At 46.3% G+C, this 529,900-nt stretch overlaps 4 protein-coding genes, 1 long non-coding RNA gene, 3 other non-coding genes and 1 pseudogene across 23 annotated transcripts; 5 read left to right on the plus strand and 4 right to left on the minus strand.

Annotated features, from left to right (window-relative positions):
- Positions 1 to 7,975: 7,975 nt before the first annotated feature.
- Gcat (Glycine C-acetyltransferase) lies at positions 7,976 to 375,211 on the minus strand. 8 transcript variants are annotated; one of them, XR_012893933.1, is made up of 14 exons: positions 375,008 to 375,210; positions 368,842 to 369,047; positions 366,756 to 366,845; positions 344,914 to 345,133; positions 344,752 to 344,851; positions 313,303 to 313,389; positions 263,808 to 263,890; positions 214,860 to 215,071; positions 195,802 to 195,877; positions 185,445 to 185,492; positions 119,131 to 119,255; positions 52,292 to 52,368; positions 9,918 to 10,058; positions 7,976 to 9,177 (listed from the first exon to the last, which is right to left on the minus strand). XR_012893933.1 is itself a non-coding variant. In XM_075887558.1 (12 exons), the coding sequence occupies exons 1-12, from the start codon at positions 375,051 to 375,053 to the stop codon at positions 17,401 to 17,403; spliced, it is 1,311 nt and encodes a 436-aa protein (XP_075743673.1). In that variant the 5' UTR covers positions 375,054 to 375,209; the 3' UTR covers positions 17,024 to 17,400. The 8 variants fall into 8 exon arrangements, 6 of the variants coding, with proteins under 6 accessions (XP_075743673.1, XP_075745385.1, XP_075745927.1 ...); XR_012893994.1 differs by lacking the exon at positions 313,303 to 313,389 and having other exon boundaries at positions 375,008 to 375,211; XM_075887558.1 differs by lacking the exons at positions 7,976 to 9,177; positions 9,918 to 10,058; positions 52,292 to 52,368 and adding an exon at positions 17,024 to 17,418 and having other exon boundaries at positions 375,008 to 375,209.
- LOC119178214 (uncharacterized) lies at positions 75,839 to 84,412 on the plus strand. The gene is made up of 4 exons (XM_075887455.1): positions 75,839 to 76,191; positions 80,292 to 80,438; positions 80,596 to 80,724; positions 81,197 to 84,412. Exon 4 carries the CDS (start codon positions 81,368 to 81,370, stop codon positions 82,973 to 82,975), a length of 1,608 nt encoding a protein of 535 aa, XP_075743570.1. The 5' UTR covers positions 75,839 to 76,191; positions 80,292 to 80,438; positions 80,596 to 80,724; positions 81,197 to 81,367; the 3' UTR covers positions 82,976 to 84,412.
- On the plus strand, positions 197,562 to 438,636 carry LOC119178211 (uncharacterized). 9 transcript variants are annotated; one of them, XM_075890556.1, is made up of 6 exons: positions 197,563 to 197,829; positions 198,262 to 198,536; positions 308,453 to 308,770; positions 324,824 to 324,912; positions 326,145 to 326,205; positions 329,949 to 331,545. In XM_075890556.1, exons 1-6 carry the CDS (start codon positions 197,673 to 197,675, stop codon positions 330,210 to 330,212), a joined length of 1,164 nt encoding a protein of 387 aa, XP_075746671.1. In that variant the 5' UTR covers positions 197,563 to 197,672; the 3' UTR covers positions 330,213 to 331,545. The 9 variants fall into 9 exon arrangements, with proteins under 9 accessions (XP_075747513.1, XP_075746671.1, XP_075747444.1 ...); XM_075891329.1 differs by having other exon boundaries at positions 198,267 to 198,536; XM_075891398.1 differs by lacking the exon at positions 308,453 to 308,770 and having other exon boundaries at positions 197,562 to 197,829.
- On the plus strand, positions 219,572 to 224,186 carry LOC142812133 (uncharacterized; annotated as a pseudogene).
- TRNAT-CGU (transfer RNA threonine (anticodon CGU)) lies at positions 380,965 to 381,037 on the plus strand. The gene has a single exon. It is a non-coding gene; the product is annotated as a tRNA-Thr (tRNA).
- TRNAT-CGU (transfer RNA threonine (anticodon CGU)) lies at positions 403,812 to 403,884 on the minus strand. Its single transcript has one exon. It is a non-coding gene; the product is annotated as a tRNA-Thr (tRNA).
- Positions 404,264 to 404,336, minus strand: TRNAT-CGU (transfer RNA threonine (anticodon CGU)). Its single transcript has one exon. It is a non-coding gene; the product is annotated as a tRNA-Thr (tRNA).
- LOC142796188 (uncharacterized) lies at positions 420,847 to 430,523 on the minus strand. The gene is made up of 10 exons (XM_075886537.1): positions 430,314 to 430,523; positions 429,104 to 429,218; positions 428,843 to 428,911; positions 428,707 to 428,769; positions 428,578 to 428,628; positions 428,234 to 428,275; positions 428,112 to 428,171; positions 427,969 to 428,031; positions 422,512 to 422,577; positions 420,847 to 421,629 (listed from the first exon to the last, which is right to left on the minus strand). Exons 1-10 carry the CDS (start codon positions 430,389 to 430,391, stop codon positions 421,196 to 421,198), a joined length of 1,041 nt encoding a protein of 346 aa, XP_075742652.1. The 5' UTR covers positions 430,392 to 430,523; the 3' UTR covers positions 420,847 to 421,195.
- Positions 438,637 to 472,161: 33,525 nt separating the features above from the next.
- Positions 472,162 to 478,240, plus strand: LOC142813631 (uncharacterized). The gene is made up of 2 exons (XR_012894735.1): positions 472,162 to 472,454; positions 473,819 to 478,240. It is a non-coding gene; the product is annotated as an uncharacterized LOC142813631 (long non-coding RNA).
- Positions 478,241 to 529,900: the final 51,660 nt, after the last annotated feature.

Genomic DNA, 529,900 nt, shown 5'->3' on the forward strand with positions numbered 1-529,900 from the left:
GGGGACGTTTAGGTGGTGGGAACGAAAGGTCTAAAGTTCCTCACTAACTTGTGAGGATCTTTACCGTGCGGTGGTTATTTATCCGTGGTCTTTGCTTGGCCGTTCTCGCGAATGCCTTATGCATTCGCGAGAACTGCCTCTGCGCATGGATACGTGGTCTCGTTCTGTAATACTGTCTATAAGCAATGTGGTAACGACTTGCCCGATCATGAACACCGTGTGTTATGCTATTTGTAGATGTATGCCGTACGTGTATGTCTGGTAAGTGCGTGTGTAGTGTAGAGATCGATGTGTCGCTTCAGTGAAGTGTATGCTTGCGCCAAAACTTTCATTGAAGCTTCTTCTTGCGTAACTGCGTGAGACAGATACGAAATGCACAAGTTGGAAGCGATGGAATATTACCAGGCGTTCACACGACGTTATTTTCCAAGTGGCTTAAATATGTTGCTGCCAATTACGATAATCGGTTTTCTAAGCTATGTCTTTTCTTGTGGGTGTATACAAAGAAAAAAAAGAAATAAAGTTGAAGATATGCTGGGAGCACTATAAATATTCGCTCAAATTTGCCACCTTGAGCGTCTTCTTAAAATTAAACAGTGCCGCAAGGCAGTCGTGCCTTGCGGTGAAGTGCACGCTGTGTATTGCGGTAAAGCATACATATTGCGCGGTCGTGTGTAAATTGGAAATGTAGCACTGACATTGGGCCTCGTGTGTGCACCTAAATTGTACACGCGCTATCCTCTGTCTCATCAGTGATGATGCGGCAGTCAGTATCGTCATCATCTTCAGCTTGTGTAACAAGCACAGAACAATTTACCTAATAAAATACATTTTGTGGCAGGCAATTCGCAAGGCATTCAGATGTTAGTTCATTGCAGGATTAATTCAAGATTGTTAAATGGCACCTTCAAATAAACGAAACATGCATATGAGAGGCTTCAGTCGTACTTCAAAATTTTTGCCATGCCTCAAATTGAAAATGATTATAAAGGAAACATATGCTAAGGCTGGGTGTAGATTACCATTCACAATTCAATTATCATTCATATTTTAGAAACTTAGAAAATTTGTAGCTCATGTTTTCCTATCGAGTAAGCACAAAAATAACTGTTGAAGAATGGTCTACAATTACTCACACAGTTAGCAAGAAATAGATCTTTGAAACGTATATCGTGCCAGAACTAAGTGCAAGGTGGTTAGAGGAAACTGGTTATGACCCAACATAATAGCGCATGTTCGAACGTTTTACATGGGCTGCTTGTTGGCAAAATGGGGTGGGAATTAGGTAAGTGCCTGCAGGGATCTGCACCAAAAGACGAAACCTGCTACATCTTTTTCACAAATTTCATTATTTGTGTCAAGCATGCTTGCAGTCCTCGTTGTTGTGTTTCCTCAGGGAGCAAGTATATGGCATACGCTTGAAATTTTCTTCGTTCAGCGAACTAGGAGCGCAGAGAAAACACAAAGGACGAAGCGAGGAACCACACAACACGAGCGCTCGACTAACAACTACTGAAATCCATACGTTACCCCTGCGATTTGAAGATGTTATCACAGTGGACATGAATGTGCAATGTAGTTGAAAACGTTGCTGGGCACCAACTTTCTTAACAATTTGAACCCGCTTATACTACAAAAGTTACCACGTGACTTCAGCCAAATAGTTTCTAACTGTTGTGGTTACTGTCAGATAAAAGTAATAATGAGCTAGTTGTGCTTGGACAACAGTCTTGCTTTACTGTATTAAAATACAGTAATTTTGTACCTGCATATAGAACTGACCACTTAGTTATTTTTTTTTTATTTGTGGTCCTATTTGTTACAGTTTACTTTCAAAATATTTCATACAAGGTGGTTAAGTTTTAAGTCCATACAGTGGGCAAATTTTATCAGCAGTACCGCATGCTGTACAATCACTTTTATTTCTCCTAGAAAGCATGGTGTTCCACTATTCCGGTATGTCTCGGCTGGGCTTCTCGACCTCAACGACTGTACATGTCAAACAGTTTGCCAAGTGTAACTACTTAGTCCCCCATAGCTCTAAATTTTGTCGAGCCATAATAAATAATTGGCAGTAAGGACCAGTTACAAAACCCTTTTTTTTATGAAGCACTCATTAATCAGGGACCTAACAATTCTGTACATAAACAATGACAGCAACCACTTATCCACAGATTGAACGATGAGGTTGTACTAATAAAAGCATTAATATAATTAGACTCTTTTTTTTTGGAAAGTAAATACAATGCATAAATAGTCTTACCAATCCGTCATTCATTATTGTAGCTAAACTATCACTGAAAGCCAGAGTCATTTACGAATGCCATGTGAATTCCCGGAAAGTGCTAGGTAGCTTTATATAAATTGGGGATGTCTGCAAAAAAGCAAAAAGCCTACGTTTATGTTGAGCAGAAGTCCAAGTGAACATGCATGCATATGTTCATGAACTAGTTCCCTGTAACATGTGGTGCAACAGCTCTAGCTTAAAAGCTTCAGGCAGCTTTTATGCTGCTCCAAAAAGATTTTAGTTGCACCACAAGCTCCGGATATGCCTTTCATGAGTCACGTCACTGTGCCTGTTGAGTCTTTAGAAAAACAGTTTGAAGGGGATGCTAAAAATTTTTTTTGAAGGGATGAGTAGCTTAGAGCATTAATTTATTAAAGTCTTCAATTTTATTATGTTAGCTCTGAGGCTTGAAGGTATGTTAAATGAGCATGGTCATATGAGTAACACCTCATAGGTCAATAATTTTTGGGTTGACAGCAAGGTATGAAGAGACAGGATTATGAAAATTACAGAAGTAGAAGTAATGAAGTTGTCGAGAAGACTTTGTTAACAGTACATTTACAGGCTTCACACACAATTTGCTTTCCAGCAGGGTGAATTTACTTTTGCTGATGCTTCCGATGGCATCATTGACCTTCATAAGCACTGGTTTTATGCACTGCACGTGACGATCTTGTTTTTTCAAGGTTCATGTACTGATTTAAAAGTATAGGATCAAGAAACTTACATGCTGTCTTAAGGCATAATCAGGCTCACCATAGAGGTAATTGGTGACATTTTAGTGAGTTGTATGTGGGAGGTCTGTGTACATAACATCATAGTAATCTTGCAATGCTGTAGCTTTATTTGTGTAACGAGTGAAGCTTCTTTTCCTGTTAAAAATTTCTGCCAAGCAAACAAGTTCCAACAGTAGGATTTGCCCTTGGGTAAAGCAGGTGGTAAGAGTGAGCTTATTCAGAAGCCCTTCAAGAGTACCCACTGAAGGAATTAGTACCTATAGGGCAAAAATTCCAGTGCACCAAGAAGGGCAAGGGAAGACAGTGCAGGTTAACATTTCAGGAGGGCATCTTCTGGACATCATCCTTCTCTAGCCACAAGCTTGTATGGCCAATGTTTAGCAGACTCCTACTAACATAAACTAGGTATAAATGTTGCTTCTCTATAGCAAGATGACACACCATATACCTTTTGAGAGTCTCCTCACCACAAGCCCTTACATTAGCCTAAAAATATTTTTTTCTACGGTGCCCTTTTTTTGTCCTAAACAGTTGTCTGAAGCAACAATATGCACATTGTGACAGTCTAGCTGGTGACCACAGAAACTGCTCCAGCCATCACGATGTATACTCCACTCAAAATGTAAGACACTGCAAAATCATAGTCCGGTGTGCGTGCATACGCCCTTGAACATGCAAGCAGTGACCACTTCTCTTGTGTTCTCTGCACTGTTGCATGCTTGTTGCACACCTGTTCAAGATTGTGACAGTGAAATTAGTTCTGGCAATGCTGTCTCAGAGGTAAGACTGTGTACACCCTTAGGAACACCATGGTGGAGCGAGCAGAGATTCATATCAAATGTAGTAATAAACTGGCAACACCATGGTGATATAAGCACACTTGCATTAATTTATTACATTTTTATTGAGGCAGACATCACACAGCTAAGCCTAATTGTGATCTCTTTTCATTATTGTCTACATAGTTGTCCCGTTGGTCACAGCACAGGAAGAAAAATTTCTTTGTGGGAGCACCATATTTTAAGCTTGCATGACTCCAATGAAGCACTGTGCGAACAGATATATTGAAAATGTCAATACTTCGGGTCCTATAAATGGTGAACTGGTTGTCACATTCAGCCGCTGATCCTGCAGGAGCTTTAGCATATACTCTAAGGTCATTTTGCATCAACAATGCCACATACAATAGTTTAACAATGGTTGTTAATGGGCAAGATGATGCATAGCTTCAGGGAGGTAATTAAGCTAAGGGGCAAAATTATAGATGCCTAAGCACCACTGGAAAAATGAAAAAGCACAGAAAAAGAGCATCGGTCGCAGCTGAACCACAGAAAATATTTACACTGCACCACACATTCGCATCGTCTAGAATTTTCCCTAATAATGTTATACCAACCTGCCTAGCAGCAAGTACTTCTAAGGTAATAAAGTGCAGAATGACACTTGTATAAGACAGGAAACAGGACGCGAGTTAACTGCCATCTATCTTTGTTTGTGCAGGGTGTCTACCAACCTGGGAAAGTCGGGGAATTGGGGCCTTGCTGGAAAACTGTAGGAACTTTGGTAAAACCTGGCTAATTCATGGAAACTGGCGGCAGTCTGTGCCACTATCACAAAAATAAGCATTACCTTTGATCAATACTCAAAAAGTCACTCCTTCGACTGCAACTACAGTGAACAGCTAGAAGAGGCCTAAAAAAAAGGCAATGCATAACTGTTTCTTCTTAGTGTACAAACAAAAGGATACACCGACCAAAATAACACAAAGTTTACTGATGTTTGGGCACCTGATATTGTTCTGAATGACAGCCATAAGAAAGGTACATCGTATTTAAGTATGACTAGGTGCATGATGTAAGCACCAAAAGTATATGGTCAGCGTTCCATAAATCTTATTGAGTATATGTGCAGCTGTGTGAATGTGCAGGGATTCCAGGTGCTGGCATGATGCAAGCTTGTTTTCTTCGACCAGAACACGGTTGCTTGACCAGTCAATTTGAAAGCCTGTATATTCCGCATGTTCAGTGAGGGCATCCAAGGCCACCCATGATTTGGTGACTTCATTTTGAACTGTTGTGTTGTTTAACTCTTTCATTGAAATCACAGGTCTCATAGACTGACATGTTGTCACACTCGTGGCAGACTACAGTGTAAAGAAGACTACAGAAAGTTCCGCTCGGCAGCTTATTCTTCCCATTGACTAAAGTATTCCTTAGCTTCCATGTTGGTACATGCACAGTTTTGATGTATGTTCCTTCTGCATATCACATATCATATCTGACTTTCCAAGCACAGCATTTCTCACATCGGTAAATTTGTGCATATTTGTCGTGGCCACAAATTCGGCTTGGCTTGAAGGCCTTTTAGTTTGGTGCTTATGTTAGAACTGCCATCACAAGAGGTTTGCTGGGCTATGTCTTGCCTTGTATAATGTTATTGCTATTATTATTATTATTGGCGATGCAGCTGCAAACGTCCTCCGCTATGCACTTATTGCAGATATTTCAAGAGTAGCACACTCTCTTCTCCTTTCATTTTCTTGAGATGGTGTTGTTAAATCCATGAGTATTTTTTATCATTATGTTCATAGAAGAGTACGTAAATGAAGGTAGCATGAAGGTAACCAAAACACGCAACTTAGCTTCACAAAAAAAGCCTACTGGCTTTTTCAGCTTGCCTTTGTTATACATAGCCTGGTCACTCCTCACAACCGTGTTCATGCTGTCTGAGACGCATCTGGAAGCTAAGTTGCATGTTTTGGTTGCTGACAAGGAAGGCTTCTTTTCAACTCTAGATGGCTCTATGTATAATGATAAGGTAGCCACTGGTTTGGAAAAAAGCTGAATAAATTATTTTCTGAGCAACTGCAGCCAATCAATTTATGTGGATGGACATGCATCTTCACTTTCACATGCAAATTCTGGTGTTCCCCAGGGATCAATCATGATTGAAAAATTAAATTGCTGCACAAACCTGAAGAAAAAAACACAAGGGAGACAGGAAAGACAGGGTTTTTTTCTTCAAGTTTGTGCAGCAATTCAATTTTTCAAGTATGAACCAACTAGTCCACAAAAAGTATTGGATCAATCATGGGACCAGTTTTGTTTCTCATTTACATCAACGACATTGGACATGTTTTGTCATCTACTATCAAATTATTTACATACAACTACATCATTTATAGAAAAATTGACAGCACCCAAGCTAACGAGTCATTATAGTTGGACCCTAATAAACTCGCATTTTGGTGTCACCATGGCAAATTAACACTTCCAGAACGAAGGCCATGACGTTTACAAGAGCACATAAAACAGAAATGAGTCAATATGAAATTCAAGCTCTCCCCATTGAAAAAGTATCCCTATTTAAGTATCTTGGAATTCATTTATCTTCTGACCTGCCTTAGAATAAGTGTATCGATATCATAACTAGTAAGGTGTCACAAGCACTTGGATTTATTAAAAGAAACCTTTACTTGGTGAGCTATACCTCTAAAATACTAGCATACACTACACTTGTCCGTTCAAAGATAGAATATGCATCCATCATCTAGAACCCACATCAATCATATCTCATCGATTAACTAGAATTAAAATAAAATGAAGCAGCAGGATTTATCACCAAGTGGTATTCTCGCAACTGCAGCACTACAGATATTACACACTAACTTTCATTACCCCTTCTTGAAAAACGCAGACTGTCGTCACTGTTGTTGCATTTTCGTACATTTTATCATAGTAAATGTGCCTTCATGAAGCTTGTGCAAACACACCTCATAATATTTTGAAACATATTGATCACCAATTCAAAATACACCCTTTTTTGGCACGCACAATTATGCATCAACACTCACCATTACTTCGAAGCACACATCACTGGAACACACTGCCGGGCGACATCGCTTGATTCATTGATCGTGTCACCTTTGTAAACCAATTCGATATTTTCTTGGACATATGACTTACCTATCTGTGCGAGTTTGTAAGTGCATGTATGTGCTTATTTTTACACTTCTTTCATTGTAAATATATTTTCTCCTTAAAGATGATAGTCTTGCTTCGGATACTCCAATGCAAAAATTTTGGTCTGTCAGCAAAAAAGCTCAAGTACGACCACATCCACAGCATCCACCAGTATTGCTCAAGTTTCTGCGTTCATACTTGTACGATTGTCAATAAAAAGCAAATATTGAGCATATTTGAGGCACAATATCAACACGTCGATATTGTGCACTGTGTTTATTTATACTAGAAAAGGTATAAATAAGTAATTCTAAGCACTGCAGCTGACAATGCGACGCTTCGCATGGAAAGGCGAGTCTCCTACGCTTTGCTAAGGCGATACTGTGCTGCTACCTGTCTTGAAATCTACAAAATATGGCCTCCAAGATTGCACGCATGCTGCGTGCTCGCTATAACAAAGGCCATCCTTTCGTTTTCTGAAATTACCGCCAGATGGCACTCATGTCTCACGCAACACCTCCAGGATCCCATTCACCAGTTTTCTCGTGCAAAACATCAAATAAATATTTCTGTCTATTCACTCTTTTCAGGCGAAATACAATAGTCTTTCGACGACATTTTTGGTCAAATATGCAGATAAGGGGCAAATCTTTTATGGCAATTTTCTGTACATATATTTTTTTGCACTATAGCTGTGTCTCTCTTATTGAGTTTTCATTCCTGCCACAATTTTTTTTTTCTTTTGCATCTTTGTCTATGGAACTATATTTTACAATGTTTACCACTTTAATTTTATAATGGCCATGTTCTGATTTGCAAATTTATTGTATAACTAAAACCCCCTGTGTAATGCCTGAATGGGCCTTTACGGTATATATTAATAAAAAAAAGTGTTGATGCACAAAGCGGGTGACTGAACGAATAAGTTTATGCCCTGTTACTAACGCCTAATCAGGAATGTGTAGCGGCAAGTGTGAAAAAAGCAAAAATGCAAAAACTATCAGTTTTTATTTCAGTGAAGATTCATGTTGCCACTAAGAGCTGTTGTTTCAGAAAAAAGACACTTGGTAAATAAATGTTTCAGAGTATATTCGAAGAAATTCGGAGCGTTTGAAGATCCGCAAAGAATTTCTAACTCAGAATCTATCATCTTATCACTAAGTGAACAACCTTCTTTGTGCCGTAATGCATTCGGTATAGACATAAAAGATTTATATTATTGTTTGCCCCAATGTGAAGATTTGAAGTGTATAAAGCAGTGCATGAGAGAAGATAATGATGAGTTGTTATTTCAGTGCCAGTGTGGCATCTCTATTGCGTCGTTTTTAGAGCTCATGCAGGCCACCTAAATTCTACCGTTGTGTCTTGGAAGAGAAATAATTTTGTCCAAAAATCTGGTATCTGCATTGAATCATGAATATACCCGTAATTAGTTATATTTTTCTTGGGTATGTAGACGGGCAGCTGCAAAAGCATTTGAATTGGTTATCATCACACGCTGTTTGATATGTCCATGACTTCTTAGTTCTACTGGACATTAACAATTGCTCTTTACTGGTTGCTAATATAAAGAAAGTTGTTAAGGAAAACGAAATGTCAGCGTTTCACTTTGGAGTTTCAAAAAATTGATGAACTACAGTTTCTCGATTTAGGACAGGCTCTCGTCAAAGATCACATATATAACAATACCAACCTAGATTCATAAAGCCAATTCTGAATTTTAATTCTGGCCACTCAAAACCATACAGGGAGCCATTGCGTCAACTGTGCTGGGTGCCGCTCTTCAGAAGTTACACGAGCACCTTATGGCGCATGCATTTGATGCACAAGTTGCTCGCCTTGCAAATTCTGGCTTTCCGAGTGACATGATTTGCTCCTTGTCGGAAAAACTTATTTCAAAGATCGAGAAGTTTTATCATTGTGATTCTTGTGCACTAGAAATTAGCAAGAAAAAGAGGCAGGCAGTTATCCCATACATACACAGGATAGCACATGGTTTGAAAAATGTTGGTGCTCGTTATTGCATAAACATGTTATTCTCAGCACGTAATAAAGTGCATAATGTGTGTACTTTGGTGGATAGAGCATTGTGTCAGCAGCCAGGGAAAGGGAACAAATGTGTCTCCAGTCATGTCCACAGATATGCTCCTTGCACTACTGGCGTGGTTTATGGGATTCCACTGTCTTGCAGCTGCGAATATTTAGGTAAAATGGAGCATTACATGAACGTGTGCTTAAGAGAGCATGGGCTAATGCTATCAGATGCTAAAATCACGTCTAATTTAGCAGCTCGTTGTAGGCCATGTGGATGTGTGCTCAGGGCTGGGCAGAGATGCCCGAAAAAGTATTCTGGAATGCAGATATCGAAATGCGTGGTTTGGAAGCATAAAATACAGATACTGAGATAAATTTGTAATTCATGTGACAGGATATTTCAGAGATACGTTTGCAAAAAGACAAAAAAGTATTCCAGAATACATATACTAAAATACTTTTGTCTATGTCGGGGATAGTTATATTCCATACAAACATTTATTATGTGCAGCATAATATTTAAAATGTGCAGCACATGGAAACTTGCAAATGAAATTGATTTATTATATTTTTGCCATTTTCCGAGTGTCATTAAGGCATTACAAAGGATGCTTACACTGCACATAATTGTTAATAACCACATATTTACAGATATCAGTTGCAATAAAAAACTATGCCGTATGAGAGCATCAGTCACACGCATTGTACACTGAAATCCGGAACTCAACAGCAACACTATTAGTTATGCTAGAAGGAGCATAGTTCAAGCGAAGTGCTGGAACCATAAACAAACGAACTTCCAGTTGAAGGTTTAGTGTTTTCTAGAAACATCTTAGAAAAGGCAGAAAGAATTAAGAACGGACAAAACAAGGAATGCGAAAGGAAACTCAAAAAGACCTCTTTCGAATCGCTGTTTGGCCATGCTGGCGTTTTTCAGAAATGCTCTGCAGAAAGCAGTATCGTAGATGGCACATGGCACCAAATTCTCTTTGGGTGGTTTGTGGCTTCCGCAATAAGCTCCAGTTTTTCAAATGGGCGCTGCAAAAGAAAAGTGGAAAAAAAACGAGAAAAACAAACACTACTCGTTCAATTGGCATGAGGAAATACATTTAAAAAATGGCGCCCATTGTGCAGTATACAATACTCCTCACAATGAAAATGTCTGTGCTGGAATTCAATATAGCAGTATAACATTGTTGTCACGCTGAAGCAGGCCATCATTCAAACACATCATGGGATGCGGGTAGCAAAGCAACTAGCTCGCTTTCAAGAAGGTAGGAGTCAGTTTCGCCCTCAGCAGAAATGTAGAAATGGTGGGTGCATATTTTGCCGTGTACTGCCAAGGTCACAGCAGAAATTTTTTTCCCCATTGTCAACACGCTTCAGCTCATTTACGAAAAAAAAAAAGTAACAAGATACCCGTGTCCTGGATAGTATCGCGATACATGTGATACACCGTGAAAGTATTTCACTACTGAGATACAAATACATTTTTTAAAAGTGCCTCGATACAGCAATACAGACACTCAAAAGTATCTCTTAAATACTATTGCGATACTACCCAGCCCTGTGTGTGCAGCACTTGTAGAAAACAAATATCAAATATTGACATGTTGATTAGCGCATGTGTGAAGTAGCCAAAGCATTTTCATTAGATCTAACAACAAGTGCATAAGTATTTCATGTAACACTCGTCTAGATGAAGAACATAAGGTCTTAGAGAAGACATGAATCATTCTGTGTTGTAACAAATGTGTACATGGGCATAGTTTTGATGAGTCAATATTTTCTATATATGTTCTTTCCTTTTCCAAATAAATTTCAGTTGTGAAATCAGCGCTGTGACCCTCTCTGACTGCTTCTAACCCATTCCTTTGTAAAATATTCTACGGTGAACACTCACCAATTTGCCTAACTCACGATTCTGCATCTTTTATTTACTTATGGAATCAGGGAAGCAGTTGCGGTCTGACAGATTCCTTTTTTCCACCCCATACTCAAACATCGGCGCTTCAAACCCTACCGCAGCTTTTATTGCAGGTGTCTGAGTACTTTCATTGTGCTCCACGTGTAAGAACCCAGAGAAATAAAACACCAATAAGCATGTGTGCATTGTGTAAAAAAAAAAGAGAGTGAAAGAAAGGATAAAGTAAATTTTGCTGTACAGTTTCGTTGTTGCGACATTGTTGTTAGTCGTTGTCAAGACAAGGTCGCATAAAATACGTAAGTACTCCTTTTTGCTGAAAAGTATATTTTAGACATGTACAAATGAGACGGGGATGCAAATCATTAGTAAATACAGCAGTCTAGGTCAAGGTAATCTAATCCAATCCTGAATGGCCTGCAGGCTATAGCCATTATAATGAACTAGAATGTGCTCCAGTAGGCCAACTGGCCGGGCTGTTGCATCCTTGTTTTATACGAATGCCGCGAGATAGCGCCACCTTTACGTTTCCTAGCAGCATTGGCTGCACTGTTGGACTATCGCAGGCTCCTCCAAATTTGCAGCTGCAGTTGATTTTATTTGTGTGGTTGTGTTCTGGTTGTTCCAAAAACCAAACAGCCAACTTCCTCAGTGCCTGGGTCACAAGTTTTGTTTTGACCAGATACACACATTTTTTCATATTTACCACATACACTCACAACATTATGAGTGTGTGTGCAAAAAGTGTTCATTTGTTTTATATGAGTGCCTCTTATTTTATTTTTTTACTGCTAAAGTGTTCTTTCCACCGCACATTTTCCAAGCAGACATTATGGTGATGGAGTTTGCTTTTAATCTATGTGAAAAACCTGGAAAAATCACTAAATTTGAAAAAAATAATTGATAAACACCCTGTTGTGGCTTTGCTAGCCAGTATGTTAGGAAACAGACACATGTGCAGTATGGAAGTGTGCAATGTCACAGTCATGTATTGTCAAGAAACGTCACATACCTACTCTTGAAATACTTTTCTGACCTTCCAAGTTTCAACAGATGTGTCAATGACACATCACTTCTTTCCTAGGATGAAATGCTTTCAAGAGTCCTATCAGGACCCTGGCCTGTGATCTTTTTCAGGTATTTAATATGAACTGACATGCCCTAATGCTTGCATACTTACACAACAATCTGTCAAATTTTCCATACACTCTTAACAGCCTGTAAATTCACTCCTAACAGCACCCCCTCCACTCTTCCAGTATAGGCCAAAAGGGTGATTACTTACAATACCATGCTTGTGGAACATTACTATCTATGAATCTTACAATTGTTTGGTGAAAAAAATTAGGGGACCCTCAAGGTTTGAGTAAAACACAAGTGATATGCTATCCCTAGTGCATACTCCAACCACCTAGTGCATACTTTTTGCAGGGTAACATTACTTAAAAAGTTTATACTGCAGATTATTACTACGTAATCAATGTATAAAGTGGCTTGTGCTAGTAAGGGTTTCGCATATAGTTGCAGTCTGCGTAATGGATTTCTAAATAGTGGCTAAGCGAGCTTGTTGATACATACACATAGTTACTTCAAAGAGCGCAGAGATGGGACACAGGATAGACCACGCAATACAGGTACTGTGTAGTATGCTTTAAACCACGAGCAACTATGTGCATGAAATGTTTTTAAACTTGATATGCACCCAGTACATGGTCCTAAGAAAATACTCCAGTAGCATTTGTGCCTTTTGTTTTTCGTGGCTGCTTTAAACAACGAAGTCATTATGATAATCACACGTTCTGATGGCCAGTGGCAATGCACATTTGTACCATGAAATACTGCGATATTACATATTGTATTGTGAAGCGTGTATACTAGACGCGTGTATTTGTAAAGCATGAAAATTATTTTTGAGCAGGCACATGGCTTTGTGGTAGAATGCCTGCTTGCCACACAAGCAGCTTGGCTTCTATTCTCACTCAGACCTAGAATGTTTTATTTGTTATTCTTTTTATTTCCATGTTTTTATATAATAGACCACATGTAAAGTGAACATGGAGAATTTCATGCACCAAAAAAATGCCAACACTGCAGCTGTACAGGTGGAATCACACTTGTCCAGAGCAGCGGAGCGCATGGCTCTTGTTAGTGACGGCTTCTACGTCACCTTAGCTACATGCTTCTGTTCACGCTTAAATTATCGCACAAAGGCCTAGCACGCCGTACGCCATGTTAGATATTCATACGGCGTCGGCATTAACATATTTCTGCAGAAAACAGCAACTAGAGCGGTCGGCTGGGTGTTTTAGACAAGTGTGATTCGATCTCTAGAAATATTAGGTGATTTAACACTCCAAATTTAATTTTGTTGTGTTTGATTCAACAGTCATGATTTGCAAAACTGTATGTTTTAAAAGTTTACTAATGTTTTAAAATGTTAAGTACACCAAAATAAAAAAAAACTTGTGCAACAGTGTGATACACAGCATCCGCCCTGGCACATTAAAAGAAAAAAGACTTGAGAAGTTGTGTAGCGCAGCTGGCTACTCAGCTCCAGGAATGTGCTTGTACCAATGAATACTTACCCTTTCTTAACGGTTCTGTGGATTTCGAGGGCCTGATTATTTCTTACGGCCAATCAATTTTTTTAATGTACATTTCTTTTATGTCACTGGAAAGCTCGTAATTCAGAATGTCTAATCATGCATTGGCAACACAAAAAAGGCAATGAAACAGTTTTCACCAAACGTTGTTGCTGATGGAGCCTTATATGCAACACATGTTGAAAACAGTGGCCTACAGCTGTTCACTGCATTGGTACCAAATTCTGCCATGACAGAGTGCATGAGCAACGTGCTGGAGAGATGGTGTGTGCATGCACTGTGATTCAATGCAGGTTTTTTGTTGCTGTGGAGGAAGCTCCACTGCTGAGCATCAATTTCTTAACCTTTTGATGGTTAATAGGATGAATGCATCCCACTTTTTTCTCAGTAAAACTTTCTCTGCCACTTTACGTTGCCATCAGCACAATGCCTTCCAGTTGTGGTGTACCAGAAACATTAAGGAAACTGAGAAACTATATATTGCACATTTACAATGCATGGTATCAGTGATACGTTGAGTTTAAAATCTTTTATTCTGTTAATATTTTTTTTTTCAGCCAGTGTCATATTGCATACCAGGTAGCTAAAGTTTCAAATTTATGGTATTCTTCTGTTCAGACTTTTTAAAGAATTTTAGCATGCAACTATAGATTTTCTTTCTAAATTGCCAAAATTATATCTGCCTAAAATCATTGTGGAAGTTCACTCGAATGAAAAATGAAGCAGTTCCTTGCATAGCCTAACAACATAGCATACATGCACAACTGTTTTTTCATGTTTGATGGATGCCACAAAACAGCACATTCTTTGATATTTTTTATCATTATGAGGAGAGGCAATGAGACCAAAAGCTGTGGCTAAGACACTGTTGCTAAAATTTCGGGCCAAAGGAAAAATATGGCAAAATTGCTGCTTCATACAGCCAGGAAGCCAAAAAGAACATGAATTTTCAAGATCATCAAATCATGCAAGATATATGAGAAAAGCAAATATGTCACACCTGAATAGAGTTCACGAATATGATGCAGCATTTGTTAACACACTTACAGCATTCAGTGCATTGACACCACGTCAAAGTGGCTTGCCATGATTCATTACCACAATTTTAATTATTTGCGAAAATGCAGGCTTAACTGAGATGTTCACCCTTATTCATTGCAGATGCAAGACAAGACATGCATAGACACAGCTTCGTTAAATGTGAATGAAAAGCAATATTCTCCTTTTTCTTTATTTTCATATGAATGTGTGCACTCATCTATGCCTGCTGTTTTCTCCTTGTTTTCGACGAGTTTCAATATTATCGCCATCTACCGACAAGACAGACACAAGCTGAAAGGGTACGTGTATGTGAGGACTTTGGGACAGAGCCACTAGACTCAATGCCACAGGCAGAGGCGCAGAATCACGTAGAAAATCTGAAATTAAGGTTCACTGCAATTTTTCTCCCACAGTTTTAGAAGTGTTCCTCTGTACTGCTTCCATTGGGCCTTTTTGGGCAAGAAATTTGGCAGCAGAATTACAGCTTAGTGCCCTTATGAGACAATGTGACATGTGTTGCCCCACTTATTCAAAGATGCTTCATAGGTCGATGAGCCACATGCGTCCCACTTTTTTCTCATAAATTGATGGCCATATTTTAGTGAAGATTGTGTCACACTATTTTTAGGCATGAAGTTCTGCAAATTTCTGTTATTATGTGAAAAATATCGATGAATTCACGAAGGTTAAGTTAAATTGCATAATAAGCAAAATTGAAAGTGAGAATGCAATATATATACTATATAATTTTAAGCCAGATTAACGATTGTCTGAGCTGCAGCAGGCAACGTGCAGGAATTCTCCAAAACTCGATACTAAGCTTTTGCCACGAAGCGGTGTAATGGCACAGCTGCTGTGATTTTCAAACACCATTTCAAAATACATATACAACTCAAATTACTCAAGGGAAAGGGAGCTTGACTTTATCATACTTCTGCATGTTTCCAAATAAGGAAAGATCTATTTACACTTCCTGGCCAGTTAATTGCTGTACCCCTAAACAGACATAAAAGTGAAAACCATGACATTTGGTAGTCTAACAATGGACCTAGAGATTTCAACATCACACCAATGTGATTTGGCATAAGCTGTAAAAGCTTATTCAATCAGTCATACATTGTTACCCTTTTATGCCAGTTTTAACGCGATAGTTTTAAAAATCTCGTGGGCATCGTTGATTGTGAGTGATGAACCTTGTGAGCAACCGTAAAAATCAAGAAAGATGCAAATAAAATAAGTAATAAAAAATTTCCCAGTTTGCGGGAGGATCAAGCCCAGGCCGTTTGCATCGCAAGCAGGCGTTCTACCGCACAGCCACACATCTGCTTGGAAATCAAGGAAAATAATGTTAGGCTTTGCAAACACATGTGTCCTGTATACTTCCTTCACAATTCAATATGTAATATCACAGTAATATTTCTTGATACAAGTGTGCATTGTAATGAGGCATCAGAACATGTGATTATCTTAAGGACTTCATAGTTAAAAGGTGGCCAGCCATAACAAAATTCACACATTTTGCTGCACACATTTTCTTCAGACCACATAGTGAGTGCATACCAAGTTCGAAAAGATTTCATGCACCAAGTGCTTGAAGTACGCACTAGGGCCAGGGTATCATTTTGTGTTCAATTCTTGAAAGCGAACCCTAAGGGTCGCCCAATTTTTCTTTTTTAAGTGATGGAAATGAAGCATTTATTCTAAGCATGGATATTTTTATGCCAGCAATTAGACTAGTAGGTTAGCTCAGTGTTTTTTTGCGTTTATATCAGGTTTATTTGACTCAAGGAAAGCAATATTATTTTCAAATGGCACTGTTTGCCAAAGACCTGACATTGTGTCTATTGTTGGACATTAATCTCCAGGTATCCTTGGCTCTCCCTCTTTCCCTCGTTGAAGGGCCTGTTTTTTGTTAAGGAAAAGGTGGCAACCCTGGTGGCCGCAAAGTGTGAAAACAGTATAAAAATATTGAAGCAGGTTGTGTAGACAACAATCTACAGACAGTGAGTGGCATACAGAATTGATTTGGCTGTCTTTAATGTGTGTGTGTGTGGGGGGGGGGGGGGGGGCATAAAAAAGCTGCTACAGGGCCAAAACAGATGCCTTAATTGCAGTGGCAACTATGCAAAGGGGCAGCTGGAAAGTCTACTTAAATCTTCCAAACATGAGCGTCTTGAATTCGCTGTAGTTTTATCTCGAACAAATTAGGACTTGAAAAAAAAGAAAACCTAGTCCTCATATATTTGAAACAGGCACATATTGCAAGAAGGTTGTTGATAAACCAGGAACAAGTTTAGCCATGCCTTTATTGTTGTCAATTGTGAGCACACAATACATACCACAGCGATACTTTTGGGAAGCGCACCTTGATGTGACCGAGGTTAGGGGCACAGGCTTTCCCCCAGGTGCCGGGGAAGAAGACACCTTTGAGAGGCTTCTTGACGACAGAAACACATGATTTATTTACATATTTACCGGTGTAAAAAACACAAGGCGTCGAGATGCGCTTTTACAGGAGACAGGACTGGCCGTAACGAAGGCCACAGAGAGAGCCCTGAGTGCACATGCGACGCGCTTTTCATATCCTCGGTCCGTGCATGCGCCTCTCCTCAAACACTAACTGTCTGTCCCAGCAACACTGATGCGTGTTCCCTGCAGCACGTCCAGACACCTCTTGCGTTTCTGCTGGATGCGTACCACATTTGGCTGGTATGCCAATGAGCGTCTATTGCAGACTTGGTCCTTGCACTGCCAGTCATAACATTTTAATGGATACTGGCAAGCTAACTGGCACCTCCGAACCTGTGCCGCTTTAGAATACGGGTCCCATCTGCAACGAACCACTTCTTAGCAGCAGAAGAAAAGAAAACAAAAATACTTCTTGGTTTTTTTTTTTGCTTACCCGAGGCAACATTTGAACCAGCGAATTGAAAGCTGAGCATAATAACTCTTCAGCTATTTATGCATGGTGACAGAAGAAATCATAGCCTTAAATAGTAAATAGTAGAGGGGTGGGAAAGGCAAGGGAGGATGCAAAGGAGAGAGTGAAAAAGAAGATGGGAGAACCATTAGAAAGAGGAGAAAGAGAAAAAAACAAGGGGAGAAACGAATTGCGTAGAGAGAGCAAGAAATACAAATATATTAACTAAAAAAAGCAGGGTTGTGCAAATATTCAAATGCTTCGAATATTTGAAGGAACAGTACTGTATTCAAACTCGCTTCGACTCGATTTTAATTTATTAAAAATTTTGAAGTATTTGCAATGAACAAATAGTTAACATTGATGTGCACATAACCTCCTGTGAAGGTAATTTCACTGAAGCATAGAGTGCTATGCTGTGAAAGCACCTATCCAAGAGAATTCGCACTGCCGCAAAACCTCTTCAAAGTTTAAGGGGCACTGCAACTCTTATTGAATATGGTCGTAAAATGCGGCCAATCGGTAGTCAAGACTCCCGAGAACAGGTGAGCCAAATATTGTTGTGCAGCACAAGGCCACAATTTCTCAATAAATGTTCAAATTCACCTGAAAATTGCTTTCCTTTCACTCAACAAATTGCGCTACAAGCTCAAAAATTACCCATTACAGCCATTGTATCAGCGATTGGCTGATTCGAGCATGGCACGTTGGACATTAATGGGGCCAGGCTCACTTGGACTATGATCGAGTCGCGAGTTTGAGTGAGTACAGCTGAGTAATATTACATGAGTTTGAGTTAGAGTGAGTGTGGCTAAGGAAAATTTTAATGAGCTTGAATCCGAGTGAGGAAAATATTTGCAAGTCTGAGGTGGTGAGTCCTAAGCTCAACGTATATTTCTTGGGTGAGCCTTAGTGAGCACCACATTTTATTTCTGACCTATGTTCCTATATACCCGCCTATCAGCTTAACTATTGACGTCATATTTGCTTACATTGCTAATCAAGTCTGTTCAAGCATACATCAACACAGAACCGTTCATGCGGTTATTGCACAGAGGCGCAAGTTAGGAGATAAGATGGTCGCCAGAACCTCCCTTCACAAACTCGCTCATGGGACATTCATGGCAAAAATTTCTGATGTGAGCTGCATATTTCATAAAAATATTCTTATTGGATTGCGACTAGTGACAGCTGTTCGCTCACTCAGACACAGGTCAAATCGCGAGTCTGAGCGTGCCGAACTGAGTAATATGTTGGTAAGTTTGAGCCTGAGTGAGAGTGGTTGACAAACAGTTTAGCGAGTCCCAATTAGTTCTGTTGAGCTAAATTTAAGTGAATTTGAGTCCAAGTGAGTTTCCATGGTGAAATGTATTTCTTGAGTGAGTTTAAATAGGTTCCACTTTTTCTACCGGCCTATGGCTGCTGCTCTCAAACATCAACACTTAATCCTTGGGCAGCATTGAAGCAGCTGCAGCCATTCAGCCCTCATGCCTGCAATGCAGGATCGTTTTACTGAGGCAGGGTCTCGTTTCAGAAAAGGATGAGCTAGTTTTTCACACACAAATGTCAAACATTTAAAATTAAAGTAATTTTAAATAAAAGCAAAACAATCACACTGAAACTGCACCCATTACCGAACTATTAAGACAAGCATAGCTTTGTAATTAAATGAAGTTCTGCTGAACATTTGAAACAAAAAAAGTCACTAGTAGTTCCAATGCTGGTGTCATCCACAGTGGCATACTCATTCTTTGCAGGAGTATTTGTTGGCTGAAGCAGATGAGAAGCCCAATTCACCCATAAGTCATGGGTAGAAGTGCTTCAGTCACAGTGTGAAAACAATCTCCAAATGTGAGCAGAGAGATCAGAACATCTGATAGATAGAGCTGCAAGAGACAGGATGTCCCTTGCAGCTTCTGTTTCTTTTTTCTTTGTCTAGTTGTAGTGCTGTTTATAGCAAGTTCACGACGTATTAACAAGCCTGCATTAACACTTTATATCAGACAGATCTACCCATGCATGCACCATGGTGACTGGTCACTGCACCATCTTGGCTGGTGACCAGAAGCAGGAACCCGCTCGCCAACCTAGACGGCTGAGTCAGCCTCCCAAAGGCAGGTCAGGACCAGGACATGATGGCTGGCAGCAGGTCCTTGTTATGGTCTCGTGAATGGTAACCAACATGAGCACTGCACTGATGTTACACGCACATCACAATGTCTAAGTATATGCACTGACTTAAATTTGGGTGATGTGTAAAAACCACTGGCCGCTAACAACGGCAAAAATATGGTTTTCACTAATATAAACCATGACTATATGCCTGTTGGTCCGCGGACATAACTGCCTGTACCATAATATGAAGCAGCTTTGTGCAACTTCACATCATGAAACGTTTCTCTATCCGCCACCCGAGAACGTGCTCTGTAGCGGTCAGGCTCCGCCCAGAGACTTAGACAATATTGTAGCGATGCTGAGGCAGACAGGTTAAAAAACAAGCGTATTTATTAGAGCGAACTTGTGCCCACGATTCTAAAGACTGGGGTGTTCAAGTCCGAGTAGCTGAGTGGCACAGATACAACTATCTTCGTCTTCCTCGTTGCCGGAGCGCACGAACGCGTGGCGCATGCCAGCCGGGTCTTGCTTGTGCTCTTGCCACGATGATTGCGGCGGGCTACTTGAACGTGGCAAACCTGTCGCAGCATTATCCCCCTCCTCAGACGCATCGTCCCGATGCTTAAGACAGTGAAAAGATACATGCGCACTCTCACTCGTTTTTCGACGATCTGTCATCATAGGGTTTCATGCGGACTACGTGTACCACTTCCGTGGGATTGCGGCGTCTTGAAGTCATGTGTCCAGCGGTTCTGACTTCATAAGTGACGTTGCTGATACGGTTGAGTACTTCATAAGGGCCGAAGTATCGACAAAGAAGCTTTTCAGAGAGTCCGCGGCGGCGCACTGGTATCCATATCCACACTTTGTCACCGGGATGATAAATTGCGTCACTGCGTCGCTTGTTGTATTGACTAGAATCGACGTGCTGTTGGTGGCGTATTCGGTATCTTGCCATTTGCCGTGCTTCTTTGGCTCTTTGCAAGAAGTCATCTAAGTCAGGTGGATAGCTGCTTTCGTCCTGTAGTGGTAACATGGCATCCAGCGGAGTGGTCACTCTTCGACCGAATACTAGTTCGAAAGGAGCAACGTGGGTTGTTTCTTGAACGGCTGTATTATATGCGAATGTTACGTAGGGTAATATTTCATCCCACTGTTTATGTTCAACATCGACATACATTGATAGCATGTCGGTCAGAGTTCGGTTGAGGCGTTCGGTTAAGCCATTTGATTGAGGGTGATACGCCGTTGTTCTTCTGTGATCGGTATTTGTCATGCGCATCAGGCATTGCATCATCCGAAAGCATCTCCTCCAGTTGCTTCTTGATAATTTCCCCTTCTTTCTGTGACACCCGATATGGATGCTGGCATATAGGCCTCGTGTCGTCTTGCGTTATAATTCTGTGTTTCGTGATTGACGTGCGCTGGACCTTCGAGGCACTTGAAAAGCAATCAGAGAATTCTTTTACCAAGGCATAAATCTGTTTCTTTTGACTGTCCGGAAGGCTCTGATTGACGGTCACGGATGTGTCGATGTTGCAGGCCACTGGTCGAGTGGTTGATGTCGTTAAGCTGCATAGTTCAGTCGCCATACAGAAGTCGTGTAAATAGGCAATAGCCGTGCCTTGAGCGATGTGTTGAAGTTCATTGGAGAAATTTGTGAGTAGGACATCTGCACGGCCTTTGGTCAAGTGAACAAGACCCCTAGCTACGCAGACACCTTTGTTCAAAAACAGCCCTACATTTGTATCCGCTATGCCTTCACGGTTGTACAATGCGTCATTTTCTACGAGCACCATTATACTGCAGCGTGGCGGCACAGTTACGTCATCTTGAACAACGCGTAGAGCAGTTAGGCGTCGTTCTTCAGATTCCTCCACAGGTATAGCTCGTTCAATCAAAAACGACACGCTGGATCTACGCAGGTTAATTACGGCGCCATTAGCTCGCAAAAAATCCATTCCTATAATGAGTTCCCTTGAACATTCTGGCAGCACAATGAAATCGGCCACGTAAATGAAGCCCCGTATTTCAAGTCTTGCAGTGCATCTGCCAAGGGGCGTAATAATGTGACCGCCTGCCGTGCGTATCTGCGATCCACTCCACTGCGTCACAACTTTGTTTAGCTTTTTCACCATCTTGTGACTTGTCACTGAATAATCAGCACCGGTGTCGACTAAGGCATTCAACTCCCACCCTTCCATTCTCAACCACAAATCTGAAGTAACGTTTTCGTCGCTGCACCCATCTACCGGAAATACACCGTCATCACCCTCAAACCATATTGGAGGATCTTCGTAACTGACGTTATCAGCAGCCTCACCTCCACAGGTCGCTTGCTTCAGTTTTCCGGGAGTGGACTTGGAGAGCGATGACCAGGCTGCCTTGAAGGTCTACGTGGGCTGGAGGACCGGTAGCGCATAGGCGATGGTGACCGTGACCGGTGTTGGCGTAGAGTTGGCAAGTTCTGGCGCGTAGACAAGTACTCCTCAATCTCCGCTGGTCGTTCGCCGTTTCGGGGGCACGGTGCATACGACGGGAAGCCTCTTAATCCAGCCTGTCGGTAAGGACAGAATCTGTACAGATGACCCGCTTCCCCACAATGAAAACACAGAGGCCGGCGCTCGTGATCACGCCAGACGTCACTTTTCCTGGGCCTACGCTCCACATAGTGATGTGTGCTACGTGCTCCTGGGGGCAGATAGGTAACTGTTGGTTCCCGCAGACGAGGTGCGCTGCGTGCCGCAGGTGGGAGAGGAGTCGTCGCCATCGCAACTGCTGCATTGCTGCGTACAGTGGGTTGTCTGACAACCTCAGAGTATGTTCGGATAGGTCGAACCGGCTGCAGCTCACGCTCTGGCTTTCGTATCACCTGCCTCAGTTCGTCACGAACAACGTCCGTAATGGATAGTGCAGTTGGAGTCAGGGGCATTTGCAGTCTGCTCAGTTCTTCTCTAACAACTGATCTAATGAGCTCTCGCAGGGCTTCAACGTCGTTTCGCACTCCTCCGCAGAATACCTGTGCAGATGCGCAGTTAAGATTCCGGTTGTACTGCCGAGCCCGCTGTTCCAGTGTTTTTTCGATGGCTGTCGCTTCCGAGTAAAACTCAGCAACTGTGCTTGGAGGGTTGCGGACGAAAACGGCGAACAGCTCTTGCTTCACTCCGCGCATTAGATGGCGCACCTTTTTATCCTCAGCCATGTTGTAATCCGCCCGCTTGAACAGACGGACCATGTCCTCAATGTACATAGCAGCACTCTCGTTCGTGAGCTGGTTCCTCGATTGAAGAGCAGCCTCCGCCTTTTCTTTCCGGTCTATATTCGGGAACATAGACACCGCTTGTCGACGAAATACCTACCTGGTAGACAACGAGGTTTCATGGTTCTCAAACCACGTCTTTCCGAAGTCTTCCAGGGCGAAGTATACGCGACAGAGCTTCTCTCTTTCGTCCCATCCATTCAAGCTCGCCACTCTCTCGAACAGGTCCAAGCAATCTTCAACATCCTCGTACGAGTCGCCGTGGAATACTGGCGGCTGGTGCAGTTGGCTAATGAGCATTTGTGCCGGTGTTACCTGGGTAGTCATAGTGGTAGCATCCATCGCTTGAATTCCCCTTGGTGTAAAGTGAAGAGCACCGAACTCAAGTGAGTCACCTCGAAGACGGCGACTTGCCCTCTGGTGTACAGGAGTCACTTCCACGGGGTTGATACGCTGGTCGTCTGGGCTATGCTGTCTTGAGATCGCGGGGCTTCGATTCATAACCCAGCAACTCCACCAGAAATGTAGCGATGCTGAGGCAGACAGGTTAAAAAACAAGCGTATTTATTAGGGCGAACTTGTGCCCACGATTCTAAAGACTGGGGTGTTCAAGTCCGAGTAGCCGAGTGGCACAGATACAACTATCTTCGTCTTCCTCGTTGCCCGAGTGCACGAACGTGTGGCGTATGCCAGCCGGGTCTTGCTTGTGCTCTTGCCACGATGATTGCAGCGGGCTACTTGAACGTGGCCAACCTGTCGCGGCAATATGAAACTAATACAGGCCATGCTGAACTGCTACCTCAAACTGCAGCCAGTCTAATGGAATCAAACTTTGCCATAGCAAACATTTAGGCTTTTACGAGAAATGATGCTGTTTTCTAGGGAATGTTCAGAATATGAAGTATTTGTTAATGCATTAGGAACATCTTACATTGTAATACAATCACATAAAATTTATTTACAGTTGGAAAAGTAAATTTTCACCAGCTGCCCGCATTAGCTTTCATTTTGCCGAAGTATGTCTTTCCACATAGCACAGCTTAGAAAATGAAGTCAGGCATTCAATCACAAAGGAACAAATTTTCTTCATCTGAAAGGGACGCTAAAGGCAAAAAATTTCTCTTGTTCGAATGATGAGTGAAAGTTTAAGAATGCCTAAATGTCAGTATTATCTACAGGGCTTAGTTCATCAAGAAAGAAGCAAATGTATGATAAGGCTCCAGTCACCCATGCCATATTCTGCGAACTCTGTAACTCTATAAAATGACGTAGTCGAGTCCCAGATAAAGTAATTACTGAAACCGTCCACAGTAGAAAAGACGATTTCAGAGCATTAAACTCTGGTATGAAATGCTTATTTTTTTATAAGTAAGGTTTAACGTCTCAAAACCAGCATATGATTATGAGAGACGGCGTAGTGGAGAGCTCCGGAAATTTCTACCCCCTAGGGTTCTTTAACGTGCGCCCAAATCTGGTATGAAATGCTGCTTGGTTCTTTCTATTTCTTTCTTTGAACTAAGAGCCGCCGACAAGACTCATGGCTAACTTCAATCATCCCCCAAAAACGTGGGACCAATTTTCTAGCATATTCGGTGCATTTTGCTGACACCTCAATGCAAAACTTATCAGTCTTGCTAGTGTCAATGCAAGTTCTCATTTCTTTATATTGCGTATGGCTGAGTGCTAGAGCATCGTGGGTCACATACCTTTGATTAGACGATGGCGTTCCAGACACTGCGATCAGACTCAACTCCGTCTTTAAGGTATAAGGCAAAAAATACTTGTTTATTTAACTGCGTTCGGAAGCGCTCTGCTGTCACTTGAGCGTCCCCGCGTCCCTCGCTCGCGCTCTTCTTCTTCTTCGTTTCCTTGTCCCAGCCCAGAACGTGAAAAATAATCAACATTCCCGGCCGCGCAAAGTTAAACACATAGTTCAAGTGGGTACAGTCTTTGTATCGGCCTGATCGCAAGACCGCCTTGCAACTTGATCTTGCAAGAACGAATGACACCGTCTGCACTGCGGTACACTTCCGTGACCCTTGCAAGCTTCCATAGATGGCGTGGAGTGTTGTCCGCATGCACGAGAACGATGTCCCCTTGCTTCAATGCTGTATTTGATTTCGTGTCGGCAAAGTGTGGAGATCGTGATTGCAACAGGTATTCTTTTTGCCAACGCTTCCAAAAACTTTCAACCAGCAGCTTCCTGTAGTTGTGTCTGCATATGGCGTCTGATCGTTTGGAATTACTGTTGACTTCGTCAGCGGTTGCATACGGTATGGAAGTCAATCTTCGTCCAAGGAGAAGTTCGGCTGGCGTCAAAGTGCAAGGTTCTCCTGCATCTGTCTCGATGAAAGTCAGAGGCCTGGAGTTTACGACTGCTTCTACCTCCGCCAGCACTGTCGATATTTCTTCGTAGTTCAGACGAGCTTTGCCGATAATTTTTCGCAGCGGAAGCTTCACTGATCGTACAAGGCGCTCCCACCATCCACCCCACCAAGGAGCATTTGGTGCTATAAACTTCCACGAAATGCCGTTGGTGCTGAGGTGACCAGCGACGTCCTCTTGAGAGAACATTCGGTTTAGCCGCTTTATGTCTGCCGATGTCTTGTGAAAGCTTCGTGCGTTGTCAGAATAGATCACCCTAGGTAATCCTCTCCGAGCTGGAAATCGTCGTAGGCACAGCAGGAAAGCCTCGGATGTCATTTCCGAGACAAGCTCGAGATGCACGGTTCTAGATACGGCGCACGTAAAAAGTGCACCGTAGCACTTCATGTCCCCATTCTCCGTGCGTGCATACAGAGGGCCCGCGAAGTCGACTCCTATAACTTCGAACGGGTTCGTTGGTGTCACTCGATGACTTGTTAACGGAGCAGTCTCAGCAGTTCCTGGGCCCGCACTGAAACGCTTGCATATATTGCAGCCATGCAGCACTCTTTTCACCAAAGAGCGAGCTCGACAAATCCAGTAGCGTTCCTGAAGCTGCGTAAGTGTATCTCTAACTCCTCTATGTAAGACTTGAAGATGGGCTCTGTTTGCCAAAAGTGTCGAAAAGTGGTGACTTGACGACATTATGATTGGGTGCTTGACATCTTGTGTGGAATGCATGAGGGATAAACGGCCTCCAACCCGAAGAATTCCGTCTTTGTCTATGTAAGGGCGTAGTTCAGCGATTCGAGATGTAGACTCGACTGGTTGGCCGTTGGTCAAAGTGGTGAGTTCTTCAAGAAAGCCTTGCTCTTGTGTACATTTTATCCAATACTGTTCAGCGTTCATGATTTCTGTTGCCACGAGATGTCCTGTATGATTACTTCTTTTTCTGCATCGGTCAGTAAATCTGAAAATCCACGCAGTGACTCAGAGTAGCTGTTGAAGCCTGCTGTACCGTTGAATATCAATTATCGGAACTGAGAAGCGTGTCATTAGTGCGACGTGGACTGTTGTAACTTCACCTTGGGTGGCTTCCGCTATGTCTAGTTCACAGAACTGTAGGGGCCATTCAGACATCGGTTTAGTTAGCCACTCGGGACCATGCCACCATTTCGAGCTGCACAGCAGTCTTTCAAACGTCGCGCCACGTGTGATTAGGTCAGCCGGGTTGTCCGTTCGAGGACAGTATCTCCACTTTGATGGATCTGTAGTGCACCTAATTTCATTGACTCTGTTGGCTATGAACTGTTTCCACTTTTTGACGTCACCTTTTATCCATGACAACACAATGGCGGAATCTGTCCACATCGTGTAGTCAACTTGAACATTCCTCAAAGCCCTTTTCACGTATGCCAACATTCTTGAGCCAATTAAGGCAGCCAGCAGCTCCAATCGCGGCAGCGTTGTCTCCTTAATGGGTGCTACACGGAACTTCGCAATCAACAGTATCGGCTGCTCAGGACTTGATACGACGTATATCGGTGTTCCGTATGCCGCTGGACTGGCATCGCAGAAAATATGTACTTGAAGCACATTGGTCTTCCTTGCTCCGCCGCCCAGATAGCGAGGAACGACGACATCTTGCAGTTGCGGCAGCTGGATGACCCAATCATTCCATTTTTTTTGCAGGTCATTGGGTAGGACTTCATCCCATGGCCAATTCCTCGTATCCACAGTCTCTGAAACAATATTCGTATGGCAATAGTATATGGTCCTACAAATCCCAACGGGTCAAATATTCTTGATGCTGACTGCAAGACAAATCGTTTTCTACCCGTCTGTGCTGTCAAAAACCGGAGTAGGTTTTCAACCGAAAAGTTGAATTCATCCTTTGCAGGTTTCCAAACCGAACCCAGGACCTTGACCGACGTCTCGTGAAGAACGACCATCTCATTACTAGTAGATTCCACTTGATTTTTAAGCGTGCGCATCAAATTTGCTGAATTTGTTGTCTATTTTCGCAATGTCATGCCGGCCGATTTCATTATTGTGCGCGCTTCTTGGCATAGTTGAGCGGCTTCCTCTTCTGTGTCGGCACCAGTAACTAAGTCATCCACGTAAAACGACTCGGCAAGAGTTTGCGCTGTTTGGGCCATGACAGCCGGTGCTCTTTTCACGTGGTAGAGAATAGTAGCTGTGAGCAAAAATGGGCTACATGTAGCTCCAAAAGGCACTCATGTCATCCTCCACTCTTGCAGCTTTCCCTTGGATAAATCTCCTTCTGCAAACCAGAGAAAGCGGAAAGCGTCTCTGTCATCCTCCCGAATCGCAATTTGAAGGAATGCCTTTTCTATGTCCGCGATAACTGCCACCGGGTGCGTTCTGAAGCGTAGCAGAATTTGCACGAGGTCTTGGTATAAGTTGTCTCCCTTTTGAAGGCAGTCATTAAGGGACTTACATCCCTTGGCATGTGACGAAGCGTCAAACACCACTCTCATTTTCGTCGTCAGTGCTTGTTCACGCATGACTTCCTTGTGCGGCATGTAATATAATTTCGTCACCTCTGCAGGTACGTCACTGACTACTTCGGCGTGTCCTGCCCTCAAGTACTCCCTTATGGTACGGTCATACGTATCGAGCAGTCCTTTTCTGGAGTTGAGACGGTTGACAAGCTTGTCCAGTCGAGTAACGGCTACTTGCCTGTTGCTTGCAAGCTCGAAATTATCCTTCCAAGGAAGGGTCACCTCATATCTTCCGTTTTTAAAGCTAATCGTTTGCTCAAAATGCCTCATGGTGTCGCTCATTTCAGGTGGCTTGTTTATCGCGTCCGTAATTCCTATGTTTTCAAGTTCCCAAAAGGAGCACAATATCTCGTCGGAATCGGTAGCTTGGGCTTTTAGCACGCACACCATCATTTGTGAAGTAGTTGGGTGGGACACCAAGTGCGATGTGCTTCCCTGGAAGGTCCATTCAAGCTTGGAGTTCAGTGCGATCAATGATTCGTTGCCTTCGCACTGTGAAACTTCGCCGGTCAACACTTTCCACATCTGATCGGACCCAATAAGTACGCTGATGCCACTCTTAGTTATGATAGATAGATGTTGGAGCTCATCGGCAACATCGTTTCCCAGCTTCTTGAAAGACGCAACGAAGGCTACGTTCATTGCAGTCTCTGCGATGTCTTGGCAGATGCTTGGGATCTCTATTGCAGTTAAGACTATTTCCGCGTCGGAAAACTGGCTTCGTAGTCGTAGTTCTACTATGCGACGCCTCTTAGCCTCTTGGTCCGATGTATTTGCGAAAGTATTGAAGGCTATTCGAGTTGCTCCCACGCTTTTCAGCTTGAGGTGCTTGGGCAGATCTTCAGTTACGAAAGTCCTCTGACTGCCACCATCGAAAATGCCTCGTATGTAGCGGCAGGTGTCATCATTCATGGCCCATGCTCTGAAAGTCTGAAGAAAAACGGAAGTGGTAGAGTCTTCCTTGACGGGTCTTCTTCCAAGTGATGCACAGACTGTCGTAGTTTATTCGTGGTTCTTGTTAGCACAGTCTGACTTCCTCGAACACCTATCGGGATCGCACATGCTTGTAGCGTGTCGAGCTTGGCGTCTGGAGCAGGAAATCCTCTTTTTGCAGTCCCGTGCCCGATGTCCTTTGGTGGTGCAGCGGAAACACCTTTTGTCGTTGGAAAGTAGTTCCTTCTTCTGCGTCAGTGACAAGTCAGCTGTGCAGGCTTCCGATCCGTGATGGCTGGACGAGCAGAATATGCAGTTGTCCTTTTTTTTCTCGTACTGAGTTGCTGTGAAGCACAGATGACGTCGGTTTCCCACGCCGAGAGTACGTCGGCTGACTGGCCACGGAGAGTGTTCCATGTTCTCGTCCTTTGGCATCCTTAAAATCACTCTTCTCCAGGCTTTCCAGCTCGATACACAGGAAGTTGAGCACACGGTCCAGTCCCACGGGTGTAGCTTCAGCTCTCGAGTCAGATGCCAACTGGACGGCACATGATCGGTGATACTGCACGACTATATCCCGTGGAAGAGCACGCAGTAGGATGTCACAGAGCATTGACGAAAATGACGACTTGTGCACACCCAAAGTCTCTAAGCCTCGGATATTCACGAGAACTTGGTCGTACAAGCTGCGTAGCGCTTTGGTGTCAGTCGATGAACGGACAGGGCTTAACATCCGTAGCTTGGCAAAATATTCTTGCTCCAGGCGCGTCTTGTCCCCAAATCGCTTCTGTAGCATTTTGATGGCGTCACTGTAGCAACTTTCTGTGGTCGGAAGGCCCGCAATTACTGATGCAGCGTCTCCTTTAAGATACAGTCGCAGGTAATGAAAGCTCTCTGTGGGAGTGATGCGATTGTTACTATGAACAATTTGGTAAAATTGTTCCCAAAATTCGGTCCACTTGCATATATCTCCAAAAAAAAAGGAGCTATTGTCAGTTTAGGCAATTTCACTGCAGTTCCGTCTGATGGTGCTACGACTGTCTGGGCAACTGTTTCTTGAGTTCCGGTCGATGTCCTTAGCATGCGATCTTTCTTGCTGAGAATCTCAGCGAGAATGCGCGTAGCAACGTCCTCGTATTGTAAGACAGCGTTATACTCAACCTCGAACTCCTCGTCAGGTATATGCGGCTCAATCTCGTTGTTCAGGTTTTTAAGCTCTTCGTTATTAGCCTTCAGCCTCTCATATATGGAGTTGAGCTGGTCATAGGAGGCAGAGTCGTTAGCGAGGAGCTCACTTGCCTCGTTTATAATCCCCGTGTTCTGTGCTCGCCGCGACGTCCGCTTCGACTTCAGTCGCTCCTTGCCGCTGCAGTTGACTGGTAGCCGTCCGTAGGGTCCCGGTTTTCAATCCCGGTTCTTCGGCACCAATGATTAGACGATGGCGTTCCAGACACTGCGATCAGACTCAACTCCGTCTTTAAGGTATAAGGCAAAAAATACTTGTTTATTTAACTGCGTTCGGAAGCGCTCTGCTGTCACTTGAGCGTCCCCGCGTCCCTCGCTCGCGCTCTTCTTCTTCTTCGTTTCAGCCCAGAACGTGAAAAATAATCAACACCTTATCAGAGCTTTCACTGCTTTCACTAAGTGCATGTCACGTGTTAGATAATTTTTTAACTTTTGGTTATGGCTTTCCATTCGATTGTTAGTATTATTTCCTAAACTAAATGCATTTGCACGATAAGCATGAACCCACATGATCTTGCAGCTGTGCCAATTTTTGTAAAAGTACTGCAGAAGGGCTTTGTCATTTTCAAGTGCTTTTTCCAAGTCCTGCAAGTGCCTTTGATATATATCTACGGTATGTGCAAAAACCAGTTTCGTAATTATATCTTTAACATACTTCTTATCTAGACTGTTTGACTTATGTTGCATCGCTTTCGTGTGTAAGTACTTTAACACGTGCCACGAACACAACAAGATTCTACATTTGCCCAGAAGCTGCTGAATTACATTCATTTCATTTAAATCTTTGTCCATTACCACAATTTTGCACTTCTCCTCTACGACAGGATTCAAACAAAGGAATGTCTCTAAGAAAGACTTTAATATTTCTGATGTCTTCCGCTGAACAAATGCATAACATACAGGCCTCCCATGGCTTGTTCCATCTTCACACAGAATCGAATGCAAGATATACCCTTCTTTATTAACTTTATACGTACCATCAAAGAACAACACTTCAGGGTATTTTTCTAGTAACTGGGCCATATGCTCTGATTGAAGCAATATGTACAAGAGACCATTTTCTGTATTCTTTTCAATATGAACCTTCCACCCAGAGTTTTCTGAAAACAATTCGTTGATTTTTTCTAACAGAAGGGCTCCATGATGAGCATTGTCCTGAATTTTTTGAACTGTTCTATGCTTCATGTTTATAATATCACGAGAAGTAACGTGTTTTCCCGTTTTTCTCAGAATGGCATCCTTTAGGTCTTTAGGTTTCACATTACAAGAAATCAACTCCTGAAGTTGCTCTTTTTCAGAAGCACTTAATGCTCGATTATTATTGTACCATACAAAAATCTCGGGACCTATTTTATGGTTGTGCACATCCGCTAAATTTACAACTTCATAATAGGGCTGTAGAGAAACCCGCAGCGCAAGCTTGAGTTTAACGTTGCAACCTGTACCGTTGAAGCGTTGATTGGGTCGAATATTTTGTCCCCTCGGATTTGGATGCCCTGCGTGGCAACAGACAAATTTAACTCGAACATAAGGAAAGTCTGCTTTGTTCAAATCTTTCTCAGTACACAATGGGTTTTTATCTGATTTTTCAATATGCATTGGATGGAACCCTTCACTTTTCCGTCCTTCAAAGCTAGCTTTAAACTCCTTATAAGTGCTGAATGTGCTCCCTACAGAAAGATTTCCTCCACCTGTGCAAATATGGCTGTTTGACAATTTTGCTGAAGTTGCTTTCTGCTCACCACGAGGCGTGGAAGCACTGGTGTCAGCTGCACTGCTGCCTTTGCACAGAACCACACCTTCTGACTGGGGGCTCACCGTGGATGTTACGCCGCAGGCGTCGGGTGACCCACAGTCAGAAAGTGGGCTCTGCTCAAAAGCAGCAGAGCACACTGGCACGGCAGTACGCCCAGTCTTCGTCACTTTGTGGTGCACACTCGCACCACTGACAAGAGCAGGAGAAACTGGTTTCTTGTTACTGTGCCCTGTCCTATTTTCGACTCTAACCCCTTTTCTACACGGGGATCACCACGAGGTGTGGAAGCACTGGTGTCAGCTGCACTGCTGCCCTTGTGCAGAACCACACCTTCTAACTGGGGGCTCACCGTGGATGTTACGCCGCAGGCGTCGGGTGGCCCACAGTCAGAAGGTGGGCTCTGCTCAAAAGCAGCAGAGCACAGTGGCACGGCAGTACGCCCAGTCTTCTTCACTTTGTGCTGCATCCACACACCACCGACAAGTGCAGGAGCGCGCACAGGGTGCCGTTTTACTTGAGCGAAAACAGTCACAGCTGAAGCCCTGGTGCATTGACTTTTTGCTAATGCTTCTGTTGGCAACTGTGTCAGCACATGACATATAAAGTGCCATAATTTCGATAGATGTTCTGTAGACTGCCTAACTTCTTGCTGATGTGCTTCTGTCCAAACGCATGCCAAGACCTCACAGAAATTGCTTACGTACAGTGTTGTTTGGCATTTCAGCTTCAATGGAGCGGCACCAGGTGCTGTTGGTCTAGATGACTTTGTGTGAGCTGATGCCGATCTGATTGCATGCGAGGAGTTCTGCAATTTTCAGGTAACTCAGAAGGCAGCCACGTGACCCAAAATTTTTTCTCTGAGAAAAATTTTACCAGTTCACTATTTTAAACACAGTGCTCCAGCAAGATTTTTTTTCCAATACATTTAAGATGGTTGCCAAAACGGCTGGGACGTTCGATGTATAATGATCCAATTACATAGATGACTTGCAGAATTTTTACTTTATATATCAGACATTGCTGCCCTGTTTTGGAAACAAGCAAGGCATATCAGACATCTCATTTTCAGTATTTCAATTAAGAGAATAAAATGGGCTAACATGGGTTTGATGAAATATGATCTGTGTTCATAACAATAACAGTAACAGTAGTATTGATCTTTCCTTTGATGCACAATAGAGAATTCACATTTACACCAAATGCTTGTCAACTCATGGCAGAGATAATGCACATAAAAGAGGTAACCTCACTGGCCTCCTTAGTAGTTCTTGTCAGATTGCTTATTCTGAACTTCTGAGTAAAGAAGCTGCTGTTGCATAAAGGCTGTGCACCAGTGAGCTTACCCGTTGGCGCCTCTCAAATATACTGTGGTAATGAACACACAGTAAAACCTGCTTATATCATTTGTAGCAGAAGTCGCAAATAGTCCCACTGCACGCGTCATTTCACTCTAATCAAATCATTTCGAAAGGCTCTACATGTGCAAAACATGACCAACAGGCAGCCGCTCGATTCCGACGATCTAAGCATGCAACTTATGCTCAAAGGTCGTCCGTGGACCTGCAGTGCCAACATAACGAATTAACTCGGGAAAAAACGAAAAAAGCCGTAGCGGAATGCCGCTAACTAAATTCTCCAACGTCCACGTTTACGTGGCCTTCACCGCGCGGTACCACACTGCGCGGAAATTATACGTAGGACGACTATCACAGCTACACACGCCTAATTTCACCTAATTTTATCTTCCGCGGGCACTTGCGATGAAGCACGTGCACTGTAGCGATGCAAGCACGCTTGCGTTTTCTTGGAGGATTGAATTCGTCCCTTCTAAATGCAACAATTGCAATATGTGTCGTTGACTCGTCGCTAGCCCGTAACTTTGATCGTCCGCAGCTGCTACCGACTAGGCAGCTAGTCCCTTATAACATCCACATTAATTGTGGATTACCTGGCTACCATGTTTCGTCGGGTGCATGCCATCAGCCTTCAGCATCCCCATCAGCTCGCATGTGCCCTCCACGAAACCGTAGCCGTTCTTGTGGCACAGCGCCTGCAAAATGGCATTCGTCTCCCCGGCATCCGTGTCGAACGCCTCCAATTCTCCGACAGACAGCGCCCACTGGCACTTGCGCAAACTCGCTTGTCTCGGCAGAATTGCAGACACTACAACACGGATTGACGAATTGACATCAAGAATTCTGGAGATCAGTGATCGGAACCTGGCAATCAGCACGAGGGGTTCTTCACCGACATTGTTGGTGCCAACGTGAAGAACGACCACGTGCACATCTGCCAGAGAATGAGCAATTAAAGAGAACAATTTCTCGATCTGCACACCGCTGAATGAGCGAACCTCGGCATGTGTCCTGGAGCTCAATGTGAAAGACCCTGCGAGGTACTTGAACATTGAGTCTCCGGCAACGAGTGCACGGGTCATGTTAGGGTTGGCTTTTCAGCAGCCGCACACGAACACTTCAAGCACACTTAGACAGAGAAATAAATGGGAACAAACTACAACGCGAAAAGTGCAACAGAATTGACAGGCACAACTGGAAGATCACATGCAATCTCCAACATGATACGGTAGCAGAATTCGTTGGCTGTCAACGGTTAGAATGGTCCGCACAGTCAACCGCACAACCAACGCCGACTGCGTTGACACAACTGACCACGACTGAACAACGAGGGCAGTAGGTCCGTTCGATTCACCTGCACCAATTGAAACCAGTTCACGACTGTGCACGTGAAGTTCAGAAATTGTGCAGCGTGAGTTCAGCGGCACAGGCACAGCGTGACCCCCGAAACGAATGACGATAAGCCAACAGTTTACGCCGTACAGCTAACACTGAACGATGGCGAACCCCACATGTGGACAGTTTATGAGGCGCAAACATATTGGCGAAACACACCGCGTTTGTAGAGGCGGGTATGAAGCCTAAGCCACCTACGCTAAAGGGCTGCATCGTCTGCTCAGCTACACATGCGGCTGCACCAAGCCAGCACCGTCAGTGTAGGTGGTGCAGGAAGATCTTGAACCAGTGCTGCCCCTCTTCTGCACCTTTTGAAACGAATGACAGAGTTAATAGGTCGTCAATGCTGCACCGCTGAAACGAATGGCAAAGTGCAGCACCTGTGAACTGGTTCACGTGGTGCAGGTGAATCGAACGGACCTAGTGCTACGGAACAAAGTTCGGAAATGAGAGCTTTTGCCGGTATGCTTTCTGCGCGCGCGCGAAAGGTGGGCGCGAGGCAGTATGGGAAGGCAAAGCGTAAGCCGCTGCAGGGCTTCGGCCGCCGAAGTTTCGTCTGCTCGACTTGCACCCCTGCTTGCACCCTTGCTTGCAGCGTGTGGGAGCGTGTTGCGCTGTTGCAGCGCGTGCATGCGAACACGTTGTTGCAAGACTAACGCGGGTTTGTGAGTACGCAACGTACACATACCGATAAATCCACCGACAATAGACAGGATGCAGTATATTTGGTTCCTAAATGGGTGATCAAAAACTCCTTAAACAGGAATGGCTGTGCAGCTGGGCTGGGTCGTCCGGTGCTTCCTTGGCAATTTTTCATGGCAACTTCTGGTATCTATGCGGCGTCTGCATTAAAGAAAAAGCAGCGTTAGGTGTCAGTGAAAATTCGAGGTATGAGCTAGCCGGAGGACGTTTGCACCTTTATGTTTTCCTTGCGTCACACAGCCCTTGCAGGAGCGAAACAGGCTATCAATACAGAGTTTCAGTGCGGTGGCTCCAAGTGGCTTGCGTACATGAGCCCTTGCGTTCTTTTGTATTCTCCACAGGTGCGGCAGTGAGTTCAAATAAACGCGATAGCGTGCGCGTGCTACAGGCATCTAGGGGTACCCGACATTAAAACGCGCGTGTGCACGCACGCGCGCGCCCGTGTGGATGCGGATGCTGCTATCGGGTACACACACACACACACACACACACACATATATATATATTGCCACGTTCCATTTCTCAAGTTTTTTGTAATCGTCCCAAAACACCAGACAATTCTCAGCGCAAACCGCGCCTGCAGTTTTCGAGAAGGTTCCGGACTGTAGTAGATCATTTCGATAAGATCACGCCGACTGTGCGAATGGTACAGATTGTTCTGGAACCTACGCCACCGCCAGCGATAACGCTAGAACATTCGACGGCAAGAGTATAAATGCCGACGGGCTTCGCCGCTTGTCAGTTGTTGATCGAAGGCCGACGCTCCGTTCGCCGCTATCAGTCCGAGACTGCTATCTGTGCGAGACTGCTGCTGTAATTGGACTTTCCGTTTACCGGGCACAGGTTCGCCCAAATAAACAGTTAAATCCCAACACGAAGTCTCCTGTCTTCGGCCACGTCACGACCCCGTGACATCTGGTGGAGGAGCTGCTTCGTTCATGTACCGGACGCCCCCGTCAAGCCGTGAACCCAGCCCATGTCGCGGAGAAAACACCGACGCCAACCAGGAGCAGCAAACAAGCCGCCGACAGCAAGGGCTACCACCGGAGTACGGGCTTCTACAAGACAAGGCGCGGAAGACCAAGGCCATGACCGCGACTGCAGCGACAATGACAGCCGCAGCGTCCCAGCCCACGATGGTCATGCATCAACCCAGGGAACCACCAATTTTCCATGGGTCATCGTTCGAAGACCCGGAGTCCTGGCTAGAAACATACGACCGTGTGGCCGCCCTCAACCACTGGGACCATGACGAAAAGCTGCGTCGTGTGTTCTTGTATTTGGAAGACACCGCAAGGACCTGGCTCGAAAATCGGGAGTCCACGATCCGAACGTGGGATGTTTTCTGCGGCGCATTCCTCCAAACGTTCGCGAGCGCCGCTCACAAAGAGAGGGCCGCTGCTTTATTAGAGACCCGGGTTCAGCTACCAAATGAAAATGTCACCATTTTCACAGAAGAAATGACCCGACTGAAGAAATGACGTCACGCTGACCCAGACATGCCTGAGGAGAAAAAAGTTCGTTTCCTCATGCGAGGGGTCAAACAGGAGCTCTTCACGGGACTGATGAGAAACCCACCAAAAACCGTCCAAGAATTTGTAGCCGAAGCGACCACTATCGAAAAAAACCTGGACATGCGCACCAGACAGTATAATCGTTGCCTGACTGCAGACTGCGCTGCTGCTCAAGCCAGTAACTCCGGAGACCTGCGTGAAACGATCCGAGCGATCGTGCGGGAAGAGCTGCGCAAGCTGTTGCCTTCGGCGCAGCCTCAAGTGGATTCAATCGCCGACATTGTGCGAGAAGAAGTTCGGCAATCGCTTCAAATTCCCCACGCACCGCTGCCCGAGCCGGAAGCTATGAGCTACGCCGCTGCACTGCGCCACAACGCTCCTCCCCGTCCACGCCAAAACGCCGCCCCATCGCACTTCCGTCGACAGACGCCACCGCCGCCACCACCCCCACCAACGTCATACCGTTCGCCAGCGGCCCAGCGCAGTGCACCGAGGAAGACTGACGTCTGGTGCACCCCTGACCATCGCCCGCTCTGTTACCACTGCGGCGAGGCCGGACACACATACCGACGTTGCCAATACCGACAGAAGGGACTGCGTGGCTTCGCCGTCAATGCACCGCGTCCACAGCCAGGAGAACAACCACGTGACATCGCCGACTACCTGACAGGAACTCGGTGGACACCACGAAGCCCTTCGCGTTCGCCGTCGCCCAGCCGCCGCACGTCACCGCACCACCGGCAGTACACTGGCCCAACGCGAGGCCGGTCTCCTAGCCCGTATTCGGGAAACTAAGGGCAGCAACCAATGGAGGTGCGGTTGCTGTGCGACGAACTACCGAAGATCCTCCGACGACGAAGCCGCCGCGACGGAGCTTTCCCAACACAACACCAACCAGGCAAATCCCTGACGGCGAAAGCTCACTTACCGAAGGTGGCCTGACGACGAAACATGGAAGCAGCGGAACAAGCCGACGCAGCCGTGACCCGACGCCACGCCCTAACTGTAATGCGAGACATTGAACTAGCGACCTCGACGTTCTTATCGACGGCCACAGTGTGACTGCTCTCGTCGATACTGGAGCCGACTATTCTGTCATCAGTGGGTCGTTCGCCGCGAAGTTAAAGAAAGTTAGGACAGCTTGGGAAGGCCCTGAGATCCGCACAGCCGGAGGTCATCTCGTAACGCCTTCGGGAATCTGCACAGCGAGAGTCACCATTAACGGCCGTATTTATCCTACAGACTTCGTAGTCCTACAGCGTTGCTCGAGAGATGTCATTCTTGGCATGGACTTCTTATGCCTCCATGGTGCTGTCATCAACCTAAAAACGAAGTCGATAACGTTATCCACAGAAGAAGCACTACCGCCGCGCACGCCGTCAGGACACCATGCCTTGAATGGGCTGGAAGAACAAGTCACCATTCCGCCTCGCTCAAGCGTCATTATTTCAGTCGGTGCTCCTAAATCACCTGAATTCAAAGGCGTCATTGAAGGCAGTCAGCATCTGTTGCTCACCCGAAATATTTGTGTCGCAAGAGGAATTGCAGAGCTGCGGGGAGGCAAAGCAATGGTTATGCTCACGAATTTCAGCAATGAGTACAAACATGTGAACAAAGGAACAACGGTCGCATACATCGAAGAAATTATCGAAGCCACCAGTGCTTTCGCCCTCGCCGATTCTGCGGAACCTGCTCAGAGGAACCAAGCCCCTCCCGTAGCTTTCGACGTCAATCCCAGACTTCCGAACGATAAGCAAGAACAGCTCAAGGCCCTGCTCCTACAGTACGAAGATTGCTTTTCATCGTCATCGAAAATTCGGCAGACCCCAATCACGAAAGATCGCATCATAACCGAAAAAAATGCCAGACCACTCCGTCAGAGTCTGTACAAGGTTTCGACGCGAGAACGTGAGGCCATGAAGAGACAAGTTGATGAAATGCTGCGGGATGACATTATCCAGCCGTCCAAGAGTCCATGGGCATCCCCCGTGGTGTTAGTGAAGAAAAAGAATGGGACCCTACGTTTCTGCGTCGATTATCGCCGCCTGAACAAAATCACAAGAAAGCACGTGTATCCTCTCCCACGAATAGACGACGCACTTGATCGGCTCCATAACGCCAAGCACTTTTCGTCAATGGACCTCAAGACTGGCTATTGGCAAATCGAAGTCGACGAAAGAGACCGAGAGAAGACGGCGTTTATAACACCGAATGGCCTCTTCGAGTTTAAGGTGATGCCCTTCGGCCTTTGCTTAGCGCCTGCAACTTTTCAACGCGTTATGGATACAGTACTTGCAGGATTGAAGTGGCAGACTTGCCTTGTGTACTTGGACGACGTCGTCGTGTTTTCCTCGAGTTTCGACGAGCATCTTCGGCGCCTTGAAGCTGTACTTCAAGCCATCAAGGCTTCCAGACTCACACTGAAGCCAGAAAAGTGCAGATTTGCGTATGAGGAGCTCTTGTTTCTGGGGCACGTTATCAGCAAGTCAGGAGTTCGTCCCGATCCACGGAAAACAGCCGCCATCACCGACTTCCCGCCGCCCACTAACAAGAAAGCCGTGCGCCGATTTCTGGGCCAGTGCGCCTATTATAGGCGGTTCGTGAAAAACTTCGCCCGCATCGCCGATCCTCTCACAAACCTTACCAAGGCCGACGTGGAGTTCAAGTGGGAAACGCCACAGGAACACGCTTTCCAGGAGCTTAAACATCGCCTCCAGACGCCTCCGTTACTTGCCCATTTCGACGAATTCGCCGAGACAGAAATACATACTGACGCAAGCAGCGTAGGTCTTGGCGCCGTTCTTGTGCAGAGGGCTGACGGACTTGAAAGGGTTATTAGTTACGCCAGCCGATCGCTATCCAAAGCAGAAGCAAATTATTCCACAACAGAAAAGGAGTGCCTCGCCATCATCTGGGCTACGTCGAAATTTCGCCCCTACCTCTACGACAGGCCCTTCAAAGTTGTGAGCGACCACCACGCCTTGTGTTGGCTAGCCACCTTGAAGGACCCTTCAGGTCGCCTCGCACGATGGAGCCTGAGACTTCAAGAATATGACATTACTGTCATTTACAAGTCCGGCAAAAAACACTCCGATGCCGACTGTCTCTCTCGTGCGCCTGTCGACCAACCGCTATTCGACGACCCGGAGGACGACTACTTCTTGGGAACGATAACTACCGACGACTTCGCTGAACGACAGCGGGCCGACCCGGAACTTAAGGCCCTAATAGAATACCTCGAAGGCAGGACCGCCGAAGTCCCGAAGGTATTCAAGCGCGCACTTGCGTCGTTCTTTCTACGAAACGGTCTTCTACAAAAAAAAAACTTTTCACCGCTTCGAGCCAAGTACCTCCTTGTGGTGCCTTCAGCTCTGCGACCAGAACTCCTGCAGGCCCTGCACGACGATCCGACGGCAGGGCACCTCGGTGTTTCTCGCACGCTCGCGAGGATACAAGAACGGTACTATTGGCCACGTCTTACCACCAACGTCACTCGTTATGTGAGGACATGCCGGGACTGTCAGCGGCGCAAGACACCGCCGACAAGGCCAGCGGGACTTCTGCAGCCCATTGATCCACCTTGCCGACCTTTCCAGAAGATTGGTATGGACCTACTGGGGCCGTTCCCGACGTCGGCTTTCGGAAACAAGTGGATCGTGGTAGCTACCGACTACCTCACCCGCTACGCCGAGACAAAAGCCCTGCCAAAAGGCAGTGCATCCGAGGTAGCTAAGTTCTTCGTCAAAAATATCGTCCTACGTCACGGCGCCCCGGAGGTCCTTATCACCGACAGAGGAACGGCATTCACTGCCGACTTGACTCAAGCGATCTTGGCATACAGCCAAACAAACCACCGCCGGACGACAGCGTACCACCCACAGACCAACGGCCTCACCGAGCGGCTTAACAAGACGATCGCCGACATGCTGTCAATGTACATCGATGTCGAACACAAGACGTGGGACGCTATTCTTCCGTATGTGACCTTTGCATACAACACGGCGGTGCAGGAGACGACGCAGATATCTCCATACAAATTGGTCTACGGAAGGAGCCCGGCAACGACGCTCGATGCCATGTTACCCAACGTCACCGACGAAGAAAACCTCGATGTGAGCGAGTACCTTCAACGCGCCGAAGAAGCCCGACAACTTGCACGTCTCCGTATCAAGAATCAACAGACGACCGACAGCCACCGTTACAACCTTCGACGACGCTTCGTGGAATACCAGCCCGGTGAACGTGTTTGTGTGTGGACGCCGATACGCCGACGTGGACTAAGTGAAAAGCTTCTGCGACGGTACTTCGGACCGTACAGGGTGGTACGACGTCTCGGCCCACTTGATTACGAAGTTGTCCCCGACGGCATCACGAACTCTCAACGACGCCGATCGCGACCTGAAGTCGTCCATGTCGCGCGCCTCAAGCCGTTTCATGCGCGTTAACAAACTGAAACAGTGTTTTTTTGTATTATTGTTGTATCATAATTTATTCATTGTACTTTCTTGCATTATTATTGTACATTCATCTTTAGTTAAAGCATCGGGACGATGCCTTTTTTTCAGAGGGGGGCAATGCCACGTTCCATTTCCCAAGTTTTTTGTTATCGTCCCAAAACACCACACGATTATCAGCGCAAACCGCGCCTGCAGTTTTCAAGAAGGTTCCGGACTGTAGTAGATCATTTCGATAAGATCACGCCCACTGTGCGAACGGTACAGATTGTTCTGGAACCTACGCCACCGCCAGCGATAACGCTAGAACATTCGACGGCAAGAGTATAAATGCCGACGCGCTTCGCCGCTTGTCAGTTGTTGATCGAAGGCCGACGCTCTGTTCGCCGCTATCAGACCGAGACTTCTATCTGTGTGAGACTGCTGCTGTAATTGGACTTTCCGTTTACCGGGCACAGGTTCACCCAAATAAACAGTTAAATCCCAACACGAAGTCTCCTGTCTTCGGCCACGTCACGACCCCGCCGTGACAATATATATATATATATATATATATATATATATATATATATATATATATATATATATATATATATATATATATATATATATATATATATATATATATATATATATATATATATATAATTCATGACCTTTCACTGTGTTTAAACTTTGCGCACCAGCAAATGGATGTGAAGAATCATTGTGGCTGACAGCGCCAAGACCCATTCATAGAGTATAAGTGGACATGGCGCAATGCGCAGTGCTTTATAAGCGCTGTGCCATGTCCTATCGTGTAGCTCGACAAAAGAAATACTGAATGCTGCATGTAACAGCAACGCGCGTCCTCGCGTCATGAAAGCATGCATGCAGTTCCAAGTGCATAAATGGAACGAATTAACGCACATGTGAAGAGCAATACGAAAAGCTCTTTCACAGCATGCAGATTATCAATAAAAAGGCGTCATAGACAAACAGCCTTCTTGTGATTGGTTAAACCTAAGAAAGGTAATTCATATTTATTTTACCGTTGCTGTTTTACAAATGTGAGTAAAGGTATTACACGCGAAGCATTTCTTCTATCTATCTATCTATCTATCTATCTATCTATCTATCTATCTATCTATCTATCTATCTATCTATCTATCTATCTATCTATCTATCTATCTATTCATCTATCTATCTATCTATCTAGCCGCTCACGTCTGGGTGCTCTCATGATCACCTGCTTAACTTGGCGTGAACCAAAATTAGTATGGAAGAGTTCCATAGTTTGACGAATACGACGCGCCGGTGAAGACATGAATAAGGTCACAATCCTGTTACGCGCGTCGTCAAACGCTTCCTGCTGAACAGTGACACATACCCGCGGGCGGCTATGTGCCCCAAGTAATTGACACTTAATTTTTTGCATCTACCCAGGAATGACGAGAACACACGTGGAAAATTTTGACGCGTGAGCATTGAGAAATTATGAACCATTTCAGGCCGTCACCACTATTGAGGAGTATCTTGATGGTACTGGCCTCAAGTGCTCGCCAGATAGATCCGAACTCCTCCTCTATCGCCCCACGCTTAAAGGCAGACCACCCAAGGGATACAACCGGGACCGTGCTTACGAGGAGATCCAAATTCACACCAAAAACGGCAGGACTATTCCTATAGTGCAACAAATCAGAGTCCTTGGACTCATCATCGAGTCTAAGGGCACAAACGGTGAAACCGTCAAGAGGTTAGTAACCAATGTCACCAACGCAATACGGCTAATCAAGAGAGTCACCAACAAACACCAAGGCATGAAAGAGGCTAACGTCATCAGGCTTATTTATTCACTGGCCATAAGTCACATTATATACGTAGCGGCATATCTAAACTGGTATACAGCCGAAAAACTCAAAATCAACGCACTCATACGAAAGGCTTACAAACAAGCTTTGGGCCTTCCAGATAGCACCAGCAACGAAAAACTGTTTCAACTGGGCTTACATAACACTTTAGAGGAGCTGATAGAAGCGCAACAGATTGCCCAGTTGGAGAGGCTAGCCAGAACGCGCACAGGACGGAGTATCCTTGACAAGTTGGGGATAAATTACCATAGGCAACAAGGAAGTAAAGTGTCGGTTTTAAAGGTGATCAGGGAAGAGATCCAGGTCCCCAATTTGCCCAAAAACATGCGCCCCGAATTTAATCAGGGCAGAAGAGAAAGCCACGCTAGAACTCTGCTTAAGGTTTACGGCAGAGACAAGGAAGTGTTGTTCGTAGACGCAGCGGAGTACCCTAGTCACAAATCCTACCTTGCGGCAGTAATAAACACCGACCGCAAATGCGTAAACGCGTGCTCTATACGCTCGGATAGTTCAGAAATCGTGGAAGAGGTGGCTATTGCACAGGCCATAATTTCCCAAAAGTGTAGGTATGTCATCAGCGACTCGCAGTCAGCAATCCGTAACTATGCACGAAGAAGAATATCTCCCGAGGCAGCCAATATACTCCTCCGCAAGGCAAATCTCATATCATCCGAGAAATTCGAAGAAAGGTATATTATATGGTTCCCAGCCCACACCCCGTGTGCGTCGCCCATTCCCAACCTCAATGAGGAGGCTCACCGCGTAGCGCGAGGTCTCATTTACCGCACTCGCAATGGAGCTTCACATGAGGTAGTGGGAGGAGATGGGTGGTGGGAGAGGGACAGAATGTTTAGGTTCTGCGACATTATCCAATTCTACCAAAAGTCGAGGCGCAGATTTCCACCACCTAGCTCCACATTAGACAGATCTCAGGAGGTTGACTGGAGGCGACTTCAAACTAGAACATTTCCCAATCCGAAGCACCTAAATCGCATCTACCCCAAACTATACCCAGATGACTCGTGTAAACTATGTAGCATGAGACGCGCCTCCCTAGAGCATATGTTATGGGAATGCACACAGATACAGGACGCCAATGCAGTCTCCCCAGAACAGCTTGGGGCGCGGTGGAGAGCCGCGCTGATCAGCTCAGTTCGGACAGATCAAATATGGGCCATCCAGCGAGCACGGGAAGCGGCTGAGAGACAGGGTCTCTCCACCGCCCCTGGTGCGGCTTAGGCCCACGCCTCAATCCGCTGGTTAAATAAAGTTTGCTCACTCACTCCTCGAAGAGAACCCTGCCGGGATGCGAAGCAGCAGTGGTGCTCACGTCGTTGACCCAGTTGAAACGGGCGTCGACGCGGGTGCTGGAAGAACGGCTGGAAGCGAACTTGGTGTAATGTTTACTCGAGTAAACGTTTGTTTGAAACGCAAAGACATGGGAGGCGGGTTGGGTTTCGTGTAAGTTTCATCGCAGATAACGAGCTAAAAAAGTGTTTCCACTCGACGTGCGGTCGAGCGTTGCGGGTGGTGGAGAGGGTGAAGTGGGAGAGATGTGTGTTATGAGCGGGTGGAGGAGCCAGCAGCTGCTGCGGGTGAGACGTCAACGCGCAGCTGCGACTTGACCTACTTGGCAGTGCTCCAATACCTGCGGCGAGAGAAACGCGCTGCGGTGCGTTCGCACGGACGTACGTACGGCGTTAAACACGTGAGTCAGAGATGCTTCGCATCTAAAAAGCCTTACATCGGCAGCGCTGACCCGACGAATGCAAAGAATAAATGTCGCGGTCCCATCAGGAATCAAACCCAAGCAATCTGCGCGGCACTCAAGCATATTCTACAACAAAGCCACGCCAGATCTCGGACCTACTTTTCAAATAGCTTAATACCTTAATATGGTCATGAAACGTTAATAGTGGTTGCAGTGGTGGCAATCCAGCTTTATAAACATTACATATGTACTCCTATGATGTAGCTGTGATATCGGGTTAACGTCAATTGTTGCTGGGTGCCATGCACTGAAGTTGATTTATGCAGCAGCGTCCAGGGCTACCATCCTCACTAGCACCAGCACTTCATACCAGCTTATTGATTCTGGTGTTCCTAATGCTCAAGTTCATGTTTGCATCATTGCACAAGTGCAAATGACTGGTTATATAAACACTTGGAATTCTTCAATGTATGTCTGTTTGTGGAACATTTGGCATAATGTCATGACGTGCCGCTATAAAAAAATCTCAATATGGTCACGCTAAGCATGCCTCCGCATGCTTCGCACATTGTCGATTCCGGAGCTACGTGAAATATGCTGAATTTTTCAGAAATATCCTTGGGCAAGACGTACTTTCGGCACGAATCTTGACATAAGTATGTGTCAGTTTTTTACAAGAAAATGCAACTCTTAGAAATGCCGATTACCATATTTTTAATTGTATAGTCAGTGTACTTAACATTTCAAGCAGTACTCTCTTTTATATTCATACAAAACACAGCTGTAGTATATGGCTCATAGTTGAGGAAAATGCTGGCAAAGCACAACTTGCACTTTTGCAGTTAAGACGACATAACTTAAGGGCCCACTGAACGTTTGTGTTGTGCATGGTGTACTACTAAGTTATTACCATTACTTCGTGCGATCAGGCTGACATTATGATCTGTGCATGATACAGCTCTTCAGCTGCACGATAGTGATTTGCATTGCAAAGCTGTTTTCTGGCACGACAGGCATGAGAATTTTGGGACAGGATGTGACAACGAGTATGTACGCTAAATCTGAGTGCGCCATCAATTCAGTCGATCTGTGTATAGGAGCGAACATTTAGCCAGGTAATGGTAAAAAAGTGACGCATAGGGAAGAAACGAGGAGCCCTCCAAAATGAGGGCGAGAGAAGTTCAGTGTGCGTGTGCCTCCTTCTTTCTCTCTTTTCTTCTCTCTTTCTCTATGAGAGCTCGCCTTTTTTTTCTTGCTCTGTTCCCCGTTTTCTCTTTCCTCTTTGTTTTCTTTTCTGCCTTTGGATGCATCACTTTCTACATTCTTTCCTTTCCAGGTAAAAATACTCCACGGTTTCAGTTCACCTTAACTGAAACTATGGCTGTATACAGCTGGGACTAAGTACAAGCCAACACATTAGCAACATGTTCCAGTAGGCCCCAGCATGAACCACTCGAGACTGAAAAATGAAACCAGCTGGAATCATATGTTATAATGAAACCAGTTGGTGTGAATTATTATTATTATTATTATTATTATTATTATTATTATTATTATTATTATTATTATTATTATTATTATTATTATTATTATTATTATTATTATTATTATTATTATCTTCCTTATGGCCATTCTCTTCATCCCAGAATAGCTGTAGTGCAAGGCAAATAAGTGATAAGGGCTCATTGCCTTCATGATGTTTTTTTTTTGTACATCTAATGCTGACAACATTTACAGTTCATTGTATGCCAGTACAAGTTTCATTTCAGAAAGGCACAGGGTATTTCAAGCAGTGCAAACAACTAAAAAACAGTTTGTGTAAAGCACAGGACATATGCACAACCAAATATTGCTGTGTGCTGCATCGAAGTTTAAACGGGCGGGCACTCCCTTACCTCCTATTGCCTAGCACCTCTCTGCCAGAGGAGGACATGGCACTGCAATTTATAGAAAGGCATAAAGCTACTCTGAAAAGGTCTAACTGCTTTGCCTCATACTGCCACCACCTGATCTTTTGGAGATAAGGTAAGGTTGCATGAAAAACAGGTAGCCGTGCATCAGTCATTCCGTAATACGTACCTCCTTCAAAAATCCAAAACATCCCCGGGATGTCCTGAAATGACGAAAATATTCTTGTCTTGTAGGGTGTGCCACAAGACTGGCTGATATATCCGAGTCCATTAAATGCAGTTAAAATATGTAGGTCTTTGTAAGGACATTATAAATACTGCCTTGAACAGTGAAATACAGATTTAATGAGTAAACTGCAAATCAAGTGCAATGTTATCAATGCAATAATAATAATAATAATAATAATAATAATAATAATAATAATGAATATATTACTAACATGACTATGATAGTATTGTGGGGTTTCCACATACAAAGTAACTAATTGCAAGGATTAAAAGGGGGTGCACAAGAAGGCAATGAGGTATATTTATAACAAATTCAATGTAACGAATTCTCCTACTGAGTTGCAGACGAAAGCTGGTCTAATAACACTACAAGGTAGGGCAAAAATAGCAAAACTAAAGATTTTGTTCCAACTGATTCATTGTGACATAAACATCGACACGTCAAAGGTAATTTTTTTCTGTCATTTTAAGTTAACACCTTACAGGCACTCACAACACATAATAAATACACTTTTAAATCAAGTTGCTATAAATATTCATACTTCCCCCAAACCATAAAAGAATGCAAACCAAATAAGTCCTTTTGGTACTGATGCCTCATCTTTCACTGTGTTCTTAGATATGGTACAAGCATCGCGCATAACCGAGAGGAGAGAAAACAAAGAAAGGAAGGCCGTATTTGCCGAACAGTATAATAGGCAGCGCTTTCTTAAGAATTACATAGAAACTGCAGTTGGGTAAAGATAACTAGATGGCGCTGTACTTCTACTCTCAGATTGGCTGTATGGGGGGCTGTGTCTGGATATGCATAGAACGAGCGGATCTCTCAGTCTCCTTTATAGTCACCATACGTAGTGGATCGTTGGTGGGGCATGAACGAAGCAGAGTGGCGGGCACGTTGAGACGCTTGCGCTCGGCTCCTTTGGCACGCGTCTCATCGGTGTTACCCATGCGTCATCTGCATTCTCGATTGCGATCGAACGCATAGACGCATGCACAGACGGACGCTTCATCCCACTCATCATCAATCACTCCATGAATATGCTGTAATTTTTTTAATTTTCTTTTTTTCTGCTGGAATTTAAAAATTGATTATTATTTTTCCTCGTTTTAACTTGCACATATGTTGTAATACTACTACTAATATTGTATTCTAACAAAGCTTATTCAGCAGCTAAGTACCTCTATACCACCCTACATTTCATACAACACTACGCAGTATAGATTTAAAACTACGCTTCAAAGTTAGACTCCACTTATTTACTCATAAATTGTGCCATTCTCTTGATGGAGTGATTTATAGACTGAATTATTTTAGAATTTTCTAACACATTTGACAAGGTCAGTCATAAACATTTACTTTAAAATTAAGTCATCTGGACCTTGGCACTACCGAGCAAAGTTTAGTACTTTGAATGCTTCGCATGAAATTGAACTCACTTTGTGCTCAGCTAAGCCCAGCTTATTTCTCATTTTAACTGCCAATGCCCCTTCCTTGCTATCATCTAAATTTCGTCATTATTTGCTAATAATAGTGTTGTCATTTGTGAAATTACTAACAGAAACTATTTGTACCACATGTTATAGATATATTGCTAAAAAAATAGGCTGGAATTAATCTGAAACTCCCGTACTAACTATAAAGTTAGTGCGGGATAAATACCATATTCTTTCGTCACGATCGTAAAAATTCACGTGGGGGAGGCATACTCATCGCCACTAAAAAAGAACTATCATGCTCTCTAATCAACACATCTTCACAACTAGAATTATTATGGGTAATTTGCCGTGCCCCTCCCGAAGCAATAATACTTGGCGTGTGCTATAGGCCCCCTCGAACTGACCCAGACTTCCCCCGCAAACTTAACGAAATCTTATCCCAGCTAACTAATAAACACCCTAACGCACGTGTTCTGGTTTATGGGGATTTTAACTTTCCCTCCATTAATTGGCTCAATCAGGTTTCACCAACCTCGGGAAATACTGAAGCAAGAGAATTCGTCGATGTTTGCCTCAACCTTAACCTCATCCAACAGGTAACCGAACTAACACACGTCACTAGTGAATCCTCAAACATTTTAGACCTGGTATTAACAAATAGCCTCGAAAGCTTAAAATCTATTGCATACTTACGTGAAATCAGCGATCACAAAGTCATCCATACCATATTTAACTTCACACCAAAAATACGCTCCATTTTCCGCAACACGATTCACTTGTATGATAAAGGTAATTATGAATTAATTAATCGTGAATTACAAGATTTCCTACCATACTTCAAACTCAATCTCGGTTCCTGTTCTCTCAATGACAGCTGGCTAATGCTTAAGGACAAGATCACTGACTTGACTAATCAATTGATCCCCACACTGAGCTCTACTGCCAATAAAAATAAACCATGGTTTTCCAAAACTTTGAAAACACTTGAAAATAAAAAAAGCGCTTCTTCCGAGCTGCGAAGTTTAATGGTAATGCGTGCGCATGGGGCAAGTACTATGCTGCGGAAGATGCTTATTATGCTGAAATTAGAAAAGCGAAACAGACATTCTATCACAATGATTTATCTAAAATTCTGAAATCTAACCCTAGAAAATTCTGGGAAATCATAAACCTGCAACTAACACGAGACATCACGCTTACAAACGATAAAAATGAAGACGCAAGCGACACTGTTTGTGCCAATATCTTTAACACCGCGTTCTCATCAGTGTTCACTAAAGAAGCCAACGTACCGTTTCTTACGCCACCTACTACGACATTACCAGCGATGGCCTCTGTTGTGTTATCCGTTAGTGGTATTTCATCACTCATTAACAAATTAAAACTTTCATCATCAGCTGGCATAGACAATATTAACTCTAAATGGTTAAAAAATACTAAGGAAATTATTGCACTGTACTTTTCGATGATATTCTCATTGTCACTCGAAACAGGAACTTTACCAAACGACTGGAAGGAGGGAAGGGTCATTCCAGTCCACAAATCAGGTAACAGACAGTCCCCCCTAAATTATTGACCCATCTCTCTAACAAGCGTCCCCTGCAAAATCATGGAACATATCATATATTCACACATCATGAACTTTCTTGACACCAACAATTTTTTTCATTCTTCCCAGCACGGATTTCGTAAATCATTATCCTGTGAATCCCAACTTGCTATATTTATTCATGATATACACTCTTCTCTCGACCATCACTTTCAGACCGATGCAATTTTTCTCGACTTCGCAAAAGCCTTTGATAAGGTACCGCACAAACGCTACTGTTAAAACTTTCCCAGCTGAACCTGCACCCCAACATTCTTGCATGTACCACACAATTTCTTACTAACCGCTCTCAGTTCGTCTCCATTAAAAATACCCGTTCTAGCTCCCTCCCAGCAACATCCGGCGTCCCCCAAGGATTTGTACTCGCACCCCTCTTGTTCCTAATATATATATTAATGATCTTCCTGTTCATGTATCTTCCCATATCCGTTTATGTTTAGTTCTACAAATAATGGCGACTGAATCAAATAGAACAGTATTCAACTTGGTATGTGAAATCGTAGAATATTTTGCACACCCTTCGAATTTGGCAGTTGCAGAATTTCCCTGGGACACATACTTCTCCATATGGGCTTTACATGTTTTCTAGAGAAAGCTTCTGGGCCATCATCGTGAAATAATTTTTTTAATTAAGTCATCATAGCAAGTGTTATATTTGTACTTCATTTGTTTTTTGCAAAGCAGTTGTAGGGTTCACATATCTCTATTTTTAAGAAATATGAAGTGAATGAATGAAAGTATAGTTAGGCAGCTAACTGAATGATATAATGACCCGTATGGACTATGACCACTGGAAGGGTGGAGCGTGTGTTGTTACATGTGGACTTACAGGCTGTTAAGGGTAGATAGACAAATATGGCTGATTGTGTGTAAGTATTAGGGCATGTCAGTTCAGATTAAATACCAGACAAAGATTACAGGCAGCAGTCCTGATAGATGTGAACTGTTGGAAGCAGTTCAAGCTGGAAAAGAAGTGGAGTATTTAATTGTGACACATTTGTTGAAACATTTAAAACCAGGAAAATTCCTCGAGCAGGCAATGTTAAGTGATGTTTTTGATGACTGTGGCATTGCACACTGTCACTCTGCACATGTGTCTGTTTCCTTATATATTTTCTACCAAAGCCACAAACAAAGATAGATGGCAGTTAACTCGCGTCCTTTGTTTCCTGTCTTATCGCGTCCTTTCTTTCCTGTCCCTTAGCTTAATTACCTCCCTGAAGCTATGCATCATCTTGCCCATTAACAACCATTGTTAAACTATTGTATGTGGCATTGTTGATGCAAAATGACCTTAGAGTATATGCTAAAGCTCCTGCAGGATCACCGGCTGAATGTGACAACCAGTTCACCATTTATAGGGTCCAAAGTATTGACATTTTCAATATATCTGTTTGTACAGTGCTTCATTGGAGTCATGCAAGCTTAAAATATGGTGCTCCCACAGAGAAATTTTTCTTCCTGTGCTGTGACCAACGGGAAAACTATGTAGACAATAATGAAAAGAGATCACAATTAGGCTTAGCTGTGTGATGTCTGCCTCAATAAAAATGTAATAAATTAATGCAAGTGTGCTTATATCACCATGGTGTTGCCAGTTTATTGCTACATTTGATATGAACCTCTGCTCGCTCCACCATGGTGTTCCTAAGGGTGTACACAGTCTTAACGCTGAGACAGCATTGCCAGAACTAATTTCACTGTCACAATCTTGAACAGTCGTGCGACAAGCATGCGCCAGTGCAGAGAACACAAGAGAAGTGGTCACTGCTTACATGTTCAAGGTCGTATGCACGGACACCGGACTATGATTTTGCAGTGTCTTACATTTTGAGTGGAGTATACATCGTGATGGCGGGAGCCATCTCTGTGGTCACCAGCTAGACTGTCACAATGTGCATATTGTTGCTTCAAACAACTGTTTAGGACAAAAAAAGGGCACTGTAGAAAAAATATTTTTAAGCTAATGTAAGGGCTTGTGGTGAGGAGACTTAAAAGGTATATGGTCTCATCTTGCAATAGAGAAGCAACATTTATACCTAGTTTATGTTAGTAGGAATCTGCTAAACATTGGCCATACAAGCTTGTGGCTAGAGAAGGATGATGTCCAGGAGATACCCTCCTGAAATGTTAACCTGCACCGTCCTCCCTTGCCCTTCTTGGTGCACTGAAATTTTTGCCCTATAGGTACTAATTCCTTTCGTGGGTACTCTTGAAGGGCTTCTGAATAAGCTCACTCTTACCACCTGCTTTACCCAAGGGCAAATCCTACTGTTGTAACTTGTTTGCTTGGCAGAAATTTTTAACAGGAAAAGAAGCTTCACTCGTTACACAAATAAATCTACAGCATTGCAAGATTACTATGATGTTATGTACACAAACCTCCCACATACAACTAACTAAAATCTCACCACTTACCTCTATGGTGAGCCTGATTATGCCTTAAGACAGCATGTAAGTTTCTTGATCCTAAACTTTTTAATCAGTACATCAACCTTGAAAAAACAAGATCATCACGTGCAGTCCGTAAAACCAGTGCTTATGAACTGCAATGATGCCATCGAAAGCATCAGCGAAAGTAAATTCACCCTGCTGGAAAACAAATTCTGCATGAAGCCTGTAAATGTACTGTTAACAAAGTCTTCTCGACAACTTCATTATGTCTATTTCTGCAATTTGCATAATCCTGTTTCATACATACCTTGCTGGTCACCCTATAATTATTGACCTCTGAGTGTTACTCAAGTGACCATGCTCATTTAACATACCTGCAAGCCTCAGTCCTAACATAATGAAATTGGAGACTTTAATAAAGTAATGCTCTCTAATGCTCACCCCTGCAAAAAAAGTTTTTTGCGTCCCCTGAAAACCCATTCTTTAAAAATTTGATCATCAGATCAGAAGTGCGATGTATCTCCACAACTGATGACAGACATTTGTCTAATTACCGCCACATTTTAACAACAAGCAGCCTTTGTAAGATGCGTGAACACATGCCATCATCTCAGGTCAACATGTTTCCTGAAACCAGCTTGCTCTTAGTTATGCGACAGAATGTTTTTCGTAAATCATTTTCTTGCTAAGCTCAACTTGCCCCATGACAAACTGTGTGTTTAATTTTAGACCATTCTTGGGGAGCTATTTTTCTTAATAACTAAAGAAAGCCCGATAAAGTGAAGCATGAGCTTTTAAAAGGAAATTTGCAAAACATGCACAACCATCTCCAATACCTAGCTTGAGTATATATTTCACTAATAATGATCATTTTCATTTTAGAGCACATATCTGATGGCACAAAATCTGGAGTACCAAGGAGTATGTCACAGGTATTTTTCACTTCTTTATTGGGAGCCATGCAACAATTTTAAATTATTCATGCGATATACTAGAAGTTTACTGCAGTGTGAATCACTTGCCACAATTAAGAAAAAAATTATGGGGGGAACATATGGACTCTTTACAAAGGTTGAAGTTGGTGCTGATGCCGTCTGTCGCATGACTAGTAATGAGACAAAGCACGGCGCATCGCATTAGGCCTAATAGCAGTGCTACGCTTCCATTTCACACACACGCGCGCGCGCATAATGTATGCTTTACTGCAATACACTGCAAGCACTTCACCCCATGACACTGCTGTATTGCGGCAATGTTAACGTTTAAAAAGACCTTTACGGTTTAGCAATTGAAGCTCCACAATGCTCCCAGCAATGAAATTTCTATTTTATTACATTTTTTTCATTTTTATACACTTGCCTAAACTAGTGTTACCAGCCGTCCCGAATTTCGCTGGACTGTCCAAGACTTTGCCCGCGCCGTCCCAGTCGGGACAAATGTCCCCGATTTTTTCCGGACTGTTCAGTAAACGAAAAAAAAAAGAAACATTTTGCGTTATAAAAGGCATGCGAAATAACGAGCGTCCATCTGATCACATAGACAAAGAATTGTTGCTGTGGTTAGCTGCAAGAAACTTTAAACACTTCAGCTGAACTTTAGCGTCAACTTTTACTAGAGCATTCTAGAGCGAGAGGAAGTGTCACGAAGAGCACATAGCAAAATTTAGTGCCACATCAAGAGACCGACACAATGAAGAGAAGAAATAACGGATTTGTTTGGAACGCACCGCAACAAAGAAAACTAATTTCCTCACCCACACACAACTACCTTCACTGTTTGTTACCCCAATCTACACACACACTGCTAAGCAAACAAATTGCCATCATCTGCGACTGCTTAATAAAGCTACTCGGACAAGAACGTTCTATAATTCCAACTTGTGCATTCCGTATCTATCTCGCGCACTTACGCAAGAACAAGCTTCAATGAAAGCGTTGGCACAGTCAGAGTCCTTCAACGGTATTAAAGGACTCTGGCACAGTATATACTTCCTCCCAAGTGATACCAGCTGTTTGATCGGTCCTCAAGCAACACGCATGCACCTACCATACATCCGCGTAGTACATGCATCAGACCAACATTCACAAATCGCGTTCCAAAGGCCTTTATTTTATGCTCGTTGTCATTGCTTGTAGATTTGGTGGCAAACACTTCGGGCTGGTAGGTGTTAATTCTGTGCTTCGGGCGAATGACGTTAACTACTCGATAAGCACGGATAAGAAGCTCCTGAACAGGGCGACATCACAGGAATTAAGAAAAGCGGCAGCGACTTGCGTATGAATCACTTTCTAACAACAGAAAGCGACCACGACCCCACGGGCAGAGGTGGTTCTCGCCATTTCAAACAGATTACAGTCCAATCCAACACCAACATCGGAGAAAAAACATCACGACCAGAATACGATGAACCATAGTTATAGAGGAGGCTATGGATGAACCCGCCACAGACTGTGAGTCACAAGCTAGTGAGGAACTCTACCTGAACCACAGAATAAAGAACGCCCAAATCGCCTGAAAAATGTTTTCCAACACACCGATTCTAACGCCATCTATTCATACACTTTAGGCCAAGTCAAGCCGGTTTTAGACGGCTATTGGGTAGAGGTGTGCGCCGACTGGTCGGCGCGCCGCCGCCAATAGTTCTCGCCGCGCCGTCGCCGCCGACGCGAACTGATCGGCGCGCCGCCGCCGCCGCCGCCGATGTTTTTCATCGGCGCAATCGGCGCGCCATTTATGCACCAGTACTGACTTTTCACAGATTTGTCTTCTTTTTCATCGTGATTTATAGCTTCGTTTCACATTTTATGTAGCCAGTAAAAACCAGGCTTCTTAGTTATCTTCATCCAGCTTCAGAGACCGAGAGTAACACTATGAACAGCGGAACGAGTTCGGCGGCCGCTGCATGAAATGACATATTGGACAAATTGACAAAAAATAAATGTAACAGTTACAGTAAAGCATAGACACTGCCATCTTAGGTTTAGAAGCAATTTATCTGTTTTTTTGTGTGTCGTAATTAGCTATGATTATGGTGATACGACGTTGAATGTAATGGCCCAGTGTTTTGATGCGTGCGAGTTCGCCATAGCACAATTCGAATATTCATACGGATGGAAAACGGCATCATTATCAGTCCAAGATGGCAGCCTATAATTGTGCCCGAAACAGGGCGTACATAAAGAAGAAATGAAGTGGTAGCAGTGCAGCACGAATGCAGCGCGTTAGATGAAGGGAGGAGGAGGAATAAATGAGGAAGGACATGGAGGTTAGGTGTTAGATGAAGAACTACACAAAACCCCGAAGGATGAAATCAAAAGGGAGAAGTTTAATGAAGATTAAAAGCGTCGAGGCATAATACATGCTCGAACCTACTCAGGGTATATCAGCACCTGTCCGCGGTGTTAAAGTAGATAATTTTCGAGGATGACCACTTATATTCAGCGTCTGAACATGTTGCATAAAATATTCACCATCTGTTTTATTTTTTAACTTGTCTGTTTGTACCGGCCTTTTAAGACATTGGATACCCGGGATGAAGATGCCAAGGCAGTAAGATGGCAAGAGAGAGAAAGGAAGGCTGGGGGATTAACTATATCTTGGCATCCGGTTTGCTGCCTAGCACTGAGGGTTGAGAAATAGGGGCAAGAAAGGGCGTGTAGAGAGACAGAAAAGAAAACGCATGAGCACTCAGGAGTAAGATGGCAAACTTAACAGAGTATTTATTACATTCTGTACAGACAGGGCGAGAGGTCTCTTGCGATTGAGCTGGGTGGCTCACTATAAAGTGTACGTTTTCACTTAACCAGGAAATGGGTCCAGAATGCGCTGTTGAATCACGAGACACACACACCATTTCTGACGGTGCCGCTCACACTCGCTCAAGTCAAGGTCTTTGATTGGGGCGTGCCCACCACACTGCACCTGTGACACCAAGAAACCATTGTGGTCGTCTCGTCGAACGTCTTATGGTGTCGGAATGCCACCTCACTTCCCGGCTAAGATGGACAGTACACGGCGGACAGCAGGCTGGCAGCCCTTCGGTGACTTGTTTGATGAACAAAGAACGCGGCCCTACCCCGTCGGCCCAGGCACCGCGCGTAACAACGGCTATCCAGTGGTGAGAAGAGGCGTAATGAGCTTGTGTGAGACCACCAGTTTTAAAAAGAACAAAACAAAATTTTAAAAAAACTTGCCAGTAGAGAATTTACAAAAGACGGCTGGATTCATCAAAAATGCAGAGACCGACATTTGAGCGACATGTCATATATGACATAGTTCAGCAAACTGGTTTTCATCCCGTAACTTGAACGGACCTACCGGTACTGGGAGAGGTTAAGAATGATGGTCGCTGACAGATGTACTTCTGTTGCGAAGGTAATGCTCAGAGTCAACCAAATAAAACTTAACATTATATTCAAGTCTTGATAAAAAAATAAGTCAAGTTAGAAAGCTCCTCAGGTGGCCAAATAATAAATTACTTCACCATCCTTTATGAAGAAGTAATTTGCAAATAAATAATGCCATTCAATGACATTCAATGACGTGACCGCAATCAACGGTGTGTCGTCGCTATAAAACGGGAAAGTTATATGTGGACACGATCGGACGAATGCGGCGGAGAACGAATATGTCACGTAATAAAAGCGATGTGATGTTGCACATTTTCATCTTCACAACTCCGTGCCCTTCTGCTTGCTCGTGATGTGTTCGAAGGAACTAGCCAAGTCTCAGGTAGAAGTCAAGCAGAGTAGCCGGGGCTGATAAGAGCAACGTTTATGTTCACTATTTACACACTAAAGGTAGCATCATGGAAGCTTGATGAGAGCTTCTGAGAGCTGGTTCAGAGCGTCTCGGTGCTCGCGTTTTAAGCCGTGGTCTTCCTAAAATTCTCTGCAGGAGAAAACAATAGACCGTTTGCAATAATCTGCAAGGCAGCTTTTCTGTAAGGTTAGTTTTCCAATCATAAACTCTCGTTCACAGACTGCTTTTCTCGCTCATTTTGTTTTTGCCATTCACCTTTTTGAGATCTTGTGCTCGCGTGCCTTTGCTGGAATTTGGAGAGGTGACATTTTGTTGTACTCGCGTGCTCGCGTGCATTCGCTGGAATTCGAAAAAGTAAAGGCACAATGAGGGAGAAAAGCAGTCTGTGAACGAGAGTTTTTGGTTAAAAAATAAACCTTATAGGAAAGCCGCCTTGCATATCACTGTAAACGAACAGACTGCATGTTCATTCAGTCCAGGGCAGTCCAAAGAAATTGCCGTCTTCATCTCCGTCCCCCAAATGGTGGGGGTAGTGGTTAGAAGAAGGCGCCTAATTTCTGCAGCCCAGCAGGGAGCACAGCGCAGCGAATAAAGATAAAAAAAACGAGAAGGAGAAAGAGAGAGAAAGTCAAACACTGCCTTCTTTTCTACCCAGGAAATAGAAAGGATGCATGTTCAGTTCGTCACACGGCGAGAGAGAAACAACACGTAGGTCATAGTGCAATAATACGCACAACGCAGCACAGTGCAATAACGTTGCATCACACGTGCAGAATAGGGTCTGCAGCGCTAGGGCCTGGGGGAGGGGAAGACTTGAAAGCACCACAGAGTGTGGGAAACATACCTAACGATGAATCCCAACCTCTCGGCTAATTATTCAGCGCGTCTCGTGGCACGTCGAACAAATCAAGCTGCCTCGATTTCCGACAGCTCTTCCTAGGCCGTCAGTCAGTCAGGCGTGTCCAAAGAGTTTTTGATGAGGGAAGCCAACAGCCCTAAAGAATTCGAAGTATGACTTTCGTGTAGTCGCCTCTTTTGGCGCACCTCGAGAGCGTTGACCCGGAACAAATCAGGGTAGGTGAGGTGACTTTCCGCGAACCTTACTTGCTTTCCAAACCAGTTACTGCATGCAAGTTTTTCCTGAATGGATGAATCTGTGGTTGAAGAAAAAGAAAAAGACACTATCTTTCCTTGCGAGACCACGGCTCAGTCCCTTGAAGGGAAAGGGGAGAGTGGGGAAAATAGTTTAGAAGTAGGTAGGAGGAGAAGGTTTGGAAGAACGTGACGGTCATGGCTGCTAGAGCAGAAAGAGAATAGGGGCCGTCGGCAGGGCACTCCGAGTCGTACAACTTGGAAATGTGGAGTTACAACCATGTACGCAGATACCTATGGTCCTTCCCACGAGAGAAAAAAATCTGGATCACCTTTCTTGGGCTAGAATACAGAAAACTAGCTAAACGAGAAAACTAAAATAAGTAAAGAAATAACCGATAATCTAACCACCAATTGTCACCACAGCTGCGGAAGGAAAGAAGCAAACACGTAATCCGCGACCTCGGCACCAGCGGCTACACAGAGGCATTTCTTCGTAGAACACTGTGTATAAGAAAAGACACGGGAAACACGACACCAATGGCGCCGCAACGACGCCACGTGTCGACCAAACTTGAGCTCACGGAACAGGGAACGAAGCACAATGGCAGAACACTGCGAGACCACTCGCAACATATTTGCGTCATGCATACCAGTCCCGACGGCATGGTGTACAGCTCGTTGGGTTGTATTGTAGTCTTTCTGAATTCCTTGAAGTGCACAAAGAGCGCCAAAGGTTGGGTACAAGGAACTTGAACATAGAAAACGACTTTGCCATCGAGCCTTTTGCAGTGTGTACTGGACGAAGGCAGCGACGGGTGACGAACGACAGGAATTCAGTTCTTATGTGCTTCAGAAATGACTATGAATGGAAAAGTTTTTGAATGGGAATGAAAAAAAAATCATCAAAAACATGGGTGTTGCTATGTCGGTGCAACAGAACTGCAAGCCTGTTGGAAAAAGATGGCAGCAATATCTCATAAAGAGACTGGAGAATTAAAAGCCTCTCTGATTGCCGAGAAGTAACAGAATTCTTCAATCACGTTACAGCTTGAATAAATTGATTTACACGAGTGATGAAGGATCACGTATGGCATGGACGGTGCGTTTCTGCCTCCTTCCTTCTTGAAATATGGCCGCGACAATTTTCATGGTAACCTAAATTACGCAGCCACCGTTTAATTGGTAGCAAATGACATGACAAAACCCATGATCTGTGTCATCGCTACATTTTAACAAAACTTGAAATCCTGCCAGATGGCGCATTGCTATCGGGAAATTTCGAGCGCTAACTAATGCCTTCACGCGACGTTCACAAGCACCCGTCCTGTCTCTCTCATTCTTGTTAGCGCCTTGTTTGGCGCTCACAACTTTCCAGATCGCCACATTTATTCAAAAAGAAATTGAAGTGGCATCTCAGGGCACAAGCAGTTCAACGAAACAGAGAGAGAGAACGGGCGCTCGATTGCTCGCGAATCGTGCTGTTTTCTCGTCTTTGAAGCCACATTAATAATGAATCCGGAGCTTAGCTCTTATTCTCCATTGATTAGGTACATAATCATAGATCAAGCTCAGTGTGGATTTCGATGTCATGTAATAAAGGTGACCTGGAGTGGCACATGTGTCACAACATGCTGCAAAACCCAATTCCATGCCTTCGCACCGTCATGCTCGTTTAATACGTTTAATACGTTTAATGCTCGTTTGTAGATTGGACTACAGAAACAACATGAAAAGACCGAGAAATACTTAATTCTTCCGTTCGTTAGTAATGTACTTCGTTATGCGTTTTTCTGTTCTCTGGGAGCATATCACGAGAGTTGTGTAGCATGAATGAACGTAAATTGCTGTTTCTATTTCACCACAGTCGTTGAACGGTGTACTCTATAAACGCATCATCTACCATAAACTTCGTGCCAGCACAATGCATAAAATGCTCAATTACCTCGCCAAAAAAAAAAAAACGCGGATTTCACTGATAGAAACTCGTAAACCTCGTTAGATATTCAAACGTCAAATTTAGAAATAGCACTGCCATGAACGAGATTAACTCCATGGCCAAATTTCACTGCAAAAAGCGCTTGAATAACTGCACCTTGCAGGTATGCAATATACATTGCATGAGGTTTTAGAAGTGTGGTGACATTATTAGTTAAGGTTACACTGTTTTAGCGTTGAATTAACTTTTTAGTCACGTTTACTGTGCTTTTAAAGTTAATATTTCACCTCATCGGTAATTTAGTGACGTCATTTCATTTCCACAAATTTAAATGAGAGTTATGAATAGTTGATATCCAAGCATTTTTTAAACATATGTGACTGGTGTTTATCAAAGGACCAACCCTAGAACGAGTGCCGGGGAGGGGAGGGGGGAGATATGAACAGTTTATAATTTGAAAAATAAAATTTTCGGCTTTACAAGCCAGAACGTCAATACGACACCAAGGCACGTCATAGTGGGAGGTTTTAAATATTCGAAACCATAGGTCGGCAAAATAAATAGAGCCTATACATAGACTCTCTCAGTAAATAGGCTTTTATCTTAGGACTCAATATAGGGCCCAGCCTATAGCTTAAATTTCAGTGACATATAGGTCACCAAAAATATTTTTCTCTCGAAAGAATTTTCGCGATAGACTGATTTCAATGGAGTAAATCAGCCCGACTTTTTTTTTTTCGAATACACCTGAGATAGTCGACAACACGTTTAGGACGTTTGGCGGGGAACGACCGATCAAACTTTACGTCGATACCTATCACTTTTCGTCTCCACTGTCTCTTTCTAAGTTCATGTTCTTCCTTTCTTGGCATTCAACTTCACAGTATTTTAACAAATCCGCATCATATTGGTTCTATAGAAGAAAATAGCTTGTGGTATACGCATCTTAAACAAAACTTGGCCGTGCACTTACGCCCCATCTCACTGTTTTGTATCAATCATTTCACCGTTCTCATTTCACTTACGGTATTGCCGCGTGGTTGCGACGTCAAAGAAGATGGTACGTGGGTTGCTCAAGACGACACTTTTTATTGAGTGAACATGTGCATAGGAAAGTGCAAAGTGCTCGAAATTCGTGCTTTACACAGATAGCGGTAATCAGAGCATTGGTCGTTGGTAATATGATCTGCGCGAAGGTGCGTCGCCATTTATACACGTAGCATCCATATCGTAGGTGTCTCAAGCTTATCAGAAAATTCTAAAATAATCTAGAGTGTTCGCAGACAGCCAAGCGTCCTTTGCGCAAGGCAACTGATTAATATGTGGTGTTTAACGTTTCAAAACCACCACATGATTATGAGAGATGCCGTAGTGGAGGACTCCAGAAATTTTGACAACCTGGGTTTCTTTAACATGCACCCAAATCGCAGCACATAGGCCTACAGCATTTTCGCCTCTATCGAAAATAAAGCAGCCGCAGGTGGGACTTGATCCCGCGACCTGCGGGTCAGCAGCCGAGTACCTTAGCTACTGAACCACTACGGCTGTTCCTTTGCGCAAGACTGTGACATAAAAATACAAGCGAGCATGGCAGTACAATAATGTTGCGATAAAATTTCAGCAGATGCAACATGTTTCACTGTGGACGCCATTTTCATACAGAACCGTCATCGGGTGGCCACGCGTTGCACGGTGGATCGACGTCTCTGGGTATTTTGAGAAGGCTAAGTTTCTACCTAAAACATACTGCGTGACGACCGCACTGACGTTGACTGTAAACTTTAGCGAAACGAAGTGCACGCTTTGGTGGGATGATATGCATATCATTAAGAAACTGTTGTGTATTCCTCAAAGGTCTAGATCCTCAATGGTCGAGCAACCCTTCTGGATGAAAGGAATATATCCATGTAATGTTTACAGCCAGCCTGTAGACCGCAACAACTAACGGTGTGGGCCGACATCACTCCTGTAAGTCTATTTAGTGATGTATCCGTTACAGTAAAAAGTAACTAAATACCTCACTAGTTACTCAAATGAGAAAAAGGGGAACGTTTCACGGCTCCACGTTATATAGATACATAAAAAAGGTAACGCATTACCGTTACCGTAACCGAAAAAAACAGAACGAATGGTACCTCTGCCGTAGCTCCGGAGTCATCAGTTTTAATCAATGTGTCTTTGCTGCAGAAACCCACAATGATAATTTTAAATCTCAAATTTATGTTTCACACATACTAACCCAAGCAAGGATTATACTCAAAATGTTCATTTAACAAGAATTATTTGTACACATGTACTGAACCTTAGCAATGTCATATAGAAGCTTAATGATGCCTGCATATGTGATGGCTTCTGACTCTGCAGTGACACAGGATGAAACCATTTTTTTATTGGAGCATTATACACAAAGTGAGGTCCAATAATCCACGGTATTCATGAAGAAACTATCACTGAACTCTCAAGAAATTTACAAATATCGGCCTTTTCTTGATCCTTCAGCACCTCCACTAAAGCAAGTCGAAATCGCCACTGTTGGATCTAGCCACCGGAATGGCCCGCCGCGCGCCAGTAGGCAATCACGGAGGCCTACGGAGGCCTACATTGGTGCCTTTTAATGTCGTGGGGAAAAGGGGGGGACACTTACAAGTTTGTGACTCCAGATGTGCCTTGCAGAGACCTAAGTCTAGAAAAATCACGTCTTGCAACACACATCTTGCAATAGCAGCCTTTTTTTAATATGTTGCAGGTTTTATTTTTGTTTATATAATAATTCAAATCATGCCTAGAAATCAAATATACAAAAAAAACAAATGTTCCCAGCACTCGTAAATGCATTGTTCTATTGTGTCTTTTCCGGAACAAGTCGAGAGTGGCAGTTGCTATTTTGATTTCTCACACATCTGATGGGTATTTAGCACGGGAACACGCTACAAAAAAAGCATTGAAAAGTTGAATGTTTTATACATACTTATCAAGCATTCTTATTTGTGACGTTTTTAAGAGAAATTTTAATGGGGCCCACTTGCAAGGGGTGTTCTCCTCCCCTGACCAAACACCAAGGGGTCGGGGAGTCAACGTTCTCTGCAGGCGTGGTCAACGGACGCCCAGCTCGTGACCAGTATGGGCTGTCTATCTGAGCAAATATTGCATTTGCTCTCATCTGCACATATGACCATCAACAGGTTTTTGTCTTGGGGGGATGCAAACCCTTCTTTCAACTTGCATCCCGACTGAGGGAGTAGGTCGTGTTGGTGTCGCTAAAGTGGGTAGCAAGTGCTGGTGGAGCTTGAAGGGTTCAAGTGTCCTTTTTGCACCACCCGCCTCGCCCACGCCCATGTTTACACTTCATTCATTGAACACCGCGCTGAGAACTAGTTGAATAAATGCGCAGATTTGTTTCCTTCCGCATCCTATACCGCTGCATAAAAGATTCTCACATTGCGAAAAGTAGGTATTTTGATTCGTTTGAAGGAAAGTTACATTCAAAGCATGACAAATACTCAAAAAAGCGGTTTCATGCAATCGTAATAAGAAAACTTGAAGCAGAGGTGCTTCTTCTTTTGTGCAGCGTAGAATGTAAAAGTAATATCAGATCCGGAAAAAGCGAAATGAGTGACGTGCGTCACTGCTTGCTCATTGTTCAATAAAAAAAGGTTTCATGAAGTATGACGTTGCCAATAACAACAACAACTAAAACAACATCTTAAATTAAAAAAAAAAGCAAAGTGCTGCACATTTACCGTAGAACATGGATATAGATTGAAATACGCGTTATTTTTTCATGTAAGCGAATTAAAAACTATTTTACAAAACGCTTTGCATTCATCGGGATGTCGACACATCTGTGTAGTGTCATTTATGCTATTTGGATTAATATTCCTGAATTTCAACTAATTCAGTAACCTGTGGCGGAAGAGCCTTTTGAATTTTCAGTTTCGGTTTCTGCGCCGCCGACGCCGCCGCCGCTGACGAAAATTGGCCGCACGCCGCCGCCGATGAAAAAACCGGCGTGCGCCGACAACGCCGCCGCCGCCGACTCTGGACGACCCCCACGCCGCCGCCGGTCGAAATCGCCTCGGCGCACACCTCTACTATTGGGTGAACCAAACGCTTTTGCCTCGAAAAGGTTCGTGCCACCGGGTGAACTGAAACACTTCCTAATTTTTAAGCTTAACAGGCATAAAATTTCTCACATTGCACGATTGCACGTTACAATTACTCGGCCAAAGCACCAGGGTATCTATCATCTCGATGTGTTCGCCTTAAGACCGTTTCACATGACACAAAAAGCAGCAATATTTTCAGGATGTGAATTAGCTCGCAGCAAAAAAAAAGGGGGGGGGGGGGCGTTTGCTCCCGCCGCAGCGGTCCGCGGTGAGCTTCCAACATGTTGGAAATTTTCACAACTCTGACAGTGGTGCAATTATATACAAATTCCAAATCCGGACGATGGCGTTCTGTCGGTGACGTCAAAAAGTGGGCGGTCCGCAGTGGTCGCGAAGACGAGAGGAAGCAAACAGTTAATGAGGGATAAAAATGTTGCGTCATCATTTTGACGTCGACTTGGCAACCGTATAACAAAGCAAAAAGTGTTTGTAACATGTTCCATAGAGTTTCTCAAAATTAACTAGAGGGCACTCTGGCGTTGCGATTGTTCAGCGACCATGGGAATGATGGGTAGCACGGTGTGATGGGTAGTCACGGAGGAAGAAGATACTCCCTGGGTAGTACACACAATTAGAGGTGTGCGCCGAGGCGATTTCGACCGGCGGCGGCGTGGGGGTCGCTGAGAGTCGGCGGCGGCGGCGGCGGCGTCGGCGGCGCACGCCGGTTATTTCATCGGCGGCGGAGCGCGGCTAATGTTCATCGGCGGCGCCGTCGGCGCGGAAACCGAAACTAAATATTCAAAAGGTTCTTCTACCACAGGTTACTGAATTAGTTGAAATTCAGGGATTTTCATCCAAACATCACTAATGACACTACCAAGATGTGTCGACATCACGATGAATTATAAGCGTTTTGCAAAATAGTTTTTATTTCGCTTGTGTAATAAAATACGCGTATTTCAATATATTTCCATGTTCTACCACGAATGTGCAGCACTTTGCTTGTTTTTTTTTAATTTAAGATGCAGCAGTTTGTTTCTGTTGTTGGCTACGTCATACTTCATGAAACCTTCTTTCATTGAACATTGAGCAAGCACCAACGGACGTCACTCAGTTCGCCTTTTCCGAATCGGATCTCACTTTTACATTGTACGCGTCACGAAAAAAGAAGCACCTCTGCTACGAGTTTTCTTATTGCGATTGCAGGAACCCGCTCTTTTGAGTATCTGTCATGCCTTAAATTTTACTTTCCTTCAAACAAATCGATATACCTACTTTTCACAATATGAGAATGTTTTATGTAGCGGTATAAGATGCGGAAGAAAACAAATCTGTGCATTTAGTCAACTAGTCCTCACCGCAGTGTTCAATGAATGAAGTGTAGACAAGGGCGTGGGCGAGGCGGGTGGTGCGAAAGGGGCACTTGACTCCTTCAAGCCACACCAGCACTTGCTACCCACTCTAACAACACCAACACGAACCCCTCCCTCAGCCATGATGCAAGTTGAAAGAAGGATTTGCTTACCCCCGAGACAAAAACCTGTCGATGGTCACATGTGCAGATGAAAGCAAATGCAATATTTGCACAGATACATAGTCCACACTGGTCACGACCTGGAGGCCAGTTGATCACGCCTGCCGAGAACGTTGACTCACCGAACCCTTTGTGCTCGGTGAGGGGAAAGGAACGCCCCTTGCGAGTGGGCCCCATTAAAAATTATCCCTAAAACGTCACAAATAAGAATGCTTGATAAGTATGTATAAAACATTCAACTTTTTAATGCTTTTTGTAGCGTGTACACGTGCTCAATACCCATCAGGTGTGTGAGACAATTGAAACCGCAACTGTCACTCTCGACTGGTTCCGAAAAAGACTCAATAGAAGAATGCAATTACGAGTGCTGGGAACCTACGTTCGTTTGTCAATTTGATTTCTAGGCATAATTTTAATTCTTATATAAACAAAAATAAAACCTGTAAAATATTAAAACAATATGGCTGCTATTGCAAGATGTGTGTCCCCCCTCGTGATTTTTCTAGACTTACGCGTCTGCAAGCCACATCTGGTGTCACAAACTTGCAAGTGCCCCCCCTCCTCCCCACGAAATCTCCCAATACCCCCCTCCCCAATAAAAAAGCACCGATGTAATCCTCCGTAGGCCTCCCTGATTGCCTACTGGCGCACGGCGGGCCATTTCGGTTGCTAGGACCAACAGTACCGATCTGAACATGCTTTATTGAAGGTGCTGAAGGACCAAGAAAAGGCAGATTGTTGTATATTTCTTGAAAGTTCAATGATAGCTTCTTTGTGAATACCGTATATTATTCAACCTCACTTTGTGTATAATGCTCCAATGAAAAAAAAAATATGGTTTCACCCTGGGTCACTGCAGAGTCAGAAGCCATCACATGGGCAGGCATCATTAAGCCTCTATATAACATTGCTAAGGTTCAGCACATTTGTACAAAAAATTCTTGTTAATTGAACATTGGGTATATTCCTCGCTAGGTTAGTATGTGTGATACACAAATTTGAAATTTAAAAATTCTCATTGTGGGTTTCTGCAGCAAAGACACATTGGATAAAACTGATGATTCCGGAGCTACGGCAGAGGTAACATTCGTTATCTTTTTTTCGGTTACGGCAATGGTAATGCGTTACCTTTTTTATGTATATATATAGCATGGAGCCATGAAACGTTCCCTTTTTTATTAGAGTAACAAGTAACGTATTTAGTTACCTTTTACTGTAACGGATACAGCCCTAAATATATAGACTTACAGGGGTGATGTCGGCCCACACCGTCAGTTGTGGTTGCGGTCTATAGGCTGGCTGTAAACATTACATAGATATATTCCTTTCATCCAGCACGTGATAGTGAAGGTTTGCTCGACCATTGACGATCTCGACCTTTGAGGAATACACAACAGCTTCTTAATAATATGCATATCATCCAACCGAAGTGTGCACTTTGCTTCGCTAAAATTTACAGTAAACGTGAGTGCTGTCATCACGCCGTATGTTTTAGATATATAAACTTAGCCTACTCGAAATACCCAAAAACGTCGATCCACCTAGCAACGCGTGGCTACCCGCTGACGGTTCTGTATGAAAATAGCATCCACAGTGGAACCTGTCGCATCTGCTGAGATTTTATCGCAACATTATTATACTGCCACTTCGCTTGAACTTTTATGTCACTGCCTATCGCAAAGGCACCGCCATTGTGGTTCAGTAGCTAAGGTACTCGGCTGCTGACCCGCAGGTCGCGCGATCGAATCCCGCCAGTGGCGGCTGCATTTTCCATAGAGGCGAAAATGCTGTAGGCCCATGTGTTCAGATTTGGGTGCATGTTGAAGAATCCCAAGTTTCTGGAGTCCTCCAGAAACCTGGGATTCTGGAGGAGTCCTCCACTTCGGATAATTTCTGGAGTCCTCCACTTCGGCATCTCTCATAATCACATGGTGGTTTTGAAACGTTAAACACCTCATATTAATCAATTGCCTTGCGCAAAGCACGCTTGGCAGTCTGCGAATATTCTAGATTATTTTAGAATCTTCTGATAAGCTTGAGACACCTACAATATAGATGATGTTTGATGCCACGGGCATATATGGCGACGTACCTTTACGCAGATCATATTGCCGACGACCAAGGCTCTAATTACCGCTATCTGCGTAAAGCGTGAATTTCTAGTACTTTGTACTTTTCTAGGCACACGTTCACGAAATAAAAAGTGTCGTTTTGAGCAACCCAAGTACCATATTCTTTGCCGCCGCAACCACGTGGCAATAAGGTAAGTAAGATGAGACCGGTGAAACGATTGATACAAAACAGTGAGATGGGGCGTAAGTACACAGCCAAGTTTTATTTAAGATGCGTATACCACAAGCTATTTTCTTCTATAGAACCAATATAATGCGGATTTGTTAAATTACTGTGAAGTTGAAAGTCAAGAAAGGAAGAACACGAACTTGGAAAGAGGCAGTGGAGACGAAAAGTGATAGGTATCGACGTAAAATTTGATCAGTCATTCCACGCCAAACGTCCAAGGCTTTTGGTGACTACCTCAGGTGTATTCGAAAAATGTCGGGCTGATTTACTCCATGAAAGCAGTCTATTGCGAAAATGTTTTGCAGAGAAAAATGTTTTTGGTCACCTATATGTGACCAAAATACCGGCTATAGGCTGGGCCCTATATCGAGTTCTAAGATGATGCAGTTATTCGAGGGCTTTTTGCAGTGAAATTTGGCCATGGAGTTAATCCCGTTCATGGTGGTGCTATTTAAGTTTGACATTTGAATATATAACGAAGCATTAGGAAATTCTTTCCGTGAAACCCGTATTCTTTTTTTTTTTTTGGCGATGTAATTGAGGATTGTATGCATTGTGTGGCACGAAGTTTAATGTAGGTGATGTGTTTGTAGAGTACACCGTTCGCTGACTGTGGTGAAATATAAACAGCACTTTATGTTAATTCATGCTACAAAACTCACGTGATCTGCTCCCAGAGAACAGAAGAATACATAACGAAGTGCGTTACTAACGAGCGGAGGAACTAAATATTCCTCGGTCTTTTAATGTTGTTTCTGTAATCCAATCTACAAACGTTTGTATTAAACGAGCATGACGGTACGAAGGAATGGAATTGGGTTCTGCAGCTTGTTGGGACACATGTGCCACTCCAGGTCACCATTATTATGTGACATCAGAATTTACACTGAGCTTGATCTATGACTATGACTATATTAGTTCGCGCTAAAAATTTCCCGATAGCAATGCGCCATCTGGCTGGATTTCAAGTTTTGTTCAAATGTGCGATGACACAGACCATGGGCTTTTGTCATGTCATTTGCTACCAATTAAACAGCGGCTGCGTAATTTAGGGTACCATGAAAATTCTCACAGCCAAGAAGAAAGGAGGCAGAAACGCCCCGTTCATGCCGTATACGTGATCCTTCATCACTCGCGGAAATAAACTTATTCAAGCTGAAACATGGTCGAAGAATTCTTTTACCTCTCGGCCATCAGAGAGGCTTTTAATTCTCGAGTCTTTTTATGAGATATTGCAGCCATTTTTTTCCAAACGGCCTGCAGTTCTGTTGTACCGACACAACATAGCAACGCCCGTGTTTTTGTAGATTTTTTTTATTCCTATTTAAACACTTTTCCATTCATAGTCATCTTTGAAGCGCGTAAGAACTTCCTGTCATCCCTCACCCATCATTGCGTTCTTCCAGTCCACACTCCAAAAGGCTTGATGGCAAAGTCGCTTTCCACGCTCAAGTTTCTCGTACCCAATCTTTCGCGCTCTTTGTGCTCTTCAAGGAATGCAGAAAGACTACAAAACGCAACGAGCTCTACACTGTGCCTTCGGGACTGGTATGGGGCAAACATGTTTCGAGTGGTGTCGCAGTGACGCTGTTCCCTGCGCTCAAGTTGGGTCGACATGCGGCGTCGTTGCGGCGCCATTGGTGTCGTGTTTCCCGTGTCTTTTCTTTTACACAGTGTTCTGCGAATAAATGCCTCTGTGTAGCCGCTCGAGCCGAGGTCACAGATTACGTTTCTCCTTCCTTCCACAGCTGTGGTGACAATCGATGGTTGGATTATCAGTTGTTTATTTATTTTAGTTTTCTCGTTAAGCTAGTTTTCTGTATTCTTGCCCAAGAAAGGTGGTCTAGGACATTTTTTTCTTGTGGGAATGGCCATGGGTATGTGCGTACGTGGTTGCAGCTCCACATTTCCAAGTCATAGGACTGGGAATGCCCTGCCAACGGCCCCTATTCTCTTTCTACTCTGGCAGCCATGGCCGTCATGTTCTTCCAAACCTTCTCCTCCTTCCTACTTCTAAACTCTTTTTTCCACTCCTCCCCCCCCCTCCCCTTCAAGGCACTGAGCCCTGATCTCGCAAGAAAGGATAGCGTCTTTTTTTCCTTTTCTTCAACCACAGACTCATCTATTCAGGGGAAGCTTGCATGCAGTAACTGGTTTGGAAGGCAGGTAAGGTTCGCGGAAACTCACCTCACCCTGAGCTACCGAGCACAATACAAAGCTTAGCCGAGAGTCATGAGAAGGCTAGATTACACAGCAAGTTGAAAAGAGAAGATATTTTGCCTAATGAAGTATTGCGAAAGCCACAGGGGCAACCCTTTCCTTTACCACCATCCACACTTCTATTCGCACATTGAAGTAATGAGAAAAGTCCAACCAATACATAATAAAAAAACGACGTTTTGAAGCCAATCCCTCACCCCTGAAGAAGAAGCCGGACCAGCTTCGAAACATCGGGGTTTTTTTTTTCCTTAAATAAATTTTGGTTGGAGTTCTCATTCCTTCAGTTTCTATCCAAAACAGACAGGCTTATGTCGAATGTTCACCTTTGATTCCTGCCGTACATTATATCCTCGCTGCTCCGACAACTTCCCTCACACCGAAACATTTAGAGACCGAAACATTTAGAAGTGAAGAGACTGCAATGCCAGAGTGACTAACGACCTTCCTGTAGAAGGTACTCGCATGACAATCTCGAAGAAAGTGATCTACAACAGCCATGAAATTTTGGTTTATTACTACCATGAAGAAGAAGCAAGCCAGACTTGAAGGCATCGTCAAGGGAGTGACAACCCCACTGCTTACAGAGCAAGCTGTTTGCGATAAGCAAGAAATCACTCTGATGTGCGATTGGAGGTGGAAAAATTTATAGTTTGCTATTTTTATGAAGGCTTGAGATAAATGTAACGGGACAACTGGAAATGAGGGTGAACGAGTGTGCTGGTGTAACCTCTAATTTAGCTAGATACTTCATCTTCCAGTATAGCTAGGTGACGCAGACATTTCGATATTTCGGCGTTTGGATAGTTCAGTGTTTTGATTTTTTTACTTTTTACAGTTTCGGTATCTTGTATAATCGGCTTTTTGATTTTTCGGTATTCTAAATTTCGGCATTCCAAAAGTTCGTCATTTTGATTTTTGTCATTTCGAGTGCCACATTATTATAGCTTTGGTCAACAATAAATGCGAACCCTACCCAGGTGCATTTAAACCACGTGCAGCTTTCCGCTTACCGGGAAGTGATACCAACCTGTGCGACAAAAGCAAAGAATCCATAAAATTAAAAAAAAATGTTGCATGACAGAGAAGTCACAGTTATGAACTAACTGAAAAGTATTTGAAGGACCATGTTTAATTAACCAGTAATAATGTGTTGGTTTTTAATTACAACTTATCCGCCGCGAAGCATACCTTTTTTTTTTTTCATTTTCGCGGATTCTTTGCATGATCGTTGTGCTGCATCAATTCATAAATCTTCGGGTGTAATTAACGAGGAGCTTGACACGTCGGTATCCTTTCACAATGTCAACATTTCTGCTCAACATCTTTCTGCTGAACACCACAGTCTAGATGGTGATGGTCTACAAGTCCTTCAATTAGCAGAAGTGGTCTCTTATGATGTGCTTTACTTTTCCAAGTGTGTCAGGCGCATAGTCTTCTATGCAGCCCCCTAGAAAATGGTTAATTAAAGGACTCATTGAAGAAGAGATACAAGCTAGTTTTCTCTTTGTACCAGCCCCAAATAGCACATCGGCACTACTGCTGCGTGCTCCACATAGCACCACTCAAAAATTTTATTCAGAAACGCCATGATGAAAAATAGCAATGGGCAAAGTGCATGGTTTAACCCAACATTCTCAAGACTAGAGGTTTTCGTTACACTGGATACACAGACAATAGCATAAAGGCTTTTACTTGCCGTCTTCGCACTCGCCATTATCAAGAGTTACAACATGCAACATCTGTGCACCGGGTCCCAGTGCATAAATCGGGTTTTCAGCAAAAATATGTCGCTTCTTTTAATCAAAATATGCCAGAGGGAAAATGCCTAGTGATAGTATGCTTGGTAGTCTGTAGAAATTCCTGTAACTGCGTTGATACGGCTTATTGTACATCATTCTATAGAAGCGGCAGCGGGGTTTAACACTCGTGAACCATGGAAAAGCGCAGACAGACAACAAGCACTCCCACAAGCAAACTTAGTTTTAAAAATGTTGGAGCAATTTCCTTTTTCTCGGAGTATCATTTCTAGAAGTCATGCGCGGCGAATAAATATTTGCAGTATTTTAACCCAAATATATGCGAGTAACAACCGCCTCATACCTCGGCTATATTATGAAAATATACTAGAATTACAAGACTTAAAAAAAGCTATCGCATACACTGCACGCCTTTTTATAGTAGATGCACGTTACGTACGTCACTGCGACCACTACCGAGTCCCTCTTGGAGTGAAACTGTGCGTGCTTATGAGCGTGTGTCTGTAAAAGATGTTAAGATCGGCCTCCCTGGCTAGGCGCCGCTTGGACGCGGGGGACGATTGCAGCTAAGCCTACCCTGATTTGTTCCGGATCAACGCTCTCGAGGTGCGCTAAAAGCGGTGACAACACGAAAGTCATTCTTCGAATTATTTAGGGCTGTTGGCTCCCCTCGTCACAAACTCTTTGGACACGCCTGACTGACTGACGGCCTAGGACGAGCTGTTGGAAATCGAGGCTGCTTGATTTGTTCGACGTGCCACGAGACGCGCTGAACAATTGGCCGAGAGCTTGGGATCCCTGGTCAGGTATGTTTCCCACACTCTGTGGTGCTTGCAAGTCTTCCATTCTCACAAGCCCTAGCCTGCCTAGCGCTGCAGACCCTATTCTGCGCATGCGATGCAATGTTATTGCATTGTGATGTGTTGTGGGTATTATTGCACTGTGACCTACGTTATGTCTCTATCTCGCCGTGTGACGAACTGAACGTGCACCTTCTCTCTTTCCTTGGTTGAAAAGAAGGCAGTGTTTGACTTTCTCTCTCTTTATCCATCTCTTGATTTTTTAATCCCTATTCGCTGCGCCCTGCGCTCCCTGCTGGGCTGCAGAAATTAGGCGCCTTCTTCAAACTACCCCCCCCCCCCCCATTTGGCGGACAGAGATGAAGACGACAATTTCTTCGGACTGCCCTGAACTGAATGGACATGCAGTCTGCCGGTTTACAGTGATCTGCAAGGCGGCTTTCCTGTAAGGTTTGTTTTTTAACCAAAAACTCTCGTTCACAGACTGCTTTTATTTCTCATTTTAACACGCGAGTACAACAAAATTTCAGCTCTCCAAATTTTAGCGAATGCACGTGAGCACAACAAGATCTCAAAAAAAAAAAGGAATGACAAAAACGAAATGAGTGAGAAAAGCAGCCTGTGAACGAGAATTCTTGTTTGAAAAACTAACCTTACAGAAAAGCTGCCTAGCAGATTATTGCGAACTGTCCATTGTTTTCTCCTGCAGAGAATTTTTAGAAGACCAGGACGTAAAGAGCGAGCACCGAGACGCTCTGAACCAGCTCTCAGAAGCTTCTATCAAGCTTCCATGAGGCTACAATCAACGTATATATAATATTCATATGCATGTAAAACGGACATTATCAGTCCAAGATGGCAGCCTATGATCGTGCCCGAAACAGGGCGTATACACAGAAGAAATGAAGTGTTAGCAGTGCAGCACAAATGCAGCGCGTTAGGTGAAGAACTACACAATATTATATTTATTTTTTGTCAATTTGTCCATTATGTCATTTTATGCAGCGGCTGCCGAACTTGTGCCGCTGTTCATAGTGGTACTCTCGGTCTCTGAAGCTGGATGAAGATAACTAAGAAGCCTGTTTTTTACTAGCTACATAATTGTGAAACGAAGCTATAAATCAAGATGAAAAAGAAAAAGACAAATCTGTGAAAATTCGGTACTGGTGCATAAATGGCGCGCCGATGAAAAACGTCGGCGGCGGCGCGCCGATCAGTTCGCGTCGGCGAAAACTATCGACGGCGGCGCGCCGACCAGTCGGCGCACACCTCTACACACAATTGCCTAGTCTTCGTACTTGCGGGCGGCGAATCGTACTTGCGGCTTCGTTTATTGTTGTGTTTCGATTTTGCTTTGAAAGAAAGATTCAACCCTCTTAAACTTCGTTACTTAATTTGGAAAGGTAACTTGAAAAAAAAAATAGGGTGGTGAAGCGCAACCGCTGAACATTTGCCCATTTTTTTGTTTCTTGCGAAAACAGCTTCAATCCACACGAACACATACGGAGCCAAAAGCAGGCCAGAAGTACGAAGTTTATTACACTGTGACCCCCCGTGTAGAGTGCCTAGAATATTCTCCTAGTGTCATGAACAGGCGCCTTCCCCATCGGCGGCTGGGAAATTGATTTGGATTCGGCGTTAGGGGGCGCTACTTGCAACTGGCGCGTCAGTTTGCGTGCCGGCCAGGCCTTTCAACGTTGTGTCGGGTGGCGACTTGTCTGTGTGGTGAAGCGTGTTCTCGCTACGTTTCGAATATGTGCCGTGAATTCTCGTGCAGCGATTGTGTGTGACTATGCCTGAAAAAAAAAAAAAAAAAGGAAGAACGTGCTTTGTGCAAAGGCGGGTACAAGTCTTTCAAAGAGAAGGTGTCTCTGTTCAGGGCTCCGGCAGACCCTGTTCGTCTTCAAGAATGGGCGCGAAACATCAAAAGAGGTGACAAAGTTCTAGACGAAACTTGTGTAGTGTGTTCTCGTCATTTTGATGATCGCTACATCCAAAGAACTTTCAAGCATGTCATCAACGGTGAGGACATCGAATTCGACCGTGAACGACCATCGCTAACGCCGGACGCCGTTCCTACCATTTTCCCGGATGGCCCCGCTTACCTGACTAAACCAGTGCCTCGAAAAAGAAAAGAGAGGAATATTGCTGACTGCACAGCTCCGCCTGCTAAGCGTAAAGCGCCGAATGAACCCACGACTTCCCAGGCCTGTGACGATGCTGCCGCTGGCGAGGAAACAGCACAGGCGCCGCACCCGTTTCACAGCATAACGCCGCCGTCGGCATTTTGCAGCAAAATTTGCTTGCCCAGTAACCCAGAAGCATTGTGCTTCGCATGGCACTACAATACAGTGCTGGGTGACGTCTGCGTGTTGAAACACGTAGTGTTTTCGTCAAGCAAGGAAGTAGGTGCTGCAGATGGGTACCTTTGCAGTACTTACTGCCGCGGCATAAATGTGGAAGAGCACTATGTCAGCACCGAAACTGACGCACTCGCTTCGCTGAAAAGGGCCGACGATCTGCTTCTTTGTTGCGGCTGCGAAATTGAGCCTGCCGCTGGCACTAAGTGCGCCTACGGGAGGGAATGGTGGTCGCGGATGAGGAGAGAAATATGTGATTTTTTGTGTTGAACAGTCGTACCGCTGGGAGCCCCCGGTTGGCCACCCCTTAATTACCGCAATTTAAAAAGTAGCATTGGTAACGCGCGAGCGGCCAATCTATGAAGAGGCGGCACGTCAGGAGGACACAAAATCTCAACAAGGCAGAGAGCTCGCATACATTTCGTTCAAATTCACACGCTTTATTTACAGTCTGCATGGAAAACACAGGATAACAAGGCAATCACGTGCTAAGCCATGAAACCACCACTGCAATTTCAACGCAAAGCGTCTGCTCCGGCTTGCTGCCTTCCCAGCTTGCCGAAAAAGCAGCGCGCCAGAGAGCGGTACTGTCACCTGGCGGCTGTATCGCATACCATTTCCCCTCGGCCGGCCCGTTCACGACACTAGGAGAAATATTCTAGGCACTCTACCCCGTGGGTGCGACTGTTCTCACAACAAATCCGTGCAGGGCGGGGCCTCGCCTCGATGATGTAGCCACACACAAATCCGTGCAGGGCGGGGCCTCACCGCGATGACATAGCCACCATTTCCTTTTTTTTTTTTCTCTGTCTCTCTCTCTCCGTTTGACGGCGCGGTACACGGTCGCTGTGGTGGCGTGCACTCCACGTGAGCGAGAAGCGTGTAAGTGGCCGTAAAATCGGAACGCAACGATGAGCGAGCCTCCTGACCGACAGAAGGTGATCGAAAAGTACCTCCAAGGATTACGTCATGACGACGGCTACTCTCATGGCTACCTAAAGTCAGACGAAGAGCTAAAGCTTTTTGAGAGGTCCCAGGCTGCCGTCAACGAGAGGTATGCTGTGCGGACATCGAGACCTGAGCAAGTCGTGTAAATGCGAGGATGTCTCGATTGCTTCTTAATGTATTGATCTGCGCGTAGATCTAGCATTGAAACACGCAGTAGTAATTTAAACCAGCTAGGGACACGGCAGGACAGGCTTCTTCTCAGTTGCGGTTATTTAATCATATGGTGGTTTTGGGACGTTAAACCTCACAAATCAATCAATCAATCAGTTGCGGTTATTGGTTTTCGCCTTTTGAAGTTAGGGTTAGGTATCATTGTTTTCGTTACCGGCTCACAGTTCCCCTGGAACCGATTCATTTCGGTGTGAGTGAAGTATTGTTCGGATTACCGGGTGTGATGAGCGAAGAAAACGACAACGACGGAAGTGTGGGGCAAGGCGCGTGTAATGTGCGCGTGGGTGTCAGCGAATCAGCTGATGACCTGTGGTGGCCCATAGAGGTGGCGTGCCACGATTGGGCCACGTGCGACCATTACGTGGCAGTAGGCTTTGTGGCTGGGGACGAGCCGGAGCAGCGGCAGACGGGAGACAGTGGGCCGAAGCGTCGGACGCAGGTGATCGAGGTCCCGGCCAGGGAACGCGGCCGTCCACGCTGCTGCCGTCCAACCACCAGCTTGGGCGGCATTGCCGGCACGAGTGCTGCATCTCGGGGCGCGGCCTGGCCTGCTGTTCTCTTCCTTGCCGAGGGCATCGCGGATCTCGGCGAGGCGTCTCCGCGGTCAGCCGTTGAACACAGCGATGAACGTGGCCTGGGTAATGGTCACGGTTGCGTCGAGCATCGCGTCTCGGCGCACGCTCTTCGCTGGACGGGCTGGCTATTCCCCGCATGGAGCATCGCGTCTCCTATGCGGGTTGACTGCTCCGTAGTCGCACCTACGCCATCAAGCGCCAGTGTCACCAGAGCGTCGAACTTCGGCAAGGGACGAGCGAGATGTTCTGCCGGGCGAGACGCGGGCGTGTGTACGGAGGACCATGGAGCCGGGCGAGGTTCAGGGTGGCCGAGGATTCAGATGCCAGGGGAGTTGCTGGCTGAATCAAGGATCGCCGAGTGGTGCCGAGCCGTACCGAGCGACGCACCAGCCTCGGAAGTGGGCCGCGAGCTCACGAGGGGCGCACCCGAGGGTACCTGGCTGTGCCCTGGCCAAGGCGACGAACGCCGGTGAGTGAGCTGCCGCACCGCAGCTGTAGCGAGCAGCATTTCAGCACGGCACAGACGGTGCTGGGCTGGCCAGAACCCGCACGTGGAACCGCTACGCCCGGAAGGTGATCAAAAGCTTGGAAACGAGGTCCGAGGTCGCGCTGGTCAAGGCATCTCCGCCACTGCAGCTCGAGAGTTGAGGCCACGAAGGCAGACGAAACGGTGTGCCGCTCGAGAGGACGAGTTCCTGGCAGCGTTCCTGAGCCAGACGTGAGACCCGTATGTGTCGGCCAGGTCGAGCTCCGGTGTGTGTGTTCAAGGTCCAAGGCCGAGACCTGCCGAACGGCTCCTGCCTGGGTGCAGTGGCCGGGAGCAGGTTCGTGGACGAGGCCTACCGGGTGTGGTCGTCGTGAGCCGTGGCCTGATCCAAGACCTCCGGAGTTGCGACCCTGACTGCTGGGGTGACCACGACGTCCGACTCAACGGCGCTGCACACGGTAGCGTATCCGTGCGTCGTCAGCCGTTCCACCCATGCCATGAAATAAAAAGTTCATGTTAATGCTTTCTCGTCCGCTATCAACAAACATAGTGACGAACGTCCGTTTAACCATCACAATAAATGGCGAGCCTGCCAGGATTAAGCTCTCGCGTTACATCTGAGAGCCTCACGTTGTTTGTGTGTGGCGGACGAGAATGGACAAGAGAAAGCTAGTTGAGCTAAGGAAGGAGATGGGGCTGAGTGGAGAGGCTTTGCTGGCATGGGTGAGCGCGGAGGAAAAAGAAATGAGGGACCAGAGAGCTCGGAAACGAGGCCCGAGGCCGCGCTGGTCCAGGCTTCTCCGCCACCACTGCTCGAGAGTCGTGAGTCCACGGGACTGTTCTTCCTCATCACTGTGTATTGTGAGAAAAGTTGTTTGACTGGAACAACTTTCTTGTGTGGGGGGTTATTGTGATGAGCGAAGAAAACGACAACGACGGAAGTGTGGGGCAAGGCGCGTGTAATGTGCGCGTGGGTGTCAGCGAATCAGCTGATGACCTGTGGTGGCCCATAGAGGTGGCGTGCCACGATTGGGCCACGTGCGACCATTACGTGGCAGTAGGCTTTGTGGCTGGGGACGAGCCGGAGCAGCGGCAGACGGGAGACAGTGGGCCGAAGCGTCGGACGCAGGTGATCGAGGTCCCGGCCAGGGAACGCGGCCGTCCACGCTGCTGCCGTCCAACCACCAGCTTGGGCGGCATTGCCGGCACGAGTGCTGCATCTCGGGGCGCGGCCTGGCCTGCTGTTCTCTTCCTTGCCGAGGGCATCGCGGATCTCGGCGAGGCGTCTCCGCGGTCAGCCGTTGAACACAGCGATGAACGTGGCCTGGGTAATGGTCACGGTTGCGTCGAGCATCGCGTCTCGGCGCACGCTCTTCGCTGGACGGGCTGGCTATTCCCCGCATGGAGCATCGCGTCTCCTATGCGGGTTGACTGCTCCGTAGTCGCACCTACGCCATCAAGCGCCAGTGTCACCAGAGCGTCGAACTTCGGCAAGGGACGAGCGAGATGTTCTGCCGGGCGAGACGCGGGCGTGTGTACGGAGGACCATGGAGCCGGGCGAGGTTCAGGGTGGCCGAGGATTCAGATGCCAGGGGAGTTGCTGGCTGAATCAAGGATCGCCGAGTGGTGCCGAGCCGTACCGAGCGACGCACCAGCCTCGGAAGTGGGCCGCGAGCTCACGAGGGGCGCACCCGAGGGTACCTGGCTGTGCCCTGGCCAAGGCGACGAACGCCGGTGAGTGAGCTGCCGCACCGCAGCTGTAGCGAGCAGCATTTCAGCACGGCACAGACGGTGCTGGGCTGGCCAGAACCCGCACGTGGAACCGCTACGCCCGGAAGGTGATCAAAAGCTTGGAAACGAGGTCCGAGGTCGCGCTGGTCAAGGCATCTCCGCCACTGCAGCTCGAGAGTTGAGGCCACGAAGGCAGACGAAACGGTGTGCCGCTCGAGAGGACGAGTTCCTGGCAGCGTTCCTGAGCCAGACGTGAGACCCGTATGTGTCGGCCAGGTCGAGCTCCGGTGTGTGTGTTCAAGGTCCAAGGCCGAGACCTGCCGAACGGCTCCTGCCTGGGTGCAGTGGCCGGGAGCAGGTTCGTGGACGAGGCCTACCGGGTGTGGTCGTCGTGAGCCGTGGCCTGATCCAAGACCTCCGGAGTTGCGACCCTGACTGCTGGGGTGACCACGACGTCCGACTCAACGGCGCTGCACACGGTAGCGTATCCGTGCGTCGTCAGCCGTTCCACCCATGCCATGAAATAAAAAGTTCATGTTAATGCTTTCTCGTCCGCTATCAACAAACATAGTGACGAACGTCCGTTTAACCATCACACCGGGACATGAACCGATCTTCAGAGATTCTATAAACGTTATTGGAGCTGTAATTGGCGCCTTGTCTCTGTCAGCGTGTTTCTTTGGTCTCCGTTGCTTAGCGCCCTAAATTATTCAGTTGTAACTGAACTGTATTTTTTCGGTTTTAGTCATGATTAGCACCGCGCTAGCAAGCTAATTGTGACACGGCCGTGCGTGCCATCCGTGGTCCTCCAGGAAGTGTGAATTAGACGTCTAGAGCAAGGCGGGCCCGATGTTGAACGCTGTATATGAGAAGCTGAAGGGTCAGGGTCGAGATTTTTTGCCCAATTATATTAAAATCCCAAGGCCCAACCAAACTGTAACGTGTTGGTGCTGCTTGTGAGTTGTAACCTAAAAACCGCATAAAAAGTCTGGGTAATTAATAATAATAATCATAATTATATTTATTATTCTGGTTGACGAAAGCCAGAATTTCTTGCCAGAGGCAGCGCATCTTAGTTTTTTTGCTGCCATTACACAAAAGCTAAAACAAGATTTGATATTGCCCTCTGCCATGCATAAAACTAGGTGCCTTCATTAAATCATCTTTATTGTTTATTTTCAGCCAATGTCGTCTTCTCCATGATCCACTGCGAATCTCGAATCTCTCTGGACAATGTGCCGTTCCGAGTTGTCAAGGAAACCGTCAAAGTGTGCATATTTGGAACAGAGTACTACAAAAAAAACTTAGGAAAAAAAAAAAAAAGAACAGGTATGTTACATGGTGATGCACTTCGAAAAGTTTCAATCTCATGCACATATCCAGCAGTCTTCCAGTTCAAATATTGTGTGTAGGCAGTGTAAGGAAGATTTACTTAAAGTTACTACAAGTTTACACGAGAAATAAATAATGTTAACTTCATTTACAGAGTTCAAGTACCACTGACTGGCAGAAGGAGGTGTACGAGAAGAAGTGAGTGAACCTCCAAGGCACAAAGAAGAAGGGGTGCGCAGCAACACTGAATTTGAAGTGGATTGAGTTGTACCCAGATTTCCAGGTATGTAATGTGCAATGAAAAGTAAAAAATAATTCCAGATTAATTTCTGGTGGCCTTTATCATGTCATTTATGATTGCGCAATCTGACACAACACAGTTGGTTGAAGATCATTATGGTTTCAAGCAGCGCAACAAGATGAGGGCAAAGTCAAGATGAGACAGAAGACAGCGCTCTATATTTCCACAATTGCCAGTATGTATACACGTGGGAAATAGCAAGATAAACAGAGTGTGAAAGATAAAATGAGCACAACGCATACAGTCTCGGCATCTAAGCCAAGACTGTATGTTTTGTGCTTTGCGCTCTTATTTTGCTATTTCCCAAATGTATACATACTGGCAATAGTGGAAATATACTTCCAGCTATTAGTTCAGCGCTGTCTTATGTCTCATCTTGACTTCGCCCTCATCTTGTCGCACTGTTTGAAACAATAAAATATGATCTGTGTACTTAACAGTGCCTGCTTTCTAGGTGGATGTGCCCCAGCCATGCGGCCAGACAAGAGAGGGTCGTCTGAAAGCCGACAAGGCCAAGAAGCTGCAGGAGGCACTTGACGCAGAGCAGCAGACTGTGGCCAAAGAGACGCGGGTATATGTTAGGATTGCCGACTGCAGTTCCCATCAAAACCATGGTTTCGAGGACATGGAAACTTTCAGTCAAAACATGGACAAGAGCGTTGCTGAGCGAATTCAGATCTTGCCAAGAGAAGGCATTACTTCTGTATCAGATGTGAAAAAGTGCCTTCACTATTATGTGCACGACATACTTTTTGCGAACAAGGAGAAGCCTGATAGCAGCTGCACGGCCTTTTTCCCAACACATCGTGGCATCAGCAACCAGATCCAAGCTGTGCTTAAGAAAGACCGCTTCAGCACAGTTGATCAAGGGAATGCTAGAATCCTAATTGAAAAGATCAGGCGTGAGCAACCCGGATCCTCCGTTGTCTATCGGCCGTATGCAGCACGCAGTTTCGTGGGTAGCAGCGACTCTGACAACGTGGAAGAGGGCGTTGCCAGCGAGTGTGAAGACACGTTGCTGTTTTGCTTACAAACAAAATTCATGAGGAGCATGCTTAAAAAGTACGGAGGCTCAGTAGTTTGCCTGGACGCAACGCACAAGACGAGCGACTATGCCCTACCACTTTTCTTGCTTGTCGTGAAAACACCGTCAGGATACACACCAGCTGGTGTGTTTATCATACAGTTCGAGACGGCCCATTGTATCGCTGAGGCTTTAGACGTTTTCAAGCAGTGGTGTGACAACTGGTCCCCACAATACTGGATGGTGGATTACAGCAAGGCAGAAATAAGTGCCATCAAGCAAGTGTTTCCAGAGAGTCAAATCTCCATCTGTGACTTCCATAGACTACAGGCATGGCAGAGGTGGCTGCGCAGAAAGGAAAACAACATATCCGATCCAGATGAGGCCCTGAGACTCATGAAACACGTAGCCAGTGCTTCAAATCAGCATGACTTTGACAAGGCGGTTGAAGTCCTTGTTGACTCTGAGTATTGGAAAAAGGAAAGATTCCGCAGTTACTTTGAAGAAGTGTGGCTGTCAGTAAAGGAGCTGTGGGTCATGTCTTACAGGCTGGAGTTTGACGTTGTGTTGACCACAAATAACGGCATTGAAGCTCAAAATCGCGTGTTGAAGGCACAGTACGTGAAAAGTTCCAGCGGGAAACGGTCGTTAACATCCCTGATCATGACTGTCGTTCATGGCTACCTTCCCGACAAAAAAGCGAAATTCCATGAGGCAGCAAGGAGGCAGTCATCAGCGTACAGACAGTACAGTGAAAATGTTCCTGCATACCTGCACAACCGGCCTCATGGGTTTGTTAAGCATATGCTGAGACGGCTCGTTAACGCAAAGGAATACACCCCCACAGACATGGAAGAGCTCCCCGTTGAAGGTGTGTTTACGGTTCATTCTGAAAGAAGTGATGATGATCTGTACACTGTCGACTTCACCAAGCCATCGTGTACCTGCCCTGATTTCAGGAAGCACAAGTACCCGTGCAAGCACTTTTGTGTTGTTTTTAAGTACAGCGACAGGTGGGGCTTTTCCTCTCTTCCGCAGAGTTACCTCAATCGACCACAAATTACTTTGGAAGCTGTCCAGAATCCGAAACAAGTTCCGAGATTCCCCTTGTCAATCAGCCCAGCCCTTCTGAAGTGTCTTCACAGGATCTTGGTACAGCAGCATCAGAGTCAGACATTCCCTTTGTCAATGAGACCAGCTTTTGTGTAGTGCCTTTACAGCCTGGGGTTTCTATGCTTCCTGGGACAGCAGCCCCCTCAGTGTCGGAGCTATACAAAAGTATAACCGAGGAATTGGAAAAGTGCAGTTCCCTCCTTTACAGCTGCCATGACGTTCAAACACTGGTGGAGGCTAGGGGCTTATTGCAAGCCACCTTTCGTAAGCTGGCTGAATCTGTGCCATAGAGTTCTGGCCTTCACATTCAGGGCTCACCGACAAAAGGATGCTCGTCTATGAAACCTCTTCCGAAAAGAAGGCGCCTATAGTGTGCTGTCATTCTGCCATTGACTGGAGTTTTGACTGCTAGGAAAGGATCGGGAGAAACGGTAGAGATGGACCACTCGGTGATTTTTTTTTTTCATTGTTTTTAAAAAAAATTGCAATTGTTGCAAAACTCAATTTATTTTACCATTCACAACTTTGGCCTAAACACAGTGTTCGGACATCTTTGTGAATAATTTTTAGAATGTATAGAGCTTTTAAGATTAATATGGTATGTTTTATACTAGACTTCGTAATAGTCATGCAATTGTGACATTGGCAACGACTGTGTATGTGTATAAATGCAGCCGTAATTTTTTGTGTTAGTGATACTCTCAATTCAGAGAGTGTGTGAAAGTATGTTTTTAGGCTTCTGCTTTCAATCTATGTGTATAAAACTGTTTTTAAAGTTGCATTCTTTCTGTACTTGCTACGGACGTGCTTGCTTTTATACCTTCCTTTTGACATTTTAATATAGTACTACTTTGAAGATGTGTTACCTACACAGCAGAGCAATTTCATCAAGACTGCTGCAACAGCTGTGACCGGTTGATGTAGAGGCTGGGCAAACAAACTGGCCTTTTTTTTTTTAGGGCAACTATGGGAACTACCCCCTCAGTGAAACGCTTTAGGTATACATATTGATACTGCAAAGGAAAGTTTGACATCCACCTAAATGTGGATGTCAGACTTTCCTTTGCAGAATCTTACTCCACCTTGGGGGTTTCCCCTAAATCTGGTCCATATTGATACTACTGACTTGGGCGAGCTGCTTAATTATTCAATCTGAAAACTTTTCAAATGGCACCATGTGGGAATGGGGATATAAAAAGGGGTTGCATAAGGAACACGAATGCACAAGAAAATATTACCGGAAGGTGATCGTCTCAACTTAGCATTTATCAGCTAGTATTTTTGAACTAAAGTCTTTAACATGTACATTTAGTATCAAGAAACTAGAAATAGTCAACGTAGAGCTGCCTAGTTTTTGCCCGTCATGTATCCAAAACATGCAACCCAATGTATGGTGCATACTACATAGCCTTTCCATGCAAAGGAGAGAAGCCTCATGAACTCTATTCTTAGTGCCTTGGAGGTTTGTTCACTTTTTCCGTACACTCCTTCGGCCAATCAGCGGTACTTGCATGCTGTAAATGAAATAAAGAATATTTATTTCTGGTGTTTTTGCATGTTAACAGACACACAGGTCAGCTTTGATAAGTGCAAAAAAAAAAAAAGCCCATGTTTTTATAGTTCACACCAGGGATGTAGCCATGATTTTCTTTCGCTCGCAACTACTGATGGGGGAAAGGCATGGCAAAACGTCAAAGGTGGGAGGGGAGGTAGAAGACGTCCCAGCAAAACTGAACATTTCGGTGTGCAGCAACCCCCCGCTATGTGTCTCGTTCACAGTCATAATGCTCTTGGGCTTTTCCTAAATGTATTCATTGGCTAGAAATACCCTAAGGGCCCCAAGAGGGGCATATGTATAAGGGAAAATACGTTAAATACAGCTGCCGCAAAGTATGCACCTTACACTGCCTGCACACAATCTTTGAACTGGAAGGCTACTGCATATCTGAATGAGATTGAAACGTTTTCAAGTGCATCACGATGTAACATATTTGGTCTTCTTTTTCTCCTGTGTCTTCTGCTAGTATTCCATTCCAGATATGCATACTTTGACGGTTCCCTTGACAACTGGAAACGGCACATTGTCCAGAGGGATTCGAGATCCGCAGTGGATCACGAAGACGACATTGGCTGAAAATAAACAATAAAGAGGATTTAATGAAGGCACCTAGTTTTATGCATGGCAGAGGGCAATATCAAATCTCGTTTTAGTTTTTGTGTAATGGCAGCAAAAAAACTTTAAAATGCGCTGCCTCTGGCAAAAAATTCTGGCTGGCTTTCGTCAAACAGAATTATAAATATAATTATCATTATTATTAATAATTACCCGGACTTTTTTTCGTAGGGCGTTTAAGTTACAGCTTACAAGCAGCACCAACACGTTACAGTTTGGTTGGGCCTTGGGTTTTAATTACAACACTACAAAAAAGCTCGATGCTGACGCTTCAGCTTCTCATATGAGTTCAACATCGGGCTTGCCTCGCTCTAACGTGTAATTCACACTTTTAGCAGGACCAGGGATGGCACATACGGATGTGTCACGAGTAACCTAACCACAATTCGTGTCTCGTGTTGCGCACGATTGCTTTTTCGGTGTTGAAAATAACATAAATGTTAATTCTGAAACGCACAAATGGAAACAAAATAAACGCCCAAGCGCAGCTCTGCCTTGAATTCAAGGCAATTATCTAAAGAGCACAGGAGCAGAATAGATAAGGTATGTGACCCTATGGCAGACCTTTAATTTTTTTTTAAGTCATGATTACCTTGCGTGCGCTGTTCTAATCATGACTGGAGCCCGAAACTAAAACAGTTCACTTCCAATAACGTTTCTTAAAATTTCTGAAGATTGGGTCATGTCCCGGACCCGGTACTCCACTCAAACCGAAATGAATCGGTGCCAGGGAAACTGAACCGGCAACCAGAACAATGATAACCCGACCTTCAAAAAGGCGAAAACCGATCAATTGTCTAGTGTTGCACTAACCGCAACTGCAAACAAGCCTGTCCTGCCGTGTTGAGTCCCTTCATCTACGTGTTTCAATGCTAAATCTACACGCAGAGCAAAACATTAAGAAGCAATCGAGACATTCTTACATTTAGGTCTCTTGATGTCGGCACAGCATACCTCCCGTTGACAACAGCCGAGGACCTCTCAACAGCTTAATATTCAACAGCTTAATATGAATAGACAGCGCACGCCGCCACAGAACAGGGAGACACCGCGCACAGCATACAGCCACAGAACAGCACACAGCGAACCAAGTCTAGGTGGTGTTGAGCGAACGCGCTGCGAAACAGAGAGGGAGGTAGAGAGAGAGAGAAAAAAAAAAGGAAATGGTGGCTACGTCATCGCGGTGAGGCCCCGCCCTGCACGGATTTGTTGTGAGAACAGTCGCACTAGGGTGGCTAGAATGGGGAGGTGTGATGACTGCGGCGGCGGCCTCTTGCCTAGCGAGGCCCCTCTGCGCGTTCTCGCCGCTGGGGGGAAATTTGGCGCGTCAGTCTGGGGCGCTGTTGGCATGTGCCGACTGTGAGCATGTGTTGCTCGTGTCTCGTTGGTGACGGAGCAGCGCAAGTAAGCTGTCGCTGTTCGCGAAGTACGGCCTGCTTTTTCTATCGCTTCCCGATTTCTTGAAGGAGATGATGTCAGCGGTTGTCGTCGATTTTTGAACCGCTCTGAAGAATGCCGTCGACGGGGGAAAAAAACGCAGAGGTGGTGCTTTGTGCCAGGTTGCGACGCCGGCTACAAGTCCTGCGGTGAAAGACTGTCTCTCTTTCGTGCACCTGCCCGTGAGGATGAATTTAAAAAGTGGGTACGTGCCATACCAAGGGCCGACAAGCCACTGCAAGAGAATCCTGCAGTTTGCGAAAGGCATTTTGACCCAAGGTACGTATGGAATTCGTACATGTTTAAGCATATAGAAAAGTTGAGGTTTCTACAAGTTAACACACTGACCCGGTGTGACACACGGGTCATGAGCAGCAGAAGTGCAGTGGAAAGAGCCAGACTAATTCAGATGATCGGTTGTTCTTGTACTTACATTGGCATGTTGCTCCACGTGGGCGCGTTTTGCGTTCTGCCTCCATCGACCCGCGGCTAGATGTGTGTCACCCAACGCTGCAGCACATGCATTAATAATTGTTTCGTTGCTTGTAAATCCGAAGTGTCTTCATTACAGAGGCTACGCTCACTTTTTATTATGTTTTCAGGTTTATCATGAGACACTACGTGCACATTGTGAATGGAAAGGAGGTCCATATACCACGCGATGTGCCTGCCCCTAAGGAGAGTGCTATTCCAACAATTTTCCCGAACCTTCCAAAGTATATGACAAAAACTCTGCCAAAAGAGAGGAAGAGGAGAATGGGACAGAGCTCTTCCGTGCCTGCAAAGAAGAGCCGCGAGGACATTGACGATTCAGAACGCGAATTGGTTCAGCTCATTCCTCATGACGAACTGGACATAGTCAACGATGAAGTACCTCGGAAACACTTCATTTTTGGTCTTCGACTACCATCGGAGTATTGGTCACGTCAGACATTCCAAAACAAAAACATAGCGAGTTACCAAACAGCTGAACATCATAAAAACAAAGTACCTCCTGTTGCCTTCAACAAGATAGCTGTGTTCGAAATTGGAGAGCGACATTCACCCTCCTGCACCATTTTCCTGGCTGGCCACCTTCACTGTCAGCGCACCGTTGAGTCTGAGGAAGAGGCCCAAGAGCTTCTGGTGTATGCAGAAAAACTCTCTGTGTGTTGTGGAGTGGGAAATACCAGCGAGTTTAAGCGATTAGATGTGTCTGACTGCACAACATTGTCAGCAAATGGCCTGTTCTCCGCTGTGTGTGATGGATCTGTGTCACAAGGTATGTTGTGTTTTGGTACATACGTCTTGGGCATATCACAACTGTGAAAAATTATTTCATATACTTCACATGTCGCCCATTTTGTTGTTTCTTCCAGGTATGCCGGCCCATATGCCTCAGCGGTGCTGTATTTTACATATTTCAGTCAAGGTGCTGTATTTTTACATATTTAGCGTCATAAATAAAGCTTCCTGTTTCGTGCATTTGTTTCAGATCAAGCAGCTTCCGAAAAAGCAGCAGTATGCAGTCCGAGCATGTTTTGAGGCATCGAAGCGGAAATCCATGCGAGGATATCGATACGACAAAGCGTGGCTCTTAGAGTGCATTGTTTTAAAGATCAACAGCCCGAGCTTATACGAGCATCTCAGGGCCCATAAGATCCTTATACTTCCAAGCTGTTTCTGCCTCGAAAAGTACGTCAAGGTATACGATTACAATTTTTTTCTTATTCAGCATAATTTAATCATCCTCATCTTGCATTCGCAGGCCTTCAAGGCATCTTATGGCTTTAGTCGCAAGCTTCTTGAGTGTGTGAAGGAGAAGGCTAGTGAAATGAATGAAATGAACAGACATGGCGGCCTCGTTATAGACGAGATGAAACTTTCTACACACCTGGACCTCAAGTCATCCATGGATATTGAAGGCTTCGTAAACCTTGGACAATTTACTGGAGCTCAGGACAAGCACACAAAGGCTGATCATGGCTTAGTCGTCATGTTTCAGCCTTTTGTGGGCAAATGGACGCAGATAATTGGTAAATAGCATTTATCAAAGTACTGTTATTTTCTGTAATTGCACTCATACCTGCAATATTTTTTTTCTACAGGGGTCTTTGCTTCGAATGGAAATGTGAAGGCGCCAACGCTGACAAAGATAATTTTAGAAGCAGTTCTTCTGTGCGAGAAAGCTAATCTTTATGTGGACTACATCTGCACGGACGGCGCGTCATGGAACCGTGCCATGTGGCACAACATGGGTCTTCATGGAAATGCTAAACATGTACGATGCAAGGTTACACATCCATGCGACGACAAGCGCTTCCTCCATTTTATTTTGGACTTCCCTCATCTTGTGAAATGTGTGCGAAACATCATGATTAAGCATGCCTTCAACACACACAAGGGCCGAGTAAGCGTGTTATTTTATTCTCATAATATTTTGAAATGTTGGGTACCTGGTAAAGCTGGTTTACTAACCATTATGAACTCTTGCAGGTTCTTTGGGAACATGTGGCAATGACTTGGAAGGTCGACAGCAGTCCCTTCACATTGAAAGTTGCACCCAAGTTAACACGTTCTCACATATATCCTAGTGGGTTCGAAAAGATGAGGGTCAATCTGGCTTTTTATATTTTCAGTAGCGCAGTTGAGCACGCGATGGATTTTCACAAAGAAAAAATTGAGCAACAGTACCCAAATCTGGAGCCAACAAAAGTATTTATCAACATGATGGCTCAAACAATTGACGCCATGACGTCGCGGTTTCCAGCAGAAGCTCTGAGGTATGTACACCAACTGGGCTCATTTTCATGTGAAGACGTAAATACTTTTCATGTTTCAGACGTGGCAGCATTAAAGAAACTGCACTTGACAACATGCTGGAATTTCTCGACCAGTGGGAGGCCCATGCAGGAGGGCTCGGCTGAAGCACGGCAGAAGGTCTACGTGTGACGATCCACTCTGCGAAGGACCTACTGAAGTACCTCACTGAAATGGTTGGGTTTAGGTTTTTGATGACCTCCCGTCTCAGTCAAGACTGTTTGGAGCGTTCCTTTGGTATCGTCAGACAGGCCAGTGGAGCTAACGATCACCCTACTCCTGCGCAGTTCATTATCATAATCAAGTATGCTTGTGCATTTTCAGTCCTGTACATTGAAATACAAAGCATATAATCCAAAGTATCAATTTTTATAATTTACATGTATATATGCTGGTGCATAAGCTTTTATAGCTTGGCGAAAAGCCCCAAGGGAGCAAACGTATCTCCTGGACTTTTGGAGGCCCTGCTGTCCGAGGACCATCTGCTGTCTGAAAATGAAGCACCAGCTTGTGACGACGTTACACTACCTGTCGAAGCAGCAGAGGTTGCGATTGACCACGCTGACTACGTTGAAAAACGCAGTGATGACTGCCTCACCTATTATATTGCAGGATATGTAGCCAGGAAGCGGATCTTCACAACCCAATGCGAAGCTTGCAAGGATGCCTGCCTCGTCACACGTGATAGTGCGACGGATCAATCGCCAGCCGAAGCGTGTAAAAAGTGGGACATGGGGGGCCTTCTTTACCCCTCTGTCCGTCTATATAGTCTAATCAAAACCCTTGAGGATAGACTAACTCGTGCATTTAGCACCACGCGCTTGCACACCAAAGTAGTGAAGGATTTTTTGCTCCTAGCAGCCAATGTGCCACAAATTGGCTGCAGTGAGCATTCAGCTTCTTTAACAACATCGGTTGTCAGGTTCTACAGCATTACGCGTGTCCATTTTCTGCTGAAAGGGCTAAACCAGCATGCTGTGAAGAATAAAGCCAAAAAGGTGAAGCCCTGTGTTATGTAATGTTTTAATGTACTGTTTCCAATAAACTTGTATCAAGCCACCAGTCTTGTAGTCTTGTACTGTATTGCATTCTTTGTAGTCTTGTACTGTATTGCCGCACTGCATAAAAACTGCATTGACTTCCGCTCTTTAAAGTACTATTGCAATCGAAAATGTATAACAAATATGCGAGCGACACACGCAGGGTTGTTGCCACCTGCTGGTCTGCGGGAGAGATTCCTCTAAACTATTTTTCGCGTGACAAGCGCGCCCACCTCGCAAGAAGTGGCCGCGAAACCCACGCTCTGTATCGGCTGCGTGGTTTGCGCTTGTAGATTACACGTGCAAGTTTCTCGACGTCAACAACATAATTGAAAAGACTACAGCGGTAAAACTGAGCGCGGTCGAATCATTTACCCGCCCAGAGGCAAGTAGACGACGCGAGAAAAGCACAGCGCCCGCACCGGCAGCGCCACCGCGCGGCAGGAACGCGCTTTTGGGCCAGCCTCCGGAGGCCGGTCATCACACCTCCCCATTCTAGCCACCCTAGTCGCACCCACTACTACCCGTACGCCTCCTCTAGAAAGATGCCTGCCGCATGAGAAGAAAAACAGCTGCCACACCCTTTCTCTCCTTCATTTTAAAATGTTCTCGGTCGCTAGCGTCACTTTTGGTGGACGGTGCAACAACTTGCATAGCCTCTGAAACAGCGGTGCGCAGTTGCAGGTCTCGAACAACTCTCTCGACTGACACGCCCCTATAGGCCGCAGATGAAAAACGTTTAGCTGGATGGATGGATGGATATGGCTGTAACCTTTAGATCGGGCGGTGGCTAGCGCCACCAAGCCGTAATACCTAATGAACCAAAAACTATATTTTTTTTTTCCTTAAAAAAAAGAGTTTGAGGATTCGTACTTTGCAGTGAAGAGTTTAATTTTCACTCGTGCCTTGACTTTAGCCACCAATCAGATAACCTCCTTCTAGTTAAGTCTACCCGCTTAAAGTTTATTTTGCCCTTCCGGTCCCTAAACCCCAGTGCTTTGAAAAACTGTGCGCCATCATCCTGGACTATACGGTGAAGCCCTTTACAGAACACTATCAAGTGTTCGGCAGTTTCTTCTTCCTCTCCACACGCACTGCATACTGTGTCTACCCCTTCGTATTTGGCCCGATATGTCTTGGTTCGGCAGCGGTGCTTCGAAGGACGCACACGTTAGGGAAATTCACTTTGTCTTACAGATATCGCAAGACGACTGGTGTGGTTTCCGCAGCATCTTGCAGCGGGAGGTGGGCTTCGTGTGGCCATTGCCGGACATCAAGGACGGTACCAGCCCAAGCGACTAGCGAACCTGCGTGACGGATCTGCGCAGACCCAACGGACACAAACGCCACCAGGGAACCGTCTGTGATATATACCTGCAGCAACTCGTCTATCGCTCAGTTCGGCAGCGGTGCTTCGAAGGACGCACACGTTAGGGAAATTCACTTTGTCTTACAGATATCGCAAGACGACTGGTGTGGTTTCCGCAGCATCTTGCAGCGGGAGGTGGGCTTCGTGTGGCCATTGCCGGACATCAAGGACGGTACCAGCCCAAGCGACTAGCGAACCTGCGTGACGGATCTGCGCAGACCCAACGGACACAAACGCCACCAGGGAACCGTCTGTGATATATACCTGCAGCAACTCGTCTATCGCTCAGTTCGGCAGCGGTGCTTCGAAGGACGCACACGTTAGGGAAATTCACTTTGTCTTACAGGTGAGACCTTTTGTATCACGGAGTTTTTTTTTTTAGTGTTAGTTTTTTAGCACTGCTGCCGAACTCAGCGCAAAGTGTTTGTGATGCCAAAGGGGGCTGCAAAAGACACTGGTGGTGATGCTGATAAGGATATGTTGGATGGTAAAGACCTTCGGGAATTAATTAGAGCGTTCGACACTTTCAAGCGAGACTACCGATCGGACATGAGGGAACTAAAAGACAGCGTGTCGTTCTGTACGGACATTTGTAATGACGTAAAGGGAATAGCAGAAAACATAAAACAGCTCAGACAGGAAATGCATGGCATTGTAAACGAGAACAAAGCACTCAAAGCAGAAAATGAAAGGCTTGCGCAGAAGTGTGAAGAATTAGAGCAATACCAGCGCCTCAATAATGTAGAAATAAAGGGAGTGCCAGCTGAAGATGATCCAGTACTTACAATACAAAAAATTGGGAAAAGCGTGGGTGAGGCTGTAGAAGCAGCTGATCTCGACACGTGTCACTGGGTACGTAGCTCAGAGCAGAATGCGCAAAGCATTATCGCTCGTTTTGTGCGACGAAGCAAACGAAATGCGTTTCTGTCAAAATGCAGAAAACAAAAGATAGACAGTTCAGTGCTTGGAAGTGAGGCGAAGACGCCTATCTACGTAAACGAGAATCTCACACAGGCTAATAAAGCACTGCTTTCAGCCGCAATTCAAAAAAAGAAAGCTGCCAACTGGAAATTCGTCTGGACGAACAGCGGAAAAATTTTGGCTAGAAAGGATGAAGGCTCATCTGTAGTTCGTATCGCCACACAGGCCGATCTTATTCAGATATGCGCTGATACTGCTTTGAATGCCTAGTGACATACTTCCTAGCGCAACATCTTTTTTAACATCTTTGCCCTCATTTCACCATGCCTGAGCTAGAACATGGTACAAACTATTACACGACTGATGCCTTCAATTCTGAATTCTCACTTCCTGCAAAACGTTTTTCGCTTCTACATATCAATAGCAGAAGCCTTAAGAACAAAGTTGACGCGATTACCAATTTTCTTCACTCTTGTACCGTATCATTTGACGTGATAATGTTCTCAGAAACTTGGATTCACGGAAATGAAGTGCCCTATATATCTGGGTACCATTCTGAGCACCTGTGCCGCAGCGCTAAGAAGGGAGGGGCGTTGCTATATACTTCAAAGACACGCTTACTTGTGAAAAGTTGCCTCACCTTTCCGTCATAAATGATGACGTCGAGTGCTTAGCTCTACGCATTGGCAAGGTGCTCGCAGTGGTTGTGTATAGGCCACCTCTTGGAAAGGAAGTAAACTTTCTTCATTTCTTCGAGACGCTACTGTGTGATAATTCTTTCACTTTGGGTTCATTTGTTATTATGGGTGACATAAACATTGATCTGAAATCATCACACACGTACTCTAGGGAATTCACTACCATGTTGGACACGTATGCCTGTAAAAATTACGTAGATATACCCACTAGAATCACAACACACAGTGCCACGTTACTGGACGTCTGCATTACAAACCTTTGCACAGACTACATAAAAACGGGCGTTTTCTCTTCCGATATTAGTGACCACCTGCCGGTATTTTTACTGGCCACCTTATATGAAAATAAGCCTCAAGAGCAAATGTGTTCTCGACGTAACCTAAATGACATCTCGCGCGAAGTATTTAGAAACTTAGTCCAAGAACTTGACTGGAGCATTATATTAGACCAGGCAGACGCCAACACTGCCTATGACATGTTTTTCGAGATGATCCATAAATGTTTTGACAATGCATTTCCGCTCAAGAAAATCACGGTGCAGCGAAACAAAAAATATAGGAAACCATGGATAAACAAAGGTCTATATCAACGCATAAAGGCTAAGAATAAATTATACCACGAATTCATTAGTTGTCGGGACCCTGAAGTGTTTTGTAGATACAAAAAAATTCGAAATACTCTGAATGCTGATTTAAGAAAAGCCAAGAAAAATTACTACATAGCAAAGTTTGAGAGCATTTACGATAACCCAAAGAAGGTATGGCAAATGGTAAATGCTCTAACTAATAGAATGGAACAGTGCAGTGATATAAAAGAAATGACTATAAACGGTACAACTATATATGCTGAAGATTTGGCTAACTCAATAAATGCACATTTCATAAATGCCGGTTGTTATGAAGAGCCAAATGACATTGACCGTGATACTAATATCCCGGATACACCTATGATAGAACACACAATATTCTTACAACCAACATCTCCTGCTGAAGTGGAGGCATCAATAAGGCTACTGAAAAGTAATGTCGCACCAGGCATTGATGAGATTGGTGCGAAAGAATTAAAACAAGTATCCCACCTTATTTCGGAGGCAGTTGCTCATATTGTTAATCTCATGTTGTCAACTGGTGTTTTTCCACAAAAACTCAAAGTAGCACGGGTGACAGCTATATTTAAAGGTGGCCTTAGAAATAATTTATCAAATTACCGACCGATATCGGTCCTCCCCATTATGTCGAAAATATTTGAAAGTGTGATTAACCAAAGACTGGTTTCTTTCTTTGACAAACACAAAATTCTTTCTAATAGCCAATATGGTTTTCGGAAAAACAGATCAACTGAAAAAGCATTGTGCTACATCAAAGATAGTATACTTACGAACATAGATAGCAAAAATTTCACACTTGGTTTATTTCTAGATTTGAAGAAAGCTTTCGATTCCATAAAATATAATATTTTATACGACAAACTATCTAGGTATGGGGTGCGGGGAGTAGCATTAGAGCTCATTAAAAACTATCTGAGTCACCGTTCTCAAATTGTGCAAATACAAAACGCAAAATCATCGAAACTAAAGCTAACACAAGGAGTTCCTCAGGGGTCCATACCGGGGCCATTTTTATTTCTTGTTTATATTAACGATATTGTAACTATAGCAAACTCTCCTGAAATTATTATGTATGCCGATGACACTAATGTTTTTTTTAAATCCACAGACTTAACTGATTTGGAAACTAAGGCAAACGAGTACCTTGCGTTGCTCTCGACTTGGCTAGGCCAAAATAGACTGCAGCTTAATATAGCAAAGACAAACTATGTCATATTTCGTGCTCTGAACAAACAACTTAGCCGGGAAATAGTTCTAACTTTCCAAGGGCATGAGTTAACCAGGGTTAAAGAGCAAAAGTTTCTTGGTGTCTGGTTCCAAGAGCATCTTTCGTGGAACGTTCATGTTAATAATTTAGTCGTTGAACTCTCCCGAGCTGTTGGCTGCTTGTATAAAATTGCACCCTTGATACCTATCTGGTTGAAGCAAAACCTATATAATTCATTGTTCTACTCTAGACTATGCTACGGAATACTGGTCTGGGGTACCACTACAAAAACCAACTACAATAGGATTATTCGTCTACAAAAAATGATACTGCGCATTAATGAAAGTTATCAGGGGCCATGGTACCAATTAAGCACGTCACCGTTATTTTTAAAATATCAAATGCTTCAAGCAAACAAAGTTTATGACTTCAAACTACTGCAGTATATACATTCCAATGCACTATATCTAGACGACAGCAGCAGTAATGAAGTCCCATACGACATGAGACTGAAGAGAAGACGAACATTAAAAACCAGGACTAACTATGGTACACAAACAACCAGCCACCAAGTACTAATGATCCTGAATAAGCTAGAAGGTCATATTGAATTCTTCACGACTAGAAATGCATTTAAAAATAAGGTGAAGGAACTGTTACTTGCACAGGCTTTGAGAGAATGACTATTGCAACACATGTGTGTGTGGGTATATGTGTGTGTATGTGTGTATATATGTGTATGTGTATATATGTGTATGTATATGTGTGTATATATATGTGTGTATATATGTGTATGTAGGTGTATATATGTGTGTATATATGTGTGTGTATGTGTGTGTGTATGTATATATATGTGTGTATGTATATATGTGTGTATGTGTATATATATGTGTATGTATATATGTATGTATATATATATATGTATATATATATGGATGTATGTGTATGTATCTATGTATACTATTGCATTCCATGCGTTTGATTGAGCTTGATTGTGTGCTGATATCAATACTCCTTTTGTTATCTTATGCCTCTGTCTATTAAAAAAAAAAAAAAAAAAAAAATAGCACAGTAACTATGTGGACGTACGAATGCGAAAGACTTTGTATTCCTAACGCATTGTATATCAAATGTGTAACGATTTTTTTATATTTTTGTTTACTGCCAATGAACTACTATTATGCCATGTAATATGATGTTGTAACATGTTACGGGTACCGGGGCCCCTGTCAGGCGTTGTTCGCCTTTAGCTCCTGTACCTTTCTTGAAGTTGTCAAGATCAAATAAATCTTATTCTTTCTTTTCTTTTCTTTTTGGTTGGCAGTACTCCCGTTCTGGCCTCAAACAGTAGAGAACTACCCTGAGTATTATCATAGATCCTTTCCTTGGCAATTTCCTGCTTAAACGTTCGATAGATCTCTAGTGCGGACTTCTTTATCATGCCCATTCTCCACATGTCAGTCTCCGTTTCCTTCACTTTCTTCTTAACCGATAGTTCTTTTTGGTTTGGCCACCTGCTGTTTTCTAAGTATTTACCAGTCAACTTCCTGGTTCGCTTTCTCCATTTTGTATCGACATTCTTCATGTACAAGTAGCTGAAAACCTTCCTAGCCCAACGCTCTTCCCCCATTTCTCTCAATCGCTTCTCAAATTTTATCTTGCTGCTAGCTTCCCTGCCCTCAAATGATGTCCATCCCATATCACCTTGTACTCCCTGATTTGGTGTATTCCCGTGAGCTCCTAAAGCAAGCCTACCTATTCCACGTTGCTTAATTTCTAATCTTGCTTGGACTTCTGATCTCATGCACAAGACCGCATTGCCGAACGTCAGCCCAGGAACCATGACCCCTTTCCCTATTCCTCTCACAACATCATACCTATTGTAATTCCACAGTGCCCTATTTTTCATGACTGCTGCATTCCTGTTACCTTTAGTCGTCACGTATATTTCGTGTTCCCTCAGATACTCGGTCCCATTGCTTATCCATACGCCCAGATATTTGTATTTATCTGTTATCTCTAGCGTGACCTCCTGTATTCTAAGTTCACTACCTTCGTTGTCATTGAAAATCATGACTGCTGATTTTTCCTTACTGAATCTAAAATCTAACCTATCTCCCTCATTACCGCAGATGTCCATCAATCTCTGCAAATCTTCCTTGTTGTTGGTTATTAGCACTATATCATCTGCGTACATTAATGCTGGTAGTGCCTGATCAATAAGTTTTCCTTGTTTGACTATAGAGAGGTTGAAGCCCAGTCCACTTCCCTCTAATTTTGCCTCTAATCCTTGTAGGTACATCATGAACAATAAGGGTGACAGGGGGCACCCCTGCCTAAGCCCCCGTTTTACCTCTGCAGGCTTGGATACCTGTTTTTCCCACTTTATAACTACCTTGTTACCTTTATAGATACCCTTTAAAAGATTAGTGACTACATGTTCCACCTAATTCCACCTAATGTCTTTATCACCTAATGTCTTTATCAGCCTAATTGGAATGCCATCTGGGCCTGTTGATGTACTACTAGGAACCCTTTTCTCAGCCCTTTCCCACTCTTGTTGTGAAAATGGAGCCATTGCACCACTTGATTCGTCCTCGTCTATTGTGGTGCATAAAGTACTTCTTTGTTGAAATTTTTCTGTCACTTTTGTTCTTATATATTCAATAGCTTCGCCCCCTTCTAGCCTAGCACCTTGGGCTGTAGTTATAAATCTCTGCTCTAGGCTCGTCTCATTTCTTAGGGAGTTTAGATGGTTCCAAAATTTCGCAGCTGCCTTTCTATCTTTTTTATGTACTTCTGCCAGCCACTGAGCTCCCTTCCTTCTAATCTTTTCATTGATCAGAAGGGATGCATCCCTTCTACAGCTTAGAAAGGTTGCCCATTTTCTTTCAACATCATCTGTCGGTTCACCCCGCTGCTTAGCATGTCTGTGTTCCCTAGAGGCTTCCTGACGTTTTGCTATGGCTCTCTTAACTTCCTCATCCCACCAACTTTTGGGTTTGTGTCTTCTTTTCCAGGGTGACTTGTCAAGCGTCTTAGCAAGCTCTAGCTCAAAGAGTCTAATTAGATTCGTGTATGTCCACACTGTCTTATTATACTCCGTGATTACTTTCTCAATTTGTTTAGTGGCTATTTCTATTTGCCTCTCTGAATGAAAATTTTCCTGTAGTTGCTCATCTTCTCTCCTTTCCACTTTCACTGCTCTTCCAAAACTTAGCTTGATACGTTTGTGATCGCTACCCAGACTTCTGGAGCCACCTTCATCTATGTGCATTTCCCTGAGCTTATCGTACATCCTATGTGACATCAGTGCATAATCTATCGTCGACTGAAGCCTTCCTACCTCCCATGTTATTTGCCCTTCACACTTCTCGGTACTGTTGCAAATGATCAAATCAAGCCTTTCACACATATCCATGATCATTTTGCCTGTCGGGTCGGTATACCCATCTATATCTTCTATGTGTGCATTCATGTCTCCTAGTATAATTATCTCGCACTCTCTTCCTAACTCCTGAATGTCCTTTGATATACACTCTACCATTGCCTGGTTTTCTTCTCTGGCCTTTGCTCCCGTCCACAAGTACACGAAACCAAGGAGTGTCATTTGACCTGCCACTTTCCCTTTTAGCCATAAATGTTCCTTGCACTCCTGCTTGACCCTTTGCCAGTCTGTACTTTTATGAATAAATGCCCCAATACCACCCCCCTTTCTGCTGCCTTCTGTTCTATTACAATATTCCCACGCGTAGTCCGGATTGTTCGGAGGTTGTTCCATGTCCCTGAGATGTGTTTCTACAAAACCGTATACCATCGGCCTCTCTTCCCTTAGCTGTTCTTCTATCTCTTTTCACTTCAGCCTGTTCCTACCACCCTGCATATTAATATACCCTATGTCTGAATTGGCTCGGCGCTCGTGGCTACGTCTATTTATGCCCCGGACTCTACCTATCTTAGATATTGGTGCCACTTTGGAATCGTATCTGTCCATACCACCTGTCGAAGAGTCTCCCTGGTTGTTTTCCTCGTTACTAGCTATCCTGCACCCCGAAGGGCTCGCTTGCCCCCCAAAAAAGCTACTGCGCGTCCTGCAAGTCGCCAACCCACCTCATGACCTAGCCGCCCATCGAAGTGAATTCTGTCTCGTTGAAAACCCCCCCACCTATGCACCTTTCTGTTTATTTCCACCACCTCAAAGCCTTTCTCTCGACTCATCCGCCATATCTCTTGGTTTGCGTTGACCACCGCTCTTTGCAGGTTGCTATCACGCACCGGTACCTCCGGTATTGTGCATATCACTACCTGTACCTTAGGAGAAATGGCGCGCATGTCATCGACGCCTTTCGCCAGTGTGGCTGCTAGTCCTGCTGCATCTCCATTTAGGACATCGTTTAAACCGCCTGAAATTATCACTAGGTTTTGTCTATCAGCTGTCGTTTTGAGCTTTGCGCTCGCTTGCCTCATGACTGCTTCCAGCTTGCGTCCTGGGAACGCCCCTACTGCCACCCTCTTGTCACCTCTTACCCTCTCTTTGATGGCTTCTGTGCATCGATTTAAATTCGAGTGCCCGGCGATTATCCCATGCTGTGACTTTTCAGCTGGAGCGTTCTGCACCTGGGGGCTACTTGCACCTGTGACGCCGGCTGCTTTGTTCCCTCCCTGCCCCACCACTACCTCACTGAAGCTGGGCCTTGCGACAGTTGAACCGGCTAAACCTGTTTTTTCTAAACTTGCTTGCTTTTCCTTCTCCACCGTTCTGGTTGCCGGTTCCCTACTGTTCTCTCCGTAGGTCGCTTCTTTGTTCAGCTTCGCTAGCGCTTCCTCGGCGGACTTCAGTCTTTCTCCCATTGCCCTCGTTTTCTCTTGCTCTGTCGCCAACTCAGTCTCGAGCTTGGCGATTTTCATCAGCAGTTCAGTCTGGGCAACCATCATTTTCTCCATTTTTTCCTCGACCTCACATTGCCTACACTTCGCGTCAGCCTCTTCTCCATCCGCTTCTACGCTTGGGTCCACTTTCAAACCCACTCCACATCCTGAACACTTTACCGTCTTTTTAACCATGCCTTTCTGACACCAATTGTCCCTATACTCGATAATTACTAAACTCGATCCCTGTGCTACGAGAAAAAAAATCTAAGCTCTACTGCAAAAATTTGCGTGTTCAATGTACGCGCACCTCCCCCACGGGGTGGCAAAAGAAAAAAAACAACAAAAAAATTCAAACACACACACCCGCACTAACTAATAAATACCTGGTGACTGGCCCCCGAAAAGCCGTACCATAAAATAAGTGTTACGAAGATTTCAACCGCTGCCTTATAAATATAAAGACAAGCTCAAAACATGCAAAAACACTTATCTGCGCAGTCGATCCGGAGCGCTCAAAAAACACGTCCATCCACCTTGACAGCCCGAACAGAACCTAGCTGGTACTAGAGGTGTGCGCCGACTGGTCGGCGCGCGGCTGCCGATAGTTTTCGCCGCGCCGTCGCCGCCGACGACGTTTTTCATCGGCGCAATCGGCGCGCCATTTATGCGCCAGTACGGACTTTTCACAGATTTGTATTCTGTTTCATCGTGATTTATAGCTTCGTTTCACATTTTATGTAGCCAGTAAACACCAGGCTTCTTAGTTATCTTCATCCAGCTTCAGAGACCGAGAGTACCACTATGAACAGCGGAACGAGTTCGGCGGCCGCTGCATCAAATGACATATTGAACAAATTGACAAAAAATAAATGTAACAGTTACAGTAAAGCATAGACACTGCCATCTTAGGCTTAGAAGCAATTTATCTGTTTTTTGTGTCGTAATTAGCTATGAATATGGTGATACGACGTTGAATGTAATGGCCCAGCGTTTTAATGCGTGCGAGTTCGCCATAGCACAATTCGAATATTCATACGGATGGAAAACGGCATCATTATCAGTCCAAGATGGCAGCCTATAATTGTGCCCGAAACAGGGCCTACATAAAGAAGAAATGAATTGGTAGCAGTGCAGCACGAATACAGCGCGTTAGATGAAGGGAGGAGGAGGAATAAATGAGGAAGGACATGGAGGTTAGGCGTTAGATGAAGAACTACACAAAACCCCGAAGGATGAAATCAAAAGGGAGAAGTTTAATGAAGATTAAAAGCGTCGAGGCATAATACATGCTCGAACCTACTCAGGGTATATCAGCACCTGTCCGCGGTGTTAAAGTTGATAATTTTCGAGGATGACCACTTATACGCAGCGTCTGAACATGCTGCAGAAAATATTCACCATCTGTTTTATTTTTTAACTTGTCTGTTTGTACCGGCCTTTTAAGACATTGGATACCCGGGATGAAGATGCCAAGGCAGTAAGATGGCAAGAGAGAGAAAGGAAGGCTGGGGGATTAACTATATCTTGGCATCCGGTTTGCTGCCTAGCACCGAGGGTTGAGAAATAGGGGCAAGAAAGGGCGTGTAGAGAGACAGAAAATAAAACGCATGTGCACTCAGGAGTAAGATGGCAAACTTAACAGAGTATTTATTACATTCTGTACAGACAGGGCGAGAGTTCTCTTGCGAATGAGCTGGGTGGCTCACTATAAAGTGTACGTTTTCACTTAACCAGGGAATGGGTCCAGAATGCGCTGTTGAATCACGAGACACACACACCATTTCTGACGGTGCCGCTCACACTCGCTCAAGTCAAGGTCTTTGATTGGGGCGTGGCCACCACACTGCACCTGTGACACCAAGAAACCATTGTGGTCGTCTCGTCGAACGTCTTATGCTGTCGGAATGCCACCTCACTTCCCGGCTAAGATGGACAGTACACGGCGGACAGCAGGCTGGCAGCCCTTCGGTGACTTGCTTGATGAACAAAAAACGCGGCCCTCCCCCGTCGGCCCAGGCGCCGCGCGTAACAACGGCTATCCAGTGGTGAGAAGAGGCGTAATAAGCTTGTCTGAGACCACCAGTTTTAAGAAGAACAAAACAAAATTTTAAAAAACTTGCCAGTAGACAGTTTACAAAAGACGGCTGGATTCATCAAAAATGCAGAGACCGACATTTGAGCGACATGTCATATGTGACATAGTTCAGCAAACTGGTTTTCATCACGTAACTTGAACGGACCTACTGGAACTGGGAAAGGTTAAGAATGATTGTCGCTGACAGATGTACTTCTGTTGCGAAGGTAATGCTCAGAGTCAACCAAATAAAACTTAACATTATATTCAAGTCTTGATAAAAAAATAAGTCAAGTTAGAAAGCTCCTCAGGTGGCCAAATAATAAATTACTTCACCATACTTTATGAAGAAGTAATTTGCAAACAAATAATGCAACCGCTGTTTAAATGACATTCAATGACGTGACCGCAATCAACGGTGCGTCGTCGCTATAAAACGGGAAAGTTATATGTGGACACGATCGGGCGAATGCGGCGGAGAACGAATATGTCACGTAATAAAAGCGATGTGATGTTGCACATTTTCATCTTTACAACTCCGTGCCCTTTTGCTTGCTCGTGATGTGTTCGAAGGACCTAGCCAAGTCTTAGGTAGAAGTCAAGCAGAGTAGCCGGGGCTGATAAGAGCAACGTTTATGTTCACTATTTACACACTAAAGGTAGCATCATGGAAGCTTGATGAGAGCTTCTGAGAGCTGGTTCAGAGCGTCTCGGTGTTCGCATTTTAAGCCGTGGTCTTCCTAAAATTCTCTGCAGGAGAAAACAATAGACAGTTTGCAATAATCTGCAAGGAAGCTTTTCTGTAAGGTTAGTTTTCCAACCATAAACTCTCGTTCACAGACGGCTTTTCTCGCTCATTTTGTTTTTGCCATTCACCTTTTTGAGATCTTGTGCTCGCGTGCCTTTGCTGGAATTTGGAGAGGTGACATTTTGTTGTACTCGCGTGCTCGCGTGCATTCGCTGGAATTCGAAGAGGTAAAGACACAATGAGGGAGAAAAGCAGTCTGTGAACGATAGTTTTTGGCTAGAAAATAAACTTTACAGGAAAGCGGCCTTGCAGATCACTGTAAACGGACAGACTGCATGTCCATTCAGTCCAGGGCAGTCCAAAGAAATTGTCGTCTTCATCTCCGTCCCCCAAATGGTGGGGGTAGTGGTTAGAAGAAGGCGCCTAATTTCTGCAGCCCAGCAGGGAGCACAGCGCAGCGAATAAAGATAAAAAAAAACGAGAAGGAGAAAGAGAGAGAAAGTCAAACACTGCCTTCTTTTCTACCCAGGAAATAGAAAGGATGCATGTTCAGTTCGTCACACGGCGAGAGAGAAACAACACGTAGGTCATAGTGCAATAATACGCACAACGCAGCACAGTGCAATAACGTTGCATCACACGTGCAGAATAGGGTCTGCAGCGCTAGGGCCTGGGGAAGTGGAAGACTTGAAAGCACCACAGAGTGTGCGAAACATACCTGACGATGAATCCCAACCTCTCGGCTAATTATTCAGCGCGTCTCGTGGCACGTTGAACAAATCAAGCTGCCTCGATTTCCGACAGCTCTTCCTAGGCCGTCAGTCAGCCAGGCGTGTCCAAAGAGTTTTTGACGAGGGGAGCCAACAGCCCTAAAGAATTCGAAGTATGACTTTCGTGTTGTCGCCTCTTTTGGCGCACCTCGAGAGCGTAGACCCGGAACAAATCAGGGTAGGTGAGGTGACTTTCCGCGAACCTTACCTGCTTTCCAAACCAGTTACTGCATGCAAGCTTCCCCTGAATGGATGAATGTGTGGTTGAAGAAAAAGAAAAAGACACTGTCTTTCCTTGCTAGACCACGGCTCAGTCCCTTGAAGGGAAAAGGGAGAGTGGAGAAAATAGTTTAGAAGTAGGTAGGAGGAGAAGGTTTGGAAGAACGTGACGGTCATGGCTGCTAGAGCAGAAAGAGAATAGGGGCCGTCGGCAGGGCACTCCGAGTCTTACAACTTGGAAATGTGGAGTTGCAACCATGTACGCAGATACCTATGGTCATTCCCACGTGGGAAAAAAAATCTGGATCACCTTTCTTGGGCTAGAATACAGAAAACTAGCTAAACGAGAAAACTAAAATAAGTAAAGAAATAACCGATAATCTAACCACCAATTGTCACCACAGCTGCGGAAGGAAAGAAGCAAAAACCTAATCCGCGACCTCGGCACCAGCGGCTACACAGAGGCATTTCTTCGTAGAACACTGTGTATAAGAAAAGACACGGGAAACACGACACCAATGGCGCGGCAACGACGCCACGTGTCGACCAAACTTGAGCTCACGGAACAGGGAACGAAGCACAATGGCAGAACACTGCGAGACCACTCGCAACATATTTGCGTCATGCATACCAGTCCCGACGGCACGGTGTACAGCTCGTTGGGTTGTATTGAAGTCTTTCTGAATTCCTTGAAGTGCACAAAGAGTGCGAAAGGTTGGGTACAAGGAACATGAACATAGAAAACGACTTTGCGACTTTGCCATCAAGCCTTTTGCAGTGTGTACTGGACGAACGTAGCGACGTGTGACGAACGACAGGAATTCAGTTCTTATGCGCTTCAGAAATGACTATGAGTGGAAAAGTTTTTGAATGGGAATGAAAAAAAAATCATCAAAAACATGGGTGTTGCTATGTCCGTGCAACAGAACTGCAAGCCTGTTGGAAAAAGATGGCAGCAATATCTCATAAAGAGACTGGAGAATTAAAAGCCTCTCTGATTGCCGAGAAGTAACAGAATTCTTCAATCACGTTACAGCTTGAATAAATTGATTTCCACGAGTGATGAAGGATCACGTATGGCATGAACGGTGCGTTTCTGCCTCCTTCCTTTTTGAAATATGGCTGCGACAATTTTCATGGTAACCTAAATTACGCAGCCACTGTTTAATTGGTAGCAAATGACATGACAAAACCCATGATCTGTGTCATCGCTACTTTTTAACAAAACTTGAAATCCTGCCAGATGGCGCATTGCTATCGGGAAATTTCGAGCGCTAACTAATGCCTCCACGCGACACTCACAAGCACCCGTCCTGTCTCTCTCATTCTTGTTAGCGCCTTGTTTGGCGCTCACAACTTTCCGGATCGCCACATTTATTCAAAAAGAAATTGAAGTGGCATCTCAGGGCACAAGCAGTTCAACGAAATAGAGAGAGAGAACGGGCGCTCGATTGCTCGCGAATCGTGCTGCTTTCACGTCTTTGAAGCCACATTAATAATGAATCCGGAGCTTAGCTCCTATTCTCCGTTGATTAGGTACATAATCATAGATCAAGCTCAGTGTGGATTCTGATGTCATGTATTAAAGGTGACCTGGAGTGGCACATGTGTCACAACATGCTGCAAAACCCAATTCCATGCCTTCGTACCGTCATGCTCGTTTAATACGAACGTTTGTAGATTGGACTACAGAAACAACATGAAAAGGCCGAGAAATATTTAATTCTTCCGTTCGTTAGTAATGTACTTCGTTATGCGTTTTTCTGTTCTCTGGGAGCATATCACGAGAGTTGTGTAGCATGAATGAACATAAATTGCTGTTTCTATTTCACCACAGTCGTTGAACGGTGTACTCTATAAACGCATCATCTACAATAAACTTCGTGCCAGCACAATGCATAAAATGCTCAATTACATCGCAAAAAAAAAAAACGCGGATTTCACCGAAAGAAACTCGTAAACCTCATTAGATATTCAAACGTTAAATTTAGAAATAGCACTGCCATGAACGAGATTAACTCCATGGCCAAATTTCACTGCAAAAAGCGCTTGAATAACTGCACCTTGCAGGTATGCAATATAAATTGCATGAGGTTTTAGAAGTGTGGTGACATTATTAGTTAAGGTTACATTGTTTTAGCGTTGAATTAGCTTTTTAGGCACGTTTACTGTGCTTTTAGAGTTAATATTTCACCTCATCGGTAATTTAGTGACGTCATTTCATTTCCACATATTTAAAGGACAGTTATGAATAGTTGATATGCAAGCATTTTTTTAAAGATATGTGACTGGTGTTTATCAAAGGACCAACCCTAGAACGAGTGCCGGGGAGGAGAGGGGGGGGGGGGAGATATGAACAGTTTATAATTTGAAAAATAAAATTTTCGGCTTTACAAGCCAGAACGTCAATACACCAAGGCACGCCATAGTGGGAGGTTTTAAATATTCCAAACCATAGGTCGGCAAAATAAATAGAGCCTATACATAGACTCTCTCAGTAAATAGGCTTTTATCTTAGGACTCAATATAGGGCCCAGCCTATAGCTGAAATTTCAGTGACATATAGGCCACCCAAAATATTTTTCTCTCGAAAGAATTTTCGCGATAGACTGATTTCAATGGAGTAAATCAGCCCGACTTTTTTTTTTCGAATACACCTGAGGTAGTCGACAAAACGTTTAGGACGTTTGGTGGGGAACGACCGATCAAACTTTACGTCGATACCTATCACTTTTCGTCTCCACTGTCTCTTTCTAAGTTCATGTTCTTCCTTTCTTGACATTCAACTTCACAGTATTTTAACAAATCCGCATCATATTGGTTCTATAGAAGAAAATAGCTTGTGGTATACGCATCTTAAACAAAACTTGGCCGTGCACTTACGCCCCATCTCACTGTTTTGTATCAATCATTTCACCGTTCTCATTTCACTTACGGTATTGCCGCGTGGTTGCGACGTCAAAGAAGATGGTACGTGGGTTGCTCAAGACGACACTTTTTATTGAGTGAACATGTGCATAGGAAAGTGCAAAGTGCTCGAAATTCGCGCTTTACACAGATAGCGGTAATCAGAGCATTGGTCGTTGGTAATATGATCTGCGCGAAGGTACATCGCCATTTATACACGTAGCATCCATATCGTAGGTGTCTCAAGCTTATCAGAAAATTCTAAAATAATCTAGAGTGTTCGCAGACAGCCAAGCGTCCTTTGCGCAAGGCAACTGATTAATATGTGGTGTTTAACGTTTCAAAACCACCACATGATTATGAGAGATGCCGTAGTGGAGGACTCCAGAAATTTTGACAACCTGGGTTTCTTTAACATGCACCCAAATCGCAGCACATAGGCCTACAGCATTTTCGCCTCTATCGAAAATAAAGCAGCCGCAGGTGGGACTTGATCCCGCGACCTGCGGGTCAGCAGCCGAGTACCTTAGCTACTGAACCACTACGGCAGTGCCTTTGCGCAAGACTGTGACATAAAAATACAAGCGAGCGTGGCAGTATAATAATGTTGCGATAAAATTCCAGCAGATGCAACATGTTTCACTGTGGATGCCATTTTCATACAGAACCGTCATCGGGTGGCCACGCGTTGCACGGTGGATCGACGTCTTTGGGTATTTTGAGTAGGCTAAATTTCTACCCAAAACATACGGCGTGACGACAGCACTCACGTTGACTGTAAATATTAACGAAACGAAGTGCACGCTTCGGTGGGATGATATGCATATCATTAAGAAGCTGTTGTGTATTTCTCAAAGGTCGAGATCATCAATGGTCGAGCAACCCTTCTGGATGAAAGGAATATATTCATTTAATGTTTACAGCCAGCCTGTAGACCGCAACAACTAACGGTGTGGGCCGACATCACTCCTGTAAGTCTATTTAGTGATGTATCCGTTACAGTAAAAAGTAACTAAATACCTCACTAGTTACTCAAATAAGAAAAAGGGGAACGTTTCACGGCTCCACGTTATATAGATACATAAAAAGGTAACGCATCACCGTTACCGTAACCGAAAAAAAAACAGAACGAATGTTACCTCTGCCGTAGCTCCGGAGTCATCAGTTTTAATCAATGTGTCTTTGCTGCAGAAACACACAATGATAATTTTAAATCTCAAATTTATGTTTCACACATACTAACCTAAGCAGGGATTATACTCAAAATGTTCAATTAACGAGAATTATTTGTACAAATGTACTGAACCTTAGCAATGTCACATAGAAGCTTAATGATGCCTGCACATGTGATGGCTTCTGACTCTGCAGTGACACAGGATGAAACCATTTTTTTTCATTGGAGCATTATACACAAAGTGAGGTCCAATAATCTACGGTATTCATGAAGAAACTATCACTGAACTCTCAAGAAATTTACAAATATCGGCCTTTTCTTGACCCTTCAGCACCTCCAATAAAGCAAGTCGAAATCGCCACTGTTGGATCTAGCCACCGGATTGGCCCGCTGCGCGCCAGTAGGCAGTCACGGAGGCCTACATTGGTGCCTTTTTATTAGATGGGGGGGGGGGGATCGGGAGATGTCGTGGGGAAAAGGGGGGGACACTTACAAGTTTGTGACACCAGATGTGCCTTGCAGAGACTTAAGTCTAGAAAAATCACGTCTTGCAACACACATCTTGCAATAGCAGCCTTTTTTTAATATGTTGTAGGTTTTATTTTTGTTTATATAAGAATTCAAATCATGCCTAGAAATCAAATATACAAAAGAACAAAGGTTCCCAGCACTCGTAATTGCATTGTTCAATTGTGTCTTTTCCGGAACAAGTCGAGAGTGGCAGTTGCTATTTCGATTTCTCACACATCTGATGGTATTGAGCACGTGAACACGCTACAAAAAAGCATTGAAAAGTTGAATGTTTTATACATACTTATCAAGCATTCTTATTTGTGACGTTTTTAAGAGAAATTTTAATGGGGCCCACTTGCAAGGGGTGTTCCCCTCCCCTGACCAAACACCAAGGGGTCGGGGAGTCAACGTTCTCTGCAGTCGTGGTCAACGGACGCCCAGCTCGTGACCAGTATGGGCTGTCTATCTGAGCAAATATTGCATTTGCTCTCATCTGCACATATGACCATCGACAGGTTTTTGTCTTGGGGCAAACCCTTCTTTCAACTTGCATCACGACTGAGGGAGTAGGTCGTGTTGGTGTCGCTAGAGTGGGTAGCAAGTGCTGGTGGAGCTTGAAGGGTTCAAGTGTCCTTTTTGCACCACCCGCCTCGTCCACGCCCATGTCTACACTTCATTCATTGAACACCGCGCTGAGAACTAGTTGAATAAATGCGCAGATTTGTTTCTTTCCGCATCCTATACCGCTGCATAAAAGATTCTCACATTGCGAAAAGTAGGTATTTTGATTCGTTTGAAGGAAAGTTACATTCAAAGCATGACAGATACTCAAAAAATCGGTTTCATGCAATCGTAATAAGAAAACTCGAAGCAGAGGTGCTTCTTGTTTTGTGCAGCGTACAATGTAAAAGTAAGATCAGATCCGGAAAAAGCGAAATGAGTGACGTGCGTCACTGCTTGCTCATTGTTCAATGAAAAAAGGTTTCATGAAGTATGACGTTGCCAACAACAACAACAACTTAAAACAACATCTTAAATTAAAAAAAAGCAAAGTGCTGCACATTTACCGTAGAACATGGACATAGATTGAAATACGCGTTATTTTTTCACGAAATCGAAATAAAAACTATTTCACAAAATGCTTTGCATTCATCGGGATGTCGACACATCTGTGTAGTGTCATTTATGCTATTTGGATTAAAATTCCCGAATTTCAACTAATTCAGTAACCTGTGGCGGAAGAGCCTTTTGAATTTTCAGTTTCGGTTTCTGCGCCGCCGACGCCGCCGCCGCCGATGAAAATACCGGCGTGCGCCGACAACGCCGCCGCCGCCGACTCTGTACGACCCCCACGCCGCCGCCGGTCAAAATCGCCTCGGCGCGCCGTCGCCGAGAGTTTTCGCCGCGCCGCCAACGCGAACTGATCGGCGCGCCGCCGCCGCCGCCATTTTTCATCGGCGCAATCGGCGCGCCATTTATGCACCAGTACAAAATTTTCAGATTTTTTTTCTTTTTCATCTTGATTTATAGCTTCGTTTCACAATTATTTAGCCAGTAAAAAACAGGCTTCTTAGTTATCTTCATCCAGCTTCACAGACCAAGAGTACCACTATGAACAGCGGCACAAGTTCGGCGGCCGCTGCATGAAATTACATATTGGACAAATTGACAAAAAATAAATGTAACAGTTACAGTAATGCATAGATGCTGCCATCTTAGGCTTAAAATCAATTTTTGCTGGTTTTCTATGTCGTAATTAGCAATGATTTTGGTCACACATCGTTGAATGTACTGGCCCAGCATGTTGATGCATGCAAGTTCACCGTAGCACTATTCGAACATTCATATGAATGCAAAACGGCATCATAATCAGTCCAAGATGGCAGCCTATGATCGTGCCCGAAACAGGGCGTATACACAGAAGAAATGAAATGGTAGCAGTGCAGCACGAATGCAGCGCGTTAGTTGAAGAACTACACAAAGCCTCGAAGGATGAAATCGAAAGGGAGAAGTTTAATGGAGATTAGAAGCGTCGAGGCATAATACATGCTCGAACCTACTCAGGGTATATCATCACCTCTCCGTGGTGTTAAAGTTGATAATTTTCGAGGATGACCACTTATATGCAGGGTCTCAACATGCTGCAGAAAATATTTGATGCCTTTTAATTCAGGCATCAGATATGTGGGATGAAGATGCCAAGGCAGTAAGATGGCAAGAGAGAGAAAGGAAGGCTGGGGGATTAACCAGATCTTGGCATCCGGTTTGCTGCCCAGCACTGGGGGTGGAGAAATAGGGGAAACAAAAAATAGGGGAAACAGAAAAGAAAATGCATGTACACTCAGGAGTAGGATGGCAAACTTATTTAGCAGAGGATTCATTACATTCTATACAGACAGGGCGAGAGATCTCTTGCGAATGGGCTGCGTGGCTCATTATAAAGTGTGCGTTTTGACTAAATCAGGGAATGGGTCCAGAATGCGCTGTTGAATCACGGGGGACACACACCATTTCTGACAGTGCCGCTCACACTCGCTCACATCAACGTCTTTGATTGGGGCGTGGCCACCACGCTGCATCTGTGACACCAAGAAACCACTGTGGTCGTCACGTCGAACGTCTTATGGGGTGAATGCTACCTCACTTCCCGGCTAACATGGACAAAACACGGCTGGCAGCCCTTCGGTGACTTGTTTGACGAACAAAGAACGCCACTCTCCCCTGTCGGCCCAGGCGCCGCGTGTGACAACACTATATAAGGGGTGAGCAGAGGCGTAATAAGCTTGCCTGAGGCCACCAGTTAAAAACAAAAAACAAAATAAAATTGAGAAAACTTGCCAGCAAAAAGTTTACAAAAGACGGCCGGATTCGTCAATAATGCGGAGACAGACACTTGAGCGACATGTCATATATGACGTACTCCAGCAAACATGTTTTCATCACGTACCTTGAACGGACGTACTGGCACTGTGAAAGATGAATAATAATTGTTGCGGACAGAGGTGATGTACTTCTGTTGCGAAGGTAATGCTAAAAATTAACCAAATAAATCTTATATAACTTTATATTCAGGTCTTGATAAAAAAGTTAGTCAAGTTAGAAAGCTCCTCAAGTGGCTAAGTAATAAATTACTTCACCATACTTTATGGTGAAGTAATTGGCAAATGAATAATACAACCTCTGTTTAATTGATATATTCAATGACGTGACTGCAATCAACGGTGTGTCGTCGCTATAAAACTGGAACGTTATCTGCGGACACGAGCGGGCGAACGAATATGTCACGTAATAAAAGCGATGTGATGTTGCACATATTTGCCTGTACAACTCCGTGCCCTTTTGCTTGCTCGTGATGTATTCGAAGGAGCTAGCCAAGTCTCGGGTAGAAGTCACGACAGAGAGTGGGCACGACAGAGGCGCCGAGAGCATGATTCTCAGGAACCCCTCCTTGCTTGTTATTCAGGTGCTGCTTCATGTTCGTGCCATCTGCGCATCGGCGTTCCCTTGTACCGAGACGCAACCAGCAAGATATGCTGCCTGGAGCACGTATCCGCCCGTGTACGGGATCGACACCAATTCTTCAAGCCTGCGCACTATTACTCCGTCCCTGGTGGCGCATCGAGTACCACCATCAGCCACGTCATCGACACCAACGGATATAAGAAGAAGCGCTCGGCCGGTACCGACCAGTGGGCACGACAGAGGCGCCGAGAGCATGATTCTCAGGAACCCCTTCTTACTTGTTATTCAGGTGCTGCTTCATGTTCGTGCCATCTGCGCATCGGCGTTCCCTTGTACCGAGACGCAACCAGCAAGATATGCTGCCTGGAGCACGTATCCGCCCGTGTACGAGATCGACACCAATTCTTCAAGCCTGCGCACTACTACTCCGTTTCTGGCGGCGCATCGAGTACCACCATCAGCCACGTCATCGACACCAACGGATATAAGAAGAAGCGCTCGGCCGGTACCGACCAGTGGGCACAACAGAGGCGCCGAGAGCATGATTCTCAGGAACCCCTTCTTGCTTGTTATTCAGGTGAGAGACCACCGTCCGGAGCTTCAATATCGTAGTGATGATGTATGCCTTGTGCTTCTGCCGTGCCCACGGTCGCTACTACTTGTTCTTTCTGCAGTGTATGACTGTTTTGTAGACCTGCTACCTCATTGTGGGGACGTTGAGTCGAACCCGGGCCCCACAGAAGCTATGTTTCAGAAGATTTTAGATGAAATTCGTCTACTCAAAGAAAGTTCAGGTACCGCCACACAACGCTTGAGTGAAACTTGTGATAAGCTCTCAGCAATTGAGAGAAAGCTAGATGAACTATCTGGCACCGTAACAAGTTACACCACTAAAGTAGACAAACTACAACAAGTGGACAGCCTCGTTTATAAAATCGACGACTTGGAAAACCACAGTCGGAGGGGTAATTTGATAGTGTACGGTATCAAAGAGATGAAGGATGAAAAGGTGGAGTTGCTAGAGCAGATAGTATCGAACGACATTCTTGGTGAAATACTAAAAGTGAAGAACGTCGGAATAGAATATATTCACAGGATAGGTAGAAAAAAGGAAAACAAATGTAAACCAGTAATTTTCAAGCTGGTGGACGGTAGAGACAAGGCGAGGATACTAAAAAACTGTAAAAACTTGAAAGACACGGAATATGGCATATTAGAAGGCTTTTCGTCTCGCCTCCGGGCTGTCCGGAAAAAACTTTGGGATAGCACTGCTGAACTAAAAAAGAAGGGGATAAAAGTGACGCAGTCGTTCGACAAGATCAAAGTCGATGATAAGCTTTTTGTGTGGGACGACACTCTTGGAGCGAGAGTCCCTTTCGCTCCGCAGTGACGATTGCCCCCAAACCACGACCGAGCTGATAGCAAAGAAAAGAGCGACTCTGATGTGCCTTCGCTCACGAATTCCAAACCCTTTTCTGTTTTGAATATAAATGCACGAAGTATTTTAAACAAGTCTGATGATCTGGAAAGCGTTCTCACCGTATACGATCTCGACGTCACGGCTGTAACAGAAACGTGGCTAAGTGACGAAATTCCAGACTCGGTAGCGATACCGAGCTCCCACGAAATCTATCGCTGTGACCGGGCTTCAAAAAGTGGGGGTGTGGCACTAATAATAAAAAAAAGGCCTGGACTATACCCCCCTTCCCCAACACAAAAACATTGAAATGGCTTGCATTGTTCTTCACCATCCGCTACTCAACATCTTTATCGGTGTATTTTACAGACCACCAAATTCCAACATTACAGTACTTGAAGCATTTGCAGATTATGTAGGCGTGTATGCCAAGCGCTACACGCATATGGTACTCTGCGGTGATTTTAATCTGCCCCGAATTGACTGGGATTCGATGCGTGCCGTTCCTACCTGCGATCATTTCGAACTACTGCTTGATGTTTTTTTTTCTTGTAAATTAGGCCAAATTATGCATGAACCTACTCGTGTTTCGACAAACTCAAGGTCACTACTTGACCTTGTCTTTCTTTCTGAATCCGTTCAACGGCTCGGTTTTGATGTCAATGTTCTGCCCGGGATTTCAGATCACGAAATAGTACAGTTTAAAAGTCATATGATGCCCTCAACTTCGCGGGCAATCATTAAGCCATTTAGAGATTTTAACAGTGCTGATAATGAAAGTATTTTGGACTTCCTCGAACTAGATTTCGACACCTTTAAGAGCAAATACAACAACGGGTATCTCGACGTAAACGGATTATGGTTGCACTTCAAGACGGCCGTGCATACTTGTATTAACAAATATGTCCCACAAAAACAAAGAAAGATTAACCGCCAAAGCCCGTGGATTACGCGTGACATAATTCACTTAAAACGTCGTGTTAAGCGTCTCTCCCGAGCGCCCAAAACGCCTAACGTGTTACCTTCCCTAAGGACTGACCTACGGAAAAAAATCAAAGAATCAAAGTATCACTTTTTAATGTTGAGATGCACGGCTTTCTTGTCACCAACCCTAAGAAGTTCTGGACTAACATCACCCAAAAGAAAGACCCAGTCGGCAAAATTAAAATAAACGACAGGGAAGTGTCCGATGCCTGCTCGATAGCAAGGGCTTTTAATGCTTTTTTCTCGTCTGTATTTGTACGTGCAACCCAGTGCTGCACTAATTTCAATATTCCTGGCTTTGACATTCCCGATATAACTATTACCGAGCCGGGAATATTTTCGGCTTTGCTCAACCTTGACCCTAAAAAGTCCGCAGGTCCCGACAGAATACCAAATGCATTCCTTTACCGGTATGCGGAGTGGTGCTCGAAATACCTTTACATTATATTTAACGAAAGTCTACTAAGCGGTGTGGTTCCAGACGATTGGAAAACTGCAAAAGTTACTCCTGTGCATAAATCCGGCGATAAACTTTCTGTAAAAAACTACCGCCCCATATCCCTTTTGTGTACAGCCGGTAAAGTTTTGGAGCACTTTATATTTAAACACCTAGTAATGTATCTTGAGAGCAACATGTTTTTTACGAGCAATCAACATGGTTTTCGGCGTGGATTTTCCACGGTTACACAACTAATACACACGACTAACGACATCTCAAAAGTTTTAGACAAGGGGGGGCAAATTGACGCTATATTCTTGGATTTCGAAAAAGCTTTCGATCGAGTACCCCATAGCAACCTGATGTTAAAAATTCTAAACTTGGTCAAAAATGAGAAAATAACTCTGTGGTTGGACTCCTACTTATCAAGCCGGTATCAGTACGTTCAGATAGGTGACTCTGCCTCTCACTTGTCATGAGTTGTTTCTGGAGTCCCACAGGGCTCCGTCTTAGGTCCGTTGCTTTTCATTATCTATTTAAACGATTTACAGTTCGACTGTCCGGTGCGTTTCCGTTTCTTTGCTGATGACTGCGTTGTTTATCTCCCTATTGAATCGGTAAATGACCAGAAAGTTCTCAACAAATACTTAACAGCTGTTAGTAATTGGTGTGCCGATTGGAACATGAGCCTCAACACAACAAAGTGCCGCCAAATGACAATAACGCGCAAGAAGTTTCCATTTCAATATGCTTATCAAATTAACAATGTTGAATTAGAGGTTGTTAACGAGTTCAAATATTTGGGTGTAACCATGACATCAAACCTCACCTGGAACAAACATATACAAAATATTACATCATCAGCACTGCGCAGACTTCGGCTTCTAAGACACCGACATCAGCACTGTACAAACAGAACGAAGACCGTTGCGTACACTACGCTGGTCCGCCCCTTGCTCGAATATGCAGACGTTGTTTGGGACCCACACATAAAGACGGATTCAGCGATGCTCGAACGGGTACAAAAGAAAGCGCTGCGATTTATTCACAACGCATACAGCAGGCGAGTATCCGTGACAGAACTGCGCAAGCGTTCTGACCTACCAACACTAGAGTCCCGCCGTAAATTACATCGACTTAAAATATTACACAGCATAGTCAATGGTTATTCAAAGCTTGACTTCAATACTTATCTCGAATTCAACATGTCACGCCCCACCCGGAACAAGCACAACAAAACAATCCTAACGCCTTTCACGAGAACAAACGCTCACCGTCTATCCTTTTTCCCGAGAACGATAGCAGAATGGAACACTTTGCCATGCGACGTTACTAACTTAACTAATCAAAATGCTCTTTCAACGGCTATTCAAAATTGTGTATGATTGGAAGTGCTGGTCTTGTTCCCCTGTCCTATTGAACTAACGTATTTCACGTGTTATCTTGCTACCATGCCACAACGCGCACTGCTTGTCTTTTTTTTTTTTTTCACGCTTCCTGATCAATGCGCGTAGTGTACTTTGTGTGTTTTGCATTAGACTAGCATTGCCGGTTTTATTGTATAATTATGTAGCTATTTGTAACGAGAATTACTGCTGCCTTGCGAATCGTGGGCCGTGTTACTGATTGCATGCGCTTGTGTGTCGTGACAATCTGTAATCTTACTGCATTATTGCTTCCCTGTGTACCGCGGACCGTGTTACTGGTCGCGTGTAAACTTTGTGTTCAAACTCTGCACTGTACCACTCCTGCCCTGGCTGTCAAAGGGTGGCTGGTAGTATTGAATAAATAAATAAAATAAATAATAAAGTCGAGCAGAGTAGCTGGGGCTGATAAGAGGAACGTTTATATACACTATTTACACACTAAAGGTAGCTATATGTTGATGGTAGCATCATGGAAGCGTGATGGGAGCTTCTCAGGGATGGTTCAGAGCGTCTCGGTGCTCACACTTTACGCCCTGGTATTCCTAAAATTATCTGCAGGAGAAAACAGTGGACAGTTTGCAATAATCTGCTAGGCAGCTTTTCTGTAAGGTTAGTTTTTCAACCAAGAACTGACGGTCACAGGCTGCTTTTCTCGCTCATTTCGTTTTTGCCATTTCTTTTTTTTTTTTTTTTGAGATCTTGTTGTGCTCGCGTGCCTTCGCTGGAATTTAGAGAGGTGACATTTTGTTCTACTCGCGTGCTCAAAATGAGAAATAAAAGCAGTCTGTGAATGAAAGTTTTTGGTTGAAAAACAAACCTTACAGGAAAGCCGCCTTGCAGATCACTGTAAACTGACAGACTGCATGTCAATTCAGTTCAGGGCAGTCCGAACAAATTGTCGTCTTCATCTCCATCCGCCAAATGGAGGGGGGGGGGGGGGGAGGGTAGTGGTTATAAGAAGGTGCCTTATTTCTGCAGCCCAACAGGGGGCGCAGGGAGCAGCGAATAAGGATTAAAAAAAACGAGAGAGGGAGAAAGAGAGAGAAAGTCAAACACTGCCTTCTTTTCAACCCAGGCTCTAAAGAGATAAGGTGCACGTTCAGTTTGTCACACGGCGAGAGAGAACCATAACGTAGGTCACAGTGCAATAATACGCACAACACATCACAGTGCATTAACATTGCATCGGCCTCAATTTCAAACAGCTCTTCCTAGGCCGTCAGTCAGTCAGGCGTGTCCAAAGAGTTTTTGACGAGGGGAGCCAACAGCCCTAAAGAATTCGAAGTATGACTTTCGTGCTGTCACCGCTTTTGGCGCACCTCGAGAGCGTTGATCCGGAACAAATCAGGGTAGGCTTAGCTGCAATCATCCCCCGCGTCCAAGTGGCGCCCAGCCAGGGAGGCCGATCTTAACATCTTCTACGGACACACGCACATAAGCATGCACAGTTTCACTCCGAGAGGGAATTGGTCGCAATGACGTACGTAACGTGCATCTTCTATAAAAAGGCGTGCAGTGTATGCCATATAGCTTCTTTTCTTTGAAAGTCTTGGAATTCTAGTATATTTTCATTATATAGCTGAAGTATGAGGCGGTTGTTAGTCGCATATATTTGGGTTAAAGTACTACAAATATTTATTCGCCGTGCATGACTTCTGGAAATGATACTCCAAAAAAAGGAAATCGCTCCAATATTTTTTAAACTAAGTTCGCGCGTGGGAGTACTTGTTCTCTGTCTGCGCTTTTCCATGGTTCATGAGTGTTAAGCCCCGCAGCTGCTTCTATAGAATGGTGTACGATCAGCAATATCAACGCAGTGACAGGATTTTCTACAGACTACCAAGCATTCGATCACCAGGAATTTTCCCTCCGGCATATTTTGATTGAAAGAAGCGACATATTTTTGCTGAAAACCCGGTTTATGCACTGGGGCCCGGTGCACAGATGTTCCAAATTGCAACTGTTGATCATCGCGAGTGCGAAGACGGCAAGTGCAAGCCACTATGCTGTTGTCTGTACGGCCGGTGTAACGAAACCTTCCAGTCTTGAGGGCGTTGGGTTAAACTATGCACTTTGCCCATTGCTATTTTTCATCATGGCGTTTGTCTATCAAATGAGTCGTGCTATGTGGAGCACGTGGCAGTAGTGCCAATGTGCTATTTGGTGCTGGTACAAAAAGAAAACTAGTTTGGATCGCTTCTTCAATGATTCCTTCAACTAAACCTATGCTAGGGGGCTGCATAGAAGACTATACGCCTGACACACTTGGAAAAGTAAAGCACATTGTAAGAGACCACTACTGCTAACTGAAGAACTTGTAGACCATCACCATATAGACTTTGGTGTTCTGCAGAAAACCCGGTTTATGCACTGGGGCCCGGTGCACAGATGTTCCAAATTGCAACTCTTGATCATCCGAGCGCGAAGACGGCAAGTGAAAGCCTCTATGCTGTTGTCTGTACGGCTGGTGTAACGAAACCATATATAAAAATATTTTGCTTTGGACTCACTTGGACTGAGACTAACGAAATTTCTCTCTATTTAAACTCACTCAGACTCACCGATGTTTTTGTCAGCCGGATCCACTAATACTTTCCTCAAATATACCCACTCATACTCAGACTGATCAAAACGTTCCTCCAGCGGACTCACTCGGACTAATAGACTGGCCAAATGTTTCTAAAACAGACGCACTTAGACTGAGAATGAGCGATATTCGACTTGGTCCGGCTCATACAATAAACGTCGAAGGAGCACCATTGAAAAACACATGTGAAAGAATTGCAATTGCCAAGCAACCTATATATATATATATATATATATATATATATATATATATTAGCTTTCAACATACAAAAACAAGTTATTTCTACTGTCTCTAAATAATAATATCAAAGAGAAACTTAACATTACATGCAATTTCCACGATAGGCACATGCGCGCTGATAGCACTAAATACAATAAGAACCATATGAACTGGCTGCTGTAAATACCTGTGCTATTTTGAAATTTGGTGATACTATGCTGGTATGTACATTCGCCCACGCTTGTAACTTGGTCATTGTGCGGAATGCTGTAATATAAAATGTGCTGATCGCCTGGAATCGGTGCCGATCGCCTGGAACGAAATAAAAACTGCGATACATTACTGCACTGATAAGTTCGTGCCAAACAAACGGGTTAGGAAAATTCGAAATAACCCATGGATTACTAGAGATATCATACATTTGCACCGCAAGCTAAAACGAGCTTGAAAAAAGAAAAAAATACCCTGCAGATTTATCTCGTTGAAGGCCCAGCTTGCAACTCGGCTAAGCGAAGCTAAGGCAAGATACTTCAAGCACTCGCTTCTTAACTTTTTGAAGACTAAGCCGGATAGATTCTGGCGGTACTTGAGCGATGCGCACAAAACACCGACCAAGATATCAGTAAATGGCTGTATTGTTAACGATCCAGTCAAAATTGCAAACCAATTCAATCAGTATTTTCACTCAGTATTCACTCATGGAGATCATGCTGACACAAACATTATTTCTCTGTCTACTATATCTGCCGATTTCATAACTGTCGAAGGTGTCCTTTCACTGTTACTGAATGTTAAGACTAAATCTTCCGATGGTCCCGACGACATACCTAATGCATTTTTGCAACGTTACGCCGAACCTGTCGCGCATGTCTATTTCAATAATTCAATTCTTCCCTATGATTGGCGAACGGCACGTGTTATTCCCGTATTTAAAAAAGGTGATCGCCTAAATGTTGAAAACTACCGGCCAATATCATTAACTTCCAGTCCTTGTAAACTTAAGCATATCATCACGCATTACATAATGTCATTTCTTGAAGAAAACAGTATTTTGACTCCTTTCCAGCATGGTTTTAGGAAGGGCCTCTCGACTACCACTCAACTTGTCACCACAATTCACGACTTCGCAATGGCACTTGATAAGGGCGACCAAATAGACGCCATCTTCTTAGATTTTAGAAAAGCTTTCGACTGTGTTTGCCATAGTAAATTACTCACCGAACTTTCATACATTGGCCTACCCATTACTGTAATTAATTGGATCCGCTCCTACCTTACCAGCCGCAAACAGTTTGTCCAGGTCGAGGGCTGCTGCTCTGGGGTTCTACCTGTAACCTCGGGAGTTCCACAAGGCAGTGTCCTTGGCCCTGTCTTGTTTCTCATCTTTATCAATGACGTTGTTTCATCAGTTGACACCTCTGCCATAAGCCTAAAGCTTTTTGCAGATGACTGCATTCTTTACAAGCCAATTAAAAGTGAAAGGGACCAAGAGTGCTTGCAGAACAACCTAAATTCTCTCTCCAATTGGTGCCATACCTGGTCGATGGAGTTAAACATTAGTAAATCGGTTTATATGCGTATCTTAAATAAAATTACCCCTTTTGCATCACGCTACACCTTAAATAATAATCCGTTGATCAAAGTGAGCAATTTTAAATACTTGGGAGTCAATATTACCAATCGACTGTCGTGGAGTAACCACATTGACGACGCTTGTTCCTCCGCCTCTAGAAAACTAGGGTTTCTTAGACACAAACTAAAAAACGCGCCAACTCAGATCGAACTTTTTGCATGTATTACATTTATTCGACCCCGTCTAGAGTACGCATGCGTAGCTTGGGACCCGTATTTTAAAAAGGATGTTTATAAACTTGAAATGGTCCAGAGGAGAGCGGTAAGATTCATCTATAATGCCTATCACAATCTTGATTCACCTTCATCATTTATGGCTACTAACAACATTCCGCTCTTGAAACAGCGTAGAACTATCGCCAGACTCAAGTTTCTTTTCCTGCTTCGTAATTATCAGTTTAATATCGATCCCAGTAAATACATCTCCCCTCTTCATTCAGGAAAACCAGGCATGCTCACAATCATGATCTGACACCTTACTTTGCACGTACTAACCTTTTCGAACATTCCTTCTTTCCGAGAACCATTAGCGAATGGAATGCACTGCCTTCAAATGTTTTTCCTGAACGTGGCATTCCCTACTTTGAAAACTACATACATCTTTTGTGTAATCAACACTGTTGATATTTCAATGCTAGATTACCTCACTTTATTATTTCAACTGTGTAGCTTTACTTTTTTGTGCTTGAAACTGTTTCTAGAAGTTTGTTTGCTTTTTTTTCTAGATATGTATAACTAAGCATCCTATTTAGTATGACTTGTTTTTCAGTAGCTTTGTGTGCTCTAACTTGCTGTATAACTTGTTCGCTTGTTTCGCTAAGCTCCCTTTTTGTGCCCCTTCTGCTTGGTCTACAGACTTCAGTATGTAATAAATGAATAAATAAATAAAAAATAAAAAATGTTTGTCAGCAGAAAATCTGAGAACCATGACTTGACAGAGTCGCGTTCTTTAAAAAGTCTGTTACCTGTCCCGAGTTTTATATCAGGTAAGGTGCATTCATGGTTCATTATTCTGTGGTAGGAACGCCATTGGTTCTCAAGTCTTCCTGCATCAAGTCTTCCTGCAAAACACTGCAAGAAAAACTTGCCTTTATTGAAAGGACCTGTGGTTAGTGCACATGTACGTGTTATCCTACATAAGCTGAGTCTTTCGACATTAACTCATCAGTTGCAATACAGCGCCTGTGTTTGCGTCATTTTAGGTGGGCATGATTGTGTTGTATTGTATCCTGCTTCCTCAAAAGGAAAATAATGACTAGGTCGTTAGCTACCTGCTGCAACAAATAAAAAAAAAAAACAAGATGCAACATTTTTTTCCTTTCAGTACTTCTCTTTCTGCCCGCCACCCCCCGCACACACATGCACACCAGAGCTACAAGCGTCCAAGAAGGAAGAGGGGCTGTTTACGGTTGCGCACCTGTCATTGCTTCTCTAAATGTTTTGGTGTGAGGCGGTTTATCGGAGCAGCGAGGATATAATGTATGACAGGAATCAAAGGTGAACATTCGACATAAGCCTGTCTGTTTTGGATAGAAACTGAAGGAATGAGAACTCCAACCAAAACATTATGAAGTGGTGGAGCGTGCTGTTAGATCCCTCGTCATCCTCTCGACCACTCTACCCCCTAGAGCTACGTTCAGGTCGCCGCTTGGGCCAAATGTCCGGAAATATGTCGCACCAAGAAGAGGTCGGTGCTGCAACCGTTCCCACTCTGCCACCGCATGCCGCGCCTTTTCACGTCATTAACAGCCTCCAGCGTGAGCCCCATCCCTTCGCTGGTGTGCGCGGGGAAGATGTGGAGGAATGGCTGGACGATTTCGAACGTGTCGATGCTGCTAACCGGTGGGAGAACACCTACAAACTCGCTTACGTGTCATTCTACCTCACGTGTGTCGCGACGATGTGGTTCCTCAACCACTTCATCGACATCCCCGACTGGTCAGCCTTCAAAGATCAGCTTCGTCATGTCTTTGGCACACCGACTGTTCGTTCGGCTCTCGCAAAGAAAGCTCTCGCGGCTCGGAAACAGCACATCGGGGAGTCGTATACATCCTACATCGAGGATGTCATTTCACTTTGCCGCCGGGTTGAAACCCCAATGACGGAGTCGGACAAGGTACGCCAGCTTCTTAAGGGGATTGCACACGTCGCATTCAATGCCCTTGCAATCCAGAATCCGGCTACTGTTGCTGACGTTGCGACAACCTGTCAGCGCCTCGAAGAACTCGAGTCTATGTGCCTACAACTGGACAGTGACGCGGCCCGTATTACGGCAGATCCAAACCTACGAGACACAATAAGGGTGATTATACGCGAAAAATTAGAATCAATGGGATTCACACTACTTTCAGTGTGTCCCATTCAGTCTTCTTCAACGTCGTTGCAGGATGTCATCAGGGAGGAGCTCACGTGCATGACCCACATGGCCCACCTGCAGCCCACTGTCACTCGTACTCTCCCATCGTTCTTGCACGTCGTCGCCGCACCATCAGGCACCGTCAGCGCGACGTCGCCGCCACCAACGTACGCGTCGATTGCTGCCGCACCTCCCAGAAGCTTTCCCACGAGCTTTCCATCACCACCGCCTGAGCCATCATCTGTCCCTCTCACTGCTCTCTCTCTCGATGCATCTCTAACACAAGCTACTACCCTCCTTATCGATTGACTCGCCCTACATGCTATTATTGCGGCTATCGTGGTCACATTTCACGCCTTTGCTGCAAGCGCCAGCAAGATGAGCGCCGAGGGTACGACATACGTGAACGAGACTATACCGGAGGAGCCTTGTACCAGGGTCGTCGTTATTCGTCACCGCCGTGTCGGTCTCCATCTCCGCCAGCATCCGGTGAACTGCGCAGTAGTCATTGATCAACCAGACGCCGTTCACCATCGCCCTACTGTCGCTCCTCTTCTCCTCTTCAGCCTGCTTCCCTCGCTCCTGATCGGCGTCCGGAAAACTAAGCGATGCAGTTTTTGGAGGACAAACTGCATTCCAACACAGTACTCCAATTCCTCCAGCGCGCCCTTACAATATGATTGCAGTCTCAGTTGAGGGAATGGACGTTGATGCTTTGGTGGACACTGGGGCTGGGTTTTCTATTATTCGTGCTGATTTGTGTACCCGTCTTCGAAAAGTCACGACGCCTTATGATGGACCAACACTGGTTACAGTCCAGGGAACAATGATTCGCCCTTCCACTCTCTGTACTGCCCACGTGCTAATCGACGACATTCTTCATCATATACAATTCGCTGTGCTATCCCCGTGCTCCCACGAACTCATTTTAGGCTGGGACTTTCTTTCATCTGCTTCCGCGGCTATTTGTTGTGCACAACGTGTCGTCCATCTTACTGACACAGACCACTTGCTTAGTGACGAAACCTATTTCATTTCATTTCATTTCATTTTATTACCTTAAAGGTCCCCAGGGGGACATTACATAAGGGGTGGGTTTACAAAAAACGTACAAAAAAAGCCATGAATTAGTTTGAAAAATGGCTTGTGACGCTATGCATAAATGTTGATGGACAGGTGATTGCTGCAATATGGTGGGGAGGTCATTCCAGTCTTTTGCTGCACGAAGAAAAAATGAGGCAGCAAAAGTAACGGTGCGGGAACGTTGACGGGCAACTTGAAAGACATGGCCAATGCGATATGACCTGCGAAATGGGGGGGAAATGTAAGGTTCGATTGCAAGTGGACTGTGAAAAAGTTTATGAAACAAGCAAAGGGTGGCAATGCGGCGGCGGGAAGATAGAGGGGACAGGCCAATTTCTTCTTTTAAAGATGACACGCTAATGTGATAGGCATATGAGGAATGAATGAATCTAGTAGCACGGTTTTGAAGTGATTCGAGTGCAGCAATGAGATACGCGTGTTGTGGGCTCCAAATTGACGATGCATATTCAAGCTTGCTTCTTACGAGGGACTGATATGCTAATAATTTTACATGGCGGGGTGTGTTGCGCAGATGACGTTTTAGGAAGCCGAGAGTACGATTAGCAGCTGCGATGATAGTCCGGATGTGCTCAGCCCAAGTTAGGTCACTGCACAAAGTTAGGCCAAGGTATTTGTAGGATTGCACAAGTTGAACAGGAGTGTTAGAGATTACGTAGGAAGTGGTGAGCGGGTTATGGCGACGCTGAAACGACACAAGTTTACATTTGTTAGGATTAAGTTCCATTTGCCACCGTTCACACCAACGCTGCACTTGGTTAATGTCACTTTGGAGGCTAATTTGATCAGATACATTCGTTACTGTGTGGTACAAAACGCAGTCATCAGCAAACATGCATATGTTACAAGTTAAGTTCGTTGGTAGGTCATTAATATATATTAGAAATAACAAGGGGCCAAGGACGGAACCCTGAGGGACACCTGATGTAACTGGAATAAAGTTGGAGAGCTGATCATTTACAAGGACAGATTGGGAACGGTTATGTAAGAATTCTTGTATCCAGATTAGGACAGCGGGATGTAAGTTTAAGTGGGAGAGTTTCAGTAACAGGCGTCTGTGAGGTACCTTATCAAATGCTTTGGTGAAATCTAGAAATATAGCGTCGGTTTGAAGGTTATTATCGAGATTGGAATGAAGGTCATGAACAAAAAGTGCTAGTTGAGTTTCGCATGAAAACCCTTTTCGGAAGCCATGTTGTGCAGGATGAAAAAAATTAACCTTGCCAAGGAAACTGATAATGTGAGTGAATATGACGTGTTCCATGATTTTGCAAGGCACTGAAGTTAATGAGATGGGACGATAATTTAGAGGCGAATTTTTGTTACCAGCTTTGAAGACTGGAATGACCTTCCCTTTTTTCCAATCGTCGGGCAGTTGGCCTGTGACAAGTGACTGCGAAAACAATAAACATAAATATTCGGCACAGACATCGCATATAAACATAAATATTCGGCACAGATATAGGCCACTTCGACTCGTCGCTGCTGTAGACATCGAGTTACCCCCAAATGAACATCAATTAGTCACTGTTTTGTCCAACGACGTTGACTTTGGTGACATTTTGGTCACTCCATCGCCCCGTTGCCTTAATAAAGGCATAGCTCTCGCATCAGGTGTGGCTCGCTTCAACAATGGATCAGCTGTCCTCGCTGCTACGAACACCACACCAGATAAAATTTTACTGCCACGGGGCACTACTGTCGCCTGCGTTCCCGGACTGGAGCTTGTGTGCGTCGTGCCTCTTATTCCTGCCTCCTCTAAACGCCATCCCGGAGATCATGCTGCTTCCTCGGCCTTTACAGCAGCCATCAACAAAGACTTGACAGACTCACAGAAGCAGCAGCTGCTTGATTTGTTGCAAAAGCATGCAAACTCTTTTGACGTTCATTCATCCAGCCTGGGTCAGACAACTGCTACAGCACATCGTATTCAGACCGCCGAAACATCCATTGTGCATCGTCGTCCGTACCGCGTCTCCCTAGCTGAACGGAAAATCATTGAGGAAAACGTAGACGATATGCTGCAATGTGAGATAATCCGACCCTCAACCAGTCCTGGTCGTCTCTAGTGGTTCTGGTGCGTAAAAAAGACGGTTCCGTACGATTTTGCGTCGATTACCGAGTACTCAATAAGATCACTAGGAAGGACGTATACCCCATGCCACGTATCGACGACGCCCTCGATTCCTTACAAGGTGCTGAATTCTTTTCAAGCCTCAACTTGCGTTCCAGCTATTGGCAAATCCCAATGCACGAAGATGACAAAGAAAAAACGGCGTTTGCAACCCCGGACGGAATATACGAATTCAATGTTATGCAGTTTGGTCTATGCAATGCGCCCGCAACTTTTGAGCGCTTGATTGACACCGTGCTGCGTGGCCTGAAATGGAAGACTTGCCTATGTTACCTCGATGACATTGTTGTCTTTTCATAGACGCTTCCTCAACATCTGCAACGCTTGGACGAGGTCCTGACTTGCCTTGCGGGCGCTGGTCTTCAAATTAACACCAAGAAGTGCCATTTCGCCAGCAGATCTATCAAGGTCCTCGGTCATGTTGTGAGCAAGGACGGAATTCGTCCAGACCCTGAGAAAACTGCTGCGGTGCATCGCTTCCCTCACCCTGACAAGCCGAAAGATTTGCGAAGTTTCCTTGGTCTCGCCTCTTACTTTCGGCGATTCATACAAAACTTTGCCTCCATAGCCGCACCACTCCATAAGCTACTTGCTTCTGGTACGCCCTATCAGTGGTCTCAGGAATGTGAATCGGCTCTTGACAGGTTGAAGAGTGCCCTCACGACCGACCCTGTACTTGCTCATATTCACGATGATGCACCGACCTTCCTGCACACAGACGCAGGCGGCCGCGGTTTAGGAGCCGTGCTCCTGCAACGCGACAACTCTTCGTGAGAGCGAGTCGTTGCATACACCAGCCGCGTCCTCTCCGCAGCCGAGAGGAACTACACGATGTCCGAGAAGGAGTGCCTCGCCATCGTTTGGTCAGTGCAGAAATTTCGTCCCTATCTTCACGGCCGCCATTTCACCATTGTGACCCACCCCCACGCTTTATGTTGGCTTTCGACACTCAAGAACTTGTCGGGACGCCTCGGCTGCTGGATTCAACGCCTACAAGAGTATGATTTTGCCATCGTATACAAGTGTGGCAGAAAGCATAGCGATGCCGATGCTCTTTCTCGCTGCCCACTACCCAGCACCTCCACCACGTATGAAGTCTTGGTTTGGAAGACCTTTATTTGGCCCGAGGAACCGGCAGCCGACAGCTGAGATTAACGAACCAAGATGATGATGATACGTGACAATAATGAGGATGCATGAGCAACACATGATAATGATGATAATGTACAGATGAAGAGGATTGGTATACTAAATCCCCACAATATATTTAAGGAAAAAAAAACAAGATGTTTTGAAGCTGGTCCGGCTTCTTCCTCAGGGATGAGAGATTGGCTGCAAAACGTCGTTTTTTTTAAATATGTTTTGGTTGGACTTTTCTCATTACTTCAATGTACGAATAGAAGTGGGGATGATGGTAAAGGAAAAGATGGCCCCAGTGGCTTTCCAAATACTTCATTAGGCAAAATATCTTCTCTTTTCATCTTGCTGTGTAATCTCCTATAGCCTTCTCATGACTCTCGGCTAAGCTTTGTTTTGTGCTCGGTAGCTCATGGTGAGGTGAGTTTCCGCGAACCTTACCTGCTTTCGAAACCAGTTACTGCATGCAAGCTTCCCCTGAATGGATGAATCTGTGGTTGAAGAACAGGAAAAAGACGCTATCTTTCCTTGCGAGAGCAGGGCTCAGTGGCTTGAAGGGAGGGGGGGGGGGGGAGCGGAGAAACGAGTTTAGAAGTAGGAAGGAGGATAAGGTTTGGAAGAACGTGACGGCCATGGCTGCCAGAGCAGAAAGAGAATAGGGGCTGTTGGCAGGGCAGTCCGAGTGTACGACTTGGAAATGTGGAGCTGCAACCACGTACGCACATACCTATGGCCATTCCCACGAGAGAAAAAAATCTGGATCACCTTTCTTGGGCTAGAATACAGAAAACTAGCTAAACGAGAAAACTAAAATAAATAAACAAACGATAATCCAACCGCCGATTCTCACCACAACTGCGGAAGGAAGGAAAAACGTAATTCGTGACCTCAGCACCAGTGGCTACACAGAGGCATTTATTCGCAGAACACGTGCATAAGAAAAGACACGGGAAACACGACACCAATGGCACTGCCACGACGCCTTGTGTCGACCCAACTTAGCGCAGGGAACAGCCAACGGAGCACAATGGCAGAACCCTGCGACACCACTCGCAACATGTTTGCCCCATACCAGTCCCGAAGGCACGGTGTAGAGCTCGTTGCCCTTTGTAGTCTTTCTGCATTCCTTGAAGAGCACAAAGAGCGCGAAAGATTGGGTACGAGAAACTTGAGCGTGGAAAGCGACTTTGCCATCAAGCCTTTTGGAGTGTGGACTGGAAAAACGCAATGATGGGTGAGGGACGACAGGAAGTTCTTACGCGCTTCAAAGATGACTATGAATGGAAAAGTGTTTAAATGGTAATGAAAAAAAAATCTACAAGAACACGGACGTTGCTATGTTGTGTCGGTACAACGGAACTGCAGGCCTGTTGGAAAAAGATGGCAGCAATATCTCATAAAGAGACTCGAGAATTAAAAGCCTCTCTGATTGCCGAGAGGTAAAAGAATTCTTCGACCACGTTTCAGCTTGAATAAATTTATTTCCGCGAGTGATGAAGGATCACGTATACGGCATGAACGGGGCGTTTCTGCCTCCTTTCTTCTTGGCTGTGAGAATTTTCATGGTACCCTAAATTACGCAGCCGCTGTTTAATTGGTAGCAAATGACATGACAAAAGCCCATGGTCTGTGTCATCGCACATTTGAACAAAACTTGAAATCCAGCCAGATGGCGCATTGCTATCGGGAAATTTTTAGCGCGAACTAATGCTTCTTCACGACGTTCACAAACACCCATCCTGTCTCTTTCGTTCTTTTTAACGTCTTGTTTAGCGCTTACAACTTTCCCAATTTCCACATTTATTCAAGAAAAAGCTGAAGTGGCATCTGAGGACACAAGCAGTCCAACGCAATAGAGAGAGAGAATGGGTGTTCGATTGCTCAGGAATCGTGCTGCTTTCTCGTCTTTGAAGCCACATTAATAATGAATCTGGAGCTTAGCACTTCTCCATTGATTACCGTAATTACTCGAACATAACGCGCACCTTTTTACCGGTTAAGTGAGTTCATAAATCGCATGCACGTTAAAATCTAGTGCGAAAAAAAAAAATGAATACGGTCATTCTATTGCCATCAGCATTTCCAAAATGGCCGCCCACTACGTGCTTCGGCATGGCGCGTCGGTCATTTCTGCGTATGTGTTTCCCATGTGCGGCACTTCGTACGTGTGCTGAAGAGTTCGTCATCTTGCAGTTAATTAGCATCGACGGCATGGAAGGGCCGACTCCAGAAACTCGACGTGTGCACCACGATGCCGCTTTTAAAAGAAAAGTCATCGCATGTGCCGAAACAGACGGAAATCGGGCCGCATCGCGGTCGTTCGGAGTTCCCAAAACGTGCGTGTGGGACTTGGGGAAACAAAAGCAGAAGATTGTCAAAGATTCCTGCAAAAGCTTCAGTGGACCACAGCAGCGTCGGTTTCCACAAATTGAAGAGCTGCTCGCCGAGTACGTGCTTGAGCAGCGAGCGGCACAGCGGCCCGTGACGACAGAACTGCTCTAAGTGCGGGCTATGCAGTTAGCTTTAGAAAAAGGGCTAACGCCGAGCCAGTTCAAAGCGAGCAGGTGCTGGCTAACTAACTTTATGAAGAGGAAAGGCTGTTCCCTCCGAAAGCGAACGGGCATGCGCCAAAACTTGCCGGAGGAGTATGAAGAAAAGCTTCACAGTTTTCAGAGGTTTGTCCTAAACTTGCGGCACAACAATGGCTACCTGCTTGGGCAAATCGGGAATGCCGATCAGACGCCTCTTTACTTCGGCATGCCTGGCATTACAACCTTCGAGAAGAAGGGGGCGAAGCAAGTTTGCCTGCTGACATCGGGCCACAATAAAACAAGAGTGACGGCAATGCTCCGTTGCACGTCAGATAGGCACAAGCTTCCCCCGTACCTCATATTTAAACGGAAGACGCTCCCGAAAAGAGTCGTTTTCCAGAGTAGTGCGATCGTGTGGGCCAACGAGAAAAATGGGTGCGCGTTGCAATCGATGTCTTACTTTGTTTTTTTTTTCGTCGTGAAAACCGAGTGCGCGTTACAATCGAGTAAATACGGTAGGTACATAATCATAGATCAAGCTCAGTGTAGATTCCGATGTGACATAATAAAGGTGACCTGGAGTGGCACATGCGTCACAACAAGCTGCAGAACCCAATTCCAACCCTTTGTACCGTCATGCTCGTTTAATACAAACGTTTGCAGATTGGATTAAACAACATTAACATTAAAAACAACTATAAAAAACCGAGAAATATTTAATTCCTTTGTTCGTTATGTATTCTGTTCTTTGGGAGCAGATCACGTGATGAATTAACATAAAGTGCTGTTTCTATTTCACCACAGTCAGCGGACGGTGTACACTACAAACACATCACCTACATTAAACTTCGTGCCAGCACAATGCATACAATCCTCAATTACATCGCAAAAAAAAAAGGGGTTTCACGGAAAGAATTTCCTAATGCTTTGTTATATATTCAAACGTAAAATTTAAAAATAGCACCACTATGAACGAGATTGACTCTATGGCCGAATTTCACTGCAAAAAGCACTTGAATAACTGCACCTTCCAGGTATGCAATATACATTGCATGAGGTTTTAGATGTGTGGTGACATCATTAGTTGAGGTTACATTGTTTTAGCATAGAATTAGCTTTTTAGTCATGTTTACTATGCTTTTTAATGTTAATATTTCACCTCATCAGTCATTTAGTGACGGTCATTTCATTTCCACATCCTTGAATTAGAGTTATGAATAGTTGATATCCAAGCATTTTTTAAATATATATCACTGGTGTTTATCAAAGAACCTAGAATGAGTTCCGGAGAGGGAGAGATATGAACAGTTTTATCATTTGAAAAATAAAGTTTTCGGCTTTACAAGCAGGAACATCAATACGACAAGGCACGCCATAGTAGGAGGTTTTAAATATTCGGAACCATGGCTCGGCAAAATAAATGGAGCCTACATAGACTCGCTGAGTAAATGTGCTTTTATCTTAGGACTCGATATAAAGCCCAGCCTATAGCCGGTATTTTGGTCACATATAGGTGACCAAAAATATTTTTCTCTGCAAAACATTTCCGCAATAGACTGCTTTCAATGGAGTAAATCATCCCCACATTTTTCGAATACACCAAAGATAGCCGCCAAAACGCCTTGGACGTTTGGCGTGGAATGACCGATCAAACTTTACGTCGATACCTATGACTTTTTGTCTCCACTGTCTCTTTCCGAGTTCGTGTTCTTCCTTTCTTGACATTCAACTTCACAGTAATTTAACAAATCCACATTATATTGGTTCTATAGAAGAAAATAGCTTGTGGTATACACATCTTAAATAAAACTTGGCTGTGCACTTACGCCCCATCTCACTGTTTTGTATCAATCATTTCACCGGTCTCATCTTACTTACCTTATTGCCACGTGGTTGCGGCGGCAAAGAATATGGTACTTGGGTTGCTCAAGACGACACTTTTTATTTCATGAACGTGTGCCTAGAAAAGTACAAAGTACTAGAAATTCACGCTTTACGCAGATAGCGGTAATTAGAGCCTTGGTCGTCGGCAATATGATCTGCGTAAAGGTACGTCGCCATATATGCCCGTGGCATCGAACATCATCTATATTGTAGGTGTCTCAAGCTTATCAGAAGATTCTAAAATAATCTAGAATATTCGCAGACTGCCAAGCATGCTTTGCGCAAGGCAATTGATTAATATGAGGTGTTTAACGTTTCAAAACCACCATATGATTATGAGAGATGCCGAAGTGGAGGACTCCAGAAATTATGACAACCTGGGATTCTTCAACATGCACCCAAATCTGAACACATGGGCCTACAGCATTTTCGCCTCTATCGAAAATGCAGCCACCACAGGGGGGATTCGATCGCGCGACCTGTGGGTCAGCAGCCGAGTACCTTAGCTACTGAAGCACAATGGCGGCGTCTTTGCGCAAGACAGTGACATAAAAATACAAGCGAAGTGGCAGTATAATAATGTTGCCATAAAATTTCAGCAGATGCGACAGGCTCCACTGTGGATGCTATTTTCATACAGAACCGTCAGCGGGTATCCACGCATTGCTAGGTGGATCGACGTCTTTGGGTATTTCGAGTAGGCTAAGTTTATACCTAAAACATACGGCGTGACGACAGCACTCACGTTGACTGTAAATTTTAGCGAAACAAAGTGCATGCTTCGGTTGAATGATATGCATATTATTAAGAAGCTGTTGTGTATTCCTCAAAGGTCGAGATCATCAATGGTCGAGCAAACCTTCACTATCACGTGCTGGATGAAAGGAATATATCTATGTAATGTTTGCAACCAGCCTATAGACTGCAACCACAACTGATGGTGTGGGCCGACATCACTACTGTAAGTCTATATATTTAGGGTTGTATCCGTTACAGCAAAAGGTAACTAAATACGTTACTCGTTGCACTGCACAGTAATGATCGGCCCTGTTTACTGCACCCATGTTTTCAGTGTAGTCGCATATCACCACAGGCTTCTTCAGTGTCAGTGTTTTTCCTCCAGCTATCTTCCTTGGCACTTCTTTCCTAGACGCATTGTGGGCTGAGCTTAGCATTGTCACTTGACGCTTATCCCGCCAGGCAAGTGCCATGTACGAGTTTCCTTTGCGGTAAGTTGTCACTTCACCTTTTTTCATCTTTTTTTTTTGAGCTGCTGTGGCATTTGTCATCACAGTCCCAGTTAGCAAAATACTGTGCGAAAGTAACTCTTCCGCAAGCATTGGGGACGTATAAAATCTGTCCGTATACAGATGATAGCCACTGCCCGGTGTAGCTTGCTCCACTTTTTCCAGCAGGTGGAGCACAATCCTGCATGTGAAGAGAAGCTCGGGACAGCAGAGGCTATCAGTTGTTGTGCTGCCGTAGTATGGTTCAAAGGCCGAAATGTAGCCTGTTTGGCAGTCAGTCAGCGCATAAACGCGCATGCCCCATTTTGTTGGCTTCTGGTGATTGTAGCACTTGAATGAGACTCGGCCTTTGAAGCCGACAGTACTTTCATCTACGCAAATTTTGGGGCCGGCGTTGAAATGCTCTCTGCATTTAGCATCTATGTAGGTCACAACATATCTGATCTTGCTTCCACGAGTTGGTGGACCTGAAGAGGTATGTGGGCTTGGTGCAACATGCAGCATCCAAAATATTTGAAGAAACCTTTTTCGTTTGAAAACGTGTGGGAAAAAAAGCATCTTCTTGAGGAGGTCGTTGCTAAAGTATTCCTTCAGCTCCGGTTTGTGGTTCAAGGCCATGTTCACTATAACCCCTAGGAAGGCTTTGAATTCTTCCACGTGCACATCTTCCCAGTCATTTCAAATCGAGTACTGCTGAAGAACACTGGCACTCGAGATTTTATCACGGGCGTAGCAGTTTGTTTCGCGCACTATTTGCTCAATCAGCTGATCGGTGAAGAACAACTGAAAGTAGTCCAACTCGCACTTTACATTGGAAGAGCTTACTTGAGATCCCGGGTTCGGGACAGTAAAGGGAAGAGGGTCAAAATCTGGTAAATTATCCAAGTAGGCTGTCCAGTCGGTTCCACGTGGTCCTGTGTTGTTCTGGGTGTTTCCACCGTCTCTACCGTCCTCGTTTTCTTTCTCGCTGGCTTCTGTAGAATCACTTTCTTCGGTATCCGATGGAGCCACATAGTTGTCTTCGTCACTAAAATCGTCTTCGCTTTTGTTAAAATCTTCAGAATTACCGCCGTAGAAGGCACTCAATAAAAAGGCGGCCATTTCGCTGCAAGCGGCGCCGAATCTGAGCTGCGGGCCACTCGAACAATCAAAGAGTTCAACCCCGTAAACTGCGCCATCTGGTGAAAAAAACAAAGCTGAAATCAAGGCAGTTCTTGCCTTTTATAAGAGGTGGCGCAACATGCACAGTAAAAAAAAAAATGCGCGCGCAATTCAATCAGGAGAAAGCGTGTCGGGCAGTGCACGACAGCGGACCGCTGCAGCCGTGTTGTGTTGTCGGGCGGGGCCCGACAATGGACCGCAAAGGGTTAATTAGGGTTGGGGAGATGTAGGGGTGCTGACACCCCCTCTAGAGTTGTTAGCCCCGTGTGGCGCACATGTCTCGCACAGAAGCCGTATTTTGGTGGTGATAACCGCCAGGCGATAGATGGCGTTGTGTTCGCTTTGAGATAAATCTAGTTGGTGGTTCACTAAGTGTTACGGCAAGGTGGCAGCCGCCGCCTGACATAAAGGGTACAGCCACATCAATCCATCCAGTACCACTGTTGGTAGAGTGGTAGCGCCGGCGGTGATCCCTGGCGGAAGGCAGGCCTTGGTGGCATGCGAGAGTTAAGCGAGCCTCTTCTGCGTGTGGCGGTTGCCACAAACAGTTGTCTCTAGCGTGGGTCCTCGGTGCGTGGCACCACGGGCTGTGACCCTGTGAGCCCGCGTAGTAAGTCAATTGTTGGCGACGCCGCCTTGGGTGTGTTAGTGTGTTTGCGTGTTATTGTGTAAAGATGTCCTAGCGTATTACATAACGAGTTATGTATCAATTCGGTGGACGATATCATCATTATAAATTTGTTAAATAAATGTAAGTATGTTATTTGGTTTGTACCAACCGCGTCTTCTGAGTCCGTTCACTCCAAGAGCGTGGCGTGGTGCTCGCTCGCCATATCGAGACTCCAAAAATCTGACAAGTCGTGCAACAAAGCCCACATCATAGAAATGAGGGTAGGAGGCTAATGGCATACTTTCTGAATAACCTAATTTACAGGGAAGCCATGTCAAGAGCCACTTCTTACTCAGCGTTTTGATCTTTCTCTTCTTTTGGTTTGAAAGGAGCTACCGAAATTCTAGTCATTCATTCAAAGTTTTTTTTTTTGTTCAGAATAATGTTAGCGCTGCACCATAAGGCTTACTTCAGCGCCAGTTTTCAACAGTGTCCGTCGCGACAGGCATCGAAATCTGACGACTAGTCGCTGCATAGTAGCTCCATAGTGAAGTCTGTTAACACTTGACGCTGGTTTGAGAGCTTTAAAAACTCTTCTTTTTTGACAGTTCTTTCACTTCTACGCTTTCAATGCAATGCCAAAAGGTTGACTTTCTGCTTCTGTTGTGGAAAGTTAAGTTGCAATGCTGCAAGATATTTCTGCTGATTCCCCGAGTGCTGCTAGATAGCTGCCACTTCCAGCCGTTTTCATTTGGAGTCGGGGCTTTCTCTTTTTGCGCATTTTTTTAAAAAAGTAAGCTGGGCAACTGGGAAACTTTGATGAATTACCACCTGGAAGGGTGCGTGGATTGAGCAATGCTGGAGTCACCGTGCGCCGTGTTTGTTCGTCAATGCACAAAAACTTCGCGCGTGAAGTGCAGCTCACACACCTACAAAAAATAAATAAATAAATGAAATATACTCGTTTACTCATAACCTTTTTGTTATCTACTAATTTATGCTGTAACACTGCCTGCTACGTGTAATTTTGCTGCGAAATATAAAAAATTCTGCAAGGCAACTCATCTTCGAGTACAGCGATGGAGTGAGATTGTTTTGTGAGATTGCACGGAGCCATTTCCTGCACAGCTCGTCATCTTGCGGAAATTAGAAAACGCGCACTTTGCACGTCGAGTCCTAGTTTCCACAGCACTGAAGGACACCACACTTGTTCGGGATGATGAAGTCAATGAGCCACACACAGAGCACTCATGACGCCTTCACAATATTGCAAAGGTGGGACATTGCATTAGGGGGACCGACATACCTCGTGTGACCTGAGAAGCAAATTGAGGTGAACGCTCTGCCACTACACTACCCGTCAATGAAGCCATTCTGACTGCAGCGTTTCTCCTTAGGAAGTGGATATTTCACTAAAATATAACTTTCGTATGATTAATATGCAGATTTGTCTTTCATCATTCAGACAAATGTAGCAAGTTTCTAAATGACTACTAGCACACGTGTCAAAATTTGTATTCATCCACACTCAGCCAGTCCGCCTCCTTCTCTAAAAGTGACTCACCGAGAAAGCCCCTTTTCCACACCGCCGCCACCGGTTGGTGACCTCAGCACTCTGAATGCAAAGAGCTCTACAATTTTGAAAGTCTAGGTGGTGTCGGGTCAACCTCAAGCTGTTGACGCACCGCTGTCACCGACTTTGGGACAGACGCTCAGATCTACGTGTAACAGCCATTGGGGAGGCTCACAAGAACTGGACGGATGTGTTAAAAGTACACTATTGCATCAACTTTCAACGTAGGTAAAACCAGCTTCGTATAGAACACCGCTTCGTCGGGACGGAAAGCACCAATGAAGTCAGTTTTGCATACCACAAGTTAACTTCAATATAAGAGGTGCCGAAGGTGCATATTGCCACCCCCACGTAGTGGGTCGACTGCAAGAGTGGCTCTACCATCTGGAGGAAAGGAAGAAGAATTGCGTGTCTCTTCTCGGCTCGAGAGCCAGCCACGACTGACGCATCGTCCTAGAGCTAGCTACCTATCTCCCAGTACTTGTGACTCATCGTGACAAACTGGTGGAAGGTGCTGGGTAGTCTCACGGATGCTGCAGACCCCCCCAGGAAGCCGTAATACGAGTCCAGTGCCAGTCAATACTCCCGTGCATCGGACGAGCCGCCGAATCAGGGGATTGCCTCCGGAAGTCAACGATACTGCTACCACCACGTCAACAAACATGACCAGCACTTCGGTACAAACCTTGCCAACCGGCACGGGAAGCACGTCGTCGAACCGATATACGTTGGAAAGCCCACGGGCACCAACGACGTTCCATGGTACGGAGAGCGAAGACGTTGAGGACTGGTTGGCGGACTTCGAGCGCGTAGCCAACTTGAATCAGTGGGACAACGCGGCGAAACTGGGTCGTGTCTACTTCTATCTCGAAGACGGGGCTCGCACGTGGTATCAAAATCGAGAGGAGCAGCTGACGACGTGGCCAGAATTCTCTCGTAGACTTCTGCAGACATATGCCAGTGCTGACCGCCAAGAAAGAGCTGAACGAGCTATTCTTGCCCGCGTCCAGTCGCCAAACGAAACTGTGACCGCGTACGTCGAAGACATGACGCGTCTCTTCCTACGGGCAGATTCAAGAATGACGGAGGACAAGAAGTTGCGTCACTTGATGCGTGGTGTCAAGGACCAGCTTTTCGCCGGCCTCGTGCGAAGCCCTCCGAAGAGGGTCGCGGAGTTCTTGTCTGAAGCCGTGACAATGGAAAAAATGCTACAGCAGCGATCAAACCAATACGACAGGCAAGTCAGAGGCATGTCCTCTGCTGAAATTTTCGTCGCCGCTGGGACCAGCAATGACTCCTTACGTGAACTCATCCGTAATATCGTACGTGAGGAGTTGCAAAAGGCTGGTGTAACACCTAATTCTACGGTTAGCTCTATTGCAACCGTCATCAAAGATGAGCTGCACCAGGCCCTCCGGGACACCTTGCCTCCTGACACAGCTGCGCCAGCTCCTGCTGAATACCACCGTAAGACAACCTACGCGGAAGCCCTGAAACGCCCTGCTGCATCGCCGCCCTTGTTCGTTCATCCTGTCCCTGCAGTTTCACTCGAGTCAGCGCAGCACATGCCATACTACGAAGGCCTGTACACGCCACCGCCCCTGCCCTTTGGCCGTGGTGCTTCTGTTGCCCATCGTTCGGTACAACCGGTCCAGTACATCGACGATCGGCACTCGTATCCTCGGAAGTCTGATGTCTGGCGCACACCCGATCACCGGCCTCTATGCTTTCATTGCGGAGAAGCTGATCACTTGTACCGCCAGTGTCCTTATCGCCGTCTTGGGCTTCGCGGCTTCTCTGCGTACTCGCCGCCCCCCCGTTACGGCCAGAGACCACGCGACATCCAAAACTACCTCTCCCAGCAGCATGAACCACCGTCTGCCGGGCGCCAGTCGCGCTCGCCATCACCGAGGCGATTTTCATCAATGCCCCAGCGGTATTCTACCGCACGATCTCCCAGCCCCCGCCGGGAAAACTAGCCGAAGCGACCTCTGGGGGCGGGGTCGCTGAACGTCGAAGCGCTGAAGACCTCCTATTGACGCAGAACCGTACAGAAACTGGTCCGACATCACCTGCTGCTGCAAAGGATAGCCGGCTTTCACTCGACATAGCAGTAACAATTGATGGTTGTGTAGTTAATGCGTTAGTGGACACCGGCGCAGACTATTCCATACTGAGCGGGAAACTGACAACGCAGCTGAAGAAAGTAATCACGCCGTGGCATAACTCGCAGATTCGGACAGCTGGTGGCCATGTCGTAACTCCACTGGGTGCCTGCACAATTAGAGTACAGATTCAAGGGTACACATTCGTAGCAAGCTGCCTTGTTCTACGTGAATGCTCCCGTGACGTCATTCTGGGAGTTGATTTTCTACAGGAAAATGGAGCTATCATTGATCTGCAAGAGCGCCGCGTCACGTTCTCAGCCCAGCGAGCAATCAACGTGCAGGATGACGGAATGCGTGTCGACGTACTCCGTATTTCTGAACAGAGCGTGACGCTTCCTCCCCGAGCCAGTGTTCTAGTCGACGTAAGATGCTGTGGTTTGAGCGATGGCGATGTGGTGGCCGAGACAAATTTAGAACACCTCCTGCAGCAAGGCATATGTGTAGCGAGAAGTGTAATTCACGTTCGCGACGGCCGATCTGAATTGCTCGTTACCAACTTTAGCAACGAGCATCGACACCTTTTCCGTGGCACTTCGATAGCGTTTGCCCACGAAGTAGCAAACGTAACCAACTGTCCCACGTCAGAAATAGTGGATAACGCAGACACATCAATGAGCAACATTGACATCAATCCTGATCTGTCCACCGATAACCAGACTGCGCTGCGAGCGCTCTTGTTCGAGTACAGGTCTTGCTTCGCAAGTTGCTCAAAGATCCGCCAGACGTCCATCACTCAGCACAGGATCATCACGTACGAGGACGCACGCCCAATACACTAGCACCCCTACCGCGTGTTGGCTAAAGAACGTGAAGCGATACGTACGCAAGTTCGCGAGATGCTTGACGATGGCGTTATCGAACCATCCAAGAGCCCGTGGTCATCTCCAGTCGTGCTTGTTAAAAAGAAAGACGGATCGCTACGCTTCTGCGTCGATTACCGAAAGCTCAACAACGTGACCAAAAAGGATGTGTACCCGCTACCGCGTATCGACGATTCGCTGGATAGACTTCGTCGTGCCCATTATTTCACTTCTCTCGACCTCAAAAGCGGGTACTGGCAAATCGAGGTAGATCAGCGAGACCGCGAAAAGACAGCCTTCGTGACTCCAGACGGCCTATACCAATTTCGAGTACTCCCTTTCGGCTTGTGTTCAGCGCCGGCAACTTTCCAGCGAATGATGGACACTGTCCTCACAGGGCTCAAGTGGCAGACTTGTCTTGTCTACCTTGATGATGTGGTGGTCTTCTCTGCCACGTTCGAGCAGCACCTACAGCGCCTGCGCAGCGTGCTGGAGGCTATCCGATCGGCGGACCTCACTCTAAAGCCACAGAAGTGCCACTTCGGCTATGAAGAACTGAAATTTCTTGGACATGTAGTTAGCGCTGAAGGAGTCCGGCCCGATCCAGACAAGCTTGCCGCTGTTGCCGAATTACCAGCTCCTGTCGATAAGAAAGCCGTCCAGCACTTCCTTGGTTTGTGCGCCTACTATCGCCGGTTCATTCATGGCTTTTCACAGATAGCAGAACCTCTGACTCGTCTCACAAGGGACAACACGCCGTTTGTCTGGGAAAACGAGCAACAAGCAGCTTTTGATGAACTGCGACAGCGCATGCAATCAGCACCCGTTCTCGCTCATTTCGACGATGATGCTGACACGGAGGTCCATACTGACGCTAGTAACGTTGGGCTTGGTGCAGTGCTCGTTCAGCGTCAAGACGACATCGAAAGGGTGATAGCCTACGCCAGCCGCTCTCTATCCCGTGCCGAGGCGAATTATTCCACTACGGAGAAAGAGTGCCTCGCAGTCGTGTGGGCAATCACCAAGTTTCGCCCGTACCTTTATGGTCGTCCCTTCAAGGTAGTGACGGACCACCATGCCCTCTGCTGGTTGGCAAGCCTGCGCGACCCTTCAGGACGGCTAGCACGGTGGAGCTTGCGGCTGCAGGAATTTGACGTCACCATCGTCCATAAGTCCGGCCGTAAGCATGAAGACGCTGACACACTGTCACGCGCACCCCTTCATGTCATCAGTCAGGAAGCAGAGGAAGACGAAGGCTTCCTGGGCGCCATTAGCTCATCAGACTTGAGTAAACTGCAGCGGGATGACGCAGAGATTCGTCCGATCATCGATCATTTAGAGGGCCAGGACACAATCATACCACGTCATTTATCCCGCTCGTTGCCGTCATTCTGCCTTCGAGAGGGTGTGCTGTACAAGAAGAACGCTCGTTCGAACAACCGTACCTACCTCCTGGTGGTTCCTCGAGACATGCGAGACGACGTCCTTTTCGCTTGCCATGACGAACCCACATCCGGTCATCTGGGCTACTCACGGACACTTGCCAGAGTGAGTGAGAGGTACTATTGGCCAGGACTTTCGGCAAGCGTCAAGAAGTACGTCAAGAGCTGTCGGGAATGTCAGCGTCGAAAACAACCATCTGTTAAGCCAGCTGGTTTGTTTCAGCCGATTGAAGCACCCTGCACGCCGTTCGACCAAGTCGGCATGGACATTCTCGGGCCATTCCCCCTATCTGCGGACAGCAACAAATGGGTGATCGTCGCGACCGACTATCTGACACGCTACGCTGAGACGCAGGCGATCCCACGAGCCACGGCTTCTGAGGTAGCACAATTTTTCATGCGCCACATCGTGTTACGACACGGTGCTCCTTCCACTATAATAACGGACAGAGGGACGGCATTCACGGCGCAGCTTATGGACGAGGTTTTCAAACTGAGCAACACCAGACACCGAAAGACAACTGCGTACCACCCGCAAACCAACGGACTTACCGAGCGACTGAATAAGACCATTGCAGACATGATCTCAATGTACATCGACGTACAGCACAAAACATGGGACCGGATCTTACCTTACGTGACCTTCCCGTATAATACCGCCGTGCAAGAGACCACGTGATTCACGCCATTTCGGCTTCTCTACGGCCGCGAAGTGCAGACCATGCTGGACTCTATGCTACCGTGTCAAGACGAAGACGAGTTGACAACTGACGCCGATGAATTCGCAGAGCGTGCTGAGGAAGCCCGGCAGCTCGCGCGACTACACATCGGCCAGCAACAGCAGGCAGACGCACGGCGCTATAACATCCGCCACAGTGAAGTATTTTACAACCCCGGAGACCAAGTTTGGGTGTGGACGCCCGTCCGCCGCTGTGGCCTTAGTGAAAAGTTACTGAGCCGGTACTTTGGCCCTTATAAAGTGTTACGTCGCGTCAGTGACGTGAACTATGAAGTGGTTCCGGACTCAACATCGCAGGCACGGAGTAGGACACGACCGAGCTCGGATGTCGTTCATGTGTTGCGCATGAAACCATTTATTGCGCGTTGTTCATAACTTTTTTCTTGCCGTACAGCGTTCTTTGTGTTATTTATTTATTTTTGTGAACTTGCTTCTTCGTTCACTGATTTTTCCTATATTGGCACGCTCGTTCATTTCTATTTTTACTTTATCCGAATTTCCAATTTCTTTTTTTCCACGTGCCTATGTCGTAACATCGTGGTGGTGCTATGTACTTTTCTTTCCCCCTTTTGGGACTTTTTTTTTTCTTTTCGAAAGGGGGGATAATGCCACCCACACGTAGTGGGTCGACTGCAAGAGTGGCTCTACCATCTGGAGGAAAGGAAGAAGAATTGCGTGTCTCTTCTCGGCTCGAGAGACAGCCACGACTGACGCATCGTCCTAGAGCTAGCTACCCGGTTGTTCAATATATCTCCCAGTACTTGTGACTCATCGTGACAATATCAACTTGTGTTCAGGCAAAAAACAAAACATCAAGGGATGGTTGCTTTCACCAGTACTGAAATGTCCAGTTTCATTGAGAGGGACGTGTCGTATATTGATTGAAAATACAGGTCACTCACTAATGTTAAAACTACGTATATTTGAACCCAGCACAGTTGGTAATAAAAAATGTGAAAAGCAATAGTGTATCCAAGCAGTTCTGGGTCTGCCGACAGATTAGAAGGCCGTTTTCAGTAGTCCTAAACCCAAAACCATACAAAAGCGACCTTTGGTGGACGGTGATGCAGATAAAGCTCAAGCCAATCGATATTCCTTGTAATGGGCTGAGATCTGGGTACTACGGAACCACTCCGAACTTCTTGCCTACTGTGATGAAGGCATCCACAGTGCGGTCTATGTCCTCCATGGAATGTGCTGCCGAGATCTGCACTCGAATGCGAGCCTTGCCTGCGAACAGATAAAAAGCAGACTGTGTGCTCGAACTTGCTAATGCAAAATATTACACACACTGCACACTATCTGCCCTTCAAATATATTTCCCCTCAGTTCCCCAGTTTCAGGAATCCACAGGAGCTGGTGCAAATATTACTTCAATAAAAAAGAACATATACCTCGCCGGAATCCAATACAGTGGTATAGAACTCTCAAGTGGCATTTGAGATGCAAGGTCTGATATGCATATCAGCATCAAAAATCTTGGCGAAATTCGCCCTTATTTAAAAAGCTGTCCTTTCCTGATTAATAACTTGTGTATGAAAAAATTTAATGTTTCGAAGGTCTCCGGTACTGATTTGTAATTCCTTTTTTAACCTTCATCAGTGGTGGTCGAGCAAGTTAAGGATTTGTAGCAATTTTTGGAGAATGAAAAAAATCTGTTTTGGAGCAGGTTCGAAGCAAGCAAAACGAAATTTGGATGACTTGTAGCAGAACATGTCTAAATTTTCACCGAATATTCTTGTTGGTTTGCATACAGAAAATGCTGTTTCGCTGTTAACAAAAAGATAATGCCAAGATCACGAAAGAAGCCATTATTCAAGTTGTTAGCACGAAAGAGTGTCACATTCTGGCTTCCCTGCAGAGCACAAGATGTGTGTTGAAGTGAAATTTTATGGAGAATTCCATTGAGAAAACAGGAGTAGAGGGGCAGAGCCCTGAGGATTGGCGGGCAGAGCACTGAGAGCAGGGCCACTCAACCTGCCACAGGAATGCACCGTGCTCCCGCAGGGTAAGTGAGAAGGTGACGAGTAGGGAGTCCATGTGACTGAAGTTACAGTGTACTAGAATGGGGCAGTGTGCTCACTGAGGGGCTGAGAGTGACGCACTGCATGTTGTTGCCAACAGGCAGCGTGGCTCGCAGCGTCACCTGAAGCTTTCTGGTGGGTTGAAAGGCGCGGCTATAGGGTGTTGCTGTTTTGTGCGTAAGAAAAGTCAAAGTTACGGCTTGTGCGCAAATTTTATGTGTGTTGTGTAATGAATTTGTCTCACTGTGGCTGATTTACGGAAGGTGGGTAATATTTTAAGTAACCAATGCTTGGATGAGTGCTCCTCCATACAGCCGCTGCAGTAACAGTGTGTGAAGTTGGAAGCATTCAAGCTTTTCTATATTTTTTAATTTACTTGCTGATTAATACGATGTTCAATGCTATTTCGCCACTGTAGCGGTAATAGCGGCTTCACTCTCGCTTTTCGAGCCCCACTGTGCAAATAGAAATGCCTCATTTTCCTTTTTCTTTTTGCATATGAGCGGGTCTTATTGTAACTAACATACATAATGCTTTTTTTTTCGTGAGTCATTCACGGATGAAATTACTTGGCTTTGTGATAAAATGTATCCGCATCATAACCCTCACAAATACAATGAAAAATATCTATGCATGGTTATAATGAGTACATAACAAGTAATATATTACTTGTTATTACTTATTACTTATTATTATCATGTGCATACACATATTTTTACTACACCGTGAAATTGAATTTCACCAGTTCTTCAGCAGCGTCAATAAAGTAGGACACGAAGAAACACTCGGCAGCATCACGTACGTGTTGACAAGTTCATTTTATTTGCACAACACCGTGTCTATGTATGCTCACATGATTGCTATATCGTAATACGTATAGATTAAAAATACCGAAAATATCACTTGTGGTGAAAGAATAAAGAGATGCAACAACAGTGAATAAGCATCTGCTAATCGACCACAAAAATGAAAAAATAGATATGCAAGAAATACTGAATACAATTCAAAAGCCTATAAGTAGACGTCCAAAGGCTGAAGATAGAAACGTCGTTGCCATGCAACTCCAATGAAAAAAAAAAACACGACCAAATAGAGCGCGCGCTATACAAGAATCTCCACAAATATGGTCAAACGTCATAGTCATATCTAAATAAAATAATGAAAACAAAAATAGTGCAAAACAATGAAACAACCCACGCAATAACACCCAGAAAAGCAAATTTTGCGTCATTCAATATAGATGCATGTTTGGTTGGCGCAGTTGTCCTCAGCTAAAAACTGAAAATAAAAAGGCCGATCTCGTAATGTTGTACTGATTGATTTCTCTATGATCACCAAAGCACGATTATGGCTTTGTGGTCACTGCCCTCATGTTTTCTTGCTTTCTTATAGCACTTGATTTCGCGGTCACACCTAGATGGATTCACCTCTTTTTGTTGTTAAGCACTGCCCCGAAAATATTTCTGCCCGTACATGACATTTTTTGTATGCGTGAATACAGGAGGCTGGAAAAAGTGTGTCCTTCCTGTCCAGATGCAGCGGCGGGCCCTTTTCAAGACAGCTGCGATTAACAGATAGACAGAGCAAGATGCCTATCCTTCAGAAAAACCAGCATTCACAAGTGCAGCGAAGGGGCTGGCGTGGTACTGACAAAGGTCCTTCAAACGAATTAATGACATGAACATGTGCCGCAGCTGCGCACACACGAATAGAAACAGCAGCTTCAACTACTTGGGCCCATCTAAAAATAAAAAAATAAAATTCAAGACAAGTAAGACCTTCTGTATTTGTATACATATTGACACGAGCATGTAGTGATTTTCTGGCTGTTACATGGCTAGTGTCATCATTACTTGTGCGTGTCGAAGGATTTGGTGGGCAGAAAGGACGACTACGAACTCGCGCTGCTCGATCGAAGCTGTTCTGCTGTTTGCTACACTGTTACCTGTGTTGATTATCGCAAACTGAACACCGTGACAAAGAAAGACGTTTACCCGCTTCCTCACATCGACGACTCACTGGACCGCCTTAGAAACACCCGATATTTTTCATCCATGGATCTACACAGTGGTTACTGCCAAATTGAGGTTGATGAGCGTGACCGGGAAAAGATCCCCTTCATTACTCCTGACGGGCTCTTCAAATTCAAGATGCTTCCTTTTGGACTGTGCTCTGCTCCCGCGACTTTTCAATGAATGATGGACACAGTTTTGTCCGGTCTCAAGTGGCAATCGTGTCTTCTCTATTTAGATGACGTCGTTTTTTCATCGACTTTCGAGCAGCACCTTCAGTGACTTCGTGCAGTACTTGAGGCGCTACGAACAGCTGGCCTGTCGCTCAAACCCGAAAAATGCCACTTCCGCTACAAGGAGCTCAAGTTTCTCGGCCATGTCGTCAACAGTGACAGAATTCGCCCAGACCTCGAGAAAACACTGGCTGTTGTTGCCTTCCCAAATACGATGAACAAACACGACGTACGCCGTTTTCTGGGCCTTTGTGCGTACTATTGTCGCTTCGTTCCGAGTTTTTCCAAAATAGCAGAACCCTTAAACCAACTCACGAAAGACAACGTTGCTTTTGTGTGGGCCCTGGAACAGCACGAAGCTTTTTGCGAGCTACGACAACGCCTCGAGACTCCTCTTGGGTCATTTCGATGAAAATGCCGACACTGAAGTGCATACAGATGCAAGTAATGCATCGAGCGAGCGATCGCCTACACTAGTCGTACGTTATCATCAGCTGAAATAAACTATTACACCACAGCAAAGGAATGCCTAGCTGTCGTGTCGGTGCCATATCCAAGTTCTGACCGTATTTGTATGGGCGACCATTCAAAGTAGTTACCGACCACCATTCCTTATGCTGACTTGCAGGTCTCGACCCCTCAGGCCGCCTAGCTCGATGAAGTCTCCGCTTACAAGAATTTGACGTTACGGTGGTTTACAAGTCAGGACGCAAGCACACCAATGCTTACTGCCTATCACGTGTGCCAGTCGAGTCGATTCATCCTGACCAAACTGGTGGTGAAAGTTTCCTCATGGCCGTCACAGCCTTCGACTTGGCTCAAAAACAGCGTGATGACATAGAACTTCGCCCGATCATCGACTATCTCGAGGACAAGCTTGAACAGCCACCACGAACATTCAGGCGCACGATTTCATCATTTTTTCTTCGTGACGTCCAGTACAAGTGGAGCTTTGATCCCAACGCTCGAACCGCCCTGGTCGTACCATCTGTGATGCGAGACGACATCATTAAAGGGCCACTCACCAGGCCCCATATCGAATTGTATTTAGACAGTGGAAGTTGTTGGGTGTCCGATGAGAAACGTTTTGCCACAAAATATTTCGAATCGGTTCATTACGAGTGGAGAAAACAGGTTTCTTGAAGCAGCGCGAAACGAGGGTGAGAGGAAGCGAGCTCTAAACCCTTGCCGCTCTTCCGCGTAGCCTTCGCAAGCCAAATCTCTTCCCCACCCTCTCCAGCACCTGACCAAAAGGTGACGTGCCCATGACGTGCCCGAACAAGCCCAGCCCCCGTGCACGCGAGCGGTGTTGCTTTGTTGACCAGCGTTATTTTGCGGCCTTCTGCCTGTTTCTGCAGGACTGTTTGGAAACGCTGGCTTAGGCGTGGTAGAGTAGATGAGCACAACGAGTGTGCAAACGCGTAGAAGCGTTCCACGGTGGTCGTCTGTTCAATGCCCTGACCGCGGGGACCCAAACGCATGCGAAACGCTGGCACATTAGCCCCGCATGTCGTATAGCATTTCACGGGAAAAAATGTAAGAAAAACACCCACAATATTTTATTGCGTCTGATTATTTGTTTCAAGTCTTATTCATCTCATAAAGCAACAAATACGAAAACTACGCATGTTGTGTTAAATAATTTTTGCCATGTCACGTGGTATACTGTTGACAACGTCAGAACAGAGTCGTCTACGTAAAAGACCAACGTCACAGCATTGCCGTGTAAGCAGGGCCATTCCTACGCCCACGTCATGCCCTCCTTCTCTACGTGTGCGCCGGCAAAGGGGAGGGGGAGCAGCTTTCATCTTGAAATTTGACCCATTTCCGTGGCGCGTAGTGTTGCAAATTTTGGCAGACGTGATCATGAACGCCTCGTCTACGCATTGCACTTGTCAGCTCAAAATCCTCAAACCTGGTGAGTGGCCCTTTAAGGCGTGCCATGGCAAACCATCTTCAGGGCATTTAGGGTTCACGCGTACCCTGGCACGTATCGGCCACTTGTGCTACTGGCCCAAACTGTCCCGTACGGTGAAGCACTACGTGAAAACCTGCCGAGACTGTCAGCGTCGCAAAACTCCGCCCATGAAACCTAGTGGTCTTTTACACCCTGTGGAGCCACCCCGAGAACCATTTCAACAAGTTGGCATGGACTTGGTAGGTCCATTTCCAAAATCTTCAGTGGGGAATCGATGGATAATAATTGCGACTGACTATTTAACCTGTTATTGTGAAACACGAGCACTCCAGCGCGGTACAGCAAGCGATGTCGCGGATTTCTTCATTCATGCTGTCGTCCTCCGTCATGGTGCATCGGCCGTGGTTCTAACAGACAGAGGCACGGCCTTCATTGTCCGACTACTGGAAGAAGTGATGACACTCAGCGGCACTGTACATCGCCGAACGACAGCTTACCATCCATAAGCTAACAGATTAACAGAACGGCTCAATAAGACCATCACAGACATAATTTCCATGTATGTCGACGTAGACCACAGGAACTGGGACAGTGTCCTCCCTTTCGTAACTTTCGCATATAGCACCGCCGTGCAAGAAACTACAGGATTTACACTTTTCCGCCTGCTTCACGGCCGTGAAGTTACTACGGTCTTAGACGCCATGCTATTACCTGACACATTTACGACCACCACCGAAAATGCTGACCAGTGGCCGCAGCGTGCCGAAGAAGCTCGACAACTAGCTCGCTTGCGCATTCGCTCTCAGCAACAACGCGATGCTCATAGGTACAACCTTCGGCACAGAGGAGTCACCTACCACACCGGAGAAAATGTATGGCTTTGGAGTCTCGTACGCCAACGCGGTTGCTCTGAAAAGCTCTTGCGTCGTTATTTCGGCCCTTACTGGGTTCTTCAGCACGTCGGCGATGCAAACTACGACGTTATCGCAGAGCCCAGCGTGCAGTCCTCCCGTCGTGGTGCCCAGCCGGACATCGTCTACGCGGCTAGAATGAAGCCGTATTACTCAATCTGAAAACTTGCTCTTGCCTTCATACATTTGAAAGCATCAAGTCGATGCTTTTCGAGAGGGGGAGTAAAGACACGAGCATGTAGTGGGTTTCTGGCTGTTGCGTGGTTAGTGTCATCATTACTTGTGCTTGTCGAAGGATTTGGTGGGCAGAAAGAACGACGACGAACTCGCGCTGCTCGATCGAAGCTGTTCTGCTGTTTGCTACACTGTTACCTGCACTTATTTTATTACCATGACAATATATCTATCTCTTGCTTCATTGTGAAGGCCCTCTCCCTGCCTTCAATCCAGTGTTTAATACACCCCAAGCTGCAACATTACTAGCGCAACCTCTGCGTTTCACACACAGCAAAAGTTTTCAGGTGAAACGGGTGGCAGCGCCCCTGGCGGGCGCTCGATCTGTCGATGCGGAGAGGGCCATGGTGGCGCAACTTAGGGATAGGGCAGTGAGCACACTGCTGCCTTCAAGTACACTGTACTGAAACATTCTAAGCCCCGGCATATTCTTTGTGGGGTAGCAGCAAAATACGCGTGAAATCAGTCAGCCACATATTCTTCATTATTCTAATACATAGTATGCCTGTGCATGAACTCATTTGGGAAACGTCCAGCTTTCATCATAGCCATCTGTACAGAACAGCGGTGTCAAACTACACATGGCTGCTAAATTGCCGCCGCGCTCGCTGGCTGAAGAAAAATTTGGTGGCTGTGACGTTCAAGGACCACGTGACTCGTTGTACTGCGCCTACTCCGCTCTTCAGGCCAGAGCACTGCAAAGTGCTCCTGGCTCCTCTCGGCGCAGCAAAAGCACTCTTGCTCTACCAATGGATGATAGTGCTCCTGCACCTGTTCGACCACTGAAACATGCCGGCTCCGACGAAAGCTCTTTAAGCGTGCTTTTGAGTGCTCCTGCTCTTCCAATGAAATTCGCCATTAGTGACAAGGCAAGCATGACAAATACAGTTTCTGTGAATGATGGGTGTCGCAAGGTCATTCTAAAAAGAAAATTATAAGCAGGAAACTAGCTGTCCGACAAATAAAGAAAGAGGACGGTGAAAGCATTTTGCAGATGACAACATACTGTTTGAAATCGACTGCTTGAAAGTGCATTCAACAATCTCCATAACTTATTATGGATGATGCTCAATCGTTATTCAGTAATTATTAGAGGTGTGAGCACCGAGGGACAGTTTCCTTTCACTTACAAGCACTTTGGGTTGAGCATTTAAAATATTAGAAATGCCCAAAAAAGTCTTCTAAAAAGTTAGATTCGTTCAAAATGAACTGGTGCAAAGGAGACGGGGTCATGTGATGAATGCAACCAAAGGGGACGGATATACTCTTGTTGACGGCTGCCTTGAAGTCTGCTTGTCGAAATATTGACTCTAACGATGCCCTGCGTCAACGAATTATTCACTTAGTCAAAGTAATAAATATAGCGTCCTGCAAACAGGCCAGGTGACAACCAACTGGTTAAGTGAGAGGAGTGCCATATGTTTAAAGGTAGGCACTCCCCCCCCCCTTTAATCACCGCGTCTTGTATAGCAGCCGTTGCCAGCGGTCATAGGCTGGATTGCGGGAAGCTCGTTTTAGGCTTCAGCAAGTGCTACATCCGGTTCGTTTACCATTAATTTATAGTTTTGCATCGCACGCTGTACTCGCCGAAGACAGCGCACGGCGCAAATAGGTAGTCCTCCGTGAACAACGAGAAATCCACATGGCAGCGGGGCACAATGTTATTCAATGTGCGATATGTGAAACGATGACCTCGCTGAGCCTTGCCACCATGTTACGACTTCTTTAGAATCTGGCAAACACTCACACTAACACTCACACATTCACTCGAGTAACACACATGACACGGATGGATGTGTGAGTGTTTGCGAGAGTCAAGGCTGCGTTAAATTCTTACACTATGACGAGTGATCAACTAGCCCAACAAGAAGTTTTGCTGGGTTTCATAATGAACACCTGCATGCAACGAGCAGCTCTACACAGTGCCAGACGTGCTCCACGTAGGCCTTCGGGCTTAGCTTTAGGACAGAAACTTTGAGAGCCGTTTAAGAGCAGCGAACCCGGCAACATGCTGAAACATCCTTTTTGCCTCATGCTACAGGTTGCGATGGTCGTTCTCCGAAACCAAGCTTCGGCAACGTTGGGTGGTGTGGTCCACAACGCTGGTGGGCATTCATAGACACTTGGTGAATGCGCCATCATAGATCCGCGTTTTCCACGTGCCATGAACCGGGATATTACCTCATCAGCAGCGAAGTTATGTCACGTGCCTTATCGTACAACTATAAAAGCAGCTGACGAGCAGTACTTCACCAGTGGGTGAGGCAGCAGCGAGCCCGGCAACATGCAAAGTGTTATGCTGCTGCTGTCAGCCTTAGCAGTTTCACATAGCACCACAGGATGGCGCCTTTTATCGTTCCTATAAACATTGAAATAAACTTGTTGCAGGCCGTATAGGTCAGTCGGCATTTGAACTGAGCCTCGTCTGTGTGCTGCCTCGGGAGAACATGACAACTGGCTATGAGAGATACAATCTGCAACTTGGGCGCGGCAGAAAACAGCCGCGCCTGGTATCAACAAGAATGTCGTCCGTAGGCAGATGAAGCGTTCGAAGCAACCCCAAGTGAGTGGCCCGAATATCACGAGCGTGGTGAACTATGTGGCTAAGGAAAAAAAAAAGGCGGTATTTCTGACAAGCTGCGGAGCAGCAACGTACTCGTTGCTACGGAATCTGCTGTCGCCTACAAAACCGAGTGATGCGACACTTAGAGCTGTATTCGTGGCTCTTGGCGCACACTTCAAGCCCAAAGTTTCCGAAGTGGTCGCAAGTTTCAAGTTTTTTTCTAGAAAAATGCACGAAGGCAAGTCCGTCAGTGACTACATAGCTGCACTTAACAAGCTAGTAGACGATTGCAACATTGGTGGAGTGCACGAGCGAGTGATGCGTGACCAGATCGTCTGCGGAATCAATGATACAGGAATGCAGACTCGCCTTTTGGAAAGTGTAGAAAACCTGGAAACGACGAAAAATTTTGTCGTGGCGATAGAAACCGCAAGAAAAGACTCGCACATGCTTGGCGCCCCGTCTGTTTTTGCAGATATGGTACAGTCAGCAAACTTCGTGGAGCAGCCGACAAGGAAGATGACGGAGGTAATGTGCGCCCGGTGCAGTAGCAAACACCAAACGACGCGCTGCCGAAACACTGCCTGCTTCAAGTGCGGTCAGAAGGGCCACCTCGCAAGGGTTTGCAAGACAGCTGCGAATAACGGAAGAAATTGTACGGGCTCCTGCTCCGTGCACAACATGAATGACCTGCCCGAAACAGAGCTGGGACAAGGTGAGGAATACACCTTGTGGTCTCTTCGTGCCACCGGACCGAAACCCATGAAAATTAAAGCTTGTGTCAATAATGTGCCACTAGTGATAGAACTTGACACCGGTGCCAGTGTTTCGATAATAAGCGGTGCGAAATTTAATGCTCTGTTCCCAGGAGAGCCATTGGAGCATACTGACATGCGACTCAAAAGCTATTCTGGAGAGCTGTCGGCAGTATTGGGGAAAATGTCAGCCATAGTAAATGTGGGTGCGCAGAAAGCAACTTTCCATTATTAGTTTTGAGCGGAGCATGCCCGACACTTTTCAGAACGAACTGGATGGAAAGCGTTCGGTATAAGGGTACCATCTTGAAGCCGCTAGATGGGAAACAATCAGCACCATTGAAGGCCTGGTCGGACAATTCAGCGACGTCTTTTCAGACAACCTTGGTACAATGAAGGAAGTTTTGGCCACGATATCACTGCAAGAAGAAGCCAGACCAGAATTCTTCAAGGCACGATCAGTGCCGTTCTTGCTTGTTGACAGGCATGTCAAAGAGTTGCAGCGGTTACAGCGTGAAGACATCCTAGGCCTTGTGAAGACGTCCAAGTGGGTCGCGCCAGCTGTTCCAGTGATGACGAAAGATGGTAGACTATGCGTGTGTGGTGATTTTAAGGTCACTATCAACCCCGTCACGGTGACTGAATGTTATCCGATTCTTAGGATCGAAGAGTTGTTTGCCAAATTGTGTGGCAGAAAGAAGTTCACAAATATGGATTTGAAGGACGCTTACCAGCAGGTAAAGCTCGATGCATAGTCGCAAGAGCTAGTTACTATCAACACAGTGAAAGGCTTGTTTCAATTTAGGAGGCTTCCGTTTAGTGTCGTTCCAGCGCCGCGTTGTTCCAGCGGGAAATGGACAACTTGCTGAGCGGCCTTCTTCATGTCATTGTCTACTTTGGCGATATTCTGGTGACCGGAAACACTGACGAGGACCACTGGAAAAACGCGAGCAAAGTTCTCAAGTGCCTCCAAGATGCCGGCTTGCGCCTGAAGCTAACAAAATGCGAATTTATGAAAGACCCCATTGAGTACACGTCATCACCGCTGAAGGCTTGCATCCCAGCCCCAGGAATGTGGAAGCCATCCTCACGGCATTAAGGCCATAAGACGTGAAAACTCTGCAAAGTTTTATGGGGTTGATCAACTTCTACCGAAAGTTCATCCCTCCCTTGTCAGCGGTACTCAATCCATTGAATGGTTTATTGGTACCAGGTACACCATGAACCTGAGCACCACTTCAGGAGGAGGCCTTCCGGGAAAGTAAGCAGCTATTGGCATCTGCGAAGACATTGGCGCACTTTGACCGGAAGAAAACTGTCTTGTGACTCGTGCCGCGGGAGCATGCCGGAGCACGAGCGGCCCGTGCCCGCGGAGAGAGACGATACGCACAACAGCTGCTCAGCTAACGAAAAAGGGCCCTCCCACTTTATTCGGGGCAGAATATATACAATCTCAGGGGCGCCACATGCTAGTGGCAACCGAACTAAATGACTGAAGGGTGGCGACCTCTACATCTCCCCCCTTGAAGACCAGACGGAAGACGGGGGACGCCAGACACTGCACATCACAAGTTCAGGCGGTTCGGAGGCACAACACGGCGGCCACTACGTGTTCGTGTCACACCATCACTGCGGTCACTGTCTGCAGGGGGCAGTCCAAGGGAATCGGGTGGTTGCACTGTAGTAGTTCGCTGGGGTTCCAGAGGGGGCAGTGTTCGCTGTGGCTCCTGCTCCTCAGACGGCGGTGGTTCCACCCTTGGCGCAGGAGGTGCAAAAGGCACTAGGTGACGCCGGTTGCGTTGTAGGACGCCACCCTGCTCCGTTTCCACGACATAACTTCGTGGTCAGCGTGCTGGGCTAAGCACTATAGCTTTGACTTGATCAGGTCGTACCCAGACACACTGGCCTGTTCGGAGCGATGACAGATCTTGAGCTCTGTGATGTCTGTTAAAGTCAGCGGCCTGTTTCTGCTTGTAGGCTGCATCTTTTCTCCTCACGTCTTTCCTCGACGGCCAGTGAGGACATAACTGGGAGTCCTGTTTCGGAACTTTGGTTCGGAGTTGTCGTCCCATCAAGAGCTGGGCCGGGCTGAAGCCATCGACTCCGGGGGTGTCCCGGTAGCTGAGCAAGGCCAGATGAGGGTCTGTTGCTTTGCGAAACAACTCCTTGATGGTCCTGACCATTCTCTCCGCCTCTCCGTTCGATTGCGCATAGTGCGGGCTGCTGGTGACATGGTCAAAGCCGTAAGATGCCGCCAATGCTGCAAACTCGCGTGAAGAGAACGGTGGACCGTTGTCTGATCTGACTTCTCGCGGAATCCCATGCCGGGCAAAGATGCTTTTGAGAACGTCAATGACTGCCTGAGCCGTTGTGCTCCTCAAGGTTACAACTTCAGGGTACCTGGAGTGGTAGTCCACCACCAAGATGAATGTCTGGCTGCGGAGGTGGAACAGGTCCATGCCGACAAGTTCCCAGGGACGTCCAGGTAGGACCGTGGAGACCAGGGGCTCTGGAAAGTTCACCCGAGTGGAAGCACATTGCTCGCAGTCAGTTACCAGAGAGGTAATGTCTGCCGAAATGCCAGGCCACCAAATGGACTCTCAAGCGAGAGCTTTCGTCCTGTTGATGCCTTGGTGTCCTTCGTGCAACAGCGTCAAAACAGCCGGCCGAAGAGAATGCGGGATGACCATCCTGGCGCCTTTCAGTAGGACACCGTTGCAGACAGAGAGCTCATCTGCTGCTGAGGCATACTGGGAGAGGTGCAGTGGCAGTTTGGACTTCTGTGGCCAACCATTCTGGCAGAAGGAGGTGAGGGCTCTGCATTCGCCATCGGACTCTTGTGCTTGTCGCACGTCCTCTGGGCTTAGTGGCAAGGCTTCTGACATGCCGCTGACCACTTGAGCTACAAACAATTCTACGGTCTCCAGGGGGAGGGATGCCTTTTGGGTGACGCGTGACAAGGTATCTGCCGTAGCTAACAGCTTTCCTGGCACGTGGAGCATTCGGAACTGGTATCGCATGGTCTTTAACCTGAGCCTCTGTATGCGAAGCGGCAGTATGTCCAGCTCCATCTTGCTGAAGAGAGAAACGAGTGGTAGGTGATCTGTCTCAACATCAAAGGTGATGCCGCGGATGAATTCGTCAAACCGTTGGATAGCCCATGTTGTTGCCAACGCTTCCTTTTCTGTCTGGCTGTAACGCTGCTCTGTCTCGGTCATTGATCTCGAAGCAAACGCAACTGGGCGGCGCTCTCCAGAGGGCTGTGTCTGCAGCAAGACTGCGCCCAGTCCGAATGAGCTTGCGTCAGCCGAAACTGTGGTGGCGCATGATGGATGGTACTTGGCCATGCAACGGTCTGATGTCAGGAGTTCCTTGATTTTCTCGAATGCAGCATTTTGTTCATGCTGCCACACCCAAGTCACAGACTTGTTTAGAAGTGCTCTGATGGGAGCTGTGACCTCTGAGATGCAAGGCAAAAACCGGGCAAGATGGTTCACCATTCCGAGCAGTCGCCGGACACCTGCGATGTCGGTTGGAGCCTCCATGGCTTTGATTGCTTCGACCTTGTCTGGACTTGGCCTGATGCCTTGTGCTGAAACGATGACTCCTAGGAAGGAGACTTCGGAGACACCAAAACGACACTTGTCTTGGTTCAACGTGATGCCTGCTTTTGCAAGGCGAGACAGCACCTGGCTCAGTCTGACATCGTGCTCCTCGCGGGTGCGCCCAAAGACCAGAATGTCGTCTATCATATTGGTGACTCCTTCCTGGCCCTCCAGGATCCTGGCCATCTGTTTTTGGAAGTACTCCGGCGTGGAGGTGATGCCAAAGGGGAGCCGGCAGAAGCAGTATCGGCCGAATGGGGTGATGAACGTTGTGAGCTCTTGGGAGTCTGCAGATAGTTAGACCTGATGAAAACTGGCTGTTGCATCCAGCTTGGAGAAAACTGTTGCGTCGCCAAGGAGGCCAAGGACTTGCTCTACAGTTGGTAGGATGTGGCGTTCCCGAAGGACAACCTTGTTCAGCTGAGTCAAGTCAACGCACAGCCGGTAGGAATCATGGGCTTTCCGTACTACAACGAGACCAGAGCACCACGGGGTTGGGTTGTCGACCCTGCGGATCACGCCTCCTTCCTCCAGTTTGTCAAGCTCGTGACGGACGACCCCGCGTAGCGGGATGGGAATCCTGCGAGGCACACTTAGGGAGAAGGGTACGGCGCCAGGTCTCAGAAGGATAGTGTACTCGTCCTTGAGGGTGCCCAATCCCTGGAAGAGCTCAGCACGCAATGTTGCTTTCGGAGTCTGAAGTCCGTCGAGAAACTTTACAACTTCCAGAGCTTGAAGCGCCGGCAGCCCAAGAGGAGGTACGGTGAGAGACTGGATCACGTACAAGCGCTGAGAGCTCATTTTCCCGTGCCACCGAAGTCTCGCCATGTACGAACCGAGCACGCGCAGCGGCTGACCGCCAGGTCCGGTGAGCAGGCTGTTGACGGGGTCGGGCTTGGCCGGCAATGCAGGGAAGTCGCTCGGAACGGCGGACACCTCGGCTCCGGAATCGACCTTGAACTGCGCTGTGTAGTTGTCAACGGTGATGTCGACGAACTTTGCCGCGGCGAGCGTCCCGACAGCGTGTAGCTGAATGGAGCCGAGCTTCTGTATTGCCTGCCGCGCGCGGCACACTTTCCGCAAAGTGTCCTTTCTTTTTGCAGAAGTTGCAGACGGAGTTTCGAGCAGGGCAGTTAGAACGTGAATGTGGCGCGCGGTCGCAGAATTCACATGTTGACAGCTGGAAGGAGCGCTCTGCTTTCCGCGGGGGCGAAGGCCGCTTATCGTAGTTGCGGCGGCGAAAGGCGAACTTCTTATCTCGTACGGCGTCGAGGTGTAGCTCGCGGGAGTGCTCTGCGCAGTTTTGAGGCAACGTTTTTTCTTTGTCGGCGTCTTCTGATTGACGGGCCTGCATCCATGCTTCTTTGAGCGTCAACTTCGGGATCCAGCAAAGCTGGTCCGAAAGGCGCGAGTCGCGGAGGTCGACGACGAATCTACCGCGTACAAGCCTTTGCTCCGCCTCAGCTGACGGATAGTTGCACCGCTTCACCATTCTACACAGTTCGGCGTAGTAGGCGTCGACGCTCTCATTGGGTAACTGAACACGCCGGTGAAAACGCGACGACTCGTACAGTTCATTCGCCGGATGCACGAAGTGGTCGGTGAAGCTGGCGGCAACCGCTTGAAATGAGGCGAGTGATGCGGTGTCGAGCGAGAACGTCTCAAGAAGTGGGCGGGCCTCCGGCCCCATGCAGTACAACAACGAGCGTACCTGCATGTCGCTGGATGCTTGAGTCAAGCCGGAAACGACGGCGTAGTCCTCGTAACGGCTGAGCCGTGCTGGCCAGGTTCCCGGGTTCACAAAGTCGAACGGTGCGGGCGGCTGGAGGTTGAGGCTGAGCTTTTTCGGCGCCACTCCGTCGAGGGCCATCGTCGTGCGGTACGGGCGAGTTCGGGATGAGGGGGCGTTACAATCCCACTTCTGACACCATGTCTTGTGACTCGTGCCGCGGGAGCGTGCCGGAGCACGAGCGGCCCGTGCCCGCGGAGAGAGACGATACGCACAACAGCTGCTCAGCTAACGAAAAAGGGCCCTCCCACTTTATTCGGGGCAGAATATATACAATCTCAGGGGCGCCACATGCTAGTGGCAACGAACTAAATGACTGAAGGGTGGTGACCTCTACAAAAACTACAGTGCTTGTAACTGATACATTGCCATATGGTCTTAGTGCAGTTCTAGCCCAGCGGGAAGCGTCGGGAGAAAAGCGGCCAATCGCCTTTGCGTCCAGAAGCTTGGCCACAGCTGAACGAAACTACAGCCAGCTCGATAAAGAAGCCTCGGCAGTTGTGTTCGGGGTAACACATTTCAAGCAGTACCTTTGGGGACGGCAATTCGAAATAGCAACTGAGCACAAGCCACTTTTGGAGATTCTGGCAGCAAATAAGCCGATCTCAGAGTCTTGCTCACCTCGATTACTCTGCTGGGCACTCTTCCTGTCAGATTATGTATGATTATGTGTTGAAGTACAGACCTGGTGGTCACATTCCACACGCCGATGCCCTGAGCCGACTTCCACTTCCAACAGCTGATTTTTAAATTGAGAACCTGTCGGAGATTTTTATGCTCCAAGGGTCTTACCCCAAAATTATTTCAGCGAGAGCTATTGCGGCCGCTCATGCAAAGACCCTCTGCTGTCACGTCTTCGTGAAGCTCTCGAGGCTGGTAGGGGAGTTCCCCTAGAAGCTCCATGGAAAGAATACGCCACTCGCCTTCATGAAATGAATGTGCAGAGTGATTGCATTCTGCTGGAAGCAGAGTGGTGGTGCCTGCGTCTCTGCAGGTCGGAGTGTTGCGACTGCTACATGAAGGGCATCCAGGAGTGGCGAAAATGAAAGCGGTGGCCCGTAGCCATGTTTTGATTGCCAGCCATAGATGATGAAACACGGCAGCGGTGCAAGCATGCCGCACCTGCCTAGAAAATCAGTGATCACCGAGACGTGTGCCAATCAAGCAGTGGCCATTCCCGGAGAGCCTGTGGTCCCGAATTCATGTAGACTATGCTGTACCACTAAGGAATGCTTACTTGCTCACAGCAGTTGACGCACAGTCGAAGTGGATAGAAGTGTTCCCTGTATTTCGCTCATCAACTGCAGCCACTACTGGTTGACTGAAAAATGTTTGCTACTCATGGACTCCCTCATGTAGTCGCATCCAACAATGATCCAGCGAACGTGAGTGAAGAATACCAGATCATCTTGCATAGAACCGGCATCCAACAAATTCTTGTATCACCTTACCACCAAGCCTCCAATGGAGCAGCGGATCGTGCAGTACAGATCATACAACAGAAGCTGAAGAAAGCACAGCCAGAGGATTATTTGCATGTACAGATAGCGAGAATTTCGCTGACATACCAGACCACTCCCCATGAAGTAACAGGTTGTAGTCCCTCTGAACTTCTCATGGGTCGGAAGTTGAAAACAGCATTGGATTTACTACGGCCCGACTTACGGACCACGGTGATGTCTCAACAGATCTCTTAGAGTCTCCGGGTCAACAGAGGATCGGCAGGAGCCATAGCCACACCACCAGGAACGACTGTTTTCGCTAGTAATTCTTGTCCAGGTCCTGCCTGGGTACTGGTAACGATAGAGGCGGACAAAGGGTGTGCGGCAGTGCTAAGACTACCAGATGGCCGCCAATGGACATGGCACCATGATTATGTGCAAGCGGTGCCGTGGCAGCCTGAGCTGTCGGAGTACTCTGGCAGCTCCCACACAGACACTCTAGATGCTTCAAGCGTGCAACCAGCTGTGCCTCTGGATGCTGCGGGTGCTGCCACGTCCCACGCACCGACAGAGAACACTGGTGCCACTGCAACTATGGGGTTTCGTCTGGGGAATTTCAGGACACATGTGTCACTAGTGATCCGGGTGGTTGTGCCAGTGAGCCGATGGATGCCCCGAAGCCAGAGGCCCTTTCTCAGACTCCACTTCCCCGCAGCTCGCGAGTGCGGAAACCTGTTATACGTTCTGTGCCCCAGTAGTCGAGCTGAACTCTCTGCTTGCCAATTGTAGCACTTGTTGTTCTTGTTCTTTTTTTTTTTGTTCTTTCGCTTCCTGTGCTTTGTTATGTTCATACTATCAGCCTAAGCAGTTTCACATAGTGCCACAGGATGGCGCCTTTTATCGCTCCTATAATCATTGAAATAAACTTGCTGCTGGCCGCATAGGTCAGTCGGCATTTAAACTGAGCCTCATCTGTGTGCTGCCTCGGGAGAACATGACACTGAGAAATCATTTTTGCTTCGTAGTACAGGTCAGGAGATACATGCCACCTCGTGATCAGATAACCGGTTTTTGCTGCTTCTGTCCAGACCACTGTGTGTCAATTATATTTTGTCTATAATAGCCCATTAATCAGAGATCTCTTGGTTTGCAGAGAAGTAGAGGAAAATCCAGGTCCATCATGGCCTCTTACAAAAACTTCTAAACGGGCAAAGTAAAATTCTTACAACCAGGAAATGCAAGTAACGCAAAATGAAACGCAAAAGAACCTATAAAAGCAAACAGAAAGAACTGATGACATTGAGCCATGACTGGATAGTTTGAGTTTGCTGAGCTCGAAGATTAATGGCATCGAATCATTAGTAGCACACTTCAAAAAACAATTGTTACAAATTGAACAAAAGTGCTAAGCTACTAAGCGTGTTAATGACTTGGAAAACGGAAGCATTAAAAAATAACTTAGTAATTCATGGTTTACATGAAGTTAGAGTCGAGACAACACAAGACTTAGAACAGAAAGTAGAAGACAAAGTATTTACAAAAAACTAGGAGTAAATGTAACCAGCAGTGAAAGGTGCCACTGGCTTGGAAGAAAAAGCGAAAATAAAACCCGTCCAGTGAGTCCGAAATTTCTTGACTACTGAGAAAAGAGTACCCTGCTTTAAGCATCGCATGAATTAAATGGGAGTGAATTTTCACCATCTGAAGACCTTTCTAGGTGCGTACCGGACACTTGAAGGCTTTCATGGGAGAGTGGTAAGAAAGAAAAGCAGAAAAACATGAAAGTAAGGCTGGTTTACAATAAGTTGAGCATTGACGAGACTTTGTTCGGTTGGGATGTCGAAAAAAAAGTGCTGTTATAAGCTAGAGAAATCAGGTCCTCATAATTGACAGTCTGAACCCAAGCATAGCCCTTTCAGAATATTTATTGTAAATTGTAGGAGTGTGTTAAACGAGCGTACACAGTTGGAAGGAATTTTTTTATCGTATAACCCAGATATTGTTATTCTGACAGAAACATGGCTAACTGAAGAAATATATGATAGCGCTTTTATTCCACTCTGGTACGGCACATTCAGAAAAGACAGGGGTGGCAGAGGTGGCGATGTAGTCATCCTATTGAAGGAGAGCTTTAAGCTGGTAAAAATGCCTGATTAACTAGATGTTGAATGCATTTTTTGTAAGGCCTACCACGGAAATATTAGATATATTATAGTTGCTCTGTACAGACCTCTTTGTTCTAGTGTTGACGTTTTTTATTCTTTAAAGGGACACCAAAGGCAACTATTAAGTGGACGTTGACTGTTGAAATAGTGGTCCAGAAACCTCGTAGTGTCACTTTTGTGCAAAGAAAGAACTTGTTTTGAAATAAAATCCCGTTTTAGGGGTCCGCATCGGGTTAGCGCATTTCTAATTACCCACCTCAAAAAGCGGACCGTCTAAATTCACTGTTGCCGTGCACAACGTTGCCCGGCTTTACTGCGCAGCCGCCAGCACTGGTAACAACAGAACCAAAGCAGTGGAGCCACAGCAGCAACAACGGCCATTGATCAATTTCCTGCTATTAGCTCCGAGATGGCAGACGTGTTTTGGTTCAACTGGGCCCCGCTAGATGGCACGACCTGTCCAGTTTAACCACACGAAAATTGAATTTTTGAACCACTCGCGCCATTCCTCATAGTAACGCCTGGCGCCTTACTATGAAGAATGAATCAAACAGAAACGAACAAGCAGCATTTTATTACATTTCTTGATACACGCAAAGTTCTTTATTTAATGCAGTAGATCGATTATCAGTGATTAATTGTAGGTGGTTCGTCTGATGTCATGAAAATCATTTTGAGAATGTCTTATTGCAGTGAATGTATTCTTGCGCATTTACCTTATTTTCTTGTTAAGTAGGGCACAACTGTTCATAATATTGTCGTTCTGGATGTTGCCATACATGGAGCTTTCACGCTGAGATGAAATATTATTTGACTTTATTATTTATTTCATTATTCTTTCAGGAGATTTTAACCTGCCAAAGGTTAATTGGGCAGCAATGTGGCTCAAAAATGATAATGACAGTTTAGGAGAAGCCATGCTTGACATTGCCTTCTCTTTTAATTTGTCATAATTAGTTGATACATATACCAAAATACAGGGCGATTCCGAATTAATTTTAGATCTTTTCTTTGTAAGTGGAGCCTTAAGTAGTCAATCAGCGTGCAATGCATTTTCGGTATATCGGATCACGAGGATGTGTTATCAACAATAAATAATATGAACTAGAAAGACAGTTGCAACTCTGCCAGTTTCCTCAACTTTTCCAGATCTGATGATGTTTCCATTATAGATGCGCTTTCATTTTAGTTAAATTCTTTTTCGGAGGGCGTTGTGGATGTTCAGGATTTGTGGGATCGCTTTAAGTATAGTGGCAATTACTGCATTGAAAAGTATGTACCAACTATTGTTCAGAAAACAAAAAAAAATCTCTGGCTTACTCAGGAGACACAGGCAGCTACATAAAAAGGTTAGAAAATAAAATGAAAAAGACAAGCTGTGTTTCACCAAATGAACAACAGAAATTTCTCTCTCTTTCATCCAAGCTTCGTATCCAACTATCTGCCAATAAACAAAGTTACTATGGAGAATCATTGCCTAAATTCATTGCCTAAATCACTGCCTAAATTTTGGGGGGAAGTGTCACCAAAACATGACTTATATGATGTATTTTAAGTTGATGGTGCTCACTTGGATGATGAAGAAACAATTGCTAACACGTTTAATGAGCATTTCCACTCCATTTTTACCTGTGATGATGGTGTGCTACCTGTTTCGAAAAACTCTTCACCTGCTATTTCTGATGTGTTAATAAGTGAGCAGAAAAACTTACACATGCTTTTAAAACTTTATGAAAAGAAAGGTTCTGGCCCTGACGCTTTCGTGAAAGGTATGCTAAATAGATTGCAAATTACTTGCACATTCTGTTTTTGCATTCATTAGATGGTTAACTACTCCTGAATGAGTTGAGAACACCCAGGATGATACCACTTCATAAAAGTGGTGCCAAACAGTGTATAAAAGTTACTGACCTACATCTTTAACCTCTAGCACCTGCAAAATATTAGAGCACGTTATACATTAACACATCATAAAATTTTTATATGCAAATAATATCTTGACAGAATGCCAAAATGAATTTGGGAAGGGGTACTAACTAGCAGCTACCATTCACGATTTTTACAAGTCAGTAAATAGTGGTAAACAAATTGATGCAATTTTGATAGACTTCTTGAAAGCGAATTATTTATTTATTTTTATTTATTGAATACCTGCATCGCCTTTGCAGGCATTACAGCAGGGGGGTATATACATCACTAGATCAAATTGTCGTTCATTTCTACACACAAAGCGCGGTAAAATCACCATTACATTGAATTTCTGCAGTATTTGACGAAAGAGCATTCAACTCACTCGCAGTCCTACAAAAAAATGAATAACATAAAGTGTAACCTTCAAAAGGAAGTTCAAGAACTTTCAAAGCATGGTTCTTTTTATGAGAAATATAAAATGGTAATACGATATATTTGTTTCTGTCAATGCCAGTTTTTGAATAATAAATGCTGTGAAAAAATTTGAGTCTCAGTGCTTTCCACCTGTTCTTGAAGTCCTGCCAATGAAGTGCATGGTTATTTTCAGAAACACTGAAGTATTTGTCGTAATTACCCAAAACGAATCGAACAGCCCTATTCTGAATTTTTTCTAGTAAGTTGACTGTTGAGTATGGCTGTTTCAAGTAAGGCTGTTGAGTATGAGGATCCCAGCTGACACACACATACTTAAGTATTGAACGTACATGAGTGAAACACACCCTTTCAAGTTACTAAGTAATTGACCGAAATTTTGCAGTAGGAAGCCTAGTTTGCGTGCTGCCTTTCTTCTTATTTCCTTGTACATGACTATTCCACCCTAAATCTGAAGTAGAAACAACCTCTAAGTATTTATATTCCGTAGCTTTGCGTAATGTAATGTATTCAATTTCTGGTTGAAGGTGAAAAACGTGGAGGCACTGCACCCACCAAAGTAAAAGTTTAAAAAGGAAAAAACACAGAAAAAAGACGTTTTGGCTCCCACACGAAAGCCTTGTTGGGAGCGGAAACGTATGTTTTCTGTGTTTTTTTTCCTTTTAAAACTTTTACTTTGGTCGGCGCAGTGTCACCAGGTGTTTCACCTTCAACCATGTATCACCCGACCAGACGAGCTTCTGAAAACTTTTAACTTCATTCAATTTGTACTCCTATACCTCATGTGAGCATTTCCTTGTAAAGGTGATGATTGAACATTTCGAAACATTGCCCAACTCCGAACAGTGCGCGACAGGCCTAACTCCGAACGCACGAACACTGCGAGCACAACGACCGATGCCTGCCGATGCTACGGGGGAGGAGCTTGCAACAAGTGCGCAGTGCTGCCGTTGACACCATAGAGACTGCAATGACTGCAAGCTGCAAGGCTGCGGTGTGAGTCCGGGTGTAAAGCGCGCACATGGCGCGCCCATGCCGGCTCGCCTGACTGCTTTCCCTTTTCCGGCGGCAGCGCGGGTCGCGTCCAAGACAGTCGTCTGCGTCCTTTCCCTCCTATACTTTCCTCCTATACTTTCCTCCTCAATCTTTACCTCCCACTCCCCCTTCCCCCGCGCGAAGCCGTCTCGATCCCCTCGTATTGAAAGAAAATAACAGCTCCGCGCTTTTTTCTTCACTTTCCTCATTCAAGAACCTCTACCGCAAGGCTGCGGCGTGCGTACGCCGCTACGTTAAAGTGGCGCTCTCGGCGCCATCGATGTGTGCAGAATTCGTAAACGCCCGCCGCTCTACCGCTACTTCCGAGAGTTGCGGAAAAGCTCACCGCTTGTCAATGGAGCGCGGGCGGTTTGGGGTGGCTGAGTTCGATATATCCATTATATGTCAAACTTTGTTCGAAATAAAAAATCAATAATGCATGCAATTTCCTGCGTGATATAGGAACCGTTTGATATAGGCAATAATTCGATACATCCGTGTTCGATATATTGAGGTTTGACTGTATATGGAACTCGCGAGTTATCTCCTTAAAATTCCTTTGTAGAAGTATAAAAATTTGCACGTTTATATCGAATGGTATTTTTACCCGCATTCATATATATTGAACACCGCTCGAGCTGGATGGTGTGCTTCGAAACTCCCCGCGCCCCGCAATCTCTGCGGTAGCGCGGCTGCGCACGCGAGTTGAAAGCAGAAGTGTGCTTTGGCAGACACAGCGATCTTTGCGCAGCCCCGCCCCTCCGTCCAAACCTGGAAAAGCTCGAAACAGGTAAAGGTGAGAGGGCTCGGACTGCAGGTCTTCAACTTGCTTGCAAAGTCCAATTGGAAATCATCGTCACGGCCACTGCCACTGCCCTCTTAAAAAGCATCGTCCTCGGTTCTGTCGAGCATGTTCAAATGCCCTATTGTTTTGGAGCTTTTCTCGACAATGCTGGGAGAAACAGGTCCCACAACAAGGCGATACCGAAAGACCTAAGCGTTCGCACCCAACTGTTCTCAACTGAAAGGAATGGGCATTTCTGTGTCTGAGGACTTCTCGGCAGCCACGAGGCAAATCCGAAAGAACCTATGGGATAGTGTCTCTGATAGCAGGAAAGCGGGAGTAAAGGTGAAACTGTCATATGATAAAATTCGAATTGATAACGAAACGCATGAATGGGACCGTATTCACATGAAGAGGGTTTCTATTAGTCGGCGCAGTAGCAGGCTGCGAGATAAGAAGTGACATAACAGCAAGGAAACTAAGCAGTTTCGTTGTCTTAATATAAATGCCCGTAGTTTAATTAACAAGGTTGTTGAATTAGAAAGTGTAAAATAGCCCACAAACCGCGTATGTTAATAATTACAGAATCCTGGCTACACCGAGACATAGGTGATGATGAAATAATGCCACCAGGCTACGAAATGTACCGTAATGATAGAGATTCCCGTGGTGGCGGTGTTGTCACCATGTTTCGAGAGTCGCTATATGTGACACGATTACCCAATATTAAGGGAATTGAATGTGTTGTCGTTAAAGTGTTATTTGATGAGCTACATATTGTTGTTGGGGGCTTTTACCGTCTGCCCAATTGTGGTGATGAGTTTGTGGAACAATTAAATGAGTTTTTGTGTCAGTACAAAACGAGTAGTTGCAACGTCTTAATCCGTGGCGACTTTATTTTTCCATGATAAATTGGTCGGATGAATTTCCACATGCCATCTCTGCTCCATCTGTATCTTTTCTTGATGTTTTGCTGTTCCATGATTTGACGCAGCTTGTGAAAACGCCCACTCGCATTCAAAACGAATCTAGCACAATTTTAGACCTGTTTCTTGTTAGTAGAGGTATATATAACCGCAGTCCGGTAATAGAAATTAACAATGGCACTTCGGACCATAAAATTATGTCATTAGGCTTTCAACTTTACTATGCTAAAATGCCTGATAAAAAGACCGTTTTTGTACCCGTATTCTCGCGTGCTAGTGATGTGGACATAATAGTCGCTCTTGATCATTCTTATTGCAATTTCCTAACGCTTTCCAAAGAAAGTGAATGTTCTGTTGATTGATTGTGATGCTTTTTCAAAGGCCTAGTAATTAAATGTATCCAAAACTTTGTTCCTCATAAACGCAAGGTATTAAATCGGTCTAGCCCCTGGATTACGAAAGAAATCGTACGCCTAGGGCGCAAGCTAAAGAAGGCAAGGAAGCGACAAATAGAACGACCATCATTGTCTGGACTAGATAATATATTAGAGATGCGTCACACACTGAAAGCCAAATTGAAAAGTGCAAAGGATAAATATCAAAGCGAGGCTTTGACAAACTTTCTCTCGACATCACCAAATAAGTTTTGGCAATATCTTTCACCAAAAAAAAAAGTACAGTATCAAGCTTATCTATTAACGGTGATGTTATAACCGACAAGAGGGAAATAGCAGGGGCGATGAATGATTACTTCTGTTCGGTGTACACGCGTGATAATGACGTTACCCCTGATTTCATCACCTATGACACCATGCCACTTATCGATGACGTCTGTATCACGGAAGGGGGTGTGTTATCGCTTCTGCTTAATCTCGATCCAAAAAAGTCACCGGGCATTGACTCTGTACCTAACGCCTTTCTGATAAGGTATGCTGAATGGAATGCCAAATACCTATGCTTGATCTTTAAATTATCTCTCCTGCGCGCTGGACTTCCGAGTGATTGAAAGCACGCTAAGATCACTCCAGTACCAAAAACTGATGACCATTCACTTGTATCCTCGTTTAGGCCTATCTCCTTGCTATGTACTAGTGTCAAAATTCTAGAGCATATAATATTCAAACATTTGTCTATGTTTGTCGAAAGAAATAACCTAATCACACCCCTTCAGCATGGCTTTCGCAAAGGGTATTATACAGTAACCCAGCTTATTGAGACGTTTCATGACCTAGCAGCAGCGATCGATATGAATGGTCAAGTAGATGTTATATTATTGGATTTTGAAAAAGCTTTCAATCGTGTGAGTTACCAGAAATTACTAATTAAGCTCAAACCAATTCTGAAAAATGAGAAATTACTTGCATGGATAACTGCTTATATTTCAATGAGGAAATGAGGAGCCAACGTGTTGCCATTAATGGCGTCACCTCGAGTTCCGCCCCCGTGAAATCGGGTGTGCCTCAAGGGTCAATTTTGGGGCCGTTGTTTTTTTTGTTATTTATTAATGATATTGTGCTAAACTGGCCCGTAAAAATAAAGCTTTTCGCGGACGATCGTATACTATATCAGGAAATTTATAGTTACAGTGATCAAGAATTTTTCAATACTGCACTAGCAACGCTACAAACGTGGTGTGAAAATTGGTAGATGACAATTAATTATAAAAAAACAGTAGCAATGCGAGTTACGCGCAAGAAACAGTCGCTTCTGTTTACCTATCACGTCAGTGGTCATACGTTATTCGAAGTCACTAAACACAAATATTTAGGACTCGTACTCACATCAGACTTAAAATGGAATGAACACATATATATTGAAAGAAAGGCAATGAAAAAGCTTGGCTATTTGCGAAGGAGGCTTATGAATGGCACACCACACATCAAACTTCTCGCGTACAAAACTTTCATTAAACCAGTATTAGAATATGGAGCTGCAGGGTGGGATCCCTTTACCGAGTCCAATATTAAAAAATTAGAAATGGTCCAAAGAAAATTTGTCCAATTTGTTTTTAATTGTTATAGTTAGCGTACTTCCCCTTCACTTCTACTAATTAAAGCTGATCTCGAAAAACTATAGGAGAGAAGAAGAATGGAGAGGCTGAAGTTTTTTTACCTCATTTTTCACAACAAAATTGCTATCAACAAAACAATGCACATTAGACAAATAAGTGAATATGCTATGCGCTCACATCATTCAAAGAAAGTTTTAGATTACGTAAACCGCACAGACACATTCAGGTATTCATTTTTTCCAAGAACTACCCGTGAGTGGAATCGCCTATCATTCGATGCTGTACAGTGTCCAACAGTTGATTTATTTCTAAATGCTCTCAAATAACCACTAACAGTTTTTTTGTACAGTCATGCAGCCCAGAGTTATGCAATGCTTCCATTTTTTTAGTATGTTTCAGTCAGCAAAGCTATGCCATTGTTGTAATGTTTTTCTTTAGTTTTTTGTAAATTAATACAAAAGTGTTGAATCCTACCCACTGTCAGTATGCTGTGTGATGTCAATAATGTTTTTTGTAGTAAACATTTGTGTATGCCCATTCCTGCTTAAGACCTGGTAAACAGGTCAGCAGTATGTAATAAATAAATAAAAGGCCTCCTTCAATGGCAGGAAAACTGTATTATCAAGCGCGCTCTCTTTTGCTTTCTTGCGAACCGATCACACCGATCGTCACACGTTGAAGAACGTCACCGTGAAGTGCTTTGCGGTGGTACGATTCCGGTTTTCTTTCACAAAATTTACAAAAGCGAGCTGCGATTGCACCGCATATATAATTACGTAGCACATCACAAGAAAACCATAAAAGCACAATGACCGTACGGCAAAACCTAAACTTCAGAGTTTGATCAAGCGTGTGTTGCAGCGCGGACGCCAAGAACGAGGAGGCCATCGCACACCTCCGATGCAGAAAGTTGTCCGGGCCATGACGCGACTGTGAATTCTCGCAATGGTAGAGATAGAGAGATAGAGGGAAGAAAACCCTCGAGACGTTCCGGCGACCTGTCAAGAGGTTTGAGAGTTCGGGTACGGTATTCTAGGAACATTAGTTTGGGGGAAGCTCCCTTGATACAAGGGACCTACCCCATTCAAAAGCCTGTCTGCTCGGCGAGGCGCGCGCCCATCCGAAGCATCGAAACGTCCAAAGTCTCTCCGTGCGTGTGCTGGCGATCTTGATCGGGCAGGTCGGGGAGGGCAAAATATGTGACTAAATATTTTTTTCAGCAAAAGTGGTAAAATATTAGGGGTGCGCAAATTATACGAGGGTGCAAATTATGCGAGTAAATATGTTAATAATAATTCTATTAATAATAATAATAATAGGAATCATTGCAGGACGTGCCAGAAGAGGCATTGAGCTTGACGAATACCAGCAGAAAACGCACGTCACCGTTGGCTTCGTCACAGCTGTCTCGTCTTTCGGTGAAATGTGTCCCAATAAAATAAATACATCGGCCGCTTCTAACTGCACTACTACAATGCCTCATTTGTGAAGAGCTGCAAATTGTACACAATATGACGTAGTTAACCCGCCGTGGTGGTCTAGTGGCTACGGTACTCGGCTGCTGACCCGAAGGTCGCGGGATCAAATATTGGCTGTGGCGGCTGCATTTCCGATAGAGGCGGAAATGTTGTAGGCCCGTGTGCTCAGATTAGGGTGCACGTTAAAGAACCCCAGGTGGTCGAAGTTTCCGGAGCCCTCCACTACGGCGTCTCTCATAATGCGAATTATGCGAAATGTATATGCAAATTAATTTTCTCCAAAAACAATTCGTCAGTGGAATGCTTTGCCATTACCACTGGTTCATTGTGATTCACTGGAAAAATTTGAGGAAGGGCTCAAAGATATTTTTCTGTAAGCATGGTCTACTATGTCAATTTGTTGCAATTTATTTGTATGCTTACCACGACTGCATTGTTTTTCCTTTAGCCTCAATGCCGGTGTTTCCAATGTATCTCATGTAACATTTCCAAGTTCAAGTGTTGCTGTTTAAATTGCTGCATGATTTGAATGTATTGATGTTTGACATTCTTAGTATGTCCCACCCCTGTAACAGCTGAAAGGTTAACAGTATTTGGAAATGAAATAAATAAATAACTAAACAATCATATGGTGGTTTTGAGACGTTAAACCTCCCTCCTAAAAAAGTATGGCGTAGTTCTTACTTTTGCGAATTGGCCAATTACCCACTATATACGTCTGCAACGTGCACACACTCACGCAGCTGTATGCACACTTTGGTGATGCAGTTGCGGATACGAATTATGCCAGCACACTTTGTAGTCGGTAGGCTTTTAAGACAACCGCTCCTCGTGTAATGGACATGTGATTTAACGCCTGGTTGGACTCAACCACACATTCTAAGAGGACGTGACATTCGCTGCTCTCCCCAAACATGTGAGCCCGGCTCTGGCAATACGATCAGAAGAGCCGATTTGCTGTACGGTGTGACATGGATGGCGCAAAAAATAAGCACAGGCGTGTTTTCAGACCAGCGGCATCAAAAAATATTGCAGAAAAAATTCACCCCCCGATAGCTATTAATCTTCAATATATCCTTGTTACGTACAAGCAACGGAACGGCTGTGCTTTCTGGGTTCTCGTGTGGAAGTCTTTTTTATTTATTTATTTATTTACAGTATACTGCGGTCACAAAGGACCATGCAGGTGGGAAAATATATTCAAATTTACAAGCACAAATGGAGCTGTAAGGCACACAAGCACACAGAAAAGGGAAACAAAGCAATCTTACGACATATCGTGAAGTATTACCAGCGCAGCCTGTCAGGATTTAAAAAAAAATAATACAGTTCTTAGGAGAGTGACGCACACTATAAGAGGTATAAAAGTAAACAAAAAAGAACTCTTCCCGGAATACGTTGTGTGTGTAAATGCAGTATTTCCAAATTATGAAGTAACACTGCATCAATTAAACACGTAGTGAAAAAACGACGAAATGCAAAAGTGGAAGCGATGAACATTCACTGGTTTACTGCATTTCCAGATAAATAAGTAGCGCACTTTCAAATGCACTTGCAGATTTTAAAGAAACAATATTTTCAGGCAGCGAACACCAATCAGAAATGGTTTGCGGAAAAAAAAAGTAGTACTTAAAAAGATTAGTGCGCGTTTGATAAAGAAGTAGATTATGTGCATGTCGATTTCTCGATGTACGTAACAAAATGGCTGAATAAATAAGTCTGTTGTGATAAAGCATAAATAAAAATTTATGTCTTGATATTTTCCTGCGCTTTTCTAGGGTTGGAATCTTATTTGCCAGCATTAAAGATGACACTGAATCTGTTCTCTTATATTTGTTGAATATGAAGCGTACTGCCCGCCTCTGTAGCATCTCGAGCCTATGCTTATCTTTTTTGTAGTGGGGATCCCAAATTACACTAGCATATTCAACTTTATGCAGAACATAAGTTTTGTAGGCGAGAAGCTTTGCATCAGGGGGCGCATTTTTCAGTCTGTGAGTAAGTAGGCCAAGTTTGCGAGTAGCTGCTGTGCAGATGTTTTCGATGTTGGAGGACCATTTGAGTTTGTTGGAGATCGTCAATCCCAAATATTTGTACTCCGTGGCTTCTGCGACGGTGTCAGCATTGATTTTATACGTGTATAAAAAAGGTTGTATCTTATTGCTTACGCGTAGCAGTACAGTTTTCTCGGAATTCAGGGACATTGACTATGTTGTGCACCATTCTCAGAATTTTTGCTAGACTAGAGTTTAAAGAAATTTGATCATTTTTGCATGTTACCTTTTTGAAAATCAAACAATCATCGGCAAACAGCCTAATTTGCACATTAGGACACACGGCCGCAGTTATATTGTTCACATACATGAGGAAAAGAATTGGTCCCAAGACGCTTCCCTGAGGCACACCAGACGTAACTGGCAAGCGCGTGGATGAGTATCCATCACCATCAACAAACTGAGTTCGGTTGGATAAGTACTGCTTTATCCAATTTATAATAAAAGATGGTAGGGCCAAATCTTTGAAGTTTGTTTAAAAGTTTACTGTGGGATACATGGTCAAAGGCTTTGCTAAACTCCAAAAAGATTAAATCAATCTGACCGGCCAAATCGAGGGTTAAAGCAACCTCGTGAATAGTGATAGTAAGCTGTGTGGTTGTTGAAAGGTTTTTACGAAATCCATGTTGGTGATCAGAAAGCAACTTATTGGGTTCAAGAAAATCTGTTATGGAATGTACGAGTATGTGTTCAAGTATTTTGCAGCAAGAAGATGTCAGGGATTTCGGGCGATAGTTTTCTTTTTTTAAGCGGTCTCCTTTTTTGTGAACTGCCACTACCCGGGCGACACGCCAATCATCTGGAATGATGGCTATCTTCAAACAGGAACGAAAAATTGCAGTGAGAATGTATGACACAGGCTCCACATACCGGCGCAAAAAAGCATTGGGAATGTTGTCTGGGCCACCTGAAGATCTTTCTTTAAGGTTCAGTAAGAGAGAAAAGACACCTTCTACAGATATGAAGTTATCGTCAAAATCTGATGGCCCGAATGACTGGACGCTGCTTTCAGCTAGAGAGAATACAGAATGGAAGTATTCATTCAACACGTCAGCTATGCCACTAGGTTTCGTTGTAAGCACATCCGCTTCTTTTATTTTGTCTATTTGTTTAGATTTTGAGCCGAGAATGCACCAGAACTTTTGAGGATTTGTTTTAATAAATGTAGGCAAAGTAACATATTTATTTTTTGTGCAAGACAGCACACGGTGTAATTCTTCTCTAAGTTTACACAGTGATTAATTATTGGAGACCTTTTTTTTCTTTGCTCGTTTAAGCTTGCGCTTCAAATGAATAATGTTTCTATCAACCCAGGGGTTGTGTTGATCCGACTTGATACGCCTCGTAGGAACAAAATTTTCAATGCACTTTTAAACAGTTGCTTTAAACTTATCCCACAAAGTAATACCATCATGGTCGTGCAAATTATCTGCTAGTTTCCACAGCTCGTCGAGAATAGTGTCATCATTCGCCTGATGAAAGTTTTCGACTGTTTTGCTCCTTGGCCGAGTTTTCACGCAGTTATTTAGGGTGCAAGAAAAAGAACTAACTTATGGTCCGATATACCATCCTCTACAAAAATAGCATAATCAGCAATGCTTCTGCTGACAAATATACAATGCTTCTGCTGACAAATCTAAGATCTAGAATTGCGCCGCCCCCTTCAGATTCACGGGTCGTTTCATGAACAACTTGAACCAAGTCGCTTGTCAGCATTATATCTTGTAATGTGTTGTCGAGCAAGTGAAACGTATGCTTCAAGTCCGATTGATTGATGGCAGATTAAAATCCCCAGCCATAATTAGTAATCTGCAAACGTTCGTCGTCATGTAATCTGATAAGGACATCAAGAATTCAGGGGGCGAAGACGGAGGTCTGTAGACCGCACACAGTGTAAGTGCATGTCCCCAGCAGTTTATCTTTAAAAAAAGACTTTCATGATTTTCTACTTGCGGTAGTAATGCAGCTGATAGTGTGTTTTTCAAGATAACTGTGACGCCACCTCCCCGTGACGTGCAATCACGACGAAAAATATGGTGCGATTTGTCAACTATTACTTCATCTGGCACGCCATCATGCAGCCAAGTTTCCGTTATTATCGTGATATGAAGATCATGGCTAAGAAGGAGGCACTCGATTTCATTTGTTTTGTTCACTATGCTACGAGCATTAAGATTAAGTATTCTTAAGACATTTTATTAAGACATTTCGGCCTCGCGCATGCATGAGCATAGAGCATTTGTGTTCTGGCTGAGTTTCACGAACTTGCTCCTTGCATCTGCGCTATCGCGTGTAATTGCCTTCGGTGCAAGAATTGCTTGATCGTTTCTGTCTTCATCCCACATGTAAAGTACGCCTTCTACTTTGAGTTTGTCATGAATAAGAGTCACCTTCTTGTTGTTTGCCCTGTATTCTCTCCCGGACTGCCACAGAAGCCGTCGCTTATGTCGTGTCAAAGAACTGTAGTCATTACTAATCGATATATTAGTGCTTTTCAATTTTCTTGCATTCTGCATTATGGTCTCCTTTTCTGTGAAGTCTTGGAAATAGACAATGACTGGCCTATTTCGGAGACTCCTTCCAAGACCGACAGTGTCAACCTACTCCGTCACACAGTGGTGTTAAAGGGCCAGTAAAAAACCCCAAGGTCTGAAAATATTTGTAAAGAGAAATATGTGCACTTTTACTTCGTGAATGTGCCGCCGCAACAATTTTGCGAATACGGGCCATATTAAGGAAGTTACAGGGACTAGAACATCGCTTTCAGCTGGTTTCAAATCTTCGCGCGGCTTTGCCACCTTTCTCTTTTAGAAGAAGAGGAAGGCGTTGCCTGTCGTCGTGACTTCGCCCACTTCGACAATATGACAAGACATCAGCAATTGACGTCATCGGCAAACGCGATCAGTCACAATGCATCTCCGCTTGCTGCGATGCCTAGTTGTTTACTGTTTAGCTAGTGCCGATGCTTCTCCGCAGCCTAGTTGCTCAATTTTTAGCCGACAATGATTCGCAGCAAAACTGCGTACCAAAACCCGGACATAGACATAAAGTTGGTCTGATTTTTTGGGAGCAGACTGTCATGCCATCTGGGAGTAGCAACACAAAGCACAAATAATGCGTTTAATAGTGGGTGTCCTGATGAGCAGGTGGCGCGACAATCTGCTTTCCCAAAGGGTTCCTCGACGCGCGCCCCCCTCCGCTGACTTGGAGCGTTGAGACAGCAGCGTTGTCTGCAAAAGGCGTTCGCGATTACTATGACCTCTCAGCAAGCTGTCTATAATCACACAGGGCAGCCAATGAGTGTCGCACGGGTGCATACAGAGTTTGTTGTGTCAAAACATGGAAGAAATACAAAGTTTTCACATCAGAAGTGTGAAATTTCCAGATTTCTATCCTCTATTTTTAGTTTTTAAAGCGACATTAGCAGTGACGCCACTGAGGTCTTCCAATTTGGAGCAATTTTTACTATATTCTCTACTATATTCTACTATATTCTCGAAGCTCCTCTAACACCGTAGGCATAAACTGTGCTGAACATAGTGTAACGGGGTCCCAACAAAACTTTAGAAAAGGAACGTGGCATTGGCCCCCCTATGAAAAAGGCATCGTCCCGATGCTTTAACAGAAGATGACAGTACAAAAAATAATGCAACAAAGAACCAGCAATAAATTACGATACAGCAATAACAACAATAACAAAATACACTGTTTCAGTTCGTTAACGCGCATGAAACGGCTTGAGGCGTGCGACATGGACGACTTCAGGTCGCCATCGACGCCGTTGAGAGTTGGTAATGCTGTCAGGGACAACCTCCTAATCGAGTGAGCCGAGGCGTCGAATTGGCCTGTATGGTCCAAAATACCGTCGCAGAAGTTTTTCACCGAGTTCGTTAACGCGCATGAAACGGCTTGAGGCGTGCGACATGGACGACTTCAGGTTGCCATCGACGCCGTTGAGAGTTGGTAATGCTGTCAGGGACAACCTCCTAATCGAGTGAGCCGAGGCGTCGAATTGGCCTGTATGGTCCAAAATACCGTCGCAGAAGTTTTTCACCGAGTCCACGATGGGTATCGGCGTCCATACTCGTTGAATACCAACACATTCACAGGGCTGGTATTCAACGAAGCGTCGTCGAAGATTGTAATGGCGGCAATCCGCCGTATGTTGGTTGATAAGGTCGTCGAAGTGCTGACTGCGCTCTCGCGAGGCAGTCGGCAATGTCATGTGTTCATTCACCGGATTGTAGACACAGCGTGCTGATGTCGAAACCCCATAGAACATCCGTCGGTATTGGCAACGGTGGTAAGTGAGCCCGGCCTCTCCGCAGTGGTAGCAGAGCGGGCGGTTGTCAGATGCGCACCAAACATCTGTTTTCTTCGGCACTCTGCGCTGTCCCGCATGCCAATCAAAGCAGAGGTAGAATGTCGGTGTTGGTGGCGGCGGCGGTGGCATCTGCTGACGGAAGTGCGATGGGGCGGCGTCTTGGCGTGGGCATGGAGGAGAGGCGTGACGACGGGCTGCAGCAGCATAGTTCATGACTTGTTGCTGCATCCCTGGAGGCTGAGAAATGTCCAGCGATTGCTGGATCTCCTGGCATACGACATCTGCCATGAAGTCCACGTGAGGCTGCGATTTGTGCAGTTCTTCTTGCGCGATCTCTCGGATGGTCTCACGAAGGTCAATGGTTCCTAGCTCTTGGATGTCGGCATAGCTTGTAGACTAGAAATTACAGTTTCACTGCCGTGTCCGCATCTTGAGCGTCTTCTTTGTCGTAAATGCCTCTGAAATGAATTCGGCGACCGTCTTTGGCGGGTTTCAGATCAGCCCGGCAAAAAGTTCTGGCTTCACTCCTCGCATGAGAAGGTGATGTTTCTTGTCTTCGGGCATTTCGGGGTCGGCGTGATGGAAGAGTCGCATTATTTCTTTCATGAAGATAGCCACATTTTCATTCGGGAGTTGCACCCTCGTCTCCAGTAATGTCGCGGCTCTTTCTTTGCGGGCAATAATCCTGAACGTGTCCAGGAATGTGCCAGGGAAGAGATTCCACGTCTGAAGGGCAGACTCGCAATTCTCCAACCAAGTTCTCGCTGTGTCTTCCAGATGAAAGTAGACACCGACGGAGCTTCTCTTCCGTATCCCGATGGTTAAAGGCGGCCACTCGGTCGTAGGTCTCTAGCCAGATCTCCCGGTCTTCAAACGACAATCCGCGGAAGGTCGGGGGCTCTTTTAGCTGCTGCATCACTACTACTGCAGATGTTGTGGCTGTCATTGTGCCTCTTGTCGTCGTCGCCGTGGCTTTTGTGTTGCCCGGGAGGGGTCCATATTGGGGGGCTAGTCCTTTCAGTTTGCAGCTGGCTCCACTGTCGCTGGTGGTCTTGGTGTCTTCGCGACGTGGGCTGGGTTTACAGCCTGACGGGCGCGTCCAGTACACGAACGCAGCAGCACCACCAGATGTCACAAGGTGGTGACGTGGACCAAAGCAGCAGACTCGATCAGATGAAACTTTTTATTCGGGCCGAACTTGTGGCCAACAAATTAAAAGTAAGATTAAGCCATACACAGTGGAACGATAGCGGCGAACAGAGCGTTGGCTGTCAATCAACTGACAAGCAGCGGAGCATGTCAACATTTATACACTTGCCATCGAACATTCTAGTGTTATCGCTAGCCGCTACTTACATTACAGAATAATCTGAAAGGTTCACGAGGTCGGCATAATCTTTACAAAACGATCTACTACAGCCTTGAGGCTTCTCTAACACTGTAGGCGCGGATTGCGCTGAACAAAGTGTAACGGAGCGATAAGAAAACTTGAGGAAAGGAACGCGGCACTATTTCAGAGCACACTGAAGTAGCAGAGTTTTCCTTTTGGAAAACTCCCCTCAGCGGACTTGGAGGAAGTGCTACGCCAGTCGGCATGCTGGACATTTCAGTCAGGACGTAAGCAAAAACTAAAGTTCTTCAAGCTATTCCCTTATTTGAAGACCTTCCTGCCGACATGATTCTTGGAGCAGATTTCTTGCTGTCTGATGACATTGAGCTTACCACACATCGCGGCCATGTCGAGTTCCGGTCTTCGACAGCTCAGGCTACAGCCACAGCCATGCCACCACCGACAGGTGAGCAGTCCACCACGCTTACCTTGTCTTTTGTACTGGCTTGCCATCAGCCAGTGTTTGCTAGAAATACAGCAGAACTACCAGGCACTAATTTGCTGCCCCATCATATATCGATGACCATCTGGCAATATGCGTGCGACTGCGACGATACGCTCAACAAGAGTGCGCAGTGATCGCAGAACAAGCAAACGAAATGCTTGCTGCGGACAGTACTAGGCCGTCATCATGTCAGTGGGCAGCGCCAATCCTCCTTGTTCAAAGAAAAACAGATCACTACGGTTTTGCATTGATTACAGGCAGCTCAGTAAGTGGAAAACGCCTGTCTCGTACCCTTTGCCCCGCACTGATGATGCTGTTGATACAGTAAGTCACTGCAACTTCTTTCATTGCTTGATTTACGCACAGTGTACTGGCAGATTAATGTCGCCGAGGAAGGTAAATGTAAGACAGCCTTTCACACTGCTTCGAGCTTGTATGAATTCAATCACATTTCGTTTGGACTGCGAAGGGCTCCTAGCACTTTTCAGCATACGATGAATTCAGTGCTAAGGCCACTGAAAAACCATGCCTGTGTGGTGTACTTAGACGACATCCTGGTCGTCAGAGGATGACCATGTTCGCAATTAGGACTAAGTTCTACACAGACATTACGAAGCAGGGTTCCGTTTAAACCGAGATAAATGCCAGTTTGTTCTGTCCAGGATTTCGTATTTGAGACATAATAGTATAACCCATGTCAGTGTTCAGCCACTCCCGGAGCGAATAGCTGCGGTGTTGGGGTTTCCCACACGAACCTGCTTGAAACTAAATTAGTCATTTCTGGGTATGGCTTCGTATTTGCGAAGGTTTATTCCCCACTTCACTTCGATCACAGCTCCCTTGAGCGGTGTTCTTAAAAAGGACGCACGGTCTTACAATAAAATGCTTTTCGAGCTATAAAACAAAAGCTTACTTACTGCCCTATATTAAGTCACTTCAATGGGGACTGGCTCACCGAAGTGCACACTGATGCCAGCCAGGTCGGTCTAGGGGCAGTGCTAGTCCAGCACGATCCAGATGGCGGAAACACGTGGTCGCTTATGCCAGCTGAAAACTTTCAGACACCGAGCGCCACTATCACTCCGAGCTGAAATGCTTTGCAGTGGCATGGAGCGTCGATGATAAATTTTAATATTACCTTTTCAGACGCGAATTCCCTGTTGTGACTGATGATGTTGCTATAGCATAAATGTTTGCCAAGCAGCAACTAAAGCACAAATTTGCCCGCTAGATAATCATGCTGCAAGATTAAGATTTTGACGTGCGCCACCGTGCCAGGGGGCTAAGCAACGTCACCGATGAACTCTCGCAGAACTCCCTTGACTGCGTTACAGTTTACTAGAAGGGGGCTGGGGGTTTTCTCTCCAGCGGAGGATATGATATGCAGAGGGGTGGCTCCACAAATACCGCATGTTTGTGGTTGTCTGTTTGCTCAAGCAGCGAGGCTGGCATCGCCATCAATGGAACAAGTTTGGGAGAGACATTGCAGCTGAGCCAGTCAACTCCAGCAGAGCAGCAGAGTTGAGCCACGTTGAGTTGCTGTGGACATTGTTGCGCCGAATTTTCGCCATCAGCTTTTAGCCTTACACACCACAAAAGACGTCCGTGAGCTTTTCAGTCCCTGAGCCATGCCTCAACATCGGCAAAACCACTGCTACTACGCGCCTGGGAGCCAAAACAGGCTGCACGTTTGTGAAGGGCGGGCCGAAGCTGTTGTTTGACGTTCCGAAGGATGAAAACAGGTGGACAAAATGGGAGAAGAATCTGCACAGAGCGGACAAGCCCCTGGAAGACACCAGCGCAGTTTGTGAACTCCATTTTGAACCGCGTAATGTGCTGAGGGACTATGTGCATAAAAAAGTGATAAAAAAGAAGTGCCGATACCTTCTGGAAGACCCATTTCCCACACCGATGCTATGCCAAGCTGGCATTTTGTCCTACCGGCAACGCGGTGTCTGGTGCGTGTGCTCACACCGATGACGCTGTTGATGCAGGCTTCGAATGATGTCTACGAGCGTCTGCATCTTCACCATCTGATCTTATAAATCGGTTTTAACTTGGAAGTGCCTTCACTGTACATGAGCGGACACAGTTTCCCTGGCAAGGCAAGGAAGCGGCAGATGGCCAAGCAGCTGAAGCTGGGCCGTTGCAGATAAAATGAACAAAGTGTGGAAATCAGTGGCTAGATGGTGTACTTCAGTTCTTCAAATATTCCTCTCAAAATAGTTCAGAATAAAATGCGGTGGGCTTGCAGAACGCCTGGTCTGCACTGACCTGCATTTTTGTTAATGCGGCCAGATTTCGCACACAAATTTTGACTTCCAAGAGATTTTCATGGCAACGGTACAAACAGAAGAAACAGTTGAAATAGTTGAGTCTCCCGGGCCTTAGGTATGTGATGGGTATGGGAGACTTAGGTATGTGATGATGATAACACCGATACATATTGTTCTCTCCTGGTGGGGGAACATAGCACAATGCTGTTTTTGTGCCTCCGCGACTAGCTATGGCAATGCGCCGTAGCCAATCCCGAATGCCACGCAATTTTGCGAACTTTTTTTTACCGGAAATAAAATACTTTTCATAAAATTTCAGGCAAGATTCGCAATATCGTAAGCGTGGTCGAAATTCGTACATCTTACGAGAAAATCGAAAGAGTTAGCAGGTATGCTACCATCCCTGCGGGAAGTTGTTAAGTGATTGTAGCTGTTGACTACCTGTCGAAATACGTGGAAGTGGAGGACCTATTGCATCCACTTACCAGACCACTTTCCTGAAGCAGCGATTTGAATGGAGGCATGGCTTTCCAAAGAAGTTAATATTTGATCGGGCTACAACGTTTCGTACTGGGGAACTGAAAAAGTACCTTTGCATGGCAGGCGTGAAGCACCCCTTTGCATCCTCGTTTCATCCTCAAGTAAATGGCATTACTGAGCAAACCAACCAGAGTGTCCAGGCAAGACTCGCTCCATATACGAAAGTAGAGAAAAAAGAGGAGGCCACCTTCCGGCAGCCGCTTTTGCAATTGACACGGCACTGCAGGCATCTACCGGGGAAACGCCGTACGAAGTTGTTTATGAAAAACTACCACAGCTGAAATCGGTCCTCAGTCTGGATGCTTCAGTTATAGTCCCACGTTCCGACGATTGCAAATCGGCTTGTCAGAAGTTCCGATTTAGGTGATCAAGAAAGCCACCCACGCACAAGAAAATCAAAAGCGCTACTATGACAGATGCCGTAGGCCTCCTCCTGCTTACAACATCAACGACGAGGTGTAGGTGCAAAGGGGCGCCAGTGGGCCCGCCAAGAAGTTACTCCCAAGGTTCGACGTGCCATTCAAATTACCGAGCGTTTAGGAGAAAATACTTGGCCTGTGAGCACCTCAGATGTGAGCTACATTGTCAATAAACGTAAAAGGAAAAATTTTGCCGTGCATGTGTCGCACTTGAAGAAAGCAGTCGGACAGTTGCAGGTGAAATGAACTGTCATTTATTTTCTTTCTTTGTCAGGTCTGCAGTGTGGCCAAATGCAATGAAATGCAGTGCGGCAGCAGTGGGGCCTGGGCTGGAGAGCGAAGAAGAAGAGGCAGAATTGAACAGCTTGCCTGACAAACAGGTGCTCGTCTCTGTTTCGCGCAGTACAATATCTAATATAGATTAGCACGACCAGCATCGAACCCAATTCAAAACAGATGCAAAGCCACCAATTTTCAGCGGTGCCAGCTCTGCCAAGCAGTCACCTCCAGTGGTCCCGTCCCATCTGATCACGTGGCTACACGAAATGGTGACGTGAGTTTCAGGTGACATTTCATCCGCTTTGGTATAGTCAACTAGACAGGTGTAGTGGGATGAGAGCGGTCCTCCCCGATGAGGCCGTTTGCACAGAAACCACTAGCGGCACCTTTCTTCTGGCGCGCGCCGCAGTGGGAACTTGTTTTCCGCACTTTCGAATGACGAGTGTGATATGTTTAAAGTTGATGCTCTTTTCCTGATAGCCTAAACTATATACTGTGTCAACAAAAAGAGAATAAATAGTTTTGCCTTGAAAGCTACAGGACATGAAATTTTAGAGACAAGCCTGTCAGTGAAAAGTTCTTGAAACTGCATGTGGCTACTATGACAGAATAGATACGACTTTGCACAACCGATGCTGTGCACACCAAAAACAAGAGAGTGGCAGATAAATATGTGAAAGAGCATATCTACCATTTTAATCAACACAAAGACACCCTTCAAAAACTTTATGCACAAACACAAGCTCAGGCCTCTAGGTCGTTCGAGTTGAAGCACAGATGCATGAAGACGCAGACAAAGTAATTCTCGTGTTTCTTTTTTTCCTTGTGAGTCTCGCATTAGAGTTGAAACTGCAAAGGTCAGACAATCAAATTCAACTAACCTGCAGAGCTATAGAAAATCTTTCTAAGCTTATAATTGTGCTCTGCGGGCTATACTCGAAAGCGCGAGTTGCCAGCTCTTGCATTTTCATGAAAACTTCGTGTCTCGCATGAACGAGGCACATTTTCTTCACACATGATGGGGTTTGTTCACTAATGCACGAAGCATGCAATGTGGCGAATGTTTGTTTCTTGCTAATGTGTTAGCACTGAGGCTAGCGCAGTCACGAAACATGCAAAGTGGTTAATGTTTGTTTCTTGCTAATGCGTTAACACTGAGGCTAGCACAATCAAACAAGGGAGCATCTGCCTACTGACCGTCCTTGAGAGGACACTCCTAAATTCCGCTTGGTGGTGTGACAGTCAATAGGTGTTGCAAATAAGGCAGCTTAACTCCAATAAAACTGCCAGGGCATTAATTTCAGAAATACAGTAAACCTGTCCTTGTCAGCCCGTCTGCAGCAAAGTTGTAGGGGGATGGCAGTGTTTTCCTACCGTGTTATGATATATATTATCATTATCTTCCCCTAGTTCCATGCTGATTGTCATGATTAAAGGCCAGATTATAGGCATGTGCCTATTTTTTTCCTTGCGCTCCTATTGTGCCATTTTCATATATGAGCATGAATTAGAGGTTAAGAAGGGCTTTAATGGTGTTTTTTTAGTGCCTATAAGTGCCTATTTTGGGTGTTCGTGCCTAAATGCCTGTAAGTGCCAACAAATGCTTATTTTCCAAACAATTGCCTATATGAGCGCTATTCAAGCCCAAATTTTGTGTTCGAGCGTAGTGTGAAACCGTTATTCCTGTAAAAAAAGACAACATCAATATTTCGGAACACTATAATGTTCAACGAAGACGAAGCTGACATGCTGCGAGCGATTGGAGGAGGAGCATGAAGAGTACAGAAGACGCTATTTCTGCACCGCTAAGTGGAAGCACGTCTCAGCGTCTGCAGGGGAAGGAGGAGATAGAACTAAAGATGAATAAGAAATAAAAGTGACGTCTATGGCCAAGATTGTGGTGACCGCCTTCTACAGATCGGCATTTAAGAGAGAGCAAACATTTGAGCATTTGAGAGATAGCAGATTCAGCATGAGTTTGAATTAAGGAGGGAGGTGGCATTGAAAAAAAGCTGTTTTATTTGTTGACCTACAGCAATGAAATTTGGCATGCATACTCATAAGTGTCTCGAATAGGGAAATATGTAGTTTCATCATGATACCTTCAGTAGTTCTCAAGTTACATAATGCTACATGGTCCACTTACATGGTCTGCTCGTGGAAAGCCTAGCGCTGTAACAAAACATGCCAGGAAGTTGCGAATGGTGTTGATCTTTACTCAAAAGAAAGCTACAGGGTATGACACTCTTGGAATTTTTCAATAAGTTCTCTTTTTTTTTTTAGAGATCATCATGGCTGCCGACACACATTGTCAGAAACAATGGCACGGACAAATCATCGTCTAGAAAAATAACAGGGCCACAAAACAGAAATTGAAGAGTGCTGTACCCACAAGCAGTGTTCAGGGATTCAGGGGAAAAAAACAGAATCAAAATCGGTCCAGTCATTCTCGTGCTACTCTTTCCACGAGCAATGCACAATGTCCAAAACACACTTGTGAGAAAAAGCCTGTCAAAGTTTTCGACAGGCTTTTTTCAATGAACTTTTTTGTTTCTCGTTAGATATTGATGAAAATTGGCACAGACACTAAGAATAACCTCACAGTGCTTCCATAAAAATTTTGAAGCGATACCACGAATACTTTACGAGAAATAAATTATTTCTTCATTGAACCATGTAGAGGGGCTGAGCATAATGTCAAAAAAAAAACAGTATTGAGAAAGCTGCGTTTAAAGTTTCAACTTTTCTTTACGTCTCTAAGACACCTAAAAATTGCGATCTCAGGTTTGTCTTGTGATATTTGACTTCTTTTCATGATTTACTCCTTTTCATGAGTTACAAAGAACAAGTATGGATTTCAAACCAAGTTCTTTGTATGAAGGAGTGGTGTGATAGTACCGTTCAAAGTGCAGGATACTATAATCAGGAGACGGGACATTTTTAATCTGTTTTTCTAGATATAGCTAGCATTTAACGAAGTACTGACGAAAAGCGTATGGTATGCGACGTCAACCCCCCAATTACAACGTAAAGGAGCGGCGTTCCTTGCTGCACGTCACTCCTTAGATATTGGGGTGCATGCCCGCGAGAAGGGCAAGTCATTCATTAGAAATTGGGAGTTCTTCCACAACATGTAATTTTGCAAATCTCTATAGGAATGATCCAGAGAGCCCAGTGCACCATTATACTTGTCAGCTCGAAATTCCCAAACCTAGTGAGGGGCCCTTTAAGGTGTTCACCGATAGGGAAGAAATTAGTCCTACGTGATTAGACCTAGCATTCCCCTCTTCTGGGGTATCAGTGGTCTGGTTACTTGCTTCTGCGCTGCCCTTCCCAGCCACAACAAAACAAAAAAGACCCAGGAGAGCGTTAATTGAATGGTGGAGACTTGACGCACAATGCTAGACAATAAAACGAAAGACCACATACTGCAAATCAGGTGGGAAATGCATGCCTATGTTAAATCATTGGTACCTTTCTGCAGTCTTAAACAACATCATTTTTTTGCTTCTTGCCGTAGATACGAGTCACCTACGTCGTTGCTTTGGGAATCAAGAAAACAACTTTTGTAGAAGTTGATTGTGCCTATAATTTTTATTTTGAGGGCCTAAAACAGTGTTCTACCTGCCTGTATTTGGCATCTAAAACACACTATTTAGTGACTAAAAATCCCTCTAGTCGTGACGGTTGATCTCATTCCCGGTTGCGGCGGCTGCATTTCCGATGGAGGCGGAAATGTTGTAGGCCTGTGTGCTCAGATTTGGGTGCACGTTAAAGAACCCCAGGTGGTCGAAATCTCCAAAGCCCTCCACTACGGCGTCTCTCATAATCATATGGCGGTTTTGGGACGTTAAACCCCACATATCAATCAATCTCATTCACACAAGCAGTATTCAGACATACATGTGCAATAATTAAGAACCAACATAACAAAGCACCTTTCATCATCTAAATTAAGGAGTTCATAGAGCACCAATAAGCACCACCAAACAAATAATCCAACCAGGAAAGACAATGTAAGGGTCACACACCTTTGGGTACCACTGGGTAGCTGAAGCCAATCACATACACGCCTTGCTCTGCGAAGAGAACAAATGCAGCCTTGGTTCATGAGAAAATATCAATGCTTCTTAGAAGCAGTATCAAATATTAGGGAGCACGAAGTAATGGGTGTGACCAGCACGATTCAAGAAAGACAACCAGCATTTTTTCTCTTTAGCACAGTCCATCGCGTGTTTCATAAGGCAGTGGTGCACGCATTGAGAAAAAAAAAGGGGGGGGGTCGCTAAATGAGCCTATACAAACCTGGCTCCAGCATCGCGCTGTGATGTCACTTCAAGAAAACAACTCAAATGAACAGATTACACGTAAGTAATGTCACCTGAATAAAACAACTCAAATAGACAGATTATTACTTTATAAGACGTGTGTTAGACCTACAAAAATATTCAACACAAAGTTCTTGACGAGTTTAATAATGTTCAGGCGTGAGCAAAAGTGTGCAGACTGCAGGATTGCGTGGCAAAATGCATCAACACACCATCTGCCGATGTGGCGCTTGCTGTGATGCGCATGCGTATCCCATAGTGTCAGGTGGTCTCTCACGTCGCTCGGTCTGACGAGGTAAGGGCACTCGCAGCCAAACGACAACTGGGTGTCGCTTTTTGTGCTCCATTAATTCATGTGACATTTTTTAACATAGTGGCATGGCAGGCCGGTTCAAGCACCAGGCTCATGTGGTCTTTTTAAACCAGTTAATTAGCCTAACCAAACATATACATAATCGTATAGCTTAATGAAGCCAAGTATTGAAGTTTTCTCAGCCTAGCTTAGCTTTGTCGCATTATGCCAAGGTAAACATCAAGTGTAGAGCAAACTAATCATTCCTACTTGAATGGTATCACCTTTTGCTTTAGTATGGTATGGCCTTCTTTATCGCAGGAATTGCGTGTCTGACGGTTGAAAGTGGTTACTGGTCATACCTCGCCACCTTTGTGCTACGCTATGTTCAGCTTTCCACACTGACCCTGTGTGCACACAAGCGGGCACCTTCAAAACATATGCTCAGCTTTCCTCCCAGTTTTATTGGCGAGGCATGTACACCTTTGTGCGCAAGTACATTCAGTCATGCTTGCAGAGCCAACGATGCAAAGCTCTCCCTCAGCACGCGTCTGGTTCGATCCAGCCAATCCCATCCCTAGCTAGGCCTTTCGACCGCCTTGGAACTGATCTGTATGGTCCTCTTCCATTCATGGCTTTCGGAAACAGTAGGATCGTTGTCGCTGTCGACTACTTGATGCGATACGCATATACAGCCGCTCTGCCTGCTGCCACAGCAAGCAATGTATCATGTTTCCTCCTGTAGAACTTCCTTCTCCATCACGGCACACCACGTGAACTTCTCAGCGACAGAGGACGTGTGTTGCCCTCCGAAGTCATCAGCCCACTCCTTGCCGAATGCCGTATCAATCACCGGACTACCTCTGCCTACCATCCCCAAAATGCTTGACGAAAACTCAATTCCACCCTTGGTTACATGATATCTAAGAATGTTGCCTCAGACCACTCTGATTGGGACCTCATTCAGCCTTTTGTGATGTACGTATACAACACTGCTCCATAGGCGACTACGGGTTTTTTGCCATTTCTCCTCTTATATGGCTGAGACCCTTCCACAACCACACTAGATACCATTCTGCCCTACCACCCCGATTCCTTCGAGTCTATGGCCATCTCTGAAGCTGCCCGCCGCACCGAGAAATGGTGTAAGCTCGCCCAGTCGTTCACAAACATTGACCAATGGAGACAAAAATGTCCGCGTGATGATGACCACCCACGTCCTAACTTTGTTACAGACACCCTTGTGTGATTTTGGGTTTTAGCTGTACCTTCTGGCCTTTGCTAGAAGCTTGTTTCAAAATACCAGAGACCCTACTGCGTTGCCTCGCAGACTTCACCTGTCAACTACATCGTAAAAGTTATTATGCCATCCACAGACCAGTGCTTTTGGGGTCGTGAAACCATTCACGTACAGCGTTTGAAAACCATATTACGATTCGCTCATACTCTGTTTTTTGCGAGTCGCCAGGATGGCTCCTTTTTCGACGGGGGACGAATTGTAGTGAAGAGGAATGCCCCCTATTGCAGCCACATCGACGCGTTGGCGCAAGGCGCGAGCTAGAACTGCTACTGCCTGGTTACTGCTACGACGCTGCCCGTATACCCGGCCAGCTCCTGCTGCTACTGTCCCAACGCTGCTACCGCTTTGCGCCCTGTGGTTACATTATAGCCCCATCAGTAATAAATGGGTGCTGTCGACACACACAGCAATCGTTGCATGCGACGCAGCGCGCCTTCAGCACTCAGTGTTTGCAGCGTCGCCACAACTGTCAATGTGGAAGGCATCAGGTGACGAGGCGTGGTCATGCTACTCATCAATTCTAGTACACTCTAACACTACCGCAGGGCAGTGCTGCTACCTGTGGCCTGATCTTGCCACAAATTTATTGATATTTTATGCTACATAAGTGTGCTTCATATATGTAGACTCAAACATCGTTATAACGTAAAGGAATATAATGAAATAATGGCTATAACGAAGCAAATAAAATTCCCCTTGACAGCTCCATTGAGAACCATGCATTTAATACCTCGTTGTAACGAAGTAAAATTGACCGGTAAATGGATATAACGAAATAGTTAATAAAAAAAAAACCTTAGTGTGTCAAGTATATTGTTTTCTGCAAAGTTTGATGCTCGTTTGGCGCTTCTCTTTCATAACTACCGCGCCGACCTTACAGACACACCACGTGCGGTAAGAGAGAGCTGTCCTCACACAGCCAGCGGAGAGGATTGAGAAAGCCCTCAGTGGGCCACATGACTGAGAAGCGGTGCCGCGGTGCATAGCGATTTCCCTCCGCACCTAAAAGGCGATGGCAACGACTGCGTCTCCGCTGCTACCCTCTGCACCGAGAAAGGAGGACTCTCCGCGACAGCTTTCTTTTTTTTTCCACTCTCTCCGCGCGCGGCCTTGAAAGAAGAAGGGTCTCTACGTGCAGAGACTGAAAAGGGAGAAGCGTGGCACAGGCGTGTCGCAGATCAGCATTTGGGAGAAAGCAAACAATCTGCCACAGTCTTTGCTTTTCTTTTCTTCTTTTCCTTCTTCGCGCGTAGCGTTGAGAGGTGCCGCCGCAAAATTGAGCATGGTGCTGAGAGCATTTTCGGAGCCTGGTATGTTCGAACTAACCGTCACAAGTGCTTGCGCGTTTGAATTACAGGACGTTTTCGCCCATTGGAATACACATAGCTTTGACGGGACCTCAGCGTGAGTTCAAATTAACCGGAAGTTCGAATTAATGAGGTTCAACTGTCTTTATTTTCTATCGCACGCGTGGTCTCGTAGCGGTGCATCGAGCCGCGAGGCGGTTTCCTTCTTTGCATGCTTATAGGTGTGCGACCATCTGAGCATACATTGCCACAAACTTTTATAATCGATATAACGAAATAATTGTGATTCGCCTTCAACTTCGTTATAACGAGGTTTGAGTGTATTGTTATTTCATGAATATCCTCCCTGTAATGACAAACAAATTAGCGTTAACAGTATGTTCAAATAAAATAGTGTCAGCTGCCACGTAGTAAAGGTGAGCAACACTGGGCAAGGCAACTGCTACGCCGGAAGGCCAGTTTTAGATAGATATGTGGGGTTTAACGTCCCAAAACCGCCATATGATTATGAGAGACGCTGTAGTGGAGGGCTCCGGAAATTTCGACCACCTGGGGTTCTTTAACGTGCACCCAAATCTGAGCACACAGGCCTACAAAATTTCCGCCTCCATCGGAAATGCAGCTGCCGCAGCCGGGATTTGAACCCGCAACCTGCGGGTCAGCAGCCGAGTGCCTTAGCCACTAGACCACCGCGGCGGGGGACGGAGGCCAGTTTTCAGGCAAATGACTTGACAAGCACAAAAGCTGTGCAGACCACTAAAACATGAATTTACTTAAAAATAAGCATTTCCTTGGAACAAAAGTAGCACTACAAGGTTTTTGGACCGCTACTTCAGCAATCAACGTCGACTTAATATTTGCCTTTAGTGTTCATTCAAGCCTACAGCACCCACAGAGGACAATTAATAAACGTCAGTTTTACTTATTGCTGACTACGCAGGATTTAGTGGAGGCCATCAAAATCTACAACGTCCTGATATTTGAAGCAAAAATTTTAAGGTAGCACCACCACCCACATTTTTTTTTTAGGGGCGTAGCTCCTCAGTACATAGCCTTGTTTTCTGTTGTGATCACAGCACAGAACCGTTGCTATAGTCGAAACGTGTCACACACACACACGCACAAATGAAGGTTTTAGAATAGACTAACAACATATAGGCTGATTTTAAGGTAGCTGTTCTTGGCGAAAATAACCCATCGAGAAGAGTATTCAAGAGTTTATCTTTCGAGGAAACCTGAAACAGAAAGGCACACGTCGAGCACTATATGTGTGCACTTCCTTGAGCTGCCTAAGGTGACTGGAAGGCAAAATAAATTGTACATTTCTATATACACGTTATGTGACTCAACTGACATTACCGTATTTACTCGCGTAATGAACGCACTTTTTTTCTTGAAAAAGTTGGGGGGTGAGTTCATTACGCAGGATAAATTTTATGAAAGCTTTTTTGGGGAAAAGCAAAAGATGTCATAATGCGAAAAAAAGAAGTCAGGTCACTTAGCCTTTCGCACTTGACATACACGTACACTGTTTGGAAATAGCTTTTTCGCTGCACTTTACTTGTCTTCAGTGGTTCATAGCGCTATTTTCTGCAAGCTGTCCCCGAGCTCCCCACGCATGCCATAAAAGAGTTTTGTGGCTATCTTTTATCGTTTAACCGCAACAGTGGTAGCTGCTGTGATCCCGAGGAGTGCCCAAAAGCGTGCGCTACGACACACTTTGCCAACTTCGCGGCAACCTCGCACGATGATCGTGACGACGCCGTTAACATTTGTGGGGGTGCTGATACTATCTGTAAAGTTGTTTGCGCCATGTGGCACTCGTGTCTTGCCTCAAAGCCGAATTTCGGGTGACGATACCAGGCGATAGGTGGTGTATTAGCGTTGCGCACCATATCGTCATCATCATCATCATGGGGTAGCGCCGGCAGTGACCCCTGGCGGAAGTAAGCCTTGGCGGCGGGCGAGAGTTGAGCGAGTCTCTTCAGCGCATGGCGGCTGCCGCGAATGGTTGTCTCTAGCGTGGGTCCTCGGCGCGTGGCACCGTGGGCCTGCGCGCCGAAGGGTCGAGCGTCCAAGACGCCGCCTTGGGTATGTTATTGTGTGTTTGGTGTATAATAAAGAACTAAGACAGTCAAAACTGATATTCGAGACCGGGTAGGAGCGTAGGCCTAGCTAGCGAAATCAGCGACAGTCCGGGGGGGCCGAGCGTCTCGTGCTTAGCACTGACAATGTGTTTACCATTTTTTCTTTCTCTTTTACTCCTTCCCTGTCCTGTATTTTTTCTGGTGTTGCGCTGTAAGTAAGTTCACGATGTTTGCCGAAATTTGCATGACCCACTACATTCATCATTACATATTTCCCCCTCGCTAAAGATGGTGCCAAGTGTTCTAAGGTGTCGTGAGGACAAGTGGTTCGTGATATGGTTTGAGGCGATCCACATGTACGATTTCGCGGCCTCGGCGACGCAGGTCCACAGTGGCCGTGAGGGGTTCGATGAGGTAGTTAACAGCGGAAGTTTGTTCTATGACGCGATAAGGTCCATGGTACCTGCTGACAAACTTTGTAGAGGTACCAGGAGCAGCACTGGGGGGCACCCACAGCTAAACAACAGAGTTGGGCGAAAATTGGTAGTTGGACCGTCCATCGTCGTGACGAAATTTCTGTAGCCCTTGTTCTTGTGTTGTAAGGATGCGAGCTAATTGCCGACATTCTTCCGCATACCGCGCGGCTTCGGAAACTGGTGTGTCTTCGGATGAGTCGGGTCGGTAGGGGAGAATGGTGTCGATTGGAGATGATGGTTCTCGACCATAAAGTAAAAAAGGGAAGAAAAGCCTGTCGTCGCTTGAGGTGCCGTGTTGTAAGCGTACGTTACGTAGGGAAGGATAAGATCCCAGTTGGTGTGTTCGGAGGCGACATAAATAGAAAGCATGTCGCCAAGGGTGAGGTTGAAACGCTCGGTCAAGCCATTTGTTTGTGGGGGATATGCGGTAGTACAGCCGTGAATCACATGGCATTCTGCAAGAAGTTCTTGAATAACATCCGCGAGAAAGACGCGGCCTCGGTCGCTCAAAAGTTGACGTGGAGCGCCATGATGCAGAACAAAACGTTGCAGGTGTGTTACTGTGTTATGTTTTTTGTATGGTAGCGTGTTAATTACAATTGATGTATCAATTCGGCAGACGATATCGTCGTTCAAAAGTAGTCAAGTAAATGTGTGTATTTGTATTGCTCTTGGTTTGTACCGACAGTGTCAGTGTTCGTTCACTCCATGAGTGTGGTGGTGCGACCCGCCAATTCGAGACCCCACACTGGCTGCCCAACGTGGAGCTCTTGGAGTATCGGACGACAATTTTTGCGGTTCGGTACAAGCTTTTGTTAGAGCCAGGGTAGAGTAGGCCTAGGGGGACTTCTTTGCTAGCGTTGGTAGTGTGCTTCGTTGAGAGCGAGGAGATCGGTATTTGTGACGTGTTTGAATTTGTCGGCAGGTTGAGTTTTCATTTTTATTTTTTGCTCGCAAGTGTTGTTCTTTTTTGTTGGTGTTAGTTTTCAAAACCGTTGTTGAATTCGGACGAGAGCCATGCGGTCTGCATCTTGGGGTGAGCAAGGCCTAGAGCACGTGGTTTGTAGGCCAGGCCCGAAGCGAGTGAGTACGGAAGCCTCGGGGTGGTTCGATTTACTGTAAATAGCTTCTTCTATCTCTTTAGGCTCAGGTAGCCTAGCGTCGTTGCTGACTTGTATTGCAGTTCGACGCCAGGGCGTCATGACACCGCCCAGGACGGTGGAGGCCGATCGCTCGGTAAGCAGCTGTGTGCGGCGAGCGATAGGGCCACCTTAAAGAGTGGATGCCTCTTGCGGCTGCCTCTTCTGCGCCTAGGCTGGGTGCTGGGTGGATGCCGGTTGTTGTCGAGTGACTCATTAGGCCTAAGGCTCTGCGCAGCCGCCTGTCGCACGTGGCACAACTAAGTGGATCGTGGCCTTGATGTGTTGCGCTCTGCTTCCCTCACTTTTTTTTTTATCTTGCGATGCAGGAGTTAGGAAAAGTGACCTTTATTTTGATGGGCGTCTCGGCCGCCGCTATTGTATTAGCTAGCAGTACTGCCCATCGTACCACGTGGCCGAAAAGCCCGAATGTATTCAGCAGGAGGGATGTCACCCACGTCCGGCTGTCTTCTGCACATCGTCAGCGTCGCTGGCCAGGAATGCGGTCGTGAGGTCGGGTGATGGAGACGCCTGGGACCTGCGCAACTGCCTGCAGTCCGGCGCCCTTGTGAGTGCTGGTCGCAACTGGAAGACGTGTCGGCGCTAGCGATGGTTCGTCGCGCCGACGGCAATGTTGATGTTGCAGGGCCGGTACTGAGGCGAAGTCGAGCCAAACAGTGCAGCAGTGTCGACTGGCGGCGGTGTCGTGGTGCAAGGAAATTATGGACATGTGATGTCATTTTTTTTTTGAAGCTTGTGTAGCTTATCTTTTTGTTTTCGGGATTTGGTTTGATTTAAGGTTGGGGAAATGTGGGGGTGCTGACACCCCCTGTGAAGTTGTTTGCGCCGTGTGGCGCTAGTGTCTCACTCCAAAGCCGCATTTCGGGTGACGACCGCTAGGCGATAGGTGGCGTTGCACCATTCGCGTTGAGCACCATATCGTCATCACCATCATGGGGTAGCGCCGGCAGTGACCCCTGGCAAAAGTAAGCCTTGGCGGCAGGCAAGAGTTGAGCGAGGCTCAACTCCCGCCCGCCGCCAAGGCATGGCTCAACTCTCGTCCACCTACCAACCAGTTGTCTTCTTGCACATGAGCATTGCACTGATAACTCCTTTCAACGAAGGCTTCCCGGGTATTGTCATAAACCCCTCAGGAATGATGTAAATATGTGTGACCTCCCCAAAAAAACATGATTAATTCCTCCATTATAGCAGTCCGTATAACAAGGAAGTTATGTGTGGCTTTACAGAAGCAGTCGAATGCGTACACTACACCAATAAAAGACAACTTGCATGATGTGTTTGGCAGCTATAGCATCATATAATGTGGATTCATGCACACACAATGATGCAACTACACTAGAATCCCGGTTTTACGTCCCCCGGTTTCCAACGACTCGCATTTAACGACGGATTCGTCCCATTCCGGCGAAAGCCTCATAGACCCAATGCATCAAAAGTCTCAATTATCCGACGCTATTTTACGCCGAACCCGCGTTAGACAACGATCCACGCGAAGCGAGAGGACCAAATGACGAATGAAAAGGAAGTGTCACAGGCGTTTTCAACAATGCGCATAACGGACTGAACTCGCAGTCGTGTATCCACAACCTGCGAACGCAGCTCCATGGGCATCTTCTCGAGCACGTTACCTCCCGGTACAATATGGCTTACCCAATATCGAAGATGCGTGCGCTTTCTCAAACACAAAACCATCAAACACACAACGCACTCCAAGACAGCGGCGACTGGGAAAAAGGCGGCACCGATCCGTCTACACAGATGGTGACCCGCGGCGCCTTCTTTCTTCTGTACACGGCGCCAAGGCACATAGTGCATACAAACGGCGGCACTCCGAAAGGCAGCAGCGACTGAGGGAGGGGGCGGTGCTGGCTCGCCCGCGCCAACAGCGATGCGCAGCATTAAAGCACACAGCGCATGCAAATGCTATGAAGGACATGCTTTTAGTCATTTCCAATCTTGAGGGGAAGCTTTTGCGGATGGGCTCAAAGAAAGTACAGAAGAAGCTTACAGATTTTTTAAAAGTGTGTGCCATGTTTCGCTATAGATCTTGGGAATGGCGCCAGCAGATTACGGCACACTCAGGTTCGTTTCAATGAATCCTAACTAGTACCTGCGCGGCAGTATTCCTCTCACTTTTCCCTGTAGAGCTTGTTGATAGTTGACGTTAAAGTTTCTTGCTAATCCGCATGCTAAAACGTTTCTTTGTGGGCGTAAATTTTCATGTTTGGATTTTACGATGCCCGCATGTTACGACGGTTTTGCACAGTCCCGAGAAAGTCGTAAAACCGAATTCTACTGTAGCGTCCATCATTATAAATAAACAAGCTTTTGTGGCCATAGGTGCTTGTTGTAGTTGCAGTAATCAACAGCGAGAGCAGAATCAAAGAAAGTCACATAACAGCCACAACAGCATCACTGAATGAATGTCGAGCTTAGGATAAGGTTGCCTATTCACAGCATTTTTAGATTTATTAAACACTACTGCCGGACTAGAGGGAACACACCATGCATTGTGTCTCCCTTGTAGGCCAGCCGTGACTTTTCAGGGTGTGTGTATGCGGACTTCCAACCAGGCGAAGCAAGCGCGTCGCAGAGCTATTTATCGAATGGACAGATGCTATGAGCAACGCTTGGGCTAGAACTTCCACTAGACAGTGTGGTAAAGCATCAACGAAATTCGACTTCTCCTATTAGAAACGTGCCAAATGGCATGGACACATAGAAACAATGTGTTGAAAGAGCTAACTGTGAATGTCATGGTTATGGTGCATTTTGACTTTACCAAAAACACTGAGAGAGGACAATGTTAGATAGAAAAGGCGCGTTGTGAAGCATTCAAGTGCATGACCATGGCGCTGTGGATAACGTGCCCAGCATCTGTTGTCGCTGACCAAAAGGTCGCGAGTCTGACGCTTGCTTTTGGTACATTTTTTTTCTTTGTCATCTCCTCGTATGCATTTTTTTAAAACCATTTCCGTGATGGAAATATCTCAGTGACATCTTGGCAGACCACAGCATAAAACACTTTCATGTTGAAATGCATTGCTGAGATAAGGACTCGGCCTTCACACTTTTTTCCTTGTCTGCCAGTAGAGAGCGCTCATGCGGAGCATGCTCATGATGCTGCTGGTAGTTTTCATTCAAAACAGGTTGGTGTCATTGTTGGTGGGAAATTTCACACCAATTGAGGGACATGCATTTTAAAATCGACCAAAAATATGCTCTAGACCATAACAGCCATTGATAACTTGTAGATTATGTGTGTCCACAAAAGTTTATCCCGCAAGTTATCTTGGCTTCAATAGTACTTCTTTCAACAAAGTGTGGCTTCCACCCAATGTACGATTGTGAAAACACAAGCAAGAACACTTGCCTTCACAGTGCAAAATGTAAAATGTGTGCTCCTACAAAAGCCATTTGTGAAATCGTACTCACCCAGCATGCCATCAGCAAAATCAGCTGCCAGACGTGCATCACCCAGCATCACAGGGCAGATGGGGTGGTCGTCACCCTGACAAAACAAAAAGAGAAATAAAGTTGATTGCACTATGTCGTCCAACAAAAAGAGGAATAAAGTTGATTGCACTATGTTGTTGTCCAACTAAAAGAAATGCTTGACATTTCAACTACATCGGATTCCCGTGAATGTAAACGGGCCCAGAGAAATGCAGCCACCCCAGCCGGCCCTAGCGAAAATGCCAATAGAGAAATGTATTGGTCCTGTAGAGAAATAGAGAAATTTTATTGGTTTTATAAGAGCTGTATTGGTACTTCATTGGTCTTATGAGAAATCTATTGACACCAATATAAACCAATTGACCGCACCTATTTGTAACCGATAAGACCAATAAGGTGCCTGCAGGTCGTTGCTATTTGTCACCTATAGAACCACTAGACACGTATTGGTGCCATTTGAGTTTAATAGGAGACAGCGATTTGTCCCCTATCAGACCAATAAATATGTATTGGTACCTATAGGCGACAACTATTGGTGCGTATTGGTGCTCATAGGTTGTAATAGGTGAGACGTATTTGTTGCCTGTAGAATCAATAAACAGTAGCTATATGTCATTTATAAAACTAGCTGGTGTGAATTTCTACTAGAATCAAGAAATTTTGAGGTTATATGTGTAGTATTAAAAGGCTATTCATATATGTATTTCACTTATTGGTAAATTCAATCAAAAGAAAGTTTTGTGAACTTGAGTAATTTCATTCTGCACTCATGATTATGATTATAATGTTTGTAGGCTATATAAGCCCACAAAGTAAGTGTTCACAGAAGGGAAATTTATCATAGAGTTAATAAAAGAATGTCACTAAAGGTAATTTTTTAGCAGGGGGTCACAATGTTTGTGCAGAAGCAGCAGCGTACTGCTTTCCTTCAAAGTGCAAACAGGGTACGAAAATCAACTTTTAACAAAATAACCGAAGTCGAAGTGTACGGTAGAAATTGCCACGGCCTGCTTGAATGTGTATACTCATAATGCCCATCGTCCATTTCAGCCAGTGGGCCAGTGCAGTTATTTGAATAGAAAAAAAAAAACGCGAACAGTATGTCTCCCCCCTGCGCTCGTCGCGTTACTTACACTTGTAGCATTTGTGGTAATAAAAAGACGGGCCATTTATGGTGCATAATATCGAAACTAGCATGACCAAGCTAAGTGCACGGTGAAGACAAATGCGAACGGCGCGGTTCGTGTATCTTTCCGTCGCCCCTGTGTTAGTACATAGGCGAGCTCTTCGAGAACTTGAAAAGTGAACATCGATGTTCACGTTCGCTGCCGTGGATCACAAGTTCGTGCGTGTGCCTCCTGCATTACACGAACCCCCTGCGGTCAGAAAAATTGATGTCGCCGATGCATGAGATAGTTACATAGAAATTATCATTCAGACCTCAGTACAAATTAAAATGGGAAAGGTATAACATTTGAAAGATGCCACAGTGGATACAGGCTTGACGAAATAATAAAAAGATTATAACGTCACAAGAAGGTGCTGTATTTTTTTCATTCTATTTTTATTTCTGCCACTAACATTTCAGTTTGCTATGTTTTTCATAATTTTTTAATGTATTTGCAGCTCAATATATTTGACGAGAGAAAAATATTGCAATAAAAAGTGAGAAAACAAATTCTTGTTTTTGTGGCATCACCCCAGCACGAGTGCTCAAGCCAGCAAGTGTGCAAGCGAGCCGACTACAGCCAGCCGCAGCCGCAGCTATTGTCGGCCAAGTGTGTCAGGCGGCGTGTTCGGGCTCGGTGTTTGTATATATTTAAACATATTTCAAAGTTAAATTGGCACATATGGAATCACGACGACGATGCTGGATTGGTCATGAACATCAAAGTAGTTACAGTCCCAAAAGCTGCGTCTCGAACTTAACCAGCAATGAATGGTGCCGGTGCCGGCATGATGCCCACCAAGGTGATTTCTTCCGAGCGCATACCCTGCTTTTGATAGGTAAGAGAACTGCTTTTTATATTTGTTAGTCAGTATAAGTTGCTTTTCTTGTGTTTCTAATTTGTTTATTTGCCAGCCATCAAAGTGCGTCCCCGTTAAAGGTGTTTGGCCGCTTTATTTGTTCAGTAGTTTTTCCACTCTACAGTACAACACTTTTGAACATTTTGTGGGCTGTTAGCATACCCACACTGGCATAAATGCACGTTATTTACTAGCACATTGTTCTAATGATAATTCAAAAAGACTAAAATATGTAATGTCTTTGTTCAATTATAATCGTAAAGTTTGGGGCTAGGGAAAAAACTAAGCTTATTGCCAACAAAAACACTGCACGGCTCTCCCATCAATAATTTACATTCATGCTCACTGAACTAAGTGGGCACGGCGAAACGGCTGCAACCATGCCGCTAACCAAGAAGTTTGTTCTCGCAGTGCAGGTTTTCCTGTTAGCGATCGCCGGCGTACCAACTTCCTGCAACGTGTGCCTTGGACCCAGTGCGACCAACGCAAGCTCAGACACACGGCCGCAGTCAAGATCAACATTCACGCCAGGCATGTTGGACACCCCTCTTCAGGATCTGCGCATGTCAGTGATGTCATGCACCATGGACAGTATAAAAGCACTACCACAGAACTACTACACCAGTGGGCACGGCGAAGCGGCTGCGACCATGCCGCTAACGAAGGAGTTTGTTCTCGCTGTGCAGGTTAGTTGTTCATTCTCTACAATTATGAGTGGAGATGAGTTGTTTTTATTGGTTTTGCCGTGCCCAGGCGCTTGTTTGAGTATTGCCTATGACTGTTACGTAGCTCTTGCAATTTTGATTTGGGGCGATGTTGAAAGCAACCCGGGTCCCTCCACAGCTGATATTTTACAGAATGTACTGAAAGGACAGGCCGATATTCACGCAGAGGTTACTCAAATGAAAAATAGGTTTAGCGAGTGTGTACAGCTCATTCGTGATCTTGACTCATGTTTAAAATCACTAGAGCAACTTATGAAAGAATAAAAAAAAGCTTGCCACTAATTACAGCGCTTCAATCGTCGTCATTATCCTTTCAAAATTTAGTGGCCTTGCAAAGCAGAAAACTTGTTGACCTTGAAGATCGCAGTCGAAGGTCAAACATAATCGTTTATGGCATTTTGGAAAATAGCGGAGAAAACAAGGCATCATTAAGAAAAAGTGTTGGAGACATTTTTGAGAAAAAACTTGGAGTTAAATGTGAGTCTATAGCCCGTATTCACTGCCTTGGCCGCCGTGCCGGCCGACGCCCAGTAATAGCCTATTTTCAAGATTTTAATGAAAAGCCGGCTGTCATTCAAAATACAAACACACTTAAAGAGACAAACATTTTCATTCAAAATGACTACAGTCATGAAACACTGCGCGTGCGCAAGATTCTTTGGGATAGCGCCAAAGTTGACTGAGTGAATAAGAAGTGCGTATCTCTTTTGCATGATAAGTTGAAAATTGATGACACCATCTTTGTATAGGATGATACCAGAAATGAATGTGTAGCACTTCCAAAGCAGCGGGACGCCTTTCGTTGACGTACAACGGGTGCAGAGGCAAAATATTTATTTATTTATTTATTTATTTATTTCAGGTACCCTCATGGCCCAGAGGGCATTGTTGAGGGGAGTGGTACAGAATCAGGATGTTGAAAGGTGTACGAATTGTACAAATATTGCACACATATGAGCAAATATACAAAAGCACTGAACAAACAAGTATCCAGCGGTGCGTACAAGTATACAAAAGTTTAACACAAATCTACACAGGTATTGCCTCTAGCATGAAAAGATAACAAAACTAACATTGACAACTGCATGCATATGACACATTATAAGGTAAATAAACACTGTGAAGTTCAAGCTACACAGAAGTGAAGTAATCAGACACTTTTTTCCTAAACTGGTCAATATTGTTAGTAAGCACTAGGGATGGTGGCAAGCGATTCCACTCTGATGTAGTTCTAGGAATAAACGAATTTGAATATGATACAGTGCGACATTTCGGGATACCAACTTTGCAAGAATGATCTATGCGCAATGAAACATGAGCAGGGGGTAAGATAAGAGCAGTTTTAGGGGTGGCGTTCAATTTATAGATTTTAAAGAAAAGGCACATGCGCGATATCTTCCTGCGCAGTGTGAGTGGTTCAAGAGATAGAGTTGCTTTCATTTGCGTTACGCTTGATAAACGGCCGTAATCGTGAAGGATGAAACGCGATGCTCTGTTTTGGGTTGCTTCAAGTGCATTTATTAGTGAATTATTGCATGGATACCATACTGAAGACGCATATTCGAGTTTAGATCGAACAAGTGACTTGTACAATAACAGTTTAACAGAAGCGGGGGCTAGAGAAAAATGTCGCCGAATAAAACCAAGTGTCCGGTTAGCACTTAAGATAATAGAGGAGACATGCATATTCCAACTCAGGTCTGCTGTTAAAATAACCCCGAGGTATTTATAGGACGACACTGGTAGCAATAGGGAGCTACTTATACTGTAAGAGGAAGGGTTTAATTTACGTTGGCGTGAGAACCGCATTACTTTACATTTATTAGTGTCATATGCCAAGTCGAGCACCAATTATTGATAGCGTCAAGGTCCTGTTGAAGCAAAGAAACGTCAGTAGCATTTTTTATTTCGCGGTAAATAACACAGTCATCGGCAAAAAGTTTCACAGAAGAAGTCGGATTGCTAGGCAGGTCATTAATATATATAAGAAAAAGCAGTGGACCTAAAACTGAGCCTTGTGGGACGCCTGAAGTGACAGGTAGAGTCGAAGAGTTAAAACCATTAACATGAACAAATTGAGAGCGATCTGTTAGAAAACATCTAATCCACTTAAGAACGTTAGGGTCGATATTCAGTTGGCTTAGTTTGTGAAGAAGCAGGCTGTGGGGAACTTTATCGAATGACTCACAAAAGTCTATGAATATGCAATCAGCTGCGGAACCATTATCAAGTACAAAATGAAGGTTGTTTGTGAAGGCTACCAACTGCGCTTCACACGAAAATAATTTTCTAAAGCCATGTTGCTCAAGTGAAAAAAATGAGAATGATTCAAGAAATTTTGCCAAGTGGGAAGTTTGAAGTTTGAAGTTTATTATTATTAACGATGACTTGTTCAAATATTTTACAAGAAATACTCGTTAACGAAATGGGGCGATAGTTCGAAGCAGAATGTTTGTCACCAGATTTATGGAGTGGAATCACTTTACCTATTTTCCAGTCATCTGGAATCTCCCTTGACTGAAGAGACAGATTAAATATTTAGGACAATATTATAGCAGAATAAACCGAGGTGTTTTTGAGCACTTTTGTATTAATGTCATTGGAACCACAACTAGAAGATAATTTTAGGCTCTCAATAATGCGTACAATGCCATCAAAATCAAAATGAACAGGGTCCATGGGGAAATCATAATGAGTGTGACAGGTAGGGAGTGACGAGTTAGTACAACTGGAAAATGCTTTTGCAAACGTGTCATTCAGAGCGGCGGCGCAATCAGCGTTGCTAATTCGGTTTGACTGCAAATCAACAAGAGAAATTGTCGAATCATCTGTATCCTTAATCAGACTCCAGAATTTTTTAGGGTTTGCGGAAAGAAGTTCAGGTAATGTAACTTTCATAAACTTATGTTTTGCTTGCTTTAAAGCTTTCTTATATGTACATACGACATCCTTAAGTGCTGACCAGTGCTCCGATTTTCGAGACCGCTTTGCTCTGATGAAGAAATGCCTTTTTTGTCAGCAAGGGGTTTTAATGCATGGCTGAACCATGGAAACTGACGGTTAGTGGTAATGACCTTTAGGGGAATATGATGTTTAATTAAATTGCGAATTGTACTTTTAAACAGGTGCCAGTTTTCAGAGACCGATCTCTCGTCGAAACCAACAAGAAACTCATCCAGAAAAGTCTTCAGCCCATCATTAATGGCCGAAAAGTTAGCCTTTCCGTAATCGTAAATAACCTTAGGGTTATTATGGGACAAACGAGTTGGGACATTCAACATTACGTGTATTACGGAGTGATCGCTAATTTTCGGTAAATAGCTGGTGTCGGTGACAAGATCGGGAGCTGTTGTTAACAATAGGTCAAGTGTGTTAGACGTGGAATCAGTTATTCTTGTTGGCTCAGTGATAACTTGAGTCAAAGAAAACGTTGAACAGAGTGCCACAAAATTTGATGATTCGCATGTTTCTTCACTTGAGATAGCGGGTGACTGCCAGTAAACATCGGGAAAATTGAAGTCACCGAAAAGAAATATCTGCTGATTAGAAAACTTTGTGTGAATGGTGTTAAGAGTGTCGTGAAGATCATTACAAAAGCCTAGTGGCGTAGACGGCGGACGATAACATACACAGAGTAGAAACTTCGTGAAGTTAACAGATATTTGGACGCAAGTGAACTCAAGATTTGTAGTGACATTGACTTGTGAGCATTCAAAATTGTGGTTAACATCAACTAAGACACCACCGCCACGCTCTGAGGAGCGATCGCATCGGAAAATATTGTAGCACTTTTGAGCAGAAAAAAATTTCACTGTTCCGTACAGATTCGTTCAACCAAGTCTCAGTTAATACAATAATGTCAGCGGCAGTAGTGTCAGCAGCACAAGAAATAGAATCGTGGTTACGGACTACACTTCGTATGTTAGTGAAAAGGATACTAAATTTTAATGCTCGGATATAAGGATACTAAATTTTAATGCTCGGAGCCTTGTAAATAAAATTGGCGAACTTGAACTGTTGCTTGTTGAACATGATCCACACATAACAGTAATCACGGAAACCTGGTTAAATGACAACGTTTGTGATTCCGTTTTAATACCGCCGAACTAGAGCATTTTCCGTTGTGATCGGCCAAGTAGGGGCGGCGGCGTAGCCATTGTTTTACGGCATCCATTGACAAGTGTTGTTATAAACCAAAACGATGGTCATGAAAGTTTGTTCCTCAGAGTAAACTGCTGGGGCCATGTCTTTATCGTGTGTGCTGTGTATAGGCCTCCATCGGCTTCCCCTGAATACATTTCCAAACTGTGCGATCATATGGCTCAGTTTTCGAACAACAGGGTGATACTCACCGGTGATTTTAATATTATGTGCAATGATTGGCGTGACCCTGTTTCCTTTTTAGATGTGGACATTAACCCTCTTGTGGATATTATGATTACGTGAATACTACCGGTGATGCCCAAGGACTTTTTGACGGCTGAATAACGTCATCCTAAAGCATCTTTCGCACCTGACTTTCTATTGCCTCACGTTCCCATGGAGCTACGCGGTATGGGTTCTGCCATATGGGTCTGGCCGTTTCATCCGTAATTATGCAATGTTTCGTCAACGGCGTTTGGCGAACTCTGGACGTCGAAGAAAAACAGTCCTGAAACTCATTAATAAGCTTCAGAAGGCTTTGCTTCTGTGGGGGCAGTAAACTTGGGCCAACGTCGATGAATAAAGGGGCTCACCCGGTGACATCGGCTTTCTCCACAGTTAAGCAGCCTGCACCCTCAATGGGCACCTCGACGTACGCCACTGCCATACCTCTTGCAAGATGTCGTCGCTCAGTACTGAAGTTCGTAACCAGAACGTGCGTGTGTCCGCAATTGAGGCTTACGACGGCTCTTGCAACAGATAGGCCATGGCTGAATAGCAATGCTGGAATTTGTTCAGCGATGTGGTCGAAGTTGCCTGGGTGGTCGCATGTAACAGCTACGAGAGCACTTGAACGGGGTGGAAGGGTCACGTGATCTTCGAAGACGCGCAGATGTTTACGCTGCTGGTCGTTACATTTCATATCTGAAACTTGATCCGGAGCCATCAAAAATATAACTTACCTGTCTGGAATGTCTATGACAGCGCCGTATTCACAAAGGAAGTCTATCCCCAACATCAGGTCTTTGCAGCACTCGGACAAAATCACGAACATGGCAACGAAAACTGAATCACCGATACTAATTCTGGCAGTGCAGTGCACTTTCCAGTCGGCATCATCAGTTGGCCCCCGCGGTTCTTATGTTAGGCCCCGTCCAAGACGTTTTTAACTTTTTAATGCCAATCGGCAAGCTTTCTGCTCATGATAGAGAAATCTGCACCAGTGTCTACTAGCGCTGTCACAGGGCGTCCGTCTATGTAAACAGCTAGGCCAGCGCTTACAATTTCTTGTGGGGTCGGCAGCGTTGCATCGTTCGTTGTATCGTACTGGTACTGGAGGTATTGCAGCATCTCGAATAGCAACCTTCTCTCCAAAGGTCACAGCTATTAGTTTCCACGGGCGAAGAGCTCGGCGAGGGTGACGGAGAGCGGGATCGACGATACAAACCGGATGGCTGCCCTTGCGGGTGCGCGCTGTCCCGTCGGGTGTCCAAATGAGGCCGTGAAAAACTCGGCGCATAAGTCGGGTATCTTTGTTCACGATATGGACAGGCGCGGTAAACATGTCCAGCTTCTCCGCAATTGAAACACAGTGGACGGGGGTCGACGGTGCGCCACAGATCCGTCTTGCGAACGAATGGTTGACTGGTAGGCACCCTCGGCGACTAAGTTGCAGGTGTCGCCGGAGGGTAGAAAGGCGGGTAAAACGGAGTTTCAGTAGGTGCGTTATATTGCGGAGTCGTCGTCGTTCGTGGTGGTGGCGGCGGTGGTGGGCTGTAGACTGGTGCCGTCGGCGTGTTGTAAGAATGAGCCAGTGCAGACGAGTTGTGGGGCACTGGTGATAGACGACGGGTGGCTGCCGCATAGTTAATAGATCGCTGGGCTGACAGTGATTCAGGCTGCAAAAATGCTTGCCTGATTTCCTGCCGCACAACTTCTCCAACTGAAGCCATCTGCTCTTGGAGGGGGGAGACAGGAGGGGGAAGACAAGTGCTCGAACCGGAGTCACAAGGAAGCTGCGGACCTTTTCACGAACAACCTCGCGAATAAGCTCACGCAGAGAACCGTCATGGCCGGCCGTCAGAGCAGAGATGCTGATTGAGGCACTGTTTGGTCGGTCGTAATAGCGACACCGTTGCTGCAGTGCGCGCTCGATAGCTGTAGCCTCTTTGACGAATTCAGCAACGGTCGTCGGTGGATTGCGGAGAAGTCCGGCAAAAAGCTGTTCTTTGACGCCTTGCATCAAATGACGGAGTTTCTTGGCTTCAGGCATATCAGGGTCAGCCCGTCCAAATAGGTGCGTCATGTCCTCCGCGAACATCGACACTCTCATTCGGTTTCTGGACCCGAGACTCAATGAGTTGCTGAGCAAAATCACGGCGGTCGTTGTTTGCGAAGGTGCTGACAATTTTCTGCCGAAATTCATCCCATGAAGACAGCGTTGCCTCGTGGTTCTCGTACCATGTACGAGCGCTGTCTGCTAAAGCAAAGTAGGCGCCTGAAAGCTTTAGCTCGGTGGTACAGCGGTTTGCCCTAGCGACTCGCTCATACTAGGCTAACCAGTCCTCGACGTCTTCATACGCCTCACCATAGAATGTCTCCGGAATCTGAGGCTGCTCAAAAGTCAGCTGGGAAGCACCTGCAGTTTTCTCCAGGCGGAATGCTTTGCTGAGAAAGTTCCAGGGGAATTACCTCAGGACTAAGGCCTCGCTGTCGGCGACTGTAGCGGTGGACAGGAGTATCCACTGAAGGAATGGGTTCCAGTGTCGGACTTGAAGTGCCGGACAGCGGAGGAGTCCCGAGCATCAGTCGTAGAAAGCCCAGCACCTCCACCAGTGTCGCAACGTGCAAAGAACAGGACACAAGGCTTCCTTTCGACGTTACCATTGTAGAGAGGAAGAAGAATATGTGCCGCAGTGGGTCACGCCTTTATCAAGAGGAGCCGAGCGCGAGCTGTGGCCCCGAGCGTTGTGTTTCCTGCGTCGGTTCCTGCCGCCCGGTTTCCGCATCAATGGACATGCTGTGCAAGTACTACTTGCGCCAATAAACACCGTTCCAGAGTGGTGGAGGTGCGGGGTAACTCAACCTGGAACTCCGCAACAGGAAACTACCTGCCATCCCAGACATGGCTGAAGAAACCATCCAGCAAGGTACGACCCAGCCTCCGATGGTCATCGTTCCCACTGCGGCACATATTCTTCTTCCTCTCTACACCAGCAAGGCTCTATTCACATACAAAAAAAAAAACGGCAAGAGCAGACGCGCAACGTCGTCTTCGAAAAACGTTTGATCGCTGAGCGGTGCCGAGCCGTACCGAGCGACACGCCAGACTCTGACGTGGGGCACGAGCTCATGAGCTGTGCACCCGAGGGTACCTGGCGGTGCCCTAGGAAGGCAAGGAACGCCGCTGACTGAGCTGCCACACCGCAGCTGTGGCGAGCAGCATTTCAGCACGGCACAGATGGTGCTATGCTGGCCAGAACCGGCACGTGGAACCGCTACGCCAGGGCGGTGATCAAGAGCTCGGAAACGAGGTCCGTAGTCGCGCTGGTCCAAACATCTCCTAGACGACGCCACCGCTGCTCGAGAGTCGTGAGACCATGGGACTCTTCTTCCTCATGTGCCGTGGTGGTCGTCCCGACGGCGCCCACATCACCAACTTTTCATCTATTTTCTTTTGTATATAAACGTTTGAACACGTCTCCCTGTCCGTTTCCTGCGCCGCTGCACAGTAGTGGAAGTGCTCGAACCGTCCTAAACATCACACGCTGCTATGTTGCAGTCCCCAAATGCCCTATATTTTGTTTCCAAAGCTAAGAGTTCTCAACTAAAGAATAGGCCGCAATAGATTTCCAATACACAAATACCGCACTAATAGACAAATAGAATGCCAATGAACATATAAAGGACCAATATACCAATAGATCAATACGCAATAGGCTAATAAAGCACCAATAGACAAATACATCAATAGACAAATACAGGTCTAATAGACCAGAATGCCACCTATACACCCATAGGATACCAGTAGACCAATACGTTCAATAATCCAATAGGCTATTAGTTTTTCTATACGAGATTTTGGCTAGGGGTGGCTCAATACCGTGACCTTCAGGGCAGCGGTCGAGACAGCGTCACTCATTTCCGACTAGCAATCCCTGGGAACTTCAATAGACATGTATATCGTTACTTATCCATCTTGACTCCAAGAGAAAGGCAGGGGGGGGGGGGGGGGGGGGGAAGACAAAAGCTTGCAATGAGAAAATCGTGACCCGGAGGCTGAAGCCGGCACTTCAACAAGTGGACTTGTCAGAAATTATGCTTCTTTTCGGACAACCACAACTGAGCAAAACGTGTAAACCCACTCCACCCCCCCCCCCCCCCTCTCACTTTATCTTCACGGAATAGCTTTTTCTTTCTGGTTCACCCAATTTGCAGAGGCAGCCTCGCATAGTCCCGATCCACGGAAAACCGCCGCCATCGCCGACTTCCCGCCGCCCAGTGACAAGATGGCGGTGCGACGATTTCTGGGCCTGTGCGCCTATTATAGGCGGTTCGTGAAAAACTTCGCACGCATCGCCGATCCTCTCACTAACCTTACCAAGGCCGACATGGAGTTCAAGTGGGAAACGCCGCAGGAACACGCTTTCCAGGAGCTTAAACATCGCCTCCAGACACCTCTGTTGCTTGCTCATTTCGATGAATTCGCCGAGACAGAAATACACACTCACACAAGCAGCGTAGGTCTTGGCGCCGTTCTTGTGCAGAGGGCCGACGGACTTGAAAGGGTTATTAGTTACGCCAGCCGATCGCCATCCAAAGCAGAAGCCAATTATTCCACCACAGAAAAGGAGCGTCTCGCCATCATCTGGGCTACGTCGAAATTTCGCCCCTACCTCTACGGCAGGCCCTTCAAAGTTGTGAGTGACCACCACGCCTTGTGTTGGCTAGCGACCTCGCACGATGGAGCCTGAGACTTCAAGAATATGACATTACTGTCATTTACAAGTCCGGCAAAAAACACTCCGACGCCGACTGTCTCTCTCGTGCGCCTGTCGACCAACCGCTACCCGACGACCCGGATGACAACTACTTCTTGGAAACGATAACTACAGACGACTTCGCTGAACGACAGCAGGCCGACCCGGAACTTAAGGCCCTAATAGAATACCTCGAAGGCAGGACCGCCAAAGTCCTGAAGGTATTCAAGCGCGCACTTGCGTCGTTCTTCCTGCAAATCGGTCTTCTCCAAAAGAAAAACTTTTCACTGCTTCGAGCCAGGTACCTCCTTGTGGTGCCTTCAGCTCTACAACCAGAACTCCTGCAGGCCCTGCACGACGATCCGACAGCAGGGCACCTCGGTGTATACAAGAACAGTATTATTGGCCACGTCTTACCACCTACGTCACTCATTATGTGAGGACTTGCCGGGACTGTCAATGACGCAAGACACCACCGACAAGGCCGGCGGGACTTTTGCAGCCAATTGAACCAACTCGCCGACCTTTCGAGCAGATTGGTATGGACCTAGTGGGGCCGTTCCCAACGTCGGCTTTCGGAAACAAATGGATCGTGGTAGCTACCGACTACCTCACCCGCTACGCCGAGACAAAAGCCCTTCCCAAAGGCAGTGCATCCGAAGTAGCTAAGTTCTTAGTCGAAAATATCGTCCTACGTCACGGCGCCCCGGAGGTCCTTATCACCGACAGAGGAACGGCATTTACTGCTGACCTAACTCAAGCGATCTTGACATACAGCCAGACAAACCACCGCCGAACGACAGCGTACCACCCACAGACCAACGGCCTCACCGAGCCGCTTAACAAGACGATCGCCGACATGCTGTCAATGTACGTCGATGTCAAACACAAGACGTGGGATGCCATTCTTCCGTATGTGACCTTCGCATACAACACGGCGGTGCAGGAGACGACGCAGATATCTCCATACAAATTGGTCTACGAAAGGAGCACGGCAACGACGCTCGCCATGTTACCCAACGTCACCGACGAAGAAAACCTCGGTGTGAGCGAGTACCTTTAACGCGCCGAAGAAGCCCGACAACTCGTGCGTCTCTGTATCAAGAATCAGCAGACTACCGACAGCCGCCTTTACAATCTTCGACGATGCTTCATGGAATACCAGCCCGGTGAACGTGTTTGGGTATGGACGCCGATACGCAAACGTGGACAAAGTGAAAAGCTTCTGCGACGGTACATCGGACCATACAGGGTGGATCGACGTCTCGGCCCACTTGATTACAAGGTTGTCCCCGACGGCATCACGAACTCTCAACGACGCCGATCGCGACCTGAAGTCGTCCATGTCGCGCGCCTCAAGCCGTTTCATAAAACAATGTTTTTTTGTATTATTATTGTATCGTAATTTATTCATTGTACTTTCTTGCATTGTTGTTGTACCTTCATCTTTAGTTGAAGCGTCCGGACGATGCCTTGTTCAGAAGGGGGCAATGCCACGTTCCATTTCTCAAGTTTTGTTATCGCCAGAAAACACTACACAAGTCTCAGCGCAAAACGCGCGTGCAGTTTTCGAGAAGCTTCGCGACTTTAGTAGATCATATCGATAAGATCACGCCCACTCTGCGAACTGTACAGATTATTCTGGAACCTACGCCATCGCCAGCGATAACGCTATAACATTCGATGGCAAGAGTATAAATGCCGACGCACTTCGCCGCTTGTCGGTAGTTTATCGATGGCCGACGCTCCATTCACTGCTATCTGTGCAAGACTGCTACTGTAATCGGACTTTCCGTTTGCCGGGCACAGGTTCGCCCAAATAAACTATTAAATCCCAACACAAAGTATGCTGTCTTCGGCCACGTCACGACGCCGTGACAATATCGCTATGTCAAACTGCTATGGTGGCTGTTGGGGCTTGATGGTTTAGCATGACTCAGAGTGAAAGCACATAAGATGAAGACAAAGGAGAGGGTGGATACAAGAGTGCTGACTGTTTTTTTGTTTCTAAATAAAACAGACTTTCATTTGGTAACAAGCAACCACATACACAGCAAACGACCCATGATGTACCACGTGTGCGCTGTCCACACAATACAGCTATCCGGACGCAAGAAACATAGCTCTTTCCTAAACATAGCAATTGGTTCCAAAACAAATGTAGCATCTGACCTATCAATTAATTCAGTCTCAATGATCTCTTGGGTTGACTAATTTTCACTTCAACTGAAAGTTGGTTTTAAACTGGATCACACATGGCCATGACAGTACAAGGTCTGCAGTGTGCATCTAAAAAACTCCCTCCCATTTCGGACACCTTTGAGCAATGCTCTCGGAGCCTGTAATTAAAGGTACACTAAAGTAAAATGACAATTTACATCAGAGTGAAAGCTCAATGTATGACAGCATCGAAAATGACAATATTTATTTATTCAAAATACCTTACAGACCCACCAGGGCATTGTGTAAGGGGAGCAAAAAGGAATAGATACACGAATTCGTACAATTTGCATACAAACAATAACATAAGTCCTAACTGGAATAACAATGAAAAAAAAATATTTTAATAGGAATAGAACAGCAATGAAAAGCACATGAGTATACATGTGAGATAATGACGTAAAACAAGCTAAAAAAGCAAGCACAATTTGTGAAAGGACTTTTCATTATTCAAAAGAAAACATCACTCAAGAATACATAACAGAACTGAATGGCATGTTAGTATTCAAACCTTTAAAAAAAAGTTTAAAGTAAGAGAAAAAAAAAGCGAGATACTAGCAGTGTATAAACGCGTAGGTGCTGATCTTGATATGAATAAAACGAGCGGTTAATCCTGAAAATGGGTAATTAGTAGGTGCCGGAATTTTTCTCAATAGCGTTCAGCTACGATTTCATCTGGAAGGCTGTTCCACATGCGGATGACACAGGGGAGTGAAGATGTGTTAAAAATGTATGTTTTACCATACATGTGTGTGAATGAAAGATGATTATTCAGTCTCTTTGACATGAATGCAGATGTTTGCAATGTCATTGATAATGCCCTTGTTTCATATATGTATTTATGAAAGGAGGTTTATATCACGACGGCTGCTCAAAAAGCAAAGTGATAAGTTTATTTTTAATTTGTGTTATGCTTGCGCTATGATCGTAGCTTTGTGAGATGAATCTAGCGGCTCTATTCTGGATCTACTCCAGCATGTTAGTTAAATAAGTGTGATGAGGGGACCAAACTGCAGAAGCAAATTCGAGCTGAGGGCAAACAAATGTTACGTATGCTAAGGCAAGTATATTTGTGAGAGTCTTGCGTAGATTGCAGCGTATGTAGCCTAATGATCGTGAGGCGTCACTGCAGATGATGGTGATGTGGGTATTCCAGGAAAGGTTAGATGTGAAGGTTACACCTAAATATTTAAAAGAGTTGACACTACAAACGACAAGGACTTGAAGAATTACAGGCTGTTGAGCTTGCTCTCTGTAGTATACAAGCTATTTACAAAGGTAATTGCTAACAGAGTAAAGAAAACATTAGAATTCAATCAACCAAAGGAACAAGCAGGATTTCGAACAGGCTACTCACCAACCGACCACATTCATACTATCAATCAGGTAATAGAGAAATGCTCAGAATACAACCAACCACTATACATAGCCTTCATAGATTACGAGAAGGCGTTTGATTCAGTAGAAATATCAGCAGTCGCGCAGGCACTGCGGAATTAGGGCGTCGGCGAAGCATATATAGACATCCTGGAAGAAATCTACAGGGGATCAACTGCTAGCATAGTGGTTCATAAAGAAAGCAACAGAATACCAATCAAGAAGGGTGTAAGGCAGGGGAATGCATTCTCCCCGATGCTATTTACCGCAAGCTTACAGGAGGCTTCCATAAGCCTAGAATAGGAACAGTTATGGATAAGAGTTAATGGAGAGTAGCTTAGTAACCTGCACTTCGCCGATGACATTGCATTGCTGAGTAACTCAGTGGATGAATTGCAACTCATGATTACCGAGTTAGACAAGGAGAGCAGAAAGGTGAGTCTTAAAATTAATCTGCAGAAAACGAAAGTAATGTACAACAACCTCGGAAGAGAGCAGCGCTTCGAGATAGGTAATAGAGCACTTGAAGTTGTAAAAGACTATGTCTACTTAGGGCATGTAATAACCGTAGAGCCGAACCACGAGATTGAACTAACTAGAAGAATAAGAATGGGGTAGAGCACATTTGGCAAGCACTCTCACATTATGACAGGTAGATTGCAACTATCCCTCAAGAGGAAGGTATATAACAGCTGTATCTTGCCGATACTTAGCTATGGAGCAGAAACCTGGAGGGTTTCACTTTTAAAACAAAGAGGGTTCAGCTTTTAAATTGAGGACGACGCAGCGAGCAATGGAAAGAAAAATGGTAGGTGTAACCTTGAAAGACAAGAAGAGAGCAGAGTGCATTAGGGAACAAACGGGGGTTAAGGATATCATAGTTGAAATCAAGAAGAGAAAATGGACATGGGCCGGACATGTAGCGCGTAGACAGGATAACCGCTGGTCATTAAGGGTAACTAACTGGATTCCCAGAAAAGGCAAGCGGGTTAGGGCAAGACAGAAGGTTAGGTAGGCAGATGAGATTAAGAAGTTTGCGGGTATAAATTGGAAACAGCAAGCACAGGACTGGATTAACTGGCAGAACATGGGAGAGGCCTTTGTCCTGCAGTGGATGTAGTCAGGCTGATGATGATGATGATGACGTGATTGCCATTAATAAAGTAAAAAAACTCAGAGTTAGATTGCTTACGAGAGAAGGACATTACTTTACACTTACTTTAAGTAAGAAATATCAGCCAAAATTTACACTAATTGCTGATGAGGTCGAGGTCATTATGAATTATTACGTGATCACAAGTACTACTTATTGCTCAGTAAATTATACAGTCATCAGCGAAAATGCACACTTGTGAGGATGAATCGCTTGGTAAGTCATTAATATAAATAAGAAAAAGCAGCAGACTGAGAACACTCCCTTGCGGCACACCAGAACAAACATATGAAAGTGGGAATGAAAAATCATTAACAATAGTTAATTGCTGCCATTTAATAAGAAAGTTCTGTATCCATGACAGAGTTAATGAATCTATACACAAAGAAGAGAGTTTAGAGATTAGGTGGCAGTGAGCAACGCGATCGAAAGCTTTGGAAAAATCCAGAAAAAGACCGTCAATTTGCAGGTCAATCAACAGTCCAGAATTGGTCCAGAAGCCAGTATTGGCCCTTCCGACCGCCTAGCGGGTGATTCTGCTGCAACCAACAGAGAATAACCTCTCACTTCCAGTGCACTACCTGAATACCCTAGGGATCATCACGAGGTGGTTTGTGCCTACACGGAACCTGACACTCATCAGTTAGGGGGCAGCAAGCACTAAGCAGTGATATCACACCTTTGCACAACCATAGCATCTGCGGTGTTGGGTGCAGCGAAGATGTAAACTCGTATGGCCACAGTAGGGAACTACCAGAGAACATCTTTTTTCCTTGAACCCAGGGAACAGGAAAGTGCAGTGATGGCAGCGCAGAAGCTACTTCCCTAAACTACAAGCGTCAGGTCACGCAGCCTAGCCAAACTCGCAAGCATGCTTCGTTGCGCTAGTACCTGTCTGCCCAGCACAGTAACATGAACAAGCACAGCTTACACTTGCCCGAAATAGCGACAATCAGACAACATAATCAGCTGTTAAAAGCGTGATGACCGTCTAAAAGGGCCACTCACCAGGCCGCATGCCAAATTTTCGTTAGATTATGGAAGTTGTTGGGTGTCCAATAAGGAACATTTTGTCACAAAAAATTTTTGAGTCGGGTCATTACGAGCTGAGAAAACTGCATTTTTGAAGCGACGTGAAACAAGGATGAGAGGAGGCGAGCTCGAAACCCTTGTTGCTCTTCCGTGTAGTCTTCGCAAGCCAAATCTCTTCCCTACCCTCTCCGGCATTTGACCAAGGGGTCACGTGCGCACGACATGACCGAACAAGCCCAACCGTGCACACGAACGGGGTTTTTTTTTTTTACAAGCCTTGTATTGAGGTTTACTGCCTGTTTCTGCAGGATGGTTTGGAAACGCTGGCTTAGACGTGGTAGAATAGATGAGCGGAATGAGTGCGCAAACACACGGGAACGTTCAACGGCTGTCGTCTGCTCGATGCACTGATCGCGGGGACAAGAACGAGTGCTAAACACCAGCACATTGGCCCCGCATCTCAATGCAATTCACGGGGAAAAAATGAAGGAGAAAAAAACGCTCACATTCCTTTATTGCGTCTCATTATTTATTTAGATATTTATCATTCTCTTCAAGCAACGAATACATAAGCTACGCATGCTGTGTTAAATAATTTTCGCCATGTCACGTGCCATCGTTGGCAACGTCAGAGCATGGTCGTCTACGTAGAGGACCAATGTCACTGCATTGCCGTGTGCGTAGGGTCATTCATATGCGCACGTCATGCCCTCATTCTCTGGGCGCGCTTGCAGAAGGACGGGGGAGCAGCAAATTTGACCCATTCCCGCGGTGCGTAGCGTTTCAAAATTTGGCAGGTGTGATTATGAATGCTTGCCTCATCTACGCATTGCGCTTGTCAGCTCAAAATTGTCAAACCTGGTGAGTGGCCCTTTAATATAGGCAGTGGCATTCACCAGAGTCATTTTTGCCCGACTTCCGAACCCTGTCGTGTGGCCAAGGTCGATCGCCGCCACACAGCCAATGTTGCCCCTCGAAATGTTTGGCAGAGAGGCAAGGAAAGCCACTGCGCAACAGAGACCTGCAGTGACCATCCTGACAAAGTCAGTGCCACCCACCAGAAAGTTTGGCAGCTTGGCAAGACAACTCGCAACGTACGCAAAATAGACCACAGCAGCACACTCATTGCCACCCAGTGTGAGTCCAAGTGAGTTCGGCCCAGGAAAAGTTTGGCAAGTCTGAGTCCGAGCGAGTCTAAAACTCTAGATTATATTTCTTGAGTGAGCCTGAGTGAGTTCCACTTTTCTTTGCCAACCTATGCCATTAGTGTCAATGTTTTGCTGGCCATGCCAATTTTCTTTTTCACCACTGCAAGGCATGATACACAATACAACCAGAGAGATTGCAAGCATGCACCTAGAAGCCAAAAAAGATGCTTACAGAGATAGTGAAGCCAGCAGATGTCATGCGCAAACGAAAGTGCTTTGTCAGCGAGGCCACCTGCTGTGCCAACTTGGGACTAGCCAGGAGGATGTCCAGCACTTTTGAGGCGCATGCCACAACAGGTGGAGGCAGAGAGTTGGAGAAGAGGTAAGGCCGTGAGCGCTGCCGAAGAAGGTCCACCAGATCTCGGCGGCCCGTAGTGTAGCCTCCTGATAACAAGAACACAGCTTAGGTAGTAAATGTGCTTCTTTGCTGGGTGTCACATTTCCATCACAATGATTCAATGAAATGAAAATGTGTCTACGGAAGGGATTATCATCTCTAATGGAGAAAGCAAGTGTGCAAACAGATTAAAACGATTTGTCCAGGCAAACCACAATGCTTCATTCATTCTGCAAAATAATAAGTATATAAAATGTAAGCTCACATAAGAAGCCGTTTGCTTGTCATTAAAGAGAATGGTGACATGTGACGGCATATCAATCTTCAAAAATTGACACCATTTGCTTGTTTTGGTGCATTGCAGAATTACTTTCGCCTAACGATACTCTATGATGAGAAAGCTGGTGTGCATGTTCAAACTCTTGTAGAAGAACTCTGAAAGTCCAGTTGACCACAGATACTTCAGCAGTGCCTTAGTGACATTCTGGCTGGGAGCTGGAAGATTCCAGCACAGAAAAAGTGACTGCTCCAAAAGCAGCTGGTCATCGAGCCGTGCTAAACTTGTCAGGACTATGACACTACCATGCTTAAGTGCGAGCGTGTTTTCCTTTTTTTTTCTCTTTTAAACATTCCTCTTTTCTTTTCCCTCCTTACCGTTCTATCCCCTTTCCCCAGTGCAGAAACCGCACATGTTCTGGTTAACCTCCCTGTTTTTCACATAACCTCTCTCTTTGTACAGGTACTCTGAGGTGCAAGCTGATAATGACGATATAGTAGCGCTCCAAATGAACGTGCACAGCTTGCTTTCAGAACAGGTGTAACTAGAATTGCTTCGCCGAATAAGAGCAGAAATTACTGTTAACCACTACTTCCACTAAAAAAAAACAAAGAAAAGAGCAACTAAGATTCATTACCAACTTTGACCCTCTCAAGCATAGCGAGCTCAATCATGATGCCTAAATAAAAATTAGTAAGTGACACCATATTCTATTTATTCCCTCTATTCTTTTATGATTTCTCAAATGAGGACAAAAGTATATCATGATGTGCGTAAGTGTTCACATTATGTTCTCATTTATTTATTTCTGCAAAATGTCACCAAAACCCTCAAAACAAGTTGTCATAACAAAATATTTTTAAACGGCTATGGTGCCGCACCCTGCTGCCGCCGTTTGTTTTGCATTCGCTGCTCTGCGCCACCACGAAATTCTCAGGAGTGACCATGCCACAGCCACTACCACGCAATAATTGCAGTGCATCACCATTTGTTTTTTCCTTTAATTCAAAAAGGTATTCTGAACATAAAATAACCTCTTCACTGGAAGTTGTATCTTTCTCAGCCCTAGAATTCTCACAAGCAATGCATGATCTTAACGCTTCATCATCCTTCAGCATTAAAAGGCGATGTCCGACTCAGTAGATAGTATATGGACCCAACGTTAATTCAATAGATTCAAAAGTCAAGCTCTCCACTCCTGCTGTGCTCCATAGAAGGCGCCTTTTCTATTCTTTCCACCAAATGGCGGGACCATCGCATCTAGCTCCAGCCATCACGATATGGTCTGCTCAGCGCACGTGCGTTTAGTCACTTGATAGCACTAAGTGTTCTTAAATTTGTTTTCAGACATCGATGTGTTTCTGGCGACAAAAATAGGATGCTTTACTGCAGTAACCAAGGATGACATGCTTAAAGGTACGTATAATGAGCTATGTCAGTGCACGTTAAAGAACCCCAGGTGACTGAAATTTTCGGAGCCCTCCACTACGATACGATATGATCACTACGATACGATTATGAGTCCCTCATAATCATATCGTTGTTTTGGAACGTAAAACCCTGCATATAATTATTATTAAAGGTGACATGCAATAAACTTCTTTCAAGTGCTTATTCGCTTGATTTCAAAGCAGGTCTGAAAGTATTACTTCACTCCTTTAACCTTGAACAGTAATTCTCTAGATGCTTCAGTGCAGCACTGCACAGTTTACTGCGGTCACTAATTCCACTGGGTTTTTATGGATGAAAAAAATTAGTTTTGAGAGGCCTTTGTTCTACAAATAATTTTTCATGTTTATAACGAGTGGGCAGTTCTATGAGAGTGCAGTGAGCGAGTGAAAGGTAGGTTTCACTACCTATTCTACACATGCCGGAAAAAATTTTGGGAAGTATTTCTAACCTTTTGGTGTTTTTTTTTACGAGTCCTCAATTATTCCCACCCCAAGTTATCTTCGAGTGCCGTAGCATCAGATGTAATAAAGTCATAATTACCAGTGATAAATCGGGCGGCACAGTCATGTGTTCGAACTTGTCTGACAGAATTTGTTTCCAGATCCCAGGCCATGCGGCCGTGCTCGATTATGGGTCATACTTTTTGAACATATATTTTTAGTAAGCTATATAATTGCCTTAATTTAGGGGCGTGCTGAATGCAATCACCATTTTAGCAATACAAGCTTGTAATAATTGAATTTGTACGAGTTTTACACAGTATTCATGAATGAAACGTGTAGTCATGGAATGAAAGTGCTGGATGGGATGTAAAAATATTGACATCAAGTGCCCTCAATGTTGTTGCTAATGGATGGAAACACAAACTGACACCTACCGTTGTTCCCCGTATGTTGGGTGTACATGCTTGCGGCCAGATTAACATGCATACGAGAAGCGAAAAGGGCGACTTTGGGCAAAACAGACTGGACGCTCAGGTTGGTCTCGCATGCCCACTACAAACGACATGCACGAGAACTTTTAAAAGAAAATTCGATAATAAAAACGATTTCGTAAATTAAGCCAATGATAGCTGTTCGTCTTATAAAGACCACACTACTTGAAACACAAGTTATGTACAACAAAGGTGACCTTGTTTTATTGCCCAAAATATTACGCAGCTATGAACTTCCCTTGCTGATAGTTGCCTTTTTGCAGAAATGTAGCACGTTTTTTCGCCGCATTTGTGGACACACACTAGTCTCACTCCTGGAGTAAAAACTTGCATTATCGGTGCATCCGTGTGGTCAAATGAAATGATTTGTGCCCTACTAGATTCTCAAAATGCTCAGTACATCTTATCTAAGTCAGAAAACACCTAGACAGGCTTTTCATAATAGTCCACAACAGTGCTCTGCCAAGCATGTGTCTGGTACTTTTTTTATTGACATGTTCAGTACTGCTAAGCACAGATTTTATATCACCTTAAGGATGCTGCAGTACACAAGGCACAACAACAAAAAAAAAGTGTCCGTACATAGAACTAATTTGTTCGATGTTGAGGGAACGCTCATGTCGGACAGTCTCGAAAAAAACATCAGAAGTGCTTGGATTGTAGCAGAATCTGCTAGTGCAAAAGGCACTCAACAAGTTGGTGTGATTCGCACACAAATATCACAGCAGTTACACCCGAAAAAATAGACGACACATGATCACACAATAATACCATGCCACGGCACGACAGCTGCGAAAGGGCGATGGCTGCCAGAAAGCACCAACGCTTCTGCTACAGCAGCTCGTCAAGTGCACCGCATATTGAAGCCCATTTTGACTACAGCGCCTGCACTGTGCAAATGAGGTCGCGGTTCCAAGCAGAGCAAGCGAGTGTGAAAACTGAAGTAACGTTGTATAGACGTATGCACAGATAATATTGATAAAGAAGTATATGAATGCATTGGTACACTTTGTCCTCTCTCATACTTGCTCCAATATATTGGTATAAAAAAGAATACAGAAGCAAAGACAATGAACAAGGCACCAGAACATTTTCTTCATTGTGCAGCCGATGCAGCTTTTCAGAAAAAGGCAAGCCAACTTCCATGACTCTTATTAATTGGCAATAATGTCAACAATATCAATAGGCTTTTGCCACTACCATCATGTTCTGTAGAATATTTAAATTATTAACATTGCTCCATGCATCATATTGAAACGGGTGTGAGCCGAGAGAGGAGAAGAGGACTGGACCATCAACCTCGCCCTGCTATTAAACACCCTTCGACTTTAATCGTAACAGTTTCGTGGTTGAATGCAGGAACAGCGCAACCTAGAAGTAGTTACTTCGTAATTACGGAAGTGAAAAAAACAAGGACAGAAAAGAGCGCTGACTTTCAACAAAGACTTATATCAGAGTGGTGTACATATATAGGCGAAAAATGAGAAAATTGGGCATGCGTAGAAAGGTGCAGGAACAACCACTGCGATACAATGTCAGCAAAAAGCTTGTCTCTTGTTGAATGGGCTGAAAAACAAATACATATGTAACTTAAAAAAGATCGAGATACGCAATTTCCTTTTGCAACAATGCAACCGATGGGCAACTTACACATGACACACATTTACCGTCAAACTTGTTTATTTGATAAGTTTCAATTATCTCACGCGTGGCCTGCGAGTTGTGCTAGCTTAATACCTCGCAACGCTCAAAAACTGGCACACAGCCGCAGTCTCGGCAGTGTATTCCGAAGTGTCCTTGAACTACGTTGTGTACATTGTTATTGTGCTCTCTTAAACGGTCATTAAGGCACTGTGGTGATAGCGCCCAGGCGCGTCAAGTGTCCGCGTTATCTGGCGCTGTCGCCCGCAATTGTAAAGTGTCGTTTGTACGTGACGTCATTGGTCACATGAGTGTCTGCTATATATGTATGCTGGTTGCATAGAATAAAGATTGGACGTTATCTCGCGCGCATCGGAAACGGCTCAGTCCCTTTCTCAGCTCCTGCGGCCGGCCTGGACGCGCATGGCCTTTCGCTAGGGCGCAACACGACATGGTGTCAGAAGTGGGATTCTTCTGATATTCGAGGGGCGTTGCACCAGTCTTCGTCAAGCGGCGCCATGTCAGAAGACAAAGAAGTCAAGCCAGTTCACGGCATGTTCGCGGTTCCAGCTCCGCCAGCGTTTGACTTCGACCGAACGTCCGAATGGCTTTCCTGGATCCAACTATTCGACGACTACCGCTTTACCTCTGGCTTAAATGAGCGAAGTGAAGAAGCGCAAGTCCGGACTCTACTCTACACAATGGGCAGGCAAGCGAGAGAGATCTTTTCGACCTTCACACTATCTGAACAACAGCAGAAGCAGTATGAAGTTGTAAGAAAAAAGTTCTACGATCACTTCGTGGCCGCACGGAACCTCGTTTACGAGAGCGCATGTTTTCACCGACGCATACAACAACCAGGCGAGTCAGTCGACCAATTCATCACCGCGTTGCACACACTGGCAGACCGGTGCGACTACAAGGAAAAGGAACGCATGATCCGCGACCGGTTTGTAGTCGGCCTCAGTGATGCCAAGCTCTCGGAGTCTCTGCAAATGGATGCAAATCTTACACTCGCCAGCGCTTTGGCAAAAGCTGGCTTGAAGGAGACCGTCCAACGACAGTAGCAACAGCTGCGAGAAACCAGCGACGAACCTTCGGCAGCGCCAGCCAGCAACCTGGACGCGGTCAACAAACAACGGCAGCCCCGAAAGAATTCTTCAGGACAGCGTTCCGGCACCTCGTCAAGGACCAGTGCACCGGTCACACAAGGTCAACGCACCAGACCACAGTCCTACCGACCTCTCACATCCAGTTCATGCCCCGACTGCGGTCAAGGAGAGCACCCGAGAACCTCCTGCCCGGCACGAGCTGCGAAATTCAACTACTGCGGTTGTTCCGGACATTTTCCAGTGGTGTGTCGGAAAAAGGCTGCAGGCGAGCGAAAGAAGGTACAGATTTCTTCTCTCCATATGAAAAAAGGGGTGTATTTCGTAGGCGCGGTAAATGGGGAGCACTCCAATTCTCGGTATGCTCAAGTTATCATTAACGGCACTCCGGTGTTCGCTAAACTTGACTCGGGTGCAGAAGTGTCCGTTGTACCCTCAACATTTCCGGGATTGCCCACCAAATTAGACAAGTGCGACATAACCTTAACAGGCCCTGCAACTGAGCCACTGCATGTTCTCGGAAAATTTCTTGCCACTATACAGTGGAGACAACGCATTGTCCGACAAACTGTGTACGTAGTCTCGCCTTTACACTCGATACTTTTGGGTCTCCTAGCGCTCGAAGCCCTTGAGCTGATCAAGTTCGCTGACTTGGTCAGTAGCGCAACAGCCATCGAAGCTTCCTACTCTCAGCTTTTCGGTAGTCTGGGAGCTATGAAAGGGGAATACAATATCAGACTGAAGCCGAACTCGGTACCCTTTGCTATTCCGGTTGCGCGTCGCATTGCCTTACCCCTGCGGGACCGAGTGAAGCAGGAGCTCGAGCGTATGGAGCGAGATGACGTAATCCGCAAAGTAGACGAACCAACAGAATGGTGCGCAGGTATTGTACCAGTACTCAAACCTTCTGGAGACGTTCGTATTTGCGTTGACTTGACGCAACTAAATAAAAGTATACTTTGCGAGCGCTATGTTATGCCAACGGTTGAAGATGGCCTTGGTCTGTTAAGTGGGGCATCGGTTTTTTCGAAGCTGGAAGCTAATTCTGGATTTTATCAGATCAAGTTGTCGCCGGAAAGCCAATTGTTGACTACCTTCATTACGCCATTTGGGCGATACTGTTTTCAGAGGCTACCGTTTGGAATAACGTCAGCACCTGAGTTTTTTCAAAAGAAAATGTCGCAGATTCTGGAAGGAATCCCAGGCGTGGTAAACATGATGGATGATGTGCTCATTTATGGCTGCGACAAAGCTCAACATGATGAGCGTCTGCGTCTTACTTTAGACCGTCTCATGAGTGCTGGTGTTACGCTAAACAAAGAAAAGTGTTGTTTTGGAGTAACCGAGATAAAGTTTCTTGGTTGTGTTCTAAGTTGAGATGGAATCAGGCCGGACCCTGAAACGGTCCGGGCCATCAAAGATCTGCCGACGCCAAATAACGTGTCTGACGTTCGACGGCTGCTCGGTATGACTAATCATCTGGCAAGATTCATACCAGATTTAGCTTCAAAAATGGCGCCGTTACGTCACTTGCTTTTGAAGAGTTCTGAATGGACGTGGGGACCAGCCCAAGAGCGAGCGCTGTCATACGTTAAAGACGTTATCGGTTCGGCGTGCGTCATGGCTAACTATGATGCAAAGTACCCTACGATTCTTTCCACCGATGCGTCATCATTCGGTTTGGGGGCGGTACTGATGCAAGTTCAACCAAACAACGAAAAACGACCCGTTGCCTTTGCGTCCCGATCGTTGACGCCTGCCAAAACCAGATATTCCCAGATTGAAAACGAAGCACTAGCAATGACGTGGGCGGCAGAACGATTCGAAAGGTACATCAAAGGTCTTGAAATTGTGTGTGAAACCGACCACAAACCTCTTGTAACCTTGCTGGGAAAATTTCCTTTAGATGTTTTACCACCTCGCATTCAGCGTTTTTGCATGAGGCTCATGCGGTTCAGCTATGAAGTTGTGCATGTCCCGGGCAAGAGCTTAGTTACTGCAGATGTGTTGTCAAGGGCCCCGATTCGGGGAAAAGAAACTGATAATGCACTGTCGATTAGTGACGTCAGCAAGCACGTTTCAGGATGCTTGTCAAACGCGGTCGAGGCCAGCCTCTTTGAGAGAGTGAAAGCAGAACAAGCCGCTGACGAAGTTTGTCAAGCACTCGTAAAATTCAGCCGGAAAGGGTGGCCAAAATTCTCATCTCTTCCGATGGTCTTGCGTCCATATTGGCAGGAAAGAGCCACGCTTACAGTTGCTGAAGGCGTGCTACTTAAAGGTATGAGGTTGGTCATTCCTCGAAAATTGCGCGCAGAGGTCTTGATACGCTTGCACGAGAGTCACCTGGGAATCGAAAAATGCAGAGCTCGAGCCAAAGAGTCGGTATGGTGGCCAGGGTTGAGTTATCAGCTGAAAGCTTTGGTTCCCGATTGCCGCATATGCGCCGAGCACAGACACCAAAAGCCAGAACCAATGATCCCGACAACCACTCCACAGCGTCCTTGGCAAAAACTAGGAGCTGATCTCTGCCACGTTCAAGGAAAATGGTATTTGGTAGTCGTAGATTATTTTTCTAGGTACCCAGAGATTGCTTTGTTATCATCTACAACGAGTGCCACTGTAATTACGCACCTTAAAAGTTTCTTTGCAAGACATGGCATACCAGAAGTTGTTATGTCTGATAACGAAGCGCAATTTGTGTCGCAGGAATACAAGTTGTTCGCTCGCAACTACGGGTTTCGTGCTGTGACGTCTAGCCCAAGGTACCCCCAGGCAAATGGTGAAATAGAGAGGATGGTCCAGACAATCAAAGGTCTCATTACAAAAGCAAAGGACCCATATCTTTCTCTCCTAGCGTATAGGGACACTCTGGGGCCACTTGGGAAAAGCCCTGCAGAACTTCTAATGGGCAGGCGGCTACGCACAACGGTGCCTGTCCATCCCACAAGCCTTCTGCCTCAGACGGTGAACCTGAGAAAGTCCAGAAGCCATGATATGACCGCCCGACAGCGGCAGCGTGGGAGCTTCAACCTTCGTCATAGGGCTACTTCGTTGCGAGCACTCAAACCGGGCACGGAGGTCTGGGTGACGGACTGCAAAGCAAAAGCGCGAATCTTGCGACTTGCTGAGCGGCCGAGGTCGTATGGGGTTAGAACTTCCACTGGTGTAGTTCTAGAAAGAAACAGGAAATCCTTGGTGCACTTTGTTTCACAGCCAAAAGAAGGTGAGGATGAGGGAGATAGCGATAATTTTCCTCAGGCAGATGATAGTCGGGTAGAAACGGAACAGAATTCTAATCGCGTTACAGACAGCATGGCGCCTGACGATCTATCTAGCCCTTCTTTGCCGGGAACTGACCTTCCTGAATACCGAACGCGATCTGGTCGTCTTGTTCGACGGCCGGACCGCTACGGGTTCAGTAATTGACTGTATTGTTCTTGCGCATTTTTTGTTTCTGCAAAGTGTTCTTTCGCTGGCAGTGCTGCGAAGTTTGTTGCAACTGTCAGCGTATTGTTAAAGAAGGGGAGATGTGGTGATAGCGCCTAGGCGCGTCAAGTGTCCGCGTTATCTGGCGCTGTCGCCCGCAATTGTAAAGTGTCGTTTGTACGTGAAGTCATTGGTCACATGAGTGTCTGCTATATATGTATGCTGGTTGCATGGAATAAAGATTGGACGTTATCGCGCGCGCATCGGAAACGGCTCAGTCTCTTTCTCAGCTCCAGCGGCCGGCCCGGACGCGCATGGCCTTTCGCTAGGGCGCAACACTACAGGCACCTTCCGGTTTGCCCTATGTATACCATTCCGCACGAAAGCGGAATGAGATATACGACCCCAATAACACAAGGTACAAAGCGCGTTCTGTGTTTCACAGTGCATCTTCCTTTAATAGCAGCTGGATTATTCACCGGCTTACAAAGCTTTGCAAGCTTTTCTGGGGCGGAAAAAATAACAGTGACACCAGCGCGTTTACCAATTTTTTTCAGCCGATGCAACACGTTATGCAGATAAGGAACTGCAACACATTTCATGGGAACAGACGCGCTTTGAGGCTGAGATCGCCCTCCTTGATTTTTAATTTGCTTCAAAAGCAACAGCAGAAATCAGGGCGCTCAAGTAACCAGCGCTTAAGAGGCGCTCTAACTGTGCTTTGAAACTGCATTGCATCGAGTGCGGGCATGACCTCTTGAGAGCGTTTACCAGGCAACCTTTAATGATACCCCTTTTCACCAATTTGGAATGAGCTAAGTGGAAAGGTAAAAGGGGTTTGCCACTTCTCGGTGAAAACAGCCAGCACAAATGATTACTTCTAAGACAGAGTGTTAGGTCTAAGAACCTAATTGAATTTCCAGACTGTAACTCATGCGTTAGTTCAAGAGGATACAAGTGCTTCTTAAACAAACCTAGAAGACTAAGGACAACAACTTCAGTTATGTCCTACTAACTTGCCCAAGCTTCCACGCTTCATAACTTAGTTTCGTGGTGGAGGTGCAGGGTACGCCCAAGACGACGAAGCCACTGCCACTAGGTCCTCGCCGAAGCCGACGCCTCGCGCGACTGCCTCCAACACTACCGGAACTCGCGATGTCGAACAACGGTGACCTACAGTCATTTTCAACTCCTCCGGCACGGACAGCCGGAGCCTGGATGAGTCAGTTGGAGCCGGGCCCTTTCTCAAGGAAACCAGGCGAGAACGTGGAAGAATGGTTCACACACTAAAAACATGTGAGCAAGTGCAACGGCTGGGATGCTACGGCTCAGCTAGAGTATGTTCCTCTCTTCCTGACAGACACTGCTCTTGTGTGGTTCGAGAACCACAAAGAGTCGCTAAAAACTTGGCATCACATCGCTATCCAGCTCACAGAATGCTTAGTGGATTTCACTGTGAAAAGAAAGCGAGCCGAGCAGACATTACTTCAGCATGCTCAAGTGCTAGGTGAGACTTGTACCACGTACATTGCTACGATCCTGAAATTGTGTAAGACGGAGAATTCTCGTATGTCCGAAGAGGACAAAGTTGGGCATCTTCTGAAAGGTATTGTTGAAGACGTGTATACCTATTTGATTGGCAAGGAGAGTCTCGATTTGGTAGCGGATGTGATCAATCATTGCCGCAATTTTGAGACATTGAAGCTACACCGTATCACGGCAAAGTTCGGTAGGTTTGCGAATGTTGCGACGGTGGCAGGCATTGAGGAAAGCTACAGTATTCATCGAGACCTTGCGACCACTGTGAGGCAAACTGTCCGTAAGGAACTCGAGCGACACAGCAAATCAATGAACGCGGTATAGGCCGAAGAGTTCGGTTGCGTCTTTAATCAACCTCACGAAGCTGCGCCAGCAGTTTCTTCGCTATCAGCCATGCCAGGCGTTGCAGACAATCGAACCAATCCCCTACAACAGCACCACCGTACGTTTCCTGACAACGTGATGCATGACGAACGCCCTTATCGGGGTACGACCACGAAGCGACACTTGGAAGATCGTATCTACTACTCGCAGCGTCTGAGGGCGGCTTATCCCGAAATCTACAACGTCGGTCACCCTTCACCTGTTTGCTATAGCTGCGGTGCGATAAAACACATCTCTCGTTTTTGTCATCGTCGCCGCCAGACGAGGTATAGCCCACCACTAACTTCAAGGCGTCAACCATGGCCTAGCCTTGAAGGCGTCAACGATGATCATTGGCCAGCAGAACATCGTGCAACAAAGGCTACAGACTCGCCACCCAGGAATTCCTTCTGCCATTCCAACAGGAGGAGTGATTCGCCAGCATCAGACCGCAGCCTGATGCCAACAGCCAGTCGCTCACGCCGTTCACCATCCCCATGGCGACATTCTACACCACCGCCTCCGTTGTGAAACTAGCCAGCACGGCCGATGGAGGTGAGATCGCCGGGCCGGTCTCCGTCCCTGCAAACTGCTCCTCTTTCTATTATGTTGTCCCAAAACAAAGTGTGTGTGTTAATTGATAGTCTGCCTGCAACTGCGTTAGTGGATGCTGGTGCTACGGTTTCTATAATGAGTGTCCCATTCAAGGAAAAGCTTGGTCGGAAGGTAATGTTCTCGTGGAATGGTGGTGTGACGTTTCGTGGTGTCAGCGGAGAGTGCCTCGTTCCTCTAAGTATTTGTGTTGCAAGTGTTTTGTTTGGCACTGAATATTTTGTCACGGAATTTTCGGTATTACCGCGGTGCACTCATGATGTGATTCTCGGGATCCACTTTCTTCAGAATTGTGGTGCTCCCGTTAATTGTGGCACAGGCGAAATTACGGTGAATAACACGCTTTTGTCTACGCTTGCCGAGACATCTTTACCGAAGAAAAACAGTTTCATCGTGTCAAATGATTCTCTTTTAGCGCCGTGGTCTTTATAATGTGTTCCTTTAATCTTGCTATTGCCGACCTTTCACCGTTTGACGCGCAAATTCAACCACTTGCGACGGGTCAAGTAAAGAAAAATGTACTTGTGCCTCGTTCTCTTGTGACAGTTGTGAACGGCGCCTCAAGCTTATGGGCTTTCAATAGTTCTTCGGTGCCTGCTGTTCTTCCGCGTGATATGAAGCTTGTCGATTTCGACGAAATCATGTACGGCACTATCACCATTTTAGGCGAAGAGCAGCAGTCTGAAACAAGCGACCCCCAGAGAAGCAGTTCTGAAGAACAGATCTTAAGAATGATCAGCAAGTCGCTATCCTCACATGAACGCCATGCTCTTGCACAAGTCCTTATGGCACATCTTTCAGTGTTCAATTTCACACAAGGTGACACGGAAACTTCACTACCGTGTTCTCGTGCTCATCACAAAATTGACACCAGATCTGCACACCCCGTTCGTTAAAAACCTTACCGCGTGTCGTCGACAGAGAGGGCACTGATAGCTGAACAGGTCATCGATATGTTGCGGAAAGGTGTTGTCCAAGAGTCATCTAGTTCATGGGCAGCGCCTGTAATCTTAGTAAGGAAGAGCGATGGATCAAGGCGCTTTTGCGTTGACTATAGAAAACTTGATACAGTCACCAAAAAAGATGTGTATCCACTTCCTAGAATTGATGACGTCATTGATAGCCTGCATTCCGCTGCCTACTTTTCGTCACTGGATTTGTGATCAGAGTAATGGCAAATACCCATGCACCCAAACGACAAAGAGAAAACAACCTTTATAACACCTGACGGCCTTTATGAATTCAATGTTATGCCGTTTGGTCTTTGTAATGCACCGGCAACATTCGAACGATTTATGGACACAATACTTCAAGGACATAAATGGAAAATTTGTGCTACCTAGGTGATGTGGTGATTTTTGGCAGCATACTGAATGAGCATAAAAGACGTCTCAGTCTTGTTTTGGATTGCCTACAAAAGGCCGGCTTGATCCTAAACTCTAAAAAATGTCGTTTTGGTGAAACGGAGACATTAGTACTTGGACATCTCGTTGACAAAAATGGAGTAAGGTCAGACCTATGAAAAATCGAAGCCGTCAGCTCTTTCGAACCACCAAATTGGCGTGAGAATTGAGGAGCTTCTTGGGCCTATGCTGGTATTTTCGCCCTTTCATTCCGAGGTTCGCCGATGTGGTGCATCCAGCAACATGTCTTCTTTAAAAGGACGTCCCTTTCAACTGGACTTCAGCTTGCGACGGTGCGTTCCGCCAGCTAAAGTTTCTGCTAACGTCGGGGCACATACTGCGTCACTTCGATGCGTCCTTGCCTACGGAAGTGCATGCTGATACTAGTGGCATCGGCATCGGTGCTGTACTTGTGCAGCGTCATCAAGGAGATGAGCCTGTAGTGGCTTATGCCAGTCACTCTTTCAACAAAGCTGAACACAACTATACCGTAGCAGAACAAGAATGCTTGGCAGCTGCTCTTCCGGTACACAAATTTTGACCTTATATTTATGGTCCTCGGTTCACTATCACGCTTTATGCTGGCTGCTGAATCTTCGTGACCCGACTAGTCGACTGGCACGTTGGGCTCTCCGACTTCAGGAGTATGACTGTCATCTGGTTCTAGTCTGGACGCCGCCACGCAGATGCCGACTCCCTCTACCGCTTTCCCCTGAAGACGACTGAGTGTGAAGAAGACAGTTTTGATGACTGTTTCGTCTCCATTTCTTTCACATTCCCAGACTTGATTACTTTCAGCAAAGAACAAGAGGCTGATATTTGCTTGGAGCCATAACCTGTCGCGACATCGCGTCTTCGAGCCACCGCCCGTTTTTGTGTCCGTGACGGCCTTCTATACAGGACAAATTATTCGGCTAAAGGCGCACGCTTCCTTCTAGTCGTACCACAGAGTCTACAATTCGACATACTGAAAGCCATGCATGACGATGCGACAGCTGGTCATTTGGGGTTCATCAGAACTTTAAATAGGACACAAGAGCGCTTTTACTGGCTCAGAATGCGGGACATAGTCAAGCACTATGTCGCAAGTTGCGAACAATGCCAATGCTAAAATCAGCCTGCGGCTCCTACACCAGGTCTTCTCCATCTACTGCCACCTTCTCATCTACCATTTGATCAAGTTGATACAGTAAAAGCTGGTTAACTCGGATCTCACGGGACCGGAGAAAATGTCCGAGTTAACCGAATCCTGAATTATCGAACGGACCATGAAAACAAAAGGAAAACAAACACGGCACAGACAAAGCCTTATTTCTTAAAAAAGTGCGTTATTTTTGCCTGCCTCGCCGACAGAATTTCTGACAGAACGATCTTATTTAATCCCATCAAGTGGTGGTGCGCACGCTCAATGTCGCGAGAACAAACGCAGAACTCCTCGAGGACAGCGAGGGCTTCGGCGGCCTCCTGCACGGTGCGACGACGTCGCGTCGGCTCATCACGTCTTTCAATATCATAACCTTTCTTTCAAGATCATTTGCTGGCTGCTGTGGCCGCTTAACCCCTGTGACGGTCGCCATGAAGCGCGACGGCAGCGACAACGCGCACAAACACAGCCACAACACGCGAAGTCACAACACAAACAACCAAGACATGAAGTAGTACACCAGTAGGGGTAGCATGGGTGTAGCGAGCAGCTGTTAGTAGACATTGGATGTGCCGGTGGCCCAAGCGCTTTCGCCGGGTGGTGACTAGCGCCACCTAGCCACTTCCCCCTCATTCATCATCATTGTCATATTCTGCTGCAGTTCGCTCGGTTTCGGTTTCTCCGAAACTCCGGTTCAGCCATCGGTTACGGCAAGCAGTGCTCGAGCCTCCAAGTCGCCGAGATCGGCAACTCTGGAGCCCCGATAGCCCTCTCCGGAGTTGTCCAAGATAACCCGTGCGCGGCTAAATCCCTCCGAATTAATGAGCATTTGACCTCACTGAAATATACACAGTTCTGAAATATACACAGTTCTGTTCCGGTGTCCAGCAGTAAACACGCAGCCTTGAAGCAACAATGAAGAAAAACTTTTATTTGTGGCAGCGTGCCGGTATATATCGTGGGGCAGCTGCATTATCGCAGCCAAGCGGTACAGAACAGTGATAAGCAAAAGGCAAATACAAAATGGCGCATGCGCAGGCAGCTAACATGATACATCTCTCTCCGTACGACAGCTAGAGCTTTGACATCAAGATACACGTGACTTGGTTGAAGTTCTCGTCGTAACCAAGGCGGCTGGGTTTTCGCCTTTGCCGGGCGGACTTCCTTGGTTGGTGTTCTAGCGTTGGGGTTGACGTCGTCGACTCCGGCGAACTTCCTGTTGACGCAGGTTGTACCACTGACGGCGACCATGAATTTTCCTGGAACATGTCTTCGTCGGTGGATGAGTCCTCCGCTTCGTCCCTCTGGAAAGATTCACGTGTGGCGAGAAGGTGTTGCCGATTCCGTCGAAGCACCCGACTGTCTTCTGTGAAGACGCGATAAGACCTTGGCGCCACCTTATCCAAAACACGAGCCTTGCGATCCCATGTATCCCCACGAACTCTTACGACTGCATCTTTGTTGAGTTCTGGCAGGGGTTTCCCTCTCGACGACTTCGGTTGGCGCGACTGACGCCTGAAGTCCTGGCGTCCAGAGCACGGTCTGAATTCGGGCAGCCGACTGCGCAATTTCCTGCCCTGCAGCAATTCTCCTGGAGATCGGCCTTCGTCCAGTGGCGTCGAGCGATAGCTGAGTAGACCAAGCCAGAAGTCCTCCTTCCTTTCTCGAGTCTTCTTCATGATCCTTTTAACAATTTGAACTCCTTTTTCTGCGAGCCCGTTTGACCGCGGGAATCTTGGACTGGAAGTCACGTACGTGAAGTCATATCTGGAGGCAAACAAAGAGAATTCATGGGATGCGAACTGGGGGCCGTTATCAGTGCAGACTTCTAAGGGAATTCCATATCTAGAAAAGATTGAGCTAAGTTTATTTATGACCGTGCCCGTCGTTGTGTCCGGCAGCTTTTCGACTTCAGGAAAGTTCGAAAACGCATCAAACACGCACAGGTAGGAGCTCCCGGGGTACATAAAGATGTCAACGCCAATTCTGTACCAGGCATGCTCTGGGGTTGGCCTGAGCACTACCGGTTCACTTTGTTGCCTGTACGCGTATTTTTGGCAAACGGCGCAGTTTTTCACTAGATTTCCGATGTCTCCATTCAGGCCGGGCCAGAATACCAGTCGACGGGCCCTTGCTTTGCACTTATTTATGCCTAAATGACCTTCATGAATGCGACCCAGTATTTCAGCTCTCATAGCCTTAGGAATGATGACCTTTGTTCCTTTCAGGACAATCCCTTGAACTTCGGTCAACTCTGAGCTGAATGGTTTCAAGCAGCCTTGTAGTTCTTCGCCGTTTCTCATGCAGCGCAGCACAGTTCGTAAATCTGGGTCAGCAGTTGTTGCTTCAGCTAGACGAGCAAACATTTTCTTGCTTACCAGGTCTGAAGACACGCTCACTGCATGAACGTCAACATCCTCTGTGAAGTCATCCATAGTGCCCGGTGCCACTGGCGACGATCTAGATAACATATCAGCCAGGAACATTTGTTTACCTGGGACAAAGTGAAGAACATAATCGAATCTGAGCAAACGCAGAAAAAACCGCTGAAGTCGTGGCGGCATGTCACCAATGGCCTTCGAAGCAATTGCTATCAGAGGTCCGTGGTCCGTCTCAATGACTAATTTGCGGCCGTATACGAAGTGAAAAAACTTCTCGCTCCCAAAAGTGATCGCCATTGCTTCTTTTTCGATTTGTGCGTATCGTTGCTCAGTCTCGGTCATTGTGCGAAACGCGTAGGCTACCGGCCGCCAATTGTCGTCATAACGCTGAAGGAGAGCCGCACCGATGCCGTTTTTCGAAGCATCTGCAACGACCTTTGTTTCCCTAGGAGGATCGAAAATGGCTAGCAACGGTGCAGTGCTAAGTAAAGCGCAAACAGATTTCCATTCGCGGGCATGGTTCTCAGACCATTCGAAGGTGGTGTCTTTCTTAAGGAGGCTTCGCAGGAGCGTCGTTCTTTGCGCCAGATACGGTATGTATTTACCAAAATAGTTGACCACCCCTAGCAATCTGTGGATGCCGGCTTTGTCAACTGGTGGCGGCATCTCGCTTAATGGTGTTGTCATTGCGGGGTTAGGTCTGATCCCGTCTTGGCTTATCACGTCGCCCAAGAAGTCGATTTCGGTGACCCCGAATTTGCACTTAGCAGCATTGAGCGTTAGGCCGGCGCTCTTGGCCAACTGCAAGGCTGTGCGGAGGCGGGCGTCGTGCTCTTCCCTCGTGCTACCCCATATCAATATATCGTCGATATATATTCGCACTCCTGGGACCTGGTCGAATATTTCATTCATGGTTTTTTGAAAAACCTCAGGTGCCGAAGCTATACCAAAAGGCAGCCTTAGGAAACGGTAGCGCCCAAACGGCGTGCCAATCGTGCACACCTTCGAAGTAGCCTTATCTAGAGGAATTTGATGAAATCCAGATTGCACGTCGAGGCGAGAGAAAAACTTGGCACCGGCCAGCTCAGCCTCAATGTCCTCTCTTTTTGGCATTTGATAGCGCTCTCTTTTTAGGCACTCCTTGATGCGCCTGGGGTCAATGCAGACACGCAGTTTACCATCCTTTTTTTCTCGCGGCGACAAAGGGGCTCACCCAATCCGTCGATTCGCTGACTTTGACCACGATGCCTTCATGCTCCATGCGGTCCAGTTCCTCTCGCAAGGGCTGGAGCAGCGCCTGGGGCACCCGTCGTACCGGTTGGACCACCGGGGTTGCATCCCCCCGCAGAATCATGTGGTACTGGCGTTTTAGACAGCCGATGCCCTGAAACAACTCGGGAAATTCTGTCATCGCTTGGATGGTGCTGCTTGTATTCACTACGTCGACAGTACGAGAGACCAGTCCTAAAGCTTCACTCGCCGACAGCCCCAGGATGGCCTGGGTGCTCTTCTTAAGAATGAAGAAGTCGAAGTAACCGGTGTGGCTGTTCGCGACAACTTGTAGCGTAGTAACACCGATATGCTTGATAGCGTCGCCACTGTATGAGCGCAGAACAGAGGAGCTTTCCCGTAACCTGGACTTCGATTTTAGGCTTTGGAACACAGACTGAGGCAGCAAGTTGGCTTGTGAGCCTGTGTCAACCTTAAGAGACACTTGTTTGGAAGCCACTGTTGCATTGATCAGCCAATCAGCTTTGCTGCCAACGTTGACATCGAGGATGTCAAAGTAATCTTGCTCGTCGCGTACTTCACTGACTTGAGGCCCTTTCTTGCAGCAGGAAGCAAAGTGGTTAGCGCCCCGGCACAGAAAACAAGTTTTGCCAAAGGCTGGGCATTTTCCACGCTCGTGGGAACGATGGCACCGGGAACACCTGAATTGTCTGCGTGCCTTAACATGTGCAATTGCTTTCTCAGGTTCCACCCTACATTCCTCGGCACCTTCGGAATATTGTTCACACGCTGCACATTTGGCCTGCCGGTGCATCTTGATCGGCGCTACTTCCTTCTCTGTACCAGCCCAGGCATTATTTTGCTCAGCGCATACTTTGTCGGCCTTACAAATGTCTTCCGCTTTTTGTAGCGTGAGATCTTTAACTTTGAGCATTTTCTCGCGCAATTTCGGATTAACTGTTCCAAAAACAATCTGGTCCCTGACCATGGAGTCACTCAAGGCCGAAATTGCAGCTTCGTGCAAGCCGCCTTAAGTCCCGGGCGAAATGCTCAAAGGGCTCCCCCTCTGCTTGCGTTCTTGAGCGGAAAACATAACGCTCGTATACTTCGTTCTGCTGCTGTTGACAGTACGCCTCAAACTTGCTCGTAACAGTTGCGTAGTCTTCCTTGCTTTCGTTCTCAAAGAAGGCAAAGTTGTTGAATACCTCTAGGGCGTCCTCTCCGGCAACGCTGAGCAGGAGTGCTGTCTTGGCTGCCTCCAACCTCGGTTCTTTCGACGGCTCCGTGGCCTGCAGGATCAGCTCGAACCTCTGCTTGAAAAGGCTCCAGTTCTTTGCTGTACTTCCCGAGAGCACCAATGGCTGGGGTGGCTTCAGCAGTTCCATCATGAAGATGCACGGTGACGCCCCTCTGCCTGTTGTCACTGCTTTGGCGAACGCGATCCTACTTCTGACACCATGTTCTGGTGTCCAGCAGTAAACACGCAACCTTGAAGCAACAATGAAGAAAAACTTTTATTTGTGGCAGCGTGCCGGTATATATCGTGGGGCAGCTGCATTATCGCAGCCAAGCGGTACAGAACAGTGATAAGCAAAAGGCAGATACAAAAAGGCGCATGCGCAGGCAGCTAACACGATACAACCGGTGCGTGGCTAAATCCCTCCGAATTAATATGCATTTGACCTCACTGAAATATACACAGTTCTGCCGGGACCGCACCGCGAGTCCGAGTTAACCGAATTTCCGAGTTAACGAGGTCCGGATAAAAAAAGCTTTTACTGTAGCGATCTTTTGGGCCCATTTCCACGCTCGTCTAACTACAATCAATGGGTGATAGTATGCGACGACCATCTGACTCGTTACGCAGAAACTGCGGCAATACCATCTTCGACAGCGGGGTGCATGGCCATGTTTTTGCTTAGATTCATCATTCTTCGGCATGGCCTTTCCTGAGTGATCATTTGTGATCGCGGTCGTCAGTTCGTTGCAGACGCGGTCGAAGAACTGGTTCGTTTGTTCAATTTGCAGTTCTGCCATTTATCCCCTTATCACGCTCAGATGAATGGGCTGGTAGAACGTACGAACAGAACTCTGACTAACATGTTGGTCATGTACGTACCATCTGACCACAAGAACTGGGATGACGTTCTCCCCTTCATTACATATGTGTATAACATGGCCAAACATGAGACAACCTATTACAGACCTTTTTACTTCCTTTACGCACGTTCACCATTAAGCTGCATCGATACTATTCTACCATTTGACTTCCATAGCGACTACTCTGTCTCCAAGACACTCTGCCTAGCCGAAGAAGCCCGGCGTATTGCTCATCTTTGTACTCTGGCTTTGCAACACCGATCGAAGAAAAGCTATGGCAGCCGCCATCAGTCTGTTGCATGCTGCAAAGGAGAGTTTATGTGGTTGTGGACGCCACAACGTACACGGGGCCTATTACAGTGGCCCATTCGTCATTGTTGATTGCTTGAGTGATTTGACATACGTGGTAGCACGGCTGACATGAGCTGGCCGTCGGTCAAACCGGACCCAGCTGGTACATGTCGCTCGTCTTGATGATGATTTGTGGGGTTTAACATCCCAAAACCACCATATGATTATGAGAGACGCCGTAGTGGAGGACTCCGGAAATTTTGACCACCTGGGGTTCTTTAACGTGCACCCAAATCTGAGCACACGGGCCTACAACATTTCCGCCTCCAACTGAAATGCAGCCGCCGCAGCCGGGATTCGAACCCGCGACCTGCTGGTCAGCAGCAGAGTACCTTAGCTATTACACCACCACGGCGGGGCGACACCTTGCTTTCATTTCTGAATTCACCACAGACATACGTTATGTAAAAGGCAGCTTTAACAGTGCAGCGGACGCTCTCAGTCGTATTACCATCGATGCCACGACAGGCACCACCGACATTTCATTGTCCTCGCTCGCGGAGGCACAGGCATTAGACGATGAGCTTCCACGACTCCTATCCTCTACTTCCCTCCGACAGGAACAAGTCAACTTCCCCGACGACGACGTTACGCTCTGGTGCGATGTTTCACACAACTGCACTCGTATCTATGTTCGTTCACAGCTTTGTCGTGCTGTTTTTGACACCCTCCGCTTCATCTGCCATCCAGGCGTAAGAGCTACGCAACATCTGGTCACTGAACTCTATGTCTGGTCGCGCACATGCGCTAACATTCGTGACTGTGTTCGAACTTGCAGGGCATGTCAGCGTACCAAGGTGCAACGGCACACCAAGCCTCCACGGGGAAAATTCCCTCTCCCTGATGCACGTTTTGACGTTTTGACACCATTCATTTGGACATTGTCGGGCCATTACCTCCATGTCAGGGAAATACGTATTTGCTTACGTGTACTGACAGGTACACTAGGTGGCCTGAAGCAGCTCCAATGCTTGACATCACGGCAGAAACAGTTGCTCGTACCTTTTTTGCTACCTGGATTAGCTGTTTCGATGTACCATCAACGGTGACTACTGATTGAGGCAGACAGTTTGAGTCAGCGCTTTTCACCTCTGTGACATCTCTACTTGGTTGTGAGCGTATTCGCACAACTGCATACCATCCAGCATCAAATGGCTTAGAGGAGAGACTCCACCGTCATCTAAAAGCAGCACTCGCTTCGCAGCCTCACGCCGAAGATTGGGTATCACACCTCCCCATTGTGCTTCTCGGCCTGCGTTCAACACTTCGGCCAGAACTTGCCTGCTCTGTAGATGAGACAGTTTATGGCTGCACACTCCGTTTGCCTGGTGACCTCGTCAGCCTCGTTACAATGCAGAGTGTTTCGGATCCATCTTCTTTCGTCCAGCGTCTGCGGATCTTCATGCAAAACTTGCGCCCATCACCAACTTCAGCTCACACTAAAAACGACGTTTTTCTGCCGGCAAACCTACAGACTTCTTCACACGTTTTTGTTTGTGTCGATGCGTCTCGCCGTGCTCTTCAGCCTCGCTATGACGGTCCTTTCCCAGTCATCAAGCGTCTTGAACATTATTTTACAATCCTGCGTAATGGGCATGAAGACACAGTCAGCATTGAAAGGATCAAGCCGGCACCCATTCTGACAAGCTCCGTCTTATTTATTTATTTTTTTTTGTTCAGGTGCCCACGGCCACTTGTCTGCAGGAGGGGGGCCTATCTGTGGCATACTTTTCTTCTTCTGGCACGACACACTTGGGACATAAGCTAGTAGTGGGTAGTCTGCTGAGGAGAAAGAAGAAGTAGTTGGAACAATGGCGGAGATGCATTAATAAACCGCGCTGTGTTTTCGAAACCGTGTTTTAGAGTGCTATACTACGATTGCAAGAGTATGACTACAGCGTCACATATAGGCCGGGTCGACAGCACCAAGATGCCGACGCTTTATCACGTTGCCCGCTCTCGCAAAACGCCAAAGTGTAAATTTCCATTTGTTTGTCACCGCCCACCGATGATATGTGGGGTTTTAACGTCCCAAAACCACCATATGATTATGAGAGACGCCGTAGTGGAGGGCTCCGGAAATTTTGACCACCTGGGGTTCTTTAACGTGCACCCAAATCTGAGGACACGGGCCTACAACATTTCCGCCTCCATCAGAAATGCAGCCGCCGCAGCCGGGATTTGAACCCGCGCCCTGCGGGTCAGCAGCCGAGTACCTTGTCACCGCCCACCAGTCACTAAGCAGACAGCTGCTAGTTCGAAAGAGTTCATTGCCTCGGTGGACCTTCTTTCGTCCACAGATCTCACTTCGATCCAACATGCCGATACCTACTGCCCCACAATCATCGATCGGCTCACTGGCTTATCACGTGCTCCAAAACAGCCGCCTAAGATGACAACTTGCTCATTTCAAGCTTTAAGGTGAAAAATTATGTCGGCAAATTTACCATCCTCTCCGCAACCAATGGGTTCCCGTCATTCCTTGCTCACTTCGTCTGGAAGTCTTACAGGCGTTTCATGATGTCGCGACAGCTTACCACTTAGGGTCCCACAAGACTTACGACCGCCTCAAGACTCGCTGCTTTTGGCCTGGCCTCTCCACTTCTGTCGCCAAGTACGTCGCTTCCTATGCGTCATGCCAGCACCACAAACGAGCCACGTGTCTTTCCGCGGGACTATTGCAACCGCTGCCATGTTCGTCCACTCCCTTTGAATTTGTGGGCACAGACTTACATGGACCTCTGCCGCTTACGCCAGCCGGTCACCGTTAGATTGTTACTGCCATGGACCACCTTACTCGCTACGCGAAGACGGCAGCTCTTCCATCTGGTGCTACCTCTGAAGTCGCCGATTTTTTTCTTCGCGCCATTATTTTAGGACATGGCGCACCGCGTGTGCTTCTTAGTGACCGTGGCAAGACATTTCTTTCACACGTCCTTGCTGAAGTCCTCCAGGCCTCTAACACGATCCACAAGACCACATCAGCGTATCACCCAGAAACTAATGGTCTGACTGAGCGTTTTCACCGAACTTTGTCCGACATGATCTCCATGTACGTTCAACCGGATCACAAAAACTGGGACACTATACTTCCTTTCGTCACGTTCGCATATAATACTGCTATACAGCGTACGACGAATTACAGCCCCTTTTTTCTCGTTTATGGCCGTGTACCGACTTTTGTTCTGGACACCGCCTTTTTTGTCCACATCTTCCATTCCATCTTCATCTCTCCCGGAAGAGTTCGCCGCTCGCATCGCCTGCTGCCGTGAAATCGCTAGCACCAACACCGCTACCAATCAGGACAAGAGAAAAATCGACATTGATGCAAAGCGCCGAGCTGTTCTATTCCGCCCAGGCGACAAAGTCCTTTTGTGGACACCTGTTCGTGCACCTGGGCTCTGAAACAAATTCCTTTACCTATATCTTGGTCCATAAACCGTTCTGGAACGAACATCCGAAGTCAACTATCGCGTTGCTCCTGTCAACGCGGCTCCTGATCGTCGTCACCACCACACGGAGATCGTCCACGTCTCTCGACACAAACCATATTGCCGCGAGGAGTCGCCGTGGCGCCAGACGCTACAGCGACTGTATCTCGGATGGTGAACGCGCCTTGCGTTCCAGTGGGTCATTCTGTTCCCCGACGGCCGTCGAACGCGCTGTTCGCCACCCGCTAAGCCGGCGCGTCTGTTTTCTTTTAGTGGGCGCAAGTCCGCCAAATAAATGGACCTCCTTCTATTTCTACTAACCTCCCGGTCTCCTGACTTCGGGCTACCCTCACTCTTACGTGACATCTGGTGGAGGTGCTGGGTATGCACAAAAACGACCTTAAAACAGCCACTGCAGAGAACGAGGACGCTGAAGACACAGATACTCGAAGCAGTCGCCGCCTCCGAAACCTGCCACCTGAGCTGGGACCACTACCGAACCACACGCGACCACGAAAGGACGCTTCCACAGCCACCACGAGCACCCCGCAATCACCCACCCCTGTCATGCTGCAGCAGCCGCGGGTGCCCCCAACTTTCCATGGTTATGCCGCTGAAAACCCAGAAGAATGGCTCGACCAATTCGAGCGCGTGGCTACCATAAACAGGTGGAATGAAGAAATGAAGCTGCGATACGTTTACTTTTCCCTGGACGGCCCCGCCAAAACGTGGTATGAAAACCATGAGACCACACTGACCATCTGGGAATTTCTGAAGAATGAGTTGCTCAGGACCTTCACCAGCATCATGCAAAAAGAAAGGGCCCAGCTACTGCTAGAATCGAGGACCCAACAGCCCAATGAGACCCTAAACGTGTACGTCGAAAAAATGAAACGTCTTTTTAGGCGAGCGGACCAAGACATGACCGAAGACAAAAAGGTCGGATACCTAATGCGAGGGGTGAAGGAGTCGCTTTTCGCCGGTCTAATAAGGAACCCTCCTAAAACAGTCGCCGAATTTACTGAAGAAGCGCACACCATAGAAAGAACCCAGGACGCCCGGACTCGGCAATACAACCGCCCGTTTCAGCTCAGCTCGCTCTACTCGGAACCGATTCGAGGTGGGCTAACCACCAACGATCTGCGGGAAGCTATTCGAGAAATGGTTAAAGAAGAACTATGCCGATTGCTACCTCCTACCCCCCAGCCCCCCCAAGGAGCATCTCTCTTGGACATAGTGCGTGATGAAGTCCAGCAGGCGCTTGGCTCTTCATCAGCGACGACTCGAACAGAGGCCGAAGCAATGACTTACGCCGCTGCAGTGAACACTAGGCCACCCCGACGAAACGAGCCAGTCCTCGACGGTACGCTGCAGCCCCAAGTAGCCGTCTGCCCTTACCCGCCCACCCTACATACGAGAGACGCCCGAGCCAAAGAAAATGCGACACCTAGAGAACTCCCGACGACCGTCCCCTATGCTTTCACTGCGGTGAGGCCGGCCACATTCTTCGACACTGCCCCTACAGGCGGATGGGACTGCATGGCTTCTCATCTCAGGCACCACGGCCACGCCCTGGACAACGACATCCGGCAATCGAAGACTACTTGCGCCATACAGAGTACTTGCCCAGCCGTTCTCCATCACCGCCATCCCCACGCCTCACGTCACCGAACCGCAGCAACAACGAACGAAGAAGGTCCCCAAGCCCCCGTAGGGGAAACAAAAACCAGCAACCTTTGGAGGTGAGGTTGCTTCAAGAGGAAAAGCCGAAGACCCTCCACCGACGACCATATATGACGACAGCACATCATCTACGACGACGACAACGCACAACAACCCAAGCCGCGAGAAGAAGCAAAACAAAGCAACGAGACGAAGCTGTGACCCGAACCCAAAACCAACGCGCAACTCCAGCCCACGTGCCGCCGATTTTGAAGTATCTATCGACGGCCACCCGGTAACTGCCTGGATTGACACAGGAGCTGACTACTCGGTCATCAGCGGGCCATTGACAGTACAACTGAAGAAGGTTAAGACGGCTTGGGACGGCCCGCAGATCCGCACAGCGGGAGGCCACCTCCTCACCCCATCGGGGCGATGTACTGCAAGGGTGACATTTGATGGTCACACATACCTTGCCACTTTCTTGGTGCTCCCACAGTGCTCCCGTGACGTCATTCTCGGCATGGACTTCTTGACTGACTCAACATGACGCAGTTATTGACCTGGCGTCCAGATCCATCAAACTATCCTCGGATAAAGCCATAAATTCATACTCGGCAACACATAATCGCGCAGCCCTCCGTGTGCTCGAGAATGACTTGAGTGCCCACCCCGATCAACGACCCTAATCTCCGTAACCACTGGTACTGCCGAAAATGCTCATGACGTCGTCGAAGGTAACATACAGCTTTTGTTTGGCCGTGATATCGCAATCGCAAGAGGCATTGCGGACTTCCGGAATGGACAGGGCCCAGTGCTGCTAACAAATTTCAGCCAAGAACACCATCACCTGGCCAAAGGCACGACCATTGCCTTTCTCGATGAAATCGTGGAAGTCAGTGACACCCTCGCCCTTTCGAATCCAGCGACCATCACCCCACAGACCCACAACTCGCAGCTGTCATTCGACATTAACCCTTCCTTGCCTCAATGCAAGCAGCAACTGCGCCAGAACCTCCTGCGACGTTATGACGACTGTTTCGCCACTTCTTCACAGGTCCGACACACTTCTCTGGCAAAGCATCGAATCATAACACAAGCAGACATCCACCCTCTTCATCAAAGCTCTTATCGTGTGTCGGCAAGTGAACGTGAGGCCATCCGAGAGCAAGTTGAGAAAATGTTACACAACGATGTAATTCAGCCATCGAAAAGCCCATGGGCGGCACCAGTCGTTCTTGTCAAAAAGAAAGACGGAAGTCTTCGGTTTTGCGTCGATTACCGACGGTTGAATAGTGTAACCAAGAAGGACGTGTACCCTTTACCAAGGATCGACGATACCCTAGATCGTCTTAGTGATGCAAGGTACTTCTCGTCCATTGATCTGAAGACAGGGTATTGGCAAATTCAGGTTGATGAAAGAGACCGAGAAAAGACCGCCTTCATCACGCCGGATGGATTGTATGAGTTCAAAGTGATGCCATTTGGACTTTGTTCCGCTCCAGCAACCTTCCAGCGTCTAATGGACACAGCACTGGCAGGCCTCAAGTGGCAAATATGTCTCGTATACCTGGACGATGTGGTCGTCTTCGCCTCCAACTTTAGCGACGACCTGAAAAGGCTCCGGACGGTACTGGACGCAATTAAGTCATCAGGGCTGACACTGAAGCAAGAAAAATGCCATTTTGCCTATGAAAAACAACGGTTCCTTGGCCATGTTATAAGCAAAGATGGCGTAAGACCAGATCCCGAGAAGACAGCCGCTATCGCACAGTTTCCTCAGCCGCAAGATAAGAGAGCAGTGCGCCGATTCTTAGGACTGTGCGCCTATTACCGGCGCTTCGTCAAGAACTTCTCACACATTGCTGACCCTTTGACGCAGCTCACCAAGTCGGACGCCACTTTCGAATGGAAAGCTGAGCAACGTGAGGCATTCAAAGAACTTCAACAACGTTTACAGTCGCCGCCTGTGCTGGGTCACTTTGATAAAAATGCCGAAACTGAGATACATACAGACGCCAGCAGCGTCGGCTTAGGTGCCGTTCTCGTTCAGAAGCACAAGGGCTGCGAGCGCGTCATCGCGTATGCAAGCCGCTCACTGTCGAAAGCGGAAGTGAACTATTCCACGTCTGAGAAGGAGTGTCTTGCGATAGTATGGGCCACCTCGAAATTCCGCCCATACTTGTATGGCAGACCCTTCAAGGTCATAACGGACCATCATGCGTTGTGCTGGTTGGCCAGTTTGAAAGACACTTTTGGCTGCCTCGCTCGATGGAGCCTACGGCTTCAGGAGTTTGACGTGAAGGTAGTCTACACATCTGGTCGTAAGCACTCCGACGCAGACTGCCTCTCAAGAGCCCCTGTCGGCGCACCACCAAGCCATGAAGACGACGATGCCTTTCTTGGACCTATCAGCAGCAGCACCTTTGCATTACAGCAGCGCTCAGACCCGATTCTACAACAGTTGATCAACTACATCGAAGGAAAGGCCTCTATACCGCCTGCACTGTTCAAGCCTGGGATATCCTCCTTCTGTGTGCAAAACGGGGTGGTAGTTAAAAAGAACTTCGCACCGAATAAGGCAGCTTACCTTCTTGTCGTCCCAAGCAGCCTCAGAGAAGAAATTTTACAAGCGTTACACGACGAACCCACTGCAGGCCACCTCGGTTTTACACGCACGCTCCACAGAATTCAAGAACGATACTACTGGCCCCGCCTCTCCTCAGATGTTGCTTGGTACGTCAAAAGTTGCCGTGAATGTCAGCGCCGGAAGAGACCTCCAACAAAACCAGCTCGATTTCTCAAGCCAATTGAACCCCCATCGAGACCATTCCAACAGATTGATATGGACCTGCTTGGACCTTTTCCCACGTCAACATCCGGTAACAAGTGGATCATAGTGGCCACTGATTACCTTACCCTATACGCTGAAGCTAAGGCCCTTCTGAACGGCACAGCCGTAGAATTTGCCAAACTTTTGTCGAATCAATTCTCCTCCGTCATGGCGCATCTGAGGTACTAATAATAGACAGGGGAACGGCGTTTACGGCTGATCTTACTCAGGCAATCTTACATTACAGTCATACAGATCACCGAAGAACAACTGCGTACCATCCGCAGACAAATGGTCTCACGGAACGCTTGAACAAGACCATTGCCGATATGCTCGCTATGTACGTGGACACAGAACACAAGACCTGGGACTTAATTCTGCCTTATGTGGTCTTCGCCTACAACACCGCGGTGCAGGAGACCACTAAAATGACACCATTTAATCTCGTCCATGGGAGGGATGCCGTTACTACCCTGGACGCCATGCTGCCTAATGTCACCGATGAAAACAACCTAGACGTGGCCGCCTACATTCAGCGCGCAGAAGAAGCCCGGCAGCTTGCTCGTCTGCGCATAAAAGACCAACAGCGAAATGACGCAAGACGCTACAACCTGCGGAGACGCGATTTACCATACAGGCCAGGTGACAAAGTCTGGGTTTGGACGCCCGTTTGCAACCGAGGATTAAGCGAAAAACTCATGCGCCGTTATTTCGGCCCATACAAAGTCATCCGTCAAGTGGGTGAAGTGGACTATGAAGTGGTCCCTGATGGGGCTAGCTCATCCCAACGACGCCGCGCACGACAAGAAGTGGTTCACGTCGCCCGTTTGAAGCCCTATCATGCGCGCTAAAGGAGGCTCCCTGTTTGCATCTCTTGTTTTGTTTATGTGTGCGTGATTCGTGCTTATTTGCATTTACTTTCGCACAGGCTGTCCTTTTGTTTTGGTTTTATTTTAAACAAAGCATCGGGTCGATGCTTACATTGAGGCGGGGAGCAATGCCGCGAGGAGTCGCCGTAGCGCCAGACGCTACGGCGACTCAGGGTGTCTACCAATTACATTTTTCCAAATTCCCTGACTTTTCCAGGTTTTCCATGACCATTTCAAGCAAATTCCATGACCGGTACGTCTGCTTGGAAGAAACTGCGCACTGGAAAACAAACTCCTGAGCGGTAAAAAGAAATTATGAGGCGCTCATATAAAATGGAAACCATGCTGCTTTATTGCATTCCCTTGTCTGAAAGCATTTTTTACAATAAATAAAATATTCAAAGACACAATAATTGTCCCTCGACAAACAGAAAAGCTTGTTTACTTGCATCGGCAATGCCTTCACTGTTTCAAGGATTCAATCTCTTGCTGCAGCATGGAGACCTGAAGCTGTGCGTCTTCCATCAGTTTTTGCTTCTTTGATTCAAGCTCTTTCACAAGAGCCGCAGTCCTCTTCTTTTTCCTTTCAGCATCCAATACGTCCAACCGTTCCTTCTTTTTCCTTTCCAGGTCTTCCTTCCATTTGATGTTGGAACTTCGAACCATGTCTATCATCTTGTCTGTTACGTCAACTTCTGCAACACCACCTGCTGCAGACACCTCATCGTACACTAACCTTTGTGCTACAAGTGACTCCTCCTTCATATTTTCCACAAGACATTCCTTGTTCACTGAAAATCCCCGCTCCACGGAAGAATTTCCATGTGAAAGGCACAGCACAATCTCCACAAACAGCAGTAGCTCTTCATGAGAACTTGCACAGAGTTCCACCCACAGCTTCTCCAAGCGCTCTCTTGCACGATCAAATTTTCGCAAACGCACTTGTGCAGTGCTGTTCGAGCACACTTGTACATATGATCTACTTGCTCTCTCTCCTTGTAGGCCTGTAAGGCGCCCATGCTCTATAAGTACTTCAAGTGCAATGTTTAGCTGCTTCTGGCCAGCTTCCACAGAAGCGGCACAAACTGCTAGGTTTAAGCAACTGGCCCCCCTTGTCAGCTTGTATTTCAGAGGTGATCTTTCGATTATCTTTGCTGAACAGGCCTTAATAAATAAGATGCATTCTTTTTTGACACTTACCACCGCAGTGTGAGATGGTTTAGTGATCTTTCGCAACTCACTTTTGGCGGCAAGGCCTATGTCAAAGGCAGCTATACCAATGATGTTGTTTGGGTTCTCCAGATCAATTTTTATCAGTTTGGAAACGTGCCTGCAGCATCCAGCTTTTCCTTTAGCACGATTCGTCCCAGCAGTGACCGCAACAGGCCGTCCAGTGCTGTTGCAAGAAAAGGTAGCATCGGCTTTTCTGTCTGAAACTCAGCCAAAAATGGCTCCAATTCTTCTGAAACTGAAAGCATAAAGGCCAGCTTTACTGGCAGCATCTCGTCTTTCACAGCCGTCTCGACATGAGCATAGCTGCCACACGCTGGAAGTTTCTTTTCTTTCTTGACACGCTCAACATATTTGACCACATTTGGGAGGACTTGCAGTGCCCTAGCAAGAGCCTTGCCATTTTCCAGCCAGCGCACTGAGCAAAACTTTAGCGGAAACAGTATGCTCCCTGTGAAATTGACATAGTCGGCTCGGCGTGCAGGGACGTTTTTGAACAAATTGTGCAAGCTTCTAAGAAACACTACTGTGTTCCACTTTGTCACATTGTGGCCTGTTTTAAATGCACCACTTACAACGTGCAGTCCGCAGCTTCCAATGTCCACAACATTCTGATTTCCATCAGACGCAGAAAACTCTTGCTTCAACGACTTCAAATTGACGTTTGGACTATCCATCGAAAGTTGAAGTATTTTTGCCGGCTCAATGTTCTCAGTGGCCTTTTTGAAAGCGGCAGCTAAATCTTCTGCGCGAGTGTGTCCTAAAAAACAGGACGTCAGGTAGCGGGTTTTGACAACGTCGTCAGCTGGGTCCCAAAACCTGATCAAAACGTCCATTTGCTCTTTCTGAGCAATTTTGTTCAGGGACTCGTCAAAAGCCACGACCACGTGTGCGACACTATGCAGCTTTGATAGCAGCCTGTTTCGGAAGTACGGGGCTATACCGTAACAAATTGTATAGCCAACTTTGTCCTTACCAAGTTGCAACTTCTTCGCGACGTCGCACATGGGGAACATGATGGGAAAAAGCGCCGCTGACGCTGCTGCTGAACGAAACGATCCATGGGTCGCTATAGTGTTCAGACACCAAACAACTTCTGCTTTCGTGACACATTTTTTGACCAGAAACCCATTTAAGGATGCCTTCCCGTCAGGCGCGACGGCCACCGGTTTAGCAGGCACGCTTTCAGCACTCGTGCTTGGCACAGTCAATACACATTCACTCGTAGTCGTAGCAGTCATGGAACACGGCAAGTTGGGTCCAGCACCGAAAAACGCGCGGATGTTTGTCTGGGAAGCACTTTGCACAATGCTCACAGCAGTTAGGTGTTTCTTGCTCACAGCGTGACTGGAGACAGCAGCGATGCCCATATTGCTAAGCGAGAAAGTCTTCTGGCATGCTGCACAGTGAGCCTTACTTGTATCGTTCGGCACTGCTCTAATCCATGAGGCGTGCTCGGATATTTCCACGTTCACCCAATCAGGGTTAAACGAACACTTCTTCGCAAGAGGCATAGCAACTCACTGCATGCTCACGGAATCACAAGAAGAATGGCAATATGGCTGCAGCCCAGGCATCTTGATATGTGGATTGGATTGGATTGGATCCGATCTGGATTACCATATTTGCTCTACTACTGTTTTTGTATCCCAGTCCAATTTACGCACCTGTAAACTACACATTTCAGTAAAAAAATAATTACGACTCGCATATTCTGTGCACCTTGCCCTCTGCTGATGGCACTTCCAGCCTAACCAGAAAACCCTCAAGCCGAGCCGAGATTGCGGCCAAGACAAACATGCACAATTTTATGCGCGTGAGTAACGTTGTACTCGGAAAGTAGAAGCGCCAGCTATGCACTGCTTTTTTTTAACTATGCTTCTGCTTAGCTGTTCTGTGTGGTTTAAGGAGCGATTTTTAAAGCTTTGATTAATGCTAATGAATATTTTCGTGACGATCTGAAAGACTACAGTCAGTTTCCATGACCTGGCCGGATTTTTCAGAACTTCCCTGACTTTTCCCTGACTTTTCCAGGCGTGTTCAAATTCCCTGACTTTTCCAGGTTTTCCAGGTTTTCCAGGTTGGTAGACACCCTGGCGACTGTATCTCGGATGCTGAACGCGCCTTGAGGTTCCAGTGGGTCATTCTGTTCCCCGACGGCCGTCAAACGCGCTGTTCGCCGCCCGCTAAGCCGGCGCGTCTGTTTTTTTTTTTAGTGGTCGCAAGTCCGCCAAATAAACGGACCTCCTTCTATTTCTACTAACCTCCCGGTCTCCTGACTTCGGGCTACCCTCACTCTTACGTGACAATATATTCGGCGTACCAACCCTTTCTAACTTGCTGCCCTCTTTCGCAAAGGGGGAAAAATAGTGTGAGCGCTGACTACGTACTTCATCTTCATCTGTTTGACAAAACAATTGTAGTAATCATCATCGTATGTCACGCAGGCTGGGTCTTTTTGGCTCGTGCACCTAGATTAAAGAGATAACCTGGTTACTGCCGTACCGGACGTGGTCTCATAATATATATATATATATATATATATATATATATATATATATATATATATATATATATATATATATATATATATATATATATATATATATATATATAGGAAAGGAGCGTATACCTAAGGGCTCGTGTTTCCGTGTTTTGACACAATATTAATGAGATATAACAGACAATAATGCCAATGAATGTATAGCGGAAGTTATTAAAACTAATGTAATGTAAATAGGAAAAAAAAAGTGGGTAAAAAATAACTTGCCGTGAGCAGGCACGGAAAGTTATTTGCTCACGGCAACCTGCTCACGGCAAGTTATTTTTTCACCCACTTTTCTTTCTTCTTATTTAGATTACATTGGTTCTAATAACTTCCTCTACACATTCCTTGGCATTTTTGTCAGTTAGATCTCATTATTATATATATATATATATATATATATATATATATATATATATATATATATATATATATATATATATATATATATATATATATATAGTGTGTGATTCTTAGCAATGCAGCAGAGGGTGCTAAGAATCTCTGGACTACAGGCCGCCATTGGAACCTCAACTTGGCAACGTTTAACGCTAGAACCTTATCTAGTGAGGGAAGTCTAGCTGTACTATTCGAGGAGCTAGAGGGTGTTAAATGGGATATAATAGGGCTCAGTGAGGTCAGGAGGACAGATGAGGCCTATACTGTGCTACAGAATGGGCACGTCCTTTGCTATCGGGGCTTGGCAGACAGAAGAGAACTGGGAGTGGGGTTCCTAATTCACAGAAACACAGCTGGCAACATAGAGGAATACTATAGCATTAATGAAAGGGTGGTAGGTATTGTATCTAAACAGAATAAAAGATACAAGATGAAGGTAGTACAGGCTTACGCGCCTACATCCAGCCATGATGACGCTTCAGTTGAAAGCTTCTATGAAGACGTGGAATCGGCAATGAGTAAGGTAAAAACACAGTATACTATAGTGATGGGCGACTTTAATGCAAAGGTAGGGAAGAAGCAGGCTGGAGACCAGGCAGTAGGAGATTATGGCATCGGCACTAGAAACGCCAGAGGAGAGCTACTAGTAGAATTCTCAGAACGCAATAATTTGCGAATTTAGAATACCTTCTACCGAAAACGAGAAAACCGCAAGTGGACATGGAGGAGCCCTAATGGCGAAAATAAGAACGAAATAGACTTCATAATGACTGCACACCCAGGAATCGTGCAGGATGTGGAACTGGTTGGCAAGGTACGATGCAGTGACCATAGAATGGTACGGTCTCGAATTCGCCTAGACTTAAAGAAGGAACGACAGAAACTAATACGCAAGAAGCCAATCAATGAGCTAGCACTGAGAGGGAAAGTACAGGAATTCAGAGTGTCGCTGCAGAACAGGTACTCGGCTCTTAGTGAGGAAACCAACCTTAGCGTAGATACAATGAATGATAATCTGACGAGTATCATTACGGAGTGTGCAGTGGAAGTTGGAGGCAGGGTAGTTAGACAGGACACTGGCAAGCTTTCACAGGAAGCGAAGAACCTAATTAAAAAGCGTCAAATCATGAAAGTGTCAAGTACAACAGACAAAATAGAACTGGCAGAGCTTTCGAAGTTGATTAATAGACGTAAAGTATGCGATGTAAGAAAGTATAACATGGAGAGAATGGAACACGCTCTGAAAAACGGAAGAAGCGGTCAAAGCAGTGAAGAGGAAACTTGGGATAGGCAAAAGTCGGATGTATGCACTAAGGGACAAAGAAGGCAAAATAACTACCAATATGGATAGGATAGTTAAAATAGCGGAGGAGTTTTACAGAGACCTGTACAGCAGCCGAGACAACCACGACCTTAATACTATAAGAACTAGCAGTAACCCAGATGACACCCCACCAGTAATGATAGAAGAAGTCAGAAAAGCTTTGGAGAGCATGCAAAGAGGCAAAGCTGCTGGTGAGGATCAGGTAACATCATATCTGCTGAAAGATGGAGGACAGATTGTGTTAGAAAAACTAGCCACCCTGTTTACGAGGTGTCTCCTGACGGGAAGGGTACCAGAGTCTTGGAAGAACGCTAACATCATCTTAATACATAAGAAAGGAGATGACAAGGACTTGAAGAATTACAGGCCGATCAGCTTGCTCTCTGTAGTATATGTGACGTAAGAAGGTAGCGACGGTTGGTAGAAGCAGAGAAGGAAGAAGTGACAGTAGAATAAACATGGCGTATGAGCCAGGCCACGTCGCCCAGTCATCATAGCGTCACACGAGTCGGCAGGATGGAGACCTGCCTGCCCCTTCATCAGTCACTCATCATCGATGCAGTTCCCCAGACAGTTCCCAGAAGACCCCCTGACCGTACATTGACTACCGAATCATCGCCTAGGAGGACAACGACTACGTCACCGGTGAGGCATTCAAATTTTACCTAATTCACATATTCGAGAACGATAAGTCATGGCAAAAAATCAAAGACGAGATGATTACCCGATTCAATGACTATGACCAAGACTTCCTCATTACCGACCATCTGCATACAACCACTCTCGGCCGTCACAGTCCACGCTTATTCAAGAAACGTGGCGTTCCACCAGGTTTCTCTTCACGAAAGTCGGCATTTTCAAAGTCGTGGCACTAACATACGACACGAGATGTCACTCACCCTACTGATGCCTTTCATGCTTCGTCTCGCATACATGGTCCACCACCTGGTTTTCTACGACGCAGCTCTTCAAAGGCTCCTAACGGTCACTATTCGTGTCATAAGGATGCCTTGTTCATGGTAGACCAGCTAACACATGGGGAAAATACCAAACAACGCCAAGATGACTTAAAGAGTGAAAATCAGTCTTCACGCAATAGAGCAGCTTACTCCCCATCTCGCAGACTTGGCCCGCCTCCTGGTTTTCCATCGCTTGGCTCTTTCGTGACTCAGAATGTCCATCTCACATCTAGCACGCTCACAATGGTCGGGATAGAGCTGCGGAGCTCGGACGATGCTACGCCAAGCCCTGGACTTACCACCCAGATTCATGCGCCAGAACAGCTCGCATCGTTAGTTGCACAGAAAGAGGGCCATTCACAACTCAAGCCTTACCGAACTACCCTTGTTGCGGTGTTGCCACCCAGTGCGCAGCCACCAGAAACTCCAAACACAGAAGGCTCAGACGCATCGAACGTCGCATGCTACCAGGCGCAAGAACCACTCATAGTGAGTCGCGAAGAAGAAGCCCCTGATGAACTATCTGTCAACTCTGAATGTTTTTTTGTCGCAAGAGTTCATTTCCACGGCACCGCAGACTTGCCAAAGTTTGCTATTTCAACCTGGTGATGCGACGTCACATGTGGTACCCTCATGCAGTGGTCACCAATCCAAGAATCGAACCAATTCAGAAGCAAATCATACATCAAACCTCGTACACAGTTGTCTTTCAGAAGCGTCCTTAATCAACCACGTCACAGAAGCCTCTGAAGAGCAGGCTAGCAATGATGGCACACCACCAACCATGCCCGATAAGCAAGAAACCTGTTCACCATGCATCAGCTGTCTACAGGACGCGTCAAACCTCAAATTAAATGAATGTCCCATTCCGGAAGGCTTGCCACTACAGCCATCTCCTGAGCATCATCAGCAAAGCAAGCATAGCCAAGCGCGCAACCTCATGCGACAACAAAATAGACTGCAACGAAGGCATCGACGATTGCAAAATTCAACGGAAGCATACTCACCAATTGAAAAACAGCGGAAAATAAGATCTCTAACCCAAAAAGTATTCCAAGACGTCAAATTTTCTCGCACAGAGAAAAGTCGCCAGAGACGCTCCCTGCGCCTGCAGTTACACAGACCGCAACACCACGGAAAACGCCAAGAAAGATGCGGAAGCACTTCTTGCATACCGCCAGCCCGCAGGCATCCCGCCGTCACAATCCGTCAAGAAGCACGCATTTTAGAAGCAAAGCGTCTGTCGCAGCCACGACTCAGAATCCAACGCATGAGACATCCGACCTTCCAACGCTACAAGGACTCCCAACTTTGTTCGTTCTTCCATACTAACCAGGTTGTGCCATCATCATTTTTAACGCTGAAGGCATGGTTATCCTCTCCAGAACGCAACAGGCAACCTCGCCCACCTGAGGTCTCCTAGATATCACCGGACTGCCTTTCCTGTGAACATTTTGTGCAAGTGCATGGAACCGCCGTGTGGCATGGAACTACTGCATTTTCTGGCATTATTTTTTTATTATAAGACTCCATTTGTTCATGCTTTCTAGATTGTAGCTCGCGCATTCTTTCCGGGGAGGGGGAATCATGTGACGTAAGAAGGTAGCGACGGTTGGTAGAAGCAGAGAAGGAAGGAGTGACAGTAGAATAAACATAGCGTATGAGCCAGGCCACATCGCCCAGTCATCATAGCGTCACATATACAAGCTATTTACAGAGGTAATTGCTAACAGAGTAAAGAAAACATTAGAATTCAATCAGCCAAAGGAACAAGCAGGATTTCGAACAGGCTACTCACCAACCGACCACATTCATACTATCAATCAGGTAATAGAGAAATGCTCAGAATACAACCAACCACTATACATAGCCTTCATAGATTACGAGAAGGCGTTTGATTCAGTAGAAATATCAGCAGTCGCGCAGGCACTGCGGAATCAGGGCGTCGGCGAAGCATATATAGACATCCTGGAAGAAATCTACAGGGGATCAACTGCTAGCATAGTGGTTCATAAAGAAAGCAACAGAATACCAATCAAGAAGGGTGTAAGGCAGGGGGACACAATCTCCCCAATGCTATTTACCGCGTGCTTACAAGAGGTTTTCAGAAGCCTAGAATGGGAACAGTTAGGGATAAGAGTTAATGGAGAATGCCTTAGTAACCTGCGCTTCGCCGATGACATTGCATTGCTGAGTAACTCAGGGGACGAATTGCAACTCATGATTACGGAGTTAGACAAGGAGAGCAGAAAGGTGGGTCTTAAAATTAATCTGCAGAAAACGAAAGTAATGTACAACAACCTCGGAAAGGAGCAGCGCTTCGAGATAGGTAATAGTGCACTTGAAGTTGTAAAAGACTATGTCTACTTAGGGCAGGTAATAACCGCAGAGCCTAACCACGACATAGAAGTAACTAGAAGAATAAGAATGGGGTGGAGCACATTCGGCAAGCACTCTCAAATTATGACAGGTAGATTGCCACTATCCCTCAAGAGGAAGGTATATAACAGCTGTATCTTGCCGGTACTTAGCTACGGAGCAGAAACCTGGAGACTTACAAAGAGGGTTCAGCTTAAATTGAGGACGACGCAGTGAGCAATGGAAAGAAAAATGGTAGGTGTAACCTTAAGAGATAAGAAGAGACCAGAGTGGATTAGGGGACAAACGGGGGTTTAGGATATCATAGTTGAAATGAAGAAGAGGAAATGGACATGGGCCGGGAACGTAGCGCGTAGACAGGATAACCGCTGGTCATTAAGGGTAACTAACTGGATTCCCAGAGAAGGGAAGTGGGTTAGGGGGAGACAGAAGATTAGGTGGGCAGATGAGATTAAGAAGTTTGCGGGTATAAATTGGCAGCAGCAAGCACAGGACCGGGTTAACTGGCGGAACATGGGAGAGGCCTTTGTCCTGCAGTGGACGTAGTCAGGCTGATGATGATGATGATAGTGGGAGTAATAATTCAATAGGCCATTTAGTCTTCGTGAAGGTATGGGATATGGCACAACAAGAGCGTTGTCAACAAGGATAAATATATTTCCCAACAGTTTCGGGAGGGGTGGTGGTGGTGGTAAAAAACATTTATTTCAGAAAAAGTCTACTAGAGAGTGCCGACGTGGCCCATCGGCGTGCTAGAGTGGCAAGACCCTATTCCGGGACGCCAGTGGAGCTGGAAGCTGCCCGTGCGCGCTCCACCAAGGAGCGTTGTGCAGCCAAGGTAGAGCAGCCGAGCAGGTGCTCCTCCCAAGCCTCTCGGGAGGGGTCCTCCCTTCATCAGGGGATGAGTTATACCAACATGAACTTCATAACTTCGTTGCTGCCGCTTCCCTCTCGCCTTGAAAGATGTTTGCGAGAGTGAGAGAACTAAAAAAAGAAAGAAAAAGAAAAAGAAAAAAGAAAAAAGAAGAAAGACGAAAAAGAAAAAGGAAAAAAAAGAAAAAGAAAAAAAAAGAGAAGAAAAAGAAAGTAAAAAAGAGGAAGAACCACGGTCAACAATGAGAACGAAACCAAATGTCCGTGTACGTCCACATCCGGTTCTTATCCCGTGCTAGTCTGTTCTCGACGTGTGTCAGGCCACCCAAGATTGTCGCCGCGGTGGCGGGAGGGGTTTCCCCTTAATGGGTCGATCGGCTCTTTACCTTTCATCTTCGTCCGTTTCCCTTCAACGGTCATCAAGTGGTAGGCAAACATAAAGACTTTGTATGTGCATGTGAAAAAAAGGAAAAAAGAAAAAAAAAGAAAAGAAACAAAAAAACAAGAAAGGACAGTGTACACGTACGAGTCAGTCAGAAAAAACAAACATGGTCTCCAGCTAACAATCTTTGTCACCAATTTCCTCCTGGCTTACTTCTCGGAGGCAGGAGAGTCTTTCGGGGTCCTCGTTAAAGCCGGCTACAAATGTTAGAAGTTTGAAAATAAAATATGCCTCACTCTGTTCGCGCTCGCGCCTGTTTGAGAAACCGGGCTTCAGTCTCTCGCAAACATCTTTTAAGGCGAGAGGGACGCGGAAGCAACGAAGTTTGGAAGTTCATGTTAGTATAACTCATCCCCTGATGAAGGGAGGACTCCTCCCGAAACTGTTGGGAAATAAATATATTTATCCTTGTTGACAACGCTCCCGTTGTGCCATATCTTATATATATATATATATATATATATATATATATATATATAATTGTTTCCACGTACGTCGTGCTTTCTCGCTTCCGTTTTTACTACAGAGCCAGTGCGCTTCCTTCCTCGCTACGTCTATATATATATATATATATATATATATATATATATATATATACCATGATATGCGAAAGATAGCGCTTACTACAATAAATTTAAAACTCTCCACACATCCACACCGCCTGTGGCTTGAGAACAATCAATGCAATTAACACAATACAAAAGCATTTAATCACTAATTACACTCTTGCACGACCGTCATCATGTGGGGCACAATGTGAAGCATGTGAAATAAACAACGTTGTAGACCAAGCAAAACGTGTCTAACCTGATCAAGAAGCATGAACCTGTGTAGCGAGAGAGGAAGACGAGACGGCGGCCAACATGGTCGTGTCGATCTCTCGCCACTTTATTCCACGCCTCAAACGGAGCCACGGTGGCTGTCCGCGTCCGACACACCAAGTGCGCTAGCTTGTTCTCATCCTCGCGCAGCTCGAGCTCACATCAGCTGCGCGAGAGGCGCGGCGCGGTGATTGAGAAAATGATGATGGTGATGATGGCACTACAGGGCTCCCCCCCTAGCGCTTTGCGCGATTTGAAGGCATATGAAAAAAAGAAAGAGAGCGACAAATGCTATATACATGAACGACAATCCATAAAGTGTTCATTTGGCAAGTCCAGGTTGTCAACGTTTATGGGCCATCGGTAAGCAGTGTGTCTCCGGTGGACGACTCTGGGAGAAGCGCAAGGGACGAAGAAGGAAGTGCCGGGTCGCTGTGGTTGTCAACAAGCGGGTCTTACGATGACCTGGTCGGACAGGCCGAGAGTGGACCGTGTGTCGAGTGGTCATGCTGCTAACATCGGCAGAGGGTCGGCAGTGCGGGTTTTGACGTTGGGGTCGACGCAACACAGACCTCAAAGTCGAGCGGCGTCTGACGTGCCGGTATAGATAGACGTGCCGACGCACGCAGGAACGTGTCCTAACAATGCCGCCAAGTGTACGGTGGGTAGTCGGGTACACGACTAGTGGTGGGACATTGCGTCGGATAGGCCGAGTAGGCGCTTGCGCCGTCTTCAGGGCTGTGACTGCAACTCGTGGCTGCGTAGCAGGGCGGCTCAAAAGTTGCGCAATGTGTGACGCCAAGCACGTTGTCGTCGTCGACGTAGGGTAATGAGTGGTAGACACGTATGAGGTATGAGCGTCGTCGCGGTTGTGACACACGAGCTGGCGTTGTGGACACGCGTCTGGTTGTTGCCGTCCGGAGGCAGAGGCTCCGGGGAATGGTGGTGGTGGAACCCAGTCAGCGTGGGCTCGCCCGGAGTATTGGACGGGACACCTGTGCTCGTGTGATGACCTCCGGTAGTCCGCGTACGAGGGTTGGCGTGCAGGTCTGCATAATTGATGGCTGCCTCTAGCCAACACCCCCTAGATTGCTCCACCACAGGCGTGGTATGCCTGGTGAGCCCTGTCTGAAGCGGACCGGGCACGTCGTCCTCAAGCGCGTCAGTCATAGTCGCAGCATCTTGGAAGCTTGGCCGTGGTTGATGGCTGGTGGCTTTAACTTCAGCTGCGGGAAACTGCGAGGACGATGGCGGTCGTTGCTGGCAGGACGTGCAGAGCATTGAGGCTGGTAGAGAGTCGCCTTCGGACATCGGGGAGGGTGAAGGTTCCGCAACCAGGAGGTTAATAGCGGGCGTGACAATGCCCATAGTCGTGGTAGCCACCAGGGCGTTCGGTGAAGTTGCCATCGTAGAACCTGATGTGTCAGCCGTGTTGTGAGCCATGGAGATCGGCCGAGACGAGCCAGTGGTAAGCATGCCTGCAGCGTCCTCGGCCGAGGACGATGAAAACACAAACCTCGTGGCTGACTGGTTGCATTCAGCCCAAATGTCGAGAACCTTGGCGGATGGGCAGTCGGGCGCAGGACACACGTCGCTAGTGGCCAGACGAGAGGTTAAGTCTCGTTTATCGGACGTTGTTGAAGGCGAAAGCTTCGAGGTCGGGAAGTCAATAACGGGGGAAAGGTCACCTGTGCCAGGCTCCGAGGCAGGCGGCAAGGTGGTCGTCATGGAGTCTGGTGGGGCCACGGTTGGTAGCACACGTTGCGACGCAGTGACAGCCCCAAAGTCGCAGGTCCCTGGAAGCGGTCAGTACGTAAGGCTGTTGCGGGCGAGCACCGCAGTGCAGAGGGCATCGTAAGGCTGCGGGCTGGTGCTTGAAGTGGCAGCGAGATGACGCAACTCTACCGGAAGGGCGTCATGAAGAATGGCGTGCATCAGCGGCTGGTCCGTGACGCCATTCAATGCAAGAACGGCATCGAGCTGCCTGAACCATACCTTGGGGTAGGTCGATTGGAACGGCAGCACTGGCGGGCAGAGTTGCGGGAACATGGCAGCGGGCCGCTCGGCGAAGGGCGTGTTCTCCGGATCACCAATGTAGCGAGAGAGGAAGACGAGACGGCGGCCAACTTGGTCGTGTCGTTCTCTCGCCACTTTATTCACGTCCACGTCCGACACACCAAGTGCGCTAGCTTGTTCTCATCCTCGCGCAGCTCGAGCTCGCATCAGCTGCACGAGAGGCGCGGCGTGGTGATTGATGGTGATGATGGCCCTACACATGTAACCAATAATTGCAAAAGGTTTCAGTGCAGTGTCGGGTTCAACCCACTGCTAACCCCGGGACCACACGTTTCAGCTTTCGCTGGTTAACCATTAGTACGGAGTGCTTGGGCAGCAATTTTTTCATGCTCCTGTCGCTTGCTGAAGCTCATACAGATTCGTACTATAACCTTGAGAAAAATTGGGCAGTGCGATCGTTCAACTATTGCGTGAATGATGGGAAGTACACAGTCAGGATCGAATCGCGTTAGCGAACTGCCTACGGCTCTCCTCAGTTTCAATTTGGTTCTGCGCGCAGTAGCTTCACTTGGCCTACAGTGTTCAAAGGCATGCGTATATGTGTTTGTAGGGGAGCGGCGCAAGGAACCGTATCTTGTTAAAAGTGGTCGGAGCATACCAGCTCCTCTGGTTTAGGCAATGTTGCATATTTATGGTTGGTATTTGATAGTTTTAGCAAAGTGTCATTCACGTACCGATCCCCACTAATATTAAATCTGTAATTTACCAAGAAAACTTCACAGATTTCACTTATAGTGTGCATAATTATGTATTCCCTAGGTGCACTCAACGTGGCTGCAAAACAACGATGAAGCTATATCCCCTTAATGATCTGCTGAAGCTCCCGGCGTTAAAAAAGTCTCTACTGCACTGCACTGAATGCTCATTGCAGCGGAGTGAGAGATACGTTGTATACAAACCACTGCTTTCACAATCTTTCTGCGCATTCCTAATGACTTGTTTTTGGGCTAGTTGGTGCATACTTGGTGCTGAAGACTAAAGAAAGGGCCCGGTTGAAGAAAGGGCCCGGTTGTATCAGTAATACATCTATTGTGTTGTACGCAACAGAAATGCATTTTTTTGGATAACTTAGTGCCTTGCTCATGACGCTGTGCGATGTTTGTTGGCTGTGCACGCATGCGCGGTTTTGTCTTCTTTCCAGTGCGTTTACTAGACGGTCATTAAACAGTTGGTAGTTGGCACTGTTCTGTCCTCTCTCCTGCCCTTCCTGCTTCACGTTATGTTTTTTGCGCCTCAATCTTCAGCACCAAGTATGCACCAACTAGCCCAAAAACAAGTCCTTTAGGAATACCTTTCTCGTACAGTGGACTCCGGTTGCCTTTGGATCGGACATACTATGTCTTTAAGTCTCCCTGATGCGTACACGGTGTGTCAGAACATCGTGGCGGCGACATGCCAAGCGCGTTATCTAGGATTTTGCATTAGAAAAGGAATCCCGCCCAGGGAAGTCACTTCACTCCTCGGCGCCATTATTCCTTCGTGGGGCCATATTAGAAGAATGGTCAAGATTTGGCGTTCTGAGCTAGGCTGCCAAGTGAGGTTGTTCAACGACATTCTCAGGGGCCTGTGCCACACCAATTTTCCTTCATGGGTGGCTACCAGGAAGCTAAAGGACTACCGCAACGTGGTGAGTACTGCCATTAAAAGCACATGGAGCTGTATGCTTTCCTGTCTGCTGAGGAGTATGACCAAGACCTCTACCAAAAAAGACCGCACCGAGAGGCTAAGAATTATCGGGGATACCAACGTTGATGATAATACAGTATATCTCCTCAATAAGGTCCCTAAATATGGCCTAGAGCCTAAAGTTGCGGCACAGGACCTTCTTGCATGGAATCGGCAATTAGCAAGGAAGGCGCCACAAGAACAACGTGAACGCTGCGTGCTGGAAGGCGTTGACAGTCTACACAAGGCTGCCCCGAAAGCTGATTCTGGGCGACAAGTGGGTGTGTTGCAACGTGAAGTGACATGTTTTAGAGACAATGAACTCTGTCTGATGCTTCCAGATAAGGAAGGTGGGTTTGTGGCCTTATCCAGGCACTCCTATAATGAAAAATCAAGAGAGGCCATCAACAAGAACTTCAAGCCTGAAAAAGTGAGGCTATCTAAAGTCAAGAAAAAAGTTGTCTCTTTGTGTGAAGAAATTGGGTGCTAATCTTTGGCTAAACAGATAAGCAGAAGCAAAAAGGATTCCCTTACTGCTTTCTTCAGTGCTAAGACGCATAAAGCCGACGTACCTTTCCGCACCATCATTAGCAAGCCTGGAACTTGGCAATATCAGGTTAGCAGTTTTTTGCTCAAATCCCTAAAACTTCTTGAAGTTCATGACCCTTTCTTGACAAAAATTTCTGATGAAGTATTTGGGTTTATCCAAGGAAACCATGAAATAGGCAAACTTTTTTTCCGTAGATGTAAGTGACCTTTTTTACTCGGTTCCGCATCCGGAGCTACTTCGGGCAGTTAAGCAGTGTATAGAAGATAGTGGCGAAACCACATTTGTGTCTAAAACGGAGATGTCGCCCGCCAATTTCGTTACCCTCTTAGAAGCTTATCTCAACCACACTTTCGTTTCTTTTGAACATGGCATGTTTTTACAGAGGAAGAGCATTTGCATTGGGTCACGGGTAGCACCGATTTTATGTGACGTCTTTTTATCATCCTTTGACCACACACTACAAAGTGTTTTTACTTCATCTCATCCATATGTCCTTAAAGTATTTAGATATGTAGATGATTTTTTAGTTGTTATTGACAATAGATGCCCTTTTGCTTTTCCTGTGATGGCTGAGCAGGTTTTAGATGTTTTTAGAGCAAACTGTAAGGGGCTCACGTTCACTAATGAACTTCCGGAAGATAGCTCCTTGCAGTTTTTGGACCATAACCTGACAATTTCGGCTGGTCACGTATGCTGTGCGTACCTGCCTCAGAGTAAGAAGGAGTTGTTACTTTACGATTCAGCGCATTCAAAGACTGAAACGCGGAATCGCTATACTTTGCTTAGAGTTGGCACTACGCAGATCGTGTGAGCATGTTATGCAAGCTAGCTTTATGCGTCAACTTCTAAGACTTTCCAAGGCCGGCTACCCTCAGTTCGTAATTAGTTCCGTAGTGGAATACTTGCTGCAGAAGGTGAAAGGCAGAGTGTCTAATGCAAATGCGTGCCCGAAGGAGAGAGAGTGGGTTAAGCCTGAGGTGGTCCCGTATATACACCGTGTGAGCCATAACCTCAAGAAGGTGGCTTCCCGTTATGGTGTTCCGGTTGTTTTTTCAGCTCCCAACAAACTTGCTCAATTGTGCCCACGTATCACATGCGATGAGCGAAGGGGCTACCAGAAGCAGCACACAATACTTTTTAGGGGCTGCGCACAAGGCGTGGTATATGGGACTCCCCTTGGGAGTGGCAAGTTTTATATCGGTCAAACGGGGCGTTGCATTAATGACAGACTGAGGGAGCATGCCAATAGTTTAGGCAAAAGTGAGCATGCACATCTTCCAGCGCACTGTAAAGCCTGCGGATGTGTGACATTGTTTGAAAAAACGGTGATTCTTGGTAGGAGCAAAAAACAAACAGCTAGAGAGCTCTTGGAAGCCTATTTTATCAAAAAGAAAGGGCCCGGTTGTATCAGTGATACATCTATTGTGTTGTACGCAACAGAAATGCGGTTTTTGAATAACTTAGTGCCTTGCTCATGACTCTGTGCGATGTTTGTTGGCTGTGCACGCATGCGCGGTTTTGTCTTCTTTCCAGTGCGTTTCCTAGACGGTCATTAAACAGTTGGTAGTTGGCGCTGTTCTGTCCTCTCTCCTGCTCTTCCTGCTTCACGCTATGTTTTTTGCGCCTCAGTCTTCAGCACCTTTTTATGTATGAGCACACGTTCCTGCCATTGGTATGAAAAAATGTGTTTATTATTTACTGTTAGATACAATATTTCTATTTCCATAAATTGATGATGCATATTCCGAGTTCAAGACGCATGTTCATTTTCACCATTTAAAAAAATTTCGTCGATATTTGCTAGCGCCGAAGCTCGAGAAGAATTCCTAGCAGTGTAAAATACCCCAGTTCGGTTGAATTTTTCTCGGTATTGGGTCAATATCGAGGTCACGCAGAGTTCCTGCAATCAATTTTATATTCGGAAGGATGAAGCAAGTCTTTATTGAAAATAAGTTCATGCAACTTTATTTCATTCTCGGTGAACGGGGGCCGCGAATGTCAAGAACGAAATCCACCCGAAGCAGATACGAAGCTTCTGCTTTCCATAAATCCCATTGTGGTTGGAGTCTGGTGTCTGCCCTGTTATTACATAGCCTGAAATCTAGGAACCCAGCGTTCATAAAACACATAGACAAGGCAAGTAAGACAAACACATAGGCTGAGGCTTACGGCCGTCGTGTTTTTTGGAAGCTGGGTTCTTCGATTCCAAGCCATGATGGTCGAAGTTCCGTGCAATCAGCCTCGCGTGCCTCACGTAGACATTTCAAAAAATTAATTTGAGCGTAAACACACAACGCACTCACGCACACATATACACCTAGGCATCAAACACGCACAACACTGTGTTTGTGTGTGTATGCGTGAATGTGACGTGTGTTTGCACTTAAATTAATTTTTTGCAATGAGCTACCAACTAGCTCAACAAGTTCTTTTACCTGCGCAGACACTCACTCCAGATTTCACTCTAGGCTTTGTGTTATAAAATTTTACGCTGAAATTGTGGCCTGCTCAATTGGCATCAGCAGTGCATTTGCTGATCATTGAGGACACTGTGGTGTGAAAACACTCGCCGACTTTGGTCGTTCTAGTGAATGCGGGGACGACCGGTGTAATTTTGCGACCAGTGAATAGGCTTGAGTGCACAAACGCGAACAGCTGAATCAATTCTCAAAGAAACGCTGTCACACCGATAATGCTGGAATGTTCGATGCCGCATGTATACATGCGTACACATCTTGCTACAGGTCAGTTTTACCAACGACCAACGCTCTCTTCAATGCTATCATTGCATAGTGTGTATCGCTGTAATCTGACCTTCTGTTTTTCGGCCACAAAGTTGGCAAAATAAAGAGTTTCACCTTAGAAAGCTGAAGCCCAACATCAAGGTGTAACGAAGTGTGCTGTTGCAATGAGCCAATGTTTATTCCCTACGAAATCTATACTTACCAGAACTATCAAGTAACAAAGGCTTGGTGTGTTGAATGTGAAATTTTAGGCTCTATAATAGGGCTTGCCATCTTGACCAAATAGGCAAAACAGTGCCTCAGTCAAGTCTGTGAATGACACAGAGTAAAGCAGCTGGGGGATGATGGAAGCCTCTGATGAAAAATTTGTAAACAGGGGGTGCGGGCCAGAGCCAACAAGTGTCAAAAGATCCCTCTAGTAAAAAAATTGGGAACATCGGCTAGTTGGTAATAAAAGACACTGACACTGAAATTTTGGTTGTGACATTTTGCTGCAATAAGTGACCTTGTGCCTGGCAATGCCAAAATTTAATCGTAAATGCTCTAACATAATGTATAAGTAATGCTATCAATGTTAATTGGGACAAAGTTTAGAATCACTTCAAAAAGCCCACCTAAATTGTAAGAAACTAGTGCCCTAGCCAAAGAGTGCCCAAAAGCTCATGCCCTCAAGATTCGCTGACAATGAAGGGGCAGATTTCAAAACGAGAAAGTGGTGAAGAATGAAACGATGTGGGTGCTTCGGGTGTGTCCCCCTCGGGGAAAGAAAAGAAAGAATCATTCCTGGCGTAAGCAGCCAAAACCACCTTGAAAGCAGCCCGTCGTGCGAGAGGTGCAAGGAACCACGGCCCGCGTTGAATGCCAGTCATGGCTTATTATGCACCCTGCGAATGTTCTGCAATATCAACGGTACTCGTTTTTTTTATTGTGATAGCAATTATATGGACACTATCGGTCGGTTTCAGCAGCCGGTGTTAGTATCGGCCGCCATTCACCAAATATATATATATGTATCTATATATATGAAAACAAAAAAATAAAAATCCAGAAAAAGACTCAGGAATGCGGAATCTTTTGTTCATGAGTGCACAGTGTTAGCCACTCAGCTATGTAGGAGAACCTCCTTCAATGTTTAAACGGCAAGCTATTCATATCTTTCACATAGTGCTAGTGATGCCGATCTCGGGGGAAAAAAGACTGATTCAAGTATTACCAGCGAGATGGCGCAATTAGCAGGCTCGGCGCCCAGGTCGTCGCGATGCGCCGATGCGGGCTCATCTTCCATGCATTCTTTGTGCCACGGAGAGGGAAGGGGCTTATCCGCGCACTTATCTAGTGATAGGGGAGAACTGCGCGCCTTCAGCTTTCACAGGAACGATTGAGTTTAGTTGCCGGGCGAACTAAAGTTACTTCGCTCAGTGCACAGGCCCCGTTTGCAAAAATAGAAGTAACAAGTGCGACACTCGTTAGTTTGCACTCATCTGTACCTGCGATTATATATTGTGCATCGTTTTTGTTTAAACAACACATTAAGTGTCGAGCTGTAAACAATGTTAGTTTGCTCTCGTCTTGTGAGTGTTGTTTTCGTGCGTCATTTGTGTGTAAGCAGTGTGTTGCACATTTCAATCTGCTTGCCGTTCTCAGCGTTACATTCCAAGTTGTTGCTACCGCATTCATTGCTTCACTGCAGCGAAACTGTGACTTTTTATGAGCGTCAAGCTAGTGGCGATATTGCGAAGTGCTGAAAACTCAGATGACTAGCCATGCTTAGTTTAAAACCAAATTAAAAAATATTGAAGACAGCATTCGTTAGTCATGATAGGACACAATCGCTCACACATGCAGGGCAATAAAACAACACAAGCATCTCGGGTTTCCAAATTCGGTGTCAGGGGTCCTTTAGAAAGAATTTCTTCTTGCCTTTTTTCACTAGTAATCAGGACCAATTCAAGAATAAATGTTGTTCGTTTTCACTTCTAGTTAGGAATGCTCTAAAAAGTGAACAAGCTTTCCACCTACCTGCAGCGCCTCCTAGTGCCTTGCCCAGAGTAGAGTTGATGATGTCCACACGGCCAGAAATACCAAAGTGTTCCTCGGTACCCCTGCAATACATGACATATGCCAGGAATCTATTTATCCATGAGGCAAAAAAACAGATGTCTTGCTTTAATGAAGTGGCTGTCTAGAAGCCACAAACATCAATGACGACTGCCTGGCATGCACTGCAGAAGAGAGAAACATGTTTATTTATTTCCAATACCTCAAAGGCTGCCCCAATGAAAGAATTCTACATTAAGGGAGAACGAGGCACACATCTGAGCCAGTACAGTCAGAGGTAAAGGTAAAGCGATTGGGAGACCACTCACTAGCTGTGATATTGCCTAGCAGGAGTCATAGTGTCGTTTACATGCAAAGAAGGCCTACTGAGATCCGAGAAAAGTCTGTTCGCACTAAGGCCTTCAAATTTAGATGTTAAATTCGATTATCTCACATTTTATGTGCATAAACATTAACTTTATTTGCTTATGATGTTTGTAACTTAGGAGTAAAGCTATAGGGAGACACTATTCTCATAGACCAGTCATTCTGGCAAGCTTGTAACAGTACGAAACAATACATATAGGCTTGTGCAAATAGTAAATTTCAGGTTCGAAGCGAATAGTAATTTGGATAGAATAATTTCAAATCAAACTCGAATAGTATATATTGCATATTACAAAGATAAACTAGCATATTGGTCATGATACCATGCACAATATATTTTTCTTTTATTTGAAACAAGTCATAGGCAAACATCACTCTTTTTGGTTCGAAGGAAGCATTCTAAAACGGTAGTGTATGCGAACACAGATACAAGAAGGGCACCACAAAAGCATTTCTGGTGTTCTGACATCCTTCTTGTGTCCATGTTTGCACACCCCGTCTCTTTAGAATGAATACACTACCAACTCTTGGTTAATCTGAGTAGAAGCAACTTTGAAGAATAGCAGGATTCGACCTTTGCTAGAATGCAAGCAATAAGTTGTAAAATATGTTGTACTTTAAAACTTACTATACTTAGACCACACTTGCCAATATAGCAATCTTTTATACTTGAAAAAGAAAAAAAAAACTACATATTCATTACCCTTCAAGTAGAGCTTCGCAACAGTGCAGATTGTTGCTGTAGAGGTGTATTCATAGTATAATATTCCACTGTAAGGAAACCACCTTTATAGGAGGATTACATTTGGACTAATATAGACTTCATGCAAAATTGCTGCCATCTGTTGAAGGCTTAGTGAAGCTACTGATTCGGCGCCATTGAAGGCTTGTATTCAAATCGTATTGCTGTCGCTTGTGTCTGCTTTCAAAGTGTTCAATCAGGGCACAAACTTCAGATTGGCCTGTACACGTTACCAACATTTTATAGTTATACATTCACAATGATTACGTATTAAGAACTGTGTCAAAACAAGATGAAAGTACAAAGTTCTCACTGAGTCACATTTAGGCCTGTGATGATTGAGAATGAAGCCATATAAATTGGGTTATAAATCTTGTCTTTCTTTTTTATACCTATGTTAAACGGGCGTGCAAAAAAGTCTTTTACATTAGCAATCTTCTACGAAGTTGAAAGACTTTCATCAAAGGGGCGTTGTGGCATGGACACACGGCCCCAAGGATCTCTCTCTAGTGTTCTCTTTCAATGATGTGGCGCTAGCAATTAAAAGAGAAGCAATGAAAATAAAGCAATATATCTTGATACTGCCACACTCCGTTCATCAAGTTTTGTTACACTGTAAGTAATCTTCAGTACAAACCGCGTCTGAGAGTCTTCAGGGCTGTAGTAGATCATTTCGTTAAGAATATGCACACAACAGAAACCTTACAGATTATTCTCGAACCTACGTGGCCACTAGCGATAGCGCTGGCATATTCCACAGCGCATGTATAGATGCTAACGCACGCCAGAATTTCTCAGTTGATCGGCAGCCAGTGCTTGGCTCGCCACTATCGGTGCCAGCGTGTATCACTGTAATCTTCCGGTAACCTTCGGATTATTGATCATAAAGTTCGGACAAATAATGTTTCATCTCGGATCTGCAGTCTGCTCCCTTTGTCGACGCCACGAAGCGACCTGTTGACTTCGTGGCATATGGTGAATGTGCTGCTTCGCTCATGTACCGGACGCCCCCGTCAAGCTGTGAACCCAGCTCCAATCATGAAAGAGACGTCGACACCTACCTTGAGCACTGAGCTAGCCGCAGGCGACGAGCCCTGCATCTAGAGAATAGCGCACTACCAGATCTGACTCGCAAGCCCAAGGCCACGACCACTACAGCAACAACTATGACAGGCCCTGTGCCAATGCCCGCCATGGTTGTAATGCAGCAGTCAAGGAAGCCACCGACTTTCCATGGATCATCGTTTGAAAGCCTAAAGATTTGGCCTTGACACCTACGACCGAGTGGCCACCCTCAACCACTGGGACGCAGAAGAGAAGCTGCGTCGCGTCTACCTGGAAGTCGCAAAAAAGACCTGGTTCGAGAATCGGAAGTTTGCCATTTAAACCTGGGATCCCTTTCGCGGCACATTACCGAACACGTTCAGGAGCATCGCCTGCAAGGAAAAGGCTGCAGCGTTGCTGGTGACGAGGAACAGCTGACCTTGCTCCTGCATTATAAGGATTGATTTTCATCGCCGTGATACATTCAGCAGACTCCAGTCACGAAATATCGCATCATAACAGAGGAAAATGCCAGACCATTTTATCAGAATCCGTACAAGGTTTAATCACAAGAATGTGAAACTGTAAAGAGACAAGTCCACAAAGAGCTATTTGATGACATCATCCAGCGGTCAAAGAGAGTCCAGGGGCATGCCTCGTAGTGTTAGTGACGAAGAAGGATGGAACCCTACGTTTCTGTCACCGCTTGAACAAAATCACAAAGAAGGTTCTGTATCCTCTCTCACATATAGGCCATGCGCTGGATCAGCTCCACAACACGAAGTACTTTTCATTGATGGACCTTAAGGCTGGCTACTGGCAAATTGAAGTCAATGAGAGAGACCGAGAGCAGACTGAGTTTATAACACCAGACGGCCTCTTCGAGTTCAAGGTCATGCCCTTCGATCTTCGCTCAGCGCCTGAAAATTTTCAGCATGTTATGGATAGAGTACTAGCAGAATTGAAGGGGAAGACTTGCCTAGTGTACTCGGACGACGGCGTTGTGTTTTCCTCAAGCTTTGACGAGCATTTCCAGCACTTTCAAGCAGTAATACAAGCTATCAAGACCTGAAGCCACAAAAGCACAGATTCGTGTACGAGAAGCTTTTGTTCCTTGGGCACGCGATTAGCAAGTCTGGAGTCCATTCCGATCCGCAGAAAGCAGTCATAATTGTTATTCCTTGCTGCACAGCGACAAGAACGCAGTACGCTTATTTTTTCGCTTGCGCGCCTATTTCAGATGATTCATCAAAAATTTCGCCCGCATTTTCGAGCCACTTCATAATCTTACCAGGACCGACGTGGAGTTCAAGTGCTAAACGTCGCAGCAGGAGGCATTTGATGAACTAAAATAATGCCTACAAATGCCCTCGTTACTGGTGCATTTTAACGAATTTGCCGAGACACAAATACACATCGACGCAAGCAGTGTAGGACTCGACGCCGTTCCTGTGCACAAGACTAACGGACTTGAAAAGGTTATTAGTCATGCTAGCCGGTCAATAATCCAAAGAAGAAGCCAATTATTCTACAACAGAAAAGAAGTGCCTAGCCATCATCTGGGCTACGTCGAAGTTTTGCTCCTACCGCTACGGCAGGCCCTTCAAAGTTGTGAGCGACCACCACGCCTTGTGTCGGCTAGATACCTTGAAGGACTCTTTAGGCCGCCTCGTACAGTGGAGCCCGAGACTTCAAGAATATGACATCACCGTCGTCCAGCAGAAAGCACTTAGGCGCTGACTGCCTCTCGTGCTTGCGTTGACTGACCCGCCGCATGGTTACCCGGATGACGACTGCATCTTGGGAATGACAACAGCCCACGACTTTGCTGAACAACATCAAGCCGACCCAGAGCTTATGGGCCTAATATAATACCGCGAGGACAGGACCACTGTTGTTCCGAAGGTATTCAAGCGGGCACTTGAGTTGTTCTTGCTGTAAAATGGCCTTCTCCAAAAGAATTTCAATAAAGTATCTTCTTGTGGTTCCTTCAGCTCTGCGGCAAGAACTCCTCCAGGCTCTGCACGATGATCCAATGGCAGGACACCTTGGTGTTTCCCGCATGAGGCAAGGATACAAGAAAGGTATTATTGGCCACGCCTCATCGCTGACATCACTCATTACATGAGCAGATGTCAAGACCGTCAGCGACGGAAGACACCGCCCACAAGACCACCTGGCTTCCTCCAGCCAATGGAGCGTCCCCGGCGACCATTCCGGCTGATCGGGATGGATGTCCTGAGGCTGTTTTCAACTTCAGCTTGCAGAAATAAGTGGATTATCGTAGCTACTGATTACCTCACCCGCTATGCAGAAACAAGAGCCTTGCTCAAAGGCAGAGCCGCTGAAGTAGCTGAGTTCTTCGTTGAAAACGTCATTTTTCGACATGGCACGCCAGAGATTCTCATGACTGTCAGAGGTATGGTATTTAATGCTGACCTGATTCTGGAAATCCTGAAATACAGCCAGACAAGGCACCGCCGTACAATGGCGTACCACCCACAAACCAATGGTATGACCAAGCGGCTAAATAAGACCATCGCCTACATGCTGGCCATGTACGTTAATGTCAAACCCAAGACGTGGGACGCCATCCTTCCGTTCGTGACCTTTGCATACAACACAGCCAGGCAGGAGACGACGCAGATGACGCCAAACAAGGTGGTCTTCGGAAAGAACCAAGCAATGACACTTGGCGCCGTGCGAAGAAAAGCTCGAGGTCACCGTCTACTTGGTGCAGAAGACTGAGGCGCAAAAAAGTAACGAAAGGGTTTCTTTTGAACATGGCATATTTTTACAGAGGAAGGGCATTTGCATTGGGTCACGGGTAGCACCGATTTTATGTGACGTCTTTTTATCATCCTTTGACCACGCACTACAAAGTGTTTTTACTTCATCTCATCCATATGTCCTTAAAGTACTTAGATATGTAGATGATTTTTTAGTTGTTATTGACAATGGATGCCCTTTTCCTTTTCCTGTGATGGTTGAGCAGGTTTTAGATGTTTTTAGAGCAAATTCTAAGGGGCTCACGTTCACTAATGAACTTCTGGAAGATAGCTCCTTGCAGTTTTTAGACCTTAACCTGACAATTTTAGCTGGTCACTTATGCTGTGCGTACCTCCCTCGGAGTAAGAAGGAGTTGTTACTTTACAATTCAGCGCATTCAAAGACTGTGAAACGCGGAATCGCTCTACTTTGCTTAGAGTTGGTACTACGCAGATCGTGTAAGCATGTTATGCAAGCTAGCTTTATGCGTCAACTTCTAAGACTCTCCAAGGCCGGCTACCCTCAGTCCATAGTTAGTTCTGTTGTGGAATCCTTGCTGCAGAGGGTGAAAGGCAGAGTGTCTAATGCAAATGCGCGCCCGAAGGAGAGAAAGCGGGTTAAGCCTGAGGTGGTCCCGTATATACACCGTGTGAGCCAAAACCTCAAGAAGGTGGCTTCCCATTAGGGTGTTCCGGTTGGTTTTTCAGCTCCCAGCAAACTTGCTCAATTGTGCCCACGTATCAAATGCGATGAGCAAAGGGGCTGCCAGAAGCAGCACACAAGACTTTTTAGGCGCTGCGCACAAGGCGTGGTATATGGGACTCACCTAGGCTGTGGCAAGTTCTATATCGGTCAAACGGGGCATTGCGTTAATGACAGACTGAGGGAGCATGCCAATAGTTTAGGCAAAAGTGAGCATGCGCATCTTCCAGTGCACTGTAAAGCCTGCGGATGTGTGCCATTGTTTGAAAAAACGGTGATTCTTGGTAGGAGCAAAAAACAAACAGCTAGAGAGCTCTTGGAAGCCTATTTTAACAAAAAGAAAGGGCCCGGTTATATCAGTGATACATCTATTGTGTTGTACGCAACAGAAATGCATTTTTTGGATAACTTAGTGCCTTGCTCATGACTCTGTGCGATGTTTGTTGGCTGTGCACGCATGCGCGGTTTTGTCTTCTTTCCAGTGCGTTTCCCAGACGGTCATTAAACAGTTGGTAGTTGGCGCTGCTCTGTCCTCTCTCCTGCTCTTCCTGGTTCACGTTATGTTTTTTGCGCCTCAGTCTTCTGCACCAAGAATGCACTAACTAGCCCAAAAACAAGTCCTTTTGGTCCCCGTCTACGTTCAGCGTGCTGAAAAAGCTTGTTAACTCGACTGCCTGTGCATCAAGAATCAGCGGATGATTGACAACCACAGTTGCAATCTTCGAAGAAGCTTTGCGGAATACCAGCCCGGTTACCATGTTTGGGTATTGACGCCAATACACCGACAAAGACTTACCGAAAAACTTCTTCGACGGTACTTCGGACTGTACAGAGCAGTTGGACGCCCCGCCGTGGTGGTCTAGTGGCTAAGGTACTCGGCTGCTGACCCGCAGGTCGTGGGTTTGAATCCCGGCTGTGGCGGCTGCATTTCCGATGGAGGCGGAAATGTTGTAGGCCCGTGTGCTCAGATTTGAGTGCACGTTAAAGAACCCCAGGTGGTCGAAATTTCCGGAACCCTCCACTACGGCGTCTCTCATAATCATATGGTGGTTTTGGCACGTTAAACCCCACAAATCATCAATCAGAGTAGTTGGACGTCTGAGCCCACTTCCCTATGAGGTTGTCTCCAATGGCATAACGCACTCTCAACAGCGCCGTGCACGACCTGAAGTCGTCCATGTCGTGCTCCTAAAGCCATATCTTGCATGTTAGCAAACACGAGGACTGTATCTTTTTATTTATTATTGTGTTTGCTTGCTTGTGCTTACTGTTTATTTTACTTTTATCTTTTGTTAAAGCATCGGGACAATGCCATTTTCGGAGGGGGCAATGCCCCATTCCTTCTTCAAGTTTTGTTACACTGTAAGTAATATTCAGCGCAAACCACAGCTACAGTGTTCGAGAAGCTTCAGGGCTGTAGTGGATCATTTTGTTAAGATATCGCGCACAACGCGAACATTACAGATTATTCACAAACCTACGTGACCGCTAGCAATAGTGCTGGTATATTCGACAGCCCATGTACAAATGCCGACACGTGTCAGCGTTTGTCAGTTGACTGATGGTCGATGCTCTGCTCACCGCTATCGGTGACAATATGCAAATAAAGACTCCATGACAATATGCAAATAAAGACTTGTTGCGTTGCTCGTTTTTTCAAAAAAACTAGGAATAACAGATGAAGAAGCACTAATGTGAATGAGTGATCACTAGTAAAAGTGTTCATCTTCCAACAGTCTGACTGATTCAAAATCCAGATGTCCAAGTCCGACCAGTCAGGATACTGCTTTTACTATGCGCCAGTGGCACACGAGGAGCTTCAACTTATCTTGGACCTTCGGCAGCAATGAATTCGTGACTATACTGCACTACTTCCATGAACCCCTACCCAAAGCTCTGTACCCAAAGCTCTGTGCTTTGGGTATGGGTTCATGGAAGACAGCTAATCTAACCAATAACGAAAGAACCTACCAGGTACTTTGCTCTGATCCTGATATGGCACAATGCGATAGACCAATCATTTATTTCTGTAAGCGCTCTGGTTAAGCATCGAGGGTATTTTTGAATTGAAGCGGGTGGTCGAATCTGCACGGGCACTGACATGTTGGAAATTGCTGGCTCCCACTGGTTTGGCCAACTCAGTTTGCTAAACCAAGTTCGACAAAGAGATTGGTGGACTCGGTTTGCTAAAAGACTGCTTCTGAAAAAGAGATTGTCCTCTGTCGTGTGTCTGCGCGTGGAACTCCTTTTCGGAAAAAGCCTGCTTGCTTTTTTCGAAAAGAGTTTTTAGTGCCCGTGTGACACGGGTATAACGTGTGGGTATAACGTCTAGCGCATACATTTAGTAGCTTCTTGAATATCATGAGTGTAGTGTAAGATGGCTGGTATGGGGCTTTAGCGTGCAATACAGTGAGGTACAGCGATGACGGTAAAACAAGTGCTGCTGATTTATTTCAAAGCATATTTCATAAGAGACAGTCTACTTCGACCTGATGTATAAGACAGTCAATATTGAGTAACTTTGTTTTCTCTTTTTAGTTCTGAAACTCTAAAGATATTTTGCTGCTGCAATCACCGACATATGTTAAGGCCCAACCGCGTGCACATAATTTTCGAGTGACAGCGATGAACATGCTCTGTCATGCCATCGCGTCGTGACGGCTGCAACCACATGTCAACGAGATGAGTGTAATTGTTGCTAGATTGAAAACCATCGCATGTTTACCCATAAATTGCAAAAAAAGTTTAAAAGTAGGTCAATGACAACATTCCAAATTTATTACTGTCTTGTGCGGCATAAAGAAGCTACAAAAGCATTTCACAACCTTGTTTTCTCGAAATCTTTGGTTTAACCACAACAGAGTGCTCAGAAGAGTATGCTACGATGTACTTCGCATGACGATTTCACATTGCAACAAGCTACCGAGGTTCACACAAGCTATTATCGAACATCAAAACAAACCTTCGATAACACGATTTACGACGGAATAAGGCCGCTGTCTGATTATGCGCATCAGATGCAAATGTAAAGAGGGTCGTCGATACCTCGCATTCCTTGAAATACGCGCTGATAACAAGCATCGAGAACAAATTGCAACCGAAGCGAGGATCAGGGGTGCAGTCATGTTGCCGGAAATTGTCAGGCGCGTTTCCGGGTGACAAGTTGTTTTTTTTTTCTGTTTTTCCAGAAGCATGCATCGTAACAAGTGATGGCAGGGATGGGCCTCTATGACAGCATATTAACGCGACGTGAAAATAACAGGATACAGGAGACGGGTGCGACCAGGAAAAACAAGGTCTGTATTGACAGAACAAAGGAGCAGCCGCTTCGACGTCGTCTCTCTCGGAGCAACAGCGGGTGCTGCCCACGCTCATCACTTCGTCGTCCTCTTGCCCGGCCTTTAGCTGCGACATTAGCCTCCCTTCCAAGAAAGCATCGTCCCAATGCTTTATAGTCAAAGTGGTTCATACTCGCTGGAAACGCACGAGTTCAATCAGAGAAATAAGGTTTCATCCGAACAACGTGCACACCTTCGACGCCTTAATGAGTGCGCAGTATCAGGAACAACCTCATAAGTAATGTCACTGAGACGTCGTAGAACTTTATAGAGCGAAGAAATTTATAGGGATGCTTTATAATCAGCATCCGTCTCGACGTTTTTGTACTCGTGTGGCAGCATAGCATCGAGCATAGTGGTGACTTCACGGCCATGAAGAAGGGGGAATGGCATTGTTCTTGTTGTTTCTTGATGAGCCGTGTTATAGGCGAACATGACATAAGGCAAGATCTCATCCCAGTTTTTGTGCTTCACATCGACGTACATGCAGAGCATATTTGCAAGCGTCTTGTTGAGACCCTCCGTAAGACCATTCGCTTGAGGATGATACGCCGTTGTTCGCCGGAGGGGATGTGCCACTAAGTCTTAAAACCGTCTGTAATAGCTCGGCTGCGAATGCAGTTACCCTGTCATTTATTACCACTGACGGAGCACCATGCCTTAGCACCACATTCACCACGAAAAATCGGGCTGCTTCACTTGCCGTGCCCCTCTCCTGAGCCTTGGTTTCGGCGTAACGAGCGAGGTAGTCGGCGGCTACTATAATCTATCTGCGACCTGCTGATGAAGTGGGAAATGGGCCCAAAAGATCCATTCCGACTTGAGCGAATGGAGTGACAGGCACGTCAATAGGATGGAGGCGGCCTGCTGGTTTGACGGGTGGGACTTTTCTGCGCTGGCAATCAAGGCACGTCTGAACATAGAGTTGAACGGTCGCCGCCAGTCTTGGCCAGTAGTATTTCTGCGTCACTCTGCACAGCGTGTGCGTATAACCAAAGTGGCCTGATGTTGGTTCATCGTGGCATGCCTGTAATACTTCACTCCTTAGAGATGTTGGCACGACAAGTAAGTAGTCATTTCCGTGTAACGTGAAGTTCATCTCATACAGGACGTCGTTGCGCAAGCAAAATGACGAAAGCCCTCTCGCAGACAGTCTAGGTACAGCTGAAGTGTGACCCTCCAAAAAACGAAATATAAGTTCTAGTTCCGGGTCGTCTCGTTGCAGCTGTGCGACAGTAGCCGTGTTTACAACTCCTACAAATGCTATATCATCATTTTCTGCCGTTGCAGGTTCGTATGGCGCACGAGAAAGGCAATCGGCATCTGAATGTCGCTTCCCCGATCTGTAGACCACCGTCATGTCAAATTCTTGAAGCTTCAGGCTCTAGCATGCCAACCGTCCTAAAGGGCCTTTCAATTTGTCAGCCAGCAGAGGGAGTGATGGTCGCTGACAACATTAAAAGGACGACCATACAGATATGGGCGGAATTTCATAACAGCCCACACTACGGCAAGGCACTCTTTTTCAGTGGTGGAATAATTTTCTTCCGCACGTGAAAGAGTTCTGCTCGCGTAAGCAATTACTCGTTCAGCGCCATCCTGACACTGCATGAGTACAGCTCCTAAGCCGACATTGCTAGCGTCGGTGTGGACTGTTGTTGGGGCATCATCATCAAAGTGTGCGAGGACAGGTGGCTTCTGAAGATGTTGCCGCAGCTCGTCGAATGATTTTTGCTGCTCTTCATTCCATACGAATGCGACGTCTTCTCTGGTAAGGCGGGTCAACGGCGAGGCAATGCGCGAGAAGTTCTCAATGAAGCGTCGGTAGTACGCACACAGTCCTAAAAATCGTCTGACCGCCTTTTTGTCAGTTGGCGCTGGAAAGTTCGTAACGGCAGCTATTTTTTCAGCGTCAGGCCGTACACCTTCACTGCTGACAAGATGCCCTAGGAACAGAAGCTCTTCGAAGTCGAAGTGGCATTTTTCTGGCTTAAGTGCTGGTCCGGCGGAACGGATAGCTTGAAATACTGAGTGCAGTCGCCTGACGTGTTCGTCGAATGTGGAAGAAAATACGATGACGTCATCTAAATACACTAAGCACATCTGCCACTTGAGGCCTGATAGTACGGTATCCATTAGCCGCTGAAATGTTGCCGGTGCTGAGCACAAGCCAAATGAAAGTACCTTAAATTCAAAAAAGCCATCGGGTGTCACAGAAGCTGTTTTCTCCTGGTCTCTTTCATCGACTTCTATGTGCCAATACCCACTCCTTAGATCCATCGACAAGAAATAACGCGCATGCCGTAGTCGATCGAGTGAATCGTCAATACGCGGAAGTGGGTAGACGTCTTTTTTTCTCACCTGATTCAGCTTGCGGTAATCCAAGCAGAAACGTATGGTGCCGTCCTTTTTCTTCACTAATACAACCGGCCAAGCCCAACGGCTTTTCGACGGCTGAATAACATCTTCAAGCATCTGTCGCACCTGGTTTTCGATGGCTTCACATTCCCGCGGAGCTATCCGGTACGGGTTTTGCCTGATGGGTCTGGTCATGTCGTCCATTATAATTCGATGTTTCGTCAATGGCATTTGATGGACCCTGGACGTCGAAGAGAAACAATCTTCAAACTGGTTAATAAGCTGTAGGATACTTTGCTTCTGCGCCGGCAGCAAACTTGGGCCAATATCAACAGATAGAGGTACGGGGTGCAGATCAGTTGAATTATCTTTCTCGAGAGTTAGGCAGTCTGTCATCTCGGCAAGCTCTTCCATGTACCAACTGCCATGCCCCTTGTCAGATGTCGGCGTTCAGAGCTAAAGTTCGTAACAAGGACGTGCATGTGCCCGCATTTTATGCTCAGGACGCCTCTTGCGATAGATAAACCATGACTGAATAGCAGTGTTGGAATTCGCTCGGTGATGTTTTCAGAATTGCTTGACGTGTCACATGTCACAGCCAAGAGTGCACTCGACCTCGGCGGGATGGTCACGTCGTTGTCGAAGACGCGCAAAGGTTTACGTCGCTGGTCTGTACAGGGCTCATCCGAAACTTGACCTGGGGCCATCCATAATGTAATCAATCTCTCAGGAATGTTTGTAGCGGCGCCGTATTCACGCAGGAAGTCCATGCCCAAAATCAGGTCTTTGCAGCACTCCGATAAAATTACGAAAGTAGCGACGAAATCTGAACGGCCAATATTAATTCGAGCGGTACATTTGCCCGTCGGCGTTACTAATCGACCCCCTGCGATTCTTATGTTCGAGCCCGTCCATATTGTTCCGACTTTCTTAAGGCAGTCGGGGAGTTTACGGCTGATAATAGAGAAGTCCGCGCCAGTATCTACCAGTGCTGTTACTGGACGTCCGTCTATACAAATGTCTAGATGGGCGCTTACGATTTCCGTTCATGTCGATGGCGTCTTATTGTCCTTGGTATCGTCCGTCATATGATCCGTGATATCATCCGTCGTATTGCGTCGTAGTGAAGATGTTGGGGGCGTGATAGCATCTCGACAGGCAGCAACCTTCCCCCCAAAGGTCGCTGCTGTTAGTTTCCCCGACGAGGGCTAGGAGATCTGCCCCAGGTCACCTCGGCGTAACTGCGCTGCTGCGGCGAGTTAGGTGCAGGAGAAGTAGAGCGGGGTCGGCGATACAGCACATTAGGTTGCTGGGCTAGCGGGCCTGCACTGCTGTCACGGCGGTTGTTGAAATAAGCTCGAGGGGAGGTTTGTAGAAACTTTTGATGTCTATGGTATGGGCAAATGTGGAAAACGTGGCCGGCTTCTCCGCAGTGGAACAGTGGAAGCAAAGTTGTCGACGGTCGACGGTGCGCCACAAGTCCGTCTTACGAATGAATGGTCGACTGGTGGGCATTCTTTGTGACCAAGATGCAGATGTCGGCGGAGTGTACGTCGGCGAAGTTTGCATAGGTATGTTAGGCTGTGGATACGGCAGCGGCGGATTGAAAGCTGGGGCCCACGGCTCGTTGTAAGGCCCTTGGCTGACGTGGCGATAAGGTAGTGGTGTCGAGTTGTACGTCACTGGAGGGGGTCGACGGACGGCCGGTGCGTGGCTCACAGACCGCTGGTCCGAAAGCGATTCGGGCAGCGAAAATGCCTGGCTGAGTTCTTGCTGCACAACTTCTGCAACGCAAGCCACGGTATTTTCTTGCGGAGCCACCAGGAGGTTTCGGACTTCCTCACGAACGACCTCACGAATGAGCTCCCGCAGAGAACACTCACTGCTCGCAGTCAAAGCAGAGAGGCTGGGGGATGTGTTGTTTGGTTGGTTGTGGTATCGGCGCCGTCGCTGCAGTGCTCGCTCGATCGTCGTAGCTTCTTTGATTCCGCTACGCTTGTTGGCGGGTTGCGTAGTAGACCAGCAAACAGCTCTTCTTTGACGCCCCTCATCAGATGTCGGAGTTTTTTAATTTCAGGCATCTCGGGGTCAGCCCGCCCAAATAGGGGGGTCATGTCCTCCGCAAACATGGCGACACTCTCGTTTGGTTTTTGTATGCGTGCCTCGATGAGCTGAAGCGCAGAATCCCGGCGGTCGGTGTTTGCAAATGTCCCGAGAATTTGCTGCCGAAATTAATCCCACAAAGACAGCGTTGACTCGTGGTTCTCGTACCACGTACGAGCGCTGTCTGCCAAAGCAAAGTAAACGTGCGATAGCTTTTGCTCAGTGGGCCAGTGGTTGGCCTTGGCGACTCCCTTATACTGGGCTAACCAGTCCTCAACGTCTTCATAGATGTGACCGTGAAAGGTCTTGGGAATTTGAGGCTGCTCAGTAAGCTGTGAAGGCCCTCCAGTAGCCATTTCTCCAGGTACGATGTGTTGCTGGAGAAGTTCGAGGGGGATTGCCTCAGGACTAAGGCCTCGCTGTCGGCGACTGTAGTAGTGGACAGGAGTATCCACTGCAGGAACGGGTTGCGGTGGCGGACTAGAAGTGTCAGGGCGCGGAGGTGTCCCAAGCATCAGTTGCAGAAGTCCAGCACCTGCACCAATGTCGCGACATGAAAATAACAGGATACAGGACACGGGTGCGACGAGGAAAAACAAGGTCTGTATTGACAGAACAAAGGAGCAGCCGCTTCGGCGGCGTCTTTCTTGAAGCAACCGTGGGTGCTGCCCACGTTCATCACTTCGTCGTCCTCTTGCCCGGCCTTTAGCCGTGACAATATACTGTCGCTTGTCATTTTCGCTCGAAAATCGCATGCATGCCGTAGGACCTTTATGTGCACAACTATTGCACACTTCAAATGTAGAAAAACTCCACCTTTCACACACGTGTAATGAGGACATGAAAGGAGTTATATGCTCCAAGAAGTAGATGATGATTACGATGAACTCTCAATTGAGTGACCTTCAAAAGACCCCAAAAAATAGTTCACTTAACTGAAAGTTCACTAAACTGAATATTGACTAGAATATGGAACAGCATTACGATGAACTCTCAATTGAGTGACCTTCAAAAGACCCCAAAAAATAGTTCACTTAACTGAAAGTTCACTAAACTGAATATTGACTAGAATATGGAACAGCATTCGGCCCAGCAAACATTTGAGTCAAAAGTGTGAAATGCAATCTATTCTGAAAAGAAATCTGTTATTTTCATTTGCACTGGTGCCCTTAAAGCACGGACAGACAAAAAAAGAAGGGGCGCTGACGAACTGATGCTCACGTGGCTCATTTTCGTCACTCGCACGGCCGCTTTGCCTCAATGGCGCAGCATGCACAAGCGGTGTCGCGCCGTCGTTGTTGGATGGGCGACTAAGTGACGGCTCGCATCAGCTATGCCAGTGCTTCAGTGCACAAAAAAATCGTTTAATTGATTTAAAAATGAGCCTAGGTCTGCGGATCAACTTTTTTCAACTGAAAAATTCACTGTATTGAAATTCATCTAACTGATAGATTTCTGCATAGAATTCACAAGAAAATTGCCAGGGATATTCTAAAAGTTTGTTGTTCTGAAGTATTCCTTAAACGGAAGTTCGTACAAGTGAGAGTTTACGACATAACATGGTATGCCAAGAATACTTGAGTTTCTGTTTATCGCCTGCTGGTGCCTTGCAATTTCAACCCGTTTTAACAGGACAGTTTTGCGACGCCAATTGAAAGCTTGTGAATCTACTTTAGGACTTAACCAACGCTAGCACTGCCACAATCGAATGCAATACGCATCTGCCAGACCAGCCTTTCTTAAATGTTTCCCATGAAAATAGCCACACACAAGTGTCTGTTAAAATTTCATAACTCACAGGGGTGGGTTGAGGATTTTATCAAAGAGGGATCATTTTCTGTGAGAGCCTGATATGTGCTCTTCTTGGAGCATTTATTAAAAAAAAAAAGCAAGGTGGTACGGTCAGGTCATCAGGGCTGCCTCTCTCTATTGGCAGTGATGGCACATGAAATATTTGAAAAATAGTATGTATAGTAATAGTACGCCTAGTAAGAGAAAATGCGCACAAAGTGTCCCACCTAGAGCTTGTAACGAGCTGTATATGGCAAGACAGAGCTGTAAACAAAACGCTTGAATTTGTGGGAAAAGAACCACGATGGCTTAATCGTCATCATGACAATAACGAGGCCATTTATGCATGAAGAAAACCGATATATTTACAAAGAATGATTTAACTCTAATACTGGTTAGGAAAAAAGAACATACAAGTGCTAAGACTAATTAGGAAGTGTCAAAACCCAAACGAAGTAAAGAGTGAGTTCACCGGAGGCAGCGCGGAGGTGAAGTCCCGGGAAAGGGCTGACGGCTCAACGACGCTGAGTGAAGGCACACGATGCTTCCGTAACGCGATAGTTCAGCTGCCAGACGCGGTCAGCCCCGCAGCTCACCGCCGAAGTCCCTGACCTTGAACGTGCATGGCTCTTGCCACACTGCTCACGAACGCTGGCTGAGGCTTGCTGTGGTAGACACGTGGCTCGCCTGGCGGGAACATCCTGGCGACGTTTCAACCACGCCAGGCCCAAGGTTGTTGGAAGGCTAGTTCAGCCCCTGGTGCTTGGACGGCTGGTTTGGCCCCAGGTGGGAGCCTGCTGCTACCTCGAATCCGGGACCCCACAGGTCCCTGCTCCGGCGACCTGGTTCTTCGACCGCCAGCCATGTCTGCCTATCTTCTCCCCCTTCTTTCTCGGTCTCGTCCCACGACGTCTCGCACCACCGCGTGCCCCAATCCCCCCGTCGTCTTTCTTGATGGTCTCAAAGGTGCGCAGTTCAAACGCTTCACTGTTCACTTGGCCCTTCACACACAGCCACTTATCACAGGGCTACTTAGTTAGACTCCCAGACTGTAACAAACTTTGAACGTCTGCAGCCAATGGCATAGGCAAGGATAGCGGACCCCCCCCCCCCTCCCCGAATTTTTTTCTTCACTCCATAAAATACACAGCACAAAATGACACTTGACCACACTTATCTGCCCGGCCCAAGCCCCCCTCTTCTAAAGCAAATTGCTGCCTATGCCACTAACGTTCGTTAGCCGAGAATCGATAACATCCACGAGTAGCTGTCTACCATTAATTGTTATTGCGGTGCAATAAACACAATAACGATGTCAACAGCAATGCACACATCCCCAAGTAGCCGCGATCGATGCAGCTTTGAAGCTCGTACACAAACCCAGCCGGTTTTTCTGTTCCTTCAAGCACACAACGCGAGAACTGTCTACTTCCGGCCTGACAGGAAAGTGTGTTATCTGACGAGTGCCGATGCTGCTGCATTCCGCCTTTATTAAGAATGGTGAATGTAGACAGGGAATCAGTCATAAGCAGCAGCTGGAGCAACGAACCGATCTGCTGCTTCCCTTCGGCCACAAAGAAATCTGATCACCTGGAGGATAGTTTTTTGCGAACATTTTTTCAGCATCACAATTTCCTGAATCTGAGCAACACGGCCTACAAAAATATTTCAGAACTACCACTCCTATAAACCGCCAATGCTGACATGTACTGTACGCTCCGTTGCAAAGGGGGGCCACGTGATGGCAGCTTATTTTGCATAAGGTCTATACACCTCTTTGTTTGTTTCGCATACTTTAAAATTTCTGATAATTTGAAATGAAATCGAGGCAGATACACTTATTTTATTATTTGTAAGAATATTCGAAGTGCTTGAACACTGACACAAACCTAGTGAAACACTGTTATGATCACGAAAGAAAACCCCCTTTTTTTTCTAGAACCTATGCATAATGAAGTGTTGAGTAGCACAGTTGCAAGCTTGTGAAAAATTTGAGAATTTTTCAAATACACAACGTTTTCTAAAAATTTTCATGTTTACAGCATTTTCATCGAAGGCACGCCATCTAGCCTCTTAGTTCGAATTTTTTTTGCAAAACGCAACCCCCCAGGGTCAACTTTTATTTAATGCTGACTTCAATTCTTGAAACAAATCTACTTGAAATAAATATTTTTTTAAATGTTAACCATAAAGGAATAAAATATTGTTCATGGTATTACGTACACATGGTTTATTCATGAATAGCAGCAAGATATATTATAAAAAACCTAAGAATACTTAAAAAATGACGCAGTACAACAAGCATAGTTCACAGACATCCAAAGATTTAGCATGAAGTGGCACCAAGTATGAGCAGGCAGAGAGAGTCGCAGTTAGCATCATTTCGCCTTCTATGTTTTTATGATGTCGTTTGTTCATCAACATCCAAATCTGAACTCGTAAAGAACTCCTTGTCTGACGGGCTGAGGTCCAATGAATGAAATTCTGATTTGGCAGTCAAGCAGTGAATCAAAGGGATCGCCGTTCACCTCGATTGCAGCAGAGTAACCGGCGCACACATCCATAGCGCAAGTGAAATGCGCAGGTAAACGCACAGAGGAAAACAATGGCTGCATGCCCATCCAGAGAGCTAGAACAAGTCATAATAACTGTAATAACTCTTCGCCTTATTGCCAGAGAAAGAGAAATGATTTCTGCGGATCCCCAAAACAGGAAGCGCAACCAAAGCAGCATTGTTTGTGCAAGCCAGTGCCTGCACGAAAACATGCGTAATTATACCCCAGAAAGTGACAAACTCGAGAGCAGTAACAAGCAGTCACCCTTCCCAAGATTCTAACCAATACAGCCATCTGTTTTGCTGGTGCAATAAGCAGCTACCACCCGCAGGATGACACTGAGACGGCTAGCCGCGGCATGCCTGCGCGCAAATGAATGCGCAAGAATGAATGCACAAGCGATAGTCGGCACACCATAGCAGTAAATCTTCAGAACATCGAAGAGACATCAGTGCAGGAAAAAAATTGCATGCCACCTAGGGGAAGGAGACAGTTCTTCCACATCTTGCCGCTTTTTTTTCTTTAATAAAGTTATTTCCCCCTATCCCCGTAATGTAGCAGCACACACCAAGCAAGAGAAATGACAGAAAAAGGTAACACACTTTGAGGCATACAAGTGATGACATACATATATAAAGGCTATTTTGAAGGTGTTCACTGAGGACGCACACGAACCTCATCGACCCTGAAATGGTTAAATCTGGTGAGCTGGAAAAACTAAGTGTTTAAAAGTTTCTCCAAATAGTGCTGCTTTATCAAAAATAAAAATCTTTATAGATTGCCTCAAAGTTCCGATTTCAGTGATCCCACTAGGGACTGCCGATTCGGAGCAATTTTCGGAGAAGTAAAATATTAGTTATGGAGCACTTTGGAGCAGTAAAATTTTAGTTTGGAGCATTTCGGAGCAGGTAATTTTGCAGTTAGGAGCATCTTGGAGTAGTAACATTTTAGTTTGGGAGAATTTTGGAACAGGTAATCTTGCTATAAGAAGCATTTTACAGCAGTAGAATTTTAGTTTTGGAGCAGATAATCTTTCTAGTAGGAGCACTTTGGCAAAGGTATATATTCATAATGAAGCACTTTGGAGAAGAAAATACCTCAAACACTTTAATATTAAATGAACGCTGGCCTAGAACAAAGGATCTTTTTAAATCGAAAAAGGCTTCGAGGACTTTCACGTCGTTCTTTTCACCATCTCAGGTTTATTAATTGGAAAGAAAATATCGGTAATACATTTATTTATAAATTATTTCCTAATTTTGTGCTGAAATCTTTGCACATGATACCACTAATTTCAATGTGTATTTTTTTTTTTACATTAGCGACATTTGCTCAAAGTAACTTCCTGAGACTTGATATGTTAAGTCGAGAGCCATTTCAGAAACATCGTGAACTTACAGCGCAACACCAGATAAAATACAGGACAGGGAAGGAGCAAAAGAGAAAGAAAAGACGGCACTGACTCACCACTGTTGTTTATTGGAAAAAATTGTTATTTCCAATAAACAACAGTGGTGAGTCAGCGCCGTCTTTTCTTTCTCTTTTGCTCCTTCCCTGTCCTGTATTTTTGCTGGTGTTGCGCTGTAAGTAAGTTCACGATGGATCCTAACCAACTGGCCCAACTTACCGTCTTACAACAATCCATTTCAGAAATCAGTTTACATTGTTTTCTTTTTGCGCATATTTTGCTTACCGAGAGAGTTCTCGTGACAAGCATGGTGATTTTGGAATTATGAAACCATAATTTACTAATGTCTAATCTCATTATTTGGAACACGCTCAATTCGAACTTCCGGTTGATTAGATTTGACGCTGCGGTACCGTCAAAACTATGTGTATTCCAACAGGCGAAAACGCCCTGTAATTCGAATGCGCAATCACTTGCGATGGTTAATTCGAACACACCGCGCTCCAAAAATACTTTTAGAACCCCGCCCTATCCCACGGTGGCACCTCGAACACCTCAACGCTGCGCATGAAGAAGGAAAAGAAGAAAAAGAAAGACTGGGACGGAATGGTTTGCTCTATCTTAAATGCATACCTGACAACCTGGCCACAGAGAAATTCTTAAAACCCCCGAGCGGGGAGAGGTGTTACAGATTTTTTAAAAATTTGAAGCTGTGATGCTTTAGCGACAAGCATAATCACGATTTGCCGCACTAAGTCAAACCGGTGCACTAAATTATTTTCCCCCATTTTCGGCACCAAAAGCAAAAAAACATCGGGAAAAACAACTGGAGGGGGGGTCCCAAATGCAAACATCGGCACTGCGGTCTCATAATAGCTTGGAGTGGCCCAACAGGATTTTCCACTAAGGTGAGAGTCTAAAAGGGATAGCGCAAATCCTCTCAGCCAAAATTTAGTGTCATCAAAACAACTAGCAAAATATATTTCCGTCAAAACAGCTCGCGTATGCCTTCCTGGGACACACGTCAACGAACGGGACGGCGCAGATGGCTGCCGCAAAAGCGCAGGTCAAAGACTTGGCGTTGCTCGCTACTAGATTTCTCGGACAGGAACGACAAAGCACTTCTATTCTTTTTCACCTATTTACCGCCTTTCATCCTACCGCTGCGTCAGCCACGTGCCCTCGGAGCTCGTAGATCGCTATCACATCACCGCAACCGCGATTTTGTGCGCGGCGGTTTGTGGCAATAGGTAGTTTTGTCTTCAGTCCAGGTGCCTTCAAAACTAAGAAGTTTTATGCTATCTATGGTCACAACTGCAGCGGTTTTCTCCACAGAGTTTGCGGAAAGCAGCATTGCTTCGACTGGTCGAACATGGCCGCGCGCACACTTTAGGAGTTCTGTCAGTAAAGTCATCGCCATACATGATCGTGTCGATGACCGCAGTTTCGTCCACAGTGGTAGTAGCAACGACAACTACATGCACTGTACAAGACAGTGCATGTGCTGGTCGCACGCGTACTTCCAAAGCTTCGAGCACGCTGCTCTTGATGGGCCTTCGTTCAACCGTTTCGGTACTGAAGTTCATATTACGTGCCGCAGTTAGAAAAAGTGTTCGGAACTTTCAAATTTTGGCCCAATGAAGACGTGAATTTGGCTGGGGAATTTTATGAATTCGTATCTGTCGCAGTTTCGCATCACTGAGACTCTACTGCGTGTTTAGATGACCACCTCTCAAATTCATTTATAATGCAGTAGGCTCACAAAAAGCCTGGAATGGACTGGCCTGCATTTTTGTCAATGCGGCCAGATCTCGCACACACGTTTCGATTTTCGGGAGATTTTCATGGCAACCCTACACAAGGAAGAAACGGTTGCAATCTGGGAGTCTCCCTGACAATGCGACAGACTTTGAAAGTATGTGATGATAACATCGATACGTATAGTTCTCTCTTGGTGGCGGAATATAGCACAACGCCGTTTTTGCGGCCTCCGCGACATGCTACGGCAGTGCGCCGCAGCCAACTGCGGTGGCCACACTATTTTACTAATTTAAATTTTTTCATCCGAAATGAAATATTTTTCGTTAATTTCAGGCAAGATTCGTAAATCGTACGTGCGATCGAAATTTGTACATTTTACGGGAAAATCTGAAGAGTTGGCGGGTATGCAAATGCCAATCTGGGATGCGCCTGGGCCATGCTTCTCTTTTTTCTGTCATTGCCATGAAGAGACCCTTCTCCTTTCAACGCCGTGCACGGAAAGAGAGGAAAAAAATAAAGCTGTCACAGAGTGGTGGTGGTTGTGGTTTGAAGAGAAAAGACGAAAAAAGGCGCCCAATTTCTGCCGCCCGGTAGGGAGCACAACGCAGCGCCTCCGCAGAGTGTTGGCTCTCTCTCAAATGCCAATCTGTGACGCGCCGGTGCCAGGTCTCCCCCTTTCCCGTCCCTGACACGTAGAGACCCTTCTCCTTTCAACACCCCGTGCAAAGAGAGAGAGAGAGAGAAAAAAAGCTGCCATGTAGTGTTGGTTATCTTTCAAATGCCGATCTGCTTCTCTCCTCAAGGAAAAGCTCCTCCTTTGTTGTCACGTGCTGGCCACGCGGCGGCTGCGGCACACAGGATAGCAGCGGAGACGCAGTTGTTGTGGTCATCCTAGTATATAGGTGTTATAGGCCTGTTCCAGGAAGGTAAAAAAATTCTCTCATGAGCATCAACCGCTGACTCTGGTAATTAAAACATTAATTATAGTTACTTAAATACAACTACTTCCGCAGCCTCACTCGAGTCTTCCGAGATCGACCGCCAATCCCCGAGTCTCTTCGCTGACAGCCTCAGAACCAGGCAGCACTACTACTTTCGTTGCGGTCATCCTTCGACGAGATTTTCCTTTATGGCACGGGCCGCATGCCACGAGCCTTTCTCCCACCAATTTTGTACGTGCACTATCAGGTGTCTCGTGCATGGACGCCGTGTTCCAGCGCCAGGCATGTGCTTTGTGTCCTATTACTCATGACATGAACATCCATTGCCTTTTATATGAAAGTGCAACACTTTTCTACGTTTGGAAAGAATTGATGTTTAAGGTTGACTGTTCTTTGGCATGCAGCATAACAGCATCACAGAGGACAATTACAGTTTTACTGAGGCTCTTTTGTGAGAACCTGCATCAAATGTATTCCGGCTCAAGCCTTTGATCCATACCTCTTCATCTTTAAAGGGTGAAAGAATGAATTGGTTTAGGTTCATAAAGTGTTCTCTGAACCTAAACCAATTTTTAAGCTTACTATCTTAAGTTCATTATTAGAGGAGAAAATGAATGTCGAAGTACCATGTTTAAATTTCGCACCCAACCTGCACACACGTCGTAAATTTCAAAGTGTATTTGTCATAAAACTTGCGTTGGGTCTAGTTGGTACATAGCACAAAAAAGAAGTTAACTTCTTTGGCGCAAACAATACGGAAAAAAGGAAAAAAGAAGGCGAGGAAAGAAACAGATTGACGCCAAACTAACAACTACTTTATTCTTCACACAGCAACGCATATATATGCCGAAACCACATACATTGCATGCGCACGCACAGCTTCGTATCATATACGTAAAAACGAAAAATTCCTAAACCTTAACACATCACACCACACACCTGAATGTACACGCGTGTTGTCATATTACACTTGTAGAACACGATATCTTAACCAAGATGTGTACGCAAAAATTCATATTCGATGGCATGCAAAGAAACGGAAGTATCACTGATACAGTCAGCTCCGCTTTTCTTAATATGATAAGCCTCCAAAGCAAGTCTTGCATCTTCATTCCTGCTCCTGCCCAGAATCATCGTATCATGAAACCGTGGCGAACATCCAATGCAGGATTGCAAGTGAGCAACAAGATGTGCCCCTTTGTCTACCTTGTTAACTATTTTTTGCGCATGTTCCCTAAGACGCTCGTTTATGCAACGTCCCGTTTGCCCGATGTAGATCCTGCCACATACTAGAGGTATGCCATATACCACACAGGTGATGCAAGAAATAAAGCAGACACCGTGTTTTATTTTGCACCCAGTTTTGCTACTACCGCAGGTGCGGGAGCACAACTTCAAGAGTTTGTTGGGCGCAGAGAATACCAAGGAGACCCCATGCCTGTTAGCAACTCTCTTGAGTTGATGTGTGACCTTATGTAAATAAGGTATCACAACAGGCCTGAACGTATCACGTTCACATGTCGCCTTCTTTCTTGTTTTCCTTTTCTGAAGCAGGGCTTCAGCTACGGCTGTAAGGAGCGTCATAGGGTAACCTGCAGCCAAAATACGGCTTACCTGATTTTCAAAACTCTCCTGCATTTTATGAGCGCACGACTTTCTGAGAGCTGAATCTATGCAGGTTGAGACTATTCCTCTTTTAACCACTTTCGAGTGGGCCGACTTAAAATGTAACAGCTCCTTCTGTACACGGGGACTGTAAGCCCAACACACATGCCGGTAACATACCTCTAGACTAAGGTCAAGAGCTTGTAAGACATTTTCCTGGGGCAGCTCATGCGTGAAAGTGAGCCCTTGTCCGTGTTGCTTAAAAGCATTTAAAACATCAGTCACCGTATCACTGTAGTCAGAGCCAATATTTAAAAACACAATAAAATCATCTACATATCTAAAAACTCTTAAAACCTTAAAAACTTTAAAAACATTTTGTAGAGACCTATCGACATGGCCTAAAAAAATGTTGACAAGTACAGGAGCAACACAGGATCCGATGCAAATGCCATCACGCTGAATAAAATGCTGGTCATTAAAAACTATAAATGTGACCTTAAGATAGAATTCTAACAAACTCATAAAATTCGCCACGTTCAACCCGACCTCGTTCTGAAACGAGATAGCACCGTTTTCTTCAATGCATTCATGCACAGATAACAATAACCCTTGCTGCGGTACAGAGTAAAATAAATCCTGGACATCAACCGAGAAAACATAGCCCACTTTTTCGTTCCCACTACAAAATTTTACTATATCTTCAGAATTCTTAGTGCGGAACGGGTCGTTGACACTTAGCCACCCCAGCTTTTTCTGCAAAAATTGGCTTACGTTGTGTTGCCAACACCCAGACTCACTAATAATGGTTCTAAAAGGCGTTTCAGGCTTGTGCGTTTTAGCTGTGAAAAACACATTTAAACAATTGGCTTTACTTCTCTGAATACTTCTCGCAAGCGGCGCGAGCGCCAACTTGTTACAAAATTCCACGAATCTTGATTTTACGCGAATTTCGCTTTTCTTAACCGCTACAAAATTTTTTGTCACTGCTTGTAACGCTTTTTCATTAAAAGCCCCCCTTTCTACTACAACAAAACCACCTTCCTTGTCTCCCTGCAAAAGACATAGGTTATTATTCCTTAAGTAGGACAACGTATGTTTAACACTGAAATCCATGCGTTTTGCTCCTTGCTTGGACACAGCTTTATCTAGGCACTCCACCCCTTCAAGTAGGCATCGATCGCGCACTACTTGCTGTGCCTTTGAAGCCACATTTCTATTGAAAGCCACCAATTCATGCGCAGGAATACTGGAAGGCATGCAAAACTTGGGCCCTTTGGACAACAAACGAGAAACATTTTCAGGCAGGCTAACATTACCTATTACTTTGACGTTAATTTTGGACCTAGGACTGTCCTTCTTTGCTGCAATGCACAAAACCTTTAAAAGGCATTTCCACCTAGCTTCAATGAGCTGGCCCGCAAGCTGAATCAAAGATCGGTACTTTTTAAGAGCCAGCCAGTAGGGAACACTGGAAATGCACATATTCCAAAGCCAGTCCCGGAAGAAACGAACTTGTCGCCACATCTCTGACCGTAGAAGTTTACACAGTCTCTTGGTGTGAGCCCACGAGGGACATATGGGCCCAAACAAAGCACTCACATCTGCCGGAATCAATCCTTTGCGCAGGGAAAAACCATACACTCTTGCTCTGCAGGTTGCATGAATGATGTGGTCGAGCAATGCATTGACGTCCGCGGAAGAATATGGTGGAGACACACAAAAAGAAGGACCCACTGTACTAGAAAGGAACTTCAGTAAAACTTGCGTTGGGTCTAGTTGGTACATAGCACAAAAAAGAAGTTAACTTCTTTGGCGCAAACAATACGGAAAAAAGGAAAAAAGAAGGCGAGGAAAGAAACAGATTGACGCCAAACTAACAACTACTTTATTCTTCACACAGCAACGCATATATATGCCGAAACCACATACATTGCATGCGCACGCACAGCTTCGTATCATATACGTAAAAACGAAAAATTCCTAAACCTTAACACATCACACCACACACCTGAATGTACACGCGTGTTGTCATATTACACTTGTAGAACACGATATCTTAACCAAGATGTGTACGCAAAAATTCATATTCGATGGCATGCAAAGAAACGGAAGTATCACTGATACAGTCAGCTCCGCTTTTCTTAATATGATAAGCCTCCAAAGCAAGTCTTGCATCTTCATTCCTGCTCCTGCCCAGAATCATCGTATCATGAAACCGTGGCGAACATCCAATGCAGGATTGCAAGTGAGCAACAAGATGTGCCCCTTTGTCTACCTTGTTAACTATTTTTTGCGCATGTTCCCTAAGACGCTCGTTTATGCAACGTCCCGTTTGCCCGATGTAGATCCTGCCACATACTAGAGGTATGCCATATACCACACAGGTGATGCAAGAAATAAAGCAGACACCGTGTTTTATTTTGCACCCAGTTTTGCTACTACCGCAGGTGCGGGAGCACAACTTCAAGAGTTTGTTGGGCGCAGTTTGTTGGGCTCTTCAATCTACAAGTGTAATATGACAACACGCGTGTACATTCAGGTGTGTGGTGTGATGTGTTAAGGTTTAGGAATTTTTCGTTTTTACGTATATGATACGAAGCTGTGCGTGCGCATGCAATGTATGTGGTTTCGGCATATATATGCGTTGCTGTGTGAAGAATAAAGTAGTTGTTAGTTTGGCGTCAATCTGTTTCTTTCCTCGCCTTCTTTTTTCCTTTTTTCCGTATTGTTTGCGCCAAAGAAGTTAACTTCTTTTTTGTGCTATGTACCAACTAGACCCAACGCAAGTTTTACTGAAGTTCCTTTCTAGTACAGTGGGTCCTTCTTTTTGTGTGTCTCCACCATATTCTTCCGCGGACGTCAATGCATTGCTCGACCACATCATTCATGCAACCTGCAGAGCAAGAGTGTATGGTTTTTCCCTGCGCAAAGGATTGATTCCGGCAGATGTGAGTGCTTTGTTTGGGCCCATATGTCCCTCGTGGGCTCACACCAAGAGACTGTGTAAACTTCTACGGTCAGAGATGTGGCGACAAGTTCGTTTCTTCCGGGACTGGCTTTGGAATATGTGCATTTCCAGTGTTCCCTACTGGCTGGCTCTTAAAAAGTACCGATCTTTGATTCAGCTTGCGGGCCAGCTCATTGAAGCTAGGTGGAAATGCCTTTTAAAGGTTTTGTGCATTGCAGCAAAGAAGGACAGTCCTAGGTCCAAAATTAACGTCAAAGTAATAGGTAATGTTAGCCTGCCTGAAAATGTTTCTCGTTTGTTGTCCAAAGGGCCCAAGTTTTGCATGCCTTCCAGTATTCCTGCGCATGAATTGGTGGCTTTCAATAGAAATGTGGCTTCAAAGGCACAGCAAGTAGTGCGCGATCGATGCCTACTTGAAGGGGTGGAGTGCCTAGATAAAGCTGTGTCCAAGCAAGGAGCAAAACGCATGGATTTCAGTGTTAAACATACGTTGTCCTACTTAAGGAATAATAACCTATGTCTTTTGCAGGGAGACAAGGAAGGTGGTTTTGTTGTAGTAGAAAGGGGGGCTTTTAATGAAAAAGCGTTACAAGCAGTGACAAAAAATTTTGTAGCGGTTAAGAAAAGCGAAATTCGCGTAAAATCAAGATTCGTGGAATTTTGTAACAAGTTGGCGCTCGCGCCGCTTGCGAGAAGTATTCAGAGAAGTAAAGCCAATTGTTTAAATGTGTTTTTCACAGCTAAAACGCACAAGCCTGAAACGCCTTTTAGAACCATTATTAGTGAGTCTGGGTGTTGGCAACACAACGTAAGCCAATTTTTGCAGAAAAAGCTGGGGTGGCTAAGTGTCAACGACCCGTTCCGCACTAAGAATTCTGAAGATATAGTAAAATTTTGTAGTGGGAACGAAAAAGTGGGCTATGTTTTCTCGGTTGATGTCCAGGATTTATTTTACTCTGTACCGCAGCAAGGGTTATTGTTATCTGTGCATGAATGCATTGAAGAAAACGGTGCTATCTCGTTTCAGAACGAGGTCGGGTTGAACGTGGCGAATTTTATGAGTTTGTTAGAATTCTATCTTAAGGTCACATTTATAGTTTTTAATGACCAGCATTTTATTCAGCGTGATGGCATTTGCATCGGATCCTGTGTTGCTCCTGTACTTGTCAACATTTTTTTAGCCCATGTCGATAGGTCTCTACAAAATGTTTTTAAAGTTTTTAAGGTTTTAAGAGTTTTTAGATATGTAGATGATTTTATTGTGTTTTTAAATATTGGCTCTGACTACAGTGATACGGTGACTGATGTTTTAAATGCTTTTAAGCAACACGGACAAGGGCTCACTTTCACGCATGAGCTGCCCCAGGAAAATGTCTTACAAGCTCTTGACCTTAGTCTAGAGGTATGTTACCGGCATGTGTGTTGGGCTTACAGTCCCCGTGTACAGAAGGAGCTGTTACATTTTAAGTCGGCCCACTCGAAAGTGGTTAAAAGAGGAATAGTCTCAACCTGCATAGATTCAGCTCTCAGAAAGTCGTGCGCTCATAAAATGCAGGAGAGTTTTGAAAATCAGGTAAGCCGTATTTTGGCTGCAGGTTACCCTATGACGCTCCTTACAGCCGTAGCTGAAGCCCTGCTTCAGAAAAGGAAAACAAGAAAGAAGGCGACATGTGAACGTGATACGTTCAGGCCTGTTGTGATACCTTATTTACATAAGGTCACACATCAACTCAAGAGAGTTGCTAACAGGCATGGGGTCTCCTTGGTATTCTCTGCGCCCAACAAACTCTTGAAGTTGTGCTCCCGCACCTGCGGTAGTAGCAAAACTGGGTGCAAAATAAAACACGGTGTCTTTATTTCTTGCATCACCTGTGTGGTATATGGCATACCTCTAGTATGTGGCAGGATCTACATCGGGCAAACGGGACGTTGCATAAACGAGCGTCTTAGGGAACATGCGCAAAAAATAGTTAACAAGGTAGACAAAGGGGCACATCTTGTTGCTCACTTGCAATCCTGCATTGGATGTTCGCCACGGTTTCATGATACGATGATTCTGGGCAGGAGCAGGAATGAAGATGCAAGACTTGCTTTGGAGGCTTATCATATTAAGAAAAGCGGAGCTGACTGTATCAGTGATACTTCCGTTTCTTTGCATGCCATCGAATATGAATTTTTGCGTACACATCTTGGTTAAGATATCGTGTTCTACAAGTGTAATATGACAACACGCGTGTACATTCAGGTGTGTGGTGTGATGTGTTAAGGTTTAGGAATTTTTCGTTTTTACGTATATGATACGAAGCTGTGCGTGCGCATGCAATGTATGTGGTTTCGGCATATATATGCGTTGCTGTGTGAAGAATAAAGTAGTTGTTAGTTTGGCGTCAATCTGTTTCTTTCCTCGCCTTCTTTTTTCCTTTTTTCCGTATTGTTTGCGCCAAAGAAGTTAACTTCTTTTTTGTGTATTTGTCATAGTTTGCCGACACACGTTTGACAAAATTCCCTGAAACTCAGTATCTTAAGTCTTGTGGCAATTGAGGCTAGCCCACAGCCCTTGTGCGGGCTTTGCCGTCTTTTCTGCTATTCTCATGTCCCGACATGTCTCCCCTCCTCCTCTGTCTGCCACGCTGGGAGAGTGGAGTGACGTTTAACCCCCTCACCAGGTAGCGGATGTTGACTGTGGCATCACGCGCGAAGTCTCCTGAGAGGTTTTCTCGCGCTGCGTCGGGAGCGGGCAGATACTCTCCGGGACAGCTGACGGTGTGCCACGCAATCTTTTCCGTCCAATGACTCCCGTCAATCGGGGCTCGTCGGACTTTGCTGACGGCGCCTCGCGCCCAAGGCGAACACTCACCTTTTGTTGCCCCTCTGCGTACGCTCGGCCGAAGGATGGTACGGTGTCCTAGTGCATGGCCAGGCTGCACTGACCCATCTCCCTCCGAAGCTAACGCGAGCGCCTTTGCCCTCGCTCGAGCAGCCGGGCCATGGTCCCGGTGTCTCCGTAAATCAGCTTTACCACGGAGACGCGCTTGTGGCACTCTGTGTAGTACTTTGTGCCCGTGGCGTGGATAAGCCCATTTGCTTTCCCGCCGTGCCTTTGCAACAGGCGGTACTGCGTTTGGTGTTGCCACAGACAATAAAGTGTTGCGACCTGGAGCAGTATCGTGGAGCAGCCACGGCGAACGTTAACGCGTGCCCTGCGGCTCGGTAAGACCGGACCCACGCTAGTGGCCATACTCCTTCGGGAAGCGTGTACACTAGTCTCTGGCCCCATTAGCAGACATTGTGCTTCATTTTGACCTGTTATTTAAATGCTAGGCAGTCCTTAGTATAAACACTGTCAGAACTTAAGGACTCACACCAAGTTACTTGTTACAGGCCAATCTCCCCACTGTGTTCCTGTTCACCTGTTCAAAGATACCAAAAGACATTATTTTTGCGCATATATTGTATCGTAATTTCTGGAAAAGAACAAGCTAACTGATAATAGGCAACATGGTTTTTGCAATGGGAAATCAACAGTGACGGCACTCCTGTAAACCGTACATTATTTTGCTGCTTGATGTTAAATCTCAAATCGACGTGTTTTTTACTGGTGTTCCAAAAAGCCTTTGACTGTGTTTCGCATTCAAATCTCATATTAAAGGTTAGGGCAACACTAAAGAATACTGCATTATGGTCATGAATGTACCACAGACAACAACGCGTATCAATTGATAATGTTTGGTAAACTCCTGCAGCTGTTGGGTCAGGTGTTCCACAAGGGTCGGTGTGGGGTTGTTGTTTTTTTATATTTATAAGTGACATGGTTGATCAAGTGCCAGTCAAAATTAAGAGGGTGCTATCACCTGTAAAGTTATTTGCACGTCGTGGCGCACACATATCTCGCGGGTAAGATGCATATAGGGTTAACAGCCACTGAGCGGTAGGTGGCGCAGTGCTTGCGTCTGATCTTCACCATAATCATCATTATGGCTAATGCGGTAGTGTGGTGGCTGCCACGAGCGTTGGTCTGCCACGGTGGATCTGTCGCGGAACGCCGGCCTTCAAAGGTGAAGCGCCACCAGAAAGACGAAGCCGCAAGATCACCGACAAATGCCCTTAATGGCGACAATCGAACATAAAACAGTAGATGATAATGAAAATGCCCCATGCACTTCTTGGCTGCGAAGACAGCAGCCTATAAACACTTCGTCATCATCTGCTGACCTTTGACATCCTCTGGGGCCTCAGATGCGGTCACATCTAGTTGAAGACAATGTGGTTTTTGCAGTGGCCTCTTGAAGACTGCCGCGATGTAATCGGACTGAACCGCACTAACAACTCAGTTGTTTTCTAAGTACTCCTCTTGAACATGAAGTAGCGGCCAAGATAACTTGGACGTGTTAGTTGTGTCCATAATTACGGTCTGGCTAACATTTATCCTGTTTTTGTAGTAGGCAGCTGCCTTTGTTGGAAAAGAATTGAGGTTCAACTACTTGGATACAATATCTCTTGATTTTAAATACAGTAGACTCTCAGTAAACGAAAATCTGTTAAACAAAACTACTGGTTAAACGGAACTATTGCCTCGGCAATGCTTGATTTTGGGCTTCTATTCTGCACCCATGTTCACCTCTCAGTAAGTGGAACTCCTGTTAAACACATACTTTACCGTTTACAATTCAAACGGAGGTTCCGTTTACTGAGAGTCTACTGTACTTTGTCAGCAGAGATGGGTCCATTGTTTTTTGTCTTCACCTTGACGTTGGAGACTAAACGTGGCACTCATGCTGTGATATGCCCAGTTTCAAAGGAACAGTTCAAGCATCTTTTTTCATCAGCGTGAGAAGACGCATCAAAGAGCACGTGGAGCTTGGTGGTAAGCGAGTCCTTTCGCATAGCTTCCCTGTGTGGCAGGTAGTAATGAGGGCCACCCATCGCTTCTTTTTCAAGCACAACTTCAGCATGTACTGACGAAATGCTGTACCATGTTTCAGTCAGTCCTTCGGGCTTCGAGGTCCGTTAAACCAAATCTTGTGGACGAGTAACCGCAACGGTACAGTTGTCTAAAAGCAGCTCGGTGTCCTTGTCTTTACATGTCTGCGATACCCAGGGCCGTTTTCTGATCTTTGTAGTCTCACTCTGGAAAACAGGCAAGGTGCCTTCAGGTCCGTGAGTTCCTTACTTTGGTGACATTCCCTCAGTATTCAACGTCTCAAATGGCTTCCGCACGCTATGCTCTATCCTTCAGCTTCAGCTTACACTGTAAGGATGCAGATCATTACTTCAGAGGCTCCCTATATAAAGCTTGTTTTTATGAGAACAAGCACCTTGAAGTGTCCAACCAAGAGGGGTCTTTACTGCGATAAATTCTTCCACTTCAGTGCTGCATATAATGTTGATGCTCACAAGCTTCCACAGTTTTGTCAGATCCGATGAGCAGGCTAATGCCTTTCCCGTCTCACTGTCGAGGCACAGTTTGCTCATCTGCTAGCTGGTAATCTTGCTCACGTAGTTTGGCAGCGAAAGTGCACTCCATAACTATGGCTGGGATGTTGTAGCAAATTAGAGGCATGGCTATGGCTTCAATGACGTGCTCGGTGTTGTCAAGCTGGCTCCACCGCCGAATTTCGACGACATTGCCTGTTTTCATGCAATAAGGGGCATCCAACGCAAACCCGTTCACCGATAGGCACATCTCCCTAAAGAGTTTTAGTCCCAAGTGCGTCACCAGGTCTTCTTTGATGAATGTGCGTTAACTGCCTTCGTCGAAGATGCCTCTGACATAAGACGTCTTGTTGAACCCCATGATCCAAGAACAAATAGCTTGTAAATTGATGGATTTGTGGAGTTGACAACTTGTTACAGCAGTGAACTACAGACCCTCTGCTTCCAGTGGCTTGGTGGAATCAGAGACGACGTTAGGTGACTTCTCACGTGATAATCTGAGTGGCACATTGTTGAAGTATGCCAGCCTTCGTATGTTGCGCACACCAACCTCCACTTGCACTTGTTTGCACGGCGACCGTTCTTAGTCAATCGATGGTGCCCCATAAATCCTGCCAGCCAGTTTTTTTTTTTTCTCTCTGCTATAGTCACGGCAATGCTGCATGCCCTGATTTTATCTTCTGTCGCCTTGACGTAGTTGCTTCAATTTTTCTGATGCATGTAGGACCGGTGCCGACGACACATGTTTTCACATGTTTTCCGTGGTTCTCGTTGCCTTCGATAGAGCGCATCGATAGAGCACACCACTTTGTTGTTTCAAGCCCTATATGAGTAGTAGAATCTCGATGATACGAATTCGAAGGGAGCCCACAAAATATTTGTATCATTCCGAATTCATGTGAACCAAAACAAGTTGAAGCTGATCATGATCAACAAGAACTTTACTGGTGTCAACTACTTCTTCATGAAAAAAGTCCATGATGTTCTTTTGAACTTTCCTGCTTTCACCACCTCTCAATAAAGTGGCGTGGTTTCCTCACTCATGCTGCTGGCGCTATAAGGCATGCTCACACTTGGCATCAAAGGGAGTGAAACCGGCTAAACTTATTGAAAATTCCCTAGCTTCAGAGGGAAAAACGCCCTGCAAGGTCGATACGAAAAAAATCAGTCAAAATTCAAGCGAAAACGCCCCAGCAGCCGAAAAACCACGTACCTGCCCGTCGAAAATGTTCACATTTATCCTGCCCCTCATATACGTGCTACCGCTGCCATCTTTGCCTTTTCAGAATTAATTCCTGAGCCTCAAAATCTCAACGAAGTTCTAGTTAAGCATGCAAAGCACTGAAGAGAAATACATTACACCTTCACAAACAATGTTTCGGGAGATACATCAGAAGAAATGACATGCGCAAACACACTGGCAGCGGTCGCAACAGATTCCGCAAGCAGTGCAAAAGCAGTGCTGGCTTGTCTCGCTGCTGCTGCACTTTTTTCTACTTCCAGTGTTTGCAGTGATCGTAATTCATACTTGGCTCTCGATGAACGCGTCTTTTTGACGGCTGTGAGCGTTGTCGAGCAGCGCGGGTAGTTCTTGATTATGCTGACGTGAGCCACCACACTTGCCGACGCTAGGATGTCTAGAAGAGGGAGCTATGAAAAGCGCCCCCGAAAAGCGGTCCCCGTTGTTCATAAACGCTGTATGGGGTGCGCACAGTACCCCTGCATACAGCGCCTGTAAAGGGCTTCACCCTATTGTTCCGGATGATGGCGCAGAGTTTTTCAAAGCACTGAGGTTTAGGGACAGGGAGGGCAAAATAGACTTTAAGCGGGTAGAGTTAACTAGAAGGAGGTTATCTGATTGGTGGCTAAAGTCAAGGCACGAGTGAAAATTAAACCCTTCACTGCAAAGTACGAATCCTCAACCTCACTATTTAAAGAAAAAAAATAAATCTAGTTTTTGGTTCATTAAGTATTACGGCTAGGGGGCGTTAGCCGCCGCCCGATCTAAAAGGTACAGCCACATACATCCATCCATCCATCCGTGGCGTTGAGCAGACCACGCACAGCCCAGCCTTGCTTGTGCTCAAGGAACATGGCTCGTACAATTTCTTGCGTGTCGCACTTTCGAACACTAATCGCTTTTTTCAGTGTGTGCAATAATAAGGAATTGACTTCTTAGAAATGTCCTCCTTTGTATGTCTTTCTTTGAAAAATATCATTCACAAGCATCATGCAGCAGGCTGCACACGGAGTAGCACTGCGCGCTAGTAATAGCATTCGAGGCATGTCGCTTAATTTAAGCACCGTGTTTATTAGTATTTTTTGCTTCTGTCCTGTCATTTTGCTAATTGCAATTAAATATCACTGAAAATTATTGAAGACATATTCAATGCCCACTCACATTGTTATAAACTTGTCTGCTCTTTTGGACCTGTTCCCACATCCTGGCTGCACGTGAAAATGTGTTGTGCACGTTTTTTCGGCAGAAAGAAAAAGAACATAATAGTTGAAAAGAAAACACATTCGTATGCGAAGCAAGTTGCTTTGATCTGTTCAATAAAAAGCAGTCTGCAGAACACAGGACATAGCCCACATGTTTTTCTTTGTTTCTTTTTTTTGGCTAACCTCATTAATAAATAAATGCAGCGAGTTAGGCAATACAAGGGTGTAAGTGATCGGTTTAACCTAATGACATGCTCATAGAAATCGACCTGTAACATTCTCCCAATGTTTCTCCACATGTCTGCAACAGGCTGTGTGTACGAAGCTGTCTAAAAAAAAAGGAAACTCACCCGCATTTTTCCAGGAGGGGGGACGAGTAAATGCGTCGCAGAGTGATGTGGGCATTGCCTGAATGTTGCGTAATTGGTTATGGTTAGCGAATGCTTAATTGTTATTTCCTCTTCATTATACTCATTTATTGAATGAAGGAGAAGCGTTACCTTCAACGAGTGGGGGGACGCTGATGTTGGGTTGTGCCCCACTAGTGATTGAAGGTACGGTTGCCACTGTTGCTTCCATCACATCTACTCGAGTCAAGCAATGCATCAAGTCAAATGAAACCCAAGTAAGGACGCCCTTGACTGAATTCCGAATGCGCGATCAGCAGTGCTTACATATATGGGGTGACCAGTGAACGATTGTGGGGGAGCAACAGTTTTGTGGGTGTCTTTCTGGGCCGGCATGCTACGCGAGCATGGACAGTAGGTTTGTGGACGGCACTGGGTCTGCGACATCGTGCGACTAAGGAATGCTCCGCAATTGAAAATGGTCAGCTTGTCCTGAAGCGACTGAACTAAGTGGCATGTACACCCCGATTGATATGTGGGGTTTAACGTCCCAAAACCACCATATGATTATGAAAGACGCCGTATTGGAGGGCATGTACACCCCGCCTGACAGGTAAAGGAGTCCCACTGTGCCCCTGCCGGCAGAATGGGGGTGTAATTTTCTTTGATGCTGAGGCAAGCTACTTTGCATAATTCCCAGTAAATGCAGAGAAAATGCCCCGCTCTCACATATAGCATGCAACATAACAGACAAAATGGGCACCATTTATTCAGCGTGAACTCTCGGTATCACATGAGCTCACGTCTCAAACTGCCCTTTGCACGCGAGGGCTATGAACAGATGCTTTTTCTGTCAATGACCTGTACCTGTAAGAATTTGCAAATAAGAAATTTTAGAACCAGACCAAATACGAATGAAATAGCATAATGACGAATCAAATAAGAATTGCATATTATTCAAATATTAAGAGAACAATTCTCAGAACAGTTGCTTCAACAATATTTAATGTGAAGTTAACAGTCAGAAACATTAACAAAAGGATCAGTTCGACTAATTTTAACCAATAAAAATGCCGTTATACTAGCTTAACTGGGGTAAACTCGTATAGGCAGTGACAGCCAATGAAAAATTCTGTGCTCGCTAAAATGGGGGTATTTTCATGGGAGTGTTTTTTCGCAACCTTTGAGATAAAAGTGAGGCATAACAATCAATAATATGGTTGCTGAATCAACATAACGAATTTGAATGTAAACATTTGACAGAAGTCTGTCTGGTTGGGTATGAAACTGGGAGATGATGTAGACTCCAACCAAACGTTTCGAAACCGACTCTGTTCCTTCCTCAGGCGTGAATGCGGAGGCTACGTAGCAGCGGCGTCTTCAAAGCACTTCCGGGATGGATAATGACCCCTCTTTCTCTCGTTTTGACGTGGAGCGCAGCCGGTGTGTATACACTGGGGGAAGGGTTCCGAGAGAGCGGTTGATGTTATGGGCTGTCCTCTCTATGTGCCACGACTTGAGTAACAACCTTCTCTTTCAGTTCAGCTCGCTTTCAATGATGGCCATCGCTTCGAAATTTGTCTGGTGATCCAACATCTCAGCATATTAGGCGACTGCACTGCGCTCTTTGTAGAACTTCCGCACATCGTTGGCGTGTTGCTTCAGTCGTTCCGCTAGGTTTTTCTTCTCGCCGATATTCGACGAGGGGCATTCGGTGCACGGAATTTTGTAAACGACACCGGGGGCACTGCTTATTGTTGGCCCGTCTTTCAGGCGGGGGAGGAGGAGGCCGAGCGTACACGAAGGCACCAGCGTGATGCGAACCCCTTCTTTCTTGAAGATCCGTGCCAACATCTCGCTCGTTCCCTGAACGTATGGAACCGGTACACTTTTTGGGGGCTGCCAATTAAGGTCAGTTGGGGTTTTCGTATCCTCTGTTGTTCTGCGCGGCGGTGGCGGCTCGAATGAAGTTTTTTGGGTATCCGTTTTTTCTTAGGTCCGCAATTACGCATGCCTTTTCTTTCTTCCACTCTGTGTCATCAGAGCATAAGTTCCTAGCTCTCTCCAGTAGCGTGGTCACAACCCAGGCCTTGTGCCAGGTGGGGTGGGAAGAATCGAATCGAAGGTAGAAGCCAATGTGCGTTGACTTCCTATGAACGAAGAACCCCAGGCCGTTGCGCTTTCTTGCCACCTGGACATCGAGAAAGGGCAGGCAATGGTCGCTTTCACACTCGGTCGTGAATTGTATAGCTGGGTGCACGGAATTAGGTGTTGCCTGAAGTTTTCAACTTTAGACGCGACGGCCATCCTTGAACGATGGCCATCCTTGAAAGCGAACCGAACTGGAGGAGAAGGTTGTTACTCGAGTCCCGGCACATACAGAGGACAGCCCATAACAGCAACCACTCTCTCGGTGTATACAACCCTTCCCCCAGTGTATACACACGGACTGCGCTCCACGGCAAAACGAGAGAGAGAGAGAGGATGGTCATTATCTATCCCGCAAGTGCTTTGAAGACGTCGCTGCTACGTAGCCTCCGCAGTCACCCCTGAGGAATGAACCAAGTCGGTTTCGAAAAGTCAGGTTTCTTCAAATTGCTTGGAGTCTATCATCTCCCAACATCACGAATTTCATGCATAGCAGATTGAGGATGACATTATCGCTTGGGGACCATCAAGTTTTAAGTATGAGCACCTTCATTTGCAATCAGCGCGGAATAAATAGGTCCCTAAAGGGTCCTTGAAACGGTTTTTTTCACATTGCATTTCTGATTAGACTACAACTAAAGCAAATCATTGGTGCCAGAGTTCAATCAAAACACCTATTATTAACGGAGCTATGAGTACTAGAAAAGTACCCTCCTCCTCCGCTCCGCCTTTCACCCTCAACTGCCCTCAACTCTTCCTTCGAGTGCCCGGGCCTAAGCTTTGCCTTCACGGCGCCTGCGCCACAATGCGGTGTGAAACCGCATACGCGTAAATCCCACCGCCGATTCAATACCGCCAGAATGTGCTGCGCGTTCCACAGCCAATCAGATCAACCGAAAACGATTACTTTAATAGGGCAGAGCGTGTTGCTTGGTGTGTGGGCGGTTGAAAATGCTTCAACCGAGTCGCAGCGATCTTGAGCGATTCGCAGCTTTAAAGCGTTGTAATCAATTACACAGTTTACGCAGAGAGCTCAAATCGGTCTCTAAATTACCCTTGGGTCTTAATCTACCAGCCCAATGTATTAGTAAAAAATTGTCAAAACCGTTTCAGGATCACTTTAAAAGGTTGCTCTGCGTGCATGCAATGCCAGAAGTCTTGATAATCCACCATATAAAACAAATAAATGCTGTCTCGTTCTAACGCGTTCTTTCTTAGGGGTTTTTCTGCCAGTGCTCAATATTCGAAAATATACTCCGCATTTTGAGTATGGGTCATTCAGTTCATAAAAAGTGAATTGAACAGAATACCATTCGATTCGTTATTCGAGCTTCTAGGACATTTACAGACCCCGACCATCACCCAAAGTTGAAGTCATGAGTGGAGCAAGAACATCAAGGTATCTTGGTCATATTAAAAGGCATTCTCCCTTTTCATTGCTAAACTATGCATGATCCACGTGCAATAAAAACCACGCGAAAGGCAAAAAAAAAAAAAATGGGGGGGGGGGGAGAACTCATGTCGTGCTGTCGAGCACTGACACTTACATACTACCATACTGTCGAGCACTAGGCTTCGTTTGGGTAATTTGTGACGACGACGGCTGTCCCAAGCAGCGCCTAGAGCTTTCGCAGCGCCCCGTAGAGCAGCGCTCCTAGCAGCATCGGCCCGCAAAGGGACCCTCTCTGGCAAGGGGAACCCGCGGTGCTCTGCACACCTCCCCATTCTAGCAACCCCACTGACTTCTTGGTCACCATCTTGAATGCTTGGCTGGTTGCTTATATCGCGTGGTTTGAGAGCTAGCACAGCCAGTGTAGCCATAGTTGTAGCAGAAAGGCAATCTGCTATCTTGTGCCGTAGCAGAAAGGCGATCTGCTATTGCGTGGCGACAAAATTGGTTTCGGAGTAATTTTTTCGCGTTGGCCTACCGACATGGTTTTCTAGCCACTTTCCTGGTGGCTAAGCAAAGTAAATTCCGGTGAGTTTTGCCGCATTCGCTCCTTTCGAGGCCAAGTGTGAATGGGCCCTCCCTCCCACAGATATGCCGCGTTGTGCTGCTCGCATGTAGCTGTCAATCCCGCGTTTGTATAATTTACGGTTGCTGAGAAAACCGTTTGTATAACACTGAATCAACGCGTACTTTATATACTGTAGTCCATCAGAAGCAACCTTAAAATTTGCATCATAGCGAAATTCGCATATAGCGTACTCGTATCCTCGAGTTTTTTCTGTATATCGTAAGAGCTTCTTGAGTTTCTCGCAATACGTTCTGAGTGCCTCCATTGAGGCAGATGTTTCCAAGCTTTGCACTTCACCCCGGAGACGTCTGTCGTGATGGATTATGACGACAAAATCTTGGGGCAAGGATTAAGAAAGATGTCATAGAGCATCACCAAAAAACTGCTGGTTGGGACGTCTAGGACATTCAGGCAGTGGACATTCAGCTGAACTGTGTCGTAAAGCTTGTGCAGCCCCCTCGCATCCGATGAAGACATTACCGGTGACAGTTCACGGAGAGCTCTGAAGTGCTAGTGTATAATCATGCTCTTGTCCCCAAACCTCTGAGCTCGATGGCACTCTCATAGCATGCTTTCGTCGCTGGTAGAGAAATTTGTTCGCCGTGCTCAGAGTCGGGTACGTGTGGACAGCTCCATTGAAACGCTCCCAAAATGATGTCCATTGACACACATGCCCATGATGGCTTGATCGTCAGCGTTCGAAGATGCGGTCCAAAGTTCTGGGATGCAGCTGTGGTTGGGGCAGGCTACGTGTTGATCGTCGTCAAAGTAGAGGTCTGCCGCGCGTTGCTGAGGCTGAGCTCTTCAAGACGGCACCGTAGGCACGTCAGGGTCTCAAGTGCCTGGTCGTCATAATGCACCGCAGACTTGTACTCTTTTTTCCAGTTCCTCAATCGGAATAACATCCTCGATTTCGGCATTTATCTGTTGAAACTCGTCGCGGCTTGTGACAAGCTTGTTTATGATCTTGCTAAATGATTTTCGAGCATTGCTGTAGCTCTGCGACTGCGTTGCCCCCTCATTCTTGACCCTCGTTAATTGCATTGGTCTAGCAGCGCATTCAGTTCATGTCTTTCAGGCGGTGCATGTCTGCTGATCTCCGACAGGGTTCATGGGGACAGCACCGCGTGTTGTCTCCCGTAGGCCCTTCGTTGTGAGTCGAGCGTTGGCAACGCCGCTTTCGTGACGTCATGTGTTTGCTGTTTTGATTGAGTGTGTTGAAATATTGTATAATGTTGCTTAAGCGTATTGCTAGTGATGTATTCTTTGGCTGAAGATATTGTTCAAGTAAATGTAATAGAACAAAAATGTATTGGCTTGATTCGACCCTGTTTACTGTCTCTGTGTGTTCTGCTAGAGGCGATACGATTTTGAGACCTTACAAATTTAAACTATTGACAGATGACTGTGTAATTGATCACAGAGCTGACAACCTTCACGACCACGCCCAACTAAATGAAGCTCTTCAGCATGTGCATAAATGGTGTGAAGTCTGGGAAACAAAAATTAACCCCCAAAAAGACAGTTTTCATGACGATAGCCAGAAAGCACTCACCGCTACAAATTAGCCATCGCTAAAATAGACATGTTTTGTCTGAAGTAAAATTTTTTAAAAAAAAACCATAGGTGTCATACTCACATCTTCGGTGAAAGGAGCACGATTCTTACATAAAGAAAAAAGCTGTAAGTGAGCTAGAATACCTGAGACTGACTTTGCGCCAAGCTCCTCAAAATATAAAGTTATTAGCCTATAAAATATTGATCGGAGCAATCTTCGAATACGCATCAATAGTACGGAACCTGAACACAAAAAGGGCATTGCCCACTTAGAAAGTGTTAAAGAAAAATCGGTACGCTTCGTTTTTAATATGTACAGCTGACAGACACCAGTAAAGGTGCGTTTACAATAGAGAGACACGACACCGATTTTGGTCTGCAGACTGTTTTTAGGAGTCTCTTTTCTCATGTCGTTGGCCTATGTACACTGCAAAGACACAAGCAGTGTGTCGATGGTCTCTCGCAGGGCCCCCCCCCTGCATCTTGTCGTACTCGTTAGTCAATTCTGCCGTCATATTGGGGGCACACGCTGCGACATCGGCTTAACTTGCACACCTGCACCTCATTTTCAGCCATGCTCCCTGCTCTAAATTGTCCCTCTCCGGCTACTTGGCACAGCCCCCGCCATATTCCATGCTAACGAGGGACGAGGTTGGGGATGCACAATAGGGTAGAGAATAAGAGAGTTCCGCTGGAGACTCAAGCTGCCTATTCAGAAGCCGTGGAAGCCTCGGAGAGGGTATTTTTAACTCCCCCAAGATCGCCCGCACCGTGGTGGTTTGAAGCAAAGACATGGGGCGAATTTTCGCTCAGCCCCCCATCTCCCGACGACACCTCGACGACACCTCGACGACAGGTCTGCGGATGCGTTTTGCTGTGGTTTTCGAAGTCTCTAATCATGTTACACTACGATGAAATGCTGTCTTTTGAGGCGTCATCGTTGGCGGCCTAGTGTGACCATGCGGTCTGGCGACTTCGTCGGCGGGCGACTCGTCGGCCGATGGTTTGCGTCTGCCTCGTGTTTTTGTCGGGGTCATGTCAGTGTCGTGTCGCTCTAGTGTAAACCCACCTTAAGTACACTAGTGAAAAGGCCTGAACTAGAACCCCTGAAATTCTGGCATCACACAAAAAGACTAATGTACCTCTTTACAAGACCTATCACAGCAAAATAGGAATGGAAAAGGAGAATTTCATTCATCGTGTAAGTAAACGAATCGCACGCTCTCATTACTCGAAAGAAACTACGAGACTATAACTGCCGTATAATTATGTACAACTATTGATATAATTGATGGTATTATTGCTGTCGAAAATTGCTTAGTGTGTAGCATGCCATTATCTCTTTCGCTTTTTTTTTCATAGTTTGTACAAATTCCTTCATCTTTGTATCCTCATTGCTACATACCAGCTTTCTTAGGCTAGCAGTATTTTGCAAATAAAATAAGAAAAAGTGACGGCGCAGCATTCGGTACCGGGATTTCAAGGTGGTGTCGTCACAAGCATGCCCTTTTTGCACGTTTTTTCACTTACCAGGTGTCTTTTTGCGGCGGGAGTGGAATTGTGAAAGGCTAATTTATTATTAGCCAAAAAACTGTTTTTCTTTTCACATCACATCACATCACATCACATCACTTTAATACCTTAAAGACCCCCATGTAGGGGGTATTACATAAGGGGTGGGTTACAGGTAAATGCACACAGGTTTTCAAATGGAAATGTGCGTGGTGACCTTCTCTTTAAATGTTGCTGGACACGTGATGGCTGGAACGTCACAGGGAAGGCCATTCCAGTCCACTGCTACACGGGGGAAAAAAGAGGCAGAAAAAGTAGTAGTGCGAGCATGTGGACGGGCAATTTGAAACGCGTGGGCAGTGCGGTGAGATATGCGCGTCGGTGGGACGATGTAGGGTGCTTGATTAAGAGGGCTGTGAAAGAACTTGTGTAGCAAACAAAGACTGGTAATGCGGCGGCGCACTGAAAGATTCGAAAGACCAGTTTCACGTTTAAGGGATGATATGCTTATGTTATATGAATATGAAGAATGTATGAACCTAGTGGCGCGATTTTGCACAGACTCTAATTCATTTATCAAGTATACCTGGTGCGGGCTCCATATGGGAGCTGCATATTCTAGTTTAGTTCGGATTAAAGATTTATAGGCGAGAAGTTTGATGTCAGGTGGGGCATGACGCAAATGACGCTTCAAAAAACTCAGAGTTCGGTTCGCTGATGATATGACGTTCGTGATATGCGTGTGCCATGAAAGATCACTGGATAAGGTGACGCCTAGGTATTTATAGGATTTAATTTGTTCAAGAGTAGAGTTTGCTATTACGTAAGAAAAATGCAAGGGATTATGCTGGCGTTGAAAAGAAACGAGTTTGCATTTAAAGGGGTTAAGCTCCATCAACCACAGGTCGCACCATTGCTGTACACGATGAAGGTCATTTTGAAGTGCAGTTTGATCAGAGCGGTTAGTAATTTTGCAGTATAGAACACAATCGTCAGCAAACATGCGGATATGAGAAGATACATGCATGGGTAAATCGTTAATATATATTAGAAACAGAAGGGGTCCGAGGACGGAACCTTGGGGGACTCCCGATGTTACCGAGAGGGAGCTGGAATGTTTATTTCTAATATCGACAAACTGGGAACGGTTAGCAAGAAATTCTGAAATCCATGCAAGAATTTTGGGGTGCAGATTCAACTGGGCAAGTTTTAGTAACAGGCGTTTGTGTGGTACCTTATCGAAAGCTTTAGCGAAGTCTAGAAAGATTGCATCAGTCTGGAAGTTACGGTCAAGATTAGCGTGCAAATCATGAGTAAATATAGCTAGTTGTGTTTCACAAGATAAAGATTTACGAAATCCATGCTGGGAAGAATGAAAGAAATTGTTAGCATCCAGAAAGTTTATTATGTGAGTGTATATGACGTGTTCCATGATTTTGCATGAGACGAAGCGAAGTCTAGAAAGATTGCATCAGTCTGGAAGTTACGGTCAAGATTAGCGTGCAAATCATGAGTAAATATAGCTAGTTGTGTTTCACAAGATAAAGATTTACGAAATCCATGCTGGGAAGAATGAAAGAAATTGTTAGCATCCAGAAAGTTTATTATGTGAGTGTATATGACGTGTTCCATGATTTTGCATGAGACGCTGGTTAGTGAAATGGGGCGGTAATTTAGGGGTGACTGTTTGTTACCTGATTTGTGGACCGGAATGACCTTTCCCACTTTCCAGTCTTCTGGCAGCATTCCTGTTTTAAGCGACAATGAAAACAGCATCGACAAATACACTGCAATAATTTGTTTAGTGTTTTTTAACAGTTTAGAGTTAATGTTGTCAACGCCAGCCGATGATGAAAGTTTAAGTCTGTCGATAAGGGACGAAATTCCAGCAACAGAAAATTCCACTGGAGTCATTATTGGTAACGTCGTAGTAGGTGGCGAGGGAAGTGGCGAATCGGCTTCTTTTGTGAACACAGAGCAGAACGCGATGTTAAAAACCTCGGCACAATCACCGTCGCTAACTTCCTCACCATATTGGTCAGTAAGCGTTATTTCACGCGGCGGTTGCGGGTTTATAACTTCTCAGAACTTTCTAGGGTTATTTGTTAGAATTTTAGGTAAGTCAATGCGATAAAACGTCTGTTTTGCACTTCGAATTGCAGCATAATATGCGTCTTCTGCAGCATAGTACTTCTCCCATGCGCACGCAGTACCATTACGTTTCGCAGTACGAAAGAGACGTTTCTTTTTATTTTCCTGCCTTATTAAAAGTTTCGAAAACCATGGTTTATTTTGATTAGCAGGTAAGTTCATCTTTGGGATATATGTATTAGTTAACTCGAATATTTTGTCCCTAAAGACTAACCAGTTGCTGTTAAGAGATCTGGAATCGAAACTGGATTCAAACTCAGGCAGGAAATCTCGCAGTTCATTATTGATTGCTTCATAGTCACCTTTGTTGTACATATGAATTGTTTTGCTGGAAATGTGGCGTGTTTTAGGGATGAAGTTTAATGTAGTATGAATGACTTTATGATCACTGATTTCACGTAAGTAGGAGATAGATTCTAAGCTTTCGGGGCTGTTTGTTAGTATAAGATCTAAAATGTTGCTTTGTGATCTCTTTTCATAATGGAATGGGCACGGCGGCACCCGAAGCATGCAGAGCGCTAATCCCTTCTTGTATGTCGTACAGATCGGCACTTTCCTGCTGCTGATACCGGCGGGGCATGAAGAAGCGGGCAAACCGACGACAGCGTGGACAGCAAATCTAGGCCGTGATAAAGCCCGCCATGTGCAACACGCGCCGGTTGGTCTGGATGGTCGGCCCTACAAGTTGGACCCGTTGGGTTCAGCGACGTACTGCGCCGACGCCATCTTCAGCGCCCCCTCGGTACCTCACTCAACGACGACAACCCTGGACATAAATACGGCCCCCCAAGCGACGGCGATTAATGGGCACGGCGGCACCCGAAGCATGCAGAGCGCTAATCCCTTCTTGTATGTCGTACAGGTGAGAAAACGCTACGGCGAATGCATGCGTTCTGATTGCCTCTTCTTGATTGTGCTGCCGTGCCCAAGGTTGCTTTGTGATCTCTTGTGTAACTTGTCCTGCTATTTGAGGGACCTGTTATTACTAGCAGGTGACGTCGAGACAAACCCCGGGCCCGACCTAAAACAAATTTCTCAACAACCAACGCAAATTGCTGGTGATATTAAAGAAATTAAAGAAGAATGACTAACCGCTATTGAGTCCAAATTAGAAAAACTGGCTGCCTTAGATGAAACAATATTGGACTGCACCACAAAAGTTTCCGCCTTAGAAAAAGTAGTATCAGGCCTAGAATTAAAGCTGGATGATTTAGAAAACCGGTCAAGAAGAAGTAACTTGATAGTGTATGGCATCCCTGAGGATGAAAAAGAAGATGAGGAATCACTAGAGCAAGTAATAAACAATACAGTTGCGAAAGGTGTTCTGAAAATTTAACCTGTTTCAATCGAAAGGATACATCGGCTCGGTAAACGAAGCGCGAACAAAACTAGACCAATAATTTTCAAACTCCTTGATGATCGAGACAAAACAAAGATTTTGAAAAACTGTCATAAACTAAAGGATACCGACATATCGATTAGTGAAGACTTTTTCCAGCGTGTGCGTAATATAAGGAAAAAATTGTGGGACTCGGCGAAACCAAATAAGGAATCCGGGCAAAAGGTACATCTTGTCTACGACAAAATTAGTATAGACCGTATTCTTTATCGATGGGATGACACCGTAAACGATAAAGTGATGATTGGCGAGGCAAAAAATCCCTCAACTGGAAAAAAAAAACCTGCCAAGCGACGGGTCGGCGTCTCGCACTCGAAACCGCCCCAGTTGAGGTTTATAAATGTGAATTGCCGAAGCGTCTTAAACAAATTAGAATCCCTTGAATGCCTACTTCTCGACCTTGAACCAGACTTTGTTGCTTTAACCGAAACCTGGTTAAATAATGACATTTTAGATAGTGAAGTAACGCCCCCAAACTACAATATAATACGGAAGGACAGACCGACACGAGGCGGTGGAGTAGCGTTAATGATAAAATGCGAAATACAATACACTGTGCTGCCAGAGGTTGAAGGCGTAGAAGCTGTCTTTTTGAAACTAAAATTTAGCCTTCACACAACATTTGTGGGCTGCTGCCATCGCAGTCCTACTTCTGGCGAAGATAGCATGCAATCGCTCTACAACTACATTGAACAAAACATACAAAGCGCAAGATTCATCTTGTTGGGTGATTTTAACCTTCCTGATATCGACTGGCAATCCATGAAATTTCATTCCGCATGCTCAGATGTCGTTATCGACACAATGCTGCGATTTAATCTTCACCAAGTAGTCAACCAACCAACACGTGTCCGGGGAGAAACTTCAAATATTCTTGACCTTATATTCTTGAGTAACCACTTCCCAGCCGATGAAACGAAGATTGAAGTTATGGATGGCACATCTGATCAAAAGCTCACTTTGTGCACTGTCCCCTTTCGTGATAAAATAGAACCAACGAACATAAAAATTACTTACCCAGATTTTAAATATGCTGACGACAATAGCATACTAAATTATCTAATTATAAAGTTTCCATCCTACGAAGAATTGTCGAATGATAGTTCCACGACCATCGAAATATTATGGTCTCAGTTAAAAGAAATTATGCACCACTGTATACCTTTGTACCTTTATAATAGGTACCTTTGTACCTATTAGAGTGAAAAAAATTAAGAAACACAACCCGTGGATAACACGTGAGGTAATACATGCGAAACGCAAAGTAAAGCGAATACGAAAGAGAATAAAACAAAAACCCGGAGCAGTAACAGTAAATAATTTGACTGCTACTGTGAGTGACCTAAAAACAAAAATAAAAACAGCGAAGAGCAACTATTTCACTAAAACGTTGCCAAACTTTCTAAAAAATTCCCCCAGCAAGTTTTGGAGCTACCTAAAGCCTGAACAGCTACCTAAACAACAAAAGCTACACACCCCCGGAAAAAGATAACCCGATCACTGCAGACAAAATGAACAGCTATTTCAAGTCTGTATTCACTGTCGATGACGGAAACATTCCAGACATCGACTCTAGTGCGGAAGGTACCCTGGAATCGATTATTATCAATGAGGCCGGTGTCATAAATCTCTTGTTAAACTTGGACGCAAAAAAAGGAGCAGGGCCCGACAACATTCCTAACATCTTTCTTGTAAGATATGCAGAGTTGCTAGCTAAATATCTGTGCGTCATGTTTAACAAATCACTATCAACGTGCTCTTTACCTGTGGAGTGAAAAAAGGCCAAAGTTGTTCCTGTGCATAAAGGAGGAAGCGGAAATGATATATCTAACTTTAGACCTATATCCCTGACATGTACAATCTGTAAAATCTTGGAGCACATAATTCTTAAACAAATAACCGTTTTCCTAGAAGAAAAACGTATATTATCTCCCTATCAGCATGGCTTTCGCCGAGGTCTTTCAACCATAACCCAATTAGTGGAATTAACACATGAGGTATCCCAGAGTATTGACAACCAAAAACAAACTGATCTAATCTTCCTCGACTTTGCCAAAGCATTCGACAAGGTATCACACAAGAAACTACTTCAAAAACTTGAGGCCACCTTAGGAAATTCTACTGTTCTTAACTGGATCAAAAATTATCTTACTGATCGTACACAGTATGTGGAATTTAACGATGAAACCTCTGCTACCACCTCCGTCACATCTGGAGTTCCGCAGGGCTGTGTGCTGGCGCCAATTTTGTTTCTTCTCTTTATTAATGATTTGCCTACAAATATTAAGGAAAAAATCAAATTATTCGCGGATGACTGCGTGCTATATCGAGAAATAAACTCAACGGAGGACCATGTAGCTTTAAATAGTGCTTTACAAGATGTTTCCTGCTGGTGCCGTAAATGGCAGATGTCACTTAATGCAAACAAGTGTACAATTTTATCAGTAAGTCGAAAAAAAACTAGGTCAAACTTTCTTTACACTATCAATGACATCCCCATAACTAGAGTAAATCAGCATAAATATCTTGGAATTATTATAACTGAAGATCTAAGATGGGACGCACACATAAGTTACGTTACTTCAGCTGCACTACGCCGCTTGTTTGCACTCAGATACCGGCTTCGCCAGGCCCCGCCTTCTCTAAAACTGCTTGCATACACTTCCCTTGTGCGGTCATTACTTGAATACGGTAATATTATTTGGTCACCATCCACAAAACAGCAAATCACAAAACTGGAAGGAATACAAAGGAAAGCTTTGAGGTTCATTTACAACAAGTACAGACATACAGATTCTCCGACTAAACTAATTAAAAAAGCTGGATTACTTACTCTAATGAATAGAACAAGGTTAGCATGTGCAAAATTCATACATGAATTAATCCATGGTCATTTAAACATTGATGTATCCGCCTACCTTACGTTTGATCAAACTAGAACAACACGCCAAAAACACCCAATGAGACTTAACGAATACTCCTTCAACACAAACTGCTTTAAATACTCATTCTTTCCGATAGCCACTAATGAATGGAATAAACTGGATCCGAGTATCTCCAGCACTACCGAATTAGCAAAATTTCTAACCCTTGTCGAAAATGAACTTTGTATTATTCAAACGGAATCACCTGGTTGATTTTAATATGAGTGTTCGTGTGAACATTGTACGAGCAAAGTATCATGTCATCATATTTTTTCTTTAAGTAATTTTTAGTACTGAATCCAGGAGAAGAGAAATCGCTCTGTTTATTCTTGATCATGTTTCTGTTTTCAGTGTGTATAAATTTGCCCTTCCTTGAAATACTTCGCCACATTGTAGGGTAGTTTCTTATTGCTGTAATTTCTTGTTGTGTTTCTTGATGCATATGCCAATATGTCAACCAATGTGTCAACCAAGTCGCTGCATTTATTTTCTTCTGACAACTTTTCTTTACACTAATGTTTTATGCCTTCTTTCATCTGAAATTATTAAATGATCCGATTCTGTTAGTTTCATTCTGTACTTTATCGCGATGTATGTCTTTATTGTGTACTTATTCCAATTTTTATGTTCACGCCCTTCCTGCTAAAATCCCTGATGGGATTGGCAGTATGTCGAAATAAATAAATAAATAATACCATACACTAGTATTTTACAGTCAATAGCACAATGACGCCTTTTGAGGATGCTTTGCCTCATCTACTATACTGTGACCCTGAAGCAGCAGGTAATTTGCACTACGCAATACTGTGCTGCCGCCAAATATGGCTGATGGAGTGCTGTGCTATTGAAACAGAGATTACTGAAATGGAAAGTGTTACATAGAAGATTGTGCATAACGGCCCAAGGGAAGAGAACTATTTCTTCATCTCTCTTGTGTTTGTTGTTTTATTCCTTGTGCTGATATATCTCTGCCACTTACATTGTTGAAAAACCGTTTCCCTCTTCATAATACCATACACTAGTATTTTACAGTCAATAGCACAATTGAAACGCCATGAAAACAAAGATTACCTGCCACTGCTGCCAAAGAAGCCCGTGGCGTGGCACTCATCGACGAACACCATGGCATCATAGCGGTCAGCAAGGTCACAAATGTCCCTGCAGGAGAAAGAAAAAAAAAAAAGCACTGCTACAACATATGCTCACAGCTGTGTATATTTGCTGCCCGTACTGCATTTCAAGCTCCCCCCCCTTTTTTTTTTTAATAACAGCCTTTTTCAAAAACATAAATTCCGCAAAAGTGATGACCGTTAACAGTTATATGTACCTTAGATAAAGTCTATGTTGTTACACTGCAATGTGTAAGTGGCACAATAATACGTGTAGGCTGAACATGAAAATAATCTCTTTTTCTTTTTCTCCGCTAAGAGTTGAGTCTGAAAGTTCATACCAGCACACAGTGTAAGTGGTAGAGATATATCAGCACAAGGAATCAAACAACAAACACAAGAGAGATGAAGAAAAAGTTCTATTCTCTCGGGCCATTATGCACAACCTTCTATGTACCACTTTCTGACTGCTTACCTTACAAAAGTAAAAAGACACAACATAAAGCACGCAAACCACGGGGTTACCGCGGAGTGTCCGAAAGCTATAAAACTAAAAAGCATTCTTTATCCCAACATTTTTTAACTCAAAGAACAAGGAGGATCTAGATACATTCAAAAAACGTTGGAACAAGACAAATAGCTTTTTACAAAATGACAAGAGACAGTATTTTGAAAACCTTCTCTCGCGAGATATGAAACTAACACCGGAAATCTTTAGGAAAAAGTTAAACACACTCCTAAATATACATCTCCGTGCCAATAATAACCCCAGTAAAATTAGCGCAAATGGTACTACTCCCATGGGAGAGGTTGTAGCTGTAGCTTTTAATGATTATTTCACATTGGTAGCAAATAGCCATCATGACCCAAACTGTCTCAACTTTATGGGCCCACCAATACAAGAAACGGAATTTTTATTCCCAATAACTGCAGATGAGGTCGTGTCTACAATCATATCTCAAAACAACACTACCCGTAGTGATGCAAACGCTCTGCATATTCGGCCAGTGAAATACTTTGCCGCTACCATAGCTCCTGTGTTAGAGCACATCATTATTCAAATATTTTTCATCATTATTCAAATAGTTTCTTCGCCGACTTCAGGATGCCAAAGTTGTCACAATTTTCAAAGGTGGCGATAAGTCTAACATGTCTAATTACAGGTCTATCTCAATACTCCCAATATTCTCCAAAGTTGTGGAGAGACTAGTACACATACGAATGTCTACATTCCTTAAGAAGCACTACATCATGACACTATATCAATTTGGGTTTACAAAAAAACATTCAACACAGTGCAATTTACTAATGCAGAAAGAAATTATCTTTGATGCCTTAGAACATGAGCGGTATGCGCTTACAATTTTCATAGACTATTCAAAGGCATTTCATAGTATGAATCGCGTCACTTTTAAAAACGCTAGAACATTACGTCTTCAGAGATTGTTTCCTCTCTGTCATCAAGTCGTACCTACAAAACGTGCGTATTAACAACTCACACTAAAGTTTCAAATTTTTGCTACATGGTGTTCCTCAGGAGAAGCATTCTTGGCCCCCGCTTTTCAACCTATATACAAATGATTTTGTCAATATAGACATCAATACATCATTTGTTATTTATGCAGACGACAAAAGCTTATTTTTGACCCATTGCAGTCTCCCTCTGCTTGCGAAAAAGCCAAATGAGGTGCTCATTAAATAGAATACTTGGAGTCAATTCTTCAACTATAAACGTTTCAAAGCCAAAAGCAGTTCTGTTTCGCCCTAAAAATAAGACAATTCAAATATTATCCTGCACCTTGGTCTTTCAGTAATAGAACTGGTACCAGTAATAAAAAACTTGGGTGTTCTTTTTGAAGAAAATGTGCAATGGAACGCAGACATTAGTGCTGTCAACTGGAAACTTTTGAGATTAGTGGGTACTCAAACACGCCTCCATTACTTTTTAGCAGAACACATCGAATTGCTTTTATACGATTCCCTTTCCTCATTTACATTAACACATAAATATCTGGTACGGAGCACAACTGTCTCAAACTCATCCAAAATCTATCGCCTGCCTGTGGGAATCATCTAAAATGAATCATATGATGCCCACACAAAGCCTTTATTTGGAGATCTTGATACAACATCATTACTGAACTTGTTCAGTTTACTTCTAATGAAACAATATTATGCATACCAGAAAAATAGCAACTCTTTTCTAGAAAAACTCCCCACCCTGTCCCCATTTGTAAAAACATACGCTACACAAAGCAGTCACACGTGGAACATCCCCTACACTTGTATAAATTATGGCCACCAAATGCTTATATACTTGCGGCCACAGGCTATTAACTCCTTCACTAATATGATAAATAAACAATTAAATGGGCTTTTATAACTACTTAAGTATGTGCAATTTCTGCTCCCATGATTTTAATTCTGTCATCCAAACGTAAATTGAGACGTGTACCTATAAAGTGTCGCCATGTTTATAGGCCTTTCTTTACTAGCACATATTTGTTGTCCACTGTTGTTCTTGCCTTGTATGATTTTGTAAATGGGGCGCTGACCTTTGCCAAACCATTAGAGGCTTTTTGCTAGCCCCTATAGCCTCACCAGTGGTATTTTCCTTCCTGTTGATACTGAAATAAAGATTATTATTATTATTATTATTATTATTATTATTATTATTATTATTATTATTATTATTATTATTAAGCAGTTCAACTATTTCTTTTAGAACACAACATATACTAGGTGTTCTAATCATGTACACAATGATTAAAATGTAATTTCACGAATGCACAAAAGCTTTAGTCACTGACACTAGATGGGCACTATCGCTGTCTGTTTGCTGATTACATCAAAGAAATCAACTAACTCTCTTAAGCTGCAAAATAAGTGTTATTTGCTTAGGTACGAATGACTGAGGTGTAGAAAACATATCGTGAAAAATAGAGGAGCAGAAGAGGAGAAGAAGCAGCACCGACTAACAACCATTTATTGACAGTATAAGAACAGCACAGGAAAAAAAATACATTTCTGGATATGCGTGAACAGCCAACAAATGGCTACAGCAACATGGTCAAGACAACAAGCTATCTAGAAAGCACATTTCTGTCGAATACAATGTTGTAGATGTGTCACTAATACAATTAGACCCATTCTTTTTGATTAAGAATGCTTCCAAGAGCCCTCTAGCTGTTCGCTTGCTGCTCTTGCCTAGAGTCAACGCTTGTACAAAGTATGGTTCACATCCGCAGGCATTGTGGTGCACAGGAAGATGCGCATGATCTCTTTTGCCTAAGCTATCAGCATGCTCCCTCAATCTATCATTAACGCAACGTCCCATTTGTCAAATGTAGGACTTGTCGCAGCTTAGGGATGTGTCATATACTACTCCTTGTACACATCGCCTAAGCGGCTTTGTGTGCTGTTTCTGGCAGCCCCTTGGCTCATCGCGCCTGACATAGGGGCACAATTGAGTCAACTCGTTGGGAGCCGAAAAAAATGACTGGGATGCCAAAATAAGTAGTCACCTTTTTGAGGTTATGGGTCACACGATGCACATAAGGGACTACCTTTGGCTTAACCTGCTCCCATTCCTTTGCGTGCGCGTTTACAATGGCAGCACTGCCTTTCAACTTCGGCAGCAAGGATTCAACCACGGCACTTATGACAGACTGAGGGAAGCTGGCCTTGGAAAGTCTTTGAAGCTGACTCATAAAACTAACCTGAATAACAAGTTCACAAGATCTGTGCAAGGCCAACTCCAAGCAAAGTACAGAGATTCCACGCTTTACACACTTTGAGTGCACCGAGTCATACTGGAACAATCATTTTTTACGTGATGGAAAATATGCACAGCAAACATCACTCAAAATTGTCAGGGTTAGGTCCCAAAAGTGCAATGAGCTGTTTTCTGGAAACTCAGTAGTGAATATGAGACCAGTAGTGTCTGCTCTAAAAATATTCAAAATCTGCTCAACCATTAGAGGGCAAGAAAAAAGGCATCAATTTTCGATTACAAATAAAAATGTATCTAAAAACTTCACGAGTATTCAAATAAGATTAAGTAACAGAGCATGGTCAAAGTACGATGAAAAGATGTCATATAATATGGGTGCTACCCATGGAACCAATGCGAACGCCGTTTTTCTGTGATAAAAACATGCCATGCTCGAAGGAAATGAAAATGTGCTTAAGATAGTCTTGATGACATATTGAGCGCTAAGAGACAGGGACATGAAAGAGAGGATAACGCAGTGCGCACTGTGTCCCTCTCTCTGATGTCCCAGTCTCTTAGCGCTCAATATGTCGTCAAGTTCTGTTTACCAACATGCCCAAAAAATGGCAATGTTGAGATAGTCTTCTAAAGGGGTAACAGAGTTCGCAGCCAAGATCTCCGTTTTCGTCACTAAGGCGGCTTCACCACTATCTTCGATACACCTCTTAACCGCCCGAAGTAGTTTCAGATGCCGAACCAAGTAAAAAAGGTCAATTACATCTACAGAAAAAAGGTATCCTATTTTATAGCTTTTGCGGAAAAACTCCCATACTTCATGGGAATTTTTTTGTCAAGAAAGGGTCATGAAATTCAAGAAGTTTGAGGGCTTTTAGCGAAAAACTGCTAACCTGATACCGATAAACCTAGGTGTCAGAAAATTGATAAAATCCCACAAAAATTCGTTATAAAGAACATTTCGTTATATACAGGTTCTGTACAAAAATTCGGAAAATAAATGCACAAATTGAAAAAAGGGGGACTGAAGGCGGAGCTAACCCAAAAAACTTACTTTACAGTATAAAAACTGCGTTATTATTACGATACCAATTATATTGATACATAACAGCAGCTAAACGCGGCTGCATGAAAGAAGAGGACAAGGATAGTTTTTGGTTGATGCTGGACTGGCGCCATTTTGCTCGTCGAGTTCTGTGCGTTGTGAATAGATTATTAAAGAAGTTACTCGTAACATTATTGGTGGAGGTGGACGACCCCCGTACCTCGATGGAGACGTGCAGCGGTCGCAACATCGGAGACCCTTCGACGGATTCGACTGCTGGTACTTCCTCTGCACCGCCTTCATCAGTCCAAGCCACCACCTACGTCATACTCCTGCACCTCCGGGATCCCGCACTTTCTCCGGTGATGGTACGATCGATCTTGACACTTGGCTGAACTGGTACGAGCGCATCAGAGGTACTCACCGCTAAGATCCCCCGCTCATGCTTGCTAACGTGCTTTTCTACCTGGGCGGCACTCCCCGAACATGGTTTGAAAGCCACGAAGCCGAAATAACGAGCTGGGATGTCTACAAAGAAAAGATTCGCGACCTGTTTGGCGATTTATCTGGTTGTCAGCTCGCTGCAAAGAGGCTCTTGCCACACGGGCCCAGTCTTCTACCGAATCATGTCTTCTACAATCTTGACATCTTGGCGGTTCCAAGGCCGAGCAGTGCATGTCGGAAGACGAAAAGGTTAACCATGTCCTGAAAGGCATTGCCGATGATGCTTTTAACCTGCTGGTTTTTAACAACGTCTCGAGCATCGACACCATCCTTGAAGAATGCCGACGTCTCCCTGTCGCGTAGCCCAAAGCATCGTGCGCCTTCCGAACACGGCGGCTACTACTTTGTGTGACGACGCCTTCCACCAGGCCCCTCTATGTGACAACCTCACAGGCATCATCCGTCAAGAGGTCGAGGCAGCACAACCGGTAGCCACACCATTCCTGACGCCTGCGCCTTTCCCGACCACGATCTCTTTGATACAAGCCGTCGTTCGTCGAGAGCTATCGAATGTTGGCCTACATCCTGTTCCTGCCGTATATTCTGCAGAGCCTTGTTATCGTCCCCTTCTGCTCCTCACATCCAATGCAATCCGTCCGAATGGCGTACCCTTGATGACAGGCCCATATGTTTTAACTGTCGACGCGTTAGTCATATCGCTCGTCACTGCCACAACCGCTGGGCTTCACCATCACATTATTCACCTCAGTCTCACGCCACTTCTGTCCGCCAGAGGTGCCTATCACTTTCTCCATCAATGCCGACAACATTTTCCGCTCCTGTAGCACCTCTGAGCAGACCTCGTAACGACCTGTCACCGTACCCTGCTCGTCGTCAGTCCTGGTCACCCCCACAACGCCGTGCTGCCTTCCCGAATTATTCGCAGCACCTCCGACCGGAAAACTAGGCCGTGCACCTTCTGGAGATGGAGCTGCGCTGACGACCTTCGTAAGAAATCCTTGCTTAACGTTAACAACGAACCAGAATCTTTTGGACGTTACTATCGACAATGTTCGTGACAGCGCATTGATAGATACTGGCGCGCATGTGTCCATTATGAGTGCTTACCTTCGCCGCCGACTTAGAAAAGTTGTCACGCCCGCCCTCAACCGAGCTTTACGAGTCGCCAATGGAGGAACTGCCAGGATTCTTGGCATGGGCTCTGCGCAAGTTCCTATTGGGGAGAGAAGCACTGTCATTCTTTTCGCGATTATTGAACATTGCCCTCATGAACTCATTCTTGGTTCGGATTTTCTAGCCACACGCTCTGCCGTCATAGACTGTTCAGCTGGCTCTCTCCACCTCGATTTACCTCTCTTTTCCAACCCGACAAGCCCACCCCAAACCAGCGTCTACTGCACTGATATCACGTGCCTCCCGCCTAACTCTGTCACACATGTCGACTTATCCTCCACGCTGCCAGCACCTGACGATGATTACATGGTGGTCCCGATTCCTGCCGTGATGCTTTCGCATGGGGTTGCTGTGCCGTATATGATTCTGACGATTACGAGAAACCGCACCTTCCTTCCACTGGTCAACTTCTCCCTCACCACCCAAGTTCTACCACAGGGTATCTCCCTGGCCAAAATTACCGCTCTCCAAGAGGACCATGTCGGGCCCTTCAGAGGGGACGATTGCTGCAGCTCAGTCAGTGGTTCTACTACATCACATTCTTGGGGCGCCGACATCAAGCGAATGGTGTCATCGGACCTCACGTCTGAGCAAGCTGCAGCACTTTGCCAAGTTCTTGAGGGCTATCGTAGCATATTTTACTTTGCCAGCAAATCTTTAAGCCAAACGACCATTGTCACCCATCGCGTCAGTACTGGCTATGCGACTCCCATTCACCGACGCCTCTACCGTGTTTCTGCATCGGAGCGTGCAATAATACAACAGGAAGTCGGGAACATGCTTGCGAAAAACATTATCGAGCCTTCATGCAGCCCCTCGGCTTCTCCAGTCGTCCTTATTTAAAAGAAGGATGGAACATGGCACTTTTGTGTCGATCACCGTCACCTCAACAAAATTAGAAAAAAAGACTCTTATCCTTTGCCTTGCATCGACGACGCCCTCGACTGCCTGTACGGTGCTACTTATTTTTTCAACTATTGACCTTCAGTCAGGCTACTGGCAGATAGCCGTCGATGAGATGGACCGCGAGAAGTGTTGTTTATCAGTTTAAGGTGATGCCCATTGGTCTCTGCAATGCGCCAGCTACACTTGAAAGAATGATGGACTCATTGTTCCAAGAGTTGAAATGGTCCACCTGCTTGTGTTACCTTCACGATGTTACTATCTTTTCGCCCACATTCGACTCACATCTCAACCGTTTATCAGCTAATCTGTACGTTTTCCGTCGAGCCGGACTCCAGCTTAACGCCTCTAAGTGCCACTTCGCTCGTCGTCAAATTTCCGTGCTTGGTCACCTTGTCGGTGCCCAAGGCGTGCGTCCAAACCCAGAGAAAATCCTTGCAGCCACAAACTTTCCCGTTCTGAGGACCACAAAGGGTGTTCGCAGTTTTGTGGTGTTGTGCTCCTATTTCCGACGCTTTGTTAAGGACTTTGCGACCATTGCACCCCCCCCCCCCCAGACCTCTCGAAGAAAGACGCCTCGTTTATCTGCAGCCATGACCAAGCGTCATCGTTTTCCCAACTTACGACCCTACTTACAATGCTACTAATCTTGGCTCACTTGGGTCCATCAGCCCCAACCGAGGTTCGCACAGACGCCAGTGGACACGGCATAGGAGCTGCGCTATTGCAGCACCAACGTGAACACGACCATGTTATAGCCTACGCAAGTCTATTCCATCACGGAGCGCGAGTGCCTCGCCCTTGTATGGGAGGTTGCCAGGTTTCGTCCACACCTGTACGGGCGCTCATTCGGTGTTGTCATGGATCATCATGTGCTCTGCTGGCTAGCCTCCCTGAATGACCCCACAGGACGTCTCGCTCGTTGGGCCCTATGCCTTCAAGAATACACGTTCTCTGTAATGCGTAAAACAGGGCAATTACATCAGGATGCGGATTACTTATCCCGCTACCCTGTGGACGAAGCAACCGATACTGATGCTATGGTGGACGTTTTTTCCATGTCGCAGCTGCTGAACACTGGCGAAGAGCGCCGGAATGCGTCTTTACGAGCCATCATTGACAAACTGGAGTCAACGCCTCGCGACCCGTCCCTACGAATGTTTTTGGTGAAAGACGGGATCCTTTACTGTCGTAACCTCGATTCCTTCAGATCAGACTTACTTCCTGTCATCCAGAGTGCACCTGCATTCCGCTGTCCTGCACCAACTTCATGACGCTCCCATGACGGGCCATTTGGGCGTTTCTCGCACATACGATCAGGTACGTCCGTTTTTTTGGCCTGGACTTGCCCGCTCTGTTTGACGCTATGTCGCCGCTTGTGACCCTTGCCAGTGTCGCAAAGCACCGTCTGCCCTCCCAGCCGGCTACCTTCAGCCGATCAATGTTTCCATTGAACCTTTCTTTCGAGTTGGTCTCGACCTGTTGGGCCCTTTTCCACTCTCCCCAGCCAAATATAAATGAATTGCTGTTGCCACAGACTACGCGACACGGTACACAATCACACGAGCACTCCCGACCAGTTGCGCTACTAACGTTGCAGACTTTCTGCAGTACGACATATTATTAGTGCACGGTGCCCCCCGCCAACTTCTCACCGACCGTGGCCGCACGTTCTTATCAGCTGTCGTTCACGAAATCCTGAGGTCTTGCCATACCAAGCACAAATTTACTAATTCGTACCATCCCCAGTCAAATGGCCTCACAGAGCACCTCAACAGGACCCTAACTGATATACTTGCCAAATACGTTGCACCAGACCACCAGGATTGGGACATTCATTTGCCGAATGTGACGTTCACCTACAAGTCACCCTGTCACAACACTGCCGGCTATTTGCCCTTCTATCTTTTATATGGCCGGGATCCAACTCTACCCTTAGACACTTTGCTACCTGCGGCCACTGAATATGCCGGAGAAGCCATCATCCCGCACCGATTACGCGCGCCAAGTCGCCCGTAATTGTTTACAGGCCTCACAGGCGTACCAATGACGGCTCTACGATTTTCACCACAGAGACGTGCACTTTTCCCCAGGTTCTCTCGTGCTCCTCTGGTCACCCACTCGGCGTGTGGGACTGTCTGAGAAACCGTTGTCCCCCTACACTGGACCATTCCATATCGTTTGCCAAGTCACAGACGTCACGTACAAGATTGTCCCAACCGATCCAACAAAGTCATTGTCAGCTCTGAGCGACACCGTTCACATGGCTCGGCTCAAGCCCTATTACCCCCCTTCGACATCATCTGCGTAGATTTAGCACCGGTCGGTGCTTCTACCGCCGATGATAAATAACAGCCGCTAAACGCGGCTGCATGAAAGAAGAGGACCAAGTTAGTTTTTGGTTGATGCTGGACTGGCGCTATCTTGCTCGTCGAGTTCTGTGCCTTGTGAACAGATTATTAAAGAAGTTACTCGTAACAATATGAAGGCTCTCGGCGGGTTTTTGCCATCACTGCCATGTTGCTTAACGAGTCTATATTGATAACATGCCCCCGCACATCGTAACTTTCACAAGCAAATAAAAGAGCACGGGCACTGCTGAAGCAGAGAGCAAATGAGTCGGCCCATCCTTATCGCATGGAAAGTGCAGAAGATAACATCTCCCGTGCGTTAAAACTGCCGTCGAATGCTCAAAGTAACCCACCCGTCTTGAACAAGCATGAAACAACGTAGGGAAGGGGAGGGGATCGCTCGAGTAGCAATAATGAACATGGATTTTAAGGTGGTCGTGATCGCTGGCGCGCTTGCTATCTTGGAGAGTATCAGTGCGGTTTCAACACAAGAGAAGGTATGAAAAGAGCACTTCACCCCAAAGCGGCCGTATTTGCTCACACCAGCGTTTTGTAGATATTCCGCGATATCAGATTCAGAAGAGTTCGCTGCCAGCCTTACTTCTTATAACATTACAATTTTTCGCTACCGCCTTCATTGCATTGCGTTCAACGCGCCATCTTGTTGGGAGAACTAATAGATTATTTGCTAAAGCTACCAAGCCTGAAAGACTGAAGCGCGTGACGAGTCGACCTCAGAAGATCCGTTGTCACAGTGGTCTCGGCGAGTTTCCATCACCGCCTACTCTGACGACCCCTCGGTGGAGTCGACACGGTTGTCCGTTTCGCTGCAAGGGCGAAGCAATGAATACCGAAAATTTGGAATGTAATGCTGAGAGCGGCAAGCAGATTGAAGCATGCAGCGCGCTTCTCAAGCACAGCCCAGGTGAAAATTTCCTGCTGGTTTTCTGCTGGGAGTTAGTGGCTTTTGATAGAACCAGCAGTTAAGCTGCTAGTTTCTTACTGGTTGCACTGATTCCAGAAGTGTGCCTACTGGTTTTCTGCTGGTTCCAGCAGGGTGCCTACAGGCTTGCTAATGGTCGCAGCAGGCTGCCTGGCGGTTGTAATGGTTCCAGCAGTGTGCCCACTGGTTTTCTGCTGGTTTTAGTAGGGTGCCTACTGGTTCTTTACTGGGACCGGTTCACTGCCTACTGACCTGCCGGTGGTCCCATCAAGCTGCCTGCTGCATGTACTGGTTCCAGCAGGGTGCTTGGTGGTTTTCTGTACTGGCATAATTTCGCCCTGAAAAGAGCGTTTTTGTTTTGACCATCCTCTAATCTCTGTTACAATGAGACTGCAGTGAGCTTGCTCTCGTCTGCTACGACACTGCTAGAGAGGCTAAAGCTGCGATAAAAAAGCCGCATTGCTACGTCTTGTGCGGCGCCCAGCATTGCCAAGCATTGAATTTGCCGCCATAATCGCAGACTTCTCCGTAGCATTAGTCTCGCATCTATTATTGACGTTTTTTCAAACTAATACTAAATAGTTACCTACAATATAATATAAATACTTCATAACAAAAAAGTTGTATTATTTATTTACAGGTAAAAGCATAAGAAATAGCAGTCCTATATAATGTATAAATTATCATCACGCCTTAGCGCCATAGTTAAGTACAACACATTTTGTGCCCTTGTCCTGACTTGACTGTCTTTGCATTTGTGTGTTCGTTGTGTTGCAAGCTTTCTGGGGAGTCTGCATGACATTAGCATGTAATAGTATATTTTTGTGACAGTTTCATCTGTAGAAAGTGTAACAAGTGAATATCCGCCTATTTCAGCTGTTTTTGGTGCTGGGCTATGAGTGTCTTGATTTCGTGAGTGCATATCGAGGCCCAACGTGTTTCTCTATGCTCGATCTTCCATGCAGGTAAGTTGCATATTTTTTTCAAATATAAGTAAACCGTGCATATCCCGAATGTTTCTGTGCTTTATTAAGCTCACCGCCGTCATACATTGGTGTTTGCGATGATAATGAATTTGCATTTGCATGCCCGTTGCTGTAGGCCATGCTCCTTTGTCTCTATGTAATAAAGTATTAACACACTGCTTAATTCTTGTTTGCTGAAAGAACTAATGGCGCTGTAGAGGTGTAAAAGTTCATTCGCTTGATATGTATGTCCTAGCGTGCACTGCTTCTCCCGAATTGGCATTAAGCAGCCTTTTTTAAAGATTGATATTTGCAGTCGCGATCTGCATGGACCACGAAATTTTTTATTTTGTTATAGATTACCTGCATCACTTGGCTGCCCTCAACAATACAGACATCTGTGGTGTGGATCAAGGTACCATGAGAATTTATATCCGGAATTTATATCCCGGATTTATAGCCAGCCAAAGCTGGCAGATTACCCTTTTCAAGTGTAAATATATTTTTAATAAAATATAGTAGAGCAACACTTGTGTTATGGGTGTACTTAATGGACTTTTGAAAAGCAGCCTTCTTAGAACTACATGCTCTTGAGGGGAACAAACTTAATCTGCTCATTGGTACCACTGTAACTCGTATTATTCACTCGTATTATTCACTCGTATTATACTCTCGTATTACGAAGTGTGGGGGCCTTCGAATACGAATGCGGGGGCCTTCGAGAAAAGCTTTAGCGCGTCTCCGTCGCGCTCTCGGTAACCGTCCTTTGCAATGTCAATGACAATACCCGACTTGGCGAGGAAGTCTCAACTCAGGATTAGAGACATTGACAGCCCAAGAAGATGCACAAAACGTTGTTGCGTCAAGCGTCTTTCCCAGCGAATCACTAGCCTAGCCATGCCGCTCGATTGTGCTAGGCCCGTAGCAAGGCGGAACATAGTGTTGCTTTATCTCAAACGGATATTTCTTCTCGCGGAGATGATGAAGCACACAGTTGCTGAATAAAGGAGCGCTTGACCCTGTATCCAAAAGTGCTACGAACTTCTTTCGAGCTATCGTTAACTGGATTAGTGGTGCGGGCGATTCTACGGCATCACTTGCACGACAGGCTGACGGTGCAAGTGATCCGGTGCAAGGCTGACGGTGCGGTGTCCGATGTGGTTCACTGGCGGCACTGTCCGTTTCCCGAACTGCGCACTTGCTCCTGACCCGGTGTGTGGTCGCATTCGCAGGGGATGTGCCCCATGTTGCCGCACCGATAGCAAGAACCCCGGAAACCACGCTGGCTCAATCGTAAGTCGCCTCGATCAGGTGGCCCTCGCTCTGGCTTGCGCCACTTGTTTGACCTCGTGTCGATGGCAGGCTCCTGCTGTAGAATGTCACGCGCGGAGGCGGCGTGAGCCGTACGGAGCGCGTAAGCGAAGGGCTCCAAAGCGCGGCCTGACCGCTTCCAACCGCGTGGTACGTGCTCATCAGCGAACAATGCTGATGCGTTACCCCAAAACGCTTCTGAGGCTACTGCGCCGTCATTCCACGCACAGCGAGGCTCGATTGAATGCGCTGCGGGTGGAATTGGGCGATACGCACATGCAGCGAGGATGTCCCCTTATATGCGCTTTGCCTCGGTGGCGAGCTCTTCTAGGTCTGCGAACTTGCATCCCCTGAAGTATGCCGCAAGAGTCGGGTGCGCTTATTGCGTAACGCGCTCGACTATTTCTGCGTTGGTGGCGTGAGGGTTAGCGAGAGGATACAGTTCATTCATTGCCTGTAAATACTCCAGCAAGGATTTGTACGGATGCTGGGCGCGCAGCTCCAATTGCCACCACAAGCACCACTCATAATTAGCCGTTAGAAATTCGGCGCGGAACTCTTCTATCGTGTGGGCAAGATGTCCGGTTAGCTCGAGCTGCTTGTTTCGTGAGTGACTCCAGGATCACGCACTCGAGAAGTTTGGCATCAGAAAGCCCCGTCGTGTAATGATAAAGGAGTAACCAGTCAAGACTCTGGTTGGCGCTCTTACAGTCATGGTAACCAGTGTAGGTAGGCATGTCTACCTTGACACGTGGTCGAACATTTTACACGGGGACCTGCGCTGTGTTTGCGATTGCACAGCGCTCGCCACGCTTTGCGTAACCGACAGCGCATACCGTAAGAGTATCTCGCTTGCGGGCAAGCGGTTGCCCGCAGACTCGCCTACAGTTGCGGCGCCTCTCTGTTCGCGTCGCGAGGTGACAGAGTGCCATGCGCGACGCTTTCTGTCGTAGGCCTAACCTCTGGTAGCGCGGTCTCTTCACTCTCCTGGTCGTCCCACGTTAGACGACCGAAAGCTACGCTGTCGGAAAGTCCTAACAGTGCCCCCGCATAAGCCAAAGGATCGCCACTCTGCGACGCGAGATCAGATAACATTGACAAATCTAGGAATTCCAACATCCCTGTTGTCCTACGTGTGGAGGAGCGTCGGTAGTTGCTTCCATCCATGAAACTAGCCGCGTTTGTAAATTAGTTAAGATGAGCACCAGATGTATGGGTCTGTTCTATGCAAGCCTAGCTAATGTTCCAGCCGCACACAGTAGTAGCGTGCACGATTAACGTCCCCTATCCGTAGCTTGTCTCATCGCAGCTACACGGGTTCGGGCGAATAAGGCAACAGGCTAGGTCAGAAACAACACTTTGTTGCTATGCATTAGCATTAATGCGTGAATGTCGCATAGAGAGACTACAGAAAACCAGGGTAGATGCTTACAGTTTGGTCATTGTCGTCTTTGGCTCGCAAAGGGTTCCGGGCATGACCTTTTTCTTTCATCGACGGTGCCAGAAAGACCATCCGGTCATCAGCATGCTGGTTTTCTTCACTGTCCCGGCTTCCTTTTCCTGACAGGAATACATTCCTTCCCTGAGGGAGGGGAAACCTGTTCCGTGCGCCGGGAAAGGCGGATCGCGAGCGCCAGCTGCGGGGGCGTTCCATCTCTTCGCAAGAGGCTTTATTGACTCGTGTCTCGAAGGGGCAGCCATGTCCCCACAACTGGGCTGTCATGCTGCCGTAAAAAAACAAAAGGTGGCTGGGCGCATGTGCTGCCCCACAATACCTTTGTCATCCATTGACGTCGCGTAATACAAAATTTGATATATGTGAAGCTAGCAAAATGGCCGCGAGTGCATAATGAGCATGGTATGTAGTCATGTTCATACATGACACACATATTATGATCTCCACGTGAGCGCCTGTCACTTATGTTCACTATACAGTGGTGTCGTACCATACCAGTTTTGCAATGTCATGTGAACGAAACAAGAGCAGGAGTAGCAAGACCATGACATGTAAATCATGACATAAATGTCATAATTTTCATATTATGACTAATGACTTGTGCTCGTCATAGAATCATGTTATGCCATAATAATTTTGGTATAGATCCCATATTCCACATAATCCAAAGGGCCAGGAGAACTGAAAGTGGTAGGCAGCTAGAAAGATAGATAAATAGATAAATACGGTCAAACTCGCCGAAATTTGCTCAGAAATGCTTTGCATTTAAAAAGTCACAGGGGTTACAACAGCAAATATTTCACTTCACGGTATTAAGAAGCTCACTGTCCAATGGCTGCTGGCCTTCAATTCAGTGGCAGGAGTACAGAGCCTCTATTCGTTAACTTTGCTCTCCACAAAGAGAAACTATCCTTACTCTGGCCCGCGAAATACGCAACGAATCGTTTTCGTCGTCTGAAGCTCTTGTTTGCTCCCGTAACAAACCCGCACGGATTAACACCAAAATGTCGTCTAGCTGCACGGTTCCCAAGCTCCAGCGCATGCTTGGTGAAGCTTAAACCTGGCCGTGTAGCTAGCCTACCGGCCGATTGTGCCCTGTACGGCAAGTGTCCAACGAAGCTTACTACGATGAACCCGACAACAAAAGCGCATCATGAAAAGGCGGTGCACACACGATGTGGGTGCATGTCACGCCGTCAGCGTAGAGGGTGCAGTTGCGCCATTGGTTGCACTTTGCTTTTTGCATAGTTTTCGCGCCGCTGTGCTTGCGTGGAGCTCTAAGCAATAAGGCTTCTTCTAACATTCGACAGGTGACACTCTGCTTTAAACTTTGATCATTGTCATTCACTTTCACGCTGCTCGCAACTGTTTAGCATGGTTGCTAAACTATGTTTTGACTTTTATTGTGTCATTATTATGCAATATATTCGCATGATTTAATAATGTTTCGACCGTCAATGACAGTAGCTATCTTGCCGAAATAAAATGAACAGATGCATTAAAAAGAAGCATTTTTTTTTCATGAGCCAAGATGGAGGGGTGGGTTCATTACGCGAGTACACACAGTGTATTGGCATGACCAAAAACCTACCTGAACGACTCGAACAACACATCAGCGACGTCCGGAAAATAGCGCAGCGCCATCGCCGAACATTCTGAGACGTTTGACCAAAAGTTATATTTCAACAAAACGACCATTCTAGAACTCACGTGAGACTAACTGGAGAAAACTATTACTGGAGCCGTGTCATTTACAGCATCAACTCAAAACATTGGGGGGGTGTTGAAACCCCCTGTAAAGTTTCTTGCGCAGCGTGGCGCATTCGTTTCGCACAGAAGCCGTATTTCAGGGGTGACAACTATTGAGTGTTAGGTGGCATTGTGTTCGCGAGCGGTGATCACCACTATCATTATCATGGTTGGTAGAACAGTAGCGCCGGCGGTGACCCCTGGCGAAAAGCAAGCCTTGGTGGCGGGGAGAGAGTTGAGCGAGTCTCTTCAGCTGGTGGCGTTTGGCTCAAACGGTTGTCTCTCGAGGTGGGCCTGCCGTGGACAGCACCGCAGGCTGCCTAAGGTAGGCCTACGTGGTGAGAGTAGCGTTTGCAACGCCGCCTTTTGTGTGCTATTGTGTTACGTTGCTTGAGCGTATGGTAATTTTGTGTAAGGCTGTTTAACGTGTGGATCACAGTTGATGTTAAATGATTTGGCTGAATATATCATTTTTGAAATAGTTAAATAAATGTACGTGAGTTCGTTTGATTTGTTCCAGCTGCGTCTGCTGTGCCCGTTCACTCCAAGGGCGTGGTGGTGGCGCTCGCTCGTCAATTCGAGACCCCACAACGTCAACCCTTCCCTCGGAACTCTGCACACAGACAACGCTCTACGGCAAAACGTGAGGTCACTAACAGCCACACGAGTACCTTTAAGACACCGCTGCAGCGTCACCACAGGCCCCCCTGAGGAAGGAACCAAGTCGATTACAAAATGTCACGTTTTTACGTGTTTTCAGGTACTTCATTTTGGTTGGTGTTAGAATAGTTTTTCCCCATTTCACAACCCCTGAACGGCTGTGGATGCTGAGAGCTTAAAGCTTAGGTGCTGTAATCTTCAGACTTAAAGCTCGCCATCACTCAAATCAAGTGCGGTTGCAAGACAGTTTTCAGCGGCACGTGTCCTTTTGCAGCGCAGGTGCGCATGAATGCATGCATGACGGAGACACCAGAGTAGTGCAAAGCGACGCTCGATGACTCTCTGTGTCTGATATAACAATAAAAACAAAAACAAGGCTGCTGGAAACTGGTTGAAAAGGCCACTTACACACTTTATACATATGGCGGGCTTTCACAAATAAATTTTTGTAAAATAATTCTTCTACAAATCCAAGCAACGACTCTCCAGTGAATAGCTGGCATAAATTTCAGGCAATTCTTACCACTCCACACTGTCGGATTGTGAATCTCACACCTTAATTTGATATTTGACTTGCAAAGGTTCTTTTGATTACAGAATATTGGTGTTACTGTAGCATAACTACTAGCATTGGGCACTTCTGTCAAGTTCATCAGCCAAGCTCACTTTCCCAATCACCCACGCACATTGGTTCACACAAAGGTCTGTCAAAAATCACTGTGTTTCCAAAACGAGCCAATTCATACTGATGCTAAAAGTTCAGTGGCTGAAATAACTAATAGGAAGTGCTGGTGCTCAAGAAACAAATGCAACGTGCCAAAATCAACAATTCAAAGCATTGATCACCAGTGATCGATTTGAATAGGTGAGTAGCAAAAGAGAAAATTTCATTGGGGGTGCAGGGGGCACCCTCCTTGAAATGGTCGTTTTTCGCTCTGTATGCCATGGCAGAAAGATTTCGGGTGGTGGGGGAGATGGGGGGGCACAGGCCCGGGGAGCTTTCCCCTCACTTCGTCCTTAGCTTGCGTTCAAGCACGAGTAACAAGCCCACCATGCATGTTGTCCCATGTGTGCTCCCGGAATCTGTCCACACTAGTGGTGTGTCTAGTATTATGGGAGTACTTTTGTCACACAATAATAATCTTCAACTACTTCACGTACTTTCCTCGCATTATCACCACGGTTCCTGCACTTCGGCTTTCACAGTTGTGCACGGAACGACTGTAACAGAGTCTAAGTTGGCGAGATCCCAGTGAGGATGGAGAAATGGTTAAGCAAGGGGCCAATAGGCAGCCATGCCAAGAGCACATGGTACAGTCGAACACGCACAGATATATCTGTTGTATATTGGTCTGTTTGGTTTCGGTTCCACGATCACTGCTGCAAGTGGCGCCAGTGTTGTTTATGTATATAAGCATGCGCAAGTTGGAATAAAGGGGCTTTTTTTCCGATGGGCACTCAAGTTGTCTAGTCATTCATTCACTGGCGGCATACGCCGCCACTACAATGGCGACGAGGATGCTCGTTTAGGAGGCGGTCTGATTTTCGTTATTTTCGCCGACTGTTTTCCGCACCATGAGTGTTTTCGGACTGGCACCACCGCCCCCGTTCCTGCCCACGCCTGGCTGCCCTGCTGTTCCCTGGCCGCAATGGATCCGCATCTTCGAGAATTTTCTGCTCGCATCTGGGGTTTCGGACTTTGCGCCGGACCGTCGCAAGGCTCTCATAATCCATAGCCTCGGTGTAGAAGGCGAGCGCATATTTCACACACTACCGCTTCAGTCTTCGGCCAACACAAAGTCCGGTGAGCCAACTACTGATACGGATTCGGGAGATGTCAAGTACACTTCTCAGACACAGCATGAAGCGTCGTCATACGATACCGCTGTCGCAGCGTTGCATGCGCACTTCACAGCAACAACTAATGTTGTGGTCGAACCTCACCGGTTCGGTAGGCGCGTGCAGCAAGTCGGTGAAGCAATCAATGAGTACATTACCGCGTTACGTGAGCTTTCTGCTACGTGCTCTTTTCTTTCTCGGGAAGATTCCTTGCGTGACCAGTTCGTTGCGGGCGCATTATCTCGGAACCTGCGCGAGCGGTTGCTGCTTGAAGGGTCTTCTCTTTCATTCCCTCGAGCTGTACTAATAGCGACGCAGTTTGAGCAGGCAACCAATGATTGCAAAGAATTTGCTACTGCAGATGTCCAGAGCATAAATGCTCGCGAAAACACCCCTCCGCCCGCATCTTCTGCCAGCAACCCCTCGAAGCGGTCGCGCAGCCAACAGGGCCAGTGTTACCGCTGTAGTTCACCTCGGCACAACGCATCTTCATTCCGCTGCCCCGCCAAAAACAAGCGGTGTCATGGTTGTGGTATTATGGGTCATTTTCACTTCGTCTGCAATAGATACGCTGATCCTGTTCGTGAACGACGAAACGACGACGATGAAAGTTCGACAACGAAACGACGACGACGAAAGTTCGATAACTGAAGAATTATTGAGCATTCTTGCCGTGATGACATTCACTCGTCTCGCAATCTACGTATCGGTAGCAGTTGGGGAAACGAAGCTAACTTTCCTCATGGATTCAGGGTCATCAGTATCGATTTTGACGCGCGACCTATTTAGGCAGCATTTTGAAGGTCAGCAGCTTTCAGTTGCTCGAATTAGACTACTGAACTATTCGAAGAAACCCATTCCAGTGTGTGCTAGCTTCTTTGTTAATGTCACGTACAATAACTCCACAACAAAGCTTCTTTTTTATGTCGTTGAACAAGGCACCTCGCTTTTGGGTATTGATGCAATTAGGGTGCTCAGTCTGCAGATTGATGGGTCGTCACTACAGTGCCTCGAAACGACAGTGGTGCGTACTAGCGCTCGAACGGAGCACACCGCAGTCAAGACAGAGACGGAGTAGTCCATTCACCTTCCATCAGAATTAGTCGAAGAGTTTGGTGCTATTTTTGACCAGGACTTGGCATCACAAAGGGTTTTGTTCATCGTGTCCAAACACGGTCGACAGTTCAGCCAGTTGCTTCAAAACTCAGGTGCCTTCCGCTCTCACTGCGACCACAAGTCTCGGAAGAACTGCGCCGCTTGGAAAAAATGGACGTGATAGAGCGAACACAGGCATCTGAGTGGGTGTCCCCCATTGTTGTGGTTGAAAAGAAAGATGGAGGTATCCGTCTTTGTATAGATCTTCGACAGGTAAACAAAGCCGTCCTAGCACATAGCTTTCCCCTCCCTCATACAGAAGAGCTATTGCATAGTCTAGTTGGGGCAACCCACTTTTCCAAGCTTTACCTTGCATCAGCGTACCATCAGGTCCTGCTTCACCCCAAGAGCCGCGATTTAACGGCTTTTATAACACTCGACGGCCTCTTTCGTTTTAAGCGCGTGTGTTTTTGGCTCGCGCCGACACCATCTGCTTTTCTAGTATGATTTCGAAAATTCTGCAGGGCTGCAGCGGCGTCCTCTTCTATATCGATGACATCATTGTGTTTGGGAAGGGCCGAGAGGAGCACATGGCGAGTCTTACCGCAGTGCTGAGGTGCATAAATGAGGCAGGACTCAAATTGAACACGAAATGCGTCATCGATACGCCGGAGCTTGCGTTCTTGGGCCACAGGATCACCGCAAACGGTATTGTGCCGTTAAGGAAAAGGTTGCTTCCATCCGAGACACTCCAGCGCCTACGGATCCAGCCAGCCTTTGATCATTTTGGGATTGGTCGAATATTATTCTAGGTTTATTCCCAATTCCGCTGACAAGGTTGAACCAATGCGTGTTTTGCTAAGAAAGGGGCAGCGATTCGTTTGGTCTGACGAGACAGACGCTAGTTTCAGAAAGACCAAAGACGCGCTGGCATCTAGCTCTATACTGAGAATGTTCGATGAATCTCTTTCAGTCTTAGTGTCGACGGACGCATCAGTGTGTGGAGTTGGAGCGATCCTACAAAAGGTGGACAGACATAAACTGCACACTGTCGCTTTCGCGTCTCGAGTCCTTTCGCCAGCTGAGAAGAAATATTTGGTAGGAGAACGGAAAGCGTTGGCCTGTGTTTGGGCGTGCGAGCGGTGGCACGTGTACCTGTGGGGACGCCACTTCACGTTGCTCACTGATCATCAGGCCTTGGTGGCATTGCTTTCAACCCAAGGAACAGGAAGGCGCCCCTTGCGAGTAGCGCGATGGACAGAATGCCTACTACGGTAGAACTATACCATCGTGTACCGCAAGGGGTCGCAAAACCAAGTGGCGGACGCACTCTCACGCCTGCCCGCGTCGTCTTTCCAGGAAGAAAAAACGCTGTTTGAAGAGATTGTATCAGTTCTCGAAATTCCTTCCTGCATTACCAGAGAATAGTTTGAGCAGTCCCAATTGCAAGATAACGCTCTGCAACAAAGCAAAATTTATGTGCAATCGTTGTGGCCTGCACACAAATCGTTATCAGCCGAGCTTCAGCCATTCTTCAAAGTACGTGACGAACTTTCTGTGGTAGACAATCTCATCTTGCGTGGCGAAGGCTTGTGGTTCTCACGTCACTCACGCAGCAGGTAATCGCTGCAGCACATGAGTCGCATCCCAGAGTGGTGCGAACAAAAGCACGGCTGCGAGAAAAGTATTGGTGGCCGGGCATGAACCGCCAAGTCGAGCTAGCTATCCAGATGTGTAGCATATGCCAGGAAGCAGACAAGAGCGTCAAGGTGCGAGCTACACCCTTGCAACCGGACCCCTTTCCAGAGCAGCCGTGGCTCAAACTCGGCATGGATATTGTAGGCCCATTTGAGAAGGCGCCCTACGATTGCAGATATGCAATCACGCTTGTAGATTATTATTCCAAATGGCCCGAAGTGCATTTCTGTAGCGAGACGACAACCAGCACAGTAATACGCTTCTTAGTCGCTGTGTTCACGAGCGAAGGCTACCCAGATGTTATTTGTGATAACGGTCCACAGTTTGCATCTCGGGAGTTGGAGGTATTTCTTCAAAATCGCATCATCCAGGTCAAACATTTGTCCGTATACTATCTACAAGCAAACGGCCAAGTGGACCGCTTTAACAGAGTATTAAAAAGCTTTATTCAAGTGGCGGTTCTTGAGCAGCGACCCTTGCGCCAGGCGGTAACAGAATACCTGGGTGTTTACCGATGCACACCACATGCTACAACGGCAAGGGCTCCAGCTCTTCCGCTACACGGGGGGCTGCCAAGAACTCGGTTGGATGTCATCGGGCATCTGTCGGTAACCTTCTTTGATGACCCTAACTCGGAACTCCGGCGCTTACGTGAGCGGGTAAAGCAAAAGCAACAGAGCAGCAAACCATACACGGACGCTCGGAGGGTTGCAAGAAAAACCAAAGTTGACGTTGGTGACTTCATCAGAGTAAAGATAAAGAAACCCACTACTAGATTTAATAGCGACCTGGAATTCAGCCACCCAAGAGAAGTGATCAGCAGAAAGGGACCATCTTCTTTCCGCCTGGCTGACGGCAAAATGTGGAATGCATCCAAGTTCTCGAAGGTGCCACGAGCCTCTGCCGCCCTTTATACGTGGGGAGGAAACGGTACAGCTAGGGGAGGAGGATCTCTGCCTACATGCGGGGGCCCCACCCCAGAGATAACTACCAGAACTTCAGCTGCTGCTCCTTCGGCTGCACAGGCACCTTAGTCTCCTGCGTACGCTGCGCAGGCACCCACGTCTCCTGCGTACGCTGCGCAGGCACCTACGTCTCCTTCGGCTGCGCAGGCGCACGGGTCGCCTGCTGCGACGCAGTCAGCCAAGTCTCCAGGAGCAGTCACACAACAACGCAGGGTGCAACCACCAAGAACGAGACTACCACCAGAGCGTTATGGCTACAAGGTGTAGCAAGAGAAGTTGCGCTAAAGTGAATGAAACGGACGTATCCAGTGGGGTGGATTCCTTTTGTAAACTGCGTGATTTTGTAGTACTAAATAGTTACGTTCATTGTACAGGTTGTATTTTTGTATAGTGTTTCTTTGCATATGTGCTAACACACTACACTACCAAACCACTAATCCATATAGCTGTTTTTAAGGAAGGGAATGTGTTGTATATTGGTCTGTTGGTTTCGGTTCCATGATCACTGCCGCATGTGGCGCCAGTGTTGTTTATGTATATAAGCACGCGCTAGTTGGAATAAAGGGGCTTTTGTTCCGATGGGCACTCAAGTTGTCTAGTCGTTCATTCACCGGCGGCACACGCCGCCACTACAATATCGAACTCAAAAGAGATCGGGAATTAGTTCGGTATAAGAATTCCATATAAAAAAAATAGAGGCCCAATAGCTTACCTGTCGCGGATCATCACCTACAGTAGACGGATTCAAGAATGACAACCAATTCCGCACACAAGCCGCAACGGAATGATTTATTTGCAGGCAAAAAATCACTTATTTTGGCCTGCTTCTTCGCTTTCGAAATGAAGTTGAAGACGCCAGTCTCAATCTTATCAAGGCTCTGAGGTGTGACAGTCCATACGGCAAATGACGCTGAATGCTGCCACTAATTCAGCGACGGAGTACAGTGTGTAGCCGGTGCCTTGTCCAGACGATCCTCCTCATCACTTGAGCTGTCCGCTTACGCATCCTGGGTCCCTGTGACCGCAGCTACTACATCCTCGTCAGCGAAGCTCGCAAAAACCTTTACGCCAAACCGCCTCCCACTCCGTACTCATTTCCCTTTGTTAAGACTAACGAGGATTTAGAGAGTTGTTGATTGATTGATTGATATGTGGGGTTTAACGTCCCAGAACCACCATATGATTACGAAAGACGCCGTAGTGGAGGGCTCCGAAAATTTCGACCACCTGGGGTTCTTTAACGTGCACCCAAGTCTGAGCACACGGGCCTACAACATTTCCGCCTCTATCGGAGATGCAGCCGCCGCAGCAGGGATACGAACCCGCGACCTGCGGGTCAGCAGCCGACTACCTTAGCCACTACTAGACCACCGCGGCGGGGCGATTTAGAGAGTTGCGACACTCCTCTCGTAGAAGTGGAAGTGTTCGCAGCCCTTAAATCCATGAAGCGTAATCATAGCCTAGGTTTACATGGTTTGACAGTCGAGTTTTACGACAAGTTTTAGAAAATATTGGGGCAGCCTTTTACCACACACAGGACCGTGTCTCAGAGCCTTTCGGTGTGTGCCGTGAAGTCAGGCAGAGCAATCCACTTTCGCCTGCTCCCTACGTGCTCACATTTGAACTCTTGCAGAGGCTTTCTAAAGACAGCATTGGTAGATTTCCCCCTCCACCAGGTTCCCCCCGGTGGCAATGTTCGCCTATGCAGATGAGCTCTCCATTGCCGTACCAAACGAGGCAACTGTTAGCACAGTCTTGGACGTGACGGAGGAGTACTGCTTGGCGAACGGCACCAGGATAAATATGTCGAAGAGCGCAGTCATGTATCTGAACTGCGCTCCCTCCACCTCACGTTCCGTACACGGCCTGCCCATAAAGGAGCGTCTATGAATATTGGGCTTCCATTTCGAACTGGATGGCCTGACTACCGAAAACTGGCAGTTAGCTAAGCAGAGGCTGCCCGACAGGATTCGGGAATTCAGGGCCTTGTCTTGTCCCGTTACAGCTAGGGTCACGATAATTCAATCATTGATTTTTAGTTTTCTTACGTATGTAGGTTGAGCCCCACATCAGGCTTCTCCTGGAAGGCAGTCTTTTCCGTTTTCTTTGGAGTGGTGCATCTGCATACTTGTCCTACCCCGTGCTCAAGTTGTGCAGGCATGAAGGAGGACTCGGTATTCCTGACCTGGGCGTTCTGACCACAGCGTTACACATTACATGAACACGGGTAGCTCTCAATTCGGATATGCTCCTTACTCGAAGCTTTGCGTCATATTTCTTGAGGCCGTGGCTGAGGCTGTCCACGCCTGGAGCATTCTCAAATTCGGTGCTTCAGGCGTAAATGCCTTCTGCCTTTATGCAGGGGCCGCTTCTACTTTGGCCCATCTCCAAGAGGTCGACCTGCTCGAACTCCACGGGTTAGTCGATAGACTCACTCCAGATTTACCTGCACGCTTTAAGGTATTTCACCTGTCCCACCACAGTCCTAACTGGAAGTTCATTACAACCAGTTTCCTAGATGCCAAGTGCACTACAATCATGTACCGCCTGGCTAGAGGGTGGCTGCACATAACATTCAGGCCCTTCACGAAAATTCCTACACAAGGAATGTGCCCCTCTTTGTGGTAGCATGGCGGACCTGGTTCACATGTTCTCTCAGTGTGCACTACCAGCTGCCCTCCATCAAAGGATAGCTAGCTTTGGTCACCCCTGTGTTCCTTTCAACAAGATTCGTTTTTTGCATCCCCTGTCAGGTGGAGCGGTTAAGCAGTACGTGCTTCTGCTTAATGAGCGCTCCTACCAAGTGTGGGTGGCACGGTGCTGTGCCGTCTTTGGTGGGAGGCGGCCTGTGCTCCACGAAGTACTTGCGAAAGTATCACAGGAGGTCTGGTTCGTTGTCCACCGAGAGTGGCAGCGCCTAGGTGCAAAGAAGTTTTATGAATGGTGCACTATTTGGAGGTGATTTTTAGTGAGTCAGAAGGGCAGATAAACATCAATTTTAATGATGGTGTTCTCTAAAGTTTCGCAATTCGACCTAGTGAGTCGGTCGCCCCCAAGTGGAGTTTGTGTGGTTGTTCACCTGGTTTTTGCATGCACTATGGTGATCTTGTCGCCTTGTAATGCTTTACCCGCAAGGTCCGTGTTGGCCCCTTCTCCGTGCCCATCGACTCTACTCGCCGAGGTGGAGGGTGGTTCTCTTCTTCGTGAAGGACTAAGTCGCCTTTTAGCTGTGCTGATTTATCAGGGTGCATTGGGTTTGCGCCAAACAGTAGTCCTGTAGTCTACAAGGGACGGATTGCGTCTCACTGCGCCTTAGTGGTAAGGAGGCAAGCCATGACCGCAAAGCACCTTGTGCCGAGCGATAGCCCATCCGTCCTGAGAGGACGTCACAGGCTCCCAGCCATGCGACAATGTGAGGGCATGTGCACTTTATGTACGGTGACTGAAGTTACGGCGCTGAAGGGCAGTCCCGCTGTCACCTGTTTGGGTACATCCACTTCGCGTGGGGTGCCGAAAGTCACTGTGCTGAAGGGCAATCCCTTAGTCGAGGGTCCGGGTACTTCTGCTTTGTGTGTGGTGACTGAAGTCACCGTGCCAAAGGGTAGCCCCTCTGTCGAGTCTCGCTGGCCCCTAGTGGTCCGGAGACGAGCCATGACCGCAGCGTGCCCCACGCGCTGAGATAACCCACCTTGCCAGGGTACATTTGTTTTGTGTGTTCGGTCTTCCTGGCTTGTATGCCGGGAGGCAGGCTGCGTCTGTTTGGCGCCTGGCACCGAGCGGTGGCCCCCTTGCCAGGGTATGGTGGCCGTCTGCCCAAAACAAATCTTCCCCCTCACACGACCTTGGGAGGAAGGAAGTGCTGGGACAGACGTACGAATGATGATGGGTTGATGAGTTACGTGAGACTCTGGGACAAAGCGCCCCGGCGCTCCGTCTCCTTCCTAATGTGCCATCTGAAATGTGCCATTGTCAAATGGCACATTGCAGTCCACTTCCACGAAGTCGTCCGGAGACACTTTGTGTGGAATTGCTGCCGGAAAGCAGGACGACAACTCGGGTAATGCATCTTCTATTCGCTCCTCATCGTCTTCGTCGGTTTCCGCAAGTTAAGCCGTCTCGAAGCCTACCTTGCGGAAACAATTGACCACTGTGTTCGTCTTCACGTCTCGCTAGACATTGAAGATCTCCACCGAAGAATACTTCGCAGAGATTTCTGGCCACTTTTTCGTCATCCACAGCTGGATGTTCTGGCTGCTGACAGCTTCGCTTTCGCCAGAATTGGTTTTGCCAACGATGTAGTAGCACTGCTTAAATCAGTGAAGCCACCTGGCGTTTCCAGCAAAGTTGTTTCACCAGGTGTAGAGGCAAACCATTTGGCCTTGGCAATCAGCATAAGGCTATCCATCGGAATGTTCTTAGCGCGAACTTTTAAAAACCAGGCATAGAGTGCCTTTTCTACATTCCCGTGGGCAGAAACGCGCACATGACAGGCTCCAGACGTTCGCTGCTCCGCCACCTTTGCCTTTATATCTGCTTTGTTCTTCAACAAGGTACTCAGAGTGCTCCCGTGGTATCCCCAAGTCGTACGCGACGGTCGAACATTTCTCGCCCGCCTCAACACGCTGGCCATAGCTACACAAGAAATCGACAATTCGAGGAGTCCGCAGTGGCTTTGCACACCTCGCACGCGAAAGAGAAACGCTGCACTTGTGATGATACGTAGACGACGCGGCAACAGAAGCAAAGCGCTCGCGAGGCGATGGCCACCTGCGAAGGCAACAGCAAAAGGAGCGAGCTGTGATTGGCTGATCAAACCTTGGAAAACAATAAAAAATTAAGCAATAAACAATAAAAGAAAAGGCAAAAGGTGGAGGACACCGGCTCCTTTGTTCCTGCTCTCCGAGCTGATGGGTAGTCGGAGCAAGCATGAGAAAGAGAAACGAAAAAAAGAAAAAAGGTGTTCTGCAAGTTAGAGATTGCACAGACAAAGCCCTCTCACCCTTACCTTTTTTTCGAGTGTTTAGGGTTTGGCGGAGGCATGGTGCAGCGCGAAGGTCGCCGGGCGTGCGAGTTCCAAAGCGCGCCTTCCAACTCACGCGGCGTTCGATATATGCAAAGGCAAGTAGAAATACGGTTCGATATAAACGTGCAAATTTTTATACTTTTACAAAGGAATTTGAAGGGATAACTTGCAAGTTGAATATACCTGAAAATTCGACATGTGCGAGTTCGGTATAACCGTGTTCGACTGCATGAGATTTGTAATGATGTCAGCTCTCCTCAGTAAAAAACGCGCTCTTATATTGGTGAGTCTCTTTCTCACTGCACATTCTCAACGTCCCCAGAAAACTGTCACTCAGGCGGATGAGATTGCCGTACTCGTGCGACCACTGCTGGCAAATGCTTTCAAAATACAAATTCCATGCTTCATCTTGCATTTTGTGTGCCAGTAATACAGCCAAGAAATCGCCTTGCAATGCTTAACCTATATATTACTTGCTCATCTTTGATCCTGCTTAGCTAAACCATGCTCTTCTTTGCCTAGCTTTGCACTTTGCATTACAGTGCTGAGGCTTTCCCTCAACTTCACTTGTTATTGGGGTTGGTGATAATAGAGCCACCTCAAAGATTTTTTTCTCATTATTCTGAAACATTCAAAAATACATGACTATCTGGTGCTTGCTGCGTTAAAGAACTCTACAAACATTAATATACCAATCCTCACACTCTTTGCCTTTCTAACATAACTAGAACTTGGCTGAAAAAAAAAAAAAAAACAAGACCTCTCTGTTTTTTTAACACCAAAGTTTTTCATGCCAGTGTTCACCATGGCTCCGCTAACGTACGTTCGTCAAATAAGCGACGCTAAAAAGTATATGCTAATAGATTGCAAAGAAAAAAACAAAAAACAGAAGGTGAACATCTCTCGCGTGAAATCAAACCAGCAACCTCTCGTTTCTCAGCGAGCGGCGCCAACCACTTCGCCACAAAAGGTACTTTTTCATATCGTGATATTCTATTAAAAGAAAAGCGGTGCACAAAAAGATCGGAGGTTCCAGAATCCGACTGTCTACAATTTCTCGATCTTAAACTTCGGTTTCAGAGTTCCCATATTTGCTGGTGTTTTGAGCCACGATCAGTGAAACCAATTCTTAATTTTGGATCAGCCCACTCAAAGGTGGTAAAGAGGGGCATCGCTTTCACCTGCCTTAAATACGCTCTAGAAAAATCGTGCAGGCATGTGTTGGGCTCGGGTTTTTCTAAGCAAGTTGCAAGACTAGAGGAAGCAGGATTCCCCCCTAACATAATTGTGGCTGTTTGCGATAAGTTAATTGGTGGTTGAAAAGGACGTGCAGCTAGGAAAATCAATCGGGAAAAAATGAAGTTCGCAGCAATTCCTTATATGCATAAACTGGCACATGGGTTAAAAAATGTTGGTTCCCGCTACGGAGTTGATGTGGTTTTTAGGGCACCCAATAAATTGGGAAAGATATGTGCATTGGCGTCAAATCAGCTAGACAAGAAGGACAAGCCAGATGTTAAGAAATGTGCCGTAAACCATAGAAATAAGTATGTGCCTTGTGCTGTGGGGGTGGTGTACAGCATTCCTTTATCTTGTGGCCGTCATTATGTGGGACAGACGGGCCGCTGTGTCAATAAAAGGTTGCGGGAGCACTATCTCTCTTTGCATAACGGCACGCCTTCCCATTTGGCTTCGCATTGTGCCACGTGTGGGTGCACACCTGATCTGTCTAACACTGTTATTATTTTTAAGCACCACGATCAATTCACCCGTGAGGTGTCTGAAGCCTATCATATTAACAAGTCACGTAATGCTTGCGTAAGCCAGACCTCGGTTACATTGCACAAAAAAGAGTTCACTTTTATTGATGAGCACATCATTTAATCTCGTTGTACCTCACTTGTCATGCGCGGCTATTACTTTTTAAATTCTTGTTGCTCGGATTAAACATTCAGTTGTGAGTGCAGCGCTGTGTGTGGTTCTCTTCTTTGTCTCCGTCTTTTTGTGCGCCGCTTTTCTTTTAATATGAATATACACCAACTCGCCCAACTTTCTATTCTGTTACGTGATAGTCTAATACAATTCCTATACAGTTATCATTTCAATATTATGCTCACGTGCACACATGTGCAAGACGAAATTTCATACAGTCCAATGAATCGTCAAAAGTCTGGTAAACAAACGCGCATGTCCAGAAGTCAAAGCGTACGTTGTCTGGAATGCTAACAGCAAGCCATTTATACACATCATACACCGTTTAGCAGTCATCAGAGCTTCGAAACTTTAGCCCACTTTTGTTATCAGTGACGAGACGGCGCGACAGGCTCACGTCGGACGTGCTCTAAAGGTTTTCCCCTCCACGAAGCGCCGCCTTCCCCCTAAACCGTGGTCTCTCTCTCTCTCTCGCATGCGCTTATCAGACCTGTAATTTGAGAGAGCACAAAAGTCGCTTCACACGCCACCACGGACGCATTTATTACAAAAGACGCCCGCTACTACTAACGCTAATCCTGTATATACTTGCGCACTTGTTCAGCACGTCTTTCATTCTGTTTGAACAGTGCACTTTAAGTGCTGATCTGTGACAGTTGTTAGTCTGCGCTCGTCTTGTGTATGCTTATTTCATTTGTGCTTTCTGCTTGAGGTGTGCGCTGCAAGTTTCGAGCTGCTTGCCGTTGTTAATGCTACTCTTCAATTTGTTGCTACTGCTGAAACAATGCACAATAAACGCTCAACTACCTTTGTAAAGACATGTTTCACTTTCATGTTATACAGACTCTTATATAGAAGAATCAAGCACTTTGTTTTTGTTACACACAGTATTAATGAGAACTAGCAGATCTGGCTGGTAATTTTAAATGTGCCATACCCCAATGGTGAACAAAATAATGACTGTAAATGCAACAGCTTACAACTTGGAAAAAGGGCAGGGTAATTATGACAGGGCATCACTCATCAAAATCTTCGACCATAGGACACTGCCCCCCCCCCCTTTTTTTTCCCCAGGAAAATTCATTCAAAACTTCCTGAGAAAGTATACGTGATGTTAAACCAAAATGACCTACCAATGTTATTCTGCCTGTCTACATGTGCCATCATTTTTTCCTGTTATTTACGTGCACTACAAGGAAGCTTACTCAAGATGAGCTACCAACAAGCCCGCATCGCATCTCTCGTGAACTTTATTCTTATACCTATGTTACACAGGCAAGCTAAGCGTGGTTACGACCAACCACAGTTAACCACGTTAAGCTGCGGTTAGCACCAACCACGGTTTGCCGATGTTACGCAGCTACTATAGAGCTGGAAACGCACACTGCGTTTCTCCCAATAGAAAAACGCCACGCGCGCTCGTGGCTTGCACTCATTGGGGGTGGGCGCCGCCATTTTCTCCGTTATCTGCCTAACTGCGATTCCCAAGCTCGGTTTCTTGAAAACGCGGTTAGCGGCATAACCGCGGTTTTGTGTGCTGTGTAACATCAGCGAACCACGTTTGGCGTAACTGCCTAATAGGCTGCCTGTGTAACAAGGACATTAATAACCTAGAAAGAGCTAGCCTTGACCAGAGCCTCTCGTTATGGTAGCCACCACGTAATTTGGAGACGGCACAACAATGAAAGACAACGTTTAGTCTGATTACAAGTGCATGAAACGTTTCTGGCATTTCAGAGAATAAGACTAGCAAAAATTAGGCGTTCGTTCCACAGGCCTTAATTGTCCTATAAACTGTGTAGGGGAACATTATTATTTTGATCTTCCTAGTGATTCCCATATGTAATGACCATGCACATTAGGTAAGTAAAGATGTATTCTATAAGAGGAATTCTGACCATTTCTTTTTTTTCTCATAGCACCAATTGGACACATACTGTTTTTCTTGGTAAAAGACAGCTGTGCATTCAATTTCTAGGTAGCCTGGCCACTCCAGTGGGGTGTTCATTTTCTACATTGAATCGGCAAAACCTTGGTGGAGTTGATAGGGAACTTATCAGGATGGCATGGAAAATCACTGGTCATTTTTCTCCGTTACAACAGACACGCACCTAAGTGGAGCTACATTGCCATCCATGCTGAAGACTCCATCAGTGGCGATGAGCCGCTGGCGACTTTTCCCAACAGCGTCCCGCAGCTTCTCCTCCAGGTCTGAGACAAACAAAAAGATTGAGTGATAACACAGGATGCACAGGGAATGCTGTTATGCATACCATTCATGTCTCGATGCTTGTAGCGGTACTTCTGCGCCTTGCAGAGACGGATTCCATCAATAATGGAAGCATGGTTGAGCTCATCCGACAGCACTGCGTCCTCAGGGCTCAGGAGAACCTCAAAGATGCCCGCATTGGCATCAAAGCAGCTAGCGTACAGAATGGCATCCTCCCGGTTGTGGAAGCGTGCAATCTTTTGCTCCAGTTCCTTGTGAATGTCCTGCAGTGGAGAGCTCATTTACCGACATACTGGTGGGCTCCACCTATGTTCCTCGTCAAAATAAGTGCCATCATGGCTCTCAACGTTGAACATAGTAGACTTTCCCCTCAGTCATGTCGTGACAATTCTGTAGTGGCCCGGAAAAAAAATTTCATTTACCTTTGCTCAACAACTATGACTCCCCTAAACTACGTCTTTTGTGCTTGTTAATTTTCTCGTATTTAATTACGCCTCAGTTAGAGATGTACTTTGGGTAACTGACTGGATTCCAAGAAAAAGCAAGCACGTGAGAGGAAGACAGAAAATTGGGTGGGCAGAAGGAATTAAGAGGCTTGAAAGTATAACGTGGCAGCAAGAAGCACAGGACCGGGTTCATAGGTGGTAGATAGGAGAGGCCTTTGTCAGGCTGACGATGATGGCGCTCGTCCTGTGCACTACTTCCACTAGTCAGTTGTGCAATTCCTCACCATTTTATAGCCTTACCAACTAGCCCCCCAACACATTTACTGATTATGATGAATTATGTGATGTAAGCAACGAGAGTACATTGTCGTAAGCACCCCCATTCAGCGTATCCACAGCCATTATTACAAACAATAATTCTAGGTGGAGGCATAATATACAAGCTTCTTTTCATTGGTTATAACCCACACACTTGACCAATCAATTTGTTGGCCGGTGAATTCCATCTGTGCAGCGAAGGCATTCGAAACCATGCGCCGTTTCTTGATGTCAAGTTCATGTTGTTTTATTCTTTTACTGAAGTCAACCTGTCTCACGAAAGCACTTGTTGCAATCATGGAAGCTTAAGGCATACACAAAACCGGGGAAATTTTTTTCTATACAACTTGTTCTTGATGTTGACTAAAGCAATTTTTTCTTAGCTTCTGTGTTCATACACGCGCTATTCCATCTTCATACCTGCACATGACGCGGGTGATGATCTCACCTGTCCTGGGTACCTACTACAAGATGGCCACTGGTTCACCAGTCTGCCTACAGAGTAGTGATAGCTGTCTCTGCTGCAGAGATATAGAAAAGCAGGAAGTATCGACACACCGCATGTTTTGATGTTGCTGTATCCTTTTTGAAAAGTCTTATGTCTCACTGATGTAAGAGGCATGACAATCAGTGCATGGAACTTAGTAAACCAGCTCAGGGAATAATTTTGGCAGCCAGTGCTTTGGTCGCATCAAGAGTCGAACAATTGTTGATGCAGGTTTGTGCGGCACCTGGATACCCTCCTACCCCAACACCCCGGCCAGTTGCTGGTTGATTCCCGGAATGTATGAAACCGTGACACAGTAGGAGTGTTTGGGGGAGGCTTCATTATTAGTGCTACCCTTTCAAAAGAGGGCAAGCGAGGAAATTTTTTCGTCTGTCAAGTCACTGGCATACTTGCTGAATAAAGTTTTCAATGTACCCATTCTTCAGGAGGTCAGTGATCGTTTCTTCTTTTCTTCACTTTTATTTGCAGCGGCAGATGGCCCCTGTATAGTTCATCAGCATATTTACGACTGATGCCTTGTGAGCAGTCAGGTGGTTGGAATTGAACTGCATATATCATCCGGGGTGTGTACGTTTTTGGTATACCGAGAAGCTCAAATGTCCTTCCACCCCCGCTTTTTCCCATCTCACTAACATATCGAAAAAAGGAAGAACAATGTTCTTTTAACATTCCACGGTGAATTTATTCGCTAGCTCGATTGAATGTAAGTGTGCTAGGAAAACTGTCAATGTTAGACTCCATGATCTCGCAAAAGAAGTCATTCAAACACCTCAAAAACATTTTAGGTGGTTCGATGAACGAGTCAATGGCTCATTTTTCGACTTGCTCCATCGTCAAGTTTGCTCCTGTGGCTAGAATAGCGGCTCCTATCGCAGTTCCACTAGCCTGTTTGTAGAATTCACCTCTGAAAGAATGAGGGCGTAAGAGGGCATCTAATTGCAACCGCACATATACAGTACAGAACTACTGATCCCGACCACATTCCAGCTGTCCACGAGGACTGTTTCGGGAGAAGGTGCTGCTGCTGACGTGGATGGCGCGGAGCAGTGGCAAAATGGTCAGCTGAAGAACATCTTGGAAGACTACGCACCTAATGACATCTTTAATATGGATGAATCGGCGCTATTCTTTAAGCTGCTACCAGACAAAACGCTCGCGTTTAAAGGCGAGACGTGCACCGACGGCAAGCATTCAAAAGACAGAATATCAGTGGGGTTTTGCGTAAACATGACTGGAACCGACAGAACTCCGCTCCTCGTGATTGGAAAGTCGGCGAAGCCTAGATGTTTCAAAAGCGCCCGGTTGCCATCAGGGGTCATCTATCGCAGCAACACCAAAGCATGGATGACGGCAAAACTCTTTGAGGAGTATGTGCACCTCATCGATCGTCGTTTTGCGGCTAAGAACAGAAGAGTTGTTATTATTTTAGACAACGCTTCGGCGCATGTCGCCCTGGACAACCTGACGGCTGTAAAGTTGGAGTTTCTGCCACCAAACAGAACAGCGATTGCCCAGCCCTTGGACCAAAGCATCATTCGAGCTGTAAAACAGCTCTACAAGAAGAATCTGCTGCGCATATTTCTTCTCGCCATTGAATGTGGCAAATTATTCTCCATCGACCTGATTGGCGCGATTCACCTGCTCGAATACTCGTGGCAGCAGGTTGAAGCAACGACAGTTCAAAATTGCTTCAAGCGTGCTGGCTTCAGTGTGTGTGCGGGCGACGCAGATGACGCCAGTGACACCATCGACCAGACTTCAAACATCGTAGACGAAGCTTGCAAAACTCTGCTAGCTGAAGTGCTGGAGCGGCAGGGCGTTACGGAAGGCATTTCCTTCCCCGACTTCAGAGATGCGGACAGCGATGTGCAGACATCTCCGGACATGTCCGACGAAGCCATTGTTGCCTCGGTTGCCGAGGTGTCACCAAATGATAGTGATGAGGACGACATGGAAAGCGACAACACGGGTGATCCAGGTCCGACAGTGGCCGAAGCTGCGCATTGCGTCAGCGTCATGCGGGTATTTGCGAGGAAGAGGGGGCTGGCAGAAAAGCTGGCTCACAGCATAAGTTAGTTTGAGGCCGCTGTCGTTGCTGTTAGGCCGCCGCGTCGTCAAATGAAGATTACAGACTGTCACACAAGGTTAATAAATTACTGCACGTTTTTTGTTCTTTCATCGCACTCCCTGAAGGCTTCTTTTTTTGACAGGTAAGTGAGCGACCTGACGCTATTTCGGTTAAGCAGTCCTACCGTATAGTACATACTTTTTCCGAGCTCCGGCCAACTACGGTTTAACGAGGTTTCACTGTATAGGCTACACCAACTTCAAGATTCCTGGAACTGTGCACTACCACCAGCAGCGCCTATTGAACCCGTGTCACACACACCCCAGTTTGCCATCCAACTTCCAAATATTGATGTCATGAAGTTCAAGTGCCAACCTTCAATGTGGACGCCATCATGGGAACAGTTCAGTCAACTGATTCGCAACAACGATGGGCTCACCGATGTAGACCGCTTCGCCTGTCTACATTCAGTTTTGACTGGTGACGCGGCCTCAGATATCACTGGACTTCCAGCAACGGCAGGCTGCTATTCAGAAGCCCTGGACGTCTTAAAGCAACACTTTGCCACGACCCACGTCATAATTCAGGCTCACATGCAGCGACTAATCGACATGCAACCCATGCAGTCCTCCGCCGATCTTCGAGGACTGCGACGCCTTTACGACACCATTCAAACCCAGACGCATGCCCTCAAGACTCTCGGAGTGTCGGAGCACAGTTACTCCACAAAGTTTTACCCGATTTTGCTGGTCACTCCCTCACGACATCGTCCTCGACTTCAACAAGACCATCGCACGCCAAAGTACAGAGCACACAGGCCAGCAAGGAAAGCACAGCCAACACCAGAAGGCGAGTATTAAGTTTTTACTGCTTTTTGTTCAAACGGAAATCGAGGCTCGAAAACAAACAGCCCTGTACGTTTCTGCGAGAGAGGAGACGTCGTAAAGCCAAGCTAAAGATTTTCACCGTAGTGCAACGTCCTCTTCGTGACATCAATCAACCACGAAGTGTTTGACCTCATCCGTGAAACCAGCTCCTCAGAAGAACACCTGCTTTTTCTGTAACTCAACTACGCATCATACCAAGCAGTGGGACTTTCAAATGCCATTAGAAGAAAAGAAAAGATACCTACTAGCTTCCTGTCGCTGCTTCCACTGCACCTTGAAACATCATAAGGCAGAATATTAGGAGAAAGGTTCGAATGTGCAAGTGCTATCGACACCATGCGAATACAATGTGCGACCTGCAGATGATGAAATCCACTACCGATTCCCAGACGTTATCAAAATCGGTACCGGTACAATGCAAAATCATTGAAATGAAAAATTCGAAACCAAGCGTGTATCTCCAAACTGTTGTTGCTTGGGCAGCCGGCTAAGAACGCAAAGTGCTTGTTCGACTTTTATTAGACGAAAGAAGCCAGCGCAGCTTTATGACAAAGCGACTGGCAGAAAAATTGCGTTGCGGATCACTCGGTCACGAAAGTTTTTCAGTGGGCTGTTTAGGAGGACGTCATGACGAGAAGTCATTCTCACGCATGTTTCTCACCTTGAGTTCTGTGCGTGGCTGTAAGTCACAGCAGATAGAAGCTCTAGTCACGTCAAAGATAAGCCATCAATAAATCCCACGACCGACAAGAGACTTCATTGACAAGCTCGGACACCAAGGACTTTACTTCTCCGACATCAACAAAGCTGAGCTGTTGACATATTGATCGGCAGTGACTATTACTAGAATTTTGCCACTGGAATCATCGACAATTTAGAAAACAGACTAAAAGCAGTCGAGACTTCCTTAGGCTGGATGGACGCTACATGGACGAGCAACCTCTTGCGCTTTGGCAACGCACTGCAACGAGGTGATCGTAATGAAATCAGAAGTGATGGACCGTAAGATAACAAGAGAGAATTATGCGGACTTGGAAGTCAAGAAAATTAAATCTGAGGGACGTAATAACACCGACAACGAAGACACAAAAGCTCCTTCAATCGAAAATCCGTCCTAATAGCGGTCACAAGCCAACGAAATATCATATGCCTTAGTGAAGTTACACAATGGGGATTCGGACAATCCACATGTTATTGGAATGAAGTCTACACAACCTCTACAGTTTAATCTCGCTAATGTGGGAAAGGTACCGATGGCCTTGAGACTGCTACGGCACACTGACACCGGCATATTATCGTGTAGTGCGATAAACACTAAAAAATCCATTTAGCGAAGGGCCGAGAAGAAACGTTTCATCTTGCCGACCACATTTCGATTACGCTACCTAAGTGGCAGGCTGAAGTATTTTTCGGTTAAGAGAAAGCAAAACCCTGGAGAACAGAAGACTGCTGACTTGCTAACAAGAGGAGAATCAACCCGATAATGGTGGGCAGGACTGGGACGGCTTGTTTGCGAAGACAGTGAGTGGTCATCATGCTGTCTCTACACGAACTCTGCCAACCGTGTCACAGCTTTGCTGTGACACGGTTGTGACACATGTCTCTAAGCGCAAGCAGAAGAGTGCTCTTAGGGGAGCCTTTAATGACAAACGTATGAAAGCCGGCGCAGCATGCTTTCCTGGGAACACGTAATTTCCTAGGAACACTGATTTAACGAAGGCCTTTCGGAAATGAAAACAACTTCAAGCCAAAAGTTAGTGCCCTGTTTACACTGGTCAAGCGAGCGCCGAAAACTATAGATTCTTTGAATAGTTGAACTCTGCAGACTACCGGGTAGAGCTACCGTGAAACATCATGGACCTTCAAGCATGTGTACCCGCCGGAATTAAACTTTTTGCAGTATTCTGCGCAGGAGGCAGCTTGTTGGAAAAAAGGATTGATGATGAAGATGACGAAGAGTTCTGGCCTTCGGATTACGCGCTACAGCAGCAACAGTGTGGCTGCAGTTTATTGTAAATAAAACCCTTTTTTTACGCAACGGGAGGCTCGATTTTTTACAGATAGTACATGGCATGGTTTCTGACGGAGAGGTCTACAGGATGCCCCATTGATGTGATGCTTTATAAAAGAAGCAGAGAATGATGGTGGAGCCTGTAGCTGGGGGAAATTGAAAAGACTGGCATGTTTGTGCACGATACTTGCCAGTTCATTATGCTCATTAGTGTTGAGTGAGTTGTTGATCATAAACATAAGGATAGTGTCCCTGGCATGCAGATTATTGAAATGGGTATTATTCGGAGAATCACTGTTCTCTGCAAGGATGGCAAGTGAGAATACTTTTGAATCTCTACAAGTTTTACACCCTCCCGCAGTACCATAGGTTCATCAGAGCAGTTGATCACCCATAAACCCTTGCACAACCGGTAGTGTACAGCTGGGTATTAGAACATTCTCCTTTATGCATTAGAAGGCACTGCGTCTTTTATGCAACTGAGATGAACGGGTCCCATGATAGCGTCAAATGTTTTTTCGCTTGCAGGGGAGCAGGCGACAGGGACTTGGCAGCAGGGACAGCATACGACAGGGACGCTTATTGCTGTTGTTTTCCCAGGTGTTCGAGGCGTACAGTGGCTGACTATCGGCGTTGATAGCGGAGCGTGCTACATCCAGCGCCTTGCGGGAGTGCCGCGCTGACCGACCGGCTACGTTTTTTGCGCCCGGCACCATACCACGTGGCATCGGCCACCCCTGGTCCTTCAAAAAGACAGCGGCAACGCCTCCCTCGATCACTTGGCAGCAGGGACAGCATACGACAGGGACGCTTAATGCTGTTGTTTTCCCAGGTGTTCGAGGCGTACAGTGGCTGACTATAGGCGTTGATAGCGGAGCATGCTACATTTAGCGCCTTGCGGGAGTGCCGCGCTGACCGACCGGCTACGTTTTTTGCGCCCGGCACCATACCACGTGGCATCGGCCACCCCTGGCCCTTCAAAAAGACAGCGGCAACGCCTCCCTCGATCACTTGGCAGCAGGGACAGCATACGACAGGGACGCTTATTGCTGTTGTTTTCCCAGGTTAGGCATTTGCCCTCCTGTTTTGTATAGTTCATTCGCTATCCTTGCGCTGTCTCTGTTGCCTATTTTTCAAAGTTCGTACTTGTTTTGCCCGCTGTTGAATCTGTAACTTGCCCTTTAATCATGGGTACTGAGTTCGCGGACTTCAAACGCGACATTCGAAAAGAAATCAGAGAGTTAAACAAAAGCCTTGAATACATGAACAAAGACTACGAAAATATAAAACAAGAGTGCGCTGAAATTAGAAAGGAAAACGCTGCTCTCAGGGCGTCCCACGAGACAATGCAATGTGAGATAGACCGTTTGAGAAAGTTGGTGCACGAAAATTCCACGCGCCTAACTACTCAGGATCAATACTCTCGAAACAAAAATATAGAAATTAAAGGGATCCCACGTACCCCTAATGAAAACCTTGTACAATTGCTTGCCAAAGTTGGTGACGCCTTGGGGGAGCCAATAAGTGAACAAGACATAGAAATATGCCACCGTTTGCCAGCGAGGAGTGCCACTTCGCAAAGTAACACGGCACCAGACCCAGGTGTTGCAAAGAACGAGGTACGCCCTCATGCAAGCGCTGTTCCCGATCGGGGTAGCAAAGCAGGCAGTGATGCCCCCCTGAGCAGAAACATCGTGGTTGTTTTCAATCGCCGAGCTAAGAGGGATGCCATCGTTAAGAAAGCAAGGAGAACTCGATTCACAGCTGAGGAACTGGGTTTCACAACTAAACAGTCTGTTTTCGTAAATGAGCACCTTTGTCCCCAACTGAAAAAATTGCTGAGTATGACGATTGCTCGGAAACGGGAAATGAACTGGCGCTTCGCGTGGGCAAGTGGTGGCAAAATATTTGCGCGTGACACGGAAACATCTCGTGCAGTTCAAATCACATGTGAAGCTGACTTGCACAAGATGCACGCGGCCAATTCAAGCAGCCGCGGGGCATCTAGCATGCCGTAGGCTTATCTGATTAGCACTTTTCGTTTTTTCAGCGCGACCTTTTTTTTCTTTTTCTTTTTTTCCTTTTGTTAAGATGGCGATATTACCACGTGATGTCAATATATCTTACACTAGTGAATATTGCAGTATCATGCATTTAAATGCTCGCTCAGCTCGCAACAAGCACGATGATATAACTACCTTTCTCGACGAATTCTCGTTTAAATTCGACATCGTCATGATTTCTGAAACTTGGTACACGTGCAATGACGAGGTACTATGCTTGCCAACGTATAAATCGTTCTTTCTAAACAGGCCCTCTCGTCGAGGGGGAGGTGTTTTGCAACTAATTGCTGATCATTTAGTTTGCAGCCTTCTCTCAGAATTTTCAGCGATTACACCAGACTATGAGGCATTATCACTAGAATGTCACAAGTATGTATATGTGGTAGTTTATCGTCCACCTGACGGAAAAACAGAAGCGTTTTTTCAATTTCTTGAAAATCTGCTTACTTATGCGTGTACTAACAAGTTGCACATTATCATAGGGGGTGACTGCAATATAAACCTTTTACAGCAAACTGAAACCTCTCGTAACTTCCAACTACTACTTGACTCCTTTGCGTGTGCTAATATTATTACTGAACCTACACGTGTCACTTTAGATTCTGAAAGCCTTATCGACTTACTTATTACAAATGACATAAGTGATTCAACCGTATCTGGAACTGTTATTGCCGATATCAGTGATCACTACCCTATATACATGTTTCAAAATCGCAACGAGTATCTTAATTGTGCAAAAGTATCAACTCCAGAATCATACAAAATACAGGAAATTAGTAACAAAACATTAGACACTTTTAGGCGTGAAATTGCGCAGATTTGTTGGGATCCTGTCTATAAATCAGTTAACGCTAATGAGGCGTATGAAATATTCATGTGCCTGTTAATAAAAACTTACCATAAGTGTTTTAAATATAAAACTGTCGAAACACTAAAGAAAGGTCGGAAACAATGGATGACGCGAGAATGTCTGGAAATGATTAAGAAGAAAAATCTACTGTACGCGAAATTCGTGAAAACAAGACACTATAATGATCTTTCGGAATTCAAGCGGTATAGAAATTTTGTAACAAAGCAACTGAGAAAAACTAAGGATGCGTACTATGAAGCTCTCTTCAAAAGGGTTAGCACTCGTGGCGACGTGCTTTGGCGAGAAATAGATAAGCTTCTAAATAGAAGTTGCTCTCGAGACAACGCACTTGAGTTAAACATAGATAACAAGATAGTAAAGGGTCAAGAACTTGCTAATAAATTCAACGTGTACTTCACACCGCTGGTGTCCTCTGATTTATCAAACCCTTCTCGTGCCTGTAATAGTGATTACAGGGACTTTCTAGGTGTGCCAAACATGAGCACTGCATATTTTTTAAACACAACTCCTGAAGAAGTACTGTCTGTATTTATGTCACTAAAGAACACTACTGCTCGTGACATAGATGACCTACAAATTAGACCTATTAAAGCAGCACTTGATCTTTTGTTACCTGTTCTTACCCATCTGTTTAATATCTGCTTATCCACAGGAGTTTTCCCAGAAAAAATGAAGCATGCGAGAGTTAGTGTCTCATACAAATCTGGTGACCGAAATATCTTTTCTAATTATCGTCCGATCTCGATACTTCCTGTTATCTCTAAAGGGCTAGAGAAAATCATATATCAACGTGTCATGTCTTTTTGAGAAAAGTACTCTATATTATCACCGCATCAATTTGGCTTCCGACGGGGCATGTCCACGGAACTGGCTCTCCTCACACAAAAAGAACACTGGGTGTATTTATTGACTATTCCAAAGCGTTCAATAGAATCAACCACGAAGTACTCTATGCAAAATTGCGTCATTATGGTTTTCGGGGAACCCCCACTTGACTTTCTGAAATCTTATTTATCACAAAGAAAGCAATCTGTAGTTATAAATGACAGCCAATCCTCCCTACTAACCATAACGTCAGGTGTACCTCAGGGCAGCATATTAGGGCCCCTACTGTTTAATATTTATATAAACGACATAACAAGTGTCAGCAAAACTGTGGACTTTATAATTTATGCAGATGACACTAGTATATTTTTTCATGGTAATGATTTAGGTAAGCTTGCAGACTCAGCCAACAACATTCTTAACGACATCTTCATATGGAGTACTGCAAATTATTTAATGATCAACACAAAAAAATCCAAAGCTGTGGTATTCGCACCGGTTCAGAAGGCTGTCTGTCGTGGTTTGGATATATATCTCGGGCCCGAAAAAATTGAGGTTGTTAAAGAAGTTTCATCATTAGGAGTAATTTTTAATGAAAATCTTAATTGGGACGAACACTTAATTGGGAAGTATTGCTTACCAGGTACCTCAGGTTTTAAATACCCTTGCAGATCAATTGAACTTTAGGGCTAGTAGTGCGACTTTCAAGAAACAAATAAAGAACTTATTCATAACCACCGGTCTACACTATCGAAACTACAAAATGGAGTCTCATGCCTCTGCAAATGCTTAAATTGTTCGTAAACTTCAATGTCAATTATACGAGTGTATACAGCGGAATTCATTGTATCCGCATGCATTTTGTGTCTGTTTTTGAGTTGTTTCATTGATATTGTTTAGATGTGAATTATAACGAGAGTGACCTCTAATTCTTAAAATGTGTTATGTAAACTTCTTATGCTATTTATGTTTGAATTTTGTGTTTACAATTTCAGGTTGCTTGAAACCAATGTATTGAATATATATATATTGTTTAAGCTTTGCACTGTCACGGACTGCGGAGGGACAAGGGCCTTTGTCAGGCTGTACGCCTTTAGCCCTTTGCCCCTGCAGTGAGCTCTGTATCCGGCTTACTGTAAATAAAAATGCTACTACTACTACTACTACTACATTAATAAAGTAACTAGAAATATAGCTAGGACGTGTGGTGCTCTCTCTAGACTTCGACAGATACTTCCAGCAAACATTAAACTTTTACTTTATAATACTTTGTTTTCATCTCACATAAACTATTGTAGTCTAGTGTGGGCAGATACATCTAAAGCAAATCGGAACAAAATATTTTTACTGCAGAAAAAAGCGATTCGTCATATTGCAAACGTACCATACGACGCATATACAAGTCATTTATTCAGAGAATATAAGATTTTACCGATCGATCACATACACAGTTTCAACCTTATTATGAAATACAAACAAAGCTTGCTATCAAACAACGCTCGTTTCCTTAAACTGTGTAACCTCAGAAAAAATACACAATCCTATTATGACATTCGGAAAAGGCCTTCCTGGTTCATTCCTTATTCGCGAACTAATCACGGTTTGAGAAGACTTGAACACTGTATTCCAGCTTGTTTTAACATGTTTGAAAATAAAAACATCGACATCTTTAATATACATAAAAAACAACTTAAGAACCTTCTCATCCAAAATGGCGGCGTTTAGTTTAGCATCTTCTAGTTGTCTGGCTACAGTACTATATGTAAAAGAAACACCCTATAATAGTGCTCGTGTGTAACATGGCATCCTATGATGTTTGCTTTCCTTGACATTTTTTTCGTTGCTTTTTTTTACGAGTAAAACATGCAACATTTCACTCGTCAGTGTTTCCCTTGTGCATTAAAACTTGTGCTTTTCGCATACCCAGTGTTGTAAACGTTGTATAATCATTTTGTAATACTTTGGTAGCGGTTTAGCAACGTGTGCATTGCTTCATGATTGACCACACGCTGTTTTCTTTTGTTTTATGTTGTTTTCCTCTCTATGTGGTTTGCTTATTTTATGTAAACCTAAAACTGATGTAATTTTGATGCATTTCCTTTTTATTTCCTAATTCCTTGAAGTTTTTAAAATCGACGTCAAATTGTTTTTTCATGTTTTGTGCTCTGCGGATTTTCGTAATGCCAAGTGAAAAGGGGTAGGAGCCTCGTCAAGCTGCTAACATAGCAGCTTTTTGCTCTTATCCTTGCGTTTTCTTTTACGCAACTCTGTGAAGAAAATGCTCAATAAAACTGAAACTGAAACTGAAACTCTGTTACGTCAGCGAGAGGTGTTTATTCAGAGTTGAAGAATGAACGCACACTGGAAACCTTTTCACCTGCTGAACGTCGTCCTCTTCTCTCACCTCCCTGTTCATCGCTATACAGATCACGCAAGCAGTAACATACGAAAAAAGAAATGCAAACAATAAGTGTACAATCTGGGAAAATTCATAATCCGATTCAAGCAAAATCTGAGACTGATAAGCCTATATCAAAAAATTAAGATGATACAGCCTTTTTTTTTTTTTTCAGAGAAGTACAACCGGATGGGTTGGTATCCTTAGCCAATGAAGCACTTGCTGAAATATTAGCGTGGCCAAAAAGAAGTACTTCGAGAATTAACACAAAAAAGAGACAAGCCATATTTTACTACATTGCCAAAACAGGCGAGTTCAAATTTATTTCAAAAGATGAGTGGCTGGACTCACTACTCGAAAGTGCTGGATGCACGAAAGACAAGGTCAACATGACAAAAGCGACGATCCAAAGCGTCGATCACCTGTGATTGATATGAATGGGCATGGAAATGAAAGAGTTAACTTAGTTTTTACTACATCTGTGATGGAAGCAATATTTTGCTTTCTGGAGCAGATTCTGGAGCAGAAAAAATGGTGCTTTGGAGCAGCCTTGAAGGTTTTCAGAGCATAAAATTTTCTAATTTAGGGCAGCTATTGGTGTTTTCGGAGCAGATGCGTGTTCCTAACAACTCCTGAAGTCTAAAGCATCATTTAGACATCTCATAAATATTTATATAGAATATTAAACATGCAGCATACTAGTACGCAGCTAGTACACAAGCAGTATAGTCGCCAAGAGTTGCAATGTGGGCTTGTTGGTGATGCATTTGAAAGAGTTTTTGAAGCGCGAGGCGAAATACGCAAAACAGGAAAGGATAGAATGAGAGGACACACATCACATGACCTCATTGGCGTAAATCATGGGGGCGTCAGGGGATGTCCGAACTTCCCTTCTGTTCAGGCTGAAGAAGACGACTCTCGCAAGTGTCCCCTTAGAGATTTAGTTATAGCTCGTGATATAATTGAGTTACGAGTTAAGTACAGCGCAATCAAACTTTCAAAGAATTTTATCAACACAGGTACTGCATACTTGTGTTAACTGCTGCTCAGTTGAGTTAATTATGGAAATGGCAAAAAGGTTAAAAAAGATAATGAACAGAACAATGCAATCACTCAAGCTTGGATGCCATGCTCCTTTTTTTTTTAATTATTTTAAAGCATTATTTGATCCTGATATAAATAAAGATACAACCCATATTAAAAATCTAAACGGTCGTCATGGCCTGATTTGTGTCACCCCTTGTGATTTTTCTCTTTTCACTCCACTTATACTAGGATGATGATGTGTCCAGTTTGCCATTGTTTTCGTTTAGACTCTCTCAATGGTCACACGGTTTAAATTCAGTCTTTATTAGTTTAACCACACCCCTTCAGAGCAGGTTCGAAGCAGTTACTAGCAAATATTGCACCTTGGAGCAGCCTAGAGCAGCACTTCCACCAATGCTCTATGTAGCCACTACCTATATTAATGCATTAAATGCAAGTGTTATATTTCAGCAAAGTTTTTTTTTATGCTTGACTACTTACTGCTGGATTTTGTATAGGGCTGGAGCCTTGTCAAGCCGCAGTACTGCGGCTTTTTTTACGCTACTCCATGTTTCTCAAAGAGAAATAAAAGCTGATTGATTGATTGATTGAAGGTGCAAGGGCAAAAAGCATTTGTTGATTAAAAAAGATTTGTTGATTAAAAAAAGAAGTAATATAGTCGCACATATGCATAGGGGATACCATCACCAACGTGTGTGAGATCACACGTTACTACCCCTCCAGGACAAAATCTGCCGTGCCACTAACGGCACAACAAGCTCAACTCTGCACAGTGCTTGTAACAATTACAGTACAACACATTATCTCAAGAAAGAGATAAACGTTCCCAAAAGTGACAGGCTATTGCATACAAAGTCGCATACACGTGCTAATAGGTTTGCATTTTGGCTCAATTTGAGTCATCCAGCGGTGTATGTTCGCTGCCATTCGTAACCACAACATCTCTCACAGCAGAACGGGTTTTAAAGGGCCCCAAAACACTCAGCGTTCGAAATTTAGTTGAGGTGAGGAAGTTGTGCTCGAGTTTACAACGAACACGTAACCGAGAGAATTTTTTGAAACGGTGCCGTAATAGCGGAATCACGCGCATTTGATGGTCGAAATGCGACGATCGCTTTTTTCCCTCTTTCCTAGGCTACCCTCTTCCCAAAAACCGCTTGGTCCCTCCTTGCTGAGTCAGCTGAGTGTCCCTCCTCATCTCGCGTGGCATACGTCACCGCTGACGCGCTGTTCGAGGCAGCATCTACTTCCGGTTGCCACGATCTGCCACTCCGACGAGCCAGCTCGACGTCAACTATGTTGTGTGTGACATCTGGGTGAACTGATCGTTGACTAACTGCTGTTGCTGTCATGCCGGCCCGTGTCCCTACGAATCGTGTCGGTATGAACCCTGTGTTGCGTTACAAGCAGCAGATGTAGATTCACAAGCGGCAACACCACCAAGAAAGCAAAGGTGCGCGCGAACAGCTGTTTGCAGAGAGACCGGAAGTTGTCGGTTGTTGTTCGGCCAATCGCAAGCATCGAAAGTGGTAACGTCATTGAGTTTCATTGGTGATGTCACACATGTCAGTGGCGGGAATGGCGGGTACCGGAAAGGAGAACCTATTGTTTTTTTGACATTGTGGTGCGCCCGCTACCTGTAGCGCTGCGGCGCGTGCCATTGTTGATTGCAACAGCATTCTGCACGCGATGTGTTTGTTTACTTGAAATGTTTGGGAAAATATCGGAGGGGGTTGAGGAGCCCTTTAATAGACGATGCCAGTTGTACTGGCAACCGAAGGTGAAGTCTCAAGTGCCCACATTGTGATTTGTAGTGTTGCCACCGAGGTCTTCCGATTTGAAGCACATTGGAGCAGCACAATTATTATTATGGAGCACTTTAGAGCAGCAAAATTTTCTATTTTGGAGCAATCTGGAGCAGCTCACTTCACATCCTGGAGGAGAAGCAATTTGCATTTACATTCAAGGGCATGAATAATTATTTTGGGGCTCTTGTTCTATACGAAGAGCTAGAAATATTTCCATTCATTTTAAACCTCATGAAGCCAGTCATTTTAAGAGCGCTCCCTATTTTAGTTGATGCAAAAATAATGGCATCGTTATGTTATCCACTCTGAAAAAACTTGTCCAGTGATTATTTTCATAGCAAAGAAGAAGAATACTGGTTGAATAAAATTGAAGTTCATGAAAGCACATTCTATACACCTATGTGGTTATCAGTATATATGGTAGACAAACGCTATGAGGTACAAGACTAGAGACACACGCAGTCGCAACTTCATTTCCCTTAGAAGACTCTAAGGGTAAGGAAAGGTTATATTTCTTCACAACTGATGATGATAATAGGTGGGTTTTAACGTCCCAAAAACACCATATGATTATGAGAGACACCGTAGTGGAGGGCTCCGGAAATTTCGACCACCTGGGGTTTTTTAACGTGCACCCAAATCTGAGTACACGGGCCTACAACATTCCGCCTCCATCGTAAATGCAGCCACGGCAGCCGGGATTCGATTCCGCGACCTGCAGGTCAGCAGCTGAGTACCATAGCCACTAGACCACCGCGGCGGGGCTTTCTTCACAACTGATTATACTGCTGGGCTTAAGGGGGGAGGTGGCATTGAAAAAAAACTTTTTTATTTGTTGACCTACAGCAATGAAATTTGGCATGCATACTCATAAGTGTCTCGAATAGGGAAATATGCAGTTTCATGATGATAGCTTCAGTAGTTCTCTAGACTTTGGCAGCGACGGCAGCGGCTCACGGACGCAGGCTAACAGCGCTCGTCTGTTTTTCAATTGGCGACCAGCATTTCGACGTTCCAAGGGAGGACTTGTCGTGCTGCCTTAGATTCCGGCCCGACTGCAATTACCGGCTGGCGTGCATCGACGGTCTGACGACGTCCTTTGGCGCGACACGGCCCATTTCTGGAAGTCAAAGCATAGTCCTTCCCGTGCACGAACGTCAGTGCTGCTCCCGCCATCTGTGAACAGCGGACGCACCTCCCAAATCTTATCTTCGATGGTTGATGGGCGTGGAGCTGCTCACTTTGGCAGCGGCGACAGCGGCTCACGGACGCAGGCTAACAGCACTCGTCTGTTTTTCAGTTGGCGACCGGCATTTCGACGTTCCAAGGGAGGACTTGTCGAACAGTTCCGACGGAATGTCAAGTGGTTGAAGGCGTCCGGCAGGAAGTTTCGATGGTGTTTTGCGGTGCTGACATTTCTCACAAGCCGCAACGTATCTTCTAACTGAGCGTGCAAGCCCTGGCCAGAAGAAGCGGTCGTAAGTGCGTGAGACACCAAGGTGACCGGCAGTCGGAAGGTCATGAAGTTCATTTAGAACTTCCGAGCGATGGTGTTTCGGAATGACAAGCAGCAGGGCCGGTCCATCCGGCTCGAAATTTCGGCGACATAATACACCATCGTGGAGCACGAATGAGCGATGGGACTGATTGGAAGATGGTGATTCGGGGCGCTCAATGATAACACGCAAGGAGGCATCACGGCGCTCCTCGTCACTGATGCATGTCATTTGCGAAAGAGAAAAGACGCAAGGGATGGTGTCGGTGTCAAGTATAGTGCTCGACTCAGCAACCGGGTAGCGGGACAGAGAGTCTGTGTCCTGATGTAGGCGTCCGAACTTGTACATCACCGTGTAGGTATACTCTTGCAGTCGCGGAGCCCAGCGCCCGAGCCGGCATGTAGGATCCTTCAGTGACGTAAGCAAACATAGCGCATGATGGTCAGTTATTACAGAGAAATTTGTGCCATATAAATATGGGCGGAACTTTGAGACTGCCCAAACAAGAGCGAGACACTCACAATCTGTAATGGAATAGTTGCGCTCAGCAGCTGTGAGGAGGCGTCTAGCGTAGGCGACAACTCGGTCGTGTCCCCGTTGACGTTGGGCTAGGACGGCTACAATCCCGTGACCACTAGCATCGGTTCGGACTTCTGTCGGAGCGGATGGGTCAAAGTGAGCCAATATAGATGGAGTCGTCTTAAGCGTGATTAGATGAGTAAAAGCCACAGCTTGGTCAGTACCCCACGTAAACGTGACGTCTTTCTTTAGAACCTCAGTGAGAAGCCGAGCGATGGTTGCGAAAGCTCTTCTAAAGTAGGAACAAAGTCCTACAAAACTGCGGACGTCTTTAACTGACCAAGGTACAGGAAAACTGGTGACTGCACGAATTTTCTCCGGGTCCGGCTGCACACCAGATGCGTCGACAAGGTGACCCAACACTGTAATTTGCCGGCGTCTGAAGCGGCACTTCGACGAGTTTAATTGAAGGCCTGCAGTGCGGAATATGTCGAGAATAGCTGACAAAGGCTGAAAGTGGGTCTCAAATGTTGGGGAATATACAACAACATCGTCAAGATAACAGAGACATGTTGACCATTTGAAACCTTGTAGCAGAGAGTCTATCATGCGCTCGAACGTGGCTGGGGCGTTGCATAGCCCAAACGGTATAACCTTGAACTGATATAGGCCGTCTGGAGTTACAAATGCAGTCTTCTCCTGGTCTTTTTCGTCGACAGCAATCTGCCAGTAGCCGGAACGTAGGTCTATTGAAGAAAAGTATCAGGCGCGGTGGAGACAATCGAGAGCGTCATCGATGCGGGGTAAAGGGTAAACGTCCTTTTTCGTGATTCTATTCAGATGGCGGTAATCCACGCAGAAGCACCACGTGCCATCTTTCTTTTTAACGAGCACAGCGAGGGACGCCCAAGGGCTCGAAGAGGGTTCAATGATTCCCTTGGCTAACATCTTGATAACTTCTTATTGTATTACTTTACGCTCGGTGGCAGACACCCGGTATGGTCGCCGATGAATGGGATGAGAATCACCTGTGTTAATGCGGTGCTTGACGAGTGAAGTCTGGCCGAGTGGACGGCTATCTGTGTCGAATATGTCGCAGTACGAAGCCAGAAGGCGGGTAGAGCGCGGCTGATTTCTCAGGTTCGAGGTCCGTAGCGATCATGGAGCGTAAGGTTGCATCCAGGCACGTGGCATTCTGCGAACCACATGGGTGATCGGGACATATGTCTGCCGCAAAACAAGTGACGTGGTCATCAATTAAGGGTCTTAGCGTGGCGACGGATAATCCTTGAGGTAGCACTTGTTTTATAAAACCGAAATTGATAACAAGTAAATATGTTTGGTTAGAGGCCATGGTTACGAAGGAGTGAGGGACAGTAATGTCACGTGCCAGGAGAACATCAGGAATAGGCGTCACGATATAATCACCGTCAAGCACAGGAGAGGGTGTTGCCAGTTCAACGAATGTGAGAGCTTTAGGTGCTATCCGAAAGAAGTCAGTGGTGCACAGGCTGTTCAGGGTGAGAATTCAGGAGAAGAGGAAGTTCTAAACAGAGAGTGCCGGCGGAACAGTCAATAAGGGCAAAATGTGTCGATAAGAAGTCCATCCCGAAGATGAAGTCATGAGGGCAACTGTCGAACACGGTAAATAAAACAGGAACATGGCGGCCGGCCAGGCTAATACGAGCGGTACACATTCCAATGACGGCTAAAGTTCCCCTATCGGCGACACGGACTGCTTGTGTTGCGACAGGCGTGAGCACTTTTTTGGGGCGGCGACACGGGCGAGCACTCATTATAGACGCCTGAGCTCCAGTGTCAACTAAAGCCGTCAAAGAAAGACTGTCCACATGCACTTCCAGCAAGTTCTTATTAGTAGGTAGCATCAACGGAGGATTTGGGTCAGTCGCACTTGATGCAGCACTACCTCCAGGAGCAGCATAATCTAGTTTTCCATCCGGGAAGATCCATAGTTAGTCGGCGATAGATAGCGACGGGGTTGGGGCAACGGAGAACAGCAGCGTTGCTGTGACAGTGAACGCCCAGTAGAGCGGCTGTTAGGTGCGTCGGGAGCAGGATACTCACGACTGGGCGAACATCGACTGGGGTCCGCGTAAGGCCGAGGAGAAGAAAATTGGCTCCAACGAGGGGGGGGGGGGGGTGTTTAAGTGCCGCGGCAGTAGCGGGAGACATGGCCAACTCGGTAACAGCGGAATCAGATTGGCTTGTCGTCTGCTATTCTCCACTTCGTCGGATTGCGGGATCTAGGCAGAGTGTATGGGTCGTGGCGTGGTGCATTTATTGGCATCAGCCTGTAGTCCGGTCGGGAGACGGAGCAGGCGACAGGAAAACCAAGGTTAGCAATTTCTTGTCGCACGACTGCCTGAATAACTGACACCGCCGGAGGCGTTTGAACGGTGCCCTGGTTGAGTAGAAGTGCATGAAATTGCACCGGACGGGCCGCCTCAAGCTCACGCCGAACAATGCGTGTGACATTCTCGTGCAAGGGTGGTGCGGCACCGAGATCGGTACAGGTTGACGTGACAGCCGTGTTAGGGAGCCGTGAAAATTGAGGCCGAAGTCGGCGGTTTTTGGCCATGTTGAAGCGGCGGCATTCCTCAATTATGATATCGATGGTTGTGACGTTGTTGTACACGAGCAAGTTGAAAGCGTCGTCCGCGATGCCCTTTTGTATATGGTCCACCTTGTCGCTCTCGGTCATTTGCACGTCCACTTTGCGGCACAACGCGAGCACGTCCTGTATGTACGAGACATACGACTCGGTTGATGACTGTACTCGGGTAGGAAGTTCTTGTCGTGCGGCCGTTCGTCGACTGAACGGGTCCCCAAAGATGTCGCGTAGTTGGTCCTCGAAGATGTCCCAGCTGGTGAGCTTGGCCTCATGAGCGTCGAACCATACACGCGGGGTGCCATCCAAGTAAAAGATTACGTTGGCGAGCATCATGGTTGGGTCCCATCGGTAAGAGAGGCTAATGCGCTCGTACATGCGGAGCCAATAGTCGACATCAAGGTCAGGCTGGGCGGAGAACGTACCGGGATCACGGGTGTGGGACATCGTAAGGTACGTAGTAGCTGGCGCTCCAGGTGATGGCGGTGAGGAAGGGTTATCATTAGAAGCCATGGCCAGAGGCTGGACGGTACAGCCACTGCGAAGCTTCGTGGTGAGGACGGGGAACGTTCCACCTCCACCAAATATGTTACGGAAGAGAGACGCCGTATCGACGAGGCTGTGGATGAAATATATTTCAAACTAGCAGCAGCAGCGGCGTGACCGGTAGACTAGACAACGAGCGGTAAACACCCTTCGTCTTCCTCGTCAGGCACACACGCGCGTCGCCCCCTAGAATCTCAATTTGCATGCATGTAGCAATATTATCGGGATGACCCAGTAAATCTGATTTGGCGCATTGGCGCAGGAGTGGGATCACAGGATTTGCCGAGTCCTCACAGAGCCGGTGGCAAGCACGCATCATCTTTTTCTGGCATCTGGTTATAATTTGGTAACTAGAAATGTTGCAGATATCTTTGAGAACAAATATGTCCTGGCGGGCTCTGGTGATACGTGGGTAGGCAGAATTGCCCAGCTAGCGAAAAACAAACGTCAACGAGAAGTGCGCCACGCGATGGGAAGAGTAACCTGTAAATGAGCACCCTCTGGGGAATAGTGTAGAAGGTGAGATTTTATCAGCACAATGGCAGCACTGCTATGGTTACATGATGCAGCATGTTGTGTAGCAGTGGTAGCACGGCTGAGGTACTGCATGCTGGACTAGAAGAATGGAGCCTCCATTCATGCTATTACATTGTTAGCTTCATATAACGCCCCCTGCTGCTGTTGCAGTTATGAGGTGTGAATCAAAGTGTGTGAAACAGGTATGTATCCTGGTACTGTGCTACACATGCAGGATTTGCAATGTTCAAAGTCAGCTGTTTGAAGATTTTGACGACCACCATGGCTAGCTGCCTTCAAGATGGTGTGTGTGGTTGACACAGAGCTGAGGGGGCGATCGAACAATTTGGAGAAGATGTGGAGGGGACGACAGAGCAAAGCGAGAAGGCTAGGAGGCGCTGCGAAGAAGTCACCATTGCTAAGCAGCGGCAGCCTGCCACTTAGCGCTTCACAAGTACACGAGGGGGCCCTTTTTGCGTACATCAATGGCAGTTTCTGGCTGCAGAATTCATCATGCGACCGCAGTTTCCCGTGAAACTGAATGCTATTTTGTATTTTCCAGGAATGAATTCACCAGAATGTACTACACTAATTCCGTTATTTTGGGGTCATTGAGTTATCATTCAGTTATTTTTGGGTCATTATTTTTAGTTTTGCGATTGTGAGCGTGGAATGCGGAAAATCAAAGCGGTTACGTATGAACGAAGTTCTATCGTAATTTAAAATTACAGTTTTAGGCCCAACAGAACCAGCACATTAAGTAATTTTTGCAAAAAGTGAGAATGATATTAGTATCAGTTCATTCTTGTCTGGATTTCCACCACTCCTGTGCAACCATATACAAGTACTCAAGCAGTTGGGACATAAGCGTCCATTAAAATGCCACTATCGGGGTCACAAAACACACTGGAAGTGCCGTGAGGACTTGCCTGTGTTCCACAGATGAAACGCACTGAGCTCAACCCTGCACCATGGGTGTCAAGAGCCATCTTGCCAGCCTCGATCACATCTGGGTGACTCTGCAGGTGTTAAGCACGTCAAATAGGGCTTGCTTATTTGAAGACATCAATGCGGCTGACACCACTGTCATGTTCACAAATAAGTGACCGGAAAGTTTAAACATGAGATTACAAAACTAGGCTAGTTGGTACATTACAAAGTGGTAGTAGAGACTACCAGCAATCTTCAAATCGCCTTATTTTTAAGAGCTTATTCGGCCTTATCAATGGCCTTATTTCAAAATTCTGGGGCCATCGAAATTCCTTTATAAGTTGTGCAGCGTTGGTTTGATCAAAGAGAATTAACAAGTTTTTGCAAGGTGTGTTGATATTAACAGCACTTATGCTGAGGACTACCTGACACCTGTACAATCAGTGCTCAGCCAAGCAGCATAAAAAACAGCTTATGTAGACACTAAACACACGATCAAGTAACATAATCAACATGAGTAACAAAGGTGAAGGAAGTAGGATAAGGCACAGTACAACATATTATTCAGCATGCACTGAGAAGAACAAGGTACAAAAACAACAATGTGCAACATATTTATCGATATTAGCAGATTTGCCTTTAACACTCTTAAAGAAGACAATTTTCTTACTATATTTAACAGTTCTTTGTTAACATTTAGGACCCGAGGAATTTCGTTTTTTCAAGGACTGCGTCCCGTAATTTTTTCTGGTCTTGGGTAGTTTATACTTGATCACATGCAGGTTGCAGCCTGTGGTCATTCAAAGACAGCTGGATCCAAAATTCGCCCAATTTGCATGAACATAATAAGTGAGACCTCTGTGTAAGGAATACTTGGTAAAACTAATTTATACTTGATTTCATATAGAGATGTGGTATCATCAAAAGGGATATGTTCAAAAGCACGAATGGCTCTTGTTTTACAAAACTTATGGTTTATTTAAATAAGTTGGCAAATAGATTCCCAAACCAATACGCAGCAATGCAGATGTTAACTAAAGGTCAATATCAGCAATCTCCTGTGAGTAACAAGTCCCCCATTATCTCGCCACTACAAGTAGACTCCAAATCCACTCCAGCAAAAGTCATAACATTGATACGATCGGCCTCCTGCACAACATTTCCAAACATAAAGTTGGTGTTTGTATTGTGTACCATCCTCACATTTGGACATTTACAAGATGCAAAGCAGAAAGTGCAAGTTTCAGTGTGCATGACTAGAACAAAAGTACAGTCCAATCCACTTATAACGATCCTAGAGATAACGATCTGTCAGTTATAACGCCCACATTTTTATGCCCTTACAATTTTCCTATGCTACCCTTTAAAACTGAGTCCACATGCCGCTAACATTTTCCAAGGCTACCTACTTTTATAACGAACACTTCCGGCACAGTCGTGTAAAAATATGGCGCATAAGAAGCGAAAAAAAAAACATGGCTGATTCCTCCATCTTTGGAATCAGTACAACACGAAAGTAAAATGTCTCTTCACAGAAGTAGTTTAGTACTTACTATACATTGATGTAAGAGAGCTTATGTCTGTTAGTGTTTCACAGCTAAACTTAAGTACCGTTTTTCAGAAATGCATCCAGGTTAACGCTAAGTGATATATTTCAATTATGATGACTTACATCTGTAATTAATCATTGCTTAATGATTAAACACGTTCTTGTGGTCATGGATGCTTGTGGTAGTTGTAGTAGTTAACGGTGACAGTGGAACCAAAGGAAGCGGTGTGGCCACCAGAAGAGCATGACTGATTGCATGCCAAATTTGGGCTAAGGTCACCTACTTGCGACATATACGAGTTATTGAACGGCCCTGCCTTATTAGAGGGCAATGCAAGGCACATTGTGTCTTACCTTTTGGCTGGTTACAATTTTTCGCGTGGCGATTGTAAACGGGGAGGGCGGAGTAAGATCTAGGCGAAGCAAGCTCAATTCTCTATCCGTTGTGGAACTATTGTTGGTATGGATGAATGCTATCAGGCATACCGACACTTTATGTAAGGTCGACATCTGGCATCCTTCGTTAGATGACCTACCGAGAGTCCCAGGTAGTTGTTGGCGCACAGGTTGAGCACTGGCCGGTCCCAGCCTGCAACATGCACCAACGCCGCCTGGCGGGACGTGAGCACCCTTTCCGTCTTGTATGTGCCAGCCTCACGAATGTCGGCCAGCTGTTCCTGCAGGAGTGCCTGTGTGGCTGCCCAGCCACTGGAGACACGTCGCACAGCATGCCTGCCCACAACTTAAGCACAACCGTAAAGTTATCATACCAACCCACTCACACGAAAATCCTACAAATAGTGGCTGCTTCAACATATCACTAGTCTTGCATAAATTAAGACACAATGTTGATAAGAACTGACACACAATGATGCCAAGGAAAGGGATGTTCTTAGTAGTAATTGTCATGTAAATGTGAAGAAAGGAAAGTGGACGAAAAGATGAACTGTTTGTTTTCATTACTACAGTCTGGTACATGTAAGTCTGTGGCATTACCTCTTCAGAAACACGCAAACCTGCCCTAACGAGCACACTCTCCAGACTGATGGCATAGCAGTTTTTTGCGAAAAATTGCAGAATGCACACATGGGACTTTTTCTTTAGTCACGATGGTGGTCAGCTGCAGTGCTTCAGTCATCGAAACTTGTCAAATTGTCGCAGACTATAAAACAGCTAAGTATATGAACACATATTCATTAAAACTACTCCTAGGTTGTCCCAGCAGTGTGTTTACCCAATGAGCACCTTTTCATTTTACTAGTAACATATAGATTGCATATATTTGCCATGATAACACTACCAAAATATAAAGGGACCCTGAAATAGTTTTGGCAAATCTGTACAAACACACTGAGCCAGTAGACCAAGTCTCAAGGGTTATTTAGAGACCAACTTGAGCTCTCTGCAAAAACTGTAATTTATATAATGCTTCTATAATGCCACTGGCTCTGAAGATAATTCCAATAAATAAATAAATAAAAATTACAGCGCTTTAAAGCTGAAAATCATTGCAGATTGGTGAAACTCAGTTAAACTTGTTTTTGACTCCCCATCAACCTGTCAGCGTGCGATCTGTGAGATCCAGAATGGTAAAGGTTCAAAACGGCGAGTGCGCTCTTGAAAGCTCTGTGATCGCTAGCGTGTCTCAGGAGTTTAAAGGGCCAGGCAGAGGTGAGAAGGAAGGTAATATAATTGTTCATTGTGGCCTTTGGTACATGGTGTGTCACTAAATTTGCGGTGCGAGTGATTTGTTGATGATCTAGCCTAAATGCTGACAAGACTTAAAGAAAAAAATTGGCCCCATATCTGCATGTTACACAGCCAATGTCGCCGAAAGAGAGTGAACATCAGAAAGAGAATGCAGCTGGAGAGAGTGAACAAAACGTTTATTTGATGTTCTGCGCAAGAAAATCGGTGAATTGTATACCGGAGCCGCTGCGCTAGAGTGCCTCGAGCGTGCAGCGGAGGCGAACGAGCGCATTAAGTCACGTCACATGCGAGACATGAGCGCTATCTGGCAGTTATCTTGGAAAACGAAGCGCCCACGTCTTGGAGGTGATAAGGTGCAGAACGCAAGGCGATGCGTAGATGCCACCACAGCGTCATCTTAGCAAAGCGGTGGAAACACTTGCCTTTTCGTGCAAAGGTTGCCTAGTCAGTGCAGCGTGATAAACGCTACAGTCCTTATAATTACTTCTGTATGCCTTTTCTAGTAAAGACACACATACAGAATATTGACGTGTTGTTATGGTGCCTCAGGTATGCACAATAATTGTTTTTTAATTGACAATCACACAAGTATGAACGCTGAATCTTCAGCAATATTGGTGGGTGCTGCGGATGGGGGTCAGCGGTTTGGAGTATCTTTTGGTCACTTTAATGCTTTTAGGGTACCGTTAAGCGCGAACAAACAGACAGCAGCGTTGTGTTTCGCAGCCTTGTGTTTCTTATGCTGTTGAGTGTAGTGGAATATTGTGTAAGGTTGTTTTGCACAGTGTGTTGATCAAAACTGATGTATTTTCATTCAGCTGGCGAAATCTTTATTATAAAAGTAATTAAATAAATGTGTTGTTTAGTTTAGTTAGACCGTGTCAGCTGTGTCCGTTCGCTCCGAGAGCATGAGGCCTCTTTCTGACACCCCACACAATAGAAATTGTCCACTTCGGTGTATACTCATCCTTGGTATCTGGTGGAAGGTATTCCAAATTTCCAAAGGCATTCGCCATTTGATTGTAGTAGTCTCTTCCTCCCCACACACCAGCGTTATTCCCGCTTTCTTGTCGTTAACCTCCCGGGTATTGCACATTGACAAGAGCTCTGAAGGCATTGAAGAGGTCTCTAGAAGTTTCGGTAGATCTTTGTTGGGGGTCTTTCATATCGTATTCTCTGTGGTGGGAACATTAGTCTGCTTCCAATATGTTCCTCTATTTGTCATGAGGTTCAGCGTCTACCTCCTGTGTGACAATATAACTATCGATAAAACACATGCCATAGGTGATGAAGTACTATCGCTTGTACTTCTGTTCTAATCATTTGCCTTATGGTCTGCAAGCAAGCCTGCCAAGCCCTAAATGCATCTTCAATTCTATATTCATTTATTTTCAACAATGACTAGAATAATCTTACAAACTTGAACGTCGGTATACTCTACCTTTGCTTCCAAGTGATTAATGTCAACTGCCTCCTCTACATATTTGTCGATTGCTTTGAGAAGTTCAAACTGGTCAGTCAAAATTTGGTAACTCAGCAACTCACTTTCGATGCTTGCGTGAAAATCTTTCATATTTGGCTACGGCCTTCTATTAGGTCCTCCATAATTCAGTCTAGTGTCAGAAACGTAGAAATCACTGGCCAGCCGCGTCACAAGGCATAGTAAGCATTCCATACTATCCATCAGAAAACCATCACATAATGAAGCTCTGGGCATTCTCGAGATGTCATGCTCCACAATCTGGGTCACGGGTAGGGCAAGGCCTCGCACATAAACTTCACCCAACAGCGGCTTCACAGAAGTCCTCCAGGCTAAAAATGTGGTCAAGAACTCCACTCTTTCTTACTTCTAAAGGACCTTTTTTTTGAGTTTCATGGCACCAAAATGACGAGCCGCTGTCCACACACCAAACAAATGGGTCACAAGCATACCATCCACATTATACTGCTCATGTGCATGATCTCTTTGTCGCCATCTTCCATGCACCATGCGAGCATGATTTTTAACATCCTCCGCATCAAGCAATGTCACTTGCTCAGTTCCAGAGAACAAAGAAGTTGAACCGGTCTCGTGCATTACTTGCTGTCTGCCAATTTGACTTTGCATGACCTGACGTGACCCTTTAAGGCTTGAACAACTCTAGCTGATCTCCAAAATATAATAGACACTTCATTTGTTCTAATAATGAAAACGTCATCACACTCTAAACTATTTCCGAGCTTTTGCGACTTGCTGTGTGTGTTCCTTAGCGTCAGTATGTGTTTTATATACCAGCGTTGCCAAAGTCATATAGTTTTTGTTGTCTACTACAAATCCAGGTGCACAGCATTTCTGTGTGCCCCCACCCCCCTGTCATTGCTAACTTGTGCTCGTGAGACGTCAGTCTTAAGGCCATTCTGCAAGCACAAGTTAATAGGGGCTTCACAAGTAAAGGTAAGAGAGGGCTTCCCCATGGGGAAGGCAGCTTGTCCTTTTCTCTACAATGTCTTCTGAAAACTAGTGCCATATGTGGGACAAGCTGCAGCTCTGAAGCCAAGTTGTAAGGCTCATCGCCTCCCCGAAATTTCCCACCTCACTGCTGCATGACTGTCGGGTTTCCACAGTGCAAGGCCACCACAGCCATAGAACATCTGGTGCGTCCTCACAATGATTACGTAACTGTGCTGAGATCAATAGCTGACAGGGTGTTGCTGCGATGGCTGGGGCACGTCCTTGCCAGAAGCTGTGATAGTGGTCTTCGAACAAACACCGCACTGTTCAACCGCTTGTCCACGCCTATCGTCGTTCCAAGCCCTCTGCTGTCTTCTCTCTCTTAGCCCCTGCGTGAGCATTTCTTACTCCTCATATTCTTTCCTAAATTCTGTCTCCAATCTTCCGTTTTCTTTTTTTCCTCATTCCATATTTCTCTTCGGTAGAGACAAGTCTTTTTACATTAATCTTTCTTCTTAGTTTGCTTTTCTATTCTTTCCCTATTTCACCCTCAAGGTAATAAGGTCAGCACAACCCCACCCCTCTGCAAAAACTTGTCATGCTTCGACTTCTAGCGTGATACTAAAACATTTACATGCCTTCACAGCGACCACCAGCCAAAAAAAAAAATGTCATTTTAGGCACACCTCCCATTCCCGAAAAAAATTTCTTATTGTGCCCTGGGCATAGAAATGAGCTGTTTTTTTTTTAGCAATGACTATTAGTGATGACTGAAGCTTTTACTGAAGTTGACCTCCCCATCATGTAGAGTCAGTGCATATAAAATTATATTTTCATTCAATAAAGTTTCAGTTTTAAGTAAAACACTGTGTGTCCTTTTTCTCTTCCTTGCATTCAATTTTTATGCTGTTTTTTTTTCTTTCAAAATGACAGATTAGAGTATCACCATCTTCGTCTCAAGATTTTAAAAACATATTATGCTTTCATTTAACACTCTGAACAACTTACATGAGTTTATGCAGCAAGGCCAGAAAACAAAAGCCAGATCATGTAGCAAACAAGACACAAGACTGCAAACACTGAAAGCACATAGCACCTTTTTTTATTTCTATTGTTCTTGCCTGTCAACACATGCACTAATAAGAGGCTGAAACAGGGATGTGTTACAATAACTAAGATCCTTCCTATATTCTGACCTTTAAGAAAGAGTGCCGTTTCAAAAAGGTTTAAGCTGAGCAATGAGGGCAGGATGCAAACAGGAACACACACAAGCGCACCAGCTAACTTCATTTGCGGAAAGCAGGTAAATCCATAAATAGCAAAACGGAACAGTCGCAAGGACACAGTTTGTGTCATTGCAGGTGGAAGTTCTGCCCTTTCTGTCTTCACCACACAGTTTAAACCTTTTTGAAACCACAAACTGACTAGAACAACAACATGCCTTGCTTAAGGAGCCATGCTTCATTAGCTGGGTGCTTCTGCTGCTAAATTGCATGCTGACTAAAGGCAGTGACTATTTGTCTGGCCATGTGTTGGTGCATTCAACACTCAATGCATCGTCTCTAAGAAAGGATGTCGTCAACAATGAGTGACTGCATGCCGAAGCCCTGGCTACACAGAATTGAGGCTCTGTCAGTGAGTTTCTCCTTTACATGAAAACAAAAACGACGCCATGTATCAGGGCCACACATACAGGGCACATACACTGCTCTTAACTGCAGACACAGGTCAGGGCACATGCGAATTGTCCGCAACCCATTTTGGAAACAAAGAAGCTCCTCATTTCCTTATCGAATTACAATACTAGGTTCCCCTGATGCACACACTCAGATAAGAAGCTGCCTTTTCACCAGCAGTTTTCGGCCGTGGCAGGATTTCACTCCAAAAGGTTGCTCCCAATTGCTGCTGGCTGGCCAAATTCACATTCAGCTGATATTTTTATTTCGCTACAACAATGTTGCGCATGATAAATATGTGGCCCTCTTTTCGAATGCCCATAAATAGTAAGACTGCCATGAAAAATCCGTTTGAAGGTTCTTTTCAGGCATGTACAACTCAGGAATTGTCGCATCTAAACAAGAGGTACAAAAAAAACCTTGAAAATCCGTTAATCATTTATCTGATAGAGTATTCATTTCTCAGTCGGAAATCGCATAACCGCGCACGCTTTTCGCGCATGCGCACAGATTCTGCACCCTGTATAAAAGCGGCCAGAGACCTGAAAGTCGGCGCTCTTTCCTGTCTCTGCTGTTTCTTCCTACTACTGTTGTTGCACCGTGGCTCCGACACTCCGATATCACCACGTCTGCAGTGCTCAATGCACAGACCAGCTTACCAGCACCCCCACTCACCCAACCTCCAGCTTTTCACAGCAGCAAGAAATAATTAAACGAAAACGACTGAGCGAGATGATGAAGCGCAGTGCTGCAGTCAACCCAGTAAGTATCCAAAATAGCGTGACACCGACGTGAGAAGCACGCGTACTACCTGGGGAGACCAAATAGCGCTTAATGCGCACCGTCAGCGCAAACCCCTTTCAGTGAAAGCCGCCGATAACGCACCTTGTGTCGTTGTCAGAGCACCTTGTTTGACAACCGCAGACAACATGCTTATCGATCTAATCTTGAACGGCGGGAGCTTCGAAACGCACTGACGAGACAGCAGACAGCGCAGTAACTGTTTAGTGGACTGGCCCACAGAACACCTAACTGGCCGCTCTGGAATGCATACAGCGGTGAGCCTGGATGGATGGATGGATGGATGGATGTGGCTGTACCCTTTAGATCGGGCGGCGGCTAACGTCACCTAGCCGTAATACTTAGTGAACTAATCATTACAATTATCTTTTTTTTTCTTTAAATAATGAAGTTGAGGATTCGTACTTTGCAGTGAAGGGTTTAATTTTCACTCGTTCCTTGACTTTAGCCACCAATCAGATAACCTCCTTCTAGTTAAGTCTACCCGCTTAAAGTCTATTTTGCCCTCGCTGTCCCTAAATCCCAGTGCTTTGAAAAACTCTGCGCAATCATCCTGAACTATAGGGTGAAGCCCTTTACAGATCATTATCAAGTGTTCGGCAGTTTCTTCTTCCTCTCCACACGCACTGCATACTGTGTCTACCCCTTCGTATTTGGCCCGATATGTCTTGGTTCGCAATACTCCCGTCCTGGCCTCAAACAGTAGAGAACTACCCCGAGTATTATCATAGATCCTTTCCTTGGCAATTTCCTGCTTAAAAGTTCCATATATCTCTAGTGCGGACTTCTTAATCATACCCATTCTCCACATGTCAGTCTCCGTTTCCTTCACTTTCTTCTTAACCGATAGTTCTTTTTGGTTTGGCCACCTGCTGTTTTCTAAGTATTTACCAGTCAACTTCCTGGTTCGCTTCCTCCATTTTGTATCGACATTCTTCATGTACAAGTAGCTGAAAACCTTCCTAGCCCAACGCTCCTCCCCTATTTCTCTCAATCGCTTCTCAAATTTTATCTTGCTGCTAGCCTCCCTGCCCTCAAATGATGTCCATCCCATATCGCCTTGTACTCCCTGATTTGGTGTATTCACGTGAGCTAGCCCAAACCAACGCTCCTCCCCTATTTCTCTCAATCGCTTCTCAAATTTTATCTTGCTGCTAGCTTCCCTGCCCTCAAACGATGTCCATCCCATATCACCATGCACTCCCTAATTTGGTGTATTCCCGTGAGCTCCTAAAGCAAGCCTACCTATTCCACATTGCTTAATTTCTAATCTTGCTTGAACTTCTGATCTCATGCACAAGACCGCATTGCCGAACGTCAGCCCAGGAACCATCACCCCTTTCCCTATTCCTCTCACAACATCATACCTATTGTAATTCCACAGTGCCCTATTTTTCATGACTGCTGCATTCCTGTTACCTTTAGTCGTCACGTATATTTCGTGTTCCCTCAGATACTCGGTCCCATTGCTTATCCATACGCCCAGATATTTGTATTTATCTGTTATCTCTAGCGTGACCTCCTGTATTCTAAGCTCACTACCTTCGTTGTCATTGAAAATCATGACTGCTGATTTTTCCTTACTGAATCTAAAATCTAACCTATCTCCCTCATTACCACAGATGTCCATCAATCTCTGCAAATCTTCCTTGTTGTTGGCCATTAGCACTATATCATCTGCGTACATTAATGCTGGTAGTGCCTGATCAATAAGTTTTCCTTGTTTGACTAAAGAGAGGTTGAAGCCCAGTCCACTTACCTCTAATTTTGCCTCTAATCCTTGTAGGTACATCATGAATAATAAGGGTGAAAGGGGGCACCCCTGCCTAAGCCCCCGTTTTACCTCTGCAGGCTTGGATACCTGTTTTTCCCACTTTATAACTACCTTGCTACCTTTATAGATACCTTTTAAAAGATTAGTGACTACATGTTCTATGCCTAGTGTGTCCAGTATTCCCCACAATACCTCTTGAACCACGCTATCGTACGCTCCCTTGATATCCAAAAATGCTAGCCGCAGGGGCCTGTGTTCCTTTTCTGCTATTTCGATGCACTGCGTCAGTAAGAACAGATTGTCTTCCGACCTCCTGTGTTTCCGAAACCCATTCTGCAGTTCCCCCAGCACCCCCTCATCCTCTATCCATGCCTGCAGTCTTTCCTTTATAACCTGCATCGCCAGCCTGTAGACCACTGATGTCACTGTTATAGGACGGTAGTTGTTTATGTCAGCTTTGTCCCCCTTTCCTTTATAGATCATGCTCATCCTGCTAAGTTTCCATCCATCGGGAACTTCACCATCGATTATTATTGTGCTCACTGCCTCTCTCAAAGCCTGCTTAGACTTCGGACCTAAGGTCATTATCAGCCTAATTGGAATGCCATCTGGGCCTGTTGATGTACTACTAGGAACCCTTTTCTCAGCCCTTTCCCACTCCCGTTGTGAAAATGGAGCCATTGCACCACTTGATTCGTCATTGTCTATTGTGGTGCATAAAGTGCTTCTTTGTTGAAATTTTTCTGTCACCCTTGTTCTTATATCGTGCCCTTCTAGCCTAGCACCTTGGGCTGTCGTTATAAACCTCTGCACTAGGCTCGTCTCATTTCTTAGGGAGTTTAGATGGTTCCAAAATTTCGCAGCTGCCTTTCTATCTTTTTTATGTACTTCTGCCAGCCACTGAGCTCCCTTTCTTTTAATCTTTTCATTGATCAGAAGAGATGCATCCCTTCTACAGCTTAGAAAGGTTTCCCATTTTCTTTCAACATCATCTGTCGGTTCGCCCCGTTGCTTAGGATATCTGTGTTCCCTAGAGGCTTGCTGACGTTTTGCTATGGCCCTCTTAACTTCCTCATCCCACCAACTTTTGGGTTTGTGTCTTGTTTTCCGTGGTGACTTGTCACGCGTCTTGGCAAGCTCTAGCTCAAAGAGTCTAATTAAATTTGTGTATGTCCACGCTGTCTTATTATCCTCCGTGATTACTTTCTCAATTTGTTTAGTGGCTATTTCAATTTGCCTTTCTGGATAAAAATTTTCCTGTAGTGGCTCATCTTGTCTCCTTCCCACTTTCACTGCTCTTCCAAAACTTAGCTTGATACGTTTGTGATCACTACCCAGACTTCTGGAGCCACCTTCATCTATGTGCATTCCCCTGAGCTTATCATAAATCCTATGTGACATCAGTGCATAATCTATCGTCGACTGCAGCCTTCCTACCTCCCATGTTATTTTCCCTTCACACTCCTCGGTACTGTTGCAAATGATCAAATCAAGCCTTTCACACATATCCATGATCATTTTGCCTGTCGGGTCGGTATACCCATCTATATCTTCTATGTGCGCATTCATGTCTCCTAGTATAATTATCTCGCACTCTCTTCCTAACTCCTGAATGTCCTTTGATATACACTCTACCATTGCCTGGTTTTCTTCTCTGGCCTTTGCTCCCGTCCACAAGTACATGAAACCAAGGAGTGTCATTTGACCTGCCACTTTCCCTTTTAGCCATAAATGTTCCTTGTATTTCCTGCTTGACCCTATGCCAGTCTGTACTTTTATAAATGAATGCCCCAATACCACCCCCCTTTCTGCTGCCTTCTGTTCTATTACAATATTCGCACGCGTAGTCCGGATTGTTCGGAGGTTCTTCCATGTCCCTGAGATGTGTTTCTACAAAACCGTATACCATCGGCCTCTCTTCCCTTAGCTGTTCTTCTATCTCTTTTCACTTCAGCCTGTTCCTACCACCTTGCATATTAATATACCCTATGTCTGAATTGGCTCGGCGCTCGTGGCTACGTCTATTTATGTCCCGGACTCTACCTATTGTAGATATTGGTGCCACTTTGTAATCGTATCTGTTCATACCACGTGTCGAAGAGTCTCCCTGGTTGTTTTCCTCGTTGCTAGCTATCCTGCACCCAGAAGGGCTCGCTTGCCCCCAAAAAAGCTACTGCGCGTCCTGCAAGTCGCCAACCCACCTCATGACCTAGCCGCCCATCGAAGTGAATTCTGTCTCGTTGAAAACCACCCCACCTATGCACCTCTCTGTTTATTTCCACCACCTCAAAGCATTTCTCTCGACTCATCCGCCATATCTATTGGTTTGCGTTGACAACCGCTCTTTGGAGGTTGCTATCACGCACCGGTACCTCCGGTATCGTGCATACCACACCTGCACCTCACGAGAAGTGGCGCGCTTGTCATCGACAGCTTTCGCCAGAGTGGCTGCTAGTCCTCTATATCTTCATTTAAGACATCGTTTAAACCGCCTGAAATTATCACGAGGTTTCGTCTATCAGCTGTTGTTTTGAGTTTTGCGCTCGCTTGCCTCATGACTGCTTCAAAGCTTGCGTCCTGGGAACGCCCCTACTGCAACCCTCTTGTCACCTCTTACCCTCTCTTTGATGGCTTCTGTGCATCGATTTAAATTCGAGTCCCCGGCGATTATCACATGCTGTGACTTTTCAGCTGGAGCGTCCTGCACCTGGGGGCTACTTGCACCTGTGACGCCGGCTGCTTTGTTCCCTCCCAGCCAAACCACTACCTCGCTGAAGCTGGCCCTTGGGACAGTTGAACCGGCTGAACCTGCTTTTTCCAAACTTGCTTGCTCTCCCTTCTCCACCGTTCTTCTTGCCGGTTCCCTACTGTTCTCTCCGCAGTCCGCTTCTTTGTTCAGCTTCGCTAGTGCTTCCTCGGCGGACTTCAGTCTTTCTCCCATTGCCATCGTTTTCTCTTGCTCTGTCGCCAACGCGGTATCGAGCTCGGCGATTCTCGTCAGCAGTTCACTCTGGGCAACCAACATTTTCTCCATTTTTTTCCTCGACTTCACATTGCCTACACTTCGCGTCAGCCTCTTCTCCATCCGCTTCTACGCTTGGGTCCACTTTCAAACCCACTCCACATCCTGAACACTTTACAGTCTTTTAAAAAATGTCTTTCAGACATCAATTGTCCCTATAATCGATAATTACTAAACTCGAGCCCTGCACTACGAAAAAAAAAAGGAAGTCTAAGCTCTACTACAAAAATTTGCGTGTTCAATGTACGCGCACCTCCCCCACGGGGTGGCAAAAGAAAAAAACAACAAAAAATTCAAACACACACACCCGCACTAACTAATAAATACCTGGTGACTGGCCCCCTAAAAAGTCGTACCATAAAATAAGTGCTACGAAGATTTCAGCCGCTGGCTTAATTAAAAGACAAGCTCAAAACATGTAAAAACACTTATCTGCGCAGTCGATCCGGAGCGCCCAAAAAACACGTCCATCCACCGCGACAGCCCGAACTGAACGAGCGGGCAGCTGACTAACAGTCCCTCGTATACGACCTAATGACACGAAGTCTGCCAGTACGAGACCCTCGTTTAATGAATAAGGTTTAACGTAATAAGTTCACGTGCTACGTAACGCCAAATATGCGCATAAAAGAATGTTTCACTCTCGTCGCTTGTCTTATAGATGGCGCTCGCTAGCTGACACTCCCACTTCTAAATTCACATATAAACCCCAAAAAGTAGAAGGAGGGAAGGCAGCTGTGGTAGCTCAGTTGTGAGTATTTTGTGCAAAACCAGTAATAAAGAAAAAAAAGCTGTGGTAGCTCAGTGGTTAGACCATCGGACGCGTTATTCGAAGGTCGTAGGTTCGATTCCTGCTAACGACTGGTTATTTTTTCACCCACTTTTCTGTCTTCTTATTTACATTCCATTGGTTCTAATAACTTCCCCTGTACATTCCTTGGCATTACTGTAAGGTAGATCTCCTTAATATTGTGTCAAAACACGGAAAACCGAGCCCTTAGGTATACACTTCTTTCCCTTACTTCATTAAACGAGGGTCTCGTACTGGCAGACTTGGTGTCATTAGGTTGAATACGAGGGACTGTTAGTCAGCTGCACGCTCATAATAATTTCACGTGCTACGTGACGCCAAACATGCGCATAAGAGTGTTTTCACATTCGTCGTTTGGCTTATAGATGGCGCTGACTGTCACTCCTACTTCTAAATTCACATTTAAATTCAAAAAAGTGGATGGAGGGAGGGCCGCTGTGATAGCTCAGTGGTTAGAGCATCGAACGCGTAATTCGAAGGTCGTAGGTTCGATTCCTGCTCACGGCTGGTTATTTTTTCACCCACTTTTCTTTCTTCTTATTTAGATTCCATTGGTTCTAATAACTTCCCCTGTACACTCCTTGGCATTACTGTCTGATCTCATTAATATTGTGTCAAAACACGGAAAAACGAGCCTTTAGGTATACGCTTCTTTCCGTGATATATATATATATATATATATATATATATATATATATATATATATATATATATATATATATATATATATATATATATATATATATATATTGATACAAAACAGCCGCTAAACACGGCTGCATGAAAGAGGAGGACGAAGTGGGTTTTTCCGTTGGATGCTGGTCTGGCGCCATCTTACTCGTCGAGTTCTGTGCGCTGTAAATAGATCATTAACCAAGTTACTCGTAACATTATTGGTGGAGGTGGACGACCCCTGTACCTCGATGGAGACGCGCAGCGGTCGCACCATCGGCGAGCTTTCGACTGCTTCGACTGCTGGTACTTCCTCTACGCCGCCCTCGTCAGTCCAAGCCACCACGTACGTCACACTCCCGCACCTCCGGGATCCCGGCACTCTCTCCGGTGATGGTACGATCGATCTCGACACTTGGGTGAAGCGGTACGAGCGCGTCAGTGCAACTCATCGCTGGGATCCCACGCTCATGCTCGCCAACGTGCTTTTCTACCTGGACGGCACTCCCAGAACATGGTTTGAAAGCCACGAAGCCGACATAACGAGCTGGGATCTCTTCAAAGCAAAGATACGTGACCTGTTTGGCGATTCATCTGGTCGTCAGCTCGCTGCGAAGACTCTTGCCACACGGGCCCAGTCTTCTACCGAATCGTACGCCTCCTACATTCTTGACGTTTTGGCCCTTTGTTCCAAGGCCGACCAGTCCATGTCCGAAGACGAAAAGGTTAACCACGTCTTGAAAGGCATTGCCGACGATGCTTTCAACCTGCTGGTTTTTAACAACATCTCGAGCATCGACAACATCCTTAAAGAATGCCGACGTCTCGAACAAGCTAAAGCCCGCCGTGTAGCCCAAAACATCGTGCGCCTTCCGAACACAGCAGCCACCTCTTCGTGTGACGACGTCTTCCACCAGGCCCCTCCATGTGACAACCTCACACGCATCATTCGTCGAGAGGTCGAGGCAGCACAACCGGTAGCCACGCCACTACCGACGCCTACGCCTTCCCCGACCACGATTTCTTTGATACAAGCCGTCGTTCGTCGAGAGCTATCGAATGTCGGCCTACATCCTGTACCTGCCGTATACTCTGCTGTGCCTTCTTTTCGTCCCCCTTCTGCTCCTCGCATACAACGCAATCCGTCCGAATGGCGTACCCTTGATGACAGGCCCATATGTTTCAATTGTCGACGCGTTGGTCATATCGCACGTCACTGCCGCAGCCGCTGGGCTCCACCGTCCCATTATGCACCTCAGTATTACACCACTTCTGCTCGCGAATCGTCCCCATCACTTTCTCCATCAACGCCGACCACATTTTCCGCTCCTACAGCACCTCTTAGCAGACCTCGCTACGACCGGTCACCGTCCCCTGCTCGTCGCCAGTCCCGGTCGCCCCCACAACGCCGTGCTGCCTCGCCGACCTATTCGCAGCATCTCCGACCGGAAAACTAGGCCGTGCAGCTTCTGGAGGTGGAGCTGCGTTGACGACCTTAGTAAGAAATCCTCGATTAACGTTAACAACGAACCGGAACCTTTTGGACGTTACTGTCGACAATGCTCGTGTCAGTGCGTTGATAGATACTGGCGCGTATGTGTCCATTATGAGTGCTTACCTTCGCCGCCGACTTAAAAAAGTTGTCACGCCCGCCCTCAACCGAGCTGTACGAGTCGCCGATGGAAGAACTGCCGCAATTCTTGGCATGTGCTCTGCGCGAGTGTCTATTGGGGAGAGAAGCACTGTAGTTCTTTTCGCCGTTATCGAACATTGCCCTCATGAACTCATTCTCGGTATGGATTTTCTAGCCATGCACTCTGCCCTCATAGACTGTTCAGCTGGCTCTCTCCATCTCGATTTACCCCTCTTTTCCGACCCGCCAAGCCCACCGCAAACCAGCCTCTGCTGTATTGATTTCACGCGTCTCCCTCCTAACTCCGTCACGCATGTCGACTTATCCTCCACGCCGCCAGTACCTGATGGTGGTTACATGGTGGCCCCGATTCCTGCAGTGATGCTTACGCATGGGGTTGCTGTGCCGCATATGATTCTGACGATTAAGAGAAACCGCACCTTCCTTCCACTGGTCAACTTTTCACTCACCACCCAAGTTCTGCCACAGGGTATCTCCCTGGCCAAAATTACTACTCTCCAAGATGACCAAGATTACTACTCTCCAAGATGACTTCAGAGTTGACGATTGCTGCAGCTCAGTCAGTGGTTCCACTCCATCACGTTCTTGGGGTGCCGACATTGAGCGAATGGCGTCATCGGACCTCACGTCTGAGCAAGCTTCAGCGCTTTGCCACGTTCTTGAGGGCTATCGTAGCATTTTCGACTTTGCCAGCAACTCTTTAGGCCAAACGACCATTGTCACTCATCGCATAAATACTGGCCATGCAACCCCCATTCACCGACGCCCCTACCATGTGTCGGCGTCGGAGCGTGCAATATTACAACATGAAGTCGGCAAAATGCTTGCGAAAAACATTATCGAGCCTTCATGCAGCCCCTGGGCTTCTCCAGTCGTCCTTGTTAAAAAGAAAGATAGAACATGGCGCTTTTGTGTCGATTACCGTCACCTTAACAAAATTACCAAAAAAGACGTTCATCCTTTACCTCGCATCGACGACGCCCTCGACTGCCTGTACGGTGCCACCTATTTTTCAACTATTGACCTTCGGTCAGGGTACTGGCAGATAGCCGTCGACGAGATGGACCGCGAGAAGACCGCATTCATCACTCCTGATGGTCTTTATCAGTTTAAGGTGATGCCCTTTGGACTCTGCAATGCACCAGCCACATTTGAAAGAATGATGGACTCATTGTTCCAAGGGTTGAAATGGTCCACCTGCTTGTGTTACCTTGACGATGTTATTGTCTTTTCGCCCACATTTGACTCGCATCTTGATCGTTTGTCAGCTATTTTGGACGTTTTTCATCGAGCCGGACTCCAGCTTAACGCCTCCAAGTGCCACTTCGCTCGTCGCCAAATTTCCGTGCTCGGTCACCTTGTCGATGCCCAAGGCGTGCGTCCAGACCCAGAGAAAATTCGTGCAGTCATGAACTTTCCCGTTCCGAGGACCACAAAGGATGTCCGCAGTTTTGTGGGGTTGTGCTCGTATTTCAGACGCTTTGTTAAGGACTTTGCGACCATTGCACGCCCACTCACAGACCTCTTGAAGAAAGACGCCTCGTTTACCTGGGGCCATGATCAAGCGTTATCGTTTTCGCAACTTACAACACTGCTTACAACGCCACCAATCTTGGCTCACTTTTATCCATTAGCCCCAACCGAGGTTCACACGGACGCCAGTGGACACGGCATAGGAGCTGTGCTATTGCAGCAACAACGCGGACACGACCGTGTTATAGCCTACGCAAGTCGACTACCATCTCCAGCCGAGCGCAACTATTCCATCACGGAGCGCGAGTGCCTCGCCCTTGTATGGGCAGTCGCCAAGTTTCGCCCATACCTGTACGGGCGCTCATTCCGTGTTGTCACGGATCATCACGCGCTCTGCTGGCTAGCCTCCCTGAAGGACGCCACGGGACGTCTCGCTCGTTGGGCTCTACGCCTTCAAGGGTACACGTATCTGTAATGTACAAAACAGGGCGATTACATCAGGATGCGGATTGTTTATCCCGCTACCCTGTTGACGAAGCAACCGATACCGACGTTATCACGGACGTTTTTTCCGTGTCGCAGCTGTTAAACATTGGCGAAGAGCAACGTCGGGATGCTTCTTTACGAGCCATCATTGACAAACTGGAGTCAACGCCACGCGACCCGTCCCTACGAATGTTTTAGATGCGGAGCATCTAATACTCGAGGCTTGTAGTGCGGCGCCGTCCGCAAGCTTCCTCCCCCTTCTTCCACCATCTGTGCATCCCTTCCTCCTGTACACACCGCGCGCGCTTCACTCCTCCACCATCTGTGCACCCTTCCTCCTCTACACACCGCGTGCGCTTCTCCTCTTCACGAACATTCGCTAGCTGTATAATGTAGCGCGCATGCACCGTCACGCTTCGAGAACATCGGCAGCTGACGCGCGCGCATGCGCCGTCGCGCTTCGAGAACATCGGCAGCTGACGCGCGCGCATGCGCCGTTGCGCTTCTCCCCCTTCTCGAACATTCGACAGCTGAGAGTGCATGCGCCGTCGCGCTGTATATATACTCAATGTCGGTGCTCGCTCGCTCAGTTGCCGCTCGTCGGTTGGTTTGTACGGCGCGTCGACGTCCGAGGTCGCAATGATCGACGTCCCTTCGACCAGCGCCGGCCAAAGTGTTGGCGGAACCGCAACCAAGTCGTCGTCCGAAGACAAGGCAGCGCGGAGAAGAGCTCGCGACGCCGAACGTAAAAGTCGGCGTCGAGCGGAAGATGCTCAATTTAGAGAACGTGAAGCCGCTGAGAGACGTCAGCGTCGAGCAGCAGCACCGGATTCGGCCGCTTTGAAACGTAAGCGTCGACAAGAGGACCCGGACTTTCGAAAATGGGAAGCCGAGTGCAAGCGTCGGCGACGAGAGGCCGATCCCGATGCTGCCCGCGAGCGCAAGCGCGCCGAGGTAGCGGCGTGGCGCGCCAAGCAGTATGCCACGCCCAACGCTCGCTTCAAGCGCGACTTCCTCGACCGAAGCTTCGGCCACACCTGCAAGGTGTGTGATCGTCTTTGGTTCGATAACAACTTAACTCGGATCGGCAACATTCAGAACAACTCCAAAGCGTTGTCGGTTCTTTGCGATACGTTTGGAAAGGGCACCGACTATGCCGACTACGTCGTGTGTGCTACGTGCAAGCAGTCGTTGATTGTCGGTCGAGTTCCCTCGGCTAGCGTGAGTTACGCTCCGCATCCTCCTCAGTGTTCCCCCGAGGGAAGCTGCGGGCATTTTTTTTGGTGAAAGACGGGATCCTATACCGCCGAAACCTTGATTCCTTCGGATCAGACTTACTTCCTGTCATCCCAGCGCACCTGCGTTCCTCTGTCCTGCATCAACTCCATGACGCTCCCATAACAGGCCATTTGGGCGTTTCTCGCACGTACGATCGAGTACGACGTCGTTTTTTTTTTTGGCCTGGACTTGCCCGCTCTGTTCGACGCTATGTCGCCGCTTGTGAGCCCTGTCAGCGTCGCGAAACGCCGTCTGCCCTTCCAGCCGGTTACCTTCAGCCGATCGACGTTCCCAACGAGCCTTTCTTTCGAGTTGGTCTCGACCTGTTGGGCCCTTTGCCACTCTCCACAGCCGGAAATAAATGGATTGCTGTTGCCACGGACTACGCGACGCGGTACGCAATCACACGAGCACTCCCGACCAGCTGCGCTACCGACGTTGCGGACTTTCTGCTGTACGACATCATATTAGTGCACCGTGCTCCCCGTCAACTTCTCACCGACCGTGGCCGCACGTTCTTATCAGCTGTCGTTCATGAAATCCTGAGGTCTTGTCATACCAAGCACAAATTTACTACTTCGTACCATCCCCAGTCAAATGGCCTCACGGAGCGCCTTAACAGGACCCTAACCGATATGCTTGCCAAATACGTTGCGGCAGACCACCACGATTGGGACATTCATTTGCCGTATGTGACGTTCGCCTACAACTCATCTCGTCACAACACTGCCGGATATTCGCCCTTCTATGTACTATATGGATGGGACCCAACTCTACCTTTAGACACGTTACTACATGCGGCCACTGAATATGCTGGTGAAGCCATTGCCCGCGCCGACCACGCGCGCCAAGTCGCCCGTAATCGTTTACAGGCTTCAAAGGCGCGCCAACAACAGCTCTACAATTCTCACCATAGGGACGTGCACTTTTCTCCGGGTTCTCTCGTGCTCCTCTGGTCACCTACTCGGCATGTGGGACTGTCGGAAAAACTGTTGTCGCCCTACACTGGACCACTCCGTATCGTTCGCCAAGTGACAGACGTCACGTACGAGATTGTTCCAACTGATCCAACAAAGTCATCGTCAGCTCCGAGCGACATTGTTCACGAGGCTCGGCTAAAGCCCTATTACCCCCCTTCGACATCATCTGCGTAAATTTAGCACCGGGACGGTGCTTCTACCGCCGGGGGTTATGATACAAAACAGCCGCTAAACACGGCTGCATGAAAGAGGAGGACGAAGTGGGTTTTTCCGTTGGATGCTGGTCTGGCGCCATCTTACTCGTCGAGTTCTGTGCGCTGTAAATAGATCATTAACCAAGTTACTCGTAACATTATATATATATATATATATATATATATATATATATATATATATATATATATATATATATATTGTAAAGAAGAGGAAGTACTCCGGCGCAGAGGCAGCAGCATCGAGTGTGCAGCAGCGGGGCTCGAGCTCGGAAATTGCGGCTGGTGCATCGCCTTCCAAGCCTTCCAAGCACCAACCTTTCTGCTTAATAAATCTCCTTTATAATTGGTGGAGACGTGCCGGGTACCGTCCCTTACACCTTCCCGCTACCATCCTGGAACTCCGTTCTCGACGGCTACCTTCTGCTATGCCGGACGCCGATCAGCAGACGCTTCCATCTCTTCCGGCCACCTGTCCAGGCAGTGTTCCTCAGCGGGAGCCTCCAATCTTCAGTGGAACAGATGACAACGACGTTGAAGAGTGGCTCTCGACTTTCGAACGGGTGAGCGCTTTAAACAGATGGACGGACGCGGACAAGTTGACACGCGTTTCGTTCTATCTCGCGGGTGTAGCCAGCCTTTGGTTTAGAAACCACCAGGCAGACGTCCGAACGTGGCCGCAATTTAAAACGTCGATTGTAGCAGTCTTCGATCGACCTGCCGTCCGAAAACTTCGTGCCGAGCAACGTTTACGCACACGCGCACAAGAAACGGGTGAAACCTTCACAAGTTACATAGAGGACGTCGTCGATTTGTGCAGACGCGTGAACGCCGAAATGACGGAAGCTGAAAAATGTAAACACATCCTCAAAGGGATTGACGACGACGCTTTTCAAATGCTCTTGGCGAAAAGCCCGACGACTGTTAACGACGTAATTAGCCTCTGCCAAAGCTATGATGAATTGCGGAAGCAGCGAGCTCTGACAAGACGTCCTCCAGCGCACGATTTGGCATCGCTGTCTAGTGTGATCAGTGGTCATGACCACGCGTCACTAATAGCCGAAATAAAAGCATTTGTCCGCGAAGAAGTTGCACGACAGCTTTCCTTGGTGCCTTTCACACCAGAAGCTACCACGACTTTACCATCGTCTCTACGTGACGTCATTCAAGGAGAGGTCGCCGAGGCCTTACCAGCTGCTCGCGAGCCTAATCTTGTGGCTGCTCCTCTCACCTACGCCGCGGCTGCAGCCATGCCCACTCGCAAGGCGCCTGCGCCTCCGTCCCAGCCTCGCGCGAGCTATCCCCCAGCTCCAGTTCACTGGACCAGCACTAACACCGCCAACCCGTGGCGCACCCTCGATAATCGCCCGATATGTTACGCTTGTCGATACCCCGGACACGTCGCAAGGTATTGTCGCCGCCGGACGCATATCACCAATGAAAACCGCCGTGAGCCTTTCTTCCCGCTTGACTCCAACGCGCGATACGGTTCTTCCACTCCAATGCCAGCCCGCTACCAGGACGACCACCGCCCTCGGCCGGGACGTCTTCGCTCGCCCTCTCCACGCCACCGCTCGCCTTCTCCTATGCGTCGACGGCCCGCACCTAACGAGGAGGAAAACTAGATGACGCAGTTCCTGAGGCAAGAACTGCGCAAGTTTCGGTTTGCCCAAGTCCTCATTTGTCGCCTACCAATGTTATTGATGTGTTCGTCGAAAATATCCCTACTGTCGCTCTTGTAGATACCGGTGCAGCTGTTTCGGTTATAGATGCTGGATTTTGCCGCTCAATTCGTAAGGTTACGACGCCTTTCTCCGGATTATCGCTTCGCACAGCCAGTGCTCAACCTGTTCAACCGACCGCAGTATGTACAGCCCGCGTGACAATTCAGGACGTTCTGTATACGATAGAGTTCGTGGTTCTTCCATCATGCTCCCATAATATTATTTTGGGATGGGACTTTTTGTCGCGTCATAACGCCGTAATCGACTGTGCTAGGGCTGAGGTCGAATTTTGCTCACTGGATGACCAAGCGTCCGTCGACACCCAGTTTGCCGCTAAACTTGTCGTTAGCGATGACACCTACATCCCTCCATGCTCTTTTGCGTTCGTGCCAGTTTCATGCAGCGCCATATCCAACGGCACGGTCTTCTTCACACCATCTCCAATATTCGTCGCCCGAAGAGCTCTCCCCCTGCCTTTTGCTGCTCTCGATCTTGTAGAAGGGTCAGCCACAATGCCAATTTATAATCATGAATCGTCGTCTTTATCCCTACTTTGTCGCGAGTGCCTTGGCCACGTCGAGACAATCAGTTCTTCCAGAATTATATCCGTCCCCGATGAGGTGCCTTCAACCTCCGTCTGTGAACTGGCTGTCGTCTCAGCGCCTGACTCAACGTCGGCAAACATATTTCAACCATTCATCGCTGCAGATTTGACATCTTCGCAGCGTTCACAACTCCTCACCATTCTTGAGAGCTACCGCCACTCTTTCGACGTTGAACAAACATCTCTCGGCCGTGCCTTAGCAGTAGAACACCACATCGACACTGGGTCCCACTCACCGCTGCGACAACGACCGTATCGCGTGTCCGCTACAGAACGCCGCGTCATTGCTGACCAAGTAGACGACATGCTTCGCAGAGGCGTCATTCGACCTTCCCAGAGCCCATGGGCGTCTCCGGTGGTTCTCGTCAAAAAGAAAGACGGTTCTATTCGTTTCTGTGTCGATTTCCGGCGATTGAACAAGATCACGCTGAAGGATGTCTATCCACTACCGCGCATTGACGATGCTTTGGACAATTTGCAGGGTGCCGAGTTCTTTTCCTCGTTAGACTTGCGGTCAGGCTACTGGCAGGTGCCTATGGCGGAGGCCGATCGCCCCAAAACCGCTTTTGTGACGCCAGACGGCTTATATGGATTCACCGTCATGCCCTTCGGACTTTGCAATGCACCTGCAACGTTCGAACGAATGATGGACAACATCCTGCGTGAACTAAAATGGAAGATATGCTTGTGTTACCTCGACGATATCGTGGTCTTCGCCCCTAACTTTGACACACACTTACGTCGCCTTCAGCACGTCCTTACTTGCTTAACTAACGCCGGTTTGCAATTAAACCTCAAAAAATGTCGATTTGCCATGCGTCAATTGAACATTTTGGGCCACGTTGTTTCCAAGGAAGGCATCTTCCCGGATCCCGAGAAATTGCGAGCTGTTACGGCGTTTCCTAAACCTGCCACCATCAAAGAACTTCGAAGTTTCATCGGCTTGTGTTCGTATTTCCGGCGATTCGTCCGAAACTTTGCGTCTATCATATCACCTCTCACGCAACTTCTCAGCAGCTGTAAAGACCTCTTATCGTGGTCCCCTGCCTGCGACGAGGCTTTCACCACCCTGCGACGGCTTCTTACGACGCCACCCATTCTACGCCATTTCGATCCTGAAGCTCCAAATGAAATCCACACCGACGCCAGTGGTGTAGGCCTGGGTGCTGTGCTCGCACAGCGTAAACCGGAACATCAGGAATACGTCGTGGCATACGCTAGTCGCACACTTACCAAGGCTGAGAGCAACTACAGCGTCACAGAAAAGGAGTGCTTGGCCATTGTGTGGGCCCTTGGAAAGTTTCGCCCATATCTATATGGTCGTTCTTTTGATGTCGTGACCGACCACCACGCGCTGTGCTGGCTTTCGACGTTAAAAGACCCATCTGGCCGCCTCGCTCGCTGGGCGTTGAAAATTCAAGATTACGACATACGCGTGGTTTATCGGTCAGGACGGAAGCATGCTGACGCCGACGCCCTTTCCCGTTCCCCCCTGTCCCAGAATGCCACAGCTGACTCCGCTTGCGATTCCACATTGTCATCGCTTGACTTTGACACCATTGCTATCGAACAACGCAATGACCCGTGGACTGCGTCTCTCCTCAATCATCTCTCCGACACTTCTGAACTCCCAAAGACGCGAACGCTTCGGCGCCAAGTTCAACACTTCTCGATACGTGACACGCTTCTCTATCGACGTAACTACGCACCAGAGGGACGCAAGTGGCTGCTCGTCGTTCCACGAACCCTGAGGTCGCAGATTTGTTCCTCTTTTCACGCTGACCCACAATGTGGCCACGCAGGAGTCTTCAAGATTTACGAAAGGCTTCGACATCGCTACTACTGGCGTGGCATGTATACCTTCGTCCGCAACTTCGTCCGCTCTTGTGCCGAATGTCAGCGCCGAAAATCTCCACCACACGCCTCCGCCGGTGAACTACAGCCTTTACCATGCCCTTCCCGACCCTTCGAACGGGTTGGAATAGATATTTATGGGCCACTTCCATTGACTCCGACTGGCAACAGGTGGATAATAGTTGCTATCGACCACCTAACGCGCTATGCTGAAACCGCTGCTCTTAAAACGGCTACAGCACAGGAGGTTGCCACTTTCCTACTGCGTCATTTTGTGTTGCGTCATGGAGGCCCTCAAGAACTCCTCAGTGACCGCGGCCGCGCCTTCTTGTCCGAGGTCATTGAAAAATTGCTCGCTGAGTGTGCTATTGTACATCGCACATGTACCGCTTACCACCCACAAACCAACGGGGCTACCGAGCGCTTTAATCGTACTCTCGGTGACATGCTATCTATGTATGTGACGCCTGACCACTCTAACTGGGACTTAGTTCTCCCATTCATTACATACGCCTATAATACGGCAACGCAAGCGACAACAGGCTTCTCCCCTTTTTACCTCCTCTACGGCCGTCACCCCTCCCACACCATTGACACCATTTTGCCCTATCACCCAGACGCGTCCGAGTGCCTACCGATCTTGGACGCCGCCAGACACGCAGAAGAATGCCGCCAGTTAGCTCGTCGCTTTACCTGCGATGACCAAAACAGGCAAAAAGCAATTCGTGATGCCCAGACCTCAACTCCCGTTTTTCTTCCGGGTTCTCTTGTATGGCTGTCAGTGCCGCATCACACACCTGGGCTCTCTTCCAAACTTCTGCCAAAGTACGATGGGCCATTTCGTATTGTCGAACAAACTTCGCCAGTAAACTACCTCATTGAGCCTCTTACGCCACCATCAGACTTGCGACGTCGCAACCGCGAGGTTGTACACGTCCAGAGGCTCAAGCAATACCACGGTTCAACGCCGCCTGCCCAGGACTAAGTCGCCAGGATGGCTCCTTTTTTCTCCGTGGGGCCATTGTAAAGAAGAGGAAGTACTCCGGCGCAGAGGCAGCAGCATCGAGTGTGCAGCAGCGGCTCGAGCTCGGAAATTGCGGCTGGTGCATCGCCTTCCAAGCCTTCCAAGCACCAACCTTTCTGCTTAATAAATCTCCTTTATAATATATATATATATTTATATATATATAAATATATATATATATATATATATATATATATATAATATATATATATAAATATATATATATATATATATATATTTATATATATATATATATATATATATATATATATATATATATATATATATATATATTGCCGCGCGCTTGATCTGCCAGCGCAAAAGAGGCAGACGAAGTGGCAGTTCCCCTCGTGCCATTGTTCTGTTTTTGGCTGCGCTGAGCCGACCGCTCTTCGGACTTTTGTGAGGACGCCTTAAAAACGTCTCCTGTCTCTTTAACGTGACATTTTAATGGTGGAGGTGCGGGGTAACCTCACCTATGCAACAGACTCCTTCTAGCAGCCGGAACGTGACCCAAAACCCAGAGCTTACGCCGGTACACCGTTTCAGTCGGAGGATTCGAGGACTGTCCCCCGAGTTTGTGCCTCACAGTACAAGTACGTCGACTGGTATGGAGAATACTGTTGCTGTCACCGCTTCCCCTACCGCTGGAGCCGCCGCTGCTCCAACCGCTGCACCCGCAGCTGCACCCACTCATTATACGCTACAAAAACCACGTGTTCCGAGTCCCTTTCGTGGTGGCCTCTATGAAGATGTGGAAGATTGGCTGGCTGAGTACGAGTACGTAGCGGATTTCAACGGGTGGGACGAAGTAGCGAAGCTCAAGAATGTGTACTTTAGTCTTCTGGATGGTGCTCGCACATGGTTCCAGAACCGCAAGGGCCTCCTAACGTCGTGGCATGAGTTCTGTCACAGGCTCCGCGAAACGTACTCGAGTCTCGATCGTCGAGAGCGCGCTGAAAGGGCCCTCCAGTCCCGCATGCAGATGCCTAATGAAGGTGTGGCTACATACGTGGAGGATATGGTTCATCTGTTCACTCGCGCCGATCCAACCATGCCGGAAGACAAGAAGCTGCGACACTTGATGCGAGGTGTGAAAGAGCAGCTCTTCGCTGGACTCATTCGTAGTCCGCCTAGAACGGTCGCGGAGTTCCTCACTGAAGCCGTCGCCATGGAAAAGGCGCTGCAGCAGCGGAACCAGTACGATCGGCAAGTGAATGCTACCTATACCACCGGGCTAGGCTCGTTCCCGACCGACGTGGGAGCGCTTCGCGAGCTGATACGTTCGGTTGTTCGCGACGAGCTACAACAGCTGCAACAGCTGAACCAGGCGCAGCAGCAGCCTTCCACGAATTGCATCGCCACCATCATACGTGACGAAGTTCAGCATGCGCTCGGCACACCTCGCCGCGAGACACCAACGCAGGTTGCTGCACCACTTCAGGCGTTCGCAACTTCAAGTGAACCTCTAGGGGTGACCTACGCAGACGTATTGAGACGCACCGTTCCGTCGTCCACGACACCATCCCCAGTGAGTGGTTTCCAGCGCACCACTTATACCGACACGTTCGAACACAACGCACCTGCACCAGTCCCACTACCAGCCGCAACCCCGTACGCCACACTGCAGTCCGCACAGGTGGTCCCTTATTTTGCAGACACTCGACCCGTCATGCGTAAATCCGACATATGGCGCATGCCCGACCGACGACCGCTTTGCTACCACTGCGGTGAAGCGGGTCACCTCTACCGAGACTGCCAGTACCGCCGACTTGGGCTGCAGGGTTTTCCTGCCAATTCACCCCGCCCCCGGTTTGGACAGAGACCACCAGAAATTGAAGATTTTATCGCTCGGCAGAACGTCCCACTCAGGCGTCAGTCGCGCTCACCGTCACCGCGGTCGTCATCTTATTCAGGCAACGGAAATCGAAGGCCGCAAGGACGGTCTCCGAGCCCTCGCCTGGAAAACTAACGCCAGCGACCTTTCGAGGCGAGGCCGCTGATTCTCGACGTGATGAAGACCTCGCCCTCCAATCGACGCGACATCGGACCAACGGAAATTCGACTACGCCGGCGCCTGTATCCCAGCTGAGCGACTTTTCAATGGACATACCTGTGCTGCTCGACGGTCGCAATTTAACTGCCTTAATAGACACTGGTGCTGACTACTCGATTATTAGCGGACAATTGGCACGTACCTTGAAGAAAGTGATAATGCCTTGGACAGGATCGCATGTACGTACAGCTGGCGGACATGTTGTAACGCCGGTTGGTTTGTGCACGTCCAGGCTACAAATACGAGGCTGCACGTTTTTGGTCAGCTCCATCGTGCTACGTGACTGCTCCCGCGAATTAATTCTCGGCCTCGATTTTCTTCGGGAATATGGCGCCGTAATCGACCTACGGCGACGCTGCATTTCCTTTTCGACAGTCAACGCTACGTCAAGGGACTCCAACCGCCGTACAACCGCCCTCCGTGTTTCCGACGACAGTGTCACAATACCACCTCGTGCAAGTATCCTAATTCAGGTGACTTCCGAAGGAACCAGTGACGGTGAAACAGTGGCAGAGTGCAACGTCTCCCTGCTGCTGGCGCTTGGAATTTCTGTGGCACGAGGCATCATTGACATTCGGAACGGTACAGCCGAGGTCATGATTACAAATTTCACCAATGAGCATCGTCACCTTTTCCGGGGCACTGCGGTCGCCTACGCTGAAGCCTTGGAGGACGTCATTGAGTGTTTTGCCTGTGAAGACAGTAGCCGCAATGGACAAACCGTAATAGATGTTGACATGAACAGTGCACTGCCAGAAGAGAACCAGAGGGCCTTGCGAGAGCTATTGTTTGAATTCAGGGCTTGCTTTGCTCAGTCGTCTAAAGTGAGTCAGACGCCAATTACACAGCACAGGATAATCACTTACGACGACGCAAGACCTATTCACCAACAGCCATACCGCGTCTCGCCGACAGAACGCGCAGCTATCAAGCAGCAAGTGAAAGAAATGATCGACGACGGCGTTATCCAGCCTTCGAACAGTCCCTGGTCCTCACCGGTCGTTCTGGTTAAGAAGAAGGACGGTACGCTTCGCTTCTGTGTAGATTACAGAAAGCTCAACAACGTCACAAAAAAAGATGTTTATCCGCTGCCGCGTATTGATGACTCGCTTGACCGACTACGACGAGCGAAGTATTTTTCTTCCCTGGATTTAAAGAGTGGCTACTGGCAAATTGAGGTTGATGAGCGCGACCGCGAAAAAACCGCCTTTGTCACGCCGGATGGCCTCTACGAATTTCGGGTGCTACCGTTCGGACTCTGCTCTGCGCCAGCTACCTTCCAACGCATGATGGACACTGTGTTGACTGACTTAAAATGGCAAAGCTGCCTTGTGTACTTGGATGATGTGGTCGTGTTTTCAACCAGCTTCTCCGAACATCTGAAGCGACTACGACAAGTACTTGAGGCGATTCGGACGGCTAACCTTACGTTAAAGCCGCAAAAATGCCATTTCGGTTACGAAGAACTAAAGTTCCTTGGACATGTCGTAAGCGCAGAAGGCGTCCGTCCTGACCCTGAGAAAACCGCCGCTGTCGCAGCCTTCCCGACTCCTGCCGATAAGAAAAGTGTGCGGCGGTTTCTTGGTCTATGCGCGTACTACCGGCGCTTTATAGGCAATTTTTCGAAAATTGCCGAACCATTAACTAGACTCACTAGAGACGATACGCCGTTCGTTTGGAGTGCTGAACAAGAATCAGCATTCACAGAGCTTCGGCTTCGCCTGGCATCACCACCTGTTCTTGGACATTTCGACGAGGAAGCCGAAACAGAAATTCATACCGACGCCAGTAACGTCGGTCTGGGCACGGTACTCGTCCAACGGCAGGAGGGAATTGAAAAGGTTATCGCCTACGCAAGCCGAACCCTAACACGCCCGGAGTCAAACTACAGTACCACGGAGAAGGAGTGCCTTGCTGTCGTGTGGGCAATTGCTAAGTTTCGACCTTACCTTTACGGCCGTCCATTCAGAGTAGTGACGGATCATCACTCGCTGTGCTGGCTTGCGAACCTCAGAGACCCCTCCGGACGACTGGCAAGGTGGAGCCTACGTCTGCAGGAGTACGACGTCACTATCGTGTACAAGTCCGGTCGTGCACACGAAGATGCGGACACGTTGTCACGCGCGCCAGTTGAGCCTGCCGCTCAGAGCTTCGAAGAGGACTGCCCTTTCCTTGGCTCCGTAAGCGTAACAGACTTGGCTTTACGGCAGCGAGCAGATGCTCAATTGCGACCTATCATTGAACATCTAGAGGGCCGCAACGTATCACTGCCCCAGCATATAACTCGCGGATTGTCATCCTTCTGCTTACGACAGGGCGTGTTGTACAAGAAGAACGCAGCCGCCAGCAACAAAACTTACCTGTTGGTCGTCCCCGCAGAGCTGCGTGAGGAAATTCTATTTGCCTGCCACAACGAGCCTCCATCGGGCCATCTGGGCATCACCCGAACCATCGCTAGGGTACGAAAGTCTTACTACTGGCCGAAACTTGCCGCTTGCGTTAAACAGTACGTTCAAGCCTGCCGCGAATGCCAGCGCCGAAAATCCCCATCTGTTAAGCCTGCGGGATTACTTCACCCTATCGAGCCACCCAGAACACCCTTCGATCAAGTCGGCATGGACCTCCTGGGTCCGTTTCCCTTGTCATCTTCCGGCAACAAGTGGATAATCGTCGCTACAGATTATCTAACCCGCTATGCTGAAACTAAGGCGCTTCCTAAAAGCACGGCTTGTGAAGTTGCTCAGTTTTTCATCGAGAGAATTGTATTACGCCACGGTGCTCCATCCTGTGTCATCACAGACCGAGGAACAGCGTTTACAGCAAGGCTCCTTGAACAAGTTTTTCAGTTAAGTTACTCCACGCATCGCAAGACAACAGCGTATCACCCTCAGACAAATGGACTGACCGAGCGGCTTAACAAAACGATGACTGATATGCTGTCTATGTACATAGACGTACAGCACAAGACGTGGGATGAAATACTGCCTTACGTAACATTCGCGTATAATACCGCTACGCAAGAGACCACACGATTCACTCCGTTTCGTCTTCTATACGGTCGGGACGTTCAGACGATGTTGGACGCAATGCTCCCATGCGACATTGACAACATCGAGAATCTCGACGAAGATGCTGAGTGTTTCGTGCAACGAGCCGAGGAAGCACGTCAACTAGCCCGCGTAAACATCAAGAAACAACAAGGCGTCGATGCACAGCGCTACAACCGCTGCCACAGACAAGTCGATTATAAACCAGGTGACCAGGTGTTGGTTTGGACCCCTGTGCGCTGCAAAGGTCTCTCTGAGAAGCTTCTCAGTCGGTATTTTGGCCCGTACAAAGTGCTACGACAAGTGAGCGACGTCAATTACGAAGTCCTTCCGGACGGAAGCCAACCACCCCGACGCCGACAGCTACGACCCGAGATTGTGCACGTGGTGCGGTTAAAACCGTACCACACACTGTGACAATGTTTTTTTTTACGATACACGCTTCGTTTAGCATCGAGGCGATGCTCTTCAGGGAGGAGGGGCAGTGCCGCGCGCTTGATCTGCCAGCGCAAAAGAGGCAGACGAAGTGGCAGTTCCCCTCGTGCCATTGTTCTGTTTTTGGCTGCGCTGAGCCGACCGCTCTTCGGACTTTTGTGAGGACGCCTTAAAAACGTCTCCTGTCTCTTTAACGTGACAATATATATATATATATATTGTGGGCATTTGTAACTTACATCGTCCTCATCCCTGCATAATCACAATCACCATCATCCGCTTGTCTCTTTGCCCTCATGGCCACTCTGGGTCATCGTCATCGCCTGTGTGCTGGCTCTGCCCGTTCGTTTTGCGAGGTCTTTCCTCAAATAAACGCTGTCGCAGCCAAGACTACCAAGACTTCATACGTGGTGGAGGAGGATTTTCGGTCCTCTGACCTCCCGCAGCCCGCTATACCCCCTGGAGCTTCGTTCAGGCCGCCGCTTGCGCCCACAGTCAGGCAGCATGTCCCAGACCGAGCCTGCCGGCACTGATGTCATCAACCACGCACCGCCGCAAGCTGCCCTTCCTACTTACATACACGGACATCAGCGGGAACCCCCGCTCTTCGCTGGTCTTCGGGGAGAAGACGTAGAAGACTGGCTTGATGACTACGACCGCGTAAGTGCCGCTAATAGGTGGGACGAGGCCGCCAAACTCGTTACGTGCCTTTTTATCTGGTCGGAGTCGCGAAGACATGGTATTTTAACCACGTCGTTGACTTACCCGACTGGGCTACCTTCCAGCAGCAGCTGCGGCACGTCTTTGGGACACCAGACATTCGATCCGCCGTCGCGAAGAGGACACTCGATACTCGCCGACAACATCCCGGTGAATCGTATACTTCATACATCGAGGATGTCCTCGCACTCTGCCGGCGTGTCAATAAATCCATGCCGGAATCGGACAAAGTGCGCCACATATTGAAAGGCATTGGGCCTGTTGCCTTTAATGCCCTCGCTGTGCAAAACCCAGCTACCATGGCTGATGTCGTGGCGACATGCCAGCGCCTTGATGCGCTGGACTCCGTCCGCCTTCAACCAGACATCGGCGACCACCGGTCCACGTCAGATGGCCATCTGCGTGACCTCATCTGGGACATTATACGCGAAGAATTGCGGTCCATGGGCTTCACACCTCCGACACCGCGACCTACACAGCCTTCGGGAATGCCCTTACGTGACATCATCAGGGAGGAACTTACATCCCTGACTGGCTCTGCGCCCGTACAGCCACCTGCTTCTCACCCTATAGCCACGTACCCTCAAGTTGCTGCCGTGCCTCCCAGCGACGCCCACGCGACACTGCCACGTCCATCCTACGCGTCAGTTGCTGCCGCTACCCCGGTGAACTACCATTCCGTGGCCCCTGACCCTTCGGCCCACCTGACCGCGCTATCTCCAGGTGCCCCGAATGCCTTCTATTCCCCACCGTGGCGCTCGTTTCGCCCTGAATGCTACTACTGTGGCTATCGCGGCCACATATCTCGTTTCTGCCGAAAGCGCCAGCAAGATGAGCGTCGGAAGGATGTGCGTGAACGGGATTTGTACACCGGGGCGTCTTATCAAGGTCGGCGTTATTCGTCTCCCCCGCACCGGTCTCCATCTCCTCCTGCATCGACTGCACCACGGAACAGCCGAAACACGAGACGCCACTCGCCTTCGCCCTTCCGCCGTTCCACTTCTCCACTTCGGCCCGCCTCATTCAGCTCTGATATTCATTCGGAAAACTAAGTGATGCAGTTTGTGGAGAAAAAACTGCATTCGGAATTAGAACTGCAATTCCTCCATTAGGCCCGTGTAACATGGTTTCTGTGGAAGTGGAAGGAGTGCGAGTCGATGCTTTGGTGGACACAGGTGCGACATTGTCTGTGATACGTGCTGATTTGTGTGAACATTTAAGGAAAGTAATGACGCCTTACGATGGCCCCACGTTAGTTGCTGCCCAGGGGAACATGATTCGCCCTTCCGCGCTTTGTACTGTGCGTGTTTTCATCGACGGCATCCGCCATCATGTCCAGTTTGCTGTCCTGTCCCGCTGCTCTCACCAACTAATTTTAGGTGGGATTTTCTATCATCTGCTTCCGCGGCGATTTGTTGTGGACAACGCGTCGTTCATCTCGCTGACATCGACTACATGCTTGACGACGGTAATCAGAAGCCACTTCGTCTGGTCGCTGCGAAAGACATTGAACTCCCGCCACTACAAGAGCAAATTGTCAGCATTACGTCCAACGACATCTATCACGGAGATGTATTGGTCTCACCGTCACCACTTTGCGTTCGCAAAGGTATAGTTCTTCCGTCCGGTGTCGTTCGTTTTTGCAATGGCTCGTCACTTGACACCGCTGTCAACTCTACACCGGAGAAGATCTTACTGCCACAGGGCACTACTGTGGCCCGTGTTGGTGACTTCAAGCCTGTACTCGTCACGCCACTTCAGGCCATCGCATCCAAAGAACCTTGCCTCGGTGAGCATGTTTCTTCCTCCGCCTTTACAACCACTATCAGCAGCGAATTGACATATTCACAGAGGCAGCAGCTGCTCACATTGTTACAGAAACATGCAAATTCTTTCGATATTTGCTCGTCAAAGCTGGGCCGCACTAATACTACAGCACATCGAATTCAAACTGTTGGGATATCTATTGTACACCGCCGACCCTACCACGTGTCTCTAACTGAAAGAAAAATTATAGAAGAAAACGTTGCGGACATGCTTAAACGGGAAGTCATCCGTCCCTCATCTAGCCCTTGGTCGTCTCCTATTGTTTTGGTCCATAAAAAGGATGGCTCTGTGCGGTTTTGCGTGGACTACCGGGCGCTCAATAAGATCACACGGAAGGATGTGTACCCTATGCCACGCATTGACGACGCCCTTGATTCCCTACAAGGCGCGGAATTCTTTTCAAGCATCGACTTGCGTTCTGGGTACTGGCAGATCCCCATGCACGAAGACAATAAGGAGAAAACGGCATTCCCAACCCCCGACGGGCTATATGAATTCAACGTGATGCCTTTCGGGCTCTGCAACGCACCCGCGACTTTTGAGCGCATGATAGATACCGTGCTGCGCGGCCTGAAATGGAAAAGTTGCCTTTGCTACCTGGACGACATTATTATCTTTTCGTCAACGTTTCCTGAGCACCTAGAACGATTGGATCAAGTTTTGACGTACCTTGCCGGCGCCGGGCTTCAAATAAACACGAAGAAATGCTCTTTCGCTAGCAAATCTATCAAGGTCTTAGGACACGTCGTTAGCAAAGATGGCATCCGGCCCGACCCTGACAAGATTTCTGCAGTCCTTCACTTTCCGCGCCCCGAAAAACCAAAGGAGCTTCGCAGTTTCCTTGGTCTCGCCTCCTATTTTCGCCGGTTTATCCAGAACTTCGCTTCTATTGCTGCTCCATTACACCAACTACTTGCTTCCAACGTCCCCTTTCTGTGGTCTCAAGAATGCCAAACAGCATTCGACCTGTTGAAGCGGGCACTCACGTCTGAACCTCTGCTCTGCCACTTTGACGAAGCCGCCCCGACTATCCTTCATACCGACGCTAGCGGCCTTAGTATAGGAGCCGTTCTCCTACAACGCGACAAGTCTTCCCTAGAGAAAGTTGTTGCATATGCCAGTCGCGTACTCACCGCTGCTGAAAAGAACTACACTATAACTGAGCAAGAGTGTTTGGCTGTGGTTTGGTCGGTCCAGAAGTTCCGTCCCTATCTCCACGGCCGTCACTTCACAATCGTTACGGACCACCATGCCTTATGCTGGCTTTCTACACTGAAGAACTTGTCCGGACGCTTGGGTCGGTGGATACTACGCCTGCAGGAGTACGACTTTGACATAACTTACAAGTCAGGCAGAAAACATCAAGACGCCGATGCTTTATCTCGTTGCCCGCTTCCAACTACCCATATGAGCGTTGGTGAGAACTCAACCGCCACATCTACCAAAGTTCATACGCTCGCATCAATAACGCAACCCTTTTCGGACGACGAGCCAACATTTATCTCCCGCCAGCGGTCCGATTCATACTGCAGACGCATCATGGACCACCTTTCGGGAATTTCTCATCCACCAAACGCGCGACTCCGTCGTCAACTCCTGCACTTTAAGCTGGACAACGGGGTTCTCTACCGCCACGTCTACCACCCTGACGGTCAGCGCTGGGTTCCTGTACTGCCACGCTCTCTTCGACTTCAGGTGCTCGAAGCCTTCCATGACGACTTGACTGCTGGTCATCTTGGTTTTTAAAAAAACTCTTGACCGCATTCGATGTCGTTATTACTGGCCTGGCCTTTCTTCTAGTGTAGTTCGGTACGTCGGTTCCTGCTACCCATGCCAGCGTCGTAAACTCCCCACGTCGGCACCTGCTGGACCTCTACAGCCACTTCCGTGCCCTTCAATGCCGTTCGAGGTTGTAGGTGTTGACCTTTACGGGCCTCTACCCGTCACATCTGCTGGCAAACGATGGATACTGACTGCCGTCGACCACCTGACACGCTACGCTGAGACTTCCTCTGTTATTACAGGCTCAGCTGTGGAAGTTGCAGACTTTATTCCTCACGCAATAATACTGCGTCATGGGGCTCCTCGTGTACTGCTTAGTGACCGCGGCAAAGTGTTCCTGTCACAAGTTGTAAATGAAGTACTGCGTGCTTCTGGAACTACTCACAAGACAGCTTCAAGCTACCACCCTCAGACAAATGGTCTCACAGAAAGATTTCACCGAACCCTTGCAGACATGATAGCCGTTTACGTCCAACCCGACCACAAAAACTGGGATACTCTTTTACCATTCCTGACATTCGCTTACAACACCGCCGTTCAGCGAACAACTTGTTTCTCACCGTTTTACCTCGTGTACGGACGCACCCCGACTACCTTTCTCGACGTCTCCTTCTTTAGCAGCCATGGGAATTCATGTCAGTCTTCTAGCGAAGAATACATTTCCCGCCTGGCCCAGTCTCGCCATCAGGCTCGCATCAATACTGAAGCGAGACAGCACGAGCGGAAGATCATCTATGACGAATCCCACCGCGTTGTGTCTTTCCAACCTGGTGACGAGGTGCTGCTTTTGACACCTATTCGCACTCCTGGTCTCTGTGACAAATTCCAACCACGCTTCATCGGGCCATACATTGTTTTAGAACAGACTTCGCCGGTTATTTATCGTGTGACACCACTCGTCGCCCCAACAGACCGCCGCTACCGCAGCACACAGATTGTCCACGTTTGTCGCATGAAACCTTTCACGCGACGTTCCCCGTCACTTTGACTTACGGCGGCCAGGGTGTCCGCTTCCAAGTGGGGGGAATTAGTGTGGGCATTTGTAACTTACATCGTCCTCATCCCTGCATAATCACAATCACCATCATCCGCTTGTCTCTTTGCCCTCATAGCCACTCTGGGTCATCATCATCGTCATCGTCTGTGTGCTGGCTCTGCCCGTTCGTTTTGCGAGGTCTTTCCTCAAATAAACGCTGTCGCAGCCAAGACTACCAAGACTTCATAATATATATATATATATATATATATATATATATATATATATATATATATATATATATATATATATATATATATATATATTTATAAGGGAAAGAAGTGTATACCTAAGGGCTCGTTTTTCCGTGTTTTTAATGAGATATAACAGACAGTAATGCCAAGGAATGTACAGGGGAAGTTATTAAAATCAATGGAATGTAAATAAGAAGAAAGAAAAGTGGATGAAAAAATTACCAACTGTGAGCAGGAATCGAACCTACGACCTTCGAATTACGCGTTCGATGCTCTAACCACTGAGCTATCACAGCGGTCTTCCCTCCATCCACTTTTTTGGGTTTATCTGTGAATTTAGAAGTAGGAGCGACAGTCAGCACCATCTATAAGCCAAACAACGAGTGTGAAAACACTCTTATGCGCATGTTTGGCGTCACGTAGCACGTGAACTTAATATGAGCGGGCAGCTGATTAATTGTCCCTCTTATACAACCTAAACACACCAAGTCTGCCAGTACGAGACCCTCGTTCAATGAAATAAGGGAAAGAAGCGTATACCTAAGGGCTCGTTTTTCCGTGTTTTTAACACAATATAATGAGATATAACAGACAGTAATGCCAAGGAATGTACAGGGGAAGTTATTAATATCAATGGAATATAAATAAGAAAGAAAAGTGGATGAAAAAGTTACCAACTGTGAGCAGGAATCGAACCTACGACCTTCGAATTACGCGTTCGATGCTCTAACCACTGAGCTATCACAGCGGCCCTCCCTTTTTTTTCTTTATTTCCGGTAAACTTCACAAACGGGTTACTAAGATATATTACAAATCACTACATACAGTACAAAAAAAACTTAAAACATAACTATAACACATCGCATCCTAGAATTCCTTCATGGTCAGTAGGGCTTCTACCCTTTCTACCCACAAAGGTACACATTCGTCTGTTCTTACTACCTCAAGTAATCTTGAGATGCTTTCCTTAAAATACTCTCTTGCTGGTCTTCTGTCTGGGTCACAATGAAATCCAGCCGTTCTAGAGCGCCATATACTGTGCAAGGCAGTCATCATGATAAAATCGAAAGGTAATCCATCCTCGTTCTCTATTGCCAAATACCTGATACCATGAGGGTCTAACGGAAACTCTTTTTTGATTGTCCTTTGTAATACGTCCCAAAAATAAACTCCTTCCCAACAGTGCAGGAAAACATGGTCGATAGTTTCCGGTTTCTTACAGATTAGACAGTGAGATCCCCAAGGCATATAAAACCCACGCTCCTCTAGGAAGGTTCTTACAGGAAGTGTTCCAGTGTGTAATTTGAAAAAGAACGTTTTCGCACTTGGAGCTGCTGGCATTTTTTTTACTCGTTTAAGTACGTTCTGACCCTTGCGTGCTGTATATAGCGCTCTGTACAGTGGGACGGGGAGCATCGTGTCACATAAATCTTTGTACAGTTTTTTGTTTCCAACAGACCACAGGTAGTCAGTTGAAAAGCGAACACACAAAAACCGCACGCTGGCCACTACTTCTTTCATGTATCCTTGCACAGCCCCTGGGGTAACATGGGTGCTCACAACAAACTCGGGCAACAGTCTACTTAGTCTTGTTTGACACACTGTTAGTAGGAAAGGATCTCTTGTCTCACGAAAAAAGAAAAACCTATTTACTAACTGCTTGATAAACAGATGTCCTAGCCCAAGGCCTCCACACTTCACCCGTCTAAACAAATTTGTGCGACTGCACCTTTCCCAGCTAGACCCCCACACAAATATTGCAAACACCCGATGTAATTTTTGCACATTGACCCGGGAACAGTACAGCACTTGCATCACATACCACAGCTTAGACACAAAAAACCAGTTGCATGCAGTAGCCCTAGCAAACATGGACAGATAAGTTGCATTCCATTTATTCGCTTTTTCTTTAATTTCTTTCGTTTGCTGTGTCCAATATTCGTCAGTACTTTTGTATGACTCGAGCGGTACTCCAAGATATTTAACTGGCGTTCTTGTCCATTTAATGGCTGCGAAAAATTCTGGTGTTGAAGGCCAATATCCATGCCAGAAGCCGAGGCATTTACCCCAGTTTATGTGGCTTCCTGTAACTTCGGCGAAATATTTAGAAACTCTGATTGATTCTTCAATACCGACATAGGTAGTGCTACAAATCGCAACATCATCAGCGTATGCGAGTAGTTTGACCTCTGAAGATTGTACTCTAAACCCATTAATGATGTCATTCTGCAATATCGACTGACATAAAGTTTCAATATAGATGCAAAACAAAAGTGGACTAACAGGGCAACCTTGACGCACTGAGCGCTCGATTCTTATGGGGGGGGGGGCCCAATGTCTTGTTGATAATTAGTCTCGTACTACCGTTCCGATATGCCATGGCTACTCCGTCAATAATTATCTTACCAACATTAATGTGCTTCAATACTGCAAACAAAAGAGCGTGGGAAACGCAATCAAACGCTTTCTCCAGATCCAGCTGGAGTATGGCCACACGAGCATGACAGGTGTCAACACATTCGAGCACGGATCGCATTTTATGAACGTTTGTAACTATGGACCGACCTTTTATTCCACACGTTTGGTGTGGACCGACGATATCTTTTATTACTGACTGAAGTCTGGCCACCAAAATTTTCATTTAATATTTTGTAGTCTACGTTTGTCAGTGCGATTGGCCTGTACGCTGTGACGTGCCTGAGCTTTTCAACCTTGTCTGTTTTCGGAATCAAAACGGTACGCGATTCACCAAAGGATGGTGGTAATTTCTTTTCCTCATATGCCTCATTAAAAACGCCCGCAAGTATTGAAGACAATTCGCTTTTAAAACATTTGTACCACTTGGCACAAAGACCATCTGGTCCTGGAGATTTCCCGGGATTTAACTTATCAATCGCCCGTTCAACTTCAGATGCAGATATAGATAATTCCAAAGCGTTTTTCACTTCCTCACTCACTTTCGGCATGAGTCCTAAATATTCGTCTTTAAATCTTTCTAGGTTTGCCTGTCTACACGCAAAAAAGTTTTCAAAATGACTTGAAAATACGGATAAAATGCTGTCCGTATCAGTTACTTCGTGACCATCCTTCTCTATTTTCTCGATATGATTCCGTCGAGCGTTCGTTTTCTCCACCCCTAACGCTCTTTTGGTTGGCGTCTCTCCAGCCGCTAAAGCCTCGGCCCTAGCACGGACGAGTGCACCGCGGTAGCGTTCCTCGTCATGTAGTGCAAGTTTCTGCTTAATGTTGCGTATGTCAATTTTATACTCTCCCGGTTGTCTGCACTCCAAGTCTACTAGTCTTTCCAAAGTCTTTCGGAGTTCTTTTTCTTTCTTTTTCCTTTCATAACTCAATGCGCATGAACGATCAATAGCTTTTATTTTTATTTGCTGCTTGAACTCTTCCCATTGTTCTGCAAGTTTAGTTCCATCATCCATTTTTATTTCATTGATGCAGTTCATAACCTGATCTAAGAAATATTCGTCAGTGATCAAAGTGGAATTCATCTTCCACAGCTCCCATGAGAAAGTTCCACCTTGTGTTTTCTCTCCCATATCACATTTAACTAAACAATGATCGCTAAAGTGCATTGGGTAAACAGCATATGTCTTGCAGTGGGCTATTAATTCTAGCGACACGTAAATGCGATCAAGGCGCGCATGACTATTCCCCTGAAAATGTGTGAAACGCACCTCCCGCGTTCCTTCCATACAGCTGCCCACGTCTTCTAACTCGAATTGAGTAACTACGTCCGCTAGCGTCCTACAACTTTTATCGTAATTGGCGCGTCCATTTGCTCGATCTCGCTTATTGAGGACGCAGTTAAAATCACCCAGTAATACATATTTCCTTTCCAAAGTGAAGTGCTGCTTTAGGCTTGAAAAAAAATTTGATCGCTCCTCGCAAATGGTTGGTGCATAAATACACACTATACGCCACTGACAATCATTGAATACAAAATCACAGGAAACCAATCTACCAGACGGGCAAGAGAAGGTATCTTGCACTACCAGACCCGGTAACTTCTTAATGAACAAAACACAGCCAGCAGAAGTGCCTATTGCTTGAGTTACAATTGCGTGGTAACGCGCCGTAAACCTCAGCACCATGCCCCGGGTCTCCTCCTCACCGTCTACTTTTGTTTCTTGTACAGCAAGTACATCCAGATCATGATCCACAAGTAGCCTGTAGACTTGGCTCTGTTTCCGCTTGGCGGCGAGACCTCGAACATTTAACGTTGCCCACAGCGGCCCTCCCTCCATCCACTTTTTTGGGTTTATCTGTGAATTTAGAAGTAGGAGCGACAGTCAGCGCCATCTATAAGCCAAACAACGAGTGTGAAAACACTCTTATGCGCATGTTTGGCGTCACGTAGCACGTGAACTTAATATGAGCGGGCAGCTGATTAATTGTCCCTCTTATACAACCTAAACACACCAAGTCCGCCAGTACGAGACCCTCGTTCAATGAAATAAGGAAAAGAAGTGTATACCTAAGGGCTCGTTTTTCCGTGTTTTTAACACAATATTAATGAGATATAACAGACAGTAATGCCAAGGAATGTACAGGGGAAGTTATTAAAATCAATGGAATGTAAATAAGAAGAAAGAAAAGTGGATGAAAAAATTACCAACTGTGAGCAGGAATTGAACCTACGACCTTCGAATTACGCGTTCGATGCTCTAACCACTATATATATATATATATATATATATATATATATATATATATATATATATATATATATATATATATATATATATATATATATATATATATATATATATATATATATATATATATATATATATTGTTAAGCGGTTTATTGACGGACACTCAGCGATGATTCACGACAGCGACAGTCAATGCGGGGATCGACTCTCTGCACGAGCTGCTCTTCTTCTTAAGAAAAAGGGCGACCCACTAGAAGGCGCTGAAGAGGATGACCCACTGTTCAAAGGCTTTACCACAACTACCCCGGGTACGAAAAGGGAGCCGCCTGGCGACCTAACAGCTGGTTACAATGAGCGGGTCATGGTAGGCCTTGAGGCGCTCCACGTTAACAATGTCGCGTCCTCGACGACGCATGTCCGAAGATTGTTCGATGGGTTCAATCAAGTAGTTGACTGGGGAAGTGCATTTGACGACACGGTAGGGGCCTTCGTATTTAGGCAATAGTTTTGAAGATAGGCCAGTTGCAGTAGTAGGGATCGAGAGCCAGACGAGCGTTCCAGGGAGGAATGTGGGTGCAGTAGTACTGGCGTCAGCGCGAATGCTTTTTTGCCGCTCTTGATCATGCGCAGTAAAGGTCTTTGCAAGCTCTCGACATTCTTCAGCAAGCTTGGCTGTAGCAGAAATAGGTGCCCACTCAGACGGATCTGGCCTGTACGGAAGTATCGTGTCGATGGTGTGTGACGGGTGCCTTCCATATAATAAAAAGAAAGGTGAAAAGCCAGTAGTGCTCTGAGGGGCGGTATTATATGCGTAGGTGACGAAGGGTAGAATGGAATCCCAATTTGTGTGATCGGCGGTGACGTATTTGGAGAGCATGTCGCCCAGCGTACGGTTGAAGCGTTCTGTGAGGCCATTCGTCTGCGGGTGGTAAGCAGCAGTTTTGCGGTGAACAACGTTGCACTCTTTGAGAATGGCTTGAACGACTTCAGACAGGAAGACACGGCCTCGGTCACTGAGCAGTTCCTGGGGTGGGCCGTGTCGCAGGATGAATCGTTGGAGCAGAAAGGAAGCCACATCGCTCGCTGTAGCCGCGGGAAGAGCGGCCGTTTCGGCGTATCGCGTGAGGTGGTCCACAGCAACAATGGCCCAGCGGTTACCAGCCGACGTTAGTGGAAGTGGCCCATACAAATCGATGCCAACGCGCCCAAACGGCCTGGCAGGGCAAGGTAGAGGTTGCAGACCTACCGGCGACAGGTGCGTTGAAGTTTTGCGGCGCTGACATTCTATGCAGGAGCGAACGAATTTCTGCACGTAGCGGTACATGCCGCGCCAAAAGTACCGTTGGCGAATGCGGTGGTAAGTCTTCGATACCCCGGAGTGCGCACACTGCGGATCAGAATGAAATAATTCGCATATGTCAGAGCGCAGACTGCGAGGTATGACTAGTAGCCACTGGCGGCCGTCACCGTTGTAATTGCGTCGATGGAGGAGGTCGTCGCGAACGGCAAAATGGTGGGCTTGACGACGCAACGCGCGAGTGGATGGAGTGGATGGATCAGTCAGCAAGTCTATCAGTGAGGCAATCCATTGATCCTTGCGCTGTTCAGTAGCAATAGCATGAATGCTAATCGAAGAAATGGCAAGGTGAGACACTGAGTTGTTGGCATTGTCGTCAGGCAAGGGAGAGCGCGACAGGGCGTCGGCGTCAGCATGTTGCCTTCCATTGCGGTACAGCACGCGGATGTCATAGTCTTGCAGGCGAAGTGCCCACCGGGCGAGACGGCCTGAGGGATCTTTCAATGACGACAACCAACATAGTGCGTGGTGGTCGGTGACGACATCAAATGGGCGACCATACAAATATGGTCGGAACTTTGCAAGGGCCCAGACGATTGCCAAACATTCTTTCTCGGTGACTGTGTAATTAGTCTCGGCTTTAGTAAGCGTACGGCTCGCGTACGCCACGACATATTCCGGGAACCCTGGTTTGCGCTGCGCAAGGACAGCGCCGAGGCCGACACCACTGGCATCCGTGTGTACCTCTGTAGGGGCCGTAGGGTCGTAGTGGCGGAGTATGGGAGGCGACGTCAACAAACGACGAAGTGTTCTGAAAGCGTCGTCGCACTGTGATGACCACGAATGGAGAGGCCCGTTACTTCCGAGAAGCTTCGTCAGCGGCGATATTATAGTCGCGAAGTTTCGAATGAAGCGGCGAAAGTAGGAACACAGTCCTACGAAACTGCGCAGTTCCTTGACGGATGTCGGCTTGGGGAACTCGGTTACGGCTCGAAGCTTGGCTGGATCAGGGAGGATTCCGTCCTTGGACACGACGTAGCCGAGTATTGTCAGCTGCCGAGCTGCAAATTGGCACTTCTTTAGGTTCAGTTGCAGAGTGGCGTTTCTCAGACGCGTTAAAACATGCCGAAGGCGTTGAAGGTGCGTCGAGAAGTCAGGAGCGAAAACGACGACGTCATCGAGGTAGCACAGGCACGTGTGCCATTTCAGGTCACGCAGAACTGTATCCATCATGCGCTCAAAGGTGGCGGGCGCATTGCACAGCCCAAACGGCATAACGTTAAACTCGTACAAGCCGTCGGGGGTGACAAAAGCGGTCTTTGGTCGAGCGTCCTCAGCCATAGGTACTTGCCAGTACCCTGAGCGCAAATCAAGGGATGAAAAGAATTCTGCTCCTTGCAGGCTGTCGATCGCGTCATCTACCCGCGGTAGTGGATACACGTCCTTACGAGTGATCTTGTTGAGGCGTCGGTAGTCCACACAGAACCGCACAGAACCGTCCTTCTTCGTGACGAGAACGACAGGAGATGCCCAGGGGCTGCTAGAGGGGCGAATAACATCGCGGCGAAGCATGTCGTCGACTTGCTCGTTGATTACACGGCGTTCTGTGGGAGATACGCGATATGGACGTTGCCGCAGCGGTGGCTGTGCGCCTGTGTCGATGCGATGCGTAACGGTGGATGTGCGGCCGAGAGAAGGTTGAGCGACATCGAAAGAAGAGCGGAATTCTTCCAACAGGCCCAAAAGCTGGGAACGCTGGCCCTGCGTAAGGTCGTCGGGTATGCAGGGACCGAATATATCATCGGATGATGAAGCAGATGTCGAAACAGCACCAAGCGCACAGGAACTTTGGTAGTGCATGTCATCGGGTTGATCCATAACTTGCGCGTCTTCGATGGGTTCCACGCTGCCGAGACATTCTCCTCGCACCAACGTAACGCTGTACGGAGATGGGTTCACAACAAAAATAGTGGTGCTGCCGTGAGTGAGTTGGACGGTCGCGAAAGGAACCAGCAAGCTTTTTCTTATGAAAACACGATGAGATGACGAGAGGAGTGCAGCGGTGTCAGAAAGGCTTGCGCAGTAGAGCGACACCGCAACGGACGAGTTTGCAGGCACTTGAGTGTCGTCTCTGACGAGTAACTTGCTTGCAGCGGATGGACTGTCGGCCGGCGTCAAAGAAGAGAATGGCGCGAGTTCTATTTCTGCTGGTGCGCAATGAATGACGGCGTCGTGGCGGGAGAGAAAATCCCATCCTAGGATGACGTCGTGAGAGCATGAAGAAATTATGATGAATTCGACCGCATACATCACGTCCTGAATCATAAGGCGGGCTGTGCACATCGCTGTAGGGTGAATTCTTTGGGCGCTGGCTGTACGGAGGGAGAGCCCGCAAAGCGGCGTGGTCACTTTGCGCAGTAATCGGCAAAGTTTTTCGTCCATCACGGATACGGCGGCTCCAGTATCTACAAGGGCAGATGCACGAACGCCATCCACAAGCACGTCTATCACGTTCGACGGGCTTTCCTGAGGGCTTCCGCAGTTCGACAGCGTCGCAGCCCTTGCCTCGTGGACTGCGACGACTAGTTTTCCTGGTCGCCCTCGAGTGGACGTGGCCGCATCGGTGACAGTGAGCGACGTCGTGGAGATGGTGAACGGCGGGTAGACGGAACGGGGCGGGACGACGGTGACATAGGCGGCGGTTGGTCATAAGAGCGTCTTGACTGGCTGGGAAAGTTGAAGGCGACCTGCGGTTGCTGCACACGATTGCAATATCGTGCCACATGACCGACGCAACCGCAAGCAAAACAGATGGGGCGATTATCAGCAGTGCGCCATTGGTTTGCTGGTCGCATCCATGTCGCAGAACGCGATTGGCGAGCCGGCTGCTGATATGAGTGCATGGTAGGCGGCACTCGGGGCACGTGGGTGACGCCGGCGTATGTAGGCGAGACAGGTTCTCCAAAGGCCTGGGGCCTCGCGACGGTTTCGGTGTAATTTAGCGGAACAGTGACAGAAATCGGTGGGGGCGGCCTGGCAACAACTTGGGCGTAGCTGAGTGGCACAGATGCAGGACGTGGCTGGTGGTATTCAGGGACGACCTCCGCGATTTCCTGCTGAATGGCTCGGCGGAGCGGAGGTAGAAGTGTACTTGATGGCTGTTGAGCTTGTTGTGGGGAAGCAAAAGCCAGTAGAGAGACCTGGCGGGCAACTTCCTCACGCACGAACGACTTGATTTCGGCGAGCAAGGTTGCGTGGTCTGGAACTGCTGACAAGGCCGAGAGATCAGCATCACGTGGTGGCGGACGACGGGTCATCAAGCGCTGCCGCCGCAGCTCGTCGTAACTTTGGCATAACATGATGACTTCTGCTACAGTGCGGGGGTTCTTTGCCAGGAGCATGGTGAAGGCATCGTCGGCGATGCCTTTTAGAACATGCGTGATTTTGTCAGCCTCTGACATGTTCGGGTCGACTTTCTTGCACAAGTCAAGGATGTCCTCGATATAACTTGTGAAGGACTCACCGGTCTGCTGGGCTCGTTCACGTAAACGCTGTTCAGCTTGCAGCTTACGAACAGCAGGGCGGCCGAACACGTCGACGACAGCGGTTTTAAAAGCGGACCAAGTTGGGAAATCAGATGCGTGGTTATTGTACCACATTCCGGCCACACCCGCAAGGTAGAAGAACAGGTTACCTAGTTTAGCTGCCTCATCCCAATGATTGGGGACGCTCACACGTTCGTACATGGCAAGCCAGTCCTCGACGTCGGTGCCATCCGCGCCGGTGAAGACAGGAGGGTCGCGGATGCGGGGGACACCGGGACATGGCGGCGACGTAGGAGGAAGGGTTTGCTGGGCGGCGTCTTGGTACATGGTTGGAGGCACGGTACGGGATCGAAGCTCCAAGGGCATCGAATGCTGACCGAAGGTGTTTGAAGGGCACAGCACTCTCAGCACTCTCCACCAAATTGTTAAGCGGTTTATTGACGGACACTCAGCGATGATTCACGACAGCGACAGTCAATGCGGGGATCGACTCTCTGCACGAGCTGCTCTTCTTCTTAAGAAAAAGGGCGACCCACTAGAAGGCGCTGAAGAGGATGACCCACTGTTCAAAGGCTTTACCACAATATATATATATATATATATATATATATATATATATATATATATATATATATATATATATATATAGGGCGAGGGGCAAAGCCCTCTACAGAACGTAATCAAGTGTTCGCAGGTAAGTATTGTGGGAAACTCTATGGGGCGATGAGGCCGTGCACCTTTACTTCCTCCGTGGGACCATGCGTCCGCGCGGCCATAAACAACGCTTCCCCCACTGGCATCTTAGCGGAGATAAGCTGCCCCGGCGCACATGCTGGCGCATCATGTCACTTTAGCGGTGAACAAAGCCACCTCTTTGACCATTAAGTTTTAAGCGCAAATATTATAGTGGCTAGCCACTATACAAATAGCAAGGCACATAGGCGCTAAATGTCGAACAGCATGGATCGGCTGCCTTGTAAGGTCCACCTTCGCTAGAACTCATGGTGTCCGCACTGCGGATACTCTAGCTGTCGAGTTAAAATAAGCCAAAGTGCGAGCACTTATAGCGATTACACGGTTTCAGGCAGATTTCCAAAGCTAGAATAGCCTAGAACATAGAAACTAAAAATATGCCAGCCCCCCCCACAAGCTGATCAGGTGATGCCATCTAGCGCAATCATAAGGAAACAAACAACCACAACATTGTTATTGCAGACACATTGTGCATTGTACATCTGGTGAAAAAACTGCGCAGCTACAATATTACAAATGAGTAACCTTTTTTTTTTCTTTTTCACCTCAAAAACATTACGCGTAAGCTAACATCTTCATACTTGTGGTTGCATGAAGTGTCACAAGATGTCAACACTGTCGTTACAATAACCTTGTTTTTTTTTGCGTATACCAGGATACTGCACACAATAAAAAGTGTCGTGATCTATATGTATGTTTAGTTATTATTTTATAAATTTAAAAACACCTATATATTACTTACGCGACAAGACGCTAAGGCGCTGCGAGCGCGTGTGAGCTAAAATCCCCGAAAAACACGGAGGAAGTGCTGAAAAATCACCTTTTTCCTTCCTCCGTGCTGAAAAAAAGATTGCCCGCAGCTTCCCTCGGGGGAACACTGAGGAGGATGCGGAGCATATAATTGGTTAACGGGGTGTTAAAGTGCGACTTACTTGGGTCGATGGCTAAATTGGTTAACGTGGTTGTGAAATGGGGTGTTAAATTGCGACTTACTTGGGTCGATGGCTAAATTGGTTAACGTGGTTGTAGGAGGGGGTGTTAAATGAGTGAACACGTACACACGTATGCGAAAGGGCGGCGCTGGTCGAAGGGACGTCGATCATTGTGTTTGTGGATTCGTTGGCATTCATTTCACCGCGACCTTGGACGTCGACGCGCCGTACAAACCAACCGACGAGCGGCAACTGAGCGAGCGAGCGCCAACCTTGAGTATATATACAGCGCGACGGCGCATGCACTGTCAGCTGTTGAATGTTCTCGAAGCGCGACGGCGCATGCGCGTCCACTGGAGAATCAGGAGAATTGTAGAATGTTCTCGATGGGGAGAAGCGCGCGCGGCACAGATGGTGGGTGACGGTGCATGCGCGCGTCAGCTGTCGAATGTTCGAGAAGGGGGAGAAGCGCAACGGCGCATGCGCGCGCGTCAGCTGCCGATGTTCTCGAAGCGCGACGGCGCATGCGCGCGCGTCAGCTGCCGATGTTCTCGAAGCGTGACGGCGCATGCGCGCTACATTATACACCTAGCGAATGTTCGTGAAGAGGAGAAGCGCACGCGGTGTGTAGAGGAGGAAGGGTGCACAGATGGTGGAGGAGTGAAGCGCGCGCGGTGTGTAGAGGAGGAAGGGATGCACAGATGGTCTGATGGCGGTGAGAGTGTAGCACGACTGTCTCCGTGGCGCAATTGGCTAGCGCGATCGGCTGTTAACCGAATGGTGGAAGAGAGGAGGAAGCTTGCGGACGGCGCCGCACTACAAGCCTCGAGTATTAGATGCTCCGCATCTAAAATAAACTAAAGTAGCGCCAACCGCACCCCTTCGCCTCTACCTCCTCTCCCAGCAGCCACAGCAGCGCTTCTAGAGTGTCCACCAGGAAACTACGAATGCGAAAGCACGCGGGGATGTGCCAGACGCTTGGGCAGCTCGGGCACTGCTGCGCCGTGCGTGTTTCATCGAGCGGCCGTGCCTCGGGTATGCTGAAAGGGTACGCCGGTGGCGTCTGTTCGGGGAGCGCGCGCTCGCTTCACAGAAGCAAAGTTTACGGCGGCCATCGTTCCGAGATTTTTCATCGCTGCCCCAGCGTGTGTGCGGCGTTGCCAGTATTTCGTATTCGGTACACTTCCTTTGCATTTCATTCGTCGTTGAACAGTTCTTTGTATCGTTAGTGTGGTGACATTACTCGTTCGTTCATTGGTCGATTCGAAGGAATAGAAAGCTAGCTACCCCTCGCAAAACAGGCAATGGATAGTTCTACGTTTTCAAAGCAAGCGTTTTGTGCGAAGAAGCCAACCTTTCTACTGTAGAAACAACTACGAAAGCAACTATGACTTTGGCACGCTCTTCTTGGACCGTCGGTACCGAAAGCTTTAAAAGGTCGCCGCAGCAGTTTTAATACAGCGCCGTGCGCAGCCCAAGGAAAGACTCAGATATACGTTGTCGGCGCGGGGCCGACCAGTTCGAGTTCACCGTCAATTGCATGAAGCGACTGCGTGGGCGAGTTAGGCCATGTGATACTACGGGCAAGTGCTGACAAAATCAGGTCACATGGTCATTCTGATTTTTTCTTCGGTCTGTGAGGTTATATGCTGCTCGCATCATTCGATGTACAGTAATTTAAACAACTACTGCACATCGTGCGCGTATATTGACAGTCGTGGCTTGTTACAGTCCACATAGAAGCTATATTGATATGTAAACTAGTGTAAAACTGGGTGAGTTCGCTCATATAGGAAAAAAAAAAAAGCGCAGCTGAGGAGGCAATAGAGCCCATAGAAGTATTACGTAAGACAGGCGGTAAACAAACGAAATACTATCTGAAGAATACAAAAAAAGGTAGCATTCGCGCATGCATAGTGCTTTTTAGCATCTCTCTCTAGCAGCTGAATGCGCAACCGAACAAATAAAACATATATCAAGACTGAACTTTGTCCTTTTTCCCTGCATTTCTCTTTTATCTGACGTGTTTGAGAGTTTAACCTCCTCGACAGGACCTAAAAATCTGCATACAAGGGGTGCATGCAGCCCGACCATACTAACATTTGCGATTGCCATAAAACATATTCCAATTGGAGACTTGCAGTTGTTAGTCCGGCATGTGTCCAATGAAATTTTCTACCTATGTTCTCGTTCATGCCTTTATTCTATTAATAGGTGTGTTAAAATACAATCAATAAAAATGAGTAAGCATAGCTTGCTCCATAAAGAATAACGCATCTCAAGCTACTTGGTTATTATTATAAGGTATGAACAGCTTGCATTTCACAAGGACAGAGGTTGGGGTAGTGCGATAATGTTTCTCCTCTGTGTTCTGGTGAGGTCCATACCGTTTGTGTCCAGTGTTACATGAAGTTCCTTCTTTGCACATATGATTGTCCCCATTGTTTAAGCAGAATACATCTCTTAGAATAATGTTTTACACTTACATACCGGCTCTAGGCCACTCAACATCCATCACACCTCGGTCTTCCCTGGCATGAATACATAAGAATGACTGCGTCTGGGAAGGCAGCATTGAGTACACACGTATACTTGGGATGTTCATGGCGTGACATGTTTATGCATATGCCATCATAATAGCATGCAATATGTCGAGCGAACAAAAGGCCCTGGTATTCATTAGGAAACCCCATTCCATAATGTCACTTTATTGATAAACACCAAAGTTCAAGTACAGTTGATTTTTTGCAAAAACTGAATGAAGGGCACAAAACATGATATTTATTCAACATTTCATGAAAATGCAGGACTGCCTTAATCATACATGATAATTATGCAGTGTACACAATAAATGACATGAAATATGTGTTAACGGTGACTTGTTGCTATACGTGCACATCACAATGACAAGAGTAAAGAAAAGCGATGGCATTCGTGGTGTACTCACAACTAGCGACAAGTGGACGCAATTTGTGCCAAACACCTTTATCAAGATTAACACTCCACATGTGGAATTTAGCGAATGAAATGAAGTCCACATATTGAACTTTTGAAAGCACAGGAATAGGAAGTAGACATGGAAAGCCTCTACTGGGGATATGCAAAACATATTATGCAGATATGTAGGCATGAAACAGGACATACACGTAAAAGACATAATAAAACAGATGTAATAGAAAACCACGGACCTAATCATAGACTAGTGAGGGTAACAACAGCTCTATCTGAAGAGAAGAGCGAAATTAGCCACTAAAATAGAGGCCAACCCAGATGTAGTTGGAATAAAAACACACGAGCTTATAATTGCCCTCAACAACAAGTGCAAAGCTGTAAAATCATAGGGCAACAATAGCTTCAGCCTCAAGACAACAAGAGGAAAATCAGCCACAGGCCAACCTAGCAGAAGTCAAAATAAAAATACACGAGCTTAGAATTGCATTTGGCAAGAAATGCAAAGCAAAGAGAGGAAAAACGAGAAAACAGATACAGAGGCAATGAACAAAACCATTACTACACTGACATCTGAAGCAGAAATTTAAGGCGGTAAACCACCAGGGCAGATAGTAAGCAAAATTTACCGAGTGACGAGAAACAATGAAAAACAGGGACACTTGACACAGAATATTAAAAATAGGCTTAGCTTAGTTAATAAAGCTTCTCATCAAGAACTCTAGTCACACAGAATTACAACGTAAATGAGATCGAGACACCACCCAAGCTTACTTAAAGGGAACTGCTTATAAAGGACCAAAATGTACACACTGAAACAAACAGGGCAAACGTGTTAGAAATTTCAATGACATTATGACGGCAACTGAAAACATCTGCTCTGAACTGTACGGATCAAAGAAAAATAATTACTGTTGAAATGAAATCACAATAGGACAAAACACTGCAGTTCCTCATGTACGGTACTTGGGGATTCAAATGCAACATCAATTTTTTTGGGATAGCTGGTATGCACACCTGCTCGAAATAACCACGTCATGTCGTGATGAATATAGTCTCTAATAATAATTTTGGCTCTGATATACACATTCTAGTCGAAACTACGCCAATATGACCCGAACTTAACGCAGTGTCAACAAAAGTATGTGCGTTACTGAGACCATAATTCCTGCATTTCAATCCCTGAGTACTGTACCTACAGACTAGGTTAAGAGGCCATACCACATATGCATCATAGAAAAACGGAAGGAAAACACGAAAGAAATGAGGCATACACACTATTTTGCATTGGTTGTAGCAGCCTGCTTTCCAATGCTACGACTACCTGTTTTTCCATCTTTAGCTTCATCAGCTGCCAAACGCATATTCTCTTTCCGCAGAAGAATGTTAATTCTGGTTTTAAAAAATGCTCTCAGCAACCTCTCCTGAATGTTGTGGCAAGGTGGAAAACAATTGACAGCTTGCACACTGTCATTAGTGATGGCCACAAGTTGACCAATCGTAACTTCATTGCACAGAAGCTTGTTGCTATTCACTCTAAACATATTCTCAGCTGTTTCGAGCAAATGAAGTACTGCTGGCCCTGGTGATACGAGCTTGCTGTCATCAGTGTAGGATTTTAACTTTGTGAGCACACTAGCTTCGTTCGACACTGTGGCAGTTTTGCACTGCTCACAAATCCCTGTGTGCTTTGCAACACTCTTTACCACAAACCCAGCAAGGTAAATAAGACCCATGCTTATGTGGAGACGATCACTGGGATATTCAACAGCTTCTGTATCATTGTTGTTAGGAGCTCTTGCGTGGCAATTTTCGATGCCAACCAGGGAAGGAGCATCGTCGATAGCATAGCTTCCACTTCTACTGGGCCGAAAGAACTGTGCCAAAGTAGCAGCTCGAATAGCACTGCGAAATTGAAGAGCTTTTGGTACTGCATTCTTCGCCCTCAGTGTGGAGAACAAATTCTCAAGAGCATCTTGGGCAAATCGGCTGAGCAAAACAAAAAAGAAGCCCTTCTCATTAAGATAATAATGCTGCAGTTCCAATGCAACTTTACACAATAAAATTATGCCCGTCTGCACAGCATTCCACACGTGTTTCGATAGAGAGCCTATCTTCAGATCTGTAAAGAGTTACCATATCCTTTAAAAAAATCAGTGAGTCCTCATATATCTGATCATTTAACTTGCTGATGCCAAGCTTCGTTGTACGTGATGTCAGTACTTTGAACCACTTATAAATGGTTTCTATGAACCATGCCGTTGTCAACGCTTCTTGGGGCAAATCTCCCCTTTGGACCAGGAAACTTAGTGCAGCTGCAGTATCGTGATTTAGCAACGAAAATGCAGGCCCCACTTTCATTTTCTCATAGTGTCCTGGGTCCAAGAAGGATGGTTTCAAATGCGGTGTTATGTGTAATTGCAGTTCAGAGTCTATTTCTACCAGCTTCTGAATCGGCACAAGGTTAACCTCATTCGAAGGCAGCTTGTGCTTTTCGACCACATTTTCGGGAAGGAAAATCGATTGACCACGTGTGAGGTGGTTCCTCAAGTTCTTTAGCAAATGTGCGGTGTCTGCCATAAAATAAAGCTTGCGATTTTGGTCAACAGGATGACAACAAAAAGCTCTTGACACAGAATGCTTTCCCACAACTATGCCAAATTCTCTCCAGAGCGCCATATTCCCACCACCCATGTCGCTAACGACTGCATCTATACGAACCCCGATTGTTTCACATTCCTGAATAATTTCAATCAACTGTTCTTGAACTGCAGCACTGCTGAACGAGTTTCCAGTAAGATGATAAGCAACTGTCTGCTTCCATCTTTGTGTAACCCCACCCAGCATGAAAACAAGTCCATGCGTTGCCACTGCAGCATGTGGCAGAGAACCGTTGGCCAAAGGTAAAGTTGGCCTTCCAATAACAGCGCCAGTCGTTTGGTCAAACGCAAGCCCTGAGCTCAACTGAATTTCATCGAGCATCAGAACTGCATGCCTCTCATGCTCCTTCATGGTGGTTATCTGAAATATGCAACATGCATTAGGCAACAAAGGCATTAATAAAGACATTTAAAATACAATGCTTTTCGAGAATAAACAGGCAGTGCACAGTGCAAGCTGTATTTCGATGTTTGCATGCAAGAAGATTATCACCTATTGAAATTTATGTGGAATTGTGCCTAGTTAGAGGACCTCAAGTCATAAGTGAAGGAAAGGTGAGAATATGTTGTCGAAACTTTATGAATGGCCGCTAAAACGTGCACGACAAAAAGCGCAGTGACAGGCACTAACATTGGCACTAGCAACACATGAAAGCTTAATAAATATTAGGGTTTACGTGCGAAACCCATGATACGATCATGAGACATGCCATAGTGGAAGGCTCTAAAAGGTTTCACCTTTTGCTCAAGGTGTACTGCTGAAAGAGATGCTCACGAGAATAAATGTAACAAATATATTCAGCTACACCATCCTTTCACCTTTAAAGCAAGGGACTTCAGAACCTCATGTAGAATTCCTGGTGAGAACTTGTAGTTTTCAACACGACGTTGTAAAGTTCTTTCACTCGGAAGGGGTACAGCAAGCTCCCTGACCGCATTGTAGCCTCTGGATCCACATGCCAAACGGAGCTTGAGGCCTTTTTGTATAGTCTCTGTAGACCATTGCTTCCCTCGCATACTGGAAGTCCACATGCCTTGCAGTTGATCTGGTGACAGGTACTTCTTGATGTTTCGCGTGAGTTCATGGTTTCTACGGTTTGCTCTGCTTTTCTGTTGTTGCAGTGTAGCAACTTTCCGCTTCATGTTGTTCAAGCACTCTTCCAATGTAGCTATTCTTTTGTGAAGGGCAGCTACTACTGCTTGATCAGCATCCCAACTACTTGAACGGGAGCCTGCAAAGCACAGATTGAGCAGAAAGTGACAAGAGTTTGAAAAATTTCACCATTTAACCCAGACTAGCATGTGAGGGAGAACCATAAGGATTTAAAGAGACAAAAAAATCAGTGCCACTCCATATTATTCAGCAGAAAAGTGTAAGAGTAACTTTTTGAGAACACAACAGTGGTTTTAACGAACAGCATAAGCTGACACTGTTGCTCAATGAAGAGGGACAAATGGAGCTGCGCAGAACCGGCAATGCATGCAGCTGAACTATTTTTTTTTGGTGGGGGCGTGTCCTTGATCTGAAATGGGGGCAGGACAGTCAAGTGTGGTCACGTCTCACTTTGTACTCTGCGTGTGAAGGCAGAAAGACATTTTGGGAGCAGCAAGTGTCCGGTGTACCACCTCCTAGCTATGCCAATAGTTAGTAATGAGTAAAGACATGAATATATGGCACGTACTCTCGGTTATGACGTAGGGTTATCAATGGCGGTGGCTATTTCAAACAAAGTGGGGAGAGTGCCATGGTTCCACTGTTGTAGGTTTTTTTGACAAGAGTTGCTACAAGACGGCAGCTGATTGCGTGTCACAAGTGATAGTGTGATGATGTTGCGCAGTGTGTAGCAGTGTGCTATGCATTACTGTACACAAAACACAGCTTACATGTTCCTCCAATAAACTTATGTTGTGTGCGACTACTCTCGCTTTACAAGAATGAGCATACCAGCAAAAGAAACAAAACAGGGCACCAGTACTTGGAGCGCATCCGCACTATTAAATGCACCAATATATCAATCTGTTATGAGCGTGCACGTAATTTCCTGTAGGCGACGATGTGTCACACTCAAGTGTATATTGCATAGTGTGTGAGAACAGTAGCACTGAACACTTACCGGTGACATCAGCTGTGTCCTCAGCAGACAGAAATCCTCCACAGGCAGCACAAAAGTTCTGCGTAGCTGTAAATGACAGATAATCTTATTGTAGTGAATAAGAAAGACATTGATACCATCAGGTCAACTATCATCAGCACAAGAAAAAGGCACGAGATCGGCGATCAAGCACCGTCATATGGGTTCGCCTGCCTTCCTTTAGAGCTACCACCCGCTTGCTGAGTCCTTCAATAAACCCCCTTTACATTTGGTGGATCGTGCTGGGTAACTGCATCACCTACACCCTGGAACTCCGATCCCGCACCCTGCCGTCGACCATGCAAGTTGACGCTGCCCAACAGATAGCACCTCTCGCGGCTCCTACTTGCCCCGGCCCGGATCACCAGCGAGACCCCCCGATCTTTTCGGGCGCCGAAGACCAGGATGTCGAGGACTGGCTGTCGTCCTACGAAAAAGTCAGTGGACCAAACAGGTGGGATGACGCTGCTAAGCTGAGCACCGTCAACTTTTACTTGGCTAATGTGGCGAAACTGTGGTACACAAACCACGAATCCGAGTTCGAGAACTGGGCCACTTTCAAGCAGGCAATATCTTCGGTTTTCGGTCGTCCTGCCGTGCGGAAGTTGCGCGCCGAACAACGCCTGCGCTCACGGGCACAAGAACCTGGCGAAACGTTTACCGCCTATATCGAAGATATACTCGATCTCTGCAAGCGCGTCGATGCCGCAATGAGCGAAAGTGCCAAGATCCAACACATTATGAAAGGTGTTGATGACGACGTCTTTCAAATGCTCCTGGCGAAGTCTCCTGGCCCGGTGTCTGAAGTGGTAACTCTGTGCCAGAACTACGACGAATTGCGACGGCAACGAGCTCTCACCCGTCGTCCATTTCACCCTAACCAACCACTCGCTGCACTGGACGTCGTACCTGACCACTCCCGCCTTCTAGCATAAATGAAAGACCTCGTGCGTGAGGAGGTCGCACGTCAGCTTTCCCTCCTGCCGTTTTGTCAGCGCCAAGAGCTCCCGCAGCAGCAGCAAGAGCAACCACCGACACCGTTAGCTCCCATGCTCCGACATGCACTTCAGGACCAGATTGCCGAGGCTATGCCAGTGCCCTTTCAGCAGCAAGTTGTCGCCGCGCCTCTTACTTATGCTGACGCAGTAAAGAGGCAGCAGCCACACCAGCCCTCACCGTTCAATGGACTGCCGCATGTCACCGCTCCTACTCAGTCTTCCGTCGCATGGGCTCCTCCCCTCGCTACCACAGCCTTGACTCAGCCGTATGTCGCGTGGGCGGCACCCCTTACTGCAAATGCCTGGAGAACGCGCGATAACCGGCCGATCTGTTTTGCGTGCGGCGGACCTGGCCATATCTCCCGATACTGCCGTCGTCGCGTGCCCGCCTACACAGACGTCCGACCACGAAGCAACTACATGGACCGATCACCTTTTGGTTATGAAAGGTCGGATCGTCAGTCAAACACGTCTTCCCGTGACTCTCCAGCAACTTCGTCTCGTCGCTCACCTTCACCCAATCGACGCTCCTTGTCACCCATGCGTCCACGACCAGCCCATCAAAATGAGGGAAACTAGCCGTCGCAGTTCAAGGGGCAAGAACTGCGCTATCGAAATCTTCAAGTCCTCGCACCTTGCCGTCAAATATCGTCGAAGTTTTTGTAGACGGCGCCCATGCATACGCTCTTGTGGATACCGGTGCCGCTGTGTCTGTTATAGACGCCAAACTTTGCCGCAAGCTCCGAAAAGTGACCACGCCGCTTGATATGTTCTTACGTACAGCAAATGGAGAACCTGTTCGACCTATAGCCGCCTGCACTGCCCGACTCAAAATTGCGGAGGACCACTACATTGTTGAGTTTATCGTCCTTTCCTCGTGCTCTCATGACATCATACTTGGCTGGGATTTCCTATCCCGTAATCGTGCCGTTATAGATTGTGCCCGTTCCGAACTTGAACTGCTTCCGTTCTTCGACCAGCCCTACGACCACACTAATCAAGCCGCGCACTAGCTAGTTGTCAAAGAAGACACTGACATTCCACCGACAACAGCTGTTTTGCTCCCTGTGGTCTCCGACGGCATGCGTGATGAAGTAGCATTTTTCGAGCCATCAAGCCTCTTTCTAAGTCTGAAACCACTCCTGCTCCCTTATTCAGCCCTCTCCATTTCTAATGGAGCCAGTGCTCTCTGCCTTACCAATCCCTTTCCGCATACCATCAAACTGTTTAAAGGCGAGTCTCTTGGATGCGTACAGCCCATTGATAACGGACAAATTTTTACCGTGCCGCAAGAATTATCCCAAAGTGACCTCGCCGCCGTCAGTGCTCTTAACCACTCTCATCTACAGGCTTCAAAAGTGTTCGATTCGGCGATCGCAGATGGACTGTCACCATCCGAACGATCTGAACTCCTCCAACTACTGTACCAGTACCGCGAATCTTTCGATGTTGTTCAACCTTCACTTGGCCGCACTTCTACCACTCTACATTACATCGATACCGGCTCCCATGCGCCACTACGACAGCGACCATATCGTGTTTCTGCGGCGGAACGCCAAGTCATTACCGAACAGGTGAACGATATGCTGCAACGTGGCGTCATTCAGCCTTCACAAAGTCCATGGGCCTCACCTGTAGTGCTCGTTAAAAAAAAGGATGGTTCCGTTCGCTTCTGCGTGGATTACCGGTGCCTAAATAAGAACACTCGAAGAGACGTGTATCCTTTACCCAGGATTGACGACGCCCTTGATACTTTACAAGGTGCACAGTTTTTTTTATCATTAGATTTGCGCTCAGGGTACTGGCAGGTCCCCCTTGCAGATGCCGATCGACCGAAAACAGCCTTCGTGACACCGGACGGTCTGTATGAGTTTAATGTCATGCCCTTCGGCCTCTGCAATGCGCCTGCCACCTTCGAGCGCATGATGGACTCGGTTCTTCGGGGTTTGAAATGGCAAATCTGTCTCTGCTATCTCGACGATATAGTCGTCTTTGCGCCAGACTTTGGAACACATCTCGAGCGCCTCAAACACGTCCTCACGTGCCTGAAGAATGCTCAGCTCCAACTCAACCTCAAGAAGTGTCACTTTGCTGCTCGGCAACTTACGATTCTCGGGCACTTCGTATCAAAGGACGGTATACTTCCAGACCCGGCTAAGTTACATGCTGTCGCCGACTTCCCCAAACCAACGACTATGAAGCAGTTACGGAGCTTCGTGGGGTTATGCTCCTACTTTCACCGGTTCGTGCGCAACTTCGCCTCTATCGTTGCGCCTTTGAACAAACTTATAGGCAGCACCACTGATATTTCGTCGTGGTCTTCTGAGTGTGACCAAGCCTTCTGTACCCTTCGTCGTCTCCTCACTTCGCCACCAATACTGCGTCACTACGATCCTACGGCAGCAACTGAGGTCCACACCGACGCCAGTGGTGTCGGCCTCGGTGCGGTTTTCGCGCAACGCAAGCCTGGATTCGCCGAGTATGTTGTCGCCTACGCCAGCAGAACTCTTACCAAGGCTGAATCAAACTACAGCGTCACCGAGAAGGAATGCTTGGCGATCGTTTGGGCGCTTGTCAAGTTCCGCCCATACCTTTATGGCCGTGCTTTTGATGTAGTAACGGACCACCACGCATTATGCTGGTTATCTTCACTTAAGGACCCATCGGGTCGTCTTGCCCGTTGGGCTCTTCGGCTTCAAGAATATGACATTCGCGTGGTATATCGTTCCGGCCACAAGCATGCCGATGCTGATGCACTGTCACGATCTCCCCTATCCCCGGACATCGCATCTGTTTCCTCGGACAACACGTTGTCAGCGCTTGACGAGGACACCATCTCTTCTGCACAACGCAATGACCCATGGATCGCTTCACTTCTTGACGCGTTATCCGAGGCACCGACACTTCCAACCACTCGAACCCTGCGTCGCCAGGCTCCGCACTTCAGTATTCGGGATGGCCTTTTGTACAGGCGCAACTATTCAGCAGATGGTAGGAAATGGCTACTAGTCATTCCCCGAACCCTGCGCTCTACCATCTGCGCGTCGTTTCATTCCGACCCGCAATGTGCTCACGCCGGTGTTTTCAAGACCTACGAGCGCCTACGAAAAAGGTATTACTGGCGCGGAATGTTTACCTTCGTCCGCCAGTTCATTCGCGGCTGCCACGAATGTCAGCGGCGGGAAAGCCCGCCACATCCTGCAACAGGTTCATTGCAGCCACTTCCATGCCCAGACCGCCCATTCGACCGAGTAGGAATTGACCTCTACTGACCACTACCATTAACAACGGCAGGCAACCGATGGGCTATCGTGGCAGTGGATCATCTAACACGGTACGCTGAAACTGCTGCTCTCCCCACAGCTGCAGCACAAGACGTCGCAACTTTCATACTCAATCGTTTTGTGCTTCGTCATGGTCCTCCTCGAGAACTCCTCAGTGACCGAGGGCGTGTTTTCCTCTCCGATGTAATACAAGCACTTCTTCAACAGTGCCATATGGTTCACCGGAAGAGTACAGCCTACCACCCACAGACGAACGGCTTGACTGAGCAGTTTAATCGTACTCTGAGGGACATGCTCGCTACGCATGTCGCTTCTGATCAAACAAACTGGGACCTCGTTCTCCCATTTGTTACATACGCGTATAACACCGCTACGCAAGTCACTACCGGGTTTTCCCCATTTTTTCTCTTGTACGGTCGCGAACCATCACACATCATCGACACTTTACTGCCATACTCGCCAGACCCCTCCGAATACAAGCCTGTCTCGGAAGCCGCTCGTTACGCAGAAGAGTGCCGCAAGCTAGCCAAGCGGCTTACTACATCCGACCAACAGCGCCAGAAGGAAATCCGTGACGACGACCATCGTTCTGCACCAACGTTCGTTCCTGGAGCACTTGTATGGCTTCATGTACCGCCCTGCGCCCCTGGTGTATCACCCAAGCTACTCTCCAATTATCATGGTCCCTACGGCGTGGTCGAGCGTACTTCACCCGTGAACTACGCCATCGAACCCCTCACGCCACCGAGCGACCGTCGTCGGCGTGGACGTGATATCGTTCACGTAAACCGTCTGAAGCCGTACTTTGACCCGCTTGTCCCCACGTGTTAGATCGCCAGGATGGCTTCAACTTTTTCGCCGGGGGTAATTGTAGTGAATAAGAAAGACGTTGATACCATCAGGTCAGCTATCAGCAGCACAAGAAAAAGGCACGAGATCGGCGATCAAGCACCGTCATCTGGGTTTGCCTGCCTTCCTTTAGAGCTACCACCCGCTTGCTGAGTCCTTCAATAAACCCCCTTTACATTATTAGTAGTACTGAAGACCGGTACAGTCACCAAAGCTTTAAATTAGCACAGTTGCAGCACAGGCAATGAGGGATGGCCAGTGACCAAAATTAAAAAATTTATATGATACTGAACAGAAATTTCACTCACACTCAACAGGCACCGTCAAAGCTTGAAATGGCTGGCAGCTCGATTCATGGGTGGTTTCCACACCTGCGCACATATGATAGTTGGAACCAACAAAACCATCTGGCAGACACATGCCTATACAAATCATGAAAAGTAGCACTCACCTGCTGAACAAGTTGTTGAACGAGCTGGCAGTGCGTCACATTCGGAACTTGAAGGTGCATCTGCAACATGAGATCAACAATAAATTATGTGAAATTTCAAAGCAACATGTCACTGCCATTACCTTCTGGAAAATCCGATGGTGCTGATTCAGTGGCAGTGTGACCTAAAAAAGATAAAGACAAATTGAAGAAGACCATCATCTCTGTTACATTGCATTTTGGCAAACAAGCATCAACACTACTTGAAGCATTTACATACGCACAGGTAATAAGAATGCACGCCAAAACCCAAGCGACAATGCTTTCAATGCTTGCAATTTGCTGAACACCATACTGCGGAGCAAAATGTTGTGGATCTGCAGCACACCCCTACAGACATGATTGTAAAATATATAAACCAATGGATACAAGTTACAAGCCGTTACAATGCTTCGACTACATGCAGCATGTGTGTTAGCTACGTTACCTTGTGAAGAACCTAACCCTGCTTGAGTGGCATCACTGTTGGCTCCATAGCCTGCAAATTATAAAACATCAATGAAGGCATAAAGCACGTTTGTAATTACGGTAAGTAATAAATGCAGTAAGAACTCACCATCAACAGCAGCTGGTGTCAGAAGCACATTCGTAGCTGATGGGCAGTGTGTCTCTTTGGCTTCTGCATAATCCAAACATGTATTAATGATAACGAAGAGGGGAAAGGCGTGAGATGTGCTTAACCGTCAACTCACCATCAACAAGAGCAGCTGCTGTTAGTAGTCGATTAAGGCCACAAGATGAGCGGGCTAAATGATTGCACTCTGGAGAATGAAAAAAAAAATACATTAATTATACCAAAGAAAAGCCATTAGCTATACACAAACAGTGCACAACACCCATATGCAAGACGACATGTTTCAGGTTAGTGAAAGGCTGAGAAGTAATTATGGGTGATGCAGAAAACAATGAAGACGGACTAAACATTCTCCAGTTTTTTAACGCGATTGGCTTACCTGACTTTTGCAAATGCTCTTGACTGAAGATCGTAGGCGCCGCGTCTCTCTTCAACTTTTTAGTACCAAACTTGCGCAGCAATATCGGCTCGAATTGGTCCGCAGTGAAGTGGTCCTAGGTAAGGAAATATTCGCGGCTACTGTTACACAATGAAACAGCTTTGCTCTAAAAGAAACTAAAAGAACCTTTAGTGTCAGCACGTACACGACTACGCACTGTTTGCCACATTCTCTTCCCACCAGACTAGCACACGGTGCGTTCAGTATGTAGAAATATGCACCATTTAGCCTTGCGTGTCCTTATTTCAACCACAGAGCTTCTCAATACTGAGCACGCTGGAGCACATGCTTAAACGAAATGATGCGACATTCAGGTCGCTGCCCACGCCTTTATAGGAGGTTTGCACGTGACATCATCCGCTTGAGGCGCTAGCGGCGTTTGCCTCTACCGCCATGTCAGTGGTCTTAGCACGCCCTTTTTGAAGCGGCGAGCGGCAGTAAGAGGTTGTGTACGTGCCGCTACATACTGTACCAACGTGGCGAAACTCGACTGCGTGCTCACGCGCGTGACTTACGAAGTCCGGTGAAACTTCACTACGAACATAAGGTTCACATTTTCGGCGGATATCGTCCTGTTTGACTTCAGCAGCGATGAAGCTGTGTGTGATGTGAAGTGTTATTCCCGCATCGAGCTCACGGGCATTAAGAACCACCTTGTTGGCGGCACAAGCTTCGCAACAAGGGACGAGCTTAAAGCCTGTAAATTGATGGACGCCCACAACTATGTGAATAGCGGATGGGTCCAACAGCATCAAGTTAGAGACCTCGGAGACGGCCGCCGCGTCGTCGTCGGAAATGTGACTCGTTTTCCTTGCTCAGTGCTCGGACGAATAATTTTTTTTCACCGCGGTGGTGGCGCTTCACGAATTCTTTGAGTGGAAGGGCTTCACCATTTGCAAGAGCATGTGAGGTGATACAATTGTCGTAGTTCGTTCGTGGTTGAGCCCAAGCCGCTTGCGATCAAAAATGCTCTTTGCTGCAGGGTCCAATGACGCGCGTCGGGCAGTTGAGCACCCAGAAATCACATACGGTCTCGATTGTAACTGGTCGACGTTGATGTGCTCGGCTCTTTAAAGCATGGGTAAGCGAGAACGCACTGCGTCGATAACTGTTTACTAACACACCGAAATCAGTAACACGCCACACCTACCTGAATGATACCGGTGATAAGCAGCGATCGCGGTCGTAGTCCGCGCGCTCGTATCTTGCTGCGTAAACAAAGCTTCATAGCGCACGTCGCGAAAACTTAAGTTTTTCACCACAAACGCGAACCTCTGTGATGTGGAATAGTGTGTGGCTGAACCATTCAAACCTTTTCGATTGGTTTACAATCATTTTAGGCATGAAAAAATAGCCGACATCAGACGCATTGTCTTGACCAGCCTTCTTCCTCGAGTGATTGTAGCAACCAAATAAGGCACAGTTCACAATTATGAGCACAGGAATCTTGCACAGGCGCGCAGTTGTGAGTGTACCACGTACTAGTGTACGTTTTGCGACTGCTTGCCCGCGGCGGCAGGGAGGGAGACCACAAAGATGAATGCGCTGCCTCTTCGACGCTGGCGCCATCTCGTGGGCCACGCCCCTGTGCAACCCTCCTATACATAAAGTCCTTACACCCATACACACATACACGCGGGAGTCATTTAACTATACGTCGGCCAATAAACAAAGTTTAGTTTAGCACTTGAATGTATCCATTACATTTACTTTGTAACATAGTCGACGATTATTTCTGGATCAAACGAGTAATAATAATAATATCTGGCGTTTAACGTTCCAAAACCACAATTTGATTATGAGAGACGCCCTTTTGGAGGGCTACGGAAATTTCGACCACCTGGTATTCAATAACGTGCATATAATGCTAAGTACACAGGCCCCAACATTTCCGCCTCAATCGAAAATGCAGCCGCCGCGGTCGGCATGGATCAAGCCAGAGACGCAACGTTTACTTGGCACTAAACGCGGCACGCGTTTCAACTGGCATGCACGTTTACCATCGACGCGGTTACTCTCTTTGTGTGATGTCGAGCTTGACAGTACCGCAACACTGTAAACGCGAATACAAGCGAAATGATAGAGTTTATCTCGCCGGTACTCACCTCATCAAGCCGCGACGATACAGGGTCCAAGTCAGTCCTTCCGATACGCTGGAGCCACACTTCTTGCCGAGCGGCATTGTCTTTTCATCGCGGAAGCGAAATAGCTTCTTTCCTCTGCTGTACCTGCTTTTGCAACCGCTGGCACAGCAGGTCAGCATCCCGAAACGTGCAGGATTACCGTGCACACACTCATGCGCGGTCGAACTCCGGCTACACAACAATACCAAGCGCGCACGCCTAGCCACAAACAAACACCGCGAAAGTGGACAAACAAAATGGCGTTTGCGATACCTTTACAAAGGTTAGTGCGTCATGCTGCAGATTCTTAGCACCGCCAAGTTTATTACACGGACAGCAGTGGCGCTGCAATCGAGAGCGTCACCGCTGAGCGCGCCTGCATGCAAACGGTGGGCTATCGCGTTGAGTATTGCGTGCTTGCGGTGATGTCTTTTGCCACTGCATGCCACTTGCTTATATACACGTCACATCGTCCTACTTAACGTTACTTTTTATATTTTTTTCTTTCTCAATCACTCTTTTGGTGCATCGCCTAGAACCGCAGCGCCCAGATGCGCTTTAACGGAAACATGAGCACAAGCTCATCTTTGCGGCCAGGAGCCATACAGCCCCTCAACTAGCGTCGTTCACTATCTGCAATGCGCGCGAGGGGAGAGGAGTAGAGGTGTGCGCCGAGGCGATTTCGACCGGCGGCGGCGTGGGGGTCGTTCAGAGTCGGCGGCGGCGGCGTCGTCGGCGCACGCCGGTTATTTCATCGGCGGCGGCGCGCGGCCAATTTTCATCGGCGGCGGCGGCGCCGGCGGCGCGGAAACCGAAACTAAAAATTCAAAAGGTTCTTCTGCCACAGGTTACTGAATTAGTTGAAATTCAGGGATTTTCATCGAAATAGCACTAATGACACTACACAGATGTGTCGACATCACGATGAATGCAAAGCGTTTTGTAAAATAGTTTTTATTTCGCTTTCATAATAAAATACGCGTATTTCAATATATGTCCATGTTCTACCACGAATGTGCAGCACTTTGCTTGTTTTTTTATTTAAGATGCAGCAGTTTGTTTCTGTTACTGGCTACGTCATACTTCATGAAACCTTCTTTCATTGAACATTGAGCAAGCACCGACGCACGTCACTCAGTTCGCTTTTTCCGAATCAGATCTCACTTTCACTCTGTACGCTGCACACAAAAAAAAAGCACCCCTGCTACGAGTTTTCTTATTGCGATTGCAGAAAACCGCTCTTTTGAGTATCTGTCATGCCTTGAATGTTACTTTCCTTCAAACGAATCGAAATACCTACTTTTCACAATATGAGAATGTTTTATGTAGCGGTATAAGATGCGGAATAAAACAAATCTGCGCATTTAGTCAACTAGTTTTCACCACAGCGTTCAATGAATGAAGTGTAGACATGGGCGTGGGCGAGGCGGGTGGTGCAAAAGGGGCACTTGACCCCTTCAAGCCGCACCAGCACTTGCTACCCACTCTAGCGACAGCAACACGACCCCCTCCCTCAGCCATGATGCAAGTTGAAAGAAGGATTTGCTTACCCCCAAGACAAAAACCTGTCGATGGCCATATGTGCAGATGAGAGCAAATGCAATATTTGCTCAGATACACAGTCCACACTGGTCACGACCTTGAGGGCCGTTGACTACGCCTGCAGAGAACGTTGACTCCCGACCCCTTTGTGCTCGGTCAGGAGAGGGGAACACCCCTTGCAAGTGGACCCCATTAAAATTTCTCTTGAAAACGTCACAAATAAGAATGCTTGATAAGTATGTATAAAACATTCAACTTTTAATGCTTTTTGTAACGTGTACACGTGCTCAATACCCATAAGGTGTATGAGAATTAAAATCGCAACTGCCACTCTCGACTGGTTCCCGAAAAGACTCAACAGAAGAATGCAATTACGAGTGCTGGGAACCTACGTTCGTTTGTCAATTTGATTTCTCGGCATGATTTTAATTGTTATATAAACAAAAATAAAACCTGCAAAATATTAAAACAAAATGGCTGCTATTGCAAGATGTGTGTCCCCCTTCGTGATTTTTCTAGACTTACGCGTCCGCAAGCCACATCTGGTGTCACAAACTTGCAAGTGCCCCCCCCCCTCCTCCCCACGACATCTCCCAATACCCCCCTTCCCAATAAAAAGGCACCAATGTAGGCCTCCGTGATTGCCTACTGGCGCACGGTGGGCCATTTTGGTGCTAGGACGAACAGTACCGATTTCGACATGCTTTATTGAAGGTGCTGAAGGATCAAGAAAAGACCGATTGTTGTAAATTTCTTGAGAGTTCAATGATAGCTTCTTTGTGAATACCGTAGATTATTGAACCTCACTTTGCGTATAATGCTCCAAGGAAAAAAAATGGTTTTGCCCTGTGTCACTGCAGAGCCAGAAGCCATCACATGGGCAGGCGTCATTAAGCCTCTATATAACATTGCTAAGGTTCAGAACATTTGTACAAATAATTCTCGTTAATTGAACATTGAGTATAATTCTTGCTTGGGTTAGTATGTGTGAAACATAAATTTGAAATTTAAAAATTCTCATTGTGGATTTCTGCGGCAAAGACACATTGATTAAAACTGATGATTACGGAGCTACAGCAGAGGTAACATTCGTTATGTTTTTTTTGTTACGGTAATGGTAATGCGTTACCTTTTTTATGTATATATATATATATATATATATATATATATATATATATATATATATATATATATATATATATATATATATATATATATATATAACGTGAAGCCGTGAAACGTTCCCTTTCTTTTATTAGAGTAACGAGTAACGTATTTAGTTACTTTTTACTGTAACGGATACAACTGTAAATATATAGACTTACAGGAGTTGTGTCGGCCCACACCGTCAGTTGTGGTTGCAGTCTATAGGCTGGCTGTACACATTACATAGATATATTCCTTTCATCTAGCACGTGATAGTGAAGGTTTGCTCGACCATTGATGATCTCGACCTTTGAGGAATACACAACAGCTTCTTAATAATATGCATATCATCCAACAGAAGCGTGCACTTCGTTTCGCTAAAATTTACAGTGAACGTGAGTGCTGTCGTCACGCCGTATGTTTCAGGTAGAAACTTAGCCTACTCGAAATACCCAAAGATGTCGATCCACCTAGCAACGCGTGGCTACCCACTGACGGTTCTGTATGAAAATAGCATCCACAGTGGAGCCTGTCGCATCTGCTGAAATTTTATCGCAACGTTATTGTACTGCCACTTCGCTTGTATTTTTATGTCAGTGCCTAGCGCAAAGGCACCGCCATTGTGGTTCAGTAGCTAAGGTACTCGGCTGCCGACCTGCAGGTCGCGCGATCGAATCCCGCCTGTGGCGGCTGGATTTTCGATAGAGGCGAAAATGCTGTAGGCCCATGTGTTCAGATTTGGGTGCATGTTAAAGAACCCCAGGTTGTCATAATTACTGGAGTCCTCCACTTCGGCATCTCTCATAATCATATGATGGTTTTGAAACGTTAAACACCACATATTAATCAATTGCCTCGTGCAAAGCACGCTTGGCTGTCCGCGAAAACTCTAGATTATTTTAGAATCTTCTGATCAGCTTGAGACACCTACAATACTGATGATGTTCGATGCCACGGGTATATATAGCGACGTACCTTCACGCAGATCATAGAACCGACGACCAATGCTCCAATTACCGCTATCTGCGTAAAGCGTGAATTTCTAGTACTTTGTACTTTTCTAGGCACACGTTCACGAAATAAAAAGTGTCGTCTTGAGGAACCCAAGTACCATATTCTTTGCCGTCGCAACCACGTGGCAATATGGTGAGATGAGAATGGTGAAATGATTGATACAAAACAGTGAGATGGGGCGTAAGTACACGGCCAAGTTTTATTTAAGATGCATATACCACAAGCTATCTTCTTCTACAGAACCAATATAATGCGGATTTGTTAAATTACTGTGAAGTTGAATGTCAAGAAAGGAAGAACACGAACTTGGAAAGACACAGTGGAGACGAAAAGTGATAGGCATCGACGTAAAGTTTGATCGGTCATTCCACGCCGAACGTCCAAGTCGTTTTGGTGACTACCGCAGGTGTATTCGAAAAATGTCGGGCTGATCTACTCCATGAAAGCAGTCTATTGCGAAAATGTTTTGCAGAGAAAAATGGTTTTGGTCATTTATATATGTGACCAAAATACCGGCTTTAGGCTGGGCCCTATATCGAGTCCTAAGATAAAAGCACATTTACTGAGAGAGTCTATATAGGCTCCATTTATTTTGCCAACCTATGGTTCCGAATATTTAAAACCTCCTACTATGGCGTGCCTTGTTGTCGTATTGACGTTCCGGCTCGTAAAGCCGAAAAATTTATTTTTCAAATGATAAAACTGTTCATATCTCCCCCTCCCCGGAACTCACTCTAGGCCCTTTGATAAACACCAGTCATCTATCTTTAAAAAATGCTTGGATATCAACTATTCATAACTCTCATTTAAGGATGTGGAAATGAAATGACCTTCACTAAATGACCGATGAGGTGAAATATTAACATATTAACATTGGCGTGCTTGTGTGCGTGTGTCTGTAGATGTTAAGATCGGCCTCCCTGGCTGGGCACCGCTTGGACGCGGGGGACGATTGCAGCTAAGCCTACCCTGATTTTTTCCGGGTTAACGCTCTCGAGGTGCGCCCAAAGTGGGGACAACACAAAAGTCATACTTCGAATTCTTTAGGGCTGTTGGCTCCCCTCGTCAAAAACTCTTTGGACACGCCTGACTGACGACGGCCTAGAAAGAGCTGTTTGAAATCGAGGCTGCTTGATTTGTTGGACGTGCCACGAGACACGCTTGGGATCAGTCGTCAGGTATGTTTCCCACACTATAATAATAATAATAATAATAATAATAATAATAATAATAATAATAATAATAATAATAATAATAATAATAATAATAATAATAATAATAATAATAATAATAATAATAATAATAATAATAATAATAATAATAATAATAATAATAATAATAATAATAATGACTTTATTTCGCATCAAGGATACATGATGCAGGAGACCTGCAGAAAAAGCTGGCGTGATGCCAGCTTGACAAGGCCGCAGGCCCCCCTTCCCCCTCCCCGAACACATCGCAGCAGCGGTAACACTTTCATAAAAACATTCGGGATCATACGCGTAAAAATAAACAAGTCTATGACAAGAAATAAATCATCACTGTACATGTGTGATAAAACGAAACGTTTAATGCTTAAACAACAACAGCAACAACAAAAAATCTATTTCAAAAGATGCAAAAAAAAAAATGTTGGCGTATTTGCCTTAAAAAAGGGAAGCATTTGCGTAATACATCCGAGCGAAGCATACAAACATGTATACGACAAAAATGAGCAATCAACACTGTACAGGTGTAACATATTGGTACATATAATGCTATAAACAAATAATTTCGCAATGTGAAATACAGGCGCATTTGCCTTGCAAAACACAGAAAAAAGCATCATAAAAAGAAGAAATATGCCTAATTTATTGCTTTGGCAACACCACAAATGCATACTCATAAAAAAAAACAAGACACCAAGAAACATATCGTGAAAAAAAAACACAAAGCAGTATACAAAATACACGTCAACAAAAACAAAATACAAAAATACATTCTTTAGAAATTACAAGTAACAGAAACGAGTGATCATGACGTCTGGAGGAAATGATTCCGCAGTTGTTTAAAGGTGATTTTTTCTAAGTCAATTTCGTTATCCCTAAGTTCATTTAGTAACCTTGGAAGTTTATTTCCCAACGATTGAAGACCGTATGTGGTTCTAAAGGTTCGAACAGTCCACACTTCATTTTTCCGGGTATTATACTTAGGCTGGTTGAGTATTAAATCTGCCAACTGCTTTAGAAACGGGTTAGAGTTTTTTATGCCTTGCTTATATTTCTTGGACAGAAGAAAATCATACATTTTTATTACTGGCATTAGGTTGTATTTTTCAAATAAGGAACGAGTATGATAAGTACGTGGCACATTCTCTACCGCCCGTACAAACCTTTTTTGCAACATATGAAGTTTGTTTATGTTTTCTTTAGAAGTTAGAGCCCAAACTAGATGGCAGTAATTGATTCTTGATAAAAATAATGTATTGTAAATTAACAACAAAATATTCCGAGGAAGCGAGTGCTTGTTTCGGTACACAAGGCCGACTACCTGAGAGACCTTCGTAGCTAAGAAGTGTATGTGGTGATCCCATGATAATGTTTCTTGAAAAATTACTCCTAATATTTTAAGAGAAGGGACTATCTCGACAGGGGTGGAATTTAAAAAGATCGTTTGTTTTACAATTTCCGCTTTATTTTTAGCATGAAATACCATAGCCTTAGTCTTTGCAACATTTATTTTTAGACCGTTTTCTCTTGTCCATTTTTCTAATCTAATCAGCAGTAGATTTGCATGTGTTATTAATTCGTTCACTGATTTTCCTGTTAAAAATATATTCGTATCATCTGCATATATTATAAGTTTTACGTTAGAGGAGATGTTCACGATATCATTAATGTAAATATTGAAGAGGAAAGGTCCCGAAATGCTTCCCTGTGGAACTCCTGCAACGATTGACAAAGAATCGGAATTGCAATTACCCAGGCTAACAATCTGATTACGGTGTTGCAAATAAGACTGTATTAATGATCCCGCCGTTCCCCGAATACCGTACCGTTCCAGTTTTTCTATAAGTAATTTGTGGTTAATGTGGTCAAAAGCTTTCGTAAAATCAACGAACAACCCCAACACAACGTTTCCCTGTTCAAATTGCTGATAAATGTACTCTTTCTGTGCCATGAGAGCATATTCTGTACTGAAACCTTTGCGGAAACCATACTGCGAGTCATGAAGCAACTGAAACTTCCTTTCAAAATTGGTCAGCCGTTTTAATATTAGTTTTTCTTATGCCTTCGATAGTACTGGCAGAATAGACACAGGCCACAGGAATGGACACAGGAATGGACACTATGTGGTGCTTGGAAGTCTTCCATTCCCTCAAGGCCTAGCCTGCCTAGCACTGCAGACCCTATTCTGCACGTGCGATGCAATGTTATTGCACTGTGCTGTGTTGTGCGTATTATTGCACTGTGACCTATGTTGTGTTTCTCTCTCACCGTGTGGCGAACTGAACGTGCATTCTCTCTCTTTCCTGGGTTGAAAAGAAGGCAGTATTTGACTTTTTCTCGCTTTCTTCCTCTCTCGTTCTTTTATCCTCATTCGCAGCGCCCTGCGCTCCCTGCTGGGCTGCAGAAGTTAGGCGCCTTCTTCTAACCACTACCCCCCCCCCCCCGCGCCCCCAGTTCGGCGGACGGAGATGAAGACGACAATAGACCTCTACCGGGGTACGTCACCGCGTGACGTCACCGGTGCACGTGCAAGGCGGTGGTTGGCAAAACACTCCTGCCGGTGCCTGTGTGGGTGCAGTCGCTCAGTGCTTGGGGCAATTTTTTCTTCCTTTTGAAAGCGTAATCTTCATCTCACAGTGGCAACATTAGCTGTGGCATGTGTCACAGAACATCTAGGTGTGTGATAAAGTGCGTGATGAAATGTTCGCTACGCTGGCCGGCTGGCTGTTTATCTACGAGAAGTGAACACACGTGGCGGTCTGTGCGAGGAACAGCGGCATCTTCTTTGAAAATGTGCAGTGCTGACGGTGGCGTGCAGTGTGAAAACTGGGAATATTGTGCATGGTGTGTGCAGTGTGAATAATGCGATGCGTCCTGTTTGCGAAAACACTGGTATTCGTTGTGGACTGGTTTCAGTATCAGATTGTCGATATAACTTGACGATCTGACATTTTAGTCAAGGTAAAAATGCATTTGACGCAATTATCCGCGAGTGGGTACATCTCAACGTATGCGTGGCTTCCAGAAAAATAAAGGTACATGATCTCCTGGTGATATATACGACTACGCATGAGCTATAAGCATGTTGTAGCGTTGCCGAATCTGCATATATGCTTCACCACGGCTATAACTCGTAATATCGGATACCTGATATGTGTTAATGGAAACAGCGAAGATTTTGGTTTCTCATCTACTTTGTACTTTTACGACTCAATCCTTATGAAGTGAAAATGCGCGTTAGAAGTTTGTGTATCAGGCCTAAAGGAGCGATAGGTACGAAAACACGTTATAGGTGTCAAATGCAGCAAGATAACTGTGCCAGATAATATTATATATAATATCAAGATGTCGGGTTTTACATAACATGAATTTTTACTAGGTTATTGAGAAACGCAGCGGCAGAACTTCACTTTGATTTTCACGAGGATATGTTAACCTCAGTCTAACCAACGGAAAGAAGTGGTGTTTTTTTTCATTCATCTCCGATGAGACTTTTGGGCAATGAGTGAGAATCTTATCCGTGACTTTGCGCACAGCAGCTCAAAACCGTGCTGCCGCCAATGCTGTACCTCGTATTGCACATGCCACGATGGAAATATAGTAAGTTTACAGCCATGCCATGCAAATATTTCTCAAAGAGCCAGTAATCATGTACATTCAAAAGGTTCGCTTTCAAAAAAGATCAGATTTTTTTTTTATGGCTATCATCTACGTGGGTGAAGCCCACTGCATGTTAGTCGCGTCTCTCAGTACTCTAAACAGTTTCTCCGTCCATCCAACTGCGATGAGCAAATTTCCACACTATAGGCAGTAACCCTTCAGTGACCCCCTTCTTTCAAAATCTCTAACTTTAGAACATAACAATGTATAAATTTCTGTCGAAAGAATGCAGACAAGCAGCTCTGCTATGCACAAAGATGCCACCGGAGGAACTTTCTTGCCAACCAGCACCTGTTTCGAGAGAGGGTGTAGGGGGCGGGGTGCCCACAGTGACGTCACACTGTTTACAAAGAGGGAGAGGTCTATTCCTTTGGACTGCCCTGAACTGAATGGACATGCAGTCTGTCAGTTTACAGTGATCTGCACGGTGGCTTTCCTGTAAGGTTTGTTTTTCAACCAAAAACTCGTTCACAGACTGCTTTTTTTTCTCATTCTGAGCCCGCGAGTACAACAAAATGTCACCTCTCCAAATTCCAGCGAAGGCACGCGAGTACAACAAGATCTCAAAAAGGGGAATGGCAAAAATGAAATGAGCGAGAAAAGCAGTCTGTGAAGGAGAGTTTTGAAAAACTAACCTTACAGAAAAGCTGCCTTGCAGATTATTGCAAACTGTCCATTGTTTTCTCCTGCAGAGAATTTTAGGGAAACGAGGGCTTAAAACGCGAGCACAGAGACGCTCTGATACAGCTCTCAGAAGCTCCCATCAAGCTTCCATGATGCTACCATCAACATATAGTATTACGCTACCTTTAGTGTGTAAATAGTGTATATAAACGTTTCTCTTATCAGCCCCGGCTACTCTGCTCGACTTCTACCCGAGACTTGGCTAGCTCCTTCGAATACATCACGAGCAAGCGAAAGGGCACGGAGTGGTAGAGGCGAAAATGTGCAACATCACATCGCTTTTATTACGTGACATATTCGTTCTCCGCTGCATTTCCCCGCTCGTGTCCGCAGATAACGTTCCAGTTTTTATAGCGAAGACACACCGTTGATTGCGGTCACGTCATTGAATATCAATTAAACAGCGGTTGCATTATTTACTTGCAAATTACTTCACCATAAAGTATGGTGAAGTAATTTATTACTTGGCCACCTGAGGAGCTTTCTAACTTTACTTACTGTTTATCAAGACCTGAATATAATGTTAAGATTTATTTTGTTGATTCTGAGCATTACCTTCGCAACAGAAGTACATCACCACTGCCCGCCACAATTATTATTCATCTTTCCCAGTGCCTGTAGGTCCGTTGAAGTTACGTGATGAAAATATGTTTGCTGGACTACGTCATATATGACATGCCGCTTAAGTGTCTGTCTCCGCATTATTGACTAATCCCGCCGTCTCTTGTAAACTTTCTGCTGGCAAGTTTTTAAAATTTTATTTTGTTATTTTTAAAACTGGTGGCCTCAGACAAGCTTAATACGCCTCTACTCACCACTGGATAGCGTTGTTACGCGCGGCGCCTGGGCTGACGGGGGAGAGAGGCGTTCTTTGTTCATCAAACAAGTCACCAAAGGGCTGCCAGCCTGCTGTCCGTCGTGTTTTGTCCATCTTAGCCGGGAAGTGAGGTGGCAATACGACACCATAAGACGTTCGACGAGACGACCACAATGGTTTCTTGGCGTCACAGGTCCAATGTGGTGACCACGCCCCAATCAAAGACGTTGACTTGAGTGAGTGTGAGCGGCACTGTCAGAAATGGTGTGTGTGTGTCCCGTGATTCAACAGCACATTCTGGACCCATTACCTGATTTAGTCAAAGCGCACACTTTATAATGAGCCACCCAGCTCATTCGCAAGAGATCTCTCACCCTGTCTGTACAGAACGTAATAAATCCTCTGTTAAGTTTGCCATCCTACTCCTGAGTGCACATGCGTTTTTTTTTCTGTCTCTCTACACCCCCTTTCTTGCCCCTATTTCTCCATGGCAGCAAACCGGATGCCAAGATCTGGTTGATCCCCCAGCCTTCCTTTGCCATCTTACTGCCTTGGCATCTTCATCCCGGATATCTGATGCCTGAAAAGGCCGATACCAACGGAGGTTAAAGAATAAAACAGATGGTGAATATTTTCTGTAGCATGTTGAGACGCTGCATATGAGTGGTCATCCTCGGAAATCATCAACTTTAACACCACGGACAGGTGATGATATACCCTGAGTAGGTTCGAGCATGTATTATGCCTCGACGCTTTTAATCTCCATTAAACTTCTCCCTTTCGATTTCATCCTTCGGGGCTTTGTGTAGTCCTTCACCTAACGCACTGCATTCGTGCTGCACTGCTACTACTTCATTTCTTCTGTATATACGCCCTGTTTCGGGCACGATCACAGGCTGCCATCTTGGACTGATAATGACGCCGTTTTGCATCCATATAAATATTCGAATAGTGCTACGGTGAACTCGCATGCATCAACACGCTGGGCCAGTACATTCAACGTCGTATGACCATAATCATTGCTAATTATGACATATAAAACCAGCAAGAATTGCTTTTAAGCCTAAGATGGCAGCGTCTATGCTTTACTGTAACTGTTACATTTATTTTTTGTCAATTTGTCCAATATATCATTTCATGCAGCGGCCGCAGAACTTGTGCAGCTGTTCATAGTGGTACTCTCGGTCTCTGAAGCTGGATGAAGATAACTAAGAAGCCTGGTTTATACTGGCTACATAAAATGTGAAACGAAGCTATAAATTTAGATGAAAAAGAAAAAGACAAATCTGTGAAAAGGCAGTATTGGCGCATAAATGGCGCGCCAATTGCGCCGATGAAAATCATCGGCGGCGGCGGCGGCGGCGCGCCGATCAGTTCGCGTCGGCGGCGGCGGCGCGGCGAAAACTCTCGGCGGCGGCGCGCCGACCAGTCGGCGCAAACCTCTAGAGAGGAGTCTGCACATTGACACGAATGGCGCTACTTTAGTTTATTTTTCAGGGACTTTACCACGGCGGGGAAACTGAAAGCAGCGACCTCTGGGGGGAAGGTTGCAAGCTGTCGAATTGCCGAAAATCGCCCACTGCTGCCGAAACACGTGAGAGATGACGATGAAGACTCCGCCGAGAAAACTGTGACTGCCGACCTCGCTGTGACGATTGACGGCGTTGAAGTGACGGCCTTAGTCGATACGGGTGCAGACTTCTCCATAATGAGTGAACGATTGGCGGACGAACTTAAGAAAATCAAGATGGAATGGACGGGCCCTTATATCCGAAATGCTGGAGGCCAGATAATGACTCCCACCGGAAAATGTACAGCAAGACTCACGATTGAGAATGTGGCTTTTGTAGCCACATTTCTGATCCTACCGGAGTGCTGCAAACCTATGATACTGGGAATGGACTTCTTAAGAGAGTACGATGCTGTGGTCGCCCCGCCGCGGTGGTCTAGTGGCTAAGGTACTCAGCTGCTAACCCGCAGGTCGCGGGTTCAAATCCCGGCTGCGGCGGCTGCATTTCCGATGGAGGCGGAAATGTTGTAGGCCCGTGTGCTCAGATTTGGGTGCACGTTAAAGAACCCCAGGTGGTCGAAATTTCCGGAGCCCTCCACTACGGCGTCTCATAATCATATGGTGGTTTTGGGACGTTAAACCCCACATATCAATCAATCAACCGTGCTGTGGTCAACATACGCGATGGTGTGATCACATTCGCCGCTGACAAGTCTGTGACTCAAGATCCAGAACAAGAACCCAGGGTGTTACGTGTGGTTGACGACGACGTCTGCGTGCCACCACTGTCATGTAGTCTTGTTTCCGTGTGTTGTGACGTGGACTGTAATTAAGACGCCATAGCCGAACGCATCACTGCCCTTCTTTTTCGCTAAGGCATCGCCATCGCTCGCGGCATCGTCAGCTTAGTGGATGGGCGTGCAGAGGTGCTTCTGACCAACTTCACGAATGAGCGCCGGCACATCGGTAAAGGCATGGCTGTGGTGTACCTCGAAGAGCTCGACTACTCTCACGACTGTCTTCTAATGCAAGGGGAAGCCACAGCTCAATCACCTCCACATACACCACCAGTTGATATCGGTCCGAGTCTAACACCGACTGAAAGATGCCGTCTTATGGAGCTGCTCGACCAGTTCAAGGACATCTTCTCATCGACATCACGAGTGGGTCGAACGCCTCTGACTAAGCATCGCATCATTACGGAAGACACAGCAAGACCGATCCGACAGAACCCATATCGCGTCGCTCAGAAAGAACGTGAGGTAATCCAAGCAAGTCAAGAAGAGGCTAGAGGATGATGTAATCCAATCATCAAAGAGTCATTGGGCATCGCCAGTGGTACTCGTGAAAAAGAAAGATGGCAGCTTGCGTTTCCGCATCGATTATCGTAAGCTGAACCATGTTACAAAAAAAGACGTTTATCCATTACCACGGATCGATGACTCTTTGGACAGGCTACGGCATGCGCGCTACTTCTCGTCAATGGACCTTAAAAGTCATCATCATCATCATCAGCCTGACTACGTCCCCTGCAGGACAAAGGCCTCCCATGTTCCGCCAGTTAACCCGGTCCTGTGCTTGCTGCTGCCAATTTATACCTGCAAACTTCTTAATCTCATCTGCCCACCTAACCTTCTGTCTCCCCCTGACCCGCTTCCCTTCTCTGGGAATCCAGTTAGTTACCCTTAATGACCAGCGGTTATCCTCTCTACGTGCTACATGCCCGGCCCATGTCCATTTCTTCTTCTTGATTTCAGCTATGATATCCTTAACCCCCGTTTGTTCCCTAATCCACTCTGCTCTCTTCTTGCCTCTTAAGGTTACACCTACCATTTTTCTTTCCGATGCTCGCTGCGTCGTCCTCAATTTAAGCTGAACCCTCTTTGTAGGTCTCCAGGTTTCTGCTCCGTAGCTAAGTACCGGCAAGATACAGTGGTTATATACCTTCCTCTTGAGGGATAGTGGCAATCTACCTGTCATAATTTGAGAGTGCTTGCCGAATGTGCTCCACCCCATTCGTATTCTTCTAGTTACTTCAATCTCGTGGTTCGGCTCTGCGGTTATTACCTGCCCTAAGTAGACATAGTCTTTTACAACTTCAAGTGCACTATTACCTATCTTGAAGCGCTGCTCCTTTCCGAGGTTGTTGTACATTACTTTCGTTTTCTGCAGATTAATTTTAAGGCCCACTTTTTTGCTCTCCTTGTATAACTCCGTAATCATGAGTTGCAATTCTTCCCCTGAGTTACTTAGCAATGCAATGTCATCGGCGAAGCGCAGGTTGCTAAGGTATTCTCCATTAACTCTTATCCCTAACTGTTCCCATTCTAGGCTTCTGAAAACCTCCTGTAAGCACGCGGTAAATAGTATTGGGGAGATCTTGTCCCCCTGCCTTACACCCTTCTTGATTGGTATTCTGTTGCTGTCTTTATGAAGCACTGTGGTAGCAGTTGATCCCCTGTAGATTTCTTCCAGAATGTTTATATATACTTCATCGACGCCCTGATTCCGCAGTGCCTGCATGATGGCTGATATTTCTACTGAATCAAACGCCTTCTCGTAATCTATGAAAGCTATGTATAGTGGTTGGTTATATTCTGAGCATTTCTCTATTACCTGATTGATAGTATGAATGTGGTCGATTGTTGAGTAGCCTGTTCGAAATCCTGCTTGTTCCTTTGGTTGATTGAATTCTAATGTTTTCTTTACTCTGTTAGCAATTACTTTTGTACACTACAGAGAGCAAGCTGATCGGCCTGTAATTCTTCAAGTCCTTGTCATCTCCTTTCTTATGTATTAAGATGATGTTAGCGTTCTTCCAGGACTCTGGTACACTTCCCGTCAGGAGGCACCTTGTAAACAGGGTGGCTAGTTTTTCTAACACAATCTGTCCTCCATCTTTTAGCTGATCTGATGTTACCTGATCCTCACCAGCAGCTTTGCCTCTTTGCATGCTCTCCAAAGCTTTTCTGACTTCTATCATTACTGGTGGGGTGTCATCTGGGTTACTGCTAGTTCTTCTAGTATTAAAGTCATGGTTGTCCCAGCTACTGTACAGATCTCTGTAAAACTCCTCCGCTATTTTAACTATCCTATCCATATTGGTAGTTATTTTGCCTTCTTTGTCCCTTAGTGCATATCTCTGATTTTTGCCTATCCCAAGTTTCCTCTTCACTGCTTTGACGCTTCCTCTGTTTTTCAGAGCGTGTTCAATTCTCTCCATGTTATACCTTCTTACGTCGGATACCTTACGCCTATTAATCAACTTCGAAAGCTCTGCCAGTTCTATTTTGTCTGTTGTACTTGAGACTTTCATGGTTTGACGCTTCTTAATGAGATTCTTCGTTTCCTGGGAAAGCTTGCCAGTGTCCTGTCTAACTACCCTGCCTCCAACTTCCACTGCACACTCCGTAATGATACTCGTCAAATTATCATTCATTGTATCTATGCTAAGGTTGGTTTTCTCACTAAGAGCCGAGTACCTGTTCTGAAGCGAGACTCTGAATTCCTGTACTTTCCCTCTCAGTGCTAGCTCATTGATTGGCTTCTTGCATATCAGTTTCTGTCGTTCCTTTCTCAAGTCTAGGCGAATTCGAGACCGTACCATTCTATGGTCACTGCATCGTACCTTGCCAACCACTTCCACATCCTGCACGATGCCTGGGTGTGCACTCATTATAAAGTCTATTTCGTTCTTATTTTCCCCATTAGGGCTCCTCCATGTCCACTTGCGGTTTTCTCGTTTTCGGTAGAAGTTATTCAAAATCCGTAAATTATTGAGTTCTGCGAATTCTATTAGAAGCGCTCCTCTGGCGTTTCTAGTGCCGATGCCATAATCTCCTACTGCCTGGTCTCCAGCCTGCTTCTTCCCTACTTTTGCATTAAAGTCGCCCATCACTATAGTATACTGTGTTTTTACCTTACTCATTGACGATTCCACGTCTTCATAGAAGCTTTCAACTGAAGCGTCATCATGGCTGGATGTAGGCGCGTAAGCCTGTACCACCTTCATCTTGTATCTCTTATTCAGTTTAATTACGATACCTACCACCCTTTCATTAATGCTATAGTATTCCTCTATGTTGCCAGCTATGTTCCTGTGAATTAGGAACCCCACTCCCAGTTCTCTTCTATCAGCCAAGCCCCGATAGCAAAGGACGTGCCCATTCTGTAGCACCGTATAGGCCTCATCTGTTCTCCTAACCTCACTGAGCCCTATTATATCCCATTTAACACCCTCTAGCTCCTCGAATAGTACAGCTAGACTTCCCTCACTAGACCTTAAAAGTGAATACTGGCAAATAGAAGTAGATGAGCGCGACCAAGAAAAGACCGCCTTCGTGACGCCAGACGGGCTTTATGAATTCAAAGTCCTCCCTTTCGGTCTATGTTCAGCCCCAGCCACGTTTCAGAGACTAATGGATATCATTCTGTCCGACCTGAAATGGAAAACATGCCTTCTCGACGACGTGATCGTTTTTTCGGCCACGTTTGAAGAGCATCTAAAGCGGCTACTGTCAGTCCTTCAAGCCATACGGTCCACTGGACTCACACTGAAACCGGAAAAATGCCACTTCGGCTTCGAAGAACTCCAGTTCCTGGGACACGTGATCAGTCGCGAAGGTGTGAAGCCTGACCCAGATAAAACGGCAGCCGTCGCAAAGTTCGCAAGGCCTGTTGATAAGAAAGCTGTCAGGCGTTTTCTGGGTCTCTGCGCCTACTACCGGCGATTTATAGCAGGCTTTGCACACATCGCCTCTCCACTGACCCGCCTTACAAGGGAAGACATTGCATTTGTATTGGGTGAAGAGCAAGAAGCTTCGTTCAACGAGCTGCGACAGCGTCTACAAACTCCACCTGTCCTCGCTCACTTCGACGAGAATGCACCAACAGCCATCCATACAGACGCCAGCAATGTGGGCCTAGGGGCTGTTCTTGTCCAATGCCAAGATGGTATGGAGAGAGTGGTCGCCTACGCTAGCAGAACGTTGACACGCTCCGAGTCCAACTACTCAACAACGGAGAAGGAGTGTCTGGCCGTCGTTTGGGCAGTTGCGAAGTTCCTCCCGTACTTATATGGCCGCGCCTTCCAAGTGGTAAGCGACCATCACTCTCTTTGTTGGTTGACCAACATGAAGGACCCATCTGGACGTTTAGAACGATGGAGCTTACGGCTCCAAGAGTACGACATGGCCGTAGTTTACAAGTCCGGAAGGTAACACCTAGACGCCGACTGTTTGTCAAGGTCACCGATTGAATCACCGGCTATAAAGGATGATGATTTCCCAGGTTTTTTAGGAGTTGTCGATGCAGCTATCATTTATCGGCAACAACAAGATGATCGGGAGCTCAACTCGCTTATAGAATTCTTGAACGGACGAGCCGCCAATGCACCAAGAGTGTTTTTGAAGAACTTATCGTCATTCTTTTTACGGGACGGAATTCTGTACAAAATAAACTTTTCATCAACAGGTAGAAGCTATCTGCTGGTAGTTCCTGAAGCTCTCCGCAGTGAAATTTTACAAGCCTGCCATGACGAAGCCACTGCGGGCCACCTCGGTTTCACAAGAACATTGAAACGCATCAAAGAAAAATATCACTGGCCAAGAATCGCAGCAGAGGTTAAAAATTACGTCCGAACATGCATTGACTGTCAGCGGCGCAAGGTACCACCTGTCAAACCCGCTGGGCTATTACATCCTGTGCCCGTGCCAGAAACGCCGTTTTCTCAAATCGGAATGGATCTGCTGGGCCCATTCCCAACATCGGACAGCGGCAACAAATGGGTTATAGTGGTGACGGACTACCTCACTCGATACGCGGAGACCAAGGCAATCGCGAGTGGCACTGCAGCTGAAGCGGCCCAGTTCTTCATTGAGAACATTGTCCTGAGACATGGTGCTCCAGCTGTCGTCATAATAGACAAAGGCACCGCGTTTACAGCCGAGCTTTTGCGCACTGTGCTTACGCTCAGTGGCACAGCGCATAGGAAGACGACTGCTTACCACCCACAAACGAATGGACTTACAGAACGACTTAAGAGAACAATCGCTGACATGCTTTGCATGTACGTCGACGTGGAACACAAGAATTAAGACCGAATATTGCCGTACATCACATTCGCGTATAATACGGCGCGCCAGGAAACAACTAAAATGACGCCGTTCGCGCAAATTCCTGGCAGAGAAGTTACGACAATGCTTGACGCCATGCTGCCTTACGATTGCAATGATTCAAAGACAGACGCTGCAGACTTCACTGAGCGCGCCGAGGAAGCAAGGCAGCTTGCCCGCATCAGAATAATGAACCAGCAGCAACTTGACGCCCAACGGTACAACCTTCGCCATCTATTCGCCATTTATCAACCAGGAGATAGAGTCTGGGTTCGGTTTCCTGTACGACGAAGAGGCCTCTCAGAGAAAATCCTACGCCGATACTTCGGACCCTACAAGCTTTTGTGCCGTCTCAGCGACGTGACGTACGAAGTCGTGCCCGACGGCTCCTCCTGTTCAAAACATCGCCAGCATCTGCCTGAGACAGTGCACGTGGTCCGCATGAAACTTTACCACTCTCAGTGATGTCAACACCCGCTGGCTGCATCTCTACCTGTTGAGCATCGGGACAACGCTCACTCTGGCGGGAGGGTAATGCCGCGTGCATAGCTGCATTTAGCGGTGAGATAGCAACCACAACGAAGAACGCGGTTTTGCTCGAGAGCCGCAGCGCAGGCAAGTGAAGAAGACGACAATCTTAGCGGCCTTCTCTGAGAGCGTCTCTATAAGTTCCACTGTCCGTGTTTTTAAATAAACCCCCTGTAATTTATAACCCGCGACAATACGCCCTGTACAGGGTGTAGCCACCTGCCTGGCTAATCCCACGTTGGGACTGGGAGGTCAAGCCTCCTAGCCCTGTCATGGGCGTACTGGACAGCCAGGACTTGGGGGATATGGTCGTGAGACTTTATCATTCCTGTAAACCGTTCCCGGGAAATGCCACGGCCAAGCGACCCACATTCCCAGAGCATATGATCAAGCGTGCATAGTTCTTTCTTACATGCCTTGCAAACAACATCCATATCTTTTATATCATACCATTCTTTTACCTGTGCCGGTGAGTAATAAGACTGTGTCTGTAATTGTCTAAGTGTGACCGCTTGTGTTCTGTTTAGTCTACTGTGAGGGGGTGCAAACTTTCTCCTCCCCAGGTAGTAATGTTTAGTAATTTCATTATATGTCATGGGCGTATCCCGTTGTAGATTTTCGAATCCAGCAGAATCAAAGCCACGTGTAAAAGCGTCCCGGTCCGTAAGTTCGCGGGCAACGCTGTTGGCCGATTCATTTGGATTCATGGGAATGTCATCGAGTGATCCAAGGTGCGCTGAGAACCAATATATGTAATGTGTATCAATGGCCTGTTTACTATTAATAATTTGAACTGCTTGTGGTGTGATCCTGCCCCTGCTTAAGGCTCTGATGGCTGGTTTTGAGTCACTGTATATCTCGGTGTATCGATCATCCGTCAGGGCCAACGCGATAGCAACCTGTTCAGCGACTTCCGGTTTGGAAGTGTAAACTGTGGCGCAGTTGGTACACCTGCCCTGGTGGTCAACTACTACCGCGGCGAACTTATTTCGGTCTTTATATGAGGCTGGGTCGACAAAGCAAGCCCCGCTGCCTCCTTTATCCAACTTCTTTAATAGAGCCTTAGCCCGGGCTACCCTTCTGGCGACTTTGAAGGTTGGGTGCATATTTCTTGGCAACGGGGCAACGACGATGCTCTCAGCAAAGTCCTGTGGTATCTTGGTTATCTTGGTGTACGTCTCCTGGTCTCTGACAGGGTTGATCATGATTCTATCGAGGATCGATCTCCCCGTGCAAGTGGTAGAGAGTCTTGCTATTTGTGACCTTTCTTGAGCCTCCGCAATTTCTCTAGTCGTGTTGTGTACCTCTAACTTGGGCAATTTTTGAGTGCTGGTGCGAAGCGGAAGACCCAGTGCACTCTAGATGACTTTCTTGATCACCGCGTCGAGCTTCTTTAGCTGGGGTTGTCTCCAGTTATACATAAAAGCTGCATGTGAAATACGACATGGCACGAAAGAGTTGATCAACCTGATAAGATTGTCCTCTTTCATGCTTTTTTGTCTCCCTGCAAGTCGTCTGATCATCCGGTATGCATTCTCTGTCTTGAAGATAATTTTCTTGAGCGCCATGTTATTCGTGCCATTTGCACCTATAAAAAAGCCCAGTACCCTCATCGTGTGAACTCTGGGTATATTTACCCCGTTTTCGGTCAATATATGCATGTCACTTTCGGATAGTGGCTTCCAGCCCTTAGGTCTCCCCCCTTTCTCTTTTCTGTAAAGTAGTAACTCCAATTTCTGTGGGGAGCACCTGAGACCAGTGGGCCTCAAGTATTCCTTCACTGTCTGCACCGCTTCTGTGAGTGCATTCTGTACCTGTCCTTCACTACCACCAGCACACCATATAGTAAGGTCATCAGTATAGATGGTGTGGTGAATATTGCTGATATTGCTCAGTTTCCTAGACAGGCCGATCATGCACAAGTTGAAGGGGACGGGAGAGATCACCGAGCCTTGAGGGGTTCCACGATCACCGAGTTGAACCACGTCCGAGTTGGTGTCTCCTACCCTTAACCTCGCCGTACGTGCTCCTAAGAAAAATTTTATGTAATTGTACATTTTCGATCCAAGTCCAATTTCCTCTATCGTTTGAAGGATGTATTTGTGCCTAATGTTGTCGAATGCTTTCTCCATGTCTAGTCCGAGGATGGCTTTGGTATCTCTAGAGTATCCGTCTAGAATGTCGTGTTTAATCTGCTTCATAGCATCCTGAGTAGATAGTGAGGATCTGAAGCCTGACATATTGTAGGTGTATATGTTGTTGTCCTCAAAGAAATCCTTAAGCCTGTTGAGGATTGCATGCTCGGCAACTTTTCCTGCACATGATGTTAGCGATATTGGTCGCAAGTTCTCCAGACTTGGAGGTTTACCCGGTTTCGGTATTAGTACGACTTGAGAAAGTTTCCATTCATGTGGAACTTCACCCGAATTTCATGCTTCGTTAATAAAATCAGTCAGTGATTCAATAGAGGGCTCGTCGAGATTCCTGAGTGACTTGTTGGTGACGCCATCTGGGCCAGGGGCAGACTTTCTGTCTAACTCACTCAACACCCTTCTGATTTCAGATAAAGTGAAGGGTCGATCCAGTTCCGGCTGAGGGGCTCCCCGGTATTCCGTCGTGTAAATCGTTCTGGCTCCTTAGCGACTGGTAGGTATTTGTCTATGAATTGTTTAGTAACTGTTTCAATGTCTTGATTTTTAAGGGCTGTGTGTATGGCCCGGGAAAGACAGTGTCTCTGGTTGGACCTGGTGCCTTGCTCGTCTAGGAGGTGCTTAAAAAGTTTCCAAGCTTTGCCGTTCCTGATCTGCCCATCAATCGTTTCACAAAATTCATCCCACTGCTGCTTACATAGGTTGGTGCAGTGCAGTTCGATTTGTTTATTCAGTCCTGCTATTTTCTTCCTTAGTTTACGATTCAGTCGTTGAGTCCGCCATTTTTTAGTAGTGGCCTGCTTTGCTTCAATTAAGTGGGCTAGTTTAGAATCCATGGCCTCGACGTTAGCGTCAGTGAGAAGCTTTCTGCAGGCCGATTTGATATCATTCTTGATGGATTCGCACCACTCTTTGAGGCTTGGTTTGGTAGCATTTGGTTCACTTTGCGTTCTAGTTCTGCGAAAGACATCCCAATCAACAACATCAAATTCTCGAGTGCGGCCTTTCTCAACCTCCAGCGTAACCTCGAGAACATAGTGATCACTGCCGAAGTTATGACCGGTATTTGTCCATATGGGATGCTCTATGTTCTTGACAAAGGTTAGGCCGGGTGTGGTGTCTCTACAGACAGAATTGCCGATTCTTGTGGGATACCCTTTATCCGTAATCAATACCAGGTCTTGCTCGTCAGCATGATGCCATAGATACCTGCCTTTGAGGTTTGTTGCAGTATATCCCCAGAGTTCATGAGCAGCGTTGAAGTCCCCTAATATGATTAGAGGCCTATCTTCCGCGAGTTTCGTAGCTTTCTCGAAAATTATCTTGAACTGTTGCTTGTAGTGCTTCGGGTTACTGTAAATGTTGAGGACAAATAAGCTGTTGCATCTTTGGTTTTTGTATAAGACTGGCACTAATACCTCCACCATGAGATACTCTAAGTTCTTGTCCCGAATGCCTAGATCGTGAGAGATGTGTGTCAGCTGCCTATTTACAAACACATATAAGCCTCTACCATATGTTTCGCACTCTATAGCTCTATACCCTGTGAGCGTGACGTATCCGTACCCGGTTTCTTGGAGTGGTATTATATCCGGCTTAGATTGTAGTGATCTGAGATATTGCTGGAGTGTGGCACGTTTGTTGTTGTACCCCCCGCAATTCCAATGCCACACTCGAAATTCTCTTTTAGTGTGGGTCATATTGGATATTCGTATCCCCTGCCTGGGGAATAATGGGGGCTGTGAGTAACGATGGTCCACGCTCCGCTCTGTCGTTGCCGGACATACTCATCACTTCAAGAGTTTTCACTCTTTCGCTAAATGCCTTAAGCCCTTCCCTGGGATCATTTATAGTACTCTGCATTTGTCCCACACTCGTCAGCTGTGAGAGGCTGTCCATGATCATTTTCATTTTATCTGCAAATGAGGCTAGTGTTTGTTTCATTTCCTCAATGTGCGTTTCAGTATTCTTGAGCTTACATTCGACGGCTCTGCGCTTAGCCGATATGGCCCCATCACCCACAGGCGCGGGAACTGGCGTTTCCTTTGGCGTGTTTTTGTTCTCGGCCTGCTTGGTTTCACTTAAAAGTTTTTTTAGTTGCTGCTAATTCTGTAAGCATATTTTTGTTCATTTCCCTTAGTTCTTCATTTTCTTTCTTAAGCCTCTCTATTTCCCTACTTTGCTCTGGGGGTGGCTCGCAAAGCATGACACTTACCGGTTCGGTTCGCACACCATAGGCCCAGGCAAGTCGTCTGTTGTCGGAAGATTGTCCTCTGGTAGTTGGCGTCTCGTCCGTCCTTGCCAATCCCTTGACTTTGTCGGCACACGTGGAACCAGTGCCTCCTTCGGATTCTGGGTTGATCAATGGACTCCGATTCCCAGACCTCACCACGGATTTAGACCTGGATGCACTCCTTCTTCTCGATCTAGATAAACTCCTTCCTCTGGATCGGGAGCGATTTCTAGACCTGGACCTGCCGCGAGATGCTGCTGTTGGCTTCGAGTCGTCCATTGGAGCTGATGCCGTGGAGTGCAGCTCGGTTGAGTGCAGGTTCAACGGATTGTCGGCTTGTTCCTTTTCAGCGTTGGCTGGCATCGCTCTTTCACTTCTTCTTCTTCTGACAACGTATGGAATTGTGTAACGCTGTCTGCACATCTTCTCCGCCGTGGGGTGTGGACCACCGCAAAGTTCACATCTGGGTTGGCACTTGTGTTCCTTAATCACGTTTATTTCGCCACATCCTCTACACACGGTTTCTTCCGGGGTGGGGCACACGTCAGCTCGGTGACCGAGCCGGCCACAAGCATAACATATATCGATCTTTTTCTTGTAGAGTGAACACTTCACCAGGATTGGACCATACCTGACGAAATTTGGAACCCTGTAACCGTCGAAGGCGATGATCACCGTACCGGTATTCTTAATTCGTTTAGCCGCGAGCGCCAAGGGGTTTCTTGGGTTGACAATATTTCTCTCAAGCTCCGACGGCCCGTCGGCGATGTCGATGTTTCTTATCACTCCTTTGCACGTATCGTCTGGTGCAGCCTCATAGGCGTTGATCTCATAATTGCAACCGCCCAGGTCCATTGATCTTATTTTCACGTACCTCTCAGCATTTTCCCGCTCCGGTGTACTCGCCACCATTATGTTCTGGCTGACGTTGCGGCAGATGATGTCTGACGCCGTCTGATTCGAGCCCAACCCTGCAGCTTCTATGATGGCTTTGCCTACCTTGGTGGAACCCATTTTGCTTGAAGTGATCTTGAAGTGATCCTTAGGCATGTAGGGCATGCGGGATGCCCTTGTGACTGTTCTTGACCTGATTGCCTTTCTCAAATGTTCTAGACGCCGCGTCCGTGTTAGGCCCAGCTCCGGCTGAGTCCCCGCTAACATCGGATTTGGTCGACATTCGCTTGGAAACTGCTGCTTGCCACCCGTACTCTTCGGTACACTCATCGGGCGATATGCTCTCCCCGTCCATCATTACTTGCATCTCGAACGCGCGGCCACTCGCCCCTGACGAACGCCACTTGGCGCGCGTCCGTGTGGCGTTGACCCGGCTCGGCGTAGGCCTACCTCAAAAACGGCGTCGTTGGCACAAAAAGTCTCGTAAAATGACGAAAAGCTCACCCACCGCAGAAAATTGATGTAGCCTTGTTCTCCTCGATGTTATGCGTCGATCGATGTAATCCATTCAATGACACTTATAGATTAACAGGCGGAAACCGTTACTGAGAGCGGGAGCCGATATTTTCCTTCCTCAGTGTTCGGCGCCTGTGGCGTCTCCTCAGCTTGAGGCGTCGGTTATGTTTTTGCGTCCTCCATCTGCGGATGAGGCTCGTTCGGGCTTCCCACAGATGTAGCAGATGGCCGTCCACTTCCGGCAGTGCAGGTGTTCTGTTAATGGTGGTGGTCCAACGCTCTCGAATTTCTTTAAGTTGGGTGCACCAGTCGGTGAGGCTTGTGAGGCTGTCGAGTGAATATTCGCTCTCACGACGAAAGGCGTCCCAGTTTGTGATTCGTGCTTCTCCAATAGACCAACGCGCTGCGCTCTCTGTAACTTTTGTGCGGAGAATGAAGTGGTCGCTGCCCAAGGATTCCTGCAGGTTGTCCCAGTTATAGTTTGCACTGCCACGGGTGAAGGTGAGATAGGGGCACACACTGTTGCCGATCCTGGTAGGGAACGCGGGATTCGTAAGCAGTTCAAGCTGAAATTTTTCAGTGGCAGCCGCAAGCTGTTTGCCTTTGACATCCGAACGGTTGTAACCACAGCGTTCGTAGAGAGCGTTGAAGTCGCCGAGCAGTAAGAGTTCTTTTCCCTGGGCCAATCGGCAGGCACCTTGGACGAGGGCATGGAAATCAGTGGTTTTTGCTTTGGGGCACTATATACGTTGACAATGATGATTCTTCGCTTTTGTCCTTTCTTTTTTTGCCTGAGAACTAGCTCCACAATCACATGTTCTATGTTGGTGTCTGGGATGTTGTCTAAGCCAACTGCGGTTAGCGCTTTGTCAATCAGGATGGCCGCTTTGCCCTTTGTTTGACTATTATAGGACTCATAACCTGAAAATATGGGTGGCGTTCCGGGCTCCTAAAGCGCTATGACATCTGGTCGAGCAAAGTGTGTGTTGATGTACTGTTGTAGGAGGCTCCGCTTTCTGCGGAAGCCGCGGCAGTTCCATTGCCAGACTTCTAAATGTTCGCCAATGAGTGGGCCCATGGTTAATTCGTTGAGTGGAAATGCGTGGGTATCGGAATCTCGGCTTGCGATGCCGATGTAGGAGTGAGGATGAGAGCGCTGGGTGTCAATGCGGGGGTAGCGAGGATTTCGGATGCATGTGATTCCAATCGTAGTCTATGGTAACCTTGATCTGTCATGGCGTGCGAGCTACGAGTGGCCCTCTTCCTGCGTGTGTTTTCGCCTGTTTCAGCAATTTGCGCCTCGAAGCGTGTCTCGAGAGAGTCGAGGCGTTCTCCTAACTGCGTGAATACGGCACTGAATTGTTGCGATAGCTGCTGCGCGAGCGTTGAGAGCATTTTGCGTAACTCTTCGCGTGTGACTGTGGTGGTGCCCGACGTAGCAGGAATTGATAACGCCGTTGTAGGGATTTTCTGTCTGTTGGGGGACGTTGGGGTTTTTTTTTTCGGGGTAGTCAGGCGGCGATACAAGACGCGCCATTAGGGCATGAAGCTGAGAACTGTCCTTGGCTTGACGTGCCCTGACGGCCACCAGCTCCTGTTTGAGTTTTATGTTTTCCGCGAGAAGGTGTTCGTATGCGGTGGACAGGGTATTGAGTGGAGCGATGGGAGGATCTACATTTGCTAACCAGCTCACCTTATTGTCGGCACCGACTGATGGAGTGGGATTGGGCTTCTCATTATGTTTGCTGGAGGCGTGCTGGGACTGTTGAAAGGCGGGTTGCTGCTGCTGCTGCTGCCCCTTGGTCATCTGGTTCTTCGGATGCTGTCGCTGCTGCTGCTGTCGCTGCTGTGGCTGCTGCTGTTGGCCAGGTTCCACAGAAGGGAGGGGTGGGAAGGACTGTGACCTTGAGCGTGAGCGGGAGTGGCTGCATGAGGTCTCGTTTTCCTTGCTGAACCACCTGCGTTTGGGAGTGGGTGGGTTACGATGGGGGTTGCGGCCCCTGGCTGGTGCTGCTGGTTGAGGAGGTGGCCGTGGGCGCGGGGCCTTCAGTCTCTGAGAGCACTCTTTGGCGCCCGTTAAGTGGGCATCTCCACACAAGTGACATTTGGAAGCACAGGGGTGACCGTCAATGGGGTCGAGGATACCACACTGCCGACACACGGAAGTGTTTGGCGTGGGGCGTATACGTCTGGCGGTGCCCCGGTTGTAAGCAGACTTGGCAGGCTTGTCGCGTCGGCTTGTACGGGTGGCAGGCCACCTTCCCACCGTAATACAGTACATATCGGGGCAGAAGGGGGCCCTCAAAAGTGATCACGGCAGATTTAGTAGCACCAAGCATTCGTGCACTGTGCACTGTCACTCCCTGCGTGCGCACGCGGAGGTTGGCAGTGAGTTCTTCCGGAGTTGTGCCAGGGTCTATCCCATGAATAACTCCCCGCGAGGTGCCCTCAGGGGCCGCCACATAGGTATTGAATTCGTAGGTCTTCCTCTCAAGCGTGAGGGTGGTGATCTGACGAAGAATTTCGGCCGTCTCAACATGTGGCGTGCTGGCAATAATGATGTTCGACCCGGGGCGAGTGCGTATAATGAAATGATCACCAGTACAATGTTGTCGAGAACTGCCCGCCACTGCTACGGCTCGGGAGATTTGATGCGTAGTGAAGTTCCGAATGGTCAGGCCCCTTTTCGGGTGCATGATGATCTTTATGTCCGTGCGTGGAAGCGGCGGCGGCTTCCGTCGTAGCTGGCGCGGCTTCGTTACGGGTGGTGGTGTTCACGCCGGTGCGACGCCGGCCACGTCTGCCTGCGCAGCAGGAGCGCTCGCAGCCGCAGCTGCCCCGGCGTTGACGTGGCTGGGCGGAGTGCTTGCAGGACCGGCCGGCTGCATCAATTCCGCTCGAGCTTTGTCGAATTTTTTCTGGCGTTGACGCTGGCGACGGGAAATCGCCAGTTTCCAGTTGGTGTCGGTGTCGCTCGCCGGTCCCAGCGATGCAGACGATGTGGGATGGTGCACGGCAACTTCATCTTCGCTTGCCGAAGTGAGCTCGTCGAGGTCGAGAGATTCCGTGTTAACATGGGTGTCGTTGGGGCTGAATGCAGGTTGAACGCATCCGGTAGTAGTCACGTCAGCAGTTGGCGTAGTGCTAGCGTCCATATTGTTGTGGAAGGGGTCCCGCCGTTAGGCCAAGTCACCCGTACTCGCACAGGCGAGCTGGGTCGACGCTTAGGCCGAGCGGCCCAGCGCTCACATGGGTTCTTCTCAAGGCGATAGAGAAAAATGGAGATGCTTTACAGCCTCGGGAAGGGTGTGCGGTTCCCAGGACAGTTAAAACTTGATAATCCGACACAGTGCCGGCGACGATATCGGAGTAATCCAGTCAACGAGAGCACACGTTCGGCGGAGCGTATGCGACGCGCGTCCGCTCGCTCCGGCGTCCACCGTGCGTCCACCCTAGGAGAAGCGCGACGGACGAAGAAGGAAGCACCGGCTCGTTGTGGTCGCAGACAAGCGGGTCTCACGATGACCTGGTCGGACAGACCGAGAGTGGACCGTGTGTCACGCAGTTATGCCGCTTACGTTAGCAGAGGGTCGGCAGTGCGAGTTTTGACGTCGGGGTCGACGCAACGCAGACCTCAAAGTCGTGCGGCGTCCGGCGTGCCGGTGTGTATAGACGTGCCGGTGGACGCCGGAACGTGTCCAAACAACGGCGCCACGTGCACGGTGGGTTTGACGGGTACACGACAAGTGGTGGGCCATTGTGTCGGACAGACCGAGTAGACGCTTGCGCCGTCTTGAGTGCCATAACTGCAACTCGTGGCTGCGTAGCAGGGCGGCTCAAGAGGTGCCACAATGTGTGACGCCAAGCACGTTGTTGTCATCGACGTAGGGTCATGGGTGGTAGGCGCTTTCGGACATCGATGTCCGTCGACGGTGAAACCTCTGCGATCGGGGTGCGAATAGCGGGCGTGAAAATGTCTGTCGTGGTAGACTACGGGGCGTTCGGCGACGTTGCCACCATGGAGCCTGACGCGTCAGATGTGTCAAAGGGCCGTGGAGGTCAGCCAAAATGAACGGGTGGCAATCATGCCTACAGTATCACCGGCCGAAGACGTTGAAGAGGCGCACCTCGTAGCTCATTGGTTGCATGCAGCACGAATGTCCTGAACCTCGTCGGATGGGCAGCCGGACGCAGGACTTGCGTAGCTGGTGGCCGGATGAGAGGTTGTAGAAGATGTAGCCAGGGAAGCGAGTCTTGATCGAGACAGTGATAATGACCGGTTAATACCGCTTGCTGTGACCTACGGGAAATTGGGAAGTCGCGGGTAAACGGAAGCGGGAGGTAGATAAAGTCATAGGAGGCCAACACCGCAGAGCAGAAGTCATCGTAAGGCTGCGGGCTGGAGCTTGAAGTGACAACGAGATGACGCAGCTCTACCGGGAGGGCGTCAAGAAGAATGGCGTGCATCAGCGGCTGGTCCATGACGCCATTCACCGCAAGAACAGCGTCTAGCTGCATAAACCATACCTTGGGGTAGGTCGATTGGAACGGCGGCACTGGCGGGCAGAGTCGCGGGAACAATTGGCAGCTGATGGCTCGTCGAAAAGCGCGTCCATCAAATCACCAGGTCCTTCAGGTTCGGAACTGTAGCAGAGGTGGGTCAAAGTGAGGCCGCAAGGCTTGAGCTGGCTGGAACATGGCCGCGAAGCTCAGAGGCAGCGGCGCAGTGCCGGTCGCCTGTCCGTTGGTCCGGGGTGCGACATTACATTCGACAGTGGCTGCTACGATATGGTGGCTAGAAGGAGAGGTGTCAGCATCGTCCCGGCCATAGAGTGTCCCAAAAAACTAGAGGGCACTCTGGCGCTGCGATCGTACAGGTATCCAAGACCACAGAGGTGAAACGGGGGCTTAGGCAGGGGTGTCCACTGTGACCCTTGTTATTCATGATGTACCTACAAGGATTAGAGGCCAAATTAGAGGGAAGTGGACTTGGCTTCAACCTCTCTTTGGTCAAACAAAGAAAACTCATTGATCAGGCACTACCAGCATTAATGTACGCAGATGATATAGTGCTAATGGCCGACAACAAGGAAGATTTGCAGAGATTGATGGACATCTGCTGTAATGAGGGAGATAGGTTAGATTTTAGATTTAGTAAGGAAAAATCAGCAGTCATGATTTTTAATGATAACGAAGGTAGTGAGCTTAGAATACAGGAAGTCATGCTAGAGATAACACATAAACACAAATATCTGGGCGTATGGATAAGCAATGGGACCGAGTACCTAAGGGAACACGAAATATACGCGACGACTAAAGATAACAGGAATGCAGCAGTGATGAAAAATAGGGCACTGTGGAATTACAATAGGTATGATGTTGTGAGAGGAATATGGAAAGAGGTCATGGTTCCAGGGCTGAAGTTCGACAATGCGGTCTTGTGCATGAGATCAGAAGTTCAAGCAAGATTAGAAATTAAGCAACGTGGAATAGGTAGGCTTGCTCTAGGAGCTCACGCGAATACACCCAATCAGGGAGTACTAGGTGATATGGGATGGACATCGTTTCAGGGCAGGGAAGCTAGCAGCAAGATAAAATTTGAGAAGCGATTGACAGAAACGGGGGAGCAGCGTAGGGTTAGGAAGGTTTTCAGCTCTTTGTACATGAAGAATGTCGATACAAAATAGAGGAAGCGAACCATGAAATTGAATGGTAAATACTTAGAAAACAGCAGGTGGCCAAACCAAAAAGAACTATCGGTTAAAAAGAAAGGGAAGAAAACGGAGACTGACATGTGAAGAATTGGCATGATTAAGAAGTCCGCATTAAAGATCTATCGAACGTTTAAGCAGGAAATTGGCAAGGAAAGGATAGTTCTCTACTTGGGGTAGTTGTCTACTGTTTGAGGCAAGGACGGGAGTATTGCAAACCAAGACTTATCGGGCCAAATACGAAGGGTTTGACGCAGTATGCAGTGCGTGTGGAGAGGAAGAAGGAACTGCCGAACACTTGATAATGTTCTGTAAAGGGCTTCATCCTATAGTTCAGGATGATGGCGCACACTTTTTCAAATCACTGGGGTTTAGGGACCGGGAGGGCAAAATAGACTTTAACCAGGTAGAATTAACTAGAAGGAGGTTATCTGATTGGTGGCTAAAGCTAAGGTACGAGTGAAAATTAAACCCTTCACTGCAAAGTACGAATCCTTAACCTCACTATTTAAAGAAAAAAGATAAGTCTAGTGGTTAGTTCACTAAGTATTACGGCTAGGTGGCGTTAGCCGCCGCCCGATCTAAAGAGTACCACCACATCCATCCATCCATCCATCCATCCATCCATCCATCCATCCATCCATCCATCCATCCATCCATCCATCCATCCATCCATCCATCCATCCATCCATCCATCCATCCATCCATCCATCCATCCATCCATCCATCCATCCATCCATCCATCCATCCATCCATCCATCCATCCATCCATCCATCCATCCATCCATCCATCCATCCATCCATCCATCCATCCATCCATCCATCGATGTAATTGCCTAACACACCCGGACTCCTAAGTAATGCGTCCTCACATTATTAATCCGAGACGAAATCTTGAAGCCAACGTGGTGGTTTTCTCAGTCTGCCCCGGTCACCAGTAGCTAACGGTGCTTGAGTGGATTGCGCGGAGTCATCGTGCAGTTGTGGAGTGTTGTCTTGTGTATTCTCATGAGAGCACTTTAACTGCGTTGCGCTGGCCAGCCTTGTTTCTGTGCGATTATTCTTCGTTCTGGTGATCGTGAAAGTTTCCTTGTCGTGGTTAGTAATCGTGTATGGTCCGCCGTACCAAGGATCAAACTTCCCGGCTTTGGATGATGTCGCGTACCGGACTTGATCACATACTTCATAGGATGCTGGCAGATGCTTTCGGTCGTGTTTGGTTTTCATACCATTTAGGTATGCTGTTATGTTGTCATATGCTTCTTGCCGGACCATATCGATGTCTTGTTGGGGCTCGTGGATGTCTACCTGCAGCTGGTCGTCAATTATTCATCGAGGTGTGCAAATAAACAACAGTTCGAATGGTGAAATCTTGAGTACAGCGTAGAACTGTGCGTTGACTTCAAAGGTGGTTTTGGCAAGGTATTCACTCCATTGGTCGACGTCTCCATTAACATTCTTGCGTAAAAGTGGTAGAATTCGACCGTTGGCTCTCTCAACAAGTCCGTTTGTCCGTGGTGCGTACGGTACTGTGAGCGTGTGTTCGAAGTGATGATGATGTAGATAGTCACTCGTTGTCTTCAACGTGAACGCGCTATCGTTGTCACTGATTATGGTTCTTGGAACTCCGAATTTAGTGACAATCTCTTCTTCAATGAATTGGATCACATGTGATGCACACTTGCTCGGAAGTGCCCGTGTGACAATGAACCTCGTAGCTGCGTCTACAGTTCTTATGAGATATTTGTTCTCGTCAGCTGTGCTGATTGACCTCACATGGTCGATGGCCACTGTGTGGAAGGGTGTTTGTGGCACCTCCCTTGGGTTGAGAATTCCTGGTTGTACACCCGTTGCGTGGTTGTGCTGCTGACACCCCCGGCACTCCCTCACATACTGTGCAATGTCCTGGCCCATATTCTGCCCGTAGTAACGTTCGGATAGTTTGGACTTCATTCGCAGGGCGACTCCGTGACCAGCATGATCGTGGTGACTTTGCATTAGAGCAGATTGTAGCGATTTGGGCACGACAACCCGTTGTATTGTCTTCCCATGTTGGTTTATACTGTGCATGAGCATGCCATTAACGATCTGGTAGCTTTTGCCAGCTTTGCTTTGGTTTCCCGTTTCAGTGGCAGCTTCGATGTTTTTACAATAGTGACCAGTTTTGCATCTTTGCGCTGGACTTCACACAGACGTGAATCGTTTGCCCTCAGCACAAACACTGCGTTCACCATTCTCGATAATGTGTCTGCCCCGGTATTTGTCTTGCCAGACGTGTGCCGCACAGTGAAATGGTATGTGGACAGATCTAGGACCATGCGTGCAAATCGCCTGTTGGGATTCTTTTTGGACATAATGTGCGTAACAGCCCAATTGTCTGTTATGAGCTCGAAATGTTCTAGTCCTTGCAGGTAACGGTGGAAACGTTCGGTTATGGCCCAGTGAGCTGCGATTGCCTCAAGTTCCGTCGAATGCTTGTCGCTGTCCCTGTCGGAGACCTTTTTGCTTGCATATTCCACTACCTGTGTGGTGTCACCGTGTGTATGCGTAAGGACTGCTCCGAGCGCTGTGTGGGAGGCGTCGACATGTACTTGTGTCGGCAGGTTTGGGTTGAACGTCGTCAAGATAGGTGGCTCCGTCAGTCGTTGTTTCAGCGTGTCCATGGCACCTTGAGATTCAGGCATCCATTGAACGATGGCATCTTTTTTCGTGAGAAGTGCCAGTGGTCGAGCAATTTTTGCGAAGTCCTTTATGTACTTGCGGTAATGTGATGCTATTCCAAGGAATGATCTCACTTCGCTTTTTGTTTTCGCCGCCATGTGGTTCTTTATCGCTGCAATGCGTTACTCCTTGTGATATTAGAAATCCAAGGAATGGTATCTGCTTTTCGGCAAATATACACTTGCTGTATACGACACGCAGTCCTTAGTCGAGAAGAGCCTTCAGTACCTTGTCAAGCACTTCAATGTGTTCCTCAATAGTGTCAGTGAAGATGCACACATCATCGATTAGACGATTACATGACCACTGTAGATGAGTTCTTGAAGACCTTCATTCATGACGCTCTGCATTGTTTCGGGTGCTGTGCATAGGCCAAAAAGCATTCGTAGTGGTTAGAAGTGTCCATGTTCTGTCACGAAAGCAGCTTTAGAAATGTCTTCTTCGCCGCGAAATGTCTTCTTCGCCGTATGTTCAGGAAGGCTTTTTTGACATCCAGCTTTGACAGATATTGTGATCCCGCCACTTTCCGAATGAGTGTGTCGACTTTTGGCATCGGATAGGCTCGCTTGACGGTCTTCGCGTTCAAAAATCGATAGTCCACACACAATCGTTTCGGTGTAGTCTCATGGTGTGGTTGGTCGACAACGATTACAGGGGAGGCGTAGGTGGACTTCGAAGGGCGGATGATACCTCTTCTGATCCACTCTGGTGTTTCTTTCCGGATGAATCGCCTGTTGGCATCTTTGTGCTGTAGGGCTGCATCCTGACCGGCTTTTGGTAAGTGAGCTCCATTGCATGTTCGACGTATGTGCACAGACCCAAGTCATTGTTAGCGTGGGTGAAGACATTAATGTTGTTCAGCAGAGACGCTTTCAACATTTTTGTTAGACTCTCTGTGAAATCTTCAAGAACAGGTTTACATTGAATCAACTGGGCGATTTCTTCCACTGATAGTTGGGGCACTTCACGTATCACTGTTGTCTTCCCATCAATGGCTCCACACACTTCGATGACGTCTGTTGAGTGGACTTCTGGTTGGCTGAACATTTCATTGGAGTATTTGATTCTTTCGCTCTTTACGAGGTTGACCATGCTCAGTTCTTTCACGAAGTTTGATAGAGACGGCTGTATGTCCAAGTCGCTGCTGGTTGATATACGCACATTCTTTTTCAGTTTTTGTATGAACTCAATAGTTTGAGTGCCGTTATCATAGCGTTCAATATAGTCAAACGGAATGGCCTCTCTCCAGTCAAGGCCTACCATGACTTCATATGGAAGGTTCCTGATCACTTTAGCTTCTGCTGTAGTACAGGCATCACCAATAGTGATCCTCGCTTGAGTCACGCTGGTTGGTTTGCACGATTTGCCAAATGGACCGCCCAATACACAGTCCACGTCAGTAGCAACCTCGAAATTGTGCTTTTGTGCAAACTGCTCGTCGATGAGTGTTACTGCAGAGCCTATGTCCCAAAGTGCTTGTGACGTGATTTCATTTACACTGGCCTGTAGTAGTATTATCCTTTGCCCACTCGTCTCTGCGATGCCGACCCTATTGATGCCTTGTGGTGGGCTTTTCGCTTGGCGACGTCACACATCTGCTGCTTTTTCATCTTCTGTTCGTGTGTCTGGATCAAGGCTGTCAATCGCTCTGTGTCCTATCCTTTAGCAACGTGCACACGTGTCGGCCAGCAAGTGTGCATACTTTGATGTCATAGTGGTCGTTGGTTCAGCTGCATTTCTCTCGCTGAGCTTTGACGATTGGCTGACTGCCGGAGGCTTTTTTCGTCGCTGATTCCAACATCTCGTCTATCCAGCTGTTGGGCGTAGTGCAAGAACTCGGTGATTGTTCCGCGTCGCAGGCCATGAAAAGCTGCTAACATGGGTTTTACGCTTGTTGACTGTACTCCCTGTATGAGCCAGTCGACCACATCGTCGTCGGACAGTTTATACCAGGCTCGTCTGATGCGTTGGAGGCGTGCGTACATATAGTTTGTCATAGTTTCGTTCTCTCGTTGAGATCTTGCGTCGACGTAGGCCACCCATAGACAGAACAGGAGAGGCTTGTCAAATTCAGTTTTTAATGCCGTCACCCATGATATCCAGTCGACGTGCAGGTTCCCCGTAGTTTGGTGCCAAGCGGCTGCGCGGCCCCTAAGTCACGAGATTCCTGCGTTGATTGTTGCTGCCTCAGTCCATGCGCACCGCTCGCGCATTGATTCTACGGCAGTCTTCCACTGAGAGAAGTTGTCTGAGTTCCCGAATAGGTCGGCAGCGTTCCCGCGAGATCTGGTTTCGTAATTATTTGCAGCTGAGCACTGGTGGCGTTGTTGTTCGATGTGCCTGGCGGTGTTCCCAACTGCTTTTCGAGAAGTCGGGCCATCGTTTGCAACGAGTTAGTGTTGAGCATCGCGAGCTCCGTTGTTCCACTTGCGTTTTCGTTCGGCCTAGTTCGGTTTTCGATGGCGTCCGTGCGTGTCAAGCGAGTTGGAGAGATGCTGTCTTCGAAAATACCTTGAGATGTCATAAACATCAGCTCGTTCAAGCCAAAAGCCGCTTCGTCCGCGATCAGCGTGGAGTTTTTCACTTCGGTGTGGTCGGTTTCCATACTGGTCATTGTCGCTGGCTGCACTTGCTGTTGCTAGGCCTCGGTACGTACAGTCCCAGACAACACTCGATGTCCTGATGTCGTCCTCATATGGTACGATCATCCTCGCACAGTTCTCATTAACCTTAGTACTTACTGAGGACGACACAAGCTGGTTTGCACCGGAAACGTCTTTCGAGTGCTTTCTGAGGACAATAATTGATCCGGAAAAGGTCCTGTTAAGGATCTTTTGGGGATGACAAAAGCATTGCACTGAGCACTTAGATATAATTCCTGAAGACTTTTGCGCACCAAGTAGATCCATTTCATACGTGAAAGCTTTCTCCACACGTTTGTTTCTTACAGTCATAAAGTTATTGTATATTTTCGCCTCGTTTTTTGCAGAAAATTTTCAAATAATGTGTTGTGCCTAATGAGACACACGTAATCAATTGACTTAGGTATCGAACCTGGTATTGCGAAATGCCCCTTTTAAACAGTGTGTTCTTAAATGTCACAGCCCTAAATTTGTCATTATACGTCGCTGTAGCGCGTAGTAACAAACTAGCTGCTGGCAACCAATGACTTTCACTTTCACTTTATTTCCTTAAAGACCCCGAGGGGGGGCATTGCATAAGGGGTGGGTGTACAGTAAGGACAGATGATACATGACCATTCAAGATGAGAGGTCACTTTTACAGCATCAATAAAAGCATCTGGGTTGGTGGTGGCAATGACGGCGTGGGGAAGGCCGTTCGAGTCTACAATGGTGCGTGGGAAAAAAGAAGACGAGTAGGTGAGAGTACGGGTTTGAGGACGAGCAACACTTAAGCAATGGCCTGTACGAAGGGATATGCGAGCAGGCGGTGAGATGTAAGGTGGCTGATTGAGTGAACTGTAATACATTTTGTGAAACAGGAATAGGCTGGCAGTGCGACGGCGACAAGAAAGGGTGGGCAGGCCAGTTGCCGCCTTTAATGAGGATACACTAACGTTAAACGAATATGATGAGTGAATGAACCTGATGACGCAGTTTTGCACCGTTTCTAATGTGTCTATGAGATAAGATTGATGAGGATTCCAGATTGTGGACGCGTACTCAAGTTTTGGTCGAATTAAAGATTCGTATGCGATGAGTTTAACGTGAGGAGGAGAGCTGCGTAAATGACGTCTGAGAAAGCCTAGGGTTTTGTTACTGGATGAGATGACGTTGAACACATGCGGAAACCAATTGAGATCTTTGGAGATAGTTACACAAAGATATTTGAAGGCACTAACAGATTCAATAGGAGTGCTAGCGATTTTGTACGGATAGAGGAGAGGGCTTCGCGAGCGGGTGACGGACATTAATTTACATTTACTGGAATTCAGGACCATCAGCCAGCGATCGCATCAATTCAGGATTTTAGATAAACTGCTCTGCAGCACAGCCTGGTCCTGACTTGTAGACGGGAACGACCTTTCCCACTTTCCATTCGTTCGGTAGAGTGCCTGATGATAGAGACTGCGAGAACAACAAGGTTAAGACTGCGGCAGAAATATGTTAAGTGTTTTTTAGAAGTTTAGAAGTGACGTCATCAACACCTGCGGACGAAGAAACCTTTAGTTTTTCAATCAGTGAGGCGATGCCTTCGGCCGAGAAATTTATAGCTGGCATTATCGACATGATAGGGGTAGGGCACTCAGGTAGGGGGGCGTCTGGTTCGGCTGTGAAAACGGATGAAAAAGCGGCGTTGAATGTATTAGCGCACTCAGAATCTGAAAGGATATCACCCTTATCCGTATAGATACGGATAGAGCGGTTGGGCTGAGGGTCAATGATCTGCCAGAATTTACGGGGGTTATCGGTTATCATGCGGGGAAGGTCCGAGTGAAAAAAGGAATGTTTACGTTGACGAACTTCAGCGAGATATGCGCGTTCAGCTTGATAGTATCTGTCCCACGAGTCGGCATTAGGTTTAAACTTCGCGTTACGAAAAAGCCGCTTCTTTTTGTTCTCAAGTGTTTTAAGGTTTTTGGTATACCACGGCTTATGACGATTAGAAGGAATAGTAGTGACTGGAATATATTTGTCCGCTAAAATATTCATCTTGGCCTGAAAATCTGACCAGTTCTGTTGCACGGAGCGATTGTGAAATGTCGACAGGCAGGACCGATAAAATTCATGCAGTTCGTCGTTTATGGCCGAGTAGTTACCTTTATTGTAGAGGCGAATTTTTTTTTTTGCTGGGGAATGGTGAAAAAGTGGTTTGAGAGAAAATGTGGCATGAATTACTTTATGGTCGCTTATTTCTTGATGGTAACTAATTGATGACATGAATTCGGGATGCGATGTCAGAATAAGGTCAAGCGTGTTGGCACAATTTACCCTGACACGAGTTGGTTCTTTTATCAGTTGGGTCAGATTATGGTTAAGGCAGAAGTCCAGAAATTCGGCAGCCTACGAGTTATTTGTAGCTAATTGCATAGAAGACCAATCAATACTGGGGTAATTAAAGTCACCGAAAAGCAAGCTGCATGCATTAGGGTGCCGCTTGGCTAAATCACTCAAAATATTATTAAGTTTGCTGGGAAAATCGGAATGATGAGTAGGGGGCCTGTAGCACACGCCAAGAATAATAGATGAAGGTTCGGTACGGCAGATCAGCCACAGAATTTCGAGGTCACTTGATATATTGACAGGGCAACGGGATAGTTCTGTATGAACGGCGATTAATACCCCACCCCTCTGCCACCGTGCCTGTGTTTTCGAAAAATATCAAAGTTCAGAAAGTTGTTCGAAATTTCAGCATCAGCGATTTCACTAGAAAGCCATGTTTCGGTTAGTACAACTACATCACTATCGGATGATGACACCAGATTTGACACTACTTCACGTTTTGGAAAGAAGCTGCGAATGTTAGTGAAGATAACCGAGAGTGAAACGGTGGCACGGGGCATGCAAGTAAGGCGGCTGCGTGGTTGACGGGCGGGACGAGATAGCTATAGTTGTTCTTGAAGGTTTTGTGAAGCTTCATCAAAGAATAAGCGTCGTGGGCCGATGTGTAGCGTTTTACATTGAAGTGAGTAAGGCACGGACTTGTTTTTTGCAAAGGAAACAAGGTGTTTACGTGCGTTTTGTACCCGTTGGGAAAAGTCCTCCCCAAAGCCGTATGTGGTACCTTTCAACTTGCGAGCGTTAGTAAGGATCGCCTCTTTCGTCTTAAAGGCAGAAAATCTCACAATTATGGGACGATTACGGCCAGAGGTATGGCGACCCAAGCGATGCGCTCTTTCTATTTCTTTTGTGTCGACTGTTAAATTCAGTTGTTCGGAGCAAAGTTGAATGATCGCTTCTTCAGGGTGTGCACGTGATTCAGATGAAGAATCGGGGATACCATAAAACATCAGGTTGTTACGGCGGAACCGATTTCCGGCATCATCAAAACGGCTTTCTAAAAGAGAAACACGATACACAGTTTCGGTGTTGTCAGTCTGTACGGTTCCAAGCTGCTACCGCAAGTGCTCGATGTGTTCACAACTCGCTTCTACAGAAGCCACACGCTTAGCGAGCTCGGCGATAGTGTTGTTCGTGGCAACAAGTTGTGCCTTAATATCTTTAATTTCCGTAATGACAGTTGCTTTACCTGCTGTTAGCTTGCGCAACTCGGCGAGAATCGCCGCATTATCGGGTCCTGGGTTCGACTCGATATCACCCGCGACTAGCAGCAAGGAACGCACGACAGCTCCACACTCACAACAAGTAGCAAACAGGCGCTGCGGGCTCGGCAGCTGAAATAAGAAGTAATTGCTCGACTTTTTTTGCGTATAGGCTGTATGAAGGACCAACCTGCATGATGAAGTGCAGAGGATTAGTTGTCACTCTCGCAGAACAGCTGCCGAGCCCATAAGGCGATGCTTACGGGGGCGGTGGCTTTATAGCTTGGGGAACGATTGATGTCGTTGACGATGGGGCCTTCCAAGCTGTGCCCAGGACCAAGTGCTGAGATAGTGGCATGGCTTGCCGCGTTGAATCCCGAGTACTGTCCAGCCAAGTCCCGCATGTTGAAATCTGAGCAGGTCCACGGGACGGTAGCGCGCGCACCAGTGATGCGCACGTTGTTGAACCAGACAGCGCAGGAAAGAGCATCAGAGCGAAGGCATGAAGGACCAACCTGTATGATGAAGTGCAGAGGATTAGTGGTCACTCTCGCAGAACAGCTGCCGAGCCCACAAGGCGATGCCGACGGGGGCGGTGGCTTTATAGCTTGGGCATGGAGGAAGGAAAGGTAAGGAGAGGGCATGCCCAGCCGGCGCAGGGCGTAAAGATGTGGCGGAAATGACATCATGGCGGCCATATTCACTAGGCACAATGGCGGCGTTGCTATGGTTACGTGTTGCGCAGTAAAGCTGGTCTAGCAGTGAGCGGCCGCGGCTGGCGGCGGAATGTGTGCCTCCCCAGGTCTCGTGCTGAGCCGTGGCGGGCAATATCTGTGCTCTGCGCCGCGTTATTGGTTACGAAGTGTTCTCCTGGCTGTTACACAACTCTTAACAATGTTTACAAAATCATTAGTCCATCACGGGGTTTCAACAGTGCGTAGAACAAGTGCATATCCATGTGTCGTGCGGCGGGTGACGCGGATGAAGCAGTTAGTGTTCAGCGAAATTGCGTTGGGCACCATGACGAAGCTGAATGACGACGAACGCCTTGCAGGTCCGTGACGGTTGAGCAGTGCTCCTGCTTGTGACAACGGACGACGCTGTTGAGCCCAGCAAGACGTCGTGAGGACCATGTGCAGATACGTAGTTTCGTGTTGTGTGTGTACAGTAACAACTTGCATGTGCGTATAAAACACCTTTTCTGTTCCGCTTGGTACACTCTCCACCAGCATTACATGTATCTCAACGTAACAGCAACCACGTTCAACTGTCACTAGCACCGTGCTCAAAGTCACCACGGTCGCAGAATGCTGACGCCGGTGAGTTTCACGCGAAACACGGACACAGTGGCAGAACGCTGCGTCGGCCGCGTGGCGGAATGCAACCGTAGAAGGCGCACGACCGATCGTCTTGTCTGTACAGTTGCTGAATTAATGACGCGAAAGCACTCGCCGTTGTCAGTGCATCTAGCGCGCGTTCTCTCGTAGTTGCTTCGTTGTCGGCGAGCTGTTGCTCCCTGTTATTATTCGGACGAAGCGATTTCGCTGAAGGTGTCCCGCTGGCTCAGAGTGATGAGCCCAGTTCCATTAGTTTCGGATCGTCACGACACACGCGCTGCGCAGCCCACGTGCTTTCCGAGCCGGAGAGGGAATCGCGCCTTCTGCTTCGCATTCATATCTAAACAAGAGAGGAGAATTTGCCTAGTCAATATTGCTGACTTCCGGCTTCATCGCGGCTTCACAACGAGTGACGTCAGGGCCTCTCCTTACCTTTCCTTCTTCCCTGAGCTTGGGGAACGATTGATGTCGTTGACGATGGGGCCTTCCAAGCTGTGCCCAGGACCAAGTTCTGAGATAGTGGCATGGCTTGTCGCGTTGAATCCCGAGTACTGTCCAACCAAGTCCCGCATGTTGACATCTGAGCAGGTCCACGGGACGGTAGCGCGTGCACCAGTGATGCGCACGTTGTTGAACCAGACAGCGCAGCAAAGAGCATGAGAGCGAAGGCATGAAGAAAAACCTGCATGATGAAGTGCAGAAGATTAGTGGTCACTCTCGCAGAACAGCTGCCGAGCCCACAAGGGCTCGGAAGCTGTTCTATGTGGCACCCTTCTATGCGGCACCCTTCTAAATAGTCAAGCAGCCAAGCCATTCCAAGTCAACTGACTGTCAAAATGGCAGCGACGGTCTTGTCAAAAAAAGTCCAGTGAAGCAGTGAAGGCTCGTGTCCTTTGTTGTTTGTGTGCATGGTTAAAAGTGAGATATGTGTGAGAGTGCAAGTCGTAGGTGACGACGGTATGTAAATTGCCGTGTTGATGGGTGCAGTGGGCTGCTCAACGTTCAGACTGATCATGGATGCATTGTCACCAGCCGACCGCGGCGAGGTGTGGTTCGGAGCAGCCTGGAACAACAGCCAAGCGCGATCAATTGACCTTCGAAGCAGCCTGGTCCCAACCTGAAATGATCGACTTCTGCATCTGACACATGGGCCGACCTCAGGCAAGTCAAGTCAACGCCCGTGTCGAGTGTACTGATAGGCTGTCATGCGGAGCCTCTAGCACTAGTGATTGCATTTTGCGCGATACACGTGGTGATGAGGACACTGTGTCAGACTTTCGAAGAAGATTACAACGTAGTTGATTGAGCTGTGTTGACTGCCTCGATACGGCTTTTCTTTTTAGGAGCGAAGCTCCTTAGGGCGTGGGCTGTGCGTCCCCTGCAGCCTGTATGTAGCCACCTCTAGTTTAGTTCTTGCAGTGTTCACTAGATGGCGGTACCGTCCCCTGTATGTATGACGGTTAGAGTATTGGTGGCAGAAAATTAGAGAGAAAGGACAAAAATAAATATTGGAAAAATAAAATATGGACAGTGTGCCGTAAATGGCAGAGAACTTAAGCTGAAAATTTACCTTTTTTGCCATTAAGATAGAATTTATCGAAGTAGAGGCATTAGGCCAACATAAAAAAAAAGAAAAAAGGTTTTTTTTTTTGTCGAGCCTGGTGGCATACTTGTCACCACCCCGTTATAAAGGGGACGCTCATAGCATCCATCCATCCATGTAGCCACCTCTAGTTTAGTTCTTGCAGTGTTCACTAGATGGCGGTAACGTCCCCTGTACGTAAGAGACGGTTAGAGTATTGGTGGCAGAAAATTAGAGAGAAAGGACAAAAATAAATATTGGAAAAATAAAATATGGACAGTGTGCCGTAAATGGCAGAGAACTTAAGCTGAAAATTTACCTTTTTTCCATTAAGATAGAATTTATCGAAGTAGAGGCATTAGGCCAACATAAAAAAAGAAAAAAGGTTTTTTTTTTTTTTTTTTTTTTTTTGTCGAGCCTGGTGGCATACTTGTCACCACCCCGTTATAAAGGGGACGCTCATAGCATCCATCCATCCATCCATCCATCCGTAGCCACCTCTAGTTTAGTTCTTGCAGTGTTCACTAGATGGCGGTACCGTCTCCTGTATGTAGCCAATTCTCGTTTAGTTCTTGCAGTGTTTACTAGATGGTGGTACTTGTAGCTGATGATGAAAAGATGCAAGATGTTATAAACTAGAAAGCGGTACTTGTAGTTGATGAAAGATGCGAGATCTTATAAAGTAGGAATGATGTCACATATGGCACGTGTCATTGGTTGAAGGCAATCGTTCGATTTAGTGCGGCGACGTACGCTGGGGGGAGCGATGTAATAAAATCGAGTGGGCAAAATGTACAGAGGATTCATGGTTTACCAGGTTTACCTCCGGAGCTTCGCCCACTCATCATCATTCACTTCGTGGATATGGCGGCACTTTTTCAGACTATACGCGGACTCTGGTGCCGACATGCGAACCGCACACTTACGGCTGCTCTTTTTGCAGGCTGTGGTAGCGGTGTTCGGCGCCGGTTTTGAGTCATGACCACATGGACACAACAGCGATAGCAAGGAAATGTGTTCAGCTGCCAGCATCGATGGGGCCTTCAACGAGTTCCTGTGGTGGACGACGCATCAACAGTTGCTCAGCGCGGCTGCGCAGTGTAGAGAGGCTCTTTGCAGCAGCGCTGGGATAGGCGTGAAAACTTGTCCCGCTGCTGTCATCGACACGTGCCTGCGGCTGCATCTCGATGCGTCACGGGTGCCACATGTGACTGATGGAGGCGTCGACCACCACCAGGGGTGCTCGTCATACTACGAAAAGCTACTTAGGCTGCTGCTGCAACTGGGCCCTTCGGGTTCCGGTGCCGACATGCGAACCGCACACTTACGGCTGCTCTTTTTGCAGGTTGGTGAATTTTATCGTTATAAGATTGGTGCTACTGTTCGAAAGTTGGTACCGGAGCCCCCCGGGACCTTTGTGCGAATGTTGGTTTGTGCTGTGCTTAGCATTGATGAGTTTATTTCTCTGGCGCTGGTGAAGGCAAGGCTGCTTTTGTCAGGTGATGTGGAGGAAAACCCAGGGCCAATAAGCAAGGAACTGGAGCAAGAGCTTGCAAGGGCTCTTCGTTGTTTACCGCAGATATCCGAGGCACAGGACAAGCTTATGAAACAACTCGAGAAATTAGAGACCGGGCAGCAAGAACTGAAGGATAAACTTCAAACCCTCGAATGCAAAATCGATAGGTTGGCAGGAGACTTGCCTACTGCATCATAAAGCGAGGAAAAGGCAGAGCTATCCACTCAACACAGCCAGCTTGTTGACAGCATGAGAAACGCTTTATTGAATCAGGACGAAATAGAAAACCGGTCGCGTAGAAACAATCTTTTGCTTTTTGGTCTGCCTGATGGGGGTAAGGAAACGTGGGATGAATCCGAAAAGAAAGTGATCGATTTGTGCGCAGAAAAGCTGCGTGTAACAGTGTCCCCCTCCGTAATTGAGCGTGCCCACCGAATTGGCAAGGTCGGGGGCGAGAAACCTCGGCCAGTTATTGTGAAATTTGCGTTTTTCAAAGACAAACAAAGAGTTATATCTGCTGCCTCAAAACTAAAGGGAACGAATTTTTCTATTGGTGGGGGTTATTCCAAAATCGCTCGCCAGCAAAGGCAAAAGTTACTGGAATACGGGAAGCAAGCTGACGCGAAGGTTATGGTCAAACACAACAGGGGCAGAATGTAGGCCAAAATCGGAAGTAAATCTTTCGTGTACGACTGTGCAAGTGACTCAGTGAAAGAATGCGCTCAATAGCGGTTGGGGGGCGCTATAGCGCCGCGCAAAAAGGGACTTTCAGAGGCCTTATCAGTGATTGTTGTCAACTGCCGAAGTTTAAAGAATAAGGTTTACGAGTTTGATACCCTGATTCGAATTTCACAACCCGATGTTGTTTTTGGAACTGAATCTTGGCTAGATGAACATATTTCAGATAATGAAGTTTTTCCAACAGGTTACACAGCCTACCGCAAAGACCGTAATACGCACGGTGGGGGTGTGTTCATTCTGATTCGAGACGGCATGCTAACCGTACCATTACAGGGCGCAGATAACAACCCCGAATCGGTTTCGTGTAGAATAACGTTTTCGCAAGGGAACGGTTTAGTTTTAGGGTCCTTTTATCGGCCTCCTGGTAACTCTAGTGTGTTACCTTTATTTAGTTTGTCTAAAACCATTTCGGCTCTTTCCTCCGAACCAATTATGCTGGCGGGTGATTTTAACATGCCCAATGTCGAATGGTGCAATTTTCGTCCAGTTGAAAATAGTCGGTCAACACTTCATTCTGCCTTTTTCGAGCTTACCAGAATTTATGACCTTTTCCAGTTTGTTCAGTTTCCAACACGACTGGGTTCGGCAAGTGATAGTGTCCTGGACCTTCTTTTTGTGAATCGTAACAATTTAATGAAGTCGGTTGTTCTAATTCCAGGCATAAGTGACCACGATGTCGTTGCGGCTACCATAGAGTGGAAAAAGATAGAAATCAGTAGACCTCGTTCACGAAAAGTTTTCGCATATGATAGAGGCAGGTTTGATGCCATCAATTTTGAACTGGATGCATACCTTCCTACGTTTATCCAATGCTGTCAGTCCAATGACATTGAAATATTGTGGGGGTTGTTTAAAGAAAAACTGTTGTCTCTGGTAAACATTTATGTCCCATCGAAAATTGTAACTGCCAATCGTCGTGGTGATAAACATTGGATTACTAAAGATATACGGGCGTCAATTGAGCGTAATGCTCGGGTGTACAGAAATTATTGTCGCACGCGCAGTGCCGATTTATTTAGTAAGGTTAAAGCATTGGGTTCTTGCCTGAAGACACACATAAAGCTGGCGAAGCGTGAATATTTATCGTCCCTTAATAGCAAAATCAAAACAAATCCAAAGGAAGTCTGGCGTTACGTTAAAAGTAACAAAAAAGACATCAGTGGAATTCCCTTTATCATGCACAATGACGAACTACTTAGAGATGATATGAGTAGAGCAGAATGCTTCAATGTGTATTTTCAATCCGTTTTTTCTCCGCCAAGCCCGATATCTCCCGTTACGACACTCAGATCGTTACCCGCTATGAATGATATCATAATAACTGAATCAGGTATAAGAAAACATTTGAATAGGCTGAATCCCCAGTCTGCGCATGGTCCCGACGGTATTTCAAACCACATACTAAAACGATGTGCTGATCATATAGCTCCATTTCTAGCTGCTTTGTATGAAGTATGGATAAGCTATGGAAAATTGCCACGAGAGTGAAAGTTAGCCAATATCACGCCTTTGCACAAATCCGGCGCCCGTGATAATGTATCTAACTATAGACCGGTATCGCTAACCCCCGTTTGTTGCAAGACACTGGAACACATAATCTATTCTTGCCTTATAAAACACCTTCAAGATAATAATTTTTTCACTACGTCTCAACATGGATTTCGCGCAGGCCTTTCATGTGTTACACAGCTAACCGAATTCGTACATGACATCGCTTCATCATTCGACCAGGGCATTCAATTGGAGGCTGTTTTTTTTTTTACTTCGAAAAAGCTTTTGATGTCGTCCCCCACAGTCTTTTGCTTCATAAGTTGTCGTTTCTTGGTATTCCTAAAACCCTCATAGACTGGATTAAGGATTATCTCAGCGGCCGCAAGCAATGTGTTGTGATAAATGGTGTGTCTTCATCAACAGATGATGTACTGTCCGGGGTGCCACAGGGGTCGGTCCTTGGGCCGCTTCTGTTTTTGATTTTTATCAATGATTTTCCACTGGGTTTGAAATCAACAGTGAGGCTTTATGCTGATGATTGTGTTTTGTATTGCCCAGTCAAGTGTTTTGATGACACCACAGTACTTCAGTCTGACCTCGATAAGATTTTGTCTTGGTGTGCTCAGTGGCAAATGAGTTTGAACCTAACTAAATGTTTTCATGTGCAATTTAATAACAAAAAAGGTTGTATCCAGGTCTTATTACTTAAATTCCTGCGCAGCACAAAAGGTAGATCAAGTTAAGTATCTCGGCGTAACATTCACGGCAACACTACATTGGACCAGTCACGTACATCTAATCACAGCTTAAGGCTTCGCGCTTAATTCATTTTTTTCAAAGAAATTTCAGCGACGCGCCACAAACACTCAAGGAAACCCTGTATATTACAAATGTGCGCCCAATTTTAGAGTATGCTTGTGTTTCTTGGGACCCTTTCACGAATGTACTAAAAGAAAAGTTGGAGAGGGTGCAAAAAAAGGCTGCTAGGTTTGTTACAGGAAACTACGATTTTAGAATAAGGTCTTCTGGAATTCTTCAGGCCTTGGGATGGGTACCCCTTTGTGGACGACGGAAAGTTCAAAGACTTAAATTTCTCTATAATATATATCACGGTAAGACTGGGCAAAATAAAGACCGGTATTTAAAGGCGCCTAGTTATATGTCCGAACGGAAAGATCACTTATATAAAATTAGAGAATATACCTGTCGATTGAATGTCCTTAAATACTCTTTCTTTCCAAATTCTATTAGTGACTGGAATGCGCTAAAACTACCAATATTCTGTGATTTTAATTTCCTAACAGCCATTGAAACAGCATTTTGAGCTGCTGAAATAACCCATATATTTAACGTTGGCTTTGTACTTCTCTTGGTTGTTGATTTTTATAAGTATAATTACTGCTTTCGTTGTGTAATCCTGTGTTTTGTACTTTTGTTCTAATGCTGTACTACAAGTGTTAACTTCTCCTGTATACTGTAAGGCACGATTTATTTGCCTTTAATTTTGCTGTTTTGTATTCTATTTTCTACTGTAACCCCCCTACAACAATGCCCAATGGGCGATGTAGGTACTTGTAATAAATAAATTAATAAATAAAGAATCGAATGCCTGACAAAGCTGTCTATTGTGATTAATTACTGTTTAAATAAATTTCAGTCAACAAGCTTTGTTTGTTTTAATCTAATAGTCCACAAGAGTGGCGATGTGGGCTTGTTGGTGAAACATTTGAAAGAAATTTTTGTAGCGCGAGCCGAAAAAACGAACACAGGAAAGAATAGACTGAAAAGACAGAGCGCTCTGTCTTCTCAGTCTATTCTTTCCTGTGTTCGTTTTTTCGCCTCGCGCTACAAAAATTTCTTTCTAATAGCCCAGCACTGTCACCTCTCTGTTGATTGATGCAGTATATATACTCGAGACCTCGCAGGTGTTTTTCTTTTGATGTATGAAAATGTCGTGAAACGAAGTAAATCCTAAGTATTATCACTGCCCACAATACCGAACCGGCCACGCTATCGTTGTTCTGAAAAGATACTGAAAAAGTCCTGAATTGTTGTTTTGAGGATGTGCTGAGGTTATGTGTATGGACAAGGGGACGGGATTAGTGCCTTTCTAGTACCATAACAGGACATTCTAAGGGGGTCAAATTTTCTTCACCGAGGCATACTGAGGATGTCCTGAGGTTGTGTTTGTGTTGTCTGGGGTGTTACCTTCTCGCTTCGTCTTCTGTTCTACGTCGGTTCGTTAAGTCCTCGTCGCCATGTCAGGGGTTGATGCATACGATGACACGACTGATTGAACAACAAACAACTGATTTATTACCGAATCGAAGAGATTACATAACTGATGCCTTGTGAACCGCTTCACGCCCACCCCAACCATCTCTTGCCCCCTTGCAGCTGCTCTCCTCAACCGCTAATAGTTGCAACACATCACGATAGGTGGCGCCAGCTGTCTGTGGTTATCTTATTGGTGGCTAAAGTCAAGGCACGAGTGAAAATTAAACTGTTCACTGCAAAGTACGAATCCTCAACCTCACTACCTAAAGGAAAAAAATTAATCTAGTTTTTGGTTCATTAAGTATTACAGCTTGGTGGCGCTAGCCACCACCCGATATAAAGGGTACAGCCATATCCATCCATCCATCCATACATCCATCAAACCGGATGTAATTACCTTTACAGAACATTATCAAGTGTTTGACAGTTTCCTCCTCCTCTCCGCATGCACTGCATACCGTGTCTATCCCTTCGTATTTGGACCGATATGTCTTGGTTCGCAATACCCCTGTCCTAGCCTCAAATAGTAGAGAACTACCCCGAGTATTATCATAGATCCTTTCCTTGGTAATTTTCTGCTTAAAAGTTCGATAGATCTCTAGTGCAGACTTCTTCATCATGCCAATTCTCCACATAACGGTCTCCGTTTTCTTCACCTTCTTTTTAACCGATAGTTCCTTTTGATTTCCCTGATCTTTTCTATTTACCCGCCAATTTTTTTCATTGTCTTCCTCCATTTTGTATCGGCATTCCTCATGTACAAGTTGCTGAAAACCTTCCTAGCCCAACGCTCCTCCCCCATTTCTCTCAATCGCTTCTCGAATTTTATCTTGCTGCTAGCTTCCCTGCCCCCAAATGATGTCCATCCCATATCACCTTGTACTCCCTGATATGGTGTATTCCCATGAGCTCTAAAGCAAGCTTAGACATTCCACGTTGCTTAATTTCTAATCTTGCTTGAACTTCTGACCTCATGCACAAGACCTCATTGGCGAATGTCAGACCCGGAACCATGAGCGCTTTCCATATTCCTCTCAACACATCATACCTATTGTAATTCCAGTGCCCTATTTTTCATCACTGCAGCATTTCTGTTACCTTTAGTGGTCACGTATATTTCGTGTTCCCTTAGGTACTCGGTCCCATTGCTTATCCATACGCCCAGATATTTGTATTTATCTGTTATCTCTAGCGTGACCTCCTGTATTCTAAGCTCACTACCTTCGTTATCATTAAAAATCATGACGGCTGATTTTTCCTTACTGAATCTAAAATCTAACCTATCTCCCTCATTACCGCAGATGTCCATCAATCTCTGCAAATCTTCCTTGTTGTCGGCCATTAGCACTATATCATCTGCGTACATTATTGCTGGTAGTGCCTGATCAATGAGTTTTCCTTGTTTGACTAAAGAGAGGTTCAAGCCAAGTCCACTTCCCTCTAATTTGGCCTCTAATCCTTGTAGGTACATCATGAATAACAAGGGTGACAGAGGACACCCCTGCCTATGTCCCCGTTTCACCGCTGTGGGCTTGGATACCTGTTTTTCCCACTTTATAACAACGTTGTTACTTTTATAAATTTCCTTTAAAAGATTAGTGACTCCATCTTCCACACCCAGTGTGTCTCGTGTTCCCCACAAGTCCTCTTGAACCACGCTATCATACGCTGCCTTGATATCCAAAATGCTAGCCACAGGGGCCTGAGTTCCTTTTCTGCTATTTCGATGCACTGCGTCAGTGAGAACAGGTTGTCTTCCAACCTCCTGTGTTTCCGAAACCCATTCTGCAGTTTCCCCAGCACCCCCTCATCCTCTATCCATACCTGCAGTCTTTCCTTTATAATCTGCATCGCCAGCCTGTAGACCACTGATGTCACTGTTATAGGACGGTAGTTGTTTATGTCATCTTTGTCCCCCTTTTTTTTTTATAGCTCATCCTGCTAAGTTTCCATTGATCAGGGACTTCACCATCGATTATTGTTCTGCTCACTGCCTCTCTCAAAGGCTGTTTAGACTTCGGGCCCAACGTCTTTATCAGAATAATTCGAATGCCATCTGGGCCTGTTGATGTACTACTTGGAACCCTCTTCCCAGCCCTTTCCCACTCTCGTTGTGAAAATGGAGCCATTGTGCCACTTGATCCATCCCTGTCTATTGTGGTGCATAAGGCACTTCTTTGTTGAATTTTTTCTGTCACTCTTGTTCTTATATATTCAATAGCTTCGTCCCCTTCTAGCCTAGCACCTTGAGCGGTAGTTATAAACCTCTGCTCTAGGTTTGTTTCATTTCTTAGGGAGTTTAGATGGTTCCAACATTTCGCAGCTGCCTTTCTGTGCTTTTTATGTACTTCTGCAAGCCACTAAGCACCCTTTCTTCTAATCTTTTCATTGATCAGGAGTGATGCTTCCCTTTTAAAGCTTAGAAAGATTTCCCATTTTCTTTCAACATCATCTGTCGGTAAACCCCGCTGCTTAGCATGTCTGTGTTCCCTAGAGGCTTCCTGACGTTTTGCTATAGCTCTCTTAACTTCCTCATCCCACCAACTCTTGGGCTTGTGTCTTCTTTTCCGGGGTGACTTGTCACGTGCCTTAGCAAGCTATAGCCCAAACAGTCTAATTAGATTTGTGTATGTCCCCACATTTTTATTATCCTCAGGGATTACTTTCTCAATTTGTTTAGTAGCAATTTATATTTGCCTTTCTGAATGAAAATTTTCCTGTAGTTGCTCATCTTGTTTCCTTTTCACTTTCGCTGCTCTTCCGAAACTTAGACCAATACGTTTGTGATCACCACCCATATTTCTGGAGCCACCTTCATCTATGTGCATTCCCCTGAGCTTATCATTCCCCTGAGCTTATCATACATCCTATGAGACATCAGTGCGTAATCTATCGTTGACTGCAGCCTTCCTACCTCCCATGTTATTTGTCCTTCACACTTCTCGGTACTGTTGCAAATGATCAAATCAAGCCTTTCACACATATCCATGATCATTTGGCCTGTTTGGTCGGTATACCCGTCTATATATTCTATGTGTGCATTCATATCTCCTAGTATAATTATCTCGCACTCTACTCCTAACTCCTGAATGTCATTTGGTATACACTCTACCATTGCCTGGTTTTCCTCTCTGGCCTTTGCTCCTGTCCACAAGTACACGAAACCAAAGAGTGTCATTTGCCTTGCCACTTTACCTTTTAGCTATAATTGTTCCTTGCACTCCTGTTTGACCCTTTGCCAGTCTGTACTTTTATGAATGAATGCCCCAATATCACCCCCCTTTCTGCTGCCTTCTGTTCTATCACAATATTGCCACGCGTAGTCCGCATTGTTATGAGGTTGTTCCATGTCCCTGAGATGTGTTTCTACAAAACCGTATACCATCGGCCTCTCCTCCTTTAGCTGTTATTCTATCTCTTCCCACTTCAGCCTGTTCCTACCACCCTGCATGGTAATATACCCTATGTCTGAATTGGCTCGGTGCTCGTGGCTACGTCTTTTTCTGCCCCGGACTCTACCTATCTTAGATACTGGTGCCACTTTGGAATCGTATCTGTCCATACTACCTGTCAAAAAGTCTCCCAGGTTGTTTTCCTCGTTACTAGCTATCCTGCACCCCACCCCTAAGGGTCCGCGTGCCCCCCAAAAAAGCTACTGCGCGTCCTGCAAGTCGCCAACCCACCTCATGACCTAGCCGGCCATAGAAGTGAATTCTGTCTCGTTGAAAACCCCCCCACCTATTAACCTCTCTGTTTATTTCCACCACCTCAAAGCCTTTCTCTCGACTCATCCGCCATATCTCTTGGTTTGCGTGGACAACCGCACTTTGCAGGTTGCAATCACGCACCGGTACCTCCACTATCGTGCATATCGCTACCTGTACCTGAGGAGAAGTGGCGCGCATGTCATCGATGCCTTTCGCCAGTGTGGTCGTTAGTACTGCCATATCTTCATTTAAGACATCGTTTAAACCACCTAAAATTATCACGAGGTTTCGTCTATCAGCTGTAGTTTTGAGTTTTGCGCTCGCTTGCCTCATGACTGCTTCCAGCTTGCATCCTGGGAACGTCCCTACAGCAACCCTCTTGTCACCTCTTACCCTCTCTTTGATGGCTTCTGTGCATTGTTTTAAATTCGAGTTCCCGGCGATTATCACATGCTGTGACTTTTCAGGTGGAGCGTCCTGCACCTGGGGGTTACTTGCGTCTTTGACGCCAGCTGCTTTGTCCCCCCCCCCCGCCCCACCACTACTTCGCTGAAGCTGGGCCTTACGACAATTGAACCGGCAGAACCTGTTCTTTCCAAACATTCTTGCTCTTTCTTCTCCACCGTTCTGGTGGCTGGTTTCCTACTCTACTCTCCGTGGGCCGTTCCTTTGTTCACCTTGGCTAGTGCTTCCTCGGCAGACTTCAGCCTTTATCCCATTGCCCTCGTTTATATAGTCAAGAGTCCGACGGAATCCCGTCTGGTCGGGGACAAACATAGTGCAAAATAACAAAAACAAAAACGCCGACGAAGGTGAAATACACAAATGTTAAAAAGACGTTTCGGCTCCCCACACGGGAGCCTTATTCACAGTGACCGCAAATGGCGTATTGCGCTCTTCTTATGCATGTTTAATCACGTGTTGCAGACATCGCGCGTACACAGGTCCCAATATTTCTGTTCAACGTATGCGCAGTAGTTTGAATGGCCAGAGATTCCATGTGCAATCGTGGTAACAACTTTCTTTCCGTGGCAATGATGCAGGCTTTATCCCAGTTGATAGCGTGCCCAGTAGACGCAACATGTTCTGCGAGGGCATTAGAAGCTACTTTCGTGTTCTTGACGTCATTAAAATGTTTCTGGAGCCTTCTTTTGTAATTGCCCGTTTCACCAATGTATCCGTATTCACATTCTTTGCAAGGAATTTTATACACCTCGCCGGAAAAATCATGTCTGTCCAACTTATCTTTGACATTTGTAATACGGCCTCGGAGCTTTCATGTCGGAATGTGAGCCACTTCGACGTCGTAGCCGCGCAATACCCGAGCGAGGGTCTCGCTGAAGCCTGGGACGTAAGGCACCGATGCGCGTTTTCTTGTAGCAATGGTGTGTGACTGAGCCGGACGCTGCAGTTGTCGCTGCATCGAGTTCAGGAGGGAAAGCGGGTATCCGCAAGTAGCCAGCTCCCGTTAAACGGACTCAACATCTCCTACTGCGTCTTCTTCCTTAGAACAAATCCTGCAAGCGCGCTTTACGAGTGTAGACACAACAGAACGTTGTGTCTACACTATCAACTGGGATAAAGCCTGCATCATTGCCAGGATGGCAGGATGGGTGCACAGAATTGAAGCTTAGAAAACGACCGGTGTGTGTTTCTTTTCTGTATACGCTGAAAGTCAGGCGCCTACCGTCTCGTTTCACGAGGACGTCAAGAAATGGAAGGCAGCCGTTTGATTCTTCTTCCACGGTAAACTGTATCGCGGCTTCCACGGAATTTAGCTGTTCCAAGAATACTGGCAGGGCATCCAGTTTCAAAACCCAGAAACAATCATCCACATATCGAAAGAAAGTCTTGGGCGGGGCAGCAAATGAAGTGAGAGCCCGGTTTTCAACAGCCTTCATGGTAAGATTTGCGACAGTGACGGACACAGAAGATCCCATTGCAGTGCCATGCACCTGCTTGTAGTATTTGCTCCTGAATATAAAGTAGGTGTTCTCCAAGCAGAACTTAAGCAACCGTAACAGATCAGGAACATCGATGGGCGTTCTGTTCGACAATGATTGGTCTGACTCAAGGGCTGTCTTGCACACGTCGATTGCCAGACCAACAGCTACACTTGTAAAAAGCGACCGTACATCAAAAGATGCTAGAACATCATTGTCATCTAGTACCATGTCGCATACCTGATCAATGAAATTACTGGAATTCCTTAAGTGCGTTTCACTTTTTCCAACGAGCGGTGAGAGGGTCCTGTGCAGGTAAGTCGAAAGCTTGTTGAGAGGCGACCTTGTAAAATCGACAATCGGGCGGGTTGGGACACCTGTCTTGTGAATCTTAGGCAGTCCATACATAGCTGGCGCTGATCCATTGTTACAAAGAAGAGAGTAATATAAATACTTTTGTGTAAGCGGCACGAAGCGAAAGACGTCTGCTAGCAGCTTTTGGAGGTTCCTTTGAAGTTTTGCTGTTGGGTCGCTATGTAGTGGAAGGTACGTGCTGGCATCATTGAGAAGGGCGTTAATCTTGTTCACGTAGTTATTCGTGTCGAGCAAGACAGTAGCGTTGCCCTTGTCCGCAGGAAGTATTACAATGTCTTTATTATTGCGTAGTGACTTCACCGCCTGAAGTTCTGCTGAGGTCAGAGGGGAAGGCTGCATACGACGAAGTGAAGAGAGCACAGACACAGCACGCGTACGGGCTTCGTCTCTACCAGAAAGTTCTACGAGGCTCACAGCGTTCTCGACGGCGCAAATTATCTTCCCACGGTTTGTTTCAGGGCCCGTATTGAAATTGAGTCCCAGAAACCGCAGTCTCAGCGACGTTTGGCTTGTAGAAAGAAAGGTTATGCACAGTGCATTTGCCTGGCGCACGCGCACCCTTCGCATGTCGCTGTTGTAAGATAGCCAGTTTCTTTTCGTGCGATTGTTCACAATGACGGCTCTGAAGCATGGCGTTGAAATTCGCGTGTAGCTGTATGCTTGCGAATTCGTCTGGGCACTCGAATTCAATGCGGCGCTGAGCGAAAAAGGCATCATTTTCCAAGCTTCGTATTCGGTTTTTGCAATCTAAAATTCTTGCTTGAAGTAGCTGTCGCTCTGCCTTCGAAACAACGCTGATGCCAAACTTTGTGGGTACAAGTCTGTTTAAACGAAGAGAGCGAGGAATCATACCTTGAGCTTTGCAGGCCAGGTTGAACTTGAAGTGGCATTTGAAGGAAGCCACTTGCACCCTCGTTTTCTTTTGCTCTGTCGCCAACGCAGTCTCCAGCTCGGTGACTCTAATCAGCAGTTCTTTTTGGGCAACTATCATTTTTTCCAATTTTTTCTCGACCTCACATTGCCAACACTTCCCGTCAGCTTCCTCTTCGTTCGCTTCTGCACTTGGGTCTATTTTCAACCTCACCCCGCATCCTGAACACTTTACAGCCTTTTCAACCATGTCTTTATGACACCAATTGTCCTTAAGACTTGTCTCACACAATAATTTCAAAACATAATCTCTGCCGTGCGAAAAAGAGAAAGTCTAAGCTCTACTACAAAAATTCGCGTGTTCAGTGTACGTGCACCACCACGGGGTGGCAAGGGAAAAAAACACAAAGAAACAAACTAGTAAATATCTGGTGACTGACCCCCGGAAAAGCAGTACAATGTAATAAGTGGTACAAATATTATAACTGCTGCCTTATTCATTATAAAGACAAGCTAAAAACATTAAAAACCACTTATCTGCGCAGTCGATCGGTAGCGCTCAAAAAAGCACGTCCATCCACAGTGCCAGTCCAAACTGAATGAGCGCATGTATTTGCAGCGCCACCGCACGGGATATAACGAAAACTTTCAAGCATGGCTTCCGAGATTTTGGCGAATAAGAAAGACAGTGTGCTTTCACTCGCCTGCGATGAAAGCACACCGTCATGTTTCGCGTGATTTTTTGTGGCAATATGTAGCAACTGAAGCCAGATTTTAAAAAAACCAATACACCTGTGCTAGTAAAATTAAGAAAAGAAAACATCTATTGTCCACATCTGCGATTCGAACCTGGGTCTTTTTGAGTGTGAAGCAAGCATTCTTGCTTCACACTCAAACCTCGACCACTTCGTTTTTTTTTCTTTATTAGCGGTTTCGCACAAGGTACACACATCAATATAAGTCACTGTAAACAGTAACATACAAACAGAAGTGATGACAAAACAGTCGCGGAACTATTAGTGATTACAGTGCTAAAATTCCTTCAGGTTCACCAGAGGTTCGACCCTGGAGAACCATTCTGGAACAAAATCATGTTGTTTGACTATATCAATGTACTGAGCAATGCTTTCGCGGAAAAGCATACGGGCCGGACGCCTGTCAGGGTCACAGTAGTAACCGGCCATTCTTGCCCGCCATAGACAATAGAGGCCAAGCAGCATTATAAGATCAAAATGCAGTCCCTCCTCTTTTTCTACTGTTAAAAACCTGATACCCAGTGAATGTAAGGGAAGTTCCTTTTTTAGAGTTCTCTGTAAAACATCCCAGGAGTAAACCCCTTCCCAAAAATGCAGAAAAACGTTATCTATTGTCTCCGGCTTTCGGCAGATCAAACAGTTCGAACCCCATGGCATATAAACTCCTCTATCTTCTGAAAAAGTCTTAACCGGTAGTGTTCTGGAGTGTAATTTAAAGAAAAAGCTTTTTGCACTAGGCTGAATTTGCATTTTCTTAACACGCTTAAGAACATCATTGCCTTCTCCCCCGCTATTATTTAACCTATACATAGGAACTGGAAAAATCATGTTGCATATGTCTTTATGCAATTTCTTTCACCTGACCGAAAAAAAGGTATTCATTGGGAAACCGAACTGACGAGAACCGGACACTGTCCGCAACTTCCTTAAAGAAACCTCGCGTAGCTCCCGACATGCTTACGGTGCTAACCACAAAGTTAGGCAGAACACGACAAAGGCGTAACTGGCATACCGTTCTTAAGAAGGGGTGTTGAACATCTCGAAAGAAAATAAAACGATTAACTAGTTGTCGCACGAACAGATGCGACAGGCTTAGTCCCTCCTGTTTTACTCTTCGGAACAGATTTGTCCTACTACATTTTTCCCAAGTAGACCCCGATATAAACACAGCTAATATCCTATGCAGCTTTTCCACGTGCACCCGTGAGCAACACAAAACCTGCATCACATACCATAATTTGCTCATTAAAAATATGTTGCATACAGTTGCTCTGGCAAACATTGAGAGACAGTTGCCATTCCACTGCGCTGTCCTTTCGCGCGTTTCTTTTATTTGTTCAGTCCAGTAATCATTGGTGTCTTTGTAATGCTGGAAAGGCACGCCTAGATATTTTACTGGAGTATTAAACTAGTGAACGTTAGCATAGGTATCTGGGGTTGATGTCCAGTCTCCGTGCCACAACCCGAGACACTTTCCCCAATTAACCCGACTTCCTGTAATTTCTCCAAAATTTTTAACAACGGCAACTGTCTCTTGTACACTCTCTTTGGTGGTGCAACACACTGCTACATCACCAGCGTATGCCAAAACCTTTACCTCGGCGTCAAGCAGTCTGAAACCACGGATGGTCTCGTTTTCTATTATGGCCAAGCATAAGCTCTCAATGTACAATGCAAACAAGAGTGGACTTGCCGGACATCCCTGGCTTACAGAACGTTCCAGCCTAATGGGAGACCCCGGGATCTTGTTAATAATTAGTCGTGTAGTAGAGTTCTTATACGCCAAAACTATGCTCTCTGTAATCACCGATCCGACATTGACATGTTCAAGTATGTTGAATAACACATCTTGCGGGACGCAGTCAAAGGCATTTTCTAAATCAAGCTGGAGGATCGCAACATGAGAATTAAAAGCATCGCAACTCTCAAGGACACATCGCATTGTGTGTGTGTTCATCAATATTGGGCGCCCCTTGATGCCACACGTTTGGGGCTCCCCAACCATTCCGGTGATTACGGACTGCAATCTACCTGCCAATACTTTCATGAGTATTTTGTAGTCAGTGTTGGTTGGCGAAACGGGCCTATATGACAAAACTAGTTTTAATTTTACTTTGTCGTCATCCATCTTAGGTATTAGAATAGTGTGCGTCTCAGCAAATGAAGGTGGTAACGCTTTGATTGTGTAGGCTGCCTTGAACACAGCTTGTAACACTGGTGAAACTTCTGTTTTAAAAGCTTTATACCACATCGCACCGAGACCGTCAGGCCCCGGCGACTTCCCAGCGGCGAGACTATCTATTGCATATTCAATTTTAGAAACGGTTATTGGCCTCTCTAACGCTTCTTTCGTTTCGAGGGATAATTGCGGCATCCGGCTCAAGAAAGTGTCCTTGAACTTCGTAACACCTATTAATGCGGCTGCGAAGAGACCCTTGGAATACCGAAAGAAATCTTCAGCGATAGTGCTGTTAGTATTTAGCAGAATTCCATTTTCCTCTATTTCGTCGATGTGATTACGACGCGCTCATGATTTCTCGATTCCAAGTGCACGCTTGGTAAGAGTCTCCCCCATAGCCCGCGCCTCTGCTCTCGCTCGAATAAGGGCTCCTCTGTAGCGTTCCTGCTCTACCAGTTCAATTTGTCATTTCACCGTTCGAATATCCTCCTTATATGCACCGGGCTCCTTGCTTTCTAATGCTATCAATTCCTTAGCGTTGTTCTGAGTTCATTTTCTTTCATTCTTTCTTGATATTTTAAAGTACTAGATCTCGATATGGCTTTCATTTTAATGCTTTGCTTCAAAAGCTCCCATTCCTCGCCAACATTACAGGCTCCGATCACTTTATTGTTCTTAATTCCCTCAATCACAAAATTATTAAAAATGTCATCCCAAAGTAGTTTAGCGTTAAACTTCCATAAATCCCAACTAAATTTGTTTCCTTTTTGTTTAAGTCCCACGTTGCATTGTACAAGACAATGGTCAGAGAAAGAGACAGGTAAGACTGTGTAACTATTGCTTTTAGCTAGCGTCTCCCCTGCCATGTATATCCTATCAAGACGTGCGTGACTAATTCCCTGAAAATGCGTAAATCGAACTTCGCGACCTGCTTCGAGGCACTCCGCAACATCATCCAGGTCAGATTCATTCAGCAGGTCATAGAGCACTTCAACACTTCTGTCTCGCACATGGCGGTTATTAATTCTATCTTTCGCACTCAATACAAAATTGAAATCCACCAATAAAACAAGCTGTTTTGGTGTCCGTAAATGTTGCTTAATTAACGAAAAGAAAGTTTCTCGGTCTGCCTCCACGTTCGGCGCATAGACACAAATGACGCGCCATTCAATTTCGCTAGTACTAAAATCACAAGTCTTTGTTCTACCTGAGTCACAAGAAAAGTGACTTTCAACAATCGATCCCGGAATCTTTTTAACAAAAAGCACACAACTGGCCGAAGTTCCATTTGCGTGACTAACTGTGGCATAATATTTAGACGTAAACCGCAGCATCATGCTCCGGGTCTCTTCCTCACCTTCCACTTTGTCTCCTGCACGGCTAACACGTCAATATCTTGGTCAATTAACAACCGATACACTTGAGCCTGCTTTTTTCTGGAGGCCAAACCTCGGACATTTAAGGTTGCAAAGCTCAATGCCCAGTGACTAGCCATCGTTACTCACTAAAAAAAGGAGGGGGTAGGCCCGGAGCATGGTGCTTACCGTGTACGTCTAGCTCCCTGCTAGACGTCTCCGGGGCCATCCAGTGGTCCGGTATCAGTTAGCTGCTGGTCCCTTGGAGTGCCAGCCGGTCGGTCCACAGGTAGATAGGACCTCGCTCTGAGGCCCGAGCGCCGCCCCGGTGTCGCCTTCGCTGGTGGTCCCTCAACTTTGCTCTCGTGAGCAGTGCCCGCAGATTGCTCCAGCGAACGCTTGACCTCCGAGCTCGTGTTGATCCAGCAGGTCATTCCGTGCGCTGGCATGTCGCGTCCTCTCGCCGCTTGCATCGACATGTCCACCAATTGGCTTTGTGCGTCTTCAGTGGAATTCTCTTGGCTGGTGTCTGCCTTAGCCGTTTCTTTCTCCTCGGGTTCCGACGCTGTATCATAATCTTCAGGCGAAACCGGCCCACGTTCAACCAGAGAACTAGCCGCGTCTCCTGTCCCCTTAGCCACGTCTTCCGCCTCAGCGGCATCCATTGTGTGCTCTTCGATCTCATCGCACGTTGCAGCGCTCGTAACTGCTGCATATGACCGGACGCACTGAGCGTCTCGATGTCCAAATCGCCGACAAATTGAACACCGTGGCACCCTGCAGTCTCGCCGTACATGACCGGTCCCTTTGCACCGCAAGCATTGCGTAGGCCTGCGCGGCGCCACAACTAGGGCCAATTCCCCTGCAACGCGCACTTGGTGCAGAAGGTCCTCCACCGTAACTCCATTCTTTAACTTGAGTAGCACGGTTCTCGTCATCGACGCTTTGTCGCTGACGCCGTCGACTCTCCAGCGCTCTCGCTTCACTTCGACAACATTGCCGAAGGCCACGAACGCCGTCCGCACATCCTCATCAGCGACTCCGTAAAGCAGCCAATGAAGCCGCAGTTTTATCTGCCGGTCCTGGGAATCAACGATGAGACACCGGCGTCCCTTCTCCTGAAGTTCCTTGAAAGCCAGGAGTTTCTTCGTCGCATCTTCTCCGTTCAGTGTAACCGCCCAGACGTGATTAATCTGGTACGCTCCGAGTGCTATGATGTCCGGTAGCACCTCAGTGGGGCCCAACGCGCCTCTGAAGTCTTCAACCCAGTAGGGTCTCGCTCGAACGTCTCCGTGCAAAAACACAGTATTTAAGGCAACGCGTCCTGTTGGCAGATGAGGCAGAATCACTTGGTACTCTTCAGTTAACCTGTTACCACGGCCCTCAAGGGCCGCTGAAGCCGCTCCGACGGAGCCCTGCATCCTGCGTCCGTTCACTACCGTGGCCGAAAGCAGAAATGTCCTCGACCACTTTGGTGGAGCTGCGTACGGCTCTTAAAACGACGACATATTGCAGACTACTGATCCCTGCGCCACAAGTGGATTGACCCTGTTTGGGCTTCACTTTTAATGCATTGGTGCTGTGGCCGTTTCGGGCACTCCCCTTGTTCTAGTACAACTTAATGATGGTGAAGCAGATGCCGGAAATGCCACTTGGCCAATCAGACGCCTAAGTTTTGTCACGTGCCCCAAGCAGCCAATAGAATCACGGGATGATCCTTCTTGATGACGTGTTTTACTGAAAAACTAATGAGAAAGGCGAACCAGCGTGGCGAGAAATTAAAGACAAAGAACGATCCTTTCAAACGAAACTAACATGACCACGATAGCTCATGTGTACTGGCAACGGTTCGGCGCGGAAAAGGCGCGATTCTAGCATTTATTTGCGCTCACATTCATCTCACAGGGGTGGTATAAAATGATTTTGCGCCAGAAACAAAGGCACGAGAGGCTAGAAACTACTCATATAAGTGCATAAATAGGTACAGATTCCGAAATCGTCAACATCAAAAAATGTTTTTTTCGCAATTTTCGGCCTTCTAAGACACGTGTCCCCCTCAAAAGACCACAGCTTTGATGACATCAGTCACACTATTGGAAATAAACTTTCGAATAATCAGAGAACAAGAACAACGGGAATTTTACATTATCTATAAATTCAACACGATAAAAATAGAATAAATGAACACCCAGGCACTTTGTCAGCGTTACGATCACTAAGAGACGGAAACGCCCCTCTTTAATCAGTACTCTGCCCCTAGCCTCCCATTACAAAATTAAATATTACCCCCTAACAAAGCTTTTAGCGTATACATCTGACAATAGAGAAATGGTTTGCCGCTTCAAGCACAGCCAGAACGCATAGATCAGTGGTGCCGGATGTCGTACAGTCCCCCTCCATTTTTTCCTTTTTTGCCTTCTTCTTCTCCCTTTCCTTCACTGACAGGAACCAATGCATATAATGAATATTGATAGCGGTGCCACAATTACCGGCTCTTTCACATCCTCCAACGCCACCAACATGCACTTGAAGCGCTTAAGCTCTCCCCACCGATTTGCCATAAACTTCAAAGGAGGGCATCTGGTTAACCTCCCTGCCTTCCTTTTTTCTCGTTTCTCTCTCAAAAGAGGGTAAGCCGCCAGCAGATTGCACCGGAGGGTGGAATACAGAAACGGTGGTCAAAATATCCACTTGGGGGAAGGGTGGGCACTTGGAAGGTATTGTTGACAAAGATGGCATAGCTCGTTTACGCTGGCCTGACTTTGTTGAGTTCCTGTTCCTTCCTAATCCCGCCGTATCCCTCTTGCATCTTTCTAACGTGTCTTCCTTCTTTTTTTCTTCTTTTTTTGTTGTTGATAATATTTTCTTCTGTCCCCTTCCCTCCTGTCTCTAGAAGCTATAAGAAGACACGAAAATGTGTATATAGTATTATGCTTTGAAAAAGACGGGGCTCCCGTCGAAACGTCGGCTGAATAAACAGGTTATGGGAAAGCACATCTACTTTTATACTTATAACCTTGCGGCAACCCAAGTTAATCTTCTGCATGTAAACCTTATATATATATATATATATATATTGCTACGATACTGAGGGGGCGCGTGGAAGAAGAGGAGGACGAGGTTGGCACGAGCGGTGATCGGCCAGATCCCTGGACTATCGCATTCATCATCTCCTGTAAATAAAGGCATCTCACCGTAACAATATATATATATATATATATATATATATATATATATATATATATATATATATATATATATATATATATATATATATATATATATATAGTTATAAACTTCGAGAATAGTGCAGTAGGAAACAAAACAATAAAATGTTTATTTAATCCTAACAATTTCGGCTGCTGGACCAGTCTTCTTCGGAGGATCTAAGTCTCAGCGATTTCACGTACGTGACATCGCTGAGACGTTCCAGGACAACAAACGGACCGGTGTAGTTGGACAGAAACTCCTCCGAAGAAGGCTGGTCCACCAGCCGAAACTGTTAGGATTAAATAAATATTTTATTGTTTTGTTTCCTACACTGCACTATTCTCGAAGTTTATAACTTTTATTACGGAAGCCGGAAGAAACTCTGCTCATCTTTTTCATCTATATATATATATATAAATATATATATATATATATATATATATATATATATATATATATATATATAGTGGGAGTAATAATTCAATGGGCATGGAGGCGGAAATATTGTAGGCCCGTGTGCTCAGATTTGGGTGCACGTTAAAGAACCCCAGGTGGTCAAAATTTCTGGAGCCCTCCACTACGACGTCTCTCATAATCATATGGTGGTTTTGGAACGTTAAACCCATAGCCTCCTTTATTTTCTATAAAGGAGGCTATGGTTAAACCCCACATATCAATCAATCAATAATTCAATGGGCCAGTTAGTCTTCGTGAAGTTATGGGATATGGCACAACGGGAGCGTTGTCAACAAGGATAAATATGATTATTTCCCAACAGTTTCGGGAGGGGTTCTCCCTTCATCAGGGGATGAGTTACACTGACATGAACTTCCAAACTTCGTTGCTGCCACGTCCCTCTCGCCTTGAAAGATGTTTGCGAGAGTGAGAGGGAACCAAAAAAAGGGGGGAATACGAAAAAAGAAAAAGAAAGAAAAAAGAAAGTAAAAAAGAGGAAGAACCACTGTCAACCTTAAGAACGAAGCCAACTGTCCTGTACGTCCACATACGGTTCTTATCACGTGCTGTTCAGTTCTCGACGTGTGTCGGGCCACCCAAGATTGTCACCGCGGTGGCGGGAGGGTCCGTGACGGCGTGCGTAAAGAAAGGGTTTCCCCTTAATGGGTCGGTGGGCGTGCGGCGTGCGTAAAGAAAGGTGTCACAAAACGAGCGCTCAAAAAAGGGCGCGCCGCCTAATTCTCGCGACGAAGCGCCGAGAGGTCAAGAATAAAAAAGAAAACAAGCATCCAAAGACTCCCCGGGCGCGCGACCCTCTCCCCTCGGAAGCGTAGGTTCGCCGTCGAACCTCCTCGCATCGGCGGCCGAGCAAGCCCTGGAAATTTCTCGATGAAAAGGGGCGTGGTGATGCAGGGTTGCGTCATCCGTCGCGGACGGGCCTCGTACCCTCTCGCGCTTTCCCCCAGCCTTCGCTGCGCATCGCACCGACGAAATGATGAGAATTTTCTGGAATCGCGCGCGAAAGGTATTTAACCGAGCAGCGGAGATGGGAGAACAGGAGAAGACGGAAGTTAGCGCCAGAGCGCGTAGGGTATTCCGCCGTGTAGTCGCCGAAGGTTTTGTCCGTAGTGACAAAGTAGAAGAAGAAAAAATTATGCGCCAGAGTGCGTAGGGTGTTCCGCCTTGTGGGCGAAGCCTTTTGTCTTCCGTGACAAAGGAAGAGAAGAAGAGGATTTCACCTGAGGGGTGAAGACTCGAGCTACAGGCAAGAGTGTGTGTCTACCGCAATCGAGCGAAGACGCGTGGCAACAGCTGCGTGTGGGAAGCCGACGTGTTTCCGGCGAAGAAGTTTGGAGCCTGGAGAGAGGCCAATTGAAGACGCGAGGTTTCCTGGAAGAGAAACTTCGGGGGCAGCGGAACGACAACAACGCTGGTCTTTGAGTGAGTGATTCTCGGAAGAGTATCATTCAGACTTTTGTTCCAAGAACTTAGGACTGAATAGGTTTTCTATCTCTTTCGTCTTTAAGTGTCTTGGCTGTTCAATGCATGCGACTGCATTGTAGTGCGTATTGTTGTCTGTGTCCGTTGTTTCGAGTGTGGCTGATTGTACTGTGTAGTACGTTGTTTGATTGGTGACATATTGTATGCAACTATGGTGGAGTGTGCATACTTGTGTATTGTTTTTTGATCTGCCATTATTGAGAATATAATTTTGTTTTGTTTATCAACTCTCGGCTCTGACTTGTTTTTTGGGCCACAGCTGGCGTCCGCTGGCGCACCAAATTGTCCACGCTTTCGTGGTGCGGTTCGGGGGGCCGATACTTCGGCCCTTGGAATTAGCCCGGCGATCGCCTCCCGAATTAACGGGACTCGTGACAAAAGGGCTTCCCCTTAATGGGTCGGTCAGCTCTTTACCTTTAATCTTCGTTCGTTTCCCTTCAATGGTCATCAAGTGGTAGGCGAACTTAAACACTTTGTATGTGCATGTGGAAAAAATAAAAAAAAGAAAAAAAAACAAAAAACAAGAAAGGACAGTGTACACGTACGAGTCAGTCAGAAAAAAGCATGGTCTCCAGCTATCAATCTTTGTCACCAATTCCCTCCAAGCTTACTTCTCGGAGGCAGTTGAGTTTTCCGGGGTCCTCGTTGATGCCGCCTACTAATGTTCGAAATTTGAAAATGAAATATGCCTCACGCTGTTCGCGCCTGTTTGAGAAACCGGACTGCAAAAGAGTTACGCTGATATTTTCAAAACTGTGATTTGGCAGGCGCAGTTGTCTAGATAAAGGTAGCTTCGGCAGTGAAGTGGCGTGGTACCGGTGATTATTGAACCACATATATATATATATATATATATAGATAGATAGATAGATAGATAGATAGATAGATAGATAGATAGATAGATAGATAGATAGATAGATAGATAGATACCTACGACATTCGAATAACGCGTTCGATGCTCGAGCATCGAAGGCGTTATTCGAAGGTCGTAGGTTTGATTCCTGCTCATGGCTGGTTATTTTTAAACCCTCTTTTCTTTCTTCTTATTTACATTACATTTGTTCTAATAATTCCCCTATACATTCCTTGGTATTATTGTCTGTTAGATCTATATATATATATATATATATATATATATATATATATATATATATATATATATATAAGGGAGAGAAGTGTATACCTAAGGGCTCGTATTTCCGTGTTTTAACACAATATTAATGAGATGTAACAGACAATAATGCCAAGGAATGTACAGGGGTAGTTATTAGAAGCAATGTAATGTAAATCAGAAGAAATAAGAAATAAAAGTGGATGAAAAAATTACCAGCTGTGAGCAGGAACCGAACCCACGACCTTCGAATAACGCGTTAGATGCTCTAACCACTGAGCTATCACAGCGGCCGTCCCTCCATCCACTTTTTGGGGTTTATATGTGAATTTAGAAGTAGGAGTGACAGTCAGCGCCACCTATAAGCCAAACAACGAGTGTGAAAACACTCTTATTCGCATGTTTGGCGTCAGGTAGCACGTGAACTTATTATGAACGGGCAGCTCATTAATTGTCCCTGTTATACAACCTAAACACACCAAGTCTGCCAGTACGAGACCCTCGTTCAATGAAATAAGGGAGAGAAGTGTATACCTAAGGGCTCGTATTTCCGTGTTTTAACACAATATTAATGAGATGTAACAGACAGTAATGCCAAAGAATGTACAGGGGAAGTTATTAGAACCAATGAAATGTAAATAAGAAGAAAGAAAAGTGGAAGATTATATATATAGGAAAAATAAGTATATGCCCCCAAAAAACTTTATTGGTGACGTTTCGATCGGAGACCGATCTTCATCAGACAAAATTTAGTGGGCTCTGCCGCGCCTTTATACCATCGTCCAGCCGTGAGAGAGAGAGAAAGAAAAAAATATAAACATATACCAGTGGCCCAACTACCCATCATGCACTGATAAGCAGCCGAACGGCCACGTGTGCGTACTACACATAGCACGTGCATTAAAAAAGAAAGAAAAAAGAGAAAAAACGCACCTGGGCCAGTGGCAATACCACTCGTTATACACTGATAAGTAGTCAAACGACCACGTGTGCGTACTATTAATGGCAGGTGCATTTTGTAAAGATAAAATAAAATAAAAAATGAATGGTAAACAACATACAATCATGGCAAGTTTTAAGTTTTTTGATGGCAGGTGGCTAAATTAAGTGAATTCCAGTGATAAAAAGTTTGACTCCTCAGATTCACCTCTCATCAGCCTTCCCCATAGCTTGTAAAGAATACCAAAGTACATTACTTGCGATCATTGTCGCTGTCGCATTCCACCTGTTCTTCCCCTCCATAGTTGCTCTTGAAGCCTGGTGAGGAGGGCTAAATCAATGTGATAAATTAAAAAAAGAAAAAGAAGAAAAAAGGAGAGAACAGCAAACAAGGGCTACGCGTGTCAAAGCTCCGCACGTGCAGGATAGGCACATGCTAGGTAGCTACGATCTCCGGTCTGTGGCTCAAGCATAATAAATATATACTGGAGGTTGTTTTTCAAATTTTTACCTTGGGGGTTGAATGTGTCATTTTACTTGGTTGTCTGGTGATTTCTTTGAGGGGGGGGGGGTGTCAAGGATTTTTCGAGAGTGGTCCACCTTTCTCGGAATGCGCGGGCCCATGCTGCACGCCCGAACACATGCTCTGGGCGAAATCAGAAGAAAAGGAAAATGATAGTTAAGGAAACCATAAAAGAGAGAAGAAGAAGAAGAAGAAAAGAAAAGAAGTAGAAAAGAAGAAAACTAAAACGTTTGGTTAGGATAAATATGATAATGAATCTTCCAGAGCGCGAATTGAAGAAAGTATGCCTGGAGTGTTATTTAAACCAGCTTTTAATGTATTAAATTTATAAATCATGTATGATTCACGCTGTTCACGTTAATGTATTAAATTTATAAATCATGTAGGATTCGCGCTGTTCACGTTCTCTTGTGCTAGAGAAACCGCTTTGTAAGAGTGTGACCTTTATGGAATCAAATGGGTGGTTTCCGCCGTTAATCTGCTGAGACAGAGGCAGATCCAGAAGTGAATGAGCATGTGAACGGTGGTTATTGAAGCGGATGCGAAAGTCTGTCGAAAGTCTGTCAGTCTGTCCTATGTATTGAATACCGCATCTTCCGTACTCGAGAAAGTATATTAGATTGGAGCTGTCACAGTTAAGGTTTGAATTAATGAAGTACTTGAAATCAGATTGTGTGCTCTCTGCAACGTTGGTTACCTGTATGTGTTGGCACACCTTGCAGCGGGCTTTGCCACATGGCTGACTTCCAGTTATAGACGTTTTACCGATTTTCGACCGCACAAGATAATCTTTAATGTTTTTCAGGCGTCTATATACCACTCGTGTAGGGGAAGGAAAAACTTTTGATAGCCGTTCACTCTGTTGTAAGATGTTAAAGTGTTTCTTTAGAATTTTGTTTACGTTAGGGGGGTTGCTACAAAATGTTAAAACGAAGTTCTTTCGTCCCTCTTGTTTCAATTCTTTCTGCTGGTCAAGTAGCTGCTGGCGATCTAGGTTTGCCGCTTTGTGTATGGCGTCGTTTACTATGGAAGGAGAATAATGTTGTTTTGAAAGTACCTTGCACAAGTTCTCTGTGTTGGCCTCAAAATCTTCGGAACGGGAGCAAATTCTTTTGAATCGGTGAGCAAGGGAGTCACACTAATTGGTTTGAACGAGTTGCCAAATGGACCACCCAATACACAGTCCACGTCAGCAGCAACCTCGAAATTGTGCTTTTGTGCAAACTGCTCGTCGATGAGTGTTACTGCAGAGCCTATGTCCCAAAGTGCTTGTGACGTGATGTCATTTACACTGGCCTGTAGTAGTATTATCCTTTGCCCACTCGTCTCTGCGATGGCGACCCTATTGATGCCTTGTGATGGGCTTTTCACTTGGCGACGTCGCACAGCTGCTGCTTTTTCATCTTCTGTTCGTGTGTCTGTATCAGGGCTGTCAATCGCTCTGTGTCCTTTCCTTTTGCAACGTGCACACGTGTCGATCGGCAAGCATGCATACTTTGGTGTCGTTGTGGTCGTTGATTCAGCTGCATTTCTCTCGCTGAGCTTTGACGATTTGCTGACTTCCGGAGGCTTTTTTTCGTCGCTGATTCCAACATCTCGTCTATCCAGCTGTTGGGCGTAGTGCAAGAACTCGGTGATTGTTCCGCGTCGCAGGTCGTGAAAAGCTGCTAACATGGTTTTTACGCTTGTTGACCGTACTCCCTGTATGAGCCAGACGACCACATCGTTATCGGACAGTTTATACTAGGCTCGTCTGATGCGTTGGAGGCGTGCGTACATATAGTCTGTCATAGTTTCGTTCTCTCGTTGAGCTGTTGCGTCGACGTAGGCCACCCATTGACGTCGTGAGTGTATGGCGTCGTTGACTATGCAAGGAGGATAATGTTGTTTTGAAAGTACCTTGCGCAAGTTCTCTGTGTTGGCCTCAAAGTCTTCGGAACGGGAGCAAATTCTTTTGAATCGGTGAGCCTGGGAGTACGGCAGATAGCCGGTACGGGAAGTGTTCTGCATGCTGGGTTATTGGCGTCAGGCAGCCGGAAGCCACGTGGGACACAGGAAGCCGGGTGCAAGTAGGGGGGTGGAGTGGCCAGCGGATAAGTCGTCGCCAGGATCACCAGAGCCTGAGGAGCAGAGAAAAGATGCATATGATCCATACTGCCACGAAAGCAGCTCCCATGCCCAGGCATGCTTTAGGAGCTCTAGGGAATACACCAAATCGGGGAGTAAGGGTGATATGGGATGGACATCATTTAAGGGCAGGGAAGCTAGCAGCAAGATAAAATTTGAGAAGCGATTGAGAGAAACGGGGGAGGAGCGTTGGGCTAGGAAGGTTTTCAGCTACTTGTACATGAAGAATGTTGATACAAAATGGAGGAAGCGAACCAGAAAATTGACTGGTAAATACTTAGAAAACAGCAGATGGCCAAACAAAAAAGAACTATCGGTTAAGAAGAAAGTGGGGGAAACGGAGACTGACATGTGGAGAATTGGCATGATGAAGAAGTCCGCACTAGAGATCTATCGATCTTTTAAGCAGGAAATTGCCAAGGAAAGGATCTATGATAATACTCGGGGTCGTTCTCTACTGTTTGAGGCCAGGACGGGAGTATTGCGAACCAAAACATATCGGGCCAAATACGAAGGGGTAGACACAGTATGCAGTGCGCGTGGAGAGGAAGAAGAAACTGCCGAACACTTGATAATGTTCTGTAAAGGACTTCACCCTATAGTTCAGGATGATGGCGCAGAGTTTTTCAAAGCACTGGTTTTTAGAGACAGGGAGGGCAAAATAGACTTTAAGCGGGTACAATTAACCAGAAGGAGGTGATCTGATTGGTGGCTAAAGTCAAGGCTCGAGTGAAAATTAAACCCTTCACTGCAAAGTACGAATCCTCAACCTCATTAAAAGAAAAAAAAAGAGAAATCTAATGGTTAGTTCACTAAGTATTACGGCTAGGTGGCGTTAGCCGCCGCCCGATCTAAAGGGTACAGCAACATCCATCCATCCATCCATCCATCCATCCATCCATCCATCCATCCATCCATCCATCCATCCATCCATCCATCCATCCATCCATCCATCCATCGGATAAAAGTAGCAAGGTAGATATAAAGTGGGCAAACCAGTTATCCAAGCCCACAGAGATTAAACGGGGACTTAGGCAGGGGTGTCCTCTGTCACCCTTGTTATTCATGATGTACCTACAAGGATTAGAGGCCAAATTTGAGGGAAGTTGATTTGGCTTGAGCCTCTCTTTAGTCAAACAAGGAAAACTCATTGAACAGACACTACCAGCATTGATGTACGCAGATGATATAGTGCTATTGGCCGACAACAAGGAAAGTTTGCAAAGATTGATCGACATCTGCGGCAATGAGGGAGATAGGTTAGATTTCAGATTCAGTAAGGAAAAATCAGCAGTCATGATTTTTAATATTAACGAAGGTAGTGAGCTTAGAATACAGGAGGTCACACTAGAGATAACAGATAAATACAATTATCAGGGCGTATGGATAAGCAATGGGACCGAGTACCTAAGGGAACACGAAATATACGTGACCACTAAAGGTAACATAAATGCAGCAGTGATGAAAAATAGGGCACTGTGGAATTACAATAGGTATGATGTTGTGAGAGGAATATGGAAAGGGTCATGTTTCCTGGGCTGACGTTCGGCAATGCGGTCTTGTGAATGAGATCAGAAGTTCAAGCAAGAAAAGAAATTAAGCAACGTGGAATGGGTAGGCTTGCTTTAGGAGCTCATGGGAATACACCAAATCAGGGAGTACAAGGTGATATGGGATGGACATCATTTGAGGGCAGGGAAGCTAGCAGCAAGATAAAATTTCAGAAGCGATTGACAGAAACGGGGGAGCAGCGTTGGGCTAGGAAGGTTTTCAGCTACTTGTACATGAAGAAGGTCGACACAAAATGGAGGAAGCGAACCAGGAAAGGGTACAGCCACATCCATCCATCAATCCAGTCACATGCGGACAGTCAGGATGGATGGGCGTGTTTTTTGAGCACTCCCGATCGACTGCGCAGATAAGTTGTTTTGCATGTTTGTAGCTTGTCTTTATAATTATAAGGCAGCAGTTAAAATCCCTGTAGCACTTATTATAGAGTACGGCTTTTTCGGGGGTGTCACAGGGTATTTATTAGTTTGTGCGTGTGTGTAAGTGTGTGTTAGATTTTGTTGTTTTTTGTTCGTTTTTCTTTTGCCACCCCGTGGGGGAGGTACACGTACATTGAACACGCAAATTTTTGTAGTAGAGCTCAGACTTTCTCTTTTTCGTAGGGCAGGGCTCGAGTTTTGTAATTATCGAGTGAGAAAAGTCAAAGGGACAATTGGTGTCGTAAAGACAAGGTTAAAAAGACTGTGAAGTGTTCAGGATGTGGGGTTGGTTTGAAAATCAACCCGAGTGTAGAAGCGGAAGGAGAAGAGGCTGACGAGAAGTGTAGGCAATGTGAGGTCGAGGAAAAAAATGGAGAAAATGATGGTTACCCAGAGTGACCTGCTGATGAGAATCACCGAGCTCAAGACTGCGTTGGTGACAGAGCAAGAGAAAACGAGGGCTATGGGAGAAAGGCTGAAGTCCGCCGAGGAAGCACTAGCCAAGGTGAACAGAGGAGCGGCCTACGGAGAGAACAGTAGGGAACCGGCAACCATAATGGCGGAGAGGAAAGAGCAAGCAAGTTTGGAAAAAACAGGTTTAGCCGGTTCAATTGTCGCAAGGCCCAGCTTCAGCGAAGTAGTGGTGGGGCTGGGAGGGGACAACGTAGCCGGTGTCACAGGTGCAAGTAACCCCCTGGTGCAGGACGCTCCACCTGAAAAGTCACAGCATGTGATAATCGCCGGGAACTCGAATTTAAAACAATGCACAGAAGCCATCAAAGAGAGGGTAAGAGGTGACAAGAGGGTTGCTGTAGGGACGTTCCCAGGATGCAAGCTGGAAGCAGTCATGAGGCAAGCGAGCGCAAAACTCAAAACTACAGCTGATAGACGAAACCTCGTGATAATTTTAGGTGGTTTAAACGATGTCTTAAATGAAGATATGGCAGGACTAACGACCACACTGGCGAAAGGCATCGATGACATGCGCGCCACTTCTCCTCAGGTACAGGTAGCGATATGCACGATAGTGGAGGTACCGGTGCGTGATTGCAACCTGCAAAGTGCGGTTGTCCACGCAAACCAAGAGATATGGCGGATGAGTCGAGAGAAAGGCTTTGAGGTGGTGGAAATAAACAGAGAGGTTAATAGGTGGGGGGGTTTTCAACGAGACAGAATTCACTTCGATGGGCGGCTAGGTCATGAGGTGGGTTGGCGACTTGCAGGACGCGCAGTAGCTTTTTTGGGGGCAAGCAGGCCCTTCGGGGTGCAGGATAGCTAGTAACGAGGAAAACAACCAGAGGGACTTTTCGACAGGTGGTATGGACAGATACGATTCCAAAGTGGCACCAATATCTACGATAGGTAGAGTCCGGAGTAGGAATAGACGTAGCCACGAGCGCCAAGCCAATTCAGACATAGGGTATATTAACATGCAGAGAACAGCTAAAGGAGGAGAGGCTGATGGTATACGGTTTTGTAGAAACACATCGCAGGGACATGGAACAACGTCCTAATGATGCGGACAACGCATGGCAATATTGTAATAGAACAGAAGGCAGCAGAAAGGGGGGGTGATATTGAGGCATTCATTCATAAAAGTACAGACTGGCAAAGGGTCAAAAGGGAGTGCAAGGAACATTTATTGCTAAAAGGTAAATATGCAAGGCAAATGACACTCTTTGGTTTCGTGTACTTGTGGACAGGAGCAAAGGCCAGAGAGGAAAACCAGGCAATGGTAGAGTGTATATCGAATGACATTCAGGAGTTAGGAGTAGAGTGCGAGATAATTATACAAGGAGATATGAATGCACACATAGAATATATAAACGAGTATGCCAACCAAACAGGCAAAATGGTCATGGATATGTGTGAAAGGCTTGATTTGATCATTTGCAACAGTACCGAGAAGTGTGGCGCACAAATAACATGGGAGGTAGGAAGGCTGCAGTCAACGATAGATTACGCACTGATGTCTCATAGGATGTATGATAAGCTCAGGAGAATGCACATAGATGAAGGTGGCTCCAGAAGTTTGGGTAGTGATCACAAACGTATTGGTCTAAGTTTCGGAAGAGCAGCGAAAGTGAAAAGGAAACAAGATGAGCAACTACAGGAAAATTTTTATTCAGAAAGGCAAATATAAATTGCTACTAAACAAATTGAGAAAGTAATCCCCGAGGATAACAAAATGTAGGGACATACACAAATCTAATTAGACTGTTTGGGCTATAGCTTGCTAAGGCACGTGACATGTCACCCCGGAAAAGAAGACACAAGCCCAAGAGTTGGTGGGATGAGGAAGTTAAGAAAGCCATAGCAAAACGTCAGGAAGCCTCTAGGGAACACAGACATGCTAAGCAGCGGGGTGAACCGACAGATGATGTTGAAAGAAAGCGGGAAATTTTTCTAAGCTCTAAAAGAGAAGCATCTCACCTGATCAATAAAAAGATTAGAAGAAAGGGTGCTCAGTGGCTTGCAGAAGTACATAAAAAGCACAGAAAGGCAGCTGCGAAATGTTGGAACCATCTAAACTCCCTAAAAAATGAAACAAACCTAGAGCAGAGGTTTATAACTACAGCTCAAGGTGCTAGGCTAGAAGGGGACGAAGCTATTGAATATATAAGAACAAGAGTGACAGAAAAATTTCAACAAAGAAGTGCCTTATGCACCACAATAGACAGGGATGGATCAAGTGGCACAATGGCTCCATTTTCACAACGAGAGTGGGAAAGGGCTGGGAAGAGGGTTCCAAGTAGTACATCAACAGGCCCAGATGGCATTCCAATTATTCTGATAAAGACGTCGGGTCCGAAGTCTAAACAGCCTTTGAGAGAGGCAGTGAGCAGAACAATAATCGATGGTGAAGTCCCTGATGGATGGAAACTTAGCAGGATGAGCATGATCTATAAAGAAAAGGGGGACAAAGATGACATAAACAACTACCGTCCTATAACAGTGACATCAGTGGTCTACAGGCTGGCGATGTAGATTATAAAGGAAAGACTGCAGACATGGATAGAGGATAAGGGGGTGCTGGGGGAACTGCAGAATGGGTTTCGGAAACACAGGAGGTTTGAAGACAATCTGTTCTCACTGACGCAGTGCATCGAAATAGCAGAAAAGGAACTCAGGCTCCTGTGGCTAGCATTTTGGATATCAAGGGAGCGTATGATAGCGTGGTTCAAGAGGACTTGTGGGGAACACGAGACACACTGGGTGTGGAAGATGGAGTCACTAATCTTTTAAAGGAAATCTATAAAAGTAACAAGGCAGTTATAAAGTGGGAAAAACAGGTATCCAGGCCCACAGAGGTGAAACGGGGACTTAGGCAGGGGTTTCCACTGTTACCCTTGTTATTCGTGGCGTACCTACAAGGATTAGAGACCAAAATAGAGGGAAGTGGGCTTGCCTTGAACCTCTCTCTAGTCAAACAAGGAATACTCATTGATCAGGCACTACCAACAATAATGTACGCAGATGATATAGTGCTAATGGCCGACAACAAGGAAGATTTGTAGAGATTGATGGACATCTGCAGTAATGAGGGAGACAGGTTAGATTTTAGATTCAGTAAGGAAAAATCAGCCGTCATAATTTTTAATGATAACGAAGGTAGTGAGCTTAGAATACAGGAGGTCACGCTAGAGATAACAGATAAATACAAATATCTGGGCGTATGGATAAGCTATGGGACCGAGTACCTAAGGGAACACGAAATATACGTGACCACTAAAGGTAACATAAATGCAGCAGTGATGAAAAATAGAGCACTGTGGAATTACAATAGGTATGATGTGTTGAGAGGAATATGGAAAGGGGTCATGGTTCCTGGGTTGACATTCGGCTATGTGGTCTTGTGCATGAGGTCAGAAGTTCAAGCAAAATTAGAAATTAAGTCACGTGGAATAGGTAGGCTTGCTTTAGGAGCTCACGGGAATACACCAAATCAGGGAGTGCAAGGTGATATGGGATGGACATCATTTGAGGGCAGGGAAGCTAGCAGCAAGATAAAATTTGAGAAGCGATTGAGAGAAATGGGGGAGGAGCGTTGGGCTAGGAAGGTTTTCAACTACTTGTACATGAAGAATGTCGATACAAAATGGAGGAAGCAAACCAGGAAATTGAATGGTAAATACTTAGAAAACAGCAGGTGGCCAAACCAAAAAGAACTATCGGTTAAGAAGAAAGTGAAGGAAACGGAGACTTACATGTGGAGAATTGGCATGATTAAGAAGTCCGCACTAGTTAAGCAGGAAGTTGCCAAAGAAAGGATCTATGATAATACTCGGTGCAGTTCTCTACTGTTTGAGGCCAGGACGGGAGTATTGCGAACCAAGACATGTCGGGCCAAATACGAAGGTGTAGACACAGTGCGTGTGGAGAGGAAGAAGAAACTGCTGAACACTTGATAATGTTCTGTAAAGGGCTTCACCCTATAGTTAAGGATGATGGCGGAGAGTTGTTCACAGCACTGGGGTTTAGGGACAGGGAGGGCAAAATAAACTTTAAGTGGGTAGACTTAACTAGAAGGAGGTTACATGATTGGTGGCTAAAGTCAAGGCACGAGTGAAAATTAAACCATTCACTGCAATGTACGAACCCACAATCTCACTATTTAAAGAAAAAAAAAAGAATAATCTAATAGTTTGTTCACTCAGTATTACGGCTAGGTGGCGCTGGCCGCCGCCCAATCTAAAGGGTACAGCCATAACCATCCATCCATTGATTCATCCTTTAAAAAAAAAACAACTGAAAGTAAACGATCTTCGGTCAGCGGGAAATTGCGAAGGTTTGAATACTGGTAAACAGCGATAGTCTGTCTGAGTTTTCAGTCTTCCTTCCGACAAAAAAGACGAACGCTATTGGCGTGTAACATTAATTACAGTGATCACGTGTTGTGCGGGAACAGACAGGTGAACGTGTCCATCTGGACGTTGACGGGATCTTCAGAGAACGAAGGTCTCGTCTTCCTTCATTTGTGTTGCCGCCTTGTGTTTCCAAATTGCAGTCCATCACGGGATGCGCGGCCGACTTCACACACTTTGCATGCCTCTCTGTCAAGCTCGCAGCGCTATAGAACCTTTTTTTCTCTTCGTACTTGGCCGTTGATGGCCCGGGGGCATCTTGTTTGGCATGGTGAGGATTTGTCTTTGTCGTATTATTCGTCTCCTGTCCCCCCCCCCCCCAGGACGTTGTTGTCCGCTGAGCATAGCAGGCGTTGCTCCGCCTGCAAGCTTTGGCCGGTCACGAGGCAACCTGACCTCTCTACCGCCTATAATGTGCACGAAGTCTCGAAGCACATGATGCGGCTCAAAATGTGCCTCGCAGACCACACTTGAACTTTTCATATGCCCTCTTGGCAAGCGTAAGCTGTATTCCCATTTCGCCCTCTGGGTCGGACATGTTGGAACGGTGAATAGCGAACACTTAGTGCATTCAGTCGGTCCTCTGGAGGTAACCCTACAGCCGGGCACACAGCAGTGACCCTCCCGTGTTGGTTTCATTTGCAAAAAGGTGTAACAGGACGTGAGAGTCTCACTTGTACAGCGGGGTCCACATTTGAAGGGGACCACGCGTGTCGTCTGCTCGGCTCCACCGTCGGCCCGCTGCGGCAACTATGAAGTTTCGCGCACGAGCGTTGTGGACGGCGCTTTTTTATCGCCTGCTACAAAAATATCAACACGTTCGCCTGTCTGTTCCTGCACAACTCATGATCGCTGTAATTAATGTTACACGCCAATATCTTTCGTCTTTTGTGTCAGAAGGAACACTGAGAACTCAGACAGACCATCGCTGCTTTACTAGTATTTAAACCTTGGCAATTTCCCGCTGACTGAAGATAGTTTACTTTCAGTTGTTTTTTTAAGCGAGTCAGTGGGCGATGACCACTGGCGAGTGACAGCACACAGTCTCTCTTATTCGTTAAAATCTCGGAAGCCATGCTTATAAGGTTTCGTTGAATCTCGTGTGGTAGCGCTAAAAATAAATGCGCTTGCTGTCAAGTTGTTTTTTACTTCATATTTTGTGGGATTTTTTGTAGCAGTATGTGCAACTGAAGCTAGATTTAAAAAATTAAAAGCCAACCAAGACACCTTTGCAAATCAACTATAAAAAAATTATTACCCACAAGTGTAATTTGCATCTGGGTCTCTTGAGTGGGAAGCGAGCATTCTACCCCTCGACCACTTCGGGGGAACTGCGCGCGGCTCTTAAAACGATAACACATTACACACTACCGATCGCAGCGCCACAAGCGGATTGACCCTCTTTGGGCTTCACTTTTAATGCATTGGTGCTGCGGCCGTTGCGGGCGCTTATATTTGTGTAATAGAGTGTGAGTGTAATAGAACACTCCTTGTTCTATTACACTCTACTTAGGTTGTCTGTAGAGTTAAATCTGGTTCTCTGGGCATATTTTTTTCGTGTGTAGCGTGCTGTGGCTTTTGGTTAACAGTGGGTCAGGCAACCACAGGTTCTCTCGGCGTGTGTACAAGCGTGCGTGTGTGGGATGAGCTGTACACATTTGTGTTGTGCTGGACGTGCACTGATTGCGGTGTCCTTGTAGTGGGCGTGGGCACTGTGGTTGAGCTTATCGTTGCCCATGCTTGACGAACGCGGACGGTGTTTGCAGCGCTTGAACTTGCACTAGGATCCCTTGCTCTAGAGACCATATTTGCACTGTCACTGCGTGCTTCAGCGTTATTTTTGCGATTGCTAATATTTGATTTGTGTGTGTGTGTGAGGTGGCAGCGTTCGTTGTACAAATTTTACTGAGCATCAAAGTATGTTTTTCACTGTGCTTGTGATCATATGCTTCGCCAACTTGCTTTTGACTATTTGGCCTCGTGCTCATCGAATGGATCAATTAAGCAATGACTGGAATTGCAGCCATTTTATTGGTCAACGAGGCCGATTTTATGTCTCGGTTAAGCCATGCAAGTGTTACACGATGTAATTTCGATTGAGAAGCTGACCGTGATTGCAAAATGCAGAAGTGAGTTGTTCCTGCTTGAGAAACACGAATCAAATTGAAAGAGCTTTTATGGCACTACTCATTCTTCATAAAGCTGCATACGATCATACGATCGATAATTGAACATAAACAAGTGTTCGACGCCTAAGTATGTAGTACGTGCGGTTTGCACCCCGCAGGTTTTCTTGCCTACGCGTGTCTCATTTTCCGGCGCGAAATGGCGCCGTTGTAAGCAATAAACAAACTATTATAAATTCCTGTCAGAGATAAAAAAACAGATAGGCACCTGTTCTGTTTTTTCTGTAATTGGAAAGTAAGCGAACTTCTAAGGGGAAAAAAACTTCGTCCATGTAGGATAACAGCAAAAGAAGCACTGAAAAAATGGTGACTTCTTTTAATGTATAATAATGTTGTACAATGACATAATTTACAATTTGAGACTTATACATATGTTGTACAATGACATAATTTACAACTTGAGATTTATACATATCATTGAAGGAAGGTGACTGTGGTGCATTTAGCAAAACATACTAAATGACATTACACATACGAACAAATGTTGTACACACAGATGTATGTTCAACAGTTGCATATGTTTTATATAACCAGCTGTTCACATTTGCATAATGATGCCAGAAGCAACAAGACTGTTATCGACATAAGTTATGGTAAGCTGATATGTAGCGCTTGCGCTCTTAAGGGTGATAGTCCGGAACACTTCTACATAAATATACCAAAGTGTACGGCACTTAACTACAATCAACGGGAACTGGTCATGACGACTGCATCATAGGAGTGCATGTGTAATTTTTAGAAATTTCTATAGTGAGCATTGCAACTGCAATTGACCTTTCAAGCAACATTGTGCTTAAACGTAAACATTTTGACAGCAATCTGTCTGGCTGGGTAGAAAAGTTTAGAAAATTGAAATTGCTCCAGCCACAGTTCAAAAAGAGCCCGACGTTTCGAGACCGACTCGGTCCCTTCCTCAGGGGGTGACTGTCTTGGTCATGGAAGTGTTGTCGCGTCGTGTTCTCTCACCACGGCTCCGGCTTTCCCTTTCCACCACGTTTCGGAGACCGTGAACGTACACCGAAGGCATTGTTCCCAGCGAGCGGTTCACGTTGGCAGGCGTATGCTGAATGTGCCAAGACTCGAGCAAGAGCCTCTTTCCCAAATTCCGTTCTGTTTCAATAACAGAAGCGCCGTCTAAGTCAATTTTATGGTCGTGCTTCTCGCAGTGCTCCGCCAGAGCGCTACGTTGCACTTCCATCTTCCTGACGTCGTTCTTGTGTTGGCGCATTCTTTCCGGGAAACATTTGCTCTCGCCTATGTAGCAGGCTGGACACCCAGAACACGACACTTTGTAGACAACGCCCGGGTGTAGCTCCCTCGGAGGTCGGTCTTTCGGCCGCGGTAGCAAGCGAGCGAGCGTCAAAACAGGTTTATGGATTACCGTGACCCCGGCTTTTCCTAGGACTCTCGAGAGCTGTTCACTTATGCCCGGCACATATGGAATGGCGACGCGGTTGTTTGGCGCCTTCGTTTTTCTCGTGTGCGGTGGTGTGGCCAGGGCGGAAAGGGGGTCGGGCGGTGTGTCGCTTGCAGGTGTCTTTCCGCGGTGCGGTGGTTGTCGTCTCGACAAACGGCGTGACGCCCGGCGGATGAACGCTTCTGTGTAGCCATTCCTTCGTAGCTCGGTGACAATCCTCTTTTCTTCTTTCTTCCTCTAACCCTCCGACGTGCAGATTACTCGTGCACGTGAAAGGAGTGCCGAAACCACTGAAGCTTTGTGGGCAGTTGGATGACAGGACGCAAAATGCAAATACCTGCCGGTGTGAGTTGGCTTTCTATACACCGAAAAGGTCATGCGCTCGCCTTGTCGTCTGACTGAAACATCGAGAAACGGAAGCGCCCCGTCTCGCTCTCGTTCCACCGTGAACTGTATCGCTTGGTCGATGGAGTTTAGATGTTCGAGGAAGCTGTCAACTGCTGCCTTCTTTATTATGCAAAAACAGTCATCCACGTACCTCACAAATACTTTCGGCCTGTCAATAAAGGAGCCGAGTGCCGTCTCTTCTATGTGTTCCATTGTGAGGTTCGCAGCCGTAACGGAGATCGCCGCTCCCATCGCGGTCCCGCTGGCTTGTCTGTAGAAGCTCCCGTTGACGCTGAAATACGTCCCCTTGTGGCAGTATTCCAGTAGGCGACACAGTTCGTCGACGCCCAGGCAGGTTCTTTCATCCAAGAGCTCGTCTTGGTTCAACGCTGCTCGTGCGCTAGATACCGCTAGTGCTACGGGCACACTGGTGAACAGGGACACGACGTCGAACGAGACGAAGCACTCATCGCTGCTCACGGTCACATCTCTCATGCGCTCCAAGAAGTGGCTGGCGTCGCGTATGTGGGTCGGTGTTTGCCCCACGAGCGGCGCGAGAGTCCGGTGGAGATACTTGGACAGCGCCCGGAGTGGAGATGTTGTAAAATCCACGATAGGACGGAGCGGAACTGTGGGCTTGTGGGTCTTGGGAAGCCCGTAAAATCCTGGTGCAGAGCCGTTCCGGCAGATGAGCTGGAGGTATGCGTTTCTCGCCTTCGGGTGCGCTTTAAAGATATCCGCCAGGAGCTTGTTCATTTCCCTTTGGACACTTGGTGTGGGGTCCTTCGTCAGCTTTTCGTAGGCCGGACTGTCCAGCAGGTCTCGCACCTTGTCGTTGTATGCCTCCCTGTCGAGCAGGACCATTGCGTTCCCTTTGTCGGCCGGGAGGATGACAACCTTATCATCATTTCGGAGCGCATGGATCGCCTTACACTCCTCTCTCGACAGGTTGTGCTCACGGCGCTTTCCTATTTTTGATAGTACGCCGATAGCCTTGAGACGCACGTTCTCCCGAATGCCGCTGTCGATTCGCCTTATGCCTTCCTCCGTAGCCGCGATGATCTTCGGCAGTGACGGACGTGTCGTGGTCGTGTTGAAGTTGTGTCCCTTTGCCAGCACGCTGTGCTCTGTCGGGGAGAGTTGTTTGGAGGACAGGTTGACGACGAAATTCTCGTTGTCAGGACTGTAGTGGTGTTTTTCTCCTTGAAGCGTCACAAGCTTACTATTGTGGGTCGCTTGTTGTTTCTGCGCAGTTGTTGCAGCCACATTTCGTGCGAACTCCTCCAGTGACGGAAAGATGTCGGGCAGTCGATGTTGAAGTTGCCGTCGTAGAAAGAACAGGTCTAATTCCTTCTTCTTGATGACGCTGTGGCACTCATGGATTCGGGCGTTTAGTAGCCGCCGTTCAGCTTGTGCGATGATCTTGTTGCCCTCCGCCGTGTGCACCAGGCGCTTGAGCTGAAGGCTTCGTGGTATCACGTTCCTCTCCCGACAGGTCCTCGTGAAGTCGAGATGGTTGCGGTAGGTCGTGACGCCGCGTGCTACGTTCACGTACCGCTTTGCGAGGAGCGCTGCTTCCTGACCGAAGTCACTGCGTAATGACTTAAACGTAAACATTTTGACAGCAATCTGTCTGGCTGGGTAGAAAAGTTTAGAAAATTGAAATTGCTCCAGCCACAGTTCAAATAGAGTCCGACGTTTCGAGACCGACTCGGTCCCTTCCTCAGGGGGTGACTGTCTTGGTCATGGAAGTGTCGTCGCGTCGTGTTCTCTCACCACGGCTCCGGCTTTCCCTTTCCACCACGTTTCGGAGACCGTGAACGTACACCGAAGGCATTGTTCCCAGCGAGCGGTTCACGTTGGCAGGCGTATGCTGAATGTGCCAAGACTCGAGCAAGAGCCTCTTTCCCAAATTCCGTTCTGTTTCAATAACAGAAGCGCCGTCTAAGTCAATTTTATGGTCGTGCTTCTCGCAGTGCTCCGCCAGAGCGCTACGTTGCACTTCCATCTTCCTGACGTCGTTCTTGTGTTGGCGCATTCTTTCCGGGAAACACTTGCTCTCGCCTATGTAGCAGGCTGGACACCCAGAACACGACACTTTGTAGACAACGCCCGGGTGTAGCTCCCTCGGAGGTCGGTCTTTCGGCCGCGGTAGCAAGCGAGCGAGCGTCGAAACAGGTTTATGGATTACCGTGACCCCGGCTTTTCCTAGGACTCTCGAGAGCTGTTCACTTATGCCCGGCACATATGGAATGGCGACGCGGTTGTTTGGCGCCTTCGTTTTTCTCGTGTGCGGTGGTGTGGCCAGGGCGGAAAGGGGGTCGGGCGGTGTGTCGCTTGCAGGTGTCTTTCCGCGGTGCGGTGGTTGTCGTCTCGACAAACGGCGTGACGCCCGGCGGATGAGCGCTTCTGTGTAGCCATTCCTTCGTAGCTCGGCGACAATCCTCTTTTCTTCTTTCTTCCTCTCACCCTCCGACGTGCAGATTACTCGTGCACGTGAAAGGAGTGCCGAAACCACTGAAGCTTTGTGGGCAGTTGGATGACAGGACGCAAAATGCAAATACCTGCCGGTGTGAGTTGGTTTTCTATACACCGAAAAGGTCATGCGCTCGCCTTGTCGTCTGACTAAAACATCGAGAAACGGAAGCGCCCCGTCTCGCTCTCGTTCCACCGTGAACTGTATCGCTTGGTCGATGGAGTTTAGATGTTCGAGGAAGCTGTCAACTGCTGCCTTCTTTATTATGCAAAAACAGTCATCCACGTACCTCACAAATACTTTCGGCCTGTCAATAAAGGAGCCGAGTGCCGTCTCTTCTATGTGTTCCATTGTGAGGTTCGCAGCCGTAACGGAGATCGCCGCTCCCATCGCGGTCCCGCTGGCTTGTCTGTAGAAGCTCCCGTTGACGCTGAAATACGTCCCCTTGTGGCAGTATTCCAGTAGGCGACACAGTTCGTCGACGCCCAGGCAGGTTCTTTCATCCAAGAGCTCGTCTTGGTTCAACGCTGCTCGTGCGCTAGATACCGCTAGTGCTACGGGCACACTGGTGAACAGGGACACGACGTCGAACGAGACGAAGCACTCATCGCTGCTCACGGTCACATCTCTCATGCGCTCCAAGAAGTGGCTGGCGTCGCGTATGTGGGTCGGTGTTTGCCCCACGAGCGGCGCGAGAGTCCGGTGGAGATACTTGGACAGCGCCCGGAGTGGAGATGTTGTAAAATCCACGATAGGACGGAGCGGAACTGTGGGCTTGTGGGTCTTGGGAAGCCCGTAAAATCCTGGTGCAGAGCCGTTCCGGCAGATGAGCTGGAGGTATGCGTTTCTCGCCTTCGGGTGCGCTTTAAAGATATCCGCCAGGAGCTTGTTCATTTACCTTTGGACACTTGGTGTGGGGTCCTTCGTCAGCTTTTCGTAGGCCGGACTGTCCAGCAGGTCTCGCACCTTGTCGTTGTATGCCTCCCTGTCGAGCAGGACCATTGCTGACAACGAGAATTTCGTTGTCAACCTGTCCTCCAAACAACTCTCCCCGACAGAGCACAGCGTGCTGGCAAAGGGACACAACTTCAACACGACCACGACACGTCCGTCACTGCCGAAGATCATCGCGGCTACGGAGGAAGGCATAAGGCGACTCGACAGCGGCATTCGGGAGAACGTGCGTCTCAAGGCTATCGGCGTACTATCAAAAATAGGAAAGCGCCGTGAGCACAACCTGTCGAGAGAGGAGTGTAAGGCGATCCATGCGCTCCGAAATGATGATAAGGTTGTCATCCTCCCGGCCGACAAAGGGAACGCAATGGTCCTGCTCGATAGGGAGGCATACAACGACAAGGTGCGAGACCTGCTGGACAGTCCGGCCTACGAAAAGCTGACGAAGGACCCCACACCAAGTGTCCAAAGGGAAATGAACAAGCTCCTGGCGGATATCTTTAAAGCGCACCCGAAGGCGAGAAACACATACCTCCAGCTCATCTGCCGGAACGGCTCTGCACCAGGATTTTACGGGCTTCCCAAGACCCACAAGCCCACAGTTCCGCTCCGTCCTATCGTGGATTTTACAACATCTCCACTCCGGGCGCTGTCCAAGTATCTCCACCGGACTCTCGCGCCGCTCGTGGGGCAAACACCGACCCACATACGCGACGCCAGCCACTTCTTGGAGCGCATGAGAGATGTGACCGTGAGCAGCGATGAGTGCTTCGTCTCGTTCGACGTCGTGTCCCTGTTCACCAGTGTGCCCGTAGCACTAGCGGTATCTAGCGCACGAGTAGCGTTGAACCAAGACGAGCTCTTGGATGAAAGAACCTGCCTGGGCGTCGACGAACTGTGTCGCCTACTGGAATACTGCCTCAAGGGAACGTATTTCAGCGTCAACGGGAGCTTCTACAGACAAGCCAGCGGGACCGCGATGGGAGCGGCGATCTCGGTTACCGCTGCGAACCTTACAATGGAACACATAGAAGAGACGGCACTGGGCTCCTTTATTGACAGGCCGAAAGTATTTGTGAGGTACGTGGATGACTGTTTTTGCATAATAAAGAAGGCAGCAGTAGACAGCTTCCTCGAACATCTAAACTCCATCGACCAAGCGATACAGTTCACGGTGGAACGAGAGCGAGACGGGGCGCTTCCGTTTCTCGATGTTTTAGTCAGACGACAAGGTGAGCGCATGACCTTTTCGGTGTATAGAAAGCCAACTCACACCGGCAGGTATTTGCATTTTGCGTCCTGTCATCCAACTGCCCACAAAGCTTCAGTGGTTTCGGCACTCCTTTCACGTGCACGAGTAATCTGCACGTCGGAGGGTTAGAGGAAGAAAGAAGAAAAGAGGATTGTCCCCGAGCTACGAAGGAATGGCTACACAGAAGCGTTCATCCGCCGGGCGTCACGCCGTTTGTCGAGACGACAACCACCGCACCGCGGAAAGACACCTGCAAGCGACACACCGCCCGACCCCCTTTCCGCCCTGGCCACACCACCGCACACGAGAAAAACGAAGGCGCCAAACAACCGCGTCGCCATTCCATATGTGCAGGGCATAAGTGAACAGCTCTCGAGAGTCCTAGGAAAAGCCGGGGTCACGGTAATCCATAAACCTGTTTCGACGCTCGCTTGCTTGCTACCGCGGCCGAAAGACCGACCTCCGAGGGAGCTACACCCGGGCGTTGTCTACAAAGTGTCGTGTTCTGGGTGTCCAGCCTGCTACATAGGCGAGAGCAAGTGTTTCCCGGAAAGAATGCGCCAACACAAGAACGATGTCAGGAAGATGGAAGTGCAACGTAGCGCTCTGGCGGAGCACTGCGAGAAGCACGACCATAAAATTGACTTAGACGGCGCTTCTGTTATTGAAACAGAACGGAATTTGGGAAAGAGGCTCTTGCTCGAGTCTTGGCACATTCAGCATACGCCTGCCAACGTGAACCGCTCGCTGGGAACAATGCCTTCGGTGTACGTTCACGGTCTCCGAAACGTGGTGGAAAGGGAAAGCCGGAGCCGTGGTGAGAGAACACGACGCGACGACACTTCCATGACCAAGACAGTCACTCCCTGAGGAAGGGACCGAGTCGGTCTCGAAACGTCGGACTCTATTTGAACTGTGGCTGGAGCAATTTCAATTTTCTAAACTTTTCTACCCAGCCAGACAGATTGCTGTCAAAATGTTTACGTTTAAGTCATTACGCAGTGACTTCGGTCAGGAAGCAGCGCTCCTCGCAAAGCGGTACGTGAACGTAGCACGCGGCGTCACGACCTACCGCAACCATCTCGACTTCACGAGGACCTGTCGGGAGAGGAACGTGATACCACGAAGCCTTCAGCTCAAGCGCCTGGTGCACACGGCGGAGGGCAACAAGATCATCGCACAAGCGGAACGGCGGCTACTAAACGCCCGAATCCATGAGTGCCACAGCGTCATCAAGAAGAAGGAATTAGACCTGTTCTTTCTACGACGGCAACTTCAACATCGACTGCCCGACATCTTTCCGTCACTGGAGGAGTTTGCACGAAATGTGGCTGCAACAACTGCGCAGAAACAACAAGCGACCCACAATAGTAAGCTTGCGACGCTTCAAGGAGAAAAACACCACTACAGTCCTGACAACGAGAATTTCGTCGTCAACCTGTACTCCAAACAACTCTCCCCGACAGAGCACAGCGTGCTGGCAAAGGGACACAACTTCAACACGACCACGACACGTCCATCACTGCCGAAGATCATCGCGGCTACGGAGGAAGGCATAAGGCGACTCGACAGCGGCATTCGGGAGAACGTGCGTCTCAAGGCTATCGGCGTACTATCAAAAATAGGAAAGCGCCGTGAGCACAACCTGTCGATAGAGGAGTGTAAGGCGATCCATGCGCTCCGAAATGATGATAAGGTTGTCATCCTCCCGGCCGACAAAGGGAACGCAATGGTCCTGCTCGACAGGGAGGCATACAACGACAAGGTGCGAGACCTGCTGGACAGTCCGGCCTACGAAAAGCTGACGAAGGACCCCACACCAAGTGTCCAAAGGGAAATGAACAAGCTCCTGGCGGATATCTTTAAAGCGCACCCGAAGGCGAGAAACACATACCTCCAGCTCATCTGCCGGAACGGCTCTGCACCAGGATTTCACGGGCTTCCCAAGACCCACAAGCCCACAGTTCCGCTCCGTCCTATCGTGGATTTTACAACATCTCCACTCCGGGCGCTGTCCAAGTATCTCCACCGGACTCTCGCGCCGCTCGTGGGGCAAACACCGACCCACATACGCGACGCCAGCCACTTCTTGGAGCGCATGAGAGATGTGACCGTGAGCAGCGATGAGTGCTTCGTCTCGTTCGACGTCGTGTCCCTGTTCACCAGTGTGCCCGTAGCACTAGCGGTATCTAGCGCACGAGCAGCGTTGAACCAAGACGAGCTCTTGGATGAAAGAACCTGCCTGGGCGTCGACGAACTGTGTCGCCTACTGGAATACTGCCTCAAGGGGACGTATTTCAGCGTCAACGGGAGCTTCTACAGACAAGCCAGCGGGACCGCGATGGGAGCGGCGATCTCGGTTACGGCTGCGAACCTCACAATGGAACACATAGAAGAGACGGCACTGGGCTCCTTTATTGACAGGCCGAAAGTATTTGTGAGGTACGTGGATGACTGTTTTTGCATAATAAAGAAGGCAGCAGTAGACAGCTTCCTCGAACATCTAAACTCCATCGACCAAGCGATACAGTTCACGGTGGAACGAGAGCGAGACGGGGCGCTTCCGTTTCTCGATGTTTTAGTCAGACGACAAGGCGAGCGCATGACCTTTTCGGTGTATAGAAAGCCAACTCACACCGGCAGGTATTTGCATTTTGCGTCCTGTCATCCAACTGCCCACAAAGCTTCAGTGGTTTCGGCACTCCTTTCACGTGCACGAGTAATCTGCACGTCGGAGGGTGAGAGGAAGAAAGAAGAAAAGAGGATTGTCGCCGAGCTATGAAGGAATGGCTACACAGAAGCGTTCATCCGCCGGGCGTCACGCCGTTTGTCGAGACGACAACCACCGCACCGCGGAAAGACACCTGCAAGCGACACACCGCCCGACCCCCTTTCCGCCCTGGCCACACCACCGCACACGAGAAAAACGAAGGCGCCAAACAACCGCGTCGCCATTCCATATGTGCCGGGCATAAGTGAACAGCTCTCGAGAGTCCTAGGAAAAGCCGGGGTCACGGTAATCCATAAACCTGTTTCGACGCTCGCTCGCTTGCTACCGCGGCCGAAAGACCGACCTCCGAGGGAGCTACACCCGGGCGTTGTCTACAAAGTGTCGTGTTCTGGGTGTCCAGCCTGCTACATAGGCGAGAGCAAGTGTTTCCCGGAAAGAATGCGCCAACACAAGAACGACGTCAGGAAGATGGAAGTGCAACGTAGCGCTCTGGCGGAGCACTGCCAGAAGCACGACCATAAAATTGACTTAGACGGCGCTTCTGTTATTGAAACAGAACGGAATTTGGGAAAGAGGCTCTTGCTCGAGTCTTGGCACATTCAGCATACGCCTGCCAACGTGAACCGCTCGCTGGGAACAATGCCTTCGGTGTACGTTCACGGTCTCCGAAACGTGGTGGAAAGGGAAAGCCGGAGCCGTGGTGAGAGAACACGACGCGACGACACTTCCATGACCAAGACAGTCACCCCCTGAGGAAGGGACCGAGTCGGTCTCGAAACGTCGGACTCTATTTGAACTGTGGCTGGAGCAATTTGAATTTTCTAAACATTGTGCTTGAGTGGTGTCTATTTCCACAGCAGTGTCGAGACCTGGTGTGGCTCTGTGGTAGAATACTTGATTGCCATGCAGAATGTTTGATTTTGATTTTGTGAGTGAATTAAATCACTGTAAGCACACATTAGCAGTATTTGTGCTCTGAAGTGGTTTTTCTGCTGGTAAAAACAAAAAAGTCATCACCACGCCCCCCTCTACGGCTTTACTTTAGGTGACCGCCCCCCTTAAAATGAGTGGCTGGATCCGCCCCTGGCTTCACATACACCAAATTTGGTGTTACGTGACATCAATAGATGGCGAAAGTATATGACTGGTGCAAACATTATAAACATGACATGCATGTCATGTGAGAACATGACATCATACCACGTTCATGATGCAATCGCAGTCGTTTTGCTAGCTTCACATATAACGAACTTGGTAATTATGTGACATAAATGAATGATGAAGGTAAATGACACGTCCAAACATGATAAAAATGATATGCATGTCATGTAAAACATCACTACTTGCTACGTTCATAGCTGGCTCGTGGATGTTTTGCTAGCTCCACATATTTCAAATTCGGTATCACGTGGCGTGAATGAACAATGAAGGCTAATGACATGTCCAAACATAATAATCATGACATGGACATCATGCTCAGTATAATTTACGTCCGTTTCGTAACATTCTGGTTTTAAGCAACATATCAACCTTCCTCATTCGTGCTTTACATATCATCGATTCCCACTGTATGTGGGATCTGCCTTTTTTTTTAATTAATGGACTTATTAGCCTATTTCTCATTTTCTGCATTCACACTTTAACGCCTTAGACCCTGGGCGCATTATCTGGAATTGCACATGTGTGCCTGGAAGCCACCTACAAAGTGGGTTAATAGGCCTGGCCTACCTTCGACATGTCTTAGTCTACTATTTATTTACTATGCTTCTAAATTACAAGTGCACCTTCACTCTTGCCTTCCTGCTAATTGAGCTCTATTTCAAAGCTGTCAGCTTCATAATAGAATGTGACAGTATTGTGTGCCCTAAAATAAAGTGATATTCATACTCTAGTTTCCTCTTGGCTACAATGATGCCAGTGGTGCATGCATAGTCCTTTTGCAGCTCTATCCATGTAGTACGAAACACACAAAAACTCTCTTATTCAAGGTAGAGGTACGTGTAGCAGGGAGTAGAGATTGAGTGACAAATTGCTAATGAGTTCTTAGGGTGGGGCTACCTTGCAGAGCTATCGGGGCACCTGTTCCCATCCAGCCTCTGCCACTTTTGAACTACAATCAAGTTTTTACTATTTCGAGAATGAGCAGAGTTACGCGTTTGTGTTAACATGGAAGCATATAAAAGCAGCAGAGACCAAGGTGAGAAGCAATATTGCATCTTTACCATTCTCAACATAATTATGTCCTTTTGTGATTGATTTCTCCAGTCACTCTTCAGCATGTGGCTATGCCAGGCAATCTTATGATGCAAAATAGTGTCAAAATATTCTGTGTAAAATTAGGGCTGTGTTTTCCGGGGCACATTTAGCTAGTGTGTAGGCTTCATTAGCATTGGACTAGATTAAGTTGTGCCTTACTTGATGGGAAAGAAATTTAATAGCGCCATAAAAGAAAAGTGGGTGAAAATGACAGACAGAACATATACGTATTTTGCCTTCTATTTCATCTACTGTGCTGTTTGATACCCTCCTAAAAAATCCATATTCAGTAGTACACCTGCAGTGTGAGCTGCCATGCAGTCTGAACAAGTGCTCCACAAAATTTGGGAGAGTCATTCATTCCAGAGTACGAGAGTAGATTGATCGATTGATATGTAGGGTTTAACGTCCCGAAACCACCATATGATTATGACAGACGCCATAGTGGAGGGCTCCGGAAATTTCGACAACCTAGGGTTCATTAACGTTCACTCAAATCTGAGCACACGGGCCTACAACATTTCCGCCTTCATCGGAAATGCAGCCGCCGCAGCCGGGATTCGATCCCGCGACTTGATCCCGCGATCCAGCAGCCTTAGCCACAAGACCACCACGGCGGGGAGTTACGGGAGTTGAGGCACCACATCAGGCATGTATGGGTTACATCATTGATAAAGAAAATGAGTATACTACACTTGCGAGAAAGTTAAAATAATGTCAGCAATTCTAAAGTAGAGAGAAAGGACAAAGGTTTCCAGTGCTATATATGTATTGGTGAGAAACATTAAACACACCTTTCTGACAGAAACAGATTCTCGGGAACTGCAGGATTATAGGCACTTTTTAATTTGTACTGCGGATGTTCTCAAAGCATGGTATGTCACATATCTCAATTTACATATTGTGCATGCACATCTGCATTTCACAGCAAAAGTTGTTGCAAAGTGAATTCAGCCAACGAAGTTTTCTGTAAATATTTGTTGCAGCTACAGAAACACGGCTCGCCACGGGTTTACTCTTTGAACCTTGTGTAGATTCCCACTGCAAGAGAAACAAGTTGTGCCTAAGTAATTAATGGCGTTTACGTTAAAGCATAAACGAAGTCTAAACGACTAGCTTTAAGGCATACAGGTTATAATTCACTGCATAATAATTATTATAAATTGCTGTAGAGCCCACGTGAGAGCCACAACTGTAGTTTATAACAACCAAGTTCATTGTATAACTTTTATTATTGCTTTTGCTGCAAAAGCTGGGCACGCTCATTTTTAGGCCTTCCTCCGCCATGGCCCTACCAGAATCTTTGAAAAACTTTGAAAAACGCGAGCCTCCGCGAAAACGACGCGTATTCCATGGGGTCCCAATCAGTCAACTTTGTGGACTAGGGATTGTGTTAAACATCGTACAGTGACTGGACACGTTGGCAGCCTAGTTTTTTTATCATAATTTTATGCGCAATAGCTCGAGGCAACCACATCACATCATCATAAATTAGGTTTCCAAAGATAACGCTGACTCTGATCTAGGGGCTGGAGTCAAAATTACACTGATTTGACCCGAGGTGAAAGCGGTGAAAATAAAAGTATGTGCGTTACTTAGCCCTAAATTGTCCTGTTTCAACTTGACAGAGTGCTGTACATGCAACTATCTTTATGTGGATTCACACTTGAAAAAGCATATGAAAATGTCACTTTGATGCACACGAGGTGTTAATTCTTATTGGCATGCTTGTCAAGAGCCACATTCAAGAGGTCCGACACCGATTTTGTCATATATATTTAACTTTTAATAAGCACACCTTCGATCAATGCTCATGCATGTAGTTTGTTTAGAATTTCCCATCAGCCGCAGCCGTGATTATTTAGGTTCTTTTCCACTACATGCTTAACTTCCAAGATTGAAATTAAAGATATTCGCCTTAGTTGTTTTAAACTGATCGAGTGCTATGCACTCATTCATTTATTTGAATTCACTTTCCTCAGCTATATGTAACCTGAAGCAACACGTCATTTGCATGCAGCGATCACGCGAAAATCAATCATTTTTCCTCGCATGTATTAAAAAAATTCACAGTTGTCGCAATGTTTCACAATGAATTTTGAATGTACATGCGCTGGCACAGATGCATTATTTGTAATTGTGCACCATATCTATATAATTTTTTTCACTAGCATAGTGGCGTTGTGCACTTAATATTTTAATTATTTGGTATATATGATCTATATATCATGTTAACATATATGAGTTTATCTGTTCGATTTATCGAAGAACCATTTTATTTCTACATAGAAATTATCAATTTCTTTTGCATATATGCGCGTGCCTTTTTATCCTCCTGCACATGTTACCTTTGATGCTCTAAGGATCAACACTGACATTTGTCTCGACGTTGTCATGTTATAATTACTGATATTATTTCTTGCCATTCTTGGGTAGACTAACTGTCAATCACCTGTGGCACATAATAAACCGCATACCTGCAATATCTGTGGCACACATCTGGAAGAAAGGGCTTGACGACATACGCAATGGGATCGCAGCATTATTCATGAACTGGCGAGCAATTATATTCGTCAAACCATCTTACTCTCCCATACTAATTTGGTTTACCCGAAGCTATAGGGAGTGATCACGAGAGCAACCAGATGTAGGTGGCTAGATAGATAGATAGATAGACAGACCATTGAAGTCAATTTTTCCCTCTTAGTCAATTGAATGTTTATAAAGTTATCTATACTCACTGTCTAGCCCTGCTCGGTTATAGGTGTATATATAAATTAATAAAACGGCAGTCATCATTCATTGCGTTGTATGCTGAAAGGTGCATACAACGCAAAATATCTCTTAATTCAAATTCGAAATAAACTTCCCTTATCGAGATAGAAAATGGAGCTGGAGCTACAGATATTGTCATAATCATAGAACACCACCGTGCTCATTACACACATACGTATCCACACATGGTGAAGGACCGATCGTATATGTGCTTAAAGACAACGTAGCATTTTTTGGCTTCATTGCAGGACAAAAATGTCACACGATGAAGCATATTTGCTTTGCAGTAAAGCATACTTGTTGTGAGCATACCGAGAGCGGCACTCCCTGATGTATACAACTTGTAACAAAAGATATTTGACCTCTTGGGTTGCTCATGGCAAGCAGACTAATAAGAGTTAACATTTCTTGCATATCAAATTGATCTCTCAATGCACTTTTACTGGTGTGAATGCACTGTCAAATGCACTCATTGTAACCTGACAATTCAGGGCTAAATAACGCACATGTTTTTGTTTCCACCGTTTTCAACTCTGGTCACAACGGCGCAATTTTGACTTGAACGAGTAGATCAAAGTCAACATTATCTCTAGAGACCAGGTTCGTGATGGTAGGACGTGATTATCTCAACTTAAGTTATCCCGCATACAATATGATACATGGTGAAGAAGACTGAGGCGCAAAAAACATATAACATAGTCCTTTTGGAAGTATGATACAAACTAGCCCGCCAACGCACTTCAGCTAGCTCACATGCTTTATATATAGTTCGATGTACATGTACATCATTCGTCAGACATTCAGAACCGCTTCTCATCTAACGATCTAATTCGTGCAGTATCGATTGTCATGTGTGTTTATGACGGTATGCCGTTTTATGAGAAAGGTGGCCATATCAGCTGTTTAAAAAAGAAACGAGCGTTATTGCGGAGGCTTACGTTGGGAGCACAGTTATAAAAACTGCGTTAGTAACCTGACTCTTATAGTACCTTAGGTGTGTGGCAGCTTGGGCTAGTTGGTATAGCATGATGATAGTTATAGCGCGAGAACAAAACGATGACACAAAGACAAGAAGGACACGAAGGTCCTTCTTGTCTCTGTGTCGTCGTTTTGTTCTCACACTATCACTATCGTCTTATGGTACGTGTCATACACGCAAATAGTCTAAAACAATCTAGAAGTTTCTCAAACATTCTGGCGTGGCCTGCACCGATCAATTTTTCATGGGTATATCAATCATATAATAAAAAAATGAGCGAGCGTGGAATATCACCACTACTGTATACAACCAAATCTCTTTCAACGACCCACTCACAACTTTTCTACACGTACGTACCCACCAGGAAAATAAACCACAAAAATTGTCATACAATAACTAACTGGGACATGTTCTTATCAAAAGTCATTGATCTTACATCTAAGTACATACCCGTTCACATTATCACAGTTAACCCAGAAGCTCGGTGGTATAACGTTCACTTAAAACGTTTTTCAAATAGAAAAAAGTGCCTGTATCGGTCTGCTGAACGATCCACAAATCGCGCCCATTGGCAAGATTACAAGAAAGCCTCAGAAGACTATATAGGAGCACTAAAAAGTGCCAAGGGTAACCTTTTCCGCAATAACCTGCCAAACATGCCCACAACTAATATCAAAAAGTTTTGGCGGGTGATAAGCGCTAACACTGATAATGTTATATTGTTTGTGCATAACGGTAATTCTATCCCTGATGCAGAATGTGCTTCCTTGCCTAATGGTGTCTTTTCACAAGACTTCACTTCCGTTGCACACTGCCCATCACCACAAATGTGATGCTTTAATTACCCTGCAATGTTGCTGCTAACAATTGATTATGATGATGTAAAAAATGTTTTAACATTGTTAAATGAATCTTCAGCCCCAGGCTGTGATTTAATTACTCCCAAGTTTTTGGTGGGCACACTTCGTTATTCTTCTGTCTTTCTATCCATGATTTTTCAGCAGTCCCTCACTGAAGGTTCTCTGCCATCACACTGGAAGGTTGGTGAGGTCATTCTATTTCATAAATTTGGTAACAAGCATTCCCCACTTAACTATCATCCAATTTCGCTTACTAGTATTCCGTGTAAGATTCTTGGGGACATTTTGTACTCACATCTAGCCATCTTCCTCGAGACAAATTCTTTTTTACACCATCCCAACATGGCGTTCGTAAATAATATTCTTGTGAAACACAACTGACATTATTTACGCAGAAATTAAACATTATTCTCGATCGTTCATCACAGACAGATTGCATATTTTTAGATTTCAGCAAAGCTTTCGATAAAGTATGTCACAAACTTCTCTTGATTAAACTTCAGTCCCTTAATCTTGACTCACAGCTCTTAACCTGGATTGAATGTTTTTTAACTAACCGTTCCCAATTTGTCAGCGCTAACGACAAAGAATCTGAGCTAAGTGCTGTGTGCTCTGGTGTGCCACAAGGCTCAGTTCTTGGTCCGCTCCTCTTTTTAATCTACATTAATGATCTAGCCTCTAATGTTACTAACAACATTCACCTCCTTGCTGACGACTGTGTGATCTTCCGAGAAATAACACACACTAACGACTCACATATTCTTCAGTCAGATCTTAATGCAATTTCAGAAAGGTGTAACAATTGATTTATAGAATTAAACTCAAATAAATGTAAACTCATGCATGTAACTAGGTCTCCCATTACACTGCCTGTGTACTACCTAGGTAATAACCCGTTGGAAAATGTACCCTCTTAGAAATACCTTGGTGTGCACATCACAACTAACCTAACCTGGAACGTTCATATCACCTATGTAATTACAATGACAACCGCATGCTTGGGTACCTACGCCATAACTTTTCAAAAGTCCCTTCCACACTACAAGTGCTCCCATACAAAACACTAATTCGCACAAAACTAGAATAAGCAGCAAATATGTGGGATCCCTTTCATGTCAATTTGATACAGTCATTAGAAATGGTTCAGAACAACTCGGCTCGTTTCATTACATGTAAATACAATCTCACCGCAAGCATATCATCCATGAAAGCAGGCCATAGTCTACCATCTCTTGCATCACGGCATAAAATTTTCCGCTTATGTCTTTTTCACAAGCTCTACCACCATGCCTACTTACATCACGAATTCATAATTCGTCCTCATCATATTTCACAATGTCTGGATCACGCCTTCAAAGCCGGCATTCCTTTGTGTAGAACTAACTTCTTTTCGCAGTCCTTCATGCCATGTACATCGAAGGAATGAAATGGCCTTCCAAACCTGACAGCAATCATTTGAGATTTCAATCTTTTCAAGAACGCAATAGTGAACATTGTATGACCAGAAACATGCTGACTGCATAACTATTGTTCTCTTTTTTGTTCTTGCGTTGTGTTATAATTTTTACTGTTTGTCCCTACCCACTCCCCTCTGTATGTCTATTGACCTTGAGGGTAAATGAATAAATAAATAAACTCGGCTGTTATAACTAATACAGTTGTGATTGTCACATCATCATGCTTTTAATTATCGCCTGTACGTATTCCTTGCACAACTTGCTTCATTTGCAGTACAAGTTCATTTTGCGACAATATTTCCGGGTGCAAAGTGCATCTTGGGTTCTTTCGAGAGAACCCAATATGCACTAAGCATGCAGTTGATGTAGCAGCAATTAATACAAAAAACTTGGTTCCCTGATTCACCTACTGCAATAACGTTTGTTGTGCAGTGATGATGCACATGTATGTGCCCATACGTTAAGAGATATGTGAAGTCACTTGAAGTCATCTGCAGTATTAACTAAACAGTACTACTGTAGTTCTCTGAGAATCTGATTCTTTCTGAAATGAATATTGAAAGGTTTTTTTTACCAATTAAGGGGGGACCCGGCTTTGGGATCGCGAAAAATGGCAAAAAAATCGATTTTTTGAAACTCAAGTTTTCAGTTTCTGGAACCCTTTTTCTATCTGGTTCCAAAATATTTACACTAAAACCCGCGCAGAAGTGCTTCGGAAAATTCGTTTCACCCACTTAGGTAGCAAAAATTTTTCTGGAAATGGCGAGAAAACGGCGATTTTCAAAAAATAATAGCTTCGCTATGCCTGGGCCGGGAGCCGGCTTCTTGGACTCATCGGAAAGAGCATTTCTCCGTGTTTAACTTTCCCGCCTCAGCTGGCTCCTCCCTTTAACAACAAGCGAGCAAAAAGCAAACGTTTGATTGGCCGTGGCCGCCATGTTGCCTCAGCTCGCCTCGCCATTGGCCCGATGCTCGCTCCGGGAGATCGTCGTCTGCTGCTTGTGCGTCGCGAGGACATGGCTCTCGAAAATCGCCACTTCGTGACGTGTTCACGGCTTGATAATCACTTAAGATATAACTACGCTTTAGTTACGAGCAGTAAGCGGATGCGCGATCAGGTTACTACGAGCGTCAGCGCGGTCTACGAGCGCCGCACGTCATTGAAGTCGTCTTTAGCCCTAACTCCGCCCGCTGCGGGCAGGAACGACGCACTAGCGCACTCGTGGCGACGTGCTTCTTCGCAAGCAACGAAGCTGTAAGCGGCGGCAGGATCTGATTACTACGAGTGGCCGCACCGGATGCACGATCAGATTACTACGAGCGGGCGCGCGGCGGTCTACGAGTGCGCCGCGTCATCGGAGTCGGCTTTAGGCCTAACTCCGCTGACAGCGAGACTGCGGACAGGAACGAGGCGCAAGCGCACTCTTGGTGACGTGCTTCTTCGCAAGGAATGTACCACATCACTCGCTAGCTCCTCTGAATATTGTACGGGCATTTTACGCATCGGCAGCGGACAACACAGTCAAGCTCGTCGCCCCCCCCCCCTCACTGCCAAGGATCGCCCGGAACAGCGGCTAGCAGTTCCGCGCGTCGTCATTCGAAAATGCGATGTCAAGTGCAGTGCGTGCCGATTTTTTTTCTTCCTAGTTACACATTTCGCGCATCGTCATCAAACGCCGCCGGCAAGTGCATTACGCGCCGGCTGCACTGTCCACGCGGCCGGGCACCCCACGGTCATATGGAGTGCCGTCAGTAAGCTTTTGTGATGCGATTCAGACGTGCTTGGAGCCGTGCTTGGTATCGCCAGGAATGTCTACGAATGTTCCGAGGTTAATGAATTGCTGTAGATTAGAGTTTCTGCGACCGGCTGTCTGATGATGATACGTTTTACGGCTAGAGAGGCAAAAGAGCATGTGTGAATCAGGGGCACGAATTTTTATATGCCCGTTTCGTGTCATTAATTATACTGCTAGAAATTCCCGTGCCACCAGTCTTCCGCCCATAACTTTGTTATTTAGAAAGAAGGCATAGGCTGTCATGGTGTGATCCATTTTTCTGATGCAATAAACTTCTCTCCAAATAAAAAAAAGTTCAGTGAATATTTGTAATGAAGTACTTAATTTTGCTAATTACAACTTCAGCACAAAAAAGTATGTTTAATAATTTCAGTTTATGGTTTTATTCAATTACAATCTTTTCTGTCATACCTATCACACCACTCCTTCATACAAAGAACTTGGTTTGAAATTCATACTTGTTCTTTGTAACTCATGAAAAGGAGTAAATCATGAAAAGAAGTCAAATATCACAAGACAAACCTGAGATCACAATTTTTAGGTGTCTTAGAGACGTGAAGAAAAGTTGAAACTTTAAACGCAGCTTTCTCAATACTGTTTTTTTTTTTTGACATTATGCTCAGCCCCTCCACATGGTTCAATGAAGAAATAATTTGTTTCTCGTAAAGTATTCATGGTATCACTTCAAAATTTTTATGGAAGCAATGTGAGGTTATTCTTAGTGTCTGTGCCAATTTTCATCAATATCCAACGAGAAACAAAAAAGTTCATTGAAAAAAAGTCTGTCGAAAACTTCGACAGGCTTTTTCTCACAAGTGTGTTTTGGACATTGTGCATTGCTCGTGGAAAGAGTAGCACGAGAATGACTGGACCGATTTTGATTCTGTTTTTTTTTCCCTGAATCCCTGAACACTGCTTGTGGGTACAGCAATTTTCAATTTCTGTTTTGTGGCCCTGTTATTTTTCTAGACGATTTGTCCGTGCCCTTGTTTCTGACAATGTGTGTCGGCAGCCATGATGATCCCTAAAAAAAAAACGAGAACTTACTAAAAAATTCCGAGAGTGCCATACCCTGTAGCTTTCTTTTGAGTGAAGATCAACATCATTCGCAGCTTCCTGGCATGTTTTGTTGCAGCGCTAGGCTTTCCACGAGCAGACCATGTAATTGAATCGTGTAGCATTATGTAACTTGAGAACTACTGAAGCTATCATGATAAAACTGCATATTTCCCTATTTTAGACACTTATGAGTATGCATGCCAAATTTCATTGCTGTAGGTCAACAAATAAAAAAGTTTTTTTTCAAAGCCGCCTCGCCCCTTAAATACCAAGCATTTAAGAGACAATTCTTTCTGTCCAGCTTTATGTACATATATAGAAATACTGCCATGTGCTTTCATAATGTACAGTCCGGCCAAAGTGGGATACTTATTCATACCAGATGTAATTGGCTTTGAAAGGAATGACTTCCAGAGTTTTTGTGAAGCACTTGTTTAGAGTGTTCTTGGTGGCACATGCACTGTGCATACAGGTGTAGTACTGAATACTACTTTTTTTAGGAGGGAATAACA

Source organism: Rhipicephalus microplus, chromosome 1, assembly GCF_043290135.1.
Source record: "Rhipicephalus microplus isolate Deutch F79 chromosome 1, USDA_Rmic, whole genome shotgun sequence".
In the NCBI taxonomy this organism is placed as follows: Eukaryota; Metazoa; Arthropoda; class Arachnida; order Ixodida; family Ixodidae; genus Rhipicephalus; species Rhipicephalus microplus.

Bases quoted from the DNA above. Each gene is read 5' to 3' on its own strand.
- LOC119178214 (XM_075887455.1), top strand. From the start codon at position 81,368: ATGGAAACTTTCAGTCAAAACATGGACAAGAGCGTTGCTGAGCGAATT.
- LOC119178211 (XM_075890556.1), top strand. From the start codon at position 197,673: ATGGAATCACGACGACGATGCTGGATTGGTCATGAACATCAAAGTAGT. The intron at 197,830-198,261 runs GTAAGAGAACTG...TTGTTCTCGCAG, and splicing joins GCATACCCTGCTTTTGATAG to TGCAGGTTTTCCTGTTAGCG. The intron at 198,537-308,452 runs GTTAGTTGTTCA...TATGTCGTACAG, and splicing joins AGTTTGTTCTCGCTGTGCAG to ATCGGCACTTTCCTGCTGCT.
- Gcat (XM_075887558.1), bottom strand. From the start codon at position 375,053: ATGTTGTCTGCGGTTGTCAAACAAGGTGCTCTGACAACGACACAAG. The intron at 366,846-368,841 runs GTAGGTCATCTA...TAACACCTGCAG, and splicing joins ACAACTACCTGGGACTCTCG to AGTCACCCAGATGTGATCGA. The intron at 313,390-344,751 runs GTGCGTGTCTGT...TTTCTCCTGCAG, and splicing joins GGCAATGTAGCTCCACTTAG to GGACATTTGTGACCTTGCTG.
- LOC142796188 (XM_075886537.1), bottom strand. From the start codon at position 430,391: ATGAAGCTTTGTTTACGCAGCAAGATACGAGCGCGCGGACTACGACCG. The intron at 428,276-428,577 runs GTAACGTAGCTA...TATCTTTTTTAG, and splicing joins AGGGTTAGGTTCTTCACAAG to GTCACACTGCCACTGAATCA. The intron at 428,032-428,111 runs GTGAGTGCTACT...ATATGTGCGCAG, and splicing joins TTCAACAACTTGTTCAGCAG to GTGTGGAAACCACCCATGAA.